The 555,786-nt window shown below is 49.7% G+C and overlaps 25 protein-coding genes and 1 long non-coding RNA gene across 89 annotated transcripts in view; 18 read left to right on the top strand and 8 right to left on the bottom strand.

Moving 5' to 3' along the window:
* BCL6 (BCL6 transcription repressor) overlaps nucleotides 1–15,542 on the top strand; it is a 19,075-nt gene extending 3,533 nt beyond the window's left edge. The window contains exons 1-10 of one of the 2 annotated variants that reach the window (XM_030028624.2): nucleotides 4,503–5,361; nucleotides 5,484–5,522; nucleotides 6,603–6,770; nucleotides 7,870–8,091; nucleotides 8,229–9,212; nucleotides 9,817–9,998; nucleotides 11,105–11,272; nucleotides 12,630–12,760; nucleotides 13,172–13,309; nucleotides 14,232–15,542. In XM_030028624.2, the coding sequence (XP_029884484.1) occupies nucleotides 6,610–6,770; nucleotides 7,870–8,091; nucleotides 8,229–9,212; nucleotides 9,817–9,998; nucleotides 11,105–11,272; nucleotides 12,630–12,760; nucleotides 13,172–13,309; nucleotides 14,232–14,375 (2,130 nt within the window). In that variant the 5' untranslated portion in view covers nucleotides 4,503–5,361; nucleotides 5,484–5,522; nucleotides 6,603–6,609 and the 3' untranslated portion in view covers nucleotides 14,376–15,542. Of the gene's footprint in view, nucleotides 1–4,502; nucleotides 5,362–5,483; nucleotides 5,523–6,602; nucleotides 6,771–7,869; nucleotides 8,092–8,228; nucleotides 9,213–9,816; nucleotides 9,999–11,104; nucleotides 11,273–12,629; nucleotides 12,761–13,171; nucleotides 13,310–14,231 lie in introns of those variants that run through there. The other variant, XM_030028623.2, reaches the window with a different exon arrangement.
* An 8,700-nt stretch (nucleotides 15,543–24,242) lies between these two features.
* SST (somatostatin) lies at nucleotides 24,243–25,967 on the top strand. Its single transcript, XM_030028330.2, has 2 exons — nucleotides 24,243–24,469; nucleotides 25,450–25,967. Exons 1-2 carry the CDS (start codon nucleotides 24,332–24,334, stop codon nucleotides 25,660–25,662), a joined length of 351 nt encoding a protein of 116 aa, XP_029884190.1. The 5' UTR covers nucleotides 24,243–24,331; the 3' UTR covers nucleotides 25,663–25,967.
* Nucleotides 25,968–31,994: 6,027 nt separating this feature from the next.
* LOC115347251 (cytoskeleton-associated protein 5-like) lies at nucleotides 31,995–36,415 on the top strand. The gene is given in 5 exon segments (XM_030028400.1): nucleotides 31,995–33,624; nucleotides 33,676–34,563; nucleotides 34,714–34,934; nucleotides 35,115–35,954; nucleotides 36,401–36,415. Coding segments are annotated over 5 exon segments (3,594 nt in total).
* A 78,925-nt stretch (nucleotides 36,416–115,340) lies between these two features.
* MASP1 (MBL associated serine protease 1) lies at nucleotides 115,341–142,067 on the top strand. Its single transcript, XM_030029153.2, is given in 12 exon segments — nucleotides 115,341–115,384; nucleotides 115,387–115,547; nucleotides 117,600–117,825; nucleotides 125,838–126,015; nucleotides 126,277–126,408; nucleotides 126,911–127,107; nucleotides 127,424–127,571; nucleotides 128,079–128,197; nucleotides 129,025–129,103; nucleotides 133,649–133,786; nucleotides 134,840–134,914; nucleotides 139,469–142,067. Coding segments are annotated over 12 exon segments (2,367 nt in total). The 5' UTR covers nucleotides 115,341–115,366; the 3' UTR covers nucleotides 140,365–142,067.
* A 4,348-nt stretch (nucleotides 142,068–146,415) lies between these two features.
* LOC115347250 (receptor-transporting protein 3-like) lies at nucleotides 146,416–148,625 on the bottom strand. The gene is made up of 2 exons (XM_030028399.2): nucleotides 148,391–148,625; nucleotides 146,416–147,277 (listed from the first exon to the last, which is right to left on the bottom strand). Exons 1-2 carry the CDS (start codon nucleotides 148,534–148,536, stop codon nucleotides 146,713–146,715), a joined length of 711 nt encoding a protein of 236 aa, XP_029884259.1. The 5' UTR covers nucleotides 148,537–148,625; the 3' UTR covers nucleotides 146,416–146,712.
* Nucleotides 148,626–158,063: 9,438 nt separating this feature from the next.
* PDCD1 (programmed cell death 1) lies at nucleotides 158,064–164,158 on the bottom strand. Of its 2 annotated transcripts, XM_030028397.2 has the most exons (5): nucleotides 163,994–164,158; nucleotides 161,652–161,984; nucleotides 160,450–160,605; nucleotides 159,780–159,814; nucleotides 158,064–158,943 (listed from the first exon to the last, which is right to left on the bottom strand). In XM_030028397.2, exons 1-5 carry the CDS (start codon nucleotides 164,100–164,102, stop codon nucleotides 158,725–158,727), a joined length of 852 nt encoding a protein of 283 aa, XP_029884257.1. In that variant the 5' UTR covers nucleotides 164,103–164,158; the 3' UTR covers nucleotides 158,064–158,724. The 2 variants fall into 2 exon arrangements, with proteins under 2 accessions (XP_029884257.1, XP_029884258.1); XM_030028398.2 differs by lacking the exon at nucleotides 160,450–160,605.
* Nucleotides 164,159–168,954: 4,796 nt separating this feature from the next.
* Nucleotides 168,955–174,389, top strand: DYNLT2B (dynein light chain Tctex-type 2B). Of its 2 annotated transcripts, none has more exons than XM_030027792.2 (5): nucleotides 168,955–169,084; nucleotides 169,630–169,763; nucleotides 171,407–171,476; nucleotides 173,240–173,303; nucleotides 173,945–174,389. In XM_030027792.2, the coding sequence occupies exons 1-5, from the start codon at nucleotides 169,017–169,019 to the stop codon at nucleotides 173,990–173,992; spliced, it is 384 nt and encodes a 127-aa protein (XP_029883652.1). In that variant the 5' UTR covers nucleotides 168,955–169,016; the 3' UTR covers nucleotides 173,993–174,389. The 2 variants fall into 2 exon arrangements, with proteins under 2 accessions (XP_029883652.1, XP_029883654.1); XM_030027794.2 differs by having other exon boundaries at nucleotides 168,961–169,084; nucleotides 169,647–169,763.
* A 1,698-nt stretch (nucleotides 174,390–176,087) lies between these two features.
* On the top strand, nucleotides 176,088–198,300 carry PCYT1A (phosphate cytidylyltransferase 1A, choline). 11 transcript variants are annotated; one of them, XM_030027787.2, is made up of 10 exons: nucleotides 178,287–179,727; nucleotides 181,067–181,201; nucleotides 183,393–183,523; nucleotides 186,325–186,424; nucleotides 188,640–188,756; nucleotides 190,766–190,917; nucleotides 191,733–191,811; nucleotides 192,581–192,723; nucleotides 193,785–193,973; nucleotides 194,567–198,300. In XM_030027787.2, exons 3-10 carry the CDS (start codon nucleotides 183,407–183,409, stop codon nucleotides 194,771–194,773), a joined length of 1,104 nt encoding a protein of 367 aa, XP_029883647.1. In that variant the 5' UTR covers nucleotides 178,287–179,727; nucleotides 181,067–181,201; nucleotides 183,393–183,406; the 3' UTR covers nucleotides 194,774–198,300. The 11 variants fall into 11 exon arrangements, with proteins under 11 accessions (XP_029883649.1, XP_029883651.1, XP_029883650.1 ...); XM_041126623.1 differs by having other exon boundaries at nucleotides 183,383–183,523; XM_030027784.2 differs by having other exon boundaries at nucleotides 181,067–181,248.
* Nucleotides 198,301–200,436: 2,136 nt separating this feature from the next.
* SLC51A (solute carrier family 51 subunit alpha) lies at nucleotides 200,437–203,238 on the bottom strand. The gene is made up of 9 exons (XM_030029306.2): nucleotides 203,029–203,238; nucleotides 202,727–202,821; nucleotides 202,179–202,333; nucleotides 201,991–202,064; nucleotides 201,746–201,904; nucleotides 201,503–201,614; nucleotides 201,255–201,401; nucleotides 200,948–201,053; nucleotides 200,437–200,823 (listed from the first exon to the last, which is right to left on the bottom strand). The coding sequence occupies exons 1-9, from the start codon at nucleotides 203,061–203,063 to the stop codon at nucleotides 200,687–200,689; spliced, it is 1,020 nt and encodes a 339-aa protein (XP_029885166.1). The 5' UTR covers nucleotides 203,064–203,238; the 3' UTR covers nucleotides 200,437–200,686.
* Nucleotides 203,239–204,225: 987 nt separating this feature from the next.
* On the top strand, nucleotides 204,226–207,521 carry ZDHHC19 (zinc finger DHHC-type palmitoyltransferase 19). Its single transcript, XM_041126800.1, has 5 exons — nucleotides 204,226–204,290; nucleotides 204,552–204,673; nucleotides 204,774–204,901; nucleotides 205,472–205,641; nucleotides 205,849–207,521. The coding sequence occupies exons 1-5, from the start codon at nucleotides 204,226–204,228 to the stop codon at nucleotides 206,891–206,893; spliced, it is 1,530 nt and encodes a 509-aa protein (XP_040982734.1). The 3' UTR covers nucleotides 206,894–207,521.
* A 12,086-nt stretch (nucleotides 207,522–219,607) lies between these two features.
* Nucleotides 219,608–235,720, top strand: TFRC (transferrin receptor). Of its 4 annotated transcripts, none has more exons than XM_030028120.2 (19): nucleotides 219,612–219,678; nucleotides 221,125–221,198; nucleotides 223,027–223,240; nucleotides 223,864–224,086; nucleotides 224,301–224,444; nucleotides 225,171–225,267; nucleotides 225,647–225,769; nucleotides 227,030–227,125; nucleotides 227,296–227,435; nucleotides 227,818–227,987; nucleotides 228,294–228,413; nucleotides 229,034–229,119; nucleotides 229,236–229,299; nucleotides 229,645–229,712; nucleotides 230,101–230,168; nucleotides 230,575–230,656; nucleotides 231,580–231,801; nucleotides 232,278–232,418; nucleotides 232,710–235,720. In XM_030028120.2, the coding sequence occupies exons 2-19, from the start codon at nucleotides 221,166–221,168 to the stop codon at nucleotides 232,950–232,952; spliced, it is 2,334 nt and encodes a 777-aa protein (XP_029883980.1). In that variant the 5' UTR covers nucleotides 219,612–219,678; nucleotides 221,125–221,165; the 3' UTR covers nucleotides 232,953–235,720. The 4 variants fall into 4 exon arrangements, with proteins under 4 accessions (XP_029883982.1, XP_029883980.1, XP_029883981.1 ...); XM_030028121.2 differs by having other exon boundaries at nucleotides 219,663–219,682; XM_041126739.1 differs by lacking the exon at nucleotides 219,612–219,678 and adding an exon at nucleotides 220,376–220,757.
* A 2,078-nt stretch (nucleotides 235,721–237,798) lies between these two features.
* On the top strand, nucleotides 237,799–259,453 carry TNK2 (tyrosine kinase non receptor 2). 11 transcript variants are annotated; one of them, XM_030028453.1, is made up of 19 exons: nucleotides 237,799–238,143; nucleotides 240,619–240,764; nucleotides 243,331–243,619; nucleotides 243,742–244,039; nucleotides 247,820–247,997; nucleotides 248,152–248,222; nucleotides 249,441–249,653; nucleotides 249,746–249,898; nucleotides 250,094–250,371; nucleotides 250,447–250,573; nucleotides 250,678–250,824; nucleotides 251,186–251,280; nucleotides 254,230–254,424; nucleotides 255,939–256,030; nucleotides 256,553–256,597; nucleotides 256,949–258,264; nucleotides 258,721–258,816; nucleotides 258,907–259,034; nucleotides 259,147–259,453. In XM_030028453.1, the coding sequence occupies exons 3-19, from the start codon at nucleotides 243,399–243,401 to the stop codon at nucleotides 259,151–259,153; spliced, it is 3,660 nt and encodes a 1,219-aa protein (XP_029884313.1). In that variant the 5' UTR covers nucleotides 237,799–238,143; nucleotides 240,619–240,764; nucleotides 243,331–243,398; the 3' UTR covers nucleotides 259,154–259,453. The 11 variants fall into 11 exon arrangements, with proteins under 11 accessions (XP_029884313.1, XP_029884320.1, XP_029884317.1 ...); XM_030028460.1 differs by lacking the exon at nucleotides 243,331–243,619; XM_030028457.1 differs by lacking the exon at nucleotides 254,230–254,424.
* A 4,360-nt stretch (nucleotides 259,454–263,813) lies between these two features.
* MUC4 (mucin 4, cell surface associated) lies at nucleotides 263,814–277,801 on the top strand. Its single transcript, XM_030028396.2, has 29 exons — nucleotides 263,814–266,208; nucleotides 266,785–266,897; nucleotides 267,051–267,312; nucleotides 267,660–267,799; nucleotides 268,005–268,169; nucleotides 268,251–268,406; nucleotides 268,587–268,717; nucleotides 268,950–269,038; nucleotides 269,359–269,535; nucleotides 269,637–269,780; nucleotides 269,891–270,010; nucleotides 270,222–270,424; nucleotides 271,130–271,208; nucleotides 271,456–271,626; nucleotides 271,817–271,918; nucleotides 272,126–272,362; nucleotides 272,667–272,801; nucleotides 272,907–273,085; nucleotides 273,212–273,371; nucleotides 273,468–273,566; nucleotides 274,171–274,353; nucleotides 274,445–274,518; nucleotides 274,846–274,910; nucleotides 275,201–275,400; nucleotides 275,611–275,779; nucleotides 275,866–276,018; nucleotides 276,896–276,933; nucleotides 277,018–277,115; nucleotides 277,344–277,801. The coding sequence occupies exons 1-29, from the start codon at nucleotides 263,814–263,816 to the stop codon at nucleotides 277,398–277,400; spliced, it is 6,294 nt and encodes a 2,097-aa protein (XP_029884256.1). The 3' UTR covers nucleotides 277,401–277,801.
* A 487-nt stretch (nucleotides 277,802–278,288) lies between these two features.
* On the bottom strand, nucleotides 278,289–291,405 carry LOC115347666 (mucin-4-like). 6 transcript variants are annotated; one of them, XM_041126962.1, is made up of 13 exons: nucleotides 291,221–291,405; nucleotides 286,950–289,315; nucleotides 285,077–286,055; nucleotides 283,593–283,732; nucleotides 283,142–283,306; nucleotides 282,701–282,856; nucleotides 282,079–282,209; nucleotides 281,098–281,186; nucleotides 280,471–280,650; nucleotides 279,877–280,029; nucleotides 279,525–279,659; nucleotides 279,196–279,237; nucleotides 278,289–279,052 (listed from the first exon to the last, which is right to left on the bottom strand). In XM_041126962.1, the coding sequence occupies exons 1-13, from the start codon at nucleotides 291,279–291,281 to the stop codon at nucleotides 279,036–279,038; spliced, it is 4,614 nt and encodes a 1,537-aa protein (XP_040982896.1). In that variant the 5' UTR covers nucleotides 291,282–291,405; the 3' UTR covers nucleotides 278,289–279,035. The 6 variants fall into 6 exon arrangements, with proteins under 6 accessions (XP_040982896.1, XP_040982897.1, XP_029885091.1 ...); XM_041126963.1 differs by having other exon boundaries at nucleotides 285,077–286,727; nucleotides 287,622–289,315; XM_030029231.2 differs by having other exon boundaries at nucleotides 285,077–289,315.
* A 3,590-nt stretch (nucleotides 291,406–294,995) lies between these two features.
* LOC115347603 (mucin-2-like) lies at nucleotides 294,996–303,062 on the bottom strand. Its single transcript, XM_030029147.1, has 6 exons — nucleotides 302,714–303,062; nucleotides 300,838–301,599; nucleotides 297,243–297,686; nucleotides 296,939–297,055; nucleotides 296,539–296,624; nucleotides 294,996–296,290 (listed from the first exon to the last, which is right to left on the bottom strand). The coding sequence occupies exons 1-6, from the start codon at nucleotides 302,784–302,786 to the stop codon at nucleotides 296,216–296,218; spliced, it is 1,557 nt and encodes a 518-aa protein (XP_029885007.1). The 5' UTR covers nucleotides 302,787–303,062; the 3' UTR covers nucleotides 294,996–296,215.
* Nucleotides 303,063–303,101: 39 nt separating this feature from the next.
* LOC115347682 (deoxyribodipyrimidine photo-lyase-like) lies at nucleotides 303,102–306,912 on the top strand. The gene is made up of 10 exons (XM_030029269.2): nucleotides 303,102–303,173; nucleotides 303,314–303,599; nucleotides 303,797–303,942; nucleotides 304,088–304,270; nucleotides 304,448–304,606; nucleotides 304,940–305,138; nucleotides 305,228–305,380; nucleotides 305,661–305,782; nucleotides 305,883–306,042; nucleotides 306,224–306,912. The coding sequence occupies exons 2-10, from the start codon at nucleotides 303,365–303,367 to the stop codon at nucleotides 306,376–306,378; spliced, it is 1,512 nt and encodes a 503-aa protein (XP_029885129.1). The 5' UTR covers nucleotides 303,102–303,173; nucleotides 303,314–303,364; the 3' UTR covers nucleotides 306,379–306,912.
* A 432-nt stretch (nucleotides 306,913–307,344) lies between these two features.
* Nucleotides 307,345–335,522, bottom strand: RUBCN (rubicon autophagy regulator). Of its 7 annotated transcripts, none has more exons than XM_030028340.2 (25): nucleotides 333,330–333,686; nucleotides 332,929–333,021; nucleotides 332,310–332,561; nucleotides 328,720–328,873; nucleotides 326,040–326,123; nucleotides 324,920–325,079; nucleotides 324,635–324,741; nucleotides 323,922–324,062; nucleotides 323,547–323,703; nucleotides 322,762–323,310; nucleotides 322,134–322,178; nucleotides 320,148–320,243; nucleotides 319,856–319,971; nucleotides 319,166–319,367; nucleotides 318,693–318,794; nucleotides 317,825–317,899; nucleotides 315,037–315,097; nucleotides 313,930–314,062; nucleotides 313,426–313,571; nucleotides 312,996–313,060; nucleotides 312,178–312,416; nucleotides 311,718–311,779; nucleotides 311,369–311,522; nucleotides 310,894–310,987; nucleotides 307,345–309,988 (listed from the first exon to the last, which is right to left on the bottom strand). In XM_030028340.2, the coding sequence occupies exons 4-25, from the start codon at nucleotides 328,756–328,758 to the stop codon at nucleotides 309,825–309,827; spliced, it is 2,991 nt and encodes a 996-aa protein (XP_029884200.1). In that variant the 5' UTR covers nucleotides 328,759–328,873; nucleotides 332,310–332,561; nucleotides 332,929–333,021; nucleotides 333,330–333,686; the 3' UTR covers nucleotides 307,345–309,824. The 7 variants fall into 7 exon arrangements, with proteins under 7 accessions (XP_029884200.1, XP_029884198.1, XP_029884194.1 ...); XM_030028338.2 differs by having other exon boundaries at nucleotides 332,310–332,428; XM_030028334.1 differs by lacking the exons at nucleotides 332,310–332,561; nucleotides 332,929–333,021; nucleotides 333,330–333,686 and adding an exon at nucleotides 335,463–335,522.
* A 5,108-nt stretch (nucleotides 335,523–340,630) lies between these two features.
* Nucleotides 340,631–354,800, top strand: FYTTD1 (forty-two-three domain containing 1). Of its 2 annotated transcripts, none has more exons than XM_041126822.1 (9): nucleotides 340,631–340,809; nucleotides 343,850–343,981; nucleotides 346,972–347,117; nucleotides 347,680–347,807; nucleotides 348,568–348,664; nucleotides 349,682–349,743; nucleotides 350,604–350,678; nucleotides 351,496–351,622; nucleotides 352,737–354,800. In XM_041126822.1, exons 1-9 carry the CDS (start codon nucleotides 340,707–340,709, stop codon nucleotides 352,830–352,832), a joined length of 966 nt encoding a protein of 321 aa, XP_040982756.1. In that variant the 5' UTR covers nucleotides 340,631–340,706; the 3' UTR covers nucleotides 352,833–354,800. The 2 variants fall into 2 exon arrangements, with proteins under 2 accessions (XP_040982756.1, XP_029884445.1); XM_030028585.2 differs by having other exon boundaries at nucleotides 340,633–340,809; nucleotides 347,695–347,807.
* Nucleotides 354,801–355,958: 1,158 nt separating this feature from the next.
* Nucleotides 355,959–427,026, top strand: LRCH3 (leucine rich repeats and calponin homology domain containing 3). 18 transcript variants are annotated; one of them, XM_030027148.1, is made up of 23 exons: nucleotides 355,959–356,245; nucleotides 384,787–384,931; nucleotides 386,442–386,568; nucleotides 387,329–387,434; nucleotides 387,627–387,763; nucleotides 388,734–388,843; nucleotides 393,729–393,822; nucleotides 394,705–394,825; nucleotides 397,359–397,423; nucleotides 400,017–400,093; nucleotides 402,857–402,952; nucleotides 403,391–403,436; nucleotides 403,592–403,732; nucleotides 404,994–405,041; nucleotides 406,121–406,174; nucleotides 409,740–409,820; nucleotides 411,193–411,264; nucleotides 412,153–412,201; nucleotides 412,694–412,807; nucleotides 413,456–413,574; nucleotides 415,142–415,279; nucleotides 417,522–417,599; nucleotides 419,889–427,026. In XM_030027148.1, the coding sequence occupies exons 1-23, from the start codon at nucleotides 356,008–356,010 to the stop codon at nucleotides 420,087–420,089; spliced, it is 2,457 nt and encodes an 818-aa protein (XP_029883008.1). In that variant the 5' UTR covers nucleotides 355,959–356,007; the 3' UTR covers nucleotides 420,090–427,026. The 18 variants fall into 18 exon arrangements, with proteins under 18 accessions (XP_029883008.1, XP_029883007.1, XP_040982486.1 ...); XM_030027147.1 differs by having other exon boundaries at nucleotides 397,359–397,507; nucleotides 423,244–427,026; XM_041126552.1 differs by having other exon boundaries at nucleotides 397,359–397,507; nucleotides 422,155–427,026.
* A 2,924-nt stretch (nucleotides 427,027–429,950) lies between these two features.
* On the bottom strand, nucleotides 429,951–454,282 carry IQCG (IQ motif containing G). Of its 2 annotated transcripts, XM_030027162.1 has the most exons (10): nucleotides 454,235–454,282; nucleotides 448,986–449,133; nucleotides 445,298–445,542; nucleotides 443,997–444,125; nucleotides 441,801–441,882; nucleotides 434,760–434,921; nucleotides 434,030–434,104; nucleotides 432,277–432,408; nucleotides 430,961–431,062; nucleotides 429,951–430,460 (listed from the first exon to the last, which is right to left on the bottom strand). In XM_030027162.1, the coding sequence occupies exons 1-10, from the start codon at nucleotides 454,267–454,269 to the stop codon at nucleotides 430,320–430,322; spliced, it is 1,251 nt and encodes a 416-aa protein (XP_029883022.1). In that variant the 5' UTR covers nucleotides 454,270–454,282; the 3' UTR covers nucleotides 429,951–430,319. The 2 variants fall into 2 exon arrangements, with proteins under 2 accessions (XP_029883022.1, XP_029883023.1); XM_030027163.1 differs by lacking the exon at nucleotides 443,997–444,125.
* A 173-nt stretch (nucleotides 454,283–454,455) lies between these two features.
* On the top strand, nucleotides 454,456–458,474 carry RPL35A (ribosomal protein L35a). Its single transcript, XM_030027164.2, has 5 exons — nucleotides 454,456–454,564; nucleotides 454,986–455,028; nucleotides 456,203–456,355; nucleotides 457,410–457,554; nucleotides 458,416–458,474. Exons 2-5 carry the CDS (start codon nucleotides 455,018–455,020, stop codon nucleotides 458,437–458,439), a joined length of 333 nt encoding a protein of 110 aa, XP_029883024.1. The 5' UTR covers nucleotides 454,456–454,564; nucleotides 454,986–455,017; the 3' UTR covers nucleotides 458,440–458,474.
* A 246-nt stretch (nucleotides 458,475–458,720) lies between these two features.
* On the top strand, nucleotides 458,721–463,158 carry LOC121233605. Of its 5 annotated transcripts, none has more exons than XR_005933450.1 (2): nucleotides 458,721–461,384; nucleotides 463,093–463,158. XR_005933450.1 is itself a non-coding variant. In XM_041126922.1 (2 exons), the coding sequence occupies exon 2, from the start codon at nucleotides 460,389–460,391 to the stop codon at nucleotides 461,106–461,108; it is 720 nt and encodes a 239-aa protein (XP_040982856.1). In that variant the 5' UTR covers nucleotides 458,721–459,396; nucleotides 460,359–460,388; the 3' UTR covers nucleotides 461,109–463,158. The 5 variants fall into 5 exon arrangements, 3 of the variants coding, with proteins under 3 accessions (XP_040982856.1, XP_040982858.1, XP_040982857.1); XR_005933449.1 differs by having other exon boundaries at nucleotides 458,721–461,587; XM_041126922.1 differs by having other exon boundaries at nucleotides 458,721–459,396; nucleotides 460,359–463,158.
* Nucleotides 463,159–469,888: 6,730 nt separating this feature from the next.
* On the top strand, nucleotides 469,889–477,901 carry C10H2orf72 (chromosome 10 C2orf72 homolog). Its single transcript, XM_030028395.2, has 3 exons — nucleotides 469,889–470,441; nucleotides 473,829–473,945; nucleotides 475,174–477,901. The coding sequence occupies exons 1-3, from the start codon at nucleotides 469,889–469,891 to the stop codon at nucleotides 475,263–475,265; spliced, it is 762 nt and encodes a 253-aa protein (XP_029884255.1). The 3' UTR covers nucleotides 475,266–477,901.
* Nucleotides 477,902–479,159: 1,258 nt separating this feature from the next.
* Nucleotides 479,160–554,634, top strand: PSMD1 (proteasome 26S subunit, non-ATPase 1). Of its 3 annotated transcripts, XM_030028148.2 has the most exons (25): nucleotides 479,161–479,318; nucleotides 481,794–481,837; nucleotides 482,889–482,962; nucleotides 483,212–483,381; nucleotides 484,253–484,458; nucleotides 485,752–485,895; nucleotides 486,733–486,959; nucleotides 488,402–488,462; nucleotides 490,195–490,323; nucleotides 491,518–491,606; nucleotides 492,283–492,361; nucleotides 493,122–493,295; nucleotides 494,261–494,372; nucleotides 495,014–495,210; nucleotides 495,795–495,890; nucleotides 496,436–496,500; nucleotides 528,469–528,583; nucleotides 531,582–531,698; nucleotides 540,011–540,113; nucleotides 545,349–545,518; nucleotides 547,265–547,357; nucleotides 548,965–549,057; nucleotides 551,392–551,538; nucleotides 553,430–553,584; nucleotides 554,426–554,634. In XM_030028148.2, exons 1-24 carry the CDS (start codon nucleotides 479,303–479,305, stop codon nucleotides 553,574–553,576), a joined length of 2,868 nt encoding a protein of 955 aa, XP_029884008.1. In that variant the 5' UTR covers nucleotides 479,161–479,302; the 3' UTR covers nucleotides 553,577–553,584; nucleotides 554,426–554,634. The 3 variants fall into 3 exon arrangements, 2 of the variants coding, with proteins under 2 accessions (XP_040982636.1, XP_029884008.1); XR_005933360.1 differs by lacking the exon at nucleotides 554,426–554,634 and having other exon boundaries at nucleotides 479,160–479,318; nucleotides 548,965–549,113; nucleotides 553,430–553,560; XM_041126702.1 differs by lacking the exons at nucleotides 553,430–553,584; nucleotides 554,426–554,634 and having other exon boundaries at nucleotides 479,160–479,318; nucleotides 548,965–549,113; nucleotides 549,786–551,411.
* On the bottom strand, nucleotides 507,447–519,313 carry HTR2B (5-hydroxytryptamine receptor 2B). 2 transcript variants are annotated; one of them, XM_030028149.2, is made up of 3 exons: nucleotides 518,034–519,313; nucleotides 510,869–511,069; nucleotides 507,447–508,731 (listed from the first exon to the last, which is right to left on the bottom strand). In XM_030028149.2, the coding sequence occupies exons 1-3, from the start codon at nucleotides 518,347–518,349 to the stop codon at nucleotides 507,851–507,853; spliced, it is 1,398 nt and encodes a 465-aa protein (XP_029884009.1). In that variant the 5' UTR covers nucleotides 518,350–519,313; the 3' UTR covers nucleotides 507,447–507,850. The 2 variants fall into 2 exon arrangements, with proteins under 2 accessions (XP_029884009.1, XP_029884010.1); XM_030028150.2 differs by lacking the exon at nucleotides 510,869–511,069.
* Nucleotides 511,766–512,865, top strand: LOC121233592. Its single transcript, XR_005933361.1, has 2 exons — nucleotides 511,766–512,616; nucleotides 512,836–512,865. It is a non-coding gene; the product is annotated as an uncharacterized LOC121233592 (long non-coding RNA).
* Nucleotides 554,635–555,786: the final 1,152 nt, after the last annotated feature.

Raw genomic sequence — 555,786 nt, 5'->3', positions numbered from 1 at the left:
AGTCACTGACATTTCCATATGGAGTTCTCTCCGGTCTGGTCATGAAATCACATGTGAAAATCTTTCCGAGTTGTGGTGTTAATCTGCCCTTGAATTTCTGCCTAATTTAGGACGTATTGTAAAGCTATGCTTTTTTTCTTTTCTTTTTTTTTTCTTTTTCTGGGGCAGGGGGAAGCTTTCAGCCCCTGATGGCAGCAGCCTAATATTAATTTGTAGGAATGGTGTTTTGGTTTGGTTTGGTTTTTTGGGGTTTTTTTTAGTAAACAGTAATGTTGTCCTCAAAAACCCATTACAAATACAAGTGGTAAAACTTTGAGGCAGTCCTGTGTTGTAGGAGCAGGGGTGGGTATCCTCTCATTTTATGTGAATGCTCCATTAAGAAGAAAATCTTGTTACAAAGTCTATAGGTGAGTAAAATGAAGCTCTAACCAGTAGGTGCATTTCTCAGTGTGCGGCTGATGTATCTTCACGTATTCGTGGTGTTGAGTTTGAAGAACCATTTCACGCCTGTTTTAGTCCCTGTGCTGTAATATTTGGGCTGCGAAATCCACACAAAGAGCTTTTACTGGTTCATTTGGAGCCTGAAATGTTGTTTTCAGGTTTCTAAGAAGTTTGTAAAATCTAAATTTGGTGAAAAGTTGCCTGCATGCTCATAACCTCTTGTTCCATTTTATAGTAGCATAGGAGTCTATAAACAGGAGCCCTGTATGCCGAGTGCCTGTATTCTTTTCTAGATCTATTTTTAAACCATTCTTCTGTTTGGCAAAAAGTGACACTTGGTTTCCATGTTTACAGCAGGCATTGGCAAACCTCAGGAGTTCACAGTTTGCAGTTTGGTTAGATGAGTATCCAAAAGTCAGCATCTGACCAGTAAACTCCTTCAGACTGTAAATTTAGACTGCAAATGTAGTCCTCCCTGCATTTTTCTTTTTTTTTTTTTTTTTTTTTAAATTCATGCTAGATCTTGTGTGTTCCCATTGCTGCAGGACGCTGGCAGCCAAAAGACACACACCCCTAAATCAGCAAGTGTGTAGTCTCCAGGATTGCTTTAAAACCCCAGTAATCTCAGTGGAGCTTCACATCTAAAACACAGGGAGAGCTAAGGGCATTGGGAGAGGGGAGAAATTTCTGGGCTATGTTGTTTTCCTCCCCCTCTTTCTCCTGGTCAGCATGCTGCCTTTGGGCTGCACCCCAGGTACCCGCGAGGAATGTGGGACCCCTGTTTATGGAGGGGAGAGCTTGGGACAAGCACACAGCAGGACAGTGGGTCCTGAAGAAAGTGTCCTGTGGGACTGGGCACCCTCTGAAATGGGTCTCCTTAAATCTGTTTGGCTAAATAGAGGGGTGAGAGGGTGTCTCTTCCCTGGCCAAGGGACCCCAAGCTGCATATGTGTCTCATCCCATCCGGGCAGGATGCCAAAGCAGTTCCTAACTGCCAAAATGAGCTGTGCCACCCTCAGCCCCAGGAGGACAGAGGCAGGGAGGGAAGGGTTGGTGCCAGCTGGTGATTGACTGCCCCGGTGGGGGCTGGCGATGATGGGACACCTCCTCTGAGCCCAGCCGGGCCAGGGACCAGGATCAACTGCTCGGGATGCCCGGCTCTGGCTGCACCCTGCCAGCGGGTCGGCACCTCGGTGCAGGGCTTGGTGTTGGCGGGACATGGTGTTAGTCCCTTGTTCTCTGGAATAGCTCCCTTGACTTCAGCCGGGACGCGGCTCCTGCCTTCCCTTGAAAAATTAATGGACCAAATTGCTTGGGGTTGTTTGAAATGCTGAGGAAGGCTTGACTCCTCACTTCCCAAGGGCATGCGCTGCCTCTGCCTCGCAGTCAGAGCTTGGCTCCGTAGAGGGCAGGGGAGTCCTCTTTAGTGGAAAACATTAGAGGCAGTTTTAGTGTGCTTTCCCCCTCCTCCTCTGTGTTTTCTTCTGCAAAGACCAAAACAATGTGGAGACTTGAGCCGGGCCAGCTTTCAAGGGCAATCCTTTTAAACCCTCTTTTGAAGTACAAACTATAAAGTTCCCTGCAGCGCTCGAGAAAATATGCAGTTTTCCTGGTTCCAAATGCTGATAATAAACCCCTCCAGATAATGTATTGCATTTCCTAGAAACATTTGTTTGCTGGCAGGAAATTGGATCAGATTGAAAGTTAGCAGAGACCGCTCGATAGAGTGAGTGCAATCCGCTCACGGAAGGGTACGATGGAAAATACGACAGGGCTTGCACTAGTGATGCTGCTTTTGATCTGTGCTGACACAGTGCACTAGGACTTCTCTCGGTCTCTTCTTGGGTTATTATTAACCCAGCCACGTTTTGGCCTAGACGCCAACCAGAAGCTACTAAATTAATAAAACTCTGCTGTGACAGCTAAAGGACGCTTAGTGCCCCCTGATTGCGTGACATCGGGAAAGCTGAGCTGGGTGCTTGCACACCCCCAGCCAAAAGCATCCTCTTCACCGTGGCTTGTAGCACCCGTGATCGTGCCTGGGGTGGGTGGGGGCCCAACACCACCCCATTTTTCTTGGTTGTCCCTCTGGTCACTTCAGGAGAAACCAGGCATCTCTCGGCAGGGCGGAGAGGCAGCTGGCAGCGTGCCCTGGCAGGCAGAGAGGATGTTCCCATGGGGCTGGGACCCTGCGGGGTGCTGGGACTGGGGAGGAAGGGGGGGGGCAGGATGGAGCTTCCCCTGGGCGGGCAGTTTCGGAGCACTGTGTGGGATGAGGCTGTGGGGAAGGGAGACTTCACCCAGCCACCCCTCCAGGGTGATGTGAGGGAGTCGGCGCTGCAGGCTCTGGAGGGGTAGGAGACTGGGGCCCAGGGAGGGGGAGTGATCGGTGCCCTCCCCCAGACTAGGCGTTTGGGGGTGGGAGAGGGGCAAAGACCACGGGGTATCTCCCATGCAGAGAGGGGTAGGGGAGCAAGGAGTCCCTCCTGTGCACAGGGTGGGAGGAGGATGGTTGAAAAAGAATTCCCTATACACGGGAGAGCGGGTGGATGGAGGGGTTTCCCTGTGCATGGCAGAAAGTTGGATTTGGGGGTAGGGGGTAGAAGTCCCTGGTTCTCCCCTCCGCCCTGGGCTGCGGGAGCTGTGAGGGTCTCCCCTTTGCATGGGTTGAGACAGAAAGGGCTTCCCCCATACGCAGGTGCACCCTCCTCCGTGCTCACCGAGCTGGCTGCAGGGAGAGCAGAGCCAGCCCTGGGCTCCCTTCCAGGAATGGGTTTTCTCGGGGAGGTGCCGGCAGGGAAGGGCTGTTCCCTGAACCGCTGGGGCAGACCCATTGCCTTCCTGGAAGGCAGCAGCAGTGACAGTCCCATGTGGCCACCCCTGAAATGAGCCCCGCGCCTGGCCTAAATCTTCCTCTCTGGGCACAGCAAGCCCCGGCGTGCAGCCTCGAGCGCTGCCGGAGAGCCCACACCTGCAAGGTACTGGGCAGGAAAACTGGAGGGGGGGGGGGGGGGGGTTGGGGAGATGCTCTGGCCCCAGCTGAGCCTGGGGGAGCCTCATGGGCTTTGAGGGAGGTGCGGATGGTGATGACCATGCAGTGGTCACCGCTGGTCTCTGCTCCTTGTTGCTGTCCCCTTCTCTGCTGGTCTCTGGTCAGAGCATCCTCCCATGCTGGGGTGCAGAGCCGGTGCTGTGCAGAGGCCGGGAGGGGCAGGGTTAACCCAGCTCAGCAGAGCGAGGGGAAGGAAGGTCCCTTTCCCTTTTGCATGCCCACATCCTGCAGCCGGGAGCTGCTTGGGATGCACCTGCCTGGCTCCCGGGCCAGGGCTGTGGGCGTTGTGGCAGCGCTGTGCCAGGGAGGGATAATTTGGGAAGGTGGGGAGAGGGCTGTGCTGGGGTCCCGCTCTGGGAGAGGAGCTGGGTGTCTCCCTGGGCAGCGCCGCGGCCTCGCTGTGGGTAAGGGAATTTGGCGACTGCAGCAGCTTCTCACGTGATGCTCACAGGCGCAGAGTTCATCTCGCAGTTTGTAACTTTGTTGGTTTAGGGATGGGTCGCCTCCCCGTGTCTGTGACACCGGGGTGAGTCCCCGGCAGCCCCGCAGAGCGTGTCTGCTGGTGTGGCCGAGGTCAGGATGCCACCCGGCTGCCCCAAATGCATACATCCACTCGTATGGACACACGGATGCGTGCTGGGCCCCTTGCAGAGCGCCGCGAGTCCCTTGGCTTGCAATTGAGGGTAGCGAGCGGCTGGCAGCGAGCATGTACAGAAAGGTCAGAGTCTGCAGTATTTGGGAAATGAGTCACTTTTTGTGTGTGCGTAAAGTTTTAAGCTAGCCAGGCTCAGAGTGACTCTGAAGATTTGCATTTGATGGCTGGAATGGGGCTGTGAGACACCCCTCTGGGTTTTGCATGTGATACTTTGCCTTAAATCTCATTTATTCATCCTACCCTGATGTCTCCACGGACGTGAGGGGAGCTTGGGCTCCAGATCTGCACATCTCCCACAAGGGAGAGGGAAGGGGACACTTGTCCTCACAGGGCTGGGTGGGTTCTCTGCAAGTGCTGGCAGTCTTACTGTCTCCATCTAGTTTTTGGGGATCGGTCCTCAAAAGAATGTGATTAAGGTCTTGGGGTTTATTGGTTCACTTATTTATTGAGCTTTTCCCTGCTGGGGCGTCTGCCTGAGGACCTTCTTCCTGCATTGGTGCCAGGTCAATTGTCTTTGTTGGTTTTAAGTAAATCTGGGAGTAAAAGCGTGAGTTCTGGAAGGCAGTTAACTCCTGGGTTTCCTTGCCTTGCTGCCCCAGCCCGTGAAGCCAGCGGCTGGAGACAAAGCTTGCGGTTTAGGGGAAGGCTTTTCCAGCAGCCAGAGGAAGGCATTTGTTCTGGGTCCTCATCCGTCTCCGCCACTGGCTTCCTATGTGATCCTGGCCAAGTCACTTTGGTACTTGATGCCCATATCCTCCCAAGTCTGTTCAGCAGTCCCGTCCCAGGGTGTTTTCACCGGTGGCTGAAGCACGTGGGTATTCTAAGAAGGGCAGTAGCTGTTTTGGAGGACTGGGTTCGGGCTCCTTTCAGGTTTCTGAGCAGAGTGGCAGCAGATGTTTGTGTGTAAGTCATACCTGTTAACAAGGTGCTGGGATATGGCATTGGTCTTGGATGTGGCACGGGCCGGGAATTCAATCTTGGCAGGGGAAGAGTTATCTCCGAAAGAAGTGGTGAGAAAATTCTCGCTTGACTTCCCTTCCCCACCTGCCTTTAAGTTCCTGAGTCATGGAAATTAAAATCTCCTTGGCATACGCCCATGGTTTGGGCTAGAGGGTGTGGAAGAAGCTATGATTGGATTCTCAAAGCCTGTGGTTGTGATAAGAACGTACTGTACCGGAAGAAACAAATGTTAACCTTACTGGAGAGTAGAAAGGTTTGTTATCTCTAGCTTTTATCCAACTGATACTCAAGCGAAACAGCAGGCTTGTGTCCTGCCATGGCCAATTCATAATTACCAGCTAATGTGGCATTTCTTTTCTTGTGCTTTATTTGTAGGTTTGAAAGAAACTTTTGGACTGTGAATTGAGGCATTGGGTATGTAAATTTAAATTTTGTGCTTCCCCTCCTAACCTTCCCCACCACCACCCCTCACCCCCCCCCCCCCGCCTTTCCTTTACCATGTTGAATGAAATGTTTCATTAGACCCAGCTGGAATTTGTTTTCAGGAGAGCAGCTGCTCTTTAGAAAATACTGTATGTTCATATGCTGCTGGGGAAGGAGGAGGAGCTGGGGTTGTGGGAGGGGGTTGATCATGGAGGAATTTGATGCTGAGGATGCATGTTCCAGCCCAAACTTCGGGCACAGGGATGTGTGGGCTTTCCTGGGTGCTAGTTGGGAGAACACCTCTGAGATGGGTCAACGGGTGTTGTGTTGGAGAAGGCTTCATGTTCCTCGACTAACCCAAGCCTTGCTCACTGGAGAGACTGGGCTGAGGTGTGGGTAGCAGCCCAGCAGGTTAGATGGGTTTCTACTCCTCATTGCCACCACCGATTCATTGGGAAATTGTGGACAGGTCTTCTCCAGAGTGGCCACCACTTGGGAGCAGGAAAGTAGTTTGCTGGTGGGTGAGGGTTGGTGCTCCACTGTGGGATGGATTTTCCAGGTGTTGAAATCCTTCAGCTTCAGTTGGGGCCTTAAGGCTTGTTTTGATTCCCGTGGCTGGATGTACTGCCAGCCAGCAGATGGGTGAGGGGGATGGCTCTTGAGGAAGATCTGAAGGCTAGGAAGCTGTACTGGGAACTTCATAGAGATGAACCCGGGTGGTGGTGGGAGGAGTGGGCTGGGGTGGAGCCGCCATGGGTGAGGCAGGGAGAAAGAGGAGCTGGTTAGCTAATCCTCAGGAGGGTCTGGTCACCTTCACCCGCCAGCCTGTTGGGTGGGACTGAGACATGCCAGGTCTCGCTGTCGGCTGAGAGACCTCACTGGGCAGCCTGGCAGGTGCTTGGCGTGGTGCAGGGCTGTTTGCCTTGGGACCAAGGAGCTGGTGCTGTCCCTAGCAGGAGCAGTTGGCCTTCTGAGCACATCCCAGAGCAGCAGCTGTCTCTTTGCTGGGTTTAGGGTACTTGCCTGGCTGCTTCTCCATTCCCATCCTTCTCTGGCTTCTGTTTTGAGCAGACTCGAGATGGCCTCACCGGCAGACAGCTGCATCCAGTTCACCCGCCATGCGAGCGATGTCCTCCTCAATCTCAACCGCCTTAGAAGCCGGGATATCCTGACCGATGTCGTCATCATTGTGAACCGGGAGCAGTTCAGAGCCCACAAAACAGTCCTGATGGCCTGCAGGTGAGAGCAGGGTCCCCTCCCTGCCTCCTTTCCCCGCTCCCTCTGCCTTTGGCCACCAGCAACGCTGCTACAGCCCCAGGGAGGCTTGTGGGGTTTACAGACAGGGAAACAGGGGCAGAGAAGCAGAATTGAAAGGAGCTGCCAAGAAATTTGTACCTGTAATAGGATTAGAGCTGAGACCTTCCGCCTCCAGCACGGTGCCCACACCTCTCTCCTTGCATGCCCACACCTCTCTCCTCCTTGCATGCCCACATCTGCCCACACACGGCCCATGGAGACAAACAGGAGCACAGCAGATATGAGGCACATCCCCGAAGGCAAAACACAAATGCTCTGCAGGGACAGGGGAGGGGAGGGGAGGGAAGGCTGGATGCTCGCTGGGGTGAGTGAGTCCTCTGTGACCGCGGTGTACCCTGCCGCTGCTGCTATTTTTAGAGCTATTCCTCCCTGGCTCCCAGGCTGCTGGCTGCACCCACCTTTGGTGATGTTTTCCAAGGCTGGTGGGGTCTGAAATCCCTTTCCAGCTCCTAGGATTACTGGAATTACTTCCTAGTGAACGCTAATTAACATCCCACCATTGCCTAGTTGAATTACTGCAGATGCCTTCCAGGGTCTCCTGCTGATAAAGTATAAAGATTTGAAAAAGCCAAGGGTTGACTATTAAGACATCTGAAAAATGTTTTGCCAACATTTCCTTTTTTTCTTTTTTCTTTTTTTTTTTTTTTCCCCTGGTTACGGAGTGAGTGTGGACGCCCCAAGAGGCTTCTGAAAGAAATGAGTCACAGTGGGAAGGGGGTGGTGGTAAGAACAACAACGAAAAAAAAAAAAGGAGAATTTCTAAATGGAGGCAGTGGGGAGTTGTTGAGCAGGTGAGATCTAAAAGCAGGCTGTTCCAGTTGGGAAAAGTGCAGTGCAGAAGACGCTTACTAAGCTGAGAAACCAAGCTTGATAATAAGGGGGAAGCTCAGGGAATTCTGTAATTGCCTCCTCCTCCCTTCCCATGCACGAACCCCTCTGTGCTAAGGCATTTTAGACAAATTCTCCTTTCTTCCTCTGAATTGTCATAACACTTGTCTTCTCTCCTGTCTCCTCTCTGCAGTGGCCTCTTCTACAGCATCTTCACTGACCAGCTCAAGTGCAACTTGAATGTCATCAACCTGGACCCTGAAATTAACCCTGAGGGGTTTTGCATCCTCTTGGACTTCATGTATACATCCCGCCTGAACTTGAGGGAGAGCAATATCATGGCTGTGATGGCCACAGCACTGTACCTGCAGATGGAGCATGTGGTTGATACCTGCCGAAGGTTTGTCAAGTCTAGGTGAGCGTTGTGAGTGACCTTTGGAGAGCCTGGGATTGTGTGTTTGGGTGGGAGGGGGGAGAACTGACAAAGTACCTGCAAACTTATCCTCATTGCCTGAAAATGACTCTGTCTCCTTCCTTTTTGCCTGGTTCCAGTGAAGCAGAGATGGTGTCTGCTGTGAAGACCCCAAGGGAAGAGTTTTTGGCTGGACGGATGCTGAACCACCCAGAAGTGATGGCTTATCGGAGCAGAGATGTCTCCGAGAACGGCATGCCTCTCCAAAATGGGTCCCTCTGCAATGGGAGGGCCTTTGCACCTGGCTTGATCAATAGTTTGTCTGGATCCCCCATTTCCTACCATGGATACAGCCCTCTCCCTCTAAATAGCTTTCTTGTGGATGATGAGTTGCGGGAGATGAGGATGCCTCTCTCCGAACTCTCAAGGGCGGGTGCCTTCCCCAAGGAGAGGATCCTGCCATGCGACAGCTCCAGGACAATCCCCACCGAGTACATGAGAACCATTACCGACATCTCGGCCAACATGTGCCATGCTACCATCTATGCTCCGAAAGAAGGTGCTGCTGAAGAAGCCAGGAGTGACATGCACTACAGCGTAGCCTCTGGCCCCAAACCTGTCGTCCCTTCGATCCGGAACAATCCCTATTTCTCTTGCGACAAAGTGGCCAAAGAGGAGGAGCGGACCTCTTCAGAGGATGAGATCAGCCAGCACTTTGAGCCCACCAACACCCCCCTGGACCGCAAGGGACTCATCAGCCCCCAGAGCCCCCAGAAGTCAGACTGTCAGCCCAACTCGCCAACTGAGTCCAGCAGCAGCAAGAATGCCCGTATCAGTCAGAACTCCAGCTCCCTCTTCACCAAGAGCCCAACAGACCCCAAAGCCTGCAACTGGAAGAAGTACAAGTTCATCGTCCTCAACTCTCTCAATCAGAACACCAAGCAAGACAGCACTGACCAGAACGAGATGGGAACCCTCTCTCCTCGCACCTACATGCCAATGTCCACTTGCCAGCAGTCCATAGAGCCGGAGCATCTCAATGTTCAATCCCCCACCAAGATGAGCGTGAATGGAGAAGACTCTACTATCCCACAAGCGAGCAGACTCAACAATATTGTTAACAGGTGAGACTTCCCCACCGCCCACCCCATGAGAGACAGGACTCCCTGTGTTGTTGGTGAGGGTTTGGAAGTGTGTGAAATAGCTGTAGCATTGGGCTGGGGAGTCCAGCCATGAGCAGATGGAAGCCTCTGCATTTGGTGGAGCACTGCCAGTGACATCAGCTGAGTGCCAGCTGTCCCCACCGTAGTGGTGACAGCCTGGACTGGCGAAGGAATTGAGAACACTGGGTCAGGAATCCCTAGCTCACTTTGGCAGCTGTGGATGGTTTCTGGAGCCTGGATTTGCCCAGCCTGGTTTTCACCAGACTCCCTGTGCCCTCGAGCTTTTGTTTGGCTGTAAGTGTTGGAACGGCCAAACTACCAGGGAACAGTACGCTACCCACTGGACCTGGATGTTCCTAGAGAGCTTTGAGGTTGTTTGGTGATAGGCACCTGAAGGATTGAGGCTCAGGGACCTGTTGTCGATCAGGGCTATGTGTGCCTCTTGCCACAAGTGTCCCCATAAAACATGACTGTCCCTCGTGTCAACAGGGTGCAAACAAGGGCCCAGTAGCTCAAGCACAGCAAGAGCCGTCTCATGGCTGTGCGCGTTGCTGTCCTTCCGCAGGTCCCGGGATGGGTCCCCTCGGAGCAGCGAAGGGCAGTCCCCGCTGTACATGCATTCGTCGAAGTGCAGCTCCTGTGGCTGCCAGTCCCCCCAACATGCTGAGATGTGCCTTCATACCCCTGGCTCAAACTTTGGAGAGGAGATGGGGGAAACCCAGTCTGAATACTCTGACTCCAGCTGCGGTGAGTCTTGCATCCCTGGTCGCCTTTTTCAACCAGCAGGCAAGGGGGCTGTGCAGTCTGGGGACCCGTCCACCCAGTGCCCTGTGTCCAAATGGCAGTCAGACATGTTCCTGATGCCGGTGGATCCCAAGGTGCTTTACAGTCCCCTCTTAACTGGCCGACCAGCTGTGTGCATGCATGTGAGGGGGACACACACACATGGGAATTGCTTCCTTCCTCCCCTTCCCCAGCACCATCCAGATAGCTTGTGCAGGGAGTTAGTCACCTGCTGCAAACTTGGCAGCTAAGGACAGGAAACAAAGTGCACCCCACCCCACCAGAACCACAGAAGAACAAGCTTGGCAGATGTAATGACCCTAATGGGGATTGGGCAAGATGGTGTGTCTCATGCATCTGTCATGCTATCTTCATTATCAGGGAGCCCAATGTGCACATCTGGAGAAATGCAGATAATGAGGCTTGCAATCTTGTTGCCAGACTCCACAAGCCCAGAGACAAGTATCTGTGCACCCATCTGCCTGTAGCTCAGGAAGGGGGAATGCAGAATTGTCACCTGTGGTGTGGGCAGAGGTCCACAGAGGGAACCCCACTGTGGTGATGCTCAAAGCTACATACAGTGTTTAAGAGTTAGGCACCCTCCTACTGGGGGACCTGCCTTGTGCTTCAGATGATGATGGTCTTCCCATGCTCAAGGAAGACATCTGTACATGTAAAGGTTTAAGACCTCTAAAGGTGCTGAAGTTGCTCCAGAGCTGAACATCCATCCGTTGGAGGATGCCTGATAACTTGGATGCCTTTGTGGACCTTTCTGAAAGATGTCCAGGCAAGATGCAGGCTTCCTGGAAGCAGCTTGTGTTGCACTGAAGGAGAGATAGCTCGTGATGACTTTGCTTTCTCAAACCATGCATGTTGTTGTTGTGTGCACAAGGAGGTCAGGAGGTAACAGCACGGTGCAAGCGCCGCTGACCGCAAATGTCTGCACTTGGCTTCTTGTTCCAACACTTGTTATGGCTGCCCCTCTCCACCATCCCAAACCCATTCTGTGGCCCGTTGAGGAGCTGGCCCATGCATTGCCCATCTCATTGCTCTCCTCTCTGCCCTCCCAGAGAACGGAGCCTTCTTCTGCAACGAGTGTGACTGCCGGTTCTCTGAGGAGGCCTCTCTCAAGAGACACTCTCTGCAAGTCCACAGTGACAAGCCCTACAAGTGTGACCGCTGCCAGGCCTCCTTCCGCTACAAGGGGAACCTTGCCAGCCACAAAACCGTCCACACAGGTACAGTGTTGGCCATGGGAACAACTTACTGGGGAGGCTGTGGGTTGCTGGGCATGTGGATGTTTATGGCTGGGTTTGTCCCAGATGGGGTGTCCCCAGCTCTGTGTCACCTGCTGTCTCTGATGGGAAGAGCAAGGTGCTTTTCTCGGCACTGCCAGGGAGCCCTTGGGCAGAGCAGCAAACCTGGGAACGGCAAAGATGCTGCCTGGCCTCGCACCAGGGATGGAGCTCAAGCTGCTTTGCTGTAAAGCACTGGGCACCACTGTTTCTAAAGGCGTCTTGCAAAATGCATGGCTGGGAGCAGATGGAAGAAGTCAGGGATTTTCTTCCCTTACATCCTAGAAATCCAGATCATATCTAGCCTGGCAGAAACTCTGCTGATGGGAAAATCTGTGAATGGATGGACTCTGTGAATCGGCACAATGAAAGCTGAGAAAAGGGGATATTAAGGGTTTAGTCATTTGCTGACAAACCTAGGGATTTTTTTTTTTATGCTTTTATTAGTGTTTAACGTGTCAACAGCCAGTTCGCTAGCTGGGGAAGGGAAGTCTGTGCTGACGACTCAGTGCTACTGCACTGAATTAGACATAAACTCCTGCAGTCTCAGCTGAGCTCCAGAAGGGCTGTGCAGGTGAATGAGATGACACAAGTGCCAGGGCAGGGTTTGAGGATGCATGGGGTCAAAGCCTGGAAACAAAAGAAAAAGGCAGGAAGAGATAGACGATGGCCGTTTCCCACTCCCCGTCATGCCCATCTTCAACCATCCTAAAGAAACTAGTTAAAACCTTTTTGCAGCTCCCCCCATCGCCGGGGACCAGCACTGGTGATTGTAACCGAATAATGACTTGGGAGCCAGGTTGCTGGACATGCCTTCGCTTTCCATTCTATCAGCTCTTTTCGCTCCTCTAAAGAGGTGATGAGTGGCTGAGGCAGGATGTGCTGGGGACCACGAGGAGCCCGAAGGGAGCCAGGTGGTCCTGTGTCCTTACTGACAGCTGTAGGGAGACACAGGCGCCAGCTGCTGTCGTGGGGCCAGGAGGAGCGATGCTGTTAATCCTCGCTGGCAGAGATGCCCGACTTTCGCTCTTGCCCTGAAGGCTGCAGCTCCCAACCCAAAGAAGAAAAGTTACCCGCCGTGCCTGGGTACCTCCTGAGCTCATCCTGCTCTGGGGACACCCCGAGCTGTCCTGACCGATCCTGCTTGTCCACAGCCATCTCCAAAAAGGACAGGAGTCAGGGCTACTGCTTCATGCCATCGGTCTGGCGCCTGAAGGGACTTAGCTTTGGGGAGTGGCATGGATCATGGGGACTGAGCACACCTGTACTTATCCCTCACCCTTTCTTTTGGGCTCTGCAGGAGAAAAGCCATACCGCTGCAACATCTGCGGGGCACAGTTCAATCGGCCGGCCAACCTGAAAACCCACACGCGCATCCACTCTGGAGAGAAACCCTACAAGTGCGAGACCTGCGGGGCCAGATTTGTCCAGGTGCATGTGGCCTCTGGGACCTGCAGTGCCAGGGGAGGTGGGACATGGCCAGACCTCCTGCCTGAGACCGGTGACGCCTCATGGCAGGGAGGAGGCTGATGGGCCATCACGCTCACTGCCTTGGGCAGCTCTTCCCGTGGTGTTCTGGGATAAAGAGGGGCCTTAAGGCCCATGTGGGCCAGTTTGGCTTAGTAGGAAGCCTGATTGCTGGTTTTAGCTCCTCTCCTCCATTTGCTGTTAAGGATTGGAGATATCAGACCTCAGACACATGTGGCCCTGACTCCCAGCTAGAACCCAATAGAGCAAAAAAAAAGCCAGCTGGGCAGAACCCCGCTCCTGGTGGGATGCCCTTGCTCTTGGTGGGATGCCCTAATCCCTGGGGCTGTCCTCACCCAGAGCTGCTCTCTCTAGGTGGCCCACCTCCGTGCTCACGTGCTCATTCACACCGGGGAGAAGCCGTACCCCTGCGAGATCTGCGGCACGCGCTTCCGGCACCTGCAGACCCTCAAAAGTCACCTTCGAATCCACACAGGAGAGAAACCATATCATGTGAGTGATCCTGGGGTTTTTTGTGGGGGGTCTCAGCTGGGGCTGGGGGAGGATGCTGCCAAACCTGGGGAGCTGGGAAGACACCGGGGCATTCTCCTGGGCTGGTTGCAGCACCCCAGTGCCCTTCGCCAGCCTCATGAGGCCCCATGCCAAGGTCACGTCCCAGCTCCTCGTGCCCCATCCCCCTCTCATGCATTAGCTGATGCTGGCATGGTATTTTGTCGTGAGCGGCTGCATTGGAAACACTGACGTGCAGCCCAGGCTGGGTACATCTTAGCTGCAATTCTTTTCTTCCACCCCATCTGGAACAAGGTCACACTTCTCCAAATAGCTGTGGCTTAAATTACAGCCACCCGCTGTGTGCGGGGATGGGGGAAAGGAGCAGAAAGCCTAGCCAGGCCTGGGGTCCCCTGTGCCGGTGGCATCCATGCCCAGCGAGCAGCCCGCCCTGCCTTAGTTGCAGCGCTGGGGGCTCCCATCTCTTTGCTGAGGCTTTTCTGCCTCTCCCCATCCGCTAGAGAGAGAATCGGAGCACGGGTTATCGTCTAAACATCCCACTGGAGCCATCCGGCTTGTCAGGGGTCAAAAGCAGCTCCTGACATAGCCCTGTAGCTGGTTTGAGCATCTAGATAAGGAGCTTGGCGCTACGTCTGTCAGAGCCAGGGCCCTCTCCTAAGGGACCTCAGCCTTTGTGCATCCCATAAACCAAAAAGTGCTGCTGAAAGCCTGGGGTGGGGTGTCCCCAAGTGCTGCTTCTCCCACCGTGTCCCCAGTTTTCCCTCGTCCACCGGTAGAACGGGTGCAGCATCCTGGGGTAGCTGGCAGAGGACAGGCGTTTGCTGCAGGATCCGCACCCTGAAGGGAAGGACGTGTCCCCTACCATCATGTTTCACACCCTCTGCCTTTTCCTCTCACCCGACAGTGTGAGAAGTGCAACCTGCATTTCCGCCACAAAAGCCAGCTGCGGCTTCACCTCCGGCAGAAGCACGGGGCCATCACCAACACCAAGGTGCAGTACCGCATCTCCGCGAGCGAGGTGCCTCCAGAGCTCCCCAAGGCCTGCTGAAGGCAGAGGATTTCCCAGGAGGAGGTCATCTTGGGGGGGGGGGGGTGGGAGCAGCTGTCCAAAGGATACTTGCAACACTTTAAAAGAAAAAGGAAGAAAAAAAAAAAAAAAAAAAAAGGAAAGAAAAAAAATGCATCACATGATGGAGTGCCTCTAAACCCATAGTGCAGATAGGTGGACAAACATTAGAAATTAAAAAAAAAAATTACACGGGTTTTATTTTTCCCAGTTATGTGAAACTAAAAGAAAAATAAAATTATTCAGATCTTACTGTATATAAAACATAGAAAACAAAAATAGTCATTTTAAATGTCTGTGCAGTGGAGTGTTGATAAACTCTGGAGTCTAACCTTCACAGCCTTTGCCGTTTGAAGATGAGGAATGTAATGTTGATTTATGGGAACAGATTTTTTCTTTTGTATGCAAAATGTGTGTTCTTTTAAAGAGAAAGTATGCTATTAAAGAGAGGGCTTTAACTTTTTTAACCAAAGGTGAAGGAATCTATGGCAGAGTTGTAAATATATATAGATATAAATATATAAATATATATATAAAATAAATATATATAGACCTTTAAAAAAGCTATATTAAAAATATATAAAATGCATTAAAGGCTCAGTTGGACTCTGCAGGCAGAAGCCACTCTGAGAATCTTTATTATGATAGAGCACTTAAGGAGATATTTTAAAGTATTGCATCTGTACAAGTAAGAAAATATTTTGTCTAAATGCATCAGTGTATTTGTATTTTTTTGCAAGTGAAGGTTTACAATTTACAAAAAAGTGTGTATTAAACCAACAAAGCTGCAGAAGGAATTTAAAATAATAATAAAGTGTAATTTTTTTTTTTTTGTTCTAGTTCTCAGTCTGTATATATGTAAAATGTGGTTTCGCACGGTGCCTTTCTTTTCAATGGAAGTTTTCAATGTATGGACTATATTGAGCTCAGTTTCTTCAAGGTACAGCCTGATGTTGCAAAAGGAGTTTTGGTGGAACTCTGTATCGGGAAATGTTTTATTTTTGTTGTTTTTGGTTTTTTTGGTCTTATTTTACATGCTTGTGTTATAAACAATCTCGGGAGACAGGGTTTGGGCTGTGTCTAAACTGCATTAATGCGTTCTGTAAAATATAGCTGTACAAATAAAAGAATAAAATGAAGAAAAGTGAAGTATGATGGAGTGAGGGGTCTGTTCTTGCCTGTGGTTCTCCTTAAGCCCCTTGAAGGCCAGTCGGTGTCCCGGGAAGGGGCTGAGGAGCCTGAGCCCTGCTACGAGCTCTTGGCGTGATGCAGCTCTGTCCCTGCATTGAAGGCAGGGCTGGCTGAAGCAGCCTGTTCTAGGGTCAAGTGAAGATGGTCTCTGCCATGAGGTCAGAGCAAGACTTGAGCTCACTGCTCTGCATCCTGGTGGGGACTGGCCCACTGTGCCACCTCCTTGATACTTTCTGCATTTGCACAGAGTAGCTGGCAGAAATAGAGCAGAGCCTGGGAGAGACCTTTTGCTGACCAGCCCAGGGCTGGTTCCAGATGGCCGGGTAGTTATTTATATTTCCTGGAAACCGACGCAATTGCCAGAATTGCTCAGGGAAGAAGGCTGCCTGCTGCTCCTCTTGCTTTCCAGTGCCTGGCGGGGGTGGGGGGGGGGTCTGCTGGTTTGGCTGCTCTGTGCAATGGTTTGGTGGAGCGGGGTCTGTAACCCCCTCCAGGAACTCACTGGTCAATAGCATCACTGGGCTTCCAGCCACTGCATGCTGGCTGTGGGGCAGAGCTGAGAAAGCCCAGCTTCAGGGACTCTCCCTGCTCTCCCCTAGCAGGGAGAGGAGACACTTTGGTCCATTTGGGTGGCTGTGCAGAGTTGTGGGCTGAAGCCACCGGGGTGACGACGCCTTGTGCTCTGTGCAAGCAACCTAGCAGCTCTTTGCTGCTGAGGGCTCACTAGTTGCAGAAAACCGGCGAGCCTCATGCAAAAAGCTGCTCTGAATTACACAGGCAGGACCGGCTGCAACCAGTGCTGGTGTGGAGCCTGGCCACAGCTCAGCATGGCCCGGGGTGGGGTCTGAGCCACACAGGGCTTGTTTCATTTTTAGTTTAGTTAATTCATGGATAATTTTGTTGCAGGGCTTGGCAGGGGGGGGATGACTCACAGTGGGGGGACTTGGAAACACCAGCTGGAAGGGGAGGGCCTGGCTGTTTGCAGGGTCAGGAGGGGCTGCAGTAAGGAGGAGCTGGAGGTGAAGAGGAAGATGGGCTTTTCAACACACCAGGGGCCAGAGGTGGACATGAGACAACCAAAGCAGCCCTGCATGGGAGGGAAATGCCAAGAAGGGTGAGACCCAATTTGTGGCACTGCTTTGCAGGAGCCCCAGCTTCTCCAGCTTGTCTCCCAGTGGACCAGATCTGCTGGCATATGAAGAAGCCCCCAAAAAAGTGGGGACTGAACATTGAGCTGGAGCCAGCCTCTTCCTTCTCCTGCTGTTGGATTTGGCAGGGCAAGACAGCTGCCTGGCAGCCTGCAGCAAGCGCCCGCCTGCTGTGGGCCAGGCTTTTCATGGGGTGAGGTCCTCTCAGCCACAAAACCTCTCTTAGCATGCATCCTCCCAGGGCAGGAGCCTATTTCTCACCCTCCAGGCTGGGTGCACCCTGCTGACTGCTTGGCAGGGCTGAGCCCAGCGTGAGCCCTCACCAGCTCACTCGTGTTAGGCACAGGGTGGGAGCATTGCCTGAGCATTGGGAATAGCAAAAACCTGCTTTCCCACTTTGCTCCCTCATTTGCTTCCTCTCTCCACCTCTCCCTGGTAGATGTTTAATGTTTAGTGAAGCTGGTTGTCCTCATGATGGGGTTTTGACACACATACTGTCCTCATTTGACACACATACTGGGGTTTCTCCCCTCTCTGTCAGCAGCTGCCTGTCTTTGAGCTTGCTACCTCTCTGATTACTGCAGTTGTCACTTTTGGAAGTGGCTGGGCTGACAGCCCTGCTTGCCCCAGACAAGTAGGCTGCGTAGCCACGACCTCTATTTCCCATTGACTTGCTCGGCTGCAGTTGCAAAATAAATACTGTGTTTTCCTGGATCATGACTGCATTTCTTCCTGACAGATTTTTTTTTTTTTTTGAAACAATGATGTCATGGCTTTTCCAGGCAATTCAGCTGAAGCGATAGCAATCACTCCCCTACTATCTGCAGGGCAGAGGTCTGCAGGCATCTGCACAGCCAGCCCGTGCCAGTGAGCTTTGCTCAGCTTGTTTGCAGAGACGAGGGAGCAGTCACACACAGGGATGCCCCTACGTGTGCTTTATGTCTGTGGAGTCCACAGACATTGAACTGGTCAGGCCTGCCCGTGTTGGTACCGCTGGGTTATTTGCCCCTTGAAAACCCGGCTCCAGATACAGGGTCTGATTCTTGCCAAGCCTCAGATGAAAGGTCACCACCAAACCAATGAACTGGCTGGTTTCCAGGAAGCTTCCCAGAATGTGTTTGAGCAGCTCTTTTGGTACCTAACATCTCACCCTCTTCCTACATAAAGACCTGCCCAATAGGTGGGGATGTGGGCGAGTTTTCTTTTTCTTCAGACTTCTTCTGCACTAAAAAAAAACCTTGCCACACTGCCAGCTCCTTCCACGTTTTACTTCTCAGCACAGGCTTTGGAAAGGCCCAGCAGAGAAATGGGGATACACGTTTCCTGGGGCTGAGCAGGGCTCTAGGGATGCCCACAGTGATGCTGTGAACGGCTGTGCTGAACTTGCTGCACTTACCAATTTATTCTCAAGTCCTTGGGCCTGGTTTTGGTGCTGAAAAACCTGTGCCGAGTAAAAATGCCACTAAAATGGGGAAGGCTTAAATGTAGGCACCGAGGCTGTGACTTTCCACAACGTGGATGCTTGATTGGCGTATAGCTGGGCTCAACGACACCGTCGGGGCTTGCTTTCTTTTGGCAGCTTCGCTGGCCGGCTTGTCCCTGCCTTCCACGTACCGCCCCCCCCCCCCCCCCCCCCAGGCCCGCAACAGCCCCGGCCCCACGTTCGGTTCGGCGGGGCCGAGCTCCGCACCGCCCCGGCGGGAGGGTTCGGGACCCTCCCGCTGGATTCTGCTGTATTCTGCCGGGTCTCCACGAGAGGGCAGGCGAAGACGGGGTTTAAGCAAGGAGTCCCTCGGAATAAAGAGATCGGTCAAAAAAAAAAAAAAAAAAGAGTATTGTAGCCCGGCCTGGGATATCCGCTGCTGTCGGGGAAAATCTTACAAGCCGGGGGAAGATTTGCAAGCAGGAGGCAGATGCTTGCCTGCAGCTTGTCCCCAGGGCCAGCCCGTCGTGTCCCCCCCCCCCGGTGTGGGTCTGCTGTGGGGAATGACCTTCTGCCGCCCGAGGTGGCCGGGAGCAGGCTGAGAGCCGTTGCGGTCCCTCGGGCAGGATCCTGTGTCACTGGGATGCACGCTGCCTGTTTGTGGGGTTGGACCCAAGGGCCCAGGACCACCTGGAGCCTCCTGGCCTGGCCTCTCTGAGAGGGGGCCAGTGTCACAGCCGGAGGAAAGGGAGGCCCGAGCTCTTACTGTGGAGCTGGTGTTCATAGAGGAGAGTTATATAGGGAGAGCGAGCAGAGGCCAGTACTATTTCATGTGCTCACCCATCTGTATCCATCGTCTCTTGCCTTATGCTAGTTATCCTTACAGCACGGGTCGGCATCTGTTTGTATGGTCCCTAACACAGCCCCATCCATAGCTCCTAGTAGTCACTGCAGTACTGCTCTCAGCTCATCCTGTTCACCTTTGCTTCTGCACACGTTTGTGCTGATCTTTCCCTTGTCTGACTTCAAGGGGGCTGCTTTCAGCCCTACAGATGCCATGGCAGCATCCTAGGAGGCTGAGACTGGGAATGAATCTCAGGTAGCAGCAGCAGAAATCCTGAACACAGCTGGGGCTCTTAGAGACATTGCAAAAATTAGGTAGCAGGATCCCTTGTCTGTGAACTTCCACAGCCTGGCTCCCCTCCCGCTTTGCTACCTGCAACAGAAATCCCAGAGGCCTGTAATTAACGGAGAGTCCAATTCTTTTGGATTTGTGCCCAAGTTTTACTATAGAAACAGCATTTTATTCAGAAACCTCTCAGGGCTATTGCAAGTCCATGTACAATCCTAACACCACCACTTATTGAGCTCTTGTGTTTTGTTATCACTCAGGCATGACTGACTGCTCTTCTTCCGCTCATCTGTATCTCCTGGGGCAACATCATCCCTCCACAAGCATGAACTTGCTCTATTAGGTTTTGAGCAAGCTGCAAGAGCTGTGGGGCTGTGGCAGCTTCCCCACTGCCCCACAGCACCGGCTGCATGTCCAGAGCCACGATGAGGAATTTCATGGCCCTGGCTCCCAGAACACAGCTCAGCCCTACCGGGTTGAATGCTAGAATATAAGACAAAGGGGTTTTCCTTGTAAGGTAGTGATACATGGCAAAACTGTCCTGCTCATGAAAGCAGAGCTGAGATAGTCTGGAGAGCATTTTGTAGGTGATAGCCAGGGAGGCAAGATGCGATGAGAGCCAGGCTTGTGGCCTTGGCGACAGCAGAGGGCACGCTTTGCTGGTACAGCGCTGAACGTGCAGCCTGTGCACACAGTCCCAGGCATGGCTGGACTGCTCTGGATCTGTGGACCAAGCTGGAAACGTGGGGGTAAGGAAGCAGTCACAGGAATTCAATGCAATTCAATCGTCTGCAAAGCCACATGCCCTGCAGCGCTGCGGCAGAAAGAAAGGAACAGAATCGCCTTCACCGCAGCCGAGCGGATGATGGATTTATCTGGCTGGGGAATGAGCGTAAAAAAATTCAGAGCACACTGATCCCATAGAGGAGCGGGGGGAGGGGGAACTGGGAAATCAATCTGCAACTTATTCTCTGCTCCATGCCTGTGCCAGAGTCATAAGGATGTCTGGAGGTTTGCCCTTATCCCTTCCCCAGGAGCCCTCAGTAGGAGACAGTCCAAAGATGTATGGAGCAGATCCACTCCCTTTCTCCACTCCTTCATTGCTGGTTCCTTCAGGTCAGCACAAGATGGTTTTCTGAACCAAGGCACTTGTTTTCCTCTTCATTTAAATGGTATTTTTTGCTTCAGGTTTTCCTTGGAATGAAATGTCAAAACTTTTCAGATGGAGAACATCAGAGTGATTCTCCCAAATACCACCTGAGGTCACAAAGAGCTTTCGTCCATTCAACATTTTATCCATCAACAAGGCTCAGACCTGATGGGAACTCAGTTTCTCTCCTTTAAACAGGCTGAGATGTTTCTAGGGGAACATTCCCACTAAAGCCCTGGTGCTGGTCCTGCCTCCACCAGCCTCACAACCTCAGCCGAATCCCAAGAGGGGAAAAACAGCCAAGGTGGATGTCAGAGCCTTCCTGAGGCTGCTCTGGCTCAAGAGCCACGTGATCTCCTGATGATGCACAGAACCAGAGAAATGAGGTTCTGTTGAAATGTGAATTTTCTGTGCGGAAAATGAGCACACCCGTGCTTTCCTCAGGTAAGCACCTGAAATTCAGTGAGACAAATCCAAGACATTTCACTGCAGTAATATTTTTCCTTTTGCTAGAGGACACCGGTGCCAATTCCTCCAGCCTCCCCCAAGCAGGGGTGGGGAGCAGGGGGACAGCCACTCAGCTCCAGTGCTGCACAGAGAGGTGGAGGCAGACCCAACCTGGTCTTCCAAACCTTGTCCCCCTGTGGCTGGAAGAGCCACAGTAGCCAGAGTGACCATCAAAACCTGGGATCCCCAATGTGACTGAGGGTCTGTGCTTGCCTGGAACTTGACTGTAGGGAGCACATCTCCAACTGCAGCAACATTGCTCCTAGCCCAAAGCCCTGTTGGGCATTATTGCTCTGCAGCAGGATCCCCTGCACTGGCAGATGGCCAGGGACGGTTGGCAGGGCACGGTTGGGGTGGATAGATGTTAAAATGAAAAACAAAGGGTGAGTGAAGACAGGGCCTAACAAGGAACACCTCTGGGCTGAAAGTCTTTAGTAGGGCTGGACTCATGCACACAGAAGTGCTGCGAGTAGTTGGGGAAGAGTGGGGTGATGAGCAGTCTGGCCTCTTAAAACCCTTTCAGGACTCAAGTCTGATATCTTCCCCACTTTTATGCCAACATGACCATACCAGCTTCCTAAAACCAGCCCTGTTGGCCCACCCAGAACCCATCCATCTCAGACTGAGCTCTGCACCTCTGCAAAATTCCCTTAAATGTGTCTTAGCCTTGCTGGCCCCGCACAAAGTTGGCATGAAACAAGAAAGATGGGGAACTCATCAACAGGGTTGTTCCTGCACTGTGCCAGCTCCTACAACTCCCATCTCCATGTTGGTGTACAGATGGGTCCTAATGGTGCTGAAATGTAGCACAGTTTTCCATCCCATGCAGCAGTCCAAGGCTGCACTCTAGCCCATTGCTATACCCTGGGAAATACAGACACTGAACTGACCCCTGCAGCACGGCAGTGCAAATCCATAGCTGTGGCAGCTCAAGGAGCTGGTAGCCATTCGTCCCTACTCAGGAGTGATGGGGGTTCCCAGTGTCCCCTCCCCTTTGGGGTGACAAGCTGATTGGGAAAAAGGTGACAGGCTGGACAGCTACCTACTGTGTGAAGTGGCAAGGGACATTAGGTAATGGCTTCCAATAGCCACAGGGGAGTCTGGAATAACCCAGTGCTGCCTCCCATTTCCACCTCTGCTCCTCCCCACTATGGCACCCAAGCAGGCTGCTCTGCCCTGGGCTGTGGGAGCTGGGATGAGCTGCTGGGGAGTTGGGGCCCTTTGCAAAGATGGTCCAGGCCGGCACTGCAGCGCACCACAGCTGGGTTGTGCTGTGCCAAGGATAAGAGCTTGGGGGCTACAAAAGAATTCTATTCCCAGTGCAAGCAAATTGGGAGAGCCCAGCTTGCTGCTACTGGCACGGCTGGGAGAAGTGGGGAAATTACTGTTACTGGGAGAAACCGTCCCTAGGAAATCTCTCTTGAATGCAGGCAAGAGGGCCAGGATAGGTTTGCTGCCCTGGCATCTGCTGCCTTGGCCATTTGCCATGCCCAGGACTGGCTCCGCTTCTTTGACTGCAGGAGGAGAGAGATGCTGGTCCAGCTGCTAGCACAGGGACATGGTAGAGAGAGAAGCTCTGGGAGTCATGGCCCTTGGAGCCAATCTGCTCTTTTTGGATCCAAATCACTCCTGTTGGCCTTGGCAGGAGGCTGTGTCCTGTGCCTGAAACAAGGGAATGTGTCTGAACCAGAGCAGGGGCAGACTCCTCTCTACCAGTTCCCCCAAAGCAACACCAGTGCTAGAAGACAGATGGGGTCCCAGGAGTGCAAGGCTTGGCCTCGTTCAGGTCAGGCAGCTGAGGAAAAGCTGGATGTAAAAGCAGCACAAGTCAACCCAACTCACAGGGTCTCCTGGGCTACAAGTGAATGCTTCTTCTCTCATGGGTGTCATTCATTTTACACCATGATTTGGGGAGGACACAGAGGATGAAGGCTATGAGTGGCTGCAGATGCCTGTACAAAGGAAAGGAAGGCAGTCCCAGTTCAGCCCAGAGGTCTGCCTGGTCTGGAACCAGCAACCAGCACCAATTCGTCTTGCTGGACTGTAAAGCAGAGCAGGAACACCTTGGTTCATGCTCCATGCTCCCAGGTCAGCCTCAGCAAACCCAGCCAGCAGCACCAGGGTTGAAGGGGGAAAGGGACATTAATTCGACATGAAACAAAACATCCTTTTAGAGGTTTCTGGAGACCTTTGTGCAGTACTTGGGTCCCTGTCCCCACAAGCCTTTGACTTTCCTCAGCTGGAAATTGAGACAGGAGAGCCCCTTATACCCCTTTTCTGGGTGGTAGCAGAGCCTCTTCCTTGCACATCGTGCTCTGCTCCTGCCAGCTGGGAGATAGCTGAAGAGGCCCATCCTTCGGGGTGACAGGGGCTTGCAGAAGCTTTGCCCAGCATGGGCATCAGCCAGCTCATGGGGACAGGCGTGGGGGAGACAGGAGTGGGGGAGACTGACCATCCAAGCGGGACAGGTACATCTCCCATGGGGCCAGCAGGTCCAATGGCCCTGGGATGGAGACAGGGGTCCCTGCAGGCTCAGACGGGGACCTGCATGCCCCGACCGAGATACCGATTTGTCGCTGCTTCCCCAAGCTACAGAGCTATCGCAGAGCCGGGGCACTCTCCCGGGAAGCTGCCGGCTGCCAGCGAAGCTGCCCCGACGGCCGGTGGAGCTGGCCGGGGCCGGGGTGGGGGGGTGTCTGGGCAAGGACTGGGGCCGGAGAGCCCCCCAGGGGCCGGGGAGGCAGAAAGGACCCCCGGGGGTAGCTTAGCATCCCCCACTCCCTGCTGGAGCCGGGGGCAAATCCACCCCTAAGGGGACCCTTTCCAGCTCCCCGGACTCTGCAGCCGTTTCTTACCCGACGGGGCGGGCAGCCGCGCTAGGGCGAGGGGCTTTGGCAGCGGGACTGCTGGGGGGCTTAGCCCTCCGGCATGGGGCTCAGACCCGCGGCGTGGGCGGTGCACAGCCGGGACCCCCCCCCCCGCCGCGCCGTGGGGGCTTGTGGCTGGGGAGGAGGGAGCGGATGAGCAGGATCGGGGGCTGCGGAGGGGGCGGTGATTCGGGGAGAAAACGCGCCGGGGGTCGGGGGCGGCCGGGGGGTGGCCAGAGGCGGGGGGGGTACTCCGGGGGCACCGCGGACGCTTGGCCGGCCCCGGGCAGAGCGGAGCATCCCCGGTCCCGACCCCCCCCCCCCCCCCCCCAAAGCCCGGTCCCGGGCAGGGACCCACCCCCGGCGGCGTGGGGCGAGGGGGGCGCCCCCGCCTTGACGTCAGGAGAAGGGTTTATAAAGGCGGCGGGCGGCGAGGAGATCCCCAACGCCGGAGCCGAGCCGCAGCGGAGCCGTCAGCGCCGACCCGCCGCCGCCTCCCCGCGCCCGACCCGCCGGCGAGATGCTGTCCTGCCGCCTCCAGTGCGCCCTGGCCCTGCTCTCCATCGCCCTGGCCCTCGGCACCGTCTCGGCCGCCCCCTCGGACCCCCGGCTCCGGCAGTTCCTGCAGAAGTCCCTGGCTGCCGCCGCCGGGAAGCAGGTGAGAGCCCCGCGACGGGGCGGCCGCCCCCGGCGCTCCTCGGGCGCCCCGCTGGGCACCCGACGGCCCTGCTGCGGACCCCCGCTTCTCCGCTGCGGACCCCCGCTTCTCCTCCGGAGAGCCCCCCCGATTCCCCGTTGCAGACCCTCCGTTTCCCCAGCAGAGCCCCTGGCGCTCCCGTCGCGTACCCACGGCTTCCCTGCCGCAGACCCCTCCGGTTCCCCGCCGGACACCCCAGTACCCTCAGTGCAGACCTCCAGTTCCTCACCAGACCTCCCCAATGTCCCCATCTCAGACCCACAGTTGCTTGCTGCAGACCCCAGTTCCCTGACAGATCCCCTGGATCCCTGCCGGGGCTGGGCAGCTGAGGGTGGGAAGGGGAGACACCCCCCCAGCCCAGCCCAGCTGGGTGCTGGTGGGGGATGAGGAGCAGCCTCTGCCAGGACAGACCCCCTAATGAAACTCTCCGGGGCACTGAACCAAGGCAGCTGCTCCCGTGCAGCAGGAGGATGCCCTTATCCATGCAAGGTGGCAGCTGGAGCTTGGAGGGACAAGAGGAAAAATAACCCCCAGTGAGAGGGTGACCCGACTCAGCGTCCCCTGCGAGGTCCCCCAAAGAACTTTCCCGTATCACTTTAGCATCCTCGCTGAGTCCAGCACAGTGTGCTGGAGCAGTGGGAAGGGAAGGGACGGTGATGTGGTGCTCAGATGAGTTCATTCCCTGCCACAGCCAGGACAGTGGTCTCTTCCCCACACCAGGTAGATGTCAGCGCTCTTCTGCTCCGCTTTATTTTGTAGGTGCAGCTGCTGCGCAGCAGCTGTCGGGCTGGGCTCTTTGGAAAGCTGGGGCTCCCCTTCTCCAGAGTCCTGCGGTCTCTAATCTAAGCACAAAGGTGTCTTAGAGGGACAGAGTGGTGAGCCCCCAAAAGCCACGGAGTAATTGTGGTCTCTCGCTCTCTTTCTCTCTCTTCTCCCCCAAGGAACTGGCCAAGTACTTTTTGGCAGAACTGCTCTCAGAGCCAAGCCAGACAGAAAATGAAGCCCTGGAGTCTGAGGACTTGTCCCGAGGGGCTGAGCAGGATGAAGTGAGACTGGAGCTGGAGCGCTCGGCTAACTCAAACCCCGCTCTGGCACCCCGGGAACGCAAAGCAGGCTGCAAGAACTTCTTCTGGAAAACTTTCACATCCTGTTAGCTTTTGAAACCCACCTCTCCTCCCCATCCATCCCTGCCTTCTTCCTAGCCCCCTGCCCTGAGCAGAACCTTCACCACAAGAGGCGAAGACTGTAAATACACAATCCACGGTTATGGTGAAATTAAACAAACAAGGAAAATTTGAGTTTGATTTCCAGTTGTTTTAATAAAACTTTCTGTTCCAATTATACACAATTTGCTTGAGTTGTGATTTCTGACTAGTTCTTTAATGACATGCACTCTGCAACTCTTTCAGATGTACTATTTTTAATTCTTTGTTGCAATAAAATTTATGTTTCAAACGGTGATGCTGAGACTTGGTGGTCAATGAGAAAACCTAAGTCACCTCTCAGGTTGCTTGACTTCGAAATGCCGCCCGTCTCAGGGCAGCAGCAGCAAACAGCATCCACACTCACACATATGCACATACACACAGTATCTCTTAAAGTGGTTTTTTTTTTTTGCTGTGGTCTTTCTAAGGGACCTAGAGACACAGTGTTTTTTTAGATATCAAATCCATGTAATTGTGGCTGAGTCAAATCCACAGTGCTGGCACTTCAGTCGGTCTAGAGGGTTTACACCCATCACCAGAGGCATCACTATAAATCACACCCATGTATTCCAAGCAATGGGGATCATAAAAGTGGTTCACAGTACAAGTTTACCCCACGCATACCTCATTCCCTTCTCAGCCACAAACGCTAAAAGGATTTCTTACCTGGCATATTTTACTCCTTGCAACATCACTGACAAATACTCCTTCTGGGATTCCTTCAGAAAGTTTTCCTTTGTTCTGCTGTGCAGGGGAAGGTTTTGCATCCCTGTAAAGCTGAGATGTTAACCCCATGCCATCAGCCCCTCTCCATCTAATAAGCTGGTTACAGCAGTTTTTCTACCCACTACATATCATCATTAAAGGCAATATTAGAAGGTTCACTAGGGTCGGAGATAGCATCGGGAAAAAGACATGCTCCTCTCAATGGAAGAGAAATTCTTCGTGCTTTTGCAGAGTCTCTTCCCTTTCTGGCCGTGCTGGTTTGTGACATGCAGTTGTGGGTGAGTTGAAGCCATAGAGCATGCATCCTGCACAGGAGACAAGTATCAGTTTGATGAGAAATTCATCGTACAGGATTAAAGGTAACAAACATTTTGTAGCCATCATACGTGAAAGAAAGGTGAAAACCAGGGGATCTTAGAGATGTTCATGGGTGGAGGGCTGAGCATGACCCTGGCGGAGGTGGATTCCCCAGCTGAGGGCTTGTTAAGCTGCCTCTGGTCCATGCTGAGCATAGCTCTCTGTGGGGCATCGTTCTTGATGGCTTGTGGGCCGTTGCCTTTATTCTTGGTCTGCACCTCCTCTCCTGTGGGCAGGGGTTTGTTGTTAGATTCGGGTTGGGGGCGGGTGAATCCCTTGTCACTGGGAACTATAGCAGTGCCAACATGAAATCCCAGCTCTGCCACGCTCACTCACAGCAGGGCTCGCCTGGGCTGCTCCACAGCCGACTGGCAACAGGCGAGGGCAGCGGCGGGGACGTGCCCGGGGAGGGGAGCTGCTGGCATCGGCCCCTCCGAGCCCAGAGGCAGGACTGGATCCTGCCCTCCCTGCCTGCAGCAGGGCAGCCGTGGCTGCTGCCTGTGCTCCAAGCGGGGTTAGGGGCTGCCTGCTCCCTGCCTGGCTGCTGCCCGCCGAGCAGGATCCTGCGCCTGCTGGAGAAGCCTTGCTGTGACATGATCCTGCACCTCCCCAGCTCCTGGGAGCATCCTCTCCTCCTGCCTTGTAAAAGGGACAGGTTTTGTGGTGTGACCTGGGGAAATGCACGGTCCTCGGCCTCCACTGCCCCACATGCGGTGCGGTGGGGTTAAGGGTTTTGCCCTCTTCACTGGAGCTGGTTGTGTTGCAGACTGGGCAGGGACCGGTGATCCTCCCGGAGCTTTCGGGGGGACAGGGGGAGAGCCCTGGCACACAGGGCACCCTTTTTTCAGCCCCTGGATTTCTGTGGCTGGTGCAGCTGTGGAGGGTGCAGGATTAACTCGCCCTTGGGAGAGGGGGAGGGCTGGCACTGTCGGGGGGAAAGCCTTCAAGAAGACGTTTGAGAAGCGCAGGTAATGTAGATCGTTTCTCAGCCCTAAAAGCAGACAGGGTGAGAATAGGACCCTGTTTGAAAGTGTGGAGACAGAGTCTCTGAGGAGGGAGCAACGGTCCTAGCTCACGTCTGATTCCTTTGCTGCTGTGCATCATCAAGGGAGCAGATTTTAGGGGATTCAGTAAAGCAGAGACCTCCCCATCCCTGGCTGCTCCCTCTTGTCTTGACTGAGGTTCCACTTAGCCTTCAAAAAGCAGCTAATTCTTAAATGCTGAGACAGCCTCAAGACAGCAGCTACAGGAACAGAAAGGGGGTGGAGGTGCCAGGGGCTTGAATATTCTTATGCACTGAGTCCATCTTTCATGGGATATAAATAGACCACTACTCGCCTGAGGTTTTTCCTCTTGTTCACTATGCTCAGCCAGTGCTTCTGAAAGGAGTTTAATCCTGCCAATTGCTGGAGTGAAACTCATCACAAAGAGGGATGCGGATGATCCTCAAGCACAAGCAGGAATTAAAGACAGAGTGATTCACACGCTACACCAGTCTGTTTCAGCAATACAGCTGGCGTCACGTCACGGCAGCTTCTGCAAATTTTAATGAAGATATACTGATGAAGGCATGTGCGAATGTCCTCAGTTTAGAGGCAGAAAGACAAACCTGCTCCTTCTGCTAACTCAAGAGCTCCTGGAGTTTGGGGAGAAGGCTCCCAGGGCATTAAATACAGTATCACCACATGTAATTGCACTGCGGCAGCGCCAGCAATCCCAGGTGCTGGAGCCGTACAATGCAAGAGACGGTCTTGCCCTGCTAAGCTAAAAAGACTAGAAAGACAAAGACAGATTTATTGCTTCTCTTTGACAGGTGGGAATTATGGGGTAAAGAGATTAAATGGCTATATTTAAGCCCTGCCCACACAGCCATGAAACAGTGTCCTAGGCTGAGAAGACTCTTGCTGGGCAAAGCTGAATCTGGGATGAGCCCATCGGTACGGTCAGCTTCCATGGGCCAGACCTGCTGAAGGAGGGAGCAGTTTTTGAGATAGGTTTTCAAGCGATGTTCTCTGCAGCTCAGAGCCAAGGCTCCATGGAGGAGCAGCCTCAGCACGGGCCTGAGGGAGGTTATGGGCTGTGATGATCCACACACGGCTGATTCATCTCCCCTCTTGCACTCAGTGTCACGGGCAGACCCAGAGCAATCCCCATTCCAGCAGGTACCTACCTTCAACCTGGTGATTCATCTGAGGCAGTGCAGGGAAATGTCCATGAGGAACCACATAAAAGGGCTTGAAACTGCTGTCTGAAGAGTTGCTTTTAATGAAAACCAGAAGAGATTGTATAAGGCCTGGAAACACACAATCCCTGATGAGAAGTCAGTGATGAGCTTCTCAGCCATCCCCAGCAACAAACTCTCCCACTAATGATGCCGGGGGGGGGTCATTCGCTCTAGCAAGCAGGCCAGGATTTTTTTTATGTGCAGCCCAAATTGGTAAAAAGGGCAAGTCTTCCTTGGCCCGGAAGGCTTGTTGGTGACAGGTAGCTTGAAGCGATCCTAGCTGTGGTGCAGAGGAAATACTTGTGGCATCCAGATTTCATAGCCTGGGGCCACTCTGACACCAGCTTACTCCTTTTGGCTCTGCAGAAAAGACCAAGAGCCTGGACCCATGGGCACAACTACCCTTCACCCAGAACAGCCTGTAAGATGCTCTGCACTGCCTTTGCATTTACTTTGCCTCTGTGGCTCCTAGCAAGCATTACACCATCACTCTGATCCGCAGCCACTGGGAGCATCTCGGATTCCCAGACCGCTGCTCTCACCACCGGAATCTTCTTCCCTTTCATCCTGCCCAATCCCAGCACCTCCAGGGAGCACCGGAGCAACCCCCAGCCCCCATATGGGTCAGCACCAGGCATTTGGAAAGGAGCAGTTGCTGCTGCAACTGAGTCCTAATTCTCTGAAAGCAAAGCAGCAGGATGTTTACTGACCAGGGTGAGAAAAGCTATACCTAGGCAATAAAAGTTATTATGATAAAGGAACAGGCTGTACTATCTGCTCTCTGAACACCTTCTGACTCTTTGACAGCTTCTCACCAGAATAATGCAATAAAACTCACACTGAGCATTTTCTTCTCCTTTGTCTCTTTATTTTATTAGGGAATTATTTGTTACTTTTTGTCAACACCTAATTGCACTTCTGAGAATAGCGGTTTGGCCAGATGCTGTGAGTAACTCAGAAGGCTTTTTGGATCACAGTCTTAGGAGACTTACCCCATAAACAACTTGTAGAACCTATAAAAAATTAACAAGGTCACAAAAAAATGACCAAGTTCAGTTTTTCTCATATGTATAGTACAAATGCCAGTTTGTGCCATGAACTAGCATTTCCAACATTATCTGACAAAGAAACCCACCCGGTCATTCAATTAACAAAATTAATTTAATGAAGGTTCCTGGTGTTTCCTAAGGAGACATTCTCTGAAAAAGCATAGACCAATGCACTCAAATCCAGACTTTGTTCATCACCTGGGTTGGCTGCTGGACCAGAGAAAGAGGGACTTTGTCCCGCACACAATGCCAGAGCATCCCTCCCGATGTTCTCTGTTGCCTGCCTCCCCTTCCCACGCAGCTGGCTCTTGCAGCCCGCAGCTCCATGGTATGGACGGAGGAAGCGCTTCTGGCCTCCAGCCCTGGCAAGCATTCCCAGGAGGTTAGCTGAGACATGCTCCTGGGTCCTCCCTTGCTCGTCCCTCAACCCTTGTTAGGAGATTCTCCCGGGTGCAGAGCAGAAGTCAGTGAATCTCTCCCGGCCCGGCAATAAGCGCGGTGCTGCTGTGCCCCGAGGTAGAGCGTTTGCTCCCTTACACAGCTCTGTGTTCTGCCTTCAAGGAAAATCTTTCCTTTTGCTCAGGACTGAGGTTTAAGGAAGAAAAAGGATCGCCCTGGAAATTGGCTGTCACATTTGCAAGGCTCTTTTGTAAATCTTTGCTGCCACCTCTTTTCTTCCCTATTTTACTTCTTGTGCTTGTCAGGGTTTGTGATTCTTCCCAGAGGCTCAAATACCATATTTCTTTCCCTGTGTTTCTGCTCCCCACACCAGCCTCTTCCCCAAAGGGTGCATTGCTGAGCACAAGCCCGGGAATGGGGTGCACTGCAGCCAGCAGAGAGAGCCAAAGAGCACAGATTGTCCTATTTATGGTCCGTATCCGTAAGAGCAGATGCTTAGGATGGGTGTCCTCCGTGCCAGGGGCTGCCCGAGCTCTGGCTTCGACCTCACCGCAGGGAGACGGGCTGAAGACAGGGGTCCTGCAAAGAGGGGCTTTCCATGGAGCAACACTTTCGGGGGCCAGAGTTGTGTGAAGATGCAGGCAGTGCTGTTGCACTGACAAAGATTTTTTTCCCCAAACTAAGTGCCCGCTTTTTGTTTCTAAACGGCATTTCTCATGTCAGAGTTGCCAATTTTTAATAGGTTAGAAGTTAAATAACATGAAAGTAAGTAAGTGAGCTGTTCTATCTAGGGTTAAATGCAGTGGGGTTTGTTCTAATGGCAACCTGTAAGAAATCACTTCCATGCAAATCTCTTTCCCCTCGCATTTTTTGTTGTTCAGCATCCAAAACAACTCCTTATTCCCTCAGCTCTTCTGAAACTTCACAGTCTAAGCAGCAACAGCAGGGGCAGAGGGAGGAAGGGCTGTGTCCAGTTAAAGGCTCACAGGACCAGATGGCCTGTGGTGATGGAACTTCGTCACACTGTGTGGCAGTCACCATTTCCCAGACAGAAGAGCTCCAGGCTGCAGGAGACTGCATCTTCCATGGCTTGAATAAACAGCCCATGGAGGCAATGGGGGCTGGAGGTGATGTTACCTGTGCTGATGTCTTCTCCTTCCAGCTGCAAGAAGTGGTCCTGGACCTTGGAGTCTCAGATGCCCCTGTGGGAAGAGCTGTAGCTGCTTGTGGCAATGGGACACCAGCACACCATTGTGGCTCCCCGTGGCCTGTCCCCCCAGCACAGCTGGGGTCGCACCAACCTCACAATGGCTGGTGCTCTCCGGGGCTGTTCCATGGGCTCCATGCACCCTGCCAGGAGGGGCTCGAAGCTGCTGCCCTAACATCTCCATCCCCTCAGCATGGCCTAGTGGCAGGGACACCCAGTAATACTCTCTTGGTCCTGGTTTAGGGTCCTTGGAAGGAAACCTCACCATCCCTGGAAGGACAGAGGCCAACAGCAAACAGGAAAATTGGGCTCAAACAACATGTTTGAACCGGAGCTCTCAGCAGAAGAGTGTGGGGAAAAGGTGGCATCTGTTCTGCCTGAAACTTGCATACAGCATTTGGAAAGCAATGATTGGAAAGAGAGGATTTCCAGCATGGATATCCTTCAAAAGACTGTCGGTGAGTTGAAGAAAAGCGAGATACCATGCCAAGCCCTGGTGAGACTGCTGTCACAAGGACGCAAGGAAACAAAGCTCCAGGTGATGGAGAAGAAACTTCACACCATCACCTTGCTGGCCCAGAAAGGGGACTTCTCCAGAACATCTGCTCAAATTGTCCTGGAAAATGTGGTGGAAATGGTGGGAGATGTGTTGTGCAGCAACAATGCTCAAGGAGCCCTGACAGCTATAGCAGAGGCATGTTCATTGCCTTGGACTGCAAAGACCGCTATGTTGTTGGCCTTCTCACAGAATAACTCCAGGATCCATTCCAAGTTCTTGGACTGGCTGTCAAATGCAATTCTGGAGTTTGGCTTTGCAGGGATGGAGGCCAAGACACTGGTCAATACCCTGAAGATCGCTCTTGCTGCTGTTCACTCAGGTGTGCAGAGATCAGCCATCACTTTGCTGGGCGTTATTTACCTGTACATGGGAGACTCACTGAGAGCACTGATTGAGAGTGAGGAGCTGCCCCTTCTTCCCCAGATACATGCTGAGTTGGAGAAGCTGCATGGACAGGTCCCACCAATTCCCAGTCGTGCCAATCCCAAGCCTTGCCCAGATGACAGGGCCCAGGAGGACCCAGGGGAACACAGAAGGACTGAAGCCATAGACATTGGTGACAGGATCACACCAGAGCTGGTGTCAAAGCTGCAGGAGAAGAACTGGACCATTCAGAGGGAGGGCCTGGAAGAGGTTGCAGGCATCATTCAGGATGCCAGATTCATCCAGCCTAACATAGGAGAGCTCCCAAGAGCCCTGAGGGCTTGTCTCTGCGACTCGAACCCCACCCTGGTACAGATGGCCCTGAGGGTCCTCCAGCAACTGTCCATAGCCATGGGCTCAAACGTCAAACGGCACATGAAGGACTTGGGCTTTCCCCTCATTGCTCTGTTTAGGGAAAGCAAAAGCAGCATGAGAGCTGCTGCCCTGGCTGCTGTGAACGCCTGGGCTGCACAGATCAACATATTGGAGTGGCTGGATGGGCAGGACATTTCAGAAGGTCTAGGTGAAGAAATGCCTTTACAGGAGCAAGAGCTGGTGCAGTGGCTGGCTGAACAGCTGCCAACCCTCAAGTCAGCTCCCTCGGACCTGCTTCGGTGTGTGCCTCACCTCTACTCTTCCCTGCAGGACAGCAACAGGGATGTGCAGACAGCCTCACAGGCAGCCCTGCCATTCTTCATAATGCACCTTGGCTTTGAGAAGATGACCGAAGCCACCAGTGCGCTGAAGGCAGCTGTAAAGGACCACGTACTTGCGATACTAGAGAATGCCAATGACAGTACGTCAGCCCAGTCCACTGCTTCTGCTAAGTCACTTTCCAGACACCCTAGACTCACCACCATGACCGCTTTCCCCTCTGTTCTAACCACACCACCTGCAGCAACAGCCTTGTCTTCACAAGCGTCAGCTAAAGACCCAGCACCCAAAACCAGCGGAGAGGAGAAGCAGGGTCCCAAGGAGCCCAGGTCAGGAGAAGCAGTCCTGAAACACACAGGTGCAGCCAAGGGAAATGCACAAATGAATTCCACCCTGAAGGATGGGGTCAGCAAACTGGAACCTATCTTCATCGTTGTCCCCAAGGGGAAAGAGCAGAGAATGAGGGATGAGAAAGGCAGAAAAGTGCTACAGTGGAACTTCACTGCTCCCAGCAACAGGTACGTCAAGCAGCTGAAAGCTCAGATGAGCAGTTGTGTGTCCAGCAGCTTCCAGGTGGAAATGTTCCACTCCAGCTTCCCGCACCACATCAAAGCCTTGGCCATCATGGCCAGGCACTTACAAACAGAGAAGGAAGGAGTTATCAGCTGCCTGGACCTGATCCTGAAATGGCTCACCCTGCGTTTCTTTGACACCAACACATGGGTGCTTATCAAGAGCCTGGATTACCTCAATCTGCTGCTAACCTTGCTGGTCCAAGAAAAGTACCAGCTGATGGACGATGAGGCCTTTTCCTTCCTCCCATACCTGATCCTGAAGATGGGGGAGCCAAGGCAAACTGTTCTTAAATTGGTGCATGTTGTCCTGAAGAGGATGTGCCTGGTGTATCCAGCTAAGAAGGTGTTTGGCTTTCTCATGGAAGGCATCAAGTCCAGTAACACTAAGCAGCAGGAAGGCTGCCTGGTGGAGATGGGTTATCTCCTTGAAACGTATGGCCTGGATGTATGTTACCCAAACCCTAGCAAAGCCTTGAAGAGGATAGCTGCCTTCCTTGGAGACCAAGACAGTGCTGTTCATAGTGCTGCTCTAAACATAATGGTCACAGCTTGCAAAACTCAGGGGGAAGCCCTATTCAAAATGGTTAGGGATCTTCCTGAAGAACGTATGAGAATGCTGGGACAAATTGCAAAACAGGAACCTGGCAGGTCAAGGGCTTCTTCAGCAAAGTGTTTCAGTGAGAAACCTCAGCATGATTCAAACACAAGATCTGAAGTCACCCATCAGTATGCAGGAGATGCACCTTCAAAGCTAGAGCCCACCTGCTCTCAAGGAGGGAATTCCAATATGGTGGATGTGGCTCCCCAGACACTGCCTCCACGTGTAGGTGAGCAAGCAAGCAGGCTGGTCTCCAGAAAATATAATCGCTTTAGACTGAAGGATATTATTCGGCTAGAAACGATCCCTGAATTCCAAACCCTGCCTATCTCCTCAGACACTGATGACACATGTCATAACATGACCTTCACCATTAATTCCCTTATTTGTCGCATTAACAGTGGTGATACTGACACCAGCATCCAGGCAATGAAAGAAATTGAGGAGATCGTGAGACAGAAGAACAAAATAGAAGCCATGTCTGGGCACATTAATGAATTCCTTGTAGCCAGCTTTCAATCACTCCAGTTTATCCACCAGCAAAAGGAAGCAGATAAGAAATGGGGGAAGGAACAAATCATTCTGCAATGTAACTGTGTCATCCAGGCCTGTAACTGTGTCTTCCAGGAGAAGAAACTGGCTCAGGAGGCCTCAGTGGAAGTGCTTAAGGATGTAATGAACAATCTCTTTACCTTAATGCTAAACGTCCTGGACGGAGACGTAGAGGAAGATCAGAAGCTCGTACAGTCCATTAATGTCCTCATGAAGAGGGTATTGGAAAAATCTGACCAGACGAGGATTTTTTGTGCCTTGCTGAAGCTGCTCCAAGGCAGCCTGACTGCTGAGGGCAGCCCAGATAAGTTTTCTGACCTGCTGGTCAAGTGCCTGTGGAGGACCACATGGCTTCTCCCAGGCACCATCAGCACCATCAACCTGGATGAAATCCTGCTGGATGTCCACACGCTCATGAAGGCTCTCTCAAAGGAAAAACTGAGGCAGTGCACAAACAAACTTCTGCTGTGGACCCTGAAAACTCTGCTGCACAACTTGTGCAAGCTGAAAGGAGTGAGGATCCTGAACCACCTCACCCTGATTGAGGACGCAGCTGGCTCCGAGGTGGAAGCTTACCTCCGAAAAACAGTCAGTCCTACTGCCAAGCAGGGGGCTAATGAAACAGCTGTAGGAGCGGGGGAGGAGGTCCCCTGGGCAGCTCGCAGGGTTGCAAAGGACAAAGCAGGTAATCTTTTAGAGAGCATCTTCTAAAAAATTTGCTTCAAGAAGAGTTTGAGAGAGGGTCTACGGGAGTTATATGAATGTAGGAAAAAATGGCCCGAAGGAAAGTTGGAGTCTTTCCTGGACAACCTCTCCCTCTTCTTGCAGAGCTATGTGAAGCAAAGCCTGGCCATCATCTGGACAGAACAGGACATGAGAGAGCATCTTCCTCCTTCTCCCTTGGGGATGTACCCTGAGGTTGAAGCATCTCCCCTTAGATCAATGGGGATCCCAGGAGGGACCCTAAAGGGGAAGGAGATGATGCCAACCTGCCACCTGGAAAACCTGCCATTCACCTGCAGCAGCAACACAGCCTTGAGAGCAAGACAGCCCACGTCAGGCTCCTTGCCAGCCAGCTCCCCTCGAAGGATGCCAATGTCATGCTTCTCCCTCCTTTCTAGGGCTGCACAACAGTGATGTCCCTGGGGGCATGAAGAACCACCAGCAGAAATAGCACTGGGACTTCAGAACTAGCCAGCCCTCCTCCACACACACATCAACGGGCAGATGGCGTGAACCACAAATCAATAAAGAAGAACTCCAGCATGAATACCGCGTGAGTTGTCTGTGCACTAGCACCCCAGGGCTGCAGCCCCCAGGAGCTGGTCCCAGTTTCTGGTGATGTCTCTCTTGCTGTTGTTCAGAAGAGCAAAGAGTGAGGCAGGTAGTGTTGAGGCACAGGCACTCAGCTGGGGAGCATTAAAAGCATGTGCATACCTAGAGAGGTGTCACTCCAGCTCAGGCTGGGCTCCTTGAGTGAGCATGCGGAGGCTGATCCCTTCTCCAAGGGGTGCAGGTATATAGAAAGAAGAGCAAATTGCTGCTCTTTCCAAAGCCAAAGAGGAGGTAGGTCTTAAGACCAGCAGATGTGGAACCCAGGCAAAGGGAAGAGGGTCTCCCAGGTTCCCTGTGTGCTGCACGGAACAGCTCTAGGGTTTGCTTTGTTTCCAGAGCTTAAAGTCTTCGTGTTTCCATGTCACAGCACAACTTTTTAGCCTTTAAAAAATAAGGTGGGTGAGACAGATACCTTGGGGCACAACTGAACCCAGAGCACACAAATCTGGCCGGGGCATGGAGCAGAGAACCAGTTGGCGTGCTGACCCTGACTGGACAACCTCCACGGGCATCCTCCTGAAATGGGATTTTCTAGCAGTCAACACGTTCATGGTTAGTAAAGTATCAGGCCAACAGTGCCTTGGTTCCCAGCTGGGAGCTCCCTGAAGAGATCGGGGCTTTCAAACTGCATCTCTACCTTTCTGCACAATGGCCACCAGTTGCACAATGAGCCTACCAAAGGCAAAGGCTGCAATAGGAAATACATTAGGGAAAGCGATTTGTACAAGTTTCTGTTTTCTCTTAGGTAAAATCAATAAGACATAGACTTTCAAACCCACTTCCACTTGTCAAACTGAAACAGTTCAAGAAAGCAGAGCTGCTATGGACAACTGCAGAACATCAATGCCTCATCCCAGCCCATCCCTTCCACCAGGGAGCACACTGCTGTTCTCATGTAAAACCACTTTGATTTGTCTTTAACACCCCTCTTGCCTGTAAGTTCCTGAAGGTAGGACTCCTCAGCTTTGTGTCGGGTATAACAGTAAGCACTTCAAGGATGCTCACTAAATTACAAGGCTTATTTACTAATAGACAATTCAGCCAATTACAAAATGCTATTAAGCGTTTGTACTCAGGCAGAGCGAGCTAGCTGCCTGGTGAACATGGCAAACCAATATTTTTAATTAAAATAAGAAAAAAGGAATACACAGTCTGATCACTGGCCAACAAGAAAAATACACCCCAGAGATCTCAAAGTGTAATTATCCTTTCTGAATGGCCAAAATGACTTGTTTGCTGCAGAATATAATTCTCTCTGATGCCGCTACGAAGTCATGGTCACCCCCTCACCTACCCCATTCATCCAGTGCTGTACCTACCCAGGGGCTGCTCCAGTACCCACGAAATCAAGCTCTGGTACATCCATGCCTAGTGTCTGCCTTACTTTCTGGGTGGGTAGCTACAGGATTCACAATGAGAACATTGAGGCTGAAGCCTCTACAGTTTCTATTCTTTGATTCCTTCCTGCTCTGTCCTTGGGACACCCTCTCTTTTTGTGCTGAAGGACATAAGCTTTGAGGCTGGAGTGGGGCAATGTAGCTTACATGCAATGCAGTTGGGTGCCATTTATGTGGCCATCCAAAAGTAAATTCATACGCCTGTTGAGCTGTGAGGTCAGGTGACTGGACATGCTGTTCCAGAAGGTTTCCTTCAATGCTGCGCTCCCTGTTTGCTGGCAGTCAGTGCCCCATGAGCAGCAGCTTTTACACCTTCCTCGCCACCGAGTCCTGGAAATGTTCTGTACAGATGCACAAACATCATTCTGGCACAGTTACCTGGGAGGGCTGTCCTTCTACTGCCCTGTCACTCAGTCCACACTGAAACTTGCCCAGTAATAGCATTCCCTTTGCAAAAGCCTCCCTGGCAATGTACTATCACCAGGCTGTCCTCCTGACCCGTGCTGCAGCTGCAGTGCTGCATCTGGCACATTGCTAGAGGAAAAGCCATTAATTAGCAGACAGCACTCATATGCTGAGGCCACACACTATCTTGTAGCCAGGGGACACAGGCAGACTCCTCTTCTATAATGCTGAAGGCCGGATCCATTCCTTAAGGATTCCAGAGAATGTAGAAAATGGGGGTAAGTCAAGTGTTTGGAAGCCTTGCAGTATTTGCCATGCAAATACTTGCCTTGCAGTATTTGCCACCGACTATTCATCGTTATGCATCACGTTATCAGACTGCCTCAGTGCCCTTGTCAGCAGTCAGAAACCTCCTGTAGTGGGTGCAGCACAAAGTCAGAGCAAGTGACAGTCCCTGTCCTGCAGATATTACATGTGATAGGAGATAAGTGCATCAGCAGAGATGACCTGGAGTCCTACAGGAGCAAGCAGTCTCTTGAATATTCTCAGCACGTTCTCACATGTGCCCTTCAGCACAGCCCCCGAGCAGCAATCAGGAGTGCCCTGAACATCAGGATGATCTACAAGTTATTCTTGCTTGCACCTCCTTGCCCCAGCAAAGAACAGCATGCAATGGGGTATCATGGTCCAGCCTGGCTCTAGGTGCTTATTCTGGATTTTACCCAACAGTCACATTCAGGTAGTGTTAGGAAAGAGAGTGAGGCTTAGAAATATGCTTTGCACTCAGATCTGGACAGTGGAGGTCTGTGCCCTGGAAGAGCTATTTCCATCACATTGAACCCAGCCTGCCAGGAAATCATGCCTTCTGCCAGGGAAACTTTACATTTTTAGAGAGTCCCCCAGAGAAAGAGAAGCAGGTTCCTGCCTGCGAAGCAATGGTGAAGGAATGGGTCCTAACACACAGAATGAAACCTCGGGGTCCTGCAATGCTCCTGTCAGCACCACATCCTGAGGTTTGCTGGATGGTAATTCAATTTTCCCCTATTCTGCCTCCCAGACAGCCAGTCCTCCAGGCCATTCATCCTCCCTCACAGCCCTAGGGAAGAGCAAAGAGCAAAAGAGCACCTGGGTCGGGAGGTGAAGAAAGAGAGCTGCAAAGAGCTCATAAGGGAGAGCTGACCTGGTACCTTTTGCTCTTTCCTGGTTCAGTCCTCTTCCATTTGCTGGAATCATGACCAAACTGCATGCTCAGGAGATAGCAGGGTCAGGGAGATCAATGACTTATAAATAAATACAGTATAAACAAATCAATCAGAGGGATAAAAACATTCGACAGAGCTACACTAATTAAAAATATAATAATCCAGATAGCGGACATTTATTTTAAATGGTGCAATTACAGCTTTTAATCATCCAGGTTTAAATTAACAGCAGCAGCAAAGTGGCTGTGCAAACGTGTTTTCTGTAATGAACTGATATTAGAAAGCCAGCTTGGTGATCTCTCCCTCTCTCAGGCTAATTCTCCCTCCTCTCGTTGTAAAATAACCTTTTGGTGTCATTTTCTTGTAGAGTCTTGAAGACGAAGACACAATATTGGAGCTAAATTAAATCCCCTTCACATATTTCTCTTCTTTCAAGCTGTAAAAATTGCTGGTATCAGTCATTCAGTCTCTAGTGCTGACGCAACCACACTTGAGGAGAACATCTGGGGGCCCCAAGAGTCATTATAGGGAAAATAAAATCCTATATTACAATCAGTCAGCAATTAAAAGGCAGGATGCAGGAGGGCCAATCCTGCAAGATGCTGAGCAGGCTTGGTGGGGAAATAAAATGGTAGACTTGTGATTCTCTGGAGCTCTTTTCTTCCTCACTGGGTCAGTTGAGAGGATGTTAGAAAATTTCAAAATCTGCTCCTGCCCAGCACAAATGGTCTTGGAAGTAGCTTGTGTTAATTCAGGTCAGTGCCGATCCAGAGGTCACAGGTTTAGCACCTACTCACCGCCAGCTAGCCCGGTCTGCGAAGCTATGGGGCCAATGTTGCTTTGGCTCGGCAGGTCCCAGCCAGGTTTGGCATTTGAACAGATACGGTGTGGCTGAAGGCAACGCTCAGTTTGCCCTGTGAAGCCCCTGTGGTTAGAGTGGGCTCAGTGCAGGCACAGGCAAATGAGAGACATGAAAGCTCTCTGCACCTGGCACGGTTCTGACTTAGCAAAGTGATGGGTCTTATCTGCCCTGGGCAACTGTCTTTACCTTTCTCCCACGTATGTATCTACACCTGCCCTGTAAAAGCATCTTTCCTACAGAAGAGCCCAGTGCCTACCAGCCAAGATGCTGACAAGTGCTCAGGGCAGTGATGGACACCTCACAGACACATTGCAAGTAAAACTGCTGCAGGCAAAGCCTTCCAGACACGGCTGTCCTGAGGTGGGTTTCAACCAGCAGCCAAGGAGAGGCAATTGTCCACTGGCTGCAAAAGCTCTCTCCTCCCTTACAGCTCTGTCCTTTGCTCCATCCCCTTGTCACGGTCTGCACAGGGAGAGTCACAGCAGGGCAGAAACAGCCCCAAAAGTTCCTGAGCTCAAGACTCAGCTTCCAGCAATGCCCCCGACTTGTCTGTCCCACAGCTCATGCTGGTGACAGTGCGGTGCTGGTGCTGCTCACAGCATTGGGATGCTCCATGTCTCAGCTGGATTTGCCTAAAGGCTGCAAGGAAAGGGACAAGAGGAAAAAAAACATGGGGAAAGAAAATCATTTTGGAAGTGTGGAAAGATTTCTGTGTGGGAAATGAACACCACATGGGGAGAACGTATGTGTGACTCTGTGTTTGTGTGTGCATGCCTACACAAGTACTTCTATGTACGTAAGTCACTGCTCCTTCCAGAGCTGCTTACCCACTCCTGGTTTTTGGCTGTTGTCACCAAACACAATTACCTACCTGCATCCATAGTCCTGAGCACACAATTAAAATCAGCAGCCCTTTGGAAAGAGAATTTCATATCTCTAATTAGCACCAAACCCTCCTCTCTTTCCTGTTTACCCGAAGGGTGTGCAAACATACAGCAAGAGCAAGTGAGAGTCACTCAGTCCTCACTGTCACAATGGGCTGTGTAATTACCTGGCCTTCACATTAAGATTAATAAATATTAACTTGTGTTTTTACTGTCCACCTAAGATGGAAACAATAAGCTTTACTACTTAATCAAATTAGAGCTATAAAATTATTTGCCTTTTAGAAGGTTCATTTCTGTTTTGCTGGCAATTAATGTTGATGATTTGAGTCCCATCTTTAAAACTATTTGAAATATGGAAAATGGCAGAAGTGCCACAGTGCATTAATGGAGCCATAATACACATCAGGTAATAAAGCATGAAAAGCCTGTTTACTTTGAGTACTCTAATTATTTGAGAGCTTTTTTAAAAAAAACAAACACAACATGTGAAAACTTCCACTTAATTTGAATTAATTTTTAAAAACAAACAAGAAAAAAAAAAAAAGAAACAAAAACCGCTTTTTGAAGTGTTGCTTTGAAATTCCATGCAGCCAGGCCAGGTCCCAGGCAGAAACTGAGGACCGAATTTTCCTTTTGTTTTTTTCTTGCTTTTCTCTCTTCAGGGTGTGCAGGGCAGGGGGGGACCACTCACACATTGGATGCTCACGCAACTGCTCCTGCACCATCTCTTAAAACATCTCAAGGAATCAATGCACGGTCTTGTAGGAGACTCCGACCCCTCACTGAGCTGCAGGGGACAGAGTCGCTGTCATTGCCCAGTCTGAGAAATCTGAAAAACCTTTCAAACCTTTAGCACAAACAGAAAGTATTCATCAGCTGTACCTTAGTCTGAGATACACCTCTCCAGTGAGGCAGAGTGCAGCTCCCGCATCTTCCTTGGCCTCTGCAGAACTAGCAAAGTTTAATTTCTCTTCTTTTCAAATCGGCACCAAAGCAGCAGCACAACCAAGGCAGGATGGGACCTCTGGAGGCCTCTGGTCCTCCACCCCTGCACAAAGGGGCCAACTTCAAAGTTAGGTCATGTTGCTCTGGGCCTTGTCCTACTGAGTTTTTAATATCTCCGAAGACAGACATTCCCCCACCTCTGCCCTGACTTGGGACCACACCACTTGTTATGAAGGTGTTTTTCCATTATACCCCATTGGCATTGCCCCTGCTGTAGCCTATGCCCGTGGCCTCTTGTCCTGTTGCTGTGCATCTCTGAGGTCAGTCCAGCTCCAGCCTCTCAGTTCCCTCATCAGTAGCTGAAGCCAGCAGTGAGATGCTCCTTGTCCTTCTCGTCTTCAGGCTCAAACGCAACCCTTTCACCTCACCTCATACATCTGCCTTCGCCATCTCAGTGGCTTCTCACAGACTTTCTCCAGCTCAGTGTGCTTCAAACCAGATTGTCCAGCCACTCCTCCCCACACCTGCTGGTCCTCCCATCCTGCTTCCACCTCCACCATTTGGCTATGGCCACAGAGAAGACAAAATTCCATGGAAGAGACCAAATGGCTGATAGCAGAGAGAGGAAGCATGGCCAAATCCTTGTGATCTCCCTTGACGTGACTCAGTAATGCCAACAGGTTGGCTAGGGCCAACCTCTCCCATATAGCGCTTATGCTGCTGTTCATATCGAAGCACACTGTTTCCCTGACCGGTTGCCGGCATCTTAGTGAGTTCTCCTCCATGGCCTGGCCGGAGGAGGTTTTAGCCTGTCCCAGCCCAGGTGACACACGTTAACTTGCACACTCTCACCCTGGTCTGATCAGGTAGCACGGTACAACTGGTTGGCACAGGATTAGCTCAAGACCTTTGTGACCACACAAAGAAAAAGGCAGTGCAGAATCTGACCCCAGATCTGATGGCCTGGTTTTTCTAAAGCACGGCTGTTCTCCCTGTTGCAGTGCATGGATTTCTTCACCAGTCAAGTGTATTTGCAAGGCTATACAAGCCAAGATAAATTTGCCCCCAAAGTAATAACTTTTCAATTACCTTCATTATTCCTTGCTCAACACATGAACAGCACTGCACCTCTTGAGGGAGCAGCTGAGTATTTCTCTCCAGGGTGCACATTTATTATTTTAAGAATCATTTAATTTTCCATCTGAACAAAAGGGGCGAATGTAGGTCCTGAATGACTCCAGGGCCCCGTTCAATACCTTGCCGTGTTATCCATCATGGCAATTATACATGGTAATTCATCTCTGAGAAACTTCAATATGCAGATCTGAGAGCATTTGAGGTACCTGGCATGGTTTACAACTCTGGGAGCCCACGGAAAGAAGGCATCATAACTGGGAAGCATGCCGTTATGCCCAAGAAACTCAGGCTAAGTCTTTAGTAATGGGACTTTTAGCATACCAGCAACTTGCAGCCTGGCTCTCCAATGCCTCTCCCAAACTCTGCCCTCCCACAGCACACACCTATCCCCGCAAGTCCCATTGCTGGGGCCAATGTGATTTACAGTATTTATGCAGTGATGTTCTTCAGAAGGGGTTCCCTATTGGGTCAGGCTGAAGGTGCTGCCAGTGTGAGAAATGTGACTAAATGCCACCAAGGCAAATAGTCCAGTAGAGAAGCCACTTACTCTCTGGGATCTGCAGAGCAGCACCATCACTTCATCAAAGTGACCTACAGGGCTTGAACCAAAACCCACTGAGGGATGAGGATAAAAGTTTAATTACAATTTCCATACCTAAAGGAAATATCAAGACAGCTCTGATCTTATAGCTGAGGTATTTCCCTGCTTCCAGCTGCTCTTTGCCACCTTTATTTGCCTTTCAGTATCCATTTAGAAAAGGCTGCCTGGGCTAGAGACACTACCGTGGGCTGTGAGTTCGTCTTTGGCATAGATCTAGCCAGGATTAGGTCTCCAGGATATTCTCCAGAGTCCTCCTTACATGGCTGCTTATTGGTGGTGTGAATATAGCCCTGGTCTGTAAAGCAATTCAGGGATCAAGCTGGGCCCTGCAGGAGTGCACATAGCTGCAGGGTGCTTATTCAGGAGCTCTCCCCACTGACTGGGAGTGGGTGGACTCCTGTCAGCTCCTCAGAAGCACAAGAAAGAGCCTCAGATGATGAAGTAACAGCGCTGTCGCCAGGCTCAGAAAATAATGAGAACCTTAGCTTTCTTCAGAGTGCTTTGGTAACAGGTACGTGCCTCATGCTGAGAGGCCACTTTGCATGACTGCATCCTCATGCAAGCACAAGTGCTGGTGCCCAAGGACAGGCACCCCTGAGAGATTCCCCATCGTGTTGCTAACACGTGTGGCAGCGCTTAGCAGTGATGAAAGCAGACTGTACCCCGGGTACATAAGTGATGTCCTGACTCTGTGCTCACACCTCTAAGGAGTATCCCCCCTCCAGCCCCCTGAGCCCATCACACAGGCAAACTGGCTGTGGGTCACCTGGCACCAGACACAAGAGGTGGCTATTTCATTGGAAAGTTAAAGGTTAGCAGAACAGAGCAGTATTTTTCATTGGTTGACACTTGCCTCCTTATGGTTATTTCTTATCCTGTCCCCGGCATGCTTCTTTGCCCAGGCAGGTCACTGGAGTGAGCATCCTCGCAGACCCCAAGGAAGTGATGGTTTGAGTCCTTACAAAAGAAAAAGCTGAAAGTCAGTCCCTGGGATTTTACTTCTCTGAGTTTCAGGAAGATTAAAGGCAGTAGAAAGTCTGGTTGCATGTTGGTCTTTGGCCAGGGGAAGCCAAGCTACAGAGAAGCAGGGGATTTTAGTAAATTCTTAGGACTAGAAATACTAATCTGACCATTTCTTTTGACTTTCTGGACCACACAGTTCAGAAAACTCCACTCAGGAATCCAATGAACACTCCTGATTGAATGGACCATAAATTTTTAGGGAGGTTTCCCATCAGTGTTCAGGCTGTTGGACACCTGCAAACCTGAAAAGTCCTGGTGCTGCTGCAACTCCAAGACTAACTCTGAACAGCCTGTATGGAGACCTGGGACCCCTCCAGCCAGGGTACTTTGGCAGGCACAGAAGGTCCTGCAGGCCGCACTGGAAAAGCCCCATGAAAGCCTCCGAGATACAGATTCAGGGAAGAAAATGTATTAGATAAGCTGGTATTCACAGACCAAGTGTGCTCAGAGCAAGATCCACCCATAAGGCTATGGCGATTTGCATCTGTCGGCAAGGAATCACTGCTGTAAATGAGGCAGTGGGTTTCTTTAGTTTTCACCTGGACAGTCAGGTTTCTCTGTGGCCCTGCAGGAGCTGATTGAGCTAAAGGGATTGCTGAGCTCACTGGGTGCCTCCTTGCTTGGGGACCAGCAGATCCTCTCCCTGAGCCCAACCCCTTTGCTGCAGCGGTCCCTGGAACTGCATTGATCCAGTAGCATTTGCAGGGGTCCAACACTCAGGGCAAGCCCCAGACAGAGCAGCAGAGCTCCCTTTACCTTCATTTGTTCCTCATTGCCACAACTGTTGTAAAGCAGCTCTCTAGCATTTTGCTGGACACAAGGACATGTCCATGTATGAACCTGTGCCTGGCTCTCGTGGTTTCTGCAAGAAGGAGCAGGCAGCAAGGTGAGTTGAAAGGGTGGAAATGACAAGCAGGGCTGCATAACACATTGGTGAGTTCTCCACAGCGCTCACGGGAGGTAACCTGAAAGTTTGGCTAATTGGAAAATCATCTCCATCGGCTGTGGAGGTAAAGGGCTGCTCCTGAATTATCACTGCTCATAGAACCATTACTAACAGGGGAGAAGAGAAAAGATATATCAAGTGTTTGCAATCCCTGCTATTTTCCTCTCTTTTCTCTATTCAGCTGGTAAATAATTTATTTCTTTACAATTCCCCAAATTATGACAAGCCTGGAAATGCCTAGCTGTTGTCTCATTTAGCAAATAGTCTCCCACAGTGCCAAAAAGCATACAGGTCACTCAGCTCAGTTAGGAGAGAAGCATGACAATGCTCAGATGCTATCATTATTCCCAGTATCATCCCTCATCAAATTGTCCAAGGGATATAGCTTTTCCACAGCCCATCCCAAAGTTGCACTGCTTTTGCTGAAAGTGCATGCAATCGTGGGGAACCGTCTCCTCTGCCTGTATGAACAGGAGCAATCCCCCTGTCTCCCCGCTGCTGTTCGCTGCCTGTTATTACACTCCATTTACATCTAGGAGCACAAGAACAGGTCTGAAATTGGACTCGATCTGTAATGTTCACGTTTTCTGCCTAAGATGAGGTCTCACATCCTCTGAAAGAGCCAGGTGCCAAGTAACTGATGACCATTGAGTTTCTTATATGTCTAGTTCCTCCCACTTCTGAAGGTTTAGGTCTGTGCACCAAAACACTTGGCTGGGGTATTTTAAGCCAACAGTTTGCTGTCTGGCACAAACCAGGATGCCATATTCAGGTGAACATTTCCCAAACTCTAGTTAGGTTTGCAAGAGACTCACATTCTCCTCTAACCACCTTAGTGCACTCCTGCCACACAAAATACATAGAGGGCTCAGTGAGGCAATGTCAGGACCCAGGTCCATTTGCCAGCAAGGTCCTTTAGCATGGCCAGAAGAGCCTCTTTGCTGCTCCGCTTCAACCTTTGCAAGAGGCTAAATCAGCATGTGTGCAAATACAAAACGTGTGGCATGTGTAGCTCTTTCATCTCTGCCTCCATCTCCCTCTTGAAAAACAAAGCACCTAATTCTAATTGTGTAGACTGACTGTCAGCTAAGGATGTGACAGCAGTGTGAGTTGCAGAGAAAGGAGCTTAGCAGATTTTTCAAGCAGTGTGGGGTGGGCTTTTTCCAGGAAGACCAGAGCAAATCAGCACTGTCGGAGACATGAAACAAGGAGAACTGCTGTGTTTTAGTAGCACTGACAGACCAAGGAACTGTGTAAAGATGCTGATCTCACTGGGTCTTGCACAGATGAAGATACGGTATAACGAACTTTCTCCCAGCAGAGTGTTTAGAGGATGCTCTTTGTTTCCTTTTGCTGGTGATTGGAGAATAGCCACTATCAAACATCTGACACCATGCAGGGGTCCAAGAAATAACAAGAAAATAACATGGCTAATTAGCCTCCTGGATTATTTTAACCAGCTCCCTCTGGAATACCCTCATTCAACAGGGTTAGATTTCTTCCCTTCCCCCTTAACTGATCCTCACATTTAATTACACTGGAAACTTGGCTGTGCCCAGCTCAGATGGAGTATTTTACTGCTTATATGGTCTTTGCAGATAAGAGACACTGCTGCTATTGCACAAGTGGAGAAGTGGCTTTGAGGGGTTTTATATCTCCCTTGGGAGGCTGCAGTTCCAGCCACCTCAAGCAGTAAGACCAAGGCGGAGGCAGAAATCTATGAGTAGAAGCAGTAATTCCCATGCCTTGTATAGAAGAAACAACACTGTCATTGTCTTGATCCTTTCACCTAATTGGAGAGGCTAAAAATGATAAATGGTCAGGTGAATGGTCCATGTGGGGGAGAGGAGATGGGATCCATTCCAGCAGAGGTCAGACTGATCTCACAAGGATAGTGAGCTTCTTTGATTGGAAAATCAAAGGATTTCAATTTGAAATTTGAAATTCAATTTCAATTTCAATCCATTACTCAAAGGATGATGTCAGGCAGTGTTTGGAGAAAACAGAATGGACATCACTTCCAGACAAGGGTATTCAAGGCAATGAAATTGATACGGTCAACAGCCATCCCATGAGTTGATCAACACATTTTCAAAGGACACAAAACTGGTTCCCTCCAGAAACTGAGAAATCATCCCATGGATAAGAGAAGATACTGGACTGGAAACGCAGCATTTAATCTGGAATTTTTTATACCAGCCACTGATAAGATCATAAATTCTTTAATATCAAGGCCTTGACATCATCTTCTCTTCCGTGCTGTGTCCACCCACAGCCAGGCACTGTGTCTGCCCCAAGACAAGCCTAGCAGAGGGCTCAGCAGCATCCTAGAGCTCTTTATGATACAGTTGGACTTGGTTTCCATGCTAGACTAGCAATAATTATGTTTGAATCACGTAATCGTACAAAATTTTCTTCTTCTCAAAAGTCATTTTCTTCTGACAGGCTGAATCTCTCCCCTGCGTCTCTTCTTACACTAATATGGAGCTTTTCAGACAAAGATTTCAAACTAATTGTGCACAGCGGCAGGTTAATATGATCAAAGAAGCTAATAGGCTTTCATAGGTATTTACATGATATAAGGCTCCCAAATTCAAAGACTGGATCAAGAGAGTTGCGATAAATTGCGTGAGGATTATTTGTCTGCCTGTTGCGCAGCAGAGAACTTGTCTGTGCTGTGTTGCAAAAGTCAACAGAGTATTTGCCCAGGCTGGGAAATTGAAGCTTTCCCAATCACACCATACGGCTTTCACTATCTTCTATAAACACAGGAAAACCTCAGTAGCTGGCATTAGCTAACCGAGATCCTCGTACAAAAGCAAAGAGAGCCTATGTCCCCAGTTGTGAGCCAGGCTTTGCAATGTTGAGAAGATGCTCGCGGGCAGAGACTCTCTGCTGAGCAAAGGACACCAGGGCAGACACAACAGGAGGAATGAGCAGAGGCTGGGAACGAAATTACATATCAAGAAATGGGGTTTTTGGCGGGAAGACTGAGCAAACTTTGCCTAGCAAAAGCAATATCATCTTCATCATTGGCTGTTTAAAATGAGTCAGACTAAGGCAGGGGAAAATATATTGCTGGAGGGATGATACTCTAAGCAGGGTCCAGGCAAAGTGTAACAGGTCTATTCTATTTACCTTGTGGAAAAGTGGAGCAATTTGAGCAGGGGCCAATGAGAGAGAGAGATAAGTAAGGCTTTTTTTGTAGAAGGGGTATGTCCAAATCTCCAGTCCAAATCAAGCAGGTGAGGGATGTGAAGGTTCCTGTGTTCCTCATGTCAGTCTGTCAGTAGAAGATCAGGGTGGGAACTCCATGTTTTTTCCATTAAAATTCCACAAATCCTTCTCTTTTTTTCCAGTTCTGAAGTAGAAAAACCCAAAGTTTTAAACTTTTCCAATGTTACTAACTTATAAAACTGTTTTAATTAAAATGTTTAGTTTTAGTGAATTCGAGCTTCGGTTTGCTTTGACCTTTAAAGCTATATGAGATCTCTCTCTCTCTCTCTCTTATAAACTGTGGGTTTGGTTTTGAATCAAAACAGATGAAAAATGGAAATCATCCAATGCCAGCATATGAATACAGGATAATTTGAGCCTCTTTTCCTAGACAATATTGTGCTGAAATTGATATGTTTTGAAAAAGATTTTCATTTAAATTAAAATAGCCTTTTTTCATCCAAAACTGTAAAGCTTTTCTGGCCATCTCTATTAGGGGTACAGCTGATTATCATCTCCTTTCTCCTGGTATGACTCTACTGAATGCAGTGGAGCCCACGTCTGCAGCTGGGATGTGACAGACTGAGGCAGGGAGCTGTGCCATGCAGCATTACTGGTGCAGCAAAGGGGGACAGTGGGACTCAGGAGGGGGGAGATTGTTGTAGCGCTGGCAGTATGGTGTTGTAATCTCCCTTCATGTCCCCTGTGTCTCAGTTTTTGACCTGTTACTATGAGAGAGAAGACAAAAGAGGACATGGGGACACCACCACATTGAGTGCTACTACTGTGACCTTCTGGATCTGCAAACTTTGCAAAGCCTTGCAAGATCTCCCCGGGAAAGATGCTGCTTAACAAAGCTCTTTGCATGGCCTTTTTATTTCACTAGCAGATTTGTGGCTTCGCTCCAGGATAGTACTGTCTCAAAAGAGAAAAATGGTCTGGAAATTGTTATCTGCTTAGAAAAGAGAGAGAGGAAGAAAAGTGAGACATGAGGGAAGTTCTGCCTTTCTGATACCCACTCTGCATGGAACAAAGTGCTCCGCAGTTCAGCCACAAGATCCTGCATGGGCAGACAGAGTTAGGCAATGAACTCCTCTCCTTCCAACATAATTATCATTTCTGCATTGAAACACACAATTGGACATGAAAGCCCATTTCCTGGAAACTGGGAGCATGTCAACCATGCTGATCCTTTTGGGGGAAAGAGAGAGAAGGGACATGTCCTGGGAGGTAGAGAAGAGACCAAAGCTAGTGGGATGGGAGCCTTGGTGTCAAGCAGTGTCTAAAATATCCTCTTTGCATCATACTGGCTCTTAATTGTCACCAACCACGGAGGAACTGATTGAGCCCAGCAAGGGTCCGGCAAAATAGATAATTTCTCCCAGGCATCTAAAATTCATGAACGCGGCGGTGGTCCCGTCACACCATTGCTATGTTGTTCCACAGCCCAGAGTCTCCCTTGAAGGGCAAAAATATCAAGGGTAATTTTTTTTTCCTGAGAGTAGAATACATTTGGGTTGTTAACACATGGCTCGCACTTCAGGCAGATCCTTACCGAAGGGCCGAGAGCTTGTCTCAAACCGCGTGTTGTAAATTAACTCTTAATGTGATGAATGCATTAAAGGGCTGTTAGGCCTGAAGGATGTGCTTGGAAACCTGAAGTTCTGATTAAGGGCTTGATTCATAAAAGCTTTACGCACCATTTACGCAGGTTTCTTTATTGGAAATGTTGCTTGGAAAGAGCTCTTGAGTGGCTTCTTCCCAGAGAAATGGGGTTAGGAGTCTGGACACGCAGGCTCACACGTGTGCTTGCAAACATATGTACTCGCAGAGGCAAGCAAATGGGGTGGACACATGCAGAGACTCACATGCACTCATTACACACTGTTGTCACACGTGTCTGGTATGCACTGAGCCCTGTGGAGCAGGCAATGGTCCTCCTCCAGACCCAGAGCCATGCACTGCTCAGCCTGTAAACCTTGGTTCTGCTCAGGGCTTTTTCCATGTATTGCTACTGCAGACTGCAAACGGGCCAGGGACTCCCCAGCCATAGGGCTGCCTTCCCTGGTGGGACTTTGGGGCACAGCAGCCCCCTTGATGATGGGGCAGCACCTCCAGCTCAGAGAAGGAAATCTGAGCGGGACTAGCGAGATGGTACTGAGCCAGGGTGAGGGCTGGAGGACAAAACCCAGAGAAACGATGGAAAACTCTTCCAAGAGGAAAAGCTCTGGGAAATGACCCGTGCTGGGTAGAGCAGGGAGGTGTGGACGGGATGAGCAAATGAATCCATTTTCTTATGCCTCATGTGTAAAATTTTGGGGGCTTCACCTTTACAAAAAGGTTCAGGGATCTCATGATGCAGGAATTGCACTGGAGCATCCCCAGCTGGCTTTTATCTCAGGGAAAGAGAGGTGGAAGCCCACTGCAGTGAACTGAAGGGGTGTTACCTGGGCTGCTGGACACAAACGGCTTGTGTCCCCAAGGCGCTTTGATCAGGGCTGTGTCTCTGCAACCAGAAGCGATGAAGCAGCCTGACAGCTCTGCTACCTGGGCTCCTGCCTGGGGGAAAATGTGTCCCTTGAGGAAGCAAGTTGTTTAATTTCCACATTGGCTGCATGAAAGGAGATATATGCCATTTTCTATATCTCGCAGATCTATAGAGAGGAGCAGTCAGAAAATTGCTGGGGGATAAAAAATAATTCATATTAAACATGTCATTCCAGGGGGATCCGGATGAATCAGGTTTTAAGTGACACCCCACGCTGATCATGACAAACATCCCACTTGCAAAGCAGCCCCAGGAATTTTACAGCCTTTACTTGAATAGCTTACACTGAGAAACAAGGAGAGTTTGCTGAGCACTGAGCAGCGGGGTAGTGCTGTGCTCTGTGCTGTTTCTGCCCTGTGCCATAGGTTGAAGGACAGCCACAATAACACTGGCTCTTGCATGAACAGCCACACTGACCCTGCTGACACTGTCAGCCTCCACAATCTCCAGGCAACGTGTTTTGGAAATGTGCTACCTCTGTGCAAAAACCTGCCACCTTGTTCCTGGTTTAAATTGGTATCCTGCTAGTTTCAGTGACTGTACTGTGGGATGTGGTGAACAAGTCGGCAGTCACCTTACCTAAAACCTTCATGATTTCATCCCTCACCAGTCTTCTCCTCTCCCTGGTAAGAGTCTCAGCTTTTTTATTCTCTCCTCATAAGGCAGCTCTCCCATCCCCTGCATCACTACAGTCTTCCCTGTAGCCACTCTAACCCCCTTCATCCTACACCAGTGTGGAGACCAGGGCTGCCCACAGTGCTCAAGTGCATCCCCAAACCCACAGCAGGGCTTGGGACTCACGGTCCTACCACCCACCTCCCGTGCTAGCTTCTTTGAATCAAGGACATGGCAGGCATTATCATCAGTTAAGGCAATAGCAATATAGCTAGTCTACTCCTTTAAGTCTCTGAAATTACCTTATATTTTATATTCCTAATTCCCCCAATGCAACACAAGTACAATGTGCTCCCATGTGCCAAAACAGAGGGTGCTGCAGAATCTGTCCTCTGCATTTCACCTGACATGCCTGGATGTGCACAAAGCCAGAAGCTCTTCTCATCAAACTTTAGCGATGACATCTATTCTGGTTTTAATTATAACGTGCTTCTGTGAGTCTGCTATTAGTGGGATAGAATAATGGCCCGTTCAATCCAAGCAGTCTGCCTGATCCCAGAGATGTTTAATCAGGCATCAGCAACTGTACCTGAAATCATCACATTAGCTATATGGCAACATCCCTCCTCTCATGATGCTGCAATAATGAGCCCCTGTTCAACAGGAATGGGCTTTATTTGAAGGGCATAAGGAAAATGACTGATTCTTCTGGGTATAATCTCAGTGTTTATTGTTATCAGCATCTGCTTCGACCTCGCAGCCAGTGCCTGCTCCAGAGCCCCTGCATGGGGATGGGGCAGTTGTAGGTGGCTCCTGTGTCACATCCATTGTAGTCGCATCTTGGTCCTGAGTACCTCGAAGTGAAAATGGAGAAAAGAGGAGAAAAAAGTCAGAGGACAGCAAATCAAACAAAAAATGTGATTGCTCGTTTATGGCATGCGCGGGTGTCTCATTTCCAAATGTTCCAGCAGAAGAGCTGCTCAGCAGGGAAATTCAGGGAAACGATGTGCTGGGAGTGGATCACTGGCTGCGTTCGGGCAGTAACTCTGTGTGTCAGGAGTGATACCACACGGCCCTGCTATACCTTAGCACCCTATTATGTCTGGCCAAGGCAGCTCCCATTTGGGGTGCAGAGTCTCTGATCAACCAAGAGAGAAAATGAGCAAGCAGAGAGCTTTACCTGGATAATGAGTGATCCCCACGTCTTTGCCCTGTGCAGCCAGGGCTCCAAGTACCCTGTCTCTGCTCTCCTCTGCGAATGCAGCTCACAGTCAAGCTGCAAAAATAAAAACCTGAACAGTGGCAAAATCAAAACAACAAATGAGTTTCCCAGCTGTGTTTGAAATAAAAAAACCTGTTCAGTCTGGCAATTTTTAAGTGAACCTCAGAATTTGGAAGAAGGAGGCTGGTGGTCACTGTCTGAATGCACAAGGTAAGCAGGGCAAGCTGGAGGGCTTCTCCTGAGAGCTTGTTTACAAAGCTGCTTTTTTTCCTCCACCTTTTTTTTTCTGGCAGCATAAAGATGCAGTTTAATCACTGTTTGCTGAGGAACAGCCACAGGAAGCTCTGCTCCCAAGAGCAACAACCAGAGACATTCAATTTTGAAGCTGCCAGTCAACAAAAGGGCATGAAGTTATTAGCTCTGAAGACTCCATTACCTGCCAGTTTGGACCCCAGATACCATCTTTTATAGATTTTTCTGGGTATTCCCATTTTGAGTAGGGTCAGAGGCCAGATTACTGCTAGGTGGTTTCCAAAACACCTCCCAGATGTACAGTGAATACAAGTCAATGTTCAGATTTAGTGTATTTTGCTAAAAACCAGCATATTCATAAAATAATTATGCCCAAGGATGTTTCCATCCAGATATAAAAGTGCTCTTAATGCAAGTAGATGAAAAGCGCAATGATGGGAATTTTCATGGACAGATGAGGCCGTTTTACTTCCCCTGTTCCCCTGTGGTCCCCAGCCATCCCCCAGGGCATCCCCCCGCTCAGCTGGGGGATCCTCTCTCAATTCCCAGGGCAAGTTGGTGCCAGAAGTGCCCCCTGCAGAGCATGAGCCTGCAGGGGCAGGACCAGCAATGCCTCGTAAGAACGGCAGGAACGGTCTGTTTTGAGCACCAAGAAGAAAATAAATAAGGGTTTGCTGCTTAATCCCTGCTCCAGCCAGGACTATTTCAGATTTGGCAGTTTAAGCTGCAGGAGGATTTATCTATCAAAGAACAACTTTGAACACCTTAAAGAAATGCAGGCAGAGGCCACTAAATGATGGTGTCAGGCAGAGGGAACTCAGCAGATATCATGGTGAGGAGTGAGAGAGGGATCAGTCCCTGTCCATCTGTCTGTCTGCCTGCAAAAGTAAGTGGATTAAATGAGGAAAGTGAGCAAAATCCCCTAGAGTGGCAAATAAGGTTTAAACTGAGTAGCTTCAGTACACACCCCAATCTCGGTGGTTAATAGACTGGGGAACCTTTTCAGTACATTCCTCTTGGAGCATTTCCCATCATTTTTATCTTGAGTAATCAGAGCCTCCCTGGTCCCCAGCCCTCCCCTTCATAGCACAGCGTTAATAGGAGTTTCTGAGCTGCAGCGGCTGCTCAAAGCACAGCCTCCCAACCGAAGTACAGGGCTATAATTTTACAATTTGCCTGTGGGTAATGGAGTAAATAGAATGGAGTTCATATAGTCAGGGTTTAGAAGGAAAAAAATCTGTATTTATGGGCAGAAAGGAACGTGCTCACAGATATCCTCCACTGTGAAGCTCTTCGTATCGAAGCTGGATGATGCTAAGCAGCTGGATGCAAAGATGCAAAATGTGCTGCATTTAACAAGCGGTGGTGGCATCTGGACAAGATCAGAGAGGAGAGTAAGGATCACAGGGAATTGTAGAAGCGCCAAGGCGGGTTCGCCCACGCTGGAGGGCTCGCTGCCTCTCAGGACTTCAAACAGGATAAATTCACAGGGGGTCCTCCCTCAGCTTTGCATGCAGCCAGGGAGGAGGAATGATGTCTTCAGGGAGCAAGTTGGAGATGGCACCAAGCCTGAAGTCCTCCTTGTGCTCTGACGGACTCCCTTTCTCTTTCCAGTGCCCGTGGAGAAGGTTGGGGTCCAGGCAGCCAGCGTAGCCAGACAAGGACAGGGCAGCACCTGGGTGCAAAACAGCCTCAAACCACCACCATGAAGCTCAGCACAGGGCACTGCCTGCTCCCCTCTGGCCCCCACGCTCTGGGCAAAGCCTCACAAAAGCCTCTTTCAGGACCTGGGAGAAACCTCTGACAGCATTACCAAGCATTACATAGCATCAGAGAGCCATAATCTAGCCTTGCTGACACTTTAGGCCAAGTTGCTATCCAATTTATCTCTACTAATCCATTCCTTTATAGGTCTGTTAAGATAGACATCTCGAAAATGAAGAGAGAGCTGCCAGAAAGCTTTTGAATTGACAGTGGGTTGCTCAACTGTTTTAGCACACTATCATCCTAAATTGCCTGCTGCTCAGTGCTCGTGCCGACTGCCCTAATGGCACTTCTGTACCACACAGAACTGGAGGCTGCATCTTCCTGCATTTATGAGAAACTAGGACATTATGTGAAGGGGGAATAAAACATCTCCGAGACCAGTTGTTAGTGCCAGGGATGTTTTATCGGCTGGTCCATGGGAGAAAGTTTGGAAGAGCAGCAGGGATGCCCCCAGGGGGCTGAGCAGCCAGACAGATGGTCATTATTGAAGGCCAAGATCAAGTCCTTGATTGTGAATTCACGGAGCGGATAAAATGCCACTGGCGGCAGAAGGAGGTTCAGTTAATGGGTTTTGGCCATGGTTTGGAAGGACCTGCCCCAGCACAGCTTTCAACTGCCATTCAGAGGCTGAGTTTTGAGGAGAATCTGCTTCTCCTCTGCTTCTCCAGTGCAGGGAAGCAGACATTCCCCACCCCTGCACAGGGTCTGTCCGATAGCCCTGCGATGGTCACAGCTCCCTAAAACCAACCCGAGCGCTGCCTTTAGCAGAGAGCAAATGAACATTGCTGAGACCTGGAGATGTAGTAACCTTCAGGAACCTCCTTCAAACCAGTCTTTTTTGAGACGTTATTAGAAGGAGACAAGTTGGAGCCCGGCTTCTGAAATCCTGTTTGCAGCCAGTGATATAAACAAAGCAATTGAGTCAGAGAATCATTGCCTTGGGGAAGGGGTTTCCTCTGTAACGGGTAGCTATGAACTGGGAAAACTTGTTTTGAAATACATCACCGCTGAAGGAGGCAGTGAGGAAGGGAAAACCACCCAGGCCCTTCAGGCACTGTATTAGGGAGCAGCAAGGCTTCACTCAGGCTGGGGAGAGGGAGTGTGGTTCTGCTTGGAGCATGGTCGGAGTGACCCTGCACCCTTCTGCAGAGTCTCTCACTCTTCCATACCTGTCTGTCCCAAACAGTTTGGGGGGAGGCAAGCAATTTCCAGCATGTTGCTTCTGCAACATGGGCATAGAAACACAGAGGGTGCAAGGGAGCTGCCAGACACTGCAGACATTGGAGACAAACCTCCTCAGAGAGCATGAGAAGGGAGGAAACCACCCTGGACACAAGATGCTCAGTGGACAGCTCAAGACAGGTGTCCTCTGAAAGCAAATCACTGTGGCAGGATGAGCATCTTTTGCTCTGCGGACGTGCCTCCTCCAGGGTCTCATTCAGTCTGCATGGTTGTGACACACTTCCCTGCTGAGCTTGGCCAGACCATGCAAAAGGTTAAAACTGGGGCTCTGGATGGCAGACTGGTACTCCCATCTTGCTACACAAAAGGTATCATGTCACAGCTGCAGGGGGGGAAGGAGTGATTTTCCAAGTCAACATGATTTGGAAGAAGACAGCTCAAGGCTTGGCCTTTATCGCACCCCATTGTCTGATCTGCTGGGCTACAAAGGTGTCCCACATCCTGACTGTGGGTTGCCAACTGCTTGTGTTTCCTACAGTCCTCAGCCTTCCTCAAATTACTATCTTAGTTGAGCCAGAGCATATCTTACCATGAAGACATATGGGAAGGCCACAGTAGATACAAGGTGTGAGCCAATGCCTTCATATACCTCCTGCAAGATCACTCCTTCTGCTGGAGGGAACAACCTTGTTGACAACTCCCCGACTTACCCAGATCAATAATTCTCAAGCCTCTGGTGTCTGGTCAAAACACGGGGCCCGGGGACAGCAGCAGAGACAACTCCAACTTGCAAAATGTTTCATTAAACCCGTATCGCAGAAGGATCGTGTCTTATGCTGCCAGAATCGCTCAGCGTCTGCTCGTGGGAGCTGCACAACGGCCGGCCCCATGTGCCGCTGCACAGAACTGACGCGTTATGTTATTTCAGAGGTTGTTGTAGCGAAGAGGAAACAAGAGCGTCGCATTAGCAGCAAAGGCAGGTCATCAGTGTAATAATTGAGTGCAAGATCTATCCAGTGGGGGGGTAATAGAATAACAAGCAATCAACTGCAATACAGGAAGAATAAATTAAGCGGCGTGTGCCTGCTTTCATCCAGGCACAATTAATGTCATTAGTCCTGAGAGATGATCTGGCTTTCGGGGGATAACTTGTGAGACAGGTGACTCTGCCTGCACCGAGGAAGCAGCTCCAGCCCCGCCCCCAGCCACTGGCATTTGCAGATTGCTGCACAGGCATTGCTGCATCCCTGCCTTCCCTCCGAAAATCCCCCCTTGCTTGGCCAGAACAACCCAGCAGAGTTTTGCTTGAGTCACTCATTGTGGCAGCTCTCAGGGGTTTATGTGACCTTCAGGCCACGCATAGCTGTGAATGGCCATCAGCTGGTAAAAGACCATCGGCGAGACTGGCAAAGCTGCAGCCCTATCGGGCTCTAGGTCTGATACGAAAACCCAAGGTATCCAGAGCTCTGAATTCTGCCCCCGACTTGAAAGTTAATATATTGTTCACATAGTGAAACAACCTGTTTACAGTCTCTTCGCTTTCAGCCAAACAGTCGAATTGCCTCTTGCCTGCAAGTGATATTTGTCACCTTATAAATTAATCACTTTCAGGCTGTTCCTCAGCTAAAGCTGTTAAGATCCGGAGAGTCTGGGACAGTTTAATCTAGAGTAAACAACTCTGCAGGAGCTCTTCTTATTTCTGCCTTGGTTTTCTTTTTTTCCTCTATCACAAAAAAAAAAAAAAAAAAGGTTGTATTAATACTTTCCTGATGTTTCGTCTCAGGAGCAAAACTTCAAAGTGATTTCATGGTCTAGCTCACTCCTGAAAAGAAATAAATCACAAAGTCAAAGAGGCTGGTGGTAGAGCTATGGCGGGGATTGTTAAAAAAGCTGGTTTCAGCCTTTTCCATTTTCCAGGGAGCTCTCCCAAAGACTGCCCAAGGGAGTTATTTATTCTGTGTTACTTCAGGGAAGACATAGCTGAATAGCCCAGGCTTGTTCCTACCTTACTGATTAATGCAACAAAGGGGGAAAAAGGGCTGCAACCCAGTGCATACAGCACAGGGCACCTCGTGGGCACATAGGGACAGTGGGGCTGGACATTGCTGACCACTGACTACGGTAGAGCTTGTTACAGCGGCACAAACATCATCCTAGCATGATCCCTCCACCCCACAAAATAAAGAAAGGGGATCTGATTTTTTAAATTACTTCTCTCTCTCACAAAGCAAGATGCCCTGAGCAGGGTGGCTGAATAAATATTTGCACCTCACGACTTGGAGAAAAGAGACTGGCTCCATCAGGCTGCACTTTAGAGAGCGGGGTGTAGGAAGCAGCCGGTGGATATGGGAGCAGTACGGGGGTCCCCAGCCCCTCGTTGGTCACAGGCAATCTCATAAGTAGGACGCTCCGGAGAAGACCAAAGGTTGCTTTTCATTGTGAGCCACAACCACCTAAGGGGTGGGCTAAGGGAAAGCTTTACAATAACAGCTCAACTAATGCATGAGCAATAGCAGGGCTGAGGCAGAAGCTGTACTGATTAGTGTATTGTCAGTGCTGAGGCCTCCCACACAGACAGCGCTGTCTGCCTTCCCTTCCTTCGCATACTCAAGGATGCTACATTCATTAGCATGTTTCTGTGCTCAGTGCCCTCCATGTCTCACCCAGTGTCCTCTGCCTGTTTATTCAAGCTTAATGCCAAGGCAAATAATCCATCTACGAGGTACTTTTTCACACTCCCGGTGAGAAGCTCTGTGCTTCGGGTTAAAAGCAACAATCCCCATCACTGCTTCATCCTCAGGAGGGCTGGGAATGTCAGAGTCAGAGCTGGCTGCTATGCGTGTCCTGCGCCCAGAGCTGGGTGACATCAAATGCTTCAAAGAAACATCACCACCACCTCCAGGCAATGCTGGGATGCTTGCAGGGAAACTTTCCACCCATCTTTTAGCTGACTGGCTTTGAAAAGGGTGAGTCTGGGCCTCTGTCCTGCTAGAGTTTGGACTAAACAAGGGGTTTGATTGGACTAAACAAGGGGTTTGATTTAAAGCGCACACAGTTTTGGTCCACTGCTGAATGAAGAAATACTAACGCTTTTGTAAGGGATCATGCAACAGACTTGCCCTCTTTGCCCTGCATGGCCTGGGGAGTCTTATGAGGTGCATAAATGCAGCGGTGGCTCTTTGAAAAAGCCCCTGTCCCAGCAGACAAGAAGGAGAGGGGACACGTCCACCTGGCCACGGGGTGCAGAGAAACCTGGGCTGGAAGCAGCGAGGGGGTCCCTGTACACCTCACCCTGGGATATACCCAAAGAGAGAGAGAGGGGATGCCCTCCCATCCATGCTACCCTGCTAAGAAGTTCAGGAAGACGAAGTCCCAGATCCTCTAAGGCCCTTTCTGGCTAAATCTGTGGGAATTTATAATTCCTCAAGCCATGGTGCCTTTCCTCGGGTCCCACAGAAAGCCCAAGGCGGAGGAGAACACCAAAGCCCACCTGCTGCTCCAGAGTGCAGGTGTGCAAACCAGTGTGCGGTGACGTCCTGTGGCTCTGTCCTGTCCCAGGCTGTCACCGCTGTCTCCTGCGCCTTTGGTTTGTGTCTGCTCTGGGGTGTTTGTGTGCAGGAGGCAGAACTTCTCCTCTGGAAACTCACTGCTTGGGACCTTGCAGCAGCATATATTTGCACTTACCCTTCTGAAGGGTGGCAGTTTGCAGAGAGCCAGGGCTGGGGAAGCTTTCCGGTGCAAACATATGTTGTGATGGGGAGTGATTGCTGCTTCCTAAGCCAAACTTCTCCAAAAGAGCTTTCCTAAGGGTCATTGCTGAAGACAGGGACAGTCTAGTGGTGTGTCAGCTAACGGGGAGACTGTGATCACAGACCAGCCTGTCTCGCCCCAGGAAAGGGAAGGACAGGAGGGAAATGGTCTCTGAAGAGAAGCGGAGCTGGGCTTCATACTCTTAATGACAGTGATGGCGTGTGAAATAAGGCTTAATCAGTGCTGCTCCAAATGCGGCTGTGGGCTGGATGGAGAGGGGCATTACTGGTGCCCAGCAGAGTTCAGTGAGTCTGTAAAGCTCCCTGTCCTCCAAGACCTCCTTTTATTCACCTCCACCCTCCTTTTACTCAAGGATGATCTGGAAAGCACAAAATTATCTGTCTCCCTGTAGTCACTGCCCCCTGCAGCCATCTCCCATCTGGGACCGGTGAGAATGCGGCTGCTGACATGTCATTTCATTGAAAATCCTGAAAAACAACCGCCCCTGGAGTTCTGAGATGGATTTGGGTCAGTCCCAGGGAGATTTTTACTAAGGGAGCTTCAGAGTCCCCTGCACCAGTCCTCATTAGCGGAGGCTCCACCAAGCCTCCGACGCAGCGGCAGGCTCCGTGGGGGGAGCCACGGGGAGCCGAGTGGAGGCAGCTGCCTCCCCCGAGCAAACCCAAGGTTTTCGGTACAGGCAGGGCAGAATTATGAAGCCAAGATGGTGTGGGGGCTTTGGGGCAGCAGGGAAGGAGGGGGGTACAGTGGAGAGAGGCTGGGCAGAGGGAGCAAGTATGCTTGGGGCTGGTTCAGCCAAGCTCCTCGAGAGAGCTGCAGGGAGGGACCAGGAGCCAGGGCGTGATGGATTAGGGAAGCGACACACTCAAAGGATGCCCCGGCTTTGTTTCAGCATCCCAGGCTCCTAGAGAAGAGCTGCGATAGCATCCCAACAGTTAAACAGCAGCCGGGCTCATTTCCTCGCTCTGATGTGGCTTTACGTAAGGGAACCCGGGATGCACAGCATGTGCTGGGGATCTGGAGGTGGGGGCCCCTCGGAAATGAACCGTGCTCCCCTCTGATTGCCACCTTCAGCAAGAAAATTGTCCTTCCAGTTCTAATTAAAAAAAAAAAAGAAAAAAAAAAAAGGAAAAGATCCATATGCGTATGTGCATAGATATAGAAAGCAATTGCAGCCCCCACAGAGTGAAAGGAATAAATAAAGGAGTGGGAGAATGATTCAGTAGCAAAGGCTGGTTATGTGCGTGCCCATTAGCAAAACTTAGAGAGGAACAGGACTAATGACATTGGAATAATAAAGTCATTAGAGTGAACAGCCAGAGCTGGTGCTTACACCTGTAAGTGCTCCTGAGTCTTTGAGTAGATTAAGTTCATTTTAGTGACCATGGCTGTCTCTTCTAAAGTAATTATTGACAGATCCGTGAGCTGTTTGCTTTGCATTTAGTGATCAATTAGAATGCAAACACTCTCGCCTTCCTAGCCAGGCCTGTGGGATGTTTCTGTAGTTAATTATTTAAATGCTTAGGTGACAGGATAACGGATTTCAGGAATTTTGTTGTATTTAAAGCCTGGCTGTGCCCTGTGATGTGGAAACAATCTGACTCTCATTTTAAAATTTCCATCCCAGCAAGAATTTGCTGTTAGAGAGGGGAAGTATCTGCAGATGCGTCATTAAGAGCATGTAATAAAATGGAGCATTAATGCAGTGCTCTGAGCTGGGAACGTATTGGATGGGGAGGGCTGGTTTGGGGGGGGAGAAAGGGGATGCCAGGAAAGCCAGGGACTTTTTGACTCAATGCAGCTGTTAGTAGGGGTGTTGGGAAAGCACCCACAGGAAAAGACCTGGATGTGGTGGTTATAAGGAAAGGACCCTGAGCAGGGTCAAATACAAGCATTAACGTTAAACACGCAAAATCTTAACTCTGTCATTTCCTCCTCGCTGCCCCAGTGTGATGGTCACCAGGGCTTTGAGCATGGCCAGCATCTCTCCCTGAGACCGTGGCAGTGGCAGGCACTGAGCGACAGCAGGAACTGTGATGTTCCACTGCTACCCCAGCATCAAACACTGTGGGCATGACAGCAGCCAGGACCATCTTTTTAGGCCAGGGATGAAGCTGCCCTGAGCAGCTTGCCCATGCCCTGCAGCCAGACCCAGAACCACCCCTCTCAGGGCTGCTGTCTTGTCTGGCAGAATCTCAGCTTTAAAACAAAAACTCAGCCCCTTTATTTGTGGCTGCAAAGGAAGAGTCACCAATACAGCCCAGCAGCAGTCAGCGTAAAGATGAGGGTGCACTGGGAGCCTTGAACAGTGACTTGCAGGTGGCTTGGCCAAGCCCCAGCCCCTGAGAGATAACTCGTGCTGGTGTGACTGACTGCAGGCATCTGTTTGTTCCTTGGGAGAGAAGGTGCTGCCATCCCGGGGAATGATGTCTCATAACACCATGTTGGGTGGAGCTGCTACTGTCAAAGGAGGAACCCAACCTAAAATGCCTATCATGGAGAGACCTCAGCCAGGAGTCGAAATGAGCCACATGATGCTGAGCCACTGCCTGCAGCTCCAAGTGCCTGGCCATTTCCCAATCTCCCTGCCCAGGTGAAGCTGGAACCCGTGCAGAGACACCTGTGGGTCTGTCCTCCCCATCCCTCCTGGAGAGGACGTCCAGAAAGTCCTGCTCAGTGCTGGCATCTGGCCCTTGCTAACGAACCCTGCAGCCCCTATCCTCCTCCTCCATGCAGAGGGGTGGGTTTCTCACCAACCTGCTAGCAGAGTACTGCCATCACATAATCCTGCACACCCTTGCAAACGCCTGCATCCAGATGGTGCTGTGGCTGGCAGGGGTTCCCCCGTGTCAAATGATGTGGCATCACGGGCCCGCTTTGGCCCATGGGCCACCAACCCGATGTCACCTCGGACTAGTCCCTACACCCCTCTGAGCTGCAGGTCAGCCAGCTCCTGCTGCAAGCCATGCTGTGCCCGTCACCAAGATGAAGGGACCTGCCGGGGGAAGGACCTGCTCTGACCAACATCCATGCCAGAGCAAGATGGGGCCATCCAGCCCCACACCCCAGCCCTCATCAGCCACATCCCTGCGTGAGTCTCCCAGGCAGCCGCAAAGCTCCTCTCCCCCACAGTCAGGATGGATTAACATGGCAAACCACAACCAAGCAAAAAACTCTGTATCCCATTATCCATCTCCTAAACCATCCTGTCTTCCAGTACAACATTCTTCGCAAAGCAAAGCAGCATTGATTTCAGTGCCAGTTTTCCAGTCCTGTTATTTATTTAGCATGAAAAGGCTAGTTTGCACGCTGCTTCCCTCCCTGCTTATCAGTCAAGGGATGTTTACACTGTGAAAGGCATCTGTTAAGACAACAGCATCTTTCTCCATAGTAATTTATTGTCCTCAAAAAAAGAGTGGGGCAGTTTAATATCTTGTTAACGAGTCTGTCAAACAGACTGTGATGGCCGGGGAAAAAATACAAAATAAAAAATGGAGCTTATATGAAAATCAATGGGAGTTTAACTACTTTATAAAATGGCATTTTTCCCATTGGGTGTTGATTAAGCTGTCAGACTTAATAGGCCTGTCCCAGAAAAAAAAATATATCTTCAATAAATAAATGGCCTAGATAAATACATTAATAACTGGTATGTACTGAAGGCTCCTCTGCTGATATTTGTTATCTTTTTTTTCTCCTCTCTCAAGTTTACATAACTGTCTGAGAGCTAAAAAGCATTTAATTCTCTCCTAGCATATGGCTATTAAGTAGGATTTACTGTAGAAAGTGCTTTCTGACATGTGGCTAATAAAGTCTGTGTATGTCTCAGCTCCTTAATAGACTCTTGAACTGCAGCCGCATTTCCACACTGCTGAGAACTCAGCCACACAGTCTGCTCTCTCCTGCCTCCCCTATCTACCAGCTCCACAACAATCTGGCAAATTTGAGGAGCTCTTGATTACTTTTTCCTCCCCGGTCACAACTGCCCATCCCTGTCTTCGGAGGGCATGTGGGACCAGTGTTCCCAGTCCCGCGAGGAGCTCATGTGCTGGCTGCCAGGAGGAGAAGTCTCATGGAGCACCTTGGGCACCTCCTGGGACTGGGCAGCGCTTCCCAGCGCTTGCAGTCATGCTTCTCTGCCAGACCAGAGCTCTGCCCATGCTCCAAACTCCCATGGCCATAGCAGGGCCAGGACCTAGGGAAGAAAGTCATCAGGATGCTTAAAATAAATGGTTCAAAGGCTCTGTCCTAATTTTTTATGCCATGACTCGGCCTTCTCTCATTTTCCTGCCCAAAGACTTGATGGGAAGGGCATCTCTGGGCACAGAGATCTAACATTAAACCGAGGGCTTCACCTGCTCTGGGTTTAAGCAGCAACAGATATCCCTGAAATGGCTGGGAATCATCTTAGGGAAACAACCGAGGGTGAGCCCTGAGTCTCGCAGGCTCTGTGTCCATGCCAGTACATAGCTGCCGATGCATCAGCCTCAGGGCACAGCCTGCTCACCCTTCAGGCTTCTTCAGGCGCCTACCCCCCAGCTCTGGGTGTCTGGGACAGGACTGCCCCCAAGCATGTAGACCTGTGATGCTCACTACCAAGAGGTCCTCCCAGAAAGAAAGTTTTTCCAGCTACTGTGTAATACAAACAAGCCACTAACCGAGCAATCGCCTGGTAGAGTTACGTGCTGCCGAAAGCATTGTATGTGCTCAGCCCTCCAACCAAGGACCCCAGATTTCAGGCACAGATCTGAACAGACTCTTCCTACAAATGACAGGTAGCATCATGGGCTGCTCTTTGCTCCTCTTGCAGCAGTTTTCTCAGCAAATAATCTTCTCTCCTTCTGGATGAAGTGAATGTCTTTGTTAATTCTCCTGTCCAAGTCACACACAAGGTCCCCCTGAGCCCCATCAGCCACCTCCGGGGGTGACAAGGCTGGCTGGGGCTCGTGCATCCTGCTGTCAAGCGCAGTGAGCCAAGACATCCCATCCGGGGATGCTCATTAACACCCGGCCATTCCCATTAGAGCAGCGATGACTATAAGTCACGGCAAAAATAGAAACTCCCATGGAGCAGGGAGCATCTCTCTGCAGCAACTCTGATTAGTTCCCTAGGATGAATCGCTTGCCGTGGGGCATTCGGGGGTCCCATGTCACAGGGCTCAGAGAGGTGGCAGCCCCCCCGCCGGGGTTGAGCTGCCGTTGATACAACTAAGCAGAATTACTTAAATATTCACAGTCTCCTTCCCCTGTGGTATTTACTAGGAATTTACATTTCCACAAATACTTTGATTTCACCACATTTCCTTTCATTCTTCCCCCAGGGAAGGGCCACCAGGGGAGGTTTCTTCTCCTTTGCTTTCCAGCAAAGCTTCAAGCCCTCCTGTTTCAATTTGGAGTGTTTCCTTTTTCCCTTTCCTCTCTCCACTTTCCTTCAAACAGAGAAAGCAAAGAGATGACAGAGGAGAGATGAAGGAGAGCCTCTAAAAATACCAAAGTCCTCCCCCACCTCCAAAAATGCCACATAAAAGCCCTCCAGTGTTCCCAAGCATTCCAGGCTGATGAAAGGGCAGGTCTCTGACAAACTTCCAGAGCTAAACCCATTGCTCGAAAACACTCACGAAAACCCTTTCCTATTTTATGCCCAGCTTTGCCCGACACCCCAGCGTGGCAGCTCTCCTCCAAACGGGTTGCTACCTTCCCCGCACTTTCTAGTCTCCCACCTTCACCGGCAGGCAGCAGGCAGCGGAGCTACCACTTGCCGCCGGGCTCGCTGGCACCGCGTGCTCGCTGCCGAGCCAGCTGGCCACGGCGCGGGTAAGCTCGTGCTGCTCGGGCAGCTGCCAGTTTTTTGGCTACCAACCTGGCCAGACAGCAGGAGCTGCCTCTCTGCGGCTGGCAGCCCTGGTTCTGCAGGCAGCCTGTTGGCCAGATGCTGCGTAGATCTGCGCTACAGTAATAACCATAATTAATAACAATAACATGCCTGCAAACCATGATGACAGCAGGCACTAATCTTTCATAATACTTTTAAGACAGGAAGAGGAGAATCCTGCCATACAAGTCCTGCTCTATATCAGTTTGGAGCCAGTACTTAGAGGAGGCAGAAGACCTCTTAAATGCCATGCAAATTCGTTTTTCATTGAGCCAGGTTCTATCAAAACCTTCTGTCCTTACGTTGTCACTGAATTTACTTTATCCTAGTCTGTGTCTATAGCATTAGGCAGCAGACCTGGTCCTTGCAGGCAGAAAAAATGCAGGAAAATGGTAATGTTATACAGTTACAGCTGCTCCACCAAGGTGGAAACCAGGGAGGACTTACTGCCATGCTGAGCACGTGGCCTTTTAGTGCTGCTGCTTCTCCTTAAGCAGGGTGTTTGATTTGGTTCACTGGAAATCAGCTGGGAGGGGGCTGGCAATGCTGCTACCTGCATCTGTGTTGGTGAAGCAGCGTACAGGACACCAGTTCCCAGGAGCACAGCATCTCTCTGGAAATCAGGGCTCGGTTTCCCCAGCGCTGCCATGTGTCAGGGTAAAGGGCAGGAGCTGGTACACCTGCCCCCTCCTCACTTCACAGCATTGGTCTCACACCTCCTCCCCATGCTGCTGTCTCATTTATTTCAGGCTCATATGCAAACTATCATTCAGGATAACATCTGTGTTCGGTCTGTTTAATTCCCTGCCCATGAGAGAAAAGCGCATAGCACAGGCTGCTTCGCTAACCTCCCACCTCACCCCCTGCCTCCCCCGGCTCTTCCCTCCAGCACCAGCCCCATTTAAACCAGTTTTGCCCCCACTGTAAGCAAGAAGCCTCTTGCCCCACACAGTAGCTGATGGGGCAGAGAGTCCTGTAGAAGCTGGCCAGCCATACCCAGACTGTCTGAGGATGAAAGGACACCTTAGGAAATCCAGACCATGAAACTGCTGCTCCCTGCCTCTGGCTCTCTGGAAACAGCTTTGGAGGGGTTTTGTTTTGAGGGGTAACTCCTCACCTCTGCTTTTGCTAACGCCACACCCCTCCAGGGGCAGAGAGGAGACCACACTATTCATGCTCTAATTCACAGCCTTCTGCCTCAGTTTGCCCATCTGTGACATGGGGGTTGGATAATTACCTGCTGGTCCCTGAGGATAAATTGGGAGGTTTTCAAAGCTGTAGACAACCAGTGGGTACCTAGACACTGTGGCAAGCATTTATGAAGTGAGTGGCGCTCCAGGGGCAGAAGTGTTTCAACACAGGCATCACAGAAACAACAGATGCTATTAAAAAAGTGCTGTTACATTGTTTGCTGAACCCTGCAAGGAGTGATTAGGGAAGGTCCCAGTGAGATGTCAGAGCTGATGGGCCCCTTCACCCTGCGGTGTCTCAAGTTACAGGACTGTGTCCCAAAATAGTCATGGTAGTTCAGTGGCTGGGTGGGCTCTGCCACAGCGGAAACATCTCCCAATTACACTAATGAGGTGTGCAAGCTCCCCAGAGGGGTCTGGAGATGAGACACATCACTTAAAGAAGATTTTAATTGGCCTGGGAGGCTGAGGGCTACCAGAGGTGCACACCAGCCAGTGGAGGCTCTCCAGGGTCCCACTCCTGTCTCGGTACTGAGGACAGGCAGGACGCTTTGCACATCCACCGCTGTCACAGCTGGGATGGACGTGGGGTGACCTCGACGAGGACACGGAGCAGTTTGCAGTCAGCATGTCCAACCACACCACCAGGACTCTCAGATAAGCGTGGCCTTGAGTTGGGCTTTCCATTGCCCTGAGGACTGTGACTCTCCATTCTGCCATGCGGCAAAGCACCAAAGATGAGCACCCATGGAAAATGGAGGCTTGCTCTTCAGAGGGTCCTCTCGGCATGCTTGCTCCCAGGGAAGCTGCCAGGAGAGCCTGGGCAGCTTGAGCTGCTGCCACTCGTAGAAGGAAAAAATCCAGTGTTTTATCCTGCAGAGCCTTCCCAGCTTGTGTCGCTGGTGAGAGCTGCCTGCTGCTGCGCATTAGCAGGGGCAGGACTGAGGGCCCAGATGCAGGTGATGGAGCCAAGCCTTGATCATGCAAGGTTGGGGCTGCCCTGGGAGATCTCTAAGCCCTCGAGAAGGAGAAGGGGGGCTTTGCAGGGGTGATACCATGGTAGTGACACAGCGGAGAGCTCTCTCTGATGGGCAACTGCAAAATCCTCCCCTGGCACTTTCTGCAGGGGAGGGATGCTTACTCAGCACCTTTCCTCCTGGGCTGGTGCCTCTGAATGGGTGTAGATTCCCATCCCTCCTTCTTGGCTGCAAGCCATAAATCAGCTGTCCCAGCATCTTTCTCCTCTCTTGCATGCTGTCACCTTTCCCCATCCCCTGCCTCCCAGCCTACTTCTTCCTCCCACACAAGAGCCTGTGGGAATGAGGACAGCATCATTCCCCATCCAGGGAAGGGAGCAGTGAGGTGCCTGTCTGCCTCCCACCAAGCTGGCCTGGGAGACAAGAGCAGTGGCGAGATGAGGTGGGAGCAGGACATGTGAGATGTGCAGGGGTAGAGGGTAAATGCAGAGCAGCAGGTCCCAGCTCTGCCATGCCCTGCCTGCCTGCTGCCCCTGCGCTCCCAAACACTCTGCTGGGAGCTGGCTCGTAACCACATGCCTCGATGTGAAAATCCCAGGGTGCTGCTTTCATTCACAGCGTGATATCTCCTGCCATGTTGGGACGTGGTAGCCTGTTCAAAGACTGTTAGGTACAATCCAAGGTAACCCTTTTGTGTTTGCTTTATCAGAAAGGCAGCCTTGGGAGGAGCAGTGTAAAATTTGCTGAAGAAAAGATGTTTTTTCTTGACAAGCACCACAAGGTCCCGCTCTGGGAGCTCCTGCTGCATTACCAACCCCCACACACCTACGGTCTGGGTTTTGTAGCCTGAGCAACTCTTGTTCCCCTGCAAGGATGGGGCAGGCATGACACAGATTCCCCGGAGGGGCCGTGTCCATTATGTCACTGCAGGGTTGGACAAGCTCAGCTTCCTGCCCCGGTTTTCCTAGAAAGAACCATGTGGAAGTACCAAACCCTACACATATTTTCTTGGGTCCCTTTGGCAACAACTGAGCCTGAGTTGCAGAGCCTGAAGTACTGCAAGGAGAAGTGATAAGAAAAACTAGGGAAAAAATAGACTTTAAAAGGCTTCTGGTTAATGTGCATTTAACAAGAGCTTCATTGCAGTCTGAGCTGTGTACCAGCTCAGCAGGGGATAGCACAACTATCTACTGCCTGGGCCAAAGGACCAGCTCCAATCACTGCACAGCAGTTGCTCACTCAGCACCTGATGACATGATTCAGGCCTAGGATGGGACAAAGATGTGGGTTTTTTGTAGGGGTTATGGTAGTGGGCATGCCTGAGTGCAGGGGCTTGTGTACACCAAACCCACCCAATGCAACTCCAGAAAGGTATAGAGATAAAGATGAGGGTGGATGGGTGGGCTGCTGTGTTTGTGCAAACATGGTGTTTGTACATCACTGCATAGATAACTGCCGGGTTCAATGCGGGTGGACAGATGCATGGACATGGATTCACTAAATAGCAAAATAAGCCAAATCCTCAGAAACAAGATATTTGAAAACTCTTGCTAATGTCTGCTCTGAACTCACTGTGACTGTCTGCTTTGTCAGTCTCAAACTCAGAGAAATGGGAAAAGCTTTTACAAATCTCCTTCATCATGCCAAAGGGGTAAACAAACGGGATCACCTGCTCCTCTAACTTAGGGTGAACTTGTCCGTCAGGTGATTGGAAATCTGAAAGTAATGGGAGCTTTAGAAAGAAATGTCATTATCTGTCAGCTTTGCATTTGTATTCTGTGTTAATCCTTTTTGTTTCAACTCGGAGAAAAGCAGTCCTTCATTTTGGGGGGATTTTTGGATTTTTGATGTGTGACTGATATTTTATAACACTGCAGAAACTGACCAATCTGGAGGGGAGGATGAATATTATTCTTCCTGCTGGGAAAATTATTAATAGAGCTGGGGGAATTGTTCTCCTTATCTTTATTTCAGGTGCAGAACTACAGCATCATGCACCAAGCTTAGTGGTGTAATCCCATTCCACATCTGCAAGACTAACATAAGCTTTCTCCAAAAGGGCTGTAGGCAAGATCAGGAAAGTTTAAATATATATATGTATATGTATAAATGTGCAAGTGTATAAAATTGTCCATACTTTAAGTGTAGGTAGAATTTACCCATTCCCTCCAAGTAGAAGCACTGAAAGAAATACAGAGCATGACAAGCTCACCATCATAATCAAAATTTTCTACAACATTTTAAAGGAAATAAATTCAGTTTGGTTTCTTTGGGTGTTTGTTCTTACTTTCAAAAGTAACTACCTGCTGTCTTAAGAAAAGCCTGCAGATGAGGCAGAGACAGAAACTGCTTATTCAGAATGCTCCTTATTATGGAAATGTCTGACTGCCCTTTTGGGTTTATTTCAGAGGAATTAGGCACACAAGACTGGAAGGGAAGAAAAGGGTCTTCAAGCCACATTCCTGGCAATCACAGCCCCAGGGCAGCCACGTGATGCAGAAGAGTCCCCAGAGCATCTCCTCCACACCCCACGCATACGACACCCCAACATCCCCTGTGATGTTGGAGCTGTGTCAGAAAGCAAAACCACAACTATCAGATGGCACAGGGAGAGGGCAGAAGCGGTGACCAAATGTCTGAAACCACAGTGGATTTGCTTGGGGAAATTCAGAGATGACTGGCTCGGGAGATGGGATGCTGGAGCTCTGCACCCCTGGGTATCACAACCCATAGGATTTCAGTCGGCTGCTCTGTGCTGAGCCCACTTATATTTGACAGGGCTTGTTCTGTAGCAGGACCTGCAGCCTGGGTCAGAAAGTGCTGGGAGATGGAGAAGGCACTATACTCCTCCGCTGCCTGTTCCAGGTAGAAGCCACTTTGTTAAAAATGTATGACTCATCGAATGATCTGCCTTCAGCCCCCAGCTGCTTGATCCTCAATCGTTTTTCTCCGCCTGCCCACAAAGCCTTCCAGCACTTTAGTGCTTTTCCCCTTTGCCCTGCCATCAGCTCACCCCCCAGGCTGCCAGGCAATGAGATGTGCAGAGGTCTTGCCGAAATATGGCTTTTGCCATCTGTGTCATCCACACAACAGATGGACACACTAAATAGAGGTCCTGAGCAAAGGGCCATTTGAGCCCTGGATTTTGATGAGCTGTCTATCACACCCATTAACAGGGCCAGCTCTGTGCACAAGCAAATTAAGTTGCTGCTAAGCCAACACAGTGATGAGAATGGCATAAGAGCTGTGGACCCACTGCTTCCTTTGGCAAGGGCAAGACTTTATAGAGTCAGGCTGACTGCCCGTGTTGGCTCCATCCATAGGGAAGAAGTGGCTTCACCTAGCAGCTGCGGGGAGAAAAAGCCATGATCTCCTGGCTCTCTCTCCTAGCTCTTTCCTTCATGTGTCCCTTTCCACTCCCATAGCAAGAGTAGCCCAACTCCAGGTTCTCATCAAGAGCCATGATTTGGTCTTAGCCTACAAAAGCAAGGTCTGAAAATTCAGAAGGAACTCAATTAGCAGCGATCACAGTTTCAATGATGAAGGTCCATGGCGTCAATGACAGGGACTGCTTGAATGTCAGTTGATCCAAGTATTGCCTCAGCTCTGGGACTGTGTCACAGACCTATAAATACAACTGTGTGACCCAAACTCCTGATTGCAGGAAGAGTCAGCAAAGGCTGCAGGAACCTGCTGTAAAACCCCCAGCCCACAGAACAGGGAGCTTTCAAGCAAGGGCACATGGCCTTTGCACTCACCCTTTGTGCAAGGAGACTGACTCATGAGTGATTTCATCCACCATGGATTTCGTCAGCCTCACCTCATCTGCTGTTCCTGCAGCCTGGAACATCCTTCTTGGGTTGTTCCCCCTACACAGCCCCCCTGCATTTCTCTCCTACAGTCACGCCCCAGCTGGAAACATGCATTTTTCTACTCTTGACTCAACAGAGCCAGTAGCAGGGCGAAGGGGCAAATGAGTTTCCGTTCTGCTTTGCACATTAGCAACAAAACATGACTGGCTGCATCCTGATTGAAAACACTTTATTCTTGGTGACAGTATGGTAGAGGCACAAAGGATACAGCTGGATTTGCAGAGCCCAAGATGAGCTCTGCAGAACTGATAATTAGAAGAAATCATCTTTTTGACTTGTGAGCTGAGCACATTTGAACTGAGATCAGTGAGGGGGAATAAATATGAAAACCAATTATGTCATTTGAACCAAGCCACTTCCCTGATTATACTCACCTCCCCATACGGGCATAAAAAAGGTGAAAAAATGCCCATGTCAAATTATTAAGTGAATTCGGGTGACCAGACTGCACTTAATGACTCTGTTGCTAGTAGAATTTAAGTGAAGTTGTCTGATGGGGTTCTGAAGTCAGACGTGCACCGAGACGGATAACTGGAGCATCGAGATGAGGATTTATGGTACCGTTGCGGTAGAGGATTCCACGTAGGTTGTACAGCACTGCACCACTACAGCAGGAAATCTTACTGCTGGCAGGGGGTGGAGTAACAGCAGTGAAGCCTCGTATGTTCTGCAAGGTATGTTCTGCAGGGCAGTGTCCTGCCAGAAGGTTTCGTTATAGTGAAATCCAGAGTTACACAGCCTGACGGTCCAGCACCACGCGTGACATCCCAGCAATGACTTCCTAATTGCAGCAAACGGAAGAAGTGAGGACTTCACTCAGAAAGACAGTGAGAAGTCAGGTAAATGCCACATGAAACAAGCAGTTGCAATCTTCTCGTGAATGTGGCTGAGATCCAGCTGGGTCAAAGACCCACAGACACAACCTCTAAAAGCAGAAATGATCCCAAAGGATGCATCCCAAACCCACATATCACCAGTCTAAGACTGGATCTGCAAGACTCTGAAGCATCCACAAAGAGGTACCCAGTTTCCTCCCTAGAAACACATTCAGATTTCTTCTCTGTCTGGTCTAAATTCACCGAGATTAAGTCAAGAATATGCCTACACTGTCCCGGTGCTCCAGGCAAAAGACAAACCCTGCCAGCAGCCTGCAGTGCTTGCACCAAGCTCCAGCACCCATCTCATCATCATAACCCTCTGGAAAGCCTTGGGATGAGACAAAAAGCTTAAGAGCTGTTTGCTGGCTTTTGCTGTGCATGCATGAACCAAGCCTGTGCTTAGGAGCATGCTGAGCAGTGTTTACACACTTACATCCACTAAGCTTCAGCAGCTTTGCTAGCTCTCAGTGGAGATGTTTTAAAAAATACGTTTTTGATCCTTTGTTAGCTATGCACTGGAGGTCTCATGGAATCTAAATTAAATACCATTAGGAGACCTTTAATCTGCAGTGTTTCCAGTAAAACCAGATGGTCTCTCTTGAGCACACAGGCTCATTCACTGAAGACTCTCCCGGCACACTTATCCTCAACACTAGAGCTCAGAAAGTGAGCCAGGCGCTCAGCAGGTTTGAATTGGCTGGGTTCCCCCACTGTCAGAGGGGAAAAGGCAGTCTGTGCCAGCCAAGGGTCTGAACCAGTATTTGCTCGCAGGAAGGAAATCAAGGAATTTGGATGGGTCTTCCCAGCGGAGTGCCAGGAGCATCTAAGAACCTACATTGCTGTCTGCCCACAAAACAATTCGGGAAGGCACAAATACTTCTGTCTGTCAAACTGTTTAATCTCCCTGGCTTAAGCTGCCTGTCCAAATTTGAAGCCTAACTAGATTTTCTCCAGACTGCTTGTAACTTTGTCTTATCCTTTTATTAAGATGAGGAGGATTATTTGACGCTTTTGTTCTTTACAAATCCCCTTGTGCAAAGGCAAGGTGGTACTTTAGATGAAATCTTCATCCTGGGCTTCTCAGATGAGAGATGCAGTCCTCTCTCACAAAGGATTTAATGACATTGGATGTTGAAAATTGGTGCCAGATTGTTTGAGGGATCTATGATGCTCTAGTCCCCATGATTGCTGCTTTTCTTCCTTTGAGCCTAAGAAGCTGTGGCTCTTCAGCCCTGCAGGAAGAGGCAGAAATCCTCATTTTTCGTGCTAGAAGCATAAAAATATGCAAACTTTCACTTGAAATGGAGGACAGGAAAAGAGTTCCCTCTAACTGCTGACAAACCTTGGTTCCTCTGGAAGCCTTTGTTTAGCTGCATCACTTGCTCTTATTTTAACTTGCTTTAATGACTGGCAGTTGGCACCACTTAGCTAAAACATGTATAAATCTTAGTGTTGAATCCCTGCAAGCTAAACGCCCCTGGGGAAAGAGTGAGCAGGTGTCCCCTAAAATGAACAACTGAAGGGGGTCTAAAGGACATTTGCTAGCTGGTACATAGATGTACAGGCCTGCTGAAAATGGGCAGCAGGGACATCAGCTGGACAATTTACCCCTAGCTAGCTGGGGGGTCCCTCCCAGACCAAGGGCTTTAGAGAGCACCTGGCTCCACTTATGTCCTCTGTCCAAGGAGCAGGGCGCAGTGATGGTACACATCTATACCTCATGCATCCTCGAACCCTGTAAGACCCAGGGACTGAGTGTTCTGGATGGAGAGATAGATAAGAACTTGTACCTGTAAAAATGTCAACTACCAGCAATTGCAGGTGCAGTTTAGGGGAGCAGGACATCTGCAGAGGAACACTGAGACCCAGGAGCAAGGCTCAAAGCCCTGTTCCCAGAGAGCAGGTACTGTGGTGAGTCACTTCCTTGCTCGGTTTTTCCCAAGCATTGCTCAGAAGAGGAAAAAATCCCCCTTTTGTTGATGGGATACCCGACTGGGAGCTGTGCCAGTTTTGCAGTGGCCTTGGGGGAGTTTCTTAGCATTGGTGAGTGCCCGAGGTATTTAAATACCTTTCTGGAGTTGAGTCTTCATTTCCCTGGGTTCCAGCCTCTGTCTTTTGTATAGTCTTTACAGACCATAAATGTTTTAGAGCAAGAAGACTCTTTTATTATGTACAGCTCCTAGCACAACAGAGTCCACTTGATAATGTTATTAAAAGCCCTGCTACACGCCGCCAAGGGCAAAGGTGGATGCTGAATCAAAGGAGTTCTTATTAGCAAGCCAGGCAGGGATGCCGGAGGAACTGCCACACTTCGTGACACGCCACGTATGCACCCAAGAAGTCACGAGCTCCTTTCAAAGCCACCTGATGGTCCCCTGTGATCTCCTTGCAGGATGCTAACAGTGCCAGCAGGGAAGCAATGTCTGACAGGTACAGCCTTGGATTGTTATTGTAATGTTGAGAATATTAGCAGAGTTGGGCACTGGATCCATCCCTCAGTGCCCATCTGTGCCTGTGTTACTCAGTATTTTCCCGTTGCGGTGGCAGAGCCTCCCCTCCTAGGTAATCTTGTTGGCAAGTTGCGGTGACTTTGGCTTAGTCTTTGGGAAGTTGTTCTGGGGAGTGGAAAGTGGAACATCCCGTAAGCAATTAGCAGGAGGAACACGTGCATTGCAGATGGTTAATCTGCCTGCTTTCATGTGAACAAAAGAGAAGTCCCTTGAATGAAAGGAAACGGGTAACTTTAATGCAAGCTACAGTAAATGCAAATTAACTCCACAAATAAAGAAGCTTTTCTTCTTGGAGCCAAGAAAACATTTCTCAAAGTCTGTATTTTAGATATACAATAATCTCTTTTGTACCTCAGAAAGCCGTCCCTGCCGTGAGCAGTCTGATATCTTCCTTGCAGACTGTAATCAGCCCATCACCAGCACTCAAGGATGAATATTAATGTTTGATTGTTCTCTTTGTATTCCGGCACGTCCAGTTGCGGGGCTGGAACCAGACTGACTTCCCCTCCAGCCTGCAACCTGCCCGGCCTCCGGTTTAGGCTGGAGTCCAAGAAGGTGCCTCACACTGAGCACTGGGGCATCCAAACATCTTGGTATGGACCTACTGCCCTCCTCAGCACTAGGGTGTATCGGATTTTTAATCCACTGATCCATGATGCTGCAAAGACCCTGTATCAATTCAGCTTGCCCCAGGGAGCTCATCCCTTGCTAGAGCTGAACAGGGCTGTGCACCCCTTCGAGGACACCCGTCCTTCCCCAGCTGCGCCAGGATAGCCTGAGGGCCAGGCAGAGGCAACAGCTTTAATCTGATGGGGCGGTAGAGCCGAGACAAACAGAAAGTTTGGGGCACTTCTTCAGGCAAGGGAGCCCATGCTAGCTAGGAGAACCACTGCTGCCCTCTCCCATTACAGCAGTGTCAAGGCAGAAAGGTGCCTCTGTTGAACACTCTTGGGCTGAGATCAAATTTTCATGAGCAGGGCAAAAGGTGAGGGAGACAGCAGCCTGCAGTTGCTGCGTGAGACAGGTCTGTGCTTATGGAGCAGCTGGAGTCACTGCTAATGGCCCGGCTACTGCAGATGCAGGGGAAGAGAGTGGAGCCAGATGGAGATGGCAGGCTGGGCCAGGTGGCCAAAGAGTCTGGGGAAGCATTGCCCGAAGATAAAAATATGCAACTGAGCATCCAGGGCAATGCCCCAACCTCAAAACTACCCAGAAGAAACTCCCAAAGGAGCAACCCCAGCCCCTTTCAGCACCCATCAGGGCAGGTCTCACCAGCATCTCCAGCCTCAGCACTGCCGGTCCCAACTCCAGTCCAGTGCAAAACACACAACAACCACTTCAGATAATGCAGGGGATGATATGCAACACCAGTCTCCAGCAAAGGCTCAGATGGTCCCAGTGCTGGCTCTTTCCACCTGAAGTTCATGAAAGGGACATGAAATCCAAAGCAGTGGCAGGCTTCTCAGCCCATTCCAGCATGACAGATTTGTAAGTCAGTGAAGCTGATGGCATTTGGGAGGATTTGGTTGCAGATGGATCAAAGAAAATCCATCCCAGGAGAGAGCGTTTGCAATGAGAAGCGGAGTCTGTGTGTGAGACAGGGAGGAGGGAGCACAGTGGGGGTAGAGGAAAGGACACAAAGCAGAAGATTATTTTAATTTCCTTCTCCTTCAGGCTCTTTATTAACACCCTGCCAGATCCCTCTCCCTGGCTGTTGCAGCGGTGGTAGGAGCCGGGCTAAATGTGATGGCAGGTGGGTGCAAATCAGGGGCAAGAGACTAAAGCATCTACACATCCCACATCTCTCACAGCAGCCCTGAGAGCAGAGGGGGGCTAGAGGGGACATGACAGGAATGGGGAGGAAATAAGGGACCGGTGACAGCTCCTGCTTCTTGTGACTGATCCAGGTGACCTGCTGCAAACACAACCCTGAGAGGTGCTAATAGGAGAAGCTGCAATATCCTGGTCAATCCACACCTGCTCAGGTCTGTACATCACCTATTGCCAACACGGCTGTGCCAGTCAAGCAGCCACTTGCCTTCAAGGCTTGCTTGCAAGGTGGCATTCGTGGCCTGATCCTCAGCAGGACACGCAGGCAGGGAGGGAAGAGAAAGCCTATGGCAGCTGTGGCTGGTACTGGGGTTTAAGTCCATCCTGGGGCTGTAGAAAAGGGGATGTTGTGGTACAGAAAAGAGCAACTAGTTTCAGCCCTCAGGTGTGGAGCTGCTGCCACGATGCTGCCAGAGCTGCTGCTTCTCCCTTGGCTTCCTAAAGAGATGGGGCTCATATGGACCTGCTGAGCGTGGGAGTACCATGCTGTCCGAAGGGCTGCCAGCCCCCACCCCTGAAGCTTTTAAACCTTCAGGCCATTTCCAGAGCATGTTTTTCAGAGGGACAGAGATCCTAGAGAGATGAAGTCCCCACAAATGTTGTGAGCTGGATGACTAGACAGAGGAGGGGGACCCTGTCACTTTCTCCACAGAGCATCTGGAGCTCAACCCCTTGGTAGACAACAGAGGAGACACACCAACACACACACAGACATGTGCATGCAGACACAGAGCCAAGCTGGGACGCACTTTGGGCAGATTTCACACCTTTCTGTGTGCCAGAGTGCAATCATGAGAGACGGAGGCACAGGAAGGATGGCTCTATGGCTTGGTACAGGCTCAAAGACAGCTCTAAGTCATTTCCAAAATAAGGACACACATAACCAAGTGAAATAAAGTCAGGCCTGAGGGAGATGATAAGGAGACAGGGCAATTCCTGACTCTCCTTGAGGTGCCTCTGCAGGTGGGCGGCCGAGCAAGCGCCTGGAAGCCTCTGCTCCGTCAGGGGCACGGGAAGTTACAGCAACACCAGCGAGACAGGCCCTGGAGTATTAGCGCTAATAGCCATCTCAACCAAATTAATTCAAATTGCGTTCAGTCGACCATTAAAGCGTTGTTGGTGGCAGCGCTTCCCCATCCGTTCACATTTTCGTGAAGTAATTAAAGCCATTAGAATGTAAACCAGCTTTTTTGGCTTGGGAAGGAAAGAAAGCAGGAAGGAAAAAGGGAAGCTGAATAACAGCTTAGCTAATTCAGCTAATATTCCCATTATTTCCATATAGACTAATTAGCTCCCATTCTCCAGCCATTTCCATACCGATGCATAGGCTTGAATTGTCTGCAGAGGTGCCTACACCTCCGTGCAGCGGCACCCCCTGACCCCAGCTCAGCATCCACCTCAGGGAGGATGCAGGCAGCCGGCTTTTCATCCCGCCAACCCTCAACCCTCAGGGGTTTGCATCCCTGGATGCAAGTCTGCTCTCTCCCCCATCGCGAATATGTGGGAGGAGGGGAAAGAGCAAACAGATTTTGTGCTCGAAGGAAAGGAACGCCCCCACGAACCCCTAAACAAATGGAGATAAGGAGGAGATTCGAGGTAACCACGCTGTCCTTGGAAGTTATTTCATGACTGAGAAACCCTCCCCGTGACATTCAGCTGCAACCTGAGTCCCCTCCAGTGATGGAGCTACCGGTGCAGGGTCTTTACTTATTGGGCAACCGAAGGGAAACGGCATTGCTGAAGGCAGATGGCCAAAACCAGTACCTGGGTCTTAATTCTCTGCCTGGCGCTGGCCTGCGTGCCAGAGGGCAGGCACTGCTCAGAGCCAGCAGAACCTGCAGTGAGGATGGCTTTGTGACAAGTCCAGTGGTTAGAGAGAAATGGGCTGGAAAGCAGAGAGGTGAGAGAAAGGGATGCCCAGCAAGGTGCAGAGGGCTGCTGGGGGAGATAAAAAAATGGCTTGGCAATGCCAGAGAGGAGGAAATCCTGCTGGACTCCAAGGCCAGACGACAGCTGCGTCTAAGGCTGGCCTCCTGCTTATACAGCTTCTTCCTCTCTTCCCACCCACTTCATCCTCACTGTCCCTGCTGAACCACCCCCGTGGGATGGCAGGTTTCTCGGCTCACACCAAGGACCTGGGCAGCACAAGCCATACCTCTGCCTACACCAAGCCTTCACACTGCAGTGAAGCCTGAAGAGAAGAGCTGGCCCGTGTGCACTTTGCACAGGCTTTAGCCATGCAGAAAGCGCTGTGGTGGATGAAGAAGGCACAACATAGTTGTGAAAATACCTGGGCAGAAGTTCATTGTGGAGGTGCTCTCCCTGTCTCTGGCTCTCTGCACTCTGTCCCTCGTAAGCCTACCTCTGCTCCGTGTAGGCAATGTGGGGGTGTGGGTAATCTGACATTTATTTTCAAGGCAGAGCACAGCAGAGGAGTTCAAGGGCATCTGAGGGGCATATTGTGTCTACAAATAACAGCAATAACTCCCTCCTTGCCAGGACCTTGAAGGGGACAAGGGCAAGTAATTCTGGACCTGGCACCTATCTGGGGGCTCTTCTGAGCTCAGCCTGTGCTTTATTGGACCACCTCTCACCTTGGCTGATTTATTTCAACAGTTCAGAGCTAAAAGCCTGGCAGCATCACGGAGCCTGCAGGACCCAGAATGGCATAACCAGTTGGGCTCGTTATCTCTCACATCAGCAGGTTGGAGCATCAGGCTGAGAGCTCAGCTTTCCCAAGGGATCAGTCCATCTGAAGGATGATGTGCCCACAGCCAAGCTGGGCTAGGGGACTTGTGAGCACTCCTGGCTTAAGCTCAGCCAGCTGACTTTGCACAGGAGTGGCCTAGGAGCACTCACACGGACCGTCCTCTGTGTCCAGCGCTGAGACATGGCAATGGGTAGCCGTGGATGGCTACCGGGACTGATTGCATGCTGGTCAGTGACAGGATCTGGACTAAAAAAGTTACTCTTTTTTCAGAGGGCTTTTAGCTTGATCCAGATCATTTCCTGGGGCTGGTTCAGTGGAAATGGCCCCAAACACCTGTACCAGTATGATGGAGGGGCAGCAATAGCAGGTAGGAGATGCCAGGTACCCCTGGAGTGGGTTTGCAGCCAGATACATGAACAGCACCCTGTACCATTGCTGCTTTCCCAGCTTTCCCAGCAAGGTCCAGCCCAGGACCCAAGGAAGACAGGATGGATGTCAAGTCTAGAGCATCCTTTACATAGCTCTAGGATGCCTTTTTATCAGCACACTTGGACAGCAAAGAAAAAATCCGTTTGGGAAGCTAAGGAGCAAATTTACCTCTAGGGTTACTGAGGTAGTAAGTAGTAGTGCAAATCAGAGGGTTTTCCCCAAGAAGTACATTGTTATTGATTCCAGGGAGAGTGAGGGGGCGCCCGGTCTTCAAACTGGGGTCCCCAGCAGCAGCTGCTCTTGTACACACACCACAGAGATCTTGGATTAAGAAACACTGGGAAGCAGCAAGACGAGGAAGGAGCTGCATTTAACTGGCAGATCTTTGTAGCAGGACTCCACTCTGGGCTGCCCAAATCCCCCAGCGCAATCTCACTGCTGCTCTCACAAAGTGCTCCTCTGAGAGCGAGGAGGATGGCACAATGCATCAATCACCCCAGGCATTCATCCCACCTGGGTCTCTCAGCACGATGTGGGGAGCGGTGCTTTCAATCAGGCAACATTAAAAATAAGAGATATTCACTTTTCCATTGGCATCAGCAAAAAAGGAAGAAGAAGAAGACGCCAATTGAGCCCAAGGGGCTAAATAGCATCTTTCAGTCGCTTTTCTATGGGCTCCCAAAACTATGGGAGAAAATTGAAATCTGTCTCTTTCTGTCTCCTTTTCTTTCTTTTTTTTTTAATAATTCCTGGTATGCAAGGCCTTGTGCCGGGGCTGGTATTGGGGGTGATGAATCCTGAGTCAGGCGGCGGGGAGGTTTGTGTCCTATCAGCGTGTGCTTGCCGTGGTTTGGGATAATGTGCCTGCCGGCTTGTCAGGTGCTGATGGGGAGCAGGAGGGGTGGGGGGGCTGAATGCATTTTTGATTGCTATAATTGCCACAGATTGGATGCTTGAGAGGAGCTAATTAACAAGGAGGCTATGGGCGGATTATACTTGCAGAACAGAATCCCATGCAGATCCTTTCCCTTTGTGCCACATGTATGAGATCATTGGTAGGTGATTATGGCTGTGAATACGGTGCTAATTTACTTTGCACGTCTGACGAAAATCCTGTACATAATAAACCGCGGAGGCAACTTAAAAGTGGCCCAGTTCAGAGGGGAAGGACAGCCGGGCTGCTAAAGCACCAAACACAGAGTTAAGCTCCTGAGGCCTCCTACTTTCTCTGAGTAACCATGGCTGAGTGACAGCTCTTCTCCCTGCCTCAGTTTCCCTCCCTAACAAAGGGAGAAGGCAAGCTCGTAGCTATGGTCATTTGCAAGATGCTGTGCACCCTATCAGGGAAGATGCTGTAAAGGAAAGAACAGGAATATCATCATGCCATGGGAGTAGATCAGACAGCGCAACAAAAATAGCAGCCAGAAAGCTGTGCACTTGGAAAAAATACACATCTTTGTGAGCACTCTTGCTCTCAGAAGAAAGGAGTGAGGCTGCAGCTGTTCCTGCAGCCTCAGAATTAGGGAGAACTGACAGGCAGGATTAACTCTGCCATCCTGCTCCTGCTGCTCCAACATTGTCTCACCAAAATCTCTCGTACATTCTCCCAGGCTTACCTCTGGTCCCTGGGCCCCTGAGCAGGAGAAGAGCAAAGGTTTCTCCTTAAATGTAGCTCTTATCCTGCTGGAGATGCTTGGGCTGGGGTTTAACCCAGGCTCTGATTTCAGGGCAAAGCTACAGCTGTTTTTCTCTCCGGCTGCTGGGCGTTCCTGGTGACCGAAAATAAGGAGCTGCCCTATAGCTGCTGTGCCAACATACAGCTCAAACATCACTGGCCTGGCAGGGAAAAGAGTTACTGGTCACAAAGACTGAGTATCCATCCATCCATCCATCCATCTGTCCATCCACCCATCCCTCTCTCCATCCCTGAGGGCTTTAGGAATAGGTTAGACTATGCAATACCCCTGTCTTGATCTCAAGAAGGGTTTGCCCAGGGTCCTTTCAGTGCTGTCTGTGCTGGTGGGAGTTAGGCTGGGCAAGCCTGGAGGGTTTTGGCTTTTCCAAGCATGGCAGAAGTTTCCCAGCAGAAAGGCTTTGCTGGGAGTCAGGCATCTTGATTAAGTACCAATAGACTCTTTTAGAAAGTTGCAGTATTCCTCACAAATAAATCACATCTTTCCATTCAAAAATGGAAGTGACATTTACAGGCTTGGTCAGACCTTTTATAGTATTGGATAATTTTCACTTGAAATGTTTTCTGCACTTTTCAATGGAATTTTTCTTTGTGTGTGTGTATGTGTTGTGGTTTTCTTTCATTAAAGTCAGCATTTTCAGAGGAAAAGAAACAAAACCATTTTCCAAGGTTTTTGTCTTTAACTAAAGTCAGCATTTTGGACTCCAAATTATATACAGGGAGTATATCTGTGGAAGGAGAAGGTCTATTTTACCACAGTCATTTTTTGATTAAGGTTACTGTTTCAATAATAATAGCTCCCCGTTAATACCAAAACAAAAATATCACTGGAGGATCTCCCAATAAGAATACACTGTTTCATAATATTTCCTCAGTTTTATTTCATTTTGTGCTTATTTATTATGCTCTGTATGATGGTTCCTAGAAAACAAAACACCACAGCCAGCCTCATCCTGCAATCCAGAACTATTCACCTAAACTTTAAGTTTAAATTATTCAAGCCCAAAGAGAGAAAGAGCTCTGTCTGCAGGTTTAAAAACAGCAACAGGAAAGGGTTTTCTTCTAGAAAAAGCAAGAGGTGTAAAAATGGATTTCCACTTCTGTCATGACTGAATTTAAGAACAATCCATGAATGAGAAAGGATTGTTCTGCTGAGGGAACAGGTTGCTGCCAATTAGTAATCTGGGCTGCTGGAGTCCAGGGAGATAAACTGGAGAGGAAATATTTCATTTATTGAGAGGCAGGATTGTCTGTGAATGCTTTTAGACAAGATAACGATTGCCTCTGCACAACTCTCCTCTCTTCCTACAGGGACAAGGGCAGAGCATCTGTGGACTGCCTCTCACTGCAGAAAGGAACTAGCCTAAGACATGAAATAATACAGAAAGAGGAAAGGGCAGTCAGGCTAAAATCCTGTTCTTGGAAAGAACCCCGGCTCATTGCCACAGAAACCATTTGCGACATTTTGGTCCAGGTCCCAGTTTTGATGCTGGCCATTTTCTGACGATGTCCTGGCCATGGAATTTGCTTTGGACCATTTTAAACAATGTCCCCATCATGCTGAAGTTTCTCTTTTTGAACAAACCCTCCATTCTTTTTTTCCTCTCCTTAGCAAAACGTTTTCCATCCTTTCAGGTGAAACTCTGGAAATTTCCCTTTGGAAAGTTGGAGAGTAGACAGGGTAGAAGGCAGGGATCAAACCCAAAAACGTGGAGTCATCTCCAAAGACAATGTGATGGTAAACTCGGTGGGATGGGGGTGGTGGGAAAAGAGAAAGAGGACACATAAGAGAATGTCATAAGTGGGTTGGCCTTTTTTAATCATTCACATTGAAACATTGGCATGATTTGCCCTAATTTCTAAGCAAAATATGTATCTCCGGTGCTGAGGAGAGACAGGTTGTCACAGATGTGGAACAAGCAGGGTAGAGATACTGGCGGTGCGCATTGCTAAAGGAGCCGCATTAGCATATTGGCATTTGGGCTGGCGCCTTATCTCAGGCTGACTTCTGAATTAAAAGTAATTCCAGGTACTCTCTGTCTCCTGGAGCGGTTTGTTACTTTATTATTAGGATTGATTTTTGTCCTCTTGAGCTCTGCTTTTTCCCGCCGAGCGGCCAGAGAGGCCAAGTCCCACCCTGGGGAGAGGAGGGGGCGGCCGTGAAGGCACAGCCTTGTCTCCCAAAAGCACCCGCGGGGAAGGAGGCGCGGGGCTGGCTGATAAGGGACAGGAGGGGAGCAGAAGAAAGGCCCATTGACGAACCTGGCCCAGACAATGAAGCGCTATCCGGGCACGCAGGCTGGCAGCCGTCGGAGTGCACAGGCCAGATAACGAAGCGCCGCGCGCGTGCGCAGCCTGCGACCACCTCTCGTGTGATGTCAGGATGCTGCCGTCCCCTCCGCTGCTTCCCAGCATCCCCATTCCCAGCCATGGCTTCTGGGGGATGCCAAAATGTTGCTCCAGCTCTGGGTCACACTCTCCAGCCCCCCCCATGATGTGCAGACGGCATTCCTCCCTGCTGACAGCCCTCCCCATGCCGGCTCCGGGATCCTGCTTCTACAAAGGGCTCTCATCCCTCTCATCTTTAAAGAAAGAAGAGTCCCATTAAATACAATAAAGCATTTATTGGCCGATGGGTAAAATGAACAGGTTTCTTTATGACTGCAATGATCATTAATGAAACTTTAGGGTCCCTGTTGGGACTGCGAAGCAGAATAAATGACCTCTTGCTAGTCATTGTCTCCCTGGTTTCTAGGACTCTGCACCAGAAATGATCCAACTTCATTTAAGGAAAATCAGATTAAAAACAGATTAAAGTAAAAGCACCTCATGCCCCTGTTCTGATTTAACTGTGATGAAAAACAGACCATGAAGTAACTTTATAATGGGAGGAAGCTCATTTAAATATTCCCCTCCCAACAGAAAGAGATTTAAGAATTAAATGAATGAGGAGATTTTCCTTTTAATGAGATTAGCCTTTTATAATTGCTCATTATGGACCACTCAAGAGATTTGAAAGAAAAAAAGTTATACAACATACCTGGAAAACACTGCATTAGAAACCAGAAAACCCTGCCTGTTCACGATCAGTTCCAAAAAGTGAAATTCAAACTAGTTTCTACTTACAAATCACTCATCTAAAGTGGCTGCAACTCCTCCAGATCCTCTCTGCAATTACATGGCTTTGTAAAGAAAGTGAAACAGAGGCTTGAGATTTGCAAACCTTAATACATTTGCTAAAAATTCTCCCCTTTCCCCATGGAAACACAGATTTTATTTTTGAGTGTCAGCTGTCTGGCAAGACCATGTGATTTGATTTCATCTTTCCAAATTTCAGTCCTACCAAAAATAAAGGCTGGACAGAGCCGACCCTTCTGGGTTTGAAATGCCAGCTTGATTTGGAAGCATTACGGTGAGGTTAGACTAGAAGTTTCGTGTCTGAACTTGAAGCATTTGCCTCCGAAGTCCCAGCTTTGGGCCATATAATAATATCACAGTAAGGACACATACACACGTATTGTTTCATCCCTCTCTGACCATGATTTATATTTAGCATCGGGCTCTTTTGCATGAGCTGAAACTAATATTCAGAGCAGGCTTTTCTTACAAAGTGGGATTGAGCAGTTGCTTACCCCATTCCAGTTGATGGGAACAGGCAGTAAATGAGATCAATAGCACTCTTTCTTAGCAAGCGTTTCTCCATGTGCTGCATATTCACAACGATAGTCTTGCTCCTTTTCTTTATCTCTTCACCTGCGGTGGTTGCTATGAACTGGCACTTGGCAGCCGGCAGTACTGGTACGCAGGCACCTCTCAGCCCTGTGCTGCAGGATGGATTTTGCACCGTTCATATTGGGATCCCTAGATCCCTTTCCCAGCTATTCTCTTGGGATACACAAAAGCTACTAAATACATGGAGAGACTCTGCTCCCTAAAATTTGGCTGCCTTGGAATTGAGCATGTCATCTATGATGTGAGCTGTTCTGTCCTCCCTGCAGTCAGAGGGGAGAGAGGCATTTTCAGAGGATGCTTTGCTTCACTCCTGGAAGGGGTTTTAAGGCAGGTGGGACGATGAGTGTGCCAGAAGGCCACTTTCTCCTGACATCTCCTGCAGGACCAGCTCAAATCAGACTCCTCGCTCTCAGGGGCTGAAGTCAAGAGAGCTGGATCCTGACCAGAATCCACTGGGTTTTGATAAGGCACGACCCAGTGGAACCATGCTGAATACTGGAAAGCCCCGCTGGCTGTGACACTGGGGGGTCAGGCTGGGTGACCACAGCCATGCACCCAGGCAGCCGGTGCTCACAGGGAATGGCCAAAGCAGCTCACCAGGGCCATCAGCTGTTCAGTGCAAGGCAGTGGTCAACACGTCAGTGGCTGCTTACCTGGCTGCTAGAGCTGCTCAGCTCTTTTCTGTCAAACCATTTGGCTTTGAAGAGAATTTTTTCTTCCAGTTTCATTTTGTTATCAGAAGTCAAGTCCGTTTCTACAGCTGTTAGGATTGGTTTACTTTGATTTATACTTCCTTTCCATATTTGCAAAGGCAAACAGGCACCATTTTCCAAGCATGTCTGCTACCCACTGACTGCATTCCCTTGTAAATCTGTGCTGGTACCAGAACCATGGTGGAAAGTGAAAAATGCCATTAATAAATCCAACATTTCATCCCTATCCACCCACCATCTGAGGGTGTGTGCTCCCCCCGTGAGCTCACCAGGGCTTGGGAGACCCTCTTAATTGTGCATCAGATAAGAGGAACTCAGCTTAACCATTCTCGGCCTTGAATGCATACAAATAAGCTTTATGCTAATATTTGCAAATAGCTTCTCAGAGGAGAAAGATATCTCCCAAGCTTCTCATCTTCTGGGGTTCTCCAGGCAACGGAGGGGGGACGGATGCAGCCATCAGCCATTAGCACAGCCCAGGGATGGGGGCAGAGGCAGAATCACAAATATTCAGCTTAATTCAGCCAGCTGATGGGGAAGCCAGCAGTCCTGTGAGGTTCTGGCACTCCGGAGCACCCACAGAGCACCCTGTGGGTGGTCTCCTGAGTGGAGCTGGGCAAGGTTTTTTCAGTGAATTGAGAGGGGTGTTTTTGCTGAAAACCAGTTTTTCAGGAGGGCTGGAGCTATTTGAGAATTCAGGTCAAATGCAGCAAGGAGTCTTGGTGGAGACGAAAGGAGGGTGTTTTGAGAGAGAATGTCAAAACATTTTCTCTCTTTCTTTTTTTCCCCGTTACAAAGTAATTTTTTTGTTTCTTCAAAAATTGCCCTAATTTTCTGGAGACACTAAAACAAAACACAGACAAACAAACTCATCTGCCGAGGATTGAGTGGAAGATGGGCGCTGACTGGAAACTACATTTTCCTATCTTTGATTTCACTTGGGGAGCACAGGGGACTCAGAGAGGGGGCTGCTCTCATAAAGAGGAAAAAAAACCTCCTTTTTAGCTCACCCAAATCATCCTCCACAGACAGACACTAACCTTACCACTCTGTTAGTGAGCCAGCTCTTCTGGAGTAGATAGGATGGAGTAGCTGGCACAATGTCCTATCAAAGACCCCTATTGCTCCGGGGTGTGCATACAAGCAAAGTTTGGAGACTCTAGTTCATCAGTTTTAAAGGAGGAAAGGAGGAATTGCCACGTTCGTTGCTGGGGTGGCCGTGCCCTACTCCCCACTATCCCCTCTGAGCAGGCTGCCTGGGGAGCAATGTCTCTGCCGTCCCCGTCCCTGCGGCATGGAGAGGGAGAGGCTTTCATTCCTCCTTTGCTGTCACCTCAGCACCATCTACCCCTGCTAGAGGCTTGGAAATTAAAATAATAAACAAAGCAAGCAACACTGCTTGCGGAGGCTAATGTACCATAATGCTCTGAAACACAGGCAGCCGCTGCCTCACGCTGAGCAGAGAGAACATGTTTGAAAAATGTATCTTCCTCTGACAGCAGTTATTTCAATATTGTCTTTCTTTCTTTACTTCAAATAAGGCATTTGCTTCCCCCCCCCCAGCTCATAATCTCCTCACAGAGAAAAGCAGAGGGCAGCAGGGAAAAGCAGAACAATTACACTTTTTAACACAGTCAAGGTTGGTGGGACTTAAATCATGGGAAAACAAACAGAATTTAACCGCCTGGCTGAAGTCACATTCATGTCGTGGGTATTTATGGCAATCATCACTAACAACAGGAGGAGATTAGATGTTGCTGAGAGCCTGAGTGCCAGCTGGGGAGCAGGGGCTGACTCTGCCCGTGTGATCTTTAAAGCAAGGATTGAGGGGTGTGCCCAGGTGTGCGGTTGTGCTTGGTCCAGGTATTCGGTGGCTATCTCAGAGCTTTGCTGGGCTGCCAGGGAGCTCCCCCTTCGGCAACGGCCCCACGAGCCAGGTGAGCACACAGCATCCCTCGACGCGTCTCTGTCTGCGCGCTCAGTCTGGCATGGGTCAAGACCCAGTTTACCCTTTCCCTGCATTGTAGATTTGCTGAGGGACACCTAAGTGAACCTGTTTCTGGAAGGAGGCAGCCTGGACACCTTTCCATGTGGTTTGGATGGAGTGGGTATGGCTGGGTCCAGGGACACAGCAGCCTCTAAATACCGACTACTGGTATTTTACTTCCCTGAGCATCTCCCCTCAGCCAGCTGAGCAGAGCCCTAATGGGTCAGCTCCCCAGCAAAGCCATCTCATCTCTTCTCCGGGAAAATAAACCCCACACAGCCAGAACCACTGAATTGTTCCAAAGGATAAAATCCACTTAGAAATCCCCCTTTTCCAATTCCCAAACAAACATGGCCATGTTAATAAAGCGAAGTGCTCTCATCCAGAACATCTCCAGCAGAGGAAAGGGTTTTAATGCACTGAGCGGGAGGGAAAATCAATTTGCAAGAAGAGCTCTGGCTGGGTCCCCTGGGCCTGGGCAGGGGCAAGGTTGAGAGACCTTTTTTAGTCAAATTGCTCTTAAAAAGCAGAAAGGGAAAAAGCTCTCTGAGAAGTCTGACCCTTGGCACCTCGAAGATGAGGGCACAAACTGTATGATATACTGACTCAGAGTTAAGAAAAGGGGCTGGAAACAGACTGAGTCTTATTCTGGAGTGGAAAGTAAAGGAGGGAAGACAAACAAATCATCTGCTGGCTGGTGGAGTTGGATTGAAACCCATCTCAAGGCATGATGGCTCCAAATAGGACCCGTAAGTCATCCCTAGTGGGAGCAGCTTTCAGCTGGACTTCAGCATCTCCTTAGCCAGCTCCCTGCTGTGATCATACTCCATGCTTGAGTTTATTTGTGTTGGAGGCTCTGCAAGGAAGGATGAACGTGAGAACTCACTGCACCTGAGGAACTAGACAAAATAATTAGCAACAACGTCAGTGAAAATAAATTAAACGTGCACCAAAAGAATGGGAAGTCTCCATTCCCCATCTCTGCCCTCTGGAAGACACTCTGCAATGGAGATATTGGAGACAGAGGCTGAGGCAAAACTATCTGTCGCAATGTGAATATTGAAATTCCAGAGGCACCAAGCACATCTGCACAGATGGGAAAATTATAGTTACCGCGCTTGGGTGGTATGACAAGTAATTTTTCTGCACCCGAAAAACAACTCAATTGTGGGAGGAATGTGTCAGTTGCAATTTTGTAACTTAATGAAATAAATCAACCAGATGGAAAGAAGAGATGAAGATGAGCCCACACAGTCTCATGGGAACATAAAGGCCACATGGAGCCAGCTGCCGGGAAGACAAGATCTTGTCTGGAAGACTTCAGAGCCACCCTTGGGGTGATGACAACAGATTCTCCAAGTGAGGAAGCATCTTTGAACTTTCTCCAGCCTCTGGGCCTGAGGTTTCAGGAACGCATGGCCACCGAGCTACAAAAAAGCAGCTTCTTGCTCAACTCAGCAGTGATCTCAGAGGACTCTGGATGGAGTCCTGTCCTCCTGGGACACTGCTGGGTCTCCTAAGTGGAGCAAAACTTGAAAACCTAGGAGGCTGATATCTGTAGGACAAGCAGAGATTGGCAGCGGGATGAGTCAGAGCTGTGCAGCAAGGCTGGGAGAAACAGCATGGGTTAAGCCTGCAAAGTTGAGGAGACACTGCCGGCACTCACCTAAGTCCAAGTAGACTGAGTAAACCTAGAGCTGAAAAGTCGGAGCAAGGCTCGGCAAACCCCGCGCTGCTCCCTTGTCATGTAAAGGAGGTAGAAAATGTATGGCACGTAAACAAGGAGCATCTTTCTACAGCGGAAGCCCAAGACAGCACATCCTTTGGCCAAGGATACGTAATGCTGCCTGCCTAAAATAACCCCCAAGGGCCCACAGCACCCAGCTCTCCAGAAAGGAGATTTTACAGCAGGAAATTGATTTCCAGAGGCTCCCTCATTAATTTTCATGGCATCCTTATTGTGGATTTAGAACAAGCAGAATTGTTAATCTTCAAAGTTACCTGAGTGCTGTCAGGAACACAAGGCCCTCTGAGAGTCAAAGCGGGGCTGACAAGTTGGGGAAGAAAAAGCCAGAATGGAGTGGGTGCATCCTTCAGGTCTCGGCTTGGCTTGTCCTTGGAGGTAGGCAGAGGGACAAAAGCAGAAACCTTGGAGAAAAGGTCCCATGCACCCTCTATGGCTCTGCTGTTTGGAAGGAAAAAAATCGCATAGACAATTAGCTTTTAAAAGGGGAGAAAATTGTCTAATTGCACTAGTTCGGGTGCCCTGCTTCTGAGCCACCCCAGGCTTCCAGGGAGCAGGACAGCAGGCAATTAGGAAGGGCTAAATATTCACAAGGGGTAGAGCTCACCACTGGCTGGTAACGCCGCTTTTGCCCTTGAAATCACATCTGAGCTTTGGTGACATCTCAGCTAATTAATGAGAAAACCAGCCCAAGTCTCCCAGATTGAAGTATTAGTTCTGGTCAGACAAACCAGTATCCCAAAACTGTCCTGAACTACCTCCTGGCTAACACAGGAGGGAGGATAGGCGCCCAAAAGCTGCAAAGGCATCTCCGTCTAGCTCTCCTCCATCTGTCTGTGCACAAACAGCCTCATTCCTGAGCACATCAGGGCTTTTGGGCTGCCCTGCACCCACAGCCTGCTCCCGCCTGCCCCCAGCTATCCCTAATGCCAGCCACTTCCTTGCATCTCCAAACACAAGATCCAGCCACAGCGAGCTGGAGGATTTTGCTGTGCCAGGGGATACTTGTTGGCTGGCACCACATCGCCTGTGATCTCGCCCCATTGGAGCAAGAGAAAATAAGTACCATTTGTTAACATGCCAATCGTTCTTTACACTGGCTGATTAAAAAATAATTACCTGCAGCCATTATTGAGCACTCTTGCAAATGAGCTGTGGGAAGCTGTGACCGTGCGCTTAGCACACAGTGTGTCTTGCTTGTTTCAATATTATTTTAATTAAGTATCTGGGTAAAAGGCCTTTCTAATGTAACTTTCTTTTCATAAGCAGACAGCAGGGCTCTGCGCTCGGCGGAGCAGTGCCGGACTGGTATAACCCGGCATTGCTCCGGGCTGCTTCCAGCATGGTGGTATAGTGGGACCCCACTGCTTATTCGAATTCAAGATGACTAATCTTAGGCAGACCCACGAGGGGTAGAGAGCTCACCTGCACCCAAGGGACATGGCCGCAGCAGATAGCTGGAAGGCATCACTGATCTCAGATCTATCAGCTGGTGCCACCTGGTTTGGGCTGGGATGTGGATAAGGTGGAGGTGGTGGCCAAGGACGTCCCTTGTGGCTGGGGGACTTCGGGCCAGTTCTCCTGCAGGCACAGGGGACAAGCACTGCCAAGGCAGGCTGGCTCTCCCAGCTGGGCGAGAGGAGAGGACCTCAGTCAGAAGAGCTCTGGGAGAGCTTCATCCCACCGCAAGACCACGGACCCCCAGCACAGCTTCACTTGCCATGGACTTTTTTTGTTCTTTCCACAAAACATTTTACAAAAGAAACAGAAGAGGTAGAGGAAAACCCACGTGTGCTGGTTGCCTGTCCACCTCCCGCAGCTGCCTTGGTGCATGACTCAAAGCAGCCGCATCAGGCAATTCCACCTCTCTTTTATTTTTTTATCCCTTTCTGCATCCCAGCCGGGGCTGTATTTAGCAGAGCACATGGTCACCATCCTTTATTTTGGGGGGGGTGTTTGCCTTTTCCCATGTGCTTACATTCTCTCACGTAGCATTTAAGCTACAGCATTGGTTTCAATTATCTCTTGTCTGCAAGTGAATTAACTCGGCAAACACATTTCAGATCCTCAGCCAGTGTAAAACTAACATTACATTGGAGAAATCGAATTACCGCACAGATTCAAGCAGCACAAAACAGCTCCAGAGTTTCCTCTTGATCTCTCAACTCTCTTTTATCAGTCAAAATTGCCTCTCTGGTTATTTCTATCAGGATAAAAAGAATCCCCTGAGCAGATGGACTCTGAAGTCCCTTTCAGACCTGGCAACAGGGAATTGCAGCCGGGCTGGGTCCCTGCTGCAGGCTCTGTTTTGGGGGATGCAAAAGCTGGGGAGGAATAAGATTATTGGACACAAGAGGAAAATTTTTCACAATTAGAACAATCAGCCATTGGAGTAATCTCCCCAGGGAAGTGGTGGATTCCTCAACATCGGACACACTTAAGATTCAGCTGGACAGGGTGCTGGGCCACCTTGTCTAGACCATGCTTTTGCCAAGAAAGGTTGGACCAGATGATCTTTGATGTCCCTTCCAATCTGGTATTCTACGATTCTATGAAGATGTCGAGAAAGGTGCAGCTGTAACGGGCCACCATCGCACAAAGAGCTTGCAGCAGGGTGGGTGAATGATCTCTGACACTTTCTTTGGCAGAGTCAGACTGGTGTGGTGCTCTACTCCCGCAGCAATGCAGAAATGACATAGCTTTTTGATCAAATGGACAATTATGTTTCCCCAGACAATTCCTCTTTGTGAGTTGAGAAAGGCACTCATTCCAATAGACGCTCCAGAAACCCGAAACCCTGAGCTTCATCCTTCAAATAGACAAAAATAAATAAAAATCAGAGGGGTTTCCCTTGCTTCAACAAAAGCATATGTTCTCACCAGACTTTTTTCGACAGGGAAAAAAAAAAAACAATTCCCAAACAGCTCTAGTTACTGCAGATGACTTCGTTTCCTATCTCAGACACTGCCATGGCAGGAATGTAGAAAGCAGAACTGATTATTAGACCAGAGTAGGTTAGATAAAGAGCCTAGTGATGAAAAGCTGCTGCCACTCCCTCTGTGCCCATTTGGGGCCATTAGCAACCTCCTTTCCTCTCACCCAGGCAAGGTGCCCCGTTGTTGAATTCTGCTCTAAGTAGCTGCACCATCTCTCTACATTTCCTCCTGCAGCCTTGGTTTTCAAGCACATTTTGCCCCTGTATGTGCTTCCCCCACCGGAGGTGGAGCTCCAGAAAAACAGGAAGGAATTGCTGTATACATAGTTTGGCAACACACTTTGGGATCCTGTGGGATAAAGCTTGCTGGATCAGTGCACTTTACTATTATGAGGATGCTGATGACTATCCTGTTCTCCCCTGAAAGCCAGGCTGGCAATTTCCAAAGCCTGGGGTTTTTTTGTTGGTTTTTTTTTTTTTAATGCAATAACCCTTTATTGTACCTTTCCCCAGGTAAGTTCTGTTTCCAGTGCAGCTTCACACTAGGTCACCAAGATAACCTGGAAAGAGCCATTTGCCAGCCCCTCCTGTCTTCAACGTAATACTACTATATCTTATTTGCCACTGCATTTAGCTAGCTGAGAGGGGAGCAGCGTTGTGGACTCAGTGCAGTTTGCTCTAACAATCTGTTTGGGGTTTGGTTTTTTTCCCCCCTTTCCTTGGATAATTTCATGGTCCATTAGTTTCCTGTAGCTGCTCCCTGCAAACACACACACATTGCTGTGGTGTATGAGCTTCCTTCTTACTAGCACAGGCACCAAGCAGGCTAGATATGTAGCAGTGACACTTGCTCCGGGGGCACAGGAAAAGCGGTTCACCCATGTTCAGGGCAGCGCAGAGCAGGATCCCCAGGGATGCTCATCTCCACCATGGTTGGTACATGCTAAATGCAGGCATGCAAGTGCTGAGCTGAACCAGTGGGTGAGGACTGGCCCAGATTGCCAACGCCCCTGCACAGCGTGGTTTGCATGACACCCATCTGGCAGAGACACTGCATAGAAAATAGAGCGGGGAGAGCGCAGCAGAGGGGGTTTCCCCACCAGCCAGCCCCACAGTTACAGCAGGAGCTGGAGCATCCCATCGCACTCCCCAGGCAGAGCAATCTCTGGGCTGCCCCAGCTCACAGCAGCTCACCCTGAGCAGCCAGCAGGTCACAGTGCCTGCAGCATCCCGCCCTTGCAAAGAGAGCAGCTGAAGCCTTATATGAGACCCCTGCACTGGAATGGAAGAGGCAATCTGTCCTTTATTTTTAAATCACTTGGTGGAAAAAAGAAATCTGTGCATGAGGATTTTGCAGCTGCATTACACTGGTCAATCCTGAACCTTGCAGAATCGGGGAGCCGCTTCCCAACAGCAAAGTCTGTGCCCAGAAGCTGCAACTCTGAATTTGCAGGGAGAGACTGGGGGCAGTGGGACCAGCAGCCCCTCTGGACAGGCACAGTGTGGGTGGAGGGGACTGATAAGACTGCTCTCTCTCCAAAATGACAGCTTTTGCTTGGAGTTCGCTTTCTCTCTCTGACAATTGAACTTTGAAAAAAAGAGCCAGAGCAGAATGTGAATCCTGCCTGGAAAGGCAAAAAAAACAACCCCCAACAAAAACCCAACAAAACAAAGGGAGGGAGGGAGATTTGGTGGATCTAAAACACAAAGAAATGTTATTCATGGGCATTATTGATTAAGTTTTCCTCACCAACACATACGTAAATACTTATCTCTCAAATGAATAAGAGGCTCTGTAATGCTGGAGGGAAGAAGGGAAAAGATTATTGAAAACGTGAGGGTCAGAGAAGCATCCGGCTGCAACGGATGCATTGAGAAGATAAACGAAGACATCTTTGTCAACACATCCGTCTGCCAAAGACCAAGTGTGATAGAAGGCAGTGATTTTCAGGCACTAGAAGCAATGCTTGGGCTTTGATAACAATGAAATAGAGATTATGGAGCTGATCCTCACCTGGGCTAATTCAGTGCCCTGATCACAGGGCAGCTACACTGATTTACACCACCCAAGGATCCTGCCCGCTCTGAACAAAACAGTCCATTAGCAGAAGGGCAGAAGTGAAGATTTATGACAACCTCTGTAGGTCAGGGAAAAAAGGGAAGAGCAGCAGCGAGTGGGATCAAAGGAGAAACAGAGGAGAAATGGGGGCTCTGACCCACAAACCTGCCTGACCCCCCTGAGTACTACCCCATCCCAGCGCTGCCTTGCCTCCTGCCACACGGTGGAGCACACGGGTCCTTGCCTGCAAACAGCTCCTGCTGGGGCTGGCTGGGACACAAAAGAACGGTGCCAGGTCCAACGAGACTAGATCTGGCCCATGAGCCAAACGCAGTGTCTCATATAGCACCATGCGAAGCAGGTTTGGCAAGCAGAGCTTGGACCCCCACCCCACCCCCAATAGGAAGGGAGCAGACAGGAAAGTTTGGTGCTGAGCATTTGGTGGTATCAGCCCAGAAGGACTTGAGCCATCTGAAGGCTGTGAGGGACCATTAGGATAATCTGTTCTAGCATCCAGCATCCCCATGGGATCAGGTCATGCATCCTGCCTGTAACTCATGGCTCCATCACCATGGCTTTCTCTCAGGGCAGCAGGACTGTCTCAGGGATGTATTCAACCTGCTCAGCCCAGCTCAGGTCTGCACCTTTCTGCATCTACATCTGCCACCATGTGGGGAACAAACACTGGGCACCATACAGGCAGGCTTTCCATTGAACAGGACATTGCAGCTGGTGTGCTGACAGTGGATGCCCAGCAAGGAGTTAAGAAGAGGCCAAGCTGCCCTCAGCATGGGGGGGCTCAGCAAATGCCAGCACGGGCGTTGGGCTTGCAGAGGTGTGCAAGTGCAGGATCGAGGGTGCGTGTGCACCAGCAGACGCTACAGTTCCCCCAAAGAAGCTCTGCTGCTTCAGGCCAGTTGCCAGCCATCAGGTCTGCCCAGCTGTAACCAGAATCAGGTCCCTCAGCAGCTGTGTGGATTTTGCAGCTATTCCCCACACACAGGGGGTTTGCGCCTGTCCCCTCGCGTGGCAGCAGCCAGAGCCAGGTGCTGGGCTCTGCCTGTGTTAACATCCCTCTTGCCCTGAGCTGCAGAGCTGGCTTGCCGTCAGCCAGGCCAGCCATTTCCATGCAGCTTCTTGTGCCTCAGTTTCTCTGTCTGTGAGCAGGGACCCAAGCTACATCCCTGAGGGCCCAGGTTTGCTGCAACACCTGCTCAATCCACTCACAGAAGAAGGGAAAAAAAGACTTCAGGGCTTTTCCTACCACCTTCTCTTAGTGTCTAAAACACAGGCAGCAAAGCTGCTGTTAGCCCTCACAAGCAAAGGCTCAGGAGCTGGAGCAGGGCAGCCTCTAGTGGCTGCAAGCCAGGAAATACCGGTCCCCAAACCTGTGTTTAGGGGATGTTTGCTCTCCAAAGCAGCCAGCTTGAATAAGTGACAGCCTGTGCTGCTACATTGCCCCATAGTCCACAAATATTAGTCCTTGAACTCCCCCTCCCTGGTTTATATCTTTGCCTCCCTGCTGCCGCAGCCACCTCTCACACACTGCTTCCATTTGCTCCTCCAAAAGCCTCTGAGCCCATGGGCTTCTGCTCTGCCCGTGCAGCCACAGGTACCAAGAGATGTGTGTCCCAGACCTCACAAATGTGCCACACGACATGTCCACAGTGCTCGTTAGCATCGCTGGAAATAGCTCCAGCCCCAGTGCAGATTCAGCCATTCAGCAGATTGTGGTTAGCCATCGGATCTGCAGCACAGTCTCTAATTGCTGGAGCTGAATATTGACAGCGGATCCATCCAAATTCATTAATGCCCCATCTGGGCAAGCACAGCCCTTTCTGCTACAGGGTGCTCTGGCCCTAGGGGATGCACAGTGGCCTCCACTGCATGGGGAAAAAGGCTCCCCAGGTCTGCTCTGGGAAGGGATGTTCAGGAACTGAAAGACTAACCCTAATCCCAACATTGCATCTATGGCCAGAACCACCAATGCCTCCTTTGCTGTCTTGACCACCCTCTGCCAGCAAAACTGTCTTGCAGGTTGAAGGCTCGTGCTCTGCAGTCATTCCACAGCTCCATTGCAGGCCTTCAACTTCCTCTCCCACAGGACACAGAAATGAGTAGAACAAGCTAAGTGAGACAAAAATCCTCCTGGCTGCCTCCAAGAGCCATTTGGCTTCACCTCAGCACATCCCCATGCCCTGCCACATCCCAGTTTTACTGGTGAGTCAGAGTTCTCCAGCTAATGGTTGAACATCAGGGTGGGGATGAGATAAGAAAGGCAACCAGGGACCAGGCTATTTATGGGACATATCAGAGGACAGCCACCTAGACAGACAGACATATAAATCAATTGGGTAGAGGATAAAGCAGAAGAGGGACTCTTTACACACCAGTGTGGTATGGTCACTTGCCATGAGTTGGACAGAATGTTTTCCTGCCCTGCGTTTCAGGTTGATGACCAGTAACACAGAACAGCATCGGCACAACAGGCTGGCTAACCACTAGCTGCTGATTCATCAATCACGCAAGCAATTTAAACATAGTTTATGTCAATAATTCAGGCAGTGGCTTTACTTTTAGAACATCCTAAAATGAAAAAGGGGTGGGGAGAGAAAACAAGCAAAGAGGTCTCTCTGCAGCAAGGAGCCCCATACTTCATCTTAAGTTGCATGCATCCAGGGACTCAGCACCCATCCTCCTGCTGTGCTCCATGTCTGCCCTCAACCTGCCCCACTATATTTTTGTTGGAGAGCTCAGGCTGTGGCGTAAGATTCAGGGACAGCGCAAGGGTACATCCAAAGTAGAAACAAGGAAATGCCTTGAGGACTGGAAATATGGTAGATAAATCCCGTTCCTGGATGCAAGAATGTTTTCCTCCCCACCTTGCAGTCTCCTAGCTAAGCAGCACTGGCCCACAGGCAGCCATGCAGAACATCAGAGACTTTCCGGCTGCTCTGGACATCACATTGAAAGTCCTTAGCTGCGGCAGGGACAGGCTGTGTAGCTCCCAGACACTCAATATTTAGGTTATGGGATGAACAGTTCCCAGTCTGCGTATTTTTATGCATCTTGTCATTCCCTAAGTACAGAGGAGACCCTACCCTTACAGGGGAAGAAAGCACAGGGTCTCCTAGTCAGGAACAGAATTCGGTCAAGTTCAGGTTTGAAATACTGAGAAGAGGGTGATTATCAGTTGGGACTGGATTGTTACAGGGCTGAGAGCATCCTCTGTTAGAGGCTTAGAATCCAGACAGGCTGGGCTGCATCTGTGTAACATGAATTACTTGGCCAAAAATCAGCCAGGGAACATGGACATATCAGAGAAATTTTTCCTCCTCCCTGCTGAACATCACCTTGTTCCTTTTGACTGTTTCTCCCTTTTGTCTAGACAAAATAGAAGCTGGAATTGTCCCAAAAGCTTTGTGAGATTATTTCTCTAAAAAAATCTTAAAAAAAAAGAGAGATCATTCTCTTTGCTACTCTGTAACTATTCTTTTCTGAAATCATTTATGGTTTCAAAGGTATGATGCTTCAGAGTGAGAGATTACAGCCACCCTCCTCAGAAAATGTATCATAGGCAAGATAAGGCAGGACAATGGCCAAACAAGCCACTGAACAAGCTGACAAGGTTATAGGGAAGGAGATAAGAGGAGGACAGGGACAAGATACAACCTTTTATCCTCTACATTCACCGAGACATTTGTCCCTCCTTCATTGAGGCAGACCTTCTCCGACCAGCAGCATCTGCACCAAACAACCTGAACCCACCTCCGCCTGGACGGTGTTGATGAGAAAGGCAGCTAAGCAGAGGAGGAGACCGTTTTCAGCCAGACCTCCGCGTTCTGCCGTCGGGAACACTCAACATTGCCTGTGCTGGCTCTTCGACACCAAGGCAACGGCAAAATTAATGGCTGTGCTTCTGAAAGGGATTTGAACGTTAATAATGAAGAGGGGACACAGCTCCGCAAGGCACATTAGCCATCGTTCGGGGCTTCATTCGCCTCGGATGATTATGAAATGGCATGTGTATCACAAGGGTCCTCTTGTGATGGGGATCCATCTATTGGGAGTGGGATGGAGATGCGAGAGAGCCTGGGCTAATCTTACTTTAACTGTACCAGACTGATCCTGTCTGCCCTTCACTCCCTTTCCCCAAAGCTGTAGTGGGTCCAGCTATTTGGTTTCTTGAGAGCATGGAAAGATTTTGTGTTGGACCCACATCTCCCCCGACGTTGCACAGCTTTAAGTCACACAGATTACCTGATCTGTCCCCAAAGTTTGCTGTCCTTCCAAGACTGTGTGTTCAGCTGTTTGAAAGTACAGAAAAAATTTGTCTTGATCAAAACAGGAAAGGGGCCGACGCAGTTTTGTTTCCATCAGAGAGGCTGTCAAAGCTGTTCAGAGGAGGAGCGGGATCTGCATCCAACTCACCCCGTTCATCTGACAATATCATCAGGGCAGAAGAAAATCAGAAAGCCGGTGGTCATAGGGTTTGTCAGCTCCCACAACATCTTCCCCAGCCATCAGGGCTAACTCCTTCCCCCACTCAGTGAGACAAATCACCCACGTACCCCATTCCTGACTTCCCAGTAAGCTCAACCTGCAGAGATGCTGCAGATGAACAAGCTTCCCAGGTGGCTGGTTCTGTCACAATCAGCTCACATATCCAACACCTAGATGTCTCCAGCCATCAAGACACAGCATATTTGGCTCCGTGTTCATTATCTGTACTGCACTGTGAGCAGAGGCGTTCAAAGACAAGACCTCCTGGACCGAATCAGATGAAGCGTGCCCTCCGAGTACTCCATACTCACTTTCTGGTTGCTGAACTTCTGGAGTCAATCTCAGGTCATGATTTTCAAGCTGTTTTCCATTATTATGAAGCATAAAACATCCCTTTCTTTACTAAAAGCTTAGAGTCGCAAAAATCCATCTGAATCCAGAATCCAAAGCTTTAGAACAAACGTCCATTCTTGCAAACATCACAATAAAATTATATGAGCCAGTGATACTTGAAATAACACCCAATTTATCTTCCTATTTCCCCTGTATGATTATGTCTTTCATTTTGCTGGGGTAGAGAACCTTGAAAACAAATGAGTCAGTTTGATTTTTGTTTCATGGAAAAGTTCATTTCCTAGCTCCTTTGCTCGCTCACAATGTTCAGCTGATGGTCTGCATGTTTTCTGAAAAATTGAAAGACTTTTGAAACTTTGGGCTTTGTGGGCTGGGAGGGCGAGTTCCCAACACCCTCCTGTCACCCTCTAATTTCACAGCAGCATCTCGGTGCCTGTGGTACCCAGAGCACAGAGGTGTTTTCCTGGCCTTCCACTAGGCTCCCAGCTTTCCTTCTCACAACCTTCCTATTGCTGAACTCAACACAGCAGACAACTGACAGCCTTAAAGTTTGGCAAGATTTACCCAACACACTTAAGATGTAAATAGCAAATAAACCACCCTCAGCATCACACAAGCCTGTGCTATGGTGGTGGGAGCAGAGGCTTGCGAGCCCTTCCTCCTGTCAGGTAACCCTGACCGCTGCCAGGAAAGAACCACAGAGCATCATTTACCCCCTGGAAATGAAGGGGGACAGACCTTTTCACCCCATCCTGAGGAACAGCCTTGCATCCTTGATGTCAAGCCCCTTGACTTGCTTTTCAAGGTGACCCCACGAGGTGATGGAGCAGTCCAAGGATTGTTGACCCTTTCCCTTCTCCAGACCTTTGGGTATTTTCCTCCATTCCCTAGGTCTGTCCAGAAGACAGGAGCCCATCACCCTTGCCAGGAGGTTAATCATGTCTCAAAGGGCATCCCAAAAACTCATACTCAGCACCACCCTCCATACCTGTGGGGGCTGGAGCGATGCAGGTCTGCTAAGGAGGCACTTGAAAATCTCAGTCTTCCCTCCCCCCTCTCCCAAACCCTCAGCACTTCATCTCACCCGTGCAGCAGCTACCACGCTCTCGCACACAGTCTTCTCCAGTCTCGTGAGGAGATGTGGCCAATTTAGCAGTATAATGAATGTACGTACATAAAAGTTCTGATTCAAACACTTTCATTAGATTTAGTCACTAGCTTCCAATACAAAATGACGGTGACACCAATTCCTCCTCAGCCCGAGTGACTAATTGTGACACAGAGGCAATTAGGCTCAGTTAAATGATCCATGTCCCTTCAAAATAATGGTCTGTCAAACTGCATTCGCCCAAAATAATCCAGGATTGACTTGGCAATCAAAATATCTGTTTCTTCAAATTTAATAAAAACCCAGAGCTCCTTGTTTCTCCGCGGTGCAGCTGCAAAATGAAAGGGCTGCCTCACTGCGCACGGGGGAGGATGGGCCACCCCGAGGGAGGTGGGAACAGGCATTAGAAGGCTAGATGTTGTTAGAGGCAAGAGCTACTTGCTACAGGCAGAATACAGCTGGATAGACTGCTCTGGCCTTTTGCAAACCTCTCTCCAGCATCTCCAGCACAGGCAATAGCTGGAACGCGGGAAGATGGGACAGGCAGGGGTCTCTGGTCATCTGCACCAGGCTGTTAATGCAGGTCAGTCTCCTCATCAGAGGCCCCAAGCCACCAACATGAGCTTTGCTGGTTGCACCCCGAGGGTAATGTTCCATCTCTGGGAGCTTCCCTCTAAAGAAGCCCTACAAACAGGCATCTGTGGCCCATGAGGTGATCCTGCAAAACCCACAGCCCTGTGGGTCCTGGGAAGCGTATGGGCCACCTCGTGGAAACACCTTGCAGAGAACACAGTGCTCACATGGACTGCAGGACAGTGTCTGCTTTGGGGACAGAGACACTCAGGAGACGGGAGCTGAGTTTCTCCAGGGTTCAGACAGCAGATTCCAGAGACCCTGAACTTCCCCATCCAATATCCTAACCCAGAATTAATAAGGACCAACCCTCAAGTCTGTTACCTAGTTATCTGCCTCCAAGGGGAGCTCCTGCTAATTAAGCACAGTGGGTTAATTGGAAAAACCCACACAGACCTCCCCAAGGAGCAAGCCCCAGGAATGAGCTCCCCCCCATCCCTGCTGCCCCATGCCACCCCATGCTCTGCAGCCCCCAGAGAGTTTTGTTAGCTCTTGCTGCACACCCAGTACAGAGGAGGGCACCCACCTCTGTAGGACCCCAGCAAAGGCTGCCCTGGCAGCTTAGCTAATTTCTACATCACCCCCATATTGTGCCGATGCAATTTCCATCCACTCTGCACAGCTCACTGCACCCAGCTCTGAAAAGGGAATTACAAAGCAATTACCCACATTCATGGAAGCAGATGCTCCATCCTGCCTGCCTTGCTGCTGTCTCTCCACCCCTGAGGGCCAGTGGCAGGAAGGTGCCATGGAGCCATCTAAGCACAGCTTGTGACCTGCCTGCATCTGCATCCCACTTGTTCACACCCATTCTTCCACAGGCAGCAGAGCCCACGAAGGTGGTTTTTCAGGGACCTTCCTGAGTGGATTCTCGCATGTCTGATGCTGGTGAGTTCACCCCTTGGAGGCACCAGTTTGGGGCTTTCTCCTTCCCCTTCTGTTGAACTGAAGAGGGACTTAACATCTTTGAGACTCTGCTCCATGACAGCCTTGGCTGAAATGGGGCGATTGGCTCAAGTTACCTGGGGCTGGTGTGAGAGATGGGTAGCCAAGCTCCTCATCTCATTCCTGGATGGAATGAGCTGGAAAATGAGAGATTTCACATCCAGAGCAACTTACCACCTGGGCAACAATAAGCAGCACTGCCTCCTCCCAAAACACTGGTCCATCCCACACAATTTCCTCCTCCATGCAACAACTTAAATCAGCGTGGACTGAGGACGAAGGTCCAGGGAGAGGCTGAGCCTTGTGTTTGCATGCTAGATGAGCCCTTGCCAGCAGCAGAAGATGGAGGAGGGATCCCTGAAGTTTATGTGATGTTGTGCACGTGACAGAAGGGAGTCAGAGCTGATGATGCTGTAGGTCTCTAACCCCTGTGCTCCACGGTGAACTCAGCAGTACAGTCAGTAACAGACGGAAATAGCAACTTACTACTGGGAGAGATTTTTCACCAAACTGTCATTTCATCTGTGACTGTCTGGGCTGATCTGCAAAAGACAACTGTAAAATACCTCCGAAGAGACACGGGAAGAGAAACAGTCCTCCACTGGAAAACTAAAAATCACTGACCTTTTAAGGGATAGTGGTTTATTCATGGTAGCGGTCACAGCATGTTGTAATCTCCCTCCCCCACAGCATCGCCTCCATGTTGCAAGGAGACTAATTACTTGTATCCCTCATTTTCCAATGGAGAAGACTGGCCTATTGTTTCTGCTCTACCTAAGCCTCTCTGCTCCACAGGCACCAGCGGCTTTAGCTCTTAAGCTAAATGGATCAACATGCCCACTCAAGCTCAGGATGGTTGCTTTCAATTTATTCCTAACTTCAAGGCTTCCTTCTGACACACAGTGACCCAGCCAGGCCTCCTAGCGCTGGGTCTCCAGCCCCTGATACCCTGGGGCTCCTACGTGCTCCCAGACTCCAGCAAGGAAAAGAGCCACAGCTCTAGGCATGGCTGGAGGTGGGCAGGAAGGTGTTAAGTCTGAAGCTGCACTAGCTCTCCCCCTCCTGCAGTGAGGGCTTCATTCTTTATTTATGGGCCAGCCTCCTCTGGATAGGAGACATTTAAATTTTTCAGCAAGGTCTATGTCCCATCACCCAGGGCAGTTTAAATTTTCTCTCATTTCATCATGCACAGACATTGGCACAGGCATCAGCAGGAGGGTAGTAATTACAGCAGGAAAAGGATGAAAAAAGGGTCAGTTCTGCAATGATTACCCCTATGTAAAATAGAATGATGTATATTTTACAGAATGAAAGTGATCAGCCTGTTGCAGTATTCAGCCCTACCCACATGCGACAGAATGGAGACATTAAAAGAGCATCTCATTAAGGTGTTGTCTCAGCCAAAGAGCATTGCTGCTGAAAACAACCACTAAACATGAGAAAGCCCCATGTAGCACTCAGCTGTTTTTGAGCATGATGTGACCAATAATGTCTGATTGCTCATCAAAAGGCAGCTCAAGAACAGAAAGTTGTTTGGCACAGGAGTCTCCAAACAGAGTTGTAACATGGTATGTTTCCATGTAGAGTGCTGACATCTAACACTTAAGGGCTCCGATTTTCAAAGGCTTGTGAAAACCCAGCTCTGACACAGAAGGAGAGTCCTTGCAGTCCATGGGAAGTCCCCAGGCTTGCTGCCTCCTGTCACCAACTGCACCAAGAGCGGAAGCCACCACCGCCCCAGCTGCCAAAAGAGATGCTGATAGGGGAGAGCTCATCTCCTCACCAGACCAGGTTTGATCATCAAGCATGCTAAGACAGACTGGTTTTACGTGTAAGAGAAGGTTCAGGCTCCCAGCAGAAGCTCCTGGGCAATTTGCACAGCTCAACATAACAATTTGCTCATGGATAATGTTAGGGGAGGGAGGAGCAATGCTGTCTGAGTGCTAAAAAGGAAAGCTGGTCATTGCCTTGCCATCAAGGCATCACTCAGTGATCATTTTGCCAGATTTGATTTAAATGGCTAATTATGGCTGCAGGAGAACAGAGAGACGTTGAGCTGCACAAGGGCAGGAAGACCATGTCCAACCAAAAGGGAGGGCAGGCAGCGCGAGTGGTCCAATTCCTGCTCATTGCTGGGGAAGCTGAGGCATGGGGAGACAGTGACTTGTTTGTGGTCACACAGGGAAGCTGCTGCAAGGGTAAAAAGGGAAATCCCATTTCACAACTACCCATCTGGGAAACTCAAGTGCTTCTCCTTCCTTTCCAAGCCACCTACCCCTATCAGCCGGAGGACCGCATTTGCATCCTTCCCATCCCTCCAGGCCACTGCCCCATGTTGGAGGGCTGCAAATCGTCACCAAGTTTTGTGGACTTGGGCTCCCTAACAGCACAGCAGGGAGGAGGCACAGCCCAGAAGAGTCCTGCACAGAAGTTCCCACTCCCAGGCTACCATGGCAGAGGGAAAGGGGATGCCCCTGGGAACCCTGCTTGGCACTTCTGGAAGGGGAGGCAAAAAGTTTGTTTGTTTTTCTTTCATGCACTGGAAGCTCTCTAATTGCACTAGACTGTTTCCCGAAGAAGGGTGTAATTAAAAGTGAATGGCTCCAAGTCCTTTATCATCATGAATATTAAAGAAAGATAAACACTACATCAATATTCATTTAAGCAGAAACAGAAAATGAAAGGCAGAACTTGATCCCAGCTGACACTTCAGCATTTTATAAATGAAATTACACAGCTAGGAAAAAAAAAAAAAAAGAAAAACACAAAACAATAATGACCTTGGCACAAAGCAGCTGGGACAGACTGGAATTGGCAGACACCCCATGCCATGTCCCCAAATTTAGTTGCTTCAGAGGAAGGTACAGGACATTCCCAGGTTGACAGTTCCAGCACTAAATGGCCCAGTAGCCATCCCATTAGATGAGGGATTCATCTCACCTTTGTTCACAGCACTGATACACAAGTGTTTGTTAGAGTCACTCCTTAAATGTACAGTTCAAACTGGATGCTCTTATTGACTACACCAATAGTCCATTGTGTTTCAGTGCTGCTGTGGGGTGACCCAAAACCTGCTGAGGCAGCCAACCCCATCCCCTCACAGTCCGGTAATATGTTCAGGATCTTCTCACTTGGAAATGGATCTAAGTCACATTTTCTGTCCACCTTCTCTCTCTCCATCCCTGGTTTCACCTTTTGCTTCTCTTCTCCAGCACTGCCCCAGCATCAAGGAGACATGAAGCACAGCTCACTGCTAGCAGCTGCTGCGAGCAATGGGGCTGCATGGTCCTTCAGTCTCTTGTTAAGGCTGCTGGAGTCTCATCAGTGACCTGTTTCTGTGGGTTTGGTATCTTTATCAGTCTTTATAGCATGGTAGCACACAGCACTTTCACTCACCTACACTGGCTATAGACACAGCTCATCCCCTGCACACCACACCCTCCAGCTTTCAGTCATCACAGACCAGCTTTCCCCAGAGAGTCCAGACTGGGAGCTGAGCAAAGGTTTGCGTGTCCCAGCTCAGCCCCCACAAGCACTATAAAGATACCATTAAGGAGAAAACGGACATAGCTGACTTGCAAGAAAATCCTCCTTGGCAAGACAAGCCTACACCCTTCTCCTGCAGAAGCTCAAAGGCGTCGCCACCCACCGCACCCGGTTTTCCTAAGGACCAGGCACACCTCGCCTCACCCAGACTGCATCCCTCAGCTTTCTGAGTAGCTACTCACATTCCTCCGTGCCCTGAGCCTGATGCCAATGGAAACAGCAGAGGAGGGAGAAAGAGCAGCAGGATCATGGAAGCAGCAAGTTCTCCCAAGGCTCAGTATAACAGCACAAGCCCTCGTTGCTCTGCAGCTATTTATGCAATTTCCAGGCTCCCTCTAACTGGTCCCCAGGCAAATCCAGTGCACCTGAGTCAGACCAGTAAGCAGCATTAACCCCCCGTTTTCAGCCACCCTCAGCACCCTGCTCTGCGATGGGAGTGTAGTCCTAAGCCATGCTCTGAGGCTGCAGAGCTTTGTCTGAGGTGTAAAACCAATGTTTAAATTTCTTCTATCTGTAAGCAAGGGCACAGGTGTGTCTTGGTCACTGCCCGATGGTGTCTCAGACAGGCACTGGCTTCAGACTTCTCCCTTCATCATCGTGCCCCCACTTTGTTTCTGCACTGGTAACGTGCTCTTGGTACCTGTACTCTGCCCCAGAAGTAGCCGCATCCTAACAGAGAGTGAAATCACCTGTGTGCAAATCATTTTGCGATGCTAGAAATATTCGGTATCAATTTTTGTGCTCAAATACACCCCCAAAGTGCTCATTCATGAATGAATAATACAGAAATTGCTCTCCACAAATACAGCCCAGGGCACAATCTCTCTCTGCCCTCTGCTGCACTCAGGACTAACAATCTTCTGCTTCTCCCAAACCTATGGCTCATCATCAGCTGAGTTTTTGTGTCTTGAAGGGGTTGGTTGGGGCATGAGTAAGAACCGAAACGTGACTTGAATGATATTGTAAATGCAGTTGTGCGTAAAAGCACAAGCCACAGCAGATTTTGAAGATAACTAATGGCCCATTGCTGGGTCTCATAAATGCAGGTGGGTTGTTAAAATCCACCCAGCACTCCTGTCTCCAGCTATGTGATCTACAAGCTGTGTTCCCCCTCCAGCCTACAGAACATGTTATGCATTACCTGCCATTCGTGGGGTCTCTGCACACCTCCTAAAGACAGGTGGCAGATGATTACCAGGTTGTTAATGAGAGCAGAGCTGGTGTTTGTTGATAATACTCCACAGCGAGACCCACACAGCCCACATGAAGAATGACTGCTCCCGGGCTGGTTTGGAGTAATGCACAGAGGCAGGCAACAGCTTGCAGTCCTCTCCCCTCAACGCTCCTTCGCCGAGTCTGCTCCTACCCTGTGCATTGCTGCAAGTTTTCAGTCTTCATATTGCTGCTCCAAGGGATGGTCAGTTGAGGGGTTAAACATCCAGACCTTCCTTGGATGGGGTTGCTCAGAGGGCTGGGACAGCTGGCCCTTCAGTTGGCCACATTAAAGGCAGCAGCTCTGGGAAGCACATTTATCAGTTAGCAGAGCAATGACTTCAGCATTTGTATTGCCATTATGACTAATGGCTCGACCCTTCCAATGCCAAAGCATCTCGCATGCCTTGACAGTCATCCTCAGCGTGAGAAAGTGACAGCGAGGGAAACTGAGGCAGGGGACATCCGGCCCCTGCCATGGATGCCACGCTGTGTGTGAGGCACAGCTTCTCAGGCGAGGCACACATCCAGCTGTGGCTGTGGGGACCTGGGGGGTCTCTTCAGCAGTAACAGGGTGTGCACTAGCATCACTAGTCGAAAGACTTGTCTGAGACACCTTCTTCTCGCAACTTCCCGCATACATCTGTATTACCTTCCAGCCTTAGCAGCTCTACAGCAACTCAGCTGCCATGTCCCACCCCAGAGGTGGCCACATGTCAGAAGCAAGAGGGACGATTCCTGGAACGACTGAAAGGCCCTGTAAATGTGAGGGTTTCCATGCTGGCAGCAGCAGGGGATGTTTCCACTCTGAGAGCAAATGAGTCACTTGGCACTGCTGCCTGTACAGGAAGAGCTGCCTCATCACTGAACCAGTCCAGCACCAGGGGTTTGCCATCAGTTTTGGCCTCACCAAGTCCAGAAGCGCTGGATGTCACAGTGGCATTTCTCCACACACCAGACGTTCCTTAGGTCCTTTAATTTCCAGGCCATGTTGCTTGAGGTAGCCAACATCGTGATGACAACACCACCAGCCTTGAAAATGCTTCCTACCAAGGACACAGACAGGCGCCTGAAGCATAAATATGCATTGGTCATGGCACACGTGGGCAGTGTCCCCAGGCCCAGTGACACACAGCAAATTGCCTACTCACCCGAGTTCCACCGAGGACCAAATGGCACCACCAGGAGCCACCGCTCATGGTGAATTGCTCCCTGGTCACCATTCTACCTGGTGCCACCATAACCTAGACCCCAGCAAGCAGACGGACCCAACACATCCCTGCAGCTAGCAAAGACCTGCAGTCTTCCACATCCATCACAGCCTCCCCACCACCATGTCTACAAATGATTGCAGCAACCCAGTAGAGAGGGCTTCCCCTTGGGGGAGATTTGAAGGGTCTACTGGTCCCAAGAGAAAACAAACCGGACATCCATCTTCTCCAGTAGCAGGAAGCTTTGGGTTCCCCAGGCCATTGGTTTTCAGGCTTCCCAAGAGGAGAAAGAGGTTGCATTTAGGGCAGAGAGTTACGCACCCAGAACAGGGGCTGCAGACCCAAATGCCGGGAACTACGAGCTACGGGGAATCGCAGTGAACCCTGGGCACGTAAGGGGCTGGTGCTATCAGTTCCAGCAATGACACACATTATGGTTCAACACCCACCAGCTTCAGCCAGGCCAAGCTTTTGGAAATGAAAAAAGACAAGGAAACAATGCTCTGAGATTTTTCTGGTTCATTCTTTTTTTTTTTTTTTTTCCCAGGGAAGCAAGATCCTGCAAACAAACTGTTGATTGAGCTCAGCCAGCTCACGTTATCTGTCCTTAGGAGCACAGCACAGCGTGCAGTCCCCTCCACTGCCACGGATTTGCTATCATCCCCTGCCACCCGCATAATCACTTCAGTCACGCCATGCTCTGCCCCCGCTGCAATTTCACGGCCGCTCGGTCAGGGGGAAATCACAGCGATTTGGGTTTGTCTGAAAGTATTACAACTGCACGCTGCCTTTTAGAAGGACACTAGTTTGCATGGAGAAGGATTGGCCACAGTGGGACCCTCATAGGGTCCAGAGCTCCCCAGTGACCTGCTTTCCACCAGGACAAGGGCTTGGACAAGCAAAGGGTGCTGGGTCTGGGCACTTGGGGATGGAAAACAGACCCCTTCCCATGCCAAGAACTCCCCTGGACTGGTGAGGCAGAACCATAGGCTTCAAAGCCTGTCAAAGCCCCAGCTTTCCTCTGGACCACTCCAAAAAAGTTTCAGAGGTCTTTTTCTCTTGAAGTCGTGCAAGGGATGCTCTGCTGCCTGCCTCTGTGGGTACTAAGTGCCTAAACTCTTCACAAGTCTTGTGCCTGTCTTTCAACAGTGGCGTAGGCACAGCCAAGCTTGTATCCTGTCATGTGAGGATGATGCTTCAGCACGTCAAATCTCACACTGTCAAAAGCATTTAGGGGCTTCCCTTCCAGTGGCATACAAAGGGGAGCAATGCCAAAACACCGATCAAAGTCAGGGCCAGCACACATGGTTAAATACCAGCACAAAGTCACAGCTCTGGGAGCTGTCAGGAGTCAGTGATGCAGTGGCTGGGACCCAGCAGTAGGAGAAGATATATTTGACTGAGCCAATATATGACACAACATCCTGATTTCTCTGGTTTTGTTTCAGTGTTACATGCATTTTTTCCTTTGTGCACCCTTTGGGCTCCTCCAAGCATCCCCCAGTCTCAGCAGAGGAGGGAATGCCAGGTTGATAAAACAATCCTGATCATCTCGTATCAGTCATGAATGTGCTTTGATGGTCAGGGTGCATCCCGTGACCTGTGTCTCACAGTGTGCATGTAGGGGCAGAGCATGGGGCTGAAAAGGGGAAAAAGAGGGCTCAATATTTCCATCCACAGCATTATGGATCTGATTGTCTCTTGCAGCCAAACGTAGCATTGATTTATTGCAAATAGCCACTGGGCTGTGCTGATAGTGCACTAGATTTTTTTTTTTTTAGGTACCTTCTAGTCGATGCTGCATGCTGCCTCAGCAAGTTACTTCTGCAAAGGGCTGTGGCATGAGCCTTACCGAGGGGCAGATGCCAGAGGAGGGCCAGCATTGGCCCAAGGGCAGGGAAGGAAAGCCACGTGCAACTCACCTGTCCCAAAAAGCCATCCCACCTCTAAAACTTCTCCTTACCCAGCCCACAGGGCAGAGTTATCCGTGGGAACTGCCTGCAAGGAGCACTTCTGAAAGCTCCCCCCGCCCGGAGCGCGGCGCTCCCCGAGCTGCCCCGGCGCCCCCGGGGACCCCCGTGTGGCACGGCGCTGGGGCCGCTGTCCCCGCCAAGGTCCCCAAGCAGAGACTCAAGTGCCATCTAGTGGCATGCGGGGCCCCGCCGGACACACGGACGTCCCCACCTCCCGGGCAGCAAGCCTTCCCCTGCTCACCGCCTCGGCGCAGGCTGCCTCCAAGCTGCAATCCCCTCTTCTCCGCAGAGCCTGCCTTTGCCTCCTTTTCCCACCTCTTGTGTACCCTCTCTTCCCCTTCCCCATGTGCCTTCTTTTCACCATTGTCACGTATCCCCCTTCTTCCATGCCCATACATTTTTCCTCTCCATCCCTCCAGGTCTGGGCCACCTGCGCCTAGGACCATTACAGCGCACCGTGCAGCAGACTCCAAGGGCAGGGGACAGCAAAGCCTCCGAGGGACTTGTCTCATCCCAAGCTCACAAAGCAGGGAGATGGCTTTGCGATGGGACTATGAGCCCTGTTCAGACTCCGGCGTGTCTCTGTTGTCACCTCTGTGCCCCGTCCCCCAGTGACTTCCCCAAGGTGGGTCTTGCTGCCTCCCTAGCACGGGGGCTGCAAAGAGAACCTGCAGCAGGGTGCGGTGGGTCCCACCAGCAGCTCCCCAAGGATGGCTTTGGTGGGACCTCATCAGTGGTAAGAGCCACGAGGGGGCTCCAGGAACCCATCTGAGCCAGAGGAGAGATGCCAGGAGCAGAACTTGCATCTCCTGGAAGATGGAGGAGAGATGCTAGGAGCAGAGTTCACATCTCCTGGAGGATGCGGTCTCCTCCAGCATCCAGGGTGAAGGAGAGCAGGACAGATGTCACAGATCTGTCGAGGAGCAGGGTCTGCCAGAACTTTTGTCCCTGTCACATACATCATGCCAAGGAGCAGTGCATGTGTTCCCATGTGCCCAATACAGGGCCTGAGAGAGGCTGTGGCATGGGCTGTGCTGGCCTGACCTGGGGGGCAGCAGGGCCACAAGCTCTTGCAGGACTCTAGTGTTCAGTATATGATCATTTACACCAACTGCAGATTCGCCCCAAAGTCTTATTCCTGCAGGTCCACATTTATCCATCACAGCTGTTTTATCCCTGTCTAACTCCACCAAGTGTAGGGGTATTATTTCCAGGAGGTGAATTTGACCCCAGCATTAAAGAAATGCTTTGGATAACACTGCTGAGCTCACTCCTTGGCAAGCATCATGGACATGCAGAAGTAACTCCAGGGATGACCTCTTCAAGTATGGGAGACATCAGTGAGAAAGCAGGTCGAAGTCTGTCTGCTGGTTTGTCACAGTCTAACTCCACTGTCCCATCAGCACTTGGGGAAGAAAACACTCCTTGTTAAAGACTCAGCATGCCCGATCCTGTTACTGCATGCTGAGGCCCCAGATAACATTTTTGCAAGTCCCCTGGTAAGGTGGGGACAAGACTCAACACCCCTGGCATCGCTGAGATAGCTATGTGTTAGCTGGATGTTTTAAGTAAAGAGCAGGTAACAGCGTACGTGAGACAAGGTGACCCTTGCCCAGCACTCTGCCTGGCCAGCACCAGATCCTCCTCTTAGTGACCTTTTTTTGCCTTTACTCTTGGTGGACACTTCACACAGCCGTGTGAGTGGCCAGGCCTGGCCACGGCGGTCCCTCCTCTCAGACAGGCGGGAATAACACTGGAGAAGGCATTGCAGCCAGAGCAGATTCTCCACCACCTTCCCTTTGCAGGCCGTTGTCCGTCTTTCCACCAGCAGACTCTGCAGCACAGGGTTTATATTGCTACAGAGGCTGGGGACAACCTGGAGTGCCAAGCCTGCACGGCTGCCGGGTGGCACCGTGGCTCAGTGGGAAGAGCCCTACCCAGCTGCCCCAGACCCACAGCAGCAGTGGGGTGCAAGAGTCCATTGGGGCTGATCTGCTCTTACCAAGGGAGGCAGTGCAATTACCCAGGCTGGCTAATTAGGGCTCCAATAGGACTGGTTTGGAGAACTGAGCCACTTAGTAGAGGACTGGGACACCGCAGGCATTGGGGCTGGGGTTTGGAGCAGGAGGGAATGGGGATGCATGAGGCTGCAGATAGCTTTAGACACCTGAGGACAGCAGAAATGAGGTTGTGGCCGTTCAGCCACTGCCTCTACACCTTCTTTAGGAGCCCACGCTGTCTCAGGTCAGATTTGGCCAGGAAAAACCCTGATCCCTGAGCTGGTCACCGTGAGCCTACAGGTAGCTATGATTCTGCACACCAAGGGGTTTAGGAGGCTGGTGGATGGGGACAAGCACTGGGGCAAGAAACCCCCCCAGGATATGGCAGTCTGACAGGGAAATCAGCTCAGAGGGTTGCTGATGGGGTCTACAGTGACATGCCTCTTGGGCATCCTCTCCTGCCCTCCAGAGCTTGCAGGGTCAGCATGGATTCCTTTAAGCCCATGCTACATGCAGCAACATGGTCCAAAAACATGTTGAGTTTGTGTTGCTACTTCATGTGTCCCAGTCCAGCCTCACAGTGTAAACACAGACTTTGACCCTTGGTGATGTGGCTTGAAAGTGGTATCGGCAGGCAAAGAAAATGTCACTTCAGAATTAAAGTTGCCCCTGAATTAAGAGGAGCTGTTCTAAAAAGCTATAGAAGGCTGTCGTGATGGAAAAATGAGTGTATGAAGGACCCACCCTGCAGAACAGTCAGGGAAAAAATAGATCACAATGTATTCAGGGCTCAGACAAGACCACACTTGCCTGCAAAAATAAAGCCTTGCATTTGACACATTGCTACATATTAATTAGTTTGATCAGCTTGCCTGGGTGTGTTAACATGAGTGAGAGCTGGTGTCTCTACAGTGATGAGCTGTTAAAACTTCCCCTATAGAGCTACAAATAATGGCAGACTGAGATCTTCCCTTTGCCCAGAGCCTTTCTGCTACTTTTCTAGTGCTTTTCCACTCATATTTTTCTATTTTACTTGACTGAGTCTCCCAGGTACCATTTCTTCCCCAGCGCAGAGCCAGAGACCCACAGGAGCAAGAGAAGCAGCTTCTGCACGGGAAGCCAAGGAACCATCACCCCCCAGAGCACAAAGACAAGAAATGGAAAAAGAGGAAAACTCTCTTTTCTTCGCTCTATGCCCTTCCCTCCCAGCTTCTCCGGGATGGCTGGAGGTGCAGCAGCCGCCGCAGAGGCTGGAGTTAACATCGCCCCTTTAACGGCCGCGCTGCAGCCTGACATCAGCGAGCTGGGGAGTCCGGGGAGGGCTGGGAGCTGCTGCTCCAGGAGTGGTGCCAACACATCCCTGTTTCCCTGCCTCTTCCCCGCTCTTGTTTGTGTGTGCCTTTTAACACGCCGCATATGTATCCGTGCCTGCCAGTGGATGTCTGCAGGGTTTACATTAACCAGCTCAAGCTGAAGTTGGTAAACAGCTACTAAAGTTTTGTTCTTCATGTCTCCAAGGGTGTCGTTTCTGGACAAGGGAATCACTTGCATCCTTTGACTTCCTACGGGCTATTCCCTTGTTTGCAGCCCAAATAGATCTTCTTCCCACTTAGCTATGCAGACAAGAGGGGTTTGGGTTGGTTTGTGCCTGGCACAGGGAGGGGAAATGAATCTCCTGTGGTGTAGTGGGGAGCGTTCATGTTTTTACCTGTTTCCTCGACAGGAGGGAGTCAGGCTCAAAACCTGTAGGTTTAGTGTTTAAAGTTCTCTCTCCCAAGCAGAGTCTGCACCTAAAGGTGCTCTTTTGCCCTGGGACAAAATGCTGAACCCAGCAATTCCTCAGTTCTGCAGGAGGCTGCAAACTAAGTCTTGATTTTATTCAGACTGTCACAACTCAAAAGTTTCTCGGAAAGCAGATTCCTGTCCCAAACGCTGCACGGCACTGAGCAGAGAAGCCGAAAGCAAGTCCCGAACACCGATCTCAGCTGCAGCAGCACCACTAAAGCTATTTAAACCCGCACAGGTTTTTTTTCACACGTTCTTGCCTTCTGTTTTTGCTGGAGCCTCCGACCCTATTGAGAGGCAAATTTTAGCCATCTGGCAAAGCAGGCTGTAGGGGGACAAAAAAAAAAAAAAAAAAGAGAGAGAGAGAGAGAAAACACAATGTGCATGGGCACACACACACACACACATACGCGCAAAACTCTGGAGATTAGGGAAGACAAAAACTTCGCTGAATGCCGCGGCTTTTGCTGGAGCGCACGGGCAGCCCCGCGGCGGGAGAGGAGGGAGCGGCGGGCGGGCGGCGGCGGCGGGGTGGACGGTTCCAATGCAGGCAGGTCTGCCTGCGTGCCTGTGGGGATGTGGGGAACGGTTGCAGGCAGGGGAAGGCGTGACCTGCATGGAAAATGCCAGACAACTCCAGACGCACACACACATAGGCGCACACACGCTCACAAATCTCCGGACAGAGATAAGGCGGACAGCGGAGCGTTTGGAAGGAGGCAAAGCCGTCCCCCGCAAACCAACCAGCGATCCTCCGCGCCAAACCCGCCGGCGAACCCTCCCGGCAGCAAAATGAGGTGAGTACCTCCGCGACGGGCTGACCCCGGGGTCCCGCACGCCGTGGTCTCGGGGCAGGGGGGCCATCCCGCCGAGGAAGGTTTCCCTCTGATGACCGTGGCTTCGGATTCCCCATCCGCCAGCGAACGAGGCATTGCTCATGCCTCGGCTTCGTGCCGCAGCCCGGCTTGCGTGCTGGCATCCCGGCAGAGCCGAAGGGAGCCTCGGGCGACGGGCACGCAGCTCAGGCGTACCGCTCTGCCGTGGTCCACGGGTGAAAGGTGCGAGCGAGGCTGGACGCGCTGCACGGGCTTCAGGTTTCTGTGCACGCCACGGTCATTTATCACTTTTACGTGAGGTTAAGACTTTCCTGGCATGGGAAAGAAGTTTGATGTTGTTTTGCCTCCCCTGTTTAAAGGGAAAGCAGAGAGTTGCGCCAGCAAATGGCCTGTTCGAGTCGAGGAGGTGATGCCCATTTACACCAGCTGAGCATCCAGCCCCATGCATGTACTCTGACCAGAGGAGAAACAGATTTTCCCTTAGCACATTTTTGTGGTTTCAGACAAGCTGTCAGAAAAAGGCATGTTCAACCTCACTCTGCTTGAAAGAAAAATCGATCCAAATTTCTCAGCTCCCATTAACTTTGCTTCGTAATGAAGAGCTGGGAAAACTGATGGCACTACACAAATGACCCCCAGAATCTACTGCCCTGGTTTTGAAAGAACACAGACAGGTTAAAAATAATCCACTTATATAGCTTCAATTTCCTCATGAGCATACCTAAATCAAGCCCTGATTTTGAAACCGGGTGTACGTGTACATGTGAGTAGTTCCAGCGTCTGCAGTACTCACCTACAAGCCTTTGCCAGGCCTTAGTACCTATTTTAGAAAGCGGAAATTTTCATCTCTAATGGCTCTAATTTCCTGCACATTTCTTTTCCTTTGTACGCTCCACTGGGTGTAAAGAGCCTGAGGTCTGCTCCTCTTTCTGGGTCCCATGCAATGGCACAGGCTTTTGTGTTTACATCTCCAGCACAGGCGGTGTTCTCCCCTTCCACAGAGAAATACTCGGTTTATGCTCCCTTTCACGCTCAAATGGAGCTCGAGGCTGGTGCGAGATCAGCTGAACTGCTACTGATTTACCTGTCCTCTTTCCCCTCCTCTGGGACAAACAAGTTGGTAACAAGTTGGGACAAACTCTTCAGACTGAGGTTTTTTAAAAGCTGAGTTTGATGACAAAAGATCTCTAAGGATCTCAACCTCTGTGTGCTTCTCCATCTAGGGTGAGTGGTACCCTAAGAATTGAAGAGAAAAAGAAGAAAGGAAAAGAAAGGAAAGGAAAGGGGGAAGGGAAGGGGAGGGAAGAGGGAAGCGGGATGAGGGATGAGAAGAGAAGAGAAGAGAAGAGAAGAGAAGAGAAGAGAAGAGAAGAGAAGAGAAGAGAAAACCAGAAAATAGTGGAGAGTAACATGCTGGGTTACACTGCTGGGGCCCCAGTCCATCCTTGCCCAGCTGCAAAGATGTGTGCTGTTTATTGAAAGTCAACAATCCCAATTTGGCATGATGAGGCTAAGCAGTAATAATAATAATGATACTTAGCAGTTATTGCCATGATGTTTTCATTAAACCGATTTAGAAAGCGTCATTATTTTATTAAGTATCCTTATGCTTATTCTTCCATTAAATGAAGATTTGCCCATCAGAGCCCCATTAGTTAAAGGATGTGTTGCCAGCGGCTGCTGTTCCCAGAAGCATGAGAAACACCGAGCTCCTGACGGACCCCAGAGCTCGCTGGGAGCTGTGGAGGTGCCTCTGCATTGCACGTGGCCCCTGCGTCACTCACCTTTCAAGGGGGCTTTCCCCTCCTGGGAGCCACGTGCAGCTCCCACCCTCACCTCCACCTCCCTGCAGCTTGGCGGGGGTTTTGCTCATGGTGACACGGTGCTGCACCTCCTCTCCCAGGCATTTCAAGTGTGTGACCTTACATGACCCACTTGGGAAAGGAGACTGAGCCCTCAACAGGTTTTGGCATTGCCAGAGTTTCATTTCATCTCCTTCCATGTGTTTTCCAGGTACCCCCTGACCTGGTCCTTTTGTGCCTTGCTGCTCTCCACGGCAGATGCCATCGAGCTGACGGACATGTTTGGGGAGATCCAGTCTCCCAACTTCCCTGATTCCTATCCCAGCGACTCGGAAGTGACGTGGAACATCTCTGTGCCCGACGGATTTAAAATCAAGCTGTATTTCATGCATTTTGACTTGGAGTCATCCTACCTCTGTGAATACGACTATGTGAAGGTGAGCTGTGATATCACGGGGCAAATGATGGGGTAGACAGCAGACCTGTTTGGCCAGCTGAGAGAGGGTACTGCTGGAAAAGCTGGGAACAAACTGGTTTTCCCCATTTATTGGGCACAGGAGTTGTCAGTCCAGTGGACAACGGGGAGAGCACAGGTAAGCTGACAGCATCCATTGGACAAACAGTGAGTGGACACCAGATTCAGAGCTCACCCGCAGAGGACCAGATTTCTGAAAGTATTTGGACACCTAATTCTCATAGGACCCCGTGGGATTTATACACCTACGGGCTGATGAAACCCCTGTGGCTAAACCCCAGCCTGTGCCACACTGATGCCAGCCAGGTGCAAGGAGGACCCCTGATTTGGGCACCCTTTGCCAGGCCATGGCCATGGGTGCATCTTGCAGCCAGCCTGCATCCCTGGCCATGGCTTGCAGGCTCTTGGAACACCATGTCCACCCCCCCAGGGAAGCAAAAGGGAAAGGTTAGACCTGAGCTTGAGGCTGCAAGTTGGGGTATGCAAGCAGAGCCTCCCACAAGCCGCAGGGCACAGACCCAAAGGCTCCCTTGGGTTCAATGCAAACCCATTTCACAGCTGAGATATAGAAATTTTGGGGCCACTGCTGGCAAATACCTGCAGCACAAACAAGCTGTGGAGGTTCCCAGGGAGCTGTCATGGCCAAAACCACAAAAGATTTCAGTCTGCTTCATTGCTGGGCAGTAACCCATCAGAAACTGCAGTGGACCACACACTGCAGTGCCACAGAGCATCCTTGCCTCTTGCACCACAGGTCTGTCCAAGCAGGGCTCTCCTTCGCATCCAGGACAAGCTGGGTTCTCCGTATCTTTGAACTTGGTCAGGTTTGGTACTTTCTAGCAGACAGCAGTAGCAAGCAGGTGCTTTCTAGGTTTGCCTGGCTGAACATGCCTTACCCCATCGCCCAGCACAAGCCTCACCCTGTCCCTCCTCACAGAGGCAGGTAGAGGTTGCACCCAGGTCTGGAACTGCAGAACTCAGCCCTGGTGCTAGCTGCCAGCTAATTTAAATTATTATTTTATTCTTGCCCTAAGAAAACAAAGCAAACATTTGGATTTTTTTTCCTCTAGGGTCTGTTGTTCACTGCTTTAATTTCCCCTTTGTGCTGGCACTCATTCTGCTACTAACAGCTCTCATTGAGCTTTGATTAGTTCTTTCTGCTTCTCCTGGATCTTCTCCAAGCACAGGGGCCAGGGACATATATAGAGATATATTGCTTTAAAAACCCAATAAGCTCAAGGAGCAGATTTGTTGGAAACTTTCCCCATTCCAGGCTTTACCCCTCCTCCTGCCCTTCACCCCCTGCTCATTTTTCCTTTTTCATAAGGCTCCCTGTTATTTGGCCATAGTGCCAACTTGGCACCATAGCTCTCCCTGCCGCTGGATTTCCATAAGAAGGCGGTATTTTTCACGGAGATTTAGATCTCAGCTGTATAAATTTGCTCGGGGCTGTAACTCAGCTTGCGGAGCCTCCACCACAGAATTACATTTGAAAAGTGCTGAAAATGGATGGATTACGGAAGATCCGTAGGCTACTCTGCTGGGTAGGGGTGCAATCTTGATGCCGCTAAACCACCAGCTTAGAAAACATTGAGAACAGCAAATGACTCCATGGCTATTTTCCTCCTTGGGTCTGTATGTCCAGCCTCTGTCTGCATCAGCGCAAGACTTAAAAACAGCATCAGCCCACCCTTTGACAGACGCCAACAGTGCATGGCTATAGAACATAATTATAGTCCCAATACATATAGATGCTTCTCTGTAATACTCTGCCAGTCCCAGTGAAGATGCTCAGAAAGCCACAGGTGGTATCTCTGCGTTCAATGGCACCTAATGGATTCCCCCTCCATGAATTTGTACCAGTGCTTTCTGAACTCATGGGCGACTTTAATCCCTGAAGCATCCTGTGGCAGAGAGTTGCACAGGTTAAATATATGATTATAAGCCTCGGCATGTGTGTGAAGAAACACCCTCTTCTTTGTTCTGACCACGGGTCTGACCGGGCTCTCCATCAGGGTCTTCATCATCTTGACTGCCATAAGAAGGAGGAAAAAATGGGTGCTGAAGAGCCCCAATGCAAGGCAGGGACCCAGCTTAGGACAGGCAGAAAGCTGCCGTGCCCTGGCTTTTGCTTTCCTTACCTCCTTGGCTGCCCGTGCGCCCGAGCTCTTGAGCAGTGTAGAGTCATCCTTAGTGGCAAGCTCAGGGCGAGCCAAGATGTAAACCCACGCAGATCTCTGCCTCCGGGGTGGTCTTCAGAAGGGAACAGTTTCCAGAGCTCTGAAACAATGGCTAATTAAAACAATAGCTGTTTATTTATATATATACACACATAGATGCATGCGTGTGTGTATATATGTAAAAAGAACATGGCTCCTAAAGAAATGTTCACAAGCCAGAAGGCTTGTTTGTACAAACGAGGATAGCAGAGAGAGGGAGTAGTACTTCAGTAAAGAAGTGAGCCAGGAGGAACAGCCACCCCCAAAATACCCACCCGAAGAAGCCCCATGCAGGTAGGAAACACGAGCCACATGCTGCCTCGGGAAGCTGAGCTCCGGGCCCCGGCGTGTCAGAAACAGCCTCTCCCCGGGTTTTGGATGGTCGCCCTCAGCCGCCTGCCAGGTCCAGGGGGTCGTGGAAGGAGCAGCCATCCACGCTGGGCTTTTGGCTCCTGCCCTCTGCTGTGCTCCTCTGCAGGCTCTGCCCGGCTCATGGCTGTCCCCAAGGAGCTTATTTGGGGGGTTCCTCATCTGCGGGGGATCTCACCGTGGTTTGCCCAACTCCTTTCTGGGGTCACCCAGCACTGAGCACTTTTGCACACAAGTCTCCAGCACTGGCCCGGGGGACCCTGAAAGCCATGGCCGTGACCCTGTAATCAGGTTAAGTGACTTGACTGGAGTCACTGAGGAGCACTGTGGCAGAGGCAGGGAGATGGGAGATGAAATCCCAGTGGAGCAAGCCCTTGCTGGCTCACAGTCCTTGTGGTGTTACATGTCTTCATCCCAATCCCTACCACTGAGTCCTGATTCAGGATGGCACATGCTTGAGACCTGGCAGGTTTCAGCACATGCCACAGGGCTTTCCCTTCACTCCTTCAAGCCCAGGAGCTGTCTGTGATGGGTCTCTCCAACTGTGCGTGGGGGCAGGAGGGCAGAGGGGTCCGTTACACTTTGTGGGTCTGGTGGGTCCCATCTCCTCTGACACAACCCAGGTCTCCCTTGGATGTACCCCTCCATGTTGTGTCCAGAATTCTGCCCACATGTGGCACTTGGGATGCTTGCTTTTCTGCAGCTGCTATTCACACCGGTGTCCCCAGGGAGGATCTGTGCCCTGGGGTGCTCACCCAGGCAGGACTCCTACTAACCCCATGTGTGGGTGCCCAGGAGTTGGCCAGGCATCTCAGGCAAAACCAGTGGCTGCAAATAAATTTGCTTGGGGGTGGCCAGGGGCCCAACCGAGTGTAGGAGGCAGTTTTTGCCAGCCCTGGTGAGGGGCTGGTGAGGGGAAAACAGGGGTATGGACCAAGCTGGGGAGGCAGGGCTGCAGGCTGAGCATCCGCTAGTGCCGCCGCCCCAGAAAGCGGCACTTGGGAAGGGGTATTATGAAAGATTTGTGATGTGGTGGAGCTGCGTGCCCCCAGGGTTTGGCACGGTGTTTAGGGTGCATAGCAGATCGGCTTTGCACGCGGCATCCTGGGCTCGCAGTGTGCCATCCCCTGCCACGGGCGATTCCCATGGGGCAGGGCTGTGTGCTGCGCTGTGCCAAGCGCTCGGCAGCACTGTCCCCAGGGACACCCTCAGTGCTTGACACGGCAATGGCAGGGGCCACGCAGGGTCAGGGAACGAACTCCATGCTGCATTCAGGGCAGCGCAGGGCTGCGAGAAGGGCGCACGGGACACATTTACACCTTCCCCTGCTCAAAGGGGAGGGAAAAAGCACAAATCAGGGCTTGGCATGAACTAGGGGATCAGGAGAAGAGTATCCTCTTTTGGTGCTGTCAGCTGGCATCAGCCAGGGGGTAATCCATGCCCCGGGGCTGTGGGGTCCCAAGAGGAGCACCACAAATCCTGGGAGGCAGCTAGGAAGAGGGAAGGGCCCGGGGCTTTGCTGCTCACCTTTCCCATCCTGTTGGCTCTGCACAGAGGAATCTGGTGGCACTGGCCACCCCCTGCACCGCTGGGGACCACAGTCACCCCCCTGTGCAGGGGAAGGAGGAAGATCAGGCATGGGAGTGAGCCAGCAGCTCCATCATCACCCCAGCATCACGCCTGGGCTCTCCTTGCACCCCCAGCCCCCCCCCAGGGAACAGGCCTGGCCCAGAAATAGGGCATGTGGGCTCAGCAACCCGTGGGACAGGATGGTCTCCAGATGCTGAGCCAAGTCCACAGCAGGGGAAACCAGCCATCCTCCCCTTTCCCCCACAGCACAGCTGCCATGTATGTTCCTGTGGAAATTCAGGAGCTTGTTTGCAAACGAAAGGACCCTTAATGTATATCAGGGAGAGGACGCATGCATGTTCGGGAGAGGATCTCCAGGAGACCTAGATGGAGGCTCCTGCTGGGGCTGCCCCATCCCTGCCTCATTTCCAACAGTCAGCAGCAGCAGCATCAGTCATTTTGCAAAAAAACCCCGTTCATCTGGGTGTTGCCTTCTTGCGTGTACTCTAACTGCAAGGCGGCTCGGCAGGGGCTGTTTCATGCCCTTCCCTGTCTCTGAGCGTCTCCTCCCTATGTCATGTTCCCAGTGTCTTCAACCCAGCACTGCGATTTCTCTGCCTAATGAGCCATTTATATATATTACAAGTGGTATGTTTGGCCTTCATCAGTCCAATTAGTGCATTCCTGGAGGGCTGGAGGGGGGGGGGGGTGGCGGCTGCATTTCCGTATTGCCGGCTGCCTGCTCCTCTCCGGCAGCAGACACTGAACCGCCGGGCCAAATTCCCCTTGGTGTTCGTGGCGTTCCGTTAACCCGCTGCAGAAGGTATCTCTGGAGCATCGCTGCTCAGGCACCCCCAGCAGCCCATGACCTGGGGCAGCGTTTCTTTCCTGCCGAGCTGGGGCACCCCAGCTCCTGCCTTCTGCCCCAAAGGGGGAAATCAATATGGGGCAGAGGGGGGCCACACAGCTTGGGTCACCACTTCTCTTAGCCACAGCCCAAGCCAAAATGCAAGGGGACAGAGCCACAGCTGGGGAGGGATCCCCTTCTGCCTCCATCCAGAGGGGCAGAAATCTTAACGAGGGAATGAAGCGGCAAGCGGAAACAGGGAAGACGGCAGGAGGCAGTGGCAAGGGTAAATTTAAGGCACGAGAGTGTCGTTATATTGTATTTTTCAAAGGAGGATTCTTTCAGCGTATTTTTACAGGGAATTTCTCTGCGGCAATTGATATTTCCCTCAGGGACACATCTTCTCTAGTGAAAACGTCGACATCGTGACCCGAGAGGGAGAAACTCCAAACAAACAACCAGGATTTAATTACCAGCCTGCTCACTGGATGTAAATGATCTACGAAAAAGTATACAGTCCTCAGCAGAAGCAGCAAATATTAGCCAGGGATGATGACCTCTCTGTTTAGTTTACTGCTGGAGGGCTGTCTCTGCTCCCTGTGGCTCAGGGCATGGGACCCGTCACAGATAAGGGGCTGTGGATACCTTAGGCGAGGAGAGCACAGCTCTCCCGGGCCTCATCCTGCCACTCCAGGGCTGTATCCAGGGATGCTGGGGGCAGTGTTGGGACTTGGCCCATGGCAGGAGCATCCTTGGGCCAAGACACGGGGCCCCAGGGAGGTTTTCCCGCGCTTTGGTGATGCTGTGCCGTGGGTCCTGCACCAGCTGAGGCTGGAGGAGAGGGATGGGAGCTCACACGGTGACTTGTGTGTCCCTGGAGAGGTGACAGCCACCGGTCCCGCATAGAGGAACTGGCTGGAAAGTGCTCCTTTCCACAGCTTCCCTTAAAAAAACGCATTTTCTGCAGAAAAGGCTGTGTGCCACACGCTCACGCTGCCACAGCCGAGACATCGTGTCGGGGCCAAAATGCCATTTTCATTTGCTCTTGGTGATGGTGCTCCCGTTTTTCAGTCTGAAACGCTATTTCATTTCATGGATTTAAAAGAGATTCTGAAGCACCACAGTATATTTCAAAGGGATTGAAACCAGATGAATCCCAAATTACTTGTTTTCCTTTTTTTTTTTTTTTCAGAATGCTATTTCACAAAAAAAAATAAAATTCAATTGGGTTTTTGTCCCAATGCAGGGCGCGTGTTTTTCTCCAAATTCTCAAAATTTATCATCGGAAAGTCTCTCTCTTTTCTGGCCAGCTCCAGCTTGTATGAGAGGATGGAAAATATCTGGAGGCAATGTCAAGGCATGCTGAGTTACCATTTCCACGTTGGCTTTCCCTGGTGTGAGCGAGTTTCCGCCTGCTTGTTCAGCCCTGGGAAATTTCCCTTTTTAGCCCCAGACCCTCCCCGGCCAGCGCATCCCGAGGGTCTCCAGGAGACAGGGATGCAGCTGGAGGATGGTCTGGCCTCACCAAGGCCACGCAAGCCAGGGATGGCATTGCAACACCTCCGGGACCCCGTGGGTCCCTGAGCAGGCGGCTGTTTTCCTGGGCATAGGCTGGGGGGCTGCATGCTTCATCACAGCCTCAATAGCATTGGCTTGGCATGAGCTGCGGGAACTGGTGTTGTGGTGTTCATAGCATTCCTCAGCCGAGGGGTTATTCATATTCAAATCTCCTGGGGGAAAGCAGGCAGGGTGCTGGGAACTAGCTGGGAGAGGTTGTGGTTGGGACAGGGGCTGGGGGTGGGATTTGCAGGAGAAGGAGATGGGGTCAATGCTGAAATGGTCCTGGGGAAAATGGCAAAGGAGAAGGAAGGGAGGGGGTTTCCAGGGAAAACTGGACTTTTCCACAGGTATTACTGTGCTTTAAGGCACAGGCAAGGCTCTGCTTTAAAGGGATGCACATAGAGGCTAGTGAGCTGGCATGACAACAGGGCACACTGGCTCATTTGTCCCCTCCTGTAACCCTCTGGGCACGTGGCTCCGAGTCCAAACAGTGCCTGGCACTGCAGGTCTGGAGCCAGACAGGGACCCTGGGTGGCAGGGATGGGACAGCGCTTGTCCAAGCCAGCCCAGGGGACAGAAACGCCATCCAAATTACAGCTGCTGCTTTGAGCTGATGCAAAACCAATGGGCAGGGGCTTCTCTGGTGTCCCAGCAGCTTCCCAGCAGCACAGCCCTCACACAGATGCTGCCGCCTGGATCAGCATTTGGACTGAGGGAGGAGGCAAGGGGGAGCATCTCAGGTACCGACAGCTCTGAGTGGGAACCACACAGCCCAGGGCTGATTTTCACACTCCTTCTTCAGCGCCTCCTGCCCACGTCCTCCCACCTCCCAAACAGGCTCCATCCGTGCATCCTCCCCTTACACCCCCCAGCTCCTCCCTACATCCTGGATGCTACCTGCTCTCTCAGCATCTGCTTCAGAGGGAAACCACAGGCAGGATTGGGCTCACCTGAGTCCCTGTGTTCATTTCGCAGAAACCATTTAATTGCTTTACTGCAGTTAACGGCATCTCAGAGAGCCGAAGCAGTGGGAGTCAGACCTGCCATGCTCTGAGCATCCCCAGGCTCCTTCAAGCTTGGCTGCAGAAGGTGAGGTGAATGCAGCGGAAATGGCTGGAAATTGATTTTTAGGGCCAAGGCAGCTCCAGCAGGATGGGGCAGCCAGGGGTGCAGAGCTGCATCCTTAGGCTGTGGCCATCAAAGGCTGCCAGACGGGCAGCCTGCCCCGTGGAGACACTGCTGAGTCCTGGAAGGGGACAGGCTGGGCAAGCGCAGGCAGAGACCTGAGCTCTCAGATGCAGAGCGTGACTCCAAGCCCAGCCTGACCTCCCCCAGGAAAGCACCGTGGGCTCTCTGGGCTTGCAGACACCCAAGCCCTGCTGGGCGCTCACCCGTTCTTTCTGCTAACAGATTCAAGCTGAGGACCAGGAGCTGGCAACCTTCTGCGGCAGGGAGACGACAGACACAGAGCAGGCTCCTGGCCAGCAAGTGATCCTGTCCCCAGGGCCCTACATGGGGCTCACATTCAGGTCTGACTTCTCCAACGAGGAACGCTTCACTGGCTTCGATGCCCATTACACTGCCGTGGGTAAGCAGCTGTTAAGCCTGCAGGACTGGCTTGCTAGGGTAGCACAAGAAATTTCCTAGGATCACATCCCAGGGCAGCCTTGGGGACGCTAGCAAGAGAAGTCCTTGTGTGCAGTCCTTGGGCCATATGGGACTTGCTGGGTGCTCGTGTGACCCGCCATGTGGGACAACTAATTTCTCAGTGCTGTAGCAAATGTCCCCATGAGGAGTGATGCGTGGGGGGCTGCAGGGTGACCGCCCTTCCTTGTTATCTCCATTCTAGATGTGGATGAGTGCCTGGAGAAAAGTGACGAGGAGCTGGCGTGTGACCACTACTGCCACAACTACATCGGCGGGTACTACTGCTCCTGCAGGTTCGGCTACATCCTCCACTCTGACAACAGGACCTGCAAAGGTACCACCCAGGCACAGCTTGGACATGGGGACGGTCACACAGAGGGGTCCCTGAGCAGGCAACAGACTTACCAAACGCAGGCAAAACTGCCCTCTTTTGCTGCCAGGAGGGACGAGGTGCCTCTTCCCCTACAAACCAATAGCCTGAGACTGGAGAGCGCCCAAGGCCTGCACTCCTTTTGCATAGGAAGGAGATGTGGTTTCTCCCATGGGCTGCGCTCCTCAGCTAAGCGCTATAGACCTTCTCAAGTCAGAGAAATTAAAAGGTTTGGTCTCTGCTCTGAATCTGCATCATGTAGATTAGCTGGGATTAGCGCTCAACCCAGGACCTCTATACCACAGGAGTATTTGGAGGTTGGCTGTGTGAGGTTCTTCTTGCAGGGACCCATATTTGGTGTCCATGGACCCACCCAGCAGACCCCACTCCACTGGGAGGGCTCTTGAGTATGATCAGGCTGGGATGTGGCTGGCAGGGCCCTGAGCGAGCCATGGCTGTGTTTCAGTGGAGTGCAGCGACAATCTCTACACCCAGAGGAGCGGGGTGGTCACCAGCGCCGACTTCCCCAGCCCCTACCCCAAAAGCTCGGACTGCCTGTACCGCATCGAGCTGGAGGAGGGTTTCTTCATCACCCTGAGCTTCGAGGACAGCTTCGACGTGGAAGACCACCCCGAGGTGACCTGTCCTTATGACTACATCAAGGTGAGCTGGGCTCTGCACACTCCTCCTGTCCCACTCTCCTGTTGTTTCTCTGGTGATGGGACCAAAATTGCCCTGATCTAAACAGGGGTGATGAAGCCAGCAGGAGCCCTGTGCTTAACTGACCCCATGTCTCTTACCACATCTGATTTTGACCCTCTCAGCCAATAGTGACCCTCTTTCAGTTCACATCCCCCCCAACACGTGGTGCTTAAGCCCCACTGAACCCGCTGCAGCCCCATCCATTAGCCTCAGGGTGAAGCGATCATCAGAGATCAAAGATCTCCCTCAAACCACCCACTCTTCTTTGCCTTGGCAGATCAAAGCTGGACATAGGGAGTTTGGCCCTTTCTGTGGAGAGAAGTCCCCAGGACGCATTGAAACCCAAACCAACAGTGTGCAGATCCTCTTCCACAGTGACAACTCGGGAGAGAACAGGGGCTGGAAGCTGGCGTACACAGCAATTGGTAACTCCTGCTGCTTTTTTCCATTTGTTGGGCTTGGGCAGTGAGAAGGGCTTTATAAACCCTGCAGGTGGAGACCATGAGTTTGGTCGTTCATGATCCTGTCTTCAGAAAGGGTCTGTTCCAGGAATCACAGGAAAACAGGAATAAAATAACATGGAGCCCTCCCTTCAAAGGGTGCTTTTTTTCCATACATCAGATGGGCCCTGAAACAAGACCACATTGCAAAGCAGAGCGGTTTTGGGCAGGGTAATTGCACAAGTTACTGTTATTAGCTCCCAGCTTTGTAATGCCCAAAGCCAGGGTATTACAGACAGGAGGAAAGACCTGGAGCCTCCGCTCCTTCTAGGAGAAGAGCCTGGCTGAGCCATGCCAATGTAGGCTGATAGCAAGAGCAGGGCAGGGCTGCTCACACTCTACTATATGGACTGGGTGGCAGAGCTGGGACTCTATATTTCCTCCATTTACTCAGCTGAGTTTTGTTTTGCTTCGTTTGCTTTTTATTCAAAGGAAACCCATGCCCACTTGTGCAACCACCGATCAATGGGAAAATTGAGCCTTCCCAAGCCAAGTACACCTTCAAAGACCAGGTTGTCATCAGCTGCAACACCGGATATAAAGTACTGAAGGTATGGGGTGACGGTGTGGAGCTGGGAACCTGGATAAGAAAGGGAGGATCCTTCCTCCCAAATCCCTTGCATCTCTGGGAGAGTGAACACAACCCACACACCATCCTTACCCCTTTCCCAGGGGCAAGGAAAAAGCTTCCTCTGAAAGCCACCAACTTTCCTTTCCAAAGACACAGAGGAAAAGCCACCCTCTCAGCATCCCTCCGGAGCTGGCCAGCTCACAGCTCAGAGGCTTGGCACCTCTGCCAGAGAAAAAGCCAGCAAAAGCCCCGAGGGAGCTGCTGGAGCTCTGCCTGCTCCCCACCTCAGAGGGTCCTGGCTCGGCTGCCCAGGCAGCCCTGCAAAGACCAGCCTCCACAGACAGGGAGGTCCTCCAGGACTTTGGGACAGCTTCGGCAAGTCAAGGGGGCCGGGATTTTGGCAGGCCCTCTCCGGAAAACAGCTGAGAACCATGGGGAGCGCGGGTGACTCACAGGGTGGCTGTCTTCCCTCCAAACCAGTAGCCCGCTTTGACTTCCGACATGGATCTGGGTATTTCTCTGATCTCCTCCCAGCCTCATCCTTCATGCAGAGCTGCCTCCTTACCCATCCCAGCACCTAGAACAGGAATAAATGACTCCAGCTCTTTTGCATTCAGCATGCCACTAAGTTGCTGGCAACAAGTTTTTCATTATGATTTTATTGCAATTTTTAGCTAGAAAAGTCCTCTTCCAGGGGGGTCTGGATATATCTTGACTAAATCACCAAGAAATTGCCTTTTTGTGGAGAGATTAATGTCCTTGTCTTGTACATTGATGTTGGGTTTTTTGCTTGCATCTTCTGCACAGGATAACCTGGAAAGCGACTCCTTCCAGATCGAGTGTCTAAAGGACGGGACATGGAGTAACAAGATCCCCATCTGCAAAAGTAAGGACACCCTTCCCCACCCTGCCAATGTCCTTTTCCTGCTGAAATCATTTCATGCTAAAGGCAGCTGCCCTGCCAGAGCGGAGTTCCTTGCTCAGAGACACAAACCCAGCCAGAGAGGCTACGTAACTCTGCAAAGCTCTTTTGGCTCATTCTTGGATAACATAACGGGGCTCGCTCCAAATGCCGCAAGCAGGAGGTTGGTGCTTTTATTTAGATTACTCATATAACTTGATTTGCGAGCCGCTTTGCTGTCTCCCTGTCAAAGAGCAAGCCAGGCTCTTGAGAGCTGGCTCTGTTGGCTAAATCTGGGACAATTTGGGATAATCTAATTCCTGGTCCAAATTTCCTTCCCAATGGAGACTACTAAGACCTAGGGCATTAGAGATGTCCCAGGTACTAGCCTAAACTGGGCTCAGCTAAGTGAAAGGGGAGAGAAAAGTTGCCCAAATACTTACAAACCTTAAAATGGGAGAAAAGGGGAGGAGAAAGGAGATGCCATTTGAAAGGATGGGTGACGATTTTGGATCATCTCTCCTTTCATCTAACCCAGCTCCTCTCTCAGCTCAGGCTTGGGAGATGTACCTGGTAACACCTTTTCCCTTTCCCCCAAACACCCTCAGCCCTCAGGGAGGCTCTCACTGCTGCTCAGTCTGCTGTAAGGCTGGCCCAGAGAGGAGAAAAGCAGCAAACACACTCAGAGAAGGTCCCAAGACCTTCCAGGAGAGGCAGGATGAGATGCTCTCAAGGGATGTTGGGATCCAGACTCCTCATCCAGGCAGATCCATTTCTTTTCATGATATTGTGGATATTACCTTAGAAGAGTATTTCTGGAGTTTTAATTCATGTTTTCTCACTCAAAATGGAAACTGGGAGGCTCTCAGTCCTGCTAAATGGATTCATATCTGAAAGGGCTCCTTAGAAAGTGTGGGGTCAGTGATGCCTCTGCCCTACCAAAGAACTCCCCACTCCTATAACTCTCACTGCCACAGTCTCCCATTGATTTTATCCAGCTTGAACAGTGATCAGATAAAAATTGGCATTGTCTAGAAAAAAAGAACAAAAATCGAGGTAAATATTTTTAACCTCAAAAAGTATTATTTTTTGGAGAAAATTGGAATTATTACCTGCATTATTCCAGCTGGGCTGGAACTGATCCCTTCTTGTGTGATATGACTCACTATACTAAATTTCTAACACTTATTTTGGAAAACCAAGAAGCCCCTAAATGGGCAATTCAGGCCTCCAAACTGCAATGCCTCCCGCCCCCCCGAGATGTCTGAGAGAGCCAGGGCACAAGCAAAAATGGTTTTAGAAAGCAATGCAGAAAATAGAAAACTTCCCAGCCAAGGTGGATAAAATCCAGCTCCGTGGCCTGGCGAGGCTAAACACAAACCTCTGATGGCTTCTCCCAGCCACTGTCCCCAGGTCGCCCCAGCCAAGCAGAGCAACCGGGTCCCGGGCACGGCCGTGGCTCCGCCGGCATCCATGGCGGCAGGGCTCGCCGGGCACTCATTAACGATTTCTGGTGTTTTGGGGGCTGGGTTTCCTGCATGCCTCTCTCTGCTCATCTACTAATTGGGCTTTCTCTCTCTGCTCTCCTCCTTCCCCTCTGCTTTCGGTGCAGCTGCAGATAGAGCCGACAACCAGACAGAGGGAAGAGCCGGCTCGGAGCAAGTGGCCGCGTGAGGCTGGCACCGGCCGCGCCGCCCCGACGGGCAGCCTGTCTCGATGCCCTCTGATCTGTCCGGTACCCAGGGCAGGTCCCCTTTGCCCCTGGCCCAGCTGCCAAATCCATCTCCATGGCTTGTCTAACCGGCATGGCACTCTTAACCCCCCCACGCCTGGTGCTTTCTTAACTCCGTCTCGAGAAGGGGGAAGGAAATTCGGAGTCGAGCCCCTCTTTCCCACTGCCACGCAGCCCCACAAGAAGGGTGCCTGCCGGGCCCTGGCACTGCTGCCCGGGGACTGCGCGCTGCCGCCAGCTCCCGGCACATCCTCGCATCCCTCCCTCTCCACTCGGATGCCTCGGCTCCCCCTCCAAGGCGGCAGTTGCGCAAGGAGCGCGGCATGGCCGCCTGGCTGTTTGTTTGTTTGTTTGGATTCAGCCTCCTGCTGCCCTTCTTCCCCGGCCCAACGTCGCAAATAAGAAACACTCCTTCCTCTCCTCTCTCTGAGAGTCCTGGTGCCTTTCAGACCCTCCGGGCAAGGAGGCCTGGAGGATGGGTTGGCATCACCAGCCCTTTCCTGCAGGCACTGAGCCCTGGCACCAGCACGGGGGGAGGGATGCTCCTTCACCTCCCCTTCCCTCCCCACTGCTGGCCTGGCGGAGGTGAGGATGGGCTGGCCTCAGGCTGACTGCAGCTGAAGGAGGTCAGAGCCTGGTGTCTGGCCCCATTCATGTCCTCAAAAGCCCAGGGCGTGCAGCCTGGACTTCCCAAGGCATCAGAGGCTTCACTGGGAGGATGCTGAGATGTGGACCAGAGGCTGGGAGAGGAGGAGAAGGTGCGTGTTGGGGAGCTCGGTCCACCTCTGGTCCTACAAAGACGGAGATGCTAAATGGCCCCTTTCCCAAGGCAAAAGTCTGGAAAGCCTCGCGGCACAAACTCCCTCCCCTCACCCTTTCAGCAGAACCCGGGACGCCGGTGGGGCAACATCTCTGTGCAAGATCCCATTCTCCAGGCATCAGGCTTGCCCCAGGCCTGGGGTACACACAGGGAGGGGATGGGCCGTGCAGGCCAGTGGATGCTGCCCTGCAGCCATAACCAACCCCAGAGCAGGTGTGCCAGCCAGGCTGGTCCCTCAACATCCATTCCCTCCTTCCTGCAAGCCGCAGCATCCCCCAGCACCTTAGAAAGGTCCCACGGTTGCTGGCACCATGGCACAGGAGCACTGTGCACCCAAGCACCACGGGAAGACAGCAGGAAAGCTCAGGCCAGCTGGGGACCCCCAGAGCTGGTGAAAGGGGTCTGTGTCCCCTCCTCTGCCCCTCTGCAAGGCACAGGTACCCAGAGCCACCACCCAACCTGACTGCATCCACGCACCCATCCCATCACCTGCTATCCCTACGGCGGGGGGTGGAGAGGACCCTGGTGAACAGTGAGCTGCAGCGTTTTGCCATAAACCAGGCTTTTTTCACCCAAGCACGTGGTTAACCCTGAGCATCAGTACATGTCCCGGGTGCCAGCTACTGCTTCTAGTGAATTCTCTCTTAGTTAGTCTGGATCACTGCGTGAGGATTTAGGGCTCCTATCTTTGCCCCCTTCCCATCCTGGAGCACACGAAGACTCACAGAGCTCATGCCATCCCTGATCCACAGGACTTGCTTTCTGCAAAGTCACCCATCCCCTACTCAACCCCTCATCTTAAATGTGGCAGATTCCAGCTCCACAGCACTGCATTTCAGTGAACCGGATCAGACCCTGGTTCCTGCCCTCCCCTGGGGCAGATGCCCCAGGACGGGGCAGGGGGGAGCTGTACAGCATTGTCCAAGTGTGCTGTGAACTGCCCACATGGCAGGGAGCCGCAGCTCCCACGGGGTGTCTCCTGGTTTTGTTGGACAAACTACCTTGCAGCCTGGGGTCCTTCCTGGGGTGGGTGGCACAAGCCCAATCCAGGGGACAAGCTGGGGAGGAGAGGCTGGGCAGGGCACTGTGAGGGATGTGGGTGAGAAAGGGGACCATGGACAGGCCATGGGAAATGGCAATGGCACCCTAGAAATCCTTCTTCCTCCACCAGACCCTGAGCCCACACCAGGGATGGATGAACGAGAGCCAAAACTGCCCATGTGCTGGAGGATGGAGCAGGTGGGATCTCACCCACATCTGCTGGCCTTCCCCCCGCCTGCAGACCAGCCAAGCCATGCTCTCAATGTCCCTTACCTCCTGCCACCACAGGACAGCTGGGACCTAGGGTTGCTCAGCCTGATCTGTAAATGTTTATCAGCACTGTTTGGAGAGCAAGACCCAGAGCAGGAGGGATGGGGCCGTGCTCTCAGCAAAGCCCTGTGCATAGAGGAGCACTCCTGATGCATGGCGTAGGTTAGTGAATCACTGCCTGCTTTTCCCTGCCCACTCTGAAGGGATGCAAAGACATACTCTTGGACCATCTCTCAACGGATCTCACCTGCCGGAGCAGGTTTCTTGCCCTCTCAAAGGTGTAGCAGAGAGATCTCGCACTAAATGAAGTGCACAGAAGGGGCTCCCGGGACTGGGGTCTCCACCAGCATGAGTGGTGTTGGCCATACGGCCTGTGGGTGAGCCGTGCTGCTGGTGTTCGGCGGTGCTGCCCGCACGCCCTGTCTTTGCAGGGTGGCCGTGGTGGGGCTTCACGGGGCCAGGCTGCCCTGCCTGGGGACGGCCTCCTGCTGCCATCTCAGGCCGTGTCAGGCTGTGCCCCCTGCAGTGCCCCAGAGAAAGGGGATACAGGGCTATATGGGCCCTCACTCTGCCCCGTAGGACCACCATCACGTGCCTGCCCGCTGGCTGGCTGGACATCCCAAGAAAACAGCACAGGGCTCAACCCCCCTTCTGTGTTGGCTTTCAGTTGCTGACTGCAAAGCGCCGCTGGAGCTGGAGCATGGCTTTGTCACCTTCTCCTCCAGGAACAACCTGACCACCTATCGAGCAGCCATCCAGTACCACTGCCAGCACCCCTACTACCACATGGCCCCCAACAGCACCGGTGAGCAGTGGGGCCGGGCCGCATCCCCACGGCGCGGTGCGGGTGGGTGCGTGGCCATGCGTGCGTGCGTTTGCAAACGGGGGGAGCTTGGGATGGCTGCTCTGGGATGCTCTGCAAGCAGCAGGCTGTGGATGTAGCCTACACACATCATACCCTGCGTCTACACCGCCTGGATTGTCAGACTGGCCGCATCCTGCTCCGCAATGAGGTAGGATGGAGTTAGCACTGTCTGGTACTTGGCGTGTGTGTTTCACAGCCTTGGCAGAGCAGTGTGGTTGTTGTTCTGCACTCTGCCTTCTCACCCTGCCATCTCCTCTCTACAGCATACGAAATTTTCTGTGTCTCTGTGAAAGGAGCTGCTGCTGGAGAGAGGACCACATCCAGCAGCCTCAGAAAGGGCTCCACAAGGCTCCCCATCCCAGTACCCAAATGCCAAGCATAGCCAAAGCTGAACAGATAGCAGTGGGATCATGGCAGACTGAGTTTCCCCTTTATCACCCTGGTCCACGATCACAAAGACATCACAAGGTGCTTTGCCAGGCACAACATGTCTCTGCGCCCTTCAGACCCAGATCTGGGCAGTAGCAAGGGTGTGCACACACCCCAGCCCTTCTTCCTCCTCCTCCCTCAGCAAGCACAGCCAAAGGATTTCCTCACATTCCTGTCTCCCTGCTCATATTCCCGTCTCCCTGCTCATATTCCCCTGCACACCCACTGGCCCCGCGCATCTGGTCCCAGCATCCCTCACGCATTAGCGGAACAGGCGCTGGCAGCGTTAATGGGGCAGCAGCTGCCAGCCGAGGCTGAGGGCGCAGCACAGCCCTCCAGACAAATCAAGGCAATGAAACCGAGGATGGTGGCATGTCCCCTGCATGGGGGCAGGGCTGCCAGGCCCCCCGCAAGGAATGGAGTACAGCAAGCGTAAAAGGGAAGTCACCTCCTGCTCTAGAAAAGGGTTCAAAAGGTCCTGACAGCTGGGCAACATCTCCTCGCTGCAAAAGACACCCCGTCATGCCAGGGCCACAGCCCCGCTAATGCTTTGTTCTCTTCTAGCCACCTACACGTGCGATGCATCAGGGGTATGGAGGAGCGAGGAGCTGGGGACCAAGCTGCCATCCTGCCGACCAGGTACTACTGCTGGGGTGGCCGGTTCCCACGGCAAAGGGTGCGGAGCAGGGACATGCAGGGGGAGGATGCCTCCATGCCTGACCTGAACTGCTGCTTCCCTAGGCAGGGACCCTGTTCCCTGGTGGCAATGCCGTATGCCTAGGCTATGTGTATCCAACTGCTTCAGTGTATGGCCAGGACGGTGATGGGGACAGAGGCTTCCCGCTCTCCCAGCTAGCCCAGACAGTCAGGGTGCAGTGGTGGCACTGGGCAGCAGTGATGAGGGCATGTGTCCCTGGCATTGTAGAGCAGCAGTGGGGTCACAGCCATCTTGGCTGTCAGGGCTCACCAAGCTCCCTGCTCCAGCAGACAAAGAAACCAGCAGCCCCAGGGCAGACCCCACTGGACACGTTCAGCCCCCCGCATCACCAGAGATGCTTGCAGCCAAGGGCAGAGCATTACCTGCCCAGTGCCACTGGCTGTCAGCTCCCATTAGCAGTGTGTCCGCATGCAGAAGCAATTAGCACCTCTCCAAGCCTTGCAGAAAAACCCAGCCACTTTGCAGGGAAGGAAAAGTCCCAAGCCTTTGAGCAGTGGCAGAAATGTTTGCAGCCAGCAAGTTTCCAGGCCAGGCGCCCACTCAGGATTAAACAAAAGTCCCCGGGACGTTGGCTGGCCATAGCCAAGTGTGGGGCCAGGTCTGGCTGCCAGCCAGGGCAGCTGGAGGCAGCTCCGGGTGCAGCTTGTGGTCGGATGTGCAGGGACAGCTCTCCGGAAAGGTGCAGGGATCTGGCTGCCGTGCAGCAGCTGCAGCTGCAACCACGCTGGGGTTCGGGAGCTGGCTCAGCCCCATGGAGGGTATCTGCTCTCCGGCCATGCTGAGGGACTACAAGGCCAGAGGAGGGACCCCCTGAGATTCCCGGCATTCTACGGAGCTTCAAGACCAGGGCTGTGGCTGCTCTTGATGCAGCGGCTGCTCCCTGCATCTCTCCTTGATGTTTCAGCCTGAACTAATTTGAGCCGGGAGCATACGGGGACATCTTTTGGGGCCATAGCTGCTTTCATGGGCCATTTCCAGGCCTCCTGATTAGTGACAGAAGTCAGAGAGGCTTCAGGAAAATGGAAAATCCCAGAGAGAGGGTGACGCTCTCCTGAGATCGGGATCTGCAGGCAGCAGCTGGCCAGCTGCTCTTCAGATCTTTCCCCGTGTCTCACGCCACCTCCCCATCAATAGAAACTCCTCTTCCAGGCCACTCCGCGCCTGCCTCTGCCATTAGTGGGAGCATTTGCAGCCTGGTCAGCATTTTTGATATGTAATTTAATAGAATAAATATTTGGCTGGATGCGTTTCCTCTAAAACCATCTCCCTGGGACAGCCGTCAGCTTCGTTGCAGCAGACCAGCTGGGCTGGGCTGGGATGCAGGAATTATTTGCCCGAGCATGTTTTCTATTCCTTGCAGCACTGGGAAAGGCAGGGGAGCCCAGCGGAGCACACGCAGAGACACTCACCATGCTCCCTCCCTGCCGGAGTCGCAGCTTTCCTAGTGGCAGACCCCAGCCACAACAAATCCGCATTAGCATCTCCTGGTGCTCCTGCCCTGGTTGCAAGGCTGACTCTCAGCCCTGATCCCATCACCCTGGGGGGTCAGACTCTCTTTCTGTGAGGCTTTGCATCCTCCCCTTGCAGGACAGGGGGCATCAGGGCAGAGTCCTGGCACTTTCCAGGGAGGATGTGGGTTCTCTTTGCAGACTCGGAGGGATGAGAGCAGCACCAGAGCTGCTGTGATTCGGGACTCTTCCAGTTGTAGAAGGGCAAGCCCAAATCGGCTCCCACAACCTCCCAGCGATATCAGCACCCCCAAGCAACCTGGGAGTCCCCCTCCACAGTGCTACCACAGGCATGAACCAGCCCCACCATCACCGACTATGTCCCAAGGCTTAAGTTCCCCAGGGGCAGGATTGTCCCTGCCCACCTTGTCTAACCCTCTCAGAGCCACCTTCAGCATGCTGTGTCCCTCCTCTTCCTCATGCCATGTCACAACATCTGTATAAAGCTCCTGGAGGCAAACCAGGCAGCACGTCAGGGCTCTTCAGACATTAATTCTGGGTCTGTTGAGGAGCTGAGCAGAGGGATGCTGCTTTGACCGCCAGAATTGTGGTGAGGACTTGAGATGCAGGAGTAAAGCCCATGGTGCTAGGCAACATCCCACGGCTGAGCCTTCTCCAACCACAGCTCCTCGGGGAGGGCAAATGCCATGGCCATGAGACCACAGACCTCGTGACGGGTCTCAGAGCGAAGGGTGAGGCTGGGCTGATGTCAGGCTCCAGTCCTCCCACTGGTGTTCCCTTGGGTTTCTTGGCACACTGAGCAGGAGCTGGACAAGTGGCTGGATGGTCTGGGAAGGGCTGAGCAAGCTCACAAGCCACAGTGAGGCTGCAGGATTATTCATTTGGCCTTTCTGCTTCTGAAGTGGTGCGGACCCAGCCAAATCACTCCTGAAACTGAACTGCAAGGAGAGGAATTGCAAAGTGCAGGCTGGCCCTCAAGCCATCTCCTTGTCCCACATACCAGCTCAACTGTACAACAACCCTTTAAGTCACAGCCCTGTTTTACTGCAATCCAGGCTTGGCAGAAATCATAGCATCTGTCAGGTCTTCAAGACAGCAGAAGGATCCCTCTACTTGCCCTTCCCTAAGGAATCCGGTAGCACCATGGTCCCCATCTGGAGCACAGATCACATAGATGGAAACCAAGACTAAGGTCTGATACTACTTACAGTCCTTGAAGTCCCACCCTGGCTCACGTGTTTTGCTGAATCCATGCCTGACTTCAGTGTCAGATGTGTTACAGCTTTGGGGTAGCTAACCCTGGATGAAAGCCTCCTCGGCACCATAGCGTGCTATACACAATTCTGACTGTCCATATTCATGCGCAGTGGGCAACAGCTCACTCTTTACATCAGATGAGCCTGTTATTTGCAGGGTAAATCCTTCAGCCTCTCTGGAGTAGAGGTCCAGCACATGGGACCTTGGTACAAGCCCACCCTTTTCATCAAGGGCTCTCCACCTCCCTTCATGACAGGGCCATGTGTGCTACAGCCCTGCCCTGACAAGTACCAAAAGGTTGACCCTTCCCAAGCTCAGTGGAGACTCTTTGGGCCTGAGACACACCCGGGCTGGTAACCAGAAGTGTGCCTAGAAAGTCCATGGTCTCATGGCCAAAAGCATTCACATTGTCCTTTCACAGCCTAAAGCAAGGGTGAGGAAGGAGAAGGCAGCTGGGAGGCTACATTTTTGGAGCAAACTTTTGGGACTAACTGGGCCTTGACTGCCCGTGACCAAACCCAGAATGGACTCCTGCAGAGCCAGGACAGCAGGAGCAGGGAGTTCCCAGGTCTGAAGATCCCTCCTTCCCTGGTCCAGCATGGGGTCTAGTGGCTCAACTTGGTTTCAGTCTTGTCTCATTGCCAGCAGAAGAATGGCCTGTTCTGGGCAAGCTGCCATAACTGTGGGAGCCACACAGCCACACTCCAGGGTGCATGAGTGCTGGGGAGATGCAAGGGGAGTTCGGATTCTCTGCCCCACCATGAAGGTATTGCAGGCCACAAACGTGCAATGATGGATGGTGCTGAGCAACGTCCATTCATCATTGCGGGTAGACTATGCCAAAAGCCTAGCGATACCTGCTCGGACAGCTGCCTGAGATCCTCCCTTGGGTCCCCCACGGTGCCATGTAGAAGCAGATGTCAGGACTGAGGTTTCCATGGGCACCTGGGGAAAGGGGGCCCAAATCCTGGAAACCAACAGGTTCTACCGACCCATAGACAAGACACTTCTCTAATCTATGCCTCATTGTCCACATCCGCAGAAAGCATGGGACATCCAGAGGGCTTTTTTTAACTCTTGGAGAGCTGGACCCAATTGTCCTGGGGCTGTGAGCAAAGAAACATGCTTTGTGCTCCAAAAGTATTGCTCATACAGCAGAGATAGCACTGAGGTCTCCTGGTTTCATGTTTAACCCTCAGGCGTAGAGAAACATAGGGTGGCTCCCACTTCACAGAAGAAACTGGACAACCCATGCAGGCTTCAGACTGGCCTCTTTGTCCATGACAAGCTTCACAAGAGCTGAACAAGGTCACCCCAGCATCCTCACAGAAGAGCAATAGATTGCCCCTTTTCCAGGAGGGCAAACCGCTGCTACCAGAAATGGTTCCATCAGGCAAGTAAGACACAAAAGGAGCTGGGGCTGTCTTTAGTGAGCAAAACCCTTCAGGACAGATGTGTTCCTTTCCCAGACGTACCTCCAAAGACCTGTTAGCATAGGGGATGGGGTGTAATGCCCAGCCTACTCCAAGCTCTGAAGCACACTCTGCCAGAAGAAGGTAAACATGGCAGGGAGGATGGGCTTTGTCCACTGAGAAAAGGAGAAGAGTTGCCCTCTATAGAAAAAAAAGGCACAAGTGAGTGTTTGGTTTGAAGATAACCAGCCATGTGGCATAATCTACAGGAATGTCCCTTTTCATTTGTTCCCTAGATAAGTGCTGGGAGTAACTGTCCTGTCCTTTTTGTCCCCAGTGTGCGGCCGGCCAGCTCGCCCTCTGCCTGGGATCATCAAGCGCATCATTGGCGGGCGAAACGCAGAGCCCGGCTTCTTCCCCTGGCAGGCCCTGATTGTGGTGGAGGACATGTCCCGGGTGCCCAATGACAAATGGTTTGGCAGCGGGGCCCTGCTCTCAGACTCCTGGGTGCTGACAGCCGCCCACGTGCTCCGCTCCCAGCGGCGAGACAAGACCGTCATCCCTGTCTCCAAGGAGCACGTCACTGTCTACCTGGCCCTTCACGATGTGAGGAACAAGATAGAGGCCGTCAACCGGACAGTGGAGAAGATCATCCTCCATGAGGAGTTTGACATCCAGAACTACAACCATGACATCGCTCTGGTCAAGCTGAAGGAGAAGGTGACCATGGGGAATTATGTCATGCCTGTCTGCCTGCCCCAGTTTGAGCACGAGCTGGAGGGGCCTCACCCCAACACGCTGGGGCTGGTGGCTGGCTGGGGTATCTCCAATCCCAACATCACGGTGGACGAGATCATCAGCTCGGGCATGAGGACACTGTCCGACATCCTGCAGTACGTCAAACTGCCGGTGGTGCTGCATGCAGAGTGCAAGACCAGCTACGAGTCACGGTCAGGGAACTACAGCGTGACCGAGAACATGTTCTGCGCTGGCTACTACGAAGGTGGGAAGGACACTTGCTTGGGAGACAGCGGGGGAGCCTTTGTCATCCAGGACCCGGGAACCCGGAGGTGGGTGGCCCAAGGGCTGGTCTCATGGGGTGGCCCAGAGGAGTGCGGCAGCAAGCAGGTGTACGGTGTGTACACCAAGGTCTCTAACTATGTGGACTGGGTGGAGAAGAAAACAGGCTCCTCAGAGAGGTGGACATTTCTGGACCCAGAGCTGGAGAGTTGAGTGACTAATCAGCCTGCTGCCGCAGCTCCCTTTCTTGTTGTTGTTGTTGTTTAATGTACTCCAGACTCTGGTCTTTCGCAAGCGGTAGCCACGATGCTCAGCACACGCCAGGCCTTTGCCAGCCCTCCGCGTCATCTGTTTCGCTTGGTCCCGCATCCCTTCTCTTGCGCTCTTAGGAAATGCTTGCTAGGGAGCTGGGGGAAGGGAGCGAAGGGCAAGAGCTCAGCCGGCATCCTCAGCTTGTGCTGCCCATCTCCAAGCCTCCACACTCCCAGGAGCCTCCCTCCAAGCCAGGACAAAGGCACAGCGTTGGAGGCAGCATTTCCCTGCCACCAAAGATTTGGGCCGTGCACAGAGAATTGCCCCCATCCCCGGGGCTCTCCGGCCAGATCTTCCCATCAGACAACGCAACTGCAGGAGCTACAGAGGCTACGGACAGTGCAGGTAACTCAGCTGGGCAGGCCTGGACCTCACAGGTCCCCCACGCTGTGGAACACCTTTTCTGTGCAAGGAGTAGTGAGAAACCCCTGAGGGTTTACTATTATTTTTATTTGCAGACAAACATCCCTGCCTGATGGCATCTCAGGTGATGTCCACCTGGCCCTGGGGATGTGAGGATGCATCCACATTAGCCCTAAACTTCAGCCATGGCTGGAAAGCTAATGGCTGCCAAGACGGCACCAATCCAAACGGGCTACCCTTACCCCACCGTGTGGGATGGGTGCCCCACAGATGACACAAGGACAGGGAGCAGGGTTTGGACTCAGTGTCACCATCACCTCCACCCACCAAAACTTCTCTGACCCTCCATCACCTCAAGCCCTTTCCAGTCCTCTGCCCAGACTAGCTCCTGGAATGGTTTCCAGCCACAGCGGACCTCCCAAGGAAAGTTTTCCAACACACAAGACAGCATCACATCTGCTGTACCTAAGCAATACTTATTTTCAGCAGAATAATTCCAGATAAAATGCCCTTCCTTGGGGTTTCACCTCTTCTTTAGGGGCCTGGGTAGTCCTGCATGGCAGTGTATTTATTCTTGCATGAACTTAGTCCCTTTTAACTGCCTTTAAGGCCATTGATTTGGCTGATTGACAGGTTACTGATGGTGTTCATGGCTCCCCTGGCCTATTGCAGGTGTCCAAGTCATTCTAGACCGACCCCAACTCTCCTAACACACCAGAAGTATTCATGTCTCCCCAGCCTCCCTCCATGGCCCATGCAGACAAGCAAGCCCCACCAAGGAACAAGGTCAGGTGAGCTTGTCTTCCTTCAGCAGGGACATCATCTCCTTCACTTGCCAGCAAAGCCCTCCTATAGCTGTAAGCAACATGCAAAAATTGCCTGCTGTCCTCTCTGCATGCCTGTAGCCTCCTTTGGGCCTGTCCTCCTCCTCCTCCTTTGGTTTTGCCATGCAAGGAAAGAGTCAACAGTGAATGAACTACTCTGCCATTTTGCTATCGTCCAAAAAGCCATTTGTAGAGCACGTAGAGGAGCAGAAGGCCTAAGGAAGTTCAAACTTGCAGACACGCTAAGAACTGTACTCTTGGTTATGTCATGTAACTGCAAGGTATTTTTATATATATATATATATATATATATATTTCTTTTTTGATACTACATTCTGTAAAATATCCAATGTCATGTAAGGATGGTTCTGTGTAATCTTCCTCCTGAGATCAAAATAAAACTTTGATATATAGTGAGTTTGTGCCCTGAGGCTTTTATTCCAAGAGGAACATGGTCAAGGCTGGTTGCTATTCTCTGCCACGCAGGCCTGCGCTCCCAGGGGGATTCTCACACTGTCCCTCACCCCAATGGCTGCTCAGCCATGGCCCGTGCAGCTTCATGGGCTGAGACAGACCCTGACCAGCCATGAATACAAATTGCAAAAAATGGCAACAGATGAGATCCTGTCCTTCAATTATTTATAGCCTTAGCACATCACTGAAGACGGGGGTGGTGGCAGGAGGAGAGTGCAGCAACCTGTATGCTGAGAATAGCAATTAAATCTGGGTTCAACTGACATGCAGAAAAAATAACAGGTATGTGACTTTTGCTTTAAAAGGGGTGAAAAATCAGCCCATCCCCGCTAGCTGTTGGACTGAGAGAGCGTGTCTTCACAGCAGAGGCTCTGCAGCAAGCACAGATGGGAGCTGAGGCAGGGACACAGCTCTGCTGGGCATCTCTTCTCTGCATCACAGGCTGTGAAAATCCAGCCTTTGGAGAGAGCTTAAAATCATGGGCGCTGTTTCCTACCATGTGCCTGGATCCAGGGCTAAGAGCTGGGTTATTGATCTGTATTTTCCTATGGCACAGAACTGAAATAACAGCACCAGGCTCCTCTGGGTTGACAGCAGGGAGAAAGGCAGCAGGTCTGGCTCGCTCACTCACAGGTCTGCTAACATGTCCAGAGACATCAGAGGGATGAAGGGGAGGAGAGAGAAAAAGCAAAATCAAGGCATGGTCCCCTGAGCATTAAACCATCATCTCTAGGATCTGAGCCTAGACAGCTCCAGGGCAAGTTAAAAAATATTGCTGCCCTATAATAGACCAGTCAAAAATACAGACTCTCCTCCGCCTCCCATCAATAGCTCTGCCGGGAAATCCCTGACGCAACCCAGCCCTCGCCCCCTGCTCACCAAGCTGCTGTGCTGCCAAGTGCCAACCCTTGTGCCTCGTGGCCGCTGCATCTGGCTGGAGGGAGGGCTGGGAATGGGCAGCAGAGGAGAAAAGTGAGAGCAACAACAGGCTTTGCATTCGCTGGCACCTTGCAACCTGCCGGAGTGGTGAGAGCTTCTCTCCAGGGAGACGGGAGCAGAGACAGCAATATATCAGTCTGGCTGTGGTGAAAGGCCAGCTAGAAGTCCCTGGGTGAGGTTTGCCCATCCCTGGCTGTGTTTGAGTGCCAGGCATGAGCTGAGAGTTGGCTGCAGCAGAGCCCAACCTCAGATGGACCAGAGGGGACAGCCAGGACCTGCTCGGGACCCACGGGGAGAGAAAGCATCCTTCATCCCTCAGCCGCTTTCCCCAGGATGGAGATGTCACCAAGCCAGCTGGGGGGCTGGCCACTGCTCACCATCCTTAGGGGCTGAGCTGAGCCTTGGAGGCTTGCTCTGGGCTCCAAAAGTGCCAACAACCACAAAAAGCAGGACTTTGAGGGCAGTTTGCTAAGAAACAAGTGGGAGATGGGCACAACTGCATGTTGGAGAGGGGTATCCTGGAAGGACCCAAAAATGAGGCCGTGGCTGAGAAGCCCGCATATGCATGGGTGTCTCTGAGTAATGGGGAGGGGATGAAGGGGCTGCGTGATGGAGGGCTCATGCACGCACAGCACAAGCAGACTGGCAGGCAGCGGCGGGGAGGGGACCAGGGAAAAAGCAGCATATGCACACAAGGCTGTGGGTGGGGGAGCGCTGGGTGTGTGCAGAGGGCATTGCGGGGGAGCAAGGGATGGCTTTGCCCTTGTAAAAGAGCAGAGACCCAAGCAAGAAAATAAGGACCCCTGCAGGGATGTGGTCTCCACCAGAGTTGGCTTCCCAGGCGGAGGCGAGGGAGTTCCCCCTCAGCAGCTGGGTGGCTGGGGAGGCTGCAGACAGCCAGACGTGATGACTGGGGCTGGGAAAACCTCAGCATGGAAAGAAGAGGGATACGGGCAATGGCAGCAAGAATCTTGGCCATGTCTCTGCTTCATGACATAATGCCGGCGGGGAGAGGGCGGGCTATTCCCAGCATGGGGAGAGCCATGCAGGAGGGGAGTCGGTCCAGGCTGCAGGATCAGCCTCCTCCTCCCTAGCAGAGCCACTCAGCCCCAGGCACCCCATGCAAGGAGGGACCTCCTCCAGAAAGACAGGTCCATTCAGATACAAGACCCTTTGGGTCCCACGCACTCCCTCAGCCACTGTTGCCCTGCCAAAAGTGCTTGGGACACCACTGATATTCACTCCAAGGGGGTGTCAAAGGGGGACAGGTCACGCTGGCTCTCCTTCCCAGGGAAGTCCCTGCTGGTGGCATCACGCTGGTCCCCAGCCCTGCTGCCATGGCACCACTGTCCCCCAGGCAGAAGTGGGGACCAGGAGTGGTTTGAGGCCCCGCGCTTTGCAGCATGTATGCATCTCAATGCTCCAAGACTGGAAAATCACAGACACACCAGTTCATCCACAGACCAGGACCGTACCCATGCAGTATATGGTTTGGGGGGACCACGCTACAGGGAAGGAGCTGGGCACAGGGATGGGGGGGGAGGCCATCCCCCATCTGGGGAATGCTGGCCCGTCCCAATGCTGGCGGGTCACTGGTCCCAGTGCTTCCCAGCGCAGTGCCAGAGATCTCGCAGCTCCATCTGCTGGCGCCACGGCCAGGGCTGCAGAGGCTGAGGAGCAGGGAAGGCGCTGGGGAAGGAGAGTTGGTGGGATGAGCAGGACAGAGCACTTAAGAAACAAAATCCACATGGCCCCTGGATCACGCAGGGTTTTCTTGTTATTTTCATTTCTTTGACCAATAACCTGCAGGTTGCAGGTATGAAAATACGGGAGAACCTTGCACTAGCAAAAAAACCAAACCCATAGGGAGCAGTGTAAAAGGCCCTGCTGAGCACAGCAAGGAAGAGAGCACCTGGGAAGCTGCGTAGCCAGAGCTTGATGCTGTACAAGCTGCACTGATGATGCTGGGTTTGGTTATTGCCTTTCCTTCAGCCCATCTTTCTTCTATTAATTTAGTCATGAAAACTTTTCTACCATGTCCATCTTCAGCATCAAATCATTTGGAAAGTCAGGAGGGATGGATGCAGCTGCCTCGGTGGCTGTGCAGTTCTGGCCCTCTTTGGACTCGTTTGACAGACAGCCTGAAAAACAGCCAAGTGCCCCAGAGCTCAGGTAGGGTTGCAAGCCATTTTACAGATGGGGAAACTGAGGCACAGCACAGCTGCACAAACTTGCCTAGGACCACCTGAGATGTGACCATCTCTGAGGCTGGACCAGGCATGGGAGATAGGGGAAGGCTCCTGTTACCATATCGGTTTTACAGCTCATGAGAGAGAGTGAGACCCTGCCAGACCCTGCAGGGAAGGTAAGAGGCTGAGGGGTGTCAGGCTGCAGGGGGACAACAGGTTTCCTCCCAACTTTATGATGCCCACCAGGTCCCCTGAGCCCTGCAGGGTGAAGCAGCAGCAGGCAGGAGTCAGCATCCCCCCCTTTTCCCAGATCCTGTAGCCCAATAAGTGCAATTTCCCTGTGATTGACTCAACAGGGCAGAGACTTGAGACTTGCTGCCACAGCCTTCTTGTGCCTGCCAACCTTGGGCACCCTTTGCCCCCACCACAGGGTGCCCAGCCAGCTGGGAGAGGTTTGTGTTTGCCAGGGTATTTTTCAGAGCCATAGTCATAGAATCATAGAATCATAGAATGGTTTGGGTTGGAAGGAACCTTAAAGATCATCTAGTTCCAACCCTCCTGCCATGGGCAGGGACACCTTCCGCTAGACCAGGTTGCTCAAAGCCCCATCCAACCTGGCCTTGAACACTTCCAGGGATGGGGCATCTACAACGTCTCTGGGCAACCTGTTCCAGTGCCTCACCACCCTCACAGTAATAAACTTCTTCCTTATATCTAATCTAAATCTACCCCCTTTCAGTTTAAAACTATTACCCCTCATCCTATCACTACACTTGCTGATAAAGAGTGCCCTCCCGAAAGCTCAGCACCCACATGTTTCTGGAGGATGATGCAATCCCCAGGCCCCTGGTGACACAAGGGACATTCATCTGTGCATGGGGCCAGAGCAGACGCTGCTGTACACAGGTCATAGGAGGCAGTGCCAGTGTCCACTAGCACCAGCTGCCCATGACTTTGCTGCAAACCTCTAGCTCTAGGTGCCCCTCAGCTGCTTTGGGTGCCCAGTTCCACCAAGGCCAGAGGCAGGGGAGAATGGGGATGTGCCTCCCTGGAAGTTGAGCCCAGCTGGTGGATAAAGGCAGCCCCCAGCTTCCCTTCAAGCTGCTCACACGTACCTAGAAAAGGCTTTGGAGAAATTAAAAAGTACAAATGCATACTTGGGCTGAGGAGAAAGGGCTTGTTTTATTCTTGCAAGTACCCTCATCCTTTGCATGGGGCAGCTGAGGATCATCCTCATGCAGAATATGTCCCATAAGAAACCATCAGACCCACCAGGCTCCCCAAAGCTGTGGGATGAGGTGCATGGCTGAGGCACCCCGATGTGTCTCCCCATGCCCCCAGCATTCAGGGAAGTCTCGCTGCGCCATGGGTGAGGTCTGAACTTGGGCATCCAATTTTCAGGCACTCCATCAGCACCCCCAGCCATCACCCTGGTTCCTCTTTGCGATCTCCAGCTCCCACTACTTCTCGGTGAAATAAAGCAGGATGAAGAGGAGCACTGCCAAAACACTGAGAAAAGAGCTGCCGATGCAGCAGCAGCATTTCCAGGGGAAGTTGCTACTAAAGGGCGAGGGGTGGTGGGTTGGGGTTGCATAGGGCCTCATGCCCTGGCGTTTCAGGGTGAGATGGGTCCTGGCCTCGTCCGCATCCATCAAGGGCTCCCAGGCATCCGACGCCGGGGCCAGCCGCTGTGACGCGCTGCAAACGCCGAGCTGGCAGCCCTCGCAGCGGGCAGTGTTGTGTGGACCCGCCACCAGTGCATCCACCACAACTTCCAGGAGGTCGGAGGGTTGGACAGGCACGTGGTAGAAGTACTTGAGGATCTTTAGCACTGGGTTGTGCAGAAGCCTCTCCATAGTCTCCTGGCTGAATTTGGGCTCCTCCAGCCGGGGGTCGGGGCACCGCCTGCACGCCTGGCGAAAGGCTCGCATCCACACCGTGCCCTGGCCCCGGCGCCGGCTCATATGGAACAGCATGTGCACTTTGGCCGAAGACCATTCATGAAAGCTTTGGGAGCACTGAAACCTGCCAGGGCACGGAGGACATCAGCTCATCCCAGGCTCCCTGTGCTGAGCCCCCAGCTTTCCACATGGTCAGCAGGGACCAGGGCAGCCAGGGATCATGGATTAACTTCACTCATGCAAGCTTTACACCGAACTGTCCTCCCCCTAACAGCATGATGCCAATCTGGGGAGTTCAACACAGGTGTGAGCTCAGGGCTGGCCCCAGCATTAAAGATTTTAGGAGCCAGGCTGCCTGCTGGGACCACCCTGGTCCCCTCTCCTAGATCATCCTGACCGCACTGCCAGGAGCAGGGGTCCTTGCGGTGGGAAGCATCAGGCCCCAGGTCTATTTGGGGCTCCAGCCCCTTACCCATGCTAGCTCATCACAGCTCAGCAGAAAGCCAACAACAAACCCGGGGCTGGGGAAGTAAAAAAAAAGAAGAAAAATAGAAGGAAGGTGTGGGTGGAGGCTGCAGGGCAGGTGAGGAGATGTCTTGAGGAGTCGAAAGGTGTGTAATCTGCAGCTCTTCATCTTGCACAATCTGCGTGGGGGCTGGCAGCCAAGGTCTTCATTTGCTGCCACCTGGGCAGCGCGTCTGGTCGACACCCGGGGTCCTGCCTGGGGTGGAAATGGTTGGGGTGGGGCCTCTCATCAGCAATGCAGGGCCACAGCCTCTCTGTGCTCCAGGACCCCGCAGCCTGGTGCAGATGCAGGGACGGCTGAGGCATCACCCCATGTCCCAGCAGACAGCGGCTCTCCCTCCCCTCATCCTCTGGGTGCAAACCCAGAAGATTCGGCTCTAGTGTGGCATAACTACCCCTGCTCGCCGGAGGAGGTCTTTGTATCTTGACACCAACATGGAGAAACTCTGGCCGAATACCAGCTGCCCTCTGGCCCTGTGGAGCTGCCACACTCCCCTCCCCTCCAATTATCGTGATTTTTTCCAGTTTGGCAATAACCCACCAAGCTTGGAACAAAATGGGAAAGCCCCTCCCAGCCTCACCCACCTCCAAACTGCCCCTTTCATGTCAAAAGCTGTTTCCTACAAGCAAACTTTGAGAAAGGGGGAGGTCTTCATGGTAGCCCATCATCCCTGGTGGCACTCCAACAGGGACCGAGCCGGCAGCCCCCTACCACCCAAGAGCACAGCCCTGCACAAACTCCTTCCAGCCAGGCTTGAGGACGTGCACCTGCAGGGCATCATCCTCCTGAAGCGTCCATGGCTCTGTTAAGTGCATATCTGCAATTTTCACTGCAAAAATGTCCTGCCAGGTCCCCATGATCCCACCTGGAGCTGGGGAAGAATCAGTGACCAAGCTTGCAGGTCAAGCTTGCAGCTTCCGAGTGCTGATACATGTATGCAACTGTCTTTTCCCCAAACTCTTCCTCTTTGCACAACGTCTTTGTGCTTGGAGAGGGGAACCTTTGCTCCCGCATGAGCAGCACCTCCCCATCCCGATCCCTGTGTCAACAGGCTCTGCGGACGCTGCACCAGGTCCTGGCTGGGTGAAATGTCCCCCAAAGCAAGGACAAGGTGGGTTTCCCCAAGCCCCGCACATGAACCCCTGACCCTGCTGAAGCCATGCTCTCGTGATATTGCTCTGTCTGTAGGCAGAGAGGTTGGAAACAAAACCTCCTGCCAGGCTGCCCGTGCCCATCACTATCACAGCAGCGGGGGTGAACCAGCAAAGATTGTGCCCAGCATAGGAATAATGGAAGCGAAACCCACTGAAAACACGGGACTCAGCAGCTGATAAAGCCCCAGGTAGACTTATCTCTCTCGATAGCTGCCACCAAGTACAGGCTGTTTTTAACAACTTTCAGCCAACTCGAGCAGAAAAAGGCCTGACATGAAACCGCAGGGTGGAAAGTCGGGGAGGATGGTACCGCACGTAAAACTGAAAGAAGTGAGGTGTACTCTGAGCTGAGAGCACCCAGGGAAGGTATAAACAGCGGGGCCGGGGCTGCCTGCAGGTCTCTGCCCCCAGCTCACCCCTCTCTGGGTGCACAGGTACCCCAGGACATCCCATGGAGAGTGATGCAGGACAGGGAGCAGGTCAGATAAGATGCCAAATGATAACTGGTCTCAAGTTAGAGGAAGATCTGCAGCTTGATAAGGCAAGCTCAGCTTGCCATGGAAATCGAGAGCAGCCCTGCGGAGAAGGACTTGGGGGTACTGGTGGATGAAAAGCTGGACATGAGCCGGTAACGTGTGCTCACAGCCCAGAAGGCCAACCATATCCTGGCCTGTGTCAAAAGAAGCATGGCCAGCCAGTCGAGGGAAGTGATTTTGCCCCTCTGCTCTGCTCTCGTGAGACCCCACCTGGAGTACTGCATTCAGCTCTGGGGCCCCCAACATAGGAAGGACATGGACCTGTTGGAGCGAGTCCAGAGGAGGGCCACAAAGATGACCAGGGGGCTGGAGCACCTCTCCTATGAAGACAGGCTGAAAGAATTGGGGTGGTTCAGCCTGGAGAAGAGAAGGCTCCAGGGAGACCTTATTATGGCCTTTTGGTACTTAAAAGGGGCTTATAAGAAAGATGGGGACAAACTTTTTAACAGGACCTGTAGCGATATGACAAGGGGTAATGGTTTTAAACTAAAAGAGGGTAGATTTAGACTAGATATAAGGAAATAATTTTTTACAGTGAGGGTGGTGAAACACTGGAACAGGTTGCCCAGGGAGGTGGTAGATGCCCCATTCAAGGGCAGGTTGGATGAGCCTTGAAGCAACCTGATCCAGTTGAAGATGTCCCTGCTCATTGCAGGGGGTTGGACTAGATGACCTTTAAAGGTCCCTTCCAACTGCAACTATTCTATGACTCTATAAAACCCTCTTGTCTAGCATGAAGCTTTCAGAAGAAACCATCCTGTGCACAGAGAGGGCACAAAACTCCTCACAATGCCTGGCCTTGGAGAAAATGTGCCAGGTGGCTGCTGAGGATGAAGCCACCATGGAAAGTTATGGCAGCTCCTCATGTTGAGTGCCCAGAGCAGCACTCAGGCTCCCAGAAGCAGGGAGGGTTTAATGCAAAGACTATAGGATATTAAAGCCTGCAGTAGGACAGACGTCAGTTTAAAAAAAGGGCAGAAGGATCTAGGAATCAGGCTTAAAATACTTCACATGGCTTCAAATGAAGTACATCCCTATGGCAGCTCTTCTGGCTTGACACCCCAAAAGCCCAGGTGCCCCACACAGCAGTGACAGTGACTGGCTCTGCCCTGGAGCTGGCTGAGGGAGTGGGATTGCTGAGGATGTAGGTGACAGCACCTGTGTCCTCACAAGAGTGGCACAGTGGCTGCCGGCAGCAGGTGACAGTGGTTATGAGGTCTTGAGAGGCACCGGCACATCAGGCTCATCCTCCAGATCCCAAAAGGGAGGCAGGTGATGTAGATAAGTCCAAGTAACCACAGGTTGGCAGGGAGCCTCTGATCTTTACTGCTGGAAGGAAAAAGCCAGCAAGTCATTTGTACCAAGAGCCCTCCAACACCTTCACAACAAGTGCTGCCCCTCCTGCGAGAGCAAAGGGAGGTGACCAGGTCCCAGGGCAGAGCCCACCTTCAGCTTCGAGGGTCTTCCCTGCTTTGAGGTCCTTCCACTCTTAATTATGCCTTGATGCTATGATCTGGAGCAGGACTAGAAGGAAGGAAAGGAGGTTTCCTGGAAGCAGAGGAGCCAAGTCAAGGTCTTCAGGATCCTTATGGAGAGCTAGCAAAGCCCTAACCTGTGGATAGGACCTGAGTCACCCCCTTCCCAAGAGCCCTGCCATGGGGACATGGGGTCCCACTTGGACTGGGGCAGCGACCTACAAGCAGGACAGTGAAGGAGGGGTTGTCCCACCAGCATTTCCGATGCTCGCAGGTGAGGACCAGGAGATGTTCCTGGCTCAGGTCTGGTGCATGGGGAGGAAGAGAGGGAGAGCAGATCTCCCTGCCCCCCCTCTCACCCCTTTGCCAGAGCACAGGCCCCCCATTTCTGTAGGTTCGCTATAGAAGACCCCTTCATGCAGCCCACCACAGAGGGGTCTCCAGGGCTGCAAATCTCTCAGTGCGGAAAGCAGGAGCTAAGCGAGAGCAGGGCTTCCCTCGCAGCTGGCACCGTGCAGTACCTGGCAGCACTGTGAGCCAGCATGGCGTGGGGAGCCACCAGCAGCAGGGTGCCTGGGATGGGGCCACCCACCCTGCAGCATCGCCCATCCCCTTAGACCCCTCTGTGTTAGGAGCTGAGAGGGGGGCTGAATGCAGGAAAAACCTAAAGGTTTTGACATCTGCCCTTTAATTCTAGGGCAGCCACACCTGTATTAAACACATCAAGCTATTCTGAGGAGGAGGAGCCCCCCAGGGAGGCAGCCCTCTCTCCTGGCACTCTCATATTCACCCAAACAAACCAATCGCTTCATCTGGGGGATCTGTGGTTTCAGCCTAGCTCTTCCTCCCCGAGGCTGCTGCCACAGGGAGGAGGGATGCTCCCCACAGGGCAGGCACCGCTCCCCATGCTGCCTGCCCCAGGGGCAACACGCTGCTCCTCAGGCACACTGCTCAACGGGGTCTGGTGGCACCACTGGCATGGGGACGGGCCCCTGCCTCCAAAACCCGGCTGTGATGGAAACCAGCCCCCCCGTTACATCATGGCAACACAACTCAAATCACGACTCACGATGTGCCGAGCCCTCGCAGTCATCTCTCAGAAAGAGCCCGGTGCTGGTCCCTCTATTAAAGCCTTTGACTTGCTTTTACTAAAGGGACTTTCCCAGAACCACCCACAGAGCCGAAACTGCTTTGACGTCCTGTTCCACTTCACACACACCGCCCGGTGCTGCCCAAGCACCTTGCCGCTTACTGGCACCTGCCTGGAAACAAAAGCTGCTCCTGCAGGTCCCCCCACAGCCCGGCCTTGGCAGGGACCGGGATCGAGCCCTGTCCCAGCCCTAGCATGACCCCGCTGGGCTGACCAGCCCCTGCCAGGGACAGCCCCTGCCAATCCTCTCCATCCCGGCACACTGGTCATGGTTCCTCTGCGGGATGCATGAAGGAGTCAAACATAAAGTGAAGCCCGGGCGGTAATTTCCCTGCCGCTTTCGCACAGCCTGAAATTATTTTTTACTTCAGCTCCCACCCCCGAGTGAGCCGCCCAGGCGAGAGGAGGAACGTTTCCCAAAGTTCTTTCTCCTCCTCTCCAACTCTCACTGTGTGTCAGCCTCCCTGTCCCCCACCCCTCCAGCCCAGGGACAAAGTGCCCCCACTGCTCATGAGGACACTGCTTGGCCCACAAGAGCCCCATCCCTGCTGGGACATCCATCCCTTCCCCTTGGGGTCACCCCATACCCAGGTGGCTCCATCCTGCCAGCAGTCCCCAGGAGGGGCAGAAAAGGACATTCAACCCCGGTCCCCAGGCAGGACTGCAGAGCGGGACATCCCCTCAGCAGTGGGGATGCTGTGTCCGTGAGCACAGCAAGGCTTGCAAGACAGATGGACTGCCGTCTGAGCAACACGACATAACTCTAAACAATTCTCTGTCTTTCACTGCTTGCTTCATACCGGGGCTTTTTTCTCACTCTGAAGACTTCCCTCATCTTTTTCTGCACTAAACACCCCCAATTCTTTTCCATCAATCGTTCTTTCAGAGAATTTTTGCTCCTTTCTCCAGGTCATCAGGGTGAATTTGATTTCTAACCCTCCTCCCAGACAGACCCTACACCCTCCCTCAATAGCATATTGCCTTCATTTGAGCCATGCTTCCCCAGAAAACCCCTGTGCGATGTCTGCCGTCACAAGCTATTGATAAGTGCTCATGGGATATAGCTTCTCGGGTAGCCATCCACCCACAGTGGCAGAATTTCCCATTTCCCTAATTTGCTTATGAGAACGTCACGTAAAGCAGCACGAAGATAGCATCGTTCCCACTTTCCCTGCAGTACCCAGGCCATCACACTAATGAAGAGAAAATGAGGTTGGTTTGACACAACATGTTCCTGCTAAATCTGTGATCTCAGCCCCAGTGCTGCCCTCTCGGTGTTTACCGCTTGGTGGCCTTACTAATTTGTTCCAGTGATTTTCTGGGTACCGAGGCAGGCTGACTCATCTAGAGTTTCCTGGATCCTCTTTTTTCCCCTTCCTTGAAGCAGGTGGTGAATTGAGCGCCTGTATTCTCCTGGGACATGGCTCCACGCCAGCTTCTGCACCCCTCTCCCCCTCTGACCTTGCTGCTGTTGACCGTGAATGGTTGTCGCCCTGTCACGGTGAAACCCACCACCTCTAGGGACAAGCAAAGGCTGTAGGTTGCCTTCCAGGCTGGACTGTCTTCATAGTCGAGCCCTTGGCATAGAGGGGCCCACCTGTCCCAGGGTGGATATGAGGCAACAGGGATCAGGTCCTCTGGAAATGGGGATATGATCAAGCTGGACTGTAGAGAGGGGACATTGCTCCATCACTCTGGTCTTCTGGGATGGAGAGGGATGCTGAGGGATGGGGAGAGATTTAAGGGCGGAGGTGGATGTACAGATGTGGGCAGGTACCACCCTACATGGGTTTGGGCTCCCTGTTCATCTAGCGGGCCTCCTGATGGTCCCTCCAGGTGTAAGGAGAGAGCTTGGCCCCCTCTGACAAGGCTCTGCCCGGTGCCATGGGCAGTGGGTTTGGTCTTGGGGGCGGTGGAGACGGCAGGCCCAGGGCTCCTGCCTGGCCCTCCGAGCCCCGGCGCGCCAGGACCTGGCCTGCCGGCACCCTCCTCGAGCAGCACATCCCGCCAACAGGAGGAAAAGAGAGAAGGAGAAACCCTGGAGCCAACTCAAAGCAAAACTAGAGAAAGCAAAATGAGGGCGGTGCGAGGAAACATAGATGTTCTGCAAGCCTACGGCAGGCTCGGTGACAGGCAGGGCGAGGCTTTTGGCGGGATGGGATGGAGGAGGTGCTGTGAGCCTGGACCCCTCAGAACACACCAGGGCTGTGCAAGCTGGCCACGGTTAAGGGTCCAAGCAACCTGCCTAGCAGCCCATCCCTCCCACCACCAACCACAGCACCCACCAGCTCATCCCAGCCTGTCTCTGCCAGGACCGATAGCTGCTTTTGCAGCAAGTCGAGGCCATGGCAATGCTCCCACACCCTAGTGCCCAACAAACCAGTCCCACCCACAGATCGCCCCATTAACCCAGGGGCCAAATAACCCACACACCCCACTGCAGCACCTCCAGCCCAACCTCTCCCCACCGAAATACAGCTCTGAGACCTCCCAGTGACCAGAACAGTGCTCACTTGTAAGTAACCTTACTCCCACACAACCTGACCGACCCTTCTCTGCCTAGCATCTGCAACGTCCCTTTTTGCAGGAATGGTGCTTTGCTGCTCCATGGCGTGGCTCTCGAAGACGCTGCTGCAAGCAGCAGGAGAAGACTTCTTCCTCTCCATCTTCCTCTGCCTGCCCAGTTTTCTCAAGACCTGTTTTTTGGGCTTGGGTTTCTTTAAGGGATGCTTGCTCACATGTTTTTCCCAATAACCTTTAATCAAGGCTGGGGTATATAAGGAGCCAGGCTGGCTCTCAAGCATCTGTATAGGGGGGTTTCTTGCTTAGGTATAGCTCAGGCATGCTGAAGTCACACATACAGCTTCCTGCAGGTGCTGACAGGGATCAGTCCCAGCTCTCCAAGGTCTCCCAGCAGGGTCTGGCCATTCCCCGTCAGCAAAACCCCAGAGTGGGACTGGGGATGAGCTGTGCTCTCCAGAGGTCCCAGCTGGTGTGCGGTCCCAGGGAGCTGACAAAGCATTTTGGCACCAACTGTGGTGGCAGCTACTCCTCGGGGGAGCGCCGGGTGTCCGTGGTGGGATTGCTCTAACTGCCAGACCAGAGTGTGCAGGAAACGCAGCAGCTTTGGCGCCTGCAGCCACCCCCTCGGCTGCACATGGGTCCTGGCATGGGAGGAGCTGTGGCACACGGATGGGGTGCCTGGGGTTGAGGGCCCGTATGTCTGCAGGCACGTGCGTGTATTTGGCATGCAGCAGCTGTGCAAATCTGAGGGTGTGCACACAAATTTGCATGGGGAGTTGTGTGCACATCTATGTGTTCATGAGCATTTGTGTGTGCTTGCACATGAGTGTGCGTGGCTAGGCTGGGGATGCTTGCTCTGGGGTGATACAGGGGAATAAGAATTGGAATCCCCCCAGTTTGGCTGCTGTGCACTTGTGAGCACAAAGCATGGGGGAAGGGGCTGTCGGGAGCATCCTCCATCGCTCACATCACGATGCTGGTAGGAATGAGGGGGGCAGACCCAAACCTATGCCCTGTCCTCTCTGGCCTTTTAGGAGTCATTCCCAGTGACGGCACATCCCGAGAGCACAAAAGAGTCAGGTCCAGGTGCTATTTAATTTTACAGGGCCTTGTTTTTCTCCTGTAAGCCTCAGTTTTCCTAAAATGGGATGCTGAGGACCAGGCTGGGGCCCTGCTCTTATTCTATCAGTGGCCAGTGGCTCTGCGACACAGGCGTGAGCCCTGGCAGCTGCACTGCTGCAGGGAGCAAAGTTAAAAATCAGAGCCAGGTGGTAGGGTCTGCCTAACCGCTCTGCAGCAAACCTGCTCTCCGCAGACTAAACCAAAGACCACTGAAACCCTGCCACCCACGCCCCTCCAGAGACAGCAAAGCAGCTGTGGCAGAAAGGGTGAACCCCAAAACCCTACCAGGCCCATCGCAGCCCAGCCTCTTCTTGGTGCAGGCAGGAAAAGCCAAAGGACTTGAGGGTGTCAGCTCAGCACCCCCCAGAAAACCTGACGCAAACCTTAGCAACATAGGTTGAAATGAGTTTACTTAGGTCCCCGCTTAATTTGGAGCGGAGAAAAGGGGCATAAACCTGTCAGTTGGCACAAATAGCGGGCAGCCAGCTGGTATGGGTGCAGTGGTGGGCAAAAGCAGGAGGGCTGTGACATGGAGTGAGGGGCAGGGGAACAAGGGATGTGGGATGGTGGAGCTGGGAAAGCCCAGAACTAGGGACTTGTCAGGACGGGAGGTAAAACAGCTTCCTCCAGATCCCGCACAGTGACTCCAGGAAGACTGAACTAATATCACCATGCTGGAGGGAGAGTCAAAACCATGAGTGGCTGCTCTCCTGGCTTGCACAGAAAGACAAGAGCAGCTCCTGCACACGAATGCACTGGGCTCCCCATCCCCAAGGAGGATGCTGGGGCATGGGGGCTGACTGCCATCTCAGGGCATTGCTTGGTTCAGGGATGCTCAGTTGGGGACTTGAAACCTGCATCCCGCCCGGAGCTCATCCCAGCCATGTTCCTGCTCTGGCCGCACAGCCAGTGCCATGCCCAGTGCAGGGGAGCATAGCTCAGGTCTCTGCCAGTCCTGGGCACCCTATCCTCCAAACAGGGGTGGAAAATGGTGCCTGGCAGCCTGGAGCATCCCCACCATACACCCCACACATCCCCAGGCTCCAGCCTTGCTCCCTGCAAGGGGCAAGATTGCAGCCAGGCTGCTTGGGGACCAGAGGGGCAGGGGCACTGCTGCAGGCTAGGTGTTCTCCCATCCCAAACGGCAGTGGGACATGTTTTTGCTACACCTTCGACCCCACAGGATGGCTTGGGAGCCTCCACTTGGCTGCAGACCACCATCCACCGAGAGGGGAAGGCACCCAGCCCCAACCACTCCTGGAGGAGCCATGGTTGCAGCAAGGGCTGAAGACCCAGCACCTCCACTGCCCGAGAGGCAGGACGGAAAATATGAAGCAGGGCCCACCCTCTCGCCGCTGTCGCGTCTGACGGGAAAGCCAAAAGCAAAACTGCTGACTGAGCTCCCGCTTCTCACCTGCTGTGGCTGCCTCCTGCCTTGGCTTTCCGTGTGAGCCGAGCCCAGCTGGCCACAGCAGGTCTCTGCTGGAGCCGCTGGGGCAAGGAGCAGGGCTGCTGCTTGCAAAAAGCCCCAGTGGGCTGAGCCGTGCATTGGCGTGAGTGGATGTTGTGGGAGCTAATGGCACTGCCCGTGGTGGCTTCTGGGAGCCTTCAGCGGCACCAGGGAGCAAGGAGGGCCACCACATCCACTGTCCTGCCCTGAGGAAGGGTGAAAGCCAGCCCAGATGGATATTCATCCCATCTAGTCCACTCTGGAGGTTTCTCAGGGACTCCCCAGCCCCCACAGGGGACAAACTGCAGTGCTTGGCATGCCTCACCCCTTCCCCCAGCACCTGAGCTGGCTCCCACAAGGCTGCACTGGTTTTACTGCGGGAAAGGGAAAAAGAAACCTGCTGACGGTGCCACCAAAGTGTAAGATGCAAGTGACTCTTCTCTGTTTCCACTAGGTTTTATGCTCTCCCAGCAGCTCTCTGCTGCCTCCAAAGCCACTCCTTACTGGGGTTTCTCCCCTCTCGAGCAGTTGTCACTTCTTTCTGTTCCGGTTTCTGGCAGGCAGCACAGCCCTGGCATCGCTTTCAAGAGGAAAAATGGAAGTTTGGAGCCAGAAAGCTGCACCGAGGACCATGTTGTGAGCTTTGCCCTGGCTGACGGCAGCCAGGCTCCTGGCACGACAGGGATGCTCGTCCCAAACGGGCTCAGCAAGAACCCTGAGACAAGCCTGGTAAGGGGGGGGGCTCGATTTGCAGCTGCACCTGGGTGACCAGCTCAGACAGGGGCGAGAGGAAAAAGAGCGGCTGCTTCTCTAAATTATTAAGAGCAGCTTCGTGGAACAGCGGCTTGTGTATTGCACGGAGAGGCCCAGGAACCACAACAGACACCGCCGCCTCCCGGCTCTCGCCTGCGCGCTGCCAAGAGCCGTTATTTGCCTGCCCACGCACTTGCCATCACGAGTCAACAAACTCCCCGGACGTGAAACCCTTTATTCAGCCCCCAGGGCCAGATCCATCTCCCACCTGTGCAGGGAGGGACATGAGGGTAGATCTCGGCTCTTGCAGAGGAGGAAAGTGCCCGGAGACAGGAGGAAAAACAGCCAACCTAATTCCCAGGGGTTTCTTTAAATAGCGGTACACAAGGCAGTCTCTGCCCCAGGCAAGGAGAAGCCCTCAGCCCCAGGCTCCTGCGAGCAGCATCTCCCAGGATCCACTCCAGCTCTGGCCTCCGGCATTTCCTCCCACAGTCATGCTTTGTTAGTTGGGCTGGACCTGGGCAATGGAAGCATCTTGGCCACTCCAGAGAGCCCCAGGTGGAGGTAGAAAACTGAGGCATGACGTAAATCGCCTTTGGGACAGACCTGTTGGCATCGCTGCTCTGCCCCAGCCCTCCTCCCTGCCCTGAGCGAAGAGGTGGCACGTGGAGCCCAGAAGGGACCTTCCTTGTCCCGTGGTACCCATCTCATGGCCACAATCCCACCATGGCCAGGACTGTCTGATATCAACTCCAGCAGCGGCGCCTCTGTCGCTCTGGTCCTGGCACGCTCTATTTTTCCCAACTGCAAACTGCAGTGGGAGCGAGGGGCAGGGGCAGCCTGTCCCTGCCCACACCCCCTGGCGAGGAGGGACCCCAGCACTCAGCAGGGCTGTGACTGCAGCTGCCGAGTCCTCTCATCCTGGTGTTTCTTCCCCCGCTCCGGCGTGACGGGTTTCTCCTCTGGGAAGACGATGGTGGCGTATTCAGTCTGGTCAACTGGCCGGGTCTCGGGGGGCACCTGGGTGCGCTGGTCCCACTGAAACTCCAGCACGCCGTAGTCCACAGTGGATATGGACACCATGGGGGGCTTCTCTTCCTTCTGCAAGGAAAGCCCATCAGGGCACTTCATCATCCAGAGGTACCCGCCATCCCCAGCACAAGCCCCCTTTTTACAGCAAGTGCCGAAACCAGTTCTGAAGCATGCCGGGAAGGTGAGAGCGACACAAAGCAGAAAGACACGCAGACCTGGGATAGCATTTTCCCAGAGAAACCAGACTGTGAGCCTTGGGGTCACTGCCAAAGCCATGTGGGTCTCAACTCTCTGCCTCTGCAGGCAGGTTGGGCTCCCTGCCTGCCCAGCCATGGAAGGCAGGGTTGTACTAGGAGCCCTTTTCCCACCTCTCCATTGGGCTCCGAGCTGGCACGGGGTGCACCAGGAGAGCCCGGGGCTGAGTTTGCTCAGCCCAGAGAGGGGAGAGCAAAGGGGGACCTACTTGCTGCCTTCAGCTACCTAATGGGATTGGAGAGAAGATGGAGCCATGCTCCTCCCAGTGGTGCCTGGCAAAAGGAAGACAGGAAGCAGGAACTAGCTGCAGCAAAAGAAATTTCAGCTTAATACATTGGGGGAGGAATGTTTCCTCCCATTTTCTATAGCAACACAATCCACTATGAAAGATAACCCTGTTTTGAGCAAGGGTTGGACTAAAGAGGTCCCAACCTCCCTCGGGCAGTTTTTTTGATTTTGTGATGGGGCTGTGCTGCAGGTGCAGAAATGCAGTTGTAGCTGTGCAGAAAAGATCAAGCAGCATCAGAGAAGGCAGGAGGAGCAAGAAGCCTGTGAAGGGCTGATAAAGGGAGGCCCTGCACCCTCTGCACCCCAGCAATGTCACAATGCTCCCCTGCAGCACGGAAGGGCATCAGAGACGGAAAACTCACCGCTGGTGTGTTTTCACTTGGTGGTTTCTGCACATCTGCAAAGTAACACATTTGGTTAGAAGATGCCAAGACAGCTCGAGCATCTGGGGCTGGGGCTGACCCAGCCCCCACATCCTAGGAGAGTGCTGGACATGGCAACCATTGCACCACACTTCCTCCGTCTCCACTCCGGGTCTAAGACCCTGAGCATTACAAGGACAAGTGAGATACCAGCCCACTGTCTAGGGTTTAATTGGGATTAGTGGGGTGCGATTCCTCAGGGGTCCCCTCTGGGAGAGGTCCCCTGGGTGCCTGTGGCATGGCTGAGGCAATGCCCAGTGCTGCAGCAGGGAGGTGATGAGGTGTCCCAAAGGTGCATGGAAGGGATTCACGTGCAACGTTAAGGCACCGCGCTAACGAGCGGTGCAAAGCCACAGCATGTGGTCTGGGGGCTCTACGAAGGGCGAGCAGGGCCCAAAGAACCCTTCTCCCCTAGGCATGGAGATACCTGTCCCATGGGGACATGCCACAGCTGAGTTTAGCACATTGAACCAGCCCGTGTACCCCAGGGAGCTGCAGGCATCTGGCTGCCCCCAGGTCCCAGCTGGGTTTGCTGGATGAGCATCACCCATCAGGTCCCGTGGCAGACCCCAGCCCCTCAGTGCAGCATGCTCCCTGTGGGGGATCGTACCTCCTCTCCGGTACGTGACGGTGAGGTAGCCGAAGATCAGCAGCACAACCGCCCCAGTCAGCAGCAAGATGCCCACAAGCACAGCCCTGCTGTGGTTCGGGGCGCTGCCTTCCTCCATCTCGGGCTCATCTGTGGCATTTGTCTTCTCAGGGGCTGCTGTAATAGCCATCCAAAAAAGGGAGAACAAAACAGCAGGTCAGGAGTGTAAAATGGCCTCTAGTCCTTGTGAAAGGCAACAGGGGAACATGGGGGCTGTCCCCAGAAAGGGCTCAGTCCCAGGCGGGCTGCCACAGCCCCACCAGAGGCCCTGAATTTTGGCTGACACGGGTGATGTTTTGGCCATGTCCCATTCCTTCCCATTGCAGGTGGTGAGGATGATCCCACACCGCTGAAAGTTGGAGTGCAGGGAGCCAGGGCACTGCTCTGCACCCAGAAGCAGCCCTGCAGCATGACTCCATGCCCAACAGAGCCCCATGGAGGACACAGCTTCCCCAAGCCTACCCGCTGCTTCCATGTCCTGGGGCCATCACAGCATCAGCTCACGTTGGGAAAAGATGTTGTGAAAGAGTGACTTCTGCAGTGCTTGTCCTTTTTCTGAAAGGCTACCTTCACCCCCGCAAAGCCTCCATGCTGCCAAGCAAGGGCATGGCAGATCTTGCTGCAAGATCTCAGTCTCCCGCGCCATGGCGCTATGAGACCCTCCCAGGGCATGGTTTTGCAACAACGGTATCTACACCAACACTGGCTATTCGAGGGGTCAGAGCCCTGGTCGTCACCCCAAACACAATCTCTATCCCCAAAGGAGCTGTTCAGGGGTGAAGGCAGCTCCCTACGCTGGTTCCTGCCTCAATCTGTGGGTGAAAGCAGGTCCCTATGCTGGTCTCCTGCCTCCATCCATGGGTACGGACTCACTCCTCCCCACAGCATCACTGGGGACACAGCCCCAGCAGGTTGGAGACCTCCTGCCTCAGGACCAGATCCAGCCACAATGCAGATGGGGGAGGACAGCTTGTGTCGCTAGACCTCAACCCTGCATGCAAGGAGAGGGAAAAGGGCAGAGCTGTGCTCTCCTGACCCACACCAGGTCCTCCCCCAGCGGGGTACTGCCTGCCTTATGCCCTGGGGCTGCACTGTGTTGGAAGGGGTAGCACTATGGGATGACACCAATGAGCTGTTCCCATCAGCTCAGCCCCCAGGCTGACCTGTGACCACCAGGTGGGACCGGTTGCTCTCCATCACTTTATCGGGTTCAAAGAAGGTGATTAGTCCACAGTAGTAGGAGCCTGAGTCATTCTGGTGGAGGTTCAGGATCTCAATCTTGAAGGCAGGAGTGTGGTTGGTGAGCAGGTACTTCTCTGTCTTCGTCTGCGGGTTGTTCCGGCTGATCTCAGCAATTTTTTGAGCTTGGCTGTGGTTGGTCTCCTTGTACCAATTGAGGCTATACTCCGAGCCAGAGTCATTCTCCATGGAGATATTGCAAAAGAAGGCGGCTGAGCTGCCTGCAGGGAGAGTTAACACTGCTGGGAAGAAGGTCACTGTTTGGGAGAGAGGAAACAAGGAACAGACATGGTTACAGTGGGCACAGGTCTTAGAAACAGGCATACCCCCCATGCAGGAACCAAGGATGCAAGGCCAGTCCGCAGCATCACCCCAGATCACGGGGAGGTACATCACACCACGTCTCCCCTTTCTGAGTGTGTGCCTGCCAGCCAGAGGGGGATGCTCAGGGACAGTAACTGTACCATGAAGTGGTTTCAGCAGAGCTGATTGTGGTCTGGGCTACCTAAAATCAACCCTGAATAACTGCACAGGGGAAAAAAGGCTTTGGGGGTTGTATTCTTTTTAAATTTATCCTGTATTTTAGTGTCTGAGTCATCCTTCCTCCAGCTCATGTTGCCTCTGAAGGCGAGCAGAGGGACCAAGTCCTGGGCTGGGGCAGCACCCCACAGCGCAGCCCATCGCGTGCCCGGCTGCCTGCCAGGGTGCTCCGGCTCTGCCCACTGCTCCATGCTGGGAGCACAGAGCGGGCAGGGGCTGCCCAGGGCACAGTATTTGCCATCCCCAGCCTGAGACCGTCTGATGGGGCAGAGTGACCTAGAGCTTGCGATGCCATCCCTTTCCAGCTGCCTGTCCCCTCCTCGCGTGTAAGTGGGCAGCCAGGCACCCACCCCGGGGGGGTCCTGTCCAGGCTTGCCAAGCTGCTCCCAGCACAGAGGGCAGTCGGCCACGGCCACAGCCCCCCCAGCCCTTAGCACCAGCCCTGCTGCTTCGCCACATTTCCCTGCCCATGATCCCAAGCGGCTCATCCCACTCCGGGCAGCGGGATGCTGCAAACATGAACACAGGCCAGGCTCACAACGTCCTGGCTCAGCATTAACTTTTGTGGGGAGCAATAAAAAGCAGGAAGAAGCATGTTTCACACAATTTATCTGACCAAGCTAGTCAAACCGCCAATGCTTTGAAAAGTCCCTGCCATTAAGAAGCTAATCTTCCCCTTTCAGAAATCTCCACTGATAGCAGCCCCAGGGCTTGCAGGCAGAGTTAAAAACTCCTTCCCTTTGCTCCAGTACTGGCCTGAGGCCATAGAACCATGACCTCAGCATCACCAACCACAAAAGGAACCAGGACAATTCCTTGAATAGATACAGGATTAGATGGAAAACTGGGCTGAGAAATGAGGGATGAGACTGAACAAGAGGAGAGAGGGAGGGAGGGAAGTGCCATGGCTCCCATAGGCAGTGCTGACTGTGGCAGTGCCCACACCGAGAGGTATAATTTTTGCAGTGTTCTGGGTTTCTTGGGTTTAACAGGAAATATTCAGCAGGCTCAGGGCTTTGCTTCCTACCCAGTGCTGCTGCCAGAAATGAATGAAGCACTCGGAGGACTTCTGAAAGCAGAGGTTGCGTTTACATGTTTCCCTGCATCTTCCCAGCACCAGAGGTAACATCTGCTCCAAGGGACGCCCAGCCCTGCACACACCCTCGGGGCAGAAAACACACGAAGCCACCAAAGAAAGAGCCAGGCTGGGAGGAAAGGGGGACACGGCTTCATCAGGGCTCTTGCTCACTCTGCCCAGACTCACCCCTTCCCTTCCATCTCCCTTTCTCCCCCAAATTTCACCCTGAGCAAAACTGCACACAGGACTCTGGCTCCCTCAGGATCAAGCCCAAACCAGGAGGCGCAGCCCAGGGTCGCAGCCCGAAGCCGTGAGAGCCAGAGCAGAAAACACCAGACCCTGGCATGGCACTGGCAAACCCAGAGGCTCAACACCAAACCCCAATCGTAGACAGTGTGCCCACAATGCGGTTCCAGTGCTGGCACCATGGGCTGGGGACATGTCCCCTTCTCTATCCTTTAACCCCGTTTCTGCCCTGAGCATCCCCATTTCCCTTGCTTCAGCTGCGCGTCCCCAAAAGCTTTGGGTTTTACGCCTCCTTGATGCCAGAGCTATTTTTAACTACAAAGCTCCCAGCCCTTAGACGTTTTCCACCAGCTGCAAACAACACGGGCCATATCGGCGAGCACGCCATACTCTGGTACCTACCCCGGCGGCAGCTGGCCAGCATGGGGCCACAGCAGAGCAGGATGGCGCAGAGGCCGGTCAGGGCCACCTCCACGCTGCCCCACATCGTCTTCGAGGCACACGGAGCCATGGCGAGCCAGTCGGTCCCCTGCCCTGGCAGGTGTGCCGTGCCGTGCCGTGCCGTGCCGTGCCGTGCCGTGCCGTGCCGTGCCACCCCCGGCTCTCTCCTTGCTTCCTTCCCCGCAGGGGCAGCTTGTTCTCTGGCGTGTGCGGCAGGGGCTGGGGTGGAAGTGAAACGTGCCCATCTCTACCCCAGAGGGAAACCCGGGCTGCCTCCCGCCCCCAGCTTCCTCCCCGCAGACGCAAGGATCAGCTGAGCCAAGCCTGGCCCCTTCCCCTCCCCGCGCGCTCCCGGTGCGCTCCCACGCAGGCACCCGGCTGCCGAGCAGCGGGGACGGGCACCTCTGAGCCCGCACCCGTTTTGGGGAAAGCTCCCAGGGGTGGAGCAGGCAGGGACGACTGGGGACATGTCCTCAACCGCAAGCCTGGCCCATAAGTAAAAGGGCTGTCTTGGGTTCCCAGGCACCCACGGGTGCTCCCAGCAGGTGCCCATGGCAGTGGGGTGTTGGGGGACATGTGGCACTGGGCAGCCAGGCAAGGTCTGAGCAGCCATGGGGCACCATTGGCAGGCTGCTCCCACCGGGAAGGGATGGGAGAGGAGGAAGAAGGCGAAGAAGGCGGCGAAGGTGGAGGAGGAGAAGTTTTACCTCCTTAGGTGTGTTTCTCCACAGACAGATTTGCAGAGAGCAGGGGCAGGTGCCCAGGGCCGGGGTGCTGTTATTGGGGTGACCTTTGCAGCAGACTTCTTTAATTTCTCCACCGGTGATGTTCCCCGCTCGCCTTGCTGACTAATACTCGCATAGGAAATAACCAAAGGTGAAAGCACGCTGTGGCTGGCTCCTCCGCTTCTCTCAAACACAGCTTCAGTGCCCCGCAGTTTTGGAAAGTGTCAGGGGAAAATTAATAATCGGGGTGAAGGATGTGATTCTCATGATGATTTCATTATTTTCTGGGCTTTCAGAAACAAGCAGCAGGACTGCGGCTTGCTCACCTCTCGCTTTCAAACATGGCCCTGGCAGGCGAGCGGGCTGGGGAAGCCACCCCGAATTCGGGATGGCCAAGGAGGGGGTTCTGAGCCAGGGCAGGCAGGGCTCACCCTGGGTTGGTGGCTCAATCCAGCCTGTCCTGGGTCCTCTTTTCCAGTCTCCTCCTGGCACTGCAGCATCACTCCTTTCTCATGAGCTTCTCGCCCTGCTTGGGCCACACAGCAAGCCTGGGGGGGTTGTCCCCTCCTTGCCACCTTCCCATGCTGCCTGGCCAGAGGCCACCACCTGGCAGGGTGGCAAGAGGAGCGCTCTCCACCATGTGCAACGGTGCTGGTGGGCTCCAAGGCGGACATCGCCTCTTCCTTCGCAATTTCCTGCATTCTCATTAAAAAAACCCCTAACTAAACTAAACTAAACTAAATTCCAGAAAATATGGAAGCTGACAGCAAGGCTTCTCCACCTCTAGCCTTTGTGTCCCCAAAAGGTGACACCAGCCATCCAGGCTGTGTGTGGGGAGGCTTGTTTGGCGCTTGCAACATGTTTTGGTTTCTAGAGGCGGAAGATGTGACAGGTATCACCACCGAGATCACTACTCACCAAACTAGGGATCAGCAGGAAAAACTGGCTCATCCTCCCCACCCCGTGTAGCAGCAGAGGGCTCTGATTAAAATCATAGCACGAATTGCTCAAACTTTCCAATGCACGCTCGAAATGGGGCACAAACTGGTATCCGGGGCGGGGAGGCTGCCACGTCCACTAGAAACCAGTGGTGGCTAGATGCAGACTGTACAGCAACGTTTACAGATGCTCAGGTTCCTTCGGAAACCTGTGCCCCAGCGCTCCCCCCTCCTCCCCAGCAGGCTGGGGACCAGCACACACCGGAGCCTTTCCAGGCTGCTTGGGGTGCAGGATGAGGCTGTGCGCAGCCAGGAAGCACCGGGGAGCTTGCAGAGCCGCAGAGCACAGCAGAAACTGCAGAGGAGGGCAAGCCGGGAGCTCTCCAGCAGCATGCTGATGGAAAGCTTCCTCTGTCGCAAGAGAGAGAACAGGGGTTTTTTTCCTCTTTTTGCTGAAAAAAAAAATTAAAAGGATGAAAAGAATAAAAGAAAAGATCAATCTCGCTGCTAGGAAGCTGCTGAGGGGGAAAGTGAGGCGAGCAGCGGTGGCGTGCCCTAGCCCAGCACATGCCCTGGGTGCCGGCATCGCGGAGGAGCCCGGGCTCGGCCCCGCAGCAGTCCCCAGGCTTTGGGCACGCTTTGGACCCTGCCTGCACCCTGCCAGACCAACATAGCTCCTGCTGGCTCTTACGCCAGCTTCTCCATCGCCAAGGAAAACAGCCTGGCTCCAGCCGTGCTGTGGCTCCCCACTCCCCATTTACCATGCTGGTAAATTCCCTCCAGCCCAATGGGGTGGATGGCACATCTTGGGGTTAGCTGAGGGGGGCCTGAAAAAGATCCTTTGATACTTAAAATAAATTCTCTTTCTCTGAGCTGAAATGTGGTGAATTGCATGGGGCAGTCCTCTTCTATTTGGCCACCAAAAGAGCAAAAGAAGGGCTAAAAAGGAAGGAGAAAGAGGAGTAAGTGAGAAAACAGTTTGTTCTTCATAACTAAGAGACAGGACCTTCAGCAAGCACGTCACACCACTTCATTGAAGCATAAATGTCCTTTTCTTTCCCAAGAAGAAGCTGGCCCAATGTGTCAGCAAGGGTCCCACCTACACAGCTGTGACCCAGACGAGGCCCCAGTCTCCTGCAGCCACCACCATTGAGGCACACAGCTATCACCCTGAGCAATCACCTCAAAGGATTGAGGTTCAGTCCCAAAATGGCTTAAAAGCATCTGCAGTATTTAAGGAGCACTGAAAATTTGGAAGATGAAGAAGAAAGCAATGACCAAACACTTCAGATGGAGCTGACTGAAACCCAGAGCTGAATGTCCTCAAAGTCCAGGAAAGCAAACTTCCCAAATGAGATGGGGAACACAAATTACCACAAAAAGATGCTGAGGAAGAGAAACCCACATGTTCCCAAAGATCCCTCCCCCGCTGGTTTAACTGAATTCACATCTGTGGGTCTGACCCAGACAGGAGGCGATGTGGCTGGGGCAAGAAGAGGAAATGGTTAATAGTGTTTGCAAATAAACACAGAGGTCTTTCAGATACTTCTCAGAAATTAGGAAGGCCCCTGCAAACGATTTGCATGAGCAACGCCTGACCCTGCAGGGAAAGGCGGGGTGGTGAGTAAGCAGCAAGTAAGCGGAGGGATGGAGCGGAGGTACAAAACTGTTCCTTTAGCAAGTGGAAATCTGCAGGGCCTGGGCAGGGCAATGGTAACTGTGATGCGAAGGTGCCACATGGGTATGGCATGGGGCCACCGCCACCTCCGGCATGGCAGCAGGGTGCTGCTCCTGCCAGCGAGCAGAGCTAATGCCCAGCCTGGCGGTACCAAGGGCTCTGATGGATCATCTCTAGCAAGCGGTGCTGCTAAAACCCGTGGAAATCAGGAGCTGCTGCTCCTGCTCAGGGTCTCAGGAACCCATCCGCGCTCAGAGCCGGTTGGGGCAGGACGTGGTGCCAGCTGGGATGAGTCTGTGCATCCCGAGCAAAACCCCGGCAGAGGTGCCTCCTGGTGCAGCCTCACGCCCTCCTGCACCCGAGGGCACCTCCAGGCAGCACCCTGCCCGCAGAGCCCCAATCCCTGGTGCCCCCCGGCCCTGCCGCACATGATGGCCCCCTCCAGCCCCTCGTCCCCAGCACCAGCACGCTCCGCACCGGCTGCGCCTTCACGCTGTTTCCATTCGAAGCTGGGTGAAGCACCGGAGGACCGTTCTCAGCGGTGTCATCTGCTGCACGTAAGAAGCGTGATCGCGGAGATTGCTGCATCAAGATAAACAGCGGAGGAAGCAGGATGTCAGCTTCTCCGGAGGGGGCTGTGTCATACTCAAGCTGTCGTTGGCCAGACTTCCTTGGGACAGACGGCAGCTGCGGACAGTGAAAAGAGCACGAGGGTGCGACGCGGGGAGAATATCGGGGAGCGGCAATTTTAGGCCTTTCTGGAAGATTTAAGAAGTTTCTGGAAGAAAGGAGCGAGGCTGGGATCTCCGTGCCGACGGCTGGGATGCGCGGCCCAGGGGCAGGAAGGGAGCGCCGGGTCCGGCAGCAACAACGGGGGCAGGAATTGGGGGAAGAGGCTTCGTAACGGCAACGGTTTGGGGCTGCGCTCTCCTCCGCCTGCACCCGCTGCCCCCGCAGCAGCCGGGCGCTCCCGGCGAGGCTCCTGCGGCCGCAGCCGGCGCCGGGGGGCCGGGACACCAACGCGGCCCCCCCCTCCGGCTGAGGCCACGGGCTTGCAAAGACACCTCTGGGCTCGGGGACCCCTCTGCCCCGGCTGGCAGCCGAAGGGCGCGGGCGCCACGTCCGTGGCCGCTCCAGCCCGCCCAGCCCCGGGCGAGGGAGCGGGCAGGGGCTCGGGCTCGGGCTGCCAGCCCGTTTTGGGTGGGAGGAGGGCACGGGGAAGCACCCAGCTCTTCCCGGCTGAGGAGCCGCTCTCTGCCCCCATCAGAGCTCCCGCCGCACCCACCTCCCCAGGCAGCGCGCTCACCCAGCCCTTCATTTACAGCTGCAGGTATTACTGCCATCAGGCACCATTCATTTACCAATTCTTTTACGGTATAAACTTTTTTCATTGTGAAAAACGTCAAAATAAAACATTTCTGACAAATGTCAAACACACACACACACGCACCCCCACGGTGCCGCCGCGCTGCCCTCGCGGCCACGTGCGAGATCCGCCCCCCCCCGCCTCCCTCCGCGCGCGACGGAGGGGCGGGGCGCGGCGTCGTGACGTACGGTGGCGCCCCGTGACGTGTGAGGGAGGCGGAAGTGGCGGGCGTTGCCGGGGTAACCAACGCCGTGGCGGTCTGCGGGGGACTGCGGCCATGGGCGAGCTGGGCCCGGACGATGGGGCCGGGAACACGTACAGTCTGCGGCCCGGCCTGCAGCGCCGGTGAGCCGGGGGGGGGGGGGGGGGGCGGCTCCGGGGAGGGAGAGGGGATGCTGGGGGCGGGGGCGCCCAGGGGCCTTTGGGTCTGGGGGGGCACTGGGGGCGTGGGAGCTGCGGTGGGGCTGTCGGGGAGGGGGTCCCTGGGCATGGGGGGCTGGCACAGGGCTGTGGGGGCTGTGGGTGGGGGTGTTGGGAATGGGGGAGCGCCCGGGGTTTGGGGACTGGGGAGGGGCACTGGGCTGCCAGACCAACTTTGACACCAGCCAAAGGGGGATGTGGGTGAGGAGGGGAGCACAGGTGGGGGACGCTGCTGGAGGGGCAACCTCCGATGGGGCTGGTTTCGCACCTGTGTTTATGGGTGTTTAGCTTTTGGCAGAGCTGGTTAAGTATCTCCATCTTAGCTGGGCTTTTTTTCCCCATGATTTTTCATTTGTTATTTTTCTTTAATATGTGAAAGCTAAATTTTCCCAGGTAAGGTTATGTACGTTTCTACACCTTGTGTGAACTTTCTGGGCCTTCTGTTGCTGTTTTTTTTTTTGCCCTGATAGATTTAAATCATCCACAGTAAAAGAATGCATCCATGCAATACTGAAGGAGAAGCTGGCCAATGTACAGTACATCCCAGAAGAAATGCCTCAGCTTACAAAGTCATTATCAGAGATGATAAAAGACAGACTAAAAGGTAAGGAGGTTTTCTGGGGAAAATTTCTGGCTTCATTTCTTTTCTTACTGTGTCTTCTCCCTTTGAGAAAATCTCTCTTTCCTCCTTTATTCTTGAAATCTATTTCTTCCCCGTTGACTGACTCAAGCCTACCGTTATGAAACATTCTGGCCTATATACATATGTTCCTCGCCTGCAGAACTAGAAACCTAATTCAAGCAGACAAGATTTGGTTTTGTATAGACTAGCTGGTGTGGGATGTCAGCCTTGGAGGGGCTGCAGGGGGAAAGAAGCTGCATTAGAGAGAAGGAAGAAGTGATGCTTCATTGCTTCTTACTTCAATAAACAGAACCATTCCTGCTGTTTTTCTGCTGCAAGTTAGATCAGAGTTGGGTCAGAGTGGAATAGCAGGGAGATCAGAATAAGACCCAGTGAGAGCAGCGAAGGGGGAGAGAGTTAGGAGCACAGTCAGCCAAGGAGGGGTGTGACTACAGCCTTACAGCACTGGAAAAAGGTTGTGGTGGTGCTGTGCAGGATGCCCTTCAATATTTTTGAGTTCAAGAGCTAAACTTCAGGCTCCAGCAGGTGTTTCCTGTGTTTGTTCGGTGCTGGTACAAGTACATAGATGTGAGTTGGCAAGGTCACTCTTCCCCCCCCCTTCTTCCTGGGGGCAGGTTGGTGCTCCATCTGCTGGGCTGGCCTGACACAGTGACACAGACATACCGTCACGCTCAGCAGGAGCCGTGGATTTATGCTTCTCCCAGAGTTATGCATCTGCTTTAAAACCAGCAGCAGCTGTAGTCCCAGCACGTGTTGATGCCAAGCTAATATGCACAGGGCTTGGCTTCAGTAATCTGTAAACACACTTGCAGTAGCCTGAAGCGAGACTGGCCCGGTGTGGCCATTGTATCAGCTGGCATCTCTGATAAGCATTGACATGCTGCATGCTACCAGACCCAGCATGCTGTGTTCAGTTCTCCAGTGGAAACAGTGTGCCAGAGTCTTCCGGAACACTGCTTTTGGAAGACAGGCACTAGGATCTATATTTTATTTTAAACATGCTTGTTCTGGTTTGGCTTCTGGAACATTGCCATGGCCTGATTGGATCTGGCCTGTGCCCCAAAGGTATTTCTTTACTATTGTAAAACAGCTGCGTATCTTTGCAGACATATAATGGAGACCCACATGTGCTTTTATGTGGCCTTTTATCCCAGCTCAGAAGCAAAGGAAACACCTATGTGGCAGAAGAATCTCTACAATACCTTTGCGTCGGGTATTGTACAGTTTTAAAATAAGCCAATTTCTTTTCAAATTGGATTTTGTCCACCAGCAGCCTTATTTACATTCTTTCCATGTGTTCAGTTCTTGAAAGTTGTCAAAGTAGAATGCTGACATACAGTGTGGCTGTTCAGGGGTGTCTTCTGCCTTAGATTCATCTTTCGATGGATGCAAAATACCCTGTTCACCCTTTAACTCCAATAAGACTGTGGTACTCTGTACCTAGGAAAATGAAGCCACAAGGCAGTCTGTCCACTTTGCCAGTTGCATGGATTTGTACAGGACACTGCTTTCTAACCAGAAATCTTTAGCTTTTTGAGTCCTGTTTTGGGCTTATATTTTAAACAAGTTGTTGTCCTCACTATTACTTTCTTCTTTCCCTCCAGAGGAAGGATTTGACAGGTACAAAATGGTGGTGCAGGTTGTGATTGGAGAGCAAAGAGGAGAAGGAGTGAAGTAAGTTTTGCATCTTCTAATTATATTTCTATCATTTTTGAGTTTTGAGAGTTTTTTTCTTTGGAAGCTGCTTCCAACTTTCCTAGGTACAAAGATCTCTCTGCAGATGATAAAGTATAAAGCACTTTCTTTTCTCTTTAAGTGGCAAGTGAGAGCTTGGACTGTGGCTGATTGAATTACCCAGTGATAATTGGCTGTATGGTGTGTCTTAACAAGCTGAAATGCTGAAAAGCATTTGTGAGCAGTGTTGCAGAAAGGCATTTTATGTTGTATTCATGATGAACTAGAGCACACTCCAAGTCCATCCTCAAGGCCCTGCTGGAGCAGAAGCCATGGTAACTTCCTTCTGTCTAAAGCCAGATTTCCATAAGTACGTCATTTATATTTAATCTCCCCAGGTAGACATTTTTCAGAAGTTTAAATTTCTGTAATCCCCATGCAATACTGTCATGGGAATCAAGCTTAGACTGTGGGTGCTGAGCACTTGCAATCTAGCTCCAGATGCCTGCAATCAGACAAAAGAATTCCTCTTGGCTGCAGTAGTGGGCTGTAGCTTTCCATTACTAGTGAGTAGGGAGAAGACAAAAGAGAACAGCCCATGAGGTTTATGTGCTTTATCTGCAGGGCTTATCTTTATTATTGTGCCTGGTACTCCAGCAAAAGATAAGTACAGCAGAGCTATAATCAGATCTGCTGCCTCAATGTTCTGGAGGTCAGGCAGGAATATCTGTACCTGCTGCTCAGGCATTTGTCGGGAATGCCTGTCTGCAGGCCGACTGTTCCAGAAGCACCGTACCAGGGTGAACGGTTCATTGAGGTGTTGTGATTTGAAATGTGAAGGCCAGCAACACAGACTGACAGAGCAATTGGGGAAATTCTCTGGTTTGCAATAGACAGGAGGCAAGACTGAAGCATGATCACTAACATCCTTAATGAATACTGGGTAACCAAGGTATTCCAGAGGCAGAGTGGAATACTGGACTGAAAAAAAAGCAGAATGACCCTGAGGGCTAAGATAATGGGAAAAAAGGATGAAATTCACCAGTCTTAGGACAAGGAGTCATACGTGTGGGGACTAGGAACAATACACTGTGCCACAAACAGGGATCCCGTCAGCTGAGATTGACTGGGGCAGGCAGGGAGCTGGGCATTTGCAGCAGAGAAAGGGGAGTGTCAATGACATTAGACAAGGCAGTAGCGAGGTCTCGTCTGTAATATCCTGTTAGGGTCTGGTTGCTTGTCTTCAGGGTAAGGCTTGGACTGAAGCAGGTGTAGAAAAATGCCAGCAGGATGGTCAGGGAACAGAGAGTATAGATATGAAAGGACTAGAAGAGCTTAGCTCGTGGTCTAGTAACATGACATCTGCCAAGGAATATGATAGCTCCCTATAAATAAATTGGGAGTACATACCATGAGGGTGCAGGAGGTGAAGGACGAGAACAAATAAGCTAATTTTGCTACCAATATGCATAGGCCAGAAGTCAAATGTTCTTAAGCACCATAGCAATGAGGTTTCAAGCCCTGCTGCACAGTGGAGGTGGCAGGGTCGGTAGCTGATGAGTTTGAAGATGGAGCTTGATTAACATACAGAGGGGGTTACAGCATGTGTAATTTAGCGGTGGGGATCTAGGCTTAGGATTCAGGAGAACGGTCCCCATTATCTTTAAAGGGTTCTCAGTTTGCTTTTCAAGGAAAGTATCTGCAATCACTTAGGTCCTTACACGTGAACTCTGTAACGGCTCTGCTCTGTCTCCTCTGTCTAGTATGGCTGCGCGATGTTTCTGGGATGCTGACACTGACAGCTATGCTCATGATGTGTTCATGAATGTAAGTATCGGCTGTTTTACCATGGGAAAGTGTAAAGCTACTTGCTTTTGTCTGAGAGGCAGAGTGACCTTAAATGTGGAGCAGAAAAAAAAGAACCACTAGAAGGAAGGAACCAAGACTCTATTGAAACAGTATGATTTTATGTCCTCATTCACAAAACTTACTTATATATAATACCCAACATAGTAAAACTTATTTCCTGGGTAGGTCATACAATACTGTACAAAAGTTGTTATAGTCACACCATTTTACAGGTGGGGAGAGGAAACACAAGAGAGAAAGTCTTTTCTTATATGCTTTGCTGAGCTGCTGCCATGGAGTATGGCTGGAATCCAGGGCTGAGCAAAAGTCAAGGGTTTATTTCATTATTATTTTATTTTTATTTTATTTTAAACTGACACCTAGACACCTGTGGGTGTGTGGATGGAGTAAACTAAGGCATTATCTGGCATTCAGACACACTGACCTGGGTTACACCACAAGTGACGTGAATTAGAAACTAACTAACAGACAGAAAATTATAATATATTGCAATATAAGGTTATGCTCTGGTCTAAATGTTCTCCTAGGTTAGCCTTTTTCAGTTAGGCTAGCAAAGAGCTTGCCTTTACTAACACGGAGCCTTTCTCTGTTTTCCCCAGGACAGCCTGTTTTGTGTGGTAGCTGCGTTTGGCTGCTTCTATTATTGAAGATGGTAGACATTGCACAGAAGGACAGAGGTGGGGGAGAACGCTTTAGGGTATTTTTTGTTAACGTGCACAAAAGCATCACGTTCTTCCTTTAGTACCTACAAAATAACAGCTCTACAAAGCATGTCCTACACCTGTTCTACACACTACAACTTTCCTTCTTCCTTGTGGATATCGATACAGCTTTAAGCACAACTTTATAATGTCCTTTATTTAAATCGCCCTTTGTTTTTATATAGTGTTGGTTTTGTCCTAAAAGTGTATTGCCAATAGTCCTTGTTTCTAAGGCAAACTCAGCTTTCATCTTGAAAGGGTTCTGTTGCTTTTATTTTTGTTAATTTTCTGAAATGAATGAAATATTTATAAGAAATGTAACATAATAAATCTATGTATTTAATATTTCCTCTCCTGTGGGTTGACCCTTGCCATTTCCACTGTTTGTCTTTTTCCTCCACTCTACAAGATGCGCTAGCCTGGATGGCTTGTCTGTGCTTCTCAGATGAGCGTTTTCTGAGGAGTCTTTGTAAATCAGCCCATAAAGCTGACCTCGTATTCTGTTTATCCAGATTTGTTCCTGTGACTCCCATAACAAATGGGCTGTGAATCCCAGCTGTGTCACACAAGATGGTATTAATTGATAGGAAGACAAGGTATTTAGGACATTAGGTCAGGCCAGCAGCCTGCACACTCCATGACTGCTGAAACTCCTCCCTGCCGTAACTTCTCATCGGTTTGGTGCAGTTTGGCACCCGCGGATGCTGTGAGTGATCATTGCTCATTGCCCTCTTCAGCAGACACTGCAGTGCTTTCTCAATCTTTGCCACTCTCTAATTGTTTTGGGATATGAAGGTGGATGTTTGGAGCCCCAATTTGTTAGGACTTCAGCCTCGGAAAGGAGCAGTAGAAAAGGCTGCTGTAGATCAGAAAAGGAGTGCTGAAGTCTCTCATCTCCCCAAAAGCTAGAGGACCGGGTTGGTTCCTGAGAGACTGGGTGCCAGCAGAGTGCATCTCAGGTGCCCATCAGAAGATGAGATGAGTTGCTCTGTGGTGATGCTTGTCCTCTCTGTGCTGACCGAGGAGCAAGCACAGCTGAACAATTTTGATGGCATGAATGGCTTTTGGAGTGATGAAGTTGGGTGAGGTGAATCCTGAATCCTACCCTCACCAACTGTTAGAGCAGAACACGCTCTGCCCATGCAGCTCGTGGAAAGCGGGGAAGTAACAAATTACGATGCACCTTCTAGAATCACTCTTTCGGCTACAATCCCAGAGGCAGAGCACTCCTGTTTCTCTGTTTGTTTTGAAGTGGCTTCCTCTCATTTTCCTCTGATGGGAAATAGAGGGTGACTTCTCCAATTGCTTAGTTGCTACCTGTGGCTGTCAGTCGCTAAGGGAGCTGTGGAGATGATGCAATGGTGCCGTTGGGTTTGTGCGTGAGCCTGGGAGTGCAAGTTTTGGGGAACAGCGAATCCCTCCACATAAAGACACTTGCCAGGAGATCATATATGCCCTTGGACTCTTGTTTGGATGCTTTCATCAAGTCACAGTGATTGAATCATGATTTTTTTCACCTTGCGCTGGCTCTGGGTTTGGAGGTTAGTAACAGCTGCTTCACAAAGGCGTTGTACAAAGCAGGTTTGAGTCGGTGATCGTTCAGCTCCAGCCACCCTGGGGTGGCTAAGGGGTGCTGTGTTTTCCCCACTGAAAGACCAAGCAGCCGCGGAAGCACTGCGGGCCGGTACTCCCGCACCGCCAGCACGGGCAGGATGAGACCGGCCGCGCACAGCGTGCAGGGCCGCCGGGAAGCTGCGGGGAAGCCGCCGTGGCCCCGAGCAGCCGGGTGTGCTCTGGGGGTGCTTGGCTCCCTCCTTCCATAACCCCCGGAATTTATCTTTGACGCGTGAGGGGCCGCGGCACCAAACCCTCGCTGGGCCATTCCCCCGCTGCTGCTGCCCCCGCCCCGGTCCGAGCGCGGGGCCGCCGGGACCCCACCAGCCCAGCCCCGCGGCTGGGGACGGGGAACGACCCGTTGCGAGCCGGAACGGAGGTTCCGGGCGCGGTTTCCCGGGGCGCGGCCGGTCCCTTCCTGCCGCCCCGGCCCGACACGCAGCGGCTCCGCCCGCCGCCCCGTTGGCGTTGGCGGGAGCGGGGCGGGGCTGGCGGCGGGAGCGGCTCCGGCAGCGGCGACGGGGCCGGGCCGGGCCGGGCTGCGGAGGTGAGGGCGGGCGACGGCGCGCTGGTAGGGGGGCGTCAGCGGGGAGCCTGGGGGCGCCGGCACTGGCGGGGGGACACTGGGGCGGTTGTGGGGTCCGTCGCTGGGGGATGCGGGGGGGCGCTGGGGTGGCTGTGGGGGTGTCCCTGTGGGGCGGCTCCGGGGACACGTATCCCCCCCCGGGGTGCGGTGTGGGGAAGGGCACCGCAGGGGACAGGGCACTCGCCGGGGGGTTCCCGCCGCGGGGCTGGAGGCCGGTGGGAGGCACGTGAGGGGCACCTCACACCTCCCCTGCGGCGTGGGGTGGGGGTCCCTCCCCGGGACCCCTCTCCCTGCAGGGTGGCCGTGGCACAGGCACGGGGGCAGCCCCCCCACCGCCCCCGGGAGCGGCGGGCTCGCTGTGGGGCAGGGGGGCTCTGGGAGGTGCTGGCTGGTGGGGACGCGGGGCGCTTGGCTTCGGGCGAAGGGGTAATGTCTGCTGGGGAGGGGACGTGGTGCGCCGCTTCCCCGTTGTAGGGGGCTTGGGGAGAGGCCGGGGCTCGGGCACCGTGATGGAGGGATGGCAGGACCGGCTGCGGTGGGGGCAGGCTGAGAGGAGACAGCAGCAAGCGCTTCGGGAAACTTTTGGAGTCCACCCGCAGGGCTTGGAGCGTGGGGGCTTTGGGGGACGTCCCCCCACCTAGGGGACGCAGCCAAGGCAAACAACGAGGAGGTGGCCCTGACTGCGGAGAAGGAAGGTGTGACCTAGCTGCTGCACGGGCACACATCCTCTCTAACCCGCTTTTTGTGTCCACCAAAGTCCTGGCTGCGCTGATTAATGGTTGTGTAATTAGAGTTAAAATCTGCAGGAATTCTGAGAGCTGCGACGCTTCTTGGTAGCCCTCGTGCGCTGTGGAGGGAGGTGCAGGATGCTGCAGGTGGCCTTTCCTCCTCTGTCCCCAGCCTGTGCCGTTGCAGCACCGGGTTCCCCCAGCCTGCGGCTGGCAAAGACCGGCGTGGTCAGAAGCAGGTACTGGTGGGTGTTCCATCTGCAGGACACCAGGGCCTGAGCAGAGCCACCATATTTGCTTCTGGAATTCAGATGACAAATATCCGTGCTTTATTTCCTGAAGAAACTTCTTATATATATAGAATTATTAAAATTTGTGACTTGGAAGTTTCTTGGTCCAAGATCTGGATTGTAATTGTCTTGAAATTACTGTAAGATGAGCTACAAACAATAATTATTGAAGCAAGGATTTGGTACAGATGTGTAAACCTCCTAAAGGAGGTAGTCTCCTGAAGTCTCAAAAGGCCCTGCTGTTAAGCCCTAAAAATGAAACACGATGCAACGCAACACAGAAGTCAGGACAGAATGACCGCCCATCCTTGTACTTTCTTGTCCCTGGGCGGGCTCCAGATTTTCTCTGATATTCTTCTGCATTTCTCTGCTGAAATTTTGCAGACACTTTGTCACATGCTAGGACACTCAGTGCCTCGGGGTTGTGCAGAAGGGCTGTGAATTCACCGAGGAGGTCTTGCCAGCAGTTTCTCTTTTTTGTGCGTGTATGTCATAGCAGCACTGCCTAGGTGATCACGCTGCACTGTTTTCAGTTGCGGTGGTGTTAGAGAGAATTATCTTGAGCCATTTGGGACTTCATTGGTGAAGAGCAGCATCTTTTCATCGATTGCAGGACACGGGTACCAGATCTTCAGCGTGCTTGGGCTCTGCCTGAGGAAATGTTATCAGCCTGCCTGTAGCAGTAGGGGATGCAAGGTTTGGGGATTTGTTTTAGCCAGTATAGCAAAGGCCCGGGTCTGGGTGCTGTTGGACCAACATGTGGCACTGGCTGAACTGGAATCCCTTTTATACGTTCACGAGGCTATTAATATGCTGCAGGATAGCTGCTTTTGCTCAACCGGAGTAGCTGAAGCAGCCTATGTTTTAAGTGTAGACAGGACTCTGCCTGCCAGATCCTGCAGTAACCTTTATAAGGGGCTTGAGGGCTTAGACCATCTAGGTAGAGCAGATGCTGACTGTGGGGAGAGCAGCCATGCTGGGGAGAGTCGCAGTCTTCTCTGGAGGTGAGCAGGCTGGGTCACAGCCATTAGCACTTAGTTTTTAAGCAGATGCTCTCAGTCTGGAGATTGGGGCAGAGTTGGGCCTGGCAAGCCTGGGCTGGGAATGAAGTTGCCTTGGAGATCGGGCAAGATTTTTAAGCATGGATTGAAGAGAGATCCTGATCTCTCCTAGTGATTCTGTACAGATTAACCCTCATCTTGTAAACAGGCTTTTATTGGTTTCTCGAGGAGTCAGTGATGAGTCTTCTGTCATTAACTTCTTTTGAGTCTTTCTGTCTACAACAGATCTCTACAGGAATGCACACCAGTAAGGTTGATTGTAAACTGGGAGTTGGAGGTGGGGGAGGACAGTGGGAAAAGGATTTTCTTCTCTCCATGACCAAGGAATGCAGGGTCCTTTGGGTACTTTACAGCCTGGCAGGGGAATTATCTGAAGTGACAGGACTTATTCCTTTTCCCTGAGGCTCTCGCTTACGTGCAGTCCATGTGTCAAGGCAATGCTTCTCTGCAGACAGCTGGCAGAGTGCAAAGTTTAGTAGTATTTGCCTGCAGATGAGTCAGCAGAAGAGAAATAGCTTGCTCCGGTAAAGTGGAATGATCTTGTAGGCAAAGCAGCACATGACAGTCACATCTGACTGTGCCAACGCCTTCCAAGTTCAGAGGGACGATAGGGGAGCCTGGGAGCAGGCAGTGCCACCCAGGGAGCCTGGGCGCTGTGGGTGTCGGAGGGGCCTCACTGGTCCAGTGTGCTGGCCTTGTGCTGACTCGGATCCCTGGTGAGAAATGCAGCAGCTTTGAGCTGGAGCATTTATTGAGTTGTTGCAGTAAGCTCTTGTTTTGCACACGCTTTGAGTTTAAGTAGCAGGATTTATTTTGCCTCGGCGCGTAAATCTGCAAGCGAAAAGCAGCGGAAGTGGCAGAAGAAATCCTGCTACTGCATGTAGATATGCGGATAATATTCTTCAAGAAATTCCTCGGGACATTAAAACACAAAGAATGCAGATGGGCCAGGTCCTCATGCTATCAGCGTGCTTAGGGTGCAGAAATATCTGATCTGCTTCTCCGGTGTAGTGTGAGGCAGGCAGTTCCCTGACACCACCAAGGATAAACAAAACATCAGTACTGTCCATGAAGATGCAGACAGTGAGATAAGGCTTTGGCTAAGCAAGATGATTTGCTGCACCTATTCTGACCTTCTCCTTCTGCCAGAGGTGTTAACTTTGGTGTTGTGGTTAAATTCCAGCTTGGATGATGGTGTAGTTAACTCACACTAAGGGAGAAGTTTTAAATTCCTTCTCTGCCTATGTATTTTTTTTTCTTCATGGTAATCAATGCTTGTCATTCTTCCCTCCCAGAAGTGGCTGCGCTTCAGTGGGATTCAGTGATTCCCTGACAGGGAGAGCAACTCTTCTCCCATCTGGCAGTCGGCTGCTTCTCGCAGAGCCTGTACAACTCTCTCGAGGTGAGCTAGCTGGCAGGTGATGCAAGGCATCTTTTTGATACAGAATATGCACCAAAGAAATAAGTTTCAGAAGCAAAGCCCCGAGTGTTTTGTAAAGTGTCGCCGAGACTGTGATCTGCCCATGGCTTTACTGAATGGGGCACTTTTTAACTTTGCTCCTAGCAAGCAGTTTCTCATGTTCAGCACGGACTCAGTAATGCAGGAGGGCAACGCCTTAAACAAAATAGAATGATGTTAACATTTTACAGCAGGACTCTTTCTTCTGGTTATGCCTGGTTTTTATCTTGGAGTTTTTCAGAATGAGCTTTGAGAGTTATCTTCTCTTCCCCTTCCCCATCTGCTGTAAATGTAATTAATTTTAGAACACTCAGTGGTTTATGCATTTGGGGAAGCAAAGCTGTGTGCTCATGTGTTAAGCTCAGCTACAGATGCTGGATCCCATTGTTAGTAAGTAATTGTTTGGGATGCTATTTTAGTCATTTGGGTCAAAATGAAGCATTCTAAGATTATCGCAGTAAGGTATGGTTTGTTTTTAAAAACAACATGTTCCCAGTTTTTAATGAAGATGAGTTTGGTGCTGAGAGGACTGCCCAGAAACACACTAGCCACAGGATAGAGGTTTTAAAGCTCTGAAGAGTGGTAAAATTATTGTTTAATTTCTGCATTAATTTGAGTAATTAGCAGAGCTGCATCACTCTCATGAAGTGCCCAGCCCAGCTCTCCGGTTGCTGCAGAGGCTCCTTCAGCAACATCCAGCCTGTAACATTAGAGCAGATAGAGCATGTTTACACCATCCTCAAAGCTGGTTTCTCCCTTGGTATGTCAGGTAGAGCTGCTGCTGTTGGGCAGCTGGTGCTGTCTGACTGCTGCTGCTTACTTAATGCACAGCAAATCCATTCGCCTAAGCTATTGTTTGCCATCATTTGACTACCTACACCTTGGGAAGTGGAAAAGTGAGTTAGGGTGGAGGAAAGCAGGTGGTTGGGTGTGGGAGGGTTTGGAAGAAGCTGTTGGAGATTTCTTCTGGGCTTGGACAGTGCTGCTGTACATCAGCGTAAAGTACAGTGTTGCCCTGTGCTGTAACCTGCAGTTCTTTGGCTGGCCCTGAGCTCTGCACCCAGCAGCAAGATGCTGGCGGTAACTCAGCAGAGAGTGTACTTGTGTGCAGAGAAGTCTGGTTGCTCTGACAGGCCAAGGTATTCACCTGTTTGTGCGTGGAGGCTGCTACGTCTGTCCTTCAGCACCAAAGCCTCTGCCAGCGCTTTTTAATGTTTTGCTGGGCAGCGGGTCAGAATGACCGCATTCAGCGCATTAACAGACCTTTTAATTCTCTCCGAAGGGAAGGAAAGCGAGTGGTCAGAGACCAACAGGTGACTTGAAGCACAGTGAAATTATTTTGACCAAATAACAGGAAAATCTACTGCTGTTTCCCCTGTTTCCATGAACGCTGGGGTTACATGAACCAGAGACAGAGGTCTGCTGCTTTTTGTGAACTGGATGGTTTCTGCTAGGACCATGGTGGTAAAGTAAATAATTGATACAGAGTGTGCTTGCAAGATGGCACCTTGCAAAACCTAAGAATTACTTGTGTCTTACCCTGTGTTTTCACAGAGGCACTCTGAAAGCTGGTGGATTTATAGCACAGATCTTGCCTGAAAGTTAAATGTTTGGTGAAGTGTTTGAAGACTTGGAGCTCAGGGTTGCAAACTCTTTTTGCCTGAGATTGCTTTTGCACACTCCTGTACATTTGTCTGTTGTTAGGAAATAGTAAATTAATTACTGGAATGGGGGAAACTCTGCAAAGTTGACTCACAGGCATTATGGAGTGAGTGCTGGATGGCTCGTGTAGTTCTGAAATGTCCTTGTGGCTGCTCTTCACTGTCCCTTTTGTATTCTCCCCAATATTATTTTGGCTCCCCACTCACCTAAGATTCTATTTTCCTGTTCTTAGTGATTTGTGTTAGGTCTAGCAGAGCAGTCTGGGATATTTACATGCATGCAGCCCAAAACCAGTTCAGCTGTGTTTGGCCCTAACACTGTTCATAAGATACCATCTTGTTGATGGTAGGTGGGGAGGGCAATATGTTTGCGTGTTATTAAACTATGTTTGACTCCTTACTTTGGAACATTCCTTAACCTGGAGTCATTTGTGCTTGAGTAAGTCTGACCACTAAATCTGCTTCTTAACAGCTCTCTCACAAAGCCCACACTTCTTGGCTGCTGAACAGCAGAGCTTTGCCCAGTGGCCATCACTGAGGACAGTTCCAGCTTGTCCCAAGCAGGAACACTCAGCAGAGACCCTCTGCTGAGGAGAGAGGTGGTGTTCGGAGGGACATCTGCCCTTTCTCATACCTTGTGCTTGCCCCACCTAACATGTTCCAGCACAACCACTGCATGTGGGTGGAGAGACATTTTAAATTCCACACAGCTCTTATTATTAGTGTGTTGAGGCACACACGTAAGCATCATTCCTGGGTGGAGGGGTCATGCTGCTCTTGGGAGCAGCAGGTCAGAAGTGCCATTAGCTGCACTGGAAAGCTGCACACTTCAAGTGAGCCAGAGAGATAATGCTGCTCTTTAGTTATAACCTTTGCAAATTTAGCACCCATTTCTAACTCCTGCAGCAGCTGAAAAGGGAATGTTTGCTGCCCTGCCTGTCTGTAAATCCCTAGCTTTGCTTCAGCTGTGTGAAGTGCTGGGCTTCCTAATGCTCCAGGGCCATTTTGGGAAGGTACAATGACTCCAGCTCAAAAGCACAGATAGCTTTCTTCCAGATAGCTGTCAAAATTTCTGTCCCAAACTGGTTGTCTTTCTGTCTATTCATCACAGAAGCAGTTCAGCTGAACCACCACTAATTACAACCTGGTACATAAAGTGCCAGAAGTAAGTGTGCCCTAATGTGGTGTCAGCAGCTGCTTCACCATCAGCTGAGTCACCACTGCGGTGGGGACAGGGGACGAGAGGGGAGCATAGTGGCAGCCATCCCAAGGTGAGCTGTCCCCACTGGGGAGCTGCAGCTTGGTCTTACACAAACAAAAAAGCAAACAGCAAGCTAGTTAGTTATTTTTTATGACAATAGGTTGCACCCCCTTCCCTCACCCTTATTCCTTCTGCTTAAACCTGCTTTTCCCTCTCTTCAGGATTGTACAGGGATGCAGCACACCCACCAGCTCTTGGAGGGGGGGGGCGCGGGGAAACACAAAAGGGTAAAAAAGTGTTTGCATTCATCAAAATGAGAGCTGGGGGAGGGCTGAATGCAGACTGGGCATGCCTTAATCCTTAGGTTGCTTTTCAGATGCTAAAATAGCATAATTAGCCTGTAGTAATGATTTATAACTTGCATTGCAACTCTTGTGTGAGTTCCTTTCCAGCCAGCTGACTGCTGCACACTTCTGTCTGCAGAACGGCTCCGAGTTGCGTTAAATGATTCAGTATTCCCACCAGGCACTGTTTGTCAAGCCTTGGCAGCTGATGCCAAACACAACTGGCTAAGCCCCTTGTTAGGTGGCTGCGTCTTTGCGCTGACCTTCTGTACACTGTGCCTGCTATTGACTGATTCTGCTTTGGAAGAGTTGAGAAATATCTCTTCTTTTGGGGTTTGGTTTTTTTTTTTTGGTGGGTTTTTTTTTGCCCCCTCTTCTTCATTTTGTTCCAGTTCTTACTAGACGTTCTTGGCAAGATGGAGCCGCCAACCTCCTCCAGGCTGAATTCCCGAAAGAGAAGAAAAGATGGATCTGGCCCTAATGGGGCGACGGAGCTGGATGGAATACCTCCAAAAATGTCCCGACGTTCACTCGTAAGTAAGCAGAGATAGGAGCTTTATGTGCTTGTGCGATTAGGACATTGAACCGTAACAGCAGAAAGATAAATGTGATGGTTTTTCTGTGGACACAGAGAACAAGTCGGGAGGGGGTGGAGGTGGGAGAAGCAAATGACAGTATCTGTCCTTCTTGCAAAGCCAGTTTAAAATCTTCCTTTGTTCATACTAATAACATACTTACAATGTGGGCTTAAATTAGGTCTGAGGCAAGCGTCGCTAAGCTGCTTTTGTGGTGTGTCTGGCCTGTTTGTAGTCCCTTAAGCTGAACCCAAACAGGCATGCATAGAGATACCCGTGGAGAAGTAAGCATTCATTTCTCACAGGTGGGTTTTCTTATGTGACCCAGCAGGAGGGAGAAATACTCCAAACAAGCACATAACAACTCATGCTCCTTGCAGGAAGCAGTGCTGTTCAAATCAGGGGAACTGCAGGAGGGTCTGAAGTCTAAGCACCTGCAAAAGCAACCTATTGAATGCACGCTCTGAAACACTGGGAAGATGACTGTTCTGTTGATTCTCTTGGTCTGGCAGGAGACTGCATTTGTGTTGCTGGTACTTCAGGAGTGTTCAGAAAAAAAACAACTGAAAGGATTTCTCCTTCTAGATCAACCTTGGGATGTCTTTAACAAGCTAAAGCCAGTGGGGTCTCTTTTAAAGAGAGTCTGTGCCGGTTAATGCTAGTGTAAAGGGCTGACTTTAACTTGTCCTTGCCGCAATACTGCGATGATGGGCTTTTTACAGCTCTTCTCTTCCCTCTTCCTGGAGCTGTCCTGTGTATCCCATGTGCTGTAGTTGCTCTTTCCTTATCTCTGTCGAAAGCCAGCTACCATGCCTGCCACATCATACTGGGGTCATAGTCCTTGGCAAAATACAGTGATGTGTTGCAGCTTTCCTCTTTGATAACAATGTTTTGCTCTTCAGGAGTACTTCAGTCCTGTCCCAGAGCATTTGACAGATGGTAACAAAGTAAGAGCAGCACCAGCAGTGAGAATTGGGGAGGCAAGTGTTGGGAATGGAGGCTTGAGCTGTTGCATGACTTATCCCACAGACCCTTTATATCCTTGACTGCGGTCAAAACCCACCCGGTTCGTCTTAAGGACCCCCATGTATTTCATTAAGGAAGAGAAGTGTGCAGGTTATTCCATGGTGTCTGTCCTGTGTTAGAAATAAAGCATCTGTCTATGAACAGCACGAGACAAGTAATATCTAGCCACTTTCTAAACTTCCTGGCTGTTTTTTAGCCACAAGGCTAACACAGACCTCCTGATGAAAGATTTCTTTTTTCTTCCTTTTGTGAAAGATTTATTTATTATAGCAAGAGTAATAGTGTTGCCTAACCGTGATATTACCTTGAAGCCTTTACCACTCCCAACTAAACAGCTGGCTGGCAGAGTGTTCCCCTGAAGCAGCAGGGCTCAGCAGCGGATGGTGGTAACAAGCCTGCTGATGCATAAGCCCATTTTATTGTGTACATCAGGTTGAGTCCTGACCCTCGTAGGTGCTGCAGAGGAAGGGAAGACTCTGGCAGGAGCTTTTGAGGACATTTTGCTGTGATCCTCTGATAATTTTGTTGGGGGGGATTTATGCTTTTATTCCTAGCTTCATATCAGGTGTGTGCCAACCAAACTGCAAAGAATCTGGTTTTATTCACAAGTCACAGATATAATGATAGTGATGAAAGCAGAAACCTGCAGGCCTTACCTAACAGTAAGGATCCTGGTAGAGGAGGTGGCGTGTGAAATGCGGGTACTAGAGCCTCAGTGAGTTAAAGGAAATTTTCAGCAGTATCAGTTTGCTTGAATGTAGTAGTCAGTGGTTGCTTTCCTGTGCACTTCACTTTGAGCACTCTAATAAGGAATGACATTAGCACTAACAGCGGCGGTCTTTCTGGTTGCAGTGGTGGTGGGCACCATGGCAGGATACTGCAATGGGACAGGAAGCCAGAGAGGAAACTGCTGGTCAGCTTTTTGCAGCTTGAAGGTATTATTGTAATGATCTGCTAGCTTGTTTCCTCGTCTTCTGGCTCAGGAAAGAGACATCCATTGCTGCCCCACACCTTCAAGCTAGAAGGAAATTGAGCTGTTTGCTCTGTTACGGGAAGGGCAAATGTTTTGTTTCCATTCAGAGGAGAGACCAGAAATGATAGCTGGTCTTCAGTTGCTGATTAAATATACTGCTGTGGTCAAGCTAGCAGATTAGAGGGGTTTTCCTCAGCGGTTGGAGACTGCCACAGGTTGAGGTCAGTCTTGCACTATGTATGGCTCAGAAGTGGGTGACGATACCCACATTCCCTGGGAATTTGTGCTGCTGTTGGTATTGCTCTTCTGCTCATTCATATACTTAGATTGAGGAGCTGTTAAAATTTGTACATCACAGCACAAGCGCTCAGGCATAGCAAAGTGGTGGTCTTACCTGGGTGGGCGTAGCTGGAGCTGCGACAGTGAGGTTTGACGAAGCTTGGCTTGTGCTGCTGTGAACTGCTGTTTGTCAAAAGCCTGGTTTTACTAGCTGCAGATCTGAGCCTCCAGTTTTCTTGGGTCCAGTATGACTACCATCTTAACTCTATTTTTCTCTCTCTCTCCCTCTCCAAACTCAGGCTAATCGCCCTGCGGGCCTGTTTTTGAGGTTTAACACTAATTAGTCTTTCAGTACATGTGTTTGAATCATGCAGAGACACAGTGAGTCACTCGGTGACTGGGACACTGCAGTGGCAGTGCTGCCGCTAGGTTACTGCACTCACCTTTGCATTCTCACAGCTAACCTTCTCTGGCTGTTTAGGGACTGAGGGAACCAGCTCCATTTTCAGATGAAGTGGAAATCGATTACAGCAAGCCATACATCAGAGTAACATACGAAGAAGCGATGAGAGGGACCCCTTGTAAGTAAAAAAATGGACCAGAAGGCGATTGTATAAATGTTGGGGTTCGGGGGAGGCAGGTGTGATTGTGATATCTCTGAGACCAAACCAACCTTGTGTGTCAGACCAAGTTTGCAGCCAATGACTTTGTTAATGCTTTGGTGTTTAGGTAACTGTTCCCATGTGAAATTGGGCCTGCCAGTATACAGAAATTGGAGCTTGTGTGTGTGAGGAGCCATACCTTCACCAGTAAGACTATTTGAAGCAAATAGATAGTTGTGGTTTAGCTCTTGCTGTGCCACTGACAGCTATAGAATAGTATCAGAGCTGAACATTTTTCTCTACTACTTTGTCTGAGGCAGCTTAAAGTTAAGCACTTTAAAAGTTGTCTTTTCTGAAACTTGAAATGGGCAAGTAAAACCAACATACATCTTTGTCCAGAATGTCCCATCCTAGCCCGGACTTGAATTAAAGTGTCATTAAACACAGTAGGCCAGCCCCACAATAAGAACATGTCTTTTTATTCTCTAAACCAGGCTGGGAGAAACACTGTTCACTTTGCAAGTCCAAAGGGGAGGCAGAGGCAGGACTGGCTCCTGAAGGATGGCTGCCCTCTCTTGCCAAACAGAGTGTGCAGCCGGTGCTGTCTTACTTGGCCTCTCTGTTATGGCTACAGAGACAATAAAAATGCTACGCTTCTACCTACCTGACTGCTGCTGAGCGATAAGCCAGCTCGGATTGAGACCTGGCAGTAGTTTCCCGCCAGAGATTCTGGAAATCCAATGCATTTCACAGTCCTCATTAATTTCCCAGCTGAAAGACTCCAGAGCCTGCACAAAGGTCTCTGATTTCAAGTGATGGCTCTCCTGCCTGCTAAGACTAAAATACACTGCATGCTCTTGTTGCTGTTTATGTCTGGGCTCAGGAACTGCAGCTGCTGCAGGTATGGAGGAAAAGGGAAGGATGTCCCAGCCAGTTTCCAGAACATGATTGCACTTTAGTAAAGGCCTGCAAGGACCAGCCCTCTTCTGGCATACAGAAAGCCTTTGCCATCTTAGATCTCCAGATCCTTGGCTCTCCGGAGCCTCCTGGCATCTTTGGACTGAGGTGGATTTGCTGAAAAGTGATTGTAAGAGGCTGCCCTCAAACTGACTCCTCTGCTTAGCTAGAATTTAACAACCTACCTTTTCATCAACTCATCCTCTTGCTGCCTCCCAGGCTCTGTCTCTAGGCGCCTTCAGGGCCCTGCCCAGACCCATGGGGTTTCATCTCTCCTGCTAGGTCTTCTCTCTGCCCTTTCCTTGCTGCAGCTTTGGTGTGCCTCTGCTCACACCGCTCTTCTGAGTCTGTCTGCCTGAATTGGGCCAGAGAGCAGCAGGCCATTCCCAAGTATGTCAGATACCAAGAATGTGTGGCTTTCTGTTACCAGCAGCAAGAGGACTGCAGTCCTGTGTGGTCCCAGGAGACCAGAAGATAGGGAACCTCCTACTATTATGTGGTGGTCCTAGACTATCTCACTTTACTTCTGCTGACCTCAAAGAGCTAAGCTACAATTTCCCCTGGCAGAGGTGGCCTGAGGAAAGTTTCATTCCTCCTTACTTATCTATGAATTTAGCTGTTAGTGCAAGTGGTTCAGCAGAATTGTATCTGCCTGCCTTTGAGTAGTCCAGCTGGGTTTTTGGATAGAGCCATACTCTTCATGGGTCTGGGAGAGCTGATGATGCTGGTGGGGAATCAGAATGGTCTGGTCCCTCAGCTAGACTGGTAGCTGTGGCAGTGGGCTGCAGAGGAGGATGATAAAAAGGTCTTGAGATGCCATCCTGGCTGGTAGGGGGAAAACAGGCACCTGTGAAACATTTGGGCCAGTTCCCCTCTGGTAGCTCACTGCTGTGCAAAAAGTTAATGCTGCTTTTGGATTTCCGTAGGAGGGAGATGTTCAGGGTTTGCTTTCCCCTTGGTCTCCCCTCCCTTGTTTCAGTGGATACGTGGTAGGCTTTAAGTCTGTCTTTGAACATGGTTGTATTTCAGCTCTGTGCTTAGCTGCATTTGTTTCCATGTGGGAAGGCAGAGCGCCAGCCGTTTCTCTTCACAAATCTTTCCTGGCTACGGCTCTGCATTCTGCCAGTTTTCTGCAACGCCCTCATGAGTTTCAGAAGGTCCCCAAATGTGGGCATGAGCAGCAGCTGCTTCTCCAGGAAGGCATCTTCACAAATGTCTCTCTGTCCCTTTGGCACAGTGGATCGCCCCGTCAGAGTTTATGCAGATGGAATATTTGATTTGTTTCACTCTGGACATGCTCGGGCCTTGATGCAAGCGAAGAACCTCTTCCCAAACACATACCTCATTGTTGGAGGTAAGGAGTGACCTTGTTGACTTTGGCTGTCATAGGAGTACAGTCTACCTCCGTCCGTGGTTGTGCATACAGATGGCATAGCAGGGTTTTTGTGTTTATGGCCTCAGTGGATCTCACTGCAGCCAGTTGTCCCAAATGTTGTTGGAGTCTTATTGCAATATGTTGAGAGTTGGATATGTCTGCAGAAAGATATGCTGTACCAAATCAGTGCTTAAGGAAAAGATTTTTTGATCATGCTGTTCTAATTTGACCCCTCTATTTTGTGACAGATACTGGTGAGTTGCACGTCTGAGTATCAAAATATGTTAGGGGCAATTGAGCATCTGCCTCTTGAATGAGACAGTTAAAGAATGAGTCACAGTCCCTCCACGGCTGGTTGAGCTTTGTGTCACCTGTATTGCCCTGCAAGTCATTCCCCACTCCAGCTTTCTGCTGGGGATTGCTTATGGCTAATCCCAAACAGGTCCCAGTAGGAGCGTGGAGACCTCGGTGGTTCCTTGGGCATGTGCCTGGCCACGTGGAAGTCAGTGAGGCCCCATTTCTCCAAACAGAAGTTCCTCATTTTGTCTGTTAGGTTCAAAAGTCTTTAGATAACACCAGGAATATACTGCTGATTGCCTGAGGGGATCTAGCAGAGGTGTTTCAGCCAGGCCTCCTTCAAGAACATAACAGGGGAAAAAAGAAACCCTTTCTTCTGGCTGCTGTAATATGTTGGCCTCTGTCCAGGCAGTGCCTTTGTGCCCATACCTTCACCCACCTTAAAGACATATCAGGCTGTGCCTGTTGTCTATCAGGAGGTGACCTCTGGTCAGGCTGCGTAATGATGTTAAAGTATCAGAGCTGAGAATACCTTTAACTAGTTTTCTCAACTACCATTAGCTTCCTGAAGCAAAATGGAACTCTGATCCTGTGATAGAGCGATGATAACATCTTTGTGTGGTTTGTTTCCCTAACAGTTTCACTCGCTGCTGAGGGCATTTTTATAGTGGTACTTCTGCATTTTTTGTGTGTGCTACAGCAGTGTCTGGAAGGGGAAGGGAGGGAGTAGAGCTGAAATAGTTGCTCCAACCTACAGGCGCTCTGAGCGTAGAAATCTGGCAGGCGGAAAGACATCCCCATGTACATAAATGTTGTACATCGAACAGGACAATAACTTCAGGTCGAATTATTAACATGTTAATGTAGCAAGGTATGTAACCATGCTCTCTGCCTCTGAGAGACTGGTGATGAGGTGGAAGGCAATGAAATGTTCCCCTTGCACCAGGAACTGAGACAGGAGGCCACAGCCCAAGTGAACATTAGCTCCAAGCTGGAAGCAATCTCACCCACTCTTTATCATTTGTTTGTCTAGAACATAAATATGTCCAATACCAGTGAGACTGGTAATACTTTGTTTACTTTTGAGTCTGATAACCAATAAAACTCCCCCCTTCACAATGTCTTACATTGCAGATTATAAAGAGTTGTTAATTTACTTTCTCATAGAACATAATAATTAAGCTAACTTCATTTGCTGTCAACTCACACTTTGTTTTAATACAACTTTCCAAGAGCTAGACAGTGGTATGGCATTTTATGAAGTCAGAAGCTTAGGCAGTGGTTTTTTTTCATGGGCTTCGCTCTCTAAGCCTGAGACATCCATAGGTTTAAAAGCAGATTTCTGCCTGATAGGCCCCCAGGTGCCATTTCATACAGGAGAGTTGTCTTCTGTATTGGCTGGTTTTCTTGAGAAGTGTTGCAGGCTCTAGAGGTCTTGAGGGATTGGGGTGTAGGTTCCCAGCTTGGGCAGAAATTCCCCAGCCTGCCTAGAATTGCTCAGGAGTTTAGTGCCCTGCACCGCTCCCTGTTCCTGGTGCTTTGTGGCTGGAAGAGCTGAGTTCGAAAGTGCCAGCACCAGCCTCCTTCAGCAGCTGCATTGCCTGTTTTAGCAGTGGTGTGTGCAAGGTCCTTTTACTGTAAAGAGTTGGGGTAAGTACCTCAGGCTCACTCTTCTCTGCCTGTTTCTTCAGTCTGCAGTGATGAGCTAACCCATAACTTCAAGGGCTTCACAGTAATGAATGAAAATGAACGGTATGATGCTGTGCAGCACTGTCGCTATGTGGACGAAGTGGTGAGAAATGCGCCGTGGACGCTTACCCCCGAGTTCCTGGCAGAGCACAGGGTAATTTTTGACATCTGATCTGTTCTGAATTTTGATTAGCCTCTGTCTGTGCTTGCTGTTTACAGCAAGAATTCATCCATGGGGGTGACCTCTGCCTGAGCAACCTGTTTCTGTTGAAACTCCTTAAATATAGAATGAACTGGGTTATAGAAATTGAGTGGGTTTCTTGGGACACTAGAAGCATTTGCTGAGCTGGCGGGTAATGTTAAAATAAGGTAGAGATTGTGACATGGTGAAAAAGCCTGAGAGGGTTCTCGCTGTTCCAGGAGAAGTTGATGCTGGTTACAGATTGGTGTGAAAGCAGTAGGGAGAGGATAAGATGGATTGGAAGGGATTTCTGGAGGGTGTCTGGTCCAACTCCCTGCTTATAGCAGGAGCAGCTTAGATCTACATCAGCTTCCCGGCAGCAGGAGACCAGGCAAGCTGTCTTGAGAGTCTTTTATTAGTTAGTAAGATAAAGTGAAATGAGTCTTTAACATCTGTTGAACTGTTTAGGGAGGTGGAGGAGTCTCCAGGGGAGTTTGCTTAGTTTACCCTTGTTGCCATTAACAAGCCATTTCTCTGTGGAGCTTAAAACAGCTGTGTCCTTAGTCCCAGCCTTTCCTCTCTGGTGTGTGCTTACAATTGATACGCAATTGTCAGTGAGAACTTGGGGCTGCTCTGTGTTGCTTTTTAACAGAGGAAAGTGTCTTGCTGTTCTCCATCACACCCCCGCGTGGAGGTGTTGAGCAAAAAGTTACCATCCTTTGACAGAAAGCAGGAGACCTGCACGTTCAAGATAAAATGTTTACTAGTATTGCTTTCTTAATTTTCAGATCGACTTTGTTGCACACGATGACATCCCCTATTCTTCTGCTGGCAGCGATGATGTTTATAAGCATATAAAAGAAGCAGGTGGGTCTGGGGCAGATTCTCCAGGGCTTCCCATCAAAAATCTGCTGTAGCTTCTCCTGTGCCCCTGTATGGCAGAATTATGCCTGGGGAAGTGGCTGTGCCCCTCCGGGAACAAGGTCTGCCCAGGACCCGCTCTGAGGGCAGGAAGAAGCCCAGCTTTTGGGCCCCACTTCCTAAGGCTAGGACTGTTCCATGTCCCAGGCCAAGCATTGCCCAGCATTAATCCATATTTCCAGTCTAGTTATTGTGATTGAATTAACAGCCACCTTTTTCAAAAGTACAACAGTTTGGCTTACAGATTCTCACAAATGGAGAATCTCGTGAACTTAGCAAAGTGGTTGCCCTAGCTGTTTGCTGTAAAACTTGGTGGGGGTGCAGCTTATTTAAATTATCCAAATCCAGCTATCAGAGCTTGTTACATTTCCACCCACTAAATTGTAGGACCCCTTGTCCTGTCCTTCTCACCACACTGTTCTATATGCAGTGGATTATAGTCAATAGTCTTTAAACCAGCTAAAGGGAAGAGCTTTTCATTAGAAGACATGGTATTTTGACATGGTTTTGACATGCTTTGGTCTTGCCTAGGTCTTCCTCATAGTCCCGGGAAGGAGGACCGTGGTATTGTACATTCAAGGACAAAGATGTGGTGGTGTGAGGACAGTTAGGAAATGAGCTCTTGACAGGAGAGATTGTTTCCTAATAGAGATGGCAGCAGCTTTCTGCCATGTGTCTTGCTACAGCTGTCCTGGGTCCTGTTCCCCAACTTTAGGCATGTTTGCGCCAACTCAGAGGACTGAGGGCATCTCAACATCAGATATCATCACCCGGATTGTGCGAGACTATGATGTTTATGCCAGACGGAACCTGCAGCGGGGCTACACGGCTAAAGAGCTCAACGTCAGCTTTATAAACGTGAGTTGAAGTGTGTCTCACCACAAGCTGCATGAAGCAGAATCTTACAGAGTGTGGAGATGTAGAGTCTTCTCTAGTGGTAGCACGGTCCTGCCACATTCCAGTAAAAAGGCCAGTCTGCAGAGCTAAGCAGTTGCACCAAACCAGTGTCCCTGGAGTAGAAATTAGACTTCTTCTGCCCCTGAAACTGCCTCTGGCACCCACCCAGAGGAACTGGGGTTTTGCTAATACTGTTCCATTGTAGAAATGTCTTGGTGACATTTTACCTGTTGAAAGAGCTGGAGACAGGGTGTGTGGCAATATGTGTGTTTCCTTGAACTGAATGAAGTGTGGGTTGTTCTTGGCAGCAGCTGCTGTGTCTCATCTCTCTCCTCTTCCCTCAGTTGCCTTCTTAAGGTAGAGTCATTTGTTGGGATAAAATCTGATCCTGTTGTCACTGTACTATTCCCTTCCTGAAGCTGCAGGAGCAGTAGTGCTTGGGTAGGAGAGAAGGACATGCTCTGATCCAGTGCTGAGCAGCTCTAGCCCGCAAGCAGAACACATGGCAGAAGGCACTTCTGATGTTGGAAGTAAAGTAGTAAACTTTTTTTTATCACTCAGATACTATGCCTATTTTTTTAAATACAATCATATACCAAAATGAAACAGGAGAGGTAATGGCTGTTTGGCCTCTCTTTGGCATGTAACTGCCTCTGTTTAAAAACACCCAGCAAAAAGACTTGTGCCATCATGATACGCAGAGACCTACAGCAGGTCGCTCAAATCTAATCTGTATATTGTATAAATATTTCCCTCTTCCATGCACTCCTATTAGATAATGCTTATCTCTGGGTTTAGTCTTGCTCTGTGTACTGTGCCAGTGCCTGCCACAAAGGATCTCACAGCCCCACTATGTCTGCCATTTAGTCTAGGGAAGAAGTGTCACTGAAGTGAAGGAGAAGTGTCACAAGACTAACGGAGACGCTGAGTCTTAAGCAGCAGTTCAGCGTAATAACACAGAGCAGAGGTGGTCGCCACTCAGATCTGGTGAGCTGTATTCTGATCCACCGTTTACTGTACAGGAGAAGAAATACCACCTCCAGGAGCGTGTGGATAAGGTGAAAAAGCGGGTGAAGGATGTAGAGGAGAAGTCAAAGGAATTTGTCCAGAAAGTGGAGGAAAAGAGTATTGATCTCATTCAGAAGTGGGAAGAGAAGTCCCGGGAGTTCATCGGCAATTTCCTGGAGATGTTTGGCCCAGAAGGCGCGTTGGTAAGGAGCCGCTCTGGGAAAAGAGGGAAGGGGATTTTGGAGAGCTTGGCAGTCATTGTAGGGCTTCTGGAGCCCATGGTCTGCAGAGCAAAGGTTTATGGTTTGTTGCAGTGATCGATGTGCTGCCAGTCTCCAGTCAAGTTGTCCCAGGCTTGGGCAGCCTGTTCACAGGGAGCCCTCACCCGTGCCAACTGGATAATGCCAGTTACAGCTGTAGCATGAAAAGTTCCTGTGTCCCACAAGCTGGCCTGTAAACTCCACCTTGTGTCCTGCAGGCCGCTGAGCAGCCAAGAGATTGGCGGTCACTTTGTCACTGGCCTGGGATGAGTCTGAAGCTGCTTGGTTCTGCCAGGCACTCCTGTGCTGCTGAGTAAATATCACAGGCACTTCATGTTAGAAGTGCTTGAGAATGGGTAATGGTTACACAGTATGCAGTTTCCAAAGCCTAGAGTGATGCTTGGGCTTTTTCTGCTCTTATATTGCACGAAGCATTGAAGGGACGCAACAACTCAAAATGCTGCACAAGCTGTAAGTAGTGTCCATTTCCATTGCTGTTTGAGCCGTGCTAACTCTCTTCCTGCTTCCATCGCTAGAAACACATGCTGAAGGAGGGCAAGGGCCGGATGCTGCAGGCCATCAGTCCAAAGCAGAGTCCCAGCAGTAGCCCCACGCACGACCGCTCCCCGTCTCCCTCCTTCCGCTGGCCCTTTTCAACCAAGACTCCTCCTTCCTCACCGGCCAATCGCTCCAGGAACGAGTCTGCGGTCACCTATGACATCAGTGAGGATGAAGAGGATTAAGCTACCAGCAGGGATTTGCCGCGAGCCGCTAATCGCCGAATCCTAAGTCTGGACCCACTGGGGAACTCTAAATGAGCAAGAGAGCCATAGGAACAGGGCTGACGGTGAGCACAGGGCCTCAGAGGCACCCGTTGCTCTTAACAAGGGCTGCTGCCTGGAAGCACATTCAATCCTCCTCTCCCTTCTCCTCCCCAAATCCCCTTTTTATTGTTTACGTTCTAGTGGTTTCCAGGGGAAAGATGGTTTTTATATTTTAAGAAAATACTCTTTTAAAGCGCAAAGAATAGCACTCAAGCGTGGCTTTTGTTTTGGTTTCTTTTCCCTTGTTAAACCTCCAGGCAAGAGGGAGAGTGGGAAGACCCATCTGTCTCTTCTTTCCTTCAGCTCCTCTGTCTTATTCCCCCCACCCCCAGGCAGTATCCGTGCAGCTGCCAAACGAAAGACCCCTCGGTTCCTCAACCAGCGTGACCTCGAGAGCACGCAGGAAGCGGTGGTGTAAAGAGGCTTCTAGGAAATAAGAGACATCTCTGCTGCGCTGGAGCTGATAGGAATCAGACCCTGTAGTGCTCGCACGCCTCTTAGCTGAGCTTCCCAGCATGTCGCAGTGAGGATGTGCTGGGTAGGGAGGTACCAGCTTAGCACACAGGAGTTACACCCTGGAAGAACTTACCATAGAGTCGCACGCCCCACAAGTGCACAGCATTCGCGGCTCCAAATGGTATGGGGGCTGCAGGGGAGAGGCCTTTCCGGCTAATCTTAACAAGACTGCTAAATCTTGAGCTAAAATTCAGCCCTCAATTGCTGTTGGAGAGAAGAGAATGAATCTTTGCTTCGGGGCACTTGTTGTCTGTGCATTTCCTTGGGTGTGTGAGAGCCCAGGTAGGAAATGAATGTGAGTACTCCATTGAGAAGTTTCTTGTCCCAGTCTCTGGTGTGTAATAAGTTTTACTGTCTGTCCAAATGGCCCCTCAACACTGTGCTCTGTGCGTGTTTGTCTGTGTTTCAGTTGCTGTACTCTAAGGGCTGGAGCAGTCCTTTACACTGGTGCCATGAAGTCGCTGCTATAAGGACAAAAAGTGAATTCGTGCAGCCAGTTTGCTGTCCGTGTTGGTGTGTGCAGCTGGACAGATGAAGGGCACATTTTACCACAGTGAAGGGTCCCAGTCCTGTGTGACAGTTACCTGGCTTGCACAATAAATGCACAAATCAGTGCCCGCTTACTCCGCTCCTTGAGGCAGGCCAGAAAGAGCATCAGAGAGCGCTGCAGCTTTTTAAGATTTTAAACATGTAATCTGCTCGTTTCAAACCGTGGTCCAAGTCGTGCCTGCTGTCATGTCTGTAATGAACACTGAGCTTTGTGGCCTGTGGCTCCCTGTGGCCAGTTGCCCTCCCCATGCTGCATGCCTGTGCACAGAGCAGGTCTGTGCACTCTGTCCCAGCAGCCAGCGCTGGAGGGACTGGACTTGCTGTCGCGTAGCTGTGAAGCTCCCGCTTGCTTTTCTGTGCGGGTTTGCCTGTGATACCCGTTGTCTCTGGGTAGAGCTGCTGGGCTGAGTTGCCTGTATCCTCCTGTGGTGCTGGGAGCAGAGGAGAGCTCGGAGCCCAGTCAGCAATGCTGCAGGGAGGTCTTCAAAGCGGGATGTGGGGCTTGGGGAGCAGCGGGTGCAAGGAGGCAAATTGTCAAGTGCTGCCACAGGCTCTGCCCAGTGTGATGCTTCCAGGGGATGCAGGGGCCCTGTGGTAGGAGCAGGGCGCGATTTCTTTCCAGCTTTTATCTTGCTGATCCTTTGTCACGCTGCCTAAAGGGCTTGACAGAGACTCTGTGCTTCTGTTGAGGCCAGAGCCAGTATGGGAAAGGGTATTTTGGGGATTCCTCATCTGCCATTTGGACCTCTTTCAGCAGGGACATGCACGGCTCTGGGAGCATGGCTGGCTGCTATGGATTTTAAGCTGCAAGGAGCAAATAATGGTCACTCGGTACAAGCCAGTTGTTAATTCCCTGGTTTTTGAGTGGTAGAGCACTTACTTTATATCGCCCACATTCTCTCTTCCTTCATCTTCCCCACCTTCCCTTCCTCACCCTTCCCTCAGTATGGGTGTTGCATTGCTTTCCCAAGCTGGATCACAAAGGCCAGGCTGCTTTAGAGCCTTACTACTGTTTTAAACACAAGTTATGCAACAGTGTTCTGTAAATGTGGGTAACAATGGTGTTTTGGATGGTGGTTTGTTCTGCAGAGACCTTAATGTATTTCTTGGTCTCTCTGCAAAACCTGGGGTGCTTGGTAAGAAGCCAGCCATGGTTTTACATGTAGCTTGGAATAATAGAGCTGTTTCTTGTAACCAGTAATCCCTGCTTCCTCCTTGCACTTAAATTAAATTGGACACTCGAATCCCAGACTAGTCTTTTTTTTTTTTTTTTTTCCTTTTTCCTTTGTTTTTTTGTTTCCTCCTGGATTGCTGGACCAGCCTCATCTCCAGCACTGCCCTGTCCTATCAGGAATAGGACAGAGCTTGATCTTTGGGCAAAACGTTTGAGCCAAGTTCTCCAGGAGCATCTTGTTACCAGTCGTGCAGCTTCAGGGCTGTCGTGCATACCCCTAACCCATCCCACACTCTTCAAAAGAAGCATCTGGAAGAGACATGCTTGAATTAAGCATGAAGTAAGAGGTAGAGTGGAAAAATAAAACTTTACTAGCATGCATTGAAGAACATGTGGGGTTTGATGCTGCTAAATCCAGAGGCGCCGACTCCTGCAAGACAGCCCTACCTCAGTTCCTCTATAGATCTGGCACCAGCAGCCAGCCCCTGGGAGAGGATTTTCTGATAGCAAAGAACAGCAGTAGCAGGGCAAAGCTGAAAGGTGCCAAGGATGCTGGTAGAAGCAAGACATGAAGAGCATGGCACTTCAACAGCATATTGCTTAGAGCTGTAGGAGAAGGTCTTTAATCTCTTGAGAAAATTATGGCACACACCTGCACTGACACGATTTTGTGTGTTTTATAGAGGGTTGGGACTTTATTGTGCAGTCCAGTTCTTGTAACCAGAGGCATGTGCTGGAGCAGCGAATACGCTTGGCAGTAGCGGTGACTTTGGCAGCACTGACCCTGCATCTTGTCCCCTGTCCTCGGGGTGGGCTTCTCACTGCCAAGGGTCCCCTGGCGTAAAGGTGTGGGCTTCCTACCTGCCGCATGTAAGGAGCTGGGTCTGGTTGTCTGACGGGGCTGGGGGGGATGAGTCCCATATTTTGCTGCTAGCCCGGGTATTGCCTCTTGGCAAAACCATGAGATTGCTGGGTCCCAGCACTTCTGCTATGCCTAGAAAGCTGTGTTGGTAGTGGCCGTGTACTGTTGCCAGGAGTCTTGTCAAATTTGGCAGTCTCATAAATCACCAGTGCATCTTCTGGCTGAGCAGTTTTGCTTTGAACAAAGCCACCTGCTAAAAGCTCCGAGTCACTTTTCCCCCTCCTCCTGGAATAGAAAACTTGTTTTATCCCCAAAATGAATCAATTAAATAAATGAAAGTTGGGAGCTTTGGCTTTCTGACTCTTTGCTTCCCTAATGTGTCATGCTGGCCAGAGGTATTACAGTGGGAGGGCACCAGGGTGTGCAGGTCAGGGGAAGCTTCCGTGGTGTCCAGCAGCAGCCTCTGGTCTTAACACTGATGATCTGGCATCTGCTGCCCATCTCCGGCCACACTGCATCACCCAGTCCTGCCGTCACCTCCAGCCCTGCAGCAGCGGCTGCTTCGAGCTGGCTCTTCCTGGTCAGTGTTTGCTGTGCTAGTTTCACTGTACGGGCCTGTGCGTGCACCATGTGTCTTACTGGCTTGTTCTGGAGTTGGGTTTTTGGCTTTTATGTTTAGCCAAATAAATGCAAAGTCATTTTACTCGGTGTGTGCCAGATCCCTTCTGCCAGCCAGCTCCCATCATGGTCTCCTCACCTGCCATCTTAGCAGTGGTTTGAGTGACAAGATGCTTCAGTAGGGGGTCAAAAGATTACCCAATGGTTTCTGCAAGTCATCATTGCTCCTGATGTCCATCCCTCTACCTCTGTTGTAGGTGTAGAGCAGATGCCAGGCAAGGCTGGTTAAGGCAGCATTAACTAGTTGCCCATGTTATGGAGGTGCTTCAAGGCTCTTTCCTTTACCTGGCCCCAGGCTGGCAGGTGTGGACGTTCCTGCTGTGCTCTCAGGAGCAGCCACTGCCATGGAGGACGTGCCCCAGGGACAGGCCAGACCCATCCAGAGGTCTCGGGAGAAAATGCCACTGCCCTGGCATTGCCGTGGCCATCAGACCCCAGCCAGCAGCGCCGAGAGGTCAGTGTCATGGCTGGGTGTTGAGCACCCTGTGACTGTCCCATCCCATGGCTGGGCTGGGCTCTGTCTTCCTGATCTCCTTCTATGACCAGGTGACCCGCCTAGTGGATGAAGGGAAGGCTGTGGATGTTGTCTACCTGGACTTCAGCAAGGCCTTTGACACTGTCTCTCATGGCATACTCCTTGAGAAGCTGGCAGCTCATGGCTTAGACAAGTGTGCTCTTTGCTGGGTAAAAAACTGGCTGGATGGACGAGCCCAGAGGGTTGTGGTGAATGGAGATAAATCCAGTTGGCGGCCAGTCACAAGTGGTGTTCCCCAGGGCTCAGTTTTGTGGCCAGTTCTCTTTAATATCTTTATCAATGATCTGGACGAGGGGACTGAGTGCCCCCTCAGTAAGTTTGCGAATGACACCAAGTTGGGAGGGAGGGTTGATCTGCTTGAGGGTAGGAAGGGTCTACAGAGGGATCTGGACAGGCTGGATCGATGGGCCAAGGCCAATTGTATGAGGTTCAACAAGGCCAAGTGACCGGTCCTGCACTTGGGTCACAGCAACCCCATGCAGCGCTACAGGCCTGGGGAAGAGTGGCTGGAAAGCTGCCCGGCAGAAAAAGACCTGGGGGTGCTGGTCGACAGCCGGCTGAGTATGAGCCAGCAGTGTGCCCAGGTGGCCAAGAAGGCCAACGGCATCCTGGCCTGTATCAGGGATAGTGTGGCCAGCAGGAGCAGGGAAGCGATCGTCCCCCAGTACTCGGCCCTGGTGAGGCCGCACCTCGAGTGCTGTGTTCAGTTTTGGGCCCCTCACTACAGGAAAGACATGGAGGTGCTGGAGCGTGTCCAGAGAAGGGCAACCAAGTTGGTGAAGGGCCTGGAGCACAAGTCTTATGAGGAGCGGCTGAGGGAATTGGGGTTGTTTAGTCTGGAGAAAAGGAGGCTGAGGGGAGACCTTATCGCTCTCTACAACTACCTGAAAGGGGGTTGTAGTGAGGTGGGTGCTGGTCTCTTCTGTCAGGTGGCTGGAGATAGGACGAGAGGAAATGGCCTCAAGTTGCGGCAGGGGAGGTTTAGATTGGATATTAGGAAAAATTTCTTTACTGAAAGGGTTGTCAGGCATTGGAACAGGCTGCCCAGGGAAGTGGTGGGGTCGCCATCCCTGGAGGTATTCAAAAAGCGCGTACACAAGGCACTTCAGGACATGGTTTAGTGGGCATGGTTGATGGTTGGACTCGATGATCTTAAAGGTCTTTTCCAACCTAAACGATTCTATGATTCCTCCCCCTGTATGGAGTTGAAGTCATCTCCCACCCAGCCTGCGCAGGAGACGATCTGAGCCCAGTCACCGGCGCAAGACTCGGGTACAAATTTATCTTTATTCGCTGCCACACAAAAGCCTCCCCAGGTTGGAGGTGGCTTCACGGATCCCTTTGGCTTGTGGCTTTCAGTGTTCAGACACTTTCACCCCATGCCGAGATGCCCTTTCCCCCTCTGCCTCCTCTGCTGCCAGCAGCTCCCCAGGGCCGGAGGAGGAGGAGATGGTTGTACAGGGCAGACCAGCCCCTCGCCTCGCTCTGCCCCTCGGCACCCCAGTTGCTCCCTCCTGCTCACGCCTTGACGTTGGTGCCTGCGGGTGCAAAGCTGACGGGCTGGTAGCCCGGCTTGTCATCCTGCTTGCGGTAGTACATCCGTGTCACCACTGCCAAGATGAAGGTTTGAGGGATCAACAGCTGTACGTTCATCTCTGGAAGAGGAGAAGGGTCATCTGAAGCTGCCTTCATCCACCATGCCTATTCCCCACATCCTGCTATGCAACGGAGAGGCTCGGCCGGGAACATGCGACGCCGCTCCCCCGTCTCCCAACTTACGCTGTGACCTGGCCTTGGAGGAGAAGGGCGGCGAGCAGGCGATGTTGCCATTGTTGGCCAGGATGCTGAAGATGGCGGGCTGCAGTGCCGTCAGGAGGAGGAGGACCTGCGACCACCAACACCCAAGGTGGTGGGGGCCGCGCTGCTGCCAGGCTCCTGCCTTTCACCTTCCTTGCTCTCCCGCAGCCAGATGTGGCTCTTGCTCGCCAGCGGCTCCTGCCCCACCATCTCCCCCCACTCCGCCTCATCCCGTTCGTGCCAGAGGAGCCCCTCACCTAGGGGGGAGCCGGGCAGGACGGGGTCTCACCTGGAAGCAGGAGAACTTGGCCTGGATGTTCTGCTCGGCAAGGTGCAGCCGGGCCTGCCGAAAGAGGATGCCCAGGGCCCACAGCCCAAAGAGGGTGGAGGCACCGACCACTGTGTTGATCCAGAGGGCCACGCTCTCCGCCGAGATCTGGAGGGGAAGACAGAAAATGCGCCTGGAATGACAAAGCTGCTGGGGGAGGCTCCCTGTCCAGGATGTCACCCTGCCCATCACCGTCCCCTGGCACTCACGTCAGCAGGGTTGTAGTTCCCGTCGGTAGCCAGGACCAGCCCCAGGAAGACGGCGACTGCCTTGCAGAAGGCATACTGGAAAGTCCCCAGCATCAGCAGTTGAAGCTTTCTCCTGGCACAGCAAGAGACCAGTAGTACCCTGAGGTCCCCGAGCCCCTGCCCAGGGACTTTTCTTCCAGCCCAGCAGAAGCAGGGGGTGAAGGCCCTCCCCAGGGGCAGGGGGTTACCCCAGCTCTCCCTCACCTGCTCATGGTGATTCGGGGCAGGCAGGGGCAGCAGCAGCAGCAGGGCCCCGTGCTGACCACCATGGGCACATCTTTCAGGGTGCTGAGCACCGCCTCCTTCCCCCCGAAGCCCTCCACCATGACCAGCATCAGGAGGTAGAAGCAGATGGCAAAGTACCTGGGGAGGAGGAGGAAGAGGAGGAGGAAGGCAGGTCAGGCCCCGTGGGCTCCCAGGTGCCCCTGCCTGGGGCAGGTGATACTCACATCGTGGTAGCCATCTCCACCACCATCATGGAGCGCGGGATCCACAGCCCGAAGCAGCTGACCACGGACACAACCTGGGAGATAGGCAAGCTCAGCACACTGCCGCTCCCCCCGCCAGGGGCTGGCCCCCCTTGGGTGGCCCTGGCCCCCTGTGGTGATGCCCCCCACCGCCCCACACCCCAGCTCACCGTAGGGGCCGAGCTGCTCCAGCAGAGGGTCTTCATCTTGATGGGGCAGCGGATTTTGCGGGTGAGGTAGAAAGCCTCTTCCACGAAGATCGCGACCGACAGCAGCGTCATGATGGTGGCGAGGCCCATGATGGCGAGTTGGGCCGTGTCCAGCTCTGCCGGGGAGGGGTGAGAGGCCGGCTCCATCCCGTCCTGTCCCCCCCTGGGGCCACCACAGCAGGGAGCTGCCCCCCCCGGACCCACCACTCCACAGCTTTGGGAAACCCCTTGCCGCGTCCTCAGCATGTCTGGCCACACCGGAGCTGGTGCTTCTGCCCTGCTGCTCCCGTGTCACCTGCCCTGGTGCTGGCCCTCCCTGGGCTCCCCCCATCCCTGCAGGCAGGGCTGTGGGGTGGGAGGCTGAGACCCTGGCAGCACCCGGCTGCCCCCGCTCCTCCTTGGGGCTGCTCCGTGCCTGCACCCACTGCAGCCACCCTACCTCCTTCACCCCTGTCCCGCTCCCACCAGTGGCTAGAGGAGGGTCCCCCCTGCCCAGTCCCCCCACCTACGCTGCAGCAGGTGCCGGGAGGTAGGCGGCAGGGAGAAGCAGGCTGCCGGCACGCTGAAGTTTCTGATCAGCATCTCCACCAACGGGCGGGGGAACCTGCGGAGAAGAAGGGGAGTGAGTCGTGCACGGGGTCGGCAGGGACACGGGGGCACCCAGCCCTGCAGGGTCCCCGGGGTCCCCTGGCTGGCTCGCCTCACCCCCAAGCACCTCCCTTCCGTTACAGAGGGAATAACCCAAAATCCTGCTCCAAAAAGTTGGATTTGCCCGGCTGCAAAGTGGCACCGGGGGGGCCCTGCCACCTACCTGGGGTCCTCTGCCAGCTCCATGGCGGGGTCCATCCTGCTCTGCTTCTCCCTGGCTCTGTCCCAGCGGCCGCGGGGCTGCTCGGCACCGCCTGCCTCGGCTTCCCTCGCCGGCCCACGGGGTCAGAGTCCCCAGGGCAGGGACTGCGGGGAGGCTGCCGCGCCTCGTTCCAGTTTAACCAGCAGCCACCGGCGCTCCCCTCCCTCTCCCGCTGCTGCGGGCGCCCATTGGCGTGCCCCCACGCTGTCCTGGCCCCGCCGCGGGCCTCGGCCGCCCGGTTATTGACCCGGGGTGCCGGGGAAAGTGGTTATCGCCCGTGCCGGCGCGCCTGCGCGTCCCCAAAGCTTGGGGAGCGGGGCATCTGTGCTGGCGTGACGCTGTCTACGGACCCCCTCGGGCAGCCCGGAGATGGGCTTGTGGTGCCAGGGGTCCCCGTGGTGCCACGCAGGGTCCGGGGCGCATCCTCGTGTCCCCTCAGCAGCAGCCGTGACCGGGTGGGAGGTGATGCCGTGGGGCCACGGGACGCCTGCCAGACCCTGCACGGCTCTGCGGGCTGCGTGAGGAGTTTGCGAAGGCTCAGCTCCCCGCAGCCCAGGGCTGAGCCCTGCTCAGAGCGGCTCCCACGACACTAGAGGGCAGGGCTGGTCCACGGCTCAGCGCCCCGGCTCAGCGCCCCGGCCTCTCGGGACAGAAGCAGAGCCCAGGCCTGGGGAGGGGGGCAGCGGGCTGGAGGGGGCACACTGGGCGGGGAGCTGGGACGTTAGACGTGGGGACCAGTGTATCCTTGTCCTAAATGAATCTCGGCATCCTCATGGGTCCCAGGGGTGCCAATGGCTCGTGGTGTCCTCCCAGCACACCAAGGAAAATGAGCACTGGTTTGTACTGGGTCCCCAGGGACCTTTGAGCTGCCACCCTTCGACCCTCTGGCAGTGGGTTCCTGCTGAAGCCAGAGCGGCACCGGCACCACAAATGGGTCCCCTGCACCCTGCCGTGGGAGCAGGATGCTGCAGTTGCCATGGGAATGGGATACCGGGTGGGGGAATTCTGCAGTTGCCGTGGGAATGGGATGGGGGGTAGGAGGGGGATGCTGTGGTTGCCATGGGAATGGAACAGGTTGGGGGGATTCTCTGTGCCTGCAGTGGGAGTGGGATGCCGTCCATCCTGTGAGGCCAGGGCCCTGCAGCTGCCTGCCCCACCATGGAGCTTCTCATCCCCCTTCATTTCAGCACCCTCATCTACCTGAGCTCGCTGGTCTCCTTCCTGTAAGTCACCCCATAGCGATGGGCCGAGCCCCATCCCGGGGACATGCGGCAGCAGAGCTGCTGTTTCACACCAGTGTCCTCGAGACATTAGAGCCAGGCATCAGCTCAAACAGCCTGGATCTGCATCCTCTTCCCCACCACCCCCAGTTCCAGCAGCCCTTGGGGCTGAGCACCCCAAGGCTCTCTGCCCACTCTCCACCTCTCCCACGGCAGCCCCAGGGCTTGACCCCAGCCCCGTCCTCCCCGTATCCCCGCTTGCAGGTGCGGCTGGCTGGCCCTGCACGTCGCGCTGCTGGTCCCCGGCTCTACCACCATCCTCTTCCTCCTGGGTCTCACCAGCTTGGTCCTGCTCTGCATAGTCAACCTGGGGCTCCTCCAGCTAGGTGGGGTGACAGGGGAGCAGGGGCTGCTCCGTGGTGGCGTGGCCCCAGGGGCTGGCCCCGGGGCTGGGGGGGACACAGTCTCCCCACGTGTCTCCTGCAGCAGTGGCCTGGGAGGACGGGCTGAAGCAGGGGCTCTGCAGCGCAGCGAGACGGCGCTGCCCGTGTGGGTGCCACTGTCACAGCTGGCCACGTGTCCTCTGCTGCCCGCACTGCAACCGCTCCGTGGAGGTAAGGGACGCGGGGCACCCCGGGGGCCTGGGAGCTCTGCACGTGTCGGAGGTGCTGTGCACACCCAGCCCTACCCACCCCACCCCTCAGCCCCATAAACCAAGCCCTGTACCCCTGTCCCTACACGCTGTATACCCCCGCCCCATCCTGCCCTATATACTGTGCCCCCACACCTAACCTGGCACACTGCACCCCGTAAACCCTACCTGTAGCTTGCATGCTCAGCCCTACATGCTGCACCCCATATACACCCATCCCTATACATTACACCTTGCACACCCAGCCCTTGCAGCTCCTACGCAGCATACCCTACACCTGGCCCATCACACACAGCTCTCCGTGTTGCACCCTATATCCCTGTCCATACATCCTACACGCTGCACACCCAGCCCTGTGCACTCAGACACCCCTTGCACACACAGACACGCTCACCCCCGCCTTGAACAAGCACACCCCCCCATGCGTGCAGCACTGTGCAGAGGGTGGCCACAGCCCTGGGTGCTCCCGGCCCCACAGGGTGCATGGGACCTGTGGGGGCCCCCCCTGCCCAGCACCCCTGTGCCGCACCAGTTTCACCAGCATTGCCTTCGGCTGAAGAAACACATCAGCTCCTACGACATCTGCTGCATCTGCCTCTTTGTGACGGTCAGCGTGAGCTATGTCATGGCGGTCCTGCTGTCCTGCCTCATCTACCTGGCACTCGTCCCCCTGTGGTCCATCACCACAGTGATGATCTGCACGTATCCTCGGCCCTGGGAGGCAGAGCCCTGCGCCGGCATGCACACACACGTGCCGCACCGCCCGGGCTGTCGCGTTCAGGAGCCTATTCACCTGCCCGCACGTAGCCCCGGGGCCAGCACCACCCATGGGTGTCCATTGCACGGGGGTGCACAGTGTCCCATGACCCAGCACACCTGTGTCTGTTTGTCCCTGACTCACTGCTCCAGCACCACGATGACCCTCCTCACCACTGTCTATCTGAGCCTGATTGAGCCCTGGATCCCCTGCGTCCCCCGAGCACAGCACACCCCGAGGTGCCAGGTACGGCTGCAGGGCATGGAGCATCCCGCCAGGCCGGGAGGGGGATATAGGACATTGCTGCAGACCCAAGCCCAGAGCAGGGGGGCAGCCCCACATATCGATGCTCTGCGTGAGTTGGTCCCACCACGCACGTACATGCATGCGTGGGGGGCTCCATCGCTGCACACACTCCCCTCTCGGTGCTGGATGCACCGACGACATCTGGCAGCACTGATCCACCTCCACCGCACCGAGCCCCCAGCCCCATCGCTGTGTCCAAGCCCACCCTGTCCCACCCCGCGTGGGGCCAGGACACATCCATCACACTATCCTGCTGTGGACGGCGTGCTGTGGGGCTGGGTGTCATCACCCCAGAGCTGTACCCCGAGGACACAGAGGGCTCTCGCCCTTGCAGCCCATGTTCCTAAGCCCTCCCCGTGCCGGCAGGACAGGACGTGCCTGCAACTTGCTTGCTCCGACCTGCCCCAGGAGCTGGCAGAGATGGGTGTGGAGAGGGGAAATGCAGCAGGATGGGGTAGCCCAGGGTCCCCCACAACTTCTCCCCTTATTCCAGCCCCTGTCCATGCTTGGGATGGGCGGTCCTGGAGCCACCAGGGTCCATGGCCACCCTTCTCCCGCAGTCACCCTTCTCCACACAGGCTGCTACCACGGCCAAAAGCTGGCAGGATGGGCAGGAGCCAACGGCAGGTGAGCATTCCCTGGCATGGGCAGGATGGGGGGGCCATGCAAGGCACCGGGCAAGCCCCACCAGCTCAACCTCAGCCCCGGACCCCTGGGATGCTCCAGGGAAGAGCAGCAGCAGGCATGGGGAGTCCCTTTCCTGCCAAAAACCCCTTCAGCAGAGAAGGAAAATGGAGCACTGAGACAGGAGCCATGCACCCACCGGCCCAGGGCAGGGGTGGTTTGAAGACTCGTGGCCCCCTCGGCATCAGGGTGGCTGTTTTGCCCTGAGGAGCTGGCGGAGAGGCCAGTGGCAGGGCTGGCAAATCTCCCCATTTGCTCAGTTAGCTTTTTTATTTTAAACAAAACTGTTTGACTATCGAAATCCTGCCCCCCTCAAAAAAAACAAGCGGACCCTCTTGGCATGCCTGCATCGCCCACGCTGCTGCTTTGTCAGCGTTCCCCAATACTTGGAAAAGTGCTCGAAATGCAAATATTTGCAAGGGTTTTTAGACAGTTTTCCACTCATCTCTAATTCCCCACAGTTATGGCTGGAGGGGCCAACCCCAGCAGGCACGACGGGCTCCCAGCTAACCATCACCAGCTTTCCCCATGGCCAGGACACAGTGGGGAAGGAAAATCCTTGTTCAAAGCCCCAGTAGGTGCTGGTAGGAGGCCAAAACGCGTTCTTCCCCATGTTCTCCTCTCCCACCCAGGGCCTGGGGCCGTGGTGGACGGCAGGGATGCCAAGGAGTAAGAACCTCACACCGAGCTCAGGCTGTGGTCCAGCTGGACAAGTGGACAATAAAGATCTTTACCCTGAGCTTTTGGTGAGCCATGGTCTCTGCTGTCCCAGGACACAGAGGGACAGACCCTGCTCAGCGGGATGGAGCAGCCAGCACGCTCCCTCCCCCAAGGGACATCCCTTGCTCTGCCCGGTCCCTGTGCCAGACAGGACCAGCACCCTGAGAGTAATAGGACCCTGTGGCACAGGGGGATGCCTGGCACACACCTCGGGGGGAAACCACACTCCATGGGCATCTCATCATAGGCATACCCACGCTCTGCATGAGCACAGGTGACCCTCGTACCCCCCACCCCAGGGTTTTAGGGGAGAGGCAGCATCCCCACCCCACCGGTGTCCCAGTAGCACCCCACCGAGCTGCTGGAAGCAGGAGGGTGGGCGCAACTTAAGAGAAACAAATAAAACATGGAGGTCAACCAGACTCGTGAAAGGGACAGGAAAGCCTTTCCCAGGGCGCTGGCCCGTCTGGCCCCCCCCCAGCCCCCGCAAGCTTCGCCCCAGTGAGGAAACCACCGCTGAGAGTTTGGTGGAAGTGGATGGGGGGGCCAGATCCTGCTGGCGGTCACACGAGACTGCTGCCACCATCCGCCTTCACAAGCCCTATCACAACCGACAACCACCCAGCGTGACAGCCTCGGCTGGACCCCTGCAATTCCAGCAGCGTCACGCTCGCCGCTGGGCTGGGGAGGGAGGTCCCGGCCCCCCTCGAGCATCCCCCGCAACGGTCCGCGTGGGGCCGTGGCAATGCCCCCAGCCCTGGCCCCAGCGCGGCAGGGATGGGGCTGGCTCCCCTTGGCCCCAGGTCTGGAGCCGCCCTGCTGATAGGGATGGCAGGGAGCCCTGCCCGCAGCTGGCCCACAGATAAGGCCCGTGTGCTCCCCACCGATTGCGCCGGGAGGCAGCCGGTGGGGCAGGAGTCACCATCCCTGGGAGATAGGGCCGGGAGGGAGCAGCGAGCGAGGAGGGCACGGGGGCTACTGCAGAGGTGTGAGACACCGGGCGCCTGCAGGTCCCTTTCTCTGGGCAGGGGAAGGCTCCCTGGCTCCCCCGAGAGGTGGGGTGGCACAAGGTGTGGACCCCCTGGCAGAGCAATAGCCCCCCACTCAAATCCTCCCCTTCCCAGCAGGGAGCAGTCCCGCTGCCACTGGAAAACACCTCCCAGCGCCCTGCAGACCCACGGGGCTGCATCACGGGCTCGCTGCAAGGCAGGGTCAAGGACTCCACCGTGCCTCAGTTTCACCACCTGTAGAATGGGGTGAGAGCCCTGCGACACAAGGGCAGAGAGGGCTCAGTCTCTCATCTCTCCAATGCCCGGGCACGGACCCATGCCAGGTGTTATTTATACACCCAGCTGGCATTTCAGGTGGGGACACGCTGCCTTCGGATCCAGCCAGCTGCCTTCAGCCTCTGCCTCAAGGTCACTGGGAGAAACACCGGACTCGGAAGGGCTCGGCGGGGTAGGAGTCCTGCTGGCCTCAGCCTCGCCGTCTGGGCAGGGAAAATTCTGCTTCTCCCAGCATGAGGGGGTATGGATCATTCCTGCCAGAGACACCAGCCCTGAGCCCCCTTCCCTGCCACAGGTGATGGGAAACACCAGTGGGGTGGCCACCGGGCAGCGATGGCACGGCGGGACCAGAGGTGTGCAGCGTGCTGAGGATGTCACACCCAGAGAGGACTGCGTCACCCATCCCCCCCCCGGCAGAAGCGCAAGGGTATTTTCGCTAACCAGAGCAGCACGCTGCTTCACGGAAAAAACAGCCCCCGGATGTCTCATCATCCCCTCCCGCACCCTCTCGAGAGGCAGAAGGTGCATGAGCAAAATCTCCCCATGCCCCGCACCCCGCCAGCCCCAGCTCTCAGAAACACTGCCGGCTGCAGCTGTGGGGCTGGCTCCTGCGCACGGCCCTGGTGACGCCCCCACGGACCCTCCTGCCCCCTCCCCGGGCAGGTCTGGGTGCCACCGCGGATGCTGCCACCCTGACCAGGCTCCCGTGCCGCAGGACCAGGCTGCGGAGAGAAGTGGGGCGTTGGCACAACCGGGGGCATCGCCACGTCCATCCCAGAGCACCTAGAGGGGTGACCCCCCCCCCCCCCCAGAGAACTTGCTTGCAGACCCTCAGCAGGCCAGCTCTGCAATTCATGTCAGCAAAATGCCTCTTCCCAAAACTGCTGAGACTGTTTGACCATATGTATATATATTAATGGAAAAGCCATACATAATGTATACACACGCATCTACAAATATGTATATGACTTGATATACTATATAGGATCTTATATAGTGTATATAAATTGCAGTGAGCTGGGATGTATGCGCCCTCAAGAGTGGAACATCTCATCCTTATGGGCTTGCTTATCACCCAAGCCATAGCCTCAATCACGCTTCCAAACCCGTGCTCCCGGGGGACTGGCTCTGCTGCTCCTGCCCGAGGGTGCCCTCAGCCTCAAAGGTGACCAAAAGGGATGCCCAGGGCACGGTGCTGCCCTTCACAATGCCCAGCATCCCATTACTGTCACTCCGAGGGTCTGTCTCCCAGCCAGAAGAGAGGAGGAGGACGGTGGGGCTTGTCCCTGGCATGGGAGGAACGGGAGTCCGCCATGAGTGGGAAGAAGCCCGGTAAAAGCTGGACAAAATCCTTCTCCCATCTGGACCAAGGCCATAGGAGCAGCTTTGATGGCTCCAGCCTTCTCCTCCCTTTTGAACAGAACCTCGCAGATGGGGCATCTCACAACACCCCTGTTTTCTGCCCAATCCTTCTGGCCTCCCTCCTGTTTGCTTTTCCTCCTAGCAGCCCCACATCCGACGGTGCTGTGCTTGGCTGGAGCGGAAGCGACCAAGCCACGGGGCTCGGCGTGGCGGGGGCTTTGTCTCGGGCGAACAAACGGCCGGCGGTCCCCAACGCAGCTGGGGGGATCCTGCGGAAATACCGCAGTCAACACTCTCGGGAGCCGCTTCCTCCTCTCTCTGAGGCTTTGGATGCAAAGAAGCCTTTTGCTTCCATAAGGCAACGTCTGCATTTCCAGCGGGTGTCCTGGTGAAACGTTGCCACTTTCTTAGAGCCGCTGCTAACCTCTGAATGAAAAGGCACCTTGTTTGAAAAACACAGGGGCTTTTTTCTGCCACAGCCACCTAAAATATTGCACGTCACTGCAGATATTTGCTTTTTGAGAACGACGAGGTAAAAACACACTGCGTGGGCTGCGGGCGTTTGCTTTGGTTGGGAGTTTTATTTTCATACTCATCTGTCTCCTGCAAGAAGCTCACAGGTGAAAATGCTGAGGCTTTTGAAAAGCCCTGCCCCAGACAGACAAATATTTTCCCAGAGAGCCAGCAGAGATGCAGTGTGTTTATGGAAGGGGGGTGCTGCTCCCCTGATGGCCCTGAGCCCTCCCAGCTCCACAACACCCACCCACCGACCTCAGCCACCCCACGGGGACGTGCCCAACAGCCATGGGTCGGGCACAGGGAGCAGTCCCACTCACCAGGGGAAAGCCTTTGGCCCTCAGTGGGTCGTCTTCAGCAGGTAAAGGCTGTCCCTGAATGATGCTGCTTCCCATCGCAGGTGGAAGGCGGAAAGCTTCCCGAGTTCAGCTTGGTGGGAACCAAGAAAAACACCTCCCTTCCCCTCCTGTCGCCTCCACTGGTGCCGGATCCATGCCAGGGTGGCGGGCAAGCATTCCCGCCCTGCTGCCCGCTCCCTCTTGCTTTGGCAGGCAAGCAGGCAAAGGGGCAGGAGGGGGTGGATGTGCCCGCGGAGGTGTGGGCGCACACGTGGGTGCCCGTGTCGGGTGCGCATGTGGATAGGGGTGTACGTGTGGACGTACGTGTGTGTACGTGCCCATACTTGAGACATAGATGTGTGGGTGCATGTGGTTTTGTCCACCTGGCTGGCATCCACACCTGCAAGCACAGCACCCTACGGCACCCTACGGGGTCCAGGGAGCCGAGGCAGAGGGTGGCGGGGTGGCCCAGCATCACCGGCTCTTGTTTGCTGACAGCAAAGCAACGCTCAGCCCTGGCCAAGCCTCTCTCCTGGGCCTCACTTCTTCCCCTGCTGAGGGATAAAGCGAAGGGACAAGGCGTTTCACCCCCAGGCTCCAGTGGTGATGAGGAGGAGGGCAGGGAGAGCTGGGGCAGCACCAGTTCCTCTGGAGAGGTGCACATCCCCACGTGCCCATTTTGCATCACGGGGTAATAAATAAAACCTCCAAATTCACATCTGGAGAAAGCTGTAAAAGCCACTGGGACATGCACAGGCAAAGAAAGGCGCTTTCTCCAGAGAGGGGTAATTGCACCCAACAAAACCCACAACTGCACCCGGCTGAGGAGGGAGCCGGGGTGGGTGCCTGCACCGGCAGAGCGGGCTCAGCAGCCCCCGGGGCAGTTCTTGTGGACAGACTGAGCCAAGCAGAGCTAAAGGACAGGCTGGTGCTAGAAACAGTCCCTGCTGTCCGTTCCTTTACAGGCCATGGTTACGTAAAAGTCAGGAGGTAAAAACAAATACCAGCCCACTCTTCACTGGGGAAGCAGGGAACAGAGCAGGAGAGGTTGTTTCTATTGGCTTGACCAGAGTTCTTTTAGCTGCATGGAAGACTTCAACTTTCAGGCCACATTGAGACAAAACCACAAACTGACGGTTTTTTTTCCCCTAGGGTGAAGTCAGCTTTTCCCACCGCCTTGCCATGAGTGCATCCCAAAGGATGCCTGTCGAAACCGGGGGGATGGGCAAGGTTGTGCCTCCGCATAGCCCCACATGGTCATTTGCCTTTGGCACCCCATCCCTTGGAAGGGACATGGGCGACAGTGTCTGCCTGGGGCAGGCGGCTGTCGCAAGGCAGACCGGGAGGGACGGGAAGGTCAGCAATTTGGCTGAAGCAGGGGGCTGCTTATCTCTTGTTTCCAAGAGCTGGGAGGGTCACAGCCCTTCTCCAGGCACACAATTGCCCGGAGATTTGCCCTTGAGGTGCTGACCTGCTTCGCATGCCCTGCGGAAAACAGTGCCCCAGGGAAAACAATACCCCGGCCTCACCTTTAAATCAATCCTGCCTGCTGCCTGCCTGTGCCCAGGGGCAGGGGCTGGCTGCAAACTGCAGCCTGTGAGTTTCAGCTCAGGCCCCGGGACCCTGCAACAGCCCAAGGGAAAGGCCTGAGCCCCCCATGGCCATGCCAGGCACCTGAATGTCAAAAGCATCCCAAGCCCTCTGCCTGACGGAGCCGGACCAAGCTCCCCTGGTTTGAGCACCACATCTCACCCTCTGCTCTGTAAATAAACCTACAAGGCACATGGCATCGCCTGGGCCCCCCTGGCACAAAGCTGGCGCACAGGCAGCCACGAGCAGGTGTCGCAGCCTCTGCCAGCACAGATAAGGGGCAATTAGCAGGTGGGAAGAAAGCTCCTGCTCTCCCTGCTCAGCCCAGCTGCACTAATCCCACCCCAATTAAAGCCCCCTCTTTGGTTTCAGATATTGCTGTGAGAGATTAATCTGCCCTAAAACAAGGCATTTCCAGCAGGCAGCCAAATATCGGGTTGCAAAAGTCTCCAGCACCTGCCTGGGAGCGTTTAATTACCCTGACAATGGCTTCAAAAGCGGAAAAGCCACCGAGGCCTGGAGAGCCCTGCAATCAAAAAGCCACAGAGGAGGCACTGGCTTAGCCTGCTCCTCCTGGATGCCTGGGGCCAGCACCTGCTGGGTACGGCCGCTTCCCAAGAGCAGAACCATCACCCAGCCCTCTTGGGGACACTTTTTCCCTGCAGAGCCTGCAATGCTGCCCAGGGTGCTGGCTTCTTCTTTGTGTTGTTTTTTCCTTTGTTCTTTGGGCTGCTCTTTTGCCAATAAATGCACTTTATAAAACCACAAAACAGTGGACAAGTCTGATCTCCTGAGTCAACATGTTCCCACCAAGCAGGCTCGGGCTATCCTTTATCCAAAGGCAGCAGCATGTGCATGCACTGCAGAGCAAATCAGAGGCAAAACTTTCCTGGGCTTTCCAGCCCCTTCCCAGGCCCTTTAGGGAGCACAGGAGTGAGCAGAGAGGGACTCTTACAGGACCGATCCTGCTAGAGAGGCACAGCAGACACTGCAGGACGCTGTAGGGCAGGCACATGTCTGGCATACAAAGCACACCCCTCTCACCCTATCTTCATGTCCTTTCATGGCTTCATCCAGGCATCGCTTAGAGCTTGGCTTTCTAAGGCTTTTGGGTAACAGTCACTTTCCTGCTGGCTACGTGGGCTTCTTGAGCAAAACACCACAAATTGTGTATGGCATCCCTAGCTTTCCTGGATTCAAACCACCAAGTCTGGAAGGGAAAAACCCCAACAGCCCCCAGCTCTGGCAATTGCTGATTCAAGGCAAGTGCTTGTGAAATTGCACACAAAGCACTTCGCAGAAATGACCTGAAATGCCTGCCTGGAGGTGCACTGAAGGAGAAAAGAGAGGGGCTGTGTGCTGCTCCCCAGATACAGATCAGCAAGGGCCAGAACAAAGCCGGACAGAAGGAACTCCTGAGAAACCCCTGATCTGGAGGCAGAGACCCTCACGGCTGTGTCCCAGCTCCTGCGTCGGTCCTCTCCCCGCTGCCGTCTTTTCCCTTTCCGCTTCCCACCATTCAAACCCTCTGCCCCTTGTGCCGACGCGATGCCGGGGCCAGATCCATGGGTAGCCATCAAACACATGGGCTTTTTCGGCAGTGCAGAGCGAGACGGACCTTTGATGTGCCCCAGGGCGGCCGCGCTGCGTCCCCCTCCTTTTCAAAGGCCCATCCTTGGCTATTGTGCTCACATCCTGAGCTTGTTTGTACACTGGTCCAGGCCCCCAGCCCCGCAGCCCCCCTGCCGCAGCGACAGCCGCTCTGACTGCCAGATAAAAGCAGCCAGGCTCACCGGACAGAGTTGCTATCAGAGCAATGACAAGCAGCACAGTCCTGCGGTGCAGCCGCCGAGATAGCGGGAGCTTTGCCGGGCTGACCCTGTGCCACTAAAGGCTCCAGGTCAACAACAGCTCCTGCTAGATCTCCACCAGCCCCGGCTGCCTGCCGCAGGGCTGCCTGCACGATTCGTCTGTTGGCAGGAGTGGTATCAACCCTGCGCACACGAAGGATTTTTTTCTCGTACTGCTGCTCTCCCCCTCGGCTGCACCTGGGGAGGGCCAGCATCTTGCCAAAAGACACAACCGATGGGCGGGAAGCAACGCTAAGGTCTTGTTCTTTGCTAATTGCCTCATCTCCCTGCGTCCTCTGAGCAGGGATAAAGCAGAGATGACTACCTGCCCTCCTCTGTGTAGGCAGGCTCAGGGCGTGCAAGGAGAACGGAGGGGTCCAGACTTTGGGGGTTAAAATCCCAGTGAAACCCAGTCTTTGCTAGCAAGGAAGCCCCATTGAAAGAGCCAGCCTGTTTTAACCCCGCTGGGGGAAAGTGTCCACGCATGAGCCTCTCTGCTGGGCCACCTTGGCAGCTCCTGGCAAGCAGAGCAGTGGTAATGAGCACCACCACATCCACTTCCCTCCTTGTGTGGTCTCTCTGGCGGCAGAGGCAGGAGGAGATGAGCCTCCTCACTGTAGGGAGGCAAAAAAACCCCAGAGGTCTCCGAGGAGAGGGTCCATGGGACACCCCAGGTCTGCATGTTCATAGGAATGAGGGACCGCACCACCCTCGGCCCCATGTCTCTCCCCGATGTGCTTTCTGGCTCCTCTCTGGCTGACAGGCAGGAGCACTGGGGCAGCTGCAGATGATGCAGAGAGCCAGGCTGGACCCAGGTGCTTCCCCGGGAAGGATGCAAAGACAGTGTTATTTTGAAGGGAAGACGGAGCTGTGGCCAGCTCTCGGCATTACCTGCTGTGTTTCCACTCTTTCAAACACCTTCTCCTGGCTGCACATGGCTCATCCCTTGCTTCCTCCACAGCCCCTTTGCTACAGGAGAAGAGGCAGCAGATCCTCTCCAGATGCCAGTGCCTGCCGGGATCCTCCTCCTTCCTCAGGCTGCACCGCAGCACGTGCCAGGACTGTGGCCAACTAACCAGAGCTCCCGAGCACGGCCATGTGCACCTGGATTGCTGGGAGCAAGCAGGATGGGGTGACCTCTTCCAAAGCAGCACGATGACTTTTCCTGCAAGGGACAGATCCAACTACCTCACCCCTCTTTCAGTCAGGGCAATTGAGAAATGCAGCAGCAAAGGCCAAAACCACAAGGTCTTCTAGAGGATGGGGATACTCATGGTGGTGTGAAATTCTTGGATATCGCACTGCTGGCTGGGGGAGACAGGAGCAGAGAGGGCAGGCTCTCCCAGGGGCCATGCCTGTCAGCCCCAACATGGAGCGGGGTTGCAGCATGATTCCGAGGTTGCAAAAACCTGGATTTCCCAGCTCCCTTCTGGGACCTATAGTAGCTGATTGCACCCCGGTGCAGCCCATGAGTTGAGCAGGGAGCACAGCCAATGTATTGCTCAAATCTGCTCCCAGAAAGGCAGGAGCTAGCACTGCCCACTCCCACACCATGGGCCATCGCATCTCCCGCAACCCTCAGCCTCAGCCCAGCAGCGTGTGCTTGTCTCGCAGCACCTCTGACTTGGCACCATGCTCCAGCGCTTGGTTCTTGTCTTTTCCATCCCTTCCAGATTGAAAAGCCATGTTAGTCACAGTACTTTTGGCATAAAAGTGCTCATCCCGTCCCAGTGTTGTTTTTGATAAGCTGCTCACAAAGCACGGGGCATCCTTTCCAGCCTGTTTATCTCTGTGGCTCTTGTTTTCCTTCTGCTTTTTAACTGCCTTCCCAAAATATGCATAATACAGCTGGTCACACGGGGGTCAGCCATGCTGCAAAGCTGAAGTAAAACTATTTTCCTTCCCACACTTTGTCTCATGTCTTAGCATTAATCCTGCAGGAGGGACACTGTCACATCAGGCGGTATTTCACAAAGGAATGCGGAGTCACTTGAGTCTGAGTCAGGGGACTCACAAGCCCCCCCCCAAGAGTTCAGAGGAAGCAGAGACAAACATCTCCTAAAATACCAGGGTCAAGCTGCAATGAGGAGAAACACCCTGATGGAAGCTAGGCTAAAGTGAGCTGTTAGGAGAAGCACAGATGCTCCTGCACTGAACTGCAGGCAGGAGCTGGGCCTGGCAGGGAGCAGAGTGGGCAGAAGCAAGCAGGAGCTTGGTACAAGCTGCAGATACCTATGGTGTGGCACAGCAGGGCTCAAACAACAGTCTGCGGCAGCCAGCTTCAGAGTTTAAATGCTCCCACTCTTTGGGAACCAGACCGAGATCTCCAGGGGGATGGCGATGGCTTTTGATTTTTACAGGCCTGAACTATGCTAAAATCATGCACGCCGAGACCATGCACCTTGCTGGGATGAGGGATCAGCAGTCACCAATGCTACATCCCCTTCCCTCTTCGGCCATTTCCCAGCTTTGGCTATCTCTGCTCCTTGCAAAAATTTTTGTCTGAGCTGGGCAGCCTGAGCACCTGGGCTCAGCATCACCTACAGCACAGGGACCGCTTTCTGAACAAAGCAGGTGCCAGCCCCAAGAGAGGTGGCTCCAGCCGCTAACGGCCGGTAGCCAGCCAACTCCCACTCCCCACCTGCAGCCAACACAAGGTAAAGGGCGCTCAACTGCTCTCGGGTACCACGTTCCATTTGAAGAACTCTCATTTTAAGGTATTTCACTGCCGATGCCGGTTGCGGTGCAAAAATATCTGAGTTTCTAGAATGTCAGCTTTCTTTTTCCTGGCAGGTCTAGAAATGGGGAACTGCTCAGCACATGGTCAAACATACTGTGAGAGGAACAGAAAATACCTGCAGCGAGTATCTGTCAGGGCAGGTCGGGGCTGGCACAGTGGGGCACACAGCACCTCCTCTGCTAGCTGGAAGGGAGACACAGTGGACAGAGGCCAGGAGGAGAAATAAATCAGACTGCCCCTTTCCTGGCTTGCGTTTCCTAGGAACCTCCCGAGTCTGAGCTCTGCTGCAGGTGTCCCTTCTCCTCCGGCAGGACCTCGGTGTGGAAACGCTGCTCTGCTCGGCGGCGCTGGCCGGTGGTGATCACGGCCCCGCACCTGGCACAGCACACCCAGCCAGCAGGCACCAGTACCGGCACTGCTGGAAGGGGAAGGCTTGGTGGGAGGGAGCCCAGGAGGAACATTAAAAAACAGGGCAGGGCTAGGACTATTTTCCCTGGGTTATACTTTCCTGAGCAGCAGGCTGCATCCAGACCCTTGTGTGGAGGAACAATCGGAGGATCCAGCCTGCAGGACTGATCTAATCTCTTTCTGAACCCTCTTACACCTTCAGCTTCCACCAAGGCACCCGGCAGCAGTGCATCCCACAGGGCAGCCACATGCTGCGTGACGGCAGTGTGCCCCCCATGACTGGCATCACCACACCCCGTGATGGACGGAGCTGGAGAAGGAAGAGCCTCGGCACTGGAGCCTGGCTCAAACCTCCAGCAAACGGAGCTGGTAGAGCTGCTTTACAGAAGGCTTGTCTCCAGACAGCCGCACTGAGTTTCAGATCTAGTTAATCCCCCCTTTATCAGCGCAAGAATGTATTGCTTTTCACAAAACAATCCTCTTTGCGATCATGTGTTCTGCCAAACTACAAACCTTCTGCTCCCGTCCTTCTTTCCCAGGAGAGGACTTGAGGCGATAACCCAGGCCTACCTTATATTATCCTTTATTTCTTTAACGAGCAAGGGACAAATGAGCACAGCATTGCAGAACACGCGCACACCCAAACCTCGAAGCGTTCCTCAGTTCTGGCACGCCTTTGAGGGATGCCCTGAGCTGAAGGACCGAGGCTGGAAGCAGTGACCTCCACTCATGCTAGAGCCCAGACGGACAGGGCAGAGGAGGCTGCAGCCACCCCCAGGACCCACTCATGACCGCGGACAATTCTGGAGACAGCAAACATCAGCGGGTGTTTGAGGAGGGCGAGATGTTCTGTGGGGTCCGTGCAGCTGGGGTCTTGATGAGATTAGCCATCAACTGAAAGGAAGTGGAGCAAACATCACAGCCCTCGTAGTCCTCGGGAAGCCGCGGCAGGGAGACACCGTGGCAGAGGGAGCTCCCTTCGCAGCCCCGGCTGGTGCCTGGCCAAGCTGCGAGCCTCAACCCGGCATCACACTGACAACTGGACATAGACTTCCCAATGGCACGGGTGGCTTAAGGGTTCCCTAAATACCCCCCAGTATATTATTTACCATTTTTGCTCTAAACCCACTGAGCTGCCTCCTTACCCATTGCTTCACCTTATGAAGCCTACTGAAAGAAGATGCGTGCTAGAACTTTGTTTCATCAAACGACCGATATGTTCTACCTCTGCTTCAAGTTCCTTAGAAACAAAACAGGGAACCTCACCGCTCTGCACCTGCTGGCTTTCAGAGACCCGAGCTCTGCACACCGGGGAGCTCCCACCGTAGCGTGGGGTCACTCTGTCTGCCCCACGGAGAGGGCTGGGGTGAGGACTAGTTAATTCAGCACTGGAGCAATCTCATGGCACCCACCAAATGGATGCTTTCGCCAGCACAGCCTGGGTGGCCACAGAAACTGCCCTGCGGGCCACAAGCAGCCCGTGGCCTGACATGGGCTGTCTGCGCTTCTTGTGTTTATGCGCCAGTGGGCCTGGCGCTCCTAAAGGCCTGCCACGCTTCTCATCGTGCAAATAAAACAGCAGTCTCAGGTAGCACAGGATGAAGGAAAGGCGCCCTGGGTGCCCCTGCTCGTTCAGATCCGAAACGTTCAGAGCTCAGCAGCCCTGAGCACGCGTGACTTGCTGGGACGCGAAGACGCCGAGCGCTTCCCAAGCCAGAGCGAGTCCTGCGTCTGGTTTGCACCACCCAGGGAGGAAAATGTTTTTTTCCTGCCCTCTTCCCTCAAAACGCTGAGAGGGTGGGAACGATGAATCTGTAACCCGCTCCTCCTTTCGGCCGCCGCGTACCGCGGATAAAAGCATACCCGTCCCGGGAGGAGGTGTGAAACTCACCCCCCTACCTGACAGGCGGCCGTCCCGCTTCCAGCCCTTCCCGTGGGGGATGCTGGAACTCGCATCCACCCGGGGAAACACACGTCGCGGGGCGGACCCCGCGGCGCCGAGGGGAGAAGCGCGGAGCGGCCGCCGGGCGAGAAGCGGCGGTCCTATCGCCCGCGCGCTGGGGCGCCGGCGGCTGCGCCGGTTGGCTGCCGGGCGCGGTGGGCGGGGCGCGGGGAGGGGAGTAGAACGGCGCTGCGGCTGCCGGTGCCGCATTTGGGCCCCGGCCCGGCGAGCAGAGGGGCGGTAGGTGAAGCGGTGGGGCGCGCGCCAGCCGGCCGTGACGGGGCGGGGGGGGGGGCTGCGCTGAGGCGAGGGGAGGCGGCGGAGCGGGGCGCAGGGTCCGCACCGGCGGCACACACAGCGGCGGCAGCCGCAGCCCCGTTTGACGGCGGGGAGGGCGCGCGCGCGCGCATGCACGTGGCCGCGGCGGAGCGTGCCATGGCCGCCTGACCTTGAAGGTGGGTAGAGCCCCGCGGCTCGGGCGGGAATGCGGCCGCAGGCCCGGGCGGAGGAGAGGCCGGCCCTCCGCCGAGGCTTATCTGGCGGCCCGCAGCCGGGCCCTGCCCGCGATACCGGGGCCGCCCAGCCCCTCGCGGGAGGCTGCTCCTACTCTGGGGTTTTTTTTTTTTCCTAACCTCTCTTTCCCTTGTGTTTGAGGAACCGGGAGTTGCTGGCCGCCTCCCGGGCTGCTGCTCGGCGGGAGGAGGGAAGGTCCCTTCCCCGTGAGGCGGCCGGAGCGCGGGCTCTCCGCACCCCCCCGGGCTGGCGGAGGGGGTTCGGGCCGTGAGGGGTGGTGGGCTCGGGGCTGGGGGGGGGGGGGGGGGCCGCGCTCCCGGGCGGCTGGGGAGCATCCCGGGGAGCATCCCTGCCGGGTGCGATGCCCGCAGGCCCTTCGCAAGCCTTCCCTGGCGCTTCCCCTGGGTTAGCTGGTCCGGCTTTTAGGAGACCCTCCGTACGCCCGCCCTGTTGTGCCCTGCCTGCCAGGTGGGAGCCTGGGCCTGGGATTGTCACTTGGAAAAAAGCTTCTCAAGGCTGCTGGGGGTTTGTCCCCACGTGCTCTTGCCCTAAACAAAAGGTGAAATGAGCGGATGGGCACTATTAACCTTTGCTCTCCAAATAAAACCTGCTTATATTGCAGGGCTCCCAGGTGTAAAGCTAATCCACGTGCATCTGAAGACCAGTTCAAAGCCATTTCCTAGTGGCGCTACTTGAGGGCACACTCGAGTTGTGTGCTCCCAACCTAAACGCCTGTCTCAACCCAAGCTGTCTAGTCACTAACTTACAAAGCTTTTTCAAGCATCTCTTTAGGAAGAAATGCTGAAGTAAATCAATTACAGTTTACCTTTCAGATAAGTTTGCTGTCTAGAGAAATCTAAGCTACAAAAGCTACTGAAATGCTTTTGGAGAGTTGCTCTTAGCTGTTCTGTTATACCCACTCCCCCGCTCAATCTCTGGACTCCAATATAGTCGGTTTGTTCATTCAGAACTTATATTTGCAGTGGGAGTATGTGAACTTATAGGTTGCATTCAAGGTTGATGTAGGTTCACCAACATTGTGACTTACATAGAAGCATGCACATAAAATCCATGGGCAAGCATTGCACTAGTGGCAGTGACTGACGACCTTGGATGTCTCATGTAGTGGCAGGGGAACAGCCTGACTTGACTTGTTGTGTTCTGAACTTCTAGGGCTTTGGTCAAGTTGGTGGGCACTCCTCCTCCAGAAGGCAATGGACCATGCCAGAGCGGCAATCTCTAACTTGGTAAGGCACAGTCCCCCTGTGCCGTTTGTCTCTGGGTGGGCTGATGATACCTCAGAAGAAAGGTTTGACAACATCCATGTCAGTATCAGAGAAGATGATGAATCCAAAGCAACGTCAGATGCTGTTGTGTGGGTTGCGAGCCAAACGTCAGCGTAGCTAGCTGGCCGTGATAAGGAGGTGGCTTAAGCAGTTCAGTGCTGGTGGGGTTATCGTTAACTGCTGTCTTGGGTGTCTCAGGAAGCTGATAAGGAGGGGGGGGGAGCCTTGAACAATGTTCCAGGAGGAAGTGCTGCTGAGGAAGCTGATTAAACGCCTATCAGGACAATCAACATGTTCTATTATGTTATTCTGGGGGTGGGAATTCAACCACAAGTCCAGCCTTTGAATGAGACCTGTGCTTTAAACAAATGTGCAGGAGGAGGTAGCACCAAGCTTACTCAGCCAAGCCCGCTGGTCCTAGAGAGCCTGGACTGTGAAATGACCCTAGGCTAGGACTGCAAATGTGATGGTTTGGTCTCTGAACAAGCAGGGAGGATATGTGGGGTTGAGGCATGCCCTCTGCAAAGTGTGAGGGAAGCCAAGCTATCAAGCAGTTGAGTCAGGAGACTGACTGCTTGGATGGACTGCGGTGTTGCCACATTTTCTGAAATGTGAGCAGCCAGCCACTTCATTGCAGGTAGCGTGGGCCAGAATGGAACTGCAGGTCTGAAATGACATTCGTTTAGTTTTGACCAATCAAGCTGAGGTCTGGTGTCTTCACCTCCAGCCACTGACTTGTAGTCTGAGAGTGAGCTGAGAACTGTGGATGAGCTGCTGAGATTGTAACAGGGCTTGGGCGCTTACCACCAGCTGCTTCTCCAGTACAGTGGAGAGGGGCTGCAGGACCGTTGCTCCCAAAACTTCCTCTGGCCTTTTAGCCAGTCTGCTGCCTGTCCCCAGCACAGCTGTGGCCACAGGCAAGTTCAGGGGCTCTAATGGAAGCTGAGTGGTTCTGCTCAGTGCCTGGCTACACCTGGAATTGAATTTAACTCTCTGTAAATCTTAGTGACTGCCCTGTGCATGGGCTGCTGTTCTGTAGATGGTTGGACTGTGTGTTGCAGCCGTTTAGAAAAGTGGGCTCCAGACTGGAAGCTGCTCTGCTTGGGCACTGATAAACACCTGTCAAATGGTTCCAGTCGCTGGTGGATGGAGGAGGTGTATCCTCAACTTTCATGTTAGCTGAGGTAGCAGTATTCCCATGGGTCATCTCTCTTCAGCCTGGCTGCTTTATAATACTCATCGGTAGTGTAATTTAAGAGTAGCCTGGGGCAGTTTAATACAAGATTATCTAGATACTGGATGAGACTATTTACGTCAAAGTGGATGTGGCTCAAGGGCACAACCATGGAGGGGTTGCCTTCCTTTTCCTCTGCCCTGATCAAAGTGCCCTTCCATGCAATTTGCACATGTTCAGGTCAGATCAGTACACTCCTGATTAAGACCAGGAGTTTCTGTTTCAATCACCCTTTGCCGTACGGTCATGTGGGAAATGCCGATGCCATTGGCTGTGTCATATCTGTCACAGAGTCCAAGCTAGACTCTGACCGGTGTGGTTCTGAACTTGCGCAGGGCAAACAGATGCTAAATAGACTCTGGAGCCCCTGAGTGGGTCTGAGTCTGTCTGTTCAAAGCAGCTGGCCTGACTTATTGACAGCCAAATGCTCAGGCTGCGCTGGAGCAATTTCAGATGAACAAGCTGTATGTGGTTTGGAGCATAGGTGCAGCTGGCTGCAGGCACTGTAGGCTGGTGTAGCAAACTCTTCCATCACATGATTGTCTTTCAACACAGTTTGGTGGCGAACCGATGTCGTACACGCGCTTCAGCATTGCCCGGCAAACAGATGGAGACAACAGCCATGTGGAGATGAAGCTGGCAGCTGATGATGAGGAAGGAGGGGAAATTGGGAGACCGGAGCACCTGCATGCCAACATGCCTCCTCCATGGAGGAGAGGCAAGAACCGCTGCTTCCTAGTCATTGCAGCTGTCCTCCTCCTTTTGATTGGTAAGGAAGGGTGGGAGGCAACTGCATGAAGTGAACTCTGGTATTGAGCGTATTTGAGGCTGTTAACATTTGAATCTGTATTGTTTCAGGAGATAATTAAAGAGCCTGGATCTAGGCTGCAGCCTCTTGTCACTAACTCTAAGTATGTCTAGCTCAGACTTATGGTACAGAATTGGCACAAAGAAGTGTGAAGTTTGACAGTGGAACTGTGACTTAGCTAAAGGGCAAACTGATCTGTGTGGCAAGTGTACTGGTTTTCCCTCAATTAACTCTTAACACTTCTCTAGAGATGTGGGTCAACATATCAGTAAAGCCTCCAGTGCTCATCTCTCAAGGGTTTTAACACTGCCACTGACCTAAAGTAAGCATTCTCCTTCCCAAGTGGTGCTGGAGGGACTCTGCCAAGCACAAGATCAGATTTACAGTGTACCTTAAAACATGCCAGCTCACGCAAAATGTCAGGCTGCATATTCCTGTCTGTCCTTAGGTATGCCAGCTTGTCAAAAATGGTGTGAGAGCAGAGATGCATCTTAACCCTGAAGCTGCTTTTAATGCACTTGTATGATGTGGGGCTCGTTTAGTCATCTTTCTGCAGCACAAAGAAATACCTGTTCTGTCTGTAGGGTTTCTGATCGGCTACTTGAGTTATAGTGGACGAATGCAGAAAGCTAGCAGGTGTCTGGATGGAAGTGGCAAGTGTGAGATGACTCCTACCACATCTTACTTAGTGGATGATGATGAAACTGAGGAAGAAGAGGTTCCTGGACCACCTGTCCTTTACTGGCCTGAGCTCAGAACCCTGTTGTCAGATAAGCTGTCAGCCAGACGTCTTGAAGACAACTTGAGGTAACAGTTCCAGAAAGCTTAGCTGCAGCTATGAGAGAGGCACAGCCTGTGAGCAGAACTCAAGCTCCTTTGGAGAACAAGGGCCTTAAAGATGTTGTGGGGTGGCATGTGGTTAAACATGGGCTTAAATGGCCCATCCAACTTGAGTTTGCAGGCTGGAGCACTGCAGTGCAACCTGGTGCTGTAGCCTAAGCTGTACATCTGTTACTTACAGGCAAAGAGCAAGTAAGTCCTCTTTTGAAGCTGGCCAGAGTGAAGATGAGGGCATTGCCAGCTACATTCATGATCAGTTCACCAGCTTCCTCTTGGATGAAGTGTGGAATGATGAGCACTACATCAAGCTGCAGGTCAAAGGCAGGTATGTTAATGAAGAGAAGCAGATCTCTTCCTTACAGCATGGATATCTGTAGTCTTGAGCAAACACATGATTTCTGCTGCAAGCAGTGCTAAAATTGTGAGCCAGTTACACCTCTCCAAAGAAGGCCTCAATTAGCCAAGCCATAGCTGCCCCTGTCTCTTCTCAGGCTTTCTAAATCCAGAGGGTCTGGTAGCAGCCCTCTGGATTTTTTCCTGGGACAGCTGTTTCCTCAAAGCGTGCTTAGGAAGTGGAGAGAAAACAAACTTGAGTAAAAACTCAGCTGAAGGGCAGATTCTCTGTGTCTAAAGCTGCTAGCGTGGACAGCTCTGTCTTGTCACCCAGACAGGTGCCACAGACCTGGCAGTGGCTCCTATAGTAGCTCAGGAGGGTATCAACAGGCATTTTGTTGGCTGACAGCTCATACCCTCACGTCTTTCTTGCCCCTTCATGTCAGGGGAAATGAATTTGCTTAGCTCCTCTTAGGAGAGGACTAAGAGACTTGGAAGCAGAGATTCTTTCTGCTACTTGCCTCAGAAATTAGGCTTTGTTAATGTTCTCTGAACAACCCCAGAGTTTCTTGCATGGAAGTACTGGGATAAGTCTGCCTGTTTCAGGCTCTGCATTGACTTGGTCAGAATTGCTAGGGCGCAGACTGAAATACGGGAGCTAGTTAAATATGGAGTTTATGTATGAAAGAACATAACACTGTCTCTTTACATTTAATAGTAGCAACAACAAAGTGTCTATTCTGGAAAATGGTGAAGAGGAGGAACTGGAGAGTCCCGATGCATACGTGGCATACAGCAAGAGTGGCTCAGTTGTTGTAAGTGACTCCAAGAAAATCCTGGAAATGTGCTTGCACGCTTAACCAGGTGGCAATGTCCAAAATATGTCCCTTCAAGATATGAAGTGTTTAAAGCCCTCCCAAGTTAGAGAGCTGCGGGGGGTGGTGGGGAGAGGAGTGGGCCCACATAGTTTTATTACTTCAACAAGATGCAGAAGTAACTGTTTAAACTTCTTAGCTGTGGTCCAGACAGGAACCTTGACAGAAGTGCTGCTTCAACAGGCACGTTGTATGTGATCAGAGTTTACATTGCTGAGCTTGAACTCCCTACTGTTAATGTTATTGTGACTCTGTGGGTTGTTTTGGGTATCTTACTGACATAGGACTGCTGCATTTATAACCGGTGTTTCTGTTCCAGGGCAAACCAGTCCATGTGAACTATGGACTCAAAGCTGATTTTCAGAAGCTACAGAAGCAGGGTGTTTCACTGAATGAAACTATAATCATCTTCAGAGCTGGAAAAATAACCCTTGCTGAGAAGGTAAGCAGTCTGTGCCCGAAAGCCTGGCCAAACTTGGCAGCAGGAAGCTATGCTTCCTCCTCTTTGAGGTGCAGAGGTGTGTCTTTGTTCATGTCTCTGGAACTCGTGTATGTAGGCTTGTCCCTGCAGGTCTGGTCTGTCTTGTTTGCGCTAAGCCTCCACGTGCAGGCCTGGACACCAAGACTGAACAGAGCTGGTTACTGTTCGTGGTGGCATTCTTCTTGGCCTGTGGCAGTCTTGCTGGGACAGCCAAGCGTCTGGAGTGATGGAACTGTGAGGCAGAGAGAGGCAGCCTGGGGGCTACAGGTTGCAGAGCTGACTGGTATTGCTAGGTGCAGCAACAGGGCTGCTAGAAGCAGAAGAGCCTTGCCTCCAGAGCACCTCTTGGGGCTGCAGCCAGATACTTTCAAAGCTTGGCTGCAGTATCTCACTTGGGCCCTTGCTGACTGTTCACCTGCACCAAGTGAAGGTGCTGGCACTGCATGCCCAGTCAGCTGCCTTGCATGTTGCTGTAAGGTTCCCTCTGTAGCGAGTAGAACTGAATAGTCAAGTAGCCTAAAGGATCCAAGTCCTTCTGTACACAAGCCTGTTCTAGGTCTGACCCAGAGCTGCCCCTCAGGTGGGTGCTCCTGGGGAGGCTGGGGCATAGGACTCTTTCCAGTCAGACTACCTCTCTGCATCCATCAGACACAGGCAGAGTTGAAAGGTGCTTCCGCAAGACCCCTTGCTCACTCGTTCTCCAATCCCTTTCCCGCTTTTCAAACTGGTGTCTAGCCTTGCAAGAGTGTTTATACTGGTGGCATATCGGAGGCAGCTGGGTTGTAGGTGTATTAAACAGGTACCTGACTAGGCCACTCTGCCTTCATTTTCTGCATGAAGATGAGCCTTCAGTGGCTGCTTATCTTGTCTTGAGACTAACCTAATCTTGGCAAAACAGATGGAGCATGATCAAAATTAAATAACGTCTGTCTTCTAAGCTGCTCTGATGAGCAAGTATGAGCTGGAAGGAATCATAGGATGAGATGGTAACCGTGGAGTGTCCTGGCTGTTCAAAAGGGCGTTAGACACACTCTGCCTGGAATAGTATGGAGCTGCTAGTATTCAGCTTCCTTGTGTGCCTATCGCTGACAGGTAGCTGTTAAAATCTGTTGTGGAGTTGGGCATTCAGGAGCACAACCCTTCACACCATTAGTCCATGTACTTGCCTTAGCTGCCCTTGCTCGCAGTGCAGATGTGCAGTTAACGTTCCTCTTTGCTTAGGTTGCAAACGCCGAAGAAGCAGGAGCAGTTGGTGCCCTTATGTACCTGGACCCCTCCGATTACAAGATGACAGATGCGCTTGCCCCCTTTGGACATGTGAGTATGCAGCTGGCTCCCCTGTTTGTTGTTCTTGTGAACCTTTCTCACTGTGGACTGCAGAGAGCAGCAGTCCTGCAGGCCTCTGGCTCAGCAGTGCTTCATGCCCTTATGTAGATGAAAACTGTTGGGATCCTCTGAGACTTGAGGACTCCTCTTGCTTTTCACAGGCCCACCTTGGAACTGGAGACCCTTTCACCCCAGGCTTCCCTTCTTTCAACCACACCCAGTTCCCACCAGTGGAATCTTCTGGACTACCTCACATTGCTGTTCAGACTATCTCTAGCAAAGCAGTAGGCAAGCTGTTCAGGTAACTGTTTCTCCTGGCTTGCAGGCTAGGCTGTGTGGCCCTCTTGCAGAGGTGAGGATGGTGTTGACATGCTGCGAGCCCAGAGAGCTCTCTGCTGGTCTCTGCTGTGTATCGCAGGAGCACTTAGTGGAACTGGCTGGAGAAATGTTGCTTGTGTCCATGTCTCATGTCTTAAAGACTGAACTTAATCTAGTGTTGGATTCCTCTTGGCCTCTGCATCCTACCTCTCCTTGCATAATTAGTGGTACAGGACTGCAAGCTATTTCCTGAGCAGGTCCTGAACAAGGCTGCACCTGCAGTTGCAGGCTTGCTTTTTTCACAGCATAGCTAAATGAGGTCAGAGCTAGATAGCGAGTTCAAAGGATCTCTCTTTTTCCCTCAGGAGAATGGATGGAGAAAATTGCCTTCTGGAGTGGAATAGTGGGGTCCTGGGATGTAAGGTGATGCTGAGCAGCACAAGCAACATGACAGTGAAACTGAGTGTGAACAACGTTATGGTGGACAGGAAGATTCTGAACATCTTTGGTGCTATCAAGGGTTTTGAAGAACCAGGTAACAGCAACTGCCTTGTGGCTCAGTCTTGAGGGGAACCTTTCCTTTTCTGTGATCATCAGAGCATGACAGCTCCTTCCAGACAGAGACAACCACTTCCTCAGCAGAACCAAGACCCTTCCCTAAGGGTCAAGGCAAAAGCTCAACCGTGCTGCCAGGGAAAGGCTAAATGAAAGCAAGCAGTGTGCCAGATTCAGGGGTCAAACTCCACACTCTGTCCTAGTATAAAAGCTCAAAGCTGCTTTTCTGATAAATGGTGTTTGCAACCTGAAGCTCGCAGCTCAGATCTTGATGTCTCCTTTATAGATCGGTATGTTGTGATCGGAGCCCAGAGAGACTCCTGGGGCCCAGGAGCGGCCAAGGCTGGTGTTGGAACTGCCATATTGTTGGAACTTGCCTATGTGATCTCAGACATGGTGAAACATGGTAATATTTGTGTGCAAAAGCATGGGGGTGGGAGGTGATGCAGGTTTAGCTCTGTGTGTGTTAACATTGGAGAGCCCAGTTGCAAAATAATCCTTTGGGAAGGCATAGGGAATCTGAGAAAGCTTCCTGAGAAGCTATTACTTGTCCAACATAGACAACTTTTCTGCAGTGAGTACTCACTTCCAAGAGACTGCCTGCTTGTATCTGGTATGGCTTGAATGCAAGATAGTCCTTGGATAACACAGGATGCAAACCTCAAACTTGAGCTGTCTGTTGGGCAGCCAGGCCTGAAGGTGGGAAAACACTGAAGTGGCTGACCAGCTGGAGCGGTGGGGGCTGCATGGTGCCACTTAGTGTGAGTGTTCTTGTCTCCAGGTTTAATTTTGGGCTCAGGCAGCTAAACAAAAGGGGGAAATGCAGGCAGCATGGTTTTCCTACACAGTTCTGCAGTAGTGGGGGGCAGGGTATAGTGTCCGTGCAGCCACTAGCGTGCACATTTGTCTGCAGCAGCCAGAATGCTTCAGCTCTAAGGAGTAGGCGATTCATCAACCCAGGCCCTCAGTGCTAAGCTTACATCTCCATGGGGAAGGGCAGACATCTCAGTGTGTCTCTCTCTGCAGATGGCTACAAACCAAGGCGCAGCATCATCTTTGCTAGCTGGAGCGCGGGAGAGTACGGAGCTGTGGGTGCTACTGAATGGCTGGAGGTACTGTTTCTTTGATAGGCTTCTGCGTGATGACTGCGCAGTTGTGATTTCCTGTTCCTATGGATTAAACATCCTGGTGTTGTACTGCTCATCTTAAAATACTTGTTTTTTTCTAGGGGTACTCCGCCACACTGCATGCCAAAGCCTTCACTTACATTAACTTGGATGCTGCAGTCCTAGGTAACCTGCTACTCTCAAGTTTCTTGAAACTGAGTGGGACCAAAATAGCCTGACAGGCATCCCTTAACCTCCAGGAATGGGGGCTGTGCCAGAGGTTGATGCTGGGTGTTTGGCTGAAGACTGGCATGACTCCATTTATTCTCCTGTTGTCATTGAAGCTGAGAGGTTGCTGCAGCTTGAGCCAGAAGGAGGCAGCTCTGCTAGGTCCCAGTAGACTGTCCTGTGTCTCTTGAAGATCCTTTGGCAACAAGCTGCAGATCAGTTATTGCTCAGTCACAGGGCTGAACAGCTCTAGCAGTAGTGGTTACTTTTGCCAGCATGTCAAACACCCTTTCTTTTTTGCAGGCTTCAACCACATGAAGATTTCTGCTAGCCCGTTGCTGTACACATTGCTGGAGAGAACTATGAAGGGGGTGAGTTGAAGGGTCTTGGGCTAATCAAGGTGACTGGTTTTAAGGAGGAACTGAAAGCAGCCAGGGCTGTGCTGGGTCACATTCCCCAGCTGGCACCTTCTGAGGAGAAAGCTCCTTTTAGGAGAAAGGGCTGAGATACTCTGGAGGGCCCTGTCTGAAGTCAGCTGGGCTCTGGGAATTGCAGTTCAGGCACGCAGAATCTAAAATCAGCAAATGCCACAGTTCAGTGTGAGGTGAATGCCTGTCCCATGTGAACTGTGCCTGTGTGGAGAAAGGTCAGGGGAGCACACCTGAGTCTGGCATCTGCACAGCAATGCAAGCTCTAGGATGGACCTGGAAGCCCAAGCAGGGGTCAGAACAAAGTGCATTGACTGTCATCTCTGTGCAGGTGAAAGACCCAACAAAGGATTCGGGAAGCCTGTATGACAGAGTTGGCTCTGACTGGGTAAAAACAGTGTAAGTATTGTCATCCTGCTCTTTGGGAAAGCAAATCTCTGTAAAGGAACAAACTAAATAGCTTCTGTTCTTTGTGCTGGAGTGTCATATCACTGTCTGGGGTGTGCTCTACCTGCTGCAGGGGGATCAGGCAAGCAAGAACAGTACAACAGTAGCTGTGCTTAGTGCTGCCCCAAGCTGCCTGTAGGCAGCCCAGACACTTTTTTGTAGGGCAGGAACAGCCTTGTACAAAGACCGGTGGCTGGAAATGGACGAGCAGCCATTAGCCCTTGGCGAAGGACTCCTTGCCAAAAGCAGTCTTGTCTGGACAGGGTAGCTCAGTTGGCTCAGAGCTTCAACTCTAGGGCTTGTAGCTTTTCTCCTGGGATGTCCAGTTGGGAACTACTCAATACTTGTCTTTTTGCAGTGTTCCCCTTGGTCTGGATAATGCAGCATTCCCTTTCCTGGCCTACTCAGGAATCCCGGTGGTTTCCTTTGGTTTCTGCAATGTAAGTATTGTCTGCCTGCCTGGTGTACTCATTCTGTGGAAAGTGCTGTAAGGATATCTGCTCTCCAGGATGGCAGAGCAGAAGCTCATTGTCCATGCAAGAGCCTCTCTGGGGGAGGAGATGCAGCCTCTGGACCTGGTGGCTGTGGCAATACTTGCTGTGAAGGCTGCTCCTGGGGCATGGTTGGCCTACAGTCTCTGTTCCAGAGTCCTGAACACCCATGTTTTGTTGGGAGAGGGGGCACTTGCTCCTCTGGAGGCTCAGATGTCAATGATTCAGAAGCTAAAAGCACTAAAAAGATGTCAAGCTGTTGTTGCTTCAGTGAAAGACTGTACTACAGCCTGCTGGTCAGCAAGCAAAGTGCGTTGGGGAAATGGTACCGTTGGCCAGAGCAAGTACTGACTTGGGCTGTTCAGGTCTGCTGCTGCAGCTTGGGGCTGGCAAAAATGGTATCAGCCAAGCAGCCTGCTCTGTTGCTGCAGGCGTGCAGCTGGGACCCTTTCTGCTAACAGCTTCCTCTGCTTGTGAATGCTTGGATTTTGTTAGCATCAGACTTGTTCCACAAAAAACCTTGAGTTATCCTGCCCAGAAGGGTTGGAGAGTGCTGCCGGCTTGTACCAAACTGAGTGCTGGGGTTTGCCTGCCTGCACTTCTGCAGTGAACTCAGAGGGGGAAAAGGTCTATATGTCTTCAGGTCTAACAAACCCACAGAGCATCCTGCTGATCACTGGAAATTGTGAGGGATGAGTTGCAGGAGCTCCATTCCCTTCCCCTGTGCTTTGAAGTTTTGCCACTCAAGTCTTGCTACTTAGCAGCATAAAGAGATGGGATGTGGTGGAAATAGCAAGCAAACTGTAGTGGGAGGTGAAAAATCCTAGCTGGAGAAGCACTCTTGCCTAACTTCAATGCTTGCTTTCTTGCAGAAAGAGGAGGAATATTCCTTCTTGGGCACTACTGAGGACACTGTGGAGAACCTGAAGAGGACTGAGAAGTTGTATGCTCTTATGCGTGCTGCTGCAGAAGTTGCCGGACAAATAGCTCTCAGGCTGACCCATGATCATGAGCTCTTCCTGGACTTTGAGAGATACGGTGAAGAATTGCTAGCATTCCAGGAGAAGTTTTTGCCCTACTATCGGGATGTGAAGGTAAGAAAGGCTCCAAGTGGACTGAATCCCTGTAGACTGTTATGGGGCCATGTGCTAATAAGGCTCTGCTGCTATTGGTTACAACAGAGTAGACTTCTTCCTTTGGGCATGAGAGTGTAGCAAGATGTGGCCTAAATCGATGTTTCTTATAGAGCAGTGCAGGCAGAGTAGCTGTGGCAGAGGGATTTAACTAATCTGTCTGTGGTAGGCTCTTAAGGAAATGGATGTGGATGGTTTCTCGTCTGGTTATCATTCACAGCATGGTGCAGCTTTGCATCTCATTTGCACCTCTGCTGAAAGCCTACAAGAAACTGTGGGTGGGGAGAGACATCACTGAGCTCAGTGACCTCAGAAGAGCCTGCCAGGAACTCGCTCTGCTACTTGGTTAAACTGGCAAAAAAAACCCCAACACTTTCTCTTGGTAAGAGAGCGGCAAAAGAAGAAAATCAGGTTTGCTAACAGCTCCTCCCTCACAGGCGCTGGGGCTGACCTTGAACTGGCTGTTTTTTGCCCGTGGTGACTTCCAGCGAGCTACAGATGCACTGAGAAGAGATATCGCAAACAGTGACAGGGAAAACAGGGTCGTCCGCAGAGCCCTGAATGACAGGATCATGAAGGTGGGTATCTGCAACTGGTTTTCCTTTCTTCATGAAGGAGGAGAGTGCTGGCTGGGATGGGTATCTTCCTTAGGAGCCATGGGCACTGTGCAGACCAGTATCTCTTCCGCTTGCTTAGCGTCAACGTGACTGACTTTTGCACTTGCTATCGGGAGAGGGTCTGGCCCTTGCAGAGCTGCTGTGGGAAAGGGCTGGGTGGGGATCAGAGTTTGGGAGCTTGTGATGGGGCAGATTAGGAAAGAAAAACTTGGAAGGTGAAAGTATAACCCTAAATTTGCACCTCTACTCCAGGTGGAGTATGACTTCCTCTCCCCATACCTCTCACCAAAAGATACTCCCTTTCGCCACATCTTCTTCGGCAAAGGCTCCCACACCCTGCAGAGTCTGCTGGAGAACCTGCAGCTGCTGAGAACCAGCAGGGACAGCGTGAACGTGAACATGCTGAAAGAGCAGCTGGCCCTGGTGACCTGGACCATTAAAGGGGCTGCCAATGCCTTAGTGGGTGATATCTGGGATACAGACAATGAATTCTAGACACGGCAAACACCTGGTTAAGGTACAGGATTAGGGAAACCCACTCCCTAACATGGCATTTTTTTTCTGTAGATTTTCTGGCAACAAATCTTTTTTGACCAAATTTGAGCATAAAATTTAAATCTCACCTTGACAAATTCACAGGAGGCAGTTTTAAGGCAGGTACTAAGATTACCATGAAATCTCCTCTGACCAGGCTCCCATCTGACCAGAGTCCAAACCGGTCACGTACAGCTGCTTGTGGGGCTTGCTCTCCATTGTACTTGAGAACTAACAACTCAGGTGACTCCTGAACCGGTACCTTGAGTGGGGAGGTACTTCATCTATTTAGGGTTTTAATTGTTGGCCCCCTAAACCTAGTGACAAAACAGGGAATGGATTCCTCTTACTGCTTGTAATGAGGATCCCTTCTCTGAGAGGGAGCTGCAGAGATCAACCTGTAGTTCAAAAATAAAACAACCTAGTAATAGCCTGCAAGTGCTGGATTATCAGCAAGCTCTGAAGTGCCCGGCCTGCCTTTACTCACAGCAGGGTCCCAATGACATCTTGGAGGCTTGCTTCTGCCGAGGCATGTCTCAATACCCAGGGAAAATGACCCAAAGATTATCTAATGCCCCCTCTATATCCTTAGCTGGCACCTCAGCAAGTCCTGCAGCACTGAGAAATGGCTCTAAACTGGCACTTCAGACCTTGCTGCTCTGCGGCCTTTTGTGAAATCGAGTCTCTTGCTGGCCAAACCCTGTTTGACTGATGCCATTTTGCAGGATGGCTCTTGTTTGGCACTGAGATATTTATTTGTTTATTTATTTATCAGTGACAGCGTTCACTATAAATGGTGTGTTTTTTTATAGAAGATAATTATCGGAAGCAGTGCCTTCCATAATTATGACAGTTATACTGTCGTTTTTGAATAAAGCAGCATCTGCTATTACAATCAAACATGATACTGGAACTTTGCATTTAAAATAATCTAAACAGGCCCCTCAAAAAACAAAAAAAAAGTTTTTGAAAACTAGCGATTAAGCTTTCTGTGGCAAAAACACCCCTTTGGAAGGAACTTGAAGGTGTAAACCTGGAAGCACGTCTCCAGGTTGCACTCCAAAGTGATCCTTGAAATGCTGAAAACCCAGGTGGGAACTCAAATACTAGAAATTTGCCTTCCCTGCGGTGTCTGTGCCCCTCTGTGGGCTTCAGACTCCCTCTTCACACCCCCCTTTCTGGATGCTGTGTGCTCACATGGGGAGCACAGCTTCCTTCCTGGCCCCGGTGGAGGGGCTTGCTGCGTAGCTGTAGCTCCACCTGTGGCAACACACGCAAACTTCTTGTACCTCAGATTAGGCGTTGGCCCGATTTTTTTTAAATGGCAGCTTCCTGCAAACTTCCAGTACTTTATGTATCATGAAACCTAACTGACATTATCGGGAGCAGTGTCTTCCATAATGTGTAAAGAACAAGGTAGTTTTTGCCTACCACAGTGTTATATCGGAGGCAGTGACCTCCATATGTTGCACTATGGGTGTACGTAATTATCGGGGACAGTGTTTCCCATAATTGTTCTATGCTTATCATGCAATGTCATCTGCGAAGCTTGATGGTTAGTATCTAACATGGATCAATTTCCTGCAGTCCTATTTTTTCACTCTCCTGTGGTGATGCAGATACAAACTTTGGTCTGTTATGTACTTCCCTAGACTCTACCTTCTCCGTAGGCTGAACTGTTTCAAATAGCTGTGCTGTCTTGAAGTGGCTTCCTGCCTCCAGTCACAGGACTGGTGCTTGAATGTTTAGTGGAAACTAGGCTAGTTAGACTGTGTGCTCTGTGATTTAGTAAACTTCCTTCAAATCAGTTACAAAGACTTGAGGAATTAAAGGTGAATGTAGGGCTTGGGGCTGACTGCTCTCTGAAGGGCTCTTGGTCACGGCTCTAGATGGGTGTGCGTACTACTTAAGAGGCTGGCCTGCTTTGGCACTGGGGTGATGCTGGTGTGCATGCACGGGAAGCTGCTTGCTCCCCAGGTCTTGCTGAAAACTCCAATCTTGCCTCCTGGGTGTTGTGTGGAGGGGGGGAAATTGGTGGCACCTTTCTCATGGTGCCCCTCTGCTCCCTGACCTGAAGCTGAACACTGCTCCTGTGTGACGCCTGCTAAACTGCACTGCCTGTTCCCAAAAAGCAGCTGGCTGGCTGGCTATCGCCAGCCCTGTACTCTGCAAACAGTTTGATCTGGTGTTTAAACCTAAAGCAAGCGAGTGACCTGAGCCCCAGCAGTAGTCCTTGAGGGAAGGAACATCGTTCAGCTGGAGCAGAGACCTGGGTCTCTATAAGGAAGGGGTGAGGACAAGGCCCCCGCCTAGTTACTGAGCTCAGTACTCACCAACTTGGAGGGCTGGATTTTCATCTGACTCTCTAGAAGCCTGATGCCCTGCCTTGTGCAACATCTTGCTCTTCCTTAACTACCCTGCTGTTTCTGAGGCATGTGTACAGCCCTGTCTGTGCTACTGTTTCCTGGTGACACTTCTCTGGATGGCATTTAAGAGCTGCTGTCTGAGAGTCCTCACTGTAGTGTTTGCATGCATCTTGATGTCAGACTTAATCATGCGCTTTATAGCCAGCAGAGAAAGACGAAGCCTGTCTCCTGCCTAGGCAGCGCAACTGTGACTGCTGGGATGTTGGGATGCCTTGCTCAGTGCTGGCATCTGACTGGTGTGGGGTGCTAAACTCTGTTTCTGGGTTACCTGCTGTCTGCTTGAATAAAGTTTTAAAGCTTGAACACTCGACTGCTCTCGTGGGTTCTTGCAAAGCCACAATGCTGTTGTGGCCGCGGGTGAGCTGGGGGCAGCTGGAGGGAGGCTGCTCTTCTGCCCCATCAGGGCTGGTAACTGGCAGCTCTGGTACCACCTCATTGATGTGCAATAGCAAGTCCAAATTTCACCATGCTGCTCGGCTCTGAGCCCTGCCTCACCGCAGGCGACTGGGGTGAGGAGGACCCTGGCAATGAGGTGGAGGAGCAATGTATGCAAACCCCCTGGCCACCCTTCTGCTTTCATGAGACCATGTCCTGCCTGCTGCCTCTTGGCCACCGTCTTGACCCTAAAGAGCCTGCCTGGATGTTGGCAGGAGGATGAAATGTCAGACTTGCCGCTGGCCACGGCTTCGCAGGTCTCTGCTGGTGAGAAGGTGGCTGGGCAGGGCTGTCGGGTGGCCGTGTCTGTGTCCCAGGAAGCCAGAGCTGTCTCCTGCCTCGTCCCTGCTCCTCATCAACCCCCTTGGAGCTCCCCTGGGTCAAGGTGCAGATGGGTATTTATTTGGTTACTGCTTAGAGCCTCAGAGAGCTCTGGTGGAGCGGGAGCTGCATCCCTGGGCCCAGAAGCCTGCTCAGGTGAGACTGCACCGGTTTGGGACTTTGCGTTTTACGCATGCTCTGCTTTTCTCCACTGTCTTCCCCCATTGCCAGTGCCAGTCTCGCCTCCTGTTTTACAAGCCCAGTGTACCCCGTGAAGAATGCACCGTTCGAGGTGGGAGTCAGCTTCTCCGGGATCCCTGCTCGCCCCTTATGGGCTGTCCCGGCATAGCTCTGGTCCCTCCTCTTCCAACGGGGATGATTTACTTGGAAACACGTTGTTTCCCGCATCTCCCTGCCCAAATCTGGCAGGGCTCCTCTCCCTGCAGTGGCTGTGCAAAGCACCCCGGGGGGCAGGGCCGGGGCTGCGCGGAGCTCTGCTGCAGCCAGGCAGAGCCGGCCCCGCCGGGGCAGCAGGCAAGGGGGGTGCAGCCCCTCCCCACGCACCTGGGAGCAAGAATTTGGGGTGCCCCTTGGCAGCGCAGGGCAGGCCGTGCCCTGTGTCCCGCCTCCCCCCGGTCCCCGCAGCGGAGCGGTCCCGGGGCCCGGCGCTGTTCGGCGGTGAGTCTGTCCGTCTGTCCATCCCCGCGCCTCACTCCTCAACCATCCCTCTGCCCGCCCGTCCCCGCTCCGGCCGGCCGTTCGCCCACCCCCCCCACCCCGCCGTTACGTAAAGCGGCGATGCGGCGCCTTTAAGAGCGGGGCCGGGGGCCGGGCTGGCGCGCGCCGCCCCGGGAGCTCGCGCCGGCGGCGGCAGGAGGAGGCGGAGGTGGCGGCGGCGGCGGGGTAGGGGGGGGGAGAAGGGCGGCGGCGGCGGCGGCGGCGCCGGGGCTCCAGCGGCGCGGCTCGGGGGGGGGGCCGCGGCGGGGGGCGGCCCCGGGAGGGCTCCCCCAGCGTGCGGGGCCGGGGCGGGGGCCGGGACCGCGTGCACCATCCGGGGGCAGGGGGCGAGCGGGGCCCCGGAGGGCGGGGGGCTGAGCCCGGGGGTGCCGGAGGGCGGCGGGGTGGCCCCGGGTGTGCAGGAGGAGGGGGGCTTCTCCCGGGGGGTGCAGGAGGCGGGGCTGGGGGCGCTGCCCCGCGGCCAGGAGCTGGTGGCCGGCGGCGGGGAGCCGGGGGGCGGCCGCGGCGGCGGCGGCGGGGGGGCGGGCCGGTGGCACTGGGTGCCGCTGGGGGAGCGGACGGGCCTGCAGGAGTGGGGCGAGCGGCCCGGGCCCGTCCCCGCCATCGGCAGCCCCAAGGCGGGCTCGGAGCCGCGGCGGCCCCGGGAGCGGGGGGCGGCCCGGGGGCGGCGGCGGCGGGCGCGGGGCGCCGAAGAGGCGGCGGCGGCGGGGGAAGCGGGGGACAGCCCCGGGGCGCAGCCCCCGCGGCGGGCGCGGGGCGCGGTGCGGGGAGTGCAGGAGCACGGCCCCAAAGCCGGGCAGGAGCAGGGCCTGAGCCGGCGGGCGCAGCAGGAGCGGGGCGGGGGGCGGCGGGAGGCGAGCCCCCCGGCCCGCGCCCGCTGGTGGGTGCGGCGGGGCCGGCAGGAGGAGGGGGAGGCCCGGGGCGGGGTGCAGGAGGAGGGCGAGCTCTACCCGGGAGAGCAGGAGCACACGGGCGGCACCCCCGGGACGCGGACCCCGGCGCGCCGCCCGAGCCGCAGGAGGGCCGCCCGGGTGTGAGGCCGGATCCGGGACCCGGTGCCCGCCGCCCCGCGGGGGATCCCACCGGGGACCCGGCCGCTGGCGTCGAGCGGCGCGCCCCGCCCCGGCAGCCTGGCATGCCGGCTGTCCGGAACGCCGCCGTGCCCGTCGTCTCCCCGCGGTGACGCCGCAGACCCGACGCAGGATGCGGTGGCAGTGGCGGTGAGCACGGAGGTAAGGAGCGAGGCGCGACCCCTTGCTGGGGGGGGCGATGCGAGGGGCAGGGGGGGTTTCAGGGTTTGGCGCTGCGGCACTGCCCGGGTCGGCGTCCGCCCGTGCCCCCTGCGCCTCGCCGGGCGCTGCTGGCACCGTGCCCTGCAGCACTGCGGGCTGCCGGTGCTGCCGTCGTGCCCGGGCTCTGCGGGGCCACTGAGCCCCAGTTGACAGCATGCCTGACCCCCCCCGCTCCTGCCTGCCATGGCAGAGCAGGCAGTGGGGTCTGGTGCGAGCGGGTGCCCGGTGCCCTTGAACCCTCCCAAACCGCAGCGGAAGCCGGGGGAAGGTTGTTTTTTTTTTTCCTGGAGAAAAGGCGGCTTTGCTCTGCTCTTCCTCTTCCCTGGGCTTGTGGGAGCTCCGGCGCCGAACAGAGGATCCTTGTCCTTCGGGGCCGGCCCCACGTCTCGGGCTGTTGTGCTGCTGCCGAAAGCCGGAGCAGCGGTGAGGTGCGGGGAGCCTCTGCTCGCCAGCTCAGCGGGCAGCGCTGTGGCTGTGTCCGGCCATGTTGCGGCAGGTTTTTCTCTAAATGCTCAGGACCCTTTGGGTACCTTTGGTCTTTGTTGGCTTTGCTCTTTTAAATAAAACCTTTAAGTTAAACCTGGTAAGGTGGTGCTGACAGCCCAAGGCGACGATCCCACCTCGCTGGGAGAACCCCGCTCAGCTTCTCCTGGCACGGTCGGACCCCTCGCCCGCTCTGCAAGCGGCAGCTGGGGAGTGGGTTTGCAGGCGACCGGAGGAGCCCAGGCAGGGCCGGTGTCTTTGCCCGCAGAGCTGCCACCAGCCGGAGGCCGTGCCAGGGCCGGGCAGGCCGGGGCAGAGCCCGGCGCTGGCTCTTCCCCATGCGCTTGCCTCCCTGGGGCCGCCTTGGCGCAGCGTTCCCCGGGGTGCCCCGGTGCCACTGGGCTCTGGCATCAGCTCACTGCCCCACAAGGTGGGTCTGCCCTGGTCAGGTGCTCTGGGGGTCATGCATCCCCCCCCCCTTACTCAGTCCTTTGAGCTGGCTCAGGGCAAAGCCCTTGAAAGAAAGTTTTTTTTCGGTGGTGGGCTTTGTAAAACTCTCCTGAAAACAGGACCTCCCCAGAGGGGTGTCCCTGAGCAGGTCTGTACTGCCAGGCCCCTCTTTAGGGAGAGGGTCCAGGAGGGACCACCCCACATGCTGCAGGCCCACCCTCGGCCGCAGCCCTGGTCCTGCTGCCGGCCCCAAGCCCGCTGCTCCCCGCAGGCAGTGGGTCAGAAGCAGCCTCTGCACCCCCCATACCGCCTCGCCGAGGCCCGGGGGTGCGGGGTGGGGGCCGTGCAGGCTGTGCAACCTGTTACCAACCCCTGGAGCTACCTGGGCCTCGTTATCCCGGTATTCGTTAGTGCAGGGCGTGGGCCAGCCCTGCTGGCGGGGTATTGTGGGTATGGCTGGGGGGAGCTGGCCGTGCCTTCCTCCTCCTCCTCCTCAGGCAGCTGCTAGCCTGCTGTCCTGCCTCGACTCAGCCTGCCCCGAGGCATGGCGGGGCCTTCATGGGCAGAGGAGCAGCCCCTACGGGACCAGGAACTGCTGCGGGCTTGTAGCCGAGCCCTATCCCAGCCGTGCTGCAGACCAGACCTCACTCTGTGCCTCAGTTTCCCCCCCGAGAGGCCCCACCCTGCTCCTGGAGCACTAGGGTTTTGACTCCAGTCATGCTCAGGAGGGATGGTAGCCAGCTGGGGCAAAGCATCCTGGGGGGCATTACCCACTCGTATGGGTTTTGGGGGCAGGAGGGGGCTCTGCCCCACACGCAGCCCTGCTGGGACAGGAAGGCTTTAAGGAGAAAGTCTTGCTCCAGCCCTCTGCTGAGCAGCCACGGGGGGAGGGGGGTACTGCCCATGCTGCAGCCTGGCTAATTAGGCTGCTGTCAATTAGTGCAGATGCTGGATGGTCTGGTCAGGGTGCTGCTCTGCTCTGGTGCTGGGGAAGTGGGGGGGATTTAACCTTCACCTCCCCCCAGCTCCAGGGGTCTCACCTCCCCTGCACCCAGCGCAGACGGGAGCTGCTGTGGCGTGGACGTGGCTTTGTGCCCATCTGGCCTGAGACCTGGCAAACTCGTTTCATGCCAGCTGCAGTCTGCCCCGAGGGCATGTCCTGCAGCGGTGTGGGGATGGGGGTACCGATGGCAGCACCCCTAGGGCGGAGGGGACGATTGGACCCAGGGCTCAGGGCACGTGCCGGTGCCCCCTTCCCTGGCAGGACTGGGGGCAAAGCCCATCCGTGCCCCAGGGAGGTGGGGGGGGCAGCTCCACAAAGGCTCTTTCAGCTGCCTGGGCAGGGTGGGGGGTAGCCCTGGGTGCAGGGAGACGTTCCCACCCCTTGGCCCCCAGGGAGTCTGAAGGGTCCAGGGTGGGCAGACGGGCGCTGCCGTGCTGGGTGGGGGCCCATCCTGACCTCTCCCTCCCGCTTCGCCCCAGGGGGACCCCGTGGCCGGTGTCACCGCAGCCCTGCCAGCCCCATGGCTGAGCCCTGACGCCGTGCCCCCTCGCACGCTGCCCGGCTCGCTGCGACACTGGGGCTGGCACTGCCGAGGAACCCCCGCAGCACCGCCGCCGCGGCCCAGGTGAGATGAGCGCAGGGGCTGGCGGGCACAAACCAGCTGTGCACCGGGGCAGAGTGGCAGCGTCCCCGTCGTGGCAGCGTCCCCGTCGTGGCAGCGTCCCCGGGGGCGGTGATGCCGAGGCTTAGTGATGCCAAGCCTGCTGCCCTCTCCCCCTCCCCGGCAGTGCCCGTGAGCACGGAGCCGAGGGTGGGCAGTGTGGGCCGGGGGGTGTTGCTTTGCCTGCTTGTCCCCCCAAAACATCACGCTGTGTCCCTGCCTTGGTGAGAGAGCTCGGGGCCAGCGACTCCTGCTTGTCCCCTGCCCGCGTCGGGGAGCTGGGAGGTGCAAGACGGGCTCAGCCCGCCCTGGCTCGACCTGCGGAGGGGATTTAGCGGAGGAAAGAGGCTTAGGGAGGGGATTGGGGTTGCGCCGGGCTCTGTCGGGGGGGGGGACCCCCTCCCCAGCTGCGTCTCTCCTCCCTGGGCAGCCGCTGCTGCAGGCAGGGGCTCAGAGTGGGGGACGCTCTGTGCCGGTGGGCAGGATCAGGCCATGGGGCCAGGCTCTGGGAGCCCGGAGATGGCAGCGAGGGGGAACCTGGCACCCCGGCCTCCCCGGCCGCCCCCGCCACGGGGGTCACCAGCCCTCCGTGCCGGCCCCCCGAGACCTCCTGCTTGCCCAAGCCGGCCGAGCAAGCAGCATCAGGTGCCAGCACCGAGGGAGGCAAAACACCCACCGGTACGGGGTCCCGCGGCGGGGGATGTGGGGCGATGCAGTCCAGCGAGGGGCTGGGGACGGTCCCTGGGGAGCTGGGTGGCAGCAGCATCCCAGGGGTGGGCAGGATGCGGCCGGCAGCCCCGTCTTTGGTGGGAGCAGGGTGCGTTTGTACGTGTGGGTATGTGCGTGCCCGCACACCTGCGCCGGTGGCCGGGCCAGGGAGTGTGTCACCACAATTTGGGGCCGCCCCCGGGGCCCCGCCAGGGCTGAGCGAGCCGGCCCGGGGTGCTGTCAGGGCCGCCCTGCTGCCGCCGCAGCTGGTGAGATCACTTCCAGGTGACACAGCCACCAGGAAGGTGGCAGGCGGGCTGTGACAGCAAGCGGGGTGATGTGCCGGAGGTGAGTGGGGGACCTCATCCCCCTCTGGGAGCTTGTTTTGGGGACCCACCGCTTCCCAGGGTCCTCTGTGCAGGGCAGTGGGCACAGGGGGTGCTGCGGTCCCGGTCCCCAGGAATGCTGGAAGGGATGTGGAGCCAAGCGTGGTATCCCAGAGGGCTGGGGAGGTCTGGTGTCCCCACGGAGGGGAGGGACGCCCTGTGGTCAGTGTGACTGTCACCACCCTGGGGGGCAGGGGACAGCGTGCCCTGTCCGGCAGCTGCCGTTGCGGTGGGAGCCCCCCGAGTGGGAATCGCAGGCGGGTGGGTCAGGGGTGGCATGGCGTGATGCCATCCGTCCCCTTGCAGGGAACCTCATCGTTTGGGTTTCAGCTGAGCCCGGGCAGGCCAGGAGGACCCGACGCAGGGCGGGGGTGACGCGAATCCATGCCCAGGGCTGCGGGGACAACGGTTGTCCCCTCTCGGCTTGGTGACCCCGCAGCATCGCTCTCGTTGGGCAGGCTGGCGAGGGTTTCGGGGCAGTGTGTGGGGTGGCCGGGGCCGGAGGGAAGGTGGCATAGCACGTGCATCAGTCACCGGCCCGCGGCGTGCCAGCGCGGTGACGCCGGCGGGCCGTGCGCGGGGGCGGCTCGCTGCTCCCACGCCGCGGGCTCGGCCCGCCTCTGCTCTGCGGCTGAGCTCACCTCCGTGGTATGGCAAGAGGAGCCACCGAGGGGCTGCCCACACCAGGCCCCCCCTCAAGCCGGGGTGGGTGCCCCCCCCAGGGATTGGGGGTGTTTCTCGGGGAGGGGGGGGCGGGATGGGATCATGCCCCCTGCCCTGGCACGGTGACAGCCTGGTGTCACTCTTCGGGCTGCACCAAGGTCTCGGGGGATGGGGCGGGGGGGGGGGGCAGGTGTGTGGGGAGCAGGAGAGGGGTCTTGGGGGTGCGTCTGGGGGTCAGGACAGGGCATCATGCCCCATGGCATTGGTCCCTGGGGCTGTGCTATATCCCAAAGGACAGGCAGATCCCGGGGGCTGCAGGGTCCCTCCCTGATTTCAGCCTGGGCCAGGGAGCTCAGAGAGGTGCTGCGGCCGGGCAGTGTTGGGGTACGGGCCAGTCCTGATGTGCAGGTGGGGGGGGTTCCCCATCGTGGGGGGGGTGGCTTCGCAGTGCCACCTGCCCCTGCTGGGGGCTGTGCCTGGTGCAGCGCCTGGCAGAGGTCTAGGAGACCCCCAGCTCCCTGCGAGAGGGTGAGGGGGGAGGACTGATCCTGGGAGGAGTCCTCCCGGTGTGCCCCCCCCGGCCCCCATCCCGGCGGCGCCCGCCGGGGCCTGGCTGCTCTCCCAGCCCTACCGTGCTTGCGCCAACGCTGCCGGGTTGCTGCGGAGCAGCCATCTTCCCAGCGCATCCCATCCCCCTCTGCCGGCACAGGGAAGCGGGAGGGATGCTGGGGATGCTGCCAGCCCCAGAGGCCCCCCCCCCGACCCTTCCGCAGGTGCCCAGGAAGGGGGTACGGTGCCTCCTCGCCCATCCCGCTTGCCACAGAGCCCCGGCTGCTGGACGATGCTCCCCCCTCATCCTCCTCCTCCGCCCGGCTGCCTGCACCGCATCCCCGCTGGCGGGCTGCACTGTGCCGGGGTGGGGGGAGAAGGGGGCTGCGAGCGCGGCGCTGGGGCTGGCAGCGATGCCACCGCCTCTTCGCTCGGGTGCCAGAGCGGGGACAGCAGGCGAGCAGTTGGGTTGCTGAGCCAGGAGGAAGACGGCGGTGCTAGGCTGGGACTGGGGTGAGGATGGGCGCTCGAGGGGCTGCCTCCCCTTTTCTTTTCCCCATCTCCTCTGCATCCCTCCCTCCCCTCCATCACTGTCACGGTCACCTTCACCCTCTCGCTGTTTTCCGGAACTGCAGCAACTTTCTGCCATGTGATCCTGAGCCCGGCTCCAGCCCTCGCCACCCCCAGGCAGGCACGGGCGCCTCCGCAGAGCCCCTCGCTCGTCGCCGTGCCGCAACCGCCACCGCCGCGCCGGCCATGGGCGAGAGATGCGACTACCAGCGCCTGAGCAGCGCCGAGGAGGAGGAGGAGATGCTCGGCCCCCTGCCTCACAGCTTCTCGGACAGCACCGGGCAGCGGGCCCTGCGGCCGGGCAGCAGGCGCCCCATGCCGTCCCCCCGGCAGGACATCGCCCCAGCCATGCCGTGCCGGCGGGTCAGTGTGGGGGGTGCCGGCGGCGGGGGGGAGCGGCAGGGGCCACCCGGCCAGATTGGGTGTCCCCAAGAGGGACAGGGTCCCGCTGTGCGGCACGGGTCGGCACCTGGCATGGGGCTGGGGGTGGTCCCTGCATGGCATCTCCCTTCTCCGGCGCTCGCGGTACCCCGTGGCATCTGGGGTGGCATGGGGACGGCACCCCCCTGCATGGCTGTGCTCCCGTCCCGACCCACAGGAGTGGGGGTCCCTGTTCCTTCTTGCTGGGGAAACTGAGGCACGGGAGAACGGAGTGTGACAGCGCGGCTCAGCCGGGCCTGGCACAGCTCGGGGGGCACACAGCGCCCAGTGCAGGATGGTGGCCCTGCAGGCTGCCATCTGCATGTGGGGGTGTCAGGCCGTGCATGGTGGGGGGGGCAGGGGGTGCGTAGGTAGGAGTAACTGGGGGGGGGGGGTCGGCCACCCGTGTGCCAGCTCGGGTGGGTGCGCGTGGCTGCGTGCGCTGCCGGGCGAGCGTGGAGGCGAGGAGCGTGCCACGCCGGGGGCGGGCACCCGTGGGCGCGCAGGGGTGCGGGCGGCTCCAGGTGCGCGTCAGGCGAAGTCGGGGGGAGCGGGCCGGTGCGCTGCCGCCGGCTGTGCGGCGCCGGTGTGTTTGCGCACGTGCGGCCGGGCAGGGCGGTAGCTGGGGGGGGGGGGGGGGGGGCTGCGCACGGAGGTGACGCCCGCGTGGGGCGGTGGGGGGGGGGCGGCTGCGGTTGCGCAGGTGGCGGGAGGCACGCGGGGTGCCGGGGTTTGCGCCTGTGTGGTCCCGGGGCGCACGTGAGAGTCGTCACCGCCCGTGCGTGAGCCTGGGTGCACGTAGGGCGCATCCCCGGGGGCTGCAGGGGTGGGCGCGCGCGGCGTGGCGCGTGTGCAAGGGCACGGGGGGGGCCGAGCGGCGCCTAGGCCGGGGGTCTTTGCCGCCTGTCGGGTTGCGGGGGCTGGATGGGCATCTGTGACCACCCCCCCCCCCCCCCCCGCAGGATGGGGGTTCGCCGGTGGGACTCTGCTCGCCCGTCTCGGAACCGAGGTTGCGGTGTTACCCCCTGCGCCCACGGGTCTATCGTGGAGAGGGAAACTGAGGCACAGAGCCTCCCCTGGCAGAGTGGGCAAGGCTGGGTCCCCCGGCTCCCTCCTGAAGACCAGTACTCCCGGTGCGGGTGCTGAACTGGGCACTCGCCCGCCGTTTGGGGGTGCAGGAGGTGGGCTGGGGTGCAGGAGGTGGCGTGCCAGTCCCGGTGGGTGCCAGTCCCGGCCGATGAGGGTGATGCACCGTTGCAGGACAGGGAACCCCCCGCGTCCCCGGTGTCCCCTGGGCCAGGGAGGGGGGAGCTGGCGCGTGGCGGAGGTTGGCGCCGAGGGCACCGTGCCCGGGTGTCCCCAGTCAATGGGCTTGTTGTGCCGGGCGCCTGTGCCGCCGGGTGCCAGCTGGGATCCCGGTAGTGGAAGCCACAGCAGAGGCTTCTCAGCTCCTGGGGATGCGCTTAGCCCCCTCCCAGCTGCCCCTCAGCACAGAGATGGCTGCAGTTTGGGGGGGCTGGGCAGGCGGGGGCCACAGCAAGAGGTTGTGGCAGGTCTTTCCTCTCTCACGCCGTGACTGCCGGCACAGCCAGCTGTTCTCCCTAGGGAACCTGCGGGCGGACAACAGCGCTGGGGTTGGGTGCCAGCCCCGCCAAGAAAGGGGAGTGAGCCCCGGGGTGCTGGTGGCACCCCGCAGCAGAGCCCTGCAGGGGCTGGCAGCTGGGCAGCGGGTACGTTTGCCGAGCCAGAAGCTCCCCCCGCAGCGCCCATCGCCTTGGCGTCGTGCCTGTGGCCTTGGTTGGGGAGCGGAGAGCCGGATGTCTCCTCTCCCTCCCTCCCTCCCTGCTTCCTGGGGGGGAAACTGAGGCCCGGGAGCATTTCCCAAGGCCGGAGCGAGTTTCCATGGAAATGGGAGCGGGGGTCCGGGCTCCCAGCTGCCGGCACCCGCCGAACAAGGGAGAAAGCGGCACATTGATGGGAGCCCGGCCCCCTGGGCGCGCGTCCCAGCCCCGGCTGAAAATAACCCCTCCCGGGGAGCTCTGCGCAGGCAGCCCGCCGGGACCAAACCCCGCTTGCTGGCCGGGGGTCCCCAGGAAGCCGCTCCAGCCAGGAGGGGTGACCCCCAGTCCTGCCTGCCGCCACCCCCCCGCCCCGGCCCCGTCGCGTTGGGGAAGGGGAGGGCCGGCCGGGAGGATCGAGAGCAGGACGGAAGGAGGGGGAGAGCCACAGCCCGCGTCCGGCCGACGGACGCCCCGAGCCCCCCTGCCCGCTCCAGGGGGATATATGGGGCGACCGAGCCCGGGGGGCATCTCTGTAGCCGAGCTGACGGGGCTGCGGGTGCCCCGGCTGCGTTGAGCGGGCTCTGCCGCGGGACGCCGGCACCAGGGAAGGGACATCGGCGGTGCCAGGGGCCGACGGCGGGTAGCCAGGCAGGATGCGACGCTTCCAGGCTTTGCGCCGATCCTTCCCCTTCCTCACGCGCTTCCGCCTCTACCGAGTAAGTGCTGACCCCCACCCCGGGCAGACCCCACGCTGGCCGTCACCCGTCCCCGTTGCCTGCGGGCAGGGGACCGGCCGTCCCCGGCCAGCCGCGGGCGCGTGCCGGAGGCCGGCGGCTGCTTTCGCCCCGCGTGCCCCCGCGTGCCCCCACGCGCCCCCGTGCCCAGCTGCTTGCCGCACCCGCCGTATTTTTAGCCCAGTGCCGAGGGCTGTAATTGCGGTGATGCGGCCGAGGGACCCGAGTGCGGGGGTCGAAGGCGCCAGGGGCTGCGTCGTCTCCTGGGGGAGAGGAGGATGGAGGGAGCTGCCCTGCTGTGGGGCTGGCACGGGGTGGGGGGGGGGGAGGTCCCACCTCCCCTCCGGCTCTCGGCAGTGGGAGGCAGAGCCGTGTCTGTTCTCGGAAAGGTGGCGAAGAAAGTAGGGGGAGAGCTGGGACAGCGGGCAGGGATGGGAAGCAGCGGGGGACATGTTTGGGGGGGGCATGGGGAACTGTGGGTGAGACCTGGCCCCATCCCCTCCCTCCCTGTGCCCTGGTACGGCTAGGGGGTGATGCCAGCAGCACTTGGGGTGCCCTGTGCCTCAGCCCTGGGACACCAGGACCCCCCGGAGGCCCCGATGTCCCTGTCTGCCCCCTCCCTGTGGCTGCCTGGCAAGGTGCCACCACCTGTGGCAGAGGAGACACCTGCCATGGGTCTGTGACGCAGCTCGGCCGGGCGCGCGGGGATGCCAGGGTGCCAAGAGGCAGTGCCGAGGTGGCTGTCCCCCTCCCGCCAGGCAAAGGGAGCGTGGCAGGCACGGTGCCAGGTGTGGGGTGCCCCCTGTGCAGGCGCAGTGCCAGGCTGTGGGGTGCCCCTCGGCCAGGGGCCACCGCTGGGCACGTCCATCCCATGCCCTGAGGCTCTGCCCCCTCCTGTGTCCTTGGCACCTCTGCCTGGGGACAGCCTGTGCTGGAGCGGAGGGGTGGGCTGGTGTTTCTAAGGGCACGATAGGGCAGAGCAAGGGTCCCTGCCCGTCCCCGGGGGTCCTGCTGATGGGGTGCCTCTCCTAGTCCCCCCGGGGAGCTGGGGATGGTCTCAGGAGATGAGTCCCGCTAGCATCCCTCACACCCTACCCAGGCAGCACCCCAGCCTTGGCTCTCAGCCCCTGGGGGTGACTCCCCCAGGCGGGACAGGGCAGAAGGGAGCTGGGCAGGGTCCCCCCTAACCTGGCACGGTGTCCCAGCAGAGGCTGAGCTGTAGCATGCAGGCAGAGGAGGGCACGGACTGGCTGCTGGAGCTGCTCACCGAGCTGCAGCTGCAGCAGTACTTTCTGCGCATCCGGGACGAGCTCAATGTCACCCGCCTCTCCCACTTTGAGTACGTCAAAAATGAGGATCTGGAGAAGATCGGCATGGGACGCCCCGGTGCGTACATCACCCCCCCCACCCCAAACCTCCCCCCGTGCCCCTGGCTGGCTGCGCAGCATCTTTTGGGGAGCCCAGAGGAGCATGCAGTCCATGGGGCTGGAGGGGATCCCCCATCCCGTGCTGGGTCAGTGACAGTCACTGTGTCCTGCAGGCCAGCGGCGGCTGTGGGAGGCAGTGAAGCGGAGGAAAGCCATGTGCAAGCGGAAATCCTGGATGAGCAAGGTAGGGATGGGAGAGGAGCAGGTGTGGCAGGGAAATTGAGGCAGGTAGGAGGAGCTGGACCTTTCCCCATGCTTTTTGCTGGTGCCCAGCTCTCCCCATGCCACCGGTCCCTGGGGGCTGGCAGGGAGATGAGCAGAAGCCCCTGCCACGCATGCCCTGCCTGTGGCATGGCCCTGCCAGCATGTGCCCCAGTCCCATGCGGGCTCCTGGGTGACTTCCCGGCGAAGGACAGCCCTGCTGCCCCGGCACTTTAGGAAATTCATTCCCCCCCTGCATTATTTGCCTGTTTGCCAGGAAACTCGTTTGCAGCTAATGAGCCACAGAGCCTGTGCATCTTGCCCCAGCCGGGTCTGTGGGCAGCAGCGCTGCCCGGCCCCCTGCCCACCTTGTGGTGAGGGGGCACAGCCTTCTGCCTGCAGGCTGGGGGCACGCCGGGGCCGGGGACCTTGGGATGCTCACGTATGCCCCGATGCCATCCTGTCCAAAGCTGGTACTGCTGCCGCCCTCGCACCCCCTGGCACCTTGCACCCCCAAAAGAGCAGGGTGCTTGTCAGCTGGGTGCTGGGTCCTGGCCTCTCCCCTGTGTGACTCATCTGGGCCGGGCCAGGGACGGGCTTTTAATAGAAGGCTACTCAGCCTCGCACCGGGCACAGAAATGCCACCTCCCACCCCGGCCGCATGCCGGGCCCAGCCCCCGCACACCCCGCACGGGTCCTGGCTGCCGAGGCTGGGATGGACCCCATCCCATGGGGCACATCATCAGTCCTGGCACATCATCGGCCGCAGCTGGGGGAGAGGGAGGGAGAGCCTGTCCACCACGTCCCCTCTGGGCTGGAGGTGGCAGCAGCGCTTATTGCAAGGCCCACGTCGCTGCAGGGATGTGTCACCACACTTGGCCCAAGCTGGAGGTTTCTCTTGGCTTCGTGCCCAGGTACATCGTGTGGCTGCAGCCCGGCCAAGGAGTGCCCAGGGCCCTCTGGCTACCGGCCTGGTTTGCCAGGGCTGCTGTGAGAGGCACAAACCCTTCCCTGCGCACGAATCACAGAGCAGAGCCTGTTCCTGCAGCCAGCCTGCCCTGGGTAATCACCAGTTAGGGGTCATCATTAGGTTCCAGAGTGTACAGCCCAAGCAGGGGATCATCCTGGCTCTGCTCACTCGCAGACCCAAGGGCTTAGGGTGTCTCTGTGCCCGCGTCTCACCTGCCTCCGTGTCCCGCAGGTGTTCAGTGGGAAGCGCCCTGAGTCAGAGCTGCAGCCCCAGCCCCAGAGCACCTTCCGCAAGCCACCCACGCCACCGCCCCCCGAAGCCGGGGGCCAGCACTCCCTCACCTGCCTCGTGCGGGAGCGGGACCTCTCGCTCTTCGAGAAGCTGGGTGACGGCTCCTTCGGCGTTGTGCGTCGTGGCGAGTGGTGCACGCCCGCTGGCAAGACGGTGAGAGGCTGCTCGTGGTGGGTGGGAGCCAGGCAATGGGACCACCCGGGGGGGGGAAGATGCTTCGGGGCTCATCCCCGCTTTGGCCGTAGCTGAACGTGGCAGTGAAGTGCCTGAAGACGGATGTCCTGAGCCAGCCGGAGGCACTGGACGACTTCATCCGGGAGGTGAACGCCATGCACTCCCTGGATCACAGGAACCTCATCCGCCTCTATGGCGTGGTGCTCTCCCACCCCATGAAGATGGTGAGTGTCGGGGGATAGGGCTGACCCCAAAGCTGCCCCGTGGGGGGTCTTGTGTGATGGGGCGAGCAAAGCCAGGCTGGGTCTGTATGCCGAGTCCTCTGCTGGCATCCCCGGCAGGGCACAAGAAGGCTGGAAACCAGCCCAACCAGGGTGCCCCTGGCCTGACTGACCTGTTGTCCCCTGCCCGTGGCCCAGGTGACAGAGCTGGCCCCGCTGGGCTCCCTCCTGGACCGCCTGCGGAAGAACCAGGGCCATTTCCTCATCTCCACCCTCTGCCAGTATGCCATCCAGGTGGCCAAGGGCATGGCCTACCTGGAGTCCAAGCGCTTCATCCACCGTGACCTGGCTGCCCGCAATATCCTGCTGGCCTCTAACGAGCTGGTCAAGATCGGGGACTTTGGGCTGATGCGGGCCCTGCCCAAAAATGATGACCACTACGTAATGCAGGAGCATCGCAAGGTTCCCTTTGCCTGGTGAGCACTGGGGAGGGGGGGACTTGGGGGTGCAGCACCCAGAACCTCCTGATGCTCACGTCTTTCCCTGCGCAGGTGTGCTCCCGAGAGCCTGAAGACACGTACCTTCTCCCACGCCAGTGACACCTGGATGTTTGGGGTCACCCTCTGGGAGATGTTCACTTATGGGCAGGAGCCTTGGATTGGCCTCAATGGCAGCCAGGTGGGTGCACAACAGGGACCTGCCCCCCCCCCCCCCCCCCCAGCCTTGCCCTGGCAGTGCTGGGGGTGACCTGGGACCCCCTGATGGCACCCCCTGCCCTGCAGATCCTGCACAAGATAGACAAGGAGGGTGAGCGGCTGCCACGGCCCGAGGACTGTCCCCAGGACATCTACAACGTCATGCTGCAGTGCTGGGCACACAAGCCCGAGGACCGACCCACCTTCGTGGCCCTGCGGGACTTCTTGGTGGAGGTGGGTGAGCAGGGAGGGGGACGGGGCCCCGACACCCCCTCCCATTGGCTCTGCTCGAGCGTGGGCAGAGTTAAGGCTATCGCCGAGGCGGGAGGTGACGCTGGGGGACTCGGGCCAGGCAGCCCCGCAGGCTGGGAGGTGGCAGGCAGTGACATGGTCATAGCAGGAGGACCCTGGGTGCTACCTTGCCCTCACCCACCCCAGCGGTGTCACAGCTGAGGAGGGGCTGGGAGCGGTGATGCTGTCTCTTGCCCATTTTGGGGGCTCCCCTGCCCTGCATGGGGCTGGGCCTGGCCTCAAAATGGGGCAGGGATGGACGTGGGGGGCTGCGTCCCCTGTCCTCACCCCCCTCTCCCCCCAGGCCCAGCCCACCGACATGAGGGCGCTGCAGGACTTTGAGGAACCCGACAAGCTGCACATCCAGATGAACGACATCATCACGGTCATCGAGGGCAGGTACTGCACGGGAGGGGTGGCAGGTATTGCATGGGGGGGCACAGACCAGCTGCCAGCTTCAGGGCTGCCAGCCTGCGTGGGGACAGGGGACCCCAGGAACGGGGAGACTGCAGGCACTGGCAGAGCTGTGGGGAGCAGGGATGGGGAAGGGGGGCTCTGCCCCCCCCCCCAGCACACCTGGCTGCGTACCCCACAGGCTGGCAGAGCTGCCCTGGATCTCCTGAGAGGTGTGTGATCCCCCAGGCAGCACAGCGCCGTGGGGCCACCCTAGTGCGGGGTCGGGGGGCACGGCCGTGCCTGTGGGCAGCGCAGCCTTGCCCGTACCGCCCGCAGCGTCCACCCCCACTGACTCACCCCACTGTGCCTGTGGGTTCGCCCCAGCCTTGCCCCGGGGAAACCGCACACCCCAGGGCTGCTCCTCGCTGACGGCGGTGGGGATGTGCCGTTGTCACCGGCCCGGGAGAGGCACTGGGGGACTTGGTATCACGGTGCCATGACCTGTCACCCCTCGCGTCGTGGGCTTCGCTCCTTGGTCCCTGCCAGCCGCACTGGGGCACGGCCACCCTCCTCCACTGCTCCTCCACCTTTGGTCCCTGCATCCCCATCCCAGGATGTGCCCGTCCCCCTCCAGCTCGAGCACAGCGGGGACCCCCTAATGGAGCTCAGTGTCCCTTTGCCCCACTGGCACACGGGAGGCCGGCTCCCCCCCCAGCCACGGGGGTGGATGAGGAGGAAGGCTCTGTCCTTCCCCCCCTTCCCTGTCCCCCTCCCGGGGCCGGCTCCCTGCGGTTAGTCACGGCCCGGAGGTGAATCAGGCCGGATTTGTGTGTCTGCAGGGACCGGCTTTCTCCCCGGCCGCCGCCGCCAGGGATGACTCTTGCCCAGGGTCTGGCGGTTTAATTGCAGGGAGGGGAGGGGAAGGGAAGGGAAGGGAAGCGGCGTCGGCGGAGGGAGGGAAGGAAGGAGGGAGGGAGGGAGGGAAGGAGCGGCGGAGGGCGGCGCGGCCGCGCCAGTGCGCCTACATCGTCCCCGCTGCCGCATCACGGCCGGGCTGGGGGTCCCGCTCCCGCGCCCCCCGCCCCGCCGCCGGCCCCAGGTGAACCGCGGGAGGGTGGCGGGAGCGGGACGGGGGAGACGTGGCGGTACCGATGGGTCGGGGAGGGCCGGGAGCGCGGTGGAGCCGGGGCGCAGACTCCCCTGCCTCAGTTTCCCCGGGGGATGCCGCTTCTCGGTGGGTCCCCGGTGGGCACGTTTTGGGGGTGCTGGGTCTGGGCGGGCGGGGTGGGCTCTGCAGCCGGGGGGTGGCGGGAGCCCCCGCGCTCCCGGAGGGGAGCCCCCTCCCCGTGCCTCAGTTTCCCCCGGGGTGGCTGCCCACCCCCCCCCCCCCCCGCGCTGCGGGCGGGGGGGCCCGGGCTGGGGGGGGGGGGGGGGGGGGGGGCTCCTCCCGGGGGCCGCATCCGGCCCCGCCGAGGCCGCCCGGGGCACCGTAAACACCCCCCACCCCTTTTCAAGCCCCTGCCTGTCGTTCGGCGGGCGCCGGGCGTGCGTACGTGTGTGTGGGCAGGGGCAGGGACCTACCTGAAAGACCCCCCCCCGGGGGACCCAGCCGGCCGCGGGAGGGGGCTTGCGGGGGGGGGAAGCCAGGGCAGAGCCGGAGCGGGTTTGTGCCGGGGGTCCGAGCCCGGATCCGGTGGGACGAGGCTGGGAGGGGGAGCGGAGGGGCCGGCCCCGGCCGCAGCATCCCTCCGGCGGGATGCGCTGGTGTCGGGGAGCAGGGAGGTCGAGCGGAGGGGACCTCCCGGGAAGGGGGAACCCGTCTCCCCCCGCCCCGGCCCGCCGCGGGTGAGGGAGGGTGCCCGGTGCCGGCCGGGCTCCCCGAGGGGGTCCCGGCGCTGAGTAAGGCGGCTGGCTGGCGGCGAGCGGGGAAGGTAAACAGGAAAAGGGCTGAGCTGGTGGCCGGGGGTGACTCACAGGTGACTCCAGGAAACCCTGGGGCCCGTGCCAGGCTCGCCAGGCTGGCACCGCACAGCCCGCCACCCCCCTGCCCGGTGCCCGCCCTGCCCACGGGGGGCCCCGGCAGGCAGGGAGGAGGGGGACGTGGTGGGAGCAGGGGAATTAGGGTTGGACAAGCCCCCCACCACCTTTGATTTGGCACAGGCTGGGCAGGGGGCACTGCCTGAGGTGCCCTTCCCTGCATCCTACCTGTCCCTATCCCCCGCTTCCCGGTGCCCCCGGGCTGGGTGACCGCCCTGTCCCACCCTGGAGGTGGCCGCATCTTGGGGCAGGTAGGGGGCTTCTGGCCGCCTCCTGGGGCGCGCTGGGCTCTCTGGGGGGCTGGCACCCTGGCCACCCTACTCACGTGGGCATGGGAGGTTTTGCAGTTGGAGTCCCCCAGCCTGCCTGCCCATCTTTCCCTGCCCACGCCAGCCTGCACGGGGTTTGCCAGTAACATAGGAAGGGAGCAAGGGAGACCCCCCCCAGCCCCCTGTCCCCCATCGTGGCCCCCCCAGTTTCCCCTGTGGGACTGGGATATTTGAAGGTTCATTAGCAGACACCGTGCACATGCTTTGTGCCATCCCCAACTGCGTGGGGCACAGGGGGGACCAGCGTCGAGCAGCTTGGTACAGGCATCGCCCCAAGGTTCCTGCATAATTTGGGGCAGCTGGGAGGAGGAGGAAGGGGCGCATCTTTTCGGGTGCAAATGGGGAGCTTTGTTCCCTGCCGCCCACATCCCCGGCACCTCCCGGTGCAGGGGCCATGCAGGGTGGGAGGCAGAGCACGCTGCCGGCGTAGGGTTGGGATCCTGGGCGCCTGGGTTCCCCTCCTGGTTGTGCCACTGCCTGCCTGCGTGGCCTCGGGCGAGTCACCTCGCCTCCTCCCCGTCACCGGGGCAGGCGCGTGTCCCCCTCACATCCCCTCGTCGGTAACGAGGTCCTTTTTATTCTTTAGGGCCGAGAATTACTGGTGGCGGGGTCAGAATAAGCGGACCCTAAAAGTGGGCCAGTTCCCCCGAAACACGGTGACCTCGGTGGCAGGGCTGTCGGCCCACGACATCAGCCAGCCGCTTAAAAACAGCTTCATCCACACAGGCCATGGAGACACCAACCCGCAGCACTGCTGGGGGTTTCCCGATAAAATTGATGAGTAAGAAACTTTCTGTCTTCTCTGCATCCCCTGCCTGCTCCCTGCCTTCCCCGCTGCCTGCTGGGCACAGGAGCGAGCTGTGGCTTGGCCCCCCCCCTTGAAGCATCTCTTCCCCCCTGCTGTACTGGGCACGGTGGCTCTGGGTAGGGTCCCTGCGGCTGGACTAACTCCCTCACCTCTTCTTACTAATGGGGTCAGGTACATGGGGGGCTGCTGTGCTTGTGGGGGGCTATCCGAGGGGGGAGCACCTTCTCCCAGCCCCGCAGCCCCTCGTGGCTGTCCCGGGGCGGGGGTCATCAGTAAGCACCACCCCAGAGGTGGCCACATTAGCCCAATGCTTTTGGGGTGTCCCAGGGCTGCTAAACCGGCACCTTTCAGCGCCTGCGTGGAGGGAAGCCGTGGCAAGGGTGCAGCTGGGCCCCACGCTTTTAACAGCATGAATCCTCTTAAAAAGGAAAATACGAAAAAAAATTCCACTAAAATGCTCTCTTTTCCCCCATGCTCCATCAGGAGAGACCCCAGTTGGTCTGGAATGGGGAGGGGGGTCGGGTGTCTGCACCCCAGGGCGCCCTGTGCCCCCCTGCCAGGTGGGACTGGCCGTGCCCAGCGTGGGTGCTGGACACCGGGGGGCGGTGGGCAGGGGCGCCTTGGCTCAGGGCGTGGGGGGTCTCTGCCAGCACGGGGCCGGGGGGGAGACGTGGGAGGGCTGTGCGTGGGGGGCAGGATAGGATTTCAAAGCCTGGAAACCTTCTGCTGTGTAGAGCCAGCTCCCGCGCCGGGCTCGGTGCATCCCCTGGGATCGTGATCCCCACCGCCGTTCGTTCGGCATCCCAGCCCCGGGACAGCTCTGCCGGTGTCCTCAGTCCCAGCCTGACACCGACCCCCCCCACGGCGGCCCTTGCCTCAGGCTGTGCCAGCAGCCCTGGGAGGGTTGAACCGAGGCACCGCGCACACGGACCTGGCTCGTGCCCCGGCAGGCCTCCCCGCGCCCCGCTGCGTGGGCACGGGCGCTGGGTACGTGCCGCCCGGGCCGCCGAGAACGCACCGAGCTCGGCATACGCCCAGGCCTTCGGGCTGCGCCGGCTCCCGCCGGCTCCCTGCCTCACCACGCCTGGCTTGCGACGGCTCGCCCGGGCCTACCGGCATGCCGTACCGGGGTGCCGTGCCCTGGGCGCAGCATCGTGCCGCGGCACCCCGGCGTTGGGAGGGTGTTCGGGCACCACACCTGGCACGAGTACCCTGGGCATGGCACCCAGTTTGTAATCCCCCGGGTACGGCACACCGTGCGTGTGGAGCTGGAGAGGGGCGGGGGACGCCGGGACGGCACCGGGCTCTGTGCCGCAGCACTGAAAGCCTCCGGCGTGCGGTGCTCTGACGCTTGCGGGGATGGTACTCGCTGGGGCGAGGCGCGTGGCGGAGGGATTGGGGGCTGTCCTGAGGGACGTGGTGTGGGAGCGAGGGGTCCCGCGTGGCCCCCGCTAACTGCCAGGTGCTCTTCTCCTCTCTCCCCACAGGCTGTACCTGGGAAATCCCATGGACCCTCCTGACATTTTAGGTGTGGACCTGAGCGCTGCCAGACCCACCCAGCTTCCAGGCAGGGCTAAAAGTGAGTGGCTTTTCCCCTTCTCCCTGCCCGTCAGCTGCGTGAAGCCCCGTCCCCGTGCCCTGCTGCCAGGGTGATGGGCTGGACCCTCTCTTTTCTGCCTCTCTGCTGACACTTGCTTTTTGCAGACCTGGGGGGAGCTGGGGTGACGGGGCACGTTGTCACCTGGCCATGTGCCGCTGCCAGCAGTGTGGGCGGCGGGTGGCTCTGCCTGGCTGGACTCTGCCCCGCTGCCCTTCGTCCAGGTCCCTCATCCCGTCCCGGCTTCCCACAGCTGGGCTCCCCGCTACGGGGGATCTCAGCGGAGCCGCCACAGGGAGGGAGCTCAGACACTGTGCGTGTGCTGCAACCCCCCTAAACCTGCAATTTCCCTTGGGGGGCTTCCCACCGGCATCCTCCGCGCAACCCGACCGGTGACGGGGGACCTGACGAAGCATGCACCCGCTAATGAGCGCCCCGACTGCCGCTTGCTCCGCGCGCTTACCCCACGCCTCCCCTCCTCTTGGGCTCTCTCTTCTCCTGCAGGGCAGCCGCCTCCGCGCCCGCCTCAGCCTACCGTCCTGCTCACCAGTAAGTCAGGCTTTTTCGGGTGCTGCTCTCCCTCCTTTGTGTCGCCCTTCTTTTCTCTCTTAGCTCCTTTCACCTCTTCTGCCCCCCCCGGGTACCACATGCACCTATGGGTGATGGGATCTGTGGCGGGGACAGAGATATGGAGCAGGGTGGCCAGCCTGGGACCCTTCCCCACCCCAGGGCCCCCCGGCACCCTGCCCAATGCCCTGGTGTTGCATCGCTGCACCCAAGCGGGGAGCAAAGGTGGCTGAAGCTATGGGGCAATTTGGGGGCTTGGGGATGCAGTTGCTCCCTTTTGCACCCCAAGGATGGCTGCTGGGACCTTCACCATCCCTTTCCATCCCCTCCTAGAGCCCTGCTACGACCCGGTCAGTGAGGAGGAGGAGGGTCTGCCAGGAGGCCTCCGGAAGCTCTGCCTGAAGAAGCCAGGTGCAGGGAAGGGTCTCCGACCGGTCAAGCCGTCGGCACGGGTACCGGGCACTAAGGTGGGCGAGCGGCAACCTGGCCAACCGCCGAGCGAGGGACCGGCGGGTGGCGAGGTGACCCTCATCGATTTCGGGGAGGAGGTGCCTCAAGGTAGCCCATCGCCAGTGGGGGAGCTGACAGCCCCGTCGTTGGCCAAGCTGGCCATGGAGGCCTTCTCATTGCTGGACAAGACCCCGCCGCAGAGCCCCACACGGGCTCTACCCCGGCCCCTGCACCCCACGCCGGTGGTGGACTGGGATGCCCGCCCTTTGCCCCCACCGCCCGCCTATGACGACGTGGCACAGGACGAGGACGACTTTGAGGTCTGCTCCATCACCAGCCCCCCAAGCCGGCGGGGCAAGACCAACTACGGCTTCGTGGATGAGGGCGAGCGGGGACCAGCACTGGAGGACAACCTCTTTCTGCCCCCCAAGGAGACCAAGCAGCCCAGCCTGACGCAGACCACTGAGCTCTTCGAGGAGCTGCAGCAGGAGTGCATGAAGAGGCTTAATGTCCCCCTGGGACCGTCCGCCCCCACCGACGACAAGCCCCAAATCCCCCCCCGTGTCCCCATCCCACCCCGACCCCTACGCCGCAACGAGCCCGGGCGCTGGTCGGGGGACCTTTCTCCAGCTTCGGGAGGCGAGGAAGACCGGCCGCCCCAGATTCCCCCCCGGGACCCGCTGTCGCAGCCCAGCTCCCGGACGCCCAGCCCCATGGCCCTGCAGGTGGGCTCCCCCCAGCAACGCGCTGCCCTCTGCTCCTGCCTCTCCACCTCACCGGGGAAGCCCATGCCCACCACGCAGAGCTTCGCCCTTGACCCCAAGTACGCCACCCCCAAGGTCATCCAGGCACAGGGCAAGGACTGCTCCAAGGGACCCTGCATCCTGCCCATCGTGAAGGACGGGCAGAAGGTCAGCAGCACCCACTACTACCTGCTGCCTGAGCGCCCTGCCTACCTGGACAAGTACGAGAAGTTTTTCAAGGAGGCCAAAAGCCCCGAGGAGGTGCCGGCGTCCCGCTTGGTCACCACAGCCACCGTCCGTCCCATGGTGCAGCAGCCGCTGCCAGACTGCAAGGCCAACTTCTCCTCCAACAACAGCAACCCTGGGCCCAAGTGCCTGGTGAAAGCCTCCTGCAGCCTCCAGAAGATCGTCTACGACGGGCCAGATGGCTGCCGCCCCGCCGACAAGATCCGGCTGGTAAGTGGCATCCCCAACATCTGTGAGCAAGAGGGGATATGGTGGCTGTGGGCTTGCTTGGGCAATCCTTACCCTATGCCTCGGTTTCCCCAAGTTCAACCCTGGGGGGGTTGGCTACAAGGCTGTGGGACATAAGTGTCACTGCAACTCCAAAATGGGGATCACAGGCCCTTTTAACCCAAATTAGCCCTACCCACAGCCCCAGGAAGGGAGGGGAGGAAGGTGGCTGTCAGTCCCTTTGGGCTCTCTGGGCTGGGTCTGTGGCGGCCGGGAGTCTGCACCCGAGCCCAGGAGAGGCTGAAGACCCCAGGGATGAGGATGGTCCCAGCTCCAGCCTGACGGTGCTTCCTAGAGACAGAGCTGAGATGGGGGGCAGCCCCGGTGCCCCCTTGCTCCAGCCACAGCCTCCTCGCTGCCTGGGGCTGGTGGCAGGCGCTGACCGCAAGCTCCCCACAGGTGCAGGACACTGTGCATGGCGTGACCACTGAGGAGTGCCAGGCAGCCCTGCAGAACCACGGCTGGAGTGTCCAACGGGCCATCCAGTACCTGAAGGTACCGCACACCCCCATCCCCCCTGTCCCGGCTCCCGCAAGAGTGGTGGCACCCCTGTCACCCCCCTCCCCGTGCCCTGTCCCCTTGCAGGTGGAGCAGCTCTTCTGCCTGGGGCTGAAGTCCCGCGTCGAGTGCCACCGGGTGCTGGAGATGTTTGACTGGAACCTGGCCCAGGCCAGCTCCCACCTCCTTGATCCCTACAGCACCGCCCGCCAGAAGTAGGGGAATGGATGGGGGTTTTTTGTGGGAGGGGGGGTCCTCCATGCCACACTGGTCTTGGCCAGCTGGCACCAGCACCCCTCCTGAGCTCATGTCCTCTTCTCCTTACAGGCGGTGACAGCGGGGATGGGGCGAGCTGCGTCGGATCCGGAGCAGGCATCTCACCATGGGGCCACTTGCCCGGTGCCCACCCCCACCCAAGCAACCTGCTGCTGGACTCTGGACTGAGCCCCCATTTGGGGGATGGGGACACCCCAAAAGGGAGCCTGCTCAGCGCCCCAGACTTCCCGGGGTGCCTGCACCCTGGCTTTGGCGATGGGCTCCGTCCCCTGGCCCCTTGTTGAATTGTTTTTGTAAAGAGAAATGTAATTTTAATATATATATATTATATATATATATAAAAAAAATATTCTATGGAGAGGAGGGTGCTTGTGGCTGTCTCCCAGGTCCATCCCTGCCAATGCACAGGGACAGACCATGTCTCCACGGGTGCTGGTTCCTCCCTGCAGGCAGCCGGGACCAGGACCCACAGGACCTGCTGCAGGGATGGAGCCCTGGTGCGGGGTGCCGGGGAGGGGATGCACGTGTGCTGTGGGGCCCAGCAGGCGCTGGGGATCCCCAGGGAGCTGTATGACACAGGCACCTATAAACCCCCCCGGCGATGGCTCCCAGGCTGTTTTGGGGTGCAAAGGTCTCCCTATTTGGGGCTGCTGGGGTTAGTCACATGCTGTCCCACCCCCAGGCCCAAAGCTTGAAGGCTGGGTACGGTTTTGCCCCCTCCGAGCGGGCAGTGCTTGGCTCACGGTGATGCCCCCATGCAGGGGAGCCCCTGTGGCAGGGTCCCCCCCCCCATTTCCCCGGCGCCCCGTGGGACTCGGCTCCCGGCTGCCGCCTGACTCATGCCGGGGCAGGGAGTGGCGGGACCTGCGTCGCACCCCCACCCACGCGAGGGGCGTTGTGCAACTGGATGCCACCGCGCAGCCGGAGCCAGGTGCTGGGGGGGAGGCGGGGGGCTGGCCCCCGTGGGGTCCCAGGCCAGGTGGCAGTGCTAGCCCCCCCCCCACGTGGGTGTCGGAGCCCCTTAGCTGGGTTCCCTGAGGTGCCACCTTGCAGCAGCATCGGGAAGGGGTCTCCGTGCAGGTGGAGGAGAACCTCTGTGCCCAAACCCACCAGCTCCGTGGGCATTGGTGGTCCCCAGGACGCCCTCTGCTCCAGAGCTGGTGGCTTCGGAGGCGAGACCCTGTCACGCACAGTGAGTCGCCTCAGCGTGGCCGTGAGTCCCTCCCTGTGGCAGATGGTACCTGGCCACATCACCTATGTGCCACGTGCACCCACAGCTCCGCTTATCTCTGGTCCCCTGGCCTTCCCTGAGCGTGGGGACGGGGAGGTTTGCTGGTGCTGCTCTGGGCACTGCCATGCGTAGGTGTGTTGGACTCTCCGTGCCTCAGTTTCCCCATCTAAGGTGCAGCTACCATGGCATGGCAGCTGGGTGGGATGGCTGTCAATGCAAGCGAGGAAGGCACAACACCTTCCACGACTTATTTCCCCCCTTAAATGATCCCGGAGCTGGGCTAGGCCCTGCGAAGAAGCAAACGCGTTTGCTGCTGTGGCCCCCCTGGATCTCTTTACACAGCCGGGTGCGCCTGCCCTCTGTCCCCGGTGGAAGGTGACCCGCAACCCAGGGCAAGGCCAGGTCCTGCCGCCCATGTGGGAACACCACCACCACCCCCCCAACCAGGCCTGCGTGGGCGTTTGCCGCGATGGCACAGATAACCCCCGCACGCAGGGCCCTGGGCGGCGGTGCCGGCAGTGCCAGGAGTGGGGCCGGGGCCGGGTTGACGCGCGGGACCCCGAGGCGGCAGTGGGAGGCCGCTCCTTCCTCCTTCCTCCTTGGTGTCGAGCCAAGCCCTGCCAGGGGTTATCGGCCGCGCGGCCGAGCGTGGCGGGGATCTGGCAGCAAATGGGGGGATGGATGGGGGCCCCAGCGTGGATGCAGAGCCCCAGGATGACACACACACCCCCCCCCACCAGAGGTGCTGGGGACCCCTGTCCTCGCTTGCCATCCCAGGGCTTTTGGGCCAGGTGACTTTGCAGCCCGTAGGGTGCTCCCTGGGGGTTGGGGACCCCAACCTTGGGGTGTCAACCGTGGGGTCACCCTGGGAAGGGCCTTAAAACCTCCCATCGCAAAATGGGTGTCCCCCAGCATCGGTGGGTCCCCAGGACTGGGACGTGGCAGGCTGCGAGGACACGGAGCCGTCAGCGCCCCAGGCAGGGCACGTGGCATCCCTGTCCCCCCCACCCGGGGGAGTGCTCACCGGTGGAGCCACCCCGTTGCGTCGTTCCCCTGGGACAGAGCGAGCTGCAGCCCTGTCCCTGCCGCCGAGGAAGCACCATGGGGTGCCGGGGACAGCGGCTGCTCTGGAGCTGGGTGCTGTGGGGGCTCTGGGTGCTGCCAGGTAAGTGCTGGGGTCGCCCGCGCCGCTGCCGGGCTGACCAGGTGGCCGATACCATCTGGGTGACGGGCGACGGGCTGCGAACAATTCTCCGGCTGTTCAAACGCTGCAAGTTTGAGCCTGGGTGCCCAGCTGGGGTTTGCCCCATCTCTGCCCGCTGGTGCCACAGCCTCGGCATGGTTCCCCAACTCCGGCAAGGGAAGGGAGGGGGTTGTGGATCAAATAGGGACTCTCGCCCATGGGGAAGGTGCCTGCCTTGTTCTCGGCGTTGGTCCGGCTGTGGGTGCTGGGGTTGGGACCAGCTCCAAGGGCTGGGGGCAGCTTCCTCCCACAGAAGGGGGTGACGGGGACCCCAGGCTCTTTTTTTTTTTCCTTGTCCTGCCCTCACCTTCCTGCTCTGCTGCTAGCACAAGCAGTGGAGATGGGGGAGCAGCCCCTTGCCCCCACGCCAGCCCCAGCAGAGCCGGGCAGCATCTCCCCGGTGGCCGACAGCACCAGTGCCAAGCTGCCCCTGGACCTGGGCACGTGCCAGGCATTCCCCACCACCACGGCCACCCGGCCGGAGCACCCCTCTCCTGCCGGCAGAACCGCCACCTCTGCGGGCAGCCACGGCTCAGGTAAGGCTGGCAGGCAGCTGGCCGCAGGCAGGTTCCTGCCTGCTGGGGCCGCGGTGGGGTTGATCCAGCTGGGTCTGCCTTGTCTTGCTCCGCAGGCAGCCTCGTGCCACAGGTGACGGCGAGAGCGCTGGTCCCAGCCAGGACCAGTGGTGAGCAGGGAGAGCCTCCCAGGGTGGCAGCTCTCCTCGGGGGTCTGGCAACGCGAGGCAGCCCCCAGGCAGGGCTAGGGGCTGGGGTCTCCTCTCCAGGCGCCGCCAGCCACCTGACCAGCGTCTCTCCGGTTCCCACCACCACTTGGCACAGGCAGCTTCTGTCCCTTGCGCCAACGGGGCACGCAGTGGGTCTTGCCATGGGCAGTGGTGGTGCTGGGCCAGCCACAGCCACGTCATCCCCAGCTGCAGGTGTCCCTGCTGTAATGGAGACAAGCAAACCACCGTCAAACAGCAGCATTGCTCCCACTCAGGCTGTGGAAGTGTCCAGAGTGGCTCTAGACAGCATCCCTGGAGAGCCAGTCCTGGGACCAACTGTCCCCATGCACAAAGGGACTGTGGCCGAGCCACCCATGGGTGCTGCTGCTGCACTGAGAGGTGCCCCCCCAGCACCAGGCAGAGGTCTGTCCCCACCGGTGGCACACATCCCGGCTGCTCAACCAGTGCCAGGGACAAAAGTGTCTTCCTCGGTCACTGGCAAATTGACTGATGCCAATGAGTTGGTGCAGCTGGGTGATGCTGTCACTGCGGAGGGGATGCTGGGGCCAGCGTGGAGCACAGTGCCATCGCTCCCCCAGGACGAGCACAGCACAGGGACATCACCTCCCAGCATCGGCAAGAGCTCTGCTGAGCCACATGCAACTGCCGTGCTCCCATCCCAGGAGGTCACGCCAGGGCTGGACGAGGCCACCTCACCTCTGGCCACAGCAGCCAGCATCTCGTGGAATGTGGGCAGCCCCGTGAAGCCTGTAGCAGCCTCAGCCAGCCCTGCCACTGGCCTCCCCCGGGGTCCCCCCAGTGCAGCCACAGAGGGAGCCAGGACGGCGGCCCCACTGTCTGCTGACCCCCCAAGCGCATCCTTAGCAAAGGCCACCTTTTCTTCTGCCACCATTGGCATCGGCGCGGCTACAGAACCAGGGACACGTGCTTTATCCAAAGCCGACCGCAACGCCTCGCAGGACACAGGGAGTGTGCCACCCGCTCAGCTGCCTCCAGCCCTTTCACGCCGGCTCCCCGGTGGTGCCGTGCCGGGCGCAGGAGAGACGCTTCCCCCCAGCCGCAGCGTGGCCCCTGGCACTGCTGGAGATGGGCTGCCTGGAGCCAACGCCGTCACCCACCCCCAGGCCACCGCACTAGCTCTGGGCACACCAGTTATGGCAATGGATGTCAGCGCTGCAGAGCATGTCCCCACCACGTCATTCCCAGCTCTGGGAAGCACAGGTGCTGAGCTGGTGTCCATCAAGAGTGAGCCCAGTGCCAGAGCCACAGCAGGCACCACTTCCCCAGAGACCAAGGCCACCCCAGTGGGGCTCAGCATGAGGCTGACCCCACACACAGCTCCTGTCGGCCCTGGTGGTCCCTCTCCAGGGCCCTTTGCGCGCTCCACGGGTTTTCTGCTCGCCCAGACCCCCTCAGCAGGCTCTGGGGCCACCACGGCAGAGGTGGCTGCAGGCGGATCCCCTCCAGCCAGACCCAGTGTGGCCGCATCCTTATCCCTCATGGGTGCTGGTGGAACAAAGCCAGATGGGGCCCCTCGAGCCGCTGCTGCGCCAACAACTTCCCTCGGTGTGTATGGCATCAGGACTGGGCCAGCTGCCAAGCCATTCTCCCTCGTTAACAACACTCCAATTAGTGAAGCAGGGGTGGGAACAGCATTGCTGGCCAGTGACAATGCCACCACAATGCTGTGGGACACCGGAGCCACCCCAGCTGTGCCTGATGCATCTCCCAGCCGCAGCCAGCCTGGTCCCACTGCGGGCTCAGCACCCCCGGGAACTGGTGTCATCCCTGGACCTGCACTAGTTCCACCGCTCCGGGCTGGGCCCCAACGTGGGGCAGCGACGTGGTCACCCAGCCCTGTGCCAGCCATGGGCACAACTGTGCCAGGCACACCAGGACTACACAGAGAAGCCAGCATCCCCGTGGCATTGCAAGCAGGTATCCCCCCTCTCCTGGAAGGCAGTGCCACTGCAGGGATGGCTCTGGGGGTGTCCTCATCCAGCATCCCCCCAGAGACCGCAACAGGCATGTCCCCACTGTCTCTGGCCACCCCACCATCAGCAATGGGTGCTTCAGGTGACCCCCGCCCCGATCGCAGCACTGCGGGGCGAGCGGTGGGGATGACATCCCTGAAGGTGGCCACAGAGGAGAACCCAGATGCCAGTGCAGTGGGGCCAGCTCCCAGCCACGCAGTTGTCACTGCCGGGCCATCACCAGAGCCACCTGCCCGAGGGACCGATGCTCCTGAAACCAGACCCCCAGCAGATCTACCTCTCCTGGCTCCCAGGGGCAGTCGCTCGGCCCCACCAGCCACGGCTAACCCCAGCCCAGCACTGGCCACAGCCAGCCCCCTCCCCAGCACCGCAACTGGCAAGACACCCCAGCCCACAACACCACCGTCCCCTGAAAATGCAGCCGTGGAGGGAGGCAGGGACAGGTCCCAGCCGGCAGGACATGGCAGCACCACGCAGGCAGCTCCGGGCTCAACCCCGGTTGAAAACATAAGGGCGAGTGCCACAACAGGTACCCCCGACAGCGGTCACACCACCCTGGGGACAGCCCCACCGCCGTCAGCCCCTGCCACAGCCAGTGTCACTGCTCAGCCAAGCATGGCTGCATCGCATCACGGCTATCACGCTGCTGAGCCCACCACGGACATGGACACAGGCATGGACTTGGACATGGACACAGTTTCTCCCACCATGGAGAACAGGGCTGTGGGGCTGCCCACTGCCATGGCTGGGGCGGCCGAGCCAGGCACCAGCGATGCCACCCCCTTGGCACGCTCTGCCCCGGGCAGCAAAAGCCCTATGGCAGTGGCCATCATGGGCACGGTGTCACCCACAGCTCCGGAGCCGGTTATAGCACCTTCCCCTGGCCTCGCTCACAACACTGCTGAAGCAGGTGTCACTGTGTCCCCTCCTGTCCCCAGGAACATCCATCCACTGGTGGTGACACCCTCTGTCACCCCCAGCATCACCATCACTGGTCCAGCAGCAGGAGCAGGTGATGCCAGCCTTGACAGGGTCACAACACCCCCCTCTGTTGTCCCCAGCAGTGCCTCCACTCCACACAGCCCCCGTGTCACCCCGAGGCCATCCCCTGAGGCCACCGACAGCACCCATGACCCAGCCTCAATGGGTCTCAGCCTGGTCACTGAGGACAAGCCCATGGCCAGGGTCTCCTCGCTGGCTGTTGGCCACACACATGCATGGGAGACTACAGCCGTATCCCGGTCAGATGCTGGGGGTGGTACCACAGCCCGGGGGGACACCACCCCCTCTGAAAGCGGTGCCAAGGGTGCAGCACCCCTAGCCAGCACCAGCAGCACCCACGTACCTGTCTCCAACACTGCTGGCAGGAGCCCAGCCACCATGCCAGCCACCAGCATGTTCCCCAGCAACACCATCCCACCAGCCACCTCTGCCAGCGGGGAGATATTCGTGGTGACCGGGGCCACCACTGCCATGCCATCTGCCCCAGCGAAGGCCACCAGCACCACCAGTGTCCTGCCCCTTGCCGTAACACGCAACAAGGCAGGCAGAAGCGGGCAACCTGTCCTATCCCCAGCAGAACGTAACCCCTCAGTGGAAACAACTGCCGGGTCCTGGAGCGTCCTCAGTCCCAGCCCTGCCATCGCGGTGCCCAGTTCACCCCTCCCCAGCCTGCACAGCCCATCGGAGGGGCCAGCGACAGCCCCCTCGTCCCTGCTCGGTGTTGGTGCAAGCAGGGAATCGGCAGCCGGATGGGTCTCCTCTGAGCCAGCAACAGGCACCTCTTCTCCCATGGCTGTCAGCAGCCGTGCCACGGGACAGGCAGCGAGGACGTCATCTCCCAGCTTCTGGACACCTCTAGGGGCACCTGCCCGGGGGGAGAAAACAGCCGTCGCTGCAGGCAGTACCACGGCCATTGCTCTAGGCAGCACCACAGCCATCGCTGCCAGGAGCACAACAGCCATCACTGCAGAGACCACCACAGCCATCGCTGCAGGCAGCACCACAGCCGTCACTGCAGGCAGTGCCATGGCCATGACTGCAGGGAGCACCACAGCCATCACTGCCAGGAGCACAACAGCCATCACTGCAGAGAGCACCACGGCCATCGCTGCAGGCAGCACCACAGCCATCGCTGCAGGCAGCACCACAGCCATCGCTGCAGGCAGCACCACAGCCATCGCTGCAGGCAGTGCAGTGGCCATCACTGCAGGCAGCACCACAGCCATCGCTGCAGGCAGCGCCACGGCCATGACTGCTGGGAGCACCACAGCCATCACTGCAGGGACCACCACAGCCATCGCCACAGGCAGCACCATAGCCATGACTGCAGACAGCACCACAGCCATCACTACAGGCAGCACCACGGCCATTGGTGCAGGGAGCACCACAGCCATCACTGCAAGCAGCACTACAGCCATGACTGCTGGGAGCACCACAGCCATCACTGCCAGGAGCACCACAGCCATCGCTGCAGGCAGCACAGTGGCCATCACTGCAAAAAGCACCTCGGCCATCGCTGCAGGCAGCACCATGGCCATCACTGCCGGGAGCACCACGGCCATTGCCACAGGGAGCACCACGGCCATCACTGCAGGCAGCACCACAGCCATCACTGCAAGAAGCACCACAGCCGTCGCCGCAGGGAGCACCATAGCCATGACTGCAGGGAGCACCACAGCCATGACTGCAGGCAGTGCTGCGGCCATCGCTGCAGGCAGCACCACAGCCGTCGCTGCCAGGAGCACCACAGCCATCGCTGCAGGGAGCACCGTGGCTGTTGCACTCACAGCCCCAGTGAGCCCAGCCAAGGAGGTGGGAGGTCTCCCGGCCCCAAGCACCGTGACGCCAGTGGGACCACCAGCCACCACCAGTCCTGCCACCACCCCATCTCCTGCCTTTGGGACACAGAGGGGACTGGCCACAGCACCAAGCACAACTGCCCACACCACTGCTGGCCATAGAAACCCTGCCCCTGAGCCCCAGCCATCCCACAGCCTTATCAGTAAGTATCTTTTCTTCTTCCCCTGGCAAAGAGGAGGAAGGGGTTGTTAGCCAGCGAAGCACTGTGATGGCTGAGGGTATGGCCCAGCCCATGGTGACTCGTCTGCATTGCACATTGGGTTGCCAGATTCATGGGGAAAGGTGAAATAAGATATCTGGAAGCATCGTATTCCAAGTTAAAAACTGGGTTAAAAATTGGGCTACAAGCCATCAGAGTGCTGGTCTGGTTGGGGGGAGCGCAGGCACAGCATCCCAGCAGCAAGCAGGCAAGTTTGCCCTGGCCACAGGAAGGATGGAGCAGACATTAATGTTTTTTCACCTTTTCAATTAATCTCCTGCCCGTGTCAGTGCCAGCAGCCTCACTCTACCCCTTCGGCATGGAGGGAGGGGACCGAGAGTGCGTCCAGAGGATGGTGGATTTTAACTCCCCCCTGTTCAAGCCAGAGATTGGATTCCCCTTTGGGAAGTCACTGCGGGATGCTCTCTATGTGAGTCCCACCCTCACCGAGTACATAAGGGATGTGCAGCCTCTTTGGTAGCAAAAAACCCATGGAAATGGAGCAGAAACTGAATTTCATCTGAATGTTAATTTTTTTGCTATTTAAAATGGCTGGTTTCTGCTCATCCATGGAGGCTAAAAGCCTTCCCAGGAGCTGCCTGGGATGTCAGCAAATAATGAGTTATTTTGGTTAGTTTACAGATAACGGACAGATCATTTTCCCACCCACGGACAACTACGTCCTCTCCAACCCTAACCCACCTCCTCGGGGCTTCAGCGGCTGGGAGGATTTGCCGATGGTGGCCGCCTTTTGGGACGACGCGGATTTCTCCCAGGGTGTTGGCACCACCTGGTACCAGGTCGGGGCCACCAAAGATGTTCTCCTGGGAAAGCCCAGCTCCCAGCTCACCCATTTAACCCTCTTTCTTGCCAACTGGCAGGAGTACTCCACCCTCAGCTCTGCCCAAGACCCCCTTGTCCATGACGTGGAAGCAAAGATTGAGAAATACCTGAAAACCCCCTACATAGCAAAATGGACCTTGAAGGTGACATGGGAGAAGGCTCCGGCATACCCGTCCCAGCAGGATGACACTCAGGTGAGCAGTGGGGGACCCAGGTGATGGAGGGGACTGTCACCAGCAATGGCCAGGGCAGGGCTGGGCTGCTGGTCTCCCGCAGCTTGATGCAGGCATTTCAGGTCTCATCGCCTCAGTCTGCACTGTGGGGAGAGCAAGCGAGGCTTTGGGATGCTAAGGGGGTGCCTTGGGTTTCTCCAGACGAGCACCTACCAGGCAGTCCTCACCACCGATGGGAACCGTTCCTTCGCCCTACTGCTCTACCAGGACGGCGGGATGCGGTGGGACTACGCCAAGCTGGCTGAGGGCAACGTGCTGATCGGCTTCTCCAGGTGCTGCGCACATGCGTGGCTGCCTTTTGGGACAGCAGGGATTTCTCCCAGCACTATGTTGGGACCACGGGAGACGTTGTCCCAGGAGAGCCCAGCTCCCACCCCTGGAGCACCCCGTCCCACTTAAACCCTCTCTCCTACAAACTGCAGCAGTTCCCACCCCAGCTGCTCTACGGGGGGTGGAAGAGGGTCGTGTTGGGAGGGTGACCCCAAACCCCCTTTCTCCACACAGCGGTGATGGCTATGCCCAAAATAACGAGCTCACTCAAAAACCACCAGCTGTCAAGTACCGACCCGACCAGCATAGCAGCACTGTCACTGGTATGGCACCGGGAGAGCCCTCGGGGTGCGTGGGGATGGAGGGAGCCGTGTGCGTGCGCTCCGTGCCGGGAGCATGTCCCAGCACACATCCCTGCGAGGCAATACAATGGGCCAGTGGAGACACCGGGCAAGGGCTGGCCACTGAGAGCAGAGCACGGGTGTCCCGTGTCCTGCTGTAGCCACGGCCACGCCGGCTCTAGAGGGAGCCTGGAGACCTCGTGTGAGGTCAATGGCCAGGGCCGCTTGTCCCACGGGATCCCCCTCAGCACAAGGCGAGACCCAGGCTGAGCTGTGCTGGTCTCCGGTGGTTGCTCCCCCAGGTGTGCGCGGGCTGTGGATATACAGGCTGGACAGTCGCTCCCGGGTGAACTACAGGCTGCAGTGCCTGGCGTGGCTGGATGCAGAGCCAGCGCCGGCCACCTGGAATGACCAGCTGCCGCCATGCCCCTGCTCCCAACCCCAGGCAGAGCTGGACCCCCGCTACCGCCGGAGCAAAGGTGCCAAGCGCAGCCCCACCAGGGCCAGCCGCGGGGTGGGGGGACGGCAGGGGGTTCCCTTCTGCTCTGGGGGCGGCCACGATCCCCCCACACCATTTCAGGCCCGGCGGACACCTCCGTGAGGATGCTGCGCACTGCATCCCCCAGCCCGGCCGGAGCCGGGGTGCGGTGTCTGTATCAAGATGGGAGCTTGCTCGAAGGCTGGCAAGAGAGAGCATGGAGCCTCCCCATCCACCCTGCCGCTGGTAAGTGGGCACCAGCGCTCCCTCGCCCTAAAACACCCTGAGCACCGAGCGCTCTGCAGGCACAGCAGGGACCCTGACACCCCCCAGCACCCAGCCGCCTTCCTCCGCAGACGGGGAGCTGGAGGCATTCGACTGGTGCTGCCGGCGCGTGGGGAAGCCTCTGTTCTGTGCCAGGTTTGCTGAGAAGAGACCGAGGGTCGGCTGCGAGGGATATGTGCCACCCACCCCCGGTGAGTCCCCAGGGCTCTCCCTCCTCTGTGCCAAGGTACTGAGTGGGTGGCACGGCTGTACACGGACCCCATGCATTAACCACACTTTGCAGCATCCTGGTGGGGACTGCTGAGCCCAGTGCAGCACTGGGGACTGCTCTCCTCCATGCAACGACACTCATTTGCTTTTCTTCCTCCCTGCCGAAACGGCTCTGCCTCCTTTGGACCCCAGCTGGTGCCTTCGGGGACCCCCACATCACCACCCTGGATGGACTCACCTACACCTTCAATGGGCTCGGAGACTTTGTCCTGCTGCTGGCCAGTGATGTCCAGACCAGCTTCGTGCTGCATGGGCGCACGGCCCGGACCGGCACGGCCCAGGCCACCAACTTCATGGCCTTTGCTGCCCAGTATAACTCTGCCACCACCACAACAGTGAGTAGGAGCAGCCTGGGTATCAGTTTGCGCTTCTAACGGGAGACACCCCTCTGGCAGGTTGGCATCGCCTCTGCATAACCTACAAGTGTCAGGACCTGAGGAGCATCCCCTCTCCTCTTCCTGCCACCTCTCATGACCCCAACAAAGCACTAATAGCAGTGGGTTGGACTAAGAGTAACAAGACACAGCTCTAACACCTCTTGTAAGCTGGCCAGCAAGGGCCTGGAGCTCTGCAGGAACACGGTCTGCTCAACCCTCTTCATTGGACACCCTTCACCCAGACCACCGGTCTCCTCCGGACACCTTAGCACAAGTGCATACTCTTCCTTGCTTTGCAGAATTGCTCCCCACACCCGTTTCAGTAAGCAAAATCTCCTGGTGTCACCAGAAGCAGTTGTTGAGGAGGGGAGTCAGAGTCTGGAGCCCACCAGCACAACTCTCCATGCTGCCATGGTCAGCCGAGCAGCAGCAGTGGCCTGTGCGTGCCCCATGCCAGCAGTGACGGGGGGCAGCTTGGTGTCCTCTTCTGTGCAACCATCAAAGCCGCTTTATCGTGTGTTTGCTGGGGTGAAGAGCCCTGGGGCTGAGCCTCCCTGCTGGGGCTGGAGGAGGATGGGGTTTAGCTCGAGTGTCCCCAGCATGGGGGGACAGCAGGAAAGGACGAGCAAAGGGGTTGACTGGGACATCCACTGTGATTTGCAGGTTGAGTGGACCTTGGGGAACCAGGGTGACATCCAAGTCCTCCTGAATGATGAAACCGTCCAGTTTTCCTATTCCCAAGGTGAGCAGGGTGTGCTGTTAAATGTTAAATCTATTTGGGGTGGACAAGGGGACTCTCCATCCCACAGGGACCAGCCCTGCCCAGTGTGAGGGCAGCCATCCTGAGATCCATCAAACGTCTCCCACCTGCACCCTGTCTCTGACTCAGCTGGGGTGGATGGGGAGTGTTCCCCTCTCCAAATTCAGGTGCATCATTTTAGACCCCAGCCTTGTGTGGACGCTCCCTCGGTGCTCTCCTTCTCTTGCAGACATGGGTGCTGAGGTGTACTACAGCCCCGGTGTCCTGCTGGTCAATGCCTCCTCCATCATGGCCGTCTTCGACGGGGCCATTGCCGTCTCCATCTCGGCAGCCTCCGGGATCCTCAGCGTGGTCTGCAGCCTGCCTGATCGGTACCGCAACAGCACCAAGGGCCTCCTGGGTGAGGACTTCTGGCACCACTGCAGAGCCAGGGTGCAAAGTCCCCTTCCCACCCTAAAGCAGGCTGGAAAACACAGGGAACATGCTTGTGAGGGCAGGGACCCCTGGGTCTAAACTAAACACTAGTCAGCACCAGAGAGGAGGTCAACCCCGACATGGGGGACTCCAGCCCTCTGGTAATGCTCCACCAGGTGTGTGGGACCATGACCCCTCAGATGACTTCCAGATGCCGAATGGCACCAGCATCCCTGTGAACAGCAGCGAGGAGGAGATCTACAGCTATGGGATGACCTGTAAGTCCAGGCTTGGGATCCACCTTGACAATCCCCCCGTTCGTGCACCTTCTGGCCATGCTTTGGCTGGAGACATTTAGACACTTGCCTGAGCAAAAGTGATGCCAGGGAAGCCCTTTGGTCTCCTCCCTGCTCCATGGAAATGAGCCCTAAAATATAACAAACCTTAAAAACCCAAGGCTATGCCCATGATGTGCTCTCTTGCAGGGGCTGTCGGAGAGCACAGCCTGTTTGCTCAGCATCTGGACTCACCAGTAATGAACTTCACACCCATCTTCTTGTCTCAACTGCGGCAGGAGAATGAAAGCCAGTACCAGCTGGCAGCCTCGCAGTGCCGTGGCAGCAAGGAGTGCATCTACGATTCACTGAGCACAGGGGATGTGGCCCTGGGCCTGGCCACCCAGAGCCTCGCAGCCGACTTCCAGCAGAAGAAGGCAGTACTCAGTAAGTGGAGTGAGCAGATCCTCACCTCCAAGAGGGCATGACTTGTGTAACCAGGCAGTGCCCTGCTCCCTCCCTGGGCTCTCTTGCTCCGTGTGAGGCAGGAGAGAAGTCACCAAGGTCTCGGAGTTGCATTGCTCAGCTGGCTGGTCTCCAAGCCTGGGAGATGCCACCGTGCTGTGCAACATGAGGGCCCTCTCTGTGGGTGGTCATGGCAGTATCTGCCTGGGATCCCATCCTCACCAGGAGGCACTCAGAGCCAAGGGTGGCAAACGACCGGCTGTGTGCTGGGCTGCTGTTTCCTTAGATGCCTTCCCTCCCGTCATCACTGGTGACGCGTCACTCACAGCCTTCAGGACAGAAAGGGTCAGGAGGCAGTACCGTGCTGTGGGGGTGGGCGCACGCTTTGTCCCCCACCTCTCGCCAGAGCTCAACATATCAGGTAAGGAAGGAGAGATGGAGCAGCTGGGACGGGATGAGGGGGACACTGGCCACCCAGCCCCTTTCCTCTGCCACCTCCTCTAAGTCCCACCTCTCGCCCCGGCAGAGAGCGGCACCCTGACGTGGGAGCCCCACAGGACGGCCCCGCTCACCGTCAACCTGGAGGCTGTTGGGTCCAACAACCTCTCCACCCTCCTCCAGCTCCGCTTCACCCTTTGCAGCTGCAGCAGGAGCCAGGAGTGCGACTACAGCGACACTGTCACCCTCGGGGGGTCCTCCCTGCAGGTAGTACGCTGGAAAGCTCCTATGGTGCCACACCGTGCCTGTCCCCGTGCCAGCCACACTGGCTGTCTTCTCTGTCCGCCCGTCCTTGTCGTGTCCCTTAAGCCAGCGTCACCATCCCCTTCGCAGCTGGCAGCCTGCAGGTGCGAGGGCGGCTACTCGGGTCCCTTCTGCCAGGACCCTCCGGACCCCTGCGCACAGGGATGCTTCCCCGGCGTGGGCTGTGACTCGCACACCGGCTGCGGCCCCTGCCCGGCTGGCCTGACGGGTGACGGGCGGCACTGTTCAGGTGACAAGGGCTCACCATGGCCACTGGGAACCCAGGGCACCCACGAGACCCTGGCCGAGGTATTTCTCCCGGTGCCATGCTGCATTGCCTTGGCAGATATCGATGAGTGTGCGCAGGGAATGGCGTGCCCGGGGAACGCCACTTGCACCAACACGGTGGGCAGCTACACCTGCTCCTGCCCGCCTGGCGAGGAGGGTGAGTACAGGCACTCTGGCGGGCATGGTCCTCATCCCCATCACCCCCTGGGCCTCGGTGGAAGAGGGCTCCCGGGGGACCCAAACTGGCTGGAAAGCAGTGGAGGGGGAGCTGGCTGCTCTCTGAACCCGAGCCCTTGCTGTCCTTAACAGAAGGGACCAGAGTGCAGCCATCCCTCGTGCTCCCAGGCTGCAGATCTCACTAATCCACCAGGAAGGGAAACTTTTCCTGTGCAATTTTTCTCTTTGAGAAAAAAAAAAATCTCATCGCATCAAAGTTCAAATGCACATGTGGAGGTTGGGGGCTAAAATCAAATCCTGTTTTCAGATGGCTGTAGTGGGGTTGGGGTGATGGTTTTTGCTCCTGTTCTAATGCAGCAGGCTGGGATTTCACAAGAGCAAAGGGCTCCAGCTGGGAGGAGGGGGTGCAGGGCTTTTTCTTGAGGATCTGAATTTATACTAAAAGTCTGAATGCATAAAAAAGCCCCACCCCAACACTTGGAAGAAAGGCATTACAGAGCAGCTGAGGATAGATCGGTGCGTTGGGACTCTGCCCCTGCAGCCAGGCTGATGCCTCCACCTGACCCCGTCTCCCCATCCCGCAGGCGAGGGGCCAGGCTGTAGCTCAGCCTGCGGCTCCCGCTCCTGTCCCGAGGGCTACTGCAGCAACGGGGGACACTGCCACCTGCACCCCGTCACCTGCACCCCGGCCTGCGCCTGCCCCCCGGCTTTCACCGACCAGCGCTGCCTGGTGGCAGGGGGGGATTTTCGGCCGCTGCCCAGCACAGGTGGGTGCCTGTGCCCGGTGGGGGATGAACCCCAACCCCGCTCGCCCTGGTCCTGGGGTGCCAGAGCCACCGCTGTGGCTTTCCCCAGCAGATCTGCCCCGGAGAAGTGTCCAGCTGCGGGTCAGGACGCTGCAAAATGCCACTGCTGGGGAAGTCAACGGCACCGTATGTCAACCAGAGGGGATGGGCTCGGGGAGGGGGACGTACCGGCACACTGGGCAGCATGGCAGCTTGGGGTGCCTGTGCCTCCATGCACGCCCCTCCTGTGGGATCCCTGGGGATCCAGCAGATCCACGGGGCTGGAGGGAGGCAGCACCAGCCACATGATGCTGGCTGCAGCTGTGGCCATGTGCCAGGTCCCCAGCGCCCAAACGAAAGGCCAGAGCAGCCCTTGGGGCTTGGCCATGGTGCCTGCATTGCCCTTCAGCCTCTTTCCACGCCGCCGGTGCAGTCCTGCCCTCCCCTGACTCCCTCCCGCTCCCCCCACCACAGGTCTCAGCCATCCTGGACTCCCTGGAGGTAAAGGCTTTCCAGAGCAACACCAACATCACCCAGACGTGAGTCAGCCTTGGAGCTGCCCCATGCCCACCCCAGGGAGCCGGCAGGGCAGGGCTGGGCATGGGGCCACAGGGTTTGGGACACAAAGGGCATTTTCCCCCACCCCAGAGACTGTTTTTCCAGTCCTGATGCTGATAAACCCTTGGAGACACAAGTCCCATGGCACTTTCCATCTCCTGCCTCATCCCTTCTTTACCACCCCCCAAATGGGGAAACTGAGGCACGGTGAGGCTCCGTCACTCTGTGATGCAGCAGAGGCTCTGCCAGCAGCCCTGTCGTCTCCCCACAGGACAGACGGTGATGGCTTCACCTTCACAGTGGTGTCCGAGTTTGCCTATGATAGCCGCAGCACCGTCATCCGGTTCCTGAACGATTTGCTGCCGGGGGCCATCACCAGCGCCTTCAACGGGAAGCGGGGGCGGCGGGAGGCGGGCACGCACCTCCTCTTCCAGCACCTGCACCGGGACAACATCACCGACCTGGTGAAGCGTGAGTCGCTCCCAGCGCTGAGCTGGGGAGCCCAGGAGGAGAACCCCACTGTCCCCATCACCCTGCGTGCCCTGGGGTTCGGGTAACGCCCGCAGGGGATGCGGGTGGGCAGCAATCCCCACCCCAGGCACGGATCCATCTCAGGGAGACCTGGGAAAGCATCAAGGGGTGATGCTGTCACGCGGCCAAACCTGTGCCTTCTCTCCCCAGTGACAGTGGCTGAGCTGAGGCACTATTTCCCCTGCGGTCTGTATGGCTACAAAGGCTACCGGCTCCACTACGTGGGGACCATCGGCTTTGTCTGCATCTCCCCTTGCAAGATGGGCTACTGCCAGCGTGGCGGCCAGTGCCAGCACCTGCCTGAGGGACCCACGTGCAGGTAGCAGCAGCGCCGGGGGTGGACGAGGCCACCCGGCCTGGCTGCTTCTCCCCACTGCAACACTGCTTCTCCTTCCCCATCCACAGCTGCCTCCCCTTCTCCATCTTCTCCCCCACCGGCCCCCAGTGTGAGCGGCTGGCCGTCAACCTCGCCGCCTTCCTCGGCATCTTGCTGGGAGCCCTGGCTCTGCTCTGCCTCCTGCTCGCCGTCACCTGCCTGGCCTTGCGCCTCTGCCGCCGGCACTGCCACCGGCACCGGGGGTGAGCCACGGGCTGGACCCAAGCAGGGGTGGGTGCTGTGGGTGCGGCAGGGAAGGAGGTTGGGTGTCAGGAAGAAAAACTGGTGGAAAATCCATCTCTGGAAGATCCACCACTGATCGATCTGTCTGGCCTGGGTAAGGGGAGCTTGCCCTGGCGAAGGAGCTGGGCTGGGTGATCTTTTAGCATCTTCCAGCCTCTTTCCCAGTCATCTGCTGCTCAGGGGTGCAATAACATCAGTGGGTTGAACATTAGCGTCCCTTTTTCCCCCGTGTCATAGAATATTTGCATTTCTTCCTCATCCCACCCGGTGCTCGGTTACAGATGGGCTTTCTATTTCATTTTAATTTGCATACCATCCAAATGATTTCCACTGAAATTCGCGTTGGTCTGGAAAGAGTTGGTCTGGAGCAAGAAAAAGGTTGTTGCAGGATTGGACCTTGCTCTCCTGCAGAGCAGAGAGTTACCAGATGGCTGATGAGGTGCAGGGCTGGGGTGCAAGCACCAGCATCTCCTCCCCCCCTCCACAGCCCTTAGTCCCAGCGTGGCATCCACACTCGGGGAAGCTCAGCACCCCAAGCCCCCTGCGCCAGTGGGAGCTGTGTCCTGCCCCTGCTGCCGGCTCCCTGCTGGCCCTAGAGCCGAGGCTCTCCGGGAAGTGCCTCTCTTCGTTTGCACTTGTGGCAAGGCGAGAAATTGTGTGCGCACAGCAACTGGGGCTTTTCTTCCTCTCATAGTCCCATCTTGCCCCCACACTCAGTCACTGCTCCCCTCTGCCATCTGACCCGGGTGCCAGGACCAGGCAGGGGCTCTCCCAGCCTGCCCCTGATGTGTCATCCCCTTTCTGTTCCCCTTCCAGGGCCAAGGAGACCTTCTGGAGGCCACGGCCCTTCTCCTGTGAGTACATCTCTGCAAAACCCCCCACCCCAGCTCTGCTTCACTCCAGTCTTCTTTGAGCTCTGCTCATCTTCCCTGCTCCAGCTCTGACGATGGCAGGAGAGCGAGCAGAGCCCACCCGCTCCCACTCCCTGGAAAGGCGTTGGGGACTGCAGCTCCAGGCCATCGACCCCTCAGTCCAGGTCTGCCCAGGGGTTATTGTCCCCATCGGGGGTTGGGGTGGGGGGCCGTGGGCTGGGGACCTATGTCCTGGCCCTGTGCCTCAAAGATGCTTGGGAAGCCGTGCCTCGTCCCAGAGCATCAGGGATGCTTTGGGTGGCTTTGGGGTCTGCATCGCTGTTTGAGCTCATAACAAAGAGCAGAGCCTGTGCAGCGCCGACAGCACGGCGTGGCCTGTCCCTCCTTTACAGATAAGGATCCAGAGACCCCACGTCAGGCCTCTGAGCCAGCCCCCCCAGCAGCCCTAACCTGCCACTGGTCCTGCCGTGGTGCCACCGGGCTCACGGAGGAGCCAGCCGCTGCTGCCGACCCTGCCGCCCGCTCTCAGGGTCTCCGGCAATGGCGCCTGCGTGGAGGCAGAGGATGGGCAGCTGCCTTTTGGGATCTGGTCTTTGTGGGAGGATTCACTCTGGAGGAGGTGCTTTTTTTGAATGGAAAATGTGGGTTTATGTTCGGTGGCCAAAGCGAGAAGATTTCACCTTCCCCTGAGGACCTGCAGAGGCAACCTGGACAGTCCTTGAGTGTGTCTGCACCAGGGTATGCCCTAGTGCAGTGTAACTGGACCCTGCAGAGCCACTGATAGCAGACTCAGGTGGGGCAATGCAGTGATTATAGCCTGTTAGGAGCAAAATAGAATAAACCAAAAATTATGGCAAGCTGCTCAGTAAGTTGCCTGCACCCCATGGTGCCTGTGCGCCAGCCCTGCTTCCCTGTTGCCAAGCTCTCAAGTCTCTGCTTTCTGCTGGTCCCATCCACAGAGCCAAAGAGAAGATGGATGTAGCTGCCTTTGTTGCTCCAATCCCTCATTCGCCCTACAAAGCCACAAGTCTCCCCCACTGCTCTCCCCAGGCACCTCTCGCAGTGGCTCAGATCACACAGGTCGGGCTGTGGTCCCCACGAACACCCCACAGCCCTTCGCCCCTGCTGAGGCAAGATGCTGCGCCCAAAGAGGGTGCGTCAGACCCCAGCAGACCCCGGCTCCAGCCCCGCTGCCCCAGAGCCCATCTCAGCCGCAGCCCAGACGCTCACATCCCCAGCACCAGCCCCAAGCGCAGCAGCATCCTGCAATGCTGCTGTCCCCAGCCTGTCCCCACCACCGCCTCCCACCCCGGTTCAGCAGAGGACATGGCTGCCGCAGAACTGGTGATGCTCAGACCCCTCAGAGGCTTTATTGAACAAATAAGATGTGAAAAGGATTTTTTTTTTTTTTTCTCAAAGAAAGGCAGATGCTCTCTTGTGCACAAAACCATTATTTTTCTCCCAATGTTTCTGATCATGGGGTTGAATTTTGCCCTCACACACCCAGCAGAGGCATCAAGCAGACTCTGGCTTGATCCAGAGAATCTCCCCTTCTCCTGGGCACGGGGCCTGGGGACCACCCAGGGAGGGATGGCTGGGGGACAGAAGTGGGGGACAAGACTGGACTGGCTCACAGGGTGAGCCTGGTGCACCACGGCACTCAGAGGCTCACCTGCAGTCAACCCACATAAGGTGCAAAAACCCATTCCCCAGGTGCTGGGGGGCCAACCTCACCCTGCAGTGTGGAAGGCACAGAGGGGATGCAGGGAGGACAGGGGGTGGTGGACACGGTGGGGGGTACCTGCCCACCTCCCCACCAGCAAGGAGGTGCCCACGGGCACCTGTTCAGCTGCAATTGGGGAAGAGCAACTAAAGCAACTGACTCCTTGGGACTGGTCTGGATGAGAAACATGAACTTGTGCCAGTGAAAGCAACTGCAGGCACTGGCCGAGTGAGCTGCCCTGTGTGGTGGGTAGGGGTGATGGGTGCTGGTGGGAGCAGGCGGACACAGGAGATGAGCAGGAGCAAAGGACTCGGAGGATCAGCCGTGGCCCAGACCATGCTGCAGGTTTGCAACCCCCCAGTTACTTGTCCTCTCCATCTGCAAAGAAGAAATGAGAATTGCCCGGCCACCTCCTCCCTGGGGGCCTGGGGCGAGCTGGGAGCCCCAGACGAGTTTCCACATGGGGGGACAGGGACAAAGGGAAGTGGCCAGCGGAGAGGAGACCCCCCAATCCCGCTCACCTCTCTGCTCCTCTGAGTCGCTCTCTTGCTCCTCCGAGGAACCTGCTGGGGGTTGCAAGGAAGTCCCACATCAGCTTACACCGATGACCGCATTAGCTGTGGTCCTCCCCTCCCAGTGCTGTCACCACCAGACTACACTGGTGGTTATGTGCTAAGGGAGGTGCCCCCCGCAACCCCGCACAGCCCAGGGCACAGCACAACCTGCATGTGGGCACCCCAAAATCCATCCCTCATCTGCCTGGGGCTCTTGCTGCCTTAACCACAGGGTGTCTGGGACGTTCCCCCCCCCCCAGCTCTGGGCACCAAGGCAGTATCACCCTGGCACACACAGGCTGCAAACCCACCCATGCTGGGTGGCTGGTATCCATCACAGCCAATCTTCGGTCTCTTCTCGCTGTAGCGGGCGCAGAGGCGGGCACTGCCCGCCTGGTTACAGCACCAGTCGTACAACTTCAGCTCCTGGTCTGGAGGCAAAAAGGAGAGTAAGGAGCTGAAGGGGAGACGAGAGGGAGATGAGCTAGCTCCGGGCAGGCAGGTCGCTCGCCTCGGCTTTTGGCAAGTCCATGCTCCCTCCGAGGGCAACAGCACGTCAGGAAACGGGTTGGCGCAGAGATTAAAATGATTTACAGGCTACAGCGATGCCAGCTTCAGCCAGGGGATGCCAGGGCTGGCTGTGCTTACCACGGTAAGGGGACGCCTGCCTGGAGGATCTCCAGTACCTCTCCTGCCGCCCCTCGATGAGCTGGCTCTGGCTGTCGTACAGGCAGCGGACGCCGGCACCGTGCTGGTTGGGGGATGCGGAGTGCAGCATGGAGACGCGGGCAGCCCACCAGCCTGCAACAGGGCAGCAGTGAGCCTCAGCGCAGCTCTCCCCGGGGCCAGCATCCCTACCTCAGGGCAAGCAGCGAGGCCGGGGCTGGCTCCTTGTTATCCGTCGCTCCCACCGCATCACCCACGGTGCTACGGGGTTTGGAGGGACTGACGGACACCATTCAAGTGGTCCCCCAGGGTGAGACCCCGGTGCTGGGGAGGGTCCATCCCCACTGTCCCCATGCAGCTTAGACCAGTTCTGACCAGTCTAACAAGACAGGGACAGGTCAGTCCTTGCTCCTCCTCATTTTCCCTGTCTCTGCAGGGAAGGGCAGCCCCCCCCAGATCATTTTCCTTGGGGTTGCCTGCCCACCCGGCCAGAAGGGACCCCAGCCACCCTTGCAGGGGAGGTGGGGAGGGAGATCTTGGGGACGAGGAGGGTGGGGAAGCGGCATGTCCACTTGCCTCCGCGGCTGCTCTTGAAGCGCGGGTCCTGCTGCCCTTGCTGCAGGGAGCAGGGGCAGGCAGGCAGGCCCTGGCTCCACACCCGCGGCTCCTGCTGCTGCCCCGTCCACGCCAGGCACTTCAGCCGGTAGTTGACCCTCACGCGGCTCTCCAGCTTGTAAATCCACAGCCCATGGAGGTCTGAGTGGGGAGACAAACCACGAGCTCTCACCTCCGGCCAAGGGGACCGCCGGGGCAGTTTCGGCTTGAGGCGAGAGCCAAGTGTTGCTGATGCTGGACGCTAAGCCCGTGTTGACCCCCAGCCGTGGGACCCCATGCTTAACAGCCACCCAACGGCAGGGAAACAGGGGGAGAGGCTCTTGCCAAAGAAAGAAGCCTTGGGACAGAGCCATTGCAACAAAAGGGGTCCATGCATACATCAAGGACATTTCAGCCTCAGGGCATAGCTGGTACCCAGGGGAAGCATTTTATGTGCTTGGGGGGAAAGCTTGGCCTTGGTGAACTCAGTGAGAACCTTGCCACAGCGGCAAGCTGGATTTCATCGCCTGGGAACGTTCCCCTCCCCACACAGCCCCTCCCCAACCCCCTGAGGGGCTGCGTGAACCCACCCTGGCTGTGCGGCACTACCTGTGTTGTATCCCCTGAACTGATCAGGGCGATATTTAGCAGCTGGAGGTCTCTGAGTCAGGTCATCATTGCGGTAAAAGCCATCCCCACTATGTGCAAAGAAAGGGAAAAAATCAGGGGTTGCTCTTCCCAGGAGGGGTTATCCCAGCCCCAGCCTGCCCTTCAGCCGCCCTGATCTTGAGCCAGCGGGACCCCACAGCACCCAAATCGCAGCCCTGGGGACAGGAGGGCAAAGGCACCAGCTCCCTCAGCCTGCTGCCTCCTCTCTACAGGGTGCAGTTTGTTTTGGGTGCTGCAAATGCTCCTGCTGCATCATGGGCTGAACACGCAGACATCTTGAGACCCCTGCAAGCAGCTTCCATTGTTTCCAGCATCTTGCAGTGCAATACGGAGCGGAAACCTATAAGCGGTCGTGCACAGGCAAGCACACACAGACATCGACACATGCCTGTGCCGCCCGCACTTTCCGTCCCAGCCACCTTTTTCTTACCCAGCTGCAGCAAGCAGCTAATGAGCAAACCCTAGAGACGGCGTGCACAGGGTGAGACGTAATGCGAGGAGGCAGGAAGCAACCGCTCCAGCCAAGTGGCGGAAATCCCTTCCCTCAACTGGTGCAAAGTTCAGCAAACATCCCCTGTTCCCCACTCCTTCCTCCCAAACCACCAGGATGCTGTGGGCCCGGGACCCCAGAGGGATGTGTGGATCTTACAGCAAGCACAGCCCAGCAGGTCGGCGTGCTGCAGCATGATCCAGCCACTAATGGGGCAAATTTGGTTGTGAGACCCCCATATCTTAGTCTATATGGGTGGGCAGACCCCCATATCTTAGTCTATATGGGTGTGCAGACCCCATCTGGGCTGTCCTCATCCTTGCAGAGCGCTTCATGGGACACGGGGGGGAAAGATTAAACCAGCTGGAGCTGGGGGTGGAATGCAGCCCTGTGCTCGGAGGAGGAGGGGCTGGGTGCCGAGCCTGCTGTACCTGGTGTAGCCGATGAGCACGTTGGTGGCAGTGAGTCTGGTGTAATCCCACTGCATGCCTCCCTCCTGGTACAGCATCAGGACGTAGGACCTGAAGCCATCGGTGGTCAGGACAGCCTGGTACGTGATCGTCTGGGGACAAGCATTGCGGACAAGTAAGAAAGCGAGCAAAGCTGCTGGGTTTAAAATTAGGGGTGTGGGTCAGCGCTCGCTGGGGGACGGCAGGGCTAAGGTCCTGATGTGCAAGGCAAACGCAGCCTGGGCTGGTTCTCATTTTGCATGGAAAATGTGATGGTTTTACTTTGATGCTGTTCCATGAGAAGCCTCAAATTAACCCAATTTTATGCTCCTGAAGAGCAGTGCTTCTGGTGCACAATAAAGGCCCACCACATTAAAGGGAAAGATTTTATGGAGCAGGGAGAGTTCAACTAAAGACGTCCCCCAAAAAACCTGAAAACCTACAAAAACATGGGCACAGCCTAGTTCTTTTTGGCAAAAGTCTTCAAGACTGACCTTTTTCACAAAAGTGGTTATTATTTCCAAGCACAAACAAGGTGATCCCCCATGGGTCTTGGCTTTTTTTTGACAACTCGGCAAGCCCTTGAGCTCCATCAGCCCCTTACCCTCCGAGTGTCAGTCCGTGCTGCGTAGGCAGGTGCCTTCTCCCAGGTGATCTTCAGGGTCCAGGCTGCAGAGTAGGAGGACCTCAGGTACCGCCGAACCTTCGCTTCCACGTCACGCACGAATGGAGGCTTGGCCGTGTTAAGGGTGAGGAACTCCTGCGGGTTGGGTACAGCCACATCTGCGTTAGCTCCCCAGAAGGCAAAGACAGGTCTAGATTGGTGTCATGCATGGAGCACTGTAGCTAGGTGTCTGGATGAGATTTGGAAGGCTCAAGAGGTGACACACATAGGACCAGCAGCTCTTAGATTTTGCCCAGAAAAGGGAAACGGTGCTTACGGGCTCCATCAAGGACACATCTCAGGGGGCCTCCACAGAACAGGTGATGAGTTTATCAGCAAAAGGTGTTTCATGCAACCATGCACCCAGGTGGCTTCACTCACCTGGTAAAAGGTGGTGCCAACACCTCTGGAGAAGTCGGCGTTGTCCCAAAACACAGCGATCATGGGAACCTCCTCGTGGCCATTGAAGCCGCTGGGAGGAGGGTTGGGGGACGTGAAGATGCTGTTGTCTGAGGCTGGGAAAATGATTTGTCCATTGTCTGTAAACTGAGCAGAGGGATGCCTCCATCAGGTGAGGACAGGACTGGTGGGATCCTCCAACACAGGAGTGGCAGCCCTCCCATTTCCAAGCCCACTTTGAGCAACACCCAAGGAAGGCCACCACCGGCCACCACCAAAATGGCCACAAAGTCATCTCCTGCTGCAAACAGACCCTGGCAGCATCCCAATTGATTTGCCCCTGCAAGGGTCCCATCCCAGGCACCTGGTGCCTCCCCCAGGTTTTGGGCGACGGCCGCTTGCCCAACAGCAAGTCAAGCCAAGGTAGACTCACATAGAGAGAGTTGCGCAAGGTTTTGCCAAATGGGAATCCAGTCTCAGGCTTGAAAAGCGGAGAATTAAAATCCACCCTCCTTTCCACGTACTGCCGATCATTTTCCCTCGCTCCATACCCGTAGAGGGGCACAGCTGCAACTGGAAAAGAAAACAAAAGAAACCAACCCCAAAACACACTTACAGCAAAGCCTTTGGTCTGTGCCAAAACTCAAAGGACAGAAATGATTTTGCTCCTAAAGGGACACAGCCTGGGCAGTAGGAGGATGGGCGGACACTGCCAATAGCCACCTGGGACACCCTGCATGTCACCTTCCCTTGCAGGAGCTTGCTCCCACCCCTTTCACTGCCTTACACGTACACAACTGCCCTAAACCTGCTGTGATGTCATTTGTGGTCACCGTCCCCTCCTGCTCTAGCCCCATTGGGGCACCACACTGAAGGACTGCCATTAGGAAAAGAAAAACATTGTACAGGACTGTGGTAGGGGGACAGCAGGGAATTAAACACCCACAGCTCTTTCTAGAGATGTTTACAGCCTCCAGCTCTCTATTTATGTCTGTTAAATAAAAAAAGCATTTGGAGGGGATGGGTTTTCCAGCTGATGGGACCATACTCAAAGGCAGGCTCAGCCTGCCAAAAATGCAAGCTCACGTGCAGGAGCTCCTCACGGTGCATCTCCTCCAGGGGGTCCTGGCCCTAAATAGCCCCCTCGGTCTCTCTGGGCACCGAATGTGCCCCAGGATGGCCCATCAGGAGGCCAGACGTGGTCCTCCCGCCTGGGCTGCTCTGCAAGCATCACGTACCTGCGGGGCCGGGCAGTGGGGTCGGGGCGGCCGCCGGCCCTCCTGGCAGAGCTGGAAACATGGGGGACGATGCGCGGGAGGTGACAGTGGCTGCTCCTGGCCCGGGGAGCTCCTCCCGGGCCCTGGGGAGGGGGGCTGGCGGGGCTGGACTGGTGGTGGCTGGGCTGCAGGACATGACTGGGCGTGCTGTGGCTGGGGACCCCCCCCCGGGCTCCCCCCTGGCCTGGGAGGGCTGCAGGGACGCCCGACCCACTGGCAGCAGGGGCTCTGTTTGCCAGGCTGGTGGTCAGCTCACCGCCCAAGAACGGCTGCAGGGCAGCAGGTGACGAGCCACCGGCAGGTCCTGGCCCCGGGGTCTTTGATCCGGGGCTGCCAGCAGCGAACCCAGTGGAGGGCAGGCCAGGGACCCCTGAGCTCCCCCCCACTGGGGAGCGAGTGGGGGTCTCCACACCTGCCCTGGCTCCAGTCGCGCTGGGAAGGAGCCCAGCCATGTCCCCTCGCCTTGCCGTTGCTCCGGGGAGCATGGCACTTGCTTTCTCGGTCACGGGGCTGTCAGCATCCCTGGACGGGGCTCCAGGGCTTCCCAGCTGGTGGGGAGGCAGGAGCAGGGCAGGCCCCCATGGCGTGGCAGCCCCCAGCTCTCCCCTTCCCCCTGCAGAGGACCCCGCTATCGACTCACGTGCCGAAAGCGGAGTGGAAAGCCCAGGGCTGGCAGACACCCCCGCTGCAACGTTTTGTCTCTGTGGAGCAGAAGGCAGTGCCGGGGCAGTGTTGGGGGATGCAAGGGCACGGGGGGATGCTTCTCCCAAAGGTGCAGGCATCCCTGAGGCCACCTCATCTTCAAGAGACCACATCTGAGCACCTCCAGCATCTCCTGCCAGCCCACCCTGTGCCCCTGGCACCAGGGCTCTGCTCCCGCTCTGGATGCCGGGGGCAGAGCGGGGGTCCCCGCTGGGTGCCAGCCCCGAGCTCAGCCCGTGCCCGGGAAGAAGCAGAGAAGCAGCCAGCGAGGCAGCCATGCTGTCAGAGATGCCACTGCTGTCTGGAGCCACGGGGTCCAGGGGCTGCCTTTCCCGGAGGGAGGTGAGGGCGGACGGGGCCAGCGCTCCCGACGCGATCTGTATGATGGCTCCTGTGCCCTCTCCCAGGCTGGCACCAAGGGAAGCTCCCCTGTTCACCAAGGCTCCTCCAGGCAGCTCCACCACATTGACTTGGCTCAGTTTTGCATCAGAAAGTCCAAGATTGGCACCACTCTGGATGCTGGGGGCAGACACAGCGGGTTCCTTAGGGCCAGCAGGCTCCAAGCCTGTGCTCAAGCCACTGCCAGCTGCACCAGCTCCTTGAAGGCTTGCTCCGTTAGCAGTCTTGCCAGCTGTCCCAGGTGATGAAGACCCCTCCGTAGATGGGGAAGCAGATGCAGTCTGCAGAACAGCTCCCATTTGTCCAGCATGGGCTCCTGAACCAACTGGTTCCTCTCTGGCAGTGGCCTGGGACTGCTCTGGGGACCCCCCATCACCAGCTGCTTCACCTGCCCCTTCTCCTGCAGCAGGAGGGACCCCAGGCCCAGCACCCAGGGAAGGCTGCAGAGCTCCAGGAGCACCACCTGCTCCTCCAAGGGCACTTGGGCTGGCTGGATCTGAAATGGAGGATGCTGCCACCACATCACTGGGAGAGGCAGGACTGGACAAGGAACCTGCACCAGGCAGTTGATCCATCCCAGATGCCATCACGCTGCCTGCAGTGGAGCTAAGGGATGGCTCAAAACTGGTCCCACTGCCTGCTCCTCCCAGCACCGGCTCCGCTGTTCCAGCTCCGTGCCCCTCTGCTGCCGGGAGCCCCAGGTTTGTGCCAAGCTGGACCCCAAGGGCAGGTGATGGGGGTTCTGCTGGTCCATAAGTTGCTGAGCTGGAAACATCCCATGCCGAAGTCAAGCCGGTGCCTGGTTCGTTGGCTCCAGGCAGACCTGCTCCCTGGGGACCACCAGCTGCCGTCCCCCACGGCTGTGACCCCCCGAAGGATGGTGACATGGGTGCTTCCTCAGCAGCACCAGGGTTGAGGCTTGCTGCTGTCTCTGCCCCAGACATGGGGCCGGCCACAGCCCCAGGAGTGCTGGTGGATTCACCGGGCAGGTCCCCTGGTCCTTGTGCCCCTGAGAGACTGGGCTCCAGCCCAGCACCGCTGGGAGGTGCGGGACCAGGTGGGGACACTTGTCCCAGTGCCGGCACTGCTCCTGTTCCTGCTCCGTCCCCGAGAGCTGATGGAGGGGACAGGTCAGCATTCACCAAAGCCCCTGTTTCTCCTGCTGGCAGCTCTCCGTTGTTAGCAGGTTCCTGCTGAGTGCTGAATTCTGAAGGACTTGACCGCATGTAGGGACTTTCACTCTCTGGGTTTCCTGCCTGTTCCACATCCCCTGCACTCTCAGCCCCCTGCACCAGAGTAAGCGCTGGGCCAGTTTCACTGTCTGGAGAGGCCAGGGACAAGCTGTCAGGGCCAGGGGCTGCAGCTGACATGGGTCCTGCTCCATCACCCTCTGAAATGGAGGATGCTGCCACCACATCACTGGGAGAGGCAGGACCGGACAAGGAACCTGCACCAGGCAGTTGATCCATCCCAGATGCCATCACGCTGCCTGCAGTGGAGCTAAGGGATGGCTCAAAACTGGTCCCACTGCCTGCTCCTCCCAGCACCGGCTCCGCTGTTCCAGCTCCGTGCCCCTCTGCTGCCGGGAGCCCCAGGTTTGTGCCAAGCTGGACCCCAAGGGCAGGTGATGGGGGTTCTGCTGGTCCATAAGTTGCTGAGCTGGAAACATCCCATGCTGAAGTCAAGCCGGTGCCTGGTTCGTTGGCTCCAGGCAGACCTGCTCCCTGGGGACCACCAGCTGCCGTCCCCCACGGCTGTGACCCCCCGAAGGATGGTGACATGGGTGCTTCCTCAGCAGCACCAGGGTTGAGGCTTGCTGCTGTCTCTGCCCCAGACATGGGGCCGGCCACAGCCCCAGGAGTGCTGGTGGATTCACCGGGCAGGTCCCCTGGTCCTTGTGCCCCTGAGAGACCGGGCTCCAGCCCAGCACCGCTGGGAGGTGCGGGACCAGGTGGGGACACTTGTCCCAGTGCCGGCACTGCTCCTGTTCCTGCTCCGTCCCCGAGAGCTGATGGAGGGGACAGTTCAGCATTTGATAAAGCTCCTGTTGCTCCTGCCGGCAGCAATCCAGCGTTAGCAGGATCCTGCTGAGTGCTGAAGTCTGAAGGACTCATGTCACTCTGGGTATCTGCAGAGGGATTGCCATCCCCTGGAGCTCCTGCCTGTGCCGTGCCCCCTGCGCCCTCGGCTCCCTGACCCTGGACCCCAGCAGTGGGCCATGCAAGTCCATCAGGTACAAAAGATGCTGGGATGGGGGCATCTGAAGCTGAACTCAAGCCAGCGCCAGGTCCATCGGCTCCCTGGGGAGCACCAGCTGCCATCCCCCATGGCTGTGACTCCCCAAGAGATGGAGACACGGGTGCTCCTGGGGCAGCAGCGAGGTTGGGGCTTGCTGGTATCTCTGCCCCACCATCAGGTGCAGGCAGGGTGCTGGCCCCAGTCCCTGGGGGTGGGTAAGCAGCCCCGGGAGCGCTGGGGGTGTCCGTGGGAGATGGCAGAGCAGCAGCAAGCAGCGGTGGCTGTTCTCCAATGGCGGTCTGCCATGGGGCAGGCTGCAGGGATGGTCTGGCCAGTCCCACAGCCCCCACGTCCCCTGTGGGCAGCGCAGTGGCTGGGAGTGCGGGATTCGTGTCACTCTGTGTATCAGTGGGAACCAGCGGTGTGGTGGCCGTGTCCCCTGCCACCTTGGGTGCCATGGGTGCCTCGCTGGCTGCAGGTGACAGGGCTGAACCAGGACCCTCTGATAACACCCCAGGAGCTCTCTGCCCATCCCCATCCCCACCACCGGCCGGCAGCAGCAAAGTGGCTGGGCTCAGCACTGCCTGGCCATGGAGGAGGGAGGGCTCCCCTGGGTTTCCCACTGTTCCTGACACTGTTGGGCTCTCCAGAGGCAGGCTGGACGAGCCAACCGTGCTGAATTCACCATTTACTGCATCTCCCGTGTCTCCATGCACCAAAGCGGAGGGACTTTCCTCGCCAGCGGGGGCCTTTTCTCCCACCGGCTCTGGGGTGATGCCCACGGCCCTGCTCACCGCCCCATCCTGCTGGGTTGTAAGCAGCCCCCCGGTGCCGGGGCTGGGGCTCGAGGAGTTGGCACCGGCTTCGCTTTGGGTATCCACAGGTAGGGTTATGCCTTCCTCAACTGCTCCTGTGGCTGTGGTCAGCCCTTGGCTCGGCAGCACAGTGACACCAGCGCCCACGGGGCTGCCAGCAGTTGGCTGTGCCCCCCAGGCAGCTGCCAGCGGAGGGGTGGTGGGGAGGGACACAGCGCTGGCGGTGGGGTCTAGATCTGCTCCTTCTCTGGTCAGAGCTGCGAGGATGTCCTCCTTCACATCTGCAAAGAGAGGGGTGGTCCCCAGGGGGGCATCGGGAGCAGCCCCCGTTACATCAAGCTCTGCTTCTGGGGTGACAGCGGGGTGCTGTGCAGAGATGGCGGCAGTGGTTGTGGCGGCAGTGGGAGCAGCCGAACCCCTCTCAATATCCTGAGATGTGTTAAGAGGCTTGGTCACATTCGTCAAAGCTGGTACTGTAGAGCCATAGTCGCTCGCCGCTGTCACCAAAGCATCCGGCTCAGGCCCAGGAGGGGAGGACGGGCTCGACAGATTCTCCACGAGGGTGCTATCGGCTACCTCAGCATTGGCTGCCACAGTGTTTGTCTCCGCAGTGCCCATCACCAGGGCACGGGGCCTCTCGCTCTCCAGCGTGGTGGGAGAAGCTGTTCCCACAGCAAACAGCCCCTCGGTGGTGACAGGGATGGTGGCAGCAGCAGCCCCAAGCCCTGCAGAGAAGCACAAAGCAGAGCGTTATGCCAGGTGCCAGAGCCGGCAGCCTGCCAGGCTCAGCTGCGCGTCTCTGCTCCGGCTGAGCGTCAGGAAGCTCCCGCCCCTTCTTAAACCCTACTGCCTCATCCCACGGCCTTACAAGCTCTGATTTAAGACCCAAGGAGTGCAGCCAGGGCTGCCTTAGGCACAGCACTGCACAGCACCTTTTCATCCCCAGCATCAGCAGCCACCAGCTGAGACAGGACACAACTCATCACAGGTCAGGGAGAGATGCTGGTGCAAGCATGGAGGCAAAGGCAGCCTCTGCAACCCAGCCCAGTTATGCTGGGGGTGGTATCGCCTGGCCACTGGGAAGAGCTGGGGCTCAGTAACTCTAGTGCATAGCCCCAGGGGTGTCTGTGGAGCTCTGCTGCCCAAGGACAGCCCTCAGCCCTCTTTGCCTCGCTGCAGGGACAGCCCTGAGCGAAGTCACTTCTGCAGAGCCTGGGGGGTTCTTGTCTTTTTTCACCTTTCAGGTGTCTGAGGGACATTTAAACACACTTTACCCAAAGCCCTTTGGCAAATAGGACAGCCAGGGCTTAGTGAAACATTCCCCAACTGTAAATGGCTTCTGACCTGCTGCAGTTAAAGTTAGGTTCATTAAATCTCTCCCAGGGTGGGAGCCTGCCTGCTCCGGCCCCTGTCCCAATTGCCCCTAGCTGGGCGCAGGCACCAGGGAGGGGTTCCCTGCCCGTGGAGCGAATATTCACGAGCTCCCAGAACCAAGCCCTGCTTACAGCTCCCTCTTCCTGCTGCCAAAATCCTGCCCCACATCCAGGACCTTCGCTGAAAGGAGAAGGAGACACCACACCACATCCCAGGCATTTCTCCCAGCACTCACTGGCACCCATGGGTGACGTTTCTCCCAGTCTTATTTTTAGGACAGGGGGTGTCTGGGGAGACCAAGCTGCCGCCGTTGGCTCCAGGAGGAGCCCGGCAGATCTGCTGACGCTTGGCTTCAGGTGGCTGCAATTAGGGGAGACGAAGGGCACCCCGAGGGCAAGACCCAGCAGGATTTTGCCACAGCCCGACAGCCCGAGCCTGTTCCCCATCCCAGTGCTCCGGTTCCTCAGGTTCCCCCTGCCAGGCAGCCAGATCCCGCTGCAGAGGAGGTGCCTCCAACCTCACCGCCGGCTCGGCTCATTAGCTTGCGGATAACTTGTGCCAGAGTCATTAATCAACATTATCTCCTATGCCAGACCAGTCCTCAAGGGGTCCATCCTCCTCCGGCCCCCGTTCCCCCTCCCAGCAGGCTGCTTCCTCACCATCTTCCCTGGCTGAAATAAACTCTTTGCACCAATCCCCAACCCCCAGCCAGAGGAGCTCAGCCGCTTCCCTCCCCATCTCAGGGAAAACAAAGTGCATCAGTCAAATCCCCCCAGGTTAGTTTGGCACACTCCATCCCAGCAAAACCGTGTTTTATCTTAATTCTTCCATGCGGAGCAGGAAACACCATCTACCCCACGCAGTCCGTTCATGGGAAGCTTGTGCAAGAGAGGCCTCAGCATGAAGTACCGGCGTTTGCTCTTCCCTGGGACGTGGGAGGGGTGGGAGCATCCCTGGAGCCCCGCTCTGCCAGCTGGCTTCCCTTGGCTCCCTTGCTGGAGGGGTACACGGCTGCACACAGGCTCCCAGGCTGGGCTCTCACCTCTCCCACGGGTCCACGCCTGCAACCAGCCCCTCAGGGTGATGCCTGCCCTGTAAAACACTTTTCTAGCTCTTTGGCTGCAATGGATTGCAAGGACTGGTCATAAGAGGAGTTTCCAGTGCAGCCAGGAGGGAAAAGCATCTCACAAGCATTCCTGCTGTGCCCTGCAAGGGCTCAGGTAGCACGTGTGCTAGCAGAAAAATACAGGACGTACCATGCAGAATCCATATGCAGCATCCCATGAAGGTGGAAAGCGTCCATTCCCTGGTCCCCATGCCTCAGGCCTCCACACAGGCAGAGCAATGGGAAGCTCAAAGCGAGGCGAGAGCGGTGAGGAGCAGCTCCGTCCGTCCCTCCCTCTCCTGCAGAGCTGGAGTCCCGCAGGTGCAATCCTGCTCCTGCTCCCTCCTATTTATAGGGATGGCAGAAGGAGGCAGGTTACAGCTGCCGTCCCCTCCCGCCCCCGGTCCTTTCCCTCCCATGTCCCTGTCACCATTCCCTTCCCGCAGAGCCCTCCCCTTCCCAAGGGCTGGATGCCCTGTTCGGCTGGGGCATGGGCTGGGGGTTACCCAAAGACCACCTTGCAGGGACCCAGTCCCCCCAGGGACCTGGGCACAGCCCAGTGCAGCTCCCTGGGCCACAAGCACCAGCTGGCAAAGCTGAGCCCGGAGCAGTGCGTGGCACTGCCAACAGCAGCATGGCAGTGACCCCACAGATCCCACAGGACTTGCTGCCCACAGCAGCCTCCTCGTGGTCCCCATGGGACCTGCTCCCCACGGCAGCCACCCCACAGGACCTGCTCCCATGCAGAGGAGGGGGCCACAGAGCAGCGGGTGGTGGTGACAGAGCAATGCCAGCTGGTGCCACCATGCCTATGAGGGCACCAAAATCAGCAGCTGAGCTGCGTCTCAGCCCAGGGCAAGGCAAGATGCAAGTCCCCACTTGGCTCAAGGCTTCCCTGGGAGCGGAGGCAGGTTATAAAACAGGGAGAGGTATAGCTGGGGGCAGGCCCTGGGGTGTCAGCCAAGCCCCCCAGTGCTCAGCTGCAACTGGGAGCACTGGGGATCCCTGTCCAGAGCCCCAGCATGCCCCAGCAGAGTTTTAAACCTGCACCTCAGTATGGGCACAGCAGTGCCATGGTGCTGGAAGGGGGTGAACGGGCCAGGGACACTCCTCTGCAAGGTGGGACCAGCATCCCTAGAGGCTGGTACAGTAAAAGGCGCAGCCCCAGAGCCCCCCACCTGCTACAGGGGTCCCCTGGGTCACTTCACCCTGATCCCCTGGGTCACTTCACCCCTATGTCTCCCCTTCTCCCCTTTCCCTGGAGCAGCAATTCCCACTCCCCCCCCATTTGAAAACTGCTGCCAGCTCCTCCATGAACAGCATTATGCAAACCCCCACCACTACATGGTTTTGTAATCAATTAAACGCTTCTTAACCAGAAATCCCCTCAGGCAACTCCTGCAAAGTGTTATTAGGGGTGTTAGGCAGTACACAGTGTCCCGCCAGAGCCGGCCTCCATCGGGCAGGCGGCAGCGGCAGGGCACGCCGAGCGACACCGCAACCCACCGGCCGGGCAGCGTCGACACGGGAATGCCAGGGGAGGCCAAGTCACGGCCGACGAAACCCCATCCTGTAAACCCACGCATTACCCCTGGCAGCGGGAACAGGGCACAGACCGTAAATCAGGAGAGAGCACCGCTCGCCCGGAACGAACGCCTGCCCACCGAAAATGCCAGCGCGGTGGGGGAGGAAGGTGCGCTGGGGCCCCGTGCAACCAGCATTGCAGATCACGGGCTGACCGCCCAGCCGGCGACCACCCGAGCAGCTGCCACACCTGGGCCGATGGAGGATTAGAGGGATGCAAACCCGCTGTGGGAGAGTCATTCCTGCCTGTGCTGACGATGCCATATCACTTTGGAGAGCCACCCCGACGGGGAATATGTGCTGACGCTGGAGAGAGTTGCTCCAGCTGGTGTTTGAGGTGCAAAACGTGGTGGGAACCACAGGGGTTGTTGCAAACATGCTGCTCAGCATAGGGGAAAATAACTCAGCTGAAGCAAAGCACTTCCAGCCCACCTCATCCTCGGCCTGCCTGCAAGCTCCTGCCTGTGGTGCGCTGGGACCGGCACTGTCTGGAGACCCTCGTGCCTGTGCCTCCTGCCCATGCTGTCCCCAAAAAGCCCCATCTCCCCGCTCCTCCAGCAGAGTCACGGGGGTGACAAACCGAGCTCATCCCTCTGTTCTGGCATTGGCACACCCTCCCAGGAAAGCCTGCAGCCACCATGGGTCATCCCTCATCTTGAAGATGGTGCCCTGTTCCCACCCTGGGAAGGGGCTTTTCATTTATCCCTCTGCTACACCTGAAACCAAGGTCTCAGCAAGCCGCCAGCTCCTGCAAGGATAACTGTCATCTGCAGTTATCAAGGACCAAAGCATTATATAGGCAACTGAGCCCCCTGGGAACCCCAAGCTTGGGGGCAATGCCATGAATCCCAGCACCCAGGGACTCTGCACCATCCGGCACGGTACAGCATGGCCCGGCACGGTACAGCATGGCCCAGCACTGCCCAGCATGGTGCCTTATCAGCCTTCCTGGAATTAATGGGCTGGTTGTTCCAGCCCTGCGGAGATCCCAGCATCTCCTACCAGCACTGCTCTGGCCTCCTAGCAAGGGCATTTGGAGAGGGCTCAGTGGTGGCAGGGGGGGGAAACAGGTTATCCATCAACCCTGCAGGTTCTGGATGACTTGGCAAGCCAGGTGTGTTGCAACACGGGCTATAGCCACCCGTGGGGGTGAAGGGGGGGGGGACATTGGAATGGACACCTGAGCCACAAAGGACCCAAGACACACTCTGTGATGCTGCTGGGCCCTCCAAAGGTGACAGTCCTGCTGAGCACAGGGTCTGCTCCTTTGGACAATGCTGATAGATGGGAGCAGGTTATGGCGAAGAGGCTGAGAAATTATTTACAGGCTGGGAAAGCAGCAGGACCTGGATCTGACGTCCCAAGGACCCTCTGGTCAGGGGTCCGTGGCAGGCAAGCAGTTGTGGGCTGAAGGTGGTGGCCAGCATTCTCAAGGATGGCGGGCACAGAGAGCATGGGCAGCGTCAGGAGCTTGTCAGAGCTCCTTGTCCCCAGCACCCGGGCAGTGCCCACCATCCCCATGGGAGCCACGTCCCCCCCCACTGTGCCCCTCTTCTCCCTCCCAGGCTGGGAGGCAGAGGGGCTCAGTGGGACCGCAGCATCTTCTCCCCACCACCGCCCCCCGACCACGATAACAGTGGAAGGCAGCCGTGCCGGCAGGGGACAGCGAGTACCCCAGTCACCTTTTCATCCCGGCACTTCAGGACCTTTTCCTCCCTTTGTGACGCAGTTTGGCTCCATTACCCTGGCCTTGGCCCTCAGCCATGTCCCGGGGCCTGAAGTTATGGATTCAACAGCCGGAGAAAGCAGCCCGGTGGGACGCGGCGTGGGAGGACTCTTGGCCCAGCTCCACGGCGTAGGCAGAGCACGAGGATTTCTTTCCCAGAGCCCCATCAGGCGTCTGGCTTGGGGACCCCTTCCGGCAGGCTTTGCCCTGCTCCCCGGCTCCCTGCCTGGGTGCTAAGGGACCTCTCTTGGTGCCCATGGCTCCAACAAGCCCCCAAAAGCCAGGCAGCATCCCAGAGAGCAAAGGGGCAACCCTGGGATGCAAGGGGCATCCCAAATGGAAGCATCCTGACGAGCTGCCTGGGCTCAACCTCCAGCCCCAGCCCAGTTTCTCCCAGCCCCTGCCAGCCGGCAGGCAGCCAGGTAATCCCAGGGTGACTTTCCCCATCCTGTCTGGCTGCTGGCTCTTTCCCAGCTGGGTGACAATCCAGGGGGGCCCAGGAGTCATCCCTGGGTTTGGCATCCCACAGCCCCATGTGCCCCCTCCCAGCCCTCCCCGTGCCAGGGCGGCGCGGGCTGCCAGCAAGGAGCAGGGATCAGCCGAAAATAACACCTGATGAGCAACACAGCTATTTTGCTAATTATTTCAGTTTTCAATCTCCAGGCGAGGTGACTTGCTTAGGCTAATAATTGCTTCAGTTGGATTTTATCTGGCTAATTAATCAGTTAATAAATGACTTTGCTGCAGGGGGACAGACGCTGCGGCCGTCTCCTTAGGTGGGGACTGGAAAAAAACAGGGAAGGAGCACAACCCACGGGATTTCCATGGCCCCATGGTGTGCACAGCTGCCCTGGCAGCCATGGGGTGTCATGGGGCAGAGCATGAAAGCGGGGACCCCCCAGCGTGTCGAGGTGCCAAGCCATCCTTGGGAACATCTGCAGCAGCCCCTGACAGGAGGGGACAGCCCTGAGCCCGTCTCTGCTGCGAAGCTTTTGGGACTCAGCCGTTTTTTCTTGCCCGTACCTCTGCTAGATGGCAAAGCTGAAAACTGGGGAAGGCAATTCAGAAAAAAAAGAAGTCATCATCTTTGCTGCAGAAAACGTGGGATTTCCTTTACTGCCCAGCCCGTGTTGGCATGGGTGTGCTCCTCTGTCAGCAATATTGTAGGCGAGCCGGGGACAGATGGTGTGCGGGGCTCTGGCTTCACTCGCCCTCTGCGCTGCAGGGCTCAGGAGCTCAGCTGGACCTGGGACGGGGCTCAGGTGGGAGAGGCGGGCTCTTTTCCTCTCCTGCCTCCTTCCCAGAGCCACCCCAGGCTCCATCTTGGCCCGGTCTGGATGTGAAGCAGCCATGGAGCATCTCTTGAAGACCTCGGGCACCGCAGCCTCCCCAGGCTGCAAACCACAGAGGTCACCAGCACTGAGCCCCCGAGTGCCCCGGGCACAGCAGTACCGGGGGGTCCAGGTCTCCTTGCTCTCATCCATCGATCCCCAGGGTGGCTTTTGTGGCTGAGCCATCTCAGTCCCAGGTGTAAAAGCCCAGCCCCTGCAGGTTCCCCTCCTCCCAGCCCCCCAGCAGCACTGGGGGGTCCCACGGCTGGTGCAGTGTGGTGGGAGGGCTCGGGCTCTACAGACGGGCTGTGGAAGGGGCAGGGGCACCCCAGCCCACGGGAGGCACTGGGGGTCCTCTGGGGGGTGTGCAGTGAAGGACAGGGGGTTCCCAGGTTCAAGGGGAGCTGTACAGGTTACCCCGAAGGGCTGCGCCGCCGTGGAGTAAGGAGCTGGGAGAAGAAGGCTTGCCAGTCCGCACGGGTGCCGGCCAGGCGAGGAGCAGCAGTCAGGTCCTCCTGTGCCCTCGCCACTCCACTGCCAGGCCGGCAAATGGGAACGCCGTCTGCAGGTCCCTGCGGAGCTGGGGGGAGAGGACAGCTGTCAAACCACGCCGGAGGGGGTCTCCTACCCGCCGCTCCCCACCTAGGAGGGGCCTGATCCTGGGCCATAGCAGCCAAAGGAGCGTGTCCCCTTCATCCGAAAGGGGTCTGGATGATATTCAATGCGAGACCCAGCTGTTCCCCTCCTGCTGGCTGCCTGTCCCCCTCCCCGGCTGGCTGGACCACGGCCGGCAGATGCAAAGTGACACCCCCTCCCAGCACATCTCACCTTGGACAACACCAGTTCCTGCACTGTGGTGTTCCCCAGGTCCAAGGGGACAGTTAGCCGCAGTGACAAAAAGAGGTGAGATGCACCTAAGGACAAAAAACACGGCTCTGGTTATTGCCCTTGAATCTTGGGCTACGCCAAAGGATCTGGGGGTCTCTCCCCAGGGTCACTGGCACATACATGGGACATCCTCTCAGGTTAACCATGTCATGGACACCTACACCGTCAGGAGAACAGCCCTCCACCTGTACAGCAAACCACACATCCCACAGAGCATCAATGCCCCATATTGAGAGCACGGCGAAATCAGTGGGGCTCCAGGACCCTCCGCACTGGACCCTGGAAGCCCAAAGCCACCAGTGCTGAGGGGGTGGCAATGCCCATGGGGCACTGCACTTACTGGTGTTGGACGTGGCGGTGTCGCAGACGGGCAGTGTCGTTGGTAGGTCTGCAGGGGTGCTGAGGGTAACCTCTGGGGTCTGGGTTGAGTCGGTGGCGGGGGAAGAGGGCTCCACGCCTGGGCAAAGCAACGTTACGTTAGCACTGTCCGCAGAGAGGTGCACAATGCTCCTACAGCTGAGGTCAGACCGAGCCTAAACAAAGCCATCTACATGAAGCCACCCAAGTACATGCCCAGCATCCCCGTGGGGATTTGTCACCCTGACCATGCCTCGGCCCTCCAGGTGCTCCACGGCTGCACTCACCCGTGGCTGTACTGGGGGTCTCGGGTGCTGTCGGGGTGCCTGGGACTAGCCCCGTGGTCACGGTGGAGATGCCAGGGGTGGCTCTGGCTGTGGTTCCCGCTGGCTGGCCGGGAGCGGGAGTGCTCCCACGGACCCCCGTGCTGGTATCAGGGGTGGCCGTGGTGTCTGATGTCAAGGGCTCGGCCGAAGCAGCTGTCGGTGCTGGTGCGGTGGGAGGAGGCATGGTGGGAGAAGAGGTGCTGCCGGGCCCTGGTGATGTACTGGACATCTCTGGGGTGGAGGGTCCAGTTTCAGGGGTGGAGGCTCCAGTTTCAGGGCTGGAGGGAGGGACAGTGGCTGCGGTGGTGGAGGTGCTGGTGGGCAGCAGTGCCGAGGTCTCCATAGGTGTTGGGTAGGTAGGGTGAGCTGTGGACACGGTGACTGTCACATCTGTGGCAGTGGTCCCTGCAAAAAGGTGGGAGAGTGAGGCACGCAAGGGCTGGCGGTGAAAGGCTGAGACCATGGCTGTGCCAGGGATGGCGCAGCATCACCACCAGCATGAGCTCCCTCAGGGACCCAGAGCTACACATCAGCCATGGAGCATTGGGAGTGGGGATTCACTGTCCTTGCAGGGATCAAGCATGTGGATGACCTGAATGGCAACGTGATCATTGGCAAGGCAGGCCACGTAAATCTCCCAGCCTGACAAAGCAGGAACAAGCCATGGGTATCGCTGCTCCTGTAGGCACCAGCGCTAAGACCTGTTCCACCACCTTCACACATCCCTGGAGGAAGTCAGACAAATGCATCCGACGGGAAGAGCCATGCAGGAACTGGTGAGCGTGAGACAAGCTGGAACGGCAGCAGCAGCAGTTTACACAAACCTCTCTGCCACAGATAGGCAGGAACTGATAGCGCTGGGTGTAAATAAAGGCAATGGGGAACCAGCCCCGCAGAGAGGGGCCAGAGAGGAACAAATCCCAGCTTGGAGCTCAGGGCCAAGTCATTAGAGACCTGTTGCGACCCACAAAAGTCCTGCCGGGGGGCTTAAGAGACGTGGGAGGGCTGTCCTCTCTGCCCGCACGGGCCCTGTGCTGGGGCAGCGTGCTGTCCCTTGGGGAAACCCAGGCATCTGTAACATTTTCCAAAAGGATGCACAAAACAGCCTGGCTGTCTGGGTCTCTATCAAGGGGTGCCTGCGAGGTGGCAGCTTTGAGATGCCAGGATGGATTCCCCAGTGGTCCCAGAACAAACTCAGTGAGTCTGGGGCTCTGCTTACATGGGGATAGAGAACCAAGCCACCAGCTGCCGGCTGCTTTCAGCCAACCCTACCAGAAACTCCCGATGTCTGTAGCAGCCGCTCCCTCCCTGAGCTGCTGCAGGCAGCAGCTGGTTAAATAATAAAGTGGAGAAGGGCAAAGGTCTGATCCCAGCCCATGCCCGGGTGGGTGTCTGCACTGAAGGGCCTCATCCTCACACAAAGGAAAAGCTGTAAGTCCACCTCTGCTACCCATTTAGCAAACAGCAAACAGCACCCGCAGCATTTCACCCCCCCACAGGCGCCTGCCGCAGATGAGGCACCCCATCACCCCGGGGAACGACGCTCCCCACTCACCACCCGCCCCACGGAGAGCATCGCGTCCTGCTCAGCCCTTACCCAGCGCGAGGTGCGGCACAAGGCCAGCGAGGGTCAGCAGCAGCAGGGGCAGGGGCAGCCCTCCTCTCTGCCCAGCCATGTCCAGGCAGGCGGGAGCCGATGCCCCCCGCCAGGCACCGCTCGGAGCGCTCCCCACGGCCCTGGCACTGGGGTTTCCAGGTCTCCTTTGCCCGGCAGAGGAGGAGCATCCAGGTGGGTCCTCAGGCGTTGGCAGCGAAGAGGGGATTTCCACCCGACACGGACGCTCCCAGGGACGGGTGCAATGCCGAGCAGACATCAGCTGCACCGCTGGACCCAGGGCAGCCACGAGCAGCGGGCAGGGCAGGCCGGCTGGGCCACGACTGCAGCAGACCAGGTCCCTGCAGCCGGGGACCGTGCCGTCCTCTGCCTGCTGAGGGGACGGCGACAACGGAAAAAAGCCCAGGGAAGCAGCCGGGCTGCCTGGGACCGTCCCAGCGCTCCGCCACAGGGGTGATGTTCAGTGATGGCTCCCAGCCCTCGGGAGACAACAGCCCGCTCGCTCTGAGCTCGAGGAACTGGCGGAGAGAACAGGCGGCGCAAAGGAAGGGCGTGCTCCAGGCCGAGGGTTTGTCCCCTGGGCTGTCTGTACAGGCATCACTTCCCCGTATCACAGCATGTCACGGCTGAAGCGCACCGCTGACAGCCGGAGCCGCTTCCTTCTTCTCGGGGTCAGGGACAAGACCAGTCAGTCAAAGGCACCCGCAGGCACTGGGCCAGGGTACAGGCGCTCCGCAGGCAGACAGGCACGCTGGAGGACTGCCAGGGCACAGCCACCCTGCTGCTGTACAGGCTGCCCGCTGCCAGGGCACAGGCACGCTGAGGGCATCACCAGGGTACAGGCGCTCTGCTGGGGTGCTCTCACACCATAGGCATTGGGCCAGGGTACAGGTACTCTGGCAGGATACAGTCTCTCTACTGGGGTACAGGGACACTGGGGGGACGTGCATGGCCAGGGGCACCGGGGCAGGGTACAGTCTCCCTGCCAGGTTCAGGTGCACGGAGGGGGGTGTCGCCAGGGTACGGCTGCAGCCGCAGGGTAAAGGCTCCTGGGAGAGCCACCAGGATACAATCACACTGCTGGGACACAGGTTTGTAGGAAGGCGCACTGCCAGGGTACGGCTGCCTGGGGGGACTGCCGGGGTACAGTCACACTGCCAGGGTACAGTCTCACTGCTGGGGCACAGTCACACTCCTGGGGTACAGTCTCACTGCCGGGGCACAGTCACACTCCTGCGGTACAGCCACACTCCTGGGGTACAGTCTCACTGCCGGGGTACAGTCACACTCCTGCGGTACAGTCTCACTGCCGGGGTACAGTCACACTCCTGCGGTACAGCCACACTCCTGGGGTACAGTCTCACTGCCGGGGCACAGTCACACTCCTGCGGTACAGCCACACTCCTGGGGTACAGTCTCACTGCCGGGGTACAGTCACACTCCTGCGGTACAGCCACACTCCTGGGGTACAGTCTCACCGCCGGGGTCACAGCCACACCGCAGGCTTACAGCCGCCCCGCTGCACCCCCAGCGCGGGGCGGGGGTGCCCCGCCCCCTCCCGAAGCCCCGCCCCCTCCCCGACACCCACGGCAGACACGTCCCTCCCACAGGCCACGCCCCCCCGCCGCTTTCCCCCGCCCCCAGCCCCGCCCCGCGTGAGCCCCGGAGCGCCGCGCCGCGGTGACCCGAGGCCCGGGCCCGGTGCCGCCGTCCCCGCCCGGCAGCGTGGGGTGTGAGGGAGCGCCTCGTCCCCGCTGCCTGACGGGGCGGCCAGCCCGGCCTGGGCGCGGGGAGCGGCGTGGGACCCACCCGCCGGCCTGCAGAGGCTGGAGACGGGGCGGCTGCCGCAAGGCGGGGGGGGGGACGGGACAGGCCGTGGGAGAGCCCGCGGGGGTTTGTCACCCTGCCCCTGCCCCACGGGTGCTTTGTGGCTGCACTCACCCGTGGCGGCACTGGGGGTCTCGGGTGCCGTAGGGGTGGAGGTACCAGGGGTGGTCCCGGCCGTGGTCCCGGCTGGCTGGCTGGGGGCGGAGGTGCTCCCAGGGACCCCCATGCTGGTAACTGGGGTGGCCGTGGTGTCCAGCGGGGTCGTCGAGGGCTCGTCCGAAGTGGCTGTCGGTGCGGTGGGCGAAGAGGCGCTGCCGGTCCCTGGGGATGTGCTGCCAAGCAGCGTGGTCACGGCTGGCCCTTGGCGGGTGCTGGTGCCAAGCGTGGAGCCCACCCGGGTGGAGGAGAGAAGAGAAGAGGGGGAGGGAGGCAGCGGGCTTGTTTTGACTCCAAACGAGCTGACAGCCAGGGCCGTGCTGGTCCCCACAGACGTGACAATGGTCGTCTCAGCACAGTTGGGTGTCGTGGCCATGGGGGTTGGAGTTGGGGTGCCGGTGGTGAGCCCTGGCCCTGTTGGGGTGGGGTCAGGCTGCACCGTGGTGCCAGTGGGCGCCCCAGGAGTGCTGCGGGCTGTGCTGCCGCTCGCCTGCGGTGTGGTGATGCTGGAGGCTGCCGCGCTGCTCCCGCGAGGCGTTGCATCGCTGGCTGTGAAGGCATCCGTCAGCGCCTCCGGGGTGGAGGTTTCAGGGCTGGAGGGAGGGACAGTGGCTGCGGTGGTGGAGTCGGTGGTGGGCAGCAGTGCCATGGTCTTTGTAGGTGTCGAGGAGATAGGGAGTGTCGGGGACATAGTGACTGTCACATCTGTGACGGTGGTCCCTGCAAAAAGGTGGGAGAGTGAGGCACGCAAGGGCTGGCGGTGAAAGGCTGAGACCATGGCTGTGCCAGGCATGGCGCAGCATCACCACCAGCATGAGCTCCCTCGGGGACCCAGAGCTACACATCAGCCATGGAGCATTGGGAGTGGGAGTGGGGATTCACTGTCCTTGCAGGGATCAAGCATGTGGATGCCCCGAATGGCAACGTGATCATTGGCAAGGCAGGCCACGTAAATCCCCCAGCCTGACAAAGCAGGAACAAGCCGTGGGCATCGCCGTTTTCAGGGCAGACAGTCCTGTAGGCACCAGCGGTAAGACCCATTCCACCACCTTCACCCATCCGTGGAGGGTCAGACAAACCTGTCTGACAGGAAGAGCCATGCAGGAACTGGTGACCGTGAAACAGGCTGGAATCACAGCAACGGCAGTTTACACAAACCTCTCTGCCACAGATAGGCAGGAACTGATAGCGCTGGGTGTAAATAAAGGCAATGGGGAACCAGCCCCACAGAGAGGGGCCAGAGAGGAACAAATCCCAGCTTGGAGCTCGGGGCTAAGTCATTAGAGACCTGCTGTGACCCTGCTCTGCGGGGGGTTGAGGGACGCAGGAGGAGGGGACCTATGGCTGTAGCTCAAGGCTTGCAGGAGGTACAAGTGCCAGGTTTATTCCCTGTGCTTGGCTCAGTGCTGCTCTTGCTTTGTGTCAAGTGCAAACATCAGGATGGCATTTGCAGTTTTCCAGGCCCACGACATCCCAGTGATACTGCCATCCGGGCAGGGGCGTTTGGTGCTGCTGGGTAGGTCGTAGCAAAGGCAATGAGCCCAGCAGGGACCAAGGTTCAGCAAGGGGGTCCAGCTGGGACCAAGATCTTCTCTGCCCAGACAGAAACACACGGGAGGTGAAAGAAATAAAGCCAAGCTTGTTGCTCTGGTGTTGCAAAGCGCAGCTCTGTTCACTCACTGGGATGGGGCTGTGATGTCAGAGAGCAAACAGCACCCGCGCTGTTTCACCTCTGTGGGTGAAGCCACCCTGGGGCCACCCACCGCCCTGGGGAACGATGCTCCGCACCCACCACCCACCCCACAGATAGCACCGCATCCCACTCAGCCCTTACCTAGCGTGAAGTCCAGCACGGCAAGGCTCAGCAGCAGCAGGGGCAGGGGCAGCCCTCCTCTCTGCCCAGCCATGTCCAGAGCCAGCACCTTCAATCCCCGGGTGGTGAAATGTCCCTGCACCCGGGGATGCAGGGCGAGAGGATGGTACCAGCGGAGAACTACACTGCCGAGTGACGGCTGAAGGTGGCCGGAGCCGCTTCCTCGTTCCAGGGGACAGGGAGGGGAAGCACCGGCGGGCACTGCAACCCCCCTCCTGTACACGGGGGCCGGTGCTGCGCCGATGTCCCCGGCGCGCCCGTGGGCGCGCCGGGGACATCGGCGCAGCACCGGCCCCCGTGTACAGGAGGGGCGGTCCCAGGTGCTGGCGCCACGCCCCTTCTCCAGAAACCACGCCCATCAACACGCCCCTTAACCACGCCTCCGACTTGTGTAACACCCGGAGGGCCGCGTGGCTGCCAGGTAGGGACCGGGGACCGGGACCGGGGACCGGGGACCGGGGATCGGGGACCCGGGACCCATCTCCCAGGCTTTGGGGGCGGACCGGGGACCGGGCTGGGCAGGCTACCGGCAGCTCAGTACGGTTCCGTTTCCGCTCGCAGCGGCCGAGGGCAACCGCGCTGCTCCGGGCGCTGGCCCGGGCAGTCCTAAGGATGCGGCGGGGGCAAGGGAAGCGAAAGGCCGAGGTCAGGGAGCTGCCACGCGTGTCTCGGAGGAGGAAGGAGGAAGAGGAGGAGGCGGTGCAGGAGGCCCGGCGGAGGGCGGCCCCGTCCGTGAGAGAGTTCAAGTACAACAAAAAGCGGGTTCGCCTCGTCTCGCAGGGCTCGGACCTGAAGGCTGATGCTCGGTGCATCCTTTACTGGATGTCCCGGGACCAGCGGGTGCAAGGTGCGAACCAGCTGGCTGAGGGGGCCGGGAAGCAGAGCTCCCATGGGTGGCAAAAGCCTTGGTCCCTTCCCACGGTAGGCCTTGGAGCTGGTCCCCCCTCTGCGGGGGGGGACTGGGGAGATTCCTCTTGTGAAACCCCATCTCCATCCCCTAAGCAAAGCGTCCCCCCGACACTGCCCCGTGCGCTTTCTCCCCAGATAACTGGGCTTTCCTCTATGCCCAGCGCCTGGCCCTCAAACAGGAGCTGCCTCTGCACGTCTGCTTCTGCCTGGTGCCCAAATTCCTGGATGCCACTATCCGCCACTATGGTTTCATGCTGAGGGGCTTACAGGAGGTGGCTGAGGTACGGCCACTGTGGGGATGCCCACGTTGGGTGGGACATGACTCGTGGGGAAGGGGGGAGGCAGATCCATCCCTTCAGCAGATGGTGGTGGGATGGGGTCTGCAGAGCCATGAACCATCCTGTAGCCCTTTACCCCTCACTGCAGGAGTGCGGAGAGCTGAACATCCCCTTCCACTTGCTGCTGGGCTACGCCAAGGACGTGCTGCCCATGTTCGTGGTGGAGCATGGAGTGGGCGGGCTGGTGACAGACTTCTGCCCCCTTCGCCTCCCCCGGCAGTGGGTGGAGGACGTCAGGGAGCGGTTGCCAGAAGACGTGCCATTTGCGCAGGTGGGTGCCCGTGCTCTGGGAGGGGAAAACTCTGGCTGGTGAGATGTGGGAGAAACTTGTCTCCTGCGTTTCGTGCCTGCAGAGGTGCACTTGGAGTGACCTGAGCAGGGAGCGTGTGTGTCATCATCGGGACCGTTTGATTCTGCTCACACCCTCCTCCATTGCTTTGCTTCCCAGGTTGATGCCCACAACATCGTGCCCTGCTGGGTTGCCTCCCCCAAGCAGGAGTACAGCGCTAGGACCATCCGGGGCAAGATCCATGCTCAGCTCCCCGAGTTCCTCACCGAGTTCCCCCCCGTCATTCGTCACCCATATCCCCCCTCCTGCCCGGCAGAGGTACCAGCAGGAGACACCTCCACACCCACTCGCAGCCAGTCCCAGAGAGTTTCACAGCTGCTTTGTGATCCTGGGGGGGAAAGGCAGGGGATGGGGACAGTGACCTGTCTGAGGTCACACGCAGGTGGTGTGGAGATGGGGATGCCCTGGGGAAGGGAGGTTCCCACCTCTTTCATTCAGTTCCCACGTCTCTGCTATGCAGGGCTGCTTAAGAGGAGGAGGCTGGCACAAGCTGGGGACTTGCTGGTTGGGGACATCCGGGGGACATAACACTCGGGGCATCTGGCTGAAGAGCATCTGCAAATGCACTCATGCTGTTTGGTCGCCACCCAGCCCGTTGCTTGGGAGGCCTGTTATTCCAGCTTGCAGGTGGACCACACCGTGAAGGAGGTAGAATGGGCGACCCCCGGCACAGCTGCGGGGCTGGCTATGCTGCAGTCCTTCATCGCAGAGCGGCTGAAATCCTTTGGCTCCCACCGGAATGACCCCAACAAGGCAGCGCTCAGCAACCTCTCCCCGTGGTTCCACTTTGGTGAGCGTCCCAGGCTTCCCACTCTGCAGCAGGACCGAGCACGGTGGCTTGGACCGGCAGCCTGACTTGCTCCATCCCCATCTCCCCAGGCCAAGTTTCCACCCAGCGAGCCATCCTGGAGGTGCAGAAGCACCGGGGCAAGTACAAGGAGTCGGTGGACGCATTTGTGGAGGAGGCCGTGGTACGGCGGGAGCTGGCTGAAAACTTTTGCTACTACAATGAGAACTATGACAGCGTGCAAGGTAGCATCCCAGGTTGGGTGGGCAACGCTGGGGGCCAGGCTGGCACCGAATTGGTCACCCCAATTTGGCAATCCCATTTCTGCTAGGAGAGGGGCTGTGGGGGCACTAATGTGCCATCATTTGGTACCTTCTGGAGGTAGGACAGGAGCTGGTGGATGCCCTCTTCAAGGCTGGTGCCCTCCAGGGCACAGTGCCCTCAGTAGCCCAATTCCCCATCCCTTCCTCAGGGCCGTGCAGGAGCTGGTTGCTCAGTGTTGCTCCTCATCTCTCTTCCTCACAGGTGCCTACGACTGGGCGCAAACCACCCTGAAGCTCCACGCCAAAGACAAGAGGCCTTTTCTCTACAAGCTGCAGGAGCTGGAGCAGGGGACCACACATGACCCGCTCTGGAATGCTGCCCAGGTAGCGTCCCGCATCTCCACTGCAAAATGCTGAGCCTTTTCCCGAGGGGCAGAGGTGAGCTGGCACGGACTGACCCCTGCGGCTGTCCCTTTCCCCCCAGCTCCAAATGGTCCGGGAGGGCAAGATGCACGGCTTCCTGCGGATGTACTGGGCCAAGAAGATCCTGGAGTGGACCCGCTCCCCTGAGGAGGCCCTGCAGTTTGCCATCTACCTCAATGACCGCTACGAGCTGGACGGGAGGGACCCCAATGGATACGTAGGCAAGCTGCAGGAGGGGGGCACGGAGCAGGGGGCCTTATCTCTGATGGCCAAGGCCACTGTGGGTGGGGGCGGCTCTCTGCAGACAATCCAGCCCATCCTGCTTTGCACCCACATCCCACTGGCTCTCCAGCTGCCTCTGAGCAAGGGGGAGAGCTGACGCTCCATCCCCTTGCCCGGCAGGCTGCCTTTGGTCCATATGCGGCATACACGACCAGGGCTGGGCAGAGCGGGCCATCTTCGGGAAGATCCGCTACATGAACTACGCCGGCTGCAAGCGCAAGTTCGACGTGGGCCAGTTCGAGCGTCGCTACACCCCCCGCACGCTCTCCCAGTGACGGGCACAGCACGCCTTGAGATTGCTTGTGGCCCTCCATGCTGGGGGCAGACATGCCTTTGCCAAGGTGCCAGCTTGCACCTTACACCCTGGCCAGGGATCGCCCCAGGTGCTGTTGGAGAGCTCACTGGAACAGCCGCAAGCCCCAGGGTTTTGCAGGTCTCTCTTCTCTGCCATCACCCCCCGCTTGAGCTGCTGCGCTGGGGCAGCTGCTGGAGCCCCACGGGGCCACGCAGGGCCCTCCTGTTGCCACGGGTTTGCTGGCAGCTGCAAAAGCCCATCCTCAGCGTGCCTGTGCCTGCCAGAAACCTTTTCTACAACCACCGTGCTCAGGAGTAAGCGTGAGTTGCTGTAGCTGCTGCTAACCTCAGCTTAGAGTTAGGCTGAGCAGGGCTTTTCTGGGGAAAAGCCCCCAGAAACTGGCTCCTCATGCCATGCTGCCTGCAGGGAAGCCCTGCTTCGCTCCATGCGGAGCCAGCGCTGTGCTGGGCTTGCACATGCATCCTTCAACAGTTGTTTTAAAGTTTACAGTTTATCTCCTGTGTCTGTGGTGTTTATGGGGCGATGCATGACACTGCTGCAAGGGGAGAACTGGGCTGTGTGGGACCGGGATGCAAGCAGTGATGGGGCAGCCAAGGCCATGCCCCATGCCCCTCTGCCAGCAGCAAAGGCAGGCTCAGGAAGGGGACAGGCATTAGACAGCCCCTTACTCAGTGGCTTGTACCTCCTGCCCCGAGTCCACTCGGCAGTTTGCAGGGGGAAGCCACAAACCAAAGAGATTAGTCAAGGGGTGGTGACAATAACCCCCTCCCAGTGACAGCTGGTGATGCATCACCAGTTGCATAAGTTGTCCCCCCACTATCTCCCCCCCTCCCTGCCCCAAGGGCCAACAGGCACTGCAGCACTGACCCCACGGGGGAGATACACACCGTTACCCCACCTGAAACAATGCCACAAGACAACCAGGCCCCTTATTAACTTAGTTTATTAGGGACGGCATTTTCATTGCTGTGCAATAGTCCCATGGGGAGGGCTCCAGTTGGTGGCCAGGGCAGCCCCTCGCTCTCCCTTACAAAGAGCCCACTGCCTTGGCCAGTTCCAGTGTTACTCTTAGCGGTCAGTGCTGGGCACAGCCCTGCCCTGGAGACCTCTGCCGGGTTTGCAAGTCTCGCTGCTTCCAGACAAAGTCCATGGCGGAGGGTGAAAACCACAAATAAGCCAAAATCCCTTCCCTCTTCTCTAAATGTACTCAGTGCTTCTAGAAAGGGACGCAGGCAGCCTCTCAGCTGCTGTCCCATGACATTAAAGTGCTTCAAACAAGACAGGGTGGATGGAGGTGTGCTGCTGAGGCAGCTCCGGGGAAGGGGGTGCCAGCTCTGGGCAGCAGCGGGAGGGCTCAGCTTGGGGTTGGGGACAGGCAAGACCAAGGCGGACCAGCGTCTGGCAGCGCCAGGGCTTGCAGAGACAGAGAGCAAGTGGGAGAGAAGCTGCTCCCCTATGGAAAAGAAGCAGAAGCAAGACAGGAGGAGGCAAAACCCCAGGGGACTGAGTGGGGAGCTGAACCCCCTTTCCCAGGCTAGACCTGGCTTTGTCAGGATGCTGCAGAGCAGGGGAGGGATACTGCCATGCAGCAGCCAGGCCCCCAGCAGTGAGGCTTGCAGCCACCTTCCCTGACCAAGCCCTGTGGCCACCTCTCCTGGTCCCAGCCTCTCCCAAACCCCCCCAACCCTGCCAGTCCTGCAGCAACAGCCCACAACTGGTCACGTCCCAGCCTCAAGCCAGGGCACGCGCTGCAAAAGCCATTGCCCCTAGATGCCTTCTGCCAGTGTATTGCTCCCCAGTCCCTCAACACCCTTCTCACACGTACACAGGCCACACTGTCCTTCCAAACACCCCACTGCCACCCCACATCCCACCCATGCTAAGGTGGTGCTGGACACTCACCCGTGCCATGGGCTAAAGCATCCTCCTGCGATGCAGAGGCACCTCCTCGACCGACCGCTAGCCTTGTACCACCGGGTGCAACCCTGTGGAGCCATCGGTCGTGGCAGGCAGCTCTGCATCGGTGAGGGACCAACCCTTTGCAGCACCCTAGTGCCAAACCCCTCTCCCCTGTGCACCCCCCACTGCATGCAGGTTGCCTGGCCACCCCGCTGCACCGCAGACGGGAAGCCTCGAGGCTTTGCCTGGCTCAGGGACCCCTCTCCCAAGGGGACCAGGAGATCTGCTGGGAGAGGGGACACCTGGCAAACGCCAGCCCCAACCAGGGGTGAGCAACCAGGAGCAGGACAGCCCTGGAGGTTTTATACCAGTGAGTCCTAAACAGATCGCACATCCCCTGAAGAGGCATTTCAAGCAGCACCTCCTTTGGGGGGAACACACAGTTAAAAATACAAACAACTGCATTAAAAAAATAAAACCAAATCCAGCAGATTAAAAAACAAAAAACCAACCTAAAAGAACAAACTGAGACAGAGGCTCAGGGGATGCAGTCAGAGGGCTAAGCCTTCACCCTCATCCTGACAGGTCTCGGGCAGGAGGCAGCTGCATGCAAGGCAAGTCCTGGTGCCACCAGTGATGTCCCATGTCACCCTTAGAGGAGGACATGTCCCCCCAGGAGGACAGACCGGCAGCAAGAGGAGGAAGCAGGGTGGGAAGCTTCACTTACTGCACCCTCCGGCCATGGGGATCTGCCTCCGCTGAAAGCCCAGCAGCACTGGTCCCCTTGTGCGGCTGCTCCGGGGGCAATGCCCCTCTGCAGCACAGGCTGCGGGCAGAAGGCAGGGAAAGCAGCTCAGCACAGATGGCACGGAGAGGTGAGGCAGAAATCTGGCATTTTCACCATTGCCACCTCCTCTGCTCTGATTCTGGAGCGAGAGCAACTGCTCTCTGCCACTGTCCCAAGCCAGATTTGAGAAAGGGAGCTGTTAAATATACAACCAACCCCAAACCCCTACCCTCCCTCCATGCACACAACCCACAGCAGCAGGACAGGGGACTGGAGGACTCAGAGAGCCGATTCCCCCGTCCAAGGAGTAGACATGGCCAGAGCTTCCTAGTATACAGCTGATGAGCAGAAAATGCTGACCTCCCGGGGGACCCTGCCAGGGAACAGGGCACAGGGACTGGCAGCAGAGCCCTGCCTGGTCCAGCATGAACAACTGCTCAGAAAAGGCCCCTGTTCTGCCTGCAGGACAAGCGGGAGCAGCCACCTTTCCCCAAGCAAAGGCATCGGGGAGTGTGAGCAGTACCTGGAGCAGACCTGGACGATGGAAGATACCCCTTCCCCAGCCCAGCACTACTGCACAGGGGAAAACAGATCCCTTCAAGACAGCGCTCCAAGCCTCCTGACAGTCCTCCTCATCTCCAGTCCACGTGGCTCAGTCTCTGGTGACGAAGGCCACGCACATAAATAAACCCATGATCTGCTCCTCCGCTGCAACATGTTCATGTGGCTGCCACCGCCTCCGGCTGCTCCAGCTCGTCTTCATAGTCCGAAACATAGGACTCCATGCTCTGCTTGGCCAGCAGCTCTCTCCGGGCTTGAAGCCGCTCACAGCGGGGACAGCGGGTGGACTTGAAGCAGGATTTGTGGTAGCAGGCTTTGCACTCTGTGGGAGAGAGCATGGGTGAGAGCTGGCAGAGGCTGACACAGACTGCCTGATGCTCCGCACCCCGGGGAGGGATGCTCCAGGCTTGTCCAGGAGGACATTTCAAACCAAAGCCATGGCAGAACAAGCGCCAGAAGTGGAGGTCTAGCACTGTTCTGGAAGCAGCAAGAAGTCATGCTGCAGGGTCCCGGCAGTGGCTTGCAAAGCCTTTGGGAGCACAGGGGAGAGGTTTACTGCTCTGCACAAGGTCCCTCCCCAAACTTTCCTGATTCTCCAAGGAAACAGTGATTGCCCCAAGTTTGCTCTGGCACTGTGCCTGCCAAACCAAGGCTTGCATGTTGTCAGGAGCCATTTCAAGCCAGTTCAGAGGTTGGTCCCAAGCTGCAGGGACAAGCTCTGCTTGGCCATTAGTACTGGACATTAACAAGGATGACTCCTGAAGGGGCCCAGGGATTTCTTGGCAGGCAGGAAGAGCACAGAGACAAAGTCTTCAGGCTCTCTCTGCTCTACAAGGTCAGCTCCAGCCATCGAAGCAGGGGCAGGGGAGCTGCATGCAGGCTGCAGCCTGTTCCATAACCACAGCAGAAGGGAAGCCAGGGCTCCCAGACACCCGCTCGCTGCAGTCACAACCCGACCGCCTGCTTGCCACTGGGGCAGGCAGCATCCAGCGTGGTCAGGAAGAGACCTACACGCTCCACCGCTCCAGCAGCTCTGGCCAAACACTGTTGCAATGCTGATATGCTGCTGTGATAACGTGGTGCAGAGACACAGGCCATGCACAGGGGCACTCTGGTCTGGCTGGCTCTGGGTCTGTACCTCTTGCTAGCACAAACGCCACTCGAACTGGAGGCAGACCTTGGTGCCCCCAGGATCTGTCCCCTCCCTGTTTCTCCCCAGCATCTCACCTTCACATATCCTGCACTTGTTGAGCTCAAAGGGGAAGATGATGTCACCCTCATTCTGGCAGAACTCACAGATGAAGCCTTTGGCTTGGCACAGCTGGAAGGAGAAAAGGTGAGGAAAAAGCAGTTAAATGCTTCTCATCTCCCTGGCAAGCAGGGCAGGAGGTAAAGTGGAGCAGGACAGCAGGACATGGTGCCCTGCTCTAACCATGTGGGACAGCCCTTCCCCAGCATGGAGCACAGCAAGGCAGAATCAACATGTCAGGGGTGGGGAAGAGCCAAAACGGGGTAACAAACATCCCCATGCTGGGTCAGAGCTCTGTGGAGCAGGCAGGAGCAGTTAGCATTGGATTAGTTAATTTGGTGGCTGCCCTGCACGTCAAAGTCCTCCCCATCAGTTATCTTTGCAGCAAAGTCTGCTCCCAAGGGTGCTCCCGAGGGTGCAGAGCTGTGCAGGAGGCAGACGAGGAGGCCTTACCATGCACTTCTCAACATGCAGGCTGCCTGCCTTCAGGAGCTCCGTCAGGCGAGGCACCAGGTCCCCTTTCTTTGTGGCGCTGAGGTCGCTCAGCGAGTAGAGGTGCAAATCCTCCGTTAAGTGGCCAGGCACCGCATCAAAGGAGTCCAGGAGGCTGCAAGGCCAGAAAAACCAGAACTCAGAGCAAAGCAACTCCACTAGGCTCCCTCTCTCCACTGCTTCTGCCTTTTCTCCCCACCCCCTCCCCTCTCCCCAGCTCATTGCACAGGCTGCACAGATGCCCAGTGCAAATTGCCATGGGACAGATCCAGGACAGCAAAACAGCTTCATCTCACAGCCCAGGACTCACTCTTTAGCTAGCCGGCACGTCTTAAACATGTTCTTCATGTGGAAAAGCTGGATTCGCAGCAGCTGGAGAGGAAGCAGAGACACAAGAATCAGTAAACAGAGCATGGTCCTTGGCCAAGCAGGTCTGCTCCGTTTCCCACACTGGTGAAATGACCGCTGCTCCTCAGCTGCTGCTCCCCTGCTACCAAAGTGTTTATACCACACAGGGCAAAGTGAGCACAACCACTGTCATGTGCTGCAGGAGACAAACTGAAGCCCAGCTGGACACCAGGCAGAAATTCCTTTTGAAATTCTTACATTACTGGATAAACAAGAGGTGAATGGAAACCCACAGTGCTGAGGTTTTAAGCCTCAAAAAATGAAATAACCGCTTCTCCCCAGCTTCCCTGGAACATGGTTTACAATTGGCAGCCACTCGCCTCACCCAAACCCCACTCAGGAAGGTGTGGAAAGGGTCTTACCCACACTTGGTTGAGAGACTTCACTTTCCGGTACAGGGCAGGATTGATATCCTGCACGTTGAAGAGCGGGTCACTCCAGATCTTGCTCAGCAGGTCTTTGGAGAAGTTGCTCACATAGTACTTGCTGAAGTCCCACTTGCGCAGGATGCGGCTGGGGATGACCATCTGGGCATTCTCATGGCAGCACTGGCAGAAATACTTCCCCAGGTACTCACAGTACCGCAGCCGCTTGATGTAATCTGGCCAAACCCAGGCAGACAGGGAGGTCAGCTGAGACACGGGCTCTGCCCAGCCACATACTAGACTCCCAGCGTTGCTCAGGATTTCCAACAAGCAAGGCACTCTGCCTTGCTGGTACCTCCTCCAGCCCCAGAGCACTCAACACTGGGCTCTGCAAGCACCCCTGCCAACTGCAAAAGCATTTGGGACCTCAGTCCAGTCTCATGCAGCCACATCTACCTATACATTCAGGAAAGATGGCTGGTCAAAGAGCTCTGCAGCTGTACCCACAGCAGAACCTGCTGGGAGCTTTAGGACCCCAACAGATGACTTTGCCCTAGAAGAGCCAACATCTGAAATGCCCTCCAAAGGACAGGCTGGCTGCTCTTTGCCTCTACCAGCCCCGTGACGTTCTGGAGAAGGAGGCTCCCCTGGGGGTGGTGCACACCAATGTGCAGGCAGAGCTGGCAAAGGCAGTGTACCACTTCCCCAGTTGACCTTGTGCTGAGCTTTGCCACTGCCCACCCACTCTGCGTCTTCCCACTTGTTCACAGATTCTTCCCCACTCTCCAGCTATGGGTCAGGGACCCAGTACTCACCAGGATCAGTCCGGATGCCACAGCCTGCACACCGGTAATTCTGCTTGGCCACGGCCACCTTCCTCCTGCCCAGAGACAGAAGACAGCATGCATGAGTCCAGCCCTGATGGCACCTGGCACGCAGAGGACAGGCACTGGCACAGGTCTGGATGGCAGAGATGGCCACATGCTTTGCCACTCAAGTGTGGACAACAAATCCAAGGGGAAAAGCCCTGTTGTGCCCTGGTGCACACCAAAGGCACTGACCGCAGGCACTGGCTCCATCTCACAGCACCAGCTGCTGGTGGTGACCACCGTGGGATTTACCAGGCTCAGAGCACAGAAGCCCCAGCGGTCAAGTGGGAAGGAGAGGATAATCAACCTTGGTGTTGATGGAAAAGCATTGGAAAGGGCAGGTCCTCAGAGAGCCCTCGGCTGCACGGGTCCTTACGTTGGGGCTGGGTGAATATTGAAGATGATCTGTGGTCGCGGTGGGGCCCACTCCAGGTTTCCGCGCACCCGAATCCTCAGCTTGTAGATGTCGGCATGTTCTCCATCGTCGGGAGAGATGGGCAGAGAGTCAGGGATGGGCAGGAGCTGGGAGAGGCAGGCAAGAGGGTCAGATCCCTGCCTGGTACCACAAAGGCAATGCACCTGGCTGGCTGGCCAGAAACCTGCAGCTGCAGCCCTCTGGAAAACTGCCAGGCACAGAGCTGCTGCTCCAGCTGAATGGGGGCTGGAGAAGGGATGTCCCCAGGGATTCGGGCACTCCGCTGTAGGAGGCTGCAGTGGCAGAGCCCTACTCGGCTGCACCCATCTCCAGAGCCCGGACAAAACCCCTCCTCCAGCTCCACAGAGGGATCACTGGGACTAGCAAAGCCCTTCGGCAGTGGGCTGAAGCCAGGGGTTCAGGGAAGATCAAATGCAATCGGTGACCAGGGACTCACACCCCTACCTTCTGTGGGGCGTCGTGCTCAGGGACCAGCCACTCCAGTTCAGAGGCGGCCGGGAGCTGCATGCCCTCAAACTGCTTCAGCAAGCCCATGGCCACGGCCTCTGCTGAGTTGGAATTGAGGAAGGAGTGGGATCTAGACAGTGAACGGAGTGGTTAGTACCAGGTCTCACAGCTGTGCCCTCCGCACAACCCCCGATGCCGGTCCCAGCTCAAACCAAAGATGTTCCCTTCAACACTGGTACCTTATTTCTGCACTGCTACACAGGCTTAAAATCCATACATGTGATTGATTTCTGTCTTTGCAGCTTCCCCCAAGCAAAGCTGGCTAATGGCACAACAACAACTGTTTACAAAGGCAAGCAAAACATATCTTACTTAACAAAGCCTGTGCCTGTTTGCAGGGGAAGCTGCAAAGAGCGAGCCAGTGTCTGTACGAGCCAGAAGTAACTGCTCTCCCACTATAAACCTACCCAAGAAGCTGCCAAGCACGGACACAGCTTTGTACCTCACCCAATGAGCAGAGGGGACCCTGCATCCCAAAGGGATTTTGCTTTCAGAGCATTAACACAGCAGCTGTGCTTAAAACAGGTTGTGATTCACCTCCCCACAGCCCCCACCTCTCCACCCCAGGGCAGTACTGGGAAAGGACTGAGCACTTCATGTTTAAGCTGCTGCTGCACGGCACAGAGAGTTTGTGAGCATCACTGTGTGCCAGCAGTTCCACCTCTGGGTCACAGCACAGGTGGCAGCACCATGTAGCCTAACAGGCCGTCCCAGCTGAGAGGGGGGAGGCAGGGGAGGCTCAGACCCAGCAGCAAGTCCAGATGCTCCAGGTTGTGCCAGGTCCTCTCCCCAGCATCTTAGCTACTAGGAGGTATGGGCATCTCTCCTGACGCCAGTCCGTATCATATCTACCTCATGGGAATATCCTGATCATCCCAGGTGCTGCTTAGCAAATTTAAGACTAGGACCCAGTGCCCCACTGCTAAGTAAAGGGGAGGGATGTCCACTCCGGTGCAAAATAGCATCTGATGCACGTGGAAGAGCACAGTTGGGCAGGAAGGGGAACCTGGTACCAAGATGTCTCGCCACGAGTCGAAGACGTACATGGACTCCGAGGACAGAAAGGACTTCCTGCAGGAGTCTGGGTTCCTCTTGATGTCTGCATCTGAATCACAAACAGACAAGGTGGAATAGATGGAGCAAGGCAGGGGGATACACTCATTTCAAACCAAAGCTTCACTGTAAAACTCATCAAACTGTTCAAAAGCATGTGAACTACAGCACCAACTTCTACCAGTGGCACTGAGCAGCAAGGAGAAGTGCAGTGTAATCAGTCGCCTGTCAGAGTTACAAGGGAAGGAGATGGTGGGATGCTGTGAAAACAGTGAGCCTGGGGTTTGGGGGAGACAATTGGCTGCTGGTGCAGGCTACACACCAAGTCCTAGCAGTGACATGACCTGAACAGTACGCACACAGGAGCTAGGAGGGCAAGACAGCAAGGTTAGCAAGAAGGTTTAGTAGCTCTCTACGCGCAGTACAGATGCTGCAGGGGATTAGCAATACGATGCAGAGCCCTTCTCTCTACTTGACCGCAACTGTAAGATCAGACGGTGGCCATGCCACAGCTTGTCAGTGACTGCACAGCCGGGGCTGGCAGCCTAAGCCCAGCACTCCAGAGACACATCAGCATTCATGCAGAGAGCGGGCCAGCAGTCACATTCCAGCCCTCTGCAGAGGCCACAGACCCATCTCCTGAGGAGGGAGGGGGCCAAGATAAGGTGCAGGACACTGGGGTCCTGCTCCCTGCATCCCTCCTCGGTGCCAGCCTTGGGTACCAGGCAGTACCCAGCGGTTCCTTCATCACTCATCTTTCACTCCAGCAGGTTAAACCCTGACAGGGAATTCATCTCAACAGTGGAAGGACCCTGGGACAGGAGACTTCCAGCAGTAAAAGGCAGGCAGAAGCAGGCAGAAACCCTGCTTCATTGCAGACAGACTCCCAAAAAACGGAAGGAGGGCATGCAAGGGGAAAGTACTACAGGTCAGGACAGAAGAAGCCAATGCCACAACCTTCAGCCCAACAGGTCTCCTGTTTTGTACCTCTGGGGAGCTCTAGGAACAGGGCCTGCAGTGACCACACCACCCCCAAACACAGGCTTGCAGCTCCCCACCCCGATCCAGCGGCCCAGTGCCGCAGCTAGAGGAGGGACAGCTCGGAGTGCCTGCTCCTCCGCCCCAAGCAGGTCGGCTATAGCAGACCCACATAGAGCCCATCCGATCCCGGCCAGGCACCAGCCGTGCACGGAGGCCAAGGGAATCACAGCCCGACTGAGCAAAGAGTGCTACCCCCCAAGCCGTCGGCTCCCCTAGGAAGAGCGGGGCTGCCCTGGCAGCAAGGGGAGCAACTCCTAGTCTGGCCCCTAAATTTACAGACTGATGCTAGCGGAGTTCAGCATGGATGCTTGACCCTCCTTGTTTGACATCCATTGCTAGAAACAGGCACAGGAAAGCAACCTAATGCTAAGGAATCCGCACACCTACATCACATGAATGGAATTCTAGCTGCAGAAAACAGGGAATTCAGGCAAACGTAGCCTCCTGACCACGTAGGGCACCGGCCAGAAATACCTGCCATGCTCTGGTGCCTTCAGCTCTGCACAGGAAGGTGCCGCATGGTCCTAGACTACAATGAACATGAGCAAACAGCGGGGCACACGCTGCACAGTGTGGGCCAAGTGTTATGGGGTGGCAGAGCCAGCACGCTCAGGCGCTGGCATCATCTCAGGGATGGCAGAGGGAGCCAAATCTGACCCTAGGGTCCCACGGAGGCTAGCACTGGAATCCCGCTGCTGCTCACTTCCCAACCTTAGCTGCAGACACTCCCCAAAAGCCTCCAGTTAGCTGCCCAAAACACCTCTGCTGCCAATGCTATCACCAGGTGGGACAGTCCCCAGGAGGCTTGTGAACAGCCCCCAAACCCAAGGATGTCACCCCAGCCCCCGTATGCCAGCTTCAGGCCAGGATGAGGCCCCCCTGGATTAAACCCCTGTGCTGTAAACACAGGACACAGCAGTGCAGATGGGGAAGCTCTGAGCACCAGCATCTCCGGCAGGAGCAACATGCTGGTGCTGAACACTTGACAGGAGAGATGAGCAGCAGCCCACGTAGGCTGTTCCCTTGCTAAAGCAAACAGGGAGCACATGAAGGTTATTTAAATGAGGCCAGCAGACCAGAAGGATTATCTAGTAGTACTGTAAACAATAAAAACACTAAGCAAGACCTGGCTGCATGTGATACTGGTGACCAGGGCCTCCAGTGTGAACAAACTGCCTGTGCCTTGTCTGCTCTCACTACTTCTCCCTCCAGGACTTTTTTCTGGAAGGATTCTTCTCCAAGTCAAGTCTGAGCAGGACGGGAAAGGTTGGCCATGGTTCGGATCAGAGCTATGGCATGCCAGCTCTGCCAAATGAAGCAGGATAATGCTCCCCAAGGCACCTGGGATGGAGACCTAGTCCCACACTGTAGAGGACTCTGCTCTCATCCAGCCCAGGCTCAGCCTTCAGCAGCTACAGAGCCACAAAGCTGTGCCATCGCCCTGCCAAGTCCTACCCCAGGCAAGACACGTCTTCACCACAGCAGGCACGTTTCGTATATCCAAAATAGTGCATGGAAAAACACCCTGGGGGATTGAGACCATGGCAGAGCTCCTCTGCCTCCTCTCTGCTCCATTCTGCCCTATCATTCTGCCACAGCTTTTCTTGTTGACACCTGGGTGATACTGTTCACAGTTCCTAAATCAGGCAGATTTCTGAGAAGTGTGCACGTGCACACACACACACACACCTTGCACACACACACACGCGTGCCACAGGGGAACACTGCAGGGTACTACCTGAGAACAAGGAAGCCATTGACACTGAGAGGCCGTTCTTGGACATTTGAATCAGGTTAGATCCATCGTTACCATCTGTATAACACGGTGATGACAAAACAGTTGACTTCAGTGCTTTGGCCAGGCCAAAGAGAAAGGGCATAATACAAGAGCAGCACTCACACGAGAGAAGCCCAGAACCAAATTCACACACCCCTCTGTGGGCTTCAAAACCGAGCCCAAAATCTAGCCCTCAGGGACTGAAAGGAGGGCTTTGCTATCAACAGTCAAGAGACAAGAAGTTTACAGCTGGAGACGGGACTGTTCCATCTTCTTTTTAAAGTCAGTGAGATGGAGGTACTGCTGAGAAGTAAGTCATCCACCTGGGAGGATGAACAAGGCTCTGAAGGAAAGGGACACCCAGGGACCCAGACAGGTCTCCTGTGGATGATAAGCTCAGCCACCCAAGCTGCCAGGATGGAGACTACAGGTATTACAGGTCAGGATGTGACCAGCGCCCACCACTGCCACCCAAGAGAAAAGTGATCAGAGCTATGGCTCCTTCTGCCTGGGGAGGAGGAGAGCAGGATGGCAGCTCTCCCACCTCTCTCTAGCTGTGACAGCCACCATGTGGACCAGGCAATGAAATGGAAACCAGCCAGAGGCACTGAATGCTAGAGGGTTACAGAGGATTTCAAAGGAAAGTCATGCCACCACATGAGGGAAACTGGTCGCTCTGCTCATGCTCAGAATTCAGCCATTTGTTTGGGAAAAGCCATCCTGAAGGCCAGAGGGACATGCTCTTCTTCAGCAGGACTGACCTCAACACAACTACACCAAGGAGAAGTCTGTCTCTATGCAAGGAGCCAACACATCCATTCCCTCCTACCTCGGATCTCATACTCTTCCACATCCTCTGCAGAGCCGGAGTCAGAGAGCCGCATGGAGCCATGGGAGCTGAACTGGGACCCGCTGTCTGTTGCCACAAGACCTGGGAGAAATGCAACACAGCCAGGCTATCAATGGAAGTGGCCTGAAGGGTCACTGTCAGCTAAGGGAGAAGTTGATAGCCAGGTGTGGCCAGGGCAGAGAGGGATGGAGGTCAAGGATGGAAAACACTATGGGTTCAAAATGAAATTACATTCCGTAACACAGCGCCAGCAGCACACAAACATTATCAGTGTACAGTATCAGTCCCATTATGGTCTTCAATAGCAGCAGAGTTTCAGAGATCTCTGCAGCACCTTGGTAGCAATATGACTGTTTCCCACGAATGGGCAGGAAGGCAGGATGCTATAAGGACAGGCAACAGACAGAAAACCCACGTCCCACTAGCTGATGAGCCCAAAACACATCACCCACTGTCTGAGCCCAACTCCTGGCAGGTAGGGAACAGGTGCCTAGTGCGGATCTGCTGGCGCCGAATGCGAATCTTTTGTTTAAGCTCCTGGATCTCCTTGTCACTGTCTTCCTCCTCTTCCTCTAGCTGCCGGCTCATCATGTTGCATTTCATCAGCTCAATGGCAGCGATCAGGGATTCTGAGATGCTGAAGTGGGCATTCTCCTGCAAGGCAAGAGCAAAAGCGCTCAGGGCTGTACCATGGAGAAACTAGGAAGACTCGATAAAATCTTGTTCCCCACCTGTGACAGGAAAGAGCTTACTACTCATTGAGGGTGGTAGAAAGACCTTAATCCCTGTCGACCACACGAAACCTGACTCTTCTATGAGGACCTAGAAACTAAAGCCTTCTTGTGCACCAGAATACTCACAAAACACAAGGGGCATCCTACAAAGAGGATGTGCAACACATCCATGCTGGGGAGTCAGCACACGTCCCTGAGGAGCCCTAACATGTTGCAAAGCTTCTGTGTATATGCTGGATGGGCAGATCCTGGCTGCCAGGCACCATTGAGGAATTCAACCTTGATGTTCTGTGCGCAGCTCTATAGTAGGAGGTACTACGGGGTTATCTTCCCCACTGAGGGAAGTATCACTGAACCTGCAGTAAGATACACTCTCCAACACACACAGGCTGCTGCTGCCTCCCTCACCTTCTCCAGGTCGGCACAGCTGCCAAAGTCCTGCTCAGAGAGGTAGCTGATGAGGGACTGCCCTTCTGAGGGTCTTCTGAACATCCCTTCCCCCGAGCTCAGGTACTGTCCAGAGTCTAGAAAAGCAAGAGACAAACATATGAGGGAGGGACCTGCTGCTACCCCCATGCTAACGAGCCCTGTCAGTGCCCAGCCAGCATCCCACAGGGAGGTGCCAGAAGCTGAGGCCACCGCACCCGATGGAGAAGCCTGACCAGGAGTGAGCATCCCCGCAGAGGCTGGCTGTACTCACCGTACTCCATGTAGAGGGAGCTGGGCGTGCTCAGTTCACTGCTCTGGGTGGAAGCAGAGACTGGCTCTCTCCCTCCACCTGGATCGCCGTGGGACTCTGGAAGGGAAGATAACACCAGGCACACGTCAGTATCCCAGAGGCGCCCAGCTGTTCCACAGGGTGAAATGAAAGGGGCTCAGCATCACACAGGCAGGCACAAATGGATGGGAAGCAAGGAGGGACATCTTCCTGCTCTGTGCCATGGCTGAGGGCAAGCCCAGCAGGGGACAAAACTAGAAGGGCATTGCAGACAGGAGAGAAGAAGGGGAAAGAAAGAGAGAAGCTCATGAGAGCCATGGAGCAGTCCAGTCCTGAGCCTTCCTCTCTTTACCCCCTAGCAGAGCTGGGGGACACAACAGGCTCCAGCAAGCGCCTCTGCCAGCCCCTTCTTCCTGCTGGAGCATCCCCAAGGGAAGAGTTATCCCCCAGGGCAGAGTCAGGAGACAAGGGGAAACCTGAGCAGCCAAGGGATCTGTGGGGCTCCCAGCCCTGCAAAGCAGCCTGGACAACAGTGGAAGGAGGCATCTGAAGGACATGCTTTTGCTCAACTAGAAGCCAGGGCTCCTCGCACACAACCCAGGAGCCTGAGCTGCAGCGCTCAAGGTGACCCACACAGGCTGTGGGCAGGGCTCTGCCCCATCCACACACTGTGGTGCAACTGTCTGCCAGGCTGAGCCAGTGGGGACTGCCAGGAGCTGGCCTGAGCACAACAGCTGGTGCTCCACAGAGAGCCACGGCCCGGGGAGCGCCCGGACGGAGCGGCTGGGGGATGGAGGACCGCTGAAGGAGACTGAAAACACCCCGACTGGAGCGGGGCAGGAGCATACAGGTGTGGACATGGGGCAAGCGCCGGCTGACATCCCGAGCACAACAGAAGGGCAATCCCATCCTCTCAACCTCCTACTCCTCTTTGCTCCCAGCTTCGGGTTCATAACCCTGAGGTGGCTGGAGGCTCCTGAGGCCACCGACACCAGCATCTCCCCCTGCCAAGACTATGAAGCAGCAGCCACCAGAATGGGGCTTGGGAGCCATCAGGGTGGGAGGCTCTCACAGCTAACCGGTGCAGCCTGGCAGGGCATCCTGCAGCCACCTCAATCCTGCTGAAAACCAGCACAGAAACCACCTTGTGATCATCAGCCTGGGGGATGCCATGCACAACAGAGCCTACTGCTGAAGGGTAAAGCAAGGCAGTGCAAGGCACGGCTTGACATCTTCTGCTGGAGCAAGACAGAGGGCTGGACACGTCTGTCTGAATGCCCACCACCTCCAGGAAGGAGCCTTCCCAGCCACAGAGCCCTCAGCACCCAGATGTGAGCTTGACAAGCCCAGTGCCACTGTTCAAAGGATGCAAAAGAAAACAACAGATTTTTTAGAGCTGCTGACTCTTTCTGCGTGTGGGGCAGAGGGATGGCAGCACCCCAGGACCTCTGCTTGGGGAGAAACCTGGCCCGAGCCCAGAAGAGCACCTAGGAGTCCTGGCTGTGGATGCAAGCACAACTGGCTGGTACACTGCTGAACTCAGCCAACATCAAACCTCCCCATGCCACAGATCCACTAAATCAAAGGAAAAATAAGATGTTCAAGCCCACGACTGCTTAGCTCCCAGCCCTTATTCGCTAGGTGAGAGACAAAACCTCTCCTGGCTCCTGAGGCAGTGGGGTGGAGGGAAGGGCAGGGGATGCAGCTCAGGGACTCGGTGGCCAGTGCTCCCTAATGCCATGCAGGGGAGCTGGGCGCCCTTCTGGGTCTGGTCCACTGACCCCAAAACCCAAGCTGGGATCTTCAGTCAGGTTGCATGCATAAACCTGACCACACTTCAAAGCACCAGCTGGGACACAGGGAAGAAAGAATTTTTTTGGTTTTCTAAATGGACACTAATGGGTTGATGGAAATCCTGAACTTGATGCAATGATCACTAATGAAGGGCTGTTATACTGGCTCCCAAACCTGCCACTGGGTCTTCTATTATAATGGTGATATCCCTGAGGCCTCCTGGGCAGACAGAGGAGAAGGAGGGCAGCATTAAGGGAGAGAAAACAGAGACAGACTGGTTACTACTCAGCAAGGACCTCCACTTCTCCCATGACGGCAGCACCGGTGGGGCAGACTCCCACAAACTGGTTGTCCCCTCACATCCCACTCCCCCCCGGCCATGCATTCACCCACTCAAGCGCACAGGGGGACCCAGCAGGTTACCAGTAGGATGATATCCTACCAGTAGGACGAGCCCAAGCCCCAACCCAGTGCCCTGCCATGGCCCCATGCCCCAGCCAGGCAAGGCCAGTGGGGAAGCAGGACAGCTAATGCCACAGCATCACTGCCATTTTCTAAGTTTTTGGTAAAAGCTGCCAATACTAATAACAGACCGGCCCAGGGCATTCTGAGAAGCAAGATGTCAGCCCATCACCCCAGTGCAGAGCAGGAAAGCTAAGGGCAAAGACTAAATTTCCTAGCCGCTCGTCTACTGTCCCCCTCGCCGACCTGATCCATGGAGACAATGGGGTGGCCAGCATCAGCCTCCTGGTACCAGGGACTCCCACACCCCAAAGCCATCGCAGAAAAGCTGCCCCATTACCGTGCAATTTCCCTGAAGCCACGTTGGTGTCAGAGTGCGAGCGCACGTGGCTCTTCTTGAGGATGCCCTGCGGAGCTAATGACTGTCCTTCTGAGAAGCTGGACCGGCGCAAGAGGCTCAGGCCCCTGCTTCCACCTCCGCTTGCCCCCTGCTCGCCCAGGGATGACACTGAGTCCAGCTTCTGGGAACTGCTGGAGGAGAAGAGTTTGGAGCTACTGCTCTTGGTGCTGTTGGTGCTGGCGCTGCTGCATGCCCGGCCCCGGCGCCCCGAGTTTCCAATGGCCAGGTACTCCGGCCCATCGTTAACATCACTCTGTGGATCATCCTGACTCCCTGTCCAAGTGTCCTCGCTCTGGCTGGTGGTGCTGGAGCTCATCTCGCTGGCCGGAGAGAAGGGGTCTTTGGGTGAGGGGACGTGGAAGTGGGTGACAGAGCCAGGCTGTTCCAGAGGGGACCTGCCCTCACTGAAGGAGGAGGACCGGGTGGACGGGCAGCGCTCCTGGAGCTGGCTGGTGCTGGAGCTGACGGAGGAGCTCGCTGGTCTCCTGTCTGGACAGAGGCAGGAGCAGGATGTCAAACACCCTGGCACAAGCATACCACCCTACAGCAATAAGCTTGTGGCTTCACACCAGCATGCCCACGCACCATGGGCAAAGGCCAGGGATCTCCCTCCCATCATGGGCAGAGATCTTCTCACACCCATCCACCACGACGAATCCAAGGGCAGAAAAAAGGGCAAAGTCTTTTCTGGGTCTATCCTGAGCTTCCCAGCCCACCCTCATTACCTGAGAGGCCGGAGGAGGCTGGATGGTGCAGGCTAGAGAAGGACCCAAAGCAGCGCTGCTGCGTGCAGCCTGCAGCGGGGACATACGGGGATGCGGGGAGAGCAGTCAGGCTCTGACTCTTCGTCACCGGAGGTGGACCGTCACCCTTCCTGGTAAGCTGAAGAGACGTGGCATCATTAATAAATCAGCATTTACAGGGCTACATGTCAAAGGAGCAGCCACAGAAAGGAATCAACCTGAGAATGCCTGGTCACCAGTCAGCAAAGGATGAGGCAGCCCTGGGGGAAGGAGAATGGGGAGGGACAAACACCGCACAGAAGGGAAGCAGCAGCTCTTTGTTAGCAGCTATGCAGCAGGCTCCCATCAGGAAATTACCAGGCTCTCAGTGAAATGATCCAGGCAGCCCAGCTCCCCAGGCAGACGGCCCTCCTGTCCTTCAGCATCGTGGTCACGCATCTCTCTTGTCCCAGCAGAAGGACCTGACGCGCACAGGGATGGCAGCGACGTGCCGGCCAGCTGAAAGAACACAGCCCCCATTTAACGAAGCCTCATTAATTGCCTTCCTCTGGGGAGCTCTGTGCAAAGAAAGCAGCCGCTGTTCCCTCCTCTGGGGAGGGGGCAGCTGGCACGGGGCTGCACGGGGAGTCACTGGCATCACCAGCAGGAGTGGGCACCCAGCTGTCCTGGGGTGCTGCTTGTCCCCTCAGAGGGTGGCTGTGCCTCATGACCAGGCAGCTCTGCTTGCTGGCCCTGAAGCCTGCAACTGTTGTAGAGGGATTGAGAGGTGCCTCTTACAAGGAAGCGGTTCTCAGGTCCTCATTCTCAAATCTTTGATGCCAGCCAGAACCAAGGTGCCCCACTACAGGCTCCACACAGCCACCTTCCCCACCCTGACCCCTGCCAGGCTCGTGCAGGCAGCGCAGGGACCAGTTCACCCATCTCCTTCCCTCTTGGAGCAACTTTTGTGACTTCCAAGTCCAGCCCCTTGTCCAAGGGCTCCGTGTGCCCTGAATGAGACCTCGCGCAAGCAGCCGCAGCCAGCCAGCATCTGGGGAGAGCCAGATGTAGATGCCGGGATCTCAACTCACCATGGAGGTATCGATCTGGGCCAGAAGCCTGGGGTTGTTCTGCTCAACAGCCTCCAGGCACTGCAGCATGGCTGTGACGTGGGCGTCACTGAGCAGGAAGGCAGTGTCTGGGGAGAGAAAACTGCTGCTTGGGGGTGTCCCTCTCACCCACACAGTTTCACAGCGCTGGTTGCTCACACGCAAACCACCTTTTCTGCTGTCCCCCCTCACTCCCACACGGCTTGGAAATGCCACCAGCTAGATATTTTCCTAATAAGAAGGAAAAGGCCCTTTACTTCTCTTTACCTGCATAGAATTTCCTGATGTACTGCCGGTTCCCCAGGAGCGGTCTCAGCTGCGCCGACAGGCAGTGGCACTGCAGGCTGTGCTGCAACCACAGCTGCGCGATGGCCTGGTCCCCCGGGCCCTGTGGGTCAGGCTGGCTGCTCTCCTGCAGGCTGATGAACTGGAAGGGATGCCAGGCACAGGTTAAGGCATGCAGAGGCAAGCAGGGGAGCAGGGGTTGTTCCATCACACGGCTTTGGTCCCCCTGATAACAGCAGCTTTCCAGAGCTAGTCACCATCAGCGGGAAGGAGGACGCGTCCCAGCAGCTCCCCAGCCACCAGGCAGGCGAAAGCGCCAGGCAGGAACAACGCTTCAAAGGTCAGCCAGCAACCGAAGTCCTCCAACAACCACCAGCACTATGAATTTCTCTTGCACGCTCTCCCACCCGTGTGCCTCGCCCCTGACCCGGAGGGACCCCACGCTCCCAAATCCAACCCGATCCCAGTGGTGATGGTCATGTTCTTGCTGACACATTAACTGGGGAAGGTTACAGCAATGCCCGAGCTGCTGCAGCTTGAAGAGCTGGACTGGAGTCACACCCCACATCCTCCCAGCAGCAGGCGAGACACAGGGGCCACCAGTGGTCAGCCCCTTGCGTCCATCCATGGCGGGGACCATGGATGTCAGCATGGGGCAGCAGCCGAGGACCAGGAGCATCCCTGTGTGCCAGTGGTCGGCACAAGCCTGGAACGGGAGAACCAAATGCATGGTGAAGCCACAACCCCGAAATGGGACAGCCCAGACCTTTAGAGATTTGCACAGGCGCATGAATCACCCCTGCACACACACAAGCACCACTTGTGCCGGTTCCCTTGGTGATGCCCGCTGCACCCGGCTGAGCCGAGCTGGAGACTGGCCTGGGAGAAATAAGCAGCCAATTGTCTCAGCCCAAGCCACGCCGAGTTCCCAGGACACGGCTTATACATAAACACAGGGCTGCTTCAGCCTCCACAAGCTGTGGAGCTGCTTTACCCACAGCAGGCCAACATCAAGGTGCTGCTATCCCACTGGTGAGGCTTGCAGCCCAGCTGCCCTCTTCCCTCCCCGCTGGGCACACAAGGCCACCCCACCAGAACCCACCTTCTCCAGGTGATGAGCAGAGCCGGGACTCAGCCAACGAATGTCCTTCACAAACTGCCAGTAATCCTTCTGTCTGCAGCACACCTGCCCGGGACAGCAGTTAGATACCACCACCCAAGGCGCAGTTAAATGACAACATCCCCCATTAGCCCCTTGCTACCATGAGAGGACAGCCCCTAAACCTGGCAAGATGGGCCAGAAAATAGACAGAGGAAGTGCAGCACTGCTTTACAGAGGAGAAACAAAGCAGTTTTGTAGATCAAGGGACCAAGTCAAAAAACATTGGTGTGATGTAGACAAGTTGTATCCTGCCCCTCCCACAGTGACCTCTCAGTTGTTGTCAGCCCATAACTGAGCAGCCAACAGATCCCCCAAGCTTGTCTTCTTCCATCAGGTAAGATCCTAGTCCCTCATACCATGGAGAAAGGAGAGGTCTTGGGACAGGGACGGGACGTGGCACCGAAGGGCTCACACCCCTGCTGCAGTGCAATAAGGATCCCAAAGGCCAACTGCAGCTCATCAGCAGATGACGGAGCAAAGCCTGCACCTCTACTGCCAGGCAGGCAAGGGCACACAGACAGGAGATGGGAACAGACCTCCGGTACCAGCTGCGCCCACAGCAAAGAGCATTTGGGCGCTCAGTTCTGCCCAAGTCCTCCCACTCACTCCATGCATGGCAGTGTCACTTATGCATCCTTGGTCCTTTGAAGGTCTGCCAAGTTCAAGGTTGACCGAGTTCCCACATCACTGTTCCCCTTCCTGCCGGAGCGGGACCTGGTGGGAAGCCCTGATGCCTCAGCACCGCAGAGTCAGACCTTAGTGAGGGGACACGAAGGGCAACATGGAAACGCATCCCAGCAAAACCAGCAATCATTGCTGTCTTCTGATGCAAGCCACCACTGAGGACACCAGCACTGCTGAGCAACCCAGGTAAGAAATTTGGCGCTGCATTTCTATCAGCTCTTTGCTGCTGTTTGCCTCAGCTTTATTCAGACAATAAGTTATTTTGTTCTTCGTTATTCTACCCATTAAAGAGGAACTGCAGCAGAATCGCTGTTTTCCTCACCACCCTACTGGATGTAAACACAGCCCTAAAATGTCTTTCTTCACCAAAAGGCTGATTATTTTTTTCTTCCACCATCTCTATTTCCTCTTTCACAAGCATCAGAGGAATGGGTTCTGTTTTGTGGTTTATTTGTTTGTGAGGGTTGGGTTGGTTTTTTAAGACTAGAGAACTAACATGGCAATTTTAGTCCTCCAGATTGAATTGGGGTTTTATGGACAAATAAATAAAGTTCACTCAAAAGTTTAAAACCTCTTACCCTAGTTCTCTTAACATGTACATCTGGATTTTTTCACCATTTTTTATTTATCCCCAGTTGTAGGAAACAAGGTGATAAGAAAATAATAAGTAAAAGGAAGTGTTTCACTGGAGCAACTACGAGAAAACTGCTGCTAGGAAGCTGTATTTTTATGGCCTCCCTTTGCAGCTGTTATAGCCTGACTGGTGTCACATGTGCCCAAGCAAGGGAGACATTTCTAAGTAAAAGAGCTGCCTTTGCCTATAGTAAAAGCATCGAGGAAGGCAACGCACCATCCTGCTTTGCAGGTCTGGCATGAACTATTACCAATAGACAGACAAGTATAAATCATTTAAATCTCACTTCCCGAAGCCTATCAATAGCACGTCTATCAGAAGGGCGCACTGCACTCCTCACACGTAAAAGGTAGCTTCTCTCTCTGCCGATCTTCCAAAGAAGGTCCCTGGTCCTGGGGACTAACGGGAACAGAGCAGTACTGTAATGAGTGCTGACTGCAAACTTAATAAATCCAGGGAGCAAAGCACCCTGCTGGGACAACCTGCCAGCCTGGCTCTTTCTGGAGTCTCAGTAGCTCAGGGGCAGCATTGCACAGATGCGGTTTTTCTGCTCCTGGACCCAGCTGGCCCATGCAAGCTGCCTGGGGCTCCTCTGCAACGCTCTCTGGGTGGCAGAGCTGCCGATGGGAAGGAAGCCTGACCTCGGGCACACCCTGCAGACTTGCTTCAACTTTCCATTGTAAATTAATTGTGCTGGTAATTGCAAGCTGAAGGGGAGATCTTCAGGCCTCTGCACACAAATGGGAAAGAGAAATTCTTCCAGGCAGCCATGGAAGGGGGAATGGCTGGGTGAGCAACTGCAAGGCAGATGAGGGCCTGGAAAGAGAGATCCCATTCACGCAGAGCGCGGATTTGGCTGCCAGCTCCTGTTATTAACACAGCTAACCAGACACAGTAAAAGATGCGAGGTTTCTCTTGCCAGACCTCGCTGGGGAGCTGTCCAAGCGCAGACGATATGGGGCTGACTCATTGCAAATGCGACTTTATCGCTTGGCTTGGCTGCGGCAGGAAGAAAGGAGAGAGGAGCTGGCCTCAGCAGAGGGGCCACAGGCACTTAGAAAAACCACGTCGAAGGTGGATGAGACAGAAAGAACACACACCCAGGTCCCTCTGACAATCACAGCACTTGCCAGGCAAGGTCAGTCCCTGCTTCGGTCATTTCCCACGCTGCTACAAGCGTTGTACCCGCTCTGTGCTACGAGCACTGAAGTGAGCTGCGGCAGACCCGACTACCCCACCTGCTCACGACAGGCACTGAAGCTGCTACAGACAGACAGCAGCGCTGGCAGGACAGAACCCTACCTTGTCACGGATGAGCCCATGGTAGAGGATGCTGTGCATGTCTCTGCAGAGTCGTTCCAAGCCGCCATACTTGGACCAGACATTCGGGTTGCTGGTGGACACCAAACCTTCCACTGTGGTCTTCAGGTTGCCTAGCAGCTTCCAATGCTCCTTTCTGCAGAGGAACACAACAAGTTGCATCAGATAGACAGCAAGAGGAGCTTCACAACAGGACCACAGTATTGCACTCTCTCCAAGGAGATTCTGGTCAGGCTGAAACCTTTGGTGGTCCAGAAGCTAGCAAAGGTGAGCTAAAGGACTTTACACTTCCCTGTGGTCTCCCATGCATGGTCTGTGGACAAGAGGCCATATTGTAATGATTCTTGTGATGACTGGTAGCCATTACCGATGTGGTCTCAGCAGACAGCCAGAGCAAAGACTGATGGCTCCTGCAATATACCACTTGCTTAGTACAGGCCAGCAAAGCTGGAGGACACGTTTCCAGCCAGCCCCTTGCTTGCTTCATTCACATGCTCTATCAGAGACTATTCAGAGCAGCAGCCTGCCAGGAGTACAGCAGCTGTAAGGCAACGCATGATGTCCAGAACATCTAGCAGACACCGGCCACACTGCACCTGCATTTACAGAGAGCGGCACTCCCCAAGCAATGCGCACCGCATCGAGCACTCCAGCACCGTCAGGATGCAGAGATGCTCCACGCCAAGGTTGGTAACTCTTCATCTCCATCTCCATCTGTACAGCTGCTCTCTGGCTCCTGAGCTGCCATAGGTACAAGTTGACTTTCTTGCAAAAGCATTCATCATGTTCTGGACAGAGACTAGCAAAGTGCAAACTGCAGGTGTTCTCTAGAGCTTGCACAGCATTTCTCATTGATATCATGCCCCTCGGCTACCCTGCATACAGCAAGAAATCACCATTATCCACCATAAAGCAGGAGTGACGGCGCAGAAAGGTAACGCCATTTGCCTATGCAAAAGCAACTTTGGGGAAGGAAGCTTTGGCTGACTTGAGGTCCCCACTCAAGCTGCTTGACAGTGTTGCCAGAGGAACAGCAGCTGTCAGAAACATGTATTCAGATAGAAGCCAATCTCTCAGAAGCAACAGGAATGTTGCAAGGTATATTTGGGGGTGTAAATGCCAAAAAAATATGCCTCTGCAGGGTTTTTAACAAAAGCACCCAAGGTGACAGCTTAGAATGAAGGTCCAACCTTTCAGCTGGCGAGAAACAAGCCACAGTGTTTCAGCTGTTAATCCCTCCCACAGGCAAAACCAAACTGGATTTCCAAAGCAAAAGGAAAAAAAAAAGGAAAATAAATTTAAAATAAATAACGTTATTTAAAACTGCTCTCATTTACATCCTTTGTGGATGAAAGTGTGGGCTGCACACTTCTGCAGCGCAGAGAAGGATACTAAAAAGTAACATAATCCTGGTATTTAAAACTAAGCTTTTCTTGCCAATACTCTCTTTCTGAGACTCGTTTGCTATTGCCAAACCAATTAAGTGAACAAGCAGATCATCAAATATTGGCTCTACTTCAAGCTCCCCATCCACTCCCTTTGTGAGGTCTCCCCAGGGAAGCCAACCCATCCCACCAGCAAAGCCTGTCACCCTGACAACACAGGAGCTCTAAACCAGAGCGGCAATGCACATGGAAGTATGTATATGTTTATGATGTACTTAGACTAACAAGCACAGTCAGGGCTTTATCTCAGTAGAGACTGAAGAAGAAAGCACGGATATAAATCAAAGGCAGCTTTCTGAAGAAGATCTGACTTGAGGAAGGCACAGAAAACTGATCCAGCTCTTCTGAATTTATGGGCTTTTCCCATCCCTGCCCTGAGGGATGCAGATGCTCTTTGACCGGGGAACAGCGGTCAGAGCTTAGAGTGGCATTGCCGTTCTCCGGTCAAAGAGCATCTGCAGCCACTGAACTCAAAACTTCACCAGCTCCTCCCCAAGATATTTCTAACGCTCAGAGTTAGGAAATGCAAGTGAAAGCTCAGCCACGCTGTTGATCTTCCAAGTCAGTGAGTCAGGGGAACTCCCTCCCATGTTATTTCATGCTATAAAAAGCAGGCAATGAACACAAGGATGTGGGGGTAGGACACAGAGAGCTGTGCCTTTCCAAATGAACTGTCTCATTAAAGGAGTTGTGCACCTCCCCAAAGGTAGGAAACCAGGATCCAACAGACTGAAGTCACAGCTCCCTCCTAGCACAGAGAAACTAAGGTTAAGCAATCCTAGAACAAAATAACCTCAAAATGTTAAATCACTGAACTCAGAAACACATAGGGAATGAGCAGCACAATGAAAGCACCTTTGCAGAGGTGATGCAGAAGCTACCAAAAGTGAATTAAATCCCTATAAGACAGTAAGGATCCCATGGGACTTGTTGGCTCAAAGCAGTTCACAGGTTGGACGCACAAGACCCTACTGATACCCAACACCCAGCTGTTTCTGGGCTGGAACGTGGTAGATACTGAAAAGCATACAGTGACACAAGGTTGAAGAAATGAAGACCCATACAGCTGGCTGCAGGTGGCAGGGAAATCAAGGGAGCACAGCTAACGACATTTTGGCTTTGACCAGACTTGTTGGTTAACCCTGAATTAGCTGCAGAGTTTGCTCCCCTCCCGTGGACAGAGCCTGAGCTTGGGCTGCCAGGAGGGATGAAGAAAGCCTGAGTCCCAGCTGCCCTCAAGTTCCCTGTTTCAGCAAGTGTTCAGAGCAATATTAAGCAAGCTGCTTGTTTTTTTCCAAATAAAGAGAATTCTCCTTTGCTAGTGCTGAAGAAAGCCTGACATGGGGTAAGGCCAATTCATATCACATCACGAAAACACCCCGACTTACAGGAAGGGTAAGGTGAGCAACAGGCCCCAGAGAGGTCACAGTACATGAGCAGAGCTTCCCCTACAAGAACCACACATGCTTCTGCTCTTCTGCGCTAGCAGAGCCTGGTTCCCCCAGCCAAAAGGGCTGAGGGTGTTTGCAGGGGCCATCGCTAGTGGAGCACCGGTGAGATCTCAGCCGCATCCCTCTCCTTCCTTAAAGACGACCTCTGATCCAGCCTCCAATTTTAACCACCAGCTCCACAAAAGCTGGCGATGGGTCTCCTTGCTTTACCACCACAAACTCTATCTTCAGGTACAGCAACATTAACCCACTGTCAGGAACTGTCCCAGAACCTTTTGCACTGGAGTGATAAGACAGAATCCGGCCTTGAAGCAAGAAATGGCTTAATGCTGCTGCTGCAGACAACGACAGGGAAACACTGCTTGCTCTCCCAAGCTTTCTCAGTCCCTCCAGGCCAGCAAGGGTAGGAACTTCTCTTGGTCCAAGTCAGCAAAGGTGGCTCACAGCAGAGGCAGGAAGCCATGCTGCTGACTCAGGTGAACTTCTTCATTTAAAATAAAACCAAACCCTAGTTACTTTCCAAAACAGAATCACACGGGTGACACGGGTAGCTAGTATTTAAAAAAAAAAAAAAACAACCAAAAAAAAGCTCATCTTTCTTGCCAACAACTGCTGAGTGTCTCCCGGTGCTCTGCAGGAGACATCTAGCAATGGCTGTTGGAACCCTGTCCTCTACCTGGAGGAGTCTCTCGATCCTTCTTAGCACACTAAAGAGGTCGGGCTGAGGATGCCGAGGTCGTGGAGGAACTTCTGCCAGATCTCCAAGGACATTCCCACGCTGGCTGTCGGTTCTTCCTGCAGATCCCGAAGGCGCCATGTAAACCGCCGCTGCACACAGCCTGCTCCCGCCTCGCCATCCCCGGGTCTCCCAGACAACCAGCAGCCCCTTCCCTGGGCTCCCCCGCCTGCTCCTCCAGCAGGCTCGGTACTGCTGGGAAAAGGGATTAAAAGAAAGGCAGGCTTCGTGTAATTCATCCGCAGCCGTGGGGAGTGGCTGACGAGGCAGAGGAAGCCAGAAGAGCTCTGCCAGCCAGGCAGGTCAGCCCTGCAGCACCCAGGCAGGGAGAGCCAAGCAGCCTGGCTGGGAAACTGAAACGCAGGGTGGCTTGCACCAGTAGTAAAAGCTTGCACTGGTATAAAATGGGGGGCACAACCACAGAAAGCTCCCCCAGCAAATACAGCCCAGAGCTGCTGCTTGTTGGAGCACTCTTGCTCTGCACTGGCAAAGGATGAGGGAAGAAAATAGGGATTAAAGGTGTTTTTCAGCCTTCTCCCAGCACGGCAGATAGTTTTACCTGCTCATCCTGGCGAAGCCTCCCACCAGCAGATGACCACAACCTGTTGACCCAGGATACTGTCCATCGGGCTTCAATCTGCACAGGACCTGCCTGTGACAAGCATGCAAGCAGCCAGAGGCAGCGACAGGCGGAGCAGACCCCCATGGCAGCCCACCTCCCTGGGACCAGCCGCTCACCTTCCTCCATTGCTCCCCGCGCAGGGACCCTCTCCTCTGGCCCTGCCGTCCCTGGGGCCCTTGCCGGTGCCGGAGCCGAAGGTGGCAGCTCTTTGCTAACCTGCGTGGCTGACCAACGGCCCCTCTGCTCCCCCCGGGACTGCTGCGTCCTCCACACCACCCGCCCGCCGCTCCGAGGCACCGAGAGCCCCGCTCTCTGCCCGGCAGAAGGAGAGCACTAACCTTCCTGCCGTGCCTCGATGGACGCTGGCGTTACAGCCCCTGCTCCCTGATGCATTTCAGACCTGCTGCTTAGGAGGAGAGACAGCAAAACCCAGCACGAGATCCTCATTCTCCTCTCCTGCACCGGTAGAAGGATGGACTTCAGCAAAATAACTTTTGCTTCTGCGTTTCCCGTGATCCATGGGAAGATGGATCCGGCGACCTCTATCCTATCGCTATCAGTCACGACCACAACCTATAGTGAAATGGCACCTCACTGGGAATTAAAATGCTAAACCATTTGCACAAAGGACAATGAAGCTGTGCAAGGCCCATGCCAGGATCCTCCCCAGTGCATCAGTGACAGCCAGGAGAACAAGCAGGCCCTCTCGTGTGCCAGTACCGGAGGGGATGATGCCCTCCTCATCCCTGGGGGAGTGCTGGGGTGGCACCACGTCAGCTCTATTAGTCACACAATGGTAGAGTCTGGTAGTGCAGGACTTGCACTTGCAAAGGCAAGAAAAAGCACAAAGATGATTCTGGAAAGAAAAAGAAGTGAATGCAGTCAATTCCTTTTGCCTTTCTGAACCTGCTGGTCTGAAGCATTAGCTAAAGAGGGAGAATAGCTTGAACCAGGCAAACCAAAAGGCACCCCAAACCTGCACTATAGCTTTAAAAGCACCGGCACAGCATTTTCCCGGCTGATATTGCCAGCAGGAACAGAGCTGCGAGCTAGCTGAGCCCCTCAGATATGGAATGCTTCTCTCCCATATCAAGTTTCAGCTGCTTCCTCCTCCCCAGCCAACACTCACATTTCCATCCAACACCCACCCTGCACTTCAGCACCAGGGCAAAAATGAAACACAAAGCAAAGGCTAAAGACATGCAAAAAACTGAATAGGACTCATCACCAAAACACCTCCAGGGAACAACTGCTGCTGCTTTTATAAATGCTAACAAGAAAAAACATGCCTAAAGCACAAACGAAGACCACGCAGGCGAAGCCACCGCAGCACGGCCATTCTCACCGCCAGCCACGTGCAGGCGCAGGGCCTCGCCTTCAGAAATAAAGAGAAGCTGACGATTTCTTTTCAGCACCTAGAAGGGGCGATGCAGCCGAGTGCCAGGAGGGTAAGGAGACATGATCCAAAAGCAGCAAGCTGCAGAGCCACCAGAACGGCAGCGCGGCGTCGGGGCGGGACGGTTTCGCCCTTAAGCACGAGGCGTGCGAAGCAGAGGCTTGGCAGCTGCTGTGTTGGCCAAGGCTGATGGAGAGTTGCTGTCTCCACCATAGCGGGGACAGAGCATCCGGGACTGAGGGCGCACGGCTGTGGCCGTCACTGTCCCTCCAGTGGCCAGGACGCTTGCCCAGGGCAGGGAGCAGAGCGATGCGCTGGCCCCGGGTGGGTGACGGTGGTCACACGCTGCTCTAACAGCCCAGCTCACAGTGTGCTTCCACCCCACGAGGGACCGAAGCGGGGGCAGCCGGCACGCTCTGCAAGCGCCGATCCCCACCCGGCACCGGGGGGTTCGTTTCCTCCCAGACCGCCCCCAGGTACCCCCCTCATCTGCGCCTGGGTGTGTGCACACCCACTCCCACACACGCCCCCGCAGCACACGAGCCCCCCAGGGGCACCCCCGCGCATCCCCAGCGCTCCCCAGGCACCAAGCGCACACTAGCAACTGCTGCCACTCGTGTTTCTTGCACGCGCATCCCGAGCTCCCCGCCGTGCCCTCGATAACTTGCACGAGCACCCCGTTACCCCACGCGGGCACCCCCTGTGCGCGCACACACACGACCCTACCCCCACGCGTGTCTTGCCCCTGCTGCCAGCACGCCCGGCGTGCCCCTCAGCGCCCACACGCTCCCCCGCGCCGCCGGCACGGGCACACACGCAGAGCAGCGTGCCCTGCCCACCCCCGCCATGTCATGCCTCCCACGCGTGCCCACGCAGGCCCTGTCCCGCCGCACACCCACACCTCCTCAGCGTGTCCTGCCCCCACACGCGCACCCACCGGCGTGTCACACACACGCACACGTGCCGCACCCCCCCCCCCCCCCCCCCGCGGTGTGCCAGGCCTCCCGCACACGCATGCAGCGCTCCCCCCCCGCGCACCCTGCCGCGTCACGCCGTGCCCCCGCGCGACCCCTACCTGCTCTCCGCGCGCTCCTCGCGGGGCCCGACCTCCATCCCGGGCGCGCGCGCGGCCCCGCCGCCGCCGCCCGCTGCCACCCACCGCCACCGCCGCCGCCGCCGCCGCCGCGCCACCGTCACGTGGGGGCGGGCGAGCGCCCGCCCCGCCCCGCCGCCGCCCCGAACTACAACTCCCGGCGTGCACCGCGGCTGCCCGGCACGCTCCGCGCGGCGGGAGAACTACAGCTCCCGGCATGCACTGCGCGGGGTCGCGCTGAGGCGAGGGCTGGGCGCCGGGCCGGGCGTTTCACCTCAGCTTCCCGCCCCTGAGCTGTGCGCTGCCGTGGGTGTCCTCCGCCTTCGACACGGCTGCGTTGCCGCCTTCAGAGGGCGAATGCCCCGTGAGTCAACGCCCCGCGTGACTAGGTGAGGGAGGGAGCCAGGGCCCCTCAGGTTTGCTGTCAGGCAGGCGAGCCCACTTGCGGCGTCCTCCAGCCGGCCGTCGCGCCTATAGGTACCTACACGCGGGTTCGTGCCTTTGGCTGCTGTAGGACCCCTAAGCGATACGCTGTGGAAAAGTTGCGTTGTCCGTCGGGTTGCTGTCAGCCCTCTGAGTAAAGTGTTTGCACTGGGGCTTAGCTGCACCACAGTGTAAAACCACAGTAATTGCTGAGATAACCGCTTACCAAATCCTGCATCGGAGGTGATAAAATTGTGATGGCAAGAAAAAAAACAAACAACGTGTCCCTGAGAGACAGTTCACGTATTGAACGTACCGGCAGAGAAACGGAAAGAGGTTTCTGTTCTATTGCCCACAGTAAAGAGGATGTGAAAAACATGGCAGAATTGTATGTACTTACCACTAAAAAGCAGTGAAATGAAGCTTTAAAAAGGAAAAAGTGATGTTGCTGCCATCAGACTGAGAACAGTCAATGACAAATTATTATAGGAGATGAAACCCAGATACATCTCCAGAGTTGTTTGATGCCTCAGAAACCAAAGGTAGATGTTTGCACAGTGGAAACTTCCTATAACTTACTTTTAATGATAAATGCATACACGAAGACGTACCCCTTGACCTGACACTTTCTATGTGGCTTATTTTGCCAGTACAGTACTTCAGCAGCATTTGAGAGAACAGGGTTCTATACTGCTATTCTTAAAGCAATAACAACAACAAAACATTTTTCAGAAGGCACTTAATTAAGAGACTAGGACTCCCCATACATAGTAATTGTATACAAGTGTGGAACAACAACTTCCAGCATGGTTGTCAGTCAGGCAGAAATTTTCTTGCTTAGAGCCTACTGCACAGATTGCACGGGTTGAAAACACTGGCTCTACACGGCATGTTTAGTATCAGGCCATCAAACTATCTGTTAACTCTCACAGTAAAAATTTTGGAGACAATCAAGTCATCAAGACTATTGTCATTAGATGATCACGTCTGGTGAAATGGAGCATGCAGATGAAGCTGACAGATCTAATTTAGCTCCTAAATCAGGAATTACAAGGTTCTTCTAGCTCCACAAGTCAGAAATAGCCTGGATGTTGCTTAACAGTGATTTTTTAAAATTTCTTTTCTTCAGAAAAATCTCTCCTTTTCCCCTGCTTCCTTATGTTGTTTTGCATATGTTACTTATAGACACTGTTTACTTAACTATTGTCAATGCCCATGTCAATTTAGAGAGCGTGTAAAAATTCATTCCGTCAAAAATAAGCCTGATCTCACAGAGCCTATAGTCACACACAGATGTGTTAGCTTCCAGGACTGCGCTGAGACTAAACTGGAGACTAATCCTGCAGTGTAAAATTTGATGAGTGCCAATAGAGGTCCACAATTTTAAGTGTATGAAAGCATATATGAATCCTTTTGCTGAGCAGTAGCAGAATTTGGAACCTCACAGACCCGACTGCTGTTTGGGGAAGGTTTGGGTGACATAGTCAGTTACCAGCTCAATGTAATTTCTTTACTTATTACAAGTGCCTCACAGAGAAGGCAGAATTGGAAGTTATTGGTACATGCCAAACAATTTCATGTTAGGAATAAGAAGCTATTTTCATAGGGGTAGCGCCTGTGCCCCTAGGGAAGCGGAGACCTCTTTTGGAAGATGCACTTGAATAGCTCACCTGTTTCTGGGATCAATGCAGGTGTGATATTCCACAGCTCACAACATACAGCTTGGACTACATGGCCCCTCTGGCTTCAAATCTATGCGTGCCTTTAGTACCTGATTCTTTGGGTGTGCTTTCTGCTTGGTAATTTTAACTCCTCCTCCTGGGAATTTCAGCCAGGATGTTCAGCAGGTAACATCTAGTCTGCAGTTCCTCCACAATGTACCGTAACAACAGGGGTGACTGCGCAGCCAAGCTGCAAAGTCTCATTTTTCTGAGGAGACAACTGGTGCTCAGGAAGGAAGAGTCTGGGAAAGGCCCAGGAAAGAACCACCCCCAAAACTTACTACAGCCTGCAGATGCTTTAGACACACTGTCTTCTTACAGTGGATACAAACTCAGCAGGGCTGCAGTCATAGAGTACTTTATAAAGTACTAGTTCTTTATAACTGTCAATGCCACATGGAAGCTTTGTCACTTGGCTGGATGCTGACACAATCCTGAGAGCCAGACAGAAAACCAAGAGCTGATGTTTGCATGGCTGCTTTCATGATCCCCATGGCATTTCAGCCATTTTGAACACAGAACTAAAATACTCTTCAGGATCACAACCTTTGCCTGGTTTTCTGTTGTGCTGAGCAGCAGACAGCTAGTGAGCTGTTTGGATAATAAATGCAAACCATGGATGTGGTACAATTTGGATTTTGTCTGATTTCCAGCTGTCATGAGGGCGGGCAGCATCTGCCACCTTTGCAGTTAGCATATGTGTTTTGGGTAAACAGAGTATTTGTTTATCAGTGTGACACTGTCACCAGATGGGGCTGTACCCTATAGGATTACAGGAATCTGGTTTACATTTTTTTTTTTAAATACATCTTTTATTTGACACCTCTATTATTAGTATTTATTGGTCATATGGCGACAGCATCTTCCCTTGAGAAATGTACCTTCAGAACCTCAAGTCCCACTTGTCATCAGTCACTTGTCATCAAATCCCACTTGTCATCTGGAGGAAAATGCATAAATTATCAAAACTGTGGCTCCGAGACTCCATGTCTGAACTTACGCTGCACATGGAGAACAGAGAAGAAAACAGGGTGGAACTCCCAGCCTGCAGCACCATGGTCATGAGCTCCTCCTGCTCAGATGAAGGGAAAATCTCTCACTAGCTGAAGATGTCCTGTGACAATAACTGAGCCATTTTCTTCTAGACAGTAGAGAGCAGCAAGAAGAACATCCAGAAGCACGTCACTGGCCTTATTTTAAAAGGGAAGAGATGCGTAAAGAGTGTAAATGGAGAGAACAAGGCCTTGTCAACAGTCTGCAGTACAGGACAGAGCAGAGGCCAGAAAGCCTCAGCTTTCTCCTCTCATTCTAGTTTTTCATGATAATACTCCCAGAAAGATCTCCAGTTCTGCGGTTAAGGGTCAAAGGCCTGTACGGTATTTTGGTGCAGCTGCCTCCCAACACAGAAGGACAGAACTGTGCCAGGGATTACACGCACGAGGAGTTAGTTGTGTATTGCGTACTTAGGATTTCACATTTGCCACAGAGTATTTATTTTAGCAAATGAGCATGTGGAGTATGTGGGCAGTTCGTGAAATGTGGGAGCGTTCCTACTGCAAGGAGGAGGTTGCATCTAAGGTCGTGCGTATGGAAATATTTATTGCTGCCCAAGGGCATTTGCAACATAGTCCCCGGGGTCTTGGTATGGAGCTCCCCCTCCCTGGCGGCAGTCAGTCAAACCCTAAAACAAGCTGTCCTTTGGTCATGTTCCAAAGCCTACTGAAGGCCAAGGGCGAGGGAAGTCACAGTTTGAATGGCAGCCTCAGCACAGCTCCCGGAAAAAGCTGAGGGAGATGTGGACCGTAATGCCCGGTGACCACTGTGAGTGGGTGAAACTGACAGGGATTTTCCTTTCAGCATTTACTGCCTGGTTTCAGAAGGAAGTCCAGCCTCTGCGGTCACGTTGTCTGCCCATCTGTTCCTTCCTTTACTATCTCTGGAACTCACTGGCCAATTTCAACCAACTATGAGCAAGATGTAGAGATTTCAAAGATAATTACCATCCCTTAAATTTAATAAGGAGAGTGCCTAACGAAGGAGGTGTGGCTGTGTAAAAAAGAGGTAGATCCCAGCCCTGTGACAACTCGCTTAGCAGCAGCCAGACAATCACTAGGTCCATGTGTACTGTTGGCCCACCAACAGGACGCACAGCTCCAAAGAATGCAAATATATGGGCGGCGGGGGAGGAAGGGCTTCACTAGATTCCTTGTTCAAAAAACAAGTTGTTAATTTCTCCTGAATTTCTGAATCATGTGATTCTGACCAAAAGATAACAACTCTGAAAAGAACCCAAAGAAAACACAACCTCAGTAGTCATACTGTTCTGTTTCTAAGCAGTAATTTTAAGCCTAACATGATATTTTGGAGTGGGAACCTGATTTGTACCCTGCTGTTTGACGCGTGGAGACACAATTCCGCTAGGAACTAGTCTGCCTTGGTTTGGCTCTTTACGGAACGGGTTATTTCTCTCAATTGCACCGGGGTCGCAGGCGAAGGCATCTCGCGTTCAGCTTCTCAGGCGAACACCTTCCCCTACCCCGCAACATCTCGGCCCTCCGGCCAGCCCACGGCTTCGCGCCCTGCGGCACAACCGCCCTGTGGCCCCACCGCCCTGTGGCCCCGGCCGCACCGGCGCCCCGCCGCCAGCAGCCGCGCCGCTCCCCAGCCCCGGTCCGATGTGGCAGGCAGGTCCTCACGCAGTCCCTGGAGAAGCCCTCCCCCAAACGGCCTCCGGACGGCCCGGCCGCCCGCACCCATCCGGTGACCTGCGGGCCCCGCGGGGCCCGGGGCCGCCCCCCCGTCCCGGTCCCCGTCCCCGCTGTACCTGCTCCTCCCGGCCGGCAGGGGGCCGCGCGCCGGTTCCCGAGCGGGAGGGAGTGGAAGGAGGGGAGGCAGCTCCTCTCCTCGGCGCAGGCGCCTGCTGCCGGGGCTGAGGTGGGTTTACTGCGCATGCGCCAGCTGCCAGCGCTTGGGTGGGCGCGGGCTGCGGCGCCTGCGCGGCCGCACCTTGCGCATGCGTGCGGCCGGCTGGCCGAGGCGGTGAGGGGAGGCGGCGGCGGCGGTGGTGGTCCTGCGGGCAGCCATGAGCGGGTTCGGGGCCGCGGCGCCGCTTTCGGGCTCCTCGGCTGCGGCGGGGGCCCGGAACGGCAGCAGCGACAGCCTGGAGAAGATCGACATGTCCCTTGGTGAGGAGAGCGCGTCGGGCCCGCCGCTGTGGGGGAGGGGGCGGAGGGGCGCGGGCTGAACCGAGCGCTGGGGCCGGGGCGGGGGCGGAACGAACCAACGGGCTTTGCCGGGCACCGGCGCGGGCGGAAGCAACGGGGGGCGTAGGGAGGCGGCCTGCGCCAAGTCGGGCGGGGGGGGGGGTGGGGGAGGACCCTACCACAGCTAGAGCGCGGCGGGGGGGCGGAATGCGAGGCTGGCTGCGGGGACCTGTGGGCCCGTCGTGGCGGGGACGGGAGGCGAGGCCCGGCTGCGTCCCCGGGAGCAGCGGGGCTCCCAGGGGCCTGGGCCCGCGGGGTCGCCATCCCTGGCTAGGGAGCAGCCGGGGTGGGTCCCCTTTGTTCTGTCTGGGTGTCCGGAGCAGGCCGAAGAGCGGGGCGCTGCGTGCGTTTGACGCCGGTCAGGCCCACGGTGCCCGGGCCCTTTGCTGGGTGGCCCTCGGGGAGCGTCCAAGGGTCTCGCCTGGCGCTCGTAATTGCAGGGGCGGGGGTGGTTAGGTTGCCGCCTAGCTGGCCTTGCTTTTTGGTTTTTTCTTCCCAGGTTCGGAAGTCGGTAATGGCAAGTCTCCTTTGTAACCCCTTTGGAATGCTTTACCAGTCAGATCAAGTGTGATGTCGTCTCTACCACGTAGTTTCCTGTGGCAATCTACCCCTTTCTCCCCTGTCCTCCCATTGGTTGTGTGTGTTAGGAAGTTGCACAGCCTCATTACAGATCTGCAGAACTGTGTCTCCTGAGTGTATCTGAGAAACTGACATCTATGCTATACATATTTTGGAGAGGTATCTCAGAGTAGTTCTGTTCTGGTCCTATGCACTGAATCCCTTTAACAGTTGGGGACACGTTTGGTGTCTTCCTGGAGTGCATCTTCCCGTTTAGTTTTATCCAAAAAACAAACAAAAAATTATTTTGTACACTCCAAGACTGCTCCATGACACTACCAGAGCATGGTAGATACTTACTATCAGGATACTTGCTTCAAAAAACAAAATCGTGATGTGAACTAGAATGTTAACGGTAGACTTGGCCTTTGTGGACCACCTTAAAATAAGAGGATTTGTACAATTTTTCCATCTGTAAATAATCCAGAGGACTTCTTTGCTTTGGCAATGGAGATAATTTGTGAAATGACAGTTAGAGTTTGTTTGAATGTGGAGTAGCGTTACAGCATTCATCTAATTCTATAAATCTGTTTTTACTTATAATATAGCACACTGAATCTTTGTTTCCAGGGTTACCAAGATTAATAGTTACTGATTCTGAGCAGCTAGTTGTATTTTCATATATTCTAATGTTTCTTGGCCAAGTTAACCTTTTGGTGAGACACTACGACATGTCCTGGACATTGACTAATAGCAGATTGCAAAGGACTGTTGTGATGTCATGGTGACTTTCTGTTTAAGAAGCTGTTGTGTGTGGGTGTGTCTTGGCTAACAAACGCATAAAGTCCTAGATATCCTTCATTTCCCCAAATAAGAGAATAGCTGAAACTTAAGTTCTTTTGTTTAAAAACTTGTAACCCTGTGTGCAGCAACAGCTAACTTGCAAAAATGGGATTTAAGATGGAGCAGATGAACGATGAAGCAAGGATCTGTGCTTTCTGCCCATGGTGGTTTTGTATCACTGGTAGATAGGAATGGAAGTAGCCGTTACGCAGAATTACATATTCTGCTCTAACAGTTTTGGACATTTTAGTTTTTGTTGAACATCACTTTATTAGTGGTGCTACGTTCAAATAATGCTCCTGGTTGAGTACTGCTGTTGGCAGTGATCGGTTCTACTATTTTGGAGCTGTATACCGTTTTGAAGTGGCTTTGGTTTCCTTTGTTGTATAAAAAGGATAGTTTGGTAATTCTTGCTCCAGGGATGATCCTTTTGGTAAAGATTCTATAGAAATCAAACCCTCAGTGACCTGTATCAGCATTCCTTATCCTAATAGATTTTTTCTGAATATTCAATCATTTTTGCAGCAACGTAAGCTGATTTTCTCTTAGCTTTACTTCAGCAGGATACAAAACATTGGATAAGAATGTTGTGATTTTGGTGGTTGTTTTTTTTTTTTTACGCTGTTTTCTCTGTTCTACCCCGTCCGAGTCCATTTGAACTCTGTTAAACACAGTAACCCTGTTCCCATCTCTCCCTGACTCAAAAAAGGGTGTCCACATGTTTGTGGTACCTCTCTGTTGAAACATGGTGTTTTTATCAGTTGTGCTTTCATGATCTAGATGCAATAAACATAATTTGACATTTTTCTTTATGGTGTTTTTGTAAACAAGCTACCAGTCAAATAAAAGCATGCCAAGTCTTATCTCCTGAGCCAGCTACCAGGTCAGTGAAGGAAAGCAGACTGGTGTGGTGTGATTTGCACTTGACGGACCTGCTGTTCACTTTTCATCAGTTTGTTGTCTTACACATATTTTTAAACCAATTAATAATTTGTTCAACATTGTTTCCCTGGATAATAGATAAGATGATTGCTTTGGATTGCAGATACCTGGGGAGAGAAGTTGTGCTTGCTTTTTTCCCATCATCTCAACCTCAGTGAACATATGAAGATAACTGATAGCCTGAGTTCTCTCTGTGTGATTTTTTTCTAAAGTAACTTATGATGGAAGAACTAAGGTGTGATTGACATTTTGTTTGGAATCTGCAAAGTCTGGGAGTGAGATGGGATTAGCTTTTCTTTAATGGTATACAAAAATGAATGGAGTTATTAAATTTAAAATTTAGTGCTGGGCTAAATGCCATGATCTTTCAAGCCTCTTGGATTTTCTGGATGTATGCAACTGCTTCTCTTTTGCTAGGGCATTATATTACAAGTACTGTAAGACTAACAGGGACTGGATGTTTTATAGCGATAATATTTCTGGAACCGTAACTTGTATGGGCTGGCTTTGCAAGATTAACTGGTCTGTTTCCCATGACTCCAAGCATGTAGGGTTTTTTCTTCAGAACTAGAATATGTCTGCAGTATGTCAATTTTTTCTTTTTATTTTCTTCTTACAGATGATATAATTAAACTGAACAAGAAAGAAGAGAGAAAGCAATATTCCCCCAAAATGAAAAGAGGGCTTCAGCAGAATCGAACTCGACAGTTCAGGACACCAAGCTCCAAGTGGGGAATCCAACAGCAGAAAGGTGCATACGCCAAACATAATGTGGATTGCACAGTGTCTTTTTTGAGCTGAAATGCAACCTCATGAAATGTACAGATTGACATGGTCAATTCGGGTGTCTTTCAAATAGTGTCACGTGCAGGTTTGATTATAATTCAGTTCTTTGTGATCCATTTATGTTTGGTTTTGTTTCTGGTTTGGTATGAGAAGGTAATTGATGTGTTTGGTCAACAGGGAACTTAGGTGCTTGAGGGACTCTATTTGACTCATGGAAGGATTGGCTTTCTTTCTGATTTTTTAAAGTTTATTTTAATTTTGGAAATTGTGTTGATACTTTGTCCCTTCTCAGAGATGGATAGAAAGTGTGCTTATGCCAAAGCCTGTATATCAGGAAATGTGGAGGCCTTGCTAGAGCTCAGAGCTTTGTGCAAATATTTGTTAGGTAGAATTCTCCTAGTAGGCCTCCCCAAAATAGCTGTTACTGCAGACTGTAATGCTGGCCCTGGGATATATAAATGGATAGTGCACAGCATCTGAGTCAGCTTTTCTTGTTAAGAGCTTGGGATGCAAAGGAAGTATCATGTCAGCCTCCTTAAGACAATGTTTTTACAGTGGAATACAAAAGGGGGAAAAAAATCATATAGGCACGGAGTGGAGAGAAGTGTACAATAACAGCCTTAGTGTAGATTCCCTGAGTAACTGTCAGGGGTTTTTTGATAAACAGGAGTCATATTCTAAAATGATTCCCAGGTTTTAGTCTAGTTCATGGCCAGCACCTGCATGAAGTATAGACTGGTTTTGCTTACATTTAATTTTGAAAAGTACCTCTTCAGTGCTGTATGATCAAAATATGGAAAAATACCGTCTAATCAGAAAGCCTACCACCTCAATAGAACCTAATTATGTGTTTAAGTTAATACATGCAATTTCTTGTTTAGTAGCATTCATTTAAAACAAATACACATCTGTCTGGTGTATTCTCAGTGATCCCCATTTTATTTTTGTCTTCCTTAATGTTTGTTGTAGCCGCAGCTTGTCATTAGCATCTTAGACACAAATGTCTTTGGGGATCAGTGGAATGATGTGTTGCTCAGGGCTCAGAGGAGTTTTGCTTTTTATACAGGCCAACACAGCGGTATTACTTGTGCATTGATGCTGCAGGAAAATACATCAGTCAGCCCAAGTGTAAGAATATTTGTGTAGGTGAAGAGTAAGTGAATTTAAGTTGTAGATTATCGAACATGTAGGCTTCTATTTACGACCGCCATTGTCAAATGCAATTGTTTATGATCTAACGGGCACAAAAGAAGCAAGTATTGGATTTTAGAATTTTAGGAGGAGCTTGAGCTGCAAACATAAAATTCTATATACAATCATCTTGGCAGTTACTTTTCTCTCTTGGAACCTTCCTTCCTTGTCTGCCCTTGTTCTAGGAAAAAGCAAACATTTTTTGCAAAATTGCCAGACTCATGACATGTTGAAACGCTGTGAATAGCTTTAACAGCTCCCTCCTATGCAGCTCCACATGTTTTATCCCGTTGAAAGCAAACCTCTTCTATATTATTTTTTGAGCAGAAGTTATCATTAAATAGTTCTGACCATTCTAGTTATTAGTAGCTTATGACCAATAGATTTATTGCTGCTCTGTTGCCATTGAAGTTATTCTGGTAAGTAGCAAATCCTCTATTGTTTGTGGACAGCTACAGAAACCACAAATGATCAACAGCAGTCAATTCCTTGTGGTTTTAGAAGTGGCTGCCAAACTCTCTGGAAAGAAGCGAGGAACTTGAGCTGGGACTCTTTTCAGCCTTTGGGGGGGAGAAACAGAGAGAAGAACATTGTTCATTTAAATAAAAGTTGTCCTTGGTGATACACAGAATGCAACTGCACAAAACCCTGTGCAGACTGAGCTAACTTTGGGGTTGTCATTTATTTGAGCAGAGGTTGGTCCAGAGAGTTCGTGAGGCTCCTTTCAGCTTAAGTAACCCTGTTTCTCAGGTTTTGTATTTGAAAAGAAGAGCATTTGCTAACCATCGACAAAATGTGGGTATATAGCAGTTTCTCCATGGCAAATTTATCTAAGCTGGGTTCTGATCGATGGCTTACCTCATGTGATGGCTCCTGTCTCATGAAGAAGCACAGATTTATTATCGACGCTATCAAGTCAGATATGTCAAAACTAGATGTGTCTGTTTCTGTAGAGCTGACTCCTTAGTCTTAAATGTATCTTCCAGTCTGAGGTTCTAGAGGGGATGATACTTGGGGATAAAACTGAAGCATGGTCTGTATTCATAGCGTGAAGTTAAATGGCTCCAGACAGGGTTAACCAAACCCTTGTAACTGGAGATTTGAGATGTTTATACTACCGACCTCAGACTTACAAGCCTTTTATATTCAAAGGCTGCTTTCAATTCTCAGTTTCGTCCAGACTGCCATGCAGACTTGTAATTGAAAACACTTTAAATGTGATGCAATTCATATGCTGTTTTAAGATGGTTTTGTGGGCCTATTGCTATGTTCTTTTTTCTTAAGTCATGTCTTGGGAACCACTGATCTAAATAAATAAGCTTTGAAGTTGCTCTTTTTCTTTCCTTTAAATTAAACTGGTAATTTAAAGTTTGCTGAATGGGTAGGGAGCTGGGTTATTTTTGTTTGGTTTTGGTTTTGTATTATTAAGCACTTGATGAAGTTCCATCTCAGAGTATTTTGGTAGTTTTCTATGCCAGAATGACTCTAAGTTCTCCCTGTAGACATGTCAAATAACAGATTTTTAACAGAAATTAATGCATTGAGCTAGAGCAAAACTGATCTATATGAGAAGCTGATCATTGTTGTGCTAGGGCTTGGGCCAGACCTGCTAAAATAGCTGAATGACCAAATTGTCTTCAAGTGTAGTGATAGCTTCTGCTCTAAGGCTTGAAGTGTGCAGCCAAATAACTTGAGTTGCCTGCATAGCATCTTTATTGCTTTTTCTTTCAATAAGAATTGTTGAACTCTTCATGCTTGTTGCAGGTTATGGTAAAAATCGTTTGGGACGCAGAAAGAAGATAGCAGGGAAGAAGCGTTCTTATGGAGTTATAACTGGCTTGGCAGCCAAGAAAGCAATGGGTTCACGCAAAGGAATTAGTCCTCTGAACAGACAGCCGCTTAGCGAGAAGGTAATTAATGCAATTCTAGTGGTTCATGTAAGAACAGATTAAAAAAATGAAACACGATGGCTTCAGAACAGTGCTACTGAAATATAAAATGGAGACATCTGGTACAACCTTTTATTAAATTGGGGATGTGTTAGCTGAGCTCTTGTTTGTTTTGAGGGAGGTGATTAATGACTAGGTTTGAAAGTTTTTTAACATTTAATTGGGTTGCAAGTCTTGAAAATTGAAGTACAGAAGTATATTCTGTGCAAGTATGGAGGTAGTTGCTGTATTTTTACAAGAAAAGCTCACTTTTTAGGATTTCTTGTCTTTGCATTGCTTTGTTACAAACTAATGATTCAGCTGACATGCAAGTGTTAAGCATATGCCTGTTACAAAAATGGAAGTTTTTGCAAAACACTGAACTCCATCAGTAAGCTCCCTCTTCTGTGCTCCTCCAATGCAACATTGCCTGCTCCATCTCATTCAGTATTGTAGAATAAGGATTGCTTTTGGATTTGTGAAGAAATGGAAATTGAAGGAAAAGTGTTTGTGTATATACAATATACATATATGCTATATATAGTTATTGTTTTTTAAGAATGCACAGCGGAATTACCCAGTCTTGAAAAAGAAAACAAACCTGCAGAGACAATCTGAAATGCAGAGAAAACAAGTTCCAGCCCTCAGGAGGCCTGCCCCACTAAACAGAAGGTAAAATACACTGTCTGCTTTCTGAACTCTTCTTGGCAACTTTACATAGTAAGTCATGTTTGACAGGACTGAGTCCAAGAGTAGACAGTAGGTGCTAGCAGTAGTAATACGGTCAAGACTACCATGTGTATGAAGTTCTACAAATCTGGAAGCCAAGCATGGGACAAATGTGGTCTTGATACAAAGCCAGATATTTATTACCGTGTAGAGCACTCAGGAAGTACCTCTATTTGGGAAGACCTGGTATTCTGCCTTCTTTTAAATCATAGGCAGCCTATATGGAAGTGGCCAACATGAATTTCAGTAGCTTTGAAGTGACAACGGTGATTTAATGAACTTTCTAAATAAAATGCCTTTGTGGAAGCTGGTGCCATCTTCAGTTTTATGGAAGCTATTGCATGTTTTATTTGTGCTGGAATTAACATGTCTTATAAACTGCATCTTAACTGATCTTCATGATGAAAATTTTCACTATGTGACTCTATTGCAGAAACTGTAAACTAACTTTCTTTATACATATCAAGACTGCTCTTTTTTTTTTTTTTCTGTCTAATCAGCAATGTTTAAAGTGCTGGAGGATACTGAGCAAGTAAAAAGCAGAATTAATAATCATACTGTCCTGTGACGTAGGAGTGCTAGGCTTCTATGTAAAAGCAGTGATTTCTCCATTTATGAGTAATGTGTTGGGCACTTTCATAGTGGTCTTTCTAAGATGTTATCTATGAAGCCTTTGATAACTATATTTTAATGAATATTACAGGAATAGCATGCCGTCCACTTTTGCCAGAATTGGAAACAAACTAAATCAGCAGAAAGACACTCGTCAGGCAACGTTCCTGTTTAGAAGGGGCCTGAAGGTAATAAAAATTACTGAAAACAACAACAAAATTGTGACGCAGGTTTTAAGCTAACCTATTACACTGATTTGAATCAACTTCAAATATCAGATTTGAGTAGAAACCTGAGGTCGACTGGGAGATAGGTATGGGTTCTTCTAGGGAAATGTACTTGTCCTCTTCAGTTACTGTAGCCCATTGAGTCTGGCTTCCTATTCCAGTGTAGCTGGACTGTTCAGAAGGGCATGGAACTTGTCAGAGTGTTTGAGGGTAGTTGCAAGGTGCAGCTTTCAAAAGTTGCCATCAGGTGAAGGATAGACCAGAAACATTTTAGAATCTGATTATGGTTTGGGTTTAGGGGTGGTTTTTTTTAGTTATTTTGGGGTTATTTATTTTAGTTATCCAAGTTATTATTTTAGTTACTTAAGGACTTTTTTTAGTTGTTACGAGTAAGACCAAGAGAATAGAGAATGTGCAGTGAATGATAGTGGTGTTCTCTGTTTTCATTTTTGGCCTCATTCTACATCTGCTATCATTGTGCCTGTAAGTAGTTGCTGTGTTCCATCCACATGGATTGCAGAATTACAGACAAGATCAGGAGGAAGAAAAACAAAACCAAGGACCTTGGAAACAGCAGTGGGACTTACATTATATCCAATATGCCACTATGTTAACATTGATCAGATTAGGAACTAGCCAGTTTTTTCTTGCTGGCCTGGTAACATTTTGGTGTATCTTGGTAAAACGTATGTTTGCTGACATAGTCCTCAAAAATAATGTTTCCATCTCTTTATTGGTTAAATTACTGTCATTGACAATTTTGTTTAAATAATTTTGTGTTCTTAAAGTAATTTCTTTGCAATGTCTTACAACGTTAATAGGATAGTTAACTTTGAAGTCCCTCTGAAAGTACAGTCCTGTTTGTGCAGAGTGTACAAACAGCTTTAAACTTCTATTCTTGAACTGCTGTATTTCTGGCTGCTACAGTGGGAACTGAAACAGTATTCAAATCCAGTGTCTGTATTGATGCATTTTCAGGTGCAGGCCCAGGTGCAGTCAACAGATGATCTTGATAATCAGACAGTAAAGAGAACCCGTCAGTAAGTATTTAATTTGGAAAACTTCAGTTTGGTTACTCGTATGAGTCTCGTTTTATTTCTGGCTTTCTGGCTATGATAATTGGAAGTGGGGTGTTTTTTTTTTCCCCTGTAGGCATATCAACTGAGTGACAGTGAGTGATCCTCCCCCTATTCTCAGTTATTTCCTAAATTATCTTCTAATCTAACCAGGAGAAGTTTGTTTGCATAAGAATGAGGGGGAAGGTGGTAGCTTCAGAGGATCAGACTAATCTCTACCACTCATGAATACTGCATAGACTGGAAGAAAAATTCAAATGTCAATGTTCTCCTGAGCTCTTGATGTAATTTCCGTTTTACTTAGTACACGTACAAGTCTGTGAAGCAGTTTGGAAATAGGCAAGGCAGGTCACAAGGTGGACACTCGGCTCTCCCCCCACGTATTCTTCCCATACCATTCTGTGCCTGCTGGGCTCTTTGCAGCTTGTTTGTTGGTAACACAACAGGCTGAGTAAGCAGCATATGCCACAGACCTGCAGTCTGTCACCTCTTTGATTTGCTGCAAGGACCATTTTGGCCTCATCTGTGGCAAGGAAGCCGAACGTTTTAAAAAAGTGAACATTTCAGTCAGTGCTGTAGTTCTGGTACACCTTGCCAGCATGTGATCTAGCGCTCCCCTGAATAGGTTTAGATCATGTAAAAGATACAAGAATCAATGGCCAAGCTTCTTGTAGATTGTTTGACTGCATGTGGTCTTCGTACTGGCCTATATTCCAAAAGCTTGTACATTCTTTACTAGCCAGTGTTCTGGACACACATTTAAAGGTACTCTGACTGAAATTTCTGCAACATTTTTGTAAGTGATTTCTGTGTTTTCAAACTAGATGGCGAACTTCTACCACAAGTGGAGGAATTTTGACTGTATCCATTGACAACCCAGGAGCAATCATAACCCCAATGTGAGTTTTCAAAAAAGTTCTGAAATGTTCTTAACATAGCTGAAATAGCTGTTCTGAGCCATTTAGTAAGTTCCTTGCAGGTAGTATTTCAGATGACCTCAATGTCACAGCTTCTTTTGAAGACTTCTAAATCTGGCCCCTTTCTGAGCTGTGTTTGAACAATATCACATCTGGTTTTCTCAAGGCATCTCCAAGTTAGAAGCTTGATGTGCTGTGTGCAGTTCAAGACTGGTGGACTGGTAGATTTTCACCTTGTCTGCCTGTTCCAAATCAGACCATATTGCAGTTGTTTTCCTCCCCTGTCTGAATGAAAATGAATGAGCATCTAGTTGATGAGTGATGGTAATTGTTCCTCCCTGATTCATAAAGATACTGCTAGAGTTGTGCTTAAAGAAAGCATTGCTGTATTTGTCTTTAGGAAGTTGATGATACTGTTGTTTCATGAGGTGTTTTATTTTAAAAATCTCCTTGAGTAGCTTTTTTCATTAGTAGCATTTTATCTGTAAGGAAGACTGTACCAATTTATTTTTTTTCTCTGTAATTATTGGAATAATTAACTACAAATTATGCATTTGTCAGTAAGATTGAGAGATAAAAGATAAGATTGATTCCTGTCAGGACACTTGCTGTCTGATAACAATAACAAATGCTACCCTTTTATAGTTCTGCCTGACTTTTACCTTGAATTTGTGCCCTCCAGCTATTCAGCCTGCCTGATCAAATGGCTTGATGAAAAATTTATACGTCTATCAGCATTAGGGCTTTATTGCATAAAACACACATTCACTGTGTCCTTTGTAACATTCTTCTTTCACAGTTCCCAGAAATTACGATTAACTCGTACTCCTGTGCCACCATTTCTCATGAAGAGGGACCAATCTGAAGAGAAGAAGATTCCCAAAGGGGTTCCATTGCAGTTTGATATTAATAGTGTTGGAAAACAGGTAAATGCAGTTTCTTCCATTAACTGTGGAAGTAGTTTCAAGACAGATAAAAGTCAGTGAGCCAGGCACTTTCCTCCTAGACTCACTAGTGACAGAAAGAGGGAACTGGTGACTACTTCTTGTTTCCACTTCCAGTTCTTCCACTAACTTGCTGTGTAACTTCAAGCAAGTAACTAAACTCACTGTTCCTGTTCCTCTAGTTCATGTTTTGCATGCCCACATGCTTTAAATGGGATTTAAAATGTTGAATATTTCTTAAAGCCTTCTAGTGTTCCTGCTGTGCTTGAATAGGCAACTGTGCGTAATTCAGGGATGAGCTGCTTTCAGATGTGTAGCCTGCATGGAACCTCGACAGCTGAATTTATAAGGCAACTTTTGCTATGCATCTAGGAAAAAAAAAATCAAATGTGATGACGTAAAGGCTTGAAAGATGAGCAATTTTTCGCAAGTTTCATGAAGACAGGTGATGTAGTGCAAGAATCTTAGTGCTGTCATTGAAGGAATTCTTACAGGGTGACAGTTAGGTGCTGTTCTTGTAATAAGCTCCATACTGCCGGCTGTAGAAAACTACACAGGATCAGTGCGTTGATCTGGATTTGTTCCTTCCATGAATAAGCAGTATGCCAAAAATAGTCTACTACTACTATATTGTAAAATTAATTGAACTTTTGGACCCCAGTCTACTGCCTCAACTGGATGGACTTGAAAGCAACCTGGATTTACACAGTTAAAATGCTGCATTTGTTGAAGTTGCATAGAGTCTGTGTGGGGAAATGAGTGTAGTGAAAGTTCCCTTTTTCAGTCCGTCTGTCCTCAGTTTAATTTGTGATATTTTGAGTGGACTTTCAGTCTTGACATTGTGTACCATGTGTTCTTAATGAATTCTGAGAAATGCAAGCTCTTGATGTGTAGTCCAATCTGATTTTTAAATGGTGTGGAAAATTATGAAATCAAATTAAACCTCTTTTTTTTTTTTTTTTTTTTTTAAATCTAAGGCAATTAAGAGGTCATGTGATGATACAGAATGAGGAAAAAATTATTCTTGTCTCCATTACTTTGATTAAATTAACCTAACATCTTTTACGTTTGTGGTGAAATGACTTTTATTTTTCAGACAGGGATGACATTGAACGAACGTTTTGGGATCCTGAAGGAACAAAGAACAGCTCTGTCTCAGAACAAAGGAAGCCGTTTTGTAACAGTGGGCTAACCTGACAGATGGACTTGAGCACTGATCCCACCTACCTAAGAAACTGAGATAAAAGTGGGCAGAAGAATACAGCATACATCACTGAAATTCTCCAGAATTCTTACTAAGATGGTGGCAGAGCTATCTATCTTTATTATTTCTACTTTGAATGGTAAAAGACATGATGCCCTGAAGGAGGGGAAAGTGGGGAAACTGATCTGCTGGAGTGGCACCATCACCTGGCTGGAAAAGATTCTGTTGCCCAGCTGATGACAAACACTGATTTTGGTTCATCTTGCAACCAAAACACAAACATGAATTTTAAAAGTTGGTTTTTGGTTTTTTTTTTTGTTTAGGAGTGCTCAGTATCTGTTTTTTGACCCCTCTGTTATAGTGAAGATTGTGTGTTTCGTTACAAACCCCATTTTAGGGTTTTTTAGGGACTGCCTATGAACTTTCCTTTGGACTGTAGTTTGGCACAGAGCCTCAGTCCATGAATACTTTGGTAGTGATGTAGCAGCATTTTTCATGGGAGCATTGGTTGTACTTCTTTGTGCTTTTGAAGTTCAATTTTTTTCCTTTCTTGAAAACTAAATGTTTTGCATCCTCACTTTCACAAATAAAGCTGTTAGCTGGGACCCAAAATAAGTAATTGGGATGGAGACTATTCTACTCTTACCCTTCAAAGTGGTCCAGATCATATTGGAGGAGTACTGCACAGGCAGTATGAGAGTAATTTATATTGCAAATAGCTCAAGTTCATTATCCTCCTCTGTAAATGGAGTATGTCTATCTCCTATTTTTTCTTAAACTTTTGCTTTCTATTTCTTTTTGTAAGTTTTTTCACAAACTTAATGCAATAACTTTACATTTTTTAAAATAATTTCATAGGAATAAATACAACAGTTCACAAGAAAGTCAGTGGTATGGTAAAGTTCGTTACCCTCCCAGACATAAGATTCTCATCTTGCATACGTTGCCCCAGAGGGTTTTCTCTGGCTCTTACAAATAGCCAGAGGCAAGCAATCTAATGGCACTTGTTTGTATATACCAAAGAGAGGTAAGATGTGAAAGCTGATCAGAAGTGGTCAGACATCTTGAAATTGGCTGAAACTGGGGAGTGTTGCTGGAAGAAAGCCCTCAGTTTGCTAGCATGTGTAAGGCATTAAGCAGGAGCAAGCTTGCTTTAAGCTTAGCTTTGTGCATCAGAATCTGCAGGATGGTAACAACTGGGGCATCCTCAGTCTAAATTTATATGATCCCTAAAATTGAGGCACCTGTTCAGAATTGCTTCCAGACCAGGAACTGATGAACTTGATACTGCTCTGTAGCAATGAGATTTAGGTACAGTCAGGTAAAAGAATGATTGGCTTGCTGCATCCAGAAATGTTTATGGTATTTGAAATGGGTTTAATTCCTTTTTTTGTTCTTGAAGAATTTACATTTGACTTCTTACAGAGTTGGTTTCCTTGCATTTTTATCTCAAATTCCAAGTCAACTAGCATTTAATGGGACCTTCAACGTTGAAGAGCATTTGACAGTAGAAGGGCTTTTGTTTGTATAGCAGTTTTAAAGTCAGGGTATATCCTGATGCTATATAGTACTTAAACCCTTATTTTTAATGTTGAAAATATACCTTAGCAGAAGCAAACTAAATGTAATGATGTTAAGGTTTTTTTCTTAATTACTAGTAGGAAAATTTTTTTTGGAGAAAATGTCCCACTGTTAGAATTTGAGTAGATAAAAGTGTTGCCAGTCATCCTGTTTCAGTGTATACATTTTCCATGTGCCAGGATGCAACAAAAAAATTCTTTTGCATCAACATAGATGCAAAACATTGATGCAATGCATCAAAAAATGCTAGTTTGTATTTAATGAGAAGATGCTTTACACTGTACCTTTTGGTATTTTTTGGAGAAGTTATTACATTTGATCTATTCTGAAGCTGTTAATTTTTTTTTTTTTTTAAATAAAAAGTTACAGGTTTCATACTGTCTTGTTCCTGTTACAACCACCTGGGCAGTATATTGGTTATGTGAATTTTCTGATATCCTTCAAGGGGTTCTTAATGATTAAATTCTTATTAAATGTTCTGAAGAATATACCAAAAAGCAGCCTAATAAAAAGAGGGCTTGCATTCATTGCCCAGCTTAATATCCTGAAAATTAAGCACTTCTTGGAGTGACGCTGTATAAGCTCACTTGCATTTAAATGTGTCAGCTGTTGACGTATTTTTCAGTAGCACCATCTAATTTAGTGGTTTGGTGTGATGATAGTACCAGATCCCTTAATCTGTCAGCCCAAGCATTGGTTTTCATGTTGCTGTGACATGTCTTGCTAGCGAGAAGTCACTGTAATCTAAACCTTGTATTACAGGACTAGCGTGAACACCCTGATAAATGGCCGCGGTCGTGTTTCTGAGTGTGATGCTGGCAGGAGGCTTGCATAAGCAGTAGAAGTGCTGCTATTAATTGGTGGTGCAGGGAAAAAAAATGCTGCCTGTAAATATATTTGATAAGGCATTGAGTATGAGTGTGAGCACCTGACAGTCTTTGTTCTTCGTTACCAGCTTAAGTCTGTATGGTTGCCAGCTTCAGGCAGTGTTCAGACATGCTCCAGCACAAGCAGTGGATCCATCGGTCGGTGCTCTCCCAGAGCAAGGCTGGCATTTATTTGGACGTTGCAAAGAGTGTGACCTTATAAGGATTGATGACATCAAGGCAAAAAAAACCCAAACCAAACATGAAGCAGCTGGTACTTTTCCTTCCTAGTTCAGATATGTGCGTTTTCTCCTTGATTTGCTGCTGGAATGGGTCAGTGATGAGTGGTGCTCACCCAAAAGCCAACCTCTGCTGAGCAGTCGCTGTGGCATCCCACCCTGCTTGGGGAAACTAGAATTCTTCTGAATTTCATAAGGTGTACAGGCACCAGAGCCATGTTCGAAGGGAGGTGGGCACCCTCGCACGCCAGATTACCCCAGGCGAGCGGAAAAGTCGGACCCGAAAAGAGGATGTTTCGGCTTATTTTTGCCGGGCGCCGTCGGTGTACCCGCTGCGCATGCGCGGTCCGCGCCCTGTCAATGGTGGCGCATGCGCCCTCCCTGCCGGTCCCCGGGCTTTGCCGCGCCTGCGCAGTGGCGCGCGAAGCTGGAGCAGCAGCGGCGGCGGCGGCGGCGGCGGGCTGTGGCGGGGGGGAAATGGCGGCCGCGGTGCTGGCGGCGCCGGAGGGCGGCTCTGCCGTGATGCCGGCGGGCAACGCGGCCGCTTGTCCTCCGCCACCTGGTTCCTCAGGTCCCGGTTCGTGGAGCCGCTCCTTGGACCGAGCCTTAGAAGAAGCGGCGGCCAGCGGTACCCTCAGTTTAAGCGGCAGGAAGCTCCGTGACTACCCGCGGGCCAGCGCCGCCAACCACGACCTCAGCGACACCACCCAGGCCGGTGAGGGACGCGGCGTTGAGGCGGGGGGCGGCGAGACGGCGGGGAAGAGGGGTAGGGGAAACGCTTTGCCCTCCCCTCACAAGCGCCTCAGGGCCGGGGGTAGCCGGTGTGGCGGGGCCTGGGGGCTCCCCATCAGAGAGGGCTTGGGGGGGGGCTGGCTGTCCTCCCCTCACCCGAGGGGGGGGGGGGGGGGGAGGACAGCCAGCCCCCCCGCTAAGAGTGAGGCTGAGGTGATCAATTTGCTGTCGCATCCAGCTTCAATTTACTGAAGAACGAGGAGGAGAAATTTTCTTAGTGGATGTTTGGGGGGGTCTCCCCCATTTCTCTTGAAGAGTGTATATGTGGGTGTAGAGGAGGATTTCGTCTCACCGGCGGCGATGCTTGGGATATTTCTCCTCTTGGGCCGTCTCTCCTTCACGCTTTCGCCTCCTCCCTTCGCTCTCCGCCCTTCCTCTCCTCGGCTGAGAGGCAGGATGGAGGAGCTGTTGCAGGGTACTCCTCGTTCCTCTGCCCGTTGTGGGTCTGGCGGATGAGATCTCCCGATTCGTTGGGTTTTTTTCTTTGTCGTCTCAACTCTAGAGCTGTTTTCTTTGTTGGAGGCTGTTTTAAAAAGAGTTATGAGGCTTTTCTCAGTACTGTTGCTCACTGATGTGGTTTTAGCCAGCCACGTTATTGTTCTGATGTATATATGTGTGAGTGTGTGTGTACATATGCATATATACGCACCTTCGCCATCTCTTATCTTGTGCTGTTGACAGGGGAAACCAACTTTCCAAGAAGGCTGTCAGGTGTGCATATGCTAAAGACAACTGTTTCTTGTGCTCTTATGCTTCTATTATTGTCGTTGCTGATAGCCATAGCGAGATATGAAAGGTACTGTGAGCAGAATCATGTCCCTTTTTCTTTTTTTCTCCTGTGTTATGCATAAAAATATTAAGGATTTTTAAGATGTACTTTACAAGGTACAGTAAGCAATAGGACTGTTTTTTCCCTCTGCTCCTCAAATATATTCATAGGAGTACACTAAAAATGTATACTTACCTTGTAAGCACCTTGATCATAAGTAAAAACATATTTGCAGAGTATGTTTAGATATTACTGTATTGAATAGAGAGATGAGACTTGAGAAATTATAAGAGTTTGTGCAGGATGTGGAAGTTTTCTTAATGCGTTATATAAAGCAAATATAGCTTATATTTATTTTGATTGTCTAGTTGTGTAAGTGAAGTAAAAGTAGTTTTAAAAGGTGTCAGTATGCCTTTTGTTTGTAGCTTAGATTACTTCCTATGCATTTAGATTTTTCTAGTGTTTTGTGTTGAGCTGTAGCTTAGAAATAAACTTCAAACATCACTTTTTGAAAGTTACCATGTTCTTTAGTGTTGATACACTGACAGTTAAGTAATTAAAAATGCAGCCTCCTTTAAAATTGTCTGACTTCATACTCTGTACTGTAACATCCTAATTATGCAAAAATCTGTCACTAATACAAAAAAAAAACCCCCACATACACAACCAAACCTTGAGACAACTGTGGTTTGTTTGAATTGAACACATCTATAAATAGAAAAAGCTTCTTGTTAGGGTATAAAATTTTTCTTGTTCAAAGGGTTTTTTACAAATGCAGTTGCATAATGGATGTGTAGTGGGCTAATCTGTAACCAAATGCAGCATACACATTTGTGAGGGATTTGGGCTTTTTGTTTATAACACTATTCATTTACTGTACTCTTAAACAATTTGTGGGAATTCTTGTTTCCACCAAGGTTCCCATCTATTGTGATGAATATTTGCATTGTAGTTGTTCAAGAAGCATTAAATGCTAATAAGCGGCAGTGCATACCATACACTTTTGTGCATTTATCATCACAATGAACCTTAGGAAAAAGCTAGAACTGTTCTTAAGTTGTAAGAAGCAAAGCTTATGGAGTGGGGGGAGGGGCGAGACACATTCTGTTTAAATTCCCTGTTTTAAAGGCTGCTGTGAATAACTTCATCTTGTGTCTTTTTTTAGCGTGGTCTGTTCTATGGCTTTTTTTGTTTTGAATAAGGCTGGGCAGTGGAGAAAAATCCATGCAAGCGTTTCTGACCCCCAGTTTTCAGTTGGGTGTTCAGCTACAAATTTAATCCACTTCTTTCGCCACATCAGTTTCTTTCTTGTGAAACTTCCAGTTCTTTTGTATGGAAGCGGCCACAAATATTATGGTATAATGTGTATGTATGTGTGTTAGGTGTTACAAACACTTAAAATAAACACTTTAAATAACCCTCTAGACTGTAGACTCTGAGTGCCTTTCTGCATGCTGTGCCACAAAGACTCAAAGCACATCAGGTGGGGCATGTGTATTTGGGGTTTCATAAAAATCATTGGAATTACTCCCGAAGTATAAAACTGAAGACAAAACAATGTATATGCAAATCTTACTCCTTTTTATGTGTAAGATTAGACACCTCTCTAGTGTAGGTCGTGTTATACTGGTGTAGCTCATTCCCGTTCTTGTAGTAATAAAAGAATTGCATGTCACTGTAACTGCATCAATGCTAAAGAGGTGGGAATGAATCACATCCCTCATTAATGTAACTACACTGCCAGCAAACCAGCATCTAGCATAGCCTTAAGCCTTAACAGAATGACTGGCCTTGCCTGGAAGCTGTTTTTAATGCAGATGAACCAGCAAAGCGGGTCAGTAGGAACAGGGCGTTAGAGATTAGATGCTTGATCAAGTTTAGCTGGGTGCTCTGTGCAGATTTTGAGGTTGATGATGGGTGAGGGGAGAATCTCTTTAAGTAGTTGTCAGCCATAAGGTACATTTTCAATGTTTCAACGTTAAATCAATGGGACGATCACATTTCTTTAGATCTTTATGGGTTGAGAGTTGACAGTAGTACTAACAACCCTGGTGCTCAGGCTGTGATAGCTTCTAGGTACCATTCTTAACTATTCACTAAACAGTCATCAGAGCAGAGTTTCTGGCAGGTGTAACTTAACTTTGGAAAAATATTGGATAAACAGATCATAGAATATCTCAAGTTGGAAGGGACCCATAAGGATCACTGAGTCCAACTCTCTGCTTCCCTGCTTCTCGCAGAACTACCTAAAACTAAACCGTATGACCAGGTCAGGTTTGCTGCATTTTTATTCTGGAAGTTAATATAATATTTCTGTTAGGCATCAGTGGAAAAATTAAGTTCCTCATTAATCACTAAACTTTTCACTGCAAAGTGAATTCTCGAGTAATGTCAGAGCCTCAGCTGCTTCTGGGCACTGCTGTCTTCCAGGTGTTGAAGACCCAGAGGTGGCTTTTTAAACTCAGATCAGTTCTCAATGTTGTTCTCGGAACTGAGCAGGTGACTTCAGCAGGCATCGAAGTAATAGTGAGTTTCTGGTTGGTTTGTACTTTGACTGGAATTAAGATCACGTAATACAAAACCAAATTGAAGATGGGATGGTCTATGATTGAGAGCTTTGGAATGGATTAGTGGGAAGGTAGCTCCCTACACTGTCTGATGCAGTAGTCCATCTAACGTTCTTGTACATATGGGATGGCTCATGTACAAGAAATGCAGTGTAATAATAACTTAGATACTGAAAGAGGGGAAAGCAGCTGTTCTTTATGCTCATCCCTTCCAACTTAATTGGAATTTTAGGAAGTGACTCAAGCTTACAACGTTCATTGATGATGAAGAATGAGCAAGCTTCTTCATTAACAAAGCAAGGATATGCTTCTCTTTTTCTTTCATACTCTTTCATTTAACCTGCATTATCTATCCCCATTTTATCTGGGTTGAATTACAGTCCATTTGTTCATTCCATTCTTGTTCTTGAGCAGGGAATAGGAAAAGGAAGGCCTATAAACCATCTGAGTTAAGTATGAAAGGAAGCACAGTTGCATTTTGCTAGTGTTAATGTAGACTCTGATGTCATTATTTGACAGCTTCCCAGTGGCCTAAAGCATACATTGAGCAGAAAAGTTATTTGTCAAACCCTCCATGACAGCTGTAATTACCTAAACCACTCACTGTCTCCATTTTTAAAGGAGAAGATGGGAATATGTGGGCTTATGCAATAAAAGAAATGGCTGTTGTATGGAAATCAACTAGTAAGATAATTACATGCAGTGTATTATGTCTTGTTTCTGGAATATATTAATAGTGAAACAGGATAGCAAGACCCTGAAAAGGAACAAAAAAAATTGTCTGCTACTACCTTTTGAATGACTTTGCCAATGAGGTATCTCTATGGTTTTGTTCTTAGCAGCTCTCCATAGAAATGGTAAAGTCTGACCACAGCGTCAATAAAATTTCTATATGCTAAGTGCTTGCTTGCATTTAGAAGGATTACAGTGACTGTGTGAGTGTTCTGCAGTAACAGGTCTCACTGGTATTGTTCTTTCCTGCCAGAAATGTAGTTGATATTACCTGATGAAATGTAAAACAGCTTGAGAAGTACAGTATGGCTCATACAGTAGTGGATGTATTTCCCAAACATTTGTTCCGAAAGCCACAACAGCAGAATCCAAACCAGCCTGAAATTAAATAATTGTTTGAAAAAAACCTCTTTGGGTTACTGTATCTTGAATGTAATTTTATTATGATCTTTAAGATAACTTGGAAGGAAATGGGATTGTTCTTTGTTCAAGTCGCAGGCTGTTTGTCAGATGAGTTTACAGTTTGGTACTTAGATTATCTAAAGTTTCAGTATTAAAAATGAAAACCTAACACTTCATTAGGGTAGTTCAGAGTCTTGTGCTCAGATTTGTATACTTGCCTCTACCCTTATCAAAACCCAAACAGAAATACACTGTCCAGAGGTTCTAGTAGCTGTAGGGGCAAGAAGGAGGGAGGATGACAATCTTTCCACAAACTTTAGATGGTAATCTAACTTGTTCCATTCAGTTGCATTTTTTGGTCTTACCTCCTACTTGTGTCAGTCCCTTTATAATTTGACTATTGCTCCCTCTTGTTCTCTTTCTTGTTATGTTTCCGTTATTAGAAAGTCTTGATCTCATGTGTGTTCTCTGCATAAATACTGGCAATTCTCAGTCTAGGCTAATGAAATTATCTAAGAGTGGTGTTTTGGTAAGTTGGTAAATTGAGGTCAGTTCTCTTGCTTTTTTTGTTGCCCTCAAAATGCAGAGAGCAGTAGACTGTCACAGTTGATAGTTCGTTTTTGTTGAATGGGTTGGGTTGGGTTTTGATGGAGAGCTGAAGCCTGCAGTAATACTCAAAGGTTCTTGGCACACAGGCAGTCTTTTTGCCTAATGTTTTATAGCAACTGGGACAGTGGAGTCTGAGCTTGTAGTTTCTAAGCCTTGTTGCAGTAAAAGTTATACGTGACATTCAGAATGCCTTTGTTTAGCGAGTTGATCTTTTAAAACAAAAAGAAAAAGTCCCACAATCAAACTTTTACTACCAATAAACTCTTGTAAGTGGTATTCAGGATTGCATGTGTTTCTAGTTACTTCTCTAGTAGTCTTCCACTTCCCTGCCTCCATGATGATCCGACTGGTTTTTTAATACTGTCTTGTCTGCATACACACTCTTAATTATATTTTTGGAGATAACTGTAATCACATAAGAAGTAAAGAGGATAGGGATTGATACGTGAATATATTGAATTCTGCAGTCACATGAAGGACAAATTAGAGTTTAGGGAAAAAGGAAATGTGTTTCTCTCATGGTGTTTCCAGCCCTCTTCTCCTGTGGCTGCACCTGTGCTTGGAGGTAGCAAGTATGTATTGGTTAGGTACTCCATGAAGTCAGTCATAAATACACAGCCTAATGTGATCCAAGTTCTATGCTGATGCCAAAAAGGGAAGTTCTGTCTTCATCTCCTGCTGCACAGTCAACACCAGCAATCATATGGCCTTCCAGCAAGCTGTTTCGTACTTACCTGGCTGAAAACTCAGCCAGTAACTAGTTTGCAGTTGGAGCAAATCCTTGGACAGCTCGCTATGTTTTCATGTGTATGTGAGTGCCCACAAACAGAAAAGGTGGAAACACTGTATGGGGTGAGGACAATGAGAGGGGTTGTTTTGGCAGATATGTAAGCTTAAATTGACTTGTGTCAATTGTGAAATCACACCTTAACTCTATTTTGTAACCTTTTACCACTGACCTGTTGTAAATTTGCTAATTATTTTCTGTACAGCAATGTGCTAAGCTTTGAGTCAGTGAGCCGAGGAATTTTTTCTTCTAGAGTATGGCTTATAGAGCCCAATTACATTCAGTGAAACTTTACTGCTGACAGATTTGGATCTCATGCTTTCATTTGGCGAAATACATTATTTTATGCAAGTAATTTTAAACTGATGGTTTAGGTTTAGCTTTAGAATGCAGTAGACATAATTAGTTTCTTCAGTAGAAGAACCAGCAGTAAAGAATTAGTTACAACAAACACTGCAGATTATATAGCATGTGTTAAAAATAAAACTACATGGTAGCTAACGAACAGGCTATAACTCAATTCAAGGGTTCTTCTCTCTTTAATAACTAATCAGGCTTGGATCTCATGGTTTCCAATGTTAGCCAAACAGCTTGAATGAATTGCAGTTGTGTATTTAGCTGAAGTCATGGGCTATGCAGTGTGCTTTCTTCTTTATCTGCTATGACCCCCCCTCCAAAGTGGAGGGGTGAAAACCCATTCATGTTAAAAGTGTCTGTGCATGAGAGTTAAAATATTGCTTTAGTTCTCTGAATTATAGATATTTAGAGAAGATGCAAAGGGTAATACATTGTGGTCTTTTCTTTATAGGATTGTTTTGCCTAAGTTAGTACTTTTGTATATGTGCAGGAAGAGGGCTATATTTTTTCACTTTGAAGTCCGCAAAACTGTCCCTATATCCTTTATTTCAGCCTTACTTATGATTCTACGCTACAAACCACTGCTTTCACTGCCAGAGCCCAGAAGTCTGTCTAGAACGAGGAGAGTCTTTGTTCTTTTCTAGCTGGTAATGTTACTGATTTGAAAGTTAAAGTATTTACAGTCATAGTCTTCTCTAAATGTAGTTTAAGCACTCCAAAATGAGGATATGCCTAAAAAATCCAACTTGCCATGCAGCCCAAGTGTTGGCTGCTGGAACATACAGTTTTTAACCATAGTCTGCTCTCTGCAGAGGGCAGTAGGATTAGTAGGATTAGCGAGCATCTATTCAATACACCCCCCACCCCACTCCCCATTGTTCAATGACCCATGTGAATTTTAGTCTCTTTATTCTGCTTATTTTTGAAACTTAGCTCAGAATACAGAAACGTGTTACTGTTGGCTTGGGCTTTTGGGCAGTGCACCCTACTATGGAAAAGGTTTCAAACACTATCTTTCATGTCATCTCTGTGAAGTGAAGCAAGGTAATGTTACTGCATTTTATATGTGTGAAGCTTGGAATCCTACAAAGTTTGAAAGCATTTGCTAATTTGGGGTGCCAAATTCAAAACACTTAGTGCCTGAACTTTTAGGCAACCAAGCTATTACAGCTCATTTATTTTTTTTAAATGCAGTTCTTAATAACTTCACATGCCTTGGTGACTCTTGAGGAGTACTGGAAATCAAACCCAACATCTAGAAAAATGGAAATATGTGATTAATTACTACCTTTGGAAAAATTAGTTTAGAAGATTTGCTTAGTATTATGAAGGAAATATATGGCACTGACAGGATGCGATCTATTTTCCCAAAGCAGCGTTCACCAGCTTTCAGGTTAGGCATCCCTTTTTCCTTCTGTAATTCGCTGCTTTTTCCCTAACGTTTTTTCAACAACAGTCTCTTGCATAAGACTGTTACTGTGATCAGTCCTGATTCTTACAGTAATTTCATCTTGTCTGAAGAAATCTACTTGAACAGAAAAATCTTGAAGAGGAAAGAAAAGTTGTATGTGGTTGTTAAAGACCTGTGGACAGTAGATATGCACAGGAAATGAGGAATTAAAGTTACGTGGGCATTTTTGATTATAGATTATACTGTCTGTGTGCTTGATTTAGCAGAGTTACATAAGTTTTTAACTGAGTTTTCTCTGTACAAAATACCAGTGCCTCCTTCAGGTTACTTTCCTAACACTGAATTCTAAATTCAGGCTGAATTCCTAGATTCAGTTAAGTGGAATCATGCTGGCATCCACGTGACTCATCAGCACAGTTCAAACCTTTACATCCATCAGGTCTCTCTTACCTGAGCCAATAAGGTAGCAGTAGGTTTCATTCCCTGGGACCTGTTTGTAGAGTGGGATGCTCTGCCTCAGAGTTCTACAGATGTTTGAGAGCAGTGGAGTGATGGGATGTGCAGGACTTGGGTTCTGTACTTGGTGTATGGGAGGAGATTGTGTTCTACCGGGTTGTGGTTTCTCCATGTGTTCACATCACGTGTCTTGTCCCCAGCAGTATGTTGTTATCTCAGTTCAGTCTCTTCTGCCCCCAGTTTTTTTCCTCTCCTTCATCCCAGCTTCCATGTCTTAACCTTTTCTTCTTTCCTTGTTAATCTTGCCCTCTGTCTCAAATGCCTCTCTCATTGCCAACTTCAGTCTTCTCATCCAAGTTGTTCGCATGATAAAAAAATTCTGGTAGAAAATTCCTTTTGAATCTGAGGAGAACATTAATTTTAGGGTGCTGATGAAACAAGTAGTAATTTAAACCTGCTTAATTCATTATTACTATTATTAATGGCCATATATATTACCTGTTAGTTCATAGACCAAGGCTTTTACTGGTCTTTTAGTTGGTATCATACATGCTGTTCTCTAGGAGTAAGGAGTCACTGAGCATAATAATAGCAGGACAATTAGGTGCTTGTCATTACATTGACTCCAAGCTCAGCTGTGGCATAAATGTTTTTGTAGAGGGCCATGACTGAATGTGGTTATAAGCCATAAGACATCTGCTACTTCCTTTTATTCTGCTGGCTTGCTAAGGGCTGGGTAGATTTGTGATTAGCAGGGTAAAAAAATTATCTTTGGAACCCATCTATGCTAAAACAGCAGATTGATAGTTTGAGCTGTAAATGTGTTGCAAAATATTCAAGTATTATATATTGCATGGCTCTGTTCTGCTGCTGTGCAAATCATAGCCCATCATTCAGGGATGCCTGTGTGTCAGAAGATTATTATAATTACCGTTAAAAGTTACAGTGTAAGAAGGAGAGCCTAGAAGCTTCACTGTTGATACCCTTCACTGGTGATTAAATGCTAGCTTTTCATTCTGAGCATGGTGAAGGAAATTTTCATGGAGAATACTACCCCCCAGATCCCCCCATAACTGATACTGTTTAGTCTGTCTTATAGTTCCTGTTCTCCCTGAAAACACATTTTTTTAAAATCAGCTTTTTGAATTGAATTTTCAATTTAAAGGTGCTGTTGTATCATTTATCATGAGACAATATTTAACTGCAAATTTCTTACTAAGATCAGCTTAACATATTTTCCTTATTTTTTTGTTTTTAAGATACTTGCTCACAATTTTTATCCCTGGTGGTTTTTAATTTTCCCTGAGGGGAAAAAACCATTAACTTGTAATTTGAAATAAGAGGTAGAAGAATTGGATTTGTTTTGTTAGTGGCCAAATGCACAGCAACTATTTTAAAATCTTCCTGAAGTATTACATCCTTCTTTCTCTTGACTAGTTGATATGGTGAACGTTAACAAATGGTGTTGAGTGAGATTTATTCTCTCTTCCTGTAGAGTAAGAAGGAGGCTAGTTTTCTATTTGAAAACATTCTTTTTACAATCCGTTACTGTTTACCTGAAGGTTTATTTATACTACCAGAAATACACTTTTAAGAGTATTAATGTGCTTATTTAAAAAAACACAAAAACCCCACACACACAACAAAAAAACCCAACCCAACCCCAAAACACCTTAATATGAAGATAAAGCCATAGTTTCTGTCCAGCTTGGCATGTTATAATTTGAAGAATTAACTTTTTCCCAGGTTTGTGCTTTAAGATATCAAGAATGTGAGGGGTTACAAAAACACACCTGTATTGTAATTATTTTGAGAACTTTATTGATTGTGATATGCCATATTTTTTACAGATTTAACTTCCAATGCTCTTTCCATATCATTACATTCATCACAAGTTCAAGCGTGCAATTGAATAAATATTAAAAATTAGAAGTATGAATAAAGGGCCTGGTACAAACTACTTGTATCCTAGATCTGAAACTTGTATTTTGTTTTTGAGGATACTTTTGTAGCTACAAGCACCTCTACATACCATGTTTTTTTAAAAATTTATTCTTTTGGCTATTGAAAATACCTTGGCAGTACTATATTACAGGTTGCAAAGCTCGATGCTGCTCTTGCTTTTTTTCAAAAGAGCATTTTTGTTACTTAACGCAAGAGTCTCTTCCAGTTCATAGAATTTCATCTAGACCAAAGTATTAAAGTACTAATAAAATAAATCTTTGAACATGGCTTTCCTTGCCAGAAGTCTTTTTTCCTTATGAAATTAAGATGCTTCATATGTTTTTCTTGAATTTAACTTTTTCTGCACCATGACATTCTATTAAAGTTGCTAGTACGGAACAGGTAAGAGAGTTGTGTTTACTGCTATTAGTTAAGGAGTATACAGCACTTTGAAGAGGGAAGGCACAATGGAAGTGAACTTTTTTCCCCCCACATATTTCTAGTGTACATGATTGGGATGTGAATTATGTAACTGAGTAATACAGATGTAATCTTTTAAACATCTGCCATCTCTGCTTTCACAAATATATGCTAAAATGAGAAGTGCATCTGTTAATCTCTTAAGTTCTTTGAGTCAATGTTACTGCAGTATAATTTCTGTTCATAGTCCCTGTAGTGCTGCTTCAGAAAATGGTTAAGAAATAAGTCTGTGGAAGTTCCATTTCAATAACATGTTATCAGTTTGAAACTAGACTGTTTAAGTAGCTTTTTTTTAAAATACATTCTTCCTCTTCAGATATGTAAAACAAAAGGCAAAAATACATATTTTCATCAATAATGCAATTGTTGGCACAGTGCTGCCAGATTTGCAGTATTTAAATGGAAAAAATAGTTTTGCAGTTTTAATAACCGCTGTTATTATTTCTGTCTAATTAGACTTTCAGACAGAAATGTGATTTTTTTTTTTTTTTTTCAATCTGACTGTATCCTTCCCATATGATGCAGTTATTTTCAACTCTTGACCATGTTGAATACATAAATGGAAATACAAGGGTTTTTTAGAAGCATGCATTGCAAGCTGTATGAACAGATTCTGGGATACCTTGAATGAGGTGCTGTCTCATCTGTTTTGGGGAAGGGGATTCCTCTTCTAATGAATGACTGCAACACATGTCTCTGGGGCTTTCTCAGTATAGTAATGAGAAATGTATCTGATACCTGGCAATTGTTGGGGATTACAAAAGCAAACAAACAAAAAGACCCGAGTAGAATCATGAGAATTTCTCTTTGCTCCTGCGTGGCACTGATGTGATGCAGTGCAAGAGGCAGAGAGGAACTGTCTGTAGGCTGGCATGGCTACCACTTCACTCTTAGAGCAGCAGTTTATACTTCTGTTTTTCTCTACTGGTGATATTTCAGTCTGCTGAACACTGGTGTCTGTTTTTTAATCATATTAGAAGAAAATGTGTTCATACTTAAATCATGCTTTTTAGATTTGCCTATTCTGTTTCCATTCTCTGTTTTTGATCTTAAAGAAATCCTCCTACCACTGCATTTCCCATCTCCTTGCATCTTGCTTTCTCTAATTTGTGTGGTACATCTTGCTTCCTTGCTGTTTGTATGGCGATACGTGGTTATGTGAGAGGCATTTGTAGAAGAACTGGTTTGTGGATTGTTTTACTTCTCAGGCAAAGTCATATAATTTTAAAGCTAGAAAACACAGTTTGTGCCCCATGAAGAGAGGAGGAAAAAAGAAATCATAAGCCATCTATTTATTTGGGGGACTCCAGTTTAATTTCATTTCAAGTTTTATATTGCACATAGACTAAATTTGTTGAAAAAGGTTTTTTTATATGCCTTTGTATTCTGTTTCCACGCCAGTTGGTTTGAAGCTATATTACTACATGATGTAATCTCATAAAATTGCGTGTTGTGCAGGGATGACAGTACTTAGGAGGAACTGGGGATGTTAACAGTTGTAAAGCTGGAGGCATCCTTTTTGGTAAGCAAAAATAGTTTGTGGTGTTCTGGAGGTCTTGATTCATAAAACAGAGTCAGCCTACATCTGACAGGTAGCATCTTCGTGATGAGAAAGAAGATTAATGAGCAAGCGTTTAATACATGTGTGTGTGCATATTAAATTGTAAATGTAACTTCAATTTTGCTTCACACCTGTAGCATCATTATAACTTCACTGTAATAAACTTAATTTCACTCCAGCTGTTCAAGAGCTTTCTTCTTGTTACTTTCCAGGTGACAACTTTTCCATGTAGCTCTTGTGACAGAAGAGTCATTGTTGGTGTTAACTTTTTCAGGGGATGTCAAACTCCAGTGGCAAATTTTCATTTACCAAATTTTTAATCAGCAGTTTATGGCATCTTGTATTATGATTGCTGCCACTCTCTTGCTATCTTAATCTGCGTCAATGAAATGCAGTGCTCTCTATTTCTGTATGTAATATTTCTTGTCACAGTTACAACAGCTGCTTCTTCTTTGGCTGTAGTTGCAGTTTAATAGAGATGGGGAAATTCTTGTTTGTAAAGAATGTTCAATATTATCAGGTGAAATATAAACTAAAATGGTTTTATTTTTAAATATATTTTATGGTAAGACTTTTCATAAGTTTCTCATTCTTGCTTTATAGTAGCCTGAAGAGTTTTATTTTACTTCTGTTAGAAATATAGATGCATTTCTGTGCTTCTAGTGATCTCAGGATAGATTTTCTTCATTGTCTTGTACTTAAGTAATGACATCAATATTACTTTCAGGGCAAGAGAAATATTCAGTACTGTCACTATTGTTAGTGCTTTATCATAATTTTTCTTTTTGTATAAACTTCAAATATCCTGCTTGACTCACATTTTCCTGCCCTTACTGCTTGCTTTTTGCTGATCACTTCCATATATATACTGAAGCTAAATTAATCTTTTAATGTTGTGCCATTTTTATAATGTATTAAAAAATTGCATATCAGGGCTAATTATTTTCGATGTATAAGCCTTCCATTTTGCTGTGTGTGATTCATAGGCTTATTCTTTGCTATTCAGTGAAAATCACATTTGTAATTTCAGGACTCTTAAGCTATCCAGTACCCTTGCTGCATCAAAGCCCTTTGCTCCTATTTCCCCACTCCTCTGTGCAGACTTCTGAAAGCTGGAAGTTGTTAAAGTTGAATGATTTCCATTAAGTCTCTTGATTAAAATCCAGGGAGTGATTGTTGCAGTGGGACTATTTTCTATGGTTTGGGATTTTTTTGCAGTGTTGGAACTACTAGTTTACCTGCTGTTCCACCTAAGTTGAAGACTGTTGCCCCTCTTTTTACCCAAGCCTGTTATCCTAGTAAGGTTTTGGGAAGCGTAAGTGGATTGAATAAATACTAGATGTATGTTTTTAACAATGCTCATCATTTTTAATAGGAAAAAATAATACATGGATCCAGAGGTTTGCACATGGACTTACAATCTGGCAACAGTTCTAGCTCCATTTTCAAAACTTTTTTTATGTCTTTTGCTTTAAAATGAATTTTTTCTTTAAGTCAGTTTGTTTAGTTGGGTAATTCCTTTTGTACCTGAAAAAACTTTATCTGGAGGGTTGGGGGGGATGAGTTCATTTACTGCACACTTTGTGTTTGCCTCACTGCTAACTTTGTGAAGCACCCTTGTAAAATGAAACCCTGCTCTGCTGGAACACAGTCAAATATTTCATAAGCAGTGGGCAGAAGGCAGGGTGTCATGTTGCTGAGGAGCAGTAGTGTGCTTTCATACATTTCCAGTGTCATGCTTGTGTCCATGTGTTAGCAGGTATGAAGCAGTTTCTTTGTAACTTTGAGATTTTTCTACTTGGATTTTTTACACATCTGTGAATGAACACCTTTTTTTAATAAGGTTTTGTATATATGTAGAGCTCTAAAAATCCTATCAGTTAAAGTAGTCATTATGAAATGGAATAACAGATATCTCTGGAAGCAGAATTCTCATCGTTGCTGTGCAGCGTGGACAGTCACCATGCAGCTTTTCTTCTGTGGCTTAGTGTTTGTCAAGAATTCTTCTAGCAAGGCAAAATCCTTTCTCCTGCTCCATGCAGTTTGTACTGAGCCGGTATAGGTAGAGTTGTCACATGCACAAAACTGATGTTTCTGAGAAGGAGCTGGAGGGATAGAGCCAACCAGCCAAAAACTTTCAAAGTGACTACTGCAGTTTGAGATTAATTTCCATCACGGCCTCTTAAGAGCACTGTTTACTGTTAAACCTCGATTAAGTGTTTTCCTGAACAGGGATGGGTTTGGTTTGGTTTTGAAAAAAAGATCTATTTTCAGTTGTAGTCAGATCAGTTTGGATTTTGTTTTGTATGTTTGCTGCCAGGGATTCATAATGTTTATTTTTTTGTGAAAAGATGTGTATAATTCACCTCACATACTATTTTGAGAATGTAACAATCATTTTGATAGCCTTGCTACTAGTTTTTAGCAAGCTTAGCTTTTAAAAAAGTGAAGATGTATGAAATTGTGACCACCAGTTCTGTAGTCCTTGATCCCTGCTAATGTCTGCATGGTGTGTTTTTGACTGAAGGTGACTTTTATGGTTTCCAGATTCAAAATTTATTTCATATTATGAACATATGTTTTGGCAATTGCTGTCATTTATCTCCTTATTTGGCTGTTCTCTCTGTTTGATATGGGATATTTTCCATACATATCCTATACTTTTGTTTTATTTCTTGACACTAAAATGGTTCGTACTGCACAGATGATTTGGTAAGACTCCAGCTCTTTTTCTAGAATTCTGGCAGTAATTGTCCTATTGAAAATTGCAACGTTGCTTGTATAAAGTGTAACAGACTTTTTTTGTTAGGGATGATGTCAGCATGAGAGATGGCCTCAAGGAGTCATTAAAAGAACACAGGACTTTTGACTGTTGAACTTTATTGACATTTCTCCTCAATAAAATACCATTTTGCTAAAGACAGATTAGTGTCTGCAATGGTATGAGACATATTTGGTGACTTTACTGTATAGTCTGATGAAGCTGCATCGAAGTGCCATAAATATGGAGGCACTCTATTAAGAGCTTCAGAGAAATGCAGTAATACCGGGCATAAAATTTTATAGAAATGCTTGCCTTTCTCTGAAAGTAATTGGCCTTTTTATGTGAAATTACTCACTTTGCTTTTTAGGACCTTTAAATGTTCAGTTCTGGTTTGAGCTAGTTTGTTTCTAACTCTCCACTTAAGACAGTCTGAAATGTGTTCACAGCTAAAATGTTTTTCTTTATGGTCTGTTCATCTATTGCTGACTTTAATATATCATTCTGTTTAAACTGTCTGTGGAAAAAGGGAGTAAGGTAATATATTTTGAACTGATCAGTGAAATATATAGGGGGAATATGTAAAACTAATGTGATACTAGGTAAATTGCAGCTGTTATATTGGTTGACATATATGTGAAAATACTTGTAGATGGAGAATTTTATGTACAATATTAAAATGAATTTAAGTCATTGCTCACTTTTAGTAAAATAAATAGATGAATCGTGGAAATATGAAGTCTTTGTTGGTTGCGGTTTACATTTCCAGCCCTCCTGACTGACCTATTCCTGCCTTTATTCTGTGCCAGGTCTCCTTCCCCAAGTTACAGTTTAGTCGCAGAGCAGATTGCTGAATATGAGATACTTCACTGATACAGATGAAAGCCAGAGCAGAGCGTTAAACGAAGTGACAGTAACATGCAATCTTCCTCACTGGTAGTCTCTTCAGGTAGAACTCTCGATAGCTATGAATAGGTTGTTGAGGGTGGTTTAACAACGTAGTAGGTGTACTTGGAATGGCTAAGCTGGTTGTGGGAGTGCCAGCTTGGACAGCGTAAATTTATTCAAAAGGCACTGTGCTGCCTTAGAGGGGGTTTCTAACCTGGCTCAGTGCTACCTAGGAGGTCTTGATACTCTTCTGTCAGCAGTGTCATTACTTATCATTGTACACCATCTGCGTTATGTTTTATATTAACCTGTGGTATTGCTTTATCCATGTTATCTGGCCCTTCCTTCCCCCTCCTTTTCTGAATAACTGAAAGTTGACTATGTTTTTTAAACTATAGGCTATGGTATCTAGCATAGTATCTTAGACCCTAATCATGAAATGGAGGAACTAATATTTATCGTATTTTTGTTTTCCTGTCTCTTTTGTGAGAAGAAGTTGTATGTGCAGTATAGTTTCTTGGCAAGAGTCTTCTATTTTACATAGCTGCTTCTGTGGGTGGTACCTTATGTACATGCTGCATGCTACAGGTTTTCCATATAAAAATGGAAAGGAGATGATAAATGGAGTTGAAGGAGATGATAATGTGTGTGAAAACCTTGAAGCCCACTGAGTGCTTACTGGCCAGTCTTTGGACCATGATACAAATGTCTTTCTCTAAACTTGTAGAAGTAAGGAAATGAAAAGTTGCCATGTAGAACACACAGCCTTCTCTCCTCTCTTAATGAGCAAATGTCTTCCCATTACAACACTAGCTCAGTCCTCTGTACTGGAGGTGGCAGCTTGCATTGTGTCCTATACTGAAGTATATTTTTTTAATACAACTTACCATGATGTGAGGGCAAGTTTTATAACAACAATAGCAAGCTTTTTAATTAAAAACAAGATAAAAAAATATGTATTATTGACTTGACTTTTAGATTCAGCATTCCAACTTGAGCCTGCAAAAGAATGTCATCAACTGAAGTTTAATGAAGCTTGGGTATAGTTTCAGGAGACACTGTCACAGCAGGTTGAAGAAGTTGCAGCCCTTTGCCACACTGATTGCTATTTCTGTGCAGCAGTTCATTTCTCCTCTGCGCTATAAACCAGATCACTAAGAAGAAGTTGCTGTAGGTTATGAAGTGACAACCAGGTTAGTTCTGCCCCTGTGAAAGTGAGAAGTTACACTCAAGTCTTGAGTCGCCAGTTGTCTTGAAGTATTCATGGGAAAGTGAAGAGATGTAAAAGAAAATGAGAAATTGTTTCCTGATTCTGGAAGAGTCCATAGAAGGGGGGTGTGTCTTTCCTGAATAATATGGGACAAGACCAGCTCAGGCCTGTTGGAAGCAAAAATAGTGGAAAGCACTGATGCTTTTGATGGGAGTGTGTCCGTTTACTGGTATTCATTATCCATGATCCTGAGTGTGAGAACTGAGAAAAGCAGATGTCTTAAAAGTAAAAACAGATGAGGAAGAAATACAGGAGGAGAGATAAATTTCCTGTTGTGTATACTGGGATTGAGGGCCTGAGTCAAAGCAGCAAATCTGAACCATGTAATGATTCTAAGTAATGGTGTTCCAGCAAACCATTTACAAAACAAGCTTAGTCTCCTTTGTTTTAGCCGAGATGGTTGCTTAATGCTAGAAGAAAATAGAATGATTAAGTAATGAGGACTTTGATTCAATTCCAAGTAACTTCTGCTTAGAAAATCCTGATTAAAGATTTCCTTTCAAAAGTTGTTTTCTTTCTTCCCTCTGTCTTTTTCTAAACCTTTTTGTAAAGGCAAGGCTTCAACTTGTTTGTCAATGTGCAGATAACAGCTACTTTAAGGAGACTGTGCTGCCAAAGGAAGTCACTGCCCTTACATATCCGCTAGAGATACAGTTAATGTAAGTTCTCCCCAAGTTAGCTTCAGGCAAAATTTACAAGAGAAGTTTAAACAACTTAAAAAATCATGTGAGCTAACGTGACTGTTTCTCTGCCTGATGTGAATTGGGAAATGCTCACACAAGCGTTGCAGAATCAGTAGCTTACAGCAAAGGGCTGGTAAGGAGTATCCAATAGATGTGATAATTTTACACCAGTATAGTTGGATCTCAGAGGGTGTATCTCCAAGGCTTTCAGATATAATTTTAAACTGTCTTGGTTAAAGTAGTATAAAAGGCTAGACATCAGGTTTCATACTATGATTTGAATTTTTCTTTTTTTCTTTCTTTTTTTTTTCTTTTCTTTTTTAGTTTAAAGTCAACAAGGAGTAGGTTTGGGTCAAACCAAAATAGCCTGCTTTAAACCAGGTTTATCGATGAAGGGGTGTATGGTGCCTTACCAGCGTTGTAGGTGTAGTCCAAAGGCTTTTTTCCCTGGAGATAAATACTGTATGTATGTTTTGCACAAAAAATACAGAGGGACCTGCAATGTAGCTGGCCAGTGAGGAACTTAACTTCCCCAATTTAACTGCACTTTGTGAGCTGGAGACTCTGGTTCATTTCCTCAGTGTTAGATCTCTTGCAACATTGCTTCTCCAACTTTCACTTATTTTAGTTTGTTTGGCTTTATGTTTTAGGGTTGTTTGAAAGAGAAGCATGATGATGCTGTTGGCTGGATGCCCAAGTTTAGTGAGGAAAGGGCATGAAATTGCTGGAAGAGAGACTGAGGCGGGTGGGAGTGGGATGTCTACCAGAAGTTGGAAGCAGAGCATATGTAAAAACTTCTTTAACCCCAAACCCCATAGGAGGGGGTTAGAATTAATTGCAGTTTTCAAACATGGATGAACAGTTCCACTTTGCCTCATCTATGTTGTAGCAGTGCATGAGTTGCAGTTTGTATTCTGTCTGTAGTCTGACTTCCTTCATCTGCCTCCCTTTTAAAGCCACTGAATTCTGTTCCCTGCTCATCTGTAAAGTAGTTGCATCTCATTCCTGAGGTGTTTGCTTTGCCTCACCGTGTGCCATCCTTAAAATATCATGCTGTGTACACAGGTACATATCTGTGATGAGCAAAACTTGGGAATAAATCCCTGATCATAACCCTGTATTTGCTACTCTGAAAAGAACTCTGTGTTTTGTTGGAAGTCTGTGTCTTAAGGAACCAAAAAAATGTGCAGTTTCATGGTTATTATTAACCAGCTAGTCCAAATCCCATCTACTGCCAAAAGTCATGGTCCCTTTCTTCCCTACATGTGCAGCCACACATTCTCATCCTCTCCCTTATATTGATGTAAGAGATTACACAACTGCAGCATGAATCAGATCATGCCTCAGAAGGGCTGAAAACTATTTGTGGCGTTGGTTTTTTGCAGGATTTGTTCTGAGTAATGAGACCCAGCCAGCTGTGTGGCTGCACAGTCTGGAGTGCTGGTGCAAGGGAGGGGATGATAACACATGGCCAGTAGGAATTATTCCCTTCACTAGCTTAGAGTGGCTAACTGTGAAGTCAGGGTCTACATTGGAAAGTTACTAAATAATACTTGACATAACAGTTTGATCCATTTAGGCTACTGATTTTCCTGCTCTAGAGCCAACTAGAAGAAAAGCAACTGGAGTCAATGGAATATTAGGAGTTCTCCGTTCCTTGCAGGGACTGGAGCTTGTCACTCTTTGCCTGTTCTCCAGGAACCACGCAAGAACAACTGTATAATGGTGTTCAGTAGTTTCCACTGGTTTGGTTGTTGTTGGTTTTTTTTTTTTTTTAAAGCAGCAATATTATTCCTTGCAAAAGGAAAATGAAATTATTTCACAGAGGAAGTGGCATTGTATTCCAAGTTGTTACTCTGATTAGAATGTTTATCGTCGTCTTGCAGTACTTATGTGGTCTGCTCCTGTGAGAAAAATGATGCTTTCGTTGGGAATGTGCTTTCTTGTCACAGGACATACAACAGCGGACATTGAGTGCAGGACTGTAAAATACTTGTTTGTGTTTAGTAAGTGTTTTTTATGGTGACACCTGTGAGGTTTTTATTCATGTGTAAAAGAGAAAGCTAAACTACATACAGCAAATATGCATTAAAATCATGTGGAGAGAAAAAAGGGAGGGAGAATGGGAGTTGGTACTTAGAATCTTCTGTTTTCCTCTTTGATCCCAGGTGTGACTGAGTTTTCTTATTTAGTGTAATTAAGTTCTTACAGATCTTCGTACATAGATTTTTCTAGTCTTAACAGGGAACGGTGAATGTTGCAGAGACTAGGCTCGATAAGAGAGTTGCACTTGATTTATTTCTTGGTTTTATGCGATGTGTTTTAATGGACAAGAGTTGAAGGGACAATTTACTGCTAAAAACAGCTAGTGTAGTCAAGTAATTTGGAAGCCAGATTCTGCAAAACTCCCTTGTGTGACTGTTCTTAAGATGCTCCTGAGTTTTTAAAAAAAAAAAACAAAACAAAAAAACCCAAACAAAACAAACAAACAAACAAAAAAAACTAGCCAGGTTTCATTTGGTAACCTGGGTGTTGAAGGAGAAGGTAAATGCTTTGGCCATAGTTCTTGCTCACTGAAATTGCTTCAAGTGAGTGATTTGTGAGAGTTCTTTAGAGAAGTGAGGGGTTTTCTTGTTTTTTTTAAAACCTTTGGCAAGAAGATTTGTTATATGAATGTTCCAAAATAAAAGTGTAGCCAGAGGAAATAGTGTATGTGAAACTTTGATCCACACATCTGAAACTTGACAATGATTTGGCAATGATTTGAAACAGGTTTTATAAAGGACAGTGCTAAGCAGCTTTGGTTAAAAGCATGCTACAAACCTCGTCTTTAGCACACAAGACAGGAAATCTAGAGGGCTGATTTCAGTGTGAAGTGTAATCTTTCAATTTGTTTTGCATGTTATGCGGTATATTCTCAGGTTGGTGAGGTAGGCTTTGGCGGTAAGCACCTCTGTGTTCCAGGCGTAGCACCGCCAAGTTGACATTTGGAAGAAACCACTAACCTTTGCCTCGTTTTCTGTAACTGCAGAAGTCATAGCCTGTTCGTGTTGCAAAAACCAGCAGGTTGGAGATTCTTGGTTACAAAATGTTAGTCCCTGGAAATGGTTAAAACACCGTTTAGTGCTGCTAGTACTGCTGCTAAGTAGGAATGTGATTGTACATGTCAAGAATGGATCTGCTGAGAACTGAAATGTGGTAAGCGTATCAAGGACAGATCACATGTCTGAATCTAATTTTCCTTCATGAAATACTGGAAATTTAAACTAGGAATTAGGGGATGTATTTCATTACAGGGCTACAAAAATAATGTAGGTGAAAACAGTCTTCATTATGACTGTTACTCAGGTATTCCAGCTTGGGCAGTGGTGCTATTGCATCGGCAGTGTGCGTTACCTAGGTAAAACAAAGAAGGAACAGCCTTATTTTGGTTCAGTAAATGCCACCTTCTTTCACCTTAACTTAATAGTTTTATAAGAAGTGTATCTTAGATACATGGGAGAATAGTTCAGAAAAGTTCAGGTTTAACAGGACCGGCAAGTAGAAGGTGAGTCAGGACGTGACATTTCTGAGGTTTGTTTTAAATTAGGGTATGACAAAAGTGGCAGTGTTACATCATAGCAGGCAGGAAGAGGTAAAATCACCCCTCCTGTGTCAGAAAAACTTCCAGGTGTGAAATGAAGCTCTAAGGATGCCAACATTTTCAGTGCTTAGAAAGGAAAACATTCCCAGGTACTGAGTACAGAGACCAACAGCATCAGAATTATGTCACAGAGGTATTCTTTTATGTTGATTTCTGGTTTTCTTGTGCAAGAAAAGTCAGTACAATAATACCAGTAGCTCATCTGCTTAGTGCTATGGTTTCATCTTATTCATTTTCTTTTAGTAGCTTTATGGGAATGTTTCCTAAAAATCAGTAGGATCACAAGCATTGCTCTTCCCAAACATTTCAGAACTTGAAATGAAAATCTGAGAGGTGAAACAAATCAATTGATAAAACCAGGATGAATATGCATGAATTTATTTGGCTAACAGAATGAATGACAAACAAAAGTGGAGTTAGTGTTTATATAACAATGTGCTTCAAATGCATTTGGAAAAGTGAGTAGTTCTAACAGAGTTGATTCTAAATGTCATAAATGAGCAATCAAATGGCATCAAGTTCCTCAAAAGATCTGTTTAGTGACATTATCTGGAAGGTGCCTGTAACCTAAGCAGTTAATTTCCAGGGAGCAGCCCAGCTCTTCTGGAGCAGTAGTTGTAAATGAGTTGTTCAGGTGAGCTGCTTTCCATATCTGTGAGATTACATCAACTCCTTCAAGGATATTCTTCAGTGTAATTGCAGTTTTGTTGTTAGTTTTCATTGTGAAACTGTGGAGTTTGCTTCTGGTCTTTAAGTTGGGGGATGGGGGGGGGAAGTCTTGTTTACACAGTTTCAGATTTTGAATGTATTTCTTCTCGAACAGCTGTACTTTGTCCTCATATAGCAGTTCATCCTACCTTTTGCTTTCTGTCACTACACTGGCTGTCAGCCTCCTGGTCATTGATTGGCTTATCTAATTATTATATGAAAATATATTCTTGTCTGTAAGCTGCAAGCTAATATATCTTAGATTTGTCTGTTATAAAAGGGAAACTGTGAATGTGCTTTTAAGTTACAACGCATGCTTCATAGTTTTAGGGAAAACAGAACATTTTCTTGCCCTTCAAATGAAGTCATCCTAGTTGAGGGCAGTATATAGCAGCCAGTGTCACCATCAGGATTCAAGTCAATTCACAGATACCAGTGTTGTTGCATCACTGCAGCACATTCATGGCTGATGTCACACAGCTGCAACTGGGTTATTATAGAAGACATGATACATCATGGGTGGGAGCCCACAGTTTACAGCTGCTGACATAATGTCACAATCTCTCTTACATTAGCGTTTTGCCAGTGGGTGTTATGGTAGTTGCTGACATTTGGTTTTGAATAGATGCCAAAAATCTAGGCTTTGCTCGTTTAAATTAAAAAAAAAATTAAAAAAAAAAAATCAAAAATGTGGGGAATACATGCAGATCTGTGGTGACAAAAGGCAGATTTTATTATCAACAAAATGTTGTATCACAGCCCAGGCCTAGAACTGGCCTTTATTGTCGTAGTTAATTGGAACAAGAGCAGAAGCCATATTCCCATCACAACAGGATTAATGGACTGATCACATTAGCATCTTGTGATGAATTGGAATTCACCACCGCCCAGCTAGTTTGAGTGCCAGCAACAGTTGAGCTGCAGCTCCCTCTCTTTATAGATGTATGGGTGGGTTGTAGTGGGTTAAAGTACCCGGTACCTTAAACAGTGCATCCTTATGCATCAGTGATTTTTCCTTTGGAGACAAAATTTGTGTTACAGCTTAAGTTAAAGATGTGTGAACACAGCCCTGCTAATGTTTGGTGTTAGAGGAACATTCTTCTTTGAGCAGGAAGAATTTACGTTTAATGCCAAATGATGCAATTTTGAACGTAGTGTATTCTCTAGTCACATTTAACATTGGATTTGCTGGCTTTCTGAACAGAATCCCAATTAAGATGGAAAAGGTCAGTGATCTGACTCCGCTCTGAGATTTCATTTTGTATTTATACTGTTCGCTTTTTTATCTTTCACAAAGAGCTTCGTTCCAAAGAATGCTTCCCCTTTGCCAAAATTCCACATGATCTTGCCTTCAAGGAAACACATCCATTTTTAGCAGGCTAGGAGAGCCTTTTTTTAAAGCAGATTTCTGGTAACAGTAATTTTATCCCATGAAATGTGAACACAAGAAAGTCATTCTTAGTTCAAATTGTAATAGCTATATTTCACTCATATGCATATTCGTAGTGAAATTCAGTGTTTGTGCTTTTGGGGGGGGAATTAGTCGTTTGCTCTTTGCAGTTTATGGTATGTCAAGCACCAAGGATGTGCACATACATATTAAAGCAAACAATCTGCATCGCGTTGATTACTCCTTGCTTGATTTGGTAGTTATGAGTTGCTTCATAATTCAAGCTATAATATATGTAAAAGAATATGAAAGTTTAAATAATATCTCACTACAATATTCGGTCATTTTTTCTGCACAATAATTCATACTGTAACACCTTTTTATTTTCTGGTTCTTGTTGAAAAGTTATTTCATGCATACAGTAGCAGAAGAATATCACTAAAACAAGTCTTAACTGACAAGATATTTTCAATAAAATACCTTAGGTTTTGTTCCTTTACCTCACTCCCACTTTCTCTTTTGGAAAAGCACCAGCTACTGCTGTACTGCAGGGTACCATATATGTAAACATATAACCAGTCACTGGAGTGCTTTTTTCTTCACTCCTGGTTTTGTTAGAGCTGTTCCTCTCCTTCAGATTTTTAGGAAGAAGGGGGGGAAGAGGATGGAGTTGTTGAATTGTTTCATACAATGGCTTCTGTACTCTCTGCCCCATTTCTGGTCCCATTTAAGGTTCACTTTCTGGAGTGGGGCAGGGTTCCAAAGAAATTGGCCAAAATAAAAAAATGTCACTGAGTCTTAGGCATGCTGTGTTCTGGACTTTGGGAAATTTAAATACTTGTTGGATATTTGCAGTGGAGCAAGGCAGGGATTGCAAATAACCAAAAGCAGTTGTTCATTTGCAGATTCAGAATTCACACTGTATTTTATCATATGTTGCTTCTGTCTAATTCTTGAGGTATTCTTGTTCTACAGTATAGCTTAGTCTTTTTTTTCTAGCACTTGCTTTTTTTTTATGGTCCTGGCAGACCCTTCCTCTTAGGTCCCCATTTGAGCACATGAAAACATGGATGCTGTGTATAAGCATTCTCATAGCCATCATGAGTAAAAATGCTGCAAACTTATTAACCAAACTTGTAATCGATTAGACCAATTTTGAATGATTTAAGAGACTATACTGCACCATCCAAATTCAGCTCCAATTTAATCTGCTTTCCACTGAATTTCTATTGCTGAACAGAAATGCCAGGTTTTAAAAATCACTATAGATTGAGGGAAGTCTGGAAAAACTTAGTCGTTGCTGCTAACCAGCTTTGGTGTCTCTTTTCTATCATGCTATGAGCTCCTTTTGTTGTTTAAAAAAGTGTATTTTCATTTCTTTATACCTAATGTTATTTTGCAGGGAGTTATTTTTTTAGAAAAACGAAATCATAGCTCAGAATATATGAAGTTTTTGACTAGTTCATGCCTTATGGCATGCACAACATGTAAACACTGGGTTTGTTTGGTAAGAAAGTGAAACAAAAAGCAATTGAGAATTCTCATGTTAGTGCTTAAACCCTTTCCAAAACAGAGTTGAAAGAAACTTTTTCTTTGCGACTCTTCTGCCAGAAAATATGGCTCATTACTTGGGAAGCCTATTTCTTTGTTAAAATGGGTAGTATGAAAACAGACTTTGCCAGCACAGCTGTGTGAAGGAGGGATAAAGCTGTGTGCTGAAGGAGGTTAGTATATTGTGAGGGGTGTAAGGGGTGGAATTCAGTTCCATCCTCCAGGGTCCCTAAGAAAAACACACCTTATATGTGAACCAATGTTGTAATAATTCTTTAAAATAAATAGATGCTTAAACATCAAGTCAATGTGGGAGCTAAGTATTTTTTCTAAATTACTCTTGCTTGTTTCTTGTCATCTCTGAAATAATTTGCATTCTTCTCCCTTTCTTACATGGTAACATACAACTGTACTGTGCAACCTTAAGGCAAGTTGTATGTATCACAGAAAATTCCAGGGATTACAAATACTATGATTGGCTGGACTTACTAGAAATTTTTCAGGATACATAATTTTTATTTGTGTTGGGACAGTATGTTTGTTTGGAAACCGCTCTTCTCCTCTTACATTTTACAACAAAGTTGGCACAGGAGAGATCCCATTGGGAATGTCGCAATTTTGGACATCGCATTGTTGCATGGTTTTAGGACTATTACTTTGCTTTACATCTACTGCAGCTCTACATCTTGGAGGAGGAGAGGGTTGGAGTTTGCTGGCATTTTTCACTAAAACATTAATGAGAATTAAATTATGGAAGTAAAGCAGAAGAAACCCTAGGACAGACTAGTGTATTATGGGAGATGACTTGTGCAACTTAAGCGTCCATTGCATAAATTCCCTTCAAAATGTATGCTGTGTCCCTGCAGAATATACACAATTACTTTGACTCCTTTACTATCCACAGATTCTTAACAAGGTTCTGATCAGTGTTGATTCATTTGCTGTTTCCACTTATGCTGGAGTTCGGCAAGTGTTTTAAATCAGAAAAAGTAATTCCCGCCACCAGAACAAGGGACTCTGCTGCCTGCACCATTGTTTTTCCCCAGTGCTGGCACAGGGTTTGTGGGGCTGTATGGTGAGGTGATCAGAAAAACCGTTGTATAAATTCCAATCACAGTTTCCCACAAACTCTGACAATACAGAGGGCCTGGGATGAGCAACAGCGGTAAGAAAACTTTGGGTTTGGCAGTAACAGGAAGCAGGATCCATCACAGTGGTCTTTCTTTGCATTTAACACAATTATCTGATGTTTTATCTGGATTAGCATATGGTAAGATCAGGATGTTTATGGAAGCTGTCTTTAGCAATCTGTAAGTGCAAGTTTTTCTTCACTCTTAGAAGAAAAGAAAAACGGGCGAAAAAAGGTCTCAAAAAATAGAAAAGGGGGGCAAAGATCTCTGTTTTCTGTCATAAGGCAATTAAACAATTCTAGATATGCAATGCAGACTTAATGCTGACAACTTCTATTATTTTGTAGTTTTAGCTCCCACTATTACAGCTGGTCGGAAACGTTCATTTAAAAGTGCTGTTTTTTCAAAATCAAGTTTGGACAAGTTTAAGCTGAGGTCATGTTTTAGCCTGATACAAGCTGGAAAGAGGCATGTTGTGTGGTTTTTTTTTTTTTTTTTTTTTTAAATACTCATTGCTGAACAGAGAAGGAGTTTTGTTATGTTTCCCATTACCTTTTTGTTTCAGTGAATTAGAAGTTTCCATGATTTTCATGTTTTCTTATCTGTGTGCACCCTGCAACATCTGCTTAACTTTATATCCATCATAGCCTCTGCTATAGTTAGGTTCAGTCGTACCTGTAGGTTAGATAATGCAGTTCCTTCCCACTTGTACATTGAACTACATCTGGAGGTTTTTCTCTACAAAGTTTTTCACAGTAATTCTTTCTACTGAGATTTTTAATTACTTGTTATTTATCAGTAGTAGCTCATGGCTTGCTCTAAGCATTGAGGTAGACCTAGAGTCAGTTCCAGCTGCACTTGGAGTGACCTCTTTTCCTTGGGCAACCCAGAGCAGCATACATTGGAACAATGGTAGGCAGGATATCTCTGAGGAAGGCTTTTTTACTCTGGAAAAGCTTCCCTTTTAAAAGAAAAAATAATGTCAAGAGACGCAAGACCTATCTGCATTTGCAGTCTTTAAAAAGTAATCTGTATTGGATGGTTCCTTTGGGGAATAAAGATACAGAAATTACTATGTCAGTTTATTGTATGTGTTTTGGGGTGGGAGCTTTTATCCTTTTATGCTGATGAGGAGAAACTGAAATTCAAAACAAATAAAGAAAATAGCAATTAAATTTGGATTTTTTTTTTTTTTTTTAATCATTCATGACACCGATTCAGGTTAGATGGGTTTTTACAATGAATGTCTGCCCTCCCTTAAAAATGTAAAGGTGAAGCGTCAGTTTATTAAACAGGCAGTATCTCTATAGGAACTCCCTGCTGACACAAGGTGCTCTTGATGTGAGCATAACTCCTGTCAGAATTAAGAGCTGGGTGTGTTAGGAAGCAGGAATTGTTAGTGTGTGTTTGTGAGAACTGTCTTTGGCATTTATAAGCAAGAGGTTGCCTTGACCTTTAAAGAAAAAAGAACCCTTTGCAACTGCATTGTTATCACAATGGAGCTTTTACTCTTGAAGGAGAGTAATACTGACGGATATTTTATACCTATAGACTGGTAATTGGAACTGGCTAAGGAAAAATATTGATTCTTCAAATACAAACGTTTGGTAGGAGTTTTGGTTAAACTGTTGTCTCTTGCCAAGCAAGGAATGTATGATCACAAAGAAACAGTAAACCTTACTGGTAGCAGAAAGCAGAGTGTTTCTCTGCAGCTGGGAAGACCCTTTATTGAAAATCCTTCCATTGCCTGGTTGAGATTACAGGCTGGAACTGGTATCTCTGAAGGAGGAAATACTTTGGCTAGAGTATAGAAGTCTTGTTTAAGGTGTGTGCTTCATGTTTCCCCTGTTGGAACTGTTACCTATAAATATGGATGTATCTATATATAAAGTGTATATTTTGGACCAGAAATTTGAAGCTGAGATTTCCATGTAGCAGAGAGTACCTTAGCAGGGGGCTGAGAGAAAAGTACTTTCTAATTGTTTTCATTACAGCACTGCCCACCTGCTACCAACTCCATAATCTACAGATGGTCCTGGAACAGATTTTTGAAGCTGGGCTTTCAGGATCTTAAACTGGCTTCCTCTAAGCATAAGGCAGTTTGGGATATGAAAGTGTGACTATGAAAGGAGTGTTACATCTGGCTCTCTTTTTCTCATTGTGGCTGTAAGATTTTTAAAAGATCTTGATTTATTTCATGTGTGAAGTGAGCCACTTCATAATCCTGAAACTTTTGCAGGCAGGTTAGCGCAACTGATTCGTGTCCAACTGTTCCCACTGTGATGGCGAATATACAGAAAATACTTGTCCTCATGAAGTTTCCAGATTGGTTTACTGAATGTTTCTTTTTTTTCTCTACTTTCAGATTTGTCACGGAACAGACTGTCAGAGCTTCCAGCAGAAGCATGTCACTTTGTCTCCCTCGAGAGTCTTAACTTGTACCAGAACTGCATTCGATATATCCCAGAGGCTGTTTTGAACTTACAGTCTTTAACATTTCTAAATATCAGGTAATGATTGTCTTAGAAATTTGTTTTAGCATCAGTAGTCTAGGTTTATAAATTTTGATGCATCCGTAAGTAATGCTAACATGGTATGTAATAATCATGCTGTTATATTGAATGTTACTGAATCAAAGCAACCTGAAGCAGTCTTACCCACTTAGGTGGATCAGGGAATGTGAGGATTAAGCAGCAGCTTGTAGAAGTGGGGTACAAAGAAGAAAGCTAATTCCAACTTAGACTCCCAAAACAAATTCCAGTAGTTTTCATGTGAAATACAGGCTGAAAAGAGATGATAAAGCTTTTGGATAGTCTTTACAATTCAGCTCTCAGAAGCTGAATAAGGCTTATGCAATTTTCCTTTGCCTTCACTGTACTGGTGGCTTTTAAAGATCTTTCTTCAACTTCTCTGCCAGCACTAGAAGCTGATTGCTGCAACTTAGCCTGTTGATGAAATTCAACTGTGTACAGCATCCTCCGTTTGTAGAAGGTCTTTTAAGAGGTGTAGAAAGTTCCTCGTCACAAATTGGCAGTTATATCAATCAAGAAAAACTTCAGGCTATTTCCTTCTGGTGTTACACTTTTGCCAATTTAGTATGCTTATGTTTCTTTATTTTCTTTTTTTATTGATGGTGAGAATTGTAGGAATAGGATATGAATCAGGTATGGGTTTCCTATTGCTATGGTGTCTAGTAGGTGCAGTCCAATTATTATCCTTTCAAAAGCTGCTGTTGGTTCATCTACTGCTTAGAACTTTTTTTTTTTATTGCTTTAATAGCAGGGAAGTCTGGGTTTTAAGCATGAAAAAATACAGTAGCATACGTTGCTAAATGTCAACATCTGATCAAAGCCTTATTTAAGATCCTAATAACTTTCTTTCTAATCATCCAGTCACCGCTCCTTGCTATGTTTTATTTTTAAAGGGAATCTTTCTCTTTTACAATCCATTCTCGTCCTGCCTGATTCTAGTCTGAGGTTACGGTCCAGTCATATGACCTCATATTTGCTTTAATAGTAGTTTATTATGAAATGTCCAAGACTGGGTTTTGGAATAGGGAAATCCATCATAGCAAGATGCTTGATCCACGTGACTTACTCGAAGTATACTTTAAATATTCAGTAAGTAATGACTTTTTCTGTGGCATTTTGTATGTGCTGACCTGCAATGCTACCTATCAGAAAGGCTTTTGCACTTGTATGTTCAAACATACTCATTTGTGACAGAGGGTGACCAGTTACCAGAAGCACCTGGAAGGTCATGAAAATGTCATATTCCCCAGCTCTGAGTTCAAAAGCATCTGATCAGTCTTGGTACTTGATATTCAGAGTTTCTTCACACAAAACTAGATAGAGCAAGTAATGAAGAACAACTTCATGGAACTACTTTTGCAGTAATTATATAAAAACAGAGTTGATCATCCAAATGAAGTGTGCTCTTTGTATGTGTCTTTCATTGCATTAAAATGTGAGGTGATTTCTCATTAGTTCTGATGATTTTGTTTTCTTTCTGTCCAAAAAGTCGAAACCAGCTTTCAACGTTGCCAGTGCACCTCTGTAGTCTACCACTAAAAGTTTTGATAGCGAGTAATAATAAGTTGGTTTCAATACCTGAAGAAATCGGACAGCTCAGACAGCTGACAGAGCTTGTAAGTATACAGTTATTTTTTAACTATTACTATTCAGTCTTTAATTTTTAATTGGTGTGTTTAATAGGTTCAGAGGTGCTTCAGGAGAAATAACCATTTTTTAAACTGATCAAAATAATGCAGTAATTAGGATGTTATCTGGGCATGTGCAAGATCAACATCTGGTTTCTCAATCTGCTGAGAACTTTGTGATTGTAAACCAGTCACTTGTATGCAATGGCAAGTTACTTAAATCTGCTCTTAGCCTAAGGAAGACTTCTGTCTGCCATAGTATCTCCAACTGTTTTTGACTTTGTATAGAGGTGTTAGAAAAGAGTTTGAAATACTCTGAGATTTTAAAAAAAATTCTATATGAGGGAAAGATGCCTTGCACTGGAGAGCAAATGATCTGTGTCAATTTAAGAGTCTTCCCTATTTTTGAAAGGAAGGCTGGATGGAATTAGACCTCTTGGTGCATTTGTTTCTACAAAAAGCTTATATGTAGCAAGTTGTGCTGTCTCAAATAATATGGAATAACTAGAATGAGATAAACATTCAGACATAGAAGTTTATTTCAAGTTAATCTTTTAAAGCTTTTATTTCCCCATGTATTTAAAATGAGAATGCTTCGCATCAGCAATGAGATTTAATGAATATAAGGATCTGAGGTGTTACGTAAATAGTTGTCTTTTTCTTTCAGTCCCTAAATAAAGTGTTACATAGTTTAGTTAACAGAGGCTTACCAGTCAGTGGTCACTCATTCTTTACTCTTGCTTTGTAGGATGTGAGCTGTAATGAAATACAGACAATACCTCCACAGATTGGCAATTTGGAATCCTTGAGGGACCTAAATGTCAGAAGAAATAATTTGGTGCGTTTACCTGAAGGTGAGATAAAGGCTGTCAGTTATAACAGCAGAAACTTCAAGCACTTCTTTATTTTCAATAGCTTTTTCTTCTCCTGAGAACTAGAAGCAACATACTTAGTTATTCTGTAAAACACGTGTTTTTTATACTCTTGCTTTTTTTTATATACCTTTTTAATCTTCTGGATTGTATGTTTATTTTCTATCTCTATAGAGCTTGCTGAGTTGCCTCTGATTCGATTAGATTTCTCCTGCAATAAAATAACAACAATACCAGTTTGTTATAGGAACCTCAGACATCTGCAGACCATCATGTTAGAGAACAACCCTCTCCAGTCACCCCCTGCACAGGTAAACTGCAGCTAGGAATTCAGGTGAATAGTTGAACTAAAAAGGGCAGAACAAAGTTAAAAGCTGAAGGATTATATTACAAACTTTATTTAAGAACAAGAGGACTTTCAATAAATTGTATTGTCTAAAAGTGTTAAATATACAGCACAGCTTGAAAAATCCCTTTTTCTTCTCTTACTTTACTGCATTAGTAGTCTCACCTATGGGATATTACTAAGAATTCCACTGTTAGCATTGTACTAATGTTAGCTGAACATTTCTGCTTTCAGTGTAAGAGAAAGGAAGCTCTGTTAGGCAAGACTGATTTTGTGCCACTCAAATTTCAGAATTTTGACTGAGGCCTCAGTGCTGCTGTGTGCTGGTTCACTTTGCAGCAGAGTGCTCAAAATGGCCTTTGAGCTAGAAACCACAATATGGTTAGTGACTAATTTGATTTTTAATGTGGATATATAAGCCCTTGAGTATTACAGGTTCTACTGTGAGCTGCTGCTTCTGAGTCAAGAGTGGCACTTGCTAAGACCTGTAGTTTCAGTAGGGTTTTGCTTCCCTTGTGAAGGCAAAGACAGCTGTTACTGGCTTCATTCGCTTTAAATTTGAGCTTGCTTTGGCAGTCTGCCACTGCCATTCAAAGCTGGGCATGGATGGGATGCATCTGTTCTGATGCCAAGGGTATAAATTCTAGTACTTGTACATGCTTATGTCTTGTTTGCATGATGAAATTTCAGCATCCAGCTGACAAAGTTGCATGCAGACCAGATGTACTTGGAGGACAGCTTCCATTTGTCTATCACGGGCATCCTGTGATGCTCCACTATAGCTGTTGCTAAAATGCAGAAGAAGAAAAGATTCATTGGTTGACATAAATGTGCTCATTTATTACTCTCAACTACAGGTTAAATGTCTGTAGAGTACTTTGAAAATGTATTATCAAGTTATACTTATGTATTTTTTTTAATTTTTATTTTTTAAGATATGTATAAAAGGAAAAATTCACATATTTAAATACCTGAACATTGAAGCATGCAAGATAGCTCCAGACTTGCCTGATTATGATAGGAGACCCATGGGATTTGGATCTTGGTAAGTTTGGCATAATCCAAGTTCCTAGTTTTGATGACATTCAGGAAAATTTTGTCAGTCACCTGAGTTTTTAAAAAAAAATAGGTCCAAGGATTGTTCTTTGTTAAGTGCATTGATGGAGGTGGCTTTCAGTAATACCGTTTATGTTACCTCATGGTGCGTTCTAACAAGGTGCCACTATATAAGAAGCGAGGAGCAGTTCAGAAGAAAACCTGGGCAATATCATATGAAAGGCAGAGTTAGAATTGATACACAGTAAGAAGAGAGTGTTGGTATCTTCATAGTACAGGGGGTGTGCTCTCATGTTGTTAACATGTGTGTTCAGTTTATAAGATCTTAATGTTTTCCACGTACTTACTGAAGTACATCCCTGCTGTGATTTTTAACCTTTTGTACAGAATTTTATAACTGCTGTGCTCAAACCACAGGTGTAAATGCTGATCTCCACCCCATTAGTAAACTGTTATTTTTGGCAAGCTTTCACTTGGCACTATTGCTTAGCATTGTAATACAAATATTGGAACAGTCAGCCGTATCAGCTGCTAAATTAAGATGTCTAGAGAAAAGCAGGAGTTAAGAATTATTTCTGTTACATGATATAGAATAGAGTCAGTCAGTGAAGTATGAAACTAAATATATATAAAAATTACCTCAGTCATCTTGGAAGGTGGTAATAAAGTCTGGAGGAGTAAGTTGCTAAAGGATGTACCGCTGCCTTAGCAGCAACAAAACACAAGTCAGAGGGCCTCACAATAAATTACCATGAGTCAGATTTGCAAAGAAGAATTTGCATGAGGGACTGACAGAGCGATTCCTCATCAGCACTGAATGTCTTAAATTATTTTTCTAGATGAGGTCAACATATGAGCATTTTATGACTGTTACTCAGTTTCCTAGAGTATAAGCTGTTGCAGATGGTTTCTGCATAATACTGAGTATACTGTCCTGTTACTGAAAAGGCTCTAAATGATGATAAAATGTCATGATCTGTTTATCTCTAGCATAGGTTGTGGGGTTTTTTAAGAGAGATTCCAACAAAATCAGTGGGCTATGTGCTTACTGATTTATTGTTGTCTGTAGTTGTATATTACTATGGAAGTTTTCGTTAATTACTTTTGTGAAATGAGAAGAATTAATGTATTTTAATCATAGCTTTGAATCATGAATGTAAAAACAAGTGGAGAACTGGTTGAGGATGCTTTCTCTAGAGTTGCTTCCAGATTCAGCCGTATGAAATGAGCTTCAGCTGGCTTTCTTTCAGCTGTATTTCCATCCCCAAGAGGAGATAGGAATTGGTGGTAGAATTATTTGTTGTTACCATGCTGTTCAGGGCATTTGCTGTTGCAGGTGATGCCTCCTGTCTTCATGTACCCATGGAAGAACTGTCCATGGATCAGAGTAAATATTAGGAGAAGATGGTAGAATGATCCAGTAGAAGAGAGGATCCCAAATTATATTCTTTTGGAACTTGGGATGAGAGAAATAAAAGCATTCACCTATAATATAGTTAGTATTTCCAGGCAAGTCACAAGAGCTTTATGTTTGTTATCTTCAAGGGTGACCAACAGAAGTAAGATATCAGTCAGTACACCTAGACTTCATTCATGTTTTATCTGATAAGCTGGGTGAAATACCATGGAGGTTAAGAATCTGAAACTGGGAGGCAGAAATTCTTAAAGTTTAAGGAAGTTTGAGTCATGCTGTCAGTCCACTCTTGATCAAACATTTTTTAATAACAAAGTTGTTAATGCTGCTAATAAAGCAAGATACTCTGAAACATTATGGCAGAAACTGTGGTTTGGAGGTTCTAGTGCAGCTCATTATTTGTTTTAGCCTTGTCAAATTATATCAAACTGTCTTACCAGAGTGAAATCTTGTATGTTTCAGTCCTCTTCTAAACATAGGCAATGTGAAATTTATCTTGCAGCAAGTTTTGATCTGCTGCAGCCATTCTCTCATTTGCAACACTGAAATTCAGAGCAGCTCAGGTTGGTGCTGGAGTGAAGAGGAGTCGGAACTGTTGAAGCTGTGTAGCAATTCTTTTGGCACTGAGGCAGACTGGTGTAGTCTGGAGTTAAAAGGTTTAAAATATGAAGTACTCATGCATGAACCACTGTAGTGAATATTCTGGGACTTGGGCAACTGTTCTTTCTTACAGGAGGTTGTCGTGGTTTAACCGCAGCCAGCAACCAAGCACCACGCAGCCACTCACTCACCTCCCTCACAGTGGGATGGGAGAGAGACTCAGAAGGGTAAAAGTGAGAAAACTCGTGGGCTGAGATAAACACAGTCTCATAGGTAAAGCAAAAGCCACACACACAAGCAAAGCAAAACAAGGAATTCATTCACTATTTCCCATCGGCAGGCAGCTGTTCAGCCACCTCCAGGAAAGCAGGGCTCCATCACATGTAATGGTTACTTGGGAAGACAAAACACCATAACTCCGAATATCCCCCCCTTCCTTCTTGTCGCAGCTTTATATGCTGAGCATGATGTCATATGGGTATGGAATATCCCTTTGGTCAGTTGGGGTCAGCTGTCCTGGCTGTGTCCCCTCCCAGCTTCTTGTGCCCCTCCAGACTACTCACTGGTGGGGTGGTGTGAGAAGCAGAAAAGGCCTTGCCTCTGTGTAAATGCTATGTAGCAACAACTGAAAACATCAGTGTGTTATCAGCCTTATTCTCCTGCTAAATCCAAAACATAGCACTATGCCAGCTACTAGAAAGAAAATTAACTCTATCCCAGCCAAAACCAGCACAGAGGTAAAAATACATGTTTTAGTAGGCTTTGGAGCTGTGTCTTTGAAATGTTGGCAAGGATTGTCTTTCCTTTGGCTGTTGGCCTTACCAGGCGTTTAGCTTCTCATCCTTTGATTTCAACCCTTCCATAGCTTTCTGGCTAAGTTGTAGTTGCCACAAAATGCTCTGATCTATCCAGATGCCTAATTGTTGTTCCTTGTAGCTTGTTAGTCAGGGAGGAATAAAAATCTTAAGTCTCAACTGATTTCAGGATGGCTGCTGTATTATTATAAACATATAAAATGTGCAGCATTGAATAGGTGTTTTTAGATCTGAGAACTGGGGAGACAGAAAGCAGCTTTTATGTTAAAAAGAAGAGTCCTGGTAACAGTGATTATGAATTTTTGAGCTTCCAGATAACCTTAGTGCTAGATGTATAGCTTTTAAAAATCTCTAATTGAAAAGGAAGGCTAAAAGAAGAAAATTTGTATCAAAATACTTCCCCATGTTTGACATGTAGCCAAATAGTCATTTTGATACTCTTCAATTTGCAATAATTGTTCAACTCACAACAGGGTTCTTGGGAGACTCTGAAAATATTGATGCATTTAAAATGGAATTATGCTGCAGATGAATTTTTCTTTTCTCTGACCCATGTTTTAACTCTAGTATTTAAGTACTGTGAACTGTTAGCGTAAGTATGGTTCTGTTGTCAGTGATTGAAGTTAATAGTTCTGTAACTGCACTGGGCGATTTCAGGGTCATTCTTTTTTCTTCCCCACCCAAAAGAAGGGAGTTGTTTTTTCTTTCCCCTTTTTTCTTTCTAGAGGTTTATTATGCAGATGATCTTTCTGTTCAAATACAGGGCCATAAAGGTGGAACTCTTTTGAGTTAATCAAAACTCCATGCAGATACAAGACCTTGTCTTTTGGTGTACATCTGCATAGAAACAGATGTATAGCCTAACATTTCTCATGTGTAACCCTCCATCCCTCCTCTTACTTTTTTCCTATTTTATGTCTGTCTGAAAATTCAAATAGCCTAGGATAATAGTCTGTCACTGTTCCACAAAGTCCCATGCATGCATACAGTGCTGCAATAATAATAATAATGATGATGATGATGATGATGAGTGATTTGAAAATAAGTATTTCCTGGAAGAGGGATTTCAGAAGGAGCAACAACTTGAGAGCAATACCAGTGAGAAAATGACCTGCAATTTAGTTATGATGGGGTGAAGCAATTAGCTTCCTGAAATTCGTTCTGCCTTGTGTATTATGTAGTAATTACTGCTGCAGTTCTCCCTGGGGCATCGAGTGCCAGTAGGACAGTTGAGCCATTGTGAAATGCCATCTGCAGTGGATCAGACAAGTCCCATTGTCTCTTTACTGCAGCTATCTGCAGCAGTTGCCAGACTTGACATCTGTGATGGCTGCACTGCTGAATTATGTTGTTTCTAAGCCCAGAAATTTAGAGAAGAACTGTATGGCTGTTTGGTCATGTGTATTGTAACACTAGGCACATGTCTCATGCCTTTGTCTAGACATGTCAATGACAAAGTCAGACTCTGTAGGTGAAAACTGTACTTCTGTATTTATTATATTATGAAGTATTTGAAATGCTGTCCAGCTTACTGCACAGTTTCTTAGGTAATTATGATACAGAAGATAGTTATGTAATACATTTTGCATACTTTTGTGTAGAAATATATTCTGTATTTTTAGTAATTTTGCATGGGTTTATGCTTACTTACGAAAAAGTTAGTGGGACGGTGTTTTTCAGCCAAAATACAAGTAGCAGAAGATGAAAGTTTGACTTGTTAAACAGTGAAATAAGAGACCACTTCGCAGTTTACTTTATCATAATTTCTGCTTGGGAAATGTTTGAAGTATAGCTATATACTTTGGATCAGATTAGCTCTTAAAATGCTAGGCAGTGGCAGATGGACAGCTGACTGAAGTACGTTTGTAGTTGTAAGCACGTGCTTCTTGTTCTGTGTGGCAAATGCAGTATGATGCTGTCTAATATGCTGAGCTTGTGAACACGCTGCAACTGTGCTTGGTAGCTTATTGTGCTTTTGTTCTGTTATAGCTGAGAAGCTTTTGGTGGTGTTTGTATTAAAGTAACTAAAACTGTGTGTTTGACAGCCATGAGGAACTCTATTCCAGTCGTCCGTATGGAGCACTTGATTCTGGCTTCAATAGTGTGGACAGCGGGGACAAAAGATGGTCAGGGAATGAAGTAAGTGTTGCAGCTTTATTTTTGTTGAGTGCAGTATTGTACAGGAAAGAGAACTAATAAGTATACATCTGGAAGCATATTCAATAGGTAACATGTATATGCTAGTGTGCAGGTTGTCTCGAGCCAAAATTATTTGTTGTTTTATTGTAAAAAAACAAGCATAATTTTATATGGGATGGACACAAAGTTGGAAATAATAAGAGAAATGTATAAAACAGTGCATGACAGATTAATTTACTGGAGCATAAAAGATGGGAAAAATGGGGTTCCTCATTTTAAAAAAAGCTTATAACTGTATCGTATTACAATGTTGAGTCAACTACAATTACTCATGAGTAGTTGTTTCAATAAAATAAATCTGAACATGAAAATTAAGCTTCAAAAACCAGGTGAAAATTTCGTTGTCTGTCTTTGCAGCTTGTTTCAAATGTTAAAATCTGTTTGCCATTTAGAAGCAGGAAAATGGGATCTCTTAGCAAGGAGACTGTCAATTATTCTTCCCAGGAAGAAGCTCCCTTTTCCTCTTGGGACAGCTAGAAAAGGCAGCAGCCAAGACCTAAAATGTTTCACTGAGCTATACTCCATATGCCTGCTTGCACTCATAGCTTGGTTTTTGAGAGGGTTCTAGGAGTTTCCATCCTGGGATGTTTTCAAGCACTTGCAAATACTGCGAACAAAACTGTAGGCAAGCTGGTTTTTTTAAGAAAGCTTAAATACATGTTTTTTAAAAACAATACACTGTAGCTGTATTTTGCTTTAAGTTAGCGTTTTGTAGGAGCAAAACAGGACAGCTGAAGTAAAAGTCAAATCAAGAGCTAGTAGCTTCCTAGATGATGTTTCCAAAGAAAAGTGTTTCTTGACTTCACTGTTCATTTTCTAAAGCCAACAGATGAGTTCTCAGACCTCCCTTTACGTGTAGCAGAGATCACTAAAGAACAGAGACTGCGAAGAGAAAGTCAGTATCAAGAAAACCGAGGGAGCACAGTCGTAACTAATGGTGGAGGTAAATAGTGATCTTTGGCTAACAATATTTATTGTCATCATTATTAAAATTCCAGAATATTTGCTATAAATACTAGGTTGTCTAAAGAGGAAAAAAAGAGAAAGGTCTAGGTGGAATTATACAAAACCACTGTTGTGTGAATAGTGTAAAAACACTGTCGTATTAAGGATGTTACAAGGCAAAATCAAATAGCATCAGAATTAAGATTATTTGGGAAACATTGTGTCAGCTTCTGCATATGTGCTATGTTAAAGTCTCCAACTGCTTCAGAGAGTATTTTGGAATATTGAATTTCAGTGCATGGAATTTTGCTGCTTGAGCTACTGGGGAAAATTTACAGTAGTAGTAAATTGTCAGTGCTCTGTGCTGACTGCTGTCAGAACAGGATGGGCAATTTTGTCAGGGAATTTTGTATTTCCGAGTAGCAGAAGTACTTCATTCAGCAGTCTTGGGTTTTAATCCAAACATGCAAGCCACCTAGGAGGGACTGGTATTTGTGAATGACATTGCTTTTTTGCACCTTCTCAATTGGTTTCCTGCAGTCTTACAGTAGCACCCTCATATTTGTTCAAGAGGTGATAGCGCTTTCCATGTTTCTTGATCTCTGTAGTCCTTCTCCATTTTAACTTCCAGTAATCTGCACCTACCACTGTCTCTATGTCCCAATTTTAGCCTTCTTCCAGGTTAGGTTTTTTCAATCATTCCCTCTTCTCCATTTTTCTGCACTACTTATTATTAGATCTCATCCCCATATACTTTGATTCATTTTTCTTCTTTCTCAGCTGCTCCCCATTTTCCATTTCCCCTAATGGCTACAATTCATATTCCCTATCTGAGTGTCACTCTTCCCAGCTACTTTTAATCTTCCTTGCCCAACTCCCACTTTTTCTTCTCTCTTCCTTCTTTGTCCCTGTCTTCATCTTTTGCTGTCTTCTTTTCTTGGTCTTATTCTTCTGTGCCACAATATTTTGTGTTCTTTGCTGCCTTCTAGAAATATCTGAAACTTTTGGTTGACTTGCACTGTTTTACACATTAATGGACAAAAAATTCAGTTCAAACGGTTAAATTTTGGCAAAGTTAGAAGAATTGAAGACATGGTGTCATGGGAAGCTCTCGGCAGCCTTAATAACAGGTGGTGCTGCCAGCTCCACCTCCAAGACTAACTTTATTTTGTTCTTTTGGGTTTTGTACACCAGGGATTTCAAAATGCCTCACTATTCTTTTAAGATGGAGCACAATCAGTTCATGAGTAGGAGTATCTGAGAGGGGCACAAGCCATAGCATGTGGCTGTCAGTGATCCAGGAGATCGCTTCCAATTTTGTGTTCCTAACACAGATACTAACTTGTTTCACTCTCTACTGTATTATTATTGTTGTTGTTGTTGTTATTATTATTTAATAAGCAAGGCTGGAAAGAAGGGCTCTGGTTTGGTTTGGTTTGTTGAGGTTTCTTTTACGGTTTGAAACTGAGATGGAGATTTAACGAAGCCAAAGTATATAGGAATGCTGTTTTGGATGGTTATAGCAGAGGAGGTGGCTTTGGCAGTAACAGTTGCTAGATTGTGTGGTGAGGCAAAGAGAAGTCTGTTTTAGACAAGCAGGAAAGGGGCGGGGGAGTAGAAAAAGAATGTCTGCAAGAGAGTCTGGAGCAAGTTTGGGGAGAGTTTTAAGAAAAAGAAAGCTCTAGTGCTCAGAAAGGGAGCTTATGCTTTCCCCTGCATCCCCAGCATGGTATTTTTCACTAGGGTAGTTTGCTCAATGTCATGACTCTCAGAATCCCTGGGCAGAACGTGTAAAAAGCAGTGACAAGTGAAAAAATTGCCCTACATAGTATCGCCCATACAAAGGATAATCAATGCTAGCCAAACTGCTGTTTCTTGCTCTCATTTCAGTGGTTCTTAATTTCTTTTTTAATTCCTCCTTTTAAAATAAAACTGCAGATGCTTTTATATTGTTTTAGAGGGATTTTCTTGCCTTCTGTACTGTCCTTTGTTATTTCCACATAGACTTTTTATATTCATTGCATTGCATCCAGATAACTTAGACATGCTGCCCTCTGTTTTATTGTTGTAGTAGTAAAAATAGTAGAGGTATCTGTCATATCCATTCTAATTTTCTGACAGAGATTAATTAGAATCAAGAGAAATTATTCAAAACATACACAAATCATTGTACAGTCATGGTGTTAGCTGACAGATTTTGATAGATGGTTTTTGGTATTGAAAAAAAATCACAGTATTTACTTTACCTTTTCAGTCATTGCAAAAGTATCTGTGGCCAGCAATATAAAACTACATGCTTGATACATGTTTCTCAATGCTTTTTAAAAAGCATAAATTTTATCATTATTTCAAAATTTGATGTTTAACAAATGTTAGTGAGCCTGGCAAAATCCAAGAGCTTTAAGGCTGAGCTTTCCCAGACAAAAGAAAAAGAGTAGGGCGTTAGTTCCTGACGTTGCTTTTTTGTTGGTTTTTTTCCCTCTTCTGTTGGTTATCTAATTATGGGTGTTTCTTTGTGTATGTATGTCAAGTGGAACATGATCTCGATCAGATCGACTATATTGATAGCTGTGCCACAGAAGAGGAGGAGGAAGAGGTGAGGCAACCCAAGTGCATGGACTCAGACAGCCTCAGCTCACAATTCATGGCATATATTGACCAGCGGCGAATCTCTAATGAGGTGGTGCTTTTACTTAAATTAGTTGAATTCATACACCCCAGGAAAGCCTTTGTGATGGTATTAATGCTGCTTCTCCCCAGAGGTTTTCTTTGGGTATTGTTTTGGGGTTTCGTTTTGTTTGGGGGGGGGGGGGTTAATTTAAAAAAAAAAAATTACAAAAATAGGTCTGATCTGGAGGAAGAGCACAATGTTGTGCTTTGTGGAGGGTCAGAGCTGGAGTGTTAAGCTGCTCCCCAGTGCCTTTTGGGATATGAGGAATAAGTCTAAAGCAGCCACACTGTTTTCCTGTCATGTGGGTTCTTGCAAGCTTGTGCTTTAGGCATACGTGAAGCAAATGGTTTTTCCAAAGGAGTGCTATCTTCAAAAAACATTGAAGTTGATGCTTCCAACTGGTAATTGGTGAAACCTAGAAAATTGTTAACATTTACTTGGTAGTACTAAATATACACTGACCTTCTCAAGGGAAAAATGTTGATTGTTATCAGCATAACGATTTAGTACAAGAATTTTGCAACTCTATTAATTTGGCTGTTCATGTTGATTATAAATTATTTGCCAGTAAATTCAATGTCTTGAGCATCCGTTTTAAGTTTAGACTAACTTAAATATTCAGACTTTTCAGAAAGCCTACTCTTTGCAGAGAATTATTTTTTTCTCTCTTACTGTTGAGCAAGGCTTTGCACCTACACGTACACACTGGGATATGTGTATAGTCACCTTTCTGAGCACAAAACACCATCTGTAGTTTCAGATAAACCTGGCACAAAACTGTTTTTAGTCAGTAAAAGTATACAGTTGAATGAACAATTATTGCTACACAGGTTAGAAAGTTCTCTGGACAGCTTTTTACAAATGTCTAGAAACAGGTGTGAGTAACTCTAGACATTGCTCTGTTTTCTCTTACAGAAAAAAAGAAAAATAATAATAATTTTTAAAAAGGGGCAAACTTAGCATACACTATCCTAATAATAGCTGCTTTTATTGATTGCTTACTGTATCCAGATGATGTCCTGGAGCAGACAAGGGCAATGATTCCAGTAAAGTTACTGTCACTTTTCTTTAGCTCATGTCATTTCATTGCTTTCTAGCTGCATAAGAATTAATGTGCCTTAATAAAATTCACTAGAGTTGCATTGAAATCACATGGATTGCCAAAACTGGAAGGTGCCTTTGTTTCAGTTGTAGCAGCCACTGCTGTGAACATATGGAGAAAACTGTTCCCTGTTAAGTCATTTGGATGGTACAGTTTTGGAGAGTGTCCTCAGAAATCGAACTTATAGAAACAGATTTTCAGCCACATAATGTTTCCTTCTGTGTTCTGTCAGTCTTAATTAATACCTATGTACACAGTTCAGTGGTTCACTGTACATACTAAGTGAATAACCTGTCTGAGAAAGTCTTTGTGGTTGATACGCTTAAACAGTACTTATTGTGCTGTGATTCAAATATGTCCTTTCAAAGTTTTGTGTGTTTTGAAGCAAAAAGATACTTGGTCTATGAAGGAAGAAAAAAAACCCAGATCTTTAGCATTCATGTAGCAGCCTGGTCCCTGTTTTGTCCACTTCATATTACTGTTTACTGTGTTTAAAATCAGTGACACAGATATCAGAGAGGTGCATTCATTTTGCAGATCTCATAAATTCAATATCAAACCACAAAAGCTGACGCCACTTGAAGCATAGACACAAGGGCAAAACTCAGAAAATGCACCTATTGGCAATACAACCCAAGGACTCAAGATAGTGAAAAGGCATTGATCAACATCAAAAAAGATATTAATAGGGTTTTATCTATTCACAAAAATTAAACTGTTTGCTTTTAACTGAAGCAGTAGTTTCTCTAAAAAGACAATCCAAAATACTTTACTACTTAGGAAGGCTAACTGTATGCAATATAGCAACGTGCATACAGGCATGAGTGAAAATTGGCAAGTTAATACTGAAAAGTTTCCATTGTCCTACATTAATGGATGTTTAAAATAACACCAAGGGCAATATGTTTCTGTTCCCAATGGGATAAATGATTTCATAGCTCAAATTAAGCCTAAGGTGTTCTCATTCATCCCATGCTTTGCTTTTTTAGTCCCTCTGTGACTTGTCTGTAGGCCATCATGAAAGACCCATCAGCTATTGTATCCTGTATTTCTGAGAATCTAGACTGCATTGCTGTACACTTGTATATACATTCTTTGGAGATTAACTCTACAGTTCTTCTAATTTCATTAATTATTTTCCCTGCATGATTCTTAGTAGTGGAGGTTTTAAAACTCTTAAATTTACCAGTAGGCATATTTAATCTTGAAACTAAAGTTTATTAAAATTGGAAGGAAAAAATAAAGGTGAGCTTGCCTAGTTGGAAATTAACATCCCCGAGTTGTGTTTCGTGGTTCTTTGTCAAGTATTTTGAATACCAGTAGTTACAAATGTTGCTCTGCAAAGAGATTCTTTGACATTAATATACAGTTTTCTGAATTAGTTGTTAACTTAGTCTTCTCTGTTATTTTGCTTAGGGCTCACCAGTAAAGCCTGTATCCATCAGAGAATTTCAGAGAACAGAGGATACAAGACGATATTTACATCAAAACAGGTAAGAATATGTGGTAACAGTAATTTTATCCAAAGTTTCATGATGAATGCAGAGCACATATTTACTGAATGTGTTTAGAAAATGACATTGTTTTCTGTTGCTTCACCAGAAGTGTGCATGGCACTTTTGTTTCTGAATTACTGCTCAGATTAGGAATTTGTATTCTAATAATGGCAGTGATCAAAAGGCTTGGCTGTTCTAGGCCAATGCTCGGCTTTAAATCAGGTGGTTAATGAAATCTGCCAAATTAAAGTGTATACTTTTAAACGGACTTAATATCTGCTTTTCATGATTTAATTTGTGCTTTGAATAAATAGTTGACTTAAGCTATATTACATAAAGGACAGAAGGGATAAATGTACATTTACTGCAGGTTTAGGGGAAGCATAGAGAGTTACAATGGAGTATCTGATGTGCTATGAGGTCACACTCTTGGTTGACTCTTGGTAGCTGTAGTACTGTCGGGGTTTAGTTTAATTTAAAAATGTGCTTTTCTGTGCCGTAATCATGAGCTTACGTCAGAGGAAGAAGGGATAGAATGGGAGTCATTTCTGAAAACAGGTCTCTTAGTTTAATGAAGTAGATTTTTTTGAATTGTGTCCATACTTTTTAATGATTACTTGGCTTATTAGAGGGAATGCTTATCTGTAAAATATGGGTCAGAGTTGGACAGAATATAAATGAGGTGGTTAGGTTTGAGAAAAGCCTTTTCGGTGTCCAGTTAAAAGAAGAAGATGAGCAAATTTATAGCTTCTTGCTAATGGAACTAAAATCAAAATTGATAGAACCTTTAATATGCCACTGAAGCATTTCAGTATTCTGTGGATTGAAAGTGAATGTGCAAGGACTCAGCAGAAAACCAGCTCAATTGTACTAGGGATGTTAAAAAAAAAAAAAAAAAAAAAAAAAAAGACAACTGCTAGCCATAAGTATGTTATTGCTTATGCTGTCAGTAGAAATTATTTTTAATGGTATTGAAAGGGAACATGAAATAAAGAATAGTGTGTAAATTTTTCCAGAGTTATGGCAACATTTTAATACGCATTTTGGAATGTGCAGTAAATGTGCAGATACAGTAGGGGTACTGATACAAAGGAGGGTAACTCCTTCAGCATGTATCAGCATTCCTTGTCCTGTAGTGTCTACAGGTGAGGCATAAAATAATACAGCAGTCTGACATGTTCTTCCCAAATAAAGTGAGTGCTCTTGGTTTGAAAGACTGATTTTTTGTTTGTTTATTTATTTTTCTATTTGAATGTTTGTGGTCAACATGGAAGTAATTAGACTTTACAAACACTGGATTCCATGACATATCTGAAGGAAATAAGAGGCTAGTTAGCCAGGAGAGAACTTCTGTTTACATAGATAGATATTAATGATAAGGGAAGCTGTAGTTCACTAGGGTATCCAGTGTTTTCAAAATTTAACTTAAGGATGGCAGCAGATCTTCATGTGGAAGTAGTTAATCAACCATCTAAATTAATTGTAGCTTGTTCATCTTATGCTGCAGCAGAGTGAAATTCTTAATGAGGCCCTAAAAACAGGTCCTATTGTTATTGCCTTCAAAATTATGTAAAAACAGCCATAGGACAATGTGTAATTTTTTATATTTTAAGCTTGTATTACCCAAATACTTCATTTGTGGCAACTACAAGCTGTAAACTGCTTCCACAATGATTCTGTGCAAATGCCTTGGCAGGCAGCCTCTTTTTTTTTCTTCAGCATGCTGGAGCCATTAAAACTCTTAGAGTTGGATGTAATGCAGACTTCATCTCAAGAGTACTTACGTTGGTTGATTTAATTCAGTAAATACAGTTTGTGCCTCTGGACAGACTGTGGTGCATTCCTGATGCAAAAAAGCTGTGTGTACTCTGGTCTGAATACGCTTCTTGGCACTTAGCTGAACCCAGTCCTGCCTGTTCAAAACAACATAATAATGGATTTGTCTTGTGCATCAATGCTAATTTAAGTAACAGAGGAGACCTGTTGCATATGGGTCTTCCACATCTCTTAAGCTTCTCTGTGCAGAATAGGTAATAAGTCTACACACGGGCAGCAGGACTAATATTTTTTTGGAAATGCATTGGTAATTGTGTCTCTATTCCATAGTTGCCCCAGGAGCAAAGGTTACAGAGTCTATGCTGTCAAGAGTAAGCTACTTGATTTCCATCAGCTTGCTTTCTAGGCAGCAACATGACAGGGAACATGCTGTAAACTGTGGACCTTGGGAACTGTCAGTGCTAGCAGCTGCCTTCTAGCAAAGAACTGACTGCAAAATTTCTCTTTTATTGTTGATGTGATGGATAAGAGACAGATCCATTATTGTTTACCTTGTGACTTTGATGGCTTGTATCACTGACAGTTAGGAAGTCATCACTTGATTGGTGAAGTGAGCAGATTTGTTCTGAAAATATCAGAGTGTGCTAATGTTTAAAAATAATTCTGTTCTTTCCAGAGCAGAATAAGGCCTACAATAACCAGAATATAGTCTTAAAATAGAGATTCCATCTTTGTGCATTTTGAAATCATTGTTAATTAAGCAAGTTATGTTTGTTTAATTATGAACTGCAGTAATTGTGATCTGACTTGGTATCACAACATGATTTCTTTAGTCATCCTAAATTTCACCTTTGTGGTTATCTGAAGCTAATTGTCTAGGCAATTACTCTTAGAAAAACAGCTGTAATCTAGAGAAGTATTAATCTGACAGTAGTTTATATGCATCAGTGTCCAATCCCCCTTCCACCTGGTGTTTACCTGCAGGGATACTGATGAATTACGAAGACCTGAAACTCTAAATTTGATGCAGAACAGAGAGCATCACCAAGTACTAACGAGTTATGTGGACAGGACAGAGAGGTAGGGAAAAGAAACATAGTTTCTACCGATTAATTTTATCCCCTCACCCCACAAATAATAACCATAGTAGCCAGTTATTCCTCTAAATGAGGATCATCTGAAAAGTTCCTGGATTGGTTACTTAACCAGCTCTTAGAGAATGGGTATAAAGTACTGAGTATCTCAATGTAATAGGCCAAACATACAGTCCAATTGGTACACCTTGAGCTGTAGAAAAATTTTGTCACAATACAGGAGGATAGAAATGACTGTACAAAATCTGTCATGCACAATGAGTTAAACCGTTACTGCAGCAGTTGGTTTAACAGCTTTGCTTACTAAACAGTTACTCTTCTCATTTGATGAGATACTTGTCTGTCACTGACAATTCATGGATGAAAATTTGTTTATATTTAAGATTAAAAGTATACTTAACCCTCTTATTTTTCCATTTGTCAGATCCCCAGCTGATTCACCTTACTTTCTATCAAGTCACCACAGTCAGGTAACACATTGAACTCTACTATTTTATTCTTTTGGATTAATTTGATGCAAAACCAAAGTGATGTCAGCCATAAGACATGGACTGTTTCTCCTTAACCCATCTGTTTTACCTTGTGTAGCTCTTCCTTTACAGCCTGGTGCACTGTTTTGTTCCAGGTTCCTAATACAGATCCCGAGCTGCACCGCAGACACATGGAGCGTACCCGTCGGGAGGCCCAGCTAGCAGCCCTTCAGTACGAGGAAGAGAGGATGAGAACAAAACAGATTCAGAGAGAAGCTGTCCTTGACTTTGTTAAGGTACCTCCTTTTAGTACCTACTTGCTACTTTATCTTTTCTGAATCCCTTAATGAAAATTAATTGCCAAGATCATTAATACTTGTACGTTACACTCTTGGGCATGGAATGCACTGTATAAAGAAAATGGAGAGATAGCATTTAAGTACATTCAGTATTGGTGCTGTACCTTAACACAGACAAAATTAGAACTGAGGAGGAAGATGGAAGAGATTTACGCAAGATATGATTGTTGCAAAGAATTCTGTTTTTACATAGTCTGCCTCATTCTCTCAATTTTTCATTTGCATAGATGTGACAGGATTGGTATAAGAAAGAAGGGGTCTTTATTTGAGAAGGCATAGAGGCAGTTTAATTTTGAAGACAAATTTGGCAGAGAAGAAAGCAATCATACGCACGAGAAGATAATGTTGCCTGATCTATTTTGGTATTTTATGATGCATAAATTACTTACCTCCAGGTAAAGCATGGGTGCAGATTTATGGTACATCAGACCTGTGGACGTTGCGCCTTCACTTTCGCTTTCAGTGCAGTCAATATGAAGTAGTCTCCTGCTTAACATGCAAACTTGTTTATATGCTAGTTGACTTAAATTTATTTTACTGTTTACTGCTCTGGTGACCTACCAAATCTTGCCATCACAAATTTAAGAAATGTTATAATTAATATTTTGGGCTTAGGGTGGTCTGCAGAGAGGAGAAGATTGCATTTATGTAATGTATAAAGTTAGTTTAGAAGAAGATTTTTAGCTGCCTGAAACTAGGCTTTTCATTAGCACCGACTAATCTCAGGCCCCTGGCAATGTTTTGTAGAAAAGCTGCTTTTATTAAAGAGTCTGCTCAGTCTTTCAGTTAAAGACTTTAGGATGCATTTTGTTCATTGATGAGCCTTTGGGGGTTTTCAGTTTGGGTTGTTTTTTTTTTTTTTTTTTCCTTCTGTTGCCTTTGTTATTCATGAGCACTTTATTCTCAGCAATTAAATTCCTCCCTTGGGTTATATTTTGGGTTTATTATGCATCTTTAATCTGCAAAAACAAATTGGTTTTTTTGTTTTTGTATGGAATAAAGGCTGGTTTTTTACAAATAGCATCAGTGAAGTTTCAGCTCAGTGGAAACTTGCAATTTCCCCAGTGCATGTTTTATTTAAAAACTAAGTTCTTCTTGTGTTTTAAAACACTTCTAAATTATGCTGGTTTGTTCTGAGTTTTTGTTTCTCTGTCACGTTCTTTTAAATTGGTCGTTCATTTTTCGTTTTTCCCTACAGCAAAAAGCATCCTTAAGTCCTCAGAAGCAAAGTCCTCTGGATAGTGAGGTAAGAGTCCAGTAAGAGTATTACTAGGGATGTCAGCACCTGAATTCTTAGCTCTCTCCATCAGAGAGATTTTCTTGATTGTGGAGAACTCCTGGGTTGGGTTTTTTGTGTTTATGGGACCAGTCTAATATTTCTGTTCATGTAGATTGCCTGTCCGACTGTGTTGTTTTATTGTTTCTTGTATGTTTTCTATGTTCTATACAGAAAATACATTTCATATTCCATTTTAAGATGCTCCTTGCGAGCAGTACAGTTTACTTTCTAACGGGAGTATTCAGACAAGTTACTGCGTTGTAGTCACCCTTCATTGATCAGTTTTCTCCCAGTTTCCTATCATTAGATCACCAGTTATCCCAGAAAGATTAAGCATTAGAATTTTGAGGGCTATCGGAAAAATAAATAAATAAAATTTGTAAAAGTTTTATTCTAGTGTAGTTTCATAATCAAAAACAGTAAGTCAGTAGGGAACACAAATCATACAAGTCTCAGTCTTCTAGAATATACAGAGCTGAGCCAATGACATCTGTTTACTCTGCATCAGATTTCTGCATAGTAATGGCTCTTCCAGTGCTTGCCATCCCCACTTTGCTCCAGAGGAAGATAATTCACATGGCAGTGTTAATCAGATCAAAAATTTTAATAATATAATGAATATAAATAGTTATTTAGCAGCATTTTCCAACTAACTCTTTTTTGTTAGAAAATTACCGAAACGTGGGGTAATTGAAATAGTTTTTGCTCCTTTTCCTTCTTAATGTTCTTCTGGTCTTAATTTATTCTTTTAAAGGGTCCTTTGTTCTACCACAGTAAGAGCTGTGAATACATAGTTGTCCCTATTTGCTTGAGACAATACAGAAAGCAGAATAATTGATTCCTTAAGTAATACGAATGCACTATAATTCATGGGTCGTGTGGCTATATATTCCTTCAGAGTTACATATACTTTATGGATTTTTAAAAAAAGCCTGACAGTGCTATAAAGAAGCAGTACATGTTCCAAAATGTCTGTCTGTTCACATACCATGTGTTTCTGACATTCTGTGTGTTTCTGACATTACTCCATCTCTCCCACCTCCCAGTGTCCCTTTCCATCCAGAAGGTCTCAGCATACTGATGATAGTGCCTTGTTAGTGGTAAGATCCTGCACGTAATGGCCTTTTTGTGTGGCAGATTCTAGAGCATACAAATAACGTGTTATGATTGTCTCAGATTAGACCAACTATTTTAGAGCTAATCTAAATAGCATAAAACATGACCATCTTCTTTGAAAAGTAGCTTTAGCTGTGAACTTTAATATTATGAATATGTTGATACTTGTACTGTCAGCCATTTGTTAATAATATAGTGACGTTTTTCCACAAAATAATTAAAGCTTAACTTTTGCTGAGAGCAGAGGAAAATTACTGATAGTAAAGAAGAGCTTCTAAAATTAAAAATTCACCTCTAGTTCTGGTTTGTTTTATTCTCCGTTTAGCTTGCTTCCTAATCAATGTGCTCTTCAGTGTCAAGTAAGCAATTTTAATGCTTCGACTACAGCCTTCTACTTTAACTTGTCTGCGTCCTGCACATGGTGGTTAGAAATACTTAGTATCTTGGTAACCATATCATAGCATAGGGAAAAACTGCTCTACCTATGAATGCTACCAGTCATGAAATATTCCTCATACCTTTTTATTGTTTATCAGTGAAGATATCTTAAAAATAAACTATTCTGAACACTTAGCAACAATAAAAACATTTATGTACTCAATTCATGTTTTATGCTATTTCTTCCTTTATGGCATCTTAGCAATATAGCATAATTAAAGAATATAATCAATGCCATAATCCATGTCTATAAAGGAAAAATACACCTGATTTGCCTGCTGTTGCATGACTGCATGCCTGGGATTTATTTTCTTAATTCATGTGCTTCCATTATCTGCCTAAATTTTCTTTAGGCAGTGCTCTTGGTTAGACTATCTCTCTCCAGAACATGTTGGTCAAGATATTTACTGTCTCTTTATTCAGACTCTTTGGTTTTCCTGCTTTCACCTGACTAGCACTTTGTGGGAGAAAAAGTTTGTAATAGTAGAGAGAGGCTTAATGATTGTGCATGGGCCTGTTTAGAGAAATCATAATCAATTAGCATATAAAACTGTGCTTTCATATTTAGATAATAGGAAACAGGAGAATAGCAGTGGTTTGGGTTAATTAAGTGTTGATACTCTGTTGTCAGTGAATTCATCTTTGGAATGTATTTTAAAGACACCTTTAAGGACCCCATTTCTATTTGATTGTGTGATCCCATGACTTTTGTTGTAAATTCATATGTAGGATTTTACATTACATGACTTGGAATTTTCAGAAATTATTTTGAAACTGGCTTCCATTGCTGTTTGTTTCCTTTGTGTCTTTAACCAAGTTACATCCTTGCACTTCATAAAGAAGTGGCCAGGCTGGTAAGGAAAGATTGAACTAGATTTGAAAGCAATCATTTCTCTGTTTGTTTTTCTTTTGATTCCTTGCTCTTTACAGCAGCACTAAACTATAATAGTATATGAAATACTGGGTCTTCTGAACTGCTGAAGTATGATATGCAGCTCTATTTTGTAGTGGAAATACACACTGTGTCTAATGATGACATATGCCAGGGCAGCTGTTTCTGGCAGTTATTGTAACTGGAACATTAAGCCCAGGCTAGCTCATGAATTTGTAGCATTTTTGTTTCCACAAATGTATTTTGTATGGTAAAAACTTGTTCAGCAACAAGGTTCATTAGTTTGCTTTAAGGAAAAAAAAAAAAAAAAAAGAAAAGGTCTGTCATAAGAGCTGAAATTACTTTTACCTTTTTATATTCTATTGCATTTCATTTGATGTTTTCCCTGTCCTTATGGATTTGAAATTTAGCTAGGTCTCATTTCTGAGGATGCTTTTTTCCTCCACCAAAGTATAGAGGCATTTCATATCAAAATTCTATTGCTAATGGCAGTTTTCAGTACACATTTTTCATTTACATAGTTTCCTCTCTGTCTTTTTCTCTCTGCATAAAGACTGCGTGCAGTAGTGTAAACTTTAGCTTACAAAACTCTTGGACATTGAAACTTGCAGATAAGTTAGTTAAAAAAAAAAAAAAAGTTCTGCTAGATTTTCCACTGATTGTTCTAGCTTTATGATATGGGAATAACACTTAGTGGCAAAAAAGGAGAATATTACATAGAGGTGTAGTAAAAGATCTTTTGTTCAGCATTTCCCTCATTACATCAGAACTCTCTAAACTGAGCAGTTGCTTTTCTTTTGCTCCAAAGAATGTTTTCAGCTCAGATGTAAGGAAAAGATTTAAAAAGTATTAAGTCTAATATGTAGTTAGAAAGCAAGTGAGCTTTCTTTTATTTTACTACTTCCGCCTTCTGGTATCGTTACTGCTTTAACAAAAAAATTCTTAAAACCAAAATTTAAGTTGTGAATCTCCTTTTTTAATCTTACATCATGTTTCTTTTGGTCTTCTCCTTGTTGTCTTTTATCACTAATTAAAATTGAAATGTATTCACATTGCAGAGGTTACTCTGACCGTTTCCTTCAGTTTGTAAACAATTTCAGGACAGTCTGTTTGAACTCACAAAATGACTACCCATACTTTCTATGAATGTTACTAGTTCGGTTTAGTTGTATGTTTCTCCTACATACCTGTGATTAGAAGCGAAGTGGAGACTGGCTATAGTGCGTCATTGCACACTGTGGCGGATTTCTTTGTGTTGACTTGTAATAGCCAGACTAACTAAAATGTTGTTGAAGAAATGTAATCACTGGCTTCTCTGAGAAAATGTGCTGTATACCTCAAAGTTTTATATTAGTCATATCCTACTTGCTATTCTCACAAGGGTAGTCCCATTTGTTACAATTGGAGATTACTTGTTGAGATAGTGTCAAGGCTTCAGACTTGGCTAATGATTTCAGCCTTGATTGCTTATGAATCTCATTTTTTCCCCAAATACATTCTTGTTTTCTCCCATACTGTCCCTTACAAGGTGAGTACTATGGAAGGAAAAAAAACTCAAAACATCCTCTCAAACTGCTGCTCAATTTCTCTGTTGTAAAGCCCGTAAAATACCTGATAAGCATCATGCAGCTGGTGTGACCTCTTCCTTTCTTAATCTTTGTGTCATTGGTGCCTTGTGCTCCCTTCATTGCCTTGTGTTTTCTTGTTGTGGTCTAAAACATGGCCTGAGGCCATCATGTTACTGTTAGCACATGGGATCTCTGAAACATTTTAAGTTAAGACTTTTAGGCACCAGTGTATTACAAATAATAATGGTATGGGTAAAATAAGCAGGACTTGAATTATGCTAACTTGTACCCTGGAGTTTTCTCTCAGACCGTTGGCATCCGTTTGTGTATTCAAATGTTTAATAATCAAATTCCCTTAAAATATCCTTATTTGGTTTGTACAGAGTTCTGGTTGGGCTCTGCTTTGGCAGTCCCTGTATCTGCAGTTTTTTCTGGCCCAGGGAGATTTCTCTGACTTCAGTGCTAGCCCAGGGAGATTTCTGTGACTTCAGTGCTAGACCTAGAGGCCAAGGGTGGCATGTGCAGTAGGGTGTTTTAAGTCTGAATTGCAGCATCCTGGTTCCTTTTGTATTGTGGCTACCTTTTCTTACAATTGTTCTTTGCCTCACTTCTTCCTTTCTTCCCTCTGTCTTTCCTTGCTGTCCTTGACAGAATGGCTTTGAGCCTCTCTTTGTGTTTGAGATTGACAATAACACCAATACCATTAAAAGGCGGCCAGGGACTCGCAAACAGGTGAAGAGCATGCAGTGTGTTGCTGTTGTGATTGTCCTACCCTGTGGTGTGCCGTGTTCCCCTTCCCTTCACCCACTGCTGAGTATGTGGACTGTGACGACTTCTTGTCAGTCTGCATCAAGGTTGTCTTGCTTTTCTCATACAGGAATAAACAGTTATGTTAATGTTACAGACCACCTACTTTCTGTTTTATTTTACTCTTCTCATATACTAGCTAATGTTTTGCTTAAGTCAAGTAATATTTTGAAACTCTTTAAAACAAAACAAAATCAAAAAAAGAAACCCATGATTTTTTGCTCTGCCCTGCTGTGGAGAAAGAGACTGTCTTGAGGATCAGATGTTAAGTCTGCATAGGGCCTAAATATGTTTGTATTTAAGGCTTGCCCTGAGTATAGCCTCTCCTAGTCCTTCCTGTCTGTACTGTTCTGAAGTGGCAGAATAGTTGCAAATCATTAAATACTAACACACCCAAGTGTGTTGTTCACATCTGTAGAGTTTTTAGGTGTCATTTGGTGTTCTTTTCCTGTGCTGAACTGCCACTTTGCTATTTGAATGCTGTTTCAGAAAGTATAGTTTCATTCTTGAGCCATTCAGTCCTCAAATGTAAACGTTTTGATTGTACTTTCAGTAAGACACAGAATTTGACCCTCTAGATGTCAGTGACAGATTGGCATGCTGGAGCTCCTGTTCTGTAAACATGAAAAGTTGTTAATTTGGTTGGTTTTGATATTGATTATAATTGAAATTTGGCTGCACTTTTATGTGTGACAACACTGTAAATCTTAACACTGACATCTTCGCTGAGAGCTAGATTCCACCCATGGAATCTTATTTATTTTGTGTGTAATTCACAAGGATCAGCATTAGGTGTTTGTGGCAGACACAAAGTGTGTATTCTTGAGCCTGTTAGATGTGGGCTTCTCTGATTTTACAAAGTTGATAGGAAAATAACATAGTAAAAATGCATAACATACTTGAAACATTAAAAAGAAAGCTATTTATTTTGAATAGTGGCTCAGAATGAGCTGTTGTAGGGTAAAATTTCCTTTTGCCTGATGGCATAGGTGTTACATTAGGTGTTAATAAAGAAGCTTTTGCATCACTTATTGTTCTTAGTTCTGCTTTTGATGTCACTGTGTTGTGTGTAAAAGAAACATAGCACCTCTCAAGCTTGTCAGGCAGAAAGTTCAGGAGGGTAGGAAGGCTTTAACTGTAGTTCAGCAAGTATGTATCTGTGCCTGTTGACTGTTTCTGAGAATGTGATTGTGATCACCTCTTCCTTTTTAACTTGTCTACTGCATTCCACCTTTGTGCATGACCTGTCAGCCGTTTGCTAACGCTGCTACTGCCTTCTCTTTCTTTCTGCATTCAGTCACTCTCAGGGTTGAATCAAGAAAGCTGTGCTACTACCCTGCCTAATGCCTCTACCTTCAGTCCTATCAAGGTATCTCTTGCTATTATCATTCACCAGTAAAGCTAACAAAAAACTCTTGGATCCACACATCTGTTTTAACAGGTGTTAGTCTGTCAGCTTCTAATCAAAAGTTCAGGTAGGGTATGAATCCAATTTACCTGATTAAACTGTAGTAGGTATTACCTCATCTTAGCTTTAGGCTGTGTCTACAGGAGGCCTAAGCTATAAAAACATGGTAACCAGTCTCTGCTCTGAGGGGTTCTTCGTTGTCTTTGAAGTTGCTTTTTCTGTACAAGACTATTTACTCTTGACCAGGCTGAGTTCATCAAAAGTACTCCTGTTGTATGCTTTACCAGCTTACTTTTGAATACAGTTATTCTATATTTCTTTCTCTTCTGTGGAAACTGCTATACTGAATGCATTCATCACAAGAAATCATTAGTCTGTGTAAGTACTGTAGTAAAACTATGGTGTGTTTCACTGGGGAGAGTGATGTTCAGTAAATCGCAGTTTTGCATTAGCAAAGGTGTCAGAGGTGTATCCTTATTGGTGCTGCTGTAATGCAGGTTCTGCATGTTACTTAATTGTTTTTCTGTGTCCCTTTTGCAAAGAATACTTAGAAAGTTTCGATTAGAAAGAAAAGTAAACAAAGATCTGTCATTGCACAGTCAGTGCTGTTTCATCATTGTTTTTCCTCAGAAAAAAGCAATTGTGTCATTTCTGCAAAAGAAAAAGCTTTGTCATTTTCTGCAGACATGAGACTTGGGGAACAACATACTGTTTTTTCACATTTCTGTTTTTTATCTGAAATACATTTAGATGGATGGAGCCTTTTTTTAAAACACAGCAAATTAAAATGCAGTCACAGCTTTTCTAGATTAGGACCATTTATACTCTTCTGCTTTTTTTTGTCCACAGAGCGATGACAGATCTACCATTTCCCCCGGCTCACCTACCACTCAGACAGGTAACAGGGAAAGGAAAAAAAACTTCTGAAAAATGACATCAAAATGCCTGCTTGCTTATTTGTACTATGAAGAGAAGGGAGCATATGTTTCCATCTCTGTATGTGGCACTGCTGTGTTTGAGAATTTACCCAGTTATTTGGGTCCCCTTAGCAACACTTGAGGGAAGAGACAACAGGGGTGAAGCATGTCCTCAGGCAGAGCGTAGGGTTTGGCTGTTTTAGGCCTTCATACAGGCTTTGGCACACAAATGCATTCAGCAAGAGTCAGAACAGTTGTTGGAATTGGTATGTGGAATGTGCTTTGCATGCAAGTGTCCTTGGAAGTGCCTTTTCCTGCTCTGCGCTTTTATCATGCATGGCTGTAATTTATTTTGTCATTATTATATTAAAATTTTTTTGTTCTTTTTAATTACCACACTGCTGAACCCATTTCCTATTTAACCATTTCCTTCTTCCTCCTTTCCTTTCCTGTGCCTTTCCACATTTGTTTAGTCCACCTTTCCCCTCCATATCCTGGCCATGCAGCCCCGCCTTCCTATAGAAACCCTTCCCAGCGACCTGAGAGTTTCCTTTTCCGAGCAGCTGTCAGGGATGAAGCAAACAAAGGTAGGTTATGTAGCTCAGAAATCAGTTAGTTTTGCTACATTATATTAACATCTGCATTACCTAGGTTTTGCACTGTTCTGTTACTTCAGGTCATTATCATCAAACTACTTTTAGAGTTCCATTTGTAGACACATGGCATTAAATATTTTGTGCATAAGCAATTTTTTATTTAGAGCTGTCAAATATTCTTTTGTCATATTTGGGGAAATGTGGGAATTTGTTCTTCCTGGTCTGTGCTTACGCCTAAAAAGATACTAAGTAAATGCCACAAAAGCCTTTAACAACAGATGAAGGCAGCTTGATAAATTTTGCATTGCACAGTAGCACATAAAAAAATTGCAATTTCTGTAGAAAGATTGAGCTGTTTCAACATACGCCATCTGGCAAAACTTTGTCCTCCTTTCTGAATGATTATTATCCAACAGAAAGAACAGAATCTAAACAGAAAGGAAAATGTGTTAAAGAACACCTCATTTAGATTAGTAGATCATTAGTTTGATTAATGATCAAATGAAAGAAACAGATTTGTGAAAAGGAATGCACTGTACCCATTCTGGAACCTTGTGTGTGCATGTATAGTACAGCAGTGAAGGACAATCAGCCAAATGGTGCTTAGTGATTTTTCTTTTCTTCATGCTACTTTTTTAGCTGTTGCTTCATCTTCTACCCGTGCCTTGTCTCCTGCTAATGATTCTGCAGACCCTAGAGTAAGACAAAACTCCAAACAGCGAGAGGAGGAGCTGGAGCTAATAGAGCAGCTACGTAAGGTAAGCGTTGCCAGGAGCCAGTATGCAGACATCTTAGTAGATGCATTGCGTGTGCCCTGCTAAATCTGTCCCTGTGTTTTGGACTGATTTCACTGAACCAATATGGTGCACAGTTGACCAAAATTAAATGGCATTGTACAGCCTAAGTGGTTCTTTCAGATGGATGCAGTGGTGTTCACGTTGTTTTTTGTGGTGGATAAAGTCAGCTTCAAATTCTGTAAAATAAATTGTGCTGACTCCTGGTTTTGAGTGTCCGGTGATCTCTGCTTTTAAAATGAATGTGTGCTTTCTTTCTTCCTTATCAGCCTTCACACTTGTAAGGAACTCCCTGGAAAGTTGCCTCACTGTCTTCCTTTTAATCTCTTTTTTAAAACTCCTATTTGCTGTAAAGCCCACAGAAGAGCAGATGGAGTGCAGAGACTACTGCCAGTCATGCTGACAGCACGGTTTCCTTGTGTGCTCTGATCCATCTGTTGATTCTTGCCTTATCCTTAGTTAAGTGCAGAACATCTGAGGCACAAATATTCCTTATACTTGTGCTTTTTGTCTGTTCAGGGCCACCACACCCCTGGTTTGTGCCAGGATACAATGACAATACACGTGAATATTGAAAATGCTGCATGGCATTAAGGTACTGCTCTGCTTTGCCCCAGACTTGTTTCTGGAGAGCATGAAAGCATTCCTTGAGGTGCTTTAATTAATTGTTTGAACTTTCCCAAGAAATAAAAATTCCTACTTGTTAAAGCTGGTTTTAAAAGCCATAAGCATCCCAGATAGACAGAAAGAATTCCTTCTCTTTGTAAATTTTAAAGTAAGGATAATCTCCTTTCTCTAAAAGGAGAAAGTTATCTTAAATAAAACAAAACAAAACTTGGTGCTGTTTGCAGACCCTCTCTTCTGTTATCTCAGAATGCTTTGTATGTAGTCTGTCTCTTGTTCAGCTTCCCAGGTAAGCTTAAATCTTTTCTTTTTTTTTTTTTTTTTTTTCAGTACTTCAAAAATTTAGATAAAGCATAACAACTCAGTCAAATTCACACAGCGTTTGAAATAAGATTAAAAGCCTGAATTGAATTTTTATTCATTCCCTTACACAAATGCGAACTACCTCATTTTTTAAAAAATATTTATGCCAAGTAGTTCAGGTTTTTCTTTATAGGCAAAAATGTTGTCTTGACTTTTGTTAACTGTGTTGTCCTCCAACCCACAAAGACAATTATTTTCACTTCTCTTGGCTGAACCATTCTCTGAGAATATGTAGGATTAGGTATACTGTTCCTAGACCCTGATTTCCATTATTTTTGAATAATGGTTGTATTAGTCCCCTGTACTGTACAATGAAAACTGTTCATCATTGAACTCAATTGCTCCCAGATTGTGGTCAGCTCTGGGCCACAGTAGTGAGCAGAGCTTTCCTTGATGTTATTCAGAAAGCTCTTTGAAAACGTCCTGAGGCTGGACAGAGAGTTGCAATGCAAACACTCTACCTCTTATAAAATGTTCTGCAGAATGAAACAGTTGGAGGAAACCAGCTCTTAGTTTTTATGTGTCCATATTCATTTTTCTACAGAATATAGAATCACGGTTGAAAGTGTCGTTGCCCAGTGATCTTGGAGCAGCTCTCACCGATGGTGTTGTTCTATGCCATTTAGCTAATCACGTGCGTCCCCGATCTGTTCCCAGCATTCATGTCCCCTCACCTGCTGTTGTAAGTATGTAATAATGATAGTATTTTATAGGTGTCCAAAATAACATCCAACGAAGTCCTGTAATCCAGACAAATGCTAAATTGAGGATTCTCCTCTGTGAATGTACATGACAAAAAATAACCATCTGTTCTCTCTAAAAAAGGTATATAGCATCATTAAAAGAAACTATACTTGGGTTTGTTTCATTTAACTGAAGTTACTTCTAACCCAGATTGTGTTAACATTTTCAAGTCCTCCCTATGTTAACTTGAAAACTAGTGAAATAAGAGACAGTTCAGCATAAAAACTGAAATAGAATATTTCAGAAGATCAAAAGGTCCAAGAAGTTCAGGAAAACAGATAGTAGGGAAATACAACATTCTCTACAATGTTTAGGATTCCACTATAAATGACAGCGAAAACAGGCAGAGAAGCCAAGCTGATTCCTGTGTCCACTTTACAGCACTACAAATTCCTCTGCTTAGGAATTTTAGCAGAGAACACTCAAGCTACTTGGAGAACAGCATCTCCTGGAACAAAACAAATCCAGTCGTACTTTTGTGATAAGAGAAAAAAAGGTTGTATCTGGGGTCTGTTCAGAGCAAGGAAGGAATTGCACAGAGAAGTTTGAAATTTTCTGAAGTTGTTTCTCTTACCCTGCCTAACTGCAGTGTTTCTGGAAAGCAATGAAGATGATCTATTTCTGGGTGCATTACTCTCTATCATGTAGGGAAAGCACAAAATTGGAGAAAGGTCAAGAACTGTGAAATAATGACAGATTATTTACCTAATCTGTATTTGTGGAAGTCAGAAAGTTCAGTGAAAATATTTAGGGTTGGCTACTTAAAAGTAGTATGGACAGGCAGATTGCTTGTTAATGCACCTTTAAATTGTGTGAATAAGGAAAAAACCCTGAAGATTGTTCTTGGAAGAAGAAGTTGAAACACGCATGTTGTGTTTGCTTTTCCTTATTGTGGAGTCAGTCTTTGTGTTGGTTGGAATTTGAACTGGCACTTACAGGGCTGCCTACTGTATCATTGTGGTTCCTCTCCCTTGGACTTAATGTGAACAAGCAGATGTCCTTATTATTTTGAGAACGATTGAACTGGACATGCCAACATTTCAGGCAGATTGTGGAATCATTAAGAGAAAAGGCATACAGCCGCTATTCAGAAGACTTGCGTCATTGAGAATATCTTCAATGGCCTGGTTTTATGTGCTGTTGAATATTCTGTGTTAGGAATTAAATCATGGCTTTGTCATATAAATCCCAAGGAAGAGGCAGCCTTTAGCTGCATGGCTTCAGGAGCAGAAGAGGCATCGTGTCATTCCTCAGTCACAATGTGATCTTTGTATTCCTTTCATCCTTCGGTAGAAGGAAGTCAGCGCTAGCCTTTAACCTGCTTTCTTGGTGAGGAAATATGGCACATTGAGGGGACAGAGCAGAAACCCCACCACTTATGGAAAAGTATTGAACCCACAGAGGCAGCTGCCTGCTGCTATGTGGACTGTGGGTAGCTTGTTCAAAGGAGCAGGAAGCTTGTGTCTCTTTAACCAGAAAAGAATAAGCTTCAAGAATAGAAACAAGACAGCCTGTGCCATCATATGTCTGTGTAGAGGTATGAAAGCTAACTGTAGAAAAAAGCTTGCTTGAAAAAATGCCAGTGAGTGCAATTCAAACAGCTACATCAAACACATCTACAGGAGGCTTACAAGCAGAAAGCTTCGATTCCAGTTTTGTTCCATTGTTTTCTGGTTTCATCTAGCCTTCATTTTTTTAATCTTTTTATTAATTGAAATATGGTTTGATATTATATATATTTTTGTATTGTAATAATCCAGAACAGACTCCAGATTGCTTCATATCATGAAATTGCTCTGAAATCACAGCATGGAAGCCCTGCATGTATGTTTCATTCAAAATATATTTTTTAAATTGTCATACGGTAGTCCCTGAAAGTGTTAGCCAGTTTTATATAACACCTTGTATATAAATATTGCAGAGCTTAGAATTGTCTTTTTTAAAAAACATCCAGCACTCATAAATTAGCTTTTCGTAAAATAGGTTTGAAATTTGGGCTTGCTTTTTTAAAGAAAAGCAAACTTCAACAGAGCCTGCTTTGAATTAGACAAGCTTATGTCAGTGCAGTATGTTTTTGCAGTATGGCAAAGAGATTTATTAAGAGTTTTACTTAAATAAAAAAATAAAGATCTTTTAAAATCCTGTCAGTTAAGAACACTGCCTCCTTTACTTCTTTGCAGCCTAAACTTACAATGGCAAAATGCAGACGAAATGTGGAGAATTTCTTGGAAGCTTGCAGAAGGATTGGAGTGCCTCAGGTATGTATTTCTACTATCCTGATATAATGTTTCAGGTGCAGTTTTGTATGATGCTTCAGAAAGTAAAACCTTCTTTGGAAGATTGGATGAAAACAACATTATTAAAAGTTTAGAAGGTTCAGGTATAAGCTATGTCTTGCAGTGTAGATCAGACTTACCTTGCATTGTCTTCCGGAGCAAAATGAAGTCAGATATAGTTTGTCAGAGGTCTGATTCACTTCCTGCTGTGCCTCAAATTCATAATAGCTGATGCAGTTCAAGTCTGCCTTTAGAATTGCAAGGTATTTCTATAAAAACAATTACATTTTCTCAAGATTAGATATTTGACAGCTTAAAAGTGGGATAAAATTTGGGTGATGTTTTGCATGTGTTATTCCTATCCCAAAGCTTTTCATGTTCCTTCAGAATAATTCTCTTATGTGAACATCTTTACTGTCTTACCAACAAGTCACGGTATTTTTGGCCTTTCTCTCATGGTAGCTATCTTTGCATAGATCCTAATTCTTTTCTTATGTACCAGTGGTAGAAGTCTATCTTCTGGTATTCATTGTCCCCTTCTGAAACTTTGAAGATCTAGGAGGTGGGAACATATAAAATAGTCCATCTGAGTCCAGTCACCCGGTTTTATGCTGTCCTGTCCTTTCCTTTCCACTTTGTCTTATTCAGCAGCTCTGTCAGTACAAATAGTTTTGATACGTCATGTTTTTCTTAATTTTTCTTCCAGTGCATTAATTGATTTGGTTTCTTACACTGCTAAGCATTAGTGTTTCTGTTGTAGGTGCTGTTTTCTTTCTTTTGTATTGTGAAAGGGAAGAGTAGACCCAGTGGCTAATTTCCCAGCTATTTCTAAAAGCAGTGTTCTCAAGTCAGTCATGCAGTTCTTCCTGGTGTTTTCAGATAGCTTCACTTGCAGGTATTTGACCCATTGGGATTTTAGGACAGCATATTTATTGAGCTGCCTGGCAATTTCACATGACTCGGTGGTGAATCCCGTTGGAACATGGTAGAGAGTTGTAAGTGATCATTAGTACTTTGAGATCCTTCACTATTTTGGTCCCCTAAGAAACTTCAGACTTTTACTTCCAGCAGAACTGCGCAATATAAATTTGTCTAGGGCAAAATTGTTCAATTCCGTCCCAGCTTCCCTATTTATAGCTCCCTCAAATATGAAGATGTAATTTTCATCAGATTGCAGTACAGAGCAGATCACCAAAATGACCCACATTTAAAAACAAACAAAAAAGTCACTCAAGAAAAAGTCCCTTATAAAACCAGTCTGCTACATCTGCTACACCTACTGTCTAGGACCCTCCTGTTTTTCTCTCATTTCTTGCTTTAATGTGAAAAGAGTTCAAGGAGAGTGTCTCTGGGGAAACTTAATGAAATACCCCCACCTGAACTCTAAAGTTGCTCTCACATGTCTACATTACTTACCTACTGAGATGTGAATGTAAGATATCTGTATGCAAGAATGGCGTGGCAGCCTAGTATATTTTTCTTGAAACGATGCCTGCAGGTATTTCCTTTCATTTAAATTCTAATTACAAAAATAAAAGGCTTTCTGAAAGCATGGATCTATGTAGAAATACTTACCTTCTAAGAGGAAGGCTACTTTTAGAAAATTCTAATTACAGGCACCACAGTGGAGCAGCTATTTCTATAGGACTCCGCTAGTTAAAGCCCTTGCATCAAAAGAAACCAACAGTTGAACACATTGATATGTGCATCTAGATTTCACTGATTTATAGCAGTTACCTGTGTGAAAGGGAGGGAAAAGATAAACAGTGGGAATAGTTACAGAGCACTTAAACTCTAATTAGTAATAGATATTTCTGCAGGACACTGCGTTCAAGCATCAGTTACACATAAATAATCCCTTGTCCTACTGTCTTCATTAACTAAGATACATGTGGAGACTTAGCTTTGGTGAGTACTCAGTGCCAACAGCATCTCAGAAACCTGTAGCCTCTTCATTTCCCCTGGAGAAAAACGGTTTTCACTAAGGCATGTGTAAACTGTTATGTTTTTAACAACAAAGACTGTTACATGTTTAAGCTGTACAGGTGACAGGCACCTCATTGAACACTAAATATTTGCATTAAGTGAGTTCTCTGCAATGGGAGTCTTGCAGATTCCTTTGAGAATTAACCAGCTGTGATATGCTTCTTGAACATATAGGTTATATCTGAGATGTCTGATGACTGACTGCTTCGTGGATGTTGCTATGGCTAACTGACTGACCTTTTTTTTTCTGTCTGTTTTCCCTTCCTGCTCACACACTCTGGACAGGACAATCTTTGTTCCCCTTCTGACATTCTTCAGCTAAACCTCAGCGTTAAAAGAACAGTTGAGACTCTTCTTTCCCTGGGGACAGATTCAGAAGAATCCAGTCTTGTCTCCCTTTCCATTCAGCTCTGGGGCTTTGTGGTGTTTTACTGTACTCTAATGCTAACGCTCTGTATGTTCTATCGCTGGGTCTTTTTTCTCTAGCTGAAGGATAGTGTTGCTGCTTCCTCCCTCCATCACTCCAGTGCTTGGGAAAGAATTTTGGTTTTTGTCAAGACTGTGTGTATGAAGTGCTTTCTTTCCCACTGATGGGACAAAGGTGACAAGTACGATGTGTAAACACATTGGTGCACCCACACAACCATCTGTGACATAATTCACATTTGTATTTGCTGTGTCATATTTAGCTGATGTAACGCTTTTACAAGGGAGGAGGTGCTGTCCGTGTGTTAGAGCAAGGGACTGAGGTCAGGACATGTGGGTGCACGCTATAGTCTGCTGATGAGTGATGTAGAACTGGGAAAACTGCGTTGTCAGTTTGTGCCTCAGTTTCCCTGTCTGTATAATGGGAATTGCACCCACTTTGGTAAATTGCTTGAGGATTATCTGATGAAAAATGTTAAAGAATGTGAAGTATTTTTTTCAACATCAGTGTTCCTGATGAGATCTTACAATCTTAGGAGACATGGTCTGGTAAGTTTTGTCCACAGGACTTTTTAAATTATAGGGGTTTTTTTCTTATCCCCAGTCCCTTATCCTGCTTCTGAGAGCATTTGACTTCTCATATTTGTAGACTCTGGTGTATTACTTTAAGTCAGGATTTTTAAAATAACTGTCAGTGAATCCTGAGCTACTTGAGCTTCATAACAGATCAAGCAGGAAATTTTCAGAGAAATTGAGCTCTTCAACAGCTTTGAAAGAAAAGTTTTCTGGCACAGAAGGAAAAATCTTTAAGATTCTATCAGACACCACAGAATGTCATAGCATTTTACTGTGCTCTGGGTAAAACTTAACAAACACTTCTTGAGTCGCCACTTGATTGTGGATGCCCCAACCCATGCTTGTTCCATGGTTATTCCCTTCTTCCTCTTATCCTGTCTTTTTCAGAAACCTTTGTATCATACAATTGCAGAAATACAAGTCCCAGCTGCACAATCGCTCTTCACTGTTTTACAAAACTCAGGTAGTCTTCCGTAAAGCTTCAAAGCTTTTCCCTCCCCAGGAAAAGCATCCTGGTGCTTTAATGCTTTAATGTCTCAGGGACACCTCAGAACTTCAGGGCACTCCCCATGTGATGTGCAAAAGACCATGTCTCCTCAGGGTGTAGATTGATTCAGGGAACTCTGCTCAGAGACCAGTGACAGGTAAGTGTTAAGTAAAATGGCTGTTCCAAATGTGTTTTCAATAAATTCCCATTATAACTGAAAATACAGTGAATGGCTTGTAAGCCCAGTTTAAGTGGTGTTAGCATTCCAACGTTAACCTGGTAACAACTCTGAAGCACAGTTTAAGATACACAGGAGTTTACTTGCAAATGTGGTCACTACCAGTAAAAATGTGTTATGTGTACATGGATCTCACAAGCTCTTGTAACATAAAGTGAGTATTTAACAAAGGAGCAAGTAAAGGAGTTGATGCCCTCTTTCCAAATCACACAGTGTTCTGTCCAAGCAAAACATTGTTGAGGAAAGAGAGGACCTTTGACAGGGGAAGATTGTTTTATTTTTAAATAAGCTATTTTTGCACTGCTTACTGGTATGAACTAAAATGAACTCTGTTCCTATGTTCCTTAACTTCTTCTAATGAACACTGTGATGAAAGCTGCAAGGGGTTTTACACTAACAGTGCCTTCCAGTTTTTAAATTTTGTTTGTCATGACTGTCTGTGGTATCGAATCATTCCAAAGCTTTTCCCCTTACCTATTTGCATACATAAGAAAAAAGATAAGGCATATTTGCTCAAGTTTACAAGTATTTTCTCAAGAAGCACACTTTTTTCAAAAAACCGTAAATTTGCTGGAAGAAAAATGTATTTCAGCCTGATCATATGACTTACTGTGAGAATTTCAGTCTGGGTTCATTTGTTTTCTCTCCACTCTGAGCTTTGCGGGAGGAGTGTTGGCTGCCACTGTTTATGCTGAAGGATTCTTTAACATCAAAAATCAGTAAAGGTTCAAAGAATGGAGAAGTGCAGGTTGCTATGGAAATAACATGTGAAAAATAATCTCTGTAGCTCTATAGGAAGGACACACATTGGTTATTTTCTACAGATACAGAGAACTGTTGGACATGTATCCTGACTGTTGTGGAGTGAGGATGGCCAGGATGTGCCAAGGACTTACGTAGGATGAGGCTTTAAATCCATCTTAGACTGAGAATAGCACATTTATTAATAAACATTTTGAAACCTCCTTTTGCATTTTGCGTATTACTCTTATTCCTTAGGATGATTTCGGAGGTAACCTGCTAAGCGGGTGTACTTCTGGAAGATAAGTGGTAGTGACTCACACATAACATAGGATGGATATTTGCCTATAAATATACTGTCAATTTCTCATTGCCTTGAACAGGAGAAATGGCATTTTCTGCATTTGTCATCAAGGTTATTTCAGTCATACATAGAAGCAAGTTTGGTTTTTTTTTTTCCTTTTTCTTCCATAAAACAACTTGTTCTTTCTTCTGCTTTTTTGTGTCTTCTGGGGAATTTTTGTAATGATAGAGATCAGCACATACATACAGACCGAAGGACTTCAGATGGGCAGTGTGTCTCATGAGATGAGAATTGCTTTTAAGTATGACATTTCCTCTTGAGGCTTGTTGCACAGTGTTTCCATAGCACACACTAGTATGTCATTCTCTGCTTTAAAGCAGGTCTTTCCTCATGTTTGATAGCTAAACAGGCTTGCTACATGAGGACTCCCTCAAAAAGGCAGTTTTGTTTTGGAAAGGAAGTCATGGTTCCTTTCCTACTGCATGTTGTAGCAAGGTCATCATGTTGAAGCAAAGCTTTCCCCCTCCTTAAGTTCATCTACTTTTGGTTTCATAAACTGCTGCCATTTCAGTGTGGGCAGAGATAGAGGACAATTTGCTATTCCCCACTTCTCCCACAATCCTTTTTCAAATTCTTATTTGTACAATTTTCTAATAAATAAACACAAGGATTACCCCAAGGCCTCCTCCTTTGAGTAGTCATGTTCATGGTTCTTTAGTTACAAGCAGAAATTTCATTTCATACCTGTGTGTGTGCTAGCTGTCCATAACATTTCATATTTCAGTCACCTTTTGCTTAATTTTTTTTTCTTTTCAGTTGAGTGTTTTTCATCCATTTTGTTTTTGTCTTTGTTTTGTTCCCCATTCAGGAGCAATTATGTTTGCCTCTACATATTTTAGAAGAGAAGGGTTTGACACAGGTAGCTGTGACTGTCCAGGCGCTCCTGGAGCTGGCACCCCCAAAGCAGCAGCAACTTCACCACTTGTCTGCTGTGTAAAGACCTCCGGGACCTTTTGGGTTACCTTGGCTAAGCAGAAGGACGTGAAGACTTTACTGCCCATGCAGTGCATCCAAACACACAGAGCTCTGTTCTAAGGAAATGAGTTTCCGTGATTCCTGACAGGAATGTTTTACTTCATTTCTCCATTTTTTTGGAGATCACAACAGTTTCCAGTAACATTTTTATTATCAATATTTTTGCCCCTTATTTAAAAAAAAAAAAAAAAAATTGAGTTCACTGGGAGGAGGGCAGGGAATTCCAGTGGCTGGCTGTTGGAGCCAGCTGTAGAAACTGACCTTGTAGACAGAAGACATGGGTGTAGAGTTTGGAAAGCAATTCCTAGGGGGATTCATTTATGAAAAAAAAAAAAAAAAGGATGTTGCTGCAGTGGGCACATGGGAAATGAAATTTCTTTCCTTCCCCGCAGGGTTCAAAGAAAGGGAATTTCTTTGCCTCGAAAGAACAACAGCTATTTCTATTATATATTAAAAAAATTGCAACACACAATCTTAACCTGCAGTGTTTCATAACAGGGTTGAACCCCATGCAGCTGTAACTTTTGTTGGCATGTCCTCACTACTTAAAATTTGAAGGAAAAAAAAACTGATTAGTTTTTTTTTCCCCAAGGGAAAAAATACCACGTTTTCTCCACAAGAAACATTGTAGTAAAAGATACTAAACAAAAACTGTTCAAATTGTATTAATCACATTGGCATTCTTGCTGGGTTCACTTTCTGTTTGGGTTTTAACACGTCTTTCTCTGAAAGTTTTTCCAACTTCAGCGGAGGGAGATGATCTACCTCCTCTCACCTCCCCTTCTGGTCATGTAGGGATGCGTTTGGTTATTCAGTAGTTTTGTCAAATGATGACTAGATGTCATCAAGAACCATGTATGTATTTTCACTGCAGCGTGAAGAATTACAGCCTGCCATGCTAATCATTAGAAACATATTATCAAATAATACGTTTATTAGGGGCTGAGGCATCCAATGCAGACACGCCAGCACTGGTGAGTGTCTCAGCCACTGAGAAATTTATCATTTTAAGAACACAGTTATTGAATTTCCACAGGTGGGCTGCATATTGCCAAAGCAGCAATCTGTTTCAAAAGGTAGCTTCTGTTTGTGGGTTTGATAAGGCTTTAATAATTAAAGATTTTTATCATTGGAATTTATGTAGAGGTGCACTGGTTTTACAGAACTACCATTACTTCCGTCCTCTTTCCTTAACATAAAAACGGAAATTCAATATACAGGAATGGGAGAGGCAGCCAGCAAGTTTTGCATTTTGCTGGAAAGTTGACCTGCAAAACAAAGACTAGCTCTGTGTGCTCTGGTCCTAGTGACAAGGCCAAGCTTGCTACCAGATCAGTTACAATAATTTTTTTTTCCCCAAAAAAAGACCTTGCAAAATCCAGTTCTCCACCCATGCAGTTCCTTTGTTAGGTTTTGGCCAATTTAAAGCATCTCAGAACTTTTTGCTACTAAAACATGGTGCATGGGGTCTGAGACCAACTTCAGGCATCGGAGGTATTCCATCTGGGGATATATCTGAAGCAGCATACACCAAGAGGATTTCATGGGGATAAAGGAGGAAGAAATGGGAACAAGCTAGCTAAGTCATTTTTGCTGAAGTAAACCTGCCATGGGAACACTGGCAAGGACCGGTCCTAGCTGGATTTTTCCCCTTTTGATTTTGCAGTTTTGTTTGCGCTCTGTTTTGCTTCATGTATTTCTTTCAAGGTTCATTGTGGTGACTGTTGAATCCCTTATTTCACATAATTATCTCAGTTGCTTCTTATTGGCATTGGTTGATCACGTTGCAAGTGGAGAAGAACACCTGAAGGGTACTTAAAACTGCACAGCTGAAAAGAGAAGCCTTTTCATACTGGGTAAGCATGTTGCCCTGAGCCCTGCAAGAAATGAAAATGTCAATAACTTGCAATACACGTAGGAAGAGAGCAGCTCCATACAGACATACTTTCCTCCTTAAGTGGGTCTTGGGTTTCACTTAATTTTGCTTGCAAGGAGTGTTGGTAATTCTTAAAGGATTAGATGAAAGCGTCTGAAGTCTCTGCTGTAGTTTGCTGAATGGAAGATTCTGCCACTTGCAAGCAAACAGTATAGACCGCAAGTGTTTCTTGTATGTTTGTCTCTGCACATAATTTGAAAGAAGGGGGGCACTGACTTCATCTTAGTTTTCAACATTAGGTCACTTGTGTTGTTAGAGGGGCATGTTAACTTTTTAACAGCACACCCATTGTGGACTATTTAAATATTCCTGTTTTAAGAAGGCCATTCCCTTCATGGAATCGTGAGGGTGTGTTGTTTGCTCCAGTCCAGCTTCCAGCACTTAGGGAAAAAGAAACTTAACGGTATTCAGATTGGTGGAAGTTTGTCATTTCATTAATACTAGTTTTTAGGAATTAATGGGGTGGGGAGTTCAGCCTGAACTGCAAGAAGTGGCCATTTCCTATCGTGCCTGGTTAACACAGATACTCTTCCGTACGAGCGGTGTGTACGCACAGCAGCTGAGTTCACGTAAAGCGCAATGGTTGCATGGCTGGGCAGGCATTGTGTCCCCAGTACCACTTTGTTCTAAGCAACGGTTCACTCTGGCAGTTTCAGTGTATGTGGTCATGTTAGTTTGACGTTTATAATCCTGTGTTTTCATGCTGGCAAACACTAAATCTTGACTAAATGTTTAGGACAAAAATCCAAACCTGAAGTTTCATCATATGGTTTATTTAACGTATTATACCAAAAACAACTTCAGTTCTTTTTTGCAAAATTAGTTGGGATTTTTCAGTGTATTTATGTGCAATTTTTGTTGTATCCCATGAAAAGAATATTTTAAAGAAAACTTGTATAAAATTCTATTTTGTGTGTTAAAGAGGCAATTGTCTTTCCTCTCTGGGGCATTTGTGTTGGAGGATGTGGGAGGAATCCATCTGAGTGTTTCGTGCTTGCTGGTGTTTATACACTGACTCCATTGTGTCGCCATCCTTCCTCAAACCATGTCGAGCACTGAGCAGCGTTGGGGCTCAGCAAGGTTACACTCTCGAGATCGAGCAGCACGGGCACCGGGGAGTCCCTGATGGCATTGCGGTGGTCGGGGCAAAACAGCCAGGGTTTGGGTCTTCCCCCTTGTGAAGGGGGAGGCTTTCAGAAAGGCCCCGGCCTCGGTGGCCTGCTGAAAATGAGTCAGAGAGAACTTTTTACAGCGCTGAGAACACCTCTGTTGTTCTTGGTACTGACACAATGGCAAATGGTATTTTTACCCTTTTATGACTATAAATGGTTCTTTGAAAAGATGTTTTAGAACCAGAGGACTTGTAAGGTGAATTTGGACATCTAAAAAATTCTTTGGTATAGATATTGTGATGTTTTACAAAGCAATCTAATTTTGTTATTTCTGAAAACAGTGTAAACGTGTAATTAATAGAGTAAAGGATTTTAAAGCTTCATCCCATGCTGTATGTCTGTAAATACATTCCATAATTTCTAAGTCTGTTACATATAAATGTGTCTGAATATTGTATACTTTATTTTAAATTGCCTGTATTCTGCCAGTAGTGTGAACTTTTAGCACATTGATAATATAAAAGGAAACCATGGGTAATTTGAAATAAAGTTTTAAAACTTACATGAATTACGGTATTTCTTCCTGCTGTTTTTCTGTTGCATCAGTGAATTTCACATTCTCTGTGTTGGGTGTTTATTTCCCTTCCACATCGTCACAGTTGGCAGTTAATGGACCTGGTTTGTTTCTCTAGTTTTCATAATTAACCAGGATAGAAAAATTCCAGCATTTTTACAGACATTCTGCAGCCACATGAGAAGCTTTTTCTTGGGGATATTTTTAACCCTCCCCAGACACTGAGAAGCTGCAATTTTGTACAGAATCCTTTGTTCCTCCCTTGCCGCCCCCCCTTTTTTTTTTTCCCCTCCTGAAAGTAAAATGTACATTCTAGGTTTGGGGAGTTTGCTGCTGCCAGTACTGGTGCTCCTTGCCATTCTCATCTTTTGCTAGGTTTTATCTTGTCTTGGGTTTGATCTGTAAAACTTGCACCCCTGCTTCATGCCCCTGCAGCATTTGAAAGGTTTATTCTTACTAGCCAAAATGTATACTCCTCTTTTCTTCCCTCCGCTTAGCTAGTTTTTATTATTTGAAAACAAAATAAAAATAAAAGGCCTAGAAATTGCCAGAGATCCACAAACCCTCCCTACTTCGTGCATGCTGCATACCCCTGTGGTACTGTTCCCTGCTCACCAAGCTGCTTCAGCATCCTTTTTTGACCTCCTGGTGACTCCACTGGTCACTTGGGACAACTCCATTCCTGCCTTCACGAGGGCTGCCCAGCTCTCTCCTGGTGTTCATTTCTCCCCCTCTGACTAAAAGCCTCCTCCTAACCAGCTTCTCAGTCTCCAGTCTCTCTTCTCCATTTACCTCCCTGGAAACCGGTTTCTTCAAAGGGCTTTTGATTTCTGGTTTTCCCTGCAGAAAATATGATGGATGTGCACTTTGATCCCATCTCTCCATAGCTGGAAAAAACGAGCAGTACCAACCCTGGCAAAGTTCCTCAAAACTGCTAGGTTTTGGGACACTGCTCTCTGCTCCCATCACTGGATGCGCTCAGCCTGTTTACTTGGCAGCTGTACAGCCAAGACACGGAAGTCCACGGCGGTTTCTGACCGAGCAAGGTGAGGCTCGTAAGGAGAGCACAGCCTCTGCGAGGGCTGGACAGGTGGGTGGCAGCGTGGCCGTGGTCCCCAGGCAAGGAAGGGCGTGCTGCTCTTACTAGGGAGGCATAAGCTCACGGGGGTTCCGTCAGGTTAAAAACCTTTGTCCCTGTCACACTACTGCCCAGTGGACGGGACAGAAGTGTTGGGATTCTGTAAGAGATTTCGGCACTCTCCACCTTACTGGACCAGCAAACCCAGTTCTACTGTTGCGTTTTTATTTATTACATCATTTTTGAAAGTAAGAAGTACCCTTTCCTCTACACACGCAGACACAGAGTTTCCTAATTTTGGGAGCATACTGCTGTGTCTATGCAATTTATGGGTTTGGGTTGCTTTGGGTTTTTTTTCTTTGAGATACCAGTCACCAAAATGGAAGTTTTGAATTATTTCATGATCCAGTGCAGTGTGTTAACTTCCTACTGGCTTGTTCACTGCAGCTCCGGGGACTTGATGTACTGTAAAAACAAGTGCTGTTCGGCTGGCATCAGGAACTGGGGCTTGAAGGGGAGCCCAGCCTTGGCAGAACCCCTGGATGCGGAGGATTTTTCAGAATTGTGTTTTATTTTGTTCTCTGCTGAAAATCAAGCAAAGACCAGCTGATTCCATGTTTCAAATTTCAGTTATTTGGTTGTATTACTAATGTGTGCCTAGAGTTTGATATAAACAGCAGAGATCTACTGCCCCTCCATTCTATCCCACTTTTTCCTTAGCTCAAAATCTCCGAAGAGTTTATGATCAATCTTCATTCCCTCACTTGAACAGGTCACCTCTTAACGTCCACCACATACAGAAAATACTGGTCCTAAATGAAACATACCAAGTCAGCAGCACATGAAAAAGAAGAGTTAAAATCAGAAATATAACTCCTGGTTGCTCCGCGGTGCCTCCTCCAAGGAGGAGCCACGGTGCAGACGTGGGGTGTAAGTACAGTCCTGGCTCAGCTCCTGCCAGCAGCGGGCTGGTGTGATCCCTGCTCTTAGCACTGCGTGGGGACTAGGGAAAGCGAGCGATGTGTTCGCGGCTTTGGTACCAGCGCTGGAACGGGAATGTGTGCTGGTTTCAAGTAAGCGGCAGTACTCCAGGGGTAATACTGGTAATTTATAGTGCAAGTTTGTCCAGAGCATCTGAAATTTGAGTGCTCCCTTGACAATCGGCTCTGCCTGATATTTGGGCACCAGCCCCCTCCTCCTGTTCAGAGAGAAGGGCTCTCTGCTCGCGATTTCAGTCATCTCACTTGAACTTTAGCGCTTTTGGCACGGTTCAGCTTGGACACAAGGCCGTTTGGATAGGGCCAGCACGGGCTCGTCACAAAGAGCACAGCAGACTTTGTATGGCTTGAGCTTGCTTTCCTGCGTGGGAGTGTCAGAAACCAGCCAGCTCAACCGCAGGGCTAATTCTGCTTTGTGCACAGACCTGCGTGTGATTGACAGTCGTGTCAGGAGAGAGGGCTCCCCTCTTGGTTAAGAAAGCAGCACACTGCTCCCCAGCAGCTTCGCTCCCTGCCTGCTGCCTCATCTCGCTGCGCAGAGATGGTGGCCAGGGTGGTGGGTACGGCTGTGACAGACAGGCTCCTGTAGGCAGTGCGACCGGCTGTCTTTTTCCGTTGTTCCTCCCCTCTGTCGGAAGGTATTTGGAGCTATTCTGTCTATGCGCTGACATTTTGCAGGACTGTGGGAATGGAAACCTGCGTGCTTTGACTGCCCTTGTGTTTACGCTGCAAGCTGTCAGCAATTTTCCCCCTGCCAACCTAATGCTGGCACTGACAGCAGGGAGAGCTGCTTGAGCCCAGACGTGGGGGACTTGGCCTCCCTGCCTTACTCAGCGCCACAGCAAACACTAGTGCTTCAGCCACAGCCAGTGCTTTGGGGTCTGCAGGGGAGGTCCTTGGTGCAGAGCGTCCCGTGCAGGTGAGTTACTGGGCTGTTAACAGGATTACCTCCCACTAGCTATGATGTTTCCATAAAGCACTTTGGGAGATACAGCGTATCTGCTGGACAAACTGTGTCTTTACTGTACAAGGGCAGCTTCAAGATCTTAAGGGTTAACTGCAGCTTCACCTTAACCGTGTCTGTCATGAACTGTTCTCCAGAATAGCCCAAGCTCTGTTACATGGTTTATTTTGTCCTGTCGGACAGACCGACCGTAGTGGCCTGCCCAGCAATAGCCCTGGAGCATGTCTGCGGCCGCTTTCTTTACTTATCATGTCTTTTTCTTTGCTCCAGATTTTTCCTTTTTCCCTTTTTCTTTCTGCTTTGATAGCTGTTTCTCCCAAATCTTCCTGAGGGTCTGGTAGGGGCCAAGGTTTCTGCGGACCATTGTACCTCTCCACCAGGCCTGCAGCTGGAAGTGAGAGAGAGGTCTTAGAAGAAATCACTTGCTGGGGTACCAGGTACAGCTCAACGGCCCGAGGGTCTGTTGCACGCTCCCCAGCCGCAGGAGAGAACCCCTGGCCCACACAGCAGCAGCTGGGCCTGTGCTGGTCGTGCTGGAGGTATCCACATCTGGGCTGAGGGCATCTGGCTGGTGGCAAGGGGACGAGCAGGGGAACTGTCCCATGACCCTCCCTGTATCACCCACGCAGCGGGGCTGGTGTGACGGGCACAGCCCCAAATCATGTAAGGAGACTGGCTTCTCCCCTTTCACTCCCTTCTCAAACCTGCAGCTAGCTGCTGGCTTTGTGTCTGCCCCAGTAGAAAGGGACAGGCTTTGTCCTCTGCTTGTGCCACCCCACACCAGCCAACTTTCTCAGGCCATTTTCTGCCTGAACAAAGCCTGTGGTGCAAATTATTAACTCCCAACTGCTGATGTAGCAGCACCGCCTCAGCTTTGCTCCCCTTTACCTTCAAGATGCTCTTCAGCTCCAGGGCATCCTGCTCTAGTTGTCTTCTTTTAGCCTCCTTTTCCGCCCGGTCACTGATGATGGTTTCCTCGAATGTCTGGCACTGCAAGATAGCACAGGGGTGGCAACAGCCGCATGAACAACACATCCCCTAAACTGCAGGGCCAACCTTCAAGGCTCACTCTGCCCAGCAGCTTGCCATGGCAGGGCAAGGCTCACCTGGACCTTGGTGCAGAGTCTTCTCCTCTGGCTGCTTATTGATCTCATCCTTGCTACATGCTTTTCACAGCCCCACCGGGGCTGCTCTGGCCGGTGGTGCGTGGTGTGGATCCCCACCCTGTGCACTGGGGAGCTCCCTGGCAGCCCAAAGGTAATGTGTAAGCGTGGCCTTCCTCCCCCACCTCCTTTACTTGATCTTTCCTGAATCCAGATGGCAAATGTTGCTCATTACCACTGTCAGTCCTAAGGCACTGAGAGCTGCTGCCAAAGTGAAACCTCTCACGGCCTGGGTGTAATTAACCCTCTGATCGTGTGGTGTAAAATGGCTGTCTGATGGCGTCTCAGGCAACAGATGGTGGTAGGAAGGACCCGAGCTCCCCCAGGCTAGGCAGCAGATGATGTACAAACACACTTGGGACACTGAGATGACAGTGTACAGAGTGAAAAATGAGCCCACAGGCAGGGAAACATCTAAGTCAGTCCCATCGTCTCAGACCCCGTGACAGTAAGGAATGACTACAAGTTAATTCCTTCTGGCTTTAAAACACCCTTTTTTCTAGACACCTCTCTGCCCTGTGCTGCCGACTGTGCTGTGCCTGCATAGCTGTGATCAAGAAACCAGTGTGGGGCAGGAATGGTTTTAACCAGAATCAGTTCCCTTATAACAGCACTGTGCAGCTGTGAATGTGTGTCTGCAGGAACGGATGAGCTGCCTTTTCCAGTCTCAGCCTGTCTTACCCCAGTGTTGCTAGAAGGAGCAGATTTGTTCAGACTAAGGCAACAAACTAAGGTGAGGCATACTGATAGGATGGAACAGTGTCTTTGCCTCTCACAAAGGCTGGCGATAGCTCTCTGATTACTTGCTGGTATTTGAAAGTAGGGAAAACATCATCATCTTCCCTTGATGTCACAGGTGGCAAATAGAAGATGACTTACTTGGTCCCTGCCTTCCCAGGACCAGTGCTTATAATTGCACCCTACACCTCAAGATTACTGATTTCTTTTTTTTCCCATGGTCCTGGTTGCCTATCTGAATGAGGGTAGGAGAAAGCCAGGATGCAGTTTTGCATGGCTGAGCACTGAGATGCTGCTGCTTACCTCCTTGGCAAGTCTCTGCAGCATTTCCAAATTGTTTGCCTTTGATGCTTTTAGGGCATCCAGTTCTTCATCTTTAGCGTCTGTGTCGTTTTCATACTTGTCCACCCAGTATTCCAGCTTCTCTTCCACCTTCTGCATGGGGATAGAGTGGTGCTCAGCATGGTACAAAGAGTGTACAGGGGAAAGGTTTGCTACTATTATGGGGCCTGCTGTCAGGATGGTGGTAAGAGTCCTGTAAATTTTGCATGGTTAGTGTTTCCTTCTCATCTTGAAAGGGTCAAACCCCTAGGACTAGTGATAAATTACTGGTGGCCTGCCAGCCCCTCACTGGGGGTTCATCACGGAAGCCGCAGCACTGCACTGCGGGTGAAGAGAGATGAGGTTGGGCTTTCAGAGGTGCTTGAAGAATGGAGAAGCACTGTGGGCTTGTTTTGTGCACAGTCAGTCCTGGTGAAGAAAGTGACAACCAGAAGCCATTCTTTGTGTGTCTACAGAGAGAGCAGGTTTAAGAAACACAATTTGTCAGTGAGAAAGCTTTTATGGTCTGCCTGACTCCCAACCCGCTTTCTGGATTAAGCTCAGAGCACCAGGAATAAGGTCCCAGGGGACAGCACTTCACACTGTTTCAGGTTGTAAACTTGGCTTTGTCTTACTTGTGAATAGGAGGGCAGGTGTTGCTGAAACAGTCACCCAGATGACTTCCTCCCATTCACAAATAACTTCTCCATAGCAACAACCATGATTGCCTGCAAGGAAAAATAATCTGAGGAAAAGCATCAATCTCATTACGGCATCACAGCTGGACACACAAGGGAGATGGAGGGCATGGTCATCCTGTTCTCTGTGAGCCCCTATAAAGCCACCAGCTGCTGTCTCAGTACAGAGAGGCTTGTACTTTGCCTTCTGGTAGAGGTCAAATAGGCTGCAGCTTGTACTTGGAAAGTCCCCTCACTATGAAGTGTTGATGAGACTAAGGCTCTGGGATATAGAGGACACTATTTAATTACTCACAAGATACAGCACTTTTTTGCCCTCAAATTACATTTAAAAAAATTTATTATCTTCTATTAAATTTTGTACTGGCAGTGATGTTAGGTACCCTGCAGGAGTATAGGTTTTCTTCTAGTCATACAGTTTATGAGATGCTTTCCAGTGTAACTCACTGCAACGGGTACTGCTGTTGATGATAGGAAAGCTCTGAACCCCTGGATCAACAGCACAAGGACATTCATGGTTGCTTGCTGCTGAAAATGGGTACCATGATTGTGAGTTAGCAATTATCCAACCCTGATTCTTCCCCAGATCAAGGTAAGTCAAAACTGGGCTGAGAGTTGGTGTCATTGGCTTCTTAGTGCCCCCTACAGTGCAACACTTGGGTCTGCGAAACTGTTGCCCTCGCTTTGTGCAGTAGCACTCTTCACTGAGTCGCTGGGAGCCCCAGCTACTGCCAAGGAAGGTCTAAATAAATCCAATTAGCTGAATACAACTGAGGGAGGAAAAATCCCTAACACCTGAATAAACAATGCCAATCATTGCATGAACTGTAATTTTAAGGAAATGTATCCAAATGTAGCAAATCCCAAGTCTGGGAGAGCTGGGTTAATTAAGACTTGAGGATAAATAGCCATTCAAACAGCAGCAATCATGAACCTGGTAAATTTGATGGAGCAGTAACTGCTTTTCTTCAGGCACTGATTGATGATACAATGTTTATCAGTTGCTATTTTAAGCATTAGCAGACAGTCACACATACCTTATAGCATTGCCTGAGGAAATTTTCAATCTCCATGTGGACTCGAATCTCCTCATCAGTTTTGCTCCTTAATTTCTGTGACCAGCGCAGACAGAAGACGTGAGAAACAATGTTAGTGCATACGTGTGTGCACACACGTGCTGCAGAAAGCCAAGCTGGTGAGCAAGAATGCAGGAGCTCTCTGTGTAGCCCACAGACTTTTTTCGCAGTGACAAAATGAACCAAGGCAGTTCTTGCTCCTGAGCCATCCATGAAAAAGGGAAAACTAGATCAGACCTTGATCAGTCAAAAAAAAAAAAAAAAAAGCTTGCAAAATCAGAACAGTTTTCTAGGCTGGTTCACCTTACAGCCACACAAACAGCTTTATCAGCATAATGTGCTGTGGGCAATGCTGGGAGCTTGGGCTGCTGTTGCTAAATAGCCTTGTAACTACACCCTTTGGGCATAGTTATGGTCTGTTTCTCTGACGATGGTATTAGTTTAAGCAGTCCCTGCCTGCAGCCACTGTCTCCTGCAGCTGTGCCATCTGCATTGTTGCTGTTTGCAGGACAATATAGAGAAGCAATGGAAGAGATAAAGATTTCTAACCTGGATGAGTTTCCTGATCCACTTCAAAAAGTTGTGTTGGTGACTGTGATGGAGAACAGAAAGGGCATCTGGGGAGTGAGGGAGGACTCTTTCCTTACTAGCCAGAGATGCCTTCCAGTAGGGACCATGGGGAAGGGCTTACCTGAATTTCCTTGTGGAGGACATTCTCTGCATCGCTGCACTTCTTCTGGGTTTGGTGGACCCGGAGGTCTGTGCTTTTCTTCATGTAGCAGCTCTCCATGTCCGTTTTGGCCTTCATTTCTTGGAGCTCATCTTTGAGGTAAACAATCATATTGTCTCGGTTCTAGTGGAGGAGACAGAAGAAGCACAAAAGCAAGCCTGGAGACTGAGATCAGCTCACTGTTTCTTAATCTCTCCACTCCTTGATAAACTCAGAAGAGACAAGGCTATAGGCTTCACACTTTCCCTGAACGTTGCTCCATTTCCACCTCTACTTCAAAGGGAAGTTTGGTTTGTAACCCATAGAGAAGGCAATAAACCCATCAGCGAGGAGTGATTACCTCTAGAGAGGGTGATGAACAGAATGGGATGAGAAGCCAGGCCTTCTGGTCTCTCTCTGGTCCAGGAATGGATTCAGTCAAGCTTATTATAAGCATGAAAGAAGCCAAATAATTTCAACTGTTTGAAGTTAGACTTTACTAACCTCTTGGATTAGGCCGTCTGTGAGTGAGCATCTGTAAGAGGAGGATAATGCCTCAGTCCCACGTAAGCCAAAGTTTGATTTCTTAAAGTATACTCTATTCCTTGGATTAATTTTTTTTCTAGTTATGCAGCAACTGTATAAACACAACCTTAGGAACAGGTGAAAATCTAATCTTGTCTTGCTCATATGCTTAAACAGTAGTTTCTTGAAATCTTACCAGGTAGATGGTGCCCACTTTGCTATAAAAGCTTACACCCAGGGCGAGGAAGAAGTGCCAAGGAAAAGCTGGCTGTGAGCTCCCAGCCTTTCCTCATGCCTTGCTTTGCAATGGAGCTGAGCTTTCCTGGGGGAATTCTGTCCCCGGGAACTCCCCCATGGGCAAAAATCCTGAGCCAACATGCCCCGTTTGTCTGGCTTTTGGAGCATGCTCAGGAAGCAAAGTGCATTTGCTTGATTTGGGATTATTGTTTTGTTTACTCCTTTTTAATTAATTTCTTTGAGTAACAGAAGTTCATTAATCTGGGGCTGGTACTTGGAAGAACCACCTGTAAAATGAAAACCTCTAGACTTTTGTATTAAGAGTTAAAAAGGTCATCAAAGTCTCCTATGCAATTATGCAAGTTCAATTAATGTGTCTGGTTTGGCGCCCAATTGCTCCATTACAGCCTTTCTCTTTGCTTTCCTGCCACGCTATGATGGGTTTGACATTCATCAGCCAAACCTTGCAGCTGAAGATGAAATACCAAAGTGCTGGCATTTAAATGTTTTGAAGCCCACATATCTAGTCTCTGAAGCACCCTCACATTCCTTAGCTGTGTAAACATGGAAAAATGCCACAGGAAGAAGCCAGCTCAATAGCGCTGTGTTTAAAAGCCTCTGCAGTGTGACTCATTTTGAAAAGGTTTCCTTATAAGAAGAGTTTGGAACAGTTAAAAGGAAAATCCTTCCCTCTGCACCCCTTGTCGGACATAGTTAGGAAGAGCAAAGTATATTTATAAGGCTCAGGACAATTAGGGGCCTTGGCTGATGCTGCTTTGTGCGTTTAATAGTCATGTGTTCACATTTTTTTGAAGGTTTCAAACATCAGATACTACTTAACAGCCATATCATCATATGACTGCAGACAGCTACAGACATGACCTATTTGTACACTATTAAGGTTTCTGGTAACGGCCTTTATTTTCCCTGGTATGAAATTTTGGTGGGCATTGGGAGGGCTTGTGTTCCTGGTCAGTAGACATGGGAGGTAACCGTACTACCTTATTTTGAGATTGTCTTCCTGTGTCATGGTGGAATCGTGTCTAAATTGAGGGGCTGGCAGGGAGACTGGGGAGATGCTAATGAAAAACACTGATTTTTTGTGGTGCTGAGGCTCAGCAAAGCCAAGCGCTGCTGATGTCAGTGTGTTACTGCTATCTGCTAAGGATCTGCAAACAAGTCAGAAAAGAAGGGTTCAGCCTAGGTTACAAAGTACTCAGGTATTAGACAGGTGGGGCAGAGCATAAGCACTTTACCAGGTTATTTTCTTTTTCATATTTTAGTAAAGCAGAGGAAAAAGTGCTTTTGATTCCAGCGCCCCAGGCCTCAGCTGGGATGGGGGTCCATCTGCTCTGTTTGCTTTTTGTTGTATGGCATGTTTGTGGTTTGGATTTGGTCTGCGGTGTTGTAAAACATCGTTGTTAGAGGTGGGGAGTCTGGGGGCTTGGTTACACAATCCAAAGCAGACGGGAAGTGAAATGCAAAACCCCACTGGTGGTTTACAGCAATGCATTTGCTTGGAGAGGGAAAGTCAGCTGCAGGCATGTGGGCTGGTACTGCAGCCCACCTGATGGACCTGGTGCTGCAGAACTGGGGTGCATTTGGTATTAGGTTGCAGGTAGTAAATGCAGCACTAAATGCCCACAAGCTGGGGGCACCATCTGTAGAGTATGCTGTTCCCTGAACTTCAGGGACAGGCACTGGGAAAATGAGTTAATATTTATTCTTTCTGGTTTATCATAGCGAAGGTCCCAGCCAGGACACGGAGCGCTTTCATAGTTAATACAGTAAACCTCTGGGCTGCTTATTTGGGATGACTTCAGCGTTGAATCTGCCAAACCAAAGATGCAAAATCATACCTCATGTGTCTAAAACTATCACAAAACTGGCAGAGACCAAGATCAAAACCCAGGAAATAGCTGTCAAGAGCCAGTCTGCTTCGCAAGCAGGTAAACAAGCTGATTTTCTCTGATCTCTCAGCTCGCAGACATCAGCTCAGAGGCCTGTCTGCTGCTGTTAGCTGGTGCCATAGGAGTCTGCCCCACAGATGCTGTTTGGATGCAAAAGCAACTGCGCTTAGCTGGAGAGGGTATGCGCGCTCCTGTGTTTTCATTTACTTTGATTTCTCTCTCTTGCCAGTGCCACCTAGATATCTCAGCTCTTCCACAGCAATTAGTATTTACAATCACTTAAAATATAGCTAGTTACAAAAATAGCAAACAGGAGTAAACAGTCTGAGGAATTCCTCCAGCAGTCGGATAAATCCCCTGCCGCCAGCAGCACACCCAGCACCCGCCATTTGGCAGGCACTTGGAGGGGGCTGGGGAACGGGTGCTGTGCTACGTGCAGGCAGCAAGCATGCCGGCAGAGCGCCCTGCCGCCTGCCTCCTTGCTTCCACACCGGGTGCATATGAGCTCAAGTCTTTCCACTGGCAGCTGCGCTATCTCAGCTTGCAAAGCCTGAAGATATGCTTAGATCTACACACCTGCTGCAGCCTGGACTTGCTTCGCCTGAAACCACAAAGTGCAGCCCTACAGACACTTCAATAAGGCTGTAGCCCGCATCTCTGTCCCAGCTGCCAGAACATCCCCATGCTGCACGCCCCCGAGAAATGCCTCAGCCGAAAGGACAGCAGGCCTGGAAGGTCACCCAGCTTCGACATAACGGCTTCTGCAGCCCTCCGCTAGCTCACCTCCAATCCCAACAACTGCGGGAGCGAGCTGTGTGAGGGGCAGTTTGCTGGCAGAGGGAGCAGACCTGTTAGCAGCAGCACTCTTGTTGAAAGTCCTGTCCCTCTGGAGCCGGGTTTGGATCTAGTGCACCAGCTCTGGGTCCTGCTGAGCTGCCTTGGGGCTCTGCCAGCAGTGGAATGAAGTCACCCGGGAGCTCAGGACCATCACAAACCTTGTGCTTTCTACTGCAATCACCCGGTGCATTTCTCCGGTAGAAACATGCACCCGTGGGTGTGTATGTATGTTTGAAACATTCCCCCAGAACACTTCATTGATGCATTTGTTTGCCTGGGAGAGGATAAGGGAAGAAACATGACGGATTTTAGTTGCACTACTAAAAGCACTACTGAGTGGTGCACTGATACTGTGGAGCTGGGTGTGTTATGAGAGCCCACGTAGAATAAAAGTTACGGACCTGTTTTCACTGGTACAGTGGTGCAACATCTTGGTTTTGTGTCTGGTAGGTAGCCTGCAATATTACTGCTTGTTACAAAATTATACCATGACCTGCACACATGTATGGCATGAGTATACCACAAAACCTACAGGACATAAAAAGTCTTTGGGTGAATAGCAATGCAGGAATTCTAAAGTTTACATTTCCTAAGTTTTTCTGTTAAAGTATATAATCCTATACGATATTAACTTGTTTCAAAATCTGTACAGACTGCCATCACTTGTCCAGGAAAACGGAGAAAGTAAGTATTTTTGTACAAGCTAGAAAATGAACACTGCAGCAGCAAACAGAACTCCTGCAGCCAGACTAGAGCTACTGGTGATGCTCCTGCACAGAGGGGTAAGAGCAAAACCAGACTGATAATTTCAGCTCTTTTAGAGACATCAGTGCTTTCCAAGAGGAAAGAAAACAAAATAAATAAGAACATTTAGCATTTGATTTGTGTTCCATTAGAAAGAAAAATGAGCTAAGCAGGGTAATACAGCATTAATTAGCATCTCATTAAGAGGTAGCAAGGCTGAAAATACATATAGGCAACGTGTGAAGCAAAGACCATGTTTTTCTGGTTCCATGGTTAGATTTGCTCGCTTTTGTTTTCTCATCCACTAGACCGGAGACAACCATGTAGGCTTTTGTCTACAGGTCTCTGCATTATTATTGTTCAAAGTACTCCAAAATCAGCAAGCTGTATTTTTGTTTTTAATTAGTTGGCAAGGTGACAAATCATGCAAGTGTCTGTAAAACTGCCTATGGGAAAATCCCATATGAAGCGAATAGAAATTATTCTCCCTTGGGAGACACAGTGAGACACCATTATTTTTGGCACAGGAGGAAAGCAGTACTTGAAAGTAGTCTTGTCTTTGATTTGTTATCAAAGCTGAAACTATAAGGAAGCCCAGAAAAGGACTTTTAAGCTGGAAATATAAAAACAAAATCCCAGAGGAGTGCAGATCCCACTTGATGAGGCAAAAAGCAGGAACTGAATTAGCAGAAGGTACTGAAAGAACACGAAGAGCACCCTCTCAGCACGGGAGCTACACACCTTCTTATGACTGCAAGAGGTAGGAGAGGTACAGGGCAGGACATAGAGAAGTGCCCAGCCTGACTGCAGAGTGCCAGGACATTGCTGCTAGTGCGAGACGGGATCATTACAGCCCTCTATACACCAGTCTCTGGGAAGGCATTAAACCAGAACTGGATACGTATATTGTGTGCACGGACACTGTGAGGTTTGAGGAGCAGTACACAGAAGGAGAATTACCTCATCATATTCACTAGCTTGGGGAGTGGGAGAACAGGAGCTTCCCAGGAGCCCTCAGAATCTGACTGAGAAGGGACAATGTGGAGAAGCAAATGGACCACACAGAGTCTCTGAGCCTGACAAACTATCCAGCTTATTTTGTTTAACTGCCACACAGGTGTCAAGGGACTTTTGGCTTGTCCCATAGGGCCTGGAAATAGGCTCCCATACCATTACCAGTGGCAGTAAGTAAGTATATATTGAGGTATACAGCTCCCCTTTTCAGTTCTGGCTCTGACCTCTACATCATTTAGATGTTCTGTTCAAATCTGTAGGAAAAAAGGTTATCCTGCATTCCTCTTTTAGTTCCCACAACTGTTCTTCCTTGGTTTGTCTCCTAACTTGCTAACTTTCCACTTCCTTCAGTGACTCCTTTCTCCTCTCTGTTATGTCCACAGTTTTTTTCCAGTGTACTTTTCACCTTGCTACACTTCCCAGTGTATGTTATGCATTTCCGGCATCTCCAGTAGTAGATGAGTACTGACCTAAATTAATTTTTCCGTCTTGTACATTCCTGCTTTCTTCTCTGCTGTTCCAATATCTCCCCTGGAGTTCTGGTGTTTTGTCAGTTATAGATAGCTGCATACACTACCAGTGCCAATAGATTCTTCATGTTCTTACAACCGTCCTGTATTTACAATTAAACTTTCCACTGCACATGCATCCAGGCTGCCAACACAAAACTTTCATGTTCTATAAACTGTACTTCAGCAGCATGCCAGTGGCTTAAAATTCCTCTCTGTAGCCAACTATATTGTGGCTTGATTACTGTCCACACTTTTGTCCAAAGACAAAATTCAGTGATACCAATTCTTTCCTCAGATGCACTTGCTGTCCTCTTGCTCAGTACTGAACCAAGCATCAGATTCTTGTTCCTTCTTCCAGTCCTTGTATAGCTCTGAACCTGCCTGCCTTTTGCTTGTTTTCTATCACACACTCTCTCCTGCCTCAGCAGGGCTAGGCTACCTTTCCATGTTTCTGCACAGAACTGCGTGTGCTTTTGGTCTAAAGCATGCATGAGCATCAAGTCTGAGCTGTCTGCTGAGCATCAAAGTGGCCAGCAATATGCCACTCAATTGATCTGCACTTGTGTAGCAAGTCTGACATTTCCAGAATGCCCCATATTTACTGTGCATGCACACACCATTTGCGTGCTGCAGACAGAAGGCCTGAAGCTTTCCAGAAAGATCAAGTTGACACCGTATGTGCAGTAACATTGATCTGCCCTTGTGTAGGACTCCCATGTTTGGGATTTTCTAATATCTGGAAGCCTAGAAAAGTAGATTAAAATAATGACATTTTCCCCACACAAAATTGTTGGTAGAAAAATGACATGCCCCTATGCCAGGTGTCTGTCTATCTCACTCCCTCGTCGTCACACTTTCTTCTGTGCCAGGTGTCACGTCTGCACAAGTATGACAGAACCTTAGATACTGCTATCTGCTGATAACCTCTTTCTTACTGATCGCAGATGTCTGTGCTTTGCCACTCCCAGCAGTGTTTTGGGGGTACTCTAATTTGATCATAGTCTCATGATTATGAGCATTTTGAGCTCCCATTTGAAAAACATTGGACACTGCTCCTAAAGTCTTTAGCAGGCTTATTCAGAATACAAATCTTTATTGCAATTATTCTGCTTCTATGTTCCTAAATGATGGATCATTATATATGCCACACATCCTCTCATCTGAGTGCTAGTTCCTGGGCAGCAGAGGTGAGCTTGCTAACGAGCTTCCCTGCTGGCATGATGCCCAGTGTTAAGTGATCTCACCTGAAGTTCTATTTCTGTTTCTTTCTTGACATCTTGCAGCTGTTTCTCAAGTGACTTTATCTCCTTCTTTCCTTCCTCCTCCCTGAAGAAAAATGGGAAAATACAATCACCTGAATATACCAAAAAAGACAAGAGCTGTTTACCTAAAGGAGAACTTCCTGTCTCCTGATACAGTGCTAGCTGAGCACTGCCCCACTTGCCCTGCTCACTCAATGAGTCTGTAACAGCTGAACTAAAAGAAGTGCAAACAAAATCTTGGCCTGCTTGTGCAGAACAGCAGAAGACAAGCCCCTTCCTAAGGCTGAGTAGCACTTCACTCTGAGCCTCAGGGGAGGCAGCACATTTGCAAGTCAGGAAGAGAGACTCCTCGCCAAAGCTAGTGACTTGGTAAATTAATCCCAAAAGAAGAGGTGCACAGACTAAGCAAAGAGAATGGGAATGAAAGGGAGAATGAATGAAAAAACAGGAGATGGTTGTGTTGAAAGCCTGGAGTGAACTTGAGGATGATGTGATTCCTATAGCAGAGAGGGAAGAAGCCTATCATTGAGTGCCAGTTTCTGCATTTCAGGCAAAAATCTCCTTGTTTCTGTGCAGAAGCATGCCTAATCAGCAGAGAGTGCCAAACTGTGTAAGTTTCATTATATGTATGGAATATGTTTTTTTCATATTGGACTTAAAATCTTTCAAAAAACACTGCCTCAGATTCTGAGATCTATGAAGGGGTATGAGTGAAGGCCAAAAGCTGCAGAGCTGTTTACCCGTTTAAAACAAAACAGATGCAGTAATGTTCTAGGTCTTATTATTATCTTATTTCACTCTGAGTGCTTTTCTAAGCTTTTATGCTTATGATTTGATTTAAAGCCAGTAAATACTAGAGTTGGTACCTGAGACTTCATTTCCTATCCCAACCTTACAATCAAACATGCATTTAATTTTCAGAGTCCTTAGCTGGGTGACTGAGATAAACAAAAGCTCCTGATAAGGAGTTCCAGTTTTACTGCAGACTGCTTTCAGACTAGTATATTGATACAAAACCAGACAAGTATATATTATATTGAAAGACAGACCAAGTTCATTCCATGAAAATAATGTATAGTAGAACAGACAACATAGTGGCTAGATATGATTGATAGAATGGGAAAAAAAAAAAAAGATTATGTCCTTTCTGATTATAATTTGTCTGCTCCTTTCCACCTTCCAGTATTGCATAGTTATTCCACAAGCAATTGCTGCTTTCATTTTGCTTTCTGTCCCTTCCATGGATAAACAATAAATCCCTTGGTTTTAGACAGTGGAAGAGTTGGGTTTCATGGTTCAAATCACACATTTCACTGGAAGCTGGGGACTTGCATTGGAGGCAGACCACTGAGCCACCACCGGGGTTGTTCCAGTAGGTTGGACTCATGACAAATCATGACCTACAGCAGCTTTGCTATCTGCTCTAAATGATGGGCCTGAGCTGCTACACAGAACAAAGTAGCTTTAATATGGTCAAATACTTCTCTGATGACTGCTATTCTCTCTGATAGGCTGGGGATTGAACCAGAGCTTCCTGTGCTAAAAAAAACTCCAAACCTCTAGTGCACAGAAGTTTAAGCTAAGGAATCACCAGTTTGAGTTGAGATTATAACAAATCCGTACCCTATCAGATTTGAGACAGAAGAGGATCTATAATGCAGTGGCTGGTGGATTAGCCTTAAATAAGACAACTGCCTCTGTCACCATCTGTGCTAGCCCCTCGCTGCTCCTGGGAAAAGGGAGCATATTAGCATATGGGTCAGAGCAGATCCTCCTTGGCATCCCATAACCTAAAGACCATATGTTGCTGACCCTGATTTGAACAGATTCTCTGCTGCTCTGGCTTTCACTGGGGACAAGGAGTTAAAGATCAGGGAGTTCCTACATCACATTATGTTTTCATTGATATGGAGCAGCATTTGTGTTAATGCAGACACTGGTGTCCACTGTGGTGAAAGCTCAGGCAATTCCTAGCTCAGATCAGTATCAGAACCATCAGTTATTTCTTTCTGAAAGGGAATTTGCAGTTTGTAAAGCAGAGAGAATAATTCAAGTTAAAAAAGCAGAATCCTTTCTGTATCCTTGGATTTTTTCTATTTTCCTTTTTAGCATGTACTGAGGGGGAATGGACTTCGGCTTTGAGCAGTTAAGCAGGAAAGTACTGAACACAACACTGACCTGATGAGGAAGTCATGAAACTTGCTCTTTTTTGCCTTCTCTCTCTCATTAGCTTCTCTTAGGCTATTAAATGTTCCCAACTCCTGCATCTTTCTCATAGTGACTGTAATTACATCACTTGCATACTGCCTGCCAGGAAGAAAAGGAACACAACAGTAATTTACAGGTGCTGGTACTACAGTGTCTGGCACCTTTATTCAGTATTGTTTACAGCTAAAAAGGTAAGGAAATATAAGATCCCATTTCTGTTCCTATGTCTATCAAACCCAGGAGTGCTTCTCCCATGGTACCTGCTTCTCGTACATCTGGAGAACTCTGTATTAGGAGTTGGTTGAAGTTTATAATTTAAAAATGCTGCCCTGAATGCTACTCTAGGAAATAGCAGAGGCACAAACATATCCATGCTGTGCCAGACTGTGCTGCCATCAGGAAGAAGGCTGCTGGTCTGCAGTAGTGATGACAGCTAGGTAGATCTTGGACAATGAGACATGAGGATGCAGACAAGTGTGTCTATGGAGGGATATCTGGGTGCCAAAATATCCCAGTACAGCTCTAAGCTGATCTTAACAAATACATGGGCTTGCCCAGTTTATTGAATTTCATGGTACATATGGTATTTATATTTTAGCTGCATTTTCCTCATTTGTGTTAGGATCTTTAAGCCCTTTGTTGAAATAACACTAAAGGACAGAAGCCAGGATGCAGAAAAATGCGTACTGAATGCTCAGTTCCCCAATCTGTCTCTTAAACCAAAGGCTGTTAGTATCTCTGCAAATCAAGTCACTTGATTAGGTGCAGGAATAAAATTTATTTTAAAAAAGAAAGGAACTCTTTGGTCTTTATATGCATTATCTGTTCTATAAAGGAGAATGGCTGTAGCTGCCATAGAGGCTCTGCATGCCCTGCAGAATAACTGAGTTCACGAGGCAATGCTCAGATCCTTCTTTGCCTGTATGTATCTGCTAGGGGAAGCTGACTCCAAATACCAGAACATCAGCACTGGCTAGATCTTGGCATGAATTCCACCCTAGCAACCATTATCAACTGAGTAACATTTCGCAACTCCATTCAAAATAAACTGATTGTCATTACTTGGCATCCAGAGGCAAGCAAAGGCCAGAATTAAATGGCCTATGAAGCTAGACCCCACTGTGCTCCTTAGAGATATTCCTTCCAGACCAAGAGTGAGGTACACCAACAGTGGGAGAGTGGGAAGCCTGTATTTTTGCTTTCAGGAGATAGACTGAGAACTTTACAGCTCTGAGCATCCCCTATAGCCATCATATTTGTGCTTCACTCACCTGTCAGCCTGAATTTTCCTGAGATCCTCTACAGACAGAGCACTGTGTTTCATGGCCCTGTTGGAAAGATGATGGGTACTTTTTAGATCTTCAGTTTTCCCCAGCTGCTGCTTGTGTTTGATGCTTTGCAGGGACATGGAGGTAACTGTTTCCCCACTCCCTTGCCTTGCTGACATAAGCTCTTGGTAGTTAATGTCCAGCTCCTTCTGGGTCTCTATGATTTCTGTCATTTCCTGGATGCCAGTCTAAAAGGGAGTAAGAGAGACCTGCTTGCACATTAGGCAGTAGAAATAAACCCTCTGCAACATTATGTGAGAGGAAGGAAAATTAATAATAAACCAGAATTAAGCTATACTAAGAGCAGTTGGTAGTGTATGTTACATTCTGCAAAGAGTAGAAGAGCAGAAACACTTATCTTGGTTATCTACAATGTAGGCTTACTAAAGTTCATGGGATCGAAAGTCCTAAAGTGACAGAAGTAGAAAAGGCCTCAAAAGGTGAATTCATCTGCCCCAAGAGATGATGGTTCAGACTGTGCCATTCCTGACGTGTTCTTAATGACCTCCAGCAATGGAGACTATGCACCCTCCTGCCAGTGCCAACACATCACAACAATCTTTACCATAAGAAGGTTTTTTTTCTTATCAGCTGCAGTTGAGCCCCTGGCTTCTTGTCCAAGTCTCCATACACACGGAGAACAAATCATTCCGTCCTTCTTTGCAGCAGCTTTTATGTACTGGAAGACTGTTAGCCTGTTTCCCCTCTGCCTTCTCTCCATCTTAGCCATTTCCCACTGCCTGTCACCACAACCTTTCCCTACATATATTACATGAGCTGAGATGTGTGGAAATAAAAGTGATAGACATCAGGTATCTGCTTAGCTGTTTTTTTTGAGAGTGTGACAATGGAGGAAGTATAACATCAATTCAAAGAAGAAATTCAAAATATTGGCAGCTGTCTTCTACATGGAAAGGTATCTTTTGGCTGTGTACAATTTTATTAAAAAAGAAAAATCCCCAGAAAAGCAAAAGCACACTATAAAATCAGCTGAGGCCTTGCTTCTAGGAATTTCTCTGCTTTATGTGCTATGGGTAAGAATGCAGGTGTATACACTGGGACATGAAAAGAGAAAATTTTCTTGCCAGCCTACTGGCATCTCTATGGCTGAACACATAATAGCCGTACTGCTGAAGCCAGCTAATGCAGTCACTGCCAGCCCCATCCTAGTCTGTAGCTGCCTACTCCCCACCCTGGCTGGTTGGGGAAATGGATTAGAGAAGTCACTGAGCTGAAATATTTTCCAGCAAAAAGGAAAAAAAATGTTTATTTTTAGCAGCACCAGTTCTCAGTTCAGATCCCTCCACAACCACACACACATTTGTGCCAACACAGCACAGAGGGCAGAGTAAAAAACAAGCGGTCAGGGCAGCAACTGTGTATGCCAGTAGTACTTCCAAGAAGTTACTTGTCAAGCAAAGCTCCATTAGTGGTCTGTGATGCTGCCATCGTCCATGAGGGCAGTGTGCAGGGCACTGCAAGGGGCTGCTTCGTTCTGAGTGTCTTGGACATCTCTGGATGGTATGAATCAGCCTCTGGCAGTGCCTGACTCACCACTGACTACAGAAGGAGTTCAGGCGACTACATGCTTAATTTTTGGACAGTTAAATTTACATTAAATGAATCACATGCAAAGTATACACAGACCAATGAAAATTACATAGTTAATTAGAAAAAAAAAAGGTTTAAATAGTTTGCTGGTGATGGCTATACTTCAGAAAGAACTAATTTTGGCAAACAAACTGCTTTAATATCATGTAGATTTTATGAATGTTCTAATAGATGTTTTTTAATGTCTGGGAAAGTTCAAGACAGGCTATAACTGGATTGTCTGTAAACAGTAGGGACTTACACACTAATAATTACCAAATAACTATGTAAGAGCAAGGAGTTTGTAAACTGCATGTGTTACCATCTGTGTAGTCTCCTAGCTGTTTATCTTTTGCCGAAAATTCATCAAATAGAAAGGCTGCCTTCCTCTGGGGGATGTACTGCGTGATGCAATGTACAAGAGTCCCCGATTTGGAAAATCAATGAGGTGCTGGCCAACACTGTGATTAATCCTCTCAAAAATGTCACCAACTGAAATTTAGATGTCAGTCTTTGAAAAAGTCATTGATTTGTTTGACTGACAGAGCTCCAGCGTGCTTTGCAAATACAGGTCTTCTACAAATACAATAACAGCCAAATGTAAACTGAGAAACGGGGAGGAGTAGCAAATTACAGAGCACCAAAGTTAGCAAGTAGCTTCCCTAAGCCATTTTCTTGGTTCTAAATTCTCTCCTTCTCTATTTGTTTTGGCATTTTTAAGAACACAAAGTAGGGTTCATAGTCTGTGAGAAAATTGTGGTTTAAGAAGTGACTTGGTAAAAATGAGCATCTGTGATTGAAGAGAAAAGCTAAGGTGTTTTCTCTATAATTTAAGTGTACCTTTAGTAGGTCTATCAACCTGAGTCTGTGTGTCTGAAGAAGAACAACTCCTACTGTCCTAGAGATATGTTTTTTCTCTGTGTTTTTGCTGCTGGCACATAAAAGGTTTCCCACCCAGCTCTGTGAAGGAGAAGCATCCTCTGGAAACAGGCGAGGCTGGCTCACAGAACTCTTTTAAGGGGAGGAGTGCCCTCTATTGCACAGTCTAAGCATCGTTCACGCCCTGAAATTTAATACCAGCTTCTGCTGCTTTGCAACGGATTTTTTTGAAAAGAAGGTAGTATGGAAAGGAAACGTAGAAAACAACATATTGATTTACCTTCCTCTTGCTTTCTTAAGTGGTACATTAGACAGAGTGAACAGCATTAGATCTGAAAACTTGGATCCTGGTTTTTATTTTCATCCTGGTCACACACTTTTTTCTTTTTTAAGTTCTTCTTTAAAAAGAGTTTCAAACCTGCTTAAACTGGAAACAGCCTGCTATGTCATTTAAAATATATGACAACAGAACTCAGAACCATTTACGCCTCAGGGTAAATTTTCATATGTCTGTCAGCTACCAGAAATATCACACCTTCCTCCACAGGAACAAACCTCTCCCTGAGCATTAGGACTTCTTCTCTGTTCTTGATATCTCTTCCCAAACTCTCTTAGTTATGATGCCTATTAGAAATCAACTAATTAATAATGGTCATTGATAATGGGTAGTTACTAATATATTTTGAAGTGGAATCTTTCTTAATTCATTGTCTGTGGGGACTAAAGGAACTTTAGCATGCACTTAGAGAGGGACAGAAATACTCTGGGTTTGAGTGTTTTCGAATGTCCTATTCTTCTGCATTTTTAAAATAACTGCATATCTGTATAAGAACATAGATGTGTTTGTTTCCTTTTCCCTAATCACTTGCTTGTCATCTAAACACCACGATTTTAAAATTATAAGCCCGGGAACCTCACCTTGGGTCAGTAGGGTTCTTTTTGCACAAAGACTTGACAAAGGCTTTTCAGTGATGCTGCAGTATAAATATTAAACTTGATCATCCATGCATTTTTATTGTGTTTTTTCACCCAAGGGTCATGGAGCACTTTGCAGAAAAAATATCTGAATTGATTTTTAAAAAATGCTACTAGAAGACATAAAACCAAGACAAGAAGAAAACCAAGAGAGATTTCTTTGAAGAGCAAGAATAGAGGCACATACATAGCTGATGTCTGTCTTGCCCTCATATGAAACCGGCATGATATATCCAAGAATTGAGAGCTGATCAACACAATTCTCCAGCACAGCAGTAAACAGCAGAGCTTCCAGATGAGTGAATTTTTCCATTTCTTTAGTCTCTGTGCTCTTGCTATGAGGAACAAAGACAAAAGATACCAATGAGAAAGACAGTATGGTGTTAGTAACAGCAGTTTAAACTAAAGGTAGACCTGAAATAGCCTTATTTGCAGCCTTCCATATATTTCCCTAGCTTTGTTTATAGCCTTTCATACACTGTTTATAAGAGGAGCCATGCTCTGCTAATGGCTGCATTCAGGGACAGTGGGAATGTTTAGCTTTCACAAAACAAAGTAGGTCCTGGTCCTTCCTACACTAGATCTGGGTAGATAAGCTAAGAAGGAAAAGGATATGGAAGGCACAAACTGGGTGAGGTGGCCTCACCATTCAGTTCAAGGGGGAGCAGTGTTTCATGACGGACTTTGGTTTTGCGAAACAATGGAATGAAAGTGCCTTTTTAAAAGGGAAAACAATAAATCCACATGTCTCATAAAATCTCAGATGGTGACCCTTCAGGCTCTAAACATTCCTTGTTATTACTGTGTAGCCTTAACATTTTTACAATCCCAGTCCCTTCAGCAGGAATTGTTACTACCTTAAGATGTTGAAAGTCAAGCAAGAACCAATATCTGGGCTAAGTAAACTATCTTTGACATTCTATGTTGGTTTATTTTAAATTGCATTTCAAATGTGAAACTGCTCTGATGTACACTTAAGCATCTCTGCCTTGCTGCCAGATAGAATATTGTGAAAGCTCATCTAGGGAATCGTGGACATTCACTATTAATCCAAGTGAAATTGGTCCATTTAGAAAAATGCATAAGAAAACACCTGCATAACAATGGATAAATTCTCTGAGATTTTTAATGTTTTGGTAAGCCATTAGACAATCCCTCCAAACCCTACACTCACAAAACAGATATTTCTTGTATAACACCTAGCACAACTGGAGTCTGACATGACTGAGATCCTGAATGTCATTGCAATGGAAGTATCAGCATCCACTAACAAAATCTTCATTTGGCTGCTATACCTACAACTGGATTCGTGCCATCTGTAAAACCCTTGAATAAACATATTCTATGTCTGCAGAATATTACAGTTGAATCTGTAAGCATGCCAAGGAAATACATCAGACAATGCCTGGTAGCATGATTAACAGGATAAGACATGGCCACATTCTATGAAAATTAAAGAGGTTTAGTTGCAGTTATGCTCTTGATCACTGGAAATCTGTGGTTTTTCATATGCAACTTTATAAGTGTTTAAAGAAATACACACTTACCATAACCTCTCTGAAACTGTTGCCATTTGTCCTTGTCCTTTTTTGTTGTTTTTTTGAAGAAAATATAGTAATTTACAGTTGGAACATGAAATTAATTTCACTTGGGCAGAAAAAATGGGCCACTTTAAAAAATAACTTAGATTTTATGTATTTGCTTCTTGATGTCCCTGTCTCTTGCAGTAAGTCATTTAACGCAACATGTATTGAAATGTACTTTCCTTTGTAACAGGACTCGGCTCTCCTTGTGCATAAGACTACAACTAGAAAGCCCAGTGTGCAAGTGGCAGTCAGTCTTTTTCATGACAGCTACATGTATAGTCAATGAAAGTGGAATATTGCTCCTTTCAGCCTAGACCCTTTTCTTCAATTAACTGAATAATATCTCAGAATGCAAGACTACCAGGTGCACAGTCTTGCATTAAGGATTTTCACAAGAATTTCTGCTATGAGGTCGGGAGCACAGGGTGGAAGAGAGGGTTCAGGGGTGACATGACTCCAATGTTATGAACCATGAATAATGCAAAGTGCTAGGATGTAGCAGGACCGGTATTTTCAGCAGATATAAAGAAGTATTAGTGCCGCTGCATAAGGCATCAGAAAACCTCAGATAAGGCATGGTGCATGTTTCTAGTTGTTTGTGTTAAGAAACAGGCACAGGTACAGAAGAAGACTAGTGGCATGATCATGGGAATAGAAGTTCTGTTTTACGAGAGGTTAAAAGAATTGAGGACTGTGATTACTCTCTGTAAATACACATGAAGAGTAGATAGCAGGGAGAGACAGAGCTATTTAAGTTAAAGGATAATGCTGGTCCAGGGTCAAAGGAGTGTAATTTCCCCTAAGCCAGGCAATTATGATAAGGTTTCTAACTTCGGGATGGATGAAGATATGGAACAGCCTTTCAGACAAGATAATGGTAGAGGCACCCTAAATTATTTCAAGAAGCTTGCTTAAATCATGGCAGGAAAAGATAACAGCAAGGGAGTGATTCTGAATATTATCAATATGTTTACTATCTTTCTTGTACTATTTATACTGACTTACCTAATTAATCCCACTGTTCAGGGCTTTTGATGGTCACCTATGACTAAGAAGGAGCTGATTTCCTCCCTTTGCTTATGAGATTTTTTCTCTCTTTTCTCTTAATTATAAAAAATATGCTGCAGCTTGAGATAGGAATCTGTTATTACCATTAACAAATAAATAGCTAATAATCTGTATAATGAACTAAACCCATCACTTTTCCTTTCTTTTCAACCCTGGAATCAATGATGGAAGTGGAGATGCATGAATTAAATATTTTTACATAGAGAAAGTCAGACAATGTCTCTTTCCAGTCAACAGGCACTAATAAAATATTTTTTAAATGTTTTACTCATATTTATCCTTTTAAGAAATCTATGATCCATATTTTGAGTCTAAACAACATAAGAATAATCTATTACATGTGGAGTCCTAATGCTAAAAATACAGTGAAAAAAGATTTGTTGTGAGATAGCTGAGACAGATGATTATGACAGCATTCTTGAAAGAAGAAATAACACTTGCAGCTCTCATAGGAAAAAGTGACTTATTTGGAAACAAAGGAGGATGCAATAGCTTTTCCTCTATCCCATCAGCAGCTTCTGTCCAGGAGAGAATTAACTCAAGATATTAATGTGCATTAAGAAAGCTCACAGCTGGAATGTTTCTCTAAAGCCTGCTGGTTTGCTCCTCCTATGTATCTCCTCTTATCTCCTCTTATAACCATATGCTCACTCAGCAGATGCTTGTGCCAAGCCAGTATGCTCTGGGCTTACGTTGACGTGGAAGTGAGAAGGAAACCGCTGTCTGGGGCATTAAGAAATACTACAAATAGTGAGCTGCTCTCCCTGGATTTTAGTGTTAATGCCGTGCCCACAGACCATCCTGATGCAGCCTTTGGCATCAACCTTAATCACTGTGCTTTGTTGAACTCCTTCATTAAACTCTATTAATAATAAAAAAAAGAGTTATGTGAAGGATTCAGCTTCCCCCAAGAGTTTAGGTTGACATTCTTTCCCTGCTGATCTAAAGGGAAAGAAAAATATATCAAGAAATAATTTTTAAAACAACTGTATAAAAGGTCTGGCCTCCTGTTCCTTTGGGGATTGCAACTCCCTTTGCTGTGTGAGAGTCCTGGATGCACATTTCTCCCATCCTTCTGCCTGATAAACTAAAATGGCTTCAAAGGCAGCATTTTTTGCAAGCATTCCTTTTAGTCAGTTAAGGAGATACCAATGAATTCCAGTGAGAAAATTCAAAGCTGAGAATATCACATCTCCTTTAGCTCTGTTTTGCAAATGATTGGCAAAAGAGCTTCTTGAATATCCGCAGTGGCAGCAGCTGGGCCATAAATCAGAAATACCTTAGTTTTTACCAGAAATGTCTCTTAGGCAAGCAAAATAGTTGTGGCCTTAAAAACTCTGCCTACCACTACAAATGTTAGAACATAAGTTGCTCATTTGGAGAAAAGAAAAAAAAAAAAGAAAACCTTGAAAAGCTGAAGTAACCTTGGTTTTGGCTTAGAGATGCAATTTAGGTTTCATCCTGACTGTAGATGAAGACTTTCTGCTCCTGCTCTCTGAGGCTGTACTGATGAGAACCCATGAGAACCGAGTGCAGGAATGAAAGATATGGTGCTACTTTTAGTTGTATGTCCAATATGGGACTAAATCTGTATGGAACCGGAAAAGGTAAGATTTAGGGAGCATTCATTGGCTGTGGCATCTCTACTGCCAGAAAACAGGGTGTATTGACAGATAGTTTATTCTCCTCAAAGCAGGGATTGTGTCCTTTCTCCGAGCAGAGGTTCCTAGTGCACATTTGATACTGTTAACTGGGTAGATTACTGAGGGCTACTTTGCTTTCTACCTCTTCCTTAAAGTAGAAGCCAACAATAACTTGGAGAATTCATAATATTCCATCCCTTCTCCGCTCGTACTTCCTAACAATTTCTAATTTCTCTAAGAAGAACCTCTGCTTATACATGCTTACAAGGCATTGAGTGCTTCTACCCTGGCCCAGCAAAGTACAGAGAGACTTAATTCTCCTCCTGGGTCAGGATGTAATTCCTCAGTCCAGGTTCAATCTCTCCAAGCCCAGCTGGTAACAAGATGACAGTAGATTTTGCTCCTGAGATCCAATTTTTCATAAAAGCACTCTGGGCACACGTTCAAATACAGCTTAAGACACTTAGGAACAAAGTTGTAGTGAAAGTCTGGATGGCTAGGGCACATTTTGTATTGGAGTAAGCTCCTAAGTCAATTAAAGCACCCTGCTAATGCACCTGAATTTCTGGCTATGTGAGGGAAGTGACAGAAATCGGGAGTGAATGACCCTGACTTGGGAAAATGGGTAAGTACCTGCCTCCACCTATTCTTACTTAGGAAAACACAGAAATGTGAGACTTCGTTACAGGGATTGGAGCGTAGAAATACATGTTTTCTGTCACCGAGGCGATATCAGGAGTAAAATAAACGTTGAGATGATTCACTAATTCAAGGTGAGAACGGAGGAAGACAGGCAGGGCCTGAAGAGCAGCCATCAGAAGAGGGTCCCAGAGCCCTGGCCACCCCAGAAGCGCCAGGCGCTGCCCTTCACCTCCCCGCTGCCCCCTCGCAGGGCTCCTCGGCTTGTTCCACCGCCGTAGCCGGTTCTCGCCGTCGGCCTGCGGCCCCCCCCTCGCCCTGCCAGGCCTCCCCTCAACCTCCGCGCCGGGATTTACCCCCCTCGCTCCCACCCCGGACGGCCGTAGGGCCCTGCCCACAGCCGTTGGGCCGGCGGTAGCGGGCGGGCACCCCCTGCCCGCCCGCCCGCCCGCTCGCTGCCGGTGCGGGGCCCGGCCCGGCCCCGGCGCTGCGGCGCTCACCGGGACGCGGCGGCGGTGGCGGCGCCCGTCTCCATGGCGACCAGCAAGCTTCGGGGGCCTCGTGGGGCTGGCCCGGCGGGTGCCTGCACGGCGGCACTGGGGCCGCCCCCTCCCCGGATCGCCAGCCGGAGGACAAAGGGGACGCGGGGGACGGGGAGAGGGTCGGCGCTGTGGGGCGATGTACCCACCCCGCCGGGGCCGCCTCGGTTTTGCCCGCTCAGGCGCTGCCGGTGGCCGCCGGCGGGGGGGGGGGGTCCTTCCTGGCCCATATCCCGGAAGGCAGCGCGCCGGCTGTCCCTTTCGCCGCCATCTTGGTTCGCCGCCGTGGGGGTGAGCCGGGGAGCGGCGGCGCGGAGGGCGGGGGAGGAAGTTTCCCCTGCCATGGGACCGTCGGCGGGCGCGGGGCTCCCGGGGCGTTGCGGCTGGCGCCGTGCGGAGAGGGTAGAGGGCGGGATGGCGCCGATGTGGGGCGGATGGTCCCGGCCGCCCGTTGGGGCCCGCAGCTGATGGGGGGCCGAGGTGCCTGGAGCGTTCCGTTCTGTGGGGAAGCGGAGGGGTCCCCTTCCCTCCCCCGTGAGGCGGAGCCGGTCCGCGGGAGGCTGGCGGCCCTAGTGCCCTTTTCGCCTTGCTGCGGGTGGCCCCCGGCCGGCAGGCTCTTCTGGCCGCCGGACCGGGCCTGCGGCAGTTCCCGCTCGCTCGGCTGAACGCTGCTGCCGGCCTGGGAGGCTCATGGCTTGTGTGTCGTTTCTAGGCCTGCTGGGACCAGGGCTTCAGGAGGACACCATGACCGGGAGGTGAGTGACCTGCCCCGAGATGGCTCTCGGTTCGTTGTTACACTGAACTTTTGACAAGTCCTTTTGCAAACTGAGCATTTCTGAGAGTGTGTTGTTAAAGCTGTGGACAGTGATCCGTTTTCCTGTGGCTGCTCTCATTTTCCAGCACAGCTCCTTTACCCAATATCCTGCTGGGTTCTCTGTTAAACGCCCACAGTTGTGTGTCCCTATTCTGAAGTCTTTGCCTTAAGCTGATTGTAGCTGTTCATGTGGTGTGCCACGCTTTCCACGACCTGTCAATAGATGCGGGCTGTTAGAGGTGTTTTTGTTAGCACGGTGTTTGTGAACTGTCAGCGTACGTTAGAGAATTTGACATATTGTTTCCTTGAGTAAGAGAGCTACTGTGCTATCGAGTTTTCTTACAGATATAGGGATTGAGTTTGTAAATGGTAGAGGGATCAAATCTGAATCACAGCTTTTTATCTTAATATTTATCTGTGGAGTTTGTCTTCTGTTATGCACGTGTGGAAGGTAGAACTGGACAGCTTAGTTTAATATTGCTGTGTTATGGGACAGTTGCTGGATGCAGCTGAGACAATCGTGATGCGTACATGATGCATGGAATGAGCCTTATAATTGCTTTACCTGCGTAGTACAGACAGGTCTTTGTCGCGAAGAATTGTTGAGGAGTTTGTGTAATGTCACTTGTCCAGTGCACGTGGAGCTCTCTCTCTGGCTGTCCTCGTAGACTGCAGTTAATTCCTTTGAGGCTACAAATTAGCAGCAGTTAATATTTTCTCCTATAGCAGTTACTGCAACACAGGAGACTCAGTTTGTGGTATATAGAAAAAAAGTAATGTTTACTCATCACAGAGTGTTTGTAGACATTTGAAAACATAACACCCACTAATGTTGAAGCACTTTGGTTTTAGTATGAAGTCTGTAGTGCCAGAAGTTTATAACAAGCAGAAAGATACAAAGTTTTCATAAATACTTCATGTCCCAGTTACTTAGCTTTCCTCTGTTGACTGAACATAAGGATTTGCAGTAATCTGTAAAAGTGAAAGCAGTGGGGTTTTTCTTAATTAAATTTCTACTGCTGTGGAAATAGTTTCTGCTGAAACAGCACATGATTTGTTTTTACATTTGATACTTGGAGTGAATTATGATTTGTAAATGTTTTCAATGCCTTTAGGCTGTGGTGCAAGGCCATTTTTGCTGGCTACAAACGTGGCCTCCGAAACCAGCGGGAGCACACTGCCCTTCTGAAAATTGAAGGTGTTTATGCCCGTCAGGAGACAGACTTCTACTTGGGCAAGAGGTGTGCCTATGTATACAAAGCTAAAAAGTAAGTCACTTTTTATTGTTATGCTAAATTGGCCAACTCCTATATCAGCTTTTGCAAATGCCAGGATGTGAGCAGTCTGTTTATAGAACTTTTGTTAGAACAAAAATAAATTGGGCTCAATTTATCAATAGAATGTCCATGGAGAACTGTGTAGACCAGTTTCATTGGTTTGTTTCATTTTTTAAGTCCTTGGTTATTTTTGCTTTAATTAGCCCACATGTTCTTAATTCAGATTGTGAAATTACATGGAATAATCATTCACTGTTATAAATGATGTGTTAAGAGAGTAAATGGGATGAGAAACAAATTTTGCCTGAGACTGGCAAACACTGAAGGCGGATAGAATAAATTGAAGTGAGGTGAATTTGTGTTGAGTACTCTGAGCTATTGAGTTACTCAAACAGCAGAACTATTTTGTGAAGCCTGGAGGAATTTGTATCCTGGCTTTTGCATGCCCCTGTCAGCACTGTCACTTCTGCTGTGCTGGCATTGGTGGAGGCCTTAAGAACAGTTACTTATTACCTTCCACTTAATTTTCTTTGAGTGTAGCTGTTCGAGTTCAGAATTGCCTTGAATAAAATTGATCAGACTGTTAACTTGACCACCATCGTTTCCAAGATGGCCTATGACTTTTCTGCTAAAGCAATTTTTTGCAGTTTATCCCTTCCTTTCCTGCCTTTGGTGTGTCTGGAGAAATCTTACAAGTGAGACGTTGCATTTTCTTTGGCGTTGAAATTGTTGAGTTTTCGGTTTGATCATCTTAGCATCAGTGTTTTCCAAATTTTTAAGCTTCGTAACTTGTTAATAGTTCCCCAGTGGAGCTTCTGATAAATTACAAGCTGCAATACTTACCTGTTTGGAAGGTATAGTGAAAATCCCAGGCCTAGCAAATTTCACAGGTAAATAAGAGTCGAAGGTGGTCCAATTAAAGATGACTGAGGAATAAAGTTACAGAAGTGCCTTAAAGAGGCTGCATTGTCTGCCCCATCCCTGATGGGTTCTGTACAGAGCTGTGACTGGTGTGCTCAGCAGTTCTTTTCCTCTCTTTTCTCAGCAACACTGTAACCCCTGGTGGCAAACCCAACAGGACACGAGTGATTTGGGGGAAAGTAACTCGCGCCCATGGGAACAGCGGCATGGTTCGTGCCAAGTTCCGTTCCAACCTTCCTGCGAAGGCCATTGGACACAGAATCCGGGTGGTAAGTGGATTTTCACAAGAAGATATTTATTGGCAGTTTTTGGGGTGCCTTTCAATCCCACATAGTATGAGGGGAAAACTTGAACTATAGTTTTGTTCTGTTGCGGTTGTGTATTCAGCATGGCTCTTTGATAAGTGCTCCTTTTGGAGCTAGGAGAGTTTTGTGGCTGGCTTCTTGTGCTGAGGGGGTTTGTCTCGTTGTCAAGGGGTTTGTGTGCTTGCTCAGCCTGGAAAGGCTCTTCGAGTTCTGGGACTCTTCCTCAGCTCCATTCTAAAGCCAGTTTGATTTCTCTTTCCTGGATCTTGTACATGTATTTTTGTACCCTTCTAGTCCAGTTCCTACCTGTTGACAGATTTTTTTCTCCTACCTCCCAAACGTTTTAACTGAGGGGTGCACAGTCCTGACCTGTCTGCTAGGACCTGCTCCACAGTCAATGTTTTAGCCACAAGGCTTCAGTGAGGCTGTCCCTTTAGGTCCCTTGCCCAGAGTTTTGATGCAATACCTTTCTAGCGATGTTGTCAAAAGGAGTATCAGAGGGGATGCAATCCTTCCTTTCTGTCTTTCTCCCGTGCCTTAGAAAAAGCACAGTAGGAGCGGCACAGTTAAATCCTGAAACTAGACCCGTGAGGACTCTTCCTGTCAGTGGGAAGGAGGGCTGACTGACGGGGGAGCCTATGCACCAGCGAAGTGCTGCTTCAAATCACTGAACTAGCTTGCACCTCTTCTGTGTAAAAATGGGAGGATCACTTTTATAGCAGTTGAGGAGATCAATGATCTAAATTGTAACTGCAAAACTTCTGTTTAAAATAGTCCAGTCCAGTAACAGGATTTCTAACATGATTCTATTCTTGTCTTTTACAGATGCTGTATCCATCTAGGATCTAAATTTTTATTGGAAATAAAATGGAGAATCTGTTTAATTTTTGTACTTTTCTATTTTTATCCTCTCCACCTATTTTGAGGGACTTCATTCTTTTTCAGTAGCATATTGGAATTCACAGCACGGGATGGAGTAGTGACGCTAAGCTAGATAATGAAGTGGAGATTCCACCCGTGCTTGGCAAGGCATTTGTAGAGCAGACTACATTCTAAAGGCAAATAACTGTCAGCCTTTACTGCAGCCTCTCTGTGCCTCCCATTGTGGAATCTGAATGGTTTGCAGGGCTAAACAATAAACGTTTACAACCTCATAAACTGTGCACACAAGCTTTATACAGAACATGAGAAATAATTCCTTGCCTACCTAGTAGAGGGAAACTTCTTGTTCCTGTTTCTCTTGTACTTGGCGATGACTGCTGTTGAGAGAAAACTGTGTAATGGGACACTAAATCCTAGCAGGTTTAAGTCCTAGCTCGCATCTAAAAATAGCAGTTCTAGTAGAATCACAAAGAATGAGGCCATATGTACCTGGGCAGCATTCATGCCTGTAGTATCTGCTCTATGAAATTTATTTAGACACATTTTCATCACACAACTCTGTAGTGCCTGAGAGTTAATACTTGCTGGTTTCCTGGCCAGCCTTATCACAGTGTGTAATGTAGAGTGGGGAGGATCCTTACATTAGACTAGTGTATCGTTTTCACGAGTTCTTTAAGGTTTGTTGAACAAGAAGGTGGTAAAAAATGAATTTAAAGCTTCCTAAAGTGCAAGCCTCAAAGTTTCTTAGTACATCCCTCAAGAATACTGGGTAGTTTTAAGGGAGGTTTCAGGCAGCTGCAGGTTAGCATGGTTACTGCTGATGTCACAGTCCCAAAATGATCTGTCAGTACCCTGGATGGGTAATACCACTGATTCCGTGTAGTTGTTCCGTCATTTGGAAAGCATCCCTAGTTGGTGAGGCAGGTGAGTTGTTGCCCTAACCTTCCTTTGGTCCCACTCCAGCGCAGGTCCCTCCTTCCCTGTGAGCGAGAGCTTCCCTCTCCCTGCCCGGCCCTGCTGCTTGCCTGCCTGCAGCAGGGAGCCCTCAGCTGGGACTGGGCTTGTCTCCCATCTCCTGTGGTGGGCAGGTATTTCATAACTAATCCTCTTCCTTCTGAAGGAGGTGGAGTAGTTGTGTATTAGGAGTGCATTATTGGGTAAATTAAGACTTTATTTTGAATGGCAATTCAAACAAAAACTGTTTCGACCTGGCTACTCAGCGCTGGTATAGAAATTATTTCACTGAACTTGGTTCAAGAACTACACCTGCTGCTACTGGTGTCTCCAGCAGTAGGAGAGCACTTGCACTGGAAAGTGCTTTTTTTTCTAATCTGTGGAGAGAAACTGCAGCTTATGGCATCCTGGGTCAAGTCAAGGAGAGCTTTAGTCTTCTGCAAGTACTGACAGGTTGTACACATAGGATTCAAAGAAGGATGTGGTGGAATACAAATTGAATTTCCTGTTTGGGGCATTACCAGAGGAAGGAGGAGGAAATGTAGTGGGCAAATTGGACTGTAACAGCAGGTTGGTAGGACTTGGTCCCTATCATGTGGCTGGATTCTGCTGATGAGAAGGTAATAAGCACTCTTGAGTTTGAGGTAAGCAGCCCAGAAATAATGATCCCTTTTCTCTCATCTTCTACTGTACCAGAGTGGTAAGGTACAAAGCCTGTTCTGGGAGGTCCAACATCAAATAGCATATGGCTACAATTTTTGAGTCTTTGTGTCAAAACTCTGCTACTTCCTTTCACGTTCATTTGGTCCCACCAAAACCAGTGTGTTTGCTTCTACCTGGTGGCTGCTCAGAGCAGCAGGTGTAGCCTGTTCCAAGGCCTGTGGGGTGCAAGTGTCTTTGCTACAGCAAACCCCTTCCACTCCTTTCCCCAGGCGTGCAGTAAACTGACGTGGGAGGAAGCTATGGCATCAGAGGAGCTTGCTGTCCGCTCCTTCGTGGACCAAACCACCTGGGAGCTCCTCAACCTGCTGGACATGGTGGGGAGGCGAAACGGACGGGTGCTGGTGATGGAGGTGGACAATGGCAATGTGAGAGCTCCCTCGGTGCTGTTGGATTTTGCCCAGGACCTGTGTGGCACAGCTGACGTCAGGGCTAAACTACAGCAGGCGGAGAGGATGGAAGAGGAGGAGGAGGTTCGGCCACATCTGGTTTTTATGCTGTGGCAAGCCACTGTGTTGAAGCAGCTCATGCGGTGGGAGCACCTGGATGAGGCCCTCTGGGATGTGAGGAGCCTCCTCCCCTGCCTGCCAGATGTGCTGGTGCTTGTGATGATCCATCCAGGCCCCCAGGAGCAGCTGGACCAGGCCGTGGAAGCGCTGAGGAGGCTGCAGTGTCTGCTGGATGGGGCCTGGCAACTGGTGGTAGAGGCAGCGGTCTACAACCCCGGCCAGCCTGGTGGTATCCTCGAGGCAAAGAGAGCTGCGTGTAGAGCACTGAGAGAAGCCTTAAACTGCCATGAAGGTATCCTGGGACATAGCCAAACACAGGGGCAAGGGACACAGAGGCAGGCTTTTTGGAAATATAAACATGCACAGGGTGGGGCATGGAAGGGTCTGAGGAACAGTGTAGACCAACATGATGTGTGGTGGCTGGGTTCAGATACAGGAGGAAAGTTAAACTAGACCTTGTGGGCAATGGGAGCTGGAAATGAGAGTGAGGGCTTAAGTGCTGGGATGGGGATGGGCAATGTGAGTCTGAGCCTACTGTGTGTCCTCTTCCAAGTTGGCTGGTGGTGGCTTTTGCTTCTTGCCCCAAAACACACGTGGCTGTGGAATTGCTGCTCAGTGTAAGAACTGCAGACCTGACTCCACTGCTGGGGCTTTCCGTGATTATGTTAACACCTCCACGGTCTCACTGATGCTGCATTCTTCACTGGAGGGATGTACCAACTTTTTGGGGTGAGCTATAGGCCAAAGCTTTGACCAGGATGATGCCTGCTGTTCTATTATGTGCGTTTCCTCCCCTGCAAGTCGACTCCCAGGGTCGATTTATTGTTTTGCTCCCAAAGTTCAGTTACTGCTGTGCCCTACCTGAACATATGCCACACAAGGTATCAAAGATGGCTGGAGAATGAATTTCCTCGGGCAGCAGAATCTGGCAGGTTGGTTTTAGTGCTGTTCACCTGGATGTCTCTTTGTAGAAATACTCCCCTCCTGGTGCCTTGCTTGTCTGCCCAGTCCTTCTGCATGGACATGATTCAGTATGTGGCTGCTGCCAGAAGGGGACACTGTGCCCTCAGCATCATGCTGACCTTGCTACAAAGCTCAGATTTCTTTGCTGCATTGGCTGAACAATCTACCCCAGGAAACTTCTATCAAAAATCACTGAGTTTCTGCTTTGCATGAAATGCCTTGCTCGAATATCAAAATGTCCCTGAGAAACCTGCTGGGCTGTCCCCAAGAAACCAGCTGTTAACAGAGAGGGAGTCAGGGCAGGCCAGCAGCCTCTGGATTTTAAACTATCCCAAAACAGATAGTGAAAGAAACTCCGAGGTAAGAGCTAAGACCACATTTTCCCAGGAGAGCCTGGATGCAGGGCTCTTTGGTATGTAGCTCCCATCAGCACAAAGCTCCTGAAATTCCCCAGGGTTCTTTGTAGTCACAGGATGGTGGGAGAGCAAAGTTTGCTGCCCCCTTCTTGCTTATCGAACAAGATGCTGCAAACAAGACAAAGGTCCACCTCCTGTTGCACTGCTATTTGCCATTAGTGTGTTGGCCTTTCCCAAGATACTGTCCTTACACCAGAACAGTTGAAGGGTCTGGGATGAGCTGTCTAAACTTGTTACACTGATCCGTGGGATCCTTCCCACCTACCCTGATGGAAGGACCTGTGGATGGTTTATGTGCACAGCATGCTCTGTGAGTCACTATTTCACAGATGGCCACTCCAGGCGTGCCTGGTAGCTCAGTGTGGTGTGTTTGGGCATGTGACACTTTGCTGTCATTCGTGCTGTGTTTTCATGCTTGCTGCCTGAGCAGGCCTTCAGTATGATGGGTGAAAGAAGCTTGCTGTATCTTGACCCAAACTCCACTGAGATCTGTAGATCAGGGTCGAAGTGCTGGCTTACGGAGGTCTCAGCACAGCTCTTGTGGGAGGACTGAGGGCGGTGTGGGCTGAACCCACAGCGTGTATGGGGCTGAGAATCAGCTGGAGCGAGGACGGTCCTCGTCTAGGCACAAATGCAGACTGACACTGCTGAGCCCTTCTGTAACAGGAAATCAATCAGCATCCTCTTCAAACTAGAGGCACTACAAGTAAAACAGTACATTTGTGTTCGCTTCTCATTCCTGGGTAAAAAAAAAATATTTGTGCAGATGAAAACCCAACATTTAGCCAACTGTCAATTAAAGGAGCTGTTGCAGGCAGCTGACCTTACACCCATAAAAGTGGGTACCAGTAGACATCCAGCAGGTTGAATTACTGGGATGGGTTATTTTGGATGGGAGAAACCGTGGGAGCAGTAGATTATTTTTGTTTTGAAGGCCAATGGCCCATGTAATAGCTGAACTCATTTCCCATCCTCTCTGGGCATGGCAAGGCACTATGGTTAGCTCCACATTTTCGCATTGGGAGTTTAAATGTATTTCTTCTCTGGTTTTTTTACAGATCTTGTATCCGCCTAAGATCTTATCAATCTCCAAAAGAAGTATTAAAAACCTGGTATTTATTTGACTTCCCTGTGTGTCTGTGTGTACCTATAAGCTTTAAAGCTGTACATCAAAGACTATGAAACTCCTGCTGAAGCTGCAGGTTTGTGCAATATAGTACGGAAGGGGTGGGATTTGAGTGTGGTACAGAGCCTCTGAACCAACTTTTCTCAGGGAAAGGATCCTCCATGTTATTTTTCAAATATGGGTTCTTTCCACATCCTTAAGGACAGTGTGACTGTACAAAGCAAAACAACCTTGCTGCAGGTGTTTGGGTGGTGCTGGTGCTTGGCAGCCTCTTGGATGAGGTGCTGGTTCTGTGAAAAAACCTGCTTTAAAGGACAGGGGGGAAATGACCTTGTCCAGTTGTCTAAATATAATTATAACACACTTGACCCAATTGCTCTGTTGTAGAAGAGACTTTTCATGAGCAATTGGGCATCTTAGGATAAATTCCCCCTTTCTTTAGAGAGGATGCTTTTTTTTTTTTTTTTTTTATCGAGCTAATGCAGAAATAGTTTTCTTGAGTCAATGCAAGATGTGTACAGTTCAGGCTGTTTGTGAGTGCAGGAAGTTTGGCTTTAAGAGAGTCCTGATCAGCACATTAGCACATGCTTAAAGCAAGTAGCCATGATGAGGTCCTGTGTTTCTATTATTTCCTGTAGAATTTGAAACATGCAGTTAACCGTCCAAATCCAGGCGCAGTCCATGCAGCTCTCTCAAGTTTCTCCTCTGGCAGCATGTTCGTGCTGTGTCCAGGCACTTCTGTGCGGGGTGACATGCGGCACCGCCAAGCGCTGCTGGTAAAAGGGGAAGCTCTGAGGCACATGGCTGAAATCCTGGCCAGGACCTGGGAGCACAGGGATGCCTGCAGGGGCAAGTGAGGTAGCCACAGGGATATGTGGCTGGGGTGGGGAGGAGTGTGGTCCCCCGGACAGTCGAGGAGGAAGAACACCATGGGTGCTGTCAAGCTGCATCCATGCTTCATTCTCCAGCTAATCCTGGATGGACATATAGGAGTCTTAGAGCTCCCTGCTCTGCTGCTGTGACTGCTCCCCCAACCTGCTGCACTCCAACAAAGGCAAGTCATGGGAGATCTGCTCTTTAAATGTTGAACGCCATTCTCATTTTGACTAATGTAGAGTTGGCGAGTTTTCATGCGATAGCTGTGGTGCCAGGCTAGCGGGAGCACTGTGATCCAGCAAAGCAGAAACAAGCAGCTGTGGCCTGAAACCTCTTCAGCCAGCTCAGCTAGATCCCAAAGAGGAGACGCACCAGCAAGCATTAGGAGTACTGCTGCATGGCCCAGAAGTTTGCCAAGGGCAACAGGTCTCTTCCCAGGGCAGAGGAGAACAACCTGCTCTGCTCAGCTGGCATGACACGCAATGAGAGCAGCAGGGAGCTGCCATCCTGTGGGCTTCAGGCATATGAGCATCTGAGTACTACCTCTGGAAGAAGATCTTGATCAAGAAGGCACCTGAGCCAAGCTTTGCCCATTTCCAAAAAATCCTTGCCTAGCCCTGCTCCTCACTGATCTGGCACATCGTGCCTATGTTCCAGGGCAAAGTCCAACTGCCCTTTGGTGCCCAGTAGTGTACCAGAAGGGCACCTCGCCAGCTGGTTATTTGTGGCCTCTTTCAGGGCTCAACTGTGTCAAACCAGGCAGATCTAAACCCACATGTTCTGCCCGTCGAAGCAACTCTAGCCTGGCAAGCTGATGGATCTGCCCTTTGTCTTTATGAAGGGAGCAGTTCTGAGAACCTGGGGGCTTGGCCTCTGCCAAGAATGGGTTTTGTGGGAATGAGGCAGAAGGATGCAAGGGGGAGCGTGAGCGAGGCAGGAGGGGCTGCGTTTGCATGCAGTGGTCCCCAAGCACAGGTCTCCAGCTCGGTAGGGGTCTGGGGTAACTTTTGAGAGGTTCTGCAAAGGGTAAGCATACATAAAGCTGGACTGCTGTTGTTGAAGGCATGTGTGTACTGGGAAAAAAAGGAGGCTGGTGGTGGTGAACAGCTAGTCCCAGGTCCTGTCATCAATGCAAGGGCAAGGCTCCAGCAGCACATCCAGAAAAAGGCCAGAAGAGGCAGCTTGGTCCTTGGGTCTGATTTCATGTCTATCGCCAGCCAGTTTTTGGACATCTTCCCAGTGGAGGACCAAAGAGCAGAGTAGGCTGAGGGGCAGCCTCCATCGCTCTCTAAGGCGACAGGCAGAGATATCCCTCCTACTGCACGACCAGGACTGCCCCAACACCATGGGCTTTCTGCACATGGCCCTGTGCCAGGTCCCCATCCTCCTCTTCAGAAATCCCTTCCTATGCCCCTCTGCCATCCGGAAAGGGATGGTGACTCAAGGAAACATAAGGAAACTTAGGACAACTGCAGAGATGGGCAGGATGAGGCACGGCTTTCAAAGGGAACGGGATTTTGGAGAAGAGAGGCAGGGAAAGGTTTGGTGTTCTCCATCAGGAAGCCAGGCTGTGTTGGAGCCGTGGGACAGCCAAAGACTTCCCAGCTTTATTTGCTTATGGGGTGTAACCTCTGCTGAGTGTTGCTCAGAGGTGTGTGATGACTTGGATGGATCCAGGCCAGGGCTGAGTTGGCACAGGCTGCCAGGGGACCAAAACTGGGGCTGCCTCAGCAGTCCCTGGAGGTGGCTGGGTCTTGGGCATGGGGAGCTGTGACAGAACAAAGCGACCATCCAGTTTGGATTCAGTTGCAACTGAACTTGTCACAGGAAGGATCTGTGTCTGGTTTGATACAGTGCAGCCTTCAGTGGGGGAAAAGTTCAGGTGCTAGAAAGGTTGAGGGAAGTTTTGGGGAAGGTCAGTGGAGGAGATGGGAAGAGCCATGGAGGAGTGAACAGGAGACAGAAGCTAGAAGGGGATCAGTGGGACTGGGATGTTCAGGGCAAGAGGATAGGTGGGGTTTGGGGTATTTTCTTCACTCGCAATTACCTCCTCTGCTACTTCTTTGGGGCACCCAAGAAGGTCTCCATGGATGAAGAGCTCAGCCAGCGCTGCTGGTGCCCTGCAGCAATGCTCCTGGTGGCAGCTGCACAAGTAAAGCAGATGCTTTCCAGCATCTCATAATGATGTGTTTTTCCAAAGCAGTAAGTGGAAGCAGGTTTGGAGAATAGGTCTGTGAAAGAGCGCTTGTGCAAATGTTTGTTAAGGCTTAGCTTGTCGGCAGCCGGTTCCCACTCCTAGCTGGCTCAGAGGCTTTTCCAAGTGCCCCCGTGAGCATCGAGGCTGCTGAGAGGAAGAGTTTAAGGAGCTGGGCTGGGTCATTGGACATGGGGGCTCAGAGCTGCTCCCACAGATTCCCTCGTGCTCGTTTAGCCTCTCTGCCTCCTATCATCAAAATTGGCGGGAGAATTCTTTTTCCCCTCCTCTTTCTAATCTCTTCAGAAGAGAGTTTAATCTTGGTACATGCATCTCTTAAGGGGCCTAATCCAATGGACCTTTGATTTTGTTTAGACTTCAAGGCACTACTAATACACACGATAAATTCATTTTTCTGAACAAAGCATCTTCTCTTCCTCCTTTGATGTCCAAAATGAGCAGATGTTGTGTTTGCTCTGAACAGCTATGGGCATATGTAAGAGATGTGATTACCCTCATTTAGGGCTATCTGCAGAGATTTTCTGCAAATGTGACTGTCAGATGGATGTTTGAAGGGGTGTCAGGCCTTGTAAATACATCTGTGTTTTCACTCAGATGCCTGCCAGAGTTCTGAATTCACTTTGTCAGGGACTACAAATACTGCTGATCTCATGACTGCCTCTGAACTGTTTGAGCTGTATCTCTTTAAGTAATACAAAGGAAGATAAAGTTGTATTTACTATTAGATCGTACCTGTGTTAATGAGTAAAGAAGTGTAAACAAGGTTGGTTGGGTATTGTGGGTGATGTTCACCTTTCCAACCATCCTCTTCTGGCAATGATACATGTGTACCCAAACTTAACCAGAGAATTGCAGTGGCCACAAAGAACAGCTCTACCTGGTCCCTAATATTAGTTTTTAGAGGCTGTGCTGGCAGTTTAAACATTGGGGCCGCTGCAGAGAAACAGCCAGTGGTGCTCCTTCTGGCCTGAGTTAGGAAGATCATTTTTTTCTATACCTTCTCTGCAGGAATCTTCATAAATTTGGGGAATCACCTGCTTGAGAGCCCACTTCCAAGTCACTTTGGGGTCTCTATGTGACTTGCGCAGCACAGCTTCAAAAGAACCCTGCAAGACCCGTGCTGTAATGAACTTTGCACATCAGACAGGGTATAACTGGCACCATCACACCGCAGGCTGTGCTTGCAGCTCGTGTAGAGTTTAAACATACTGTAGGTCTTGTTGTGGCAGGTTGCAGGGAGCATCCTGCCTCCTTTGAGCCAACTTCAAGGGACCTGGGCTTCCCCGGTCAAACTGGGTGAAGCAAGTGTCTATCTTTGGCTTGTTCCTTGCAGGGAGCAGCCAAAGCTACTGGTCACTCTTCCCAGAGACTTTCTGCTTGTGACTGGCTCATGAACAAATCTGTGTGAGGGCTGTACCCAAAATTCTGTAGTGGGGGAAAGTATGAGCAGAGAAACCCCAAGGTGAGGGCTCCTGGGGACCAGCACCTACTCCTGTCCCCTCCTGCTGGCACAGCTCATGGTGCTGATTACACCCAAGGCTTTTCTCCATGGGACCATGAGCAGGCTTCTGAACAGATGAGAAAAAAATCCTTGTAAATACAAAATCTGGGCAACACTAAGGACAGACCTGGCTGTTGAATTATGTCTGACTTTGTAGCCCTGCCATGTTGACAGCTGCTCTCAGGGCTACCACGCTGGCATGGAAGCAAGGACTCTTGCAACAATAGACCCTGATCTTTGGAAGAGGCACCTAATCCTTCTGTTTTATCTCCCCCTATTTGCTTATCAGCACTTGTCAATGAGTAAGTTACTTTTGCTAGGACCCAGGGCAGAAAGTCTCTCTGAAACTCTCGCCTGGGCTGTCTGGCCCCCACAATGCTGGCATGGGGCAGTGTTTGCTAAGCCTGTCATAGCTGGGGCAAATGTTTTCCAGGCTTAAAATTGGCAGCACATAGCACTCTTCCCAAGCTGCCACACCTCCGTTGTGCCTGGGGACCAGCCTGTGGCACATCCCTTCACTGTGGTGGCTGCTGATCTGCTGGGCTCTGGGGATGGGTGGCCACGAGGACGGGTGGCCACGAGGACGGGCGGCCACGAGGACGGGCAGGGAGCAGGCACGCTGGCTCAGCCACCTTCATGGCACAAGTGTGCCCCAACGCACATGTTGGGAATCACTGATCCAGGGCAAGCACGTGGATTTCAGCTCTGCTTTTGCCCCCAGTGCTCCTGGAGCTTCCTCCGCCCATCCCACAGAGATGGTTTGGTTCTGAATGGCCTCAGAGAGCAACTGGCCAAGGTGACTCCGGCCGTTTGCACCTTTGAGCTGTTTTTCCCCTCCTGAGTTCTTGCGATAAGACATTACCTGTTTAGAGGAGCCTGTTCTGATATGGCACAGGGGAATTATTTACCCTATGCTGCGGACTGGAGATTCCTGGTTCATCTGAGAGGCACGGTGTCGGTGTGTAAGTGCCAGGGCTGCACACGGCGGCTGCTGTCACGAGGCTTTCATTCACCGTTGACTGGCAGAGCCGGCTCGTGGGATATGGGTCTTTCCCCGTGGTGGGGCTGTGCAACGCATGCCAGCACCGAAGCCCTGATTATAGCTCCGTACTTATCCCTGCAAACATTTTGTGCTCTGAGGGGACATGTGTGTGTCACTGTGGAGCGCTGCCAGTGCTGGTGGGGCTGTGACTATGGGCTGTGTTTTGCATGGAGGGGAATGGATGTGGTGTTTGCAGAGGGGCAGCCAAAGGGGACTGTCTTGGGAAGGGACTCGGAGGTGCAGCGTGTGGGGTGGGGGCTGCGGCTCGGCTGTGCACTTGTGCACGAATTGGGGAACTTGTGACCGGTGAGGTGCGTATGGCCTTGAGGGGGTAATTGTTTCCCGAAGTGGAATTGTTTCCCAAATGTGGCTATAGCCTGGCCAGGCTGTGCAGCAGCGTAGTGCCTCCCATGGCACATGATGCCACGGAGACCACTCCATCACTGCCCTGGGGTATGGCACGTTACACCCTGAGGAGCACGTTGTACCCTTGGGGGTACACGATCAGCTGCTCCTCTATCACGGCCTCGTGCATGCCCCACTTTGCAGTCACCATAGCCTCTGCTCATCCCTCCCTCAGCTTCCTAGCCCCTCCACAGCGCATGTTTTTTGCCTGAATTTTATCACCTCTTCCTTGGAAACAAGACCAGCCTCGCAGGAGGGCTGCGCAAGGGCTCTGAGCCTGGTTGCGTGGCAGGTCTGGGGGCCCCAGCTCCCCTCGTGTACCCCTCTCTGCTGTGCCCACCCGGCAGCAGGCGGGGGCTGTTCACCAGAGGGAGCTGGGGGGGCGGGTGCCGGTCCCGGGCCGGGGCTGGAGGTGCTGCAGGTCGCCTTGCCCGGGGCGGGTGGGGGTATCCTTGACACCGGCCTCCCCCCCCCCGCCCCGCCGCATGGGGTTCGGCGCACCGGGTGGTGCTGGGCGCGGGGGGGGGGGGCGGTGCCGGAGCTGGTGCCCGGGTACGGAGCCGGGGCTGATGCAGGGTGCGAGGGACCGGTGCGCGGGGGCGGGCGGCTGGGTCAGTGGGCGGCGCGGAGCGCCGGTGCCGGGGGCGGTGCGCGGTGCCGGGCAGGGTGCGCGGCGGCGGCGGCGGGGGATGGCGGCGGAGCTGCAGGAGCTGCGGGAGCTGGTGGAGCGGGCAGGCGGGCGGCGGGCCGTGCTGCTGGTGGCCGAGGTGGCGGAGGGAGCCCCGGCGGCGGCCACGCTGGCCGCCTTCGCCCGCGACCTCCTGGGCGACGAGGCGCCGCCGGGGCCGGGACCGGGACCGGGACCGGCGCCGGGGTCGGGGTCCGGGTGCCCGTCCCGGCGGCGGGCGGGCGGCGGACGGCGAGCGCTGGCAGCGCGGCTGCTGCTGGTGCTGTGCCGCGGCGGAGCGGCGCGGGGCCGCGGGGCCCGGGCCCGCCTGCGGGAGGTGGTGCGGGACGTGCGCGGCCGCCTGCCCCCGGTACCGCCGCCCGCCGTCGTCGGCGTCCTCCTGCCCGGCGGGGACGGGGAGGACGCGGCGGTGCTGGACGCCACGCTGCGGCGGCACTTCCCGGTGCCCGGCACGGTGCAGGCGGCCCGGTACAGCCCCGGTAGCCCCGCCGCCCTGCGCGACTGCCGCGCCGCCGCCTGCCGCGCCCTGCGGGCCGCCCTGCAGCACCCCGCAGGTACCGGGGCGGGGGGGGGGCACCGGCCGGGGAGGGCAGCGGGTGGTCGGGCTGCTCCCTCCCTCCCTCGCCCGGGGGCCGTGGGCTTTTACAACGGGATTTGCTCCCTTTTCCTGCGAGATCTTCCCCTCCTCGGTGGGATCTACCCCATCCTAATGGGATCTGACCGCTCCTGATGGAGCTTTCCCCCCCCAGCCAGTGGGCTCTGGCTTTTCCCATTGGGTTCTGACCACTTCTGATGGGATCTTCCCCCCCACCTAATGGGCTCTGGCTTTTCCCATTGGGTTCTGACCACTTCTGATGGGATCTTCCCCCCCACCTAATGGGCTCTGGCTTTTCCCATTGGGATCTGACCACTTCTGATGGGATCTTCCCCCCCACCTAATGGGCTCTGGCTTTTCCCATTGGGATCTGACCACTTCTGATGGGATCTTCCCCCCCACCTAATGGGCTCTGGCTTTTCCCATTGGGATCTGACCACTTCTGATGGGATCTTCCCCCCCACCCAGTGGGGTCTGGCTTTCCCCAATGGGATGTCTTTCATGCTGGTGGGATCGGAGGCTTTTCCCATTGGGATCTGCCTCTTTCTGGTGGGGTTCCCAGTCCCAGCAGCTGGGGAGGGCAAACTTCCCAGGGGGTTGGGAAGCACTAGAGCAGCTCATGGATAGCAGGGATGTAGCAGCAGATGGCTGTGACATTGCAGCCATCCGTGTGACATGGCAGCCATCCATGCTTATGGATGTGTGTTCTTGGGGATACGGAATTGGGGTGTGGCCCTTGCTGTAGGGTGCGGGTGGGACCTGACCTTCCTGCAGGAGGAAGATGCTTGTGCTGGCTTTGCATAATGAATAAGAACAGCAGCAAGTGGGTGTTTGGGTTTAAAACCACGCGTCTGTTGGTGGCCAGTTTAAGGAACGTGAGGATGGCAGGATGAAAGCTGGGTGTCAAACAGGCCTTGAGGAGCGGCACTTGCCCTGGGGTGAAAGGCGAGTCACGTTTGTGTGCTGACACAGGGTGATGGGCAGCTGGGCAGGCTCTGCTGTCACAGCAGCCACACAAAACAGTCCGGGCTCACTTTAATCTTTGGCACTGCTTGTCTTGCACTGCTTCCCTTTCCTCCTCTCTTCTTTCATTTTTCCCACATTTCCCTTGTTCCCCAACATTTCCAGGAACTCTGCTCTTCTGCTGTCTCGCTGTCTTTACCCCAAGGGATCCTGGCACTTGCCTGCAACACCACATTGACAGGGTCCTCTGGGACCCCTGGGACATGGGGATGGTTGGCGGCAAGTCAGGTGCTTCTTTCCATCAGCTCGGTCCAGAATCCTGGATCTGAACATTGAGGAGCTTTGAGACGGCTGGGACCCACTGCAAGGGTGCAGGGCTGTCTTCTGCCAACTCTTTGTACTGAGGCATGCACAATCCCCTTTCCAGCTTCTCTCCTTTTGCATGCTTTTGTCTTCCTCACATTGTTCCTGCTGCAAGAATTTCTGGTGTGCTCCCAGACACCAGTGAGCCCTCCAGTTCTTGTTGCAGCAGCCTGGTGGGACAGCAGCTCCAGAGACAGAAAAACATCCCTGCATACATGACCTTTTTCTACCTCTGCACATTGCTGGCACTTGGCTCAGTACCTGTAATTTTGTGGCTAGCTGTGGATTTGTCCTTCATGCAGACATGGAAGCAGCATAGCAGCCAGCAGTGAACAAAGAGGAGCAGAAGGAGCCGGGGCAGGTGTTGCAGCCTGTTTGTGTATGCTTTATAAGCATGGTGGGTGGGTAGGACTCGGCGTGTTGTTTTAATTCACCTCTGATGCTCTGCCCGGTGCTTTTAGTCATGTAAGTGTCCCAGGACCTGCATGTGTAATGAGGACGCTCATCAGCTGCAGGGTTCAACCTTAGGCAGGGGCAGCTCCTTTCCATGCCCCTGTGAGCCTTGCCTTCCCTACCTTCCAAAATCTCCATGTGGCCAGAGGGATCCCAGGCGTAGACGTGCCTCCAGAGAGCTGGGGACCTGGCAGTGCCAGGCACCAGCTTCATTGCAGGCTGGTCTCCTTCACCCTGTGACTTTCCCCACAAGCAATGCACAAGTGGAATATTATCTTTAACGTAATGTAAGGGAGGACTGTGGAAAGAATGGACATGGGGCTGCAAAGCAGGTTCTAGGGATGCCACTGTAAAGACGTCCTCAGTCAAGGCTGAGCTTGTCTTGTTTCCCCTCTTGACTTTGAAAAGGGCTTGTCCTAAGCTGAAAAAAGATGCTCTTGCATCTGGATAAGGATGCTGGGAGGTGTACAGAGTGTAAGGCTCTGTGTATGTTTGCTTGTGCTTCAAAGCCTGTTCCTTTTCCATACGCACCGCTGCTCAGCTCTGCCCATGACAGTTGCTCTGGAGCTGCAGCCCTCCCGTGCTGGGAATGTCCTGGACACTGTCATTTGTGCAGCGGAGCTGGAACAGGAATGGCAGTGAGGTTCCTGCACCTCTTCAGTCTAAGCAACAATGTGCTGGGCTGCTATCCTGCCGTGCCTCAGTGGTGTCCAGAGTCCCTGCGCACTGTGAGGAGGGGATGTGTTTATGGCTGGAGGTTTTGGTTTGTTGACTGGCAGGAAAGACTGCTACTGTGAACCCTTTAGTGTCGCAATGGTTTGATAAGCTGAAGGACGCTGAAGTGGTTTATCATTTGTTATCTAATTAGGAGGTGAAAGGCTGGATGATATTTCAATGGAGATGCTGAACTGCTGCTGTTGGAGACCATATAAAATATGCTGGTGTAGTTTTACAAGCTGCTGTAGTGTTTTACTATAATGGCTTGAAAGCCTGTAGTAACTTGCTGTGACCCTTGTTGTCCTCCGGAATAAATACTATACACTGATGGAGGCCACATGCTCTCTGCATTTTGCAAGCAGTTACAGCTGTAGTTTTCAGTGTGCTGCAAGTCTGCGTGTCCAGCAGGTCTCCCTGGGAGGGAGGAATTCCTTAATAAAGCAGGGAGCAGTAAATAGGTTGGTGTGGCAGAAGCTGTGTGATAATACAAAAGAAAAACTTCCATCTGCAGGAATGCCCTAACCCTGTCAGTCCCCAGCCTCGCCACGTGTACTGGCTGAGCTCCTGCCAGGTTTCTTGCTCGCTCTGGGCTGCCGCACCCAGGATGGTTTTGGCAGTGAGGTGGCAAAGTACAAACTGACACCGGCGACAAATTTCCAGGGTAGCAGAGAGGTTTGAGCCCGAAATAAGGATTGCCAGGAGCTGCTCTGTGCTCTGTGGAGTGGACCCAGTTTTGCTGCAAGGAGTTGTGCTCATGAAGGAGAGATGTCGCGAGTCAGCAGCAGGGAGGTGGGGGAGCAACAGGGCTGACCTGCTGCCGGTCTGAACTCATCTTCTCTGGTTTATCCAGAAGAGGGGAAAGACCGGGAGAGGTGGAGGCTCCCATCCTTCCTGCGGTGTATTTCTTCGAGCCGGAGGAGCCAGAGAAAAGGTCACGAAGCAAAAGCTGCAAACAACGTTCATGAAGGTATGCCCAGCTCCCTCCCTTGTGCTCCTGCTGTGACTGTCAAAGGTTTCTCACTGACTCCCTGGTGGTCCTGGTGTCCAAACCCCTTGCTGGTGGCCTCCTTAAGCTATTTCCAGCTCTGCAGCTGACATCTCTTCCCTGGCTGTGGTTTGGCCAGAACCTGAAGACAACCAGCGCACATCTGGCTGCTGTGTTGCCATCTCCCTGCTTTCTGATCTTTTGCTTATCGAAATAAAACCACGCTGGGTCTGGTGCCCAGCTACACCCCTGGGAGCACTACTGTACTCAACCGTGTTTTGCCCGAGTTTCTGGCAGCAGAACTGCTGTCTGTCTAAACAACGAATTGGAAGCATCACCTTGATCTTACGTGATGTTTTCTGCAAACATGGCTGGAAGGAGCGTTCCCAAACCACTTGCATTTGGGGTTGGCAGAGAGGAGGAAGAGGGCAGTCAGCATTGGGCTCTCTGATTCTAAAGGAAATTGTTCAGGTAACGAATGGCCTAGCATGCAGCCTTTGCTGTACCGTTGGCACTTCTGCTTGCCTTTCCCAGCAGTGATTTTCTTTTTGCAGAAGTGGCCCCAGGCAGGAGGCTACAAGGCACATGGTGTGGAGATCCAGACTGCTCTATGGAGCATTTAGAGGAGGGGAAGCTCATTCACTGTAAAAAGAAATAGAATAGAATAGAATAGAATAGAATAGAATAGAATAGAATAGAATTTTCAGTTGGAAGGGACCTATCTAGTCCAACTGCCTGACCACTTCAGGGCTGACCAAAAGTTAAAGCATGTTATTAAGGGCACTGTCCAAATGCCTCTTAAAGACATAAAATGCTTAAAAAGCATAAGGGTTGGAGAAAACAGCTGAAATGCCCAATTTGTGCAGCTTTGACACCTCTAGGGTCAGAAAATTTAAGTGCCTGATCTTGCTGTCAGTGCCAGGCAGGTGACGCCTCGTGGCCATGCAGCTGGTTCTGAGACTGCTGAGACCGCAGGAGGCCAGGGAGCTGGGCCCTGTGCTCCTTTGCTCATAGATCACCCCTGTTTGTTGAAGCAATGTTGAGTTTGTAAAACAAAATGAAAATCAGTTACGGAAAAAATCAGCTGTGCTTAGCTTGTGAGTAAATTTCAATTGCTTCGTCCCATGCTTTCTTTTTATCTTAAGTTGCATTTTGCATGAAGAAGGGTTTCCCATTCAGATCTCCCTTGACCTCTCTCTGCTTTTTGCAGATGACCTGCAGGACCCTGAGGAAGAAGTGGCTCTGACCAGCCTGTCCCCCAATGGAAACTACGAAGAAGCTGCCGGAGGCACGGGCACCTAGAGCTGCTGGGCGCCCAGCACAGTCTGTGTCCTGGATCTGCCAGATGGATTTGGAGCAGTGGGAGGAGGAGCTGGTGCATGCTCACTCACCCTCTCCTCCGAGCACCCACCGCTCCAGGGAGAAGCTGCTTGGCTTAACTCACCAGGGTCTTCTATAGCTGCCGACAGCCGCTGAGGTCCGTGCCAGGGAGCGATCCCCTGCTGCACTCTGTTGCCCAGGGGTGCCTGGAGCTGCTGCTGGACGCTGGGCTTCTGAGAAGCCCTTTGGGGATGTATCCCACATCCTGGGCGAGATGACGTTGGGACTTTTGAGTGTGAAATGCAGCCACCTGCTTGAAGAATGAGGAATGCTTTCTAATTCTGAGCAAAGTTCCCTGTTGAGATTGCTGGGGCTGGCCTCCCCGGCAAACAGATTGTGCTGCCTTGTGTTCCTGCTTTATTGCTGCTTTGAAGCTCCTGCTCTCTCTATGATCAAGCAAAAAAAAAGACAAATAACACAGTGGCATGGAGACTGCAATGGGACTAAATATGAGGCCTTGGATCTACCAGCTACTGAAAAGGCTTCAATATAACTGTGTAATGTGAAGAATGCAGTAACAGCCCACTGTGGGTAGCAAGAATAATGCAAAAGATACTGATGGTAATGGCAGCTGGAGTAGAGTGTGGTTTGGGAGCAGCATCCATCCCTCTGGCTTGTCCTGGTGCTTATAGACTGACTGATGGACTGCCTGGGTTGGAGAGGGTGGCAGATGGACACTAAGGTGTGGCTGATGCTAGACAGGGTTATGGGAGAGGCCCATCTTACCTAGGACATCTCCACAGCCATGTGGTGGCAGGTCTTGGAGGTGGCCTGCAGCACAACAAGATGTGGCTGCTTCATAAATAAATACAAAAATATAAACATAATCTATTTAAGTAGTTCCAAAGGGCTGCCTGTAGCCTGTGAGGCAACACAATTAATTACAAATCCTTGGTTTATGAGGAATATTACTATAATGCTAAGAATACCTTTTTTATTCTTACTTTAATGCAACATAAAACAGGTCTTGTTTGGGGCTGGCTGTCCTTCTGGAGCTTCATCCAGCTCAGACCAGAAACTTTGACCCATCATGTCCTGCCTACCTCTTCTCTGGATTAGCTGCTGAATTATGTCGGTACGTCCTCCGTGCATGTCTGTCCTCTCTCCGGCTCCTTTTTTCCCAGTGGTCTGGGAAAGTGTCTGCAGTCCTGCCAGCTCCAGCCAGCATTCTCCCCCAGCAGTGTGCCTTCAGCATCCCTCTAGCTCTTACCTGGAGCAGGGGATGTTTTTTTTACCCAGCTCTGCCCATGACCATGAGCATCAACAATTTTCAACAAACCATTTTTCCGTGCCTCAGTTTCCCCACCAGTAGGATGGGGACAGCAAAGCCTACCTACCTCACTAGGGTTATGATTGTAACACTGGAGCAGCGCTTAGCAGCTCTTGGGTTTAGAGTCAGTCTGTTTAATGATGGTGCTGCTTTGCCCTTTTGGCTGGGAGAGAGTGGCTGAGGGTGTCTGGGGCATGCTGATGGGATCAAGTGGGAGAGATGGGGAGTGTTTCCAGGTGTGCTCAGCAAGTCTCTGCGTTAGCACGCTGCTCGTTTGAATGTGTTGGGATAGTTAGGCTTGGCCTACGTAGGAAAGCTTTGCCTGAAATGCAGCTGTGAGGTACTGTAGCTGCCCCATAAGGCGGTGGGAGGGAGGGGTAGGTGGATGCCAAGTCCATGCGAGCAGCGTTTGGGGAAGCACATGTCACATCTCTTCACAGCAGAAACACTTTCCTGTGTGGGTGTGGGCTGGGGAGAGCAAACCTAGGAGGCAGCTGACATTGGCAGTGCGTGTTGCTCTGCAGAGAGGGCACCAAACCTGCTCTCCTTCCAGCCTGCAGGATTTCTGTAGGTTTTCTTTGCTTATGACCAGGTGGAAAATACAAATGTAATCAAGTGACTTAATAAAGTCACTTGGTGTGGGTGGCTGTATTCATGACTGCAGGCTTCAGCACTGAGTAGTAAGTGCGTTCATCTTAGCGAGATGAAGGTACCCTCCTCTGTCCCTGGCATGAGCGCGTAGGTCTGCTGTGCAGTGGATTCCTTCTGCTCGTCCTCACAGCAGAGGTTGCTGGGCAGTTATGTACTTTCCTGATAAAGCCCTTGGTTAGGTGAGTCCAGTAGGACTTGATGGTATGATCAGGTGAATCTTTATTTTCTGCAGTATTTGGTCTTTGCCACCTAGAATTTACCAATGAAGACGCGGCCCAAGAGTACAGATTTGCAGTTAAACCTATCTTAGAGCTACAAATCCAATGGATTTATTTACTGGTAATTTTTAAGTAAATCACGCAAGTTTACCCTTGCAGTGAGACTTTTGTGGAAGTGGATGAACTGCCTGGGGTTTAGGAGGTGTAAGTGGCAATACATTTGACCAAAAGTATTGTTTTCCTTTGAGGAATTAAAGTGACTTGAATTCTTTTTTTTTTTTTTTTTTTTTTTTTTTCCACTAGCTGGGCATGTGAAGGTGCAGCAGGTGATAGTTTTACATGTTCAATTAATTTAATAATTTAAGGGCACTGTTACCTTACATGCTTGCTGTAAAGAATAAAGACAATTAATTTCTGAATTGGAATGTGCTTCGGTTTTTGTTTGCCTTAAAGTAGCATTACGCATGGTTTGGCTGATACTTCTCGTAATTTAAATAAAAGGTATATTGGGACGGAATGGAAGTGACCCCAGTATCCAGAAGATCAGCAGAATTGGTCTGTGTGCAGCTCAGGTAGGCTGCTCACCTGTGGCCAGTGGGGAAGGCTGGAGATCTTCTCAGTTGTCTGAGAAGAGCGGAGCTGAACCTCTCAGTGTCATGGGTAAGGCTCTGATAGCTTTCATTAATAATGTTCACTAACTGAGGCCATCGGGTTTCCTCCAGGAACTCAAGCCCTTCAGAAAGTATTTTCTCCTATTTAGCAGAAACAGGTAGAAATCAATGCTGCTGATGTCTGCGCGCTTTGATCTCTCGTTGTGCAGCACCATTGCTGTTGAGCTGCATTTTCCTTGGTGCTAATCCACCAGCCTGAATTTCCCATCTGTCTATACTGGAACCAAAGCAGGAGCCAAAATGACTCCATGGTCCTCCAGAACCGGGTCACCTTCAGGTACGCCTCTGTGTGGGAGATCTGGACGCTGCCCTGTGCTGCAAAGTGACCGATGGGGAAAATGATTTGGTGAGGGGCTGCCAGGTGCATCTGTACGCCTGCTTCCCTTTTTACGGGAGAAATGGGGTTTGGGTGAGGCCTTTCCCCGTGGCTACAAGGTATGCAAGAGGAGTCGGGGCCCACAGCGGCGGCCTGCGAGAGGTGCTAAATCCGTGGGGTAAAATGCCCGCCCCCCCCCCAAAAGATGCCACCCCGTCGCGGGCAGCCTGTCCTGGCAGTGTGTGTGTGGGGGGAGCTGCCACCTGGGCGGTGCAGCCTGGCAGAAGGGGGCAGCCGTTTGTCTGGGCACAGCGCAAACACGGGCATTTACAGGGTCACCCGTGGGGATCCCACGGCCCCGCTGCCCGCCCTCGCCGCCCCCCAGGCAGGAGGGCGCAGGCAGGGGAAGGCTGCCTACCCTCCCAGGCCAAGCATGCGGTGGGGGCCCTGCGGGCCCGGTGTGGGGTCTGCGGAGTGTGGGGGGAGTCCGTGGGGTCCCGTGTGGGCCCGGGGGGGCTGGCGAGGCCCGTGGGGAGCGCGGGGTGCCTGTGAGGGGGGCAGGGGAAGGTGCGAGGCCCCGGGAGGCAGAGCTGTCCCGCTCGCGCCTGGCTGTTTCTCCGCCGCTCCGCGCAGGCGATCGCCACAGGCACCTTTCCCGGGAGCAGCGGGGTTCTGCCGGAAGGGGACCTTCGCGCCACTTCCGGGCCGGGCGGCGGCGGAGCGGCAGCGGCGCGGCGCGGACCCCGGGCGGCGGCGGCACTACCGCACCTGGGCCGGAGCGGGCCGGACCGGACCGGACCCCACCTCCCTCCGCTGGGCCGCCGGGCGGCACCATGATCACCTCGGCCGGTGAGGGAGCGGCGCGGGGTAGCGTTGCCCGCCGGGGTTTCGCTGAGTCAGGGCCGTGACTGGGCACCGCCGTAGGCCGCGGGGGCGCCGGCCGCAGCGCTCCGTGGGGCCGCCCGTCACGGGGGTCTCCCCCCCGACCCGGTCACCCCTGGCCGGCAGTCGCCGTACGCCTCGGCGGGAGCGGGAGGCCGCCCCGGTGCCCGGCGGCTCGCCACAACCGGCGTTTTAAGCCTGAGCCGCGGGAGGCGAGGAACTGCCCAGTGCCCGCCCGTGCCCCGGGGCGGCCTCCCCCCCTTCCCCCAGGTGCTGCGGCGGCCTGAGCGGGACCGGCTCTCCGGCGGGCTCCGTGGGGACGCGCGGGAGGCAGAGGCGGCTGGCTGCCCGTCCGCCCGCCCGTCCCGGCGCCGCGTCCAGCTTCTGCCGGTACTTGAGGAGGGCACTGCGGTGGCTTTGCCGGCCCCCTGGCAGACACTGGGGTGACCTGAAGGTCTTCACCTGTTTAAAGTGAATAACGCGTAGGAGGTACAAAACAGGCGGGCAGTCGGGGTCTGTAGGAGGTACAGCAGGGAGCGAGAAAGGGGAAGAGGCAGACTTGAACTTTGGAGGGGGTCAGAAAGGCAAAGGCCTTGCAGAGGAAAAGCCAGCCTAAAGAGTCCAGGCTAACGAAGCATGTGAGGAGTTAGATGTTAAAACACTGTTTCTGGATCTATGGAGAACTTTATAGTGTAAGAAAATAGGAGAAGTATTTCCAAAAGTACTCAGGCCAGGAATTAATATGTGAGCGGTTGTGACTTTGTGAGAGAAACAGTGCAGAGGATAATAGTCTGCAAATTGCTTTCTCTTTCTGAACCCTTTGCTTTATGTTTATGTCTAATTGAGGAAGAGTAGGTATTCATTTCAGAGGAGTTTTAAAAACATAGAAACGGTATCTTGAATAGGAGTGAGATTGCTTCCTCCTGATAGATCAGGTAAATGCAGGAGTTTATTTAAAAAAAAAAAAAAAATCATACATTTGGAGTAGAGTTGCAGAAAACAGCTGGCAGGAGCACTGTGGGGTGGGCTACTGAACCTGCCTTCCTTGCCCAAGGGCCACAACAGTGCTCCTTCAGTTGTTACTGGCAGATGTGTGTCTAACCTGGTTTTAAAAAATCTCTGATAGTGAAGGTTCTACAGCCTTGTTAGGCAAAAGGAATAACTGTCTTACAGTCAGAAAACTTTTCTAATCATCAAACCTCAATCTTTGAAGCTCCAAATAAAGCTTGGTCTTACTATTCCTGTTAATGTCTGCCACAAAGATCAAATTATTCTCTTTCTGCTGGCAGCTGCCCTGTACATGTATGCACTCTGTACCCTTCCCAGATTTCTGTAGACTAGCCAGTTACAGACCTCCAGTCAACTTTTGTAAGTGCCAGTTGGTAGACCTCTTTGTTCTTATTGCTCAGTTCTGAACGCCCTGGTTTGCTCATGACTCTTAAGACATGGTGCCCAGCATGGGACACGGCAGTCTGGCTCAGGTGTGTCAGTACCAGACAGAGGGAAGGATTGCCTCATATATGTGCCAAGAAACGCTCTCACTTACACACCTCAGTGTGAAGCTTGGGTTCTCTGCCTCTCACTGCAGCCATATGATATTATTGATCATGTTTCATCTTAATCCATTCTACTACTGAGATTCCTCTCTATATTTGTACATTTTACTTTTGACCTGCACACTCTTCTTTTAGATTTGTCAAGATCTTTTGAAAGCCCAGTTCAGCCCTCTAGTAGGCTTGCTGGCCTTTCCAATTTGATGTCTTATTTAGATTTTAAAAGGTTATCAATCTATACAACAGGTGAAAGACTGAAAGCAGTGAATTGTGTTGGACTTAGATCAGATCCTATTCCACCCCTTTCACTTGCATCCTTGCAGCCTGACAATGAAACCATCTATAACTATTCTTCAGATCGAGCTCACCAAATAACTGTGAACCTCTCAGTTATGTCAGTTAAACAATATTTCTGTAGTTGTTTTTGTTCAAGTGTTGTCGACAGTGTCAGGAATCTTGCTAAAGCTGCGAGATAAGACATCTTTTCTTAGTCATGAGGTCTGTTTCCTTGACATGAGTTAGGATGTTTTGACATGTTCTTCTTTATGCCCCTTGAGGAAGTGGGAAGTGACTTGCTCGAAAGCAGTCAGCAAACTAGGGATGGAGCTGGCGGCAGTAAATCCCAGATTCTCCAAGTTCCTGCCTAATATGTTTTCCTCTAAGAAGGATCATCTTTTATAAACAGTGTACCTTTTCAGTTATAAATTCTGAACTATTTTATATCATGTTTAATACAAACCTGGATCTGATCTTTGAAGTTTAATACTGAAGATTTTAAACCAGCATTCCAGAGACAGCTGCATTTCCTGTTCTGTTGGTTTTGAACTAAATGAGATGTTCACTTTTGAAACAGAGAGAGTCCAAAACTGACTATGATCTTGTTTTGCAGCTGGAATTATCTCTCTTCTGGATGAAGAAGAGCCACAGCTCAAGGTAAGCTCTTACATCTGGGAGCAAATAACAGCAAGTGCGTTATGTTGAGAGCTTAAAATCAGAAATTAGTGGATCTCAATAATTAATGGTTGGGAAGCACCAGGTGGGCCCCAAATCATATCTAGCCTGAAAGTTGAAAGGAGAGGCTTAAATAACGTGATAACAGATGGCAAACTTCCTTGTTTTGAACATGGATCAAATTGGAGCTTCACATGCAAAGATCTCTATTCACCAAAGCTCCCAGCTCTCTGATGATAATGGGGTTTTGCTACTTAAAAGTGTTCCAGAGACTGCATTTTGACTATGTAAAATTCAGAGCTGAAGAACATCTCAAGTTTTTAATATAATTTAAGTGATGTAAAACAAAATCACAGTTACAGTTTTCACTTGGAAAAAAAATTACAGTAGTAGGAGAAGAAAACAGCAACAGAAACTTTACAGTCCACAAAGTATATGAATCCACAGGACAACACCAAACACTCAAAAGTGGTAATGTATTGATGATGCTTGCTAGTTACTTAAACAGTTAACATAGCCCCTTTTAGGAGGGGGAGGTGCATCTTGTAATATTGGTAATCTCCTTGGAAACAGATTTAGGTGGTGATAGAGGTGAATGAGCCCTGCATTTGCTCTGAACTGATTACAAGTGGGCTGATTCTAGTCTGGATATTGTTTATCTGCTAAAGTACTGTGTCCAAGTAGAGTTGGCTGGCTTAGTCCACAGGTCAATTCTGTGTGCTACACAAAGGTTGCCACAAAGACTTTGAAAACTTTGTATTTTAAGGAATTTCACCTATCAGTCATTTTTGCCAGTCATTCATCACAGAGAGGCCATGGGAAGGAACTTCAGGGTTGTCTTACCTGTTAAGTGAACAGCCCTTTATTTGCAAAGGACTTGCAAAGATTAGTGAATGCTTGCAAAGATCTTTTAAAGTAGAATTTGCAGTTGAAATGGGTCAGTGTTTATGGTATAGTCTTAGGTGGTACTTTATTTTTACTGGAGAAAGGTAATAAATGCATTTTTTATGTAATATAACTTTTTTTTTTGTAGGAGTTTGCTCTTCACAAGTTGAATGCTGTTGTCAATGACTTCTGGGCAGAAATCTCTGAGTCAGTGGACAAAATGTAAGAGAAGACACTTATTACTTCAGGGTGCGCAGTTTAAAAAGAACATGAGATATGAAGTGGATGTAGTTCTGGTTGCTTGATGCTGTTTAGTACAGCATCTAGGTCCATATTTTCCAGAAAGCACTAGTATAAGTGGATGTGGGGTTGGAGCTGTAGTCCCAAAGATGCAAGTTTGATCAAGCTGTCATGTGGCCTTAAAAAGAACTGAGCACACAGAGCTGATGCTCTTCTCTCTCTTCTTTGCAGTGAAGTTCTCTATGAAGACGAGGGCTTTCGAAGCCGGCAGTTTGCTGCTCTAGTTGCTTCTAAAGTTTTTTACCACCTGGGAGCTTTTGAGGAATCACTGAACTATGCCCTGGGAGCAGGTGACCTCTTCAATGTCAATGACAACTCGGAATATGTGGAGACGATCATTGGTAAACAACTGTTTTTGCAAAAGCAAAGCTCATGTGCTGTCAAAATTACTGTAGCTTTGAGATTTTAGTTGATGTATCTGCTTTTCTCCATATTCCTCTTCCTCTCCTTGTATTCATTTAAACTGATGCTGCAGCTAATTTTACCCACTTTATTTGTGCTTTCTCCTGCTTTGGGATTCTGTAATGGAACTGACTTAGGAGTTCTGGCATTTTTTTCCCATTCTTAACCCTTATTCTATTGTGAGTTCCTACTAGGAAAGTTGCGTTGCTTGTTTATTGTCCTTTCTCTCATTTGTGTGCTAATGTTGTTATCAATTTCAGCATAACTTTGGAAATAATCGGCTAATAAGTGTAACTGCACACCTGAGGGGTACAATTCTTTTTTTATCCACCCTTAACAGTATAGCAAGTCAGACGTTGAATGCATGTATAATTTGAATATCTTTTTAAAAGTCTCGTCTGCTGGTATCACTTACCTTGTACAGGATATGATGGACCATGGCTGGCTTTCAGTCTCCCCAGCCAGTGCTTACAGTGGAGCTAGGATGTCTCCTGCTGCTCTTTCTTCATTTATTTAAAATATCGTGCCACTATGAACAAAGATCATGTCCTTGGTTCCATTTTAAAAATACCTACTTTGTTTCAGCACTAAAATCAGAGTTTGTTAGGAGAGAATATAAGTATCTTCCACTACTGTCTGTATATGACTACACAAATAGTTCTTGTGCCTCACCTTTGTGTAGTTTCCCATATGCTGTATTTGCGGTAGAATGTGTGTATGCACATACTGGTCTCTTCATCTGTAAAAACCTGCAAACATCTAGGAAGTTGACTTTTCACCCCCCACCATGTTTGTTCAATATCTTTTCAGCAAAATGTATTGACCACTACACCAAGCAGTGTGTGGAGAATGCGGAGCTGCCAGAAGGGGAGAAGAAACCTGTTGATGAAAGGCTAGAAGGGATAGTGAACAAAATGTTCCAGCGGTGCTTGGATGACCACAAGTACAAGCAGGCTATTGGCATTGCTCTAGAGACACGCAGACTGGACATCTTTGAGAAAACCATCCTTGAATCGGTATGTGCAAGAGACAGGAGGTGTGTGTAGCTAGTCTCTTCCAGGTATGGATCCACAAGTGAAGTACAAGATCCATGTTGCTATGGAACTTGCCCTGTTTTGTATGAACAAAATAGAACATGAAACTCGGGTGTTTGGTTCAACATGCTTATGGAAGGCAGAGCCGCTCAGGGCTATCAAGTATAGAGACAACCCTATCTTTAAGAAATCTCTGAGCTGCAAGTTGCTGGGAGAATATTCCTAGGAAGCTTGGCTGTGTGCCCCCTTCTTAAGGTATTCCCTGTCAGCTACTAGCAGAGATAGGATACTGGACTAGGCAGACCTTAGGTCTGGCATAATATAAGAACAGCTCTTTTATTTTGTTGTGCCTGTCATCTGCTGTAATTCATTGTGGGAAGGCATCCTTAGGGCTAGGTAAGTGATTTATTTATGGCAGGCAAAACAAAAAAATCCAGTGGTTGTGTGAGCTGCTCTAATTTTCAGTAAGCGGCTGTGTGCAGTCTTAGCCTGCCCTGACTGCAAGGCAGTGCAGTCTGGCTTTAACATCTTTCACTGAGGACTTAAGGTAAGTCATGTTACCTGGTGATGGCAGTAAGAGAAACATGCCTGTAGTCATTTGCAGCAGCTCAGCGGTTGTGTGTAATCTTGTCATGCTGCAGTATCTCAATCATGTGCCAGACACATGGTTTAAATCCTTTACATTTTACCACTTTTCAGTTTACAGCTTTCCCGTATTTTTGGATGGCTCCCACTTCTGTATATGGGAATGGTAATCATAAGGCATCCATCTTGCTTTCTCAGTTCTGTTTGCTGTCCTATGCACTTACTAACTTAATTGCCCATTATAAATCCCTCATTTCAAATTACCTTTCTGAAGTCTAGTAGCCAAATCTGTTTCTTAGTCTCTAGGAAGAAATAGGTGTATTGGGGATCTTTTCTTGGTGCATGGTTTGTTTTGCTGACATTTTATGTTAGTGCAGTGAATTTCACTGCGTTTGAGAATGATTATTCAAACAAGAAAGGTGAAGAAGGGGAAATAGGTATTGAACTTTTAAATTAAGCTTTTGCATGTTTTAGCTACTGAATTTAATACTGGTCCTGTACATTTTTAGTAGTATTTTTTCTTTAAACTGCAACACACCTGCATATAGGCTTTTCTGAAAATGGGAAAGGAAACTGAAGGTTTATACGTGCATGTCTTTTGCTCTGCTTTTTAAAATAGAAAGGAGGTAGCTTCATTTTAAATCCTTGTCAGTGCAAACCCAGACTTGATATCCCTGAATTTTATTTCAGAATGATGTTCCTGGGATGCTAGCTTACAGCTTGAAGCTCTGTATGTCTTTGATGCAGAATAAACAGTTCCGTAACAAAGTCTTGAGAGTTCTAGTTAAAATCTACATGAATCTGGAGAAACCAGACTTCATCAACGTGTGCCAGGTAAACTTCTCAGAGTGATGTTTAAAGATCAATCAAAAGTTACTCTTTAGATGCATTTGACTTGACATCTACCTGACCTCTGTTTTTTATTCAGTTAAGTATCTTTTCCTGGTTGCATGCTTCAAATAAATATCAAAGTGAGATCAACTTGAAAAAGATGCAAATATTGCACATTTGGTCAATTTATAGAGAAAGAAACACATTCAAAGGCAGTTTGGGGATGTAGACAACTCTGACAGAATATTTCAAGCCTATGTGAGGAGTATCAGATGGTAGGTTCGCAGCTTGGAATTTTATTTATTCCTCCAAAGAACATTTACAGTACTTTGTTTTTTGGAAAGCCATTGTCTGAAAGTGTTTAGACAACCAGTTATGAAGTTACTCAAGATGTTCTCAGGCTTTTGCCAATCTTGGTATTCCATGTACATGTGACTCAGGAGTGTTACGCCTGTTCCATTTTAGCTGAGACATCCCTGCAAAATGATTGATGCTTCTTTAATGTTCTTTTGAAATTTCTGTGTTTAGTAGGACAACATTGTCAGTTTCCAAAGATAAAGGTGCAGAAACAGGAAGGCTTGAATGGTGTGTCTTGAATTCGTAATACATGGTCTTGTTTTTAAACTGACCTATGGAAACACTTCAAAGATTTCTATTATTTCCTATGAGAGAGAGAGAGAATTTTTCTTTCTTTGAAGGGGTGTTCTGTAGATGCGGTAGATGAGGGAATGGTGAAAATGGAGTGTGGCCTTGGGTAGTGTTGCTTTTTCATTCTGAAGTATATAATATCTTCTCCTGATTTTTTTTTCTTCTTCTGTTCTTTCCCTTCCTCTTGCTCAGTGCCTGATATTCCTGGATGACCCGCAGGCTGTGAGTGACATCTTGGAAAAACTGGTGAAGGAAGATAACCTTCTCATGGCCTACCAAATTTGCTTTGATCTGTACGAAAGTGCTAGCCAGCAGTTCTTGTCTTCTGTGATCCAGAATCTCCGCACGGTTGGCACTCCAATTGCCTCCGTGCCTGGATCCACCAACACAGGCACCGTCCCTGGATCGGAGAAAGACAGGTGGGGAGACTGGCTTGAGAAGAGGCGTAATTGTTCAGATGCAACTGATGGAGCCTTCTGTTCTGTGTATGGATGCCCATTACAAGCAGTCGAGTTACTCCCCTTCATTTAAGTCAGGGTAATAGACAAGACATGCTATTTGCTCAGGACAAAATTGTATATTGCCAGAATCTGCTGTTGTTTGAAAGAATGCATTTTCCTTTGCAGTTGAGGTAAGTGTGGTGCAGTTACTGTGGCTCAGCTAATGAGCAGTAATTCAGTAAGTCATAGGGTGTGAATTGCTCGGGAACACTCTGATGTTGTGTGGTCTTTGCAGCACCTTGTAAAGCTAAGGAAGGGGAGAGTTCAAGCAAAAAGCTCGTCACAGCTATGTGCAAGTTTGGTTTCACGTCATAGCTTGTGGTCTGCTACCTGCTTGTGGGAGGAGTGAGCTCAGATGATACTGTAGTGTTATAGACCCTTTTCTACTTGCAGTTAAAAAGAGCTAGTTCAAATCTAGTCTGAGTTTTGTTAAAGTCCTGATGTTTAAAACTTGTTCATTGGTCAACATCACTGGGTCTTACCTGCAGGAAGCTGCTGTTAAGAAAACCAAAGTTGGCACTAACAGTTCCATCTTCTTTATTTCTTCTTTTGATGACTTATAGGTAATTGACACAGATAGTTTTGTTTTAAACCTCTGTTTTTTAGAGGATTGGCCAATCCATGCTAAGGCTGCTGCCCAGCTCAGGGGCAGCGTGGAAGAAGTTTGTGCTCCACCTGCTCTTTAATCACCAGAGCTGTCATGTCTGTACACAACCCAATCCCTGCACTGTCTTTGATAGTGTGTGATGGAGAATGCTGCCTAGATCAAGGCTTGTTAAATACAAGGGCTTATGCAGCTGTGAGGGACTGGGTCTAAATGCTTTTGAATCAGTGATATGGGCATAGCAAGCATTCTCCTCTCTTCTTTTCCAGTGAAATAAAAGGAAAGGCACAGAATAATTTATAAGTCAGCCTGTGAAGCATTAGGACAAGGTGCTAACAACAGCTTAATATGTTTCATTTCCATTTCAACACTCTAGCATCCATCCTAATAGTGATGAGCTCGAGGCTTCTGGGTGAGGATATAATTATCCTTTCTGCCTTGTTTGTTGACCTTGTTTTCTCACCTGTCTCTGCCTGTTCATTCCCTACAAGCATCTCTGTTTTTGTTGTCTCTATAGATGGAATAAGAGGGTGGGGTTTTCTGGGCCTTTGTCTTCAAGTTCCCTGAAAATTGAATTGGGGAGGAGTTTGCTTCTCAGCAGTGACCTCCAGATAGTCAGCCCTTGTCCTGTCAAAGTCCTATTTCCAGTCATCACCTCTGAATCTCAGGCTACTCTTCCAGGACAGTGTTCAGTCATAATTACAGTGCTTGACTAGTTACGAGTGATGAACTGGGTTGCATTTTTGTTTTATTTCAGTGATGCTATGGAAGCAGAAGAGAAACCAGGAAGCACTTGTGCAGGGAAGTCTGCAGAAATTGTGAGTGCCATTTCCAAAATATGCCTTGCTTAGCTTTTTTGTGTATTGTCTTTGAATCTCTGGGGTTGCTAAATTGGTTTGGCTAATGAAGAATGGAATTCCACTTCTGTCTTGTTTGGAGACAAGGTGACAGATGATCTCTGAGAACCAAATATACGACAGTCTGAAAGTCCAGCAGTTCAGATACTGAAAGTTGGGGGAGAGTGGGAAGTGGGTAGATTTCAGCAGGAATTATGGAGCCCTGAAAAAGGGGATAGAGGGATCTGGCTTGTGTTTGCTTTTTGTTGATACTGAAATAATTAACTCATTCCAGAAGAAAGGGCCTGAAATTTGACTGCTGCTGAGAGCCTTAGCTGATGAATTAGCTCAAGGCATTTTTTTTCTTCTCCTTCTGAAATCTGGCTGTAGTTCTGGCTAGATAGAAGTGGTGGTGTTCTGCAAGAATGGCAGGAGGGGATGCTGATGTAACATAGTTTCTTTTCCATGAAGGAGGAATGTGTTGCCTCTGGCTAGCATGGTGACTGTATTCCTGGGCCAGCTGGTTAGAATCTTGTTTAGTTCCTTTTCCCAGTATTGGAGAAAGTTGAGTTCACTTCTAACATGCACATACAATTGCATTTCAGCATGTAGAATAGATAATGCAATTCTGACGCTTTTAATGCTGAGGAAAGGAAATACTACTAGAGAGGAAAGTAAAACCCAAGACAAGTTTTGTTTGTTTTTTTTTTCCCCATGGTGCATGTTTGCGAACTAGACTTGGGAATCTTTGAGAGATTCTTGCAGATCACTTAAAAATTAATCAAGGGCAAACAGAAGTGTTTTCTTGAAATTGTATTCCACAAGGAAAACAGAAGGGGTCAAGTTTCTTGTCCCATCAAGGAACCAGTAAACAGTGCTTTTGTGCAGGAAAGGTGTCTTGAATCAGTTTCTGCTGCATTGGCATTGCTGACTGTGCCAAGGGATAAGTGCATAAAAACGGTCTATGTGGCCAGAAATGTTCTTGAGCTTAATCTTCCATAATTCAGAATGCTGACTACAAAGAAATAATTGAGGGGATTAGTTTAAGGACTGAACTACTCATGCTTGCCTGGTCACTGAGCGGCTAACGATGTCAGTACAAAGAGGTGCAGTGTACTTTTCACCTTGCTCAGAAGGGACTTCAGTTGAAACTTAATCTGTGGAAACTGTTCTGTCATAAGGAGGAAGGAGGCTCTCTCAAATCGCTCTGGAAGATGAATGTATTAGAGATTCCTAGTTCTACTAGTCATTGTTCTAAATAAAGCCTGTAGCTCACAAGAATGATGCTGCAGCTCAGCAGGGTCGTGCAAAGTGTTGTGGCTTTGCGATCCTCTCCATTAAAACTGCCATGGAAATATAGGTTGACGTTTATAAAAGTGGTTGGCTCTTGCTGGAGAGTCATTGTATCTGTAAGGCCAAACAGCAGCTTGCAGAATATCCAATGTTACTCATATCCTTTTGCTTTCAATGAAAGAATACGTTTCTTTTCAGAGTCTCTTCTCCCACCTGCACTGTTATGCACAAAGGGACTTGATTATCTGGGAGATTTGGGCTTGTGCAGCAAGGGCAGAAACAATGTCCTTTTAGTCCTAAAACCTGATAGATTTTGGAGTATGGTGATGGGAACATACCAGAGTGGCTTCTCATGAACTGTATTTTAACAGGACCGTAGTTGGGTTCTCATGTTTTTCCTTTGTTTTGCTTGTATGTGAAGAACCCAGAGCCTAAGGACCAGATCTCAAAAATGATTAAAATTTTGAGTGGGGAAATGGCCATTGAGTTACATCTGCAGTTTTTAATACGAAACAACAATACAGACCTCATGATCCTCAAAAACACAAAGGTAAGAGGCTTTGTTAGATATGGTTGTCTTGGATTCATCTGACTCATCCTGTGTTTGTTTTGACCACGTTGCTGTTATTTTACAACATCATCTTATGTTTTAGCCTGGCCTCCCTGGGTTTTGAGGTTACAAATCTGTGGTTTAGCCATGATAAATTAACATTTAAAACTTGGACCTGTGAGGCTGAAGAAGAGCTGATTGCACCCGAAGGCCATGTAATCAGATTGTTTCAGCTTACAGCTAGTATGACCTAATGACAGGCTGCTATTAGTGTGTTGATTTATTTTTTTTTTTTTTTTTCCTCCCCCGATTTGGTTATGGAAACTAATCCTTTTCTCCTCCCCTTTTTTGGTGGGTTTGTTTTCCATCTGGTCAGTAACATGGAAGAACTCACCCTCGAGCTCCATGACTGATCCATTGCAAATGCTGCTGATTGGGGAGGGAGGGAGTCAGCCAGGACTGTAGGTTACAGTATGTTGGTATCTTGGTTGGGGTGTTATGTGAAACCACACCTTCAGCTTGGCTAAAGAAATACGTGCTCAGTGACTAATATTTCCACACTGAAGACAAAACTGATCAGATATTATAATGTAGGCAGTGCTAGTGAATTGAGTAACTGGTTTTGTTTTGGAACGTGTTACTCAAAAGTGGGCAAATTAAAACTTACAGGTGAATTAGACTTTCTTAAGCTAAATGATTATTAGAAACCATAGGAGAAGTTTTTTATATGTGAAATGATATGCACATCATCAGCAAAAATGGTAGGGGACGCTTGTCAGTGGGTTGGGTTCATCTATTTCAGGAGGCACTTCAAATGTATTGGAAAATCTTTCCCATCTGCTGGTGAAGTGCTTGGGAGTGATCATGCATAGTGTTCCAGGGATGGCTTGAAAACGTCAGCAGCAAATGCTCTGCAGTGCTCAGTTCTGGGAATCAGAAGCAGGGTTCTCTGGTTAAGCTGCAATTGAAGTAGTCACATCTCTGACAAACTCAGAAAGGATTGGTTTGCACTGGAAAGATGGGTTGAGGATGTATTAGAATGTATTAACAATCCATTAACTTTGATTAAAGGGAAATTGCTGGTTAAATTGAGCATAATTACAATCCATTTTTCTAATGTACTGGCAAGTATGCTAAGTGACCCAGGGCATATCTTTTGCTGACTGGTGATACTGATTGTTTTTGTTTTTTCAGGATGCAGTGCGGAATTCCGTGTGTCATACAGCAACGGTTATAGCAAACTCCTTTATGCATTGTGGTACAACCAGTGACCAGTTCCTTAGGTAAATCTATGGCAGGGAAGCTCCAATGTCATTTAGCGGTGTTTAAACAACATTGTTGCCCTACTTAGCTTGGTACTTCCAAAAGGGTGGCTGCAGAACTCTGATGAGCTTAAAGAAGAATAAACAAAGGGTCCGAAAACTAATGTGGAGGCAAAGGGAAGAAGGTGGAATTGTTTCCTTTTCTCTATCCTCACAAACTGGCTTTATTTGACTGCTAACCATATGAGCAGTTTGGAGGGTGGAGATCTGGAATTTCTGTTCTCTTTGTTTACTAGCTGGAGAATTTCTGAGATGATGTATCTGTTTTGGTAGAGACTGACAGTGCTGAATGACTCTTGGAAGGGAAATGTCAGGGCTGACCTTACCAAGGACTTGAGGAAGGTTCCAGAAACTCTGTTAGAGTTTCTCCCAGAGAGTTGATGCTGCATATTGAGCAGTTGTTCTCCATCCTTCACCGAGATCACCAGTATTGGGAAGCTTGACTTAGAACCAGTCAAAAATCAAGGCTGATGAAGGGGAGAGAGGTATAAAGTGGAAATGTGGTTAGCCTTCTTGCCTTCTGGAGCTGTTGTCTGGTTTGAAAGCAGTCTTTTTTAGTGCTCTGAAACCCTGCTTGCAGGATGAGGAACAGGCTCTATGAAAAACTTTGTATAACTTTTCTCTTTTTGTCTTGCAGAGACAATTTGGAGTGGCTTGCCAGGGCCACTAACTGGGCTAAGTTTACTGCTACTGCCAGCTTGGGTGTCATACACAAGGTAATGTTGCATTCATTTCCCTCTGTTTAATATAAATGCTTGACTTGTGAACACTGAAAACATTGAAATGGGGTTTCTGAATGATGCCTGCACTCCAGTTTGTAACATAGTTGGTGTCTTTGCACTAAGGAAAAGCTGTGCTTTATCAAGTCCATCTCATCTGATACCTGATGCAGTTTACGGCATGTTTTGCTAAGCATCAAAAAGGTGGTAGGATAACATGGCTCAAGGAGAGAGTCTTCCTAGCTCTTCTCTTCCTTGTTGAGTTGAACAGAGTCAATAGTTTCTAGCCACTAAAATTGGAGGTGTATATTTCTTAAGTGGTTTTGGGACGGTACCAAAGTCGTTACTGTAGTAAGTTTCAGTAAGTTTGAATGGTGAATTTCTTCAAGTTCATTCGCAGGGGTGTATATTTAAAGCTGTTTTGAAATAGCAAAAAGTCTTTGTTTTGTGTGCCTCAACCCTCATTCAAGTGCTCTAGTGAATGAATTGGTGTAGCTTCAGGCCAAATTTGTCCTGGTTTGGATCAGTGACCAAGCAATTGATGAATACTTGTGTAATGTGGTTAGTAAAACCCCAGTACAGAAGGATTCTTTGCTGATTGTACAGCACTGAAAGGCTGATTTTTGTGGAGAATGTAATGGCTGTAACATGTTTTCTCCTGACTTGTTTAAATATTATCATGAACTGTTTGCATCTACTGTTTTTTCACCTTTCACTTCCCACTGTCTTCCCTTCCTGCTGGACGCTGGACATACAGGGTCATGAGAAAGAAGCATTACAGCTAATGGCAACATACCTACCCAAGGACACCTCTCCAGGGTCTGCCTACCAGGAAGGTGGAGGTCTTTATGCCCTGGGTCTCATTCACGCTAACCATGGTGGGGACATCATTGACTATTTGCTGAACCAGCTGAAGAATGCCAGTAATGATGTATGTACTGGGTTCAGTAATGAACCTTTGTTTTGTTGGGAATATCCAGAAGGGTGCTAGCTGGTTTAGAAGTGGGGGTTAGAGGTAACTAAGACCATGGCAGTAGTGTGATACTTACACCTCCTGTGGGCCTTAAATGTGGTTTGGTTTTAACAACCTATTGCTCAAAGTTCAGGTAGAATTTTTAGGAAATTCTTACATATTTGACAGTGAATCTAGCTTTGTCTTTCTTAGTATTTGTATATCTACTTTGTTTTGCTAGCGGACCTGCAGTATTCAGGCACTGTTATTGCTTGCAGCTTAGCTGTCAAAGGAGTAAGCCACAAAATGCTTCTGCTGCCCTGTAGGTTTAATGCATCTTATACAAAAATAAGTGTTTTACTTCACTTCCTGTTTGTAGACCTCTACAAAAAGTCTCTTTTTAAGTTAGGAACAGATTAGTATTTTCTGAGCATGTTCCCTTCTCTTTGGGGAATTTCAGACTACTACTTTAAAAATTCTGTGAATGGATCCCATATGTCTTATTGCAAATGTACTGCCTTTCCTGTATCCGTTGTTAGAACAAAAGAGGATGTAGACTGTTTAATTGGGTACAGATTTACCTTTCTATTCAAAAGCTATTACTGGGTAGCAATTTTTACACATGGCACAGATTTATGGTTTTACATAAATCAGTCAGTGGGGAAAAAGACCTTAAAGATACTAGAAAGTCTCTTCCTATGTATAAAGCTTCTGATACTCATTGTTTATGGGCTTTTGAACTGCCGTTTCTATTCTATTTAGTGCCTTTCATCAGAGTTATTGCCTGAGATGGTGAAAGTGATATTTCTAACAGGTCAAGAGATCATTTTGGGTGGTTTGGGGCTAAAAGTTGGCAGCTTTATATTGATGGAAAGATGTCTACTTCAGCTGAAGCCATGCTGTTCCCTGTTTTGTGATGACTGAACTTGCATATGCTTCTCTAGATTGTCCGACATGGCGGCAGCCTGGGTTTGGGTCTGGCTGCCATGGGGACAGCACGTCAAGATGTGTACGATTTGCTGAAAACAAATCTATACCAGGATGATGCAGTGACAGGTAAATGTTCTGCTTTCAAAGCAAATAACCATCTGAGGCCTTACCAGGCATCTGGGGTTTTTTGGTGGGTTTTTTTTTCAGGTGTTCTGTTAGCAGCGTCGGTCACTTCTAGGTTGCCTTAGCTGCGTTTTATTTACTGACCTTTTCCTGATCAGCATGGTTCTCTAGTTATGTGGCAGTAATGTTCAGAGGTCCTGTCAGGACTGGTCTGTGGCACTATGCCCAATATTGATAAGACATGCAAGGTCTTTAAACGGTCCTTTATTTTGCTCTATTCTTTCCTTTCTCATATGCTTTTTATTTAGTGTGGTTGATCTCCAGAGCCATGTGCCCTTTTTGGCTGAGAGAAAGGCTTGGAGAAGCTTGTGGGGGCTACTGTTGCATTGGCAGGGGTTCACAGGAAAATTATCTCAGCAGTTCTTGGCCAAAGAAGGGAAAATTGAACTTAGTAGGGAAGAGCACTAAGTTGTGGCTGGTAGGTTATCATTACAAGCACATTTGGCATGAATAATGGGTTTGCTGGGTGTGGTGGTGTCCAGAAGTGATCTGTTGGCCTACATCTTGTGTGATTCTATAGATACAATATTCACTGCTTTTGGGAACAGAGTTTGCTTGATTTCTTGCTTTTCTGTGCTGTGCAGGTGAGGCAGCTGGCCTGGCACTGGGACTGGTTATGTTGGGATCCAAAAATGCTCAGGCTATTGAGGACATGGTTGGTTATGCACAGGAAACCCAGCATGAAAAGATTTTGCGAGGCCTTGCGGTTGGAATTGCTCTGGTCATGTACGGGAGGATGGAGGAGGCAGATGCTCTCATTGAGAGTCTCTGCAGAGATAAGGTAAGTTTAGCTATGACTTAATCCCTGGCCCTTTTGTTACATGGTTGAGCTTCCTGTCCTTTTGTGAAATCTCCAGCTATGGTGGGTTGGCTGTTTCAAACCAGGGAAATCCTTACATAGTTCTGAAGTGGGGCAGTTTCACAGGTTGCTTCACTCTGATCAAAAATACACAAACAACAGTGCTTAGTTGTGTATTTTTTTAGCCTCATACTCAGTCTCCATAGTCCTGTGAGCAGCAACAAGGAGCAGAACAGGGTGTAATGGTTAAACACAGATGAGGCTCGCTGTAGGTGGATCATTCTCAAGGATCTAGTAGTGGTCAATAGCAGATAGTGAGTAAGAAGCAGAATGACACATCTGCCAGATACTCTTTGGCAGCCTGTGGCATAGCAACTTTCTGTCTCCCTGAAATTGGTAATGGCAACCCTGCTTTGGTGATTGTCCTGTTACTCATCCCTAATAAACAATTACACAGTGAGGCTACCTGTTTGCAGATTCCAGGCCCAAGAGTGGAACAGATTTAAAGTCAGAATTACTGAGTCTGTGTTTGGATGGATGATAAATATTGATGCTTTCTCTTCCAGGATCCAATTCTCCGTCGTTCTGGCATGTACACTGTTGCTATGGCATACTGTGGCTCAGGGAACAACAAGGCTATCAGACGCCTACTGCATGTGGCTGTAAGTACTGTGGGCTTAGGAGCACATAGCAAGAAGTTTGTGGTGAGAGAGTAAGCATATCACTTTGACAGGCTTTGTGTCTACAGTATTGATGTTCGGTCCAAATTTGAGATTGTGAAGTGATGAAAGCTTTCCTGAATACTATGAGTAGAAATAACAGCGTCTCTTGACATTAGAATAAGTAGACTTTCAGCAAGAGAATATTCAACCTGTGATCACAAAAAAGGAACCTATTAAAAAATGAAACATGATCCTAAAGTAGTTAGTAATGGATTTGCAGTGAATAGTCTGTGTAATGATGGGCTGGGGAAAAAACAGCTTAAGCTGTAAAAGATGAGGTCTGTCTGCTCTTTGATAGGCTTGCAGTCACAGTGTATGAACAACCGTGAGGCTGTTTCAGCTGAGGGTGAAACATGACTGTTAACTTTTTTTCTCTATAATCCTGTATTCTTGATTAACTTGTGTGCCTGACACCTGGCCTGAAATGTTGCAGAATCCTCAAGTGTTTTAACTGTATTCTGAATATCCTGTTTTCCCTTTTGTAGGTGAGTGATGTGAATGATGACGTGAGGCGGGCAGCTGTTGAGTCACTTGGTTTCATTCTGTTCAGGTACACTATCTTCCTTGGTCACTTCTACAGCCTTCAATTTGATGTCTGTTACATTTTCAGGAAATGTGTATGCTATTGCTTTCACAAAATGACTCAATTGCTAACTGAATGGAGGTTGAAAAGTCAAAAAATTGAGAGAGAATAAAGCTTGGTTCAGAATTGGAAGCCTTCCTTAATGTTCAGCAGATGCTTAATGAGCCTTTCTGTAGGTTTCCGGTCTTACGGCTTAATTGTCTGAATAGAGTTAGATGAAGTTGACAAATAGAAGGAAAAATTAATATTTGCAGGATTGAAAGTTAATTAAAAATTAAATACACAGTGCTTGTGCCAGGCCTTTTAAAGCCAGCAGTACTCAGACAAATATGTCTGCCTGACTGCTATCTAAGATGTTCCTGGAGGTTGTGACTTCAGTAAAAATAACCTGAAGAAGGATGTTGAAATAGTCTTTGTTTTTTAAGTATCCACTGTTAAACCCTGACAGGTTACTGGGCTTACATTGTGGTAATGTAAGCCCATCACAAAATAGTCATGATGTTTGCTTTGGTTCTCTAAAGTGAAATCTGTTGCTGAACTGGTATTTTGTAGTGCTCTGTAGTGCTCTGTAGTTCCCTAGGTAAGAGGTGTTTGGGATTTTTTATTAGATTGGGGAATTAGAAGGCTCCCCAAAGACTACACTTTCATCTGTTAATACAGTAATCTGTGTAATCTGAGCGCTGAGCCAAGCTGCAGCCTTTGAGTGTGTCTGAGAGGAGGTAGTGCATACTCGGGCGCAGGACTGTAATTTAAAAATCTTTGCATCTTCTTTGGGCTAGTGGCAGTCTGTAAATTCATGCTAAAAAGCAGGATAAGAGGTGCTTAAAGCTGGTATTAAAGAACTGGGTTACTGATACGACCAGTCAATTTGTCATTAACCAAGTTGTTCCTCACGTACAAATTACTCTGCTCCATTCTGTTTTCCTGAAGCGTATTCTGGCTGCAATTAAATGTAGTTTATAAACAGAATGAATTCCCTCTGTGGGCAGCAGGCGTCTCCCAAGAGCTTCTGCTGTGTTGCTTTCAATGAGTACAGATCGTTCTTTCATGCATAGCGATCTGTCCCTTTCCTGAAGCCAAAGGGTCTGTTTAACTGGTTTCTGCATCTGTGTACAGAAGGAAAATTCCATGCAGGCCTTCCATAGTTGCAGGCATCTTTTTTTCCAAACAGGTTGTGACAAAGCACTTTTGATCTCTGATTTCAGTGTAATTTTTCTATTCAACGAATGCAAAACATAATTGGACATTGATAGCTCCTGCCAAAATGAGAAGCTTTCAAGGCTCTGAGCTATAGCATTTACCATGTGCTGGCATCTTGTTGGAGCAAGATAGTTCTGGGCCTGTTTGCTCCCTATCCAGCAATGAGAAAACGAATGACATCATCTTTTCACCTGCTCTGCAGTGGTTCAGATCTTATCCTGCCTCTTCCCTTCCCTTTCTGGAGGTGTACAGTCCAAAACCTGCTTGCACACTAGGGAAGAACATTTCCTTGTCCACCTTACTTAGTGGCAAAGACTGAAACTTTTTAGCTGATTATCACTGGCTTCTGGAGGCAAAAGGCTTGTGTTAGGCTGCTGTAGTTGCTAACACTTTTCACTTGGTAACTTTCACAAAATACATGATCAGTTGTTTTGCTTTAAGACACAATTCTGGAGGGAGCCCTTGGTTTTTCTAGCCCAGACCCCTGCATTCACATGCAGCGATGGAAGAGATTTTCTGCTTAGAGGGCCCCACAGATTACCTACCCCCTGCGTTACTCTAATTATAAACCAAAAGCCGTGTTTCATTTCCTGGAAATAAATATTGTCCATTGCTGTAGGGATCTAGAAGCTGGTTTTACATTTACCTTTCCTGTTTGCTGAAACTGCTAGTTAGCACTAATTGTGTGCTCTGGCCCATCTCAACACTGCAGGTGTGCCATGACGTAAAGAGCAAGTAGGCTGTGAGTTTGTCAGATTTCATGACTAAAATAACATCTCTTTCTTAGGACTGGTGTTTGTTGAAGCCTAACTGGATTTACTTTTCTTAAAGACCACTAATACAGCATTGAATACTGGCAAGAGTCGGTGATCTGTCAGCTGCTAGGGGTACAGAGCTTTTGAATGAAGTGTTTTGTGATGAGAGGTGAACAGGTCTAATACAGTAGGCTAAGCCCCAGAAATTTATCTCGTCTTAGGTAAAGGAACGTGACTGAAGCTTATGTGAGGAGAGGTCTCGTTGAATTCTTTATGTGTGGTTCCAGAAAGGGAACTGTGAAGTCAGGATTGAAATAAGAGAATGAATTTGTGTAATGTGGTCTACATTTTTCTTCAGGAATTCATGCCATTGCTGTAAGGTTAAACATGCTGGAGGTATAAGTTCATCTGCTGGGTTGTACACTACAGCAGCAGGAATATGCACAGACTTGTGCTTCTGTCTGTTCCTCCTACAGGAATAATAAAATTCCTGTAAGTTGAGGTTACACAGTCAGAGGGTGATAATTGCCTTAAAAGCACCATTGGTGAACATGACAGAGCTCCTGATAGAGCTAGAGCCAACGAATTTACTTTGTGTCATAAATACCTAGTTTGTTTTCTCCTTTTGTTACAGCCGTCTGTGAATAAATGTTCTTCCTCTTGGATTTGAACTAAAAGTGTCATAAATGTCACAAAGCCAGCTATTTTTAGGTAATATGTTTGCATAGCAGAACATTCTGTAAGGCTTTTCTGTCCTTGTTTACCTCTGTGAGTCTTCCTTGCTAGCACATATATGCAAACCTGTGTACATTCAAGAGCACAGCTTGGCTTTTATGGTTAGAGTTCATGAAAACAGCACAGTAACAGAGCAAAATGTGATAGGACATAATGTAATAAACCATGGCATTTAATTTTTAAAGCAACAAGGTTTTGCTTTATCTTGAAGATTAACTTTTTATTTTTTTTTAAGCAGGAATTTTTTTAGATTTTGTTTTTGAACTTTTTAATTACTGGAAAAGTCTACAAAAGAGTGTGTGTGGTTACTTCATTGTTCAAAATTCACAAATCAAGGTTTAGATAGGATGTTCTAGGTTAGGTTATTAAGTTTTGCCTAAGAATTGCAAGATTAAATTTTCTAGTGTGTTATGAAAGATATCAAATTACCCAGTTACACCATTCAGTACTTTCCTTAGTATATAATTCCTTAAGAGAATTTCTATATTCCTTAACATATCAAGCGAAAACAGTCTGTAGTTAGGGCTGTCTTTAAATTAGTATCAGCTGAGGTTTTTTGTAACTGCAATACCTATTACCTTCTCAGCTAATTTAAAAAATGTTAAAATGCACTTTCAGAAGTTTTCTTCCTACATTCTTTTCCAAAGTTGTCTTTGTTGCCTGGAGCAAAGGTGAGGAGTTGGTGAAATTCTAGCTTCTGCAACGGGATCACTAGCTGTATTTGCTCAGCAAGTCCTGTGGTGCTTTGAGGGTAAGCCATGTAAGGAACGCTTCATGGGCTCTGTGCATAGCTCAAAACATCAGCTATGGTGCAAGAGTTTTGAAGGGATTAGGGGAGCAGAGATTAATGCTGCTATAGCAGTTACACACTTGGATGTGGGATGCATGTGTGCCTGGCTGTGTGAACGTCTGCAGGCAAGTTGCTCTAGGGAGCAAAGCAGTAGCAATCATATTGCTTGAGCTGCAGAATACGTTGTGGGGTCCTGTCTATATAGCACAAAACTAACTTCCTTGTTCTATTCTTGGACTCCCTAAAGCTTTCCAGGGGGCCGTGTGTGTAGAATTGAAGCTTGTTGACTAGCAGTGTTGCTGCTGTTAATTCTGGTTTTGCTGGCTGTTTAGAAGCAGTCCACAGGTCTGCAGACAGGATCGAAAGCACAGCTTGCTGGCTATAGGACTTGGTATGGCTTTCTTCCCTCTTGGCTTAGTGCCTTACGTAACTAGTGCCTAACTTTTGTATGTTGCGACTGATCATTTTCATGCCACTATATTAAATTATCAGAAAATGCTCTGGTGCTAGAGAATTGTTTCAAAACTATCTCTTCCTTTCTTCCCCTTCACAACTAGCAAGACAGTCAAAATAGTACAGTATAAAAAAATGGTACAGATGCATTGAATAAAGCTTGAGATATTTGGAGACTGCAGTGTGGATGCAGGGCTCTACAAGAAGCTGTATTGTGAAATAGCAAGAAGAAAAGTGATGGATTGACTTGGCTCCTGTAATGTGTCTCTGTTCTCCCAGTCCTGATACTTTTGCCAGTGATCATAGATAGCAAACTTACCTTATTGTTCATGTTTTATACTAAAAGTTCTTTATACTGAAGTGGTTTATAAAATATTCATCATGGCTGTTGGAAAACAGCATTTAAGGTGCTTGTTATTTCTGGTCAGCCTTTTTTTCTAAGACTATTACAGTAAGATGGAAAACACGATACATTTAAAGTGTTTTTAAAAATTGAAAGAATTATTTTTATCTTAATTTTTACCACTTTAGATTATGAATTGATCTTTGTTTATATTGCAGAGTGAGATGATTGGTTTATGTAGTCAGCTTTATTTTTATATTGTTATGTGTTAGAGCAATGCTGCAGTGTACCTAAGCACTTCATATACAAAATGAGGACGTAGATGTTTTATAGATATGACAAATCTGGTTAGGGAGAAGGCTTCAATGTGGGATACAGCAGTGCTTGAAAGCATGAACTAAAAAGGTTTAATGCTGTCATAGCAGTTGTTAAGTCCTGGGGAATAAGACCCATGAGGAAGCAGAACTTAAGTTGTGGGATGCTGCTTCCGCCTTGGTGCAGTATTGTCGGGAAAAGGCTAAGGGTAGGAGAGGGAACAATGCAGCCTCTAGAGAGTCCTGAAAGGAAGATGTAGTCTTGGCTGATAAGTGTGGGCTACCCAAACATGGAGAACTCTGCATGGCTTATGTTCAGTTCTTCATTTTAGGATGATGCAAGTGAAATACTAATGTTTCCTGCTTTTGTGTTCTTTGTGTTTACATAGCCTTTGATATTTTAAGGCTATATATTTGTTTTAAAGCAAACACAAATCAGACACTTGGATTTTGTTCCAGGAAGACTTGGACAGTTTGCTTTCTTTAACTCCTACAACCTACCTTTACGCACTAGGCAGATGGCAGATCTTCTGGGTAATTGAGTATCAGGCTAACAGTCACTCTAACGTGATCTGTACCAGTGACTTTTTCAGTGTATTAATTGTGAAGAAGAGGAATTTAGTGAAACATACCTGCTTGTTAATTCTTGCGTAGGAAAGATTAAAAGGGTTTTGTTTACCCTCCAACACATTTTATCTTTGTCTTATTCAGTCTTCCTGGGGGAGGAGAATGAGGGTCTGTTTCAGTGAAAAGTTAATAGTAACAGAAATCTTATTATAATCAGAAGAAGCCATAGACTTTGTGAAGTCTTTTCGGATTTGAAAATGCCTTTATCTGCAGGTCTGAAACTGGAAACAGAGCTGTGTGTCTTCACTAACCAAACTGTAGTGCGTTGGAGAAGTCCCTTGGTATCTCTGGCAAAACTAATATAACTTCTAATGAAAATTGTAGCTGTACAGTCAGATTGCACAAATACATTCATTGTTTCAAACAGTGCACTATGACATCTTGCATTAATTCTTTCCTTGCTCTTGTTTTATCTTTGTTCTAGACTATTTGTATGCATGAGATTTTACTTACTTTGGAAAATAGGGCTCAGAGCCTTATATCACTTGAGAGCTTTTGAAAATTTCAGCAAGTGTTTTAACTTCTTAATGTAAACTGGAGTGTCTACACAGATAAGTGAATTAGTATGATTGGTTTAAATCTGAGATAGTTTCTTCAGCCTAGCTGGTACCCTGCTGAAAACTCAACAGTATGCTTTCAGGAAGTCACTTGCTCCTTAGGGCCTAAAAATACTGCCTATAATAAGCCTATAAGCTTTTATATAAAGATTTTCAGATCACTGAATCACAGCGTGCATGAGAAGAGGGAGAAAAACCAGTCTAGTATGTTCCTCCCCTGTCTAATTCCAGAAAAATATTTTCAGTTTCTCAGATTATACACACTAAGGCTTTTTAACTGAGTAACTAAACATTTTAAGCAGTGCTATTTATAACTAAATTGGTTGTCTGACCAAATCCCTGAATTTGCTTTAAAACTACTGTTCAGCAGCTGAAGTTTCAAATTAGGTCATCAAAAATGCTGAGATTCTTTCAGCCATTAAGTGAAGTTGATGAATTTTTTTTTATGGCAAAAACTTCCTGTTGGGTTTTATTAGGGAATATTGATGTGCATCTTGCAGAATAAAAGGCTCGTTGTGCAGGGTTTAACGAATTTGAAAATGAATTGCTATCACCTATCTAGTGCATTTGTAAAGAGGATCCTTCAGAGAGCAAGAGGCTTCTAATTTTTAAGAGCATGATGTTGTTTTTCAGAAGTTGGAAAGGACCTCAATACCTGGATGCAAGGCATCTTAGATGTGGCTAGACAAATAGGGTTTGACATGAATTATTAAAAATAAGAGTAAAAATGGACATTTCAGCAAGCCATCTTGCCTATTTTTCTAACTAGCTTCCCATTTAAAAATGAAAAAGCTTCCTTTCCTGTTCTGCAGGGCAAAAGCCTTTCTTTGCAACTGGGGAGAACAGTGTGTCTCAATGGAACAGATACTGACAGTAAACACCATGGTGTCAAATGCCAAAGCAAAAATATGGAAGTTACTTCTCTCCTGACTGTTGTTTTTGCCGTGTTGATGGTTACCTAGAGGGCCAAAGGGGAAGTGAAACAAAGGAGTGCTTCTCAGCAGTTGTACATAGGCATCTTTATCAATATGATGAAAGAAATCTAATGCTTCATGGTAAGACTAAGTCAGTCCTGAGAACTGGCCACAACTCTGGGACTCCTGGTTCCAGCTTGCAAGGCAAAGAGCCAGAAGAGCTCTGGCAAGCATCCTGCCTCTTTGGGCTATAGTGTCCCAGATTGTTCAGTATGCCTTTACCAGGTTTACTGTGCTTGTAATACTTTACCTTTTAAGGCTGATGTTACATATGACAGCCTAGAAAAAAAATTTAGGGGACTAATGCTTTTGCTTTCTCATACCAGCTTGCAGTGCTGTGGATTTTTCCACAATAAGAAAATGGTGTAAGAAAATGACATTTTCTATGAAGCACCATAAAAAATCAGTGTGCCTCCTGTATGCTAGTGAACAGCTTTATAGCACCAGTCTCTCTTCTCAGTGCCTTCACTTCTGCTAAACACTGGATTTTTTTAACTGTATTTCGATGCATTTGAAAATTGATGCTAGTATGGCCAGGTGTGATGTGGTAGGGAAGAGTTTTACACCTGGAGAATACAAGATAAGTGATGAATAAATTTTTCTGGCTGCCTACAAGTTTTCTGATAGAATCTGAACTAAAGGCTTATAGAACTCCAGATAGTTTGGGACTGGCTTCACTAAATGTGTTTTGTACCACCACAGTTGAGATTAGCTGAATTTCTTGCTTCTCTATGTCTTAGGGTGGCTTGAAGGTTGGGATTTTGTTTGGTTGGTTTTGCTTGGTTTTGTCTGTTTGGTTTTGTTGTTTTGTTTGGGTTTTTTTAAGGTATTCCCTTTATTTGCATTTCAAGGCACTCATTCTGTCAGGCTTCAAACTCCATTATTTTCTTCTCTGCAAGACTGCTGAGGTGGATATATTTATAGGTAGTCCTTATGTCCATGTCTGTGCTGTAATTTTTAATTAGATAGGCAGCCAGAACACTGACTAAATATCTCCTAATGTATTTTAAATAATTAAACAACAAAAACCCCCATACTTGTCTATTGTTCTTCTAAAATGTATTTCTTCCCATAGTGCTTGTATGTTGCAGATCATCTTTGACTTTTGTCTATCTTGCTTCTCTAGTAGATTAAAAAGAAATTAAATATGCCAAATAAAAGTTTCTGTGATAATGAGGAAAGTTGAACTAGGTAACTGTGTAAGTTATTATTTTTATGTAGTATATAGAGGCCATAGAGCTGGCCAGATGGTTGGTTTGGCATGGGCCAGATTCCGAAAGAATTGAGAGCATTTCACTCCAGAGAAAGGAATGTCTTTTTTTTTTTTTGGTTAAATGGGAAGTGCATGACCCCTTTCTCCTGTAAAAAGATCTTGTGTTCAGCTAGCAAGTGACTGCAAACCTTTTATCAATTATTATTTAGGCTGCTATCTTTATGAAGGAAGCTGGAAGCTATAAAAATACTCTCACTTCGCAGCCAGTGTGTAAAAATATATTTTATGTATTTGTGTTACTTAAAGATGATGCTCATGGATGTAGTCCTGAGCCTCCTGTCTCACTTGTTGGTACCACAAGAGCAGTGTTGTCCTTAGTTACCATACAACAAATTTTTGCTTTCTTATAGTAGCTTGCAGTGACTCTTATTTTCAGTCATGTCTTGCTAATGAAGGTAATGTCTTTGTTCAAATCTGTTCTTGTAGATACAGTTGCTAAAACAAGATCTCTGCCGTCCGTTATGTTGTCTTTTTATTCCATAGTTCTGCATTTTCTCTTCATCTTTCTTCTCCCTCTGTCCTTATGCGTTCAAGGCTGTTACCTGAGTTCTTAGCTTGTTTGCTTTTTCAGTGGACAAGTGATTTCTTCTTACACTTAGTGTGTTAAATGGAATGTGCATATTTTCTTGATTATATGTTTCTGTCTATGGAGAAATTTCCTTCCTCTGTAGGAAGACTGGATTTTTTATTAGTCACTACTCCTTTTGATTGAGGTTTATTGTTGCTGACTAAATTCAGTAACTGGAATATGTTGTTTCTATTTATGGTTACTAAAACTGAGAAATCTATATGCTGGCTTGACAAAATACATCTTTTCTGGGTGACACTTTCTCAAGGATTGTTTCCTCTTGGTGGAGTCTAACCATTGATTATGAAGAGCCCTTGGAATTGTTCTCTGTGGGACACTTAGAGCAAATTGCTCCTTGCATCATTGCTCATTGCAGACTGGCAGTTGTACAAGAACAGGCTCAGACTGAAGAGAACTAAGTTACCTCTTGCTCTTTCCAGGTGTTGTGAGCCAGCTGTGTTATTCCTGCTGGAAAGGGAAAATTTAAGTTGCTGCTGAAAGTAGATAGATGATAGCTGCCTGCTCTATGAACGGTTTTTGTTTAATCAGCATGGATTTATTTAAGTAGCAAGAGAGTTTTCAAAAATGACTGCTGCTTGCTCTCTGGCTGCTGGGAAATAACCCCTCAAGAACAGTGCTGTGCCTATTTGCCTTTTGGTGTTATTCCTCATGAAGGCTGGTTCCTGCATTGCAAATGATGCTTTTAATTTTTTTTTTTGCTGTGATCACTCTGTGCATGGATGCGATTGCGCTTTCACCTGGTTCCAAAGTACCTGCTTTAGGTTAAATGAGATACTAGTCTGTGACATTTTCAGCTATGTACCTGGGAGTTTGGGGGTTTTTTGGATTTGTTTTATTCCTACTTCCTCCCCCCTTGAGCTTCAAAGTAATCTAGGTCTTATTAAAGGCTTTTGGTTCTCAAATATTTTTAGATGTAGGCATCTTTCGCAGCTATAGCAATCTGTGAATTCTGGCTTTTAACTACAGGATCCAGTTAAACAAATTCCGATTAATGAAAGAGGAGTAAGACCAGCTAGAGCTTACTGTAAATTAAGTGGCTAGTGACTATCACCAGAAAGGGGAGGAAGGAGACAACTTCCTGTAAGTACCACAGAAGTATTTGTAATGCTTTCTCCTGGAACTCTCTGGCAGTTGTTATGTTAGGCTCTGTTTTGAACTTGCATATGTTTTAAATTAAATATATATGAATAAATGTTGGAAGGACATGTTATCTTCAGTACTTCCCTTTCTGCAGATGAAAAAAAACTAAGCCTTTTTCTCTATATAATTTTAGTGTGTAACTAAAGAGTTCTGAAAACAAAAATGAAAATGAGGCCTAAGCTGAAAATTTTACTGTAAAGGGAAACTATCGAAAAAAATGGTGAGCTGGCTGCTTGCTGTAAGAACTCCAGTACTTTGGGGAAATCCGATTTCCCTTCCCAAAGAGAGGTGGTCTGGAACTGTCAGAAGCTCCTCATTTCCCAGATGATAGACTCTGGTAGCTTTTACGGATTGTGAGGAACGATTCTTTCTATTAATTTTGTGTTCTGATGGAAGGCTTGAGCATGTTCGAGAGAGTGCAGATTGGAACCTGTAATCTTATGCCATTAGTCCAATGAAATTACTCTGAGGTAAGCTAAACTGCGAATGTATGCAGGTCTAGATAGTAATGTTGTCTCTGCTGTCTCTTAAACACTTGCTCTTATTTTCAAGTGAAATAGCTATTCTGTCTGTGACTTTTCTACTTTGTGTTAACTATATTGGATGAGGGAAGGCTTTTACTGAAGTTCCAGCAGTCATAAAAAGGGAAGTTTGTTCATATAAATTAAAGGTATGTTCCAGGCACTGCCTGTCCTGTATTACTCTCGATCATTGATGTGATATTGTCCTGTTTTGGTTAAATGCTCTCATTTTCTTAGTATGAAAAGAACAAAGAGCAGTTTTCTGTGGAAAATCTGACAATACCAGGCTTATGTGTATGTGAGAGTGATGGAGGTGAAATTCAGGTGGGTAAGAGATTCTGCCCACCCCACAGTAAAACCACAAAGGGATAATTTCAGCACAAGGAATTTTTCCTTACCCTGCTAAGAACCAGTTTTACCCCTTGTGGAATGCGCACGTATGCCTTTTGGTCTCTGGAGCAAGTGATTCTGCTTGTGATATACGTACCCTCGGAGAGCAAGAAAAGCTTGTACTTGGATATGCAGTCTGAGCAGAGGAATGTATCTGTAGGAGGCAATGCAGTGAGCTTGTGTGCTGTTTTGTTCATACAGAGTAAAGGTGGATTTAAATTAAAACTAGCAAGCTTGTATCCCCCTGCTAATTTCATTGTAGAGCATCAACCTACAGAGTGTTCTGTCTTCTTGCTAGAGCGAATGTTAAAGTAGTGTTTGTACAGAGACGCTTTTCTTATAAAAATGTACTTTGGAGAGGCTGAAGATGATGAGAACTGAAGTCAGATACTCAAACTGATTTAGCTTTTATTTATTTCCTTCTACCTGTAGGCTACAGTTCTGCATTAGTCATTTATCATGGAATGAAGTTGTGGTTGCTGCCATGGGGTTGGGGTTAAAGTAGAGGAGACATTGGAAGAGAGGAATTAATATGAATTTATAAGATATTGCTTGCATAAATAACAGGAAACAATAGTATTTATACCCTCTTACAGCACAGTTACCTAGAATAATACATACAGTAATACTATGATATGGACAGGGCTGCCATTCCATTATACGTAGCTGACTTGTTCTTCTGTTTTATCAACTTCATTCTCTGTGAGCAGCAATGTATCCAGCAGAATGGCTGATGATGCTTGGATGGGTGAGCTCCTCAGCCTCATTGGGCTCTGGTACATAATGGGGTTAATCCCATTTCTCATCCCATGCATGACAAAGAGCTTGGAATTTTCTGCCACAGAGCTTCTGAAAGAGATCCTGCTGGAGCATTTCCGAAGGGCCTCGATAGGCTTTGTGGTCCGATAGTTGCAAGTGATATACCTGCTGAAAGCCTCCCTAAATGTTTTGTTGAAGAGCGTATAGACAAGAGGGTTTACTCCTGAAGATACATATCCTATCCAAACAAATATCTCCATTAGCTTTTGAAAAACCTCCTTGTTGCAGGAGTTGCACAGAACTGAACTTATGTTTGTTATGAAGAATGGGCACCACATCAACAAGAAAAGAAAAAAGACAATCCCCAGAACTTTTGACGCCCTTTGTTCGTTGGTTATTGTTTGCATGGACTTCCTCCCAATCGTAGACGTTCTGCAGATAGGCATGTCATAAGGCAAAGTCTTGTCCTTTCTGGAGCCATTTAGCATGGCCACCTTTTCTGGTGAGGAGGCGGGCGTTGTGTCACGCTGAAATACTGTGGACACTGTTGACCAAGTGAAACGCTGAGGTGGTTTGTTGATCAAGTAGGCCTTCTTGCGTAGCACTTGGATTGTCAGAAAATAAGTGACTATCATGATAGCGAGGGGAATAAAGAACGCAGCCACTGACCCATACAGAATGAAGTCATGAAAACGATCGGGCATCAGGACACATGTGATGTTTGTAGAGTTGCCATTTCCCTCCTCAATGCCTCTGATAGGGATCGGAATAGCAATGCCTACAGGAGAAAAACCAAGTACTTCAGCATATGGTAATCACTTGCAATCTCTTTTTTGGGCCTGAAGCCTCAGCGTCTCTAAAGAAGGTAGTTCCTGAGCTCTGGAGCAGGCACAGGGTGACAGAGAGAATGTGAATTGTTGAGAGCCTCACGTGGGTAATTGGGCAAAGAGTACTTTGTGAGACTTGGCAAACTCAGCTTTAACAGAGTGCCCTTTCTAAGGAGATTGGGCCTAACCCTTAGTGATTGAGGAAGCAGTATAAAGTTGCCAACTCTCAAGTGTAAAACACATGAATTGCTTTGACTCTAGTTGTTAGAATTAGTATGGCTTTTCCTCCAGTGAAATGTGTTTCCCTAATGCCATCTGCTTTTTTCCTCCTCTGGGGTAACCTTTGCACTTTTTGAAGGACAGTTCTGTAAATACATAAAACTTGTCTTTCCCTCTTATCTTAACCACAACAAGTGACTGGACATAGACAGCTGATTTTTTTTTTTTTACCCTGCTTGACTTCTTTCATATATACAAGTAGTTAAATAGATGCCAGAATTATGCAGTGTGTGTTTGAGATGGATTTGTTGTTTAAAGTCTCTTGCATATTTAAAAGTGTTTAAATGAGGCTAGCTAGCTCTGTAATTCACCACTCGTCAAAAAAAAAATTTTAGCAGTCTTGTCTTTTAAATGAATTTTTTATAACCACTGCTGACTTTTTTATAACCACTGCTGACTGTATAAATTACAGTCAGCACTTCATTTGCCAGCAGTCTGACATTACAACAAAAACAACAGGTTCCTTGCTGTCTGGTGAAGGTTATTTGTGCTATGTTTCCTGATACCACTTAATGAGATCTAGGGATTTACTCTATTCCTCTGCTACTCTGCTTACTGAAGTAGGTTGAAGGCAGCAAGAGAAAAATGGTTTACCCTTCAGCCATTTGATATCTTTCTTAATAAGAGGCACACCTTCAGATACAGCAAACATTTAAAATGAGGATTGAACCAAATTAACCTTTGATTTGGAGAACCCTGGCTCAGCTGCAGAGTACTTTTGTGTTAGATAAAAAAGAAATGAAAAAGTACAGCACTGATTAATACTAATAAATCAGGCATTAAAAGGTCAACTTGTAAGTGTCTTGTCATGTTAACAGCTTCCTTTTTTTGTGATAAAGATAGCATCTTTTCTCCTATCATCACAGCTCTTCCAGAATTTTTTTTCAAGTTGGAATTTTTAGATTTAGGCATGTATGTCTCGGCCAAGAAGGTGGATATACCCATTCTCCTAGGCATCATTGGCCTTAATAATCCAGAATAATTTTGTTCTTTCTCTTGCACACACTTGCACTATGCCTGTGGCTGCCTGCAGCGTGCATTCAGTTGTTTGAATTAAATCTTTTCACCTCCTTAGCTCATTTAACAGATTTATTTTTTTAAGCGTTAAAGACAGGTGGTGACACATGCACGTCACTGAGGTGCTAATATCATAAAAGTTTATACATTGGCATCCTTTATATAAACTGTTTGGGGTTTAGTGGGTTTTGGGGGGTTGGGGTTTTTGGGGGTGGGGGTGTTGGTTTTGTGTTTTTTTTTGTTTTGGTTTTTTTTCGCTTAGAAGTTAGCCTTTCTATATGCTATATTGCCAGTGCATCTCAGTCTTCAGTGTGAATGTTACCAGCCACTCATTTATCTTACAATCTTTGATGTAAGTAATTAACCTTTTTTTACTTGCTTCATGGGACAATTGTAAGGCACAGATTTTAGCAGCATCTACTCAAGGCTTAAAATGGTGTTTGGGACAGAATATACTACCACAGGAACATGAAATCTGCTTTTCCAGGAGACATGCTATGCATTCAGATATTGTCTTTTGATTTTTGGACTTTTAGGACCATGAAGAAGAGCGATGATTATCCCTACTCAATCTTGCTCTTTCTAGTAAGCCTGATAAGGAGTAGTGGTTCAGGCAGATTTTTATGATGTAGCTATTTATGATCCAAGAGGTGGACTTAAGCCAGCCCAGGTGTTAGGGTCTGCTAATCAATAGCACTTGGCCAAATTTTCCTTTCTGCCCAGCTTTCACGTATTGTTTTGGACATGAAAAGCTTTTGCATTCCTTCTCCAGTCTCCCGAGTCTCAACATACCTATTGAAATGAGCCAAACCACGATGATTTTGATGATTGTTGTAGCCCATGAATTGTACTGACTAGCCTGGATTGGCTTTTTAATCGCAATATAGCGGTCTAGTGAGATGGCACAGAGGTGCATGATGGAAGCTGTGGAAAAGAGGACGTCAAGGAACAGCCAGATAGGACACAAGGCAGTTGGAAAAGGCCAGGCATTGTCTGAAAGAGAACAGAAAACTCATTAGAATCTAAGCTTTTTGAGAGTTTTCAGTGTGTGGTTTTTCCCTTGGCATCAGTACATTTGAGAATTTCATAATACTACAGGAACCGAGTTTCGCCACTGCCTCAGCTGGATTCTGTCTTACGTTTTAGTTAGCTCCTAACTGGCATGTTGCCGCCATCATATTGATCAGGCTGTTTGTGTATCATAAGCCTTTCCCTCTCTTTTTGTCCTTTTTGGATCATAAGCTCTTTGTGGCAAGGACTCTGGATAAAAGAGTTTTAAAAAAAATGGGCCATGACTGTGCTTGGTCCTAGTGCCCTGCTGTTACGTGACTTTCAGCTATGTCTCCTTCATAGTCCTAAGGTTCAAGGTTGTATTAAATGGAGGAGATAATGGGTCATAACCAACGTATTAGTCAATCATTGCAGAGCCATGGTTGAATCTTAGTGGTGATCTTGAAGAATCTAGTTCACACAGTTTTAAAATTAGTTTACTGTGTCACTTGACCAGATACAGTTGAGCACTAATGTGGCAAAGCAGGGCTCTTCTGTCTCAGTAATGATTTTATAAAAATTGAAGGGCTTTCATGTGTGTCTTTTTTTTTATTTTTATTTTTTTTTTTTCCTTTTTTTTTCCTTCCTCCTTCCCCCCCCCCCCCCCCCCCCAGCCTCAAGAGTGATGGCTTGGATTTTAAGTCTGGCGTGCTGTTTCTTACAGTAGTTATCTATCTTTAATGTTAATCTTTATAGCAAACATAGGGTCTGTCAACTGCATTGTGTCCAAGATAAAGGTTTTGTAGTGTTCAACTTTCCAAAAGGCTTGTATTTTTGAGAGCTGGGTCTCCCCTATCAATGTTTACAGTACCAAACTGAATGAACTTTAATGAAACTGATTATTTTTTTCTTAACTGCTTTATTTTCACTCACAGGTAGTTTGTATTGCAATCCAGTGCTAGCAGTGTTCAATTTGAGATGCACCTTAGTGTTGTGTGTCTATAAGAATGTTCTGTAGTCCTAGGGAAGAATGTGTGAATGCAGAAGTTTTTCCTATTTCTAATGGTAGAAGTTGATCTACTAAATATATTCTTCTTCCTTACAAAATTCAGCTGTACTCTTATCAGTAGGCACATCAATAGTATTGCCAGAGAAGTCAGTTTTTCGTTGAATGATGCTTAAGGAAATAAAAAAAGACATTTCTAACAAATCAGATTGGTTTTAATTTCCTTGCTCTGAATAAATATATCTGCATGCTGAGAATGGGCATTACAATAGTCCAGCTCATTTGGCAGTGTTAATCAATGTGGTAATGTTGCAGTAGTTCGATTAAAACATGTTTTCATAATGTGACTGATAGACAGAAATGATAATGGTGCTGTCTTGACTTGAATTATAAACTCCAGAGGATGGAAAATTTTATAAAGTCAGACATAGCACATACTTGTCTGCACTCTTACCTATGTTGGGAAACCTCGTCTTTTAAACAGAGAAGGGATGGCTGGAGCCCTGAACTGAACTTCACCCATCCCCAAAGCAGTGGACTCCAGGTGAGAATGATGTAGGCAGTGAGGCAGAAGGGAAAGAGGTGAACTATTTTCAAATCATTAACCAGTAAATTTTAGTATCTAGCTGCATATTTCCTAAAATAGATATCATGGTTGAAATTATGCCTCAAAAAATTATTCTGTCAGGCAGGTATGAGAAAGTTGTAATTAGTATATTATGAAACGCTTACTCCTATTTAATTTTTCTATCTACGCTTTCAGCTGGCAGTAAGGTATGGTGCCTTTCAGAAGGAAAAAAAAAAAAGGAAAACCAAAATGTCTTGTGGGTCATGTAAGCAGCTGTAAAAAAAAAAAAAAAAAAAAAGAGAGAGAGAGAGAGAAAAAAAATACAGTTAAAAGAAATAATTGATTTGATGAGCTTTAAATGTTTTTGCTCACTCCAGAAAAATAAGACTACTTTTGACTCTGTGATGAAGGATTAGTTCAGATAAAACGTGGACAATGGAAAAGTGTATTCTACATCGTGAAGGACGGCAGATAACACAGCTGGATTTCAAGTGAGCAGCTAATACTTCTGTTGGAAAGTACTTACATGCTGCTCCCTGGATTATAACTACTTTGCTTTCTGGAGAATTGCAGTGTGATAAATTATTTCCTTTTGTAGTTAATTTACTCTTTGCAGAAGAAAACCCTCAAATATTTTACAACAGAAAGCTCTTTTCTTTCTTTTAAATATAGATGCATTTAAAGAGCTATCTGATGCGAAGCAACCTTGTACATTTTTATGCGTTGTAAGAGCTTTTGTTAGTTGATAAATGCAGCTGAACAGAGAAAGCTTTGTCTCTATTTTTGTCTTGTTTTGAACTGGGTGCAGAAGGCAGTAAGTTATCACATTCACCATTATAGCATTGTGTACTATTACATTTGTGTGTATGAGATGATGTTTTTTATCCAAACAAAATCAGAGTAGACTAACTGCAGTAGGTGATAAGAATTGAAGAATATGGTTATTATTTAAACAAAACAAATACTGTGAAACTGATGAGTCAGTTGTCTAGGATTCATACTGTGGTGTATTTTGCTTTTACTTATTTTGATTTGTTGGTTACACCTGTGTTAGAAGCTCTGTGCCTAGTGTTTGAGGGACTGCTCTGGGCTGAGATTTTGTGCTTTCCTGGTGGTGTGTATCACTGTTGGCCTATTCTGTTAGTTTGGAATTAGGGAAAAGATGGAATATTAATTTCCCCTCAGGATTCAGAAAGCATCTCTGACCCTTGAACGTGATGGTGACCTGCTTGTTAGTTGCCCTGCTTTATAATTCAGACTGAAGGTAAAATGAGTAAGTCCTGCCAAGTGATACGAAGCCATTGCAGGTCATGGTTAGTTTCCATTGTTACAAGTTCTGATTCTCCTAGTATAGATGCACGCTGTTGGGGCAGACCAGAGCGTTTACTGGGCTGACTGAGATTCTCCACCTTCGTTTTTCCTTGGAAGTTGAAATGCTGATTTAAACAAGCTAGTGGATTGGATTTTTTAAAATTTTCTTTTAAATGCCTAGGTTACCTGACAAATGTGCCTGCCTGAAAACTTGTCTGGTTTCTGCAACTGTCAGGTGGTATAAGGTAAAAAGATATTCCTCCTTCCTACAAACCTTGCCTCGGATCCTCCCAGCATTGCAGCAGTCCTGCTGTTGCAGATTATTTTCCTTATTTTGAGACAATACAAGATAAAATGCATGTTTTAAGATTTGTCTTGCACCTTAAGAGAAGTAAGATGAGCTTTTACCACAACTGTCTACCCTTGATTAATCTTTATTTAAGAAAAGCTTTATTTATAGGAAATACCTTGGAAATGTGTAATCCTTAAGAAGAGCTGCTCTTGCTATAAGCCAAAAGGTTTTTTGAAAGCTTGTGAGAAGGCACTGCTTCTGTACACATATAAGCATGATTAAGATAGATCTTTAAATAGATTTGGAAACTGTTTGTTGTTCTGCTGTAAGGGCTGCTGAAATGTGTTGCCCGTAAAGGATTTTGTTGCTGTTAGATAACGATGCTTTTACTGAGGTGGAAATCGGGTATTTTTAATCACTAGCTGACTTAAGCCTAGGCTTCAATCTTCAAATTGGTGTGCGTGCATCTGTAGCCTGCGTGTGTGGTGTTCACCCTCGTGTCAGTATTCAGCTTCGTGGACTGCACAGGCCTGGCATTTCCAGGCTGCTGCCTTGCTGTTTCACCCCCATGGCTGCCTGCCTTTTTTTCTCTGCTACAATTACAGCTTCAACAGTAGCTGTTCACTGTCATGTAGTTTTTTTAATTTAGCCAAAGTATTTTTTTTTTTTTGAGTTGCTTTGTGAGCAATAAACCTTTATCATCTTACTTTAATCTTTAGATTTGAGTTTTTAGAAAGTAGCCCTCAATTAAAGCAGTTTTCTCTGGTAGTTTGCACAGGCAGGAAGGGAAGATTTGCCGTGGTTTGTCATCAGTAATGTGGGAAAATTAAGATGGCGATTGCTTGTGATAGATTTTTAAAATAATGGTTTACAGCCTAGGACAATCAGCATTCAGATTTTTAAGTGGATGAATGTCAGGAATAGAGAATATATTTTAAAAGATGGTACGTGCACTGTCTCCAAGTAACCTATTGCCCACCAAGCCATGGACAAGACTTCTTCCTGCTGCAGGCTTTGCAAATGAGAGGATCTCTCAAGTTTATTTGCTAATTTCACTATCTGATAAATAGCAACGTTTTTGCTTTCCTTCAGTAGTTCTGGGTGTTAGAAATTTGGATAACTCTTCTGAAAGCTAGATTTCAGAGAAGGCAATTATTTCCTAACATGCCCTCCTTTTTTTTGAAGAAATGAGAAGAATTTAGCAAGCACTAAAATCAATGAACTGTTTGTATATTCTGACATTTGCAGTCCTAAATTAAAATTGCAGTGTATATTTGTACCAGAGTACATTTCGGTTGCTCTGCTGAGAATAAATAATCTGTTACTCATGGTATTATACCTGTGAGCGAGTTACAGATTTATTTATTCTTAAAAGGGGTAGCTCTTTATTACAGAGACAGTCTACTTCTGAAGATTTTTCTGTAAGCGTACCGTCAGGGTATGGAGCCGATGTCTGTAGTAGGTTTTGAATTTGAACACTCTGTGACACATTAGTTTTAACAGTCAGCATCATTTAATATGACTGTACTTTAGTTCACACCTTTTCCCTCAGATAGTCTCCACATAATTAGATATCAGTCCCAAATCAGAAGCATAATATTTATATTCTGTATCTAGAGGCTGCACCCAGCTATTTCATTATTATGGAAACATTCCTGTGTGGAAGTGCCAGGAGGCTGGATTTAATTGGCTCTCTGGCTATCAATGATTATTCTGTGTTCAAGTAGTTATCTGGCTAATGTAACTTCAAGATTTAGACTTGTTATGTATTTAAATGTCTGTTCTAGCTTCATTCCAGTAACTCCTTGTGTTTTGCTCATGCTTTGAACTTCTATAAACACCTCAGCAGCTTCTCCCAATCAGTGAAGAGGCAAAGCGGTTTTTCTGGTTGGCTGCCAAAGAGAGATTTGTATGCAAGAAATTTCAGGTTTAACCACTGCTATGTGAAAAGCTGGTCGCAGTCTTACTTAGTTAATTATAACTAATTTTGCTACTTTCTTGTCAATTTTCTGCAATGCGAAAGATGCTTTTGTTTGACTTTTAAATTAAGATTCCTAGCATGCTTTAAACTGTTGTAAGCAGGGCTTAGCACTGGATTAATTGAGAGATTAAGGAGCAATAGTCCCTTTATAAAGTTAAAAAGAAAAGATTTATTAGTCTAGCAAAATGAAAATAATAATTAAAAAAAATTCAAACCACAAAAACTCCACCACCACCAAAAAACAACTCCACAAAATCCAGAACTTGCCTTCCCTTTGTATTGATGGCTAGTGCAATACTAGTACTTCTTGTGGTTAGTAGTTTTATTTTTATTATTAATGAGACCTTTGGCAGGACCTAAGCAGTTACAGTATCTGTGTGGAAGTATGTATATAGGTATCTGTTTCTTGCCACTACACATACATGTGCACATACATGACATGCAAAGGTTTTTTTGTAAGTGACTGTTTTTTTCAAGTTAGAAATCACTGTTGTGGTCATGTACGTTCATTTTTCTTTTTAGAAACTGTTGCTTGAAAAAAGACTATTTTATGATCTCAACACTGAATTCTGACCTCCAATTCACATCTGTTTAGAGTGAAGCAGTCTGTAATATACAGAAATTCAGTCTCAAGGCGTTTAGTGATTAAGCACATTTGTTAATCAAGTGATACCAGTCTTCTGCAGCAAACAAAAGCTACTGATGGCCTTTCTGAAATAAAGTTTATGATTGTGTTTGCTTGTTGCTCAGGCAACTCTTAGAGATCTAGCATAGGAAAAATGAAATCCTGCAGCCTTTCATTATCTAGGGCTTAGTGGTATCTATACCTTAAAGATAATTGTGTAAATCCGTAAGTTTATTGAAAAATCCATCTTGTTGATTTTTTTTTTCCCTATTTGTATGATAAGAAAATAGACCATTTAAAATGTATTCTTAAAGAAACTTTTTAGAGTAAAAGAAAGAGACTTCCCCATGGAGCTGCCTCTGATTAGTTGTCAAAAGTAATATCTGAAATAAAGCTGGGCATGAGAGAATATGAAAAAGCCGTGCTTGTACTGTAATGACTAACCAGAAAGAAAATGTCACACCCCATGTATGTTCATGTAAAAATACCTATTTTATTCCACATGAACCAGACCAAATGGTAATCTGAGTCTCAAATATTAGGTACACGGATTCAGGCTTCCTTGGCTTGACAGAAGAGTTAATTCTTTGGGACGTTTTACGAACCTGCTGCTTTCCCTAGCGTGGGAGAAAAATCAGTTTCTCTGAAACTGGTACTGATAAAGTTTGTTCTTACTGATGGTGCTAGGGACCATCTCTGACTGCTCATGGAGCTTGGAGTCAATACTAAGGTGAAATCAGGTGCCTGACTCCTAGAAAGTTCAAAACCTGTTCAGTGTACTGAACAGATACCTAGTCTTCATTTCACTTTTTTTAATAGAAGACTGCCTCCAATTAGTGTAATATCCATTAGAATAGATACCAACATGGTGCTGATGTTGTTAAAAGTAATATTAAACTGTACAAAATGTAGTTTCCCATGTACAGCTCCAATTTAGTGTCAGTTCTAAGTCTCGGGTGATTTTTGAATGGTTTGTTTCAAAGGAAAGAATATCAACAGTGGGTATATTTCCCATAAAGACATTAAGCTATATTAAGGTGAGAGGGAGAGAAGATTTAGCAGCCCGCATCTGAGTGATTTTTAAAATTGTAATGGTGGAAAGTGAACAGTTTTTCTGTTTAAATTAGACCTCCCCAAATTGTACCCCATATGCTAGTCTGATGAAACAAAAATGTTGTACTTACCAAATAATATTATGAGAAGGGCAATCGGCATCACAAACAGACCCACGAGCAAATCTGCCACTGCCAAGGATGTCAAAAAGTAGTTGGTAGCATATTGCAACTTCTTCTCCAGAGACACTGCCAGTATGACAAGTATGTTCCCCCCAATGGTGGGGATTATCACCAGAAGGATCAGTAAAGCTGCCCAACGCACTTGCACTTCGTTTCCTTGTTCGTCACTTGAGTAGTCCTGCTTGTGTTCTCCTGTTACTGAGAGAGGTGACAAAGATCCATTGCCAACTCCAGACCCGTTCAAGAAATTTAAAGGATAGGACATTTTTGTGTCCAGCAGAACGTATTCAGGAGCTGTGTTTTGCGCAGGAATTGTGTATGGTGTAAGAGTTCACTGTTCCTCTCTGGTCCAGGATGGTCCTGAAGAAAGGCCAGCATGGTCAGTATGGTAAACTGGTCATCTGCTATTTTGAGATACTGTAACCATGTCCGAACTGGTATCCAGTTTTTTTTTTCCTGTGCCTTGCTGGGCGCAATTAGGTCTTAAAAATGGAAGTCCTGTCTTGTGTCCATCTCTGGTTGATAGGGTTCAGTGGTCTGGTCTCCCCTTTATATGGAGGTTCAGGTTTCAGAAGATTATAGGAGACAATTCAGTAGCTGTGAAAAGTAAGCAGTGCATTAGCTTCCCTTTTTTTTTTTTTTTGTCTTACTACAGCAGTGAAAAGTGATAGATGAATTTGGATGCCAAATTGTTCCCTTTAGATACAGTGTACGTAGATTTGCTCTTTGTAAGTACAAACTGATGGAAAGGCAGATGCTTGCGTTGTGTGTATGCAACTCCTCCTCTCCCGAGTGTCTAGTCTCCAGCAGCTTGTGCGTAGGCAGACGGCAGTTCCCATGTTTCCCCTTATTAAGAATCCTATTTCTCCACAGAGGGTCACCCCAAAAATATCTTCAGAAATGATGTATGAGGTTTCCGTTTTAACTTCTGCAGTTCCTGATTTATCAGGTGAGGGGCAGAAAACTGTAGACAATAAAACACTGGTGACAGTCTCAAGGGGACCGTAAAGATTTATGGAACTGAGACATCTAAATTTACCCATTACTTGGGGGGGTGGGTGAGTAAACCGCTTGTTTTTGTAATCTGAGAAGGGCTTTTATTAAGCACAGCCTTTTCTCTCCCTCTCTCTTTCTCTCTCTCAACTCTGCTGAAGACTTAACGCTTACATTTCCCCCTTCAAGCAGAGACTAAAACACTTGTCACGCCGTTAAGCTGAACGAACGCTCAGTTACTGAGAAGATTCGATGTGTTGCAATTTTCAGGTGAAGAAAGCCTTACCTCTTTCTCTTGAATTTTAGTAGAGTCCACTTTGCATCCAGGAAGATCCTTTGTAATTTTCGTTTTCATCACATGGTGGATTTTAAGATAAGATTTTTCACTGCTTTCTGGAAAGCAAGTTGTTCACTTTGGTTTGGTTTTTATAATTTTTCTAAAGCTTGTCTCTTTGCATGCTTTTGTTTTGCACTTCCGTATCTTCTAACACCAAGATTAAGAATTTCTATTTTGGGAAAACTGTATTTCTTACGCAGGTATTTTCTCCAACTCTTGAATGGAGGAGAAGAATCATTCTTGCTGTATTTAAAAAAGATAGAAATAAGGTTGTGTTCTTTTTTTTGCTGTCCTTTCTCTTCCATTCTTTTGACGATTTTACTTAAGTGATTAGCAGATTGTATGTGCAATTTTCTCTTCGTTTGTTAGCAAAGCTTGCAGTCTGCTGCTACCCTTGTTTGTTGATTGACTCAGTCCAGTGTATCCAGCTCCAGTGCTTGAAAAGCAAGGAAGTAAATGTGGGGGTTTGGCTGGAAAAGAGCCAGAGAGGGTTAATTGATTCAGTGTTCCAGTACTATAATGTGTGCTCCTTGTAGCTGTATCAGGATGTGCAGATCCTGTAAACGACCAACGTTGTAGCTATATGCACCATAGTCTGTGTATGCCTGCGCGCTCTCTCTCGCTTGCTTGCTTACTCTCTGGACGGAAGCACAGTTAACCCTAAAAAGTTATGCTGCCCTGTAAATGCTCCAGTTTTTTTCTTGACTAATTTTATAAAATTATTGTCTAGCATGCTATTTTCAGTGTGTGCACTGTTACTTTAATTCTTTCTTCATGCAGCTGCTTTTTATTATCACAAGTGTTTTCTTTTGTTACCTTCCAACTTTGTCAGATGTGTGTATGTCTTATAGTTCCACATTAAAATGGAAATAGAGTTCACTTCCAAGGACATTAGCTGGACAAGTGTGTAACTCCATCTCAGCCAGACCCAATACATAGAGTCTTTGAGTTTAAGGCCAGAAGAGACCATGAGATCGTGGTCTGACCCCCTGGATGTCACTGGCCATTACATTCCATGAATTGCTAGTGCTCACCAGGCTTGAGCTGCGAATCGGGTCCTCAGTGAAGTGTGAATCGATTTGTATTTGTTTAAAAAAATTTAAAACACATTCACATCTTTAGGATACAGCTACTCTGGGGCCAAAGCAAGCAAGCTGCTGCCAGAAATTAATAGAAATACTTGACTTAAAGTGTGTTCAGATCATACAATAGAATTTCCAGCAAAGTAGTTTTCACTTGTTGATTATTTTTCCTGTTTAAAGGAAACCTTCAGTAAGATTCCATGCTGTATTAATTTGCAGCTGACTTTTAATATCTTTATTCTTCAGAAGAATATATATTAGGAAATAAAGATTAATCCAACTATGGTAATTCTGTTTCCTTATCTGACCACCTCCCTATTGTCACCCCTGACAGTACTGAGAGAGTAGAGCACATGAAAACATACAAAAAGCAGAAATCAAGAGAGGAAAATACTGTATAGGACTAATGAGCGTTTGGATTCAGTTTTCCTTAAACTCAACTATGTCTAATCCACTTCTGGTTTATTTTATAAATCTTGAAGGCTCTCCTGGTATTATTCTAACTGTACTTGAAGTCTTTACCAATCTGTTGGATTAAACACAGCCAGTGTTCGTTCACTCTTTCTGATTGTACAGATGAAGCTTGTTTTCCTTCATCATTGACACTTGAGCTACTTTTTCCTTGTTGAAAGGCAGCTGGAATTATTAGCTCTTTCAGGAGATGGAGCTATTGGCAGTATGTCTGAATCACAAAGGGAAAAAAAAAATGTTCTGGAGTAGAACCACCAAAGTATAGTACAAGATAGATTAATCCTTTAACTTCAGTGGTCTCCTTGTGGGTGTATGCCACATGCAGATCTTAATGTCACATCTCTGAATTTAAGGAACAGAATTAAAACTTCTGCGGAAAAAAAATAGACAATGCATCTATCAGAACCATCTGCTAATCATCAGCATGAGTTACTGCTCAAGCCTGTGTTGGAGCTGAAGCATTATCTTGAAAGAGGTTTATTATTTTTTACTCTTCGCATTTTCTCTTTCACAGCACAGTAGACAGGATACCTCAGTCACTTCAGTGTGGGGGAAGTATCAGAGTTATAGAAGTGTAATTTTGTCAACTTGAGTTCTGTATTACCTCTTTATAAAATTTCTTCACAGATCTTACCATCTGAGAAGCATCACTGTTGGTTACTGCAGTAAAGAGCTGTTTTGGTCAAAGTGAAAATGAAGTGTTCCCACTTCTCTGGAATGCCTCAGTGGATGTTATAATGTAGTTTATATGACAAAATCATCTCTTTAGTCACTAGAATGGCTAAATTAAATAAATTGGGGGGAGGGGGCACCTTGAAGCACCAGCTGAAGGCTGTACTGTTGCCTGCAGATTGCTCTGATGAAAGCTGTATAAATGCATTTCTATCTAATTGAAAAGGAAATGATTTTTTTAAATACAGGTAAAAACAGAGTTTTCTTAAGAACTCATAGAGGAAGATGATAGGAGTTTAGTTGCACATAGGCTTCTGTAGCATATATACCTGCTTGGTGCATTGTTTCATTTCAGATGGCTAGAAAACTTACCTGCCTTTTGTGATGTTTTTTGAACTTTCCCAGGTTTGAATTATTTCTGAGAAACACATCCTCCTCTATATCTGTTACAGATCTGCAGCAGGTTCTTCACTGCATGCTTCTGGCCAGGCTTTTTGTGCAGGCCACTGCCCTGCCCCCATGTCCAGTGCCTCTCCTATGTTAATGAGTGTTAAACCCTAAACCTTGCTAGACCCCACTCCTGGTCCACCATAACTGGAATATTTGAACCATGCATAGGTATTTTTTTTCCACCCCGTGCTGTTATTTCTGTTTTCAAATTGCCAGTACTATTTTATTTGAATGGAGCTGCATCTACATTAGATGTGAGCTGACACTGGTGACAGTGTTGTTCAGTTGGTGCTTATCCCTCAAGTTCATCTGCTGTGCCTGTTGGCAGCACTCAGCCTCATCTTCTTGACAGTGGAAGGCTTCCTGGAAGTTCTTATTCTTAGGAAGTCTTGCTTAGGCAACCAGGAGGCATTTCAGAGAAAAACAGTGTGGAGAAGGAGGCTGTATTGCACACGAGATAGTTGCAGGAAATTCCTGGCACGAGAATAGCTCAGATGTGTTTTGTCAAGAGACAAAGAGACAGGGTTTACATCCATGCTTAGTCTACACCTAAATACGTCAGTTTGTTGCATTTTTCTCTGCAGGTTTTCCATCTTCTGTGTTCCCCCCCCCCTCTGCTACACACACCCCCTTCAGAAATGACTGCAAATTGTGCAATTGGATGTCTGCATTCCTCCTTTATTAACTCATTCATGGATGAAATGAAACTTCTGCTAAGGTTTTCTTTTTTTTATCTGTCACTGCACTACCAAAGCAACTTGTGGAAATAGTTCTGTATCAAATGATTAACTCATGTCCCATAGTTTAGAAAGTCATAAATATTTAGAATCTTTTGAAATATGACTGGGGAGACTCAGTGAGGAATTTAATAGACATTGTTCTTTAATTCTCTGACATTTCATTTTTCAATGAGTTGTAAAGTCCTTAAATATTTAGACTAAAAAATAAGCATATGTTAGCGATGCTTCAGACACTTCCATTTTTAGTCTCAATCACAAGACCAATGTGATGGTTTATTTTCAGTATTCTGTTTATTTACTTATGCTACCTTATATACATATACAGGGTTTAATGTTTAAATATTGCTGGAACATAAAGAGAAATGGCAGTAGTCCTCTAACCTTCAAGATGTGCAACTTCCAGAATTGGAGATAAACTGAGGAAAGGTATTTGGATGTGATTCTAACTGGGCTGTGATCTAAGAAACTAAGTGGAATATGCTTCAAGATGTGGCAATCCAAGTTCTTAATTTGTCTTGTGGTGTTGTTGCATGCCTCTTGGAAAAAAAGATTAAAGTGGATTGTTAAATAGAGTCAATATACTTAACAGTGTTCCTCAACTTTCAGTAGCCCAATGAGGCTCTTGTAGGCAAAGGCTACTAAGAATTACAGTATCTGCAGATGTTGCAGTTGTAATTGCCTTAAGAAAAAAACCCAGTTTATGTTCCTTATAGATTCCTAATAATTGCAGCTGTAAAAAATGTTTAATGGTGAAAAGGAAATACAATTTCTGGGTTCTCTGCAAACTATGGAGAACCTTCCATGGTCAACATCATGGATTGAAGGGAAAACTGACCACCTTCCCTGTCCAGCTGATCTGTTCTGATGGTTTTGTTCATACTGGTCTGTGTTAGTAACAGTCGACATCCTGATTTTTATTTTGTGAATTTTTGCACTGGAGGCTTAAGAAAAACTTTCTTTCCTTTGTCTTTGGAAGTAATGAAGAATCCAAAACTTTCTTTGGTTTCTCAGAAATTCTAGGGCGCTTACAAGTGAGGTATCAGCTTTTATGTAGAGACGATAACATTTATATGTATATAAATCTCACTTATATCCAGGAGATGAACATCCCCAGGAATGAGATCAAAGTTGAGGTTACGGCTAAGGTAATTGGGCAGCAGTTAGGCAGCTCCTTTGTGTTCTCTCTTGTTCTGGTTTCTGTGAAGATTCAAAATCCTTAGCTGCGTAGGGTGTTTGTTTGTCATGGAGATCTTGAGAGCAACCAGTTGATGAGTAAAACTAATAAAATGCTAGCTATCATGTTTTGCTGAGAATCTCTCTTTACCGTCTTGGTCCATCTTTATTTTTCTTTACGGTTTTGTTTATGACTTCTGAAAACAAACCAAACTGGATCTTGGAGGAAGTCCTTCATCTGCAGCCCATAGATCACAACAGTAAAACTTACCCTGCTGGTGTAGGGTGGAAACAAAGCTGTGGCTGACTACTGTGTTGAAGTCCTATAGAAGAAACTTTCAGGCTTTTTTGACTTCTTGATTCATTTAGTTTCCTGGTAACAGAACAAAGTTGAAGCTAGTTGTGATTGTTTTTTTTGTATATGGGTCTGGGCTCACTGACATCTGTGTTTTGATGGCTTATGTACAAGCAGTTGAGCAATTTTCAGATGAAAATGAAGGAAATAATCAGGCTGTTCATTTGTTGTTGTTTTGCTGTTGTAGTAAAATGTAATTGCAAAAGCAAACTGCTTAAGCAAAACTAGTGTTAGGAAAAAAGGAAGGAACCAGTGCATTAAAGATAATTTGGTTTTTAAAAATAGACATTGCCTATCTTTCCAAGATATACAGCCCAGTTTAGAGACATGCCTTGGGCTTTAGTGTAGGAATTTTTAGATGAAATTGCTGGACTGTGTTACGGGAAGGTCAGACTAGAGGACTATGGTACGTTGCTTCTGTCCTTAAAAATATATTAAATATACACCATGTTTAGGATTTTTACTATGACTTTTAAGGAGGGTGGACGGAATTGTGTCTGGAGATGAAACTTCTGCCCACTACATCTCCAGATGTTATCCTGGTATTTCATGCAATGTTACCTTCCATGTTTAACTTATAGTAATGACAGATGTCTGTATTAGGACTGGCTAAGAGTAGCCTGTTGCTGAGTGTGACTTCTGATAAACCATTTATCTTTTTTTAGTACTGTTTTTAAGTTTTCTCACACTCTTCATTACTTTTCTCCCTTTGCCACCAGAGGTTTCTACTCAGTAACCACACTGACTCAGCCATCAGCGCAACAGAGTCGTGGTGGTCTCCAGCAGGGAGCCAGAGGGGTGGACTCGGTTTGGGAACCTGCGCGGGGCTTGGTACCAGTGATGTGGAAACTTCCTCTGTCAGCAGCAGGACTGCCCCTCCATTGTGCTGAATGTCAAGTCAGCAGTTCATATGGCTGTGCTCTAAGTGCAGGGTGAAAGGCTCAGGCCAGGGGGAGGAGAACATGGTCATGTTTTAAACATATTCCCCAGCTGGATTGCCAGTTGGAAGTAATGCCACAGGAGCATGATTGCAGCCTATAACTGCTTATGAGGGCTTTTTAATTTTTCTTTTGATCACTTAACAGAATTGGTTTGCATTTTATGAATTTTATTAAGTTTGGGTTTATGTGGGCTAACCTTTGGCAACTGTGTGTCGGACTTGTAAAGCATCTCGGCAGAAAAGCGAGCAAGCAAATGTTATTGTTTAAGCATTGGTGCCAGTGGTGCTCTTGTGTACTGAAGTCCTGTTCTTCTGATAATCATTTTAAGATTCTTTCGCTTCCTCAACCTACTTGTGGTTCTGCCTTCTAGTTCTCTATTACGTGGGAAGATACTTTTTGAAGATTGCGGGGTTGAGAAGACTGCATTACTGAGGAAAGTGGTGGGACCCATTATGTAGCTTTAACTCCCAAAGTGGTTTTACAGAAGGCCTCGTCAAAATGTTTGACCATTTTAAGGATAGATTTGAGATAAAAGCATTTAAAATAATGGCCACAAATAATGTAAATCTGGCTAAGAATTCCATAATCAATTATTGTACATTAATCCTGATTTTATACTGAAAACTGTGTTGGAACTTCTGAGCTTGCAGACACAAAGATGTGTCCAAGTTAATGATTCTATAAAATCCAGCTTTCTGAACAGGAATTTAATGATTAATGCTTCAAAGTGCATAATCACATCTTTGCCAGAAGATATTTTTCTCTTCTTTGGCTCACAGTCTGCCTGTTTAACATTTGCGGAAGTAAAGCAAACACAAAGGTGTTAAGAGTCTTTGTGCAAGCGCTAAAGTCTTCTGTGCAGCTGAATGCTTGGGCTCATTTATTATAGGGTTTGTGACTCCTGGTCTCCACATAAGCTCATTTTTAAAAAAACATTGTCAGCATCCAAGCTGTTATTTGAGCAAGAGACTGACAGGTAGTTTTAAACGTGTCTTTTAGTTCATAGTCTTCACTTCTAATGCTTGCTTGCAGGACAGAATCGTTCCGTTTCCCAGTTCTTCCTACTTTCTTAACATTTGTCATGATGGCTGCATCATAGAGGCAGCAGAGTTTCCAGCAACTTGTGTTTGTTCCTCTCTTTTGTGTGGGTTTGGTTTGTTTGGGGTTTTTTGCTGCTGTTTGGAGGTAGGTTTTTGTAAGGTGGTGGTGGTAGATGGGATTTTTTCCCCATGCGGACATTTTAGGAAAACTCATAAAGAAATAGACTGTTGGAAGCAGGGGTGAGGTAGGAGATCTGGCTACTTGCTGCCATTACTGCTGAGGGGTTGAGTAGCCTGTGTGGTGGTGCTACCTGTCCACGATCAACTGGAGCAGGAGAGAGGAGTGTAAAGAGGAGTTTAGGACTAGTTATCAGAGGAGACTATGGGAAAGTATTGAAATGGGAAGAGACGATAGCTAGAGTAGAAATTAACTGATTTTGTGTGTAGAGTATAACTCTAGTGTGAGTGGTTATATGAACATGTCTTCTGTCACCAGTCACAATGAAAGAAGCGAATGAACGAGATTATTGCTTAAGGTCTTTTTTACTTCTGTTTTCTATGATTCAGGTATTCATTTAAATAAAACCAATGCTGGAACATACTCTATAATGGTTTTTCTACATCCTGAGTTGAGTGCTTTGATATACACTTAATGATCCTACATGATGCTGTAATTCCTGTGTACAACAGGTACTGCCGCCACCCTCCAACCTCCTTCTTTCCATATAGCAAACGTAAGAAGGGAAGCTAAAACTAAGGTGTTTCTTAGCTCTTCCTTTGTACGTTTCAGTCTGAAATCAGTTTATAGTCAAAGTAAATGCCTTGCAAGACTGCTGTTAGGATTGTGAATGTGACAATTAAAAAGCTAGTCTGGGCTGCAAGATACAGCAAGATGGAACAGATAACCAGATGATGTGCACTTTACTTTGAAAACAGATACAATTAAATCACTTGCAATTTATAGTTTCCTGTATTTCTTTTTCATGAACACTACTTTCCAACCGCATTCCTGCATTGCTCTTGTGTTCATGGTGTCATGACATTGGGTAAATTTAACAGATTAGCTGTGATGGATGTGCTTGTGATGCCTATGAGTTCAGAATGCAGACTGCTTTGACTCAGGGATGTTTATTTTACAAGCAATTTTGCCCTTGCTGCATTAGAAATGCTGAAATTGGCAGTGTACGATATTGTGAAGTGGTTTGTGTGGCATCAAAATTGATGGAGTGATAAATACGACTACAAAGACAGGAGGGAAATTAATATATCGACACCTGTAAGTGAGTTCTGCCCTACTTCAGAAATACTCAATATTCACAAGACTGTTTGCACTAGCAACATCACAAGACTGTTTGCATTAGCAACATGTGCTTCTTGGTGTAGGAAATTAAGGGTTGTCTTTCATCTCCCCCAGCACTGGGCTAGAAGTTCATTTGCTGTAATGACCAACAGGGCACTGGTTCCCAGCTGGTGAGGCATGGAGCATATACTCCCATTTCAGATCTCTTAAAAGGCAGCAACATCGCAGCATCATGTTGTAAGGAGGCAACAGTAGACATTGCTGATAAACTGATTGGAAGTGTGTGTTCTATCAGCATTTCCTCACATGCTTTGATTTACAGCAGTAGGTGAGGGTGAGGAGGAGTCAGCAGAAGCAGTGATTGCGAAAGGGAGTTTGGGATCCACCAACCTTGAAGGTTGATTGAATACTGGAGTTGGGTTTTGTGTCTGCTGATGGGAGATTTAGTACTGTGTGTCTGTCTCATGAAGAATAAACCTCTGCTCGTGGAAAGTCTGTCACAACAGCATGATTTCTAGAGATAAAGTCCTCACTCTCAATAGGTATGTCATTCTGCTGGGTAATCTTTTAAAGGCAGAAAATATGCACTAAAAAAGAAGACTTTATTAGTGGGAACTGTGTGTGGTATCTGCAGTGATAGGGAAGTTTATTCATTTGTGCCCTTCCCTGTTCTCTTAGTCCATTTGTTCCACTCCTCTAGTTACATTTTGAGAAATGCAAAACATACGGTGTGGAAGGACAATTTTAAATTTTCCAGTGTGAACACAGTGAAGTCTCGATATTTTGAAGAACAATAACAATAAAAAACAATCTTTTTTGCCTTTCTTTAGGACTCCTGAGCAGTGTCCGAGCGTGGTTTCTTTGCTGTCAGAGAGCTACAATCCCCATGTGCGTTATGGGGCTGCCATGGCTTTGGGTATCTGCTGTGCGGGCACTGGAAACAAGGTGAGGACCAGAAGCATCCATTGCCAAGACTGTTTCTGCTCTCTCCTGCCACAGACATTTGTGTGGAAACGTCACACACAGAGATCAGATTTCTCACACATGTACACCGCTAGGCAGCTGGAGTAGAGCAGTACTTCTTTAAATTCTTTAACTGTCCTGGGCATACAGATTCTTTTCCTGCTTGTACAGAATAGATAAAGTAGAAGAATGTTTTTATACATTATTGCCACATTCTTGGAATTTTGTCTTCAAAACTTTTCTTAGAGTTTTCATACTGTCAAGTTGCCACTGAACTTTAAATGTATGTTCAGTACTCCAAAATCAATACTCCTTTGCCTTTGGAGTTGATCTTTTACAGATTGCTTTAGGGGGAACAAGGGGGTGCCAGTGACAGGAAAACAGCAGGTGTTTTGCACAACTTCTAGCTCCTTTCTTCTTTCCTGTGATACGCAGTTCATGGAAGATCCATGTAGTAAAGCCATATGTAATGAAATTTAATTAAATTTACGGTAGTTTCAGGTGTGTAATTCACAGCCAGTAAACTTTATTCTCACTTTATAAGTGTCAGTGAAGGATAATTCTCACAGATGATAGAAGGGACCTTTTAGAGTAGAAGGATTCCCACTTCTGCTGTGGGAAGTGAGTGCTCATTGGGACAAACAGCAAGTAAACTTGGGGATAAGCTTACTCCACCCACATATATAATCTGTACTGGTACTGGATCACAGTTTCAAAACAGGTGCACAGACCTTCCATGTAGAAGTAATATTTCATGCTTCTGAGTCTTTGATAAATCTCACACTTACTGTACCATCCCTTCCTCAGCTGGTATTAAACATTTGGTCTGTGGCTCTTGCAAGTGAGTGCTCCCCAGCATGTCACTTGTGTTGTGAACTGCACAGAACACTGACATACGCTGCCTGCCATCTTTAGTATCTAAAGCATGCAGGCTTGAAAGCAAACTGAATGTCCTATTGTTATCCAAGTTGCTTTATTCTCAAGTGGAAGGTGGAATCAAAGAGCTAATTATTTTTAACCTGCTGCACCGACAAGTTGATTTAAGTGGAAATGCTTTTAGTCACACAAAGAAGTCTGTTTTATTTCCAGATACATTGTGTGATAAAGACCTAAACCATCTGATTACATGCAGACATGTCTTCCAGAGCTTATATTTGTAGGTTTTGAAGGCCCAAATATATTCAGTTTTGGAGATTGGAAAGTTCAGCTTTTTGCCATAGTGGATGTTCCATACGTGGTATTGAATGCATGTCAAAGAATTAATGAGTCACCTTCAGGTGGAGATGCACAGCCTCCAAGATAGCTCAATTCGCAAAAGCATTTTAAGCAAAGGCATGATATTATTCTATAAGTGGTTCTTAGAAATAGTGTTTTGTATAAAATCAGCTTGTTTTTAAAAGCCTCACCCTGACAAAAGTAACACCGAGAGGGATCAGTGCTGAGAGACTCATGCACTCAACTGCATTTGCTCATGTCCTCAGTTTAAGTATGGACAGGAGAGAGCTCTGTAGAAGAGATTGCCAGGTGATTCTGACTTCTGTAATTAGAGGATCACATAACAGATTAAAAGAGCTCTTTGAACTTCTTAGGGTGGATGTCTAACTGTTGTCTCTCCTGTTCCAAAGAGTATCTAACAGCTTGCTCACGTGCCATTTTAGAGTGCTTTTAGAAAGCCCCTGTGTTGCCACAGACCAAATTTATCTGTGCAGCCCATGGTTGTACAAACTGTTATCTTAGTTTTATTCCGCTTAGATCTGAAGAGCATGGTTGCTGAAGGCTGGCTGAGCTCACTAACACCTTGCTGCTGTTGAAACAGGTAGTCTTGGTCCCTCCTGTCACCTTTTGCTCTGTCTCATGTCCAGCTCCCTAGTGAGCTGATTCAGACACAAACTCAGAATACTGACCCATATAACAACAAAAAAGGGAACAGTTCTCTGTTGAATTATGGAGCTGGAAAAGCTCACTGAGAGGTGAGACAAGGGCTGCAGCTAGCACAGGGAAAGGGGAGGGACTGGATAGCTGAAGGGAAATTGAGGAAGTAGAAGGATCTCCTTTTGGTAGCACTAAGTTTAGACAAGCTCAGTTGTCCTGTGTAATGTGCACTGAGGACGTTGCATGGTTAGAAATGAATTTGTGTCTGTAATAATTCTGTGTATATTGGAGATGAAAAAATGTGCCTAAAGAGATGATTTACTCTAAGATGCCTGCAAATTGCCCATGCTGGTCTTGCGTACATCTGAGCAGCGTTTATGACAATAGACTCTCTTACAGCTTTTCATAATCAATGACTGCATTGAAAGGAATGCTTATTGGTAGATCATTGTGGATCATGTTCCTGTTGCACTTAGCTGGGAACTTACTGAATTTGAAGAAACAATAGAGCATTTTGAAATGTTTTAAAAACCTAGATTTACTACATGAGTGCTCAGAGGCAGCCCCACTTGATGTAGGTTTGAAATGAATGCTTTCATGTGATGCTAAAATGTTACAGGTTCTAACAATAAAGTGTAAGGCCAAGAATTTGGGACCTGGATTGTTCTACCATCTTATTTTCTAACCTCCAACATGTTGTTTGATATCTCTGGTTGATTTGTTCCTTACGCAGAAAATGAAGGTAATGCTGATATATTTTGTTGGGAAGAATGGCAAAGAAAGTGTACAAATAATTTATATGTACTATTTAAGGCATGTCAGTGGTTCTAATGTGATTAATGCATCTGTTGCTTACAACAACTGTTGTTTATCTATTGCCCTATTTCTGTAGGTAGATCTTGTTCATCCATCACTTGGTTTTTGTGGGGTTAGATTAAAATCCACAGAAATACAGATTTCTGCTTCATTTACCAAGAACAGGGAAAATATATTAAAAAGTATATCTGATAGCATCAATCTGATAACCTTCTGTTAGAGTACTGAATCCTGGGATACTAAAAATTACAGTATTAACTTTGCAACTGCTTATTTCTTGGTTTTATTTCAGGAAGCAATTAATTTGCTGGAGCCAATGACAAATGATCCTGTGAACTATGTACGTCAAGGAGCTCTGATTGCATCTGCCCTTATCATGATCCAGCAGACCGAGATTACCTGCCCAAAGGTAATGTGGCATTCGTTACATACCGGCTTGTTAGGTGGAAAAATGGTCTTGGCTGCCAAATGTTTAGTGATTGGCACTGCATGTGAGCATTGGCAAGAGAGTGTTTGTGCCTTGTAAAGAGCCAGAGCTGAATGCACAGCAGGAAGCTCCTGCATGGATCAGAGCATGCACTTTTGAATGGGGGAGTAATGCATGCTGATCCAAACATGCCTGATAGATGACAACATTTTAAAGGTCTAAAAGCATCTTGTAATGATATGAAAGTGACTATCTTGCAGTAACATGCACTGAGGCCTGTATGCTCATGATTTATGTGAGCACCGTTATTTGGTAAAGAAGTTGGTTTTGATGATAGTAGGCTTAGTTTTGGATGTGGTCACCCTGCAGGGAAGTCCTGTTGTAACTATATTTCTTTTGTAGCTAGTCTTCACCTGAAAAGCGTGAACAGTTTCTGCTGTCAGAACTGGCTTAGTGGCTTTATAGTAAATACCTTTTTTTTAATGGAACCTTTCTTTCTGCTCAGAAGGCAAAAAGGATTGCATGTGCTGTGTTCAGCTTTTAAAAACAGTTTGCCCTGTGAATATATGACAGATGATGATATGCAAACATTTGTACAGACTAAAAGTCTACATTAATAGAAGCTTTGAGTTTCCACATTTCATCTGCTCTGGTGAGCACTGAGGCAGAGCAGTAGCTGGTACTTTGCTACTCATCTGTCATATATGGGTTGCTTTTATTGATGTCATTTTAGAAATTGAACTATGATAAAAACAGCCACTTTTTTACTGCATTTGGGTGGGGAGAAAGAAAAAAACCTCTTTGTCCATTGGAAAATTTTACTTGGGAAAGTCAGCGAAGGAAATCTACAAATATAGGTGTTTGGGTATTTCCAAGTCATGGAACATGAAGATTTTCTGGCAGACAGTTTGTTCCTTTGAATTATTTAAAAAAAAAAAAAAAACCAGTTAGTTTTCACTGAGCAGAATCTGCGAGTGTTGTTTATATTATCAGAATTGTAGTTCAACTGAATAAACCAGTGGAGAGCATTAGAGTTCTGTTGGATCCCCTCATCTTGCAAGATACAAAGTCTCTGTGATGTGAAGTTGAATTATCTTTCTATGGAAAGAAACTGCTTGTTGTTTTTATTGTTTCTTCCTTGGTCAGGTGCTTGGAATGCCAGCCCTTAGTATAGATCAGCTTTAATCATTCTGTGCTCCTCTAATGCTGGGCAAATTGTATAGCTCTCCTGTGCCTTAGTTTCCCATCTGAAAGAAATAAGGGTGATACTTTCTTCTATGAAAGGACATTATGAGAATAAATTCATCTTAGTTTGCAAAGCACCCTGATCCTCTTGGGATGAGAATTGCAGACTGCTGTGAATCAGTCAGACATCCGAGACTGTTGTGGATTACTTGCTGAGTCTGTCTATTGGAGTTTCAGTCTTTTTGAGATGATAGGTGAAAGAAAAGTGCAGACAGGAAAACAGCTAGCAAAAACACAGATTAGTTTAGGCATGTAATAAGTCAGAACTCTTTCCCCAAAGAGGCCTGGTAACCTTGACTTCAGAGGTACGTGTAATATCTAGGCTTGTTAAATGCATGATTAAAATAGTTGGCTAGCAAATACAGGATGAGATGTATAATCTGGGGTTCAGTGGCTTGTTTAAAAATGGAGAGAGGAACTGAAAAAGCTTTATGCCAGAGCCTTGTTTGAGCCCAAATTTGTGTGGCGTTACATAATATAGATACAGAAGGCATTTCATTACCCAGTCATAGAAGCGCTGCAGATATTAAAAAACAAACAAACAAAAAAACCCCAAACCCTACAGATTATAAGGTAATAAATAATCCCTGAAATATTTTGCTAATTTAGGAACTAAACAGAGAATATATAAATCTACTTGTTTTGAACACCCCAAAAGTTAGATATAACCATCATAGTTTCTTGCTCAAAAGTAAAAGGAATATTTTGAGGAATCTGCTGCCAATTAAGTTATTTATTATCCATGGGAAACTTTTTTTGGAGCTCTCTGCCAGTCTGAAGAAAAATTAATTTACTCTGATGTGAAAGGGTGGAGTTCAGAAAACTAGCCATTTTTGGATTACAGTGACTTATTTTGCTCTGATTAGATTCCTAAGTGGCACACTGGTGCACTGTGTGCCAAAGTGTCTAACCTGATATATGTGAGTATTTGCATTGCTGGTTAAGCAGCTAGTAAGAGGAGCATGATGGATTTCATACCCCACAAGCTGTACGTGTGGTCTTGATGGGGTTACAGAGAAGCTAAATTTTACGTATCATCATCTCACCACTGCTAAATACTTTGTGATGCTTTGCATGTGAGAGATGGTGATTTTAATAAAGATTGTGACGTATAGTCTGACCACCTTCCTGTCATTACTTTTCAGTTTTGTCTGTTCTCGGATTTTTTTTTTATTTTTTTTTTTGTAAACTTCTTGTTTATGAGCTTTGGGTTAGAAGGACTTTAAATTCTCTGGTGATAGTTTGGGATGAAGATGGTAGCAAACAATCTTCCTTGAATAGATTTAGATTTTTCAGAAATAAAATAACTTCAGAGTTTTGAGAGCTGAGCATTGCAATGCTGATATGCCAGCAATAAACAAAGATTTAAGAATCAAAGTATTTTGGTTTAAAAGAAACCATTTTTCTTGTGAGAGAATGTAGATGTATGCCTTTGAATCACCTTTGCTGTCCTCTTTCCTTTGTATTTGTCTTCCTCTTTGTCATGCTCACTCTTTATTTAAACAAATAATTTAAAGAGTTTAAATAAAGAATTGTCTTTCTATGGAGGTCCCTTGAACTTGCAAGTTGCTTTAGTGCCAAAAGGGGTAGCAAATCTCATGTAAAGCTGATTTGGCCTCTTTGGAGTTGAAACACAATTCCTCCATGTGCAGCCAGCACGATTTTTCCTGACCTCTGTTGATACATTAAAGAACCATATTAGTGCAGTATATAGAACAATAACAAGTTTATTTTGTGAAATGGAATCCTAAATTATAGATGTGATGAGATCATTGTAACAGAAATCAATGACAACTTCATTATGTATTTGTGACCTGCAGGGCAATTAAGACAGCAATTTTGGAGACAAACTACATGCCTAACATCTTGAATCAAATTTACTTTTTCCTGTATTTGTGTTAGGATAGTTATCTTGGCAAAATGAGAAGATAACAAGCAACGTCAAGGCTTTTCCTCCACCCTCCTTCAATCATTTTGGCCTATTATCTTTAAGATGTTGTGAAGAAACCAGGACCAGAGTGCTCCCCACCCCATTTAGATGAAATACTAGGTCTTGCTAGGATGCAAGAATGATTTTTGCTGTATTCTAGTAGCACCTTCACATTCCTTCATATAAGCCTGTTACTGTTAGATGCTTGTGCATACTGTATGCTCTTTCAAGAGAGCAAGCGTATGCAGAATAACTTCAGCTTTTGAAGAAGACAGAACATGCAAACAGTTTAAAACCTTTTTTATTAAAAACAGATTCCTTAATACTCTTGTTCTTAAGAACTTGCATTTGCAAAAAGCATCATGCACATCACCTGCCACAGTTTCCCTTAGTTACTGTTTATTAAATCTTATTCTTAACAATCTCATGGGCTTCATGTGTGTGAATGTTGACTGGTGGAGGGAGAAGTGGTAAACAACCTGATAAATGACAGCCCCTTGGGTTTGTGGTAGGAAATGGTGCTGTATCATTCTCATGTCTTAAAGCCTGTGTTGTTTCCTCAGTGTTTCCAAGGTTGTGCATTTGGCTTCATTTGAAATCGGTGGCATGTTGTTTTGGCCAGCACTAATTATCAGAATGCTGTGTGTGTATTGTTAGTAAAGATGAAATGAGTCACTGTCTACATTTTAGTGTTCCTCCTGGAAGTCACACAAATAAATTTCTTGATAGCCTTTCCAAATGCTCTAAAATTTTTAAAGTGCTTGAAGATTTCAAGGGACAAACAGAGCTTGTGGGTTTCATAGCATATTAAATAAACCTATTCAGTAGTTTGGGACGTGCTTGTTGCTGTGGTTTGAAGGAAGAATAGTAGCAGATTAAAGGGCTCTACTACGCAAACTCTGGCACATTTTGCTTCAACAGCTTAAGAAATTGCTGTCTATTGACATCTTGCTCCATTCTGTAGGAGGTGAGTGCCTCAACAGCAAAGGCAGAACTGAGCTTTTGTCTGTACTGCTCTTGCTTTCTCCAAAGTGATGGAGCAGTGGTTCCATGTGAGGCTGCTAAAGCACAGTTTCCCCAACAGGAAGGAAAGTTTTCAGCTGGGATCTGATCCAGTCAAAAATCCCGTTCCTGTGAAGCATTTGCTTTATAGGAACAGCCTGAATAAAGCATGCAGGCCTATTGTGCATTTGAGTGTTGAGGCAGTCCTTCGGTCTGGGTTTGCCTGGTCCCTAAGGACAGGTGGGGTAGTCTCCTACCCTTTCATAGAACAATTTAACTTCCACTGACATTAAAGTAAAACTTTGGAAAGGGCACACTTGCTCAATACATTTTCCAGGGTTGGCAGTGGTCCGTGGCTCATGATGCACAGGTATGCAGAATTTATCTGAAAGCAGAATGGTCTTGATATGGCACTACATGTTTTGTATTCTTGTAAGTAGAGGGTATAAGGACTATTTCTTATTGTAGCTGTTCAGCGCTTGTTCATTGAACACCTGCTCTCATCGATTCCCTGCTGTAACCTGTCCATGTCTCCTAAAGAGCTGGCAATTGATCTGCTCGGGTTTAGCAGCCAGGTTTTTGTTCCTTCGTCCCTTGTTGGTGTCCTGGTTAGCTCACTGCCCTGCACGGTGTCCTGGTGCCACAGCTGGTGGGTTTCTGGTGGGCTTGTTGCCCGGGTGTTTTGTTCATCTGCTCTGGACTAATGTACGTGTGAGTAGGAGTTGTGGAAGGCATATTAGGGAAAGAATGCTCACAGGGGCAGCATGCCACAACCAGGAGAGGTGGATGACTCCCCCTGCTAGCTCTGCCTTGCCTTTCCCCGAGTGAGGTGTTTCTGCCCTCTCTTCCAAGGTTCTGCTCTGTCAGATTTCAGATGCCAGCATGAATGTTAGCAGTTCTGCTGGATGTCTTCTCACTTTACCCAGGGTTTTGTTCTCTGAAGATTTGATTACGGTATAAATTCCAGATTACAGTCCACCGAACGAGCTTTGTAACATCCGTCTGTGTTTACATACTCCAAACCCAGAAGCTGAGCCCAGAGTCATAGGAATGATGTGCTCTAAACAGAGGCACTGGAATCCTACTGCTCAGTTCAACCAGAGGAATAGTTTTACATGTTATTTCTGTGTCTCTGTGTGTCTGTCCCAAATAATATCTGAAGGCTTTGGTTCATCTAGCCTGCATGTGGTTGCCCTTGATACTGCACGAGGCCCCATTCAAGGTTGCAAATGCAAACTAAGGTATTTTTCCAGTGTACAAGAGGTCAGGCCTAAGAAACAAACTATTTATATTAAATGTGTAAACCTCCTTGTAAGCTTTTATAAATAAAAATTGGGAGAGCGTGAAAAAGCATAAATGGAGTGAAGCAAGAGCAGAGTTTGGTCAGTATATCCTGAATAAACCCTGTATTGTGTGTGCAGTATCTCCCTGCCACACATCTGTCTGTGTGGCTGCCCTGAAAATGTATGTTGCTCCTTTTTCTTAGCTTTAATAAATGCAAGGAAATTTCACTCGCCTCCTTTTTGCGGACAGGGACTAGTAACTAAAAGCTTTTTAATGCGAAGGGGAATTGGTGAATAGAGAACTAATATTAGCACATAAATTGTTGGACTTACTTAGACTGAAAAATGGAAATAGCTGCTCTTTTTCCCCTGTCAGTTTTAATAAATGCCTCCTGCTCTACCAGAGAAGTGTTGTTTTGTTCAGCTTCGCTGCTCCTGTTCAAAAGTGGCTGGCTGCTGTGGTGCTTCATGGTTGTGGAACTGTTCATTTGTGTGAAACAAAGTAATTTTCATACAGTCATGTTTAGCAGGTCATGATTTACTTGTATGAATGTTAGTGTCTTTTCACTGTCACAGACTGGTTTAAATTTCATCAGGTTAGATGCCATCTAACCTGTTAGTGCTGAAGAAGTTGAGGTGACAGGTAGTACAGCTGGGTTAGTGGCTGAAAGGGCGAAGGCAGGAAAGGTATTGACCAGACAGTGTCTGTTCCTTTAGGGCACCTGTGTTTTAAGTGGTGTGATGAGTTAACGTGCATTGAGAACTATTTTGCAGAAAACATGCAGTCTTAATCTGAAAGTGTGTAGGGCTAAGTGTGCCCTACCACTAAGTGCTTGCACTAAGTGCTTAGGGCTGCCAAGCAGCGTTGTGGCTCTTGGATATAATGCTCGTGGGTTGGACAGGCAACCTCTGTCTTCTCTCCATCCCAGACATTGGACATAATCTCTCAAAGGTACAGTCTCAACTTCTTACTGCCTCTGGTCAAAAATTCACAGGTGAAATGTGGTGAAATTTATTGCTAGCGTTACCTTGGCTGCAGGAGTACCTCATGGCTCTGATGTGCTTTTACTGGGGAATCTGATCTCGTGCTTTGCTGAGAAACCCCTGCAGTTTGATTTATCCCTTCAGTCAGCTCTCCGTTCTGTTTTGATTGGTTTTTTTTTTTTTACCGTGATGAATCCCAGTTTAACAAAACGTTACTCCCAGCACAGTTCTCACGTGACTGACTCAGTTGTATGAATGGTTGGTTTTTTTCACGGGTGCGAAAACTCTTTCTGTAAGCGTTTTGAGATTCCCCAGTGCACCCCAAGACAGGCCACATGTGCTAGGGGTGATGCCTGAAGGCTGCTCCTCTGGTGCTCAGGGCTGCCCACCCTTAGCACAGCTCTGGAGCTTGTGGTGTCCTGCATGTACGGGGTTCTGGCTGTTCACTGGGTGCTGTTATCAGCCAGAAGGGCTTCCTGAGTGTCATAGCCAGTGTTTAACCCTCCTTCACTGGTACAATTAGGTGCTGGGAGCATCAGAGGCTGTGCAAGAGTACATCCCTAGTGGTGGTGTTGAAGCTTGGCCTCTTTGCCTACAGCAGACACTAGGTGTGTTTCACAGCTGAAAGGTAGGACCTTTTTTCAGATGCTTGTCACTGAGCAAATATCACCAGTCTCATGGAGAGGCACATACTCTTTGGATGTGAAAAGTGGCTAGGGGGTTGTGTGGTATTAGGGTTTTATACTTGGAAACTTTTAACTGCGTTTGCAATACTAGAACTGCTCTCTGTCTCCAGTGGCTGTGTTTGGCCCTACTGCCTTGAGCTAGAAGTTTGCCCTCTCACCTGTGGCTGCAGATGTAGGAAGAGGAGTTGGGATACCAGCAACAAAGTGGACCAGTAGTGGGGAGAAGCTTGTTTAAGACATTTTGGAAGGAGCCTTTTTGAAAAGACCTCCTTTGTTTTTGAGCATGTCAAAAAGATTCTTCCAGACATGCTGTGGATGGGATGCAGCTTCCCAAGTTTTGACTGGGTTGCAGATTGGGATTTCCTGGTCTGCTTTTTCAGCTATAAAAATTACTTGACCTCTATTGTTGCTCCACTGTATATATTAACAGACATAAGTTACTAATTTGTGGTAAAGCCTTAGATATTGCTGGATGTGATACTGTTTGGTCTCTTCAACATTTAACCAGTGAAAGTTGAAGCTGTTCGAAGCAATGACGATAACATAAGCAAAGGTTTAGCAATTTTCCTTACTAATGTGCACTTAAGAGATTGTGGTGAACATACCGTGGCATAAACTGTTACTTTATTAAATATTTTTGTTAATGATTTTCACTTAAAAGGTAGGAATGCAGTAGCAAAATTTTCTGATGACACACTGTAGGGGCATTATCAACACAGCAGAAATATTGTACAGGAAAAATGGAATATGTTTGAGGTTTTCAGCAGTAGGAATTGGAGGAAATTTAATGAAGTGTACTGTCACACACCTAAGAACATATAGTAGTTCTTGCTACAAACCCATCAGTTGGTCTTCTATTCCAGTGACATTCCAGAGATTCTCAGGCTATTCCTGTAAGGCCTGTAAAATGTGGTTTGGAAATGCATGTCCGTCCTGACTATTTTAAAATCTCTATATGGGTATCTTCAAGTGGGGAAAGCCTCTGTAATTAATTATTAGTGGGATGACTTGTAGCACCAGTGACTAAAGCTGTTGAAAGACAAATGTTGTCCTACAATGCAGAAATCCAGGATGCTTCCATTAAAGACACATTATTTGGCTCATGCAGTCAGTTTTATAATATCTCTCTCTCTCTCTCTCTTTTTTTCTTTTTTTTTAATCCAGGTCAGCCAGTTCAGACAGCTCTATTCCAAAGTGATCAATGATAAGCATGATGATGTTATGGCAAAGTTTGGAGCAATCCTGGCACAAGGCATTCTGGATGCAGGTAACTCCGCAAACATTTAAAGCAGTCAAAATTTCTTAAACTTGTTTGGCTACAATAGCTGTAATAGCAAATTTCATTTGGGAGATGAGGTGCTGGCTTTATGCCTGTTGTGTAATAGTAGCAAGAAATCTCAAATTTCAAGTCATTTTAGTTAATCGAAAGAAATAAACCCTGTTTTGTAGTCTCAGCTTCTGTCAGCGTGCTTCTGTTAGGAGAGACTCAACGCAGTCATTGGGGCAGAATTCGTGTCCAGAAGTCTGGACAAATATGATCTTTTTGCTCTAAGTCTGTTTTGTCACCCTGAATGTTGATTTATAGCACAATAGGTTGCTGCTTTATTTTTCTAAGCACCTGCTCCAGAAATTTGGAAACCCTGTGGTATCCAGTCTTCATATTTTGCTTTTTCTGTTAAAACCTGTAATAACCACTTTAAATATATATATATGTATTAAATATGTTTTTGATAACTAGGTTTTGTCTCTTTCCTGATTATTGAGAGGTGTTGCACAAAGAGGGAAGCACAGTTAACTGCATCAGGGTTACTTCGGAAGACTCAGTTTCACAGACTACTATCTTTTTCCATCGTAGAAAACATCACCTCATGAGTGTTAATGACTAAATGTTGAGCCGGGGTAGGATTCTCTAAATGCATTAGCATTTCACAAGGACCGAATTGCAGGGCCTATTAAGGAAGGTTTCTGTAAACAAAGAGGACAGACAATGTTTTGTTTTGAATTTTTCCTTCTGCTGGAGTTAAGACTTGTGCAGCGCTGTGTGTGTCAACAGCACCCCCTTTCCAAGTTTCCAAGCTCAGTTCTCCCATCTGGTCTCTCATGCTGTGGCCTTTTCTTGCCATGTACCTCCTTATTCCCTGTGGTAGGTAGAAACAAGCTGGTTTTCCCTGTACTCTGAGATCAAGGTTAGTCCTGAAGTCACATAAGCAAAGGAGTCTCCTGTATTTGTCTCTGCGGCATGGCTTAAGCACAGCAACATGCACTATGGTTATACACAGTGTCTGTATGAAATTACTACATCTCCAAGCCATGTGGTGGGGGGAGAAGAACTTAGGGCTGCCTGCACCTATCTGCGTGGAAGCATGATTAAAAAGCTCTCTTCCTGGTGGGCATGTAGCAGCCAGGCTGCTCTGTGCTCTGTGACTAGGGCTACTCAGAGAAGAAAGCAACGGGAACCACCTTCTTTATCTTTCTTGCCTTCCAGGTACCCCTCCTGGATCTCAGACTGAGCAATATTCTTGGCACAAGACTGTTGAATAATTTTGGTCATTCCCATACTCATACTGTGTTGCTGGGAAGCCAGAGCGCAGGTGGCTCAGATTTTTTCTCTCGGCAGTACAGACCTGCTTCGAATTTAAGATTAAATCATAAAAACGCAGCTAAACCATTATTTGCTTCCTGTGTCACTCATGTATTTTATAATGACTTGGGAACCAGAAGCATCCAATTTTAATAAACTACATGTGAATTTGTGCCAACTTTAACCTCTTTATTTCTTGCTGAGTGACTGGGGGAAGGCTGTGAACTACCCTTTCTTGACCTATTGTAACTTTCATTAGAGCCTCTTAATAAATTCTTTTTATCTTTCCCATACAACTACAAGTGCTTACCTGAAACAATGAGCTATAGAATTTAATTATCACTACCAGGAAGAAAAGGTTCTTTGTGTCATCTTGCCACAGTTGGGGCCGTTGAGTTTGGGTTTTTTCGTTGGTGTTTTTTTTTTGTGGGGGAAGGAGAAAAGTATAATTCTCTTCCAATGACTTTGATTAGAAGTGCAAGGTTTCCAGTGCATGACTGCAAAATGATGCACTGGAGGTGGGTTTTTTGCTCTGACAATGAGGCAGTCATTAGACTGGTGGTTTCATGGAAGGAGTAGGGTACCTTGGGAGCACTGAAGTGGTAATGAAGAATTTGGTCTTTGTCTAATTCTTAGGCCCTAGCAGCTACATTTTTACTTCTTTAATAAAATAAGAAAAATGTAGACACTTAAATTTAACTTAGGGATTTTTTTCCCCCAGGAAACCCTCTGAACTTTTATAATGCTACCCTTCATGTACAAACATGCTCTCTTGTTCCAGGCTGGTGACTCCCTTTCTGTTCTTTGCAAAATCAATGTGCTTTATTTTCCTGGAGTAGGTATTTGTAAATGTGAGGTACGAAAGGGATATACTGATGTAATTACGGTGTCGGCATTTTACCTGCTTGAAAACTTATTTTGCCCTCTGGACCTTAAGTATCTTCTCTGGTTCTTAATGCCACATTTCTCAATCAGTGAGAAAAAAGGAGGAGTGGCAGTCACTACACAAATATCTATGTAGTTTATCTGGAAAATCCTTTTCTTGATATTTGGGAAAGGTTTGGCTGGGGTTAGCAGGGCAATGGGTTGGGGACAGAGTGTAGCATTGGGCAGTGCAGAGTGAAGCCACGGACGCTGTTGACAGCCTGATGGTGAATGTACTGGATTCTCCACAGTTTGGAGACATTTGTAAAGAGCGATGAAATAGAAAGCGTTATCCAAATTACAGAGGAAGGAGTTGCCTATCTCCCCATTGCTGTCTCTCCAAATATGCATCTTGCATGCTGTGTTATATTTTGGATATTAAAGACTTTAGTACAAAAAATAAACGGATGCATAAGGTCTGCTCTCCCACATGTTGAATTCGGTGCTACTGTTTCCCACCTTTCTCCTCCCTGTCCCTGTTCATGAGCTGTTCACACAAAATTGGGTCTAACTCTCTGGTAGTTAGGAAAAAAGTAATTATCCTGTGCTAATGTTTTTGTCCATAGATTACAGCTACCTTGTGTTTCATTGCCCAGGTGAATCAGGTCGCTGGCACATGCTGAAATAAACTCTGCTGGGGTTTTGATGCTTGTCGTGAGATTTTGACTTTTCTGTGCTGCTGCTAACAGTTAGAGGTCGTCTTCGTTCACTACATAGATGAAGCAGATTACAAGTCTTTGCTAACAGAGAAAGAAACAGTATGATATTGTTTGAAAATGGGATGCTGCCTAGGCCAAGGTTGGAATCTAATTTCCAAGGTCCACAAAGCATCTTTATCTAATGACTATTGTGCTGGTATGTTGTCCTGGGCTACACTGTCAGAGTATTACCAAGTGCCACCATGACTATGTAGAGAGTGAGTTCCTCAAAGTATATAAATCATCGGCACCTGCTTGCTGCACTGCCCCTCTTGTTAACTGACATTAAACTTGAGCCAGCAAATCCTCATAGCCTTTAGAACAGCCACTTTAATTCCAGCAAACCTTGCCACAGTGACAGTGTGAATTCTGGGAGATGGACCTTACAGTACTACCCAAGGAGCCCTGAAAATTTTTCTTGTGTGTTTTTTGAATTACTTTTTTTCCAGGCATCATGTCACAGCTTTCATCCATCCAGCCAAAGATCTGGAATGTGTTCCCTTCCAGGCTGTCAGGGCTGCTACTTAATCATGAAGATAAATCGCAGTTGTGCAATATCATGTCTCCCCACCTTTCCTGCTCCCTGCAAAATCCTGGGAGTGACGGTGGGCTGTGTGTGGGTGTAAAACAGCAGAAAGAAGTAGCATGACAGCATCTTTTGAATATGAAATCTGTTACTCATCCAGGAAATTCCAGAGACTGGATAATATAATTCTAAAGGTTGAAATAAATTCTGAAAATTAAAGTCCAAAAGTTTGATATCTAGTTAAGCTGCTTATGCAGCAGTCACTGGCTGCTTGATCCAGAATATCTGCAGGTTACTGATTTGGCCCTTATACAGTGATGCAGTGAAGAAAAGTTCAAAATAAAGATGTGGGAGAAGACCAGAAATTTGAATGTGTGGTGTTTGACATGTTTAAGGATAGCACAAGACCTCAGGCAGTCCCTCCTTAATGCTGTGGCAAATTCGAGTACAAGGGTGAGAGATTGGTATTGGAGAAAATAATGAGAAGCAGAACAGACCTAGTAGTAGTAAAAGACAAGACCACATCATTGCCATTTTTCAAAGAGGCAGCTGGAAGGAGTCCTCTAGTCAAACAGCAGGAGATCTGTTGCTACCACAAAAGGAAAAGCAAGGAGACAATATGTATGCAGAGTATCCTACAGGAGGGCATAAAAATCCCCCATTTTACACTGCTTCTCCTGGGACTAACTGACAGATACCTAAGATGAGATTACTGCTTCATTCAGGGCTTTCATTAGTTTTGGCAGCAGAAATTAATTTTGCTTGTCTTTAAAACTCAGACAGCTCCATTGCTCCCTGGCCCTATCGAGGTGGCTGTTTGTGTGAGGCAGGGGAATGCTACTCCAGTTTGGGATTTTCAGCTACAAAGTGCCCCAAGTTTGCAACAAGTGGGTGTTTGTATTTTAACAAAGTTAACCTCCCTGCACCTGGTCTTGTCAGCAGTAATGGTCTTGCCTGGTGCCCTCTTCAACTCAATGCACTGAGTTCATCAGAAGACTGAAGATCAGATTAACACTTCCTCACTCTGTCTGCAAGCCCAATCCTTCAGTTTCATTTCTAGCTGGATGGTTCTGCACTACATCAACATATGGAGTTGTATGTATATGTTGTACTTTGCAAGTACCAAGCTAAGACTTGGTTGTCTGGCAGAGATGTAATTTTGCTGCAAAGACTACAGGAGCTTGTCTCTTCGCTGCTGAGATTGATAACCTCTAGAAACAACTTCTGAAGTTGCTGCTGTTTACATTTTTTTCTACTGAGATGGTGTAGGATGAAAACCTAGGCATATTTCTTCTGAATAACTGACAGTTCAGGGAGGCAGCCACAGAAATAAAAGTTTCTGTATGCACTGTCTTTGTATACACTCTTTTTCTTGTGAGTCTTGACTTGTGGATCATCTGTATGCTATGTTTTAAAATGGCTTATTGCAAAGGTTTGCCTTTTTCTCCCCTTCTCCCTGCCTTTTGCATTGTACTTTTGTTTAGCCTGTATCCTGGCAAAATGAGTGTGGAAGGGCTGTATTCGTTGATTGTGTTTGGGTAATATCTAGCAGATAGTTTGGTTGTTACGCTGCCCGTCTGTTTTACTGTGTAAGCTGAGATCACAGTAAAAGAGGGAGGTGTGTTCCAGAGGAGAAAGCTGACAGCATTGTGGCCTGGATTGTGCTGTGTAGTCCTCTTCACAGCAGCAGTTTTAGAGATGCATTGCTCAGATGTCTTTGTGGAGTACCCAGGAATGCATTCATTAACTTATTTCATTTATGATTCCTTACAGGGGGCCATAATGTAACTATTTCACTGCAGTCGAGGACAGGACATACTCACATGCCTTCCGTGGTGGGGGTTCTGGTATTCACCCAGTTCTGGTTCTGGTTCCCCCTGTCACACTTCTTGTCACTGGCTTTTACCCCAACCTGTGTCATTGGCCTTAACAAGGATCTTAAGGTATGTAATGAGCAGAGAGGAGAAGAGGTGCTGATAGCTGCTTGGAAGACTCAGTAGTCTGGGAGGGGTGTGCATTGATTTGTTGGTTTTCTTTGCATGTCTCCAGCCTGTTTGTGCCAGAAAAGACACTAACTGGAAGAATTCTGAAAAGCAGGCTTAAATTGCAGAGCTGGTGGTGGGAATGGGGACAAGAAAAATGTAGAGAGCAGACTTTGACCCCTTTACTTCAAAGCAGCTTACAAAGAAAGGAACTCTAGTCAGTATATGTGGACAGAAACCACCCCATTATCACTCCAGAAGGTCAGGGTTATTTTAAAAAAAAAAAAAAAAGTGTGTTTCCCCCCTGCCCTCCCAAATAAATTATGTGGTGTTCTCTGCTAGGAAAGCTAGCAGTGGGAAAACAGGATCTGTTTGGATTCCTTGGGGGATAAACATTAAACCAAGCAGTCATGGGTACTGCACTTTTCTTACGCATCTATTCTTCCAGCTGATCAGCTGTGGTATGGCCCCTGCGAGCTGTGTACCATCCTGGGTCTCCTGTGTTGAAGAACTGAGCTTGTAACTTCCACAAAAAAAGCTTCTGAATGTGGCAGTGCAGGGGTGTGCAGCCCCCTCCGGTCATTGCTGCAGGGTTATTCTGTGATGCACAGAGCATGCATAGGTCTGGGTTGCTCTCGGTCCCTCTGTGGGATTGAGCCAGCTTGCTGGATTGCAGCCCCTGGACCAAAACCTTAGGGCTCTATGTTGCTCTTCATCACCTGTCTTGGGCTGAGCATCGAGTCAATCTACACACAGCTCAAAATTCTCACTGTGTTTGAAGAGAGAGGTTTGCACGAAAATGCCTTTTTTTTTTTTTTTTTTTTCCTTCTCCTTTTTTCTCTCCTCTCTGTCCTGAATACTTCACAGAGGTTGCATTGCTGCTTGTCTCTGTGCCTCCCTGGTGGTAATAGGCTCAGTGCCTTTTTGGCTGCTTGGCTGTACTGCCATTTTGACTCCCTCTCCCCATCCCTTAGAGTTTCCAGGGAGTCCAAACAGTGGTAGGTCAGGTTATGTTGTATAACTTGGCTTGCATACTAAAGCCAGCTACAGGCTGGATGTATGTTATGGGCTGCACCACACCCACCTTGCTTCCTCAGAGTCCCTGTTCTATTGTTGCTGCGTGATCTGTCATAAAGGAAGAGAGTTGAGATACTGCAGAAATTGATTCAGTTTAAGAATTTGGATTGGCTGTCAAAACATGCTTTCTGCCCTTGCTGAAGTAGCTGAGAGTAAGAGAATATGTGACATTGGTAACCCACCCCCAAAATGTACTGTCCTTCTGCAAGAGGTGAATGTCAGTCAGTGCTTGGTTTGCCCTAGCGTGCGTTGACAGAGCAGATCTTCACTTAGATCTTAAACCAATTTTGTGTTAATACAAGCAGGCACAGCAACAACATCAAAACCACAAAAGCTTCGAAACAATGAAAACAAAGCATGGTGTGAATAGCGTGGAGTGTATGGAGAAGGCTAGGAGGGCTTGCCAGAGTCGAATTATAGAATAATTAAATAACATTGTTCTAGTTGAACTGTTGCCACTGATAACAGTTTCTCAGCTTCCGGAGGGGAAGAAGGGGAAGCTTGTATTCTTTAGAGGATCTGTGTATGTCTCTGCTGGAAGGAAAATGAAGCTAAAGTAATTATTGGGCTGTGGATTTTTTTCCCCCTGCTTTTCTCATCTCTAATAATTTTTTTAACTGTTTATCTTAGATGCCAAAAGTCCAGTACAAGTCCAACTGTAAGCCGTCCACATTTGCCTACCCCCCACCTCTTGAGGTACCAAAGGAAAAGGAGAAAGAAAAGGTATTTGGGCTAGCTTTCTGTGTTGTAAAGACTAACCCTGTTTCTCCCACCTAGTATAAACATTGACTTTGGTGGCAATAACAGGGAATCTAAAGAGCGAAAGAAAAATTGGCAGGCGCGATTGTCTCTGAAAGAGAATTCTAGCTATTTTTTCCTATTTTTGTACCTGGGACTGTTGCTGATCATGGCATACAAGTGTGGTGCTACTGAGTTGCTGGAACCTCCCTCATCTCCAGTGGTCAAGCAGAAGCATTGATTAAAAAAACTGCTTTCCATGCCCTACTGATTTCTGTGTGTGTATCATGCAGCATCTAGCACAGCAGGGTCCTTGTCCGTGACTTGGGCTCCAAAGTGCTACTGCAGTACAAACGTTGAGAATGTTAAGTGGGATGCTTCTCAAATAGTCCCATATGGAAGGACAGAAGCGTACCTCGTCTCAGGGTAGTGGGCTCATGTGCTAGAATAACAGCTGTCAGGCCCATGGACTGCAAAAAGGTAAGTGTGGAACTGAGAATATCTAGGTATTGAAAAGGAAGAGATGAGACCTGTGGGATGACAAGTGGGACAATAGTGGAAGTAATTTGTCTCCTGGTGCAGGATGGTAAAAGCTGTTGAGCAGACCACAGCAGCAGGCAGAGCAGTCCTTAGGGAGCAATTGCAGCAGTGGAGACCTCAGGCATGTCATGCTGATGAATGACATTGTGTGAAAACTGTAAAACATTTTACCAGAATTGAATGCTGGGCAGGACAGATTTCTGAGCCACCAAGTAACCCAGAAATGAACTCTAATGAAAGGCAAAGCTCAGTGCTCATAGCTGCTTTCTCACCTTTGGAATAGGGTGGGAATTGGACAAATCCTTTCTCTTTTAAACTTCCCTGGCCAAAATTAAAATGTGCCAAGAGCCCACATTTAGCCTAGAAAGCCTCACCAGCAACGTGACAAATGCAGTTGCTCCCTGTCCCTCTCAGAAAGTTACTGCCTTACAGAGACATCTGTGGATAGAGATGTGCTCACCGGAAGGGAGATGTGCTGAATTCTTGTATTCGAGTGTTGCTTCTGGGTACTTTCTGGCTCAGGAGTGCCAAAGCCTCCTGAGTGCTCCTCCACAGGGCATTTTTCATACCTACTTCTTTAGATCAATGAGAAACACAGCTGTCTGATTAGGACAGTGGAACAGCTTTAGGTCATTCTAAAGAGTATCTGTATACACGTTTCTTTACCTTGGAGACTCTGGCAACAGGTTTTCCTGTAACAAGAATTCCGTTTGTTGCTCTGTTAAAAATAAATAAAGAAACCTCTCGTATAGAGACCTAGATAGTAATGATTAATCTCTAAATTAGGAAGTTTGCTCTCCTCCTGCATATGTGGCTGGACCCAGCCTGCATTCATGGCATTTTTTTGTCCCATCTGTGCCATTTATTTGCTTTAACGGTGGTGTATTTGTGTCTCAGACAGAGCAGTGGGTAGGAAATGGAATTGATCTTATTGACACCTCCACTGAGAACTGACCTAATACTGATTTCCCTTTGTTCCCCTGCCTGGGGAGCTGAAGCACAGTGTACAGTGTTGCTGTCACGCTGAATGCCTCCTGTGTTGACATATCCAGGTTTCCACTGCTGTGCTGTCCATCACTGCAAAAGCCAAGAAGAAGGAAAAGGAGAAGGAGAAAGAGAAGAAGGAAGAGGAGAAGATGGAAGTGGTGGGTGCAAACATTGAAACTTAAATGTCTTCTTCCCACCCTTATAAATGTGGAAGGTGTGTCATGAAAGCTGGTACCCACTTAACGCTGTCCCCCCTGCCACCCGTGTTAGTTCTGACCAAAACATTAACACACGTTTCAGTGTACTGCATACATAGGTTAGCATCTTTACTGTGTGTGTGCGTTTGCGTGCTGTTAAAAGCAAGAGGTGGTATTATTTGTGAATCCATTATTTCTGAGAAATAAATCTTCCTCAATATTGTTAAGTAACTGACTTCCTTAAAGGCAGAAGCTTGTTTTGATAAAATTTATGTGCCTTTAACTATATGAACCTTTTGTGCATTATTTCATTGCCTGCTGTTTCTAGACCAAGGGAATTTTAGCCCTTATCCATGTACTTTTCTTATTAAAGTGGAAAAAGTCTTAGTAGTTTCATGTCCTTGGTACCTCTTACCTTTTAAAAAGAACTCAATGTTGTAGCAGTTGTTTGGTGGTGTCTAATTCAGTTGAGAGTGCTGAAGAGTTTAAACTTTCTGGTTGTGCTCATGCTTAACCCCCTATTCTGAAATGTTCACCTTTTTGGCAGCAATCTCTTAGGTGCTTTGCCCATCTATCAAAATGCGAAACATTTATCCACACCCAGCTCAGAACCAGCTGAGCTTTGAGCACAGGATCCATACGCTGCTCGGTGGTAATGGTGATTGCTTTGGTCCTCTGATTTCTTTCAGCTCATAGACTTGACACTGGAACTTGTCATCCTCATCTGTGAATAATGTGTCATCCTGGAGCAAGCTGAGGGATAGAGAAATGGCTGGATAATGAATTCTGTGTGGTTGCTGTAATTTGAAAAACATTTGGCAGCTAAAATTCTTGCTGTACCCTAACAAAGGACCCTTCCTTTTGTGCTCTGCTAACAGATGCAAATATGCCAAGAACAACTGTAAGCTGAAAATGAGTTATGCTGACAAGCTCAGTAGAAACCTTTCTGATTCCCCTTTAACATCTATGTGAGAAAAGCAGCATGGTCAGGGAATTTTTGGCCTCTTTAATTTTAAAAAGAAACACACAAATGGTATGTGAAGGGGTTGTGGCGTAAGATCAAAGGTGTATGTGTAAAATAACCTTCCTAGACCTACTTAGGTGTGGCCATATTGGCCCAGAAAATGAATCATCTCATGCGTGCAAGGTGGAATGTCTGGTTTTTGTCTTTTTGCTCCTTTATCAAAGTTTCCTTGTCACCAAGCACTGCCTTTTCTTAGAATTACTCTTACAGCGCTATATACTAAGCAAAATGTGCCTAACAGATGCATTTTTCTCCTAAAATTGCTACAACCTACAGTTAAGTACAGGTGTTGAGAGGAAGCAATATATTAGAAGGGATTCACTTGACGTGTCTGTGTGTGTGTACTCTCCAGATGTCTGAAAAGTTTTCTTGGTTGAATCAAGCAGAAAAACAAAGACAGTAAAAAGGGAGCTTGCTGCCACCTGCTGTGTTTGAGTGTTTTGCCATTGTCGTAATGTTTTAGAGGTATAATTGCTTTCCTGTTTTTCTCTTATGCCTGTTACATGACTAGTAGTCCATAGCTTCCAAGAGATCTGCACAGCAACGAGCGGTTGCCGTGCCAGAGAAAGTCCTGTCTGCTGTTACAGGGCGTGCCATGCATTTGGTGGTGTTCCGGATCATTTCCTATTGGTTGTTATCATCTTTTCTGCAGTCTTTTTTGGTTGCAACTCAGATGTTCCTGAGCAAGAGGGAAAAATCATCCATGTTCTTAAGTATGTAAAGGATGCTGTGTTTTTTCCTTCTGAGCTTTTGCCTCTAGCTGCTGAGTCATTGGTAAAGGAGGGCTTAACTGCAATTCCCTAGGGAGTCACTGAGGTCGAGTCATTTTGGTTGAGCTGCTGTCACTACCAGTACTGTGAAATGTCAGTGATAGCTTTAGAGCTGCGAAAATACAAGGGCAGCTTCTGGCAATTTTCATGTGCTCAGTAATGATATTAAAGAATCTTCAGTTGTGAACAAAAAGTGGTGATTGAGTTTACAGAAGAAGTATTAGAAAGGGAAGCTAGAGGTAAACTGTTCCACTACCATCTCTTGTTGAACTTACTTTCACCTGCATTTGAGAGGGAGGCATTGCCTTGATGAGGGCACTTACATCCACACTGGCATTGCCTGTGCCAGCTGATAGATACGTGTTAGCTTGTTCCTCAGCAGAAGAATCGTTTCTCACCTCACTCTGGAATTTCTGCCTGGCTGTACCTTACCCTGCTGAACTGTGAAAGGTTTAGAGATTACTGTTAAAATCATGTTGATGTTCTCCTCTCCCTCCACAGGATGAGACTGAAAAGAAGGATGAAAAAGAAAAGAAAAAAGAGCCTGAACCCAACTTCCAGCTTCTGGACAACCCAGCCAGAGTCATGCCTGCTCAGCTCAAAGTTCTCACTATGACAGAGAGCTGTCGATACCAGCCTTTCAAACCAGTAAGTGTCACCTTCCTAGTCCATGTGCTTGACAGAGCGTTCCCAGTGCTGGGCGTGTGCGTAAGGACCCAGAAGTTCTGTGGGTGCATGAGAATGCCACTCACAGCTGGTGCATCACTGTGATGTGTTACAGAGATTTGCAACTTCACTGTTGTCATATTTGCTTTTTAATGTCCCGCTCTCCGAATGTTCACATGCATTTCTAGCTGGGAGAAAGCCAGAGCTGCTGCAAACCTTTTCACCCTGCTAATGCTGCTTTTTTTTTCTTTATTCTTCTACATATGTCAAATGCTGCAACGTGGAAACCAATCAGACATACTCTGTGTATTAATGACAATGCTGAGAACGTAAAGACAGAGCCATGATCTTTACAACAGGCTGAGAAGTTGTACAGGCTCATTGTCAAAGCAGTGAAATACATTAGGACTTGTGCTGGAGTTTTATAATCCTTGTGCTGGAGTTTTATTATCCTGCAGTGGGATTTATACCTAAATGGAGGAGGTTTTTTCATTAAGTAGATTTCCTATTTGGTTACATCTGACCTTAGAAAAGTGCCTTCATCTCCTGTTGAGACAGAGAAGAGACAGCATGTGATTGTCAGATGGAGAATGAAAAAGATCTTTTAGCGTTAAGCCCAAGGGGTAACTAACTTTTCTGTGAGATGCTCGAATATATTGCAAAGCTAATAAGCTTGCTCCTGACCTCTAAATCTCCTGAGTCAAATTCTTCTGGCCTTTATTTTTGTTCAAGAAATAACACCCTTGACTTCCCCGTTTTGCAGGATTATGCATGTGAAAATGGTGTTCAGAAGTAGTAATTTTTTTTCCAGGAAAATATTCATGTTTTTAATAAATGGATTTCCTGGAATTCTATCAGCACATTGGAATTCGCTGTGCATCATTCCCTTTTGAAATGTCTCCTTTAGCAAAGCTGTGGAAGGATTTTTCAGTTTCTACCCATTAAAAAGAAAGAGGAGGTGATAGAAGTGGTACTTCGATTGGGAAGATCTGCTATGTGGTCCAGTAAGTGTCCACTCATGCAGCTGAAATGTGGACGTATGTAGCTGTTTGCTTCACTTTCAAAAAAAGCCGAGTCCTTGGTGAGGGGAGTGCAGTTTCCTGCCTTAAACCCCCATAAATAGGTTTTGAAAAGAACAGAGCAGTGCAATTTTTTGCTGGGATTAGGGTGTGTAACCAAGGAGGCTCTTGAAAAGGAGCTGTTCTGGACCTTTGCTCTGCTTTGGGGAATGCCAGAGTAAAAGGCCTCTTTGAAATGCAGTTTATAGCCTGGAATCCTGCTGTGGTCAAAGCCCTGATCCCAGCCAGGCGTGACACAGCACTGCCTCTTCGTACCTTGTGTTTCAGTCCTGGGGACGCACAGATTTGCTTCAGCCTGCCAGGATGTTTGATTGTGATCTTTGTAATTAATTCCCCTTTGTTTTTACGAGGCTTTGCTAATAGGATTCCTCAGTTGGTGGAAGCTGGTGATCAGATTAGTCTCTGTTTCAGATAGTCTCCTGGGAAGCAGCTACACAGAGAGGCTTCAGTAAGCTTTGTTGCCCTGAAAAGATGAGCCTTATAAAGCAATTATGGTTCAATTAGTTTTCATGTGGAAAGCCCCAGACTGGGACTGGGGTAAAGCTGTGAATCCAGATGCCATTTTCTATTGAACTGAGACTTAGGTAGTGGAAATAAAAAAAGTAGCTGGGATAGGCTCTGTCTGTTCCATCCCCTTATCAGGCAGGGATCCAGGTGAGTGTCAGACTCTTTGCCCTCTGAAGCTCATTCCTGCTATGGTGTCTCATATGGCCTAGGATAAACACTGTGGCCACAAACACTCCACCATGAGGCAGAGGCAAGCAGCTCTAATGCTTACTGCACTTGTCTTGCAGCTTTCCATTGGAGGCATCATCATTCTGAAGGACACCAGTGAGGATATGGAGGAGCTGGTTGAACCTGTGGCAGCTCATGGTCCGAAGATTGAGGAAGAGGAGCAGGAACCTGAACCACCAGAGCCCTTCGAGTACATTGATGATTAAGACCTGAGGTACAGTGCAGTGCGCAGAGTCACCTTTATTAATCCCAATGAAGGAAAAGCCTCTTTGGATCAACTGAAGCAGTTACCAGCGCCCAGCACTCTTGTTTTAGCTCTTTGGCAGCTTCTGCACCAGATTCAGAAATATGCTCTGTCCCCATTTGAAGAGTTTGGCAGCAATAAAAGAGAAGTCCACTCTTCCGGTCAGGCCTGACCCAGTTGTACTGGATCTGGTCTCTAATCTCACAGGCCTGGCTACTCTTGAGTAGAGCCTCACTGGGCAGAGTTAGAGCAGTGCATGGTGTCACAGGCAACAGCTGAGCTGGGAATAATCAGCTCATGAAAGATGGTCCCAGCGGAGCAAGTGGTTTATGTAACAAAGCTGTCATCTACTTGACCTCAGTGTGGCAGGATTGGTCAAAAGAGAACTGCTACTCTGCTTTCTGGGGTTGTCTTGTCTTCTCAGCAATTCTTAGCAGAATTTAAAGACAGTCCAGTCATGGGCTCTGTGGTGTTCTCTGGGCCTGACATAAGGATACTTGTAGATCTGTTCCAGGCAATGAATGGTGCGGTTCTCAAGGTACTTGGTTAAAGTGCCTGAACTGATGTACGAGTTTCTCACTGAAAGACAGAAACCCTGTTGCTTTATTTCCAAATATGGGCTGGCATGTCCCAGTGCTCCCAAGAGCAAAGATTATGCACTTGAATTGGTGGATGGGCAGGAAAACAAACTCCTTGCTAATAACTGTAAATGTTGCGTCAGTGGCAGGGTCGGGTGAGTGTGTGGGGCCAACCACAAGAAGCCTTAGTTAAATATGTTTGCTTTTCTGGTTTCTCTCTCCCCCTCCTCCAGGATCATGTCCTCTAAAGAAGACACTATGCTTGATACCAGAAAGACAGACATGAAGACCTTCCTATCGAGATCTGCTGTTCAGTGCATGCAGCCCCAATCTGTGCTGAGCTAAAGCTGATAGTCCGTGTTTTATGGCTGAAGAACAGATATATGCTATTTAGTGTACTCTTTCACAAAACCTTGTTTTCAAATAAATATATTAAAAACTCTTGACAGAAAACTTGCTGCTTTAAAAAAAAAAAAAAGGAAGCCTAACAACCTTCTTTTCTGCTCACCCCAAATGTTAAAAACTAGACCCAAGTCCTGCATCGTCCTCCAGCAAAGCTTGACTGACTCTGCTCCTCTGTAGAGTTGTCGGGATCTGTGCACGTTTCTGCTTTCTCTAGCACTTGTTTAGGCTGAGCAAGGTCACCAACTCCAGTCTGGCCCAGATGTAGCACTGATGCTACAGAGAGGGCAGGTCTCTACTTGCCAGCGGCTGTCCAGATGAGGTCTGCTTCCAAATTACCTCTGTGATACTGACTTTGCACTGATCTTCCCCCTTGCTCATCCTGGTGTTTTGTGTGTGTGACAGTGTGGGGCTGAGAGAAGGGCTCTGGGTGTTAGTGATGGGGAAATGGGGGCATGTTTCTTTTTGTTTCACAGAATCCCCTTTTTTTTCCTGTGTGCTTTCACTGCTTTCACCAAATATGAACATAAGTGATGCGAGCAGGCAGCTAGAAATACATTACAGGCCTAGATGGGGTGAATCCAGACATGCAGGTTGTTACACTGATGTGCATCATTAGCCAAGGCGGGATTTACAGTCAGGGGTATGGAATGAGCAGCAGTCAGAAGGAAGGAATGCTGCTCGACCGTTTGCTGACTAGCCGGCCTTTCACCTGTTGGGCTGTAACGCTTCAAAGGGTGCGTCACCAGTGAGCCCTGGTCAGCTGTAAACCAAATGCTGGGCGAAGCTCCATCATTTGAAACAGCACTTAAATGGAATGAGATTTTTGTTGTATGTATGTTGGGAATATTTTGCTCCATGTGAACATACCACAAGCTCATATGCATCGGTAATGATGGAAGACAAATCTTGCATGTAGCGCCTGGGAGCTTTTCCAGCAGATGGTTTATTTTGGTGAATGTTACTATAGCAATAGAATAGTCTGCCTTTGTTCTCCACAAAGCTTAAGCAATACAGAGCAGAGGTATGGGACTGAAAGCCAATTTTGAGTCCTAAGCTTCAGTCAGAAGTCCCTGAAGTTGAAATATTGTTTCAGTGAGGGTGCTGGTCAGAGCTCGCAGTTCTCAGCATGATCCAGATCTGTTCTCCCATGGAGCAGAGCCAAGAATGAACCTGAAATGGCTATAGACAG

The sequence above is a fragment of the Aquila chrysaetos genome, chromosome 10 (assembly GCF_900496995.4).
Source record: "Aquila chrysaetos chrysaetos chromosome 10, bAquChr1.4, whole genome shotgun sequence".
Classification (NCBI taxonomy): Eukaryota; Metazoa; Chordata; class Aves; order Accipitriformes; family Accipitridae; genus Aquila; species Aquila chrysaetos.
The sequence above is the reverse complement of the archived record's forward strand: the minus strand, read 5'-3'. Positions and strand labels throughout refer to the sequence as shown.

Bases quoted from the DNA above. Each gene is read 5' to 3' on its own strand.
- LOC115347603 (XM_030029147.1), bottom strand. From the start codon at position 302,786: ATGGCTGGGCAGAGAGGAGGGCTGCCCCTGCCCCTGCTGCTGCTGAGC. The intron at 301,600-302,713 runs GTAAGGGCTGAG...ACCTTTTTGCAG, and splicing joins CGTGCTGGACTTCACGCTAG to GGACCACCGTCACAGATGTG. The intron at 297,687-300,837 runs GTGAGTGCAGCC...ACCTTTTTGCAG, and splicing joins GACCCCCAGTGCCGCCACGG to GGACCACTGCCACAGATGTG.
- C10H2orf72 (XM_030028395.2), top strand. From the start codon at position 469,889: ATGGCGGCGGAGCTGCAGGAGCTGCGGGAGCTGGTGGAGCGGGCAGGC. The intron at 470,442-473,828 runs GTACCGGGGCGG...TGGTTTATCCAG, and splicing joins CGCCCTGCAGCACCCCGCAG to AAGAGGGGAAAGACCGGGAG. The intron at 473,946-475,173 runs GTATGCCCAGCT...TGCTTTTTGCAG, and splicing joins TGCAAACAACGTTCATGAAG to ATGACCTGCAGGACCCTGAG.
- PCYT1A (XM_041126621.1), top strand. From the start codon at position 181,225: ATGGTTTCTGCTAGGACCATGGTG. The intron at 191,812-192,580 runs GTGGGTCTGGGG...CCCCAACTTTAG, and splicing joins TAAGCATATAAAAGAAGCAG to GCATGTTTGCGCCAACTCAG. The intron at 193,974-194,566 runs GTAAGGAGCCGC...TTCCATCGCTAG, and splicing joins TTGGCCCAGAAGGCGCGTTG to AAACACATGCTGAAGGAGGG.
- SST (XM_030028330.2), top strand. From the start codon at position 24,332: ATGCTGTCCTGCCGCCTCCAGTGCGCCCTGGCCCTGCTCTCCATCGCC. The intron at 24,470-25,449 runs GTGAGAGCCCCG...TTCTCCCCCAAG, and splicing joins CTGCCGCCGCCGGGAAGCAG to GAACTGGCCAAGTACTTTTT.
- LOC115347250 (XM_030028399.2), bottom strand. From the start codon at position 148,536: ATGGGGACCTGGCAGGACATTTTTGCAGTGAAAATTGCAGATATGCAC. The intron at 147,278-148,390 runs GTAGGGGGCTGC...GTGCCCTGGCAG, and splicing joins CAGGGCTGTGCTCTTGGGTG to GTTTCAGTGCTCCCAAAGCT.
- RUBCN (XM_030028334.1), bottom strand. From the start codon at position 335,500: ATGGAGGTCGGGCCCCGCGAGGAGCGCGCGGAGAGCAG. The intron at 324,742-324,919 runs GTAAAGAGAAGT...TTCTCTCCCCAG, and splicing joins CATCAGGAAATTCTATGCAG to ACACTGCCTTCCTGCTCAGT. The intron at 315,098-317,824 runs GTAGTACCCTGC...TTTGTGATTCAG, and splicing joins AATGGCTTCCTTGTTCTCAG to ATGCAGACATCAAGAGGAAC.
- SLC51A (XM_030029306.2), bottom strand. From the start codon at position 203,063: ATGGACCCCGCCATGGAGCTGGCAGAGGACCCCAG. The intron at 201,615-201,745 runs GTGAGGGAGAGC...TTGCTGTGCCAG, and splicing joins CCCCGAATCACCATGAGCAG to GAGAAAGCTTCAACTGCTGA. The intron at 200,824-200,947 runs GTAAGTTGGGAG...CTCCTCTTCCAG, and splicing joins CTCCAAGGCCAGGTCACAGC to AGATGAACGTACAGCTGTTG.
- MUC4 (XM_030028396.2), top strand. From the start codon at position 263,814: ATGGGTGCTGGTGGAACAAAGCCAGATGGGGCCCCTCGAGCCGCTGCT. The intron at 273,372-273,467 runs GTGACAAGGGCT...TTGCCTTGGCAG, and splicing joins TGACGGGCGGCACTGTTCAG to ATATCGATGAGTGTGCGCAG. The intron at 274,519-274,845 runs GTATGTCAACCA...CCCCCACCACAG, and splicing joins CTGGGGAAGTCAACGGCACC to GTCTCAGCCATCCTGGACTC.
- LRCH3 (XM_030027144.1), top strand. From the start codon at position 356,008: ATGGCGGCCGCGGTGCTGGCGGCGCCGGAGGGCGGCTCTGCCGTGATG. The intron at 356,246-384,786 runs GTGAGGGACGCG...CTCTACTTTCAG, and splicing joins CAGCGACACCACCCAGGCCG to ATTTGTCACGGAACAGACTG. The intron at 393,823-394,704 runs GTAAGTGTTGCA...CATTTTCTAAAG, and splicing joins AAAGATGGTCAGGGAATGAA to CCAACAGATGAGTTCTCAGA.
- PSMD1 (XM_030028148.2), top strand. The intron at 482,963-483,211 runs GTAAGAGAAGAC...TCTTCTTTGCAG, and splicing joins TCTGAGTCAGTGGACAAAAT to TGAAGTTCTCTATGAAGACG. The intron at 551,539-553,429 runs GTAAGTGTCACC...CTTGTCTTGCAG, and splicing joins GATACCAGCCTTTCAAACCA to CTTTCCATTGGAGGCATCAT.
- ZDHHC19 (XM_041126800.1), top strand. From the start codon at position 204,226: ATGGAGCTTCTCATCCCCCTTCATTTCAGCACCCTCATCTACCTGAGC. The intron at 204,674-204,773 runs GTGGGGTGACAG...TGTCTCCTGCAG, and splicing joins CCTGGGGCTCCTCCAGCTAG to CAGTGGCCTGGGAGGACGGG. The intron at 205,642-205,848 runs GTATCCTCGGCC...TCACTGCTCCAG, and splicing joins ACCACAGTGATGATCTGCAC to CACCACGATGACCCTCCTCA.
- LOC115347666 (XM_030029231.2), bottom strand. From the start codon at position 291,281: ATGGGGACCAGGGAATGGACGCTTTCCACCTTCATGGGATGCTGCATA. The intron at 283,307-283,592 runs GTGAGTCTACCT...CCCTCTGCTCAG, and splicing joins CCTTGCGCAACTCTCTCTAT to TTTACAGACAATGGACAAAT. The intron at 282,210-282,700 runs GTAAGGGGCTGA...GCTTGTCCCCAG, and splicing joins CACGGACTGACACTCGGAGG to ACGATCACGTACCAGGCTGT.
- HTR2B (XM_030028149.2), bottom strand. From the start codon at position 518,349: ATGTCCTATCCTTTAAATTTCTTGAACGGGTCTGGAGTTGGCAATGGA. The intron at 511,070-518,033 runs GTAAGTACAACA...GTTCTCTTTCAG, and splicing joins CCTTCTCATAATATTATTTG to ACAATGCCTGGCCTTTTCCA. The intron at 508,732-510,868 runs GTATGTTGAGAC...TTTCTCCTGTAG, and splicing joins GGTTTGGCTCATTTCAATAG to GCATTGCTATTCCGATCCCT.
- IQCG (XM_030027162.1), bottom strand. From the start codon at position 454,269: ATGGAGACGGGCGCCGCCACCGCCGCCGCGTCCCG. The intron at 434,922-441,800 runs GTGAGATCACTT...CTCCTCCACTAG, and splicing joins AAACAGAAATAGAACTTCAG to AACCGAGACAATATGATTGT. The intron at 432,409-434,029 runs GTATGTGTGACT...ATCCCCATGCAG, and splicing joins TCCTCAGGCAATGCTATAAG to AAGGTGGAAGAGAAGCTGGA.
- FYTTD1 (XM_041126822.1), top strand. From the start codon at position 340,707: ATGAGCGGGTTCGGGGCCGCGGCGCCGCTTTCGGGCTCCTCGGCTGCG. The intron at 343,982-346,971 runs GTGCATACGCCA...TGCTTGTTGCAG, and splicing joins GGGAATCCAACAGCAGAAAG to GTTATGGTAAAAATCGTTTG. The intron at 347,118-347,679 runs GTAATTAATGCA...TGCTATATATAG, and splicing joins GACAGCCGCTTAGCGAGAAG to TTATTGTTTTTTAAGAATGC.
- TFRC (XM_030028120.2), top strand. From the start codon at position 221,166: ATGGACCATGCCAGAGCGGCAATCTCTAACTTG. The intron at 224,087-224,300 runs GTAACAGTTCCA...TGTTACTTACAG, and splicing joins CGTCTTGAAGACAACTTGAG to GCAAAGAGCAAGTAAGTCCT. The intron at 230,169-230,574 runs GTAAGTATTGTC...GTCTTTTTGCAG, and splicing joins TCTGACTGGGTAAAAACAGT to TGTTCCCCTTGGTCTGGATA.
- TNK2 (XM_030028453.1), top strand. From the start codon at position 243,399: ATGCTCCCCCCTCATCCTCCTCCTCCGCCCGGCTGCCTGCACCGCATC. The intron at 244,040-247,819 runs GTCAGTGTGGGG...GTGTCCCAGCAG, and splicing joins CAGCCATGCCGTGCCGGCGG to AGGCTGAGCTGTAGCATGCA. The intron at 250,574-250,677 runs GTGGGTGCACAA...CCTGCCCTGCAG, and splicing joins TTGGCCTCAATGGCAGCCAG to ATCCTGCACAAGATAGACAA.
- PDCD1 (XM_030028397.2), bottom strand. From the start codon at position 164,102: ATGGCTCCGTGTGCCTCGAAGACGATGTGGGGCAGCGTGGAGGTGGCC. The intron at 160,606-161,651 runs GTCAGCCTGGGG...TGGCTATTACAG, and splicing joins GTCCCACCTGGTGGTCACAG to CAGCCCCTGAGAAGACAAAT. The intron at 159,815-160,449 runs GTACGATCCCCC...GTTACTTTGCAG, and splicing joins CGTCACGTACCGGAGAGGAG to ATGTGCAGAAACCACCAAGT.
- LOC121233605 (XM_041126922.1), top strand. From the start codon at position 460,389: ATGGCATCAGAGGAGCTTGCTGTCCGCTCCTTCGTGGACCAAACCACC.
- DYNLT2B (XM_030027792.2), top strand. From the start codon at position 169,017: ATGGGCGAGCTGGGCCCGGACGATGGGGCCGGGAACACGTACAGTCTG. The intron at 169,764-171,406 runs GTAAGGAGGTTT...CTTTCCCTCCAG, and splicing joins GATAAAAGACAGACTAAAAG to AGGAAGGATTTGACAGGTAC. The intron at 171,477-173,239 runs GTAAGTTTTGCA...TCCTCTGTCTAG, and splicing joins CAAAGAGGAGAAGGAGTGAA to TATGGCTGCGCGATGTTTCT.
- RPL35A (XM_030027164.2), top strand. The intron at 456,356-457,409 runs GTAAGTCACTTT...CTCTTTTCTCAG, and splicing joins TATGTATACAAAGCTAAAAA to CAACACTGTAACCCCTGGTG. The intron at 457,555-458,415 runs GTAAGTGGATTT...TGTCTTTTACAG, and splicing joins TTGGACACAGAATCCGGGTG to ATGCTGTATCCATCTAGGAT.
- LOC115347682 (XM_030029269.2), top strand. From the start codon at position 303,365: ATGCGGCGGGGGCAAGGGAAGCGAAAGGCCGAGGTCAGGGAGCTGCCA. The intron at 304,271-304,447 runs GTGGGTGCCCGT...TTTGCTTCCCAG, and splicing joins AAGACGTGCCATTTGCGCAG to GTTGATGCCCACAACATCGT. The intron at 306,043-306,223 runs GCAAGCTGCAGG...CTTGCCCGGCAG, and splicing joins GGACCCCAATGGATACGTAG to GCTGCCTTTGGTCCATATGC.